Below are 521,891 nucleotides of genomic sequence, written 5' to 3' on the forward strand. Positions count from 1 at the left end.
ATAATTTTTTTATAAATAATAAATAATTTATATTTATTTTGTCTTTATAACCTTTTGTATTTATAAAGGATATGGAAGATAGCAAGGAGAGGTAAGTCCACAAATTCTGTGTTTTAGGGAAGAGAATCAACCCATTGCACAACATCCACTACACGGTCTGTGTCCTTCATGTGGCACAGGCTCTAGGTCCTAATAATATTCTGGCACTGATGCTTATTAACAGTGCAATTTCAATAATCAGCATATTTCGTCAAATAATTGGTAGGCTGATGGTTATAAGAGGTGACACTGCCAATAGCTCATAAAGGCTGAAAGAAATATTTCCCATTTCCACACTGCATAAACAAAGCATGCCAGACAACCTCAGGAATGCTAATGATCTCCAGTACTTCAGTATATTAAGTATTCATCAATTGAGCGCAGACCACAACAATGTTTTGAGAGTCCTTAAACACATGAGAAACACATGAGAAATGATGTAAAGTTTATATGAGCTCATATAATCTTAGTTGGTTGTACAGCCAAGCACAAGATCACAGAAATAAGGTCATGTGTGCCATATCTCTCTTACTAGAGGGTTGTGCCCTACATTATATTTGCTGGTGCCACATCCAGCCCAGAATTAATTGACTCAAGCAATGAGTCATCCACTTCTTCCCCTATGGCATTATTCCCCAATCTAACAGATTACATTGTTAGGATTTCTTTTCCTTGATAATCAGACTTCACTGTCCTTAATTTCATCCCATTATATAACAGCTCACACTTACGCTGTAACTGCCATCCAAAAGCTTTGCAAGTGTTAATTGAGTTTCATAACAGCCCCCCATGAAATAAATAAGTTCTGAGTCAGAGATGCAAAAACCTGAGTTACTTGCCACAGGCCACATGTGGGATCACATCGAGCACAGCTGGGTCTCTGTCATTGACTGAGAGCTGTTTGCTTGCAATTTATGCAATAATCAAGAAATAAAAACTCTTTTTCAGGATGCAGCCCTGTCCACTCCTACCAGTGTCTATCTGCACTGTGAAAAACAGTTTACTTGTTCATTAATATTTGTGTCCTTTAAATATTCACATGTGTATTTTTCCCTAGCCATATTTTCATACTGTTGATATTTGCTCTATCTATAAATAAACCAAGCCTTTTGTTATGTGGCTCTTTTCTCATGACTCTGATCTGGAGACACATCTTTGCAGATTATGTGCCTAGAACGATGCGCTGTGGAGTTTACAGAGCTAAATCATGCTGTGACTGAGCCTCCCAGGCTGCGACACGATACGAGAGGCACAGTCCAGCTGGCTGCTCCAGCCTGTCAGCTGAGACACAGTAGCTCACTGTGCATGTGCTGTTAGCCCATTGTGAAGCAGAGTAACGTGGGTTCATGTGAGTCACCATCAATTGACCTTGTTTTCCGACGCAGTGCAGCAATGGATCTCGCTCTGTTACCACATCTGAAATGAAGGACCCTGACTAACAGCTGGGGGACAGGAACCTCTACAGGCCAGCACAGGCTTTCTGCCTGACAAACCCTTAATTTTCTTTAATTAACGCACCTGGGTTTAGAATACACAGTTAGAAATGGCATTTTATTGCACGCATCACCATAGCATCTCAGGTTTCTAATTGAAGCAACTCAGGCAATATTCTAGATCATAATCCAAAAGCAGGCAAGAGCTAGAAATCTTCTGACTGCTTTGAAAACTAATGTATTTGTTTGTAATTTCTTTTGCTGAACATAATTTCTTTCTAAGTATTTATCTTCTATTCGCTTACTAGATTTTGGTGATATTTATCTGATAACTGTTTTTCTGAATTGGATTTAATCATATTGCTCATTTGTGTTTTTACAAAACTTTCCTCTCTGCTTATTTTGTATCATTTTTCTGCTATTCTCCCTGGTTTTGCTACCATTTCTTAATTAATTAAATAGTACAGTGCATGGTGGAGATTCCTGCCACGTAAAATTCAAGGTGCTTTAACATGGCAGAAATTAATGTTTTCAAAAACATATTAAGCGGTGAATTACAACATTTTTTGTGCGTGTTCTGCTGTATACAACATAGAGGTCATAATACATGCAAAAGAACTTTCTACAAGAAAGTTTTGGTACAGTATTTTTCCTGAAATTATCTTAATCCAGTACTCATCCTTTCCCTGCCCTGCCAGCAAAAGCAAACCAACAATAAGGATAACTAGAAGTCCTCTCCTGCCTGGATAAAACAGGTCAGAAAAAGGGGAAAAATATTTCTTTCCTGAGAAAAACAGTCAAAGAGCTCCTGATATGAACTAGTGGTTGTCTCACCTGCATAAAACAATGGGTGTTTCCGAGATATTTAGCTAACTTTGAACTTGCTTTCAAAAAGGCTCACAAAAACTGAGGCTAACATCTTGCTGTAGCCAGCCCTGCACTCACACATGTCACCAAAAAAATGTGCTACTTGTGCATAATTAAAGGATCTGCAAACTACCAGTCAAGATAAAAAGATCAAGGGCTATCATAAACCATGCTGTCTTATGGGATGAGCTCACCCGCAGCAGAAAAAATGTGGTTTCTTATGTGAGGATTACTTGGTCTGATACAGTATAGAAGTTTGACAATCTCCTCTCCAGTGGATCAACTTGAGGACACAATGGAGTCTTTTTTCTAGGACAACCCCTGTGTTCGAAAATGCGGTCAAAATTATTTGCCTATCTGGTCTGATATTTAGCGAGGACCCACACAGAGCAGAGCTAGCATGGAATGTTATTTATTTACTTCATGAGGAAGTGTTTATGGACCAACACTGAAGTTTTTTCATGGGAACATGTCAACTCAGATAAAGTTTTTGGCAGGAAACTTTCCTACTCTACAGAACCCAAGCTAGAAAGACCTGGGAAAGTGCAGAGGTCTCAAGCTGATGGAAACAGAATATTCAGTATCTGTCTTGTCTATATGTTTTGCCTCAGAAAGCAGTTGTAATTAGCAGGCCTGAGACATGTCACTTGCACCTATATTGCCATTTTTTAAGAAGATGTCAAAAGAAATTAACGGGGGGTTTTTTCCCTCTTTCCTTCTTATTTTCCTTCTGTATGAAGGTTTTGGGAGGATCAGTGTGGAACCTAGACAAACAGCGAGGGCTGCAAAATAGTTCTTGCTTTCTTTCTGTTCCTACGCTATTTCTTCTTAGGACCTTGTGCAGTCTCAGGGAACTTGGAAGCAAAACTTAATGTTGATTAAAGTTTTGAGCTCAAGTTTTATCCCAGCCTCATCATTTATAAATTATTTTCATGTCAATAAATAATCTTTCCAACTTGTTTACAGACAAAGCAAGCAAACATTTTTCCTGCTAGTGTTATCCTTTTTGAGCAGTTTTTGTTTTGACTATTTTTGTAATATTTTCCTTTCACTTGTGCTAACTGTTTAGCATTTAATGAAACTCCAAAAACTGGAATCTGTGTTCTAGTAAATACACAAAACCTTGAAAACTCTTACTGGACTTTTAGTCTCATAAATCAGCAAAATTCAGCAGTGGGAAATCCAGGAAATTTCCCGCATTTATAGCCAGTTATCAGTTTCATTTCTCTGCTTGGGGTTTTGGGGTTTTTTTCAGTCCATTAGATTGTGTAGGCAGAGAGGGAGCAGGAAAGGCAAACAAGGTAGACAGAATGCTTCCACTCATTCAGCCTGTGCAGGGAAATTGTCCTGTGACTGTAGCAATCTTTCATCCCCCCTCACCTGAGCTCACGCCTTCCCCCACCACAAAAGAGCCTTAAAATATGTTCCATGCAGCAGGCAGCCAAGAGCACCTTGGGATTACCGCCCTTCCAACACCAGAGGGAATGCAGTTGCTGCAGCTAATTATGACTTCTCATAGGTAATCTCTAGTAATATTCATCTGGAAAATCTTACTTTCTCCATAAAAGACAAATTTGGACATATGAAAGAGTAAAATCAATGTGCAAGTCAAAGCTGGGAAGGGCCAGGTGGGTGTCACTAAAGGTTATTTCGGCACCTCTCCTACTGGTTTTTGGCACACACACACATGCAAAACAAAACACGTGAATGACAGTGCTTGTCATGCTAACCCAGCTGGATCCTACAATCTCCAGCTACTGTGAGCTCCCAGGGAAGCATTAAACTGCCTCAACACAGGCTTCTCATGCCATTTCAGATGCTGCAGAGTATCTGGCATGACCTTCAGCTGCGGCTTTAGATGGGTGTGGATGTCCCATGGATCCTAGGTCCCTTCTACCAGCTCTGTGTGGGTGGCTTAGCTACTTTAGAGCATCTGAAATGTTCTGAGCAGACTGTATTTTGGCAATGGGCCCCTGCTCCCTGTGTTGCAAGCTATGGAAAACATGTTTTTCCACTTTCACAGGAATCCCCAAGTGTGAAAAGACCAGAATGAGGCAAAATCTCACCAGAGTCTTGTTTACTTTTGCAGCTGTGACAAAGGTTTTATCCACTGTATTTCAGCACAGCACCTTTTGCTGTACATGTTCTGGGGTGCCCCTAACACCAGGGCAAAGGCCTCCCATGAAATTGCTTACTGTCCAGGGCTGTTTTTGCATCCTCTGCCAAACTCTTCATCAGCTACTCTATAAGGCAAAAAACTCACTCTGTGCATACTGTGGGCTGGAAGTGCAGCCTGGGACATCAGTTCCTTGGGAGCTAAAAGCATCAACATGTCCTGACTGGGACTGCAGAGGGGTGTGGTCCACAGGACATGGGGCTATGGGGAGCTCCTCTGGGGAGAAGAGGATGCCACGAGTGCTGCACACCCCCCTGCATCACCAGGAGAACAGCTCCCCACTAAATCAGTCTGCTGTCCTGAAAGTGAACCTGTGGGAGCCACAGGGGGAAATTCTCACCTAGCAGGCTTTAAAACAAAGGTACAATCCCATCTCCTTTATTATCGAAGCAGGAATGGGCATAACATAAAATTCTTCAGCTTAAAAAAAAAAAAGAAAAAAATTATCAAAATCACATTCGCCCTTTTTCTTCCCCATGCTTTCATCTGGTGGAAAATCTGATACAAAAGGGAGTTGCGCGCTTCGGAAAATCTGGTTAGCATGTCAGCTCAGTATAAAAAGGAGTGGAGAACAGAGAAGCCAAGCTCCCATGCTCACAATGACCCTTAAGGGAGCTTAATTAAAGGTGATGGTGAAAGAAAGGTAAGCAGTTAAGACCCTGCACCAGACAGGATATGCTGAGCCAGACTACTCAATACTTGTAAAGATAATGTTTGTCCCTTGCTCCCGTCAGTCTTTCCTTCCTCAGTCCCTGCACTCTGATGAAGGAGAGGGTAAAGCAGGGGATGAGGTAAATGGCAAGCAATGATGCCATTTCTTAAGTTCTGTTTCCTGGTTAATTGCTCTTCCAAAATTTTTATTTCACTTTGCTTCTCTTTTCTTTCATATTAGGAATCTGACCCAGAACTTTCCTGCCACTTACCAGAAATTAATAGCAAAGGAAAGAAAGAAAGAAATCCTGTGCAGACAGGGTCATGTTCCAGTGAACTCATTCTAAACATAACTTTTTCATTTCAACAATCCTGCTCTGGCAGCATCTGAATTCCCTGCCCAGCTGGTGGCTAAGGCTTAATGCCTCTATTCCCATCACTCCCCAGCCCCATAAAGTAAAGCCTCTATGGCATACAGCTATGAGATAACAGTCTCCATGGGGCTGAGTCATAGGACTTTTCATCTAGAGATGAACAATTAACTTGCTATCATTCTTCTTTGCCTCCTTACATTCCTTTTCTCCACTCTCTGCTACAGAAATTTGCATTTATTCTCCATCTTCACACTGCTGCATTGAAATCTGTTTCAGGCCACCATGTCAAACAACAACCCATGGGTCCTCCATAACCACTCACCACAGGGACCAGGCTACAGCTATCCCTGCCTGCTCTGGGAGGAAGGTGAGCAGCCCACGGATGAAGAAATCCATCAAGACAAGAGGCAGAAGCATTGAAGAGCTTGTTTAAGACAGATATTCTGTGCTTTGACTAATGCTAGTTCAGGGAACTTCAGAACAGCATAATATGGCTGTGAGCTCACAACTGATGGAGATGAAATCGTTTAGATCTGATGAAACTAGAAGTGAGGGGATGTGGCCCATTTCTTCTTTTTATTAAAAACTCTGGGCTTTTTTGCCTTATCCATAAAGGAGTTGATATCTTAATTTTGGATTTACAAATCATTAACATACAGGGCATGGAGTCAAGACTATTTCTGGTACAGGATTTCTGCATGACCTTGATAAGTGACTCTAATGGGATCATGCTGGCGCTCAGCAACTCTGAAAATCAGGCCACAATGGTGCCTAAATATGGATGAGATGCCCACGTTTCAAATGCTGAACATAACCACTTTGCCCTTCCATTTCCCTACTTACAAGAAATCAAGCTAATAACATTTTATCAGGCTCAATACTTTACTGAGGAAAGAAACTGCAGTGACTGGCATAAATTTCAACCAATAGTGCAATAATTCATTTTTTTAGAGTCCATTTAGGATGGTAAGTTGAAGGTGCTATAAAAATGCAAAAAATAAATGCAAAATACATCACAAAATTTTTCTTCTCTCTCTAGTTATAGAGTTCATACTTGCAAATTTATGTACCAGTATCACACTAAATGTAGAATCTACAAAGTGTTTCAAAGTAAATAGATTAATATTAATTTATTTACCTAACAAAAAAAAATTGATATCTGCAATACAAAAATGAATGAGAAACATAAGGATGTTACAGAAAGCAACTTCCACTTGGAAGATGTGCTCAAAGTCTCACACTAATGAAATGTCACAGGCTTTCTAAAAGTTATGGAGCATAAGTTTCTGACACAGAAGGTTACTCTGCCTTGGACTTCATATGATGGATAAAGATGAATTAATCACTGGAGTAGAAGTTGGTCGTTGCCTAGGAACCAATGATCATGACCTCATTGCATTCAACATACCCAAACAAAGGATAGCCCCAAAGAATGCAGTAGATGTGATGTTTCAGAATGGCTACTTCCAAAAATATAAAGCAAACTCTGAACTACATTAACTGAAAGAGAAATATGTTAAAGAAACTGTGCTTACATAACTTTCTACAGTGATTTTTTTTTTTGTTCCAGTGGTGCTAATTTTTAATGAAGGTGCTGATGATTATAGTGTATCAAAGATACTTAGGGAGATACTTAGTCTGAAAAAAAATAAGCAGACAAGCAGAGATCTGGATAGCTACAGTTTGACTAGTTTAATGCCATATGCACGCAAAGTAATAGAAAAGGTAGTATGTGCTTCAGAATTAATTCATGTCAATTCAGAGCTGCTGTAAAACAAACAAAAACCTAAACACATCATCATCTTTCAGACTGTAAATTCAGATGACAAAAGTTATTTTTAAAAGTGATTTATTTGGGAATATTGTTAGTCATTAAAAGCAATAAAACATAATATTCTGGCTAAAAATAGCATTGTTCATTCTCTGGGGCACTTATTTAATGGATCTAAGAAATGACCAAATAACAGGTCTTGAGCACTGATAGGGAAAACTTGATGAAAGGCTGTGTTACTAGTGGGATTATTTAAGGATTGTTACTATGTCTTTTACTGGTGAGTGTTATTGTATTAATTAGAACCAATAAGAGCAAATTTGGTCCTCACCTACAGATTAATGCAATAATATAACAGAATGGGGACAGGACATTTATTTAGAGCAACACTTTTTTTTCAATAAACTGGGATCTACTGAAAGAAAATATTCTTTAGGACAGAGAAGAAGAATAAATCTCCTAATTACTACTACAAGATGTTGCTATGACATTTGACCTCGCTGCACATTGCTGTTATTTGGAAAGTTATCACAGAGTAGGGATCAGATTTTAGTTTTGCTGTCTCTGTCCTCTGTTCCTAAGACTCTCTGGTAATAGAGTAGGCACTGGACTGACTGAAATTTCCATGTCTTCAAGCACAGCTGTCCTTATATTTTAAACTGAAAATCATTTAGTTTTGGTCAAGGAACAGATATGGTTCAAACTATGGCTAACTGGTTCAAATAAAAGGAGATCAGACTAGATGTCTAGATGTTCCTTCTAGTCCTTAATCTTACAAATCACAAACAGGCTAATGCATTAAATATTCAGCAAGGCAATATCTAAACATTTTGCTTCTGTGTATTTGTTGTGAAGAGAAAGCAGTATCTTCACCTCAAAGGCATACCCAAGAGACTGTTCTACTGCTGCATAGAACCAGTGTGCACCAATGGTCTTGAATTCTTTAAAATTTCTTTAAAATATCCTACTTTTGCTTTTCTTTCCACCAGCAATAAAACATATTTGGACATTTGAAACTTAAAAGAAACAAATTTAGTATTTGAGGTGGCCATTAAAAGCTACATGCAAAAAAAAAAAGGAAAGACTTCCTTCCCTTGAGATGGCACATCTGCTCAGTAAACTTGCACTACACTTTACTGGCTTTGGTTTCTTCCCAGCAACTGCCCCTGTGAAAACACCTGTGAAGACAAGTCAGACAGAACTGCATTAAATGGACATTAACGATATGTATTGCCAATTCTCAAATCCAGATTGTGTCAGGAAAGAACAAAAAGGAGGGTCTGAAAACCAAGGCTGACCATGAAAAAAAATAGCCAAAATGGGCCAAGCCAGCATATGTAAGAGATCTACCTCACAGAAAATATAATGGTAACACTGAAATTTTTAAAATAGTCAAAACAGGAAAAAAGAGTTCAACCTAAGTGTAATCATGCCACGGGAGTTTTCCGAATAGTTCTTGGATCAATTCTTGTGATGCTACTTAGAGAAATGTCAGAGCTTACTGGTCATCTTCCAGAGAATCCACCAGCTGCCTGCTATCAACACTGCAGCACTTGGACACTCGTCTTTTCCTCTTCATCACAAATTTGACTGCTACTGCTTTAAAAGCTCTTTTCTCCTAAACAGTAGAGATCCTGGGTTTGTGCAGTTTTGTTAAGAACAGCCATTTTATTAACAAGTACTTGACCTGGTGCACACACGTACAACAATATGAATTCTAAAGTATCTCAAAGGAGTTCTTCTTAATTATCATACTTCTAATATGTTAGTAAAAATATATATAAAACTGTGTTATGTTATATTTTGATTACTACATAATAGTACTTGAAAATAACATTTACATGAAACACTCATTCTCTGTGGAGATGCAGCATTCATTTTGCACTGTTTAAAATCATGTCACACTGCCACAGCACACTGAGAACCTGGTGCTGAAAGTGGATAAAGGTAGAGATGTGACTAGAAACCCTGAAGCACAGGAGAGAAAAATGGTTACAAGGAAGGGGATGGGAAGGACCTCAAGAAATTCATTTGGATACTCTGTCTATCTCTTGCCCACTTTGTGCTTTGAGAAATCTTTAGAAAGTTGAGCACCAAGACTGCCAGCACAAAGGCTTATCTGTCCCTTTCCAGTCTTACTGCACACAGCTCATCTGTGCTTGGAGTCCCTGAGCAATCACAGTGGGAAAGGCACCACATTATTTCAGCACTTACATTCATAAGGCTAAAGAATTGAAAAGATAGTAGAGCACCACGACAGGAAACTCACTGTGAACAAAATGCCAGTCATTTCTGAAAATTATTTATCAAATAATTTTCACTGTATTAAAAGAAAAAAACAGAAATGAAAACCTGGATAACAGCAAAGACAATGCTTCTAACAGTAATTGTCAGTGGATAAATGAATATGCTGTGGATGAAGATTTGCCTTCACGAACTGTGGCAGCAGAACTTTTACCTGAGCTCTTTCACGACCCTAAATAGTTATAGAGTGAAAAGAAATGAGCCATAAATAACTACAGGGAGTTCAGAAAGGAATTGAAAGCTGAAACAGAAAAATAAGCAGGAAAGACAAAAAAATTAGTGTGGTTTACTTGGATTTTTACCAAGCTGTGTGTCCACAGCCATAGCCCCTAAACCATCCAAGGAAAGAAGTAGGGGTCCTTTTTTCAGTGTAATTGCATTCTTACATATCTGTTTTATTCCATTGCCTTTCAAACACCCTATGACCCACCGCAGAACTCCTACACATCAGCACACATTTATGTGTCTGGATTGAGGATTTCTCATGCAAGTGAGTGATTTACACCCATGGAGCACTGGAAAGAAGTCACAGAGAGGAGTGGATTCACAGGAGGGGTGTCCGTAGCAGCAGCATCTCTCCACACCACCCCTCACCCTGTCTATGGCAGCTGCTGCTGCTGTGGTACCACACCACAGTCGTGGCCTCCTCATCCCCTCAGTCTGAGCAGGGCAATGTACCCACAGATCCTACCCGAAATGAGATGCTGCATCTCTTTACTCCACAGCAGTAAAAAAGATATACAGGTGCTGGGCAATAATTTTTTCACTTTAGCAAGAAAGCAAGGGAGGGCTGACCTTCCACAGTCATAGCTTGCAAGCATCACCTAAAAGAACTCAGTGGAGCTGCAAGTACAGTCTGAAAATAAAGACAATTTACTGGGCTATTTCACTACAAAACAAACTGTTTACAATATTTTATGAACTCCCCACGCCAGTGTCCATGAAAATTGAACGTTATGTTTATGAGGCAACCCTTATGTGAGGTAGTATAAACTTAGTGCCTTACACTTGAATTCTACTAAAAATATGTTGCATTGTTGTCAGAGAAAAGTTAGAGAAAAAAAAAAGTAAGATTACAATCTGGTAGACTGGATAGTACTGAAGAGCTGAGAATTAGGCTAGGACTTACAGCGCATTACTCTGGTGATCCATGATGTACAGCTAAGGGCTGCATCAGCTGCCCAGTCTGTTGCCTGTTTGTCCAGCCCAGCACACACAAGCTTCCTTTTCTCCCCTGCTCTCACTCTGCCAGGCTCCTGTAGCCTTTGAAACTCTGAAGCAGCTAGAGGGATGGTGTCAGGAAGCAGGGCACATGTGTCCAGCTCAATGAGTCCCTACAAAACCCTTGGAGTCACAGTTCTACCTGGTTCCCCCACTGGACTGCAAATGCAACGGGCAGAAGTCCAAGGGAAGTGCCTGCTGCACGCCGGCAGCGAGGTGATGCGTTCCGCTGTGTCAGATTTTTGGAACACAGTAGTAGCAGCTGAAAATAGTCAGAAGGCTTTAAGTATGTGCACAATCATCAGAAAGCAAGGAGAGAGAGCCTCCATTAAAGAGAGAGAAGGTAAATAGAGCCTGAGAAACTGGAAACATTCTTTGGTTTGGCTTACAGCAGGGAAAGAAAAATCTTAAAAAGCATTGTGCAGAGCACGAAGAGAGGCCATTAATCACAGGAAATGCACTTCCTCAAGTACAGTAGGAACATGTGAGATCCTGTCATTTTTCAGACCATTACTCAAAAGCTTTCCAGAATTTTAGAATATGATGAGCCTCAAGACCCAGGTGACATGACATGGCAGCAGAGCAACTGATTTGACAAGGATGGCGAAGAGCTTAGTTAGCCTGAAGACATAATTCCTAGGCTTTGGAAACCTACCACAAGTTTGACTCAGATTCCCCACCAATGGCCCTTCCCAAATACCCAGCTAGCCACATGCATGAGGGAATTGACCTGGGAACTTGATCATCTGCAAAAAGGTGTCCATTCTTTGCACTTTCCAAATGACCCATCAAGTCCTAGAACAGATATACCCTGCTGTGGCAATTGTTTAAAAATTACAGCAATATTTCAGAATCAATGGTAAATTGTCATGCCTTTTTCAACATCTGAAAAGAGTAATTTATTTAAACTTGAAAAGTATCTCTCTCTGCCTTGGCTTTAGAACAAGAGCCAGGTACAGTATTTGTGTTTTACAACCAATGCGGGGCTGTAAACTGAGAATTTGGTATGTCTGTGGAAGCTGGAAAAAATTATCTCTACTGACAATCACGTTTCAGGGATTCACAGGTTTTAAAAGTAACAATGACATACATAGTATGATGGTTTAGTAGGAATACCAGGCCTTTGTTTTTCAACTCGCCACATTTGCTAATATCATCCATGCAAAGGACTCTGCACAAATTCATTCTTCATAAAACCCCATTGAATTGACGTAAATTCACTCTAAAACAAAAATCCTTCACTAGATTCCCAACAAGGTGCAAAAAAAACTCCAACAAGCATCAAGGAATGGGTCCAGAGTTTTTTCTCCCCTGCAGATTTACCTCTAAGTATAAGTAGCAATCATACTTGTTCCCACAATTTTGGATTATATTTCTCTGTTAAAACTGCAACAGACCTCTTCTACTGGAAAAACAGTAGGAGGGAAAGTATTTCCAAGAAGCTGTACCTATTAAAATGAGCCAACTGCACAGTGCATGGAGGTGTACTAGCAGGAGCAGGGCTTTTTGTCGGTGACACCAACCATGGGTGAGGCTCACTGCTATTTTCTATAGCCCTGTGGGTCCGTCCTCCTGTCAGCATTGTCTACATGCTGCTGCCTCCCTGCCAGCACGACTTTCTGTGCCTGCCCAGTTGCCTAAACGAAGGCAAGGGAAATTACGGGGGAGAGCCATCCGCTCTGTATGAAACCTGAAAATGCTTTGCCATGTTTATAGCACTAACACCTTCATAAAATCCCAGGTACAGAGTGGATGACAAAAACTCAGGTTTGAAATGAGCAGGCAGAGTTAAAGAAAGTGCTCTTTTAACTGCTGCCACAAACATCATTGACAGCTAGGTGACACTGGAAATACAAAAGGAGGGAAGGCACAGTGGAGCCTGTCGGTTTAGCTCTTCATCGGAGCACGTTTAATGGGACTTTATGTTCAGCCATGTGAACTTTGAAATACCTAAGTTCAAATTTCACCTTCAGACTTCCCATCTGTTCTTATTTCATCCTCAGACTTTCCATCTGCTCCCATCTATGCCTTCCTAATGCCATGCCCAGTCAGACGGTATGGTTTTACCAGATGCTTCTGTCTTGGAAATTTTATGGCATATAAGAAACAATAAAAATTTATGTTGTACATGTTACTTGTGCTAATTAATTCCATTGCACAACAATGTTTTTTAAATGATATTGTCCAGAAAGTCTGTTAAAATCTACTGTAGACAAGTATGGCAATATTTTATAGATCCTAATGCCAGATGGGTTTGGAGTTCAGACATTTGCGCTAATGTATTTTGCACTTAGGTGCTGTGCTGGGAAAAATCAACTCCCAGGGACAAAGAGTTAACATTAAAATATTGGTGTTAGATAGGGGCACTGTATGCAAGGTGGAGGTATGTTTTTCTGTACTAATTTTTTGCTGGAAATGAGTATATGATAGGCTGTTAGTGTGTCATTTTACAAATTTTATATAAAATGAAAGATGTTATTTCATATTACTAATATGTAAATATTTTAGCGTCTGGAAGAGCAAGAATGTGCTGGCTAACAACCAAAGATGTGCTGGATAAAATCCCCTCCACCTGTTCAGAGGGCCATTGTGCTAGAAAAATAATATTGTTAAATAAACAGCATTAAGTTCCATATCATAGCCAGTCTAGTAAGAATAATTAGTATATGAAAGAAAGAGTCACTATGAAAGGGCATTCCTATAGTTTCTTGCTTCAAATTCAAAGCCAGCTAGGAGATATTCTGAACTCTGAGTGCAAACAGTCGTTACACAGTGGGGCTTGTTTTGGACAGGGTTTTTTGTTTGCTTGTTTGTTCCACAAGACTGGGTAAATAAGGCTTCACGCCAAGCAAGACTTTCCTTGCCTTGATTGTGCTCCCTCCCAAGCACTCTGGTGGCTGTGCCTCCTATACATGAGGAATCCAGAATGAGCCCAGGGGCTTCACATTTGAACCCAAATGCTGTTGGATATCAGACAACAAGGGTTTCCTCCCCCAACAGCAGATTCAAAAGTAACCTCCTGAAAAAGGCTCTGTCATCTCCATCACCGCAGGAAGCTCCCTGATGGCCAAACAAAATTTGTTTTTAAGTGGCAGCTCCATCAACATCACATCACGAGGGTTAAAAGGTGCAGAGTTGATGGGGGAATGGCTCTCAGCAACAAAAATTGAAAGAGCAGCTTTTTCCCAGAGCATCATTTTCCTCAGTAAAAGAGATGCTCTGAGAGGAGGACAGGGAAAGGACAGACTGCAGTATCTATTCAAGTGAACATAAAGCTTGGATATTATCTTGTCTAACCATTTTTGGAAGCTGACAAACAGTTACAATTGATGCTCAGAGATTAAAACAGGAAATTGTATCATTGTGAGAAAGGGCATTTACAATAATGCTGTGATTCAAGAATACTTTTGTGAATAGAAGAAATAAGCAGAGTTTCCTGCTATTTGTGCTTTTATAATATGTCATGCTTATAAATCCCCACACAGCTGTGGGTATTTGTCATGATAATCACAAATCTTCATACTTTACTCAAATTTTAGTGCATGTGATTTGTTCCTGTAAATGATGCCAATACTGCAATTATCCCTTTACTTTTTTCCATGTTATTTTGTTTTTAAAGCAAACAATCTCATTTCTAGGGAGAAAAGATGATACCTGTGTGAATTATTGACTAATTGTGATGCACAAGTAGAAACTACACAGATATAATAACATCCTACAAGGAACACACAGACTAAAATCTGTTTTCATAAACAAGTCAATGAATATTTATGCATGGAAAATATATTCATGAACAAGGGGAAAAAAAAGGCTAAATTTGCAATTAATATTTGTGGTGAATAATTTTGATTTATGAATGGGAACATTTTGTTAAAGGTTGCTAATTATCAGTTGGTTTGTGTGGCTGTGAAACAGATTATTCTAGCAAAAAAATTGGAAAACAAGTGAATATTCAATGCTTCCATAAGTTTTTAAGTTCTTTATCTATTTTATTTAACTTCTACAGCTTCTTAGATAACACCTGATTTCCTAGTTGCAGGTAAGCATCTTTCTGAAACATTGTTTGACAGGTATTAATACATTCATGATCCATTACTATTTTACTCATTGTTTCAATAATGATGAGGCTGAAGGACTCTGAAAATTAATTGCAGAATATGTATCTTCTTTTTTGACTGTCTTGGGTTGGGAACACATCCCAGTTCCATGGTAGCCAAAACTGCTACCATTGTTGGCCAAACATTAAGCTGCAGCATGAGTTGTGGTCAAACATAAGTGTCTCTCGCACACTGCAAATAAATATATTGCCAGCTTGCCATGAGTATATTGTGGAATTACTCCCAGAGAAGGTGGTGAAAATCTTGTCAGGTTAAGTGTACCATCGAGGTATCCACTGGGAAAAACAAGAGACAATATGTTCCTAAGAGCAAAGAGTATCCATACCAACAGCAAAGGGTTGGAGAAACCTGGTGTGTCCCTTGCTGTGCGTTTGCTGCTTGTTAGCAGCAGAGTAATCTGACTGGAAACTTAGTACCTAGGCTTCTCTTTTTTCTTTTCTTTCTTTATATTTAAAAAAAAAACAAACACGAGTTCTCTTTTTGGGGGCTTTCCTGTATGCCCAAAATAGGCCTAAGTCCCACTGCAGTTTAACTGCATTTTGCCATAAAGACATAATAGAAACCATGTGCCTCTGGCTACTAGGTGCCCTCAGATTCCTGTCATCTTTTTTGATAAAGGGCCATTCTCACATTCCTTGCCATCTTCCTTCAGACTTTGCTAGGGGTTACTTCTCTTTTACCCAGACCCACACAGGTCTCCTCCCTCCAGCTCTGTGGCAAGCAGCTGACACGTCTCTGTGCCATCCTCCCTCCCAAGACAAAAACAGTAAAAGAGCTGACTTTCTGACATGAGGTCTGGCTTTGTCCATGTAGGAAGATATTTATACTCACATGTCATAAAATCTTACATTTCCACACAGGAAATCAAAATATTTGAAAGTACAGACACACAGTGACACTGCCTAAAATAAGTCATTCTGGTTTTTTGTGTCTAGAGATTCCCTGGTCTGAGCTTGAAAAACTTAAATTTGTGAATGCAAGTGGACACATGAGAGGAATGAGGCAGCCAGTGTGTTTGGACAGAAAAGAAGGCTATCACAATCCATTTGGGTATACATGGCAGAAGTGCCACAGGTAGCAGAGCTCCCTCGAAGCCTCCCAGACATCAATTGCTAACAGTTCTGGTCCATGCCAAGAAAAAAGGGTTCATAAAGAACAGTTCATTGGTTGAAACAATTTAAAAACCTAAAACCATAAACAGTGATTTGATTATACTCTGTCAGAGCCACGAGAAACTTTGTCTCTGAATTCAAAGATTCCTCCTAACAAAGAACCACTGAAAGAAGTGAAGGCAGAACAAGACTGGGAGCACAGTGAGAGCCTGTGCTGATCATGCTGGTTGTGCCCTTGTGCTTGTGCTGCCCTGGACCTTTTTCTCATTTGTGAAAATATTAAGAAAATATTATATTTCTCTAATATATGACATTCCAAATTATACAACTTCCTTGAACTGAATTTTCTTCCAGCCATATCTAGTGATCATGGCATCCTTCAAAGTATTTTCAATGGTTCCTCCATTACTTAGACAAGTCTTTTGCTTGTTCTTCTGTAGCATCTATAAAGCAAAAGAAAAATATAATATTATTTTTATATAGTTTTAAACCTGTACACCTTCAATCTTTTGTTCTTTCCTCCAAGCTGTAATTATTCCCTCAGAAACACTTTCAGTTTAGAGAACATCTTGATCACTAACACGCTGTCAATATAATATAGTATTTGATTCAAAATTAATCTAGCAGGAGATATATCAACTCCAGTTAGCCTTTTCTGCATTTTTAATTCAGTACAAAGACTTTCCTGGAATCAAACAAACCATCATAATTTAATATTTCACATTGGCTGTGTGAGACTGAGAAGTGAAGAGAAAAATGCATCAGCATTGTTTTTTTTACCCCTATATGTTGTAGGATGATGGACAGGGTCTGGATAATGGCAGGTTTCTTATCACAAAATACATTCTTGGTGGTGATGGTTCCTGCTTGCTTTCTTATAAGTAATTCACTTCTTTCTTTTTTCTGGAGGATTTGTGCAGCTGTGGCTCGGGTCCCTGAGGGACCTTCACTCTGAGCATCATTCAGCACTGACCACTTCCAGTCTGTCATATAAAGTCTTACAAACTTCCTAGGTCATGATGGACTTGTAGATCTGTATTAGGCTTTAGCTGGGAATTAACTACCTTGGTTTCATCAACTACAGTAAGGATGACTTTCTCCTTAATCTTCTGTTCTCTGTTTTTTAAACTACTTCAAATGCCTGTTATTAATAACTCATAATTGTAGGAGTGTCCCATGTAAATAACTGGTTGGGAGAGATTGTTGATTTGGCTGCTAAAAGGAGGAAAACCACCCTTACATTAATTCAAAGTAAGCTATAACAAACAACTTTTTATTATTGAAGAAAAACATAAGCATACCAAAACAACAACAAAAACACTAAAAACATTACCAAAACAGAACAAATCCTCACTCATTCAACCCAAGAAAATAAATGAAGTTTAGAAGTCTTATTTTCATGTTTCTAAGAAGACTGTCTCTTTTGCCTACTGGCCTTCCTAACAATTTAGACGAAACCCAGACAGACTTCCAGATCTTCCTCGTGGAGATTCAGATCAAGATTCTTTAGTAGAGAGAACACTTCCAAGCCATTTTGTAGGAAGAGGCTCCTCTGGCATCTCCCTACACAATGTATCAATACTGTTTGCCACTGAGTTGAAGTCAAAGGACTTCACCACAGAGTGGAAGATACATATGTTCTGTACCAGTATTTATGCCATTATTTATGTGGTATTTATGTGTATTTGTAGAGGAGTGAGCAGGTGTCAGACCCGTTAGCAGCACAGAATGGATCCCTTCAGACTCATTAGCAAGACCACAGGCGCAGAGGGGATAAATGCTACTTCCCAAGTTGTAGTTCCTGCCCCAGCTCCTTAGCAGTCTCTTTAGCAGCTGTTTTATCTCCTTAGGAATCACTTCGTCTTCTGTAGAAGTTACACAGCCAATGACTAAAGTTTCAGTGCTGTTCCACCTCTTGATTCTATAAATTATTTTCAGTCAGTGTTCATAGCTCACATTCTGCATGGGCAAGCTCTAGATGGGATGCCAAAGAGATTGAGATTCTAGATTGAGAAGTCAAATTGCCATAAAATTATTAAGTGAAATTATGCCTAAAATGACTTTTTAGGCAATGTAGAAAAGTAAAAGCAGCAGCAGCTCTGTAGTGGGTAGACCCAGACCAGATGCCAGGCACCCACCCAAGCCACTCACTCACTCCCCTCTGTAGCTGGACAGAGAAGAGAAAACAATGTTTTCATGGGTTGAGATAAGGAGCTGAAAAGATCACTCATCAAATACCATCGGGGCTAAACAGGCTCAACTTAGAGATATGAAGTAAATTTATTACTAACAAAATCAGAGCAGAATAATGAGAAGTAAAATAAAACTCTGAAAAACACTGTCCCCCTAACCCTCCCTCTTCCAAGCTCTTCCTTCTATCTCAGCAGCACAAGGAGGAAGAGAATGGGGGTTATGGTCAGTTTATCACCCAAGGCTGCTCCCACTGCTCAGGGAGAGGAGTTGTTCCCCTGCTGCACCATGGGGTCCCTCCCACAGGAGGCAGTTTTCCACAAACTTCTCTAGTGTGGCTCCATCTCATGAGCAACAGTTCTCTGCAAAGTGATGCAGCTTGGGTCTCTCTTCCAGGGGGTGCAGTTCTTCAAGAACAGACTGCTCCACTGTGGGAGCAAGGAGCCCTCTCTCCATGGGTCTCCCACAGGAAGACAGCCTCCTCCAGGCATCCACCCACTCTGGCATGGGCACCTGCATGGATTGCAGGTGGATCTCTGTTTCCCTGTGGACCTCCAGGGGTTGCAGAGGCACAGCTTCTTCACCATGGTCTGCATCACAAGCTGCAGAGGAATCTCAGCTCCAATGAGGTACCGCTGTCATGGTAGTCAGACAGCAAATTATTCCATGGTTTTTGGTATTAACACTAATAACTCATTCCAATATGCCAGCACTACTGGTCTTTCAGTATAATTGACCATTGACTTAGAAATGTAACATTACAACCCAACCCAGGTGCACATTTAAGGCTACAAAGACCAGGAATATGTTGCTATTCATCCCAGGATGAATAGGACATTACACCTGACTATAAGTACTGTAAGTAGAAACTCCTTCCTTCTGCTTGGATCATGCATGCCTTTCTCTTTCTCACTGACAAATGAGTAACACAGTTCCCAGACTCTGACACTGGCACCTATTCCTGCCTCCACCTGTACTTTGGCAGGATTGAAGTTCATCAACTTATGTATTCAAAGGCTGTATGACATAAGTCATAATTTTCTTTATGCCATTACATCTATTTGTTTTGCCCTCTCCACAAGCCCTGCATATGTTCCCTAACTGTGCCCTCATAGCTCTATGAATTTTCAGACTTGTCTGAGAACCACAAAAATTGGTTTCTGCGCTTGCTGAATGGCAAAATTCTTCCTTTCCCCAGAAATGTTTCAGACTGCCATAGCTTGAGTCTTCAATACATTTCTTTTCTCCATCAAAACTCAGACATTTCCTACTGGAAGTTTCCTCTGATGTTTAGAAATGGGCAGCTTCACTGAACCCAAATATCAAGTCCTAAGCCTCAGGGATCCTATTAATCCTTTTGTAACTGAATAATAAATTCCTAGATGACCTGAAGGATTTAGTGGAGTTATCTGTTGCATCCAGAGTCTTGTGTCCAAAATCTTAACCAAGATTTAGGGACGAGGGAGAATCCTGTTTCCAGAAAAGATACAATTTGTACATGCCACACAAATCTAGAGGAGAGATTTGCAGGATTACTGTAGAAAGTCCAACCATCATGACAGTACTTAAACTCAGTCTAAGTGCTCTGGCACTTCCCAAATTGGTTTTCACTAACTGCTGAGGCCTGTCTTAACTCCCTGTCTGTGTTTCACTCCTGCCTCAAATCCCTACTCCTGGTGCACCTTGACTTCTCACCTCAGTCCTGCCTTGAGTACTGCTTCAATCATATGAGCTTTGTCTAGCCTGAATGAAATATCTTTGCACCTCTCAGAGAACCTGGATTCTCAAGCAAGTTTAAAAGTCCTTCTCCTGACCAGCTAGGTGGGAACAATATATCTAAATTCCTGATATTTCAGATGTGAGCAAAGAAATCCCACATAAGCCTCCAGAGGAGACTGATTTATTAGACCGTTTTGATTCATTATGATAGCACAAAATTTGATATAAAAAAAAATGGGGTATCAACCTCTTAGTCAAGAAGTTCCAGCATTCTTTCAGGCAATGAGTGGATTGAAATCTATAGCCTGAACCCACATCACAGGTATTGGCAGGTATCCAACAACTAGGCTATGGCATTGCCTGCAATAAAACCATTCATTCTCCCTTCCCTTCATCTGAAGCTGAGTCACAGAACTGAAAATCAAAAGCCATGGCTGAGAAGAAAGGAAGAAATAAAAAGCAAAGCTGAAAAGGGTTAATAAATTTCAAAGTGAGAATTGGATTCATAACCTTTCTTTGGATTTCTGAAGCCAAGTCATCCAGTCAATAGTTTAACTCCCTAATATTAATGAGGCTGATTTTCATTTGTGCTAATGTCTTCTATGTCCTCCATTAACAGATTATTTAAAAAATTTTAAAGTCCCTTTACATCTCTAAAAGCAGTGCAAAGGAGCCATTCTATAAGTTAGTGTAGGCTGGGAACATTTTCCCCACTATTATATATTCAGTTTTGCAGGGATTTTTTTGGTATGGAAACTACATGAAGCCTTAATTGAATGTGTCCCCACAAGTCTTAAAACATTACTCCTATAGGTGATAGTTTCCAAGAGCTGTTCTCTAGAATTATTCATGCCTCAGTCTTGTGGAGGATATGTAGATTTTGCAAGTGAATGTGGATTATCATAAAGCATGCTTGGGCTTTCTCCAGCACTTCCATGAAACAAAAACATTTTCATAAATGAAAGGGATGCCTAATTTTTCTTGTGGGTTTCTTGTATACTTGAAAACTTTTGCCAAAATATTGCATCATGGACTGCTTCATACTTCCATCTAGAGCATGTAGTGTGCAGATCATGTCTCTCCAGAGAACTAGAAAAGTGTATTTTTCCCAAGAGGCCTATGGGTATGAACTCACTGCACCCTTCGCACAAGTCACAGCCAGAGTGACTGCCAGCTCTGGATCTTGCTGAGGTAATTTAGACCAAGAATAACCCAACCCAGCTCCACTAACCAAACTATTCCAAAATGAAGTGCTGTACATGTGGTTTTCAATTTCCTATTACTTGAGGAAGAGGTTCTGTGGTAACCACTGCATAAGAGCTTCTCTGGGAAACTGTTTTAAAGTGTTTTAATAGCTTGTATTGAAGCAAGCTAAGTTTTCATCTTGAATGAGAACAATTGGACCCACAGTAAATAATGGCATCCAAAGGATAAAATAGCAATTGCTTTAAAAGGAGAATGTGGTGTTTACCTTCATATAAAACAATTCATCTGTAACAACTCTATTTCCTTCACTTTTCCTTCACTGAGCATGTCATGCAGCTCCAGGCACTGAAGTGTAGTGCATTGGAAGAAGGCAAGCTATCAACCATGCTAATTTAGAGGTCTTCTAAAAGTAAAACTGTCAAAGAAGGCCATCAACTTTAGTAGTATCTGAAATGCAAATTGTTGATTATTCTGAATTTCCTTCCCAAAGTAACCCATCTGAAAAGCGGGTCCTTTCATGTGGCTAAAAGCTATCTCAGAGTCTTCCCACTGATCTCTGTGGGGAAAAATTTTCAAATTACCAGTAATTCATGGAATTAAATCATCCGACTCCCAGCAATATTTTGCAAACCCTCTGACTTCCTTTGAACTAAATGCTCCTTAGGCTCCTGCTTTATTCTTCTGTCAGGCTCACATGCCTGAGAAGCTCAGTATATAACACAGTCAGTATGAAAAGAAGGTAAATGCCTACAATTGGAGACAAATTAGAAATAGGTGCTGGGGCCAGAATTTAACCCCACTAGGCTATAGAGAATAAATTAGGAGTTAGGAGTGTAAGTACACCAGGCTGCCCATGTAGTCAGCAGAAAGACAAAGGCATCCCTTTCTGGATGCATGAAAAGACCTCTGACTTCATGGGCTGGGAAAGGTTGCAGGACAGTCGTGTGACTAACACAAAGTGCCTGGATCTGGCATGAAACTTGGCCTGAGCCTGCAGTGAAACATGGTTGTTTCTCAGAATGTTAAATACAAAGACTTTAAAAGAGATACTGACTCTAGGATCACACCCAGTGTTTTGAAAAATTTTGTGCTTCTATAGAGTTCTGTGGAGTGCAATCACACATAATCCTGCTGGACCCCCATGTTATTGCCACACCTTCAGGAAAAAACAGTGACTGAAATCACTTAGCCTGAAGTTAGAATTGCTGCATGTGTGGACCTATCTATCAAAAGCTCTCCCCAAGACATGAATGTCATTATATGAGCTAAGTGAAAAAACAGAAGGTAACTTGTTCAGTTCTTTCAAGGGTAAAGACAACGTAAGAATCTAAAAAAGATCTCAAAATATAAACATTGAGATCTATGTATCCCAACAGAATTAATTAATTATTCCTGTGTTTGCTTTTTTTTTCCTTAAAAATATGTGAAATCACTTCAAAAATCTGCACAACAGTGTAAGGGCCATTATTTTAGACATATTGCTGGAAAAAAATAATTCTATTTGCAGGGTCATGGGTGCTGTTATAAGAGCTCAGGGGCAGCAAATATTTCTTGTCAACTTGCAGCAATTTTTTCTGTTTCTTTTCCTGAAAGCTGCCCATGCTGTCTCTTTTACAAATTATCTGAAATTTCAAAAGACCACACACTTGGCTTCTCCATTACTTTTTTTTCCCAGGAGCCCCTAAAAGGGCGAGGAACCTTGTTAGAATAATTTCTTTCCAGAATAGAGTTTGAACTGGAATTCCACTGGAGAAATGCTATTTTGTTCTGGCCCGAATCCATAAGTTCCATCTTCATATTAGAAGTTTATCATCTTGCTTAAGCTGGAATTGTGTCCAGCTGGGGAGTCGCCATTCATCCCTTCATCATCTTACTAAATATTCAGAGAATGAATTCTAACAGCTAAAAATGTGTGGCTTATGATATGCAGCTTGAATTTATAGTAACACTATCTGCACACTAATAAGGAATTTGCAAGCTATAAAGATGATTATCTTTGTCCTTAAAGTAGAACGTCATTAACCAGGCCAGTTCCATATTAGCAATGATATGCTAAGCAGCCACTTATTTTAGAATTGACAATATTTTCTCTACCTTTTTTTTTTTGCAAATGCCAAAAAAGCTCAAAAATTTAAACTAAAACTGAGATTAAGATAGAAGGTGACATAATAATAATAATGTCCATAAATAATAACTATTTAATCCATACCTTTTTTAAAAAACCCAGATTTAAGGCTATTATCCCACTAAACTAGTTGAAGTACAAAGTCCTGAATAACCTTATTGTCTTTGCCTGAAAATGGATTTTAAAAAAAACTTTAGGAAATTACTCTTTTGATCTTAATAACATGTAAATTTTCATCTGATCCCTGCTGACAGTTCTCTGCAGTCTAATCCATTCCTCACTTCAAACTCCTGCATTTCTATGTGAAAAAAGACATTGTTCTCTACAGTCTTAAGAACTTCCTCATGAAAAAATTTTGAGTAAATATTGCAGTCATGTTTTTAAAGACTATTTACAAGTATAGTCCTTTGGGACCATTCACTTCACTCTGAGTAGAAGAAGGGGTAGGGTACTTTTGACCTGATCTTCCAAGCAAAAATTACAATCTGCTTAATCAGGCTTCACTTTTAAATTCAAATTTTAATTGCTAATTCGTCACCCTTTTTGTTTGAGGTTAATTAGATCAGCCATGCATTTGAAGGATTCAAAATTTCAAAATGTGCTGGTGAACAGAGAAACTAAGACACGGAATTCAAGTCAAAAATTTCTTTTATAACTGTCTGAATGTGAATGGTTAATCTGGGAATATGCGAAGGAAGTTCTCACCAGCTCACACAGTGTCAGTAGTTTTAGGACAGCAGTTAGAAGCCTTCAGGGTCCCAGTAGTCCTCACCTACCTCCCCACTGCCTGTGCAGTGCTACCAGCCATGACCTCTGCTTTTCTCAAATTCTCAAAAGCCTTCAAGCAATAAGCATGAAGTATGGACACCTCAGACACTTTAGCAAGAGACAGAAATCTCAGAGGAGATGACTGTCATTCCTGACCATCTGTTTCTCTCATCATGAATGCTGATGTGCTTTTATCTGCATCACCTTCATATCTGAGCCTCCAGCGGCCAGCACTGCAGCCCATTGTGGTTCCTTCCAAACCAGTCAAAGACTGTTTATCACTGTGCTTGCCCAGGATAGTACACTTTATTTTATAGGCCAAAAGTAGATTTAATTTTGCAATATATTTTCTTTAAAAGTCAACCCCTTTGGTGCAGTAAAAGACATGAGGTTTGATGTTCTTGGCTATGAAAAACTTGTCTTTTGCCAAAGTTGCATTGTCTGAAGTCTCAAAGCAGGAGTTATCATGTTATTTGAGATGAAGGTCAGAGTAATTTGTGGTGCTTGGGCATGACACATGTAATTTTACACTTTATCTGTAGGTGTGATACTGGATTCTGCCAGACTAGGCACCTGGTATCAATGTTCATTCTGGCAATAGTTCAGCAAAACTCATGACTCCCAAGAAAAACCACAGGTTGCTGTATAGAAAATGAACTCAAAGTGTCTAGAGATAGGCTAACATTAGAAATGCATGACCTACCCAGCAATTTGTGGGTGACAAGGAAATGGAGGGATGTATTCCTCTGGGGGGTTTTGCATTTGGGGTGATGTGGCAAAAGTGACTGGAATGTATCTCTGTCTCTGTCTTAACAACTGTTTGGAGAAATTTTCTCATACTTAGGTTTTAATGCAGTGTTTATCCTAGGGAACATTAAATAAAACTTCAATTTGCTCTTGGGAGGTACTTTTCCTGTTATCTGCCTGCCATAGCTATTTGCTCCTGGCAAAGAGATCCTTGAAGAAAAGGAAGTCTTTCATCACAATTTTAGTGGACTGAGAATTGCAGCAGCCTCCAAATGACTGATGTTTCTGTGGGCAGGCTAGGCACTGAGCATCAGGGGAGATCATTATTTAAAATCAGTGCAGAGAAGGCCATTTCTAGTGTCAGTACTGGGATGAGTCATTTAAAATCATTCCTGAAGCTACTGTAGAACAAGTTTATCAGATTCATATCCTTGATCCAGATTATTAGCATGTGAATGCATGCTCCTCACAGAGAGCAATTACAGAATCTGGTCCATTTTTCAAGCTGTATTTCCAGAACTTAAAAAATCCATTGTAGAAACTGTCACTAGTTTAATGCTGGGTCAGTGAGTAAAAACTGCCAGGCAGCCTCACATATCCATTGCAGGTTATGAACTTTGTTGTCCACATACCACTATTTTCAAACAACAGCTTTTACATAAAACCAGGAGTGTTATGTTGCACATAAATGGAGGTGATTTATTTCATGGCAGTTTTCTATGTACAAACAACTATAAAAGATAGACAACACAGGATTTATCAGGCCCCAGTCAGAGCACTAACCATAGCAGCATTGCTTCACATCTTTGAATTTATAGACAGAACAGGGTAATGAGAGAGTCAGTGATTCATTTTACCCACTAAATAAAAGAAGTATGTTCCAGCTGTCATAACTTGTCATTAACAAAAGCACCTGTGCTTTGAACTAGATAATCAATAACACTCTCCATTTTGGAACAGGTTTTTATGTGTTTTATGTTTCTTTCTTATTTTATAGCTTTATTTCTTGCTCTTGATCAAATCAACAAGAACCAGTCAAACACTGGAATTGTGAATCTGAATCTATCTCTCTTGTTCCACTGCCACAAATGTCTCTTTGGAAGTTCAAAGCCAGCATCTCAGCAACTGAAGCTTCAGTATCATTTACTATACTAAATAAAATTCAAGAGCTTTCTTTGCAATAGCTCTAAAGTGGAATCTCTAAAGCTCTGTGTTGAGAAAGCACTTGGTAATCCTGTCTGCAAATACCCCAAATAGAGCCCTTAAAACCAGATACATTCCCTGTAACCTCTTCCTGTAACAATTGCTACTGCAGCAGCTTCTCCTGCAAGATCTCTTATAAGAAAACTCAACATCCCATTTGACATGTCAGAATGAAGCAACACAGTCTGGCTGCATAGTTTTGAATCTCTGTAAAAAATTTACAACACAGATTGAAAAATTCCACAACTGCAAAATATCATTGGATAATATTTGAATATTAAACAAATTTGAAAAACTTATGCATGTCCATGTATACTTGTTTTAAGACAGGCAGAAAGAGGGAGAGGCAGAAAAAACATGCTCTAATTGTTTGCAAATTCCTACAGATGTTTATTCATTTTCTCTGGTTGAAACTCCATTTGATTTGTGATCAAAAGCAACTATATAAAGCAGTTTGCCTTCTTTAAGAGCATTCTTTCCATTAGCAAAACTATTAGAAGACAAGCCAAAGAAAGGATTTCTGAATGGAAATCTTGTTGACAGTTGTGGTAATCCAGACTCCGGTTGACTATTTTTCCATGTGGTTGTTGGGCAGGAATTTTTGTTTATGGTTCTGGTTGATCACATTTTCATGTTCTCTGCAGCCTTTGACAGACAACTTCAAACTGGAGAAGCACAGCAGTAATCCAAGAACTTGTTCATATTCTCAGTTACCACAATCTTAACTGCTTTCAGAAATTATTGTTCTTCGCAATTTACAAACGATACAAAAAAGTCCATAACAGCTATTATCAAAATCAGCTGCAAACTTCCCAGCAGCTCTATTCAATTTTATCTGGAAAGCAAAACTTTGGCTTTGCAGAGCAGTGGAATTATGCAGAAGTTCCTCAGAGAAGGCCCAGCACCATAAAACCCCACAATGTTATGGTTAAATATGTTTATGCAGAAGCAGACTGACTCACATGACTTATCCCCATCTCAGAGATGCAGAGGTTAGAGTGAAAACATTAGATCATCAGTCTACCTCTTTAATTCAAACCACAGAATCTCATCCAGTTACTTCTGTATAGAAATCAGATGCTTAGGCTTGCCAAGAAAGGTCTGAAAAGATACTGGCCCTTGATTTGTGAAGAAGTAGTACTTTTTGCCAGTCAAATAATTTACTATAACTTTTTAATTTTACCTTTTTATGAAACTGAATTTTGGTTAGTCATTACACAAGGGAAATTCTGGGGAAAAAAAAGCCTGTTGCTCACAGCACTGGCAATTTTACCAATCTCATTTTATTCAACATATATATCTCCAGAAGAAACATGCCAGAAGTGTTGTGCAAATAATCCTGTGACAGTTATAAAAGCAAGTAATTTTCCCCAGAATTTTATGAAAGAATAGGGAAAAAATATAATTGAAATATCAAAAATATCCAAAGATCTATTATTTGATCACCAAGGATCCAGAAATTACACTTTGGATTGATTTATTAAGGTTGTTTCAAAATGGCTATCAAGACAGTGACAGGAAGGATATATGGCACTATATCCACATTTTCTTATGAAGCATAATCACAGAATCACAATTGTCTGAAAAACAATAAACTGCTCAAATGAAATATATAGGTAAAGATCTATAAACAAGTGTATGATCCTTGTTGTTCATACACAAGCTTAAAGGCCTTTGGATAATACTTCAGAGTTCCCTTAATTTCACTTTAATGTGGTTTTAGTTGTACCACACTAGCTCTGGATGGTGCAAACACACTTATGCAGATTTTTTTATTACTTAAGATTTCACAATGCCACCTGTGACAGTCATGCTTTTAGAAGTCATGCAAAAAAGTCACATAACTCATTTGCTGTATATATGGTGTATGAATCTGCTCTGCTGCTCCTGTACAGGCAGATCCTGTGCCTCACAGACATAAGTGATAGGTGCTCAGTTCAAGACTGAATTTCGCCTAAACCCCTCACTTTTGTTTTTGTTTTTGTTTTTTGGGGTTTTTTTTAATTCTTCCAACATGTCTTGGCCCTTATCAACAAACTTACCATATCAAAATGAAGGCCATTTATCAAACTCCATTTTAAATAAATAATCCATCTCAAATTATTTCCCTGGCCAAATCTGCAATTCTGGGGATGTATTTTCTCTTAGTCAGACATGAAATTTTCTTTCTCAGCTTTCCTGTTCACACTTTCCCTTTCTTACAGCTCTTGGAAGAGGAATGTGTAAGTTACACTCAGCCCCTCTCAGTGTCTGCCAAGTCAGATCAAGTCATCAGTAACACACACAAAGATACAGTGATGATTCCAGAATAAAACATATATCTTTATTGGTTAATGACTTCTTGGAAATTTACCGGCACAGACCTTCAGAATAATCAATATTTCACAGAACTTCCAACAATGAAATAAGCCACAGCTGTAACAGGCAGTCCCAGAAGTTGGATATTGCAACCAAAGATCACCAGAGCAGAGGGATTTTTGCCCCTCTATTTTCCACCTGTTGACTAAAGCTGCATCTGCATCTGTCCTTGATATTGAATGGTTTTTAGTTCCTTTCAGTGGTAGAATTATATTTTCCTTACAATGTAATATCAAAATTATTTCTTCTAAGGATTTTTTCCCTTGCAAATCCTCTTCCATGAAGATTACCAAAATAAAATAGAAACTAAAAGGCATGTAACAATCTCACATCAGCAATAGCTGTGTAAACAGGAAGTGGCTATCTTCTCTTTACAACTCTTGGGATGAGTAAGGGGAGATGGATACTATGTTTTCCCTTTCTTCAAATACCAGACCCTTAGGTCATTAGTAAACAGGGTGATACTGCAACTCTGCTGGAAAGGGTAAAATTTTACAGTCCACCTTCAGAACTTAATGTCTAGGAATATGGAGTTGATTTACATTTCTTTAAAGGCATGTGATCAGCACTGAAGAGTGCAGATGTTGATGATAACAGAAATCAAGCGGACTCTTTCTGGAAAGGATAAAAAGTTTTGTCTGCAGTAGTCTGATGTTCTGTATGACTGTTGATTCAGTCTTTGTTCCATTCATCTAAATAATGGATCGTTTTAAGTATGCTTGCAAGCTTTTTGTATTTCACAGAAATATTCCTCAAGGGTGCTTACTGACAAAGAATAAATTAAGCTAGTGACTCAAAATGGAGTGAGAACACAGTATCTGTGAATGGGCATAACACATCTGGTGAAAATATGCTACAGCTAGAAATGTCAATAGTCCTTTTTAAATATGTATTTTCTTAAGCGTAGTCTAGAATTAACATATACATCCACCAATTAGCCATCTACCTGTAGGTACAACATCAAGGGCAAGAATGAATTAAAAACTGGCAGTTGATATTTAAAGTATTATAAACTGTTGTGTCCTTTTACATTAAGAAAGAAAAAGGGGTTGGGGGTGGGAAAAATGTCTTTATATTCTAGGAGTCACTTATTCTGCTAAACCAGAGCCCTGATGAAGAAGTCTCTGAAAAATAATGGGGCTGTCAGCTCTCCAGAAAGAATGTTCCACCTCTGTGGCTTTGATGTGGGCTTTAATAAAGGGTGTGCAACAGGAGAGATGTCACTCATAGTGACAAAGGACTTCCTAGTGTCACCCCTCTTTCGGAAATCTTGCCAGAAACACGTGCAAATTGCTTTGCTAGTCTTTTACTGAGTCTGCTCATAGGTTGTCAGCTTTTTCAGCACAGGATGTTTCATAGAAGTCCTAAATTTCACAAATCAGCCTGGTGAACCGAAAGTTGTAAAACTAATTACATAAAGGAAGACTCTAGGATTAGTCTTTAAACCCTTAGTTTAATTGTTACATGGTATACTATGAGAGATTTACAGATGGCATGTGTTATAGCAAGATTTAAACCAAATAAGGACACAAGTCCCAGTGAATGGAAGCAATAATATCCAAGAAGTTCTTGTTTAAATCGGAACAAACTGGACCTGATATGGTGCTGTCTTCTCCCACACTGCCACTGTACCCACTACAGTACAGAGTCAAAAGCATCTCTCCAGAGCTGCAGAAATTATTCAGCTATTCTACACTGAAAGATGAGAGGGTCTAATAAGTTGTTAATATCCAGAGTACCTATAGATCACAGAGGGACTGACAGGTGGAGGATCCTCTTTTCTGAAGCCTTGCTCACTCTGGCAAACCATGAATTTGGGGATGGACACCAATGTTCACCAAAAGTGAATACTTGGTCATGGCACTGAAAGCCACGCTCCACTTACAGGTAACTCCTCCTACCTCAGGGTTACAGCACAATGGGACACGTCTCAAAGATCCAATGCTCTTGCAAATTAAATTTCTGCATTTCAGATCCATGCACCCCAATGTGTTATAAAGATCAGATGGTACAACAACCACTCACATAATAGAATGTATTTATGAAATGCTAGTGAAATTCATAGATTCCCAGCACAAGAGGGGAAGACAAAACATGTTTAGTGCTTAGGAAGTTGTTAACTATTTGGGTTGGGTGGCAGGATTCTTCTGGCACTTTGCATTCTGTGTGTGTAAAAGTTGATTCAACCCCAGAAATGTTTAATGCTATTTAACATGAGATACAAATACTAAGTTGTGAGCCTTTGAAAGATGAGTAAGACAGGAAGAAGAAGGGGTGGAAAGTGAAGGGAAAAGAAGACAAAAGAAAATGGCAAAGCTGGAAGATTTTTTTTTTCATTTGCTATGGAGAGCAAAGCAGAGAAAAACTGCAGGAATGCTCACTTGCCAAATGACCTGTTGTAAGAAGATATCAGGAGTAAGACTTCAATGGTCCATGCAGGTCCCATCCAATTCAGGATATTCTATGATCTTCAAATCTATAACTTAATCTAGATATTTTGGATCATCAACATATTTGGCAGCCATACAGCCCATTAGCACCAATAGACTGGATTTCTTGTGTCTGGGCTAATTTCTGGGAAAATGAAATGCCCTGATCCATCTTACACCTCCAGGCTGGAATAACCCAGGGTGCTGAGGCTGGTTGTCATGGTCTGCCTACGAAGCAATCTAGTCTGCATAGAATTTCAAGGGGTGTGGTGAAAATCACAAAAAATCCTATCTCTAACACTTTTATTTTGCTCTAAGGCAAATTGTTTGCAAAAACTTTCCTTTTGATTCCTGTTATCCAAATAACTCCAGCTTAAATTGGAACTCAACTATTAATCTGATAATGACATGGCTGAGACAAATTCTCTGACAATTGATCTCAAATGACATACAAGGCTTTACTTTACCTCATTGTCTGCATTCCTTTCCAGCTAGGAGTTCTGTCAGTATTTAACACACACAAAACCCTCAAATATAAGTATTAAGATGATTACTATGTACCTGGAAATATCCTTTAATTTTAATTTTGTTTTATTTTATTTTTAGCTTCAAAGCTTCCCCAGGAATGAACACCTGTCTTTCACAGCATTACAAGAAATAGTCGGGTACCTCAGATGCTTTGTTGTGTCAAGTCCTCTAATAGGGACACTGTGAGTATAAGTCACATTTTAATTAATGATCAAAGCAAAGGACACCTGTAAATTTTGGTTCAGTTTCTTCAGTTCTTTGATATCAGGTTTATCCATTAGAAAAGGACTCCTTTGATGCATATCCTGCTGACATAAGGTATCTTTCATGCCTAGATGCCATGGTGACTGGAGCTTTACAAATACTGAATTGAACAAGGTGAACAGACTACTATGTTTTTGCCCCATTACGTCTATCAGTTAAAATCTTATCTCTAAAAGCAGCAAAACTCACCATCCTGGGCAGTCTGCTTTTATTCCCATGACTCTAATTTCTACTCAAGACTTTAGAAGGTGCCATTAGGAAGTCTTGTTGGGGTCTGGCCCTGAGAGATAGTGACAGATTTGTGTAAGCCTTGAAGCCTGTTCACCACCCAAACAAGCATGAAGATGCTGTTGGGGAAGGAAGGGACAAGATACTGCCAGCCCCTGAAATGCCTCCCCTGCATTTCCACTGCAAAAAAACCCAAAAAAAAAACAAACTGGTGGGACTCCCCAGCTCAAGTCTCCATTCATTCCCGGGGGAACCAAGAGGGGTAAAGTAGCAGCTCAGCCCCTGTAGCCAGTGTAAACAGTGCACACAGCATGGGAGGGACAAACCCTGAATTTCATGGAGGTGGCAACACAACCTCTGAGCAGGGTCGACACAGAACCCTCTCTCAGGCCTTCAAATATTGAGGCAGGGGAGGCAAAGGGCGACTGGTCCTTGTGAAATAATAATAACAGAAATATCACACAGCTTCACCTAAAAGATTAGTTCAAATGTTATTGATAATTTTTCATGGGGCTTTCTTACCCAAAAAGGTGGCATGTGGCAGAGATCTGTGTGACATGCAGTGTTGAGGCCAGATCACATCAGCAGCACAGCTACCCAAATAAAGCCCGAGTCAAACCTCTTGCCCCGAAAATACCTAAGTCCTGTATGTAAGAAGTCCTACAGTTCCAAAAATGTTCAGCATTTTAGGTGCCTGACTTTTAGAAAGCCTATTTTAATCTATGTTTAAACACTGGGAGAAGGTCATGCAATGATTTAAAATGTATACTTATTGATGGCAATAATATGGATCCTTTGCCCAACTTTGCCTAGCCAAAACCAGGTAAATAGCCTAAATAAGTTATTCAGGTTTCCTCTACGGGGAAACATGAGCAACAGATACCTCTATAGTGCAATGCCATCTGTCATGGGAAATGATTCATGCTCCAGAACTGCCTGACTTTATACAGCTGGATCTATTTTGCCTGCATTTAGCTCTCATCTATTTCTTTAAACTGAGTTTTTTGTTGAGTAAAATGTTTATCTTCTAGAAAGAAGTTATTTTTGTTTGCTTTCCTACATGAAAACAAATGTGTAAATTTTTAGTAGAGAAAATCTTTGACTAATGTGATAGCAAATCCATCAAAATAGCTTCACACAAAATGACTCCTGGAAAGACAAAGATTTCCAGAAATACTCCCTCCCACATCATGAAGATTTTATAAGCTGTTTTGAAGGATCTGGAGGGTCAAAGCGAAATATTAAATTCTCAGAAACTGCACTGTGAAATCAAACATAAAGCATTTGATTATTTTGGTGTCAGAAAACCATCAAATCAGACCTGAAGAAATAAAGGAACACCGTATGCCTTAGACATCATCTACTTGGCTATACATATGTCTCTGCCTACAAGGGAAGGAAAGAATGTACTTAAAAAGGAATTGAGGATAGAAATAAAAACTGAAATATGTCTCTACATGCCACGTTTGGGAGAGTGGAAAATAACCTTGCAATATGTCTTTAGAAAATATTTTCTGCATTCTCTTCCCTTAACTGAAAGATATAGGATTGAACATTTCTGTGTCTAAACCCTCCCTCCCTCAGTATCTCAAGGCTTTACAGTTATCATTTACCTTGCCTATATCCCTGTGAATGTAAGAAAATACCATTATCCTTCTTTTAGGATGGGGAGCTGTTACACAGGAAAGATTTCAGCATCTTCCTTGAAGTAACAAAAAAGTCTGAAGCTAAGTCAGGAGTTGAGCCCTGCTCTGTTGCATCGCAATCCAGTAACCTACTCACTAGATCATAATTTCTATTAATCTTACCCTATCCTGATTTGCATAGCCAATAAATTGTGCCTGCTCTTTTGCCAGAGCCTCCAGTAATGTTTTGCATTGTTACTGTCACTAGTCCAGCAGACTACAGACAACACTTTGTAGATATTACTTCTTTTGTTGGTAAAGTTGCACCTCTCACCAGAGTGGGCTTAATACCTAATATAAAGCAGTTCAGGAATTTTTCCATTAATCTTTTGGAAAATATGATTTGTTATAACCAACATTTTCCTTACTGTCTTGCCATGTTCAACACAAGATTTCTTCATAGGCATTTTAGAACTTTAAGAAGAAATACTTTTTCAGAGAGATTGCTTGATTCAGCAGGTGCTGGTTAGAGCACCCTCCCAGGGTGCAATAGGCTTGGTTTTTATCCCTGGCCTGCCTCATACATAGAAAGTAGGTTTTGCAGCCTCCATGAGCTACTGGCAGTTTTGGCATGAGGGTCTCCTACTTCTGAGTAAAAATTCTGACAATATTCAGGCTTTTCAAAGGAAAATAAAGAAATGTTTCCAAATATTAGAAACTAATTAGCGGATGGATAAAGTGCTGACTAAAACAGTTCCCTTATCTATGCCTCCACAATGAAGCAGGTTTAATCTTGGTCTGTAAAACATTTAATTTGGGCTTAAATATTTCTTCTTCAGGGAGAGTAATAGTGTTAGTAAAGACATCCATACTGTCAATTTGATATATTCTGTTTTGCTGAAAACCCTGTATCTTTTAATTTTCTGCACTGTATATATGATGGTCCATACCCAGGCTCTGATTTGTAGAAACCAACTAGTTATTTTGGCCACAAAAACCGAGGCAGGGAAGAGCAATTACTTTGCTGCAGGGTTGCTCACTACCAGCAGCAAAGATACCATTGTGCCAAGCTTCTTTTCCCCTGCGCAGTACAGAAGGAGCCAGTCCTTCAACAGTATCCCAGCAAGATTCCCAGTCCTCACTCCTCACCTCGCGCTCAGAGATCACTGCCTCAGCAGCCTCCTGCAAAATCCCTGCTGTTAAATCAGAGGCTGACAAGCAGCTCTCTGGCTGTTCAGCTACCTGGCTTACTGGCTCTCAATCAAAACAAAACAAAACAAAACAAAATAAATAAAAAAAAAACCACACCAAAAAAAAAAAAAAGCCAAGATTTATCACAGGAGAGAATGGGAGCATGGTCCCAGAAGACCCTCAGATATTTAGATATTTTGTGGAGACCACAAAGGAGCATAAATAAACCCAGCAACAGTATTTCTCTCTGGGAAGCATAGGAGTAACTCAGAGGCAAGGGCTCAGCTCCCTGCTGTGTTGCAGGCACCATGGATGACCTCGCCTCATCTGCAACGTGTACACAAACATTATTCCACCCAGACTGACAGCAGCCTCTGTACAGCTTCAAGCGGTGTGTTTGCACAGATGAGGTTCAACCCCTGGAGGGTGCCTCTAGCTGTGTCTGCTGTCCCAAACTATGAGGAGCAAGCATGAATTCGTGATCTGGGTCTGGAAATTAATGGATAGTCTAAACGAATCTCAGGCAAAAAATTAGCTTTTAAGGGGTTTTCTTCTGAAATAAAGAATTCCCCAATTTGGAAGGAGGGGAGCATAAGGACTGGAGATAGCCGTTTAGGAGTTCTTTCTTGTTAATTGTTTTAGTGAACTAGTTGTGACTCTCTCATGAAGCAAGACAGACCTGACAGACATGCAGTTTATCAGCCACGCCTTAGATAATGAAAGAGGTGTTGTTAATTGAAACAAAATGATTTCTCAGAACATGAATATCCTCAGAAGATTTGTATCTGCCCTTCATTGATCTAGGTAGGGAGGCAGAGCTGAGCAGCACTGCACTTACCTCTGCACTTCCAGTGGAAGCAGAGGTACTGATGTAAATGTCTACATTGGATCACAGCAATGGGTTAATATGTGCAACTGCACTGAAAAAAAAAATTCTGTAGTGAAAGCAGAGGTGCTAGTAATATAGTTTAAACTTCTGCCCCACATTGTCTTCAGCAGTCAAAATCTACTACATTTTGTCAAGAAATTGTGCACTGACTTTTCCAACACAAAAAGTAAATACCAGTGTATATGTGCCACCTCAACCATGAGGTGCCCTCCCCACCTTTGTGTCAGCATCATACAGAGAAATGGACTGGACAAATACTCACCGGGAACACACTGTTGATTCAATAATTCAAAATCCATCTGATCTTGCTCCTGCATGGGCAAAGGACAAGCACAGAACTGCAGTGTCTACAAGACCAACAGCACTCCCTGTTTTCCAGCTCCCTTAATCCTGATTTCTGGCAGCACACTGTGCACTGGTTGTTGCATCTGCCCTCCCTCATGGGACATCCTGCATGGCTGGATCTTCCCCCAGATTTGCAAGCAGAACAATAACAGCTGGGAAGGGGGGAAGGGTCTGTATTTCCCTTGTTTTACTTGAAGAATCTTGGGAAATTCAGTGGCATAGCTTTTACAGACAGTGAAAGTCCAGAAGGATGGCTCAAGTCTTCAATCATATGTTTCAATGCACATCTCATTAAGAAAAATAGGCCTTCAAATGTCAACCATCCATCTCTGACCTTTCGAATTATAATGTTATTTATAAATATCCATGTCATTCCTACTAGCAGGATAAAATTTTAGTTAGCTTAAGCTGAAAATTAACAGGAACTTCAGTCCTAAAATAAAGAAAAAAAGATTAAATACATTCCCAAATATCTGAAATATAAGAGATTCCTGAGATTGTCTCAGAGAGACGTGTTACACAATCCAGAAGTGTTATACTATCCAGAAGGGCTGATATTCAGCCTATATCCTGTCTCAAAGTTGTTTCCTGAAGCCATTTCTGAAAATAGTTCTGCCACAGACATTACACAATGGGCAACTGTGGTACTGCAGCTCGCTAAATATGAATCAACTGGACAGCAGCCCTTTTGCATTCTTGGTGAGGTGCTGCTTTGCTGCCTTCTTTGTCAGAAAGTGAAAATCACCTGTAGTATGGGACGCAAAGATGTATGGTTTTTTAATGCCAGGCTGGTCCTTTCCAGAGGGCTGGAATCATGTGTCAAAACTTTCTATATCGGTGAAGAAAATAGGTTTTTTTCCTGTCTCCTAAGTATGACACTGGGAGTACCTTCATATTAGCCCTTCCATTTTTCCTTTTTTTTTAGTCCTCTCCATTTATATCAAAATTCTAATTTTTCAACAGTAAAACTGAGTATAGCTAATAAGACAGAGATCCAGGAGAAAGAGTTTTACATAAGTGTCATTGAAATATAGTGCAGACTATGATCTGAAACTGTAAAGGTCAATCTTTAAATAGCCAGGTCTCTTGGGATCTGACCTATCCAAGAGCATTTTAGCTTTGACTGGACTTTCTTGTTCAAATTCAGTTCTCTGGAAATAGTGCTGTGTCCAAGAGTACATCAGCAGGGCAGGGCTATTCTTAGAAAAACAAGTCAAAATCTGCTTGTCTCAATACTCCTCACATTGTCACCAAAACCAAGGACTGCAGCTGTGGATGCTGTTTCCATTGTGCAGTACTGCATCACAGCTGGCATTTCATTCTCTACACCCTATGATTTAGTCTAACCACATTCAAGACAGGAGGAAGTAATACAATTCCCTGAGCCCTCCCACTCTCAAAACACATAAGTTTTTATCCTGCATCAAACACTTGAAACACTGAAGCTGGTAGTTGGCCACCAATTTTCCCACTGCCCACAGAAATAGTTTCTTGTTAACCCTGACTTAGATCCCTCCAGGTCCTGATAAAATCTGGGAACGGAAAGAATGTGCAGGAGGTGAGAGATGAGTGTGCAGGAGGTGAGAGAACAAAGAAGGTAGGGAAGTGGCACAAAAAATGTTTAGGGTCTCAAGACTTTGAAAGTAGAGGATGCAGCAAGTGAGCAGCTCTAGGGGTCCCAGGTCACTTGTACAGAGCAGCAGGGAACAGTGTGGTTTTCTAAAATTGACATTAGGGCAGTGAGACGTAGAAGAGACCACAGGGTTGTAGAGTTTTGCTGGGGAAAGGAAGGGGAGGTTGAAGTCCAGTCCTAGTTTCTTCTCCCAACATCACAGGTGTGCCTAAGGAGTGGTGTTGACAAGGTAAATGCAGCACAGCACATGGATGAGCTATATTTTTTCCCAGGCAGATTGTGGACTTAATTGCCCAGAAAATCATCCCAAAGTTCTCTGGACTGTTCACATCTCAAGCTGTAATACTGAATGGCCCTTTTGCAGCTTCAGCCTGAAGGTCATTCATGAAGTCAGCTGATCATGTTGAAGATGAGGAGTGTCTGACTTCCACATCTGTATCTTATTCCACTGCACAGCCTCTATAGCCCTGACAGAAGGAAATAAAAAGACTGTGTCATTGCAAAGCAGGATGCTTTGGTTTGTTCTTATGACTAGCATTTAATCCATAGATTTTTTAATATCTGTTATTGTTTTGGATTAACTCAGAGCCGACATGCAAAATACTCATTTCCAGGGAGTCACTTTGGGCACATGGCTGACTCTTCTGAAAAAGATATAAATTTTTTTCAAGGTTGAGTTTATATCTAATAAGTCCTTGGTAGTGTGTTTAATATGCATTCTTTATAAAACTTGCCCTTAGCTGCTAGTTTGTTCATAAATATACAGAGAAATAATGCATACGTAGTCCACGTGACCTAGAAGCCTTTTAAGTCAGTTTTGGAAGGGGACCAGTGTTATCACAGTGACGTGTTCCAAAGGAATTAAGTCCCCAAAATTGTCACCATGGTCCAGCCATTATCAGAGAGAATATAAATATGGCCCCATAAAAATTGCTACTTCATTGTTGTCACAGTAAGAAAAATCCAGAAACCCATTTTGCAAAATTGTAAGTCACACAAAAAGATTTAAGGGTAATGAGTGTTTTCTTGACCTTTATTCAAGACTAAGACTTACTCAGCAATTGTCATTGCTATTAAACCTGCAAAATCTGAAGATTTGCATAATTTTAAAATAAATTAATCAAAAAGCTTGATGCTTTTGAAATCACAAAAATAGTCACAATTGCTACTATGCTTGGCTTGGGTGCGCAAGAACAGTGAAAAGATAACTACTGATATAGCCATGTTGACTAAAGCAGAAGATAAGGAGCACTGATAGAGATAACTTACTCCAGAGTGTTGTGAGAACTATCCTGATGTCTCCTGACTCTTACTTAATGTGCAAACCACTGAACCTCACTTTTTCGCAAACCTATAGCTTTAAATTCTCTGCTCATTTTAGAAGAACATAAAAACTCTATAAAATCATAGAGAATAAAGCAAATGTCAAGGTTTCCAGGAAAGTACCTCAAAGCATTTTATATTACCTCAGAGGGGAAACATTCTTAATGTCAAACAAGCAAGCTTTCTGTTGCCAGTGAATTTCTGTTTGACCATATCTGAAGTAGAAGGGTTTTGCTGTAGTTACAAACCTGAATGCATTTCCAGTGGCTTGCAGTAAACTGAAAATTGTCCCTCAGTTCTCCAGCCTAGCACAGCAGTATGACACTGACATGCCTTAAAACTATTTGTTTTAAGGTATATGTCTATAGACATATACCTTAAATAGACTATATAACAGACTATATGTCTATTTTTTAAATACGACACTTTATAAAGCAGTTCTCAAATCTTCTGGTAGTGACATTTCAAAAATGAACAGAATATAGTCTAACACAAGGCCAACACAAAGGAAGGTCATCTTGGAGAGCCCTACGTTTCCCATGATGGCAGCAGGAAATTCACTGTTCCTCCTGTCCATTCAGGATTGCTCAGCCACAGCCACAAGCCGCTCACTTAGCTGTGTGCCAGGACAGCGCAGCTGCAAAAGCAAATGGGAAGCTCAGCCAAGACACTCTTCACAGGGCATTGAGACATATTTTAGACTCAGGAGTGTGGCCTTTTAGACCAGACAAAACACAGAGACAGCCTTTGCACACAGTGGCCAGAAGCACACTCTGAAGGTTCCTTGGTACAGCAGATGATGGAAAGTAAACAAAACATTGAAAATATCATCAATGCATCATGACTTCTTCTGATTATGATAGTTTGTATTAGTTAATGTTATGTATGAAGTTAATGTTAATGTTATGTATGAAGTATAACTGGGACCTGAAGAAGATCGGAGTTGCATTATTCAGCTTGCCATTCAATCAGGCACATACAAATATAAGAAAAAGAAAGCACTAAAATCTCGTGTGATTTTTTCTATGGCTTTAACTCTCAGTTTGAGAAGGATTCTATTTTAATTGCATACTAGGGAAGCAGTATTGTGGTGGAATTTCCAGAGTTTATGAATGGGACCATGGTTGTTCACTGTACCCAGCAAGATGGAAGGACCCTTCAGGTCCCCTTGCCCAGGTCAGTTCAGCATAGTCACCATCCCCATTCCTCTTCTCCTTCACCTTCACATGATGTCTGATCTCTCTGGAAATTTTTTGTTTCCCTACCTCTTGTTTCTCCTTAAACTCACAATCAGTTATTCTCCCATACACATTTTCACCCATTTTAAGCTATCACAGACACCAAGAACTGATTTATTTGAGGCACAGTTTTACTTCTCCAGAAGAAATCTGATTCTCAACAAACAATTTGTAGTGATGGTTTACTGCAAGTGACATAGTACCAAAAAGCCATATACCATAACATGGAAAGCAATTTGTCTCCTTATGATAAACTATCTTAATACATTCTTACTGTCATAGATTGATTAGGTTTGAATGTAAAAACAAGCTGGTATGAAAAAAGGGGTATTGAAGATTTCAAGACCTTATAAAGCCTAATAAAAATTTTTACTTATCCCAGTTTGTTCTAGTAATGTTAGTGAAGGGTAATTGAGTATAACGACTTAAACATGATCTGTCTCCTTTCTTATAATCACCTTGACCTAGAAGACTGGGCAAGACCCAAGCTGCACATGATGCAGAATATGGACTAAAGAAAATATCTCTAAATAAGACTTCCTGTTAATTTCTCTAAATCCAGTTCTAAGGAGTTAAACAAATTAGGTGCCAATCCCTGCAGATTCAAAGATAATAAACAATCAGCTGTATATTTCAAGACAGAATTTTAAAATCAATATGCATGTTGACTTTATCCTCCCTAATAAGTTAACATCAAAACAATCTTTCTCATAGAAACACTGCTGAATCACTGACTTCAGAGAACATTTAAATCTTCTGACAGGAACATAATATGCTTCCCTAAAATTATTTAGTTAAAACAAGCCAAGTGATAATAAATACCACAAAATTTCCAATTTTTGCTATGATTCATGTTCATCATCTTTTCAGGGCTTTTTTTTCCCCCAGAGAAAGCCAAGAGTAGGAAAAGCCAAGATATTATTTCAATTATATAAGTGAATCTATCAGATCAGATGCCAAAATATCCTGCTATGGACACACTGCCTGTTGCTCACACTAAAAATAAGTATCTTGATATGCGTTTCAAGTCCAGGACTTACTGAATATCCATCAGGCAGTTTTCCCAAAATCTGATCATACTGTGTGCTTAGGGCACTGAACTTGTTTGCAGGTATCCTCTGGGAAAAAACTTCTGCATCATGACTCTGATCTTGCTTTACAAGCTCAGTGTGACTGAACAATAGAATTGAAACAGTGGGGTGTGTATTTTGAAACCTTGCCAGGGAGGCTCACAAGAATATTTTAAAATGGACAAGCAACATCATCTAACTTTCAGGTCAAGAACCTTTTTCTCTTTCTTCAGGCTTCTTCAGGAACTAGTCTTTATCTTTTTTCCTTCAGGTTCAGGGTTTGGGGAATACTTAGGGAATGTGCATAGTTCCTGCTGTCACACTGATGCTTCAGAATAAGATATATTTTATGTAAGTGTAGGCATATACATGAACATAAAAATATATGGGTTAATCTTGCATGTTATACATACTCTTTAAATCCTCAGCCTGTGACACATGCAGCTTTCTGTAGGCATGAGCAAATGCTTCATTACAAACCATGTTAAACTTTGTCCCTTCTTCTAGAAAACACAAGAGTTCAAATAAGCCCTGCAAACACAGAGCACCACTAACTCAATCTGTTAGCGTGATGTCACATTTATCTGATGTCACCATGCATCTCCTTCAGTGTTTAACCTGTCAGGTCTCCAGGATGGAGTGTGTCTGGATGTCCTGTGACAAGCACTCTGTGCAGCAAGTCTCTGCAGCATCCTGCTGCTGGCAGGTGCTGTGATACACAGTAGCACTACCTTTCTTTTCTACTGGGTGCCTCCATGGGACACAGGATGGCATTCACTCGTGTCCTGTTACTCTCTAGACACAGTCTTGAGTTGTTAACACACCCAAAAGATTAAGTTCCACATCTCATTTTCTTTTCCTAGGATAGGCTGACGTCATAACTTTCTCAGTGGCATGAGGTTAGCTTGCATCACCAATAGATCTTTTCTCAGTCAGTGACCCGTTGCATTTGGCAACTCTCACTTACTATCACTGTGTGCTGCCCCAGATAGCCCAAGTCCTGCTAATCACACAGTGATTCATGTAGAGGAGGTGCTCCATTTGTAAAGAGAAGAGACCTTCATTTGCTGAAGAGAAGAGGTACTGTCCAAAACCAGCAATGTGATGATTGCTCTGGACACACTATCATTTATGACTGCAAGTGCCAGCTTTCCCAAGTGAGTGACAGCACATTCTTTTGATCCTTGCTGTTACACTAGATAACTCCCGGATATTCTACCTGCACTCCACAAAACTCTTAATTATATATTCAAACATAGAATCCAATAAAATAAGGTGTCAGGATATCTTTGGTTCCATTTATCCTGTAATACATGCTGAAAATATTTCTTCTTCCTTCTATTATTACACAGGTTCAACTCGTTTTTTGAAATCTATTCCTTCATTCAAAATAATAGATACTGGGGGTGGTGGTTGCAAAAGCTAATTACTCCCAATTGTCTATAAAATATTAGGTGGAATAAATGTTTGTGCCTACCTATTTAAGACCACGCTTCTACATGTTTTACAATGCACTAGTATGTGCAATGCTGAGAGACAGTCACGGTCACCAAGGTCAGCTTCATTTCACTGCAGGATTTCCTGCATTTCTCATTAGATTTAAAATAGCTCGTGATACTATGATTTCCATTGGAAATACTGACCTGTGGCCTATGCACAAAGTATTTTTTTCCAGGGTTGTGTGAATATCAGCTGTTCTTAAAAAAGAAGGTAGCTGGTGTCACTACTAAAGGAAAATTCTTAAGAGCAAGAAGAAAATTTAACTGGAATAAGAGAGGAAAGGAAAGGAAGAAGGAGGGAATGCAGCTAGCTCTGACATGGCTTGCTCCTAGGGCTCAGCTGGGGATTATGGCTGTCTCTGGGCTGCACTGTGGGACGTGAAGCGCTCCAGCCGCGTTCGCACAGCAAGAGCCCATCCTGCTCCGCTGCTGACACCCGGCACCCCAAGCGGAGGCAGAACTCGTGCTGTGCTGACCCAGCCGTGACTCTGATCTTCCCACTTCAAAGGAGGAGGACTCCTGCAGAAGGCAGCCTGAGATTCCTAAACTGTTTTTCACACAACAGATGAGCAGCTTTTGATAAACCAGAACACACAGTATAATTAGGCCTCAAACAGCATAGACTAATTACAAGCACAGAATTATGCACATTCCTAATGAGAGTGCTGGAAAGGGGCACAGGGAGAGGAACTCTAGCAAGCACAGGCAATCTTCAGCAACCACAGTCACGGTGCAGAGGAGCTGTGCCTGGAGATGTGGTGCCGCAGGGGAAAGGATGCTGAGGAAGACCAGGACAACCAAGCTATTCAAAACAAAATTTTACAGTGTTTAGGCATTGCTGCCACCAGGAACAGGCAAGAGGGAAGGTGACCCACAACATCAGGCAGTGGAGGCAACAGAGGATCCAGCGCTTTCCAGCTTCATCTGCAGGAGGTGGCAGGAGTGAGTGCACTTGAGGATATAGGCAAGGCACCTTCAGGGCAGCCTTTGTCAACAGATACTTTCTCCTGAGGCCATCTCTGTGTTTGCCAGGCACACCACAGAGCCAGCTTGTCCCTGGAAATCAAAGTTTGGGGCCTGTGGAGGCCTGTGCACAGGCACAAGAAAGATGTATTCAAGGTTGTTCGTATTCACCAATTCTTGACAGCTTTCACTGTGGCTTTAGTTCACATACTGACCAGCACTGAATATCAGCTCAAGCGGAGGCTCTCGGATGGGTTCCAGAGTTGGACAGGGACCCTTGGAAACATCCCAGCATATCAACTGTAGAACAAAAAAGGTGAAGATCAGCAAAAATTGACCTGATCATAAAGTTTATTCCCCAGAATCTCTGTGAGTAGTGTTACTCCATGCAGATTGGGCTGCTCAGAGGGATCCACCTTGTATCAGGAAAACTCTAATGGTCTCAAAACCATTTATCCAGCATAAGACATTGCTGTGACCCTTTTATCACACCTGCCCCCTGTACTGGTGCCTGGGGTTACCACCAGAAAGCCTTTTTCCCCAACCATTCAACACTTTCAGGTCCAGAACTAAAACTGGTATTTCAGCTTGCTCTCAGCCTTTCTCTCTTCCTTGCTTACCCAAAAACCCGCTTTTCTGAAAGTCCATTTGCAGCCCATCCTGTGGTCAGCCAAGTGTATCTCACTCCAGCAGTGGTATAAATCCAACATGTAAATGTGTGAGCTTTGTTACCTCCTGTTATAACCCTCAGAAGTGGGTTTATCCACACAATGTGAGGAATGAAACACAAAAACACCCATGGAGAAGATGGAGATCAAAGTTAGTAGTAGATTATCAGATTTTACAAAGACTGTAGTTCTGAAATATATAGGGAAATAATCACCTCTGTGTTTTAATAGAGGACGTGTAGGTTGAGACTATAATTCAGGAAATCCCGTGTTACACGGCATATCTGGCAATCATAATGCTATTCTAGGAAAAGCAAATTTTATGCTTGAGCGTACCACTGAATTCTTCTGTGATGCTGAGTAAGTCGCTCTGAGCAGATTTTCCCTCATCCTGTGTTCCTTGATTTTGCATCCTTCCCATTCCCCTCAGGTTGCCTCAATCTCTTCATTGCTAGGGCACCAGAAGGAAAAGCAGCAGGAGCAGAGGATATTAGACCCTGCTATTAGATGCTGTGCCATAGCCATACATGGTAACAGGAGGAGAAATTACAGGGAAAGTTACGTTCATCTCCTACAGCCTTGGGACAGAGGATGCCCAGTGCAGATGGTATCTTCGGAAACCTAAGTGCCAACTTCTGCCAGGTCACTGCTGAGCAAATAAGAAATAAGATTTCAAGAAGCACATAATTCAGCCAAATCTGGGACCTCTTCACAGATAGGAAGAAAAATGCACACTATTTGTGATGAAATTTCCAAAAGACCTGAGGCTGAAGTCCCTACTCTCCATGGAAAACACAAGTGTGCTCAGGCCATTTAATGCAAGTAACTGAAAAATGGAGTCCCGCAACGGAAAACCTTAAATAAAAGAGGCTTTTATTTGCCTTGCTTATAATAGTTATATCAAAAGAGTGACCTTATGCGGTGCTTATAATTTGTACTTAAAATTGTGGTCAGTTTTTAAGTTACATTAATTTGGGGGGGGGGGTGGGGCAGATAAATCTTTTCTGTGAAGTAGTGAAGTAACTTACACAAGATGCCATGTGAGGTTGATGACAAAACCAGACACAGGAATGATAACTGGAATCCTGCACTTAAGAAATATAATGAAGTTCTGCCACTGGTTTCCTCAGGATCAGCCTTTCTACACATGGTGGCACATTAATAGCCCAGATTAGTTTTGCCCATCCGTGTAATACTAATTCTCACACGAAATGCAAAGATTTTTTCTTTTTTATCAGTACTTTTCTGTTCAAGATCACTTGTGGTAAATAATGTTTATCCTTAACAGAAATGTCAAAGGGCATTTAAGTATGTGCAATTATTCCAACTGGCATTTGACCAAGTCACTGCAGTCAATGTCCCACTTTCGCCATGGAAAGACATTTCTCTCTATTTAATTCTGTGTCTGATAAATCCAAATCAGAGGAACTAGCTAAACCATTAAGGAAATGCAAAACAAAACCTTGATTTTACCTGTATAAAAAGGAATCTGCTGCATTTTCAATACATGCAAATGTTTTTCTTGAATTTAAAGGGATGACATTCTCTTTTTTTGATGGAATTTGTGTGAGATTCTCAAAGAAATTCTTTTTGCATGGAAAGTCCATGGTACTACTACTTTGGCAAGGAACCAGAAGGTCATTCTGTTTTGAACTTTACCTGCTCCAGAGCCTATTAAATAACAGTTAAGCTCTATTCATGGCCGGTTAAAATCTTGTACTTGGTCAGAAAGTCTCTTTCACAATAAGACAAAAAAAAAAGTATAATAATTCCTCATGAAGTAGTGAAATACCTCTAGTAGTGAAATACCTCTTGCTTGCACTCTTGGAACTTGTGGGTACCTTGAAAATACTTAGTAAATGCCTTGTAGACAAATCTGTCCAACATCCAAGTGTTTGCTCGTGTATGTGATACACATGCAAAGCAAAGCTTTAAAAGATACAGCCAAGACTGCTGCAAGGTGCCCTCTCCAGACCCCACAGCCCTTTTTGATCTCTCTTACTGCTGCCACAGAGCCAGAAATCCAAGTCTGGCCTCACCCATGAGAGAAGGCAGAGGGCTCAGTATGGAGCTCTGGGGAGAACCATACTGAATACCTGGATATTGGCACTCTCCTCCCAGTGCCAGGGACCTGTTCAGGAAGAGGCACTTGGCACAAACTCTCTCTCCAGCAATACGACTCCAGCGTAATAATTGCAGAGAGGATCTTCTAGCAGGGAATCACTGGGGTGGCCCCAAGGACAAGATTGTCCTGAGGCACCTCCCATCCAGACTTACAGCTTGCAGGAGTGTCCTATGGCCTGAGTCACCCAGGAAGTCCTGCAGGCACTCATGAATGTCATTTGAGAAGCAATGCTAGCTCCTTAAAGAAGGGAAGGCTAAATGAAGTAAACAGTAACTCTCATGAGTCTAAGTTGTTTAAATAAGCTTGAGAAATATATTTTTAATGGCACTGAAATGAAATTTGAATAATTTTCTGTATTTGAATATCTTGATGTATCCTGGAAGATATAATAAATGCTTTTACATGTATCTGAGTTATTCTTTGATGCTGTGTGAGGAAAAAGAACAGATTAGCACTATGAGGGTTAAATAAGAGAACATACTATAAAAAAAAATTGGAAGTCGCTAATTTCAGAACCATTTTATTGGTCTTCCCTATAAGATCCTGACATCAAGACAAAAAAATGGCAAAATCAAAGAACAGGTTTTTTTCCTTTCTAGTTCAAGGTCATTTTAAAACAAAAGAGACAATGTTCAGAAGCAAATATTTCAGGAGGAAAGGACTTTTTCTTTGATATAAACATATCTGACAGTGTTAGGAAGTAAATCCTGTTGCTGCTTTGGCAGAAAGTGTTCTCCATCTTTGCTGAAGAGCCCAATTTAAATTTTCATGGCCTTTGCAGCTTGTGCTCTTCCAAGGAAGTCCATCCTATTATCTCACACTACTTAAGAGGACCTGCACTCTCTGCATAGCAAAGTTCTTTGTGGGCTTATGAAGATAAACTCTTTGCCTGATTTTATTAAATGCAGAATTTTCACTCAGGAAAGATATAATTGTTGCACAATGATCAAACATTATGAAGCTATTTGCAGAAAAAAAACCTCAGCAGAGACCATGGGAAGATTATGTAAATAATTTATTTTAAGATAAGTCAGCTAATGTTATGACTAAGATCAATGGGGAAAATATGATTTTAAAAGAGTAAGATGACTAGAGTCAAGAAGGAAATAGCATATTTTTATACATATAATAAGTGATAACGTTAATTGATCTAATCATGATAATAATATACCAGGTTTTACAAAGACCATATTATGTTTTGGAATGCTAAAGGAGTTATGCTACATTGCTTTTTATTATCCAGAGAAGACACAGACTTGTAGAGGTTGGAGGAGATTTGAGAAGGTCTCTAGTTCAACCTCCTGTTCAAAGCAGGGTCAAGACTGAATTCAGATCCGTCTGCTCAGGGCTATGTCAGCTGTCTGTAAACCTCAGAAGATCAAAGATAAGGTGATGTATCTCCCAGCCCTAGCCTCTACCCCCTGCCCCCTCCACCTTTTAACCTAATTTCAGTTCCAGAAATCTGCCCTTTCTCCTCTGTGCATCGCGGTGAAGAGCTCAGCTCTGTGCCCTCAATGACCTTCCCATAGGCGCTGGGAGCTGCTGTTAGGTCCTGCTGAAGCTGCCTGTCCTCCACTTTGAACACACTCAGCCTCTTTTCACAGGGTATGTGTTCCAAGATCCAAACAGGGTAGAAGAACAGGATCCCAGGTGAATTCCCGAGTGCCTTTATTTCTTTCCCTGTGCCTTCAGAATCCAGAACTTCTTTGGTACAGAACAAATGGCTCATACACCTCTGTGTACATATGCAGCCTGGAGGCTTCCTGTTTTTTTTTAGGAAAAATAATAAACTGATTACAAGATCCCAAAAGATCCATCAGGTTTCTCTTACTAACTTTCAGCTGTGTTAAGCTGTATGCACACAGATGAGCATTAACTGTTGGAAAGCAATCTCTGTGTGACAGTGCTGCCCTCCTTTTTCAATCAAACTGCCTCCTGCACACAGTAAGATGTGCAGTTATCAAACTTATTCAAAATATGACTAAAGAAATTATTCAGTGGAAAAACTTTTGTTATCATATCAAAAGGGCATCAGGGCATTTGCTGCATCACATTATGCCCTTTACCTCCCAATAGTGCTAGTCAGTCTGTTCCCACTTTCACTAGCAGTAATTACTTCTGTGTCTTTGGATGCAGAAAGTCCATGCTGTTCACTGTGGAAGAAATGAGCATGACTCGCCTTCTCTTTCCATATCAAACAATAATTGAATTTTTCCATTCAACCTTTCTGGCCAGAGAAAAGTTTTTCCTTATGTTCAGAAGTTTCCAACCATATGGAAGGGCCATACCCACAGAAATTCAGCATCAGTTTCTCAAAAATCCTCCTCAGTTTGTAGTAGCTTATCAAAAGTAAGAGGTAAGCTAACATCCCCTGTTAATTTCTCTCAAAATAAAAGGTCAGAAAACCTGACTTTAGCTGCCACATTTCATTGAAAAATTCAAAAATATGTATCAGCAGATTCTTCCATGTACAATGATCAGTCTTAATCAAGGTAGTTTATTTTACTATAAAATATAATTTTTTAAAAAGAATAAGAAATGTCCAGTCAATTTGGCTTTCTGCAAAAAGCTGACTCCATAAAGACCAACATTATGTCATCGTCGTGTCTGATGGCCAAGTCTGCCCTGTATACAAGGTGTTTTGGACACAGATTTTCTTCTTGTCCTTACTTAAAGTAAAGTCTCATTATAGTTTATGATCTGTGATTTACAAGTTTGAATTAAGATCAGTCTCAGCATATCATTTCTGATCCAGACTAGGTACTCTGGTTCATGTAAGTCTCTGTTAATGTGAGGCCAAGGTATGCAATCACTCATTACCTATGCCATCACCTTGCTGATGGATTACTATGAAAGAAGTTGGCTCCCAGGATCCTAAGGAGAATCCTTTGCTTCAGGGCACCATGGGGACCAGGGACTCCCTGAGGCTCGTGAGAGCTGGGGGCTCCCCAGGGCGCAGGCAGAGCCTATCCCACCATTCCAGCCATGCCCAGGGGAAGGGCAGATGGGGGCAGCCAGGGGGGTTGACATAGGGTCCTGTGTTGTGGGAGGGTGGGCGAAGCTCTGAGGGTGGCTGGGTAGGACTCACAGAGCTGACAGTGCCCTCTGGACCCTGACACTTTGATACAATCAGTAAAGCTTTCCTGAAATTCAGCTGCTTTTTTCTCTTTTAATGAAAATCACTCAGAAGCACAGGAATTAGAAAAGTCCCACTGTGCTACCCAAACCTATATGTGGTAAAAGATCATGGTACAGTTTCCAGATGGCAGATGCTCATCTCATGAACTTTACCCACCCTGGGTTTTAGCCGCTTGAGTTTCTAAACAGCATCTTCCATGGCTGGCACTGAACTTCCTCTACTGACTGCTAAAAGAAAAGCTTCTTGCATAGATCTTATTCATTTCCTTCCCCAAGTCACACCTATAAGGATATAATTCATTTCCTTCCTACCTAGAAAATACACTTTCACACCTCAGTGTAAATATACTTTTTTTACCCTCCAGAGAATTGGGCTGCAGGGTCTCTCCTGCACTGAAGACACCTATACCTCAGAGGTGATAGAGCAGATCTAACAGCCCTTCAACCACCGTGCCCTGCAGAGAACAGAGCAAGAGACTTTTCAGAGGTGTCACCAGGCTGCTTCCATTTCCACCAACACATGGGCCTATTGAAGAAGAATCAGGGTTGGATTTTGGACAATGGATGTTGACAGTCTTCATTCCCTCCTTCCTTCTTTAACTACTTCCACAAGATAATGTTTCCTCCTCTGTACTACACTAAAGAGCAGTCGTAAAGGCTGAGTCTCATCACCTCTATGTCTACACTGCAACCCATAGTAAATCTGAATCCAGAGAGCTGTGAATGTCATCTCTTGCCCATTCAATTATCTCTATTTAAAGAAAAACCCAAAAGTGGCTGAGTAGAAGAGTTTCTGATCCAGCTCTTCAGCAAGAAGTCAAATTAAAAAGATTAATGAATTCACCAAGAAAATTATTTTTCCATAATGCCTACTTAACTATACTTCCAGTCAGAGGATCAAAAGTGTAAATAGACTAAATTAATACAAACAGAATGGAATGAAGCAAAAGTTCTAACAAGATTTAACTCCACTGTCCATACTGACTGGATACATGCTTCTGAGTGACCATAAGTTATAATCATTAGTCCTTGGAGAAAAAAATGAGAATGTGATGCAATATCAAAGCAAAGAAATTACTGGGCCTGCTTACATATGCTGATGTAAGCAGGAATAAGTTTGTCAGTACAGTGGTAATTATTAAGAGGCTGACACACATGAGTTTTGAATGACCAGAACTGGGTTGTTATTGGGTTCACAGAGTTCACCAATCCCTTAATGTGGGAAACATAGGATAATGGACCAGCAGGGACTGCTGTTCTTTGACCTAGAGGTGGACATGAAGAAGATAAAAGTTTGAACTGTGCAAAATTATACTGTTCCTATAAAATTTTTAATGAGAAATAGGAGTATTGGTCTGGCAAGTTCCTCAATTGAGTGTAAAATACTTAAAGCCACAAATTATTTTATCTACATCCCAATTTACCCAAACCCCCAGCTTCAGGGGAATGTGATATGTATGAATTTGTCTTTTGGTTTCATTTTGATTTAATTTGTAGCACTCTAACCCATGATATGTATAAGCAATAATTCTGACAGAATGACCTTTCAGATTAAAGACATCTGTGGATTTCATCTACCTACATTACACAATTTCATCACAGAACTCCCACTGAATGTTCAGGTTCCTGCAGTGAACTCTCACTGAAATTCAAGTCAGTCATTTTTTAGATTCAAAATCTTCCCCATCAACCAGGTGTACAAAAGCTCCAGGTCATGCAGAAATTCAGTGCTCAGGATTTAAATATTACTCCTTAGAAAGTTCCCCTTTGTTCTTGCTTCCATGGAAACTTATCTTCTTCCAGCATCCCCGGAGTGAAATCTTGTAGCAGATGAGAGAAGAGTGGCACGGATTAGGTCTGTATTCTAATAATACTGTCCCTGATTCTGCTGCTTTCATCTAAAAATCTGAGTAAGAAGACTATTAGCTCCTCTAAACATCTTAACATTTCAGTCGGTCTTCTATCAGCTACTCCTCTGTTGAGATTAATATCTTGACTAATGTTTATCTTTCAGAAAAACAGACCATTTTAAACCCACTTATTTTGGTTTTGCTCAGTGTCCAGCTGAGAGCCCTTGTCTCCTCTCCATCAAAAAAACCCACAGTATTTCCCCCTTTTGAGGGTGGTAACGCATTGCCATTGGGGTCTATCACAACAACTATTTTGGCAAATGCTTTGGCTTCCAGTCTCTCACCAGCAGGTCCTTTTCCCTGCCACTCTTTGCTCTGCAGTCACACTTTTTTGAATGTGGACATGCCAAGATGGAACACACTGTGCAATTAGCAGCAGCTAATTATTTAAGATGTAGAGAAGTAAATTCATCTTGTCTTTCTTACTCAAACATCCCATTGCTGTTCATAGAAGGAAAACACACTACACCACACTAGAGCTCACTTTCAGCTTAATCTGCCCCAGAAATCCTAGCCAGGGTGGCAAGCTGTCAGGATATAATATTCTTCCTGCAGCTATCACCTGCCCTCCTTATTCCCCTGCTCTCAGTCATATCAAAACACTTTTTCTGACTGAATTTACTAGTGGATCCAAGCCCATCTAAGAGACTGCAATCTGAAATAACTAAGAATCCTGTTTCTTTGTGTAAGTTCTAAAATTTAAGAGAATTTCAGAGTCCTGACTAATGTTTCTGTTGTGTTACTGCTAGACAATGCAAAAAGGCACCATTGTAATTATTTAATGGACTGATATCCTGAATAAAAGCACAAACCATGAAATAATTCCTGTATTAGACCACAAGTTTCTTCTTAATATACCTCACCTAAAAGCTTTAATTAATGGAGTATCTGCCATACAGTTTGTTGAATTGTTCCAACATCTTATTAAGATGGTATTCTTCACCTCATAATTTCTTGGTCTCCAAATACTGTCTGACCACTATTTTGAATTTTTCTATCTTCATATCTGAGCTATTTGACATTATAATTCTATGTTCATTTTGCACCCTCACATTTCATTTTAGAAATTTCATATAATTCTTCATCAGTGGTGAACATGTTAAAGATCATAAGTGAACACAAAATAGAGAGGATAAAGTGCATATATGCAATATGTTTATTGTTGACAGAAACACTGCTGAAGGAAAAACAATTTTCATGTATATAATTGCCATTATATAAAAAACCATAAGGCTAGGCAAAACCCATTTTCTGTCCCATGTTTAGACCAAAGCTCTGTAGTTCAGTTTGCAGAAAACAGGATGTTTGTGTATAAAAGGTAAAAATTATTTCCTTTTTTTTTTTAAGTTGAAAATGATAGTACTTGCTTTTCAGGTATTTTGAAATGAAAAAAGACTTCAGATTTGGAGATAAAAGTGCACGTTTCTTAATTTAGTGCTTCGGTGTTAAGTCACAGGAACTGCCAGTATATTGTGGAAATACTCCTGCACAACAGAAGTGAATGGAAACTTTGACTTTTATTTACATGCATGGAGGATCAAACGCTTTGTGTAAAATCAAGACAGTGGTTGCTATCCCAGATCAGCAAGGAAGAGAAAGATCTGAAATTAGAGGCTGACAACCTAACCATTCTGGCACTTTGACATCAATACATCAACTAGAAAGAAATGTTATACCAGCTTACTTTAAAAAAAAAAAAAAACCAAACCCTATCAACTAAAGCCGTGATACAAGAAGCAATTATTTAAATTCATTATTTAAGTACATGCTTAGTTTGAAGCACAGACAAGAAGCTCTGTGGGCCCCGATAGGGTTTAACCAGATACTTACAGGTCACTTAAAACCAAGGTTGGAATAAACTTCTGACTCAGAGCAAACATTTCAAAGACCCTTTGCTCCAAAAATGGCTTAAGAGTCACCCTGCCTTGACCATGGCAATCAGAAAGGTAATGGGAGATTTCAAATTATTAGTCTTAAAGACAGAAAGGTTTCGTTAAACCACAGACTACAATATATATGGACTGAACCATGAGATATCACAAAAAGAGAGCTTGGTAAAGTTTCACAGAAATGTCCTCCACCAGACTCAAAAGTTTTGTCCAGCAGGTATTTCCAGAAGGAGACTTTACCCCAAGGAAGAGGGAGCTGCAAAGCAAAAGCCTTGGCAGGCTGAGGACGACCAAGTCAGGGGACAAGGCTAGTGGGGGCATGGGCACAGCCTGTGGAATTTTTGGATTCAAAAAGTGGAGGTAACAGAAGGAAATGCCTTGAGATGCAGGAGCAAGAAGAGCTTTGGAGATGTAGTTTATCCCAGCAACAGAAGATGTTTGGTCTGATTTTAACAGTTATATATCCTGATTGTATTGATATACAATATTTCTATGGCTCAGTTTTCGATTATTGGATGTCATGGTTTAATCCCAGCCAGAAACTAAGCATCAAGCTGCCATTCACTCACTCGTGTTCCCAGGAATAAGAATTGGAAAAGGGAGTAAAACTCATAGGTTATGGTAAGAACGGTTTAATAATTGAAACAACAAAAGCAATATCAACAACAAAATAATAGTGACAGTAGCAACTATAATTAAAAGGAGAAAGAGAGAGGAATAAGACCTCAGAAAGACAAGTAATGCTCAACATAATTACTTGTCACCCACGGGACAGTCCCCAGCCTGTTCCCAAGCAGCAATTGGCCCCTCGCAGGCAATTCACCTCTGTTTACATACTGAGCATGATGCTCTATGGAATGGAATAGTCCTTTGGCCAGTTTGAGTCAGCTGTCCTGGACATGCTTCTTCCCATTTTCTTGTGCACCTGCTCTCTGGCAAACTGAAATGTCCTTGATTTAGAGTAAGCACTGCTTAGAAAGAACTACAACATCAGTATGTTATCAACATTATTCTCATACTAAATACAAAACACAGCACTATGCCAGCTACTAAGAAGAAAATTAACTCTATCCCAGCTGAAATCAGGACACTAGGCCATGCATTTACTTTTCAAATAATACAAAGATTTGTCTGGATTTCTTTTTTAGAAATATGATTGATTTTTCCCATTGCCTTGTATTTCTAAATATTCTTCTTCCACCATTATCATTAAACAGTTACTCTGTGTATCAAGGCTTTCAACAATGTCATTGTGTGCAACCCACTCTCTAGTTAAACCAACTTCACTGTGTCTCCACTGTACGCTGATCTCATACAGGCTCTTATACTGCCTTGCACCTGTAGTGCATCTGTTCACTTCCTAATTATATGTTAGTCAAAGCAAATTAATACCCTTGTGTATGGTTCATCCTCTTTGTCTTCCCAGGAAGAAACTGTCTGCTGTGAGAAGTCTCTTTCAGTCATGATTCTCTGCTCAAATTTTTGTTTGACCACTTGGCTTTTTATTTTCGAATATAAATGTTGTTTTGGGTAGGATTTATGTAACCTAAGTTCATACTTACAAATAGGTATTTACGTGGGAGATAGTAAGCCACAGTTCCTGTACTGGGATGTGAAGAAATGGATGCATTTTAGAAGCACACGTCATCCTACCTGTATTAAGTACATATACACAAATTTTACCTTATGATATCATTGACCACTCTCTCTATTGACTAGAAGTGTGACCAGTTCAGTAGCAGAAACAGATAGCTGTACTGAGTCCACTCTTTTGTATATATGAAGAAGACAAGGTCAGAAAACATACCCAATGCAGGAACAAGAATGCAATTTGCTATAGCCCCTAATATCAAAGCTGAACCTTTTGACAGGTCCAGCAGGTTTCTGAGAGGCCTGCTTTTCTCTCTGCTTAGAAAAGGTTTTGTGCTATGCATGTTTCTCTCATTAAGCCACAGGGATGAAGCTTTGATTCCAATCTTTACGCTTCACCAGCTGATTCTTGGATAATTTGGCCTAAGCTCATTGAGCCTCTTGAAGGCACAGCCAAGATCCTCAGCTTAACCTGCTGTTCTCTAAAAATTGTAAGTACAATGAAGGAAAGGGATCCATGTGCTGCCAGAGACTCATGTTGGGGAAGAAAGAGGGTTCTGCTTTACAAAATTTCCTGTGGGCTGATGGATTTGTAAGAACAAGGATCAGTGAACATCTATTTGTAGCTCACATTCCTCACATGTTAGTTTAGGTTTTGATTTTGTGTAATTGCTAGTTTGCATTATTAGTAGCTATCTCAGTATTCCCTACAGAGAATCACTGCATCCCTGGTTATTTTGCTGTCTCTAATTTGTGCTTTTTTGATACTGCCTGAAATGGCAGAAAAATCCATTAAAGATGTCAAGTCCAAAATCTCTTTTCTTCTCTGCTGCACTGCTTGTGGGGGATTGCCACTATATCAACTTGTTGCCCACATCAAGAAATTCCTCCAACATGCATGAGATGCTCTGAATGTCCAATCTATTTAAGTGGAAAAAATTAGAGGGAGGCAGGATGAGAGGAAGAATGATAACAAAATTTGACTGTATTTAATGGGCCATGGTAACTGCGCTAAACTGTGGATATAAGAACTTGCCTTTCTATCTGCTGGAGAAGGACTCAAACAGGGGTAAGTACAGTGTTTTAAATAACTGCCATTCAGCAATCTCCAGGAAATATTTGTTTGTTTCTAAAAGCAGTAACTCATTAGGTGACACATGCACTTTTGGAAAATACTTTGGACATGAAAAGTACAGAGCAGCAATTTAAGAGGCTTGAATTAAGACTTTCAGAGCTGGTACAATTTTCTGACCTCTTCTTCTGGGCAAAAAGGAAGAAAAGATGGATTTGTTGATGTTCAGCAACAGAATAACCTAGAGTAACTACCCAGAGTACCATGTCTGAAGGTTATTCAGCACCCAATGTGAGATGCAAGCAGAAGCAATGGTGACCAGTCAGCTTTATGGCCATTCAAAAAATCTGAGAAATAGCCTCAAATTTCTCCTTGCCCTGAAGGGGGTCATACTCTTTATCATCTTTAGATTGTGATGGCAACACTACTGGGTGACCCAGCCTGGCCTCAGCTGGATATTTGATGGGAACCAGCTTCTTTCCTCTACATGTACCAACATACCATACGGCCAGAACAATAGAAAGTATGGTATTTCCAGTGGTGTTTGGGCACTACTGCTTGTAGTCTCAGCTGCTAGTAGACAAGCCAACGGACATGAAAATTTAAAAACAAAACCAAAAACAATGCACAAAGTTATAGAAGATTTCTCAAAACCTCAGGAAATTATGTGAGTGAAGTGAATCTATTGTTTTGGTAACTCTTTTGTCTGTTCTCAGCTCTCTAATTGTTATATCTTTGCATGGAATAAACCCATGGCTGTGTCTGGAAAGTTCTTTTCCTGAAGTTTCTTGCCAAACCAATAGTCTCTGCTGAGGCTGACAGGCTTTATGGAAAAGTGACCATGTTGACTTGGAGGAGAGAAGGAGGTTTCTAGGATCAGAGGAAAAGAGAAAGAGAGTGCAGAGAGAAATGTGATGGAGTTTTGATCCAAAAATGCATTTTTCCATTCAAATACATTCTGACAAAGTGCTTGGAAAGTTTTGTTTTCATTCCAATATAGGAAAAATATCAATTCTTCAATGTTCATAGTTCTCATGAAGTGGAACTGCTGTTCTCCAGCCAGATCTAAAGGCATCGTTAATGGACTTACTTTTGTTCTCACTGCACAGGTGCAAAGTTGGCAAGACTCCACTGTCATTAGTGAGTTACCCCAGGCTAACACCTGGCTAAATTGAGATTAAGGCCCACTACCTTTAGATTTTCTCCAATGCATGGCATATGTTAATGCTCACAGGGCCTCTCTCCTGTTTGCAAAGCAGAAACCAAATATATACTGTGTACAACACCTGCTAACCTGTACCTAAACTTTAGGTGTGTAAGTAACCTGTGCTGTAAAAGAAAGTGCCAAATTTCCCTTATAGTCAGTGGAGAGAAGTATGTGTTTGTGAATGCTTCCAGGGGGCAAATGTGTCTGCCTCTGCCTGGAAATTTTGCAGGCTTCTGTACTCTTTCCATTGACCTGTGAGAGAATTCAGACAGTAAAACTTCAGGACAACTGCTTCATTGTGTGCCTAAAATTTATTTAGAATCAGTTCTTCCTTCAGTAAATTGGACAACATCTACTATGAATCTGAGGGGAGCAGTACCTTTGCATAATATGTCCATTAGTAACACTGCCATTAAAAGTATCACTAAACAGCATAAAAGCAGTGTAAATTGATCCGATCCCAAAGCCTGCTTAACTGCAAAAGTTTGTTTAAGCACTGGACCTGTTTCCAAGCTTCTGTAACTCATTATATCATGCCAATGTCCATACCCCTGCCTAGGGTGAATTTATGTCAGTAAGAGGACATTGAGTTTATCATAATGCTAAAAAAGTCTCTGTAGCTTGCAAAAGTGTGTCCTTGATACTGGCTGATGAGCAATCGACTTGCACTTCATGAACAAAAGAAGAAAATTTCTAGAGCTAGAGGAGCAGCAATTCCATGCTCTTTGGGTTTTTCTTGATCCGAGGAAGCTCCAGTGTCAGAAGGAGCTATTGATTAAATAATCAATAGACATCTCCTAAAGTACATTTTTTCTTGATGAGCATAATTTTTTCAGGATTATTTACCGAGTGGGAAAAAAAAAAAAACTGCTGGAAAGGGGATGTTTTCATATTAAAAACATTAAAAATCCTATTATTTTGTGCCTCCCTGTAATCCTAGTCAACCTGGAGCACAGTATCTGCATATTTCTTTACGTCTTCCAGGAGCCTGGACTGTTGAATAATGGTCACAAGTCCATCATCCAGGTGGCCTGACAGATAACGCCTGTAAGGGATGTCCTATATCAATCAATAATGATGATTTCTCTATTACTGTTTGATCAACATTCATCATAAAAAATTTCCTCTTTTCCCTGTATCCAGCCTTTTCCAGCAGAACCATCTTAATCTATAAATAAAAATGCACAGACTCTGCCATCTTTTAATATAATTTGCTGGATAATTCCTTTTTTTTTTTTTTAATCATTTTGGTTTTGTCAGAATTGTATCTAACCTGACAAGAATATTTCAAAAAAATTTTGTAAAGTTAAGTGCAACCCACTGTCAGCCTGTGTTACATGAACCCATACTGTGTGGCAAATACAGGGTGTTGAAACACACTGAATTAGGAAGACAAGCAGTAGCATTACTTAAACACTTTTTCCTTGCTACCATTTTCCTTGAGTCCTACTAGAAAATCAAGATATTATAAATTTTTGCAAACCATACCCAAAAGAGAGAATAATTAAATCTCCATCAGCAGCCTTCATTTCTGTGGTTTATGAGTACTGAATATTTGTCTTTGCAACATTCACAGATTTATTTGTGTATATATATTTTCAAACATTTTTTACTGTACGATAACCTCTCCAGCTTCCCAGTCTTAAATGCATAACAGCAGCCTGAGACTCCTGCACCCCTTTAACCCCTGATGCTGAGTTAACAGCAGCAGCCTCAAGAACCTGTTCTCTTCTGTGGCAGGTTGCAGGTGTGCTTGCCAGGGCAGATGGCTGGGTCCTGATCCCTGCAGCATCTGCACAGACACTTAAGTGTGCCATGGTTCCAAACCAGCCTTTCTGCCTCTCTGCCTCTGTCTCTGCTCCCTGATCTTCTGTACTTGCTTTGCTACCCCCCCACACACACACAAGAGCTGCCACTTCTCTTCCTTTGGGGCTTCACTGCACAATCCCAGCAGCAGCAGCAGACAGGTGGATTCCTGGGCCAGGAATTTTGCCTCCTGCTCTCTGCTTTTGATACTCTTGCTCCTACTGAAAACAGGAGCATGTAAATACATTAGGTCACACACCCACCAAGGGTGAGTAGAAAGTAATTTTGCTACTTGATATTCTGCTGGGAAGGAATTTCACGTGTGGTCCAACCAGGTTCTGTAATGTTTAGTCTATCTGATATTTTTGTTAATGATTTGGATAATGGAAAAGAGAGAAAATGTGTAGAATTTGCAGACAATGTCAAGCTGGAGGGAGCTTAAAGCTTTTAAGAGGTTAGGATTAGAATTGAAACTGCCCTTGATAAATTGGAGGCATTGTCTAAAATTAACAAAATTAAATTGGTGAAGAAAAATGTATTTCCCTATATTTAGGAAGGAGAAGTAAAATGCTAGTAAAACTAGGAGTAAAGGAGCAGGAAACAGCACCAAGAGGAAGATCACAGTGCAGGACTAATCAAATATGCATTTATAAACTGATGATGATAAAAAAATAAAGGATAATTTATTTCTTTGTGATATTGGAAGGAATGTTGTGTACAATGCAGGAGCAGCACTTACCCAATATTACATTACTGCAACTGTGTCCATTTTGGGGCAGTGCACAGCAAAAAAAAAGCCCATGCAGATATACTGGAAAGCAGCCAGAGAGGGAGCAATAAGGATGATAAGAGGTTTAGAAAACTGGAATTATGAGAAAAGGTTGAAGGAATGGGGTTTGTTTAGTCTAGAAATGAGAAGACTGAGCAGGGACATGATAACAGTTTTAGAATACATAAAAGGTTATTCTGAAGAGGACAGCGATCAGTTGCTCTGTATGTCCACTCACTGTTGTACAAGAAGAATTTAGCTTACTTTACAGCAGGGAGGATTCTAGATAGATATTAGGAAAACCTCTCTAATAAGAGTTAAGTACTAGGACAATCTACTTTCGGAGGCTGCAGAATAGCAGCAGAGGTTTCTAACCAAAGGTCAGGCAAACATCTGTGACCTTGAGATTTGTGGGGGCTCCAAACCAGGCCAAATTTGAAGAGAGTTTCTCAGGGATAGCACAAAGCCCACCTCTGCAAGCAGTGCCTGTTTCCTGACAAATCCCTGGCCTCTGGTGCAAAGCAGGCAAATGCCGGCAATCATCAGTAAAAACATTCAACCTTTTATATGCCTTATTTTGAAGGACCTTTTTCCCCTCAACCTGTTCTAGGAAGCAGAGAAACACTTCAGATAAAACTTTACTAGGAAAAATGTTCCCTCTATCCCAGGCAAACACCTGAGTAATTACAGTCTGAATAGTTAATCTGGCAAATTATATGCAACAAAAAACAGGATCTTAAAATACAGAATGTTAGGAAACCTTAATTATAGGTGGTGTTACCAAGCTCCACACATATTTTTTATTATGGTATCAACCCAAAGATCTAGCCAAGATCATCATCCTGAGAACTTGGTGAAAGACTATAAATAAAGGATATTAAAATATTTACATGTGCTAATAACAGTCAATAAACTCATAACAATTTTTTATCTTTAGAAACTTGGTAGACTACTCTGCCTCTTGATGTGATCAGTCTTTTATTCTGGAAATGGACTAGCTCATAACCTTGGTTAGAAAATTTTGGTTTTCAATTAATTTTCTGAAGTGTTTTTCTTTGCCTCTTGATCCTGCTAGATCAGGATGAAATTTCAAAGATTATCTTTATAAATTTAAGAGCTAGAAATATTCCCTTGAAATTAAAGAAAAAAAAAGGAAAGGAAAAGAGGGGAAAAGGAAGAAAACTGAAACCTTCACTAAAGCACCTGCCTTGAGGAGTTAAGACTTCAAGCAAAATACTGTGAGACTCATAATAATAGTGTGAGAATTGGCAATTCTTCATCAGGGTATAATTTCTCTTTCTTCTAAACCCCTTTTTACTAGCAAAGTGGTCACACTGTAAAGAAGACTAGACCCCTAATATTAGGAATAGTCCACATGTAGGGTCACAAGCTAAAGAATGGTTACAGTCATTGAAAAAATTACATAGAATCTTTCTTAGGATATTGGGGGGCTGTAATTAGAGGAAATGTATGTCTGCACACTAGAGAAAGCAAAAATGTGTAATTGTTTTACACAGTAAATTTAAAAGGGTGAAATTAGACAGGAGAGCAAAGAAAGATGTTGATTAAAGAGTAGAAAGAGCCTGAATACATGGGGTATGCTTCATTTTGTATGTTTGAACTATGGCCATGAAAAGCCAGTTAGTGTTGAAGGCTTGTTAGAGCTTGTCCCACAGCAAGACAGTAAACACAAGTAAGTGGATTTCTGCCTGTAACAGCTGGCCAGGATCAGCAGGTGCACACCTGAGCAGGGAACTGCACCCTTCCAGCACAGAGCTGGGCATGGCAGCAAGGTCTCTGCAAGGGGCTAAAACCCATCAGACCTCTGCTGGCTTTTGATCAGGCCTTACAAGGTTGTTTGCTTAAGATGGGCTGCTTCACAGAAGTTTTGTCAAGCAAATGTGGCCTTTGCTTTTTGTGAATATTTCGCCCAAGAGGAGCAGCATACAATATGTCAGGCAGCATACAATGTATATTAACACAAGAGACTTCTGTTCAAACACCATGCCAGAATTTTGATCTAGGTATTGCAGAAGTGGTTGCTCTGCCAAACCATTCCTTTCTTCTCAATATTCCTTTGTGAGCAAGGCATGTCCTGGAAGAAAAAGAGAAATGAAGTAAAATTTGTTTTCTTTCCATGTTTGCAGAATATCCCTTGAAGACTTAGTTTTTACCTAAAGCTATGCTTAGTGTGCTTAGAGCTACAATCTGCCATTAAAACTCATACCCACATGTTCCTCTGCAGTTACAAAGTAGGATGAGCTCAAGGAAATTCAGCCTTCTTCTGAAGGATACTTCTGCAGCCAACAGTCTCAAAGCAGGTTACTACCCTGCCAGCACAACCTATCTCAGTGGAATCAAAGGGCATGAAATCAAGTAATTTTGGAGTTTGATTCACCCTGGACTCCAAGCAAAATACTTTTTATGGCTTTTTATGCAATCTCCTCCTAGAACTCAAGTACCTAACAAGGCAATACAGAAAGTTCAGGAAAGTATTTGGTATTTTGATGTGACTGAGACAGTCATCTCCCTAACTGTGAGCAAAGCAATTTTCTTGAGCTAAAAATATTTGCCTTTACTACAGAACCAAGATTTGGGGTGGAATGAGGCCTTTTAATTGCCAGTCCTTCTTAAAGGGGATCAAGCTCCTGGTATTTTACCAGAAGAATTTCAAGGAGGAGGTCCTGGCACAAGATGGACATATAAGTGCTTTGTAATAGGACACTAAGAGAATTTTGCATTTATCTGGTTTTCTATGTTCAGTGGCAAAAATTCAGAAGTCCAAGCCAAGCTCTTTACATACATCTGGATGGAAAACGTGATAGGACTGGTAGAGAGGATGAAAAGGAGCTACATATTTCTTAAGAAAATGCCTAAATACCTAATTCCAGATGTGCAAATAAATCTTTGCTAGGATAGGAGGGTTTAAAATTAAGAGACACTTTAAACAAACATTTTAGGAACATGGTGTCTTTGCATGGTGTTTTCATGTCTACTAGGGAACATTATGTCTTTTCTGGACATTCTCAAGTTTTCAAGGCCTCATATTATTTTCCTCTAAAAGTAAGTTTTCTCAGTGTTCTCAACACCTGAAGTATTTAAATATTGTATATCTAAGTAGAGTGTCCCAAATGGGTACAATGATATAATATTTTCTAGCTCTACATGCTCTCCATGATTGCAAGCAATCCAATTGTTGCTAAAATTTTCAACATAATGGCTATCTTTGCTTGGTGAGAAATTTTTCATATTTTATTCATAAGCAAAGACCTGGAAGTTTGCATGATTTGGAATTCTCTCTCAAGTCAGTATTGTGCCTCATCTGCATGCTAATGCTGTGGGGTCTGATCCATTTGCACAGGGAAGAGTGTCTAATTTCTGGACACGCATCTTTAGTTCTATATTAACATTGTCTAAGATTTATCAGCTGTTTGCATCATAAAAAAATATTTTTTGATAGTAGATGGAATTTTTTTTGAAGTTTCTGCTATTGCAACACACCATGTTTTCATGCTAGCAACAATACTTGCCTCATAACCTACCCTTGCACTTGCATGTCTGTTGTGTAAGACTTTAGCTTAGGACATCTTGTATTGAGAGTTCTCTTCTGTACATGACTCAGTGCAACTCCCTAAGCATTTTGTAGCTATGAATCTTTTTTTATGTTAAATAGCAGCATGGGCAAGATTATTTCCAAAATATCCCTGCAAGGTCAGTAAAATCTGCAGAGGTCTACTGGGATTCTTTAGTTCTTGCAGGTCACATCCATCTTCGGCCTCAATGAGCCACTTTATTTATTCAATGTTGTGTCTTAGAAAATGACCTTCAGTAATTCTGAAGATGCATAATGCACTGTAAAATCATAGGCACCTTTTGGGTTAAAGAAAACTTTCTGGATATGGTCATGAACTACTGAAAAAGTAGAGTGTCTTTTTCATCCTCTTCTCTTTGAGAAAAATTTTCTTCCTTGTTTTCCAGCACGTAGACACATATCTGTTACAAGATTCTAGTGGAATATCTATATTTAGTAAGACAGTAGATTTATATTTGGGAAGAAAAACATAAGGGCAAGCAAATGTCAGAAAATTGCATATATTGGTCATTCAGTATCCTCAGAAGTATCAAATGCTTAACCTCCAGAAGAAAAAAATCAGAGCTTCATCATAAATTCACAGATTTATACAAATTGGTGCAGATTAATTGAACAGAAGTAAAGTCACCTCTTTACCATGGAGGTTCTAGCTTCTGCCTTCGCTTCTTGTATTCTCCAGACAGAGTGGATATGTCCTGTAAGAGTCAACAGGGAATTCATCTGTTAACTTGTGATGAGATCCTCTTCAGCCTATTCAAAACACAGGGAACATCTGGAACATGGAGAAGCCTCCAAAGCATCAAGTGGAGAAATACCACCCTGACCAGATACCATGGGAACAGAACCATGCTTGCATCCTCTTGATTCCTTCAGAAGCCCCCAGATGAAGATAATCAGAGGATGGGGCTAGTGACAGGAGGAAGTACACCGTGAAGGAAAGGAAGATATGTAGTGCTCAGCTCAGAAAGAAAACAAGTAACTTCAGAGCCCATGCATCTGGGTTTGCTTACATTTAAAATAATGGGCTTTCTAAGACCTGGAGCAGTCCAAGATCTCTAAAACACACAGACTCTTACAGTACCTTCATTTTGTCAAGCATGTAACTGCTGTGCAAGACTTGGACCTACAGCATAAGAACATCTTGCCTTTCAGAGCAAAGAATTGCAATATGGCACTGATTAGATGTATATAAAATTTACAGTGGAAGTGAAAAGAAGTCTCATTCTATTTCACAAGCTCTTGCCTTAAAAGCTCTCTCACTTGTTACGAGAGCACTACCTGCTACACAGGATCTGGCTTCACCCCAGGTCTCTCTGAAAATAACCAGACTTACTTTCAGCTATTTTACATACCCTCCCTCCAGTTTCCTTCTAGTGTGAGACTAAGACTTGAAATTACTTTACTAATTAATGATGGTAATTAGCCACAATTGTGACGAAAAAGACCTGATGCTGTACGACATACCTGGATGAGGTGTCTCCTACCTCATCCCTAGAGAAAGAACAAGACATGTAGAAAGGATGTAGTAAGTTTTAAAATTCCCCTCCTCTCAGTACAACATACAAGAAAAGTATTACATTATAATATTATATCATAATATTGTATCATTATATAGTTATATCACAATATTATACACTTATTTACAGACCTGCCAAAGCTATGAATATTCCCTCTTCCACCAAGCTTCAGGGAAATTTCTCTAACTAGGGAAAGAAAAAGCAACAAAAAATACTCCAAAAAATCCTTTTAGCTTGCTACCATATTTCCCAGTGGCAGTACTTCATTGCTGAGAAAGTATCAAGTCTACCTTCTGCCTCCTCAAGGACTGATTTTCCCTGCTCTCTCCTTGTATTCTGCATTAATGAACGTGCCCTTCTGTTTGACTCTCTCGGTGCAACCTTTCAACTCACCCGTCTGTCACTTGGCAGTAGCTTCGGGAGGGCTCTTCCCAGAGATATTTCGTGTTTATTCAAGTGTTGCTGTGCCGTGAGACTAAAGAATCAGATCTGTTGCTTCCAGCTATATCTATTTCCCAACCCACAGCACCACATATTCCCATTAAAATAGGCAGGAAGGCAGATACAAATTTGAAATTAAGTCAGGGGAGTGCCCTCCTTTCCCACATTCCCTTTAGTTGCATGTGGTCTTTCTAGTCAGGTAGTACACAGAGAATTCAGCGTTTGCAGAACCCATGTGAAAACAGCTTCTCTTTTTCTCCATTCATTTATCATCCATTTGCTTTGACCACAAGACTCTGAGGAGCTTTATATATATCGAGATAGTGCAAATGTATGGAGGGAGGCCAGCCCTCGGGCCTGGTAGGCCCAGAGACCCCAGTGTGTAATGAGCTGGATGTGGTCCTCACCAATTGACTTAGGTGGGTGCAGATGGAGCAGGAGGAGCCGTAGGTGCATGCTGTGGGTACCATGGGGTTATCTTGGGATAGAACAGCTCTCTCTCCCATGTTATATGTGGGTGGTGGTTGCTGCTGCAACCTGAGGGAAGGCACGGGCTTTTTCTTCCTCAGCCTGGTTTGTTTCCATTGTGCTTGAAATGAAGCCCAGGTTGGGAGCCGCCTTTGAAGTGGGACATTACTTCCTGTTCTGACCAGAGAGGAGGCAAATGAGTCTGTAGATAGTTTAAGAAATTGCTTTGGAGTGGTCCCGTTTTCTGGAGGCTCTGCAAGAGAGCATACCCAGCCCACCGCAGGCTGAGCAGCAGCTGTGCCATGGGGCATGCAAAGGAAGGCTGCTTTTGGCTGCACTGGGGAAACACTCCTGGGCTACCTTCTGTTCCCCCACACCTGCTGAAGAGTGGTTTATGTGCTGTGGCATGCTGAAACAGCAGCTCTTTCTCTCACTCAGCCCACAACAACAACAACAACAACAACAACAACAAAAAGTGTGTATGGAATCGGTCATGGTGGCAAATACAGGAAATTAAGATAATGCTCAGCATTCAGAGCAACCTACAAGAACAGCAAAAGATTAAAAGATTATAGGTCTCTACACACATACAGTCCCAGGTTAACATGTACCATATGGATACAAGACAATAACAACAGAACTACCAGCATGAAAAGTGGCAAAAACTGCAATAAAAAATTACTTTTATTAAAATCAAGGTTTGAAAAGGTGTACATGCTAAAAGGATACCAGAAACCATTTCATTGGCTTTGAAAGAAACATCCATAAGTTAAAAAGGTGAAATTCAAAGCTTTCAAAACTGAGGTACTCTTTATTGTGGGAATACATGAATTAAAGATTTATGCAAATACATTAGAAAAGACAGACCAAAAGGAAAATATCAAGAAGAGGGAATAGCCCTCACTCCCTGAACAAATAGTCCAGTACACACTGAACAAAAGGGACAAATAGTCCAGTGCACACTGAACAAGGCTACAGGCTGATTGCAAAGGGGATTGTGACCATCATAGAATGGAAATCTGAAGCAGTCACTGGGATGGAGAGCTGCATCCAGCAGCAAGGACCAGCATCCTGCTGGGGCTGTCCTGCCAGCAGCCCAGTGGATGCACAACAACTTTGAGAATTTGCAAGAGCTAAGGAATCTCTGCACTTGAAGAACTAAAACAGTAGCCTCAAAAAACTACTCCAAAACAGACCTAGGTCTTGACCAGTAAAAACTGGGGAGCAGTATATAAAGTTTGACACCTGGAAATACCAGTACCACCACTCTGTTGTTGAATGCTGGATTCATATAAAGGTATTAATATATTGGATTGTAAAGAGAATGTCAGCCTGTAAATGCCTTATAATCAGCCCTAGTTAACAAAAGGGACTTGATAAACATTGTCTTTTCCTGTGTCTCACAAACATGGAAACCACCTTTCAGCTTACAAATTTACAAAATAAATAAAACCCTGAAATATCTACTGATTGTAGGCATGGTCCCTTAAGTTTGTGACACAAAGTTCTAAGTAGATTGTGTACTTCCATGTCTGATTAAGAAAAACCTGTTTGCAAACAAAACATGGATTGTGGTTTCCAGAACTACCACTGAGACCATGATAAATTATCAGACTCTTTGTATAGGGCAACCCATAAGGCACACTTCCTACCCCATTATGATCTAAGCAGGAGCTCTGAGTATTAGATGTGATATTGTGTACAGGCCACAGGATATCAAGTTCTGCAGTACAACAGGAAAGAGTGGTAAACCCATCTCTCACCCTCACACACAGTTATTCAAATATTAGAAAATAACTGATGCTTTATATTGGCCCAAATGAACAGTGACACAGGAAAACCATTCTGTTGCAGATGTCAAAAATATAGTCAAGTCACAGAAAACAAATAAGTTTAGTGGTTGGTTGAGTATACCCTCAAAGAAAATTAAAATGTTAATAGAATGATTATCTACAATAGCTTGTCTTGAATCTAGAAACCAGGTTACATTATTTCTGAACACCAGCAAAGGATCCAGGTGAATCCACACATCTATGTGGGTTTTTTCTGTGACTTTCTTTTTGCATACAAAAATAGGCAGTGTATCATTCCAGATTATGAAATTCTGCAACTCAGTCAAATGAATAATTCTTCTCACAGATAGATTAAATAAAAACTCTACTTGTCCTCATTCTTTTATTTCCCAGGATGGCTGTCATAATGCACTCATATTGCACACTATACAGTATTCTTTATATTGTTTTATATTCTGCAACTCTCCTGGAATCCACTACAGGCTACTGAGGTTTGCTGAGAATTGAATGTGAGAGCTGCTTTTTGCCATCTTTATAGGCAGGAACACAAAGTTCAAACATGTAGCTGCACTAAGAATAGATAGACAGATTCACACCACAGGTCAATCCAGCCTGTTGCTCAGCTCCAGGAACTGATGTAAGGGGAAGAGTATGAAAAGAAGGCATACACTTGAAAATCCTTGGCTGGGAATGTGTCTATCCCTTTAACAGTTCCTGGTAGACCTTTTACTCCAATGCATGTGCTCAGTCGTCTTTGAACCCATGTAAACCTTTAACAGCCATGGTATTTTTTATCATGGCATTCCACAGCTTAACTCTCTTTCTCAATGAAACCTTGTCCTTTTGTTTGCTCTGAAACTGCCCCTACTAGTTTCATGTAATGATTCCTTGTCTTTATATTGTAAAAGAAAGCAAGCACTTGTTACTTACCTGTAGAATCTGCTTGGGTCTATCTGCTGATACTCTCAACACTGATCAGCAGCTTAGTGTCCTCCTCACTAAAAGATCCATAAGAAACTGAAGAAAATATATAACTCTGATTAATGCAGAAAGCTCAATAAGAGAATATTTGGTATCAGGTTAGGACTAAAACAAAATTTGCTTTTACCCAATTCCCCATACCTGAGGGAGAAGCAGTAACTCTTACCATGTCCTTAGAGGGCTCAGTTGCTATTGAACTTTGTGTCTCCCAAGACTAAGCTCTGAGATGAAAAGTGTCTTCCACTGACATCAGGTTCCTCCAGACTCAACACCTACTAGGTACAATTCTGTCTGACTGTAGGCACAGGGCGATCAGTCAGTAACAGTCAGGGGTTTCTGGTCTGCAGGGAAAAATGTTTTCTTGTATTTTTTGCTGCATTGGTAGTCAGAGATCACAATAAAGTAATATCTACAAGTGTTATAGTAGATACCTCTGTGTTATCTGATTTGCAATGAAAATAAGCAAATGAAAAGGAAAAATCTTAAATGAAAAATACTTCTGTTATCTGAAAATAGTATTACACAAGTCTCTCTTTTTGGAAATTATCCATTCATTTTCTTCATAAACATTTACTAAGGAGAAAAGTATTTTATGAACATATGGCACTTGTCTCTGTTTTGGATGTAAAAACGTCTGGTATTTTGCTGACTTCATTTCATTGTGAGTCACTGTGTAGGTTTGTATAAACACCAGGGTATTTTCATCAATTAGAAATAACTGAGATTTTCAACATAACATTCCCTTATTTACTTGCACTTGAATAGTTCTGCTAATACCCTAGACAATACACATATAGATGTATTTACTGCACACACAGGATCCCTGTTCCTAAAAAATTCCAGTCAAAGACTGAGGACCTATGACTCTACCCTCAAACCTCGCTGTATCCATTAGCAAAATCCCTTCAAATTTTCCCTGAAAGTGGGTGTTCTTCATCAGTTCGGATACTGTGGTCAGGAAAAATTAAGCTTTGGAAATCACATTCTAATGGAAAAAAAATACTATCAAATGAGTAGACTGTTTCTTAAGATAATTACATCACACATAGAATCTCACCTGGCTGTTTCTGATAACCTTTCATTATAATATATTCCTGCATGTTGCTGGTAACTACATACCCAGACTGGGCAAATTAATTGCCCTATCAATACTCCAAGAAGTATATTGATTCTGTCCCTGGGGTGCTGCAGGAGAGAGAGGACACCAGAAATCCTGCCTGCCTCAGGAAACTTGTAAAAAGACTCACTTTAGTTATGATCCAAATTACTAGCACAACACAGAACCAAGACAGCAAATCCAAGCCACTGTGGCGGCATCTCTAGAAGTGGCAAGTGGGTGATCACATATGGCAGGACAACAAATAGGTTAGAGGAAGAAAGTGCTTATGCTACTATTGAGGACATGGGAAGTAGGTGATGTGGGCTCAAATCCCTTTAGCAGAAAAGAATGTCTATAGCTCAAGGCTGCTGGATAACTGCTCTAGCCTCGAGCTAGCAGATGAAATAGAGAAAAAAGCTGTGTGAAGCTAGCTTGTCCCATGGCTGAAATCACACTTGCTAGTCAACTTGATTCTGAAGGCAAAAGAAGAGCATCTTCCCTGATCTCGCCACAATGAGAACAGACACAACCTTTGCTGTTTGTCCTCCCACAAGGTGACACTAGATGGCAGCAATTGAAGTGGCAGCAGGAGCTGCAGATCTTGCTGGCCCAGAAGGCACTCCAGCAACCAGATGGTCAAAAATATGGGGAACGCCTGATGGTCACCTCTTCTGTCCCTACCTACAGCCGCCAAGGTTTTCACAGTGCTCAGGCAAGTCATTAGATACAGACATGAAAATGAAGTCTGTGTCTTGACTGTCCTGCTTATCATACCTAATCTAGTTGGAGGTGTCCTTGCTCATTGCAAGGGAGCTGGACTAGTTGAGTTTGAAGGGTCTCTTCCAACCCAAATTATACTGTGATTCCGTGGTTCCGTGATTCTCCTTCTTTTCTCAATACTGACTTGCCCATATCTGATTGACCCCTTTGGTATTTGAGGCCTCTTAACCTGCATTTAAATGGCATTTTTTCACAGAGTGATATGATAGAAAGTATTAACAAGTCAATTGTTATGTTTGCTTCTTTGGAGTCAAATGGGTTAGGTGTTGCATGGCACTAAGGAAATACTCACAAAAATGGCCTTGTAGTAAGGAAAACAAGAAGCACAGTAATAGAGGGATAATGTCATAACTGCTGTTCTGACAATTAACTTCTGAAAGAAACCCATGGAAGGAAAAGCTGAGACTCCCCGACACATGAACTGTGCCAATGTAGCATATGTTCCTCTTGCTTTATTAAGACAAGGCTTCACTGCCAGCAAAATCACAGCTATTCAAAGTTTAACAAAGATGTATCAAAAGACAGTGACCAGCAACAGCATTAGTATTGCCTTTGAAATATTCATGTGCTTCCTGTCCTCCACATGACAGTTTTGTTCAATATTTTTGCCACAGCTAAAGCTGTCTCCACTGCTTCATTACACCTGCCAAGTTCTGAAAATATGTTTGGGGCTTAAATCTGGATATCAAGCCATCAGCAGGGGAAAAGAGCACAGCACTTTGCACAGTAATTGAGATTCTGACTTTGAGCTAATGAAAACAAAATCCAGTGCTTAGTCACTGATGGGAACTGCAGGCATTTAAGTCAAGACCTCAAAACTCAATTGCTGGCTGCAACTTCTGCTGCTGCAGTGTGGGGTAGTCACCTAAAGATAAGTGCCTTATACGACAGCCAAACCATTTACATCTTTGAGCAATTCTGGCAGCGGCCTAGCTGTCTGCCTGCCAAGCAGCAGGGATGGAGAAAGGAGGGGTGGAGACATGAATTGTCACTGTGCATAAGCGTACACGAGATGGAAGCAGTGGCAGGTGACTCAAGATTACAGAGACACTGTCCACATGTACAGGAACAGGGTTTTGAGAGCCAAAGAAAATGAGAAGTTGAACTTCAGGAGAGACATAAATTGTGACTGAAAGGGCTTATACAGGTATATGAGCAGCTAAAGGAAAACTAGGAAAAATATGGTCCTGCTGCTGAAGGAGGCAGGAGACCTGGAGACAAAGGACCTGGAAGTTCTCAATGATTTCTCCAACTTGATCTTTACCAATCAGAACAGCCTTCAGCAATTCCAGGCCATGAGACCAGAAGGACAATCTGGGGCAAGGAAGACTTATCCACAGTAGTGAAGAATCAGATTAGTAAATATAAACAAGAGCATGAAACTTGAGAAAATAAGCACACACTTGCAGAAACACCTGGCCAATGTCACTAAAAGGTCAATCACAATTGTCTTTGAAACCTCATGATAAGTAGCAAAAAATCCTGACAACCGAAGACAGCTCATGTCACTCCTATCTTCAAGAAGGGCAAGGAGATCTGTTATACCATAGCCCAGCCAGCCTCATCTCAGTCCCTGGGAAGGTGAGGGATCAAATCCTTCTGGAAGCCGTTTACAAACATGAAGGACAAAATGGTAACTAGAAGTAGTCAGCATGGATTTACAATGGAGAAAACATGCCTGACCAACCTTATATTATGAAACGTCTGGCTTGATGGATCAGGGGAAAGCAGTGAAGATTTTTAATCTTCATTTTACCAAGTGTTTCAACAATGTCTTATATAAAAGTGAAATATTGGCTAGATGAGTGGATAGTGAGATGGGTGGAAAACTGTCTGAACTGCCATGCTCAAATGTTTGTAATCAGTGGCATGAAGTTCAGATGGAGGCTAGTCACCAGTGGAGCACCTCAGGGGTTGGTACTGAGGCCCATAGGGTTTAGTGTCTTCATTTATGACCTGGATCATGGGACACAATACACTTTCTGTACGTTTTCAGATAATACTAAACTGAGAGGAGTGGCTGATGCACCAGAGGAGCATGACATGCTGCCATTTAGAAGGATCTTGCAGGGTGGAGAAATGCACCAACAGGAGTCTCATGAAGTTCAACAAAGAGAAATCCCAAGTCCTGGCCCTAGTACAAGTGGGGTCTGACCATCTGGAAAGCAGCTTTGTAGAAAAAGATCTAGGCACCCTGGTGGCACCGAGTTGAACATGGGCCAGCAGTGTGTCCTTGAAGCCAGCAGCATCTTGCTTTGCATTAGGAAAATGTTGTCAGCAGTCTGAGGGAGGTCACCCTTTCCCTTCTCTCAGCATGGGTGAGACTCAGCAGGAATGTTGGATCCAAGCCTGGGCTCCCAGCACAAAGGAGTCCCTTAGATACTGGAGTGACTCCAGGGAAGGACCACAGAGATGATTAATGCACAGGAGCATCTGTCATACAAGGAGAGGATGGTAGAGCTGAGACTGTTTAGCCTAGGCAAGAAAAAGCTTGATGGAGCTTATCAGTGGGAGGGGAACTGAAGAAGATGGACACAGGCTCTTGTCAGCAGTATCCAGTGTCCAGACTTGTTTCCCAAAAAGGCTATAGAGACTCCATACTTGGAAATATTCAAAACCCAGGTGGACACAGTCTTGAACAGACTCTTGTGACCCTGTTCTGAGCAGAGGAGTTAGACTAGGTGATCTCCAGAGATCCCACCCACCAACCATTCCATGAATGTGTGAATCTGTGACTTAGTCTTCTGATGTTCATCACTGCTTTATGCACTGCAGAGTCCACCCAAACCCTGCAAGACAAGCATTGACAGGCTAAAACTATTCCTGCAGTGGTGCAAAGAGTAATCACACATTGTTGTCTCTCCCTTATTGTGCATGTCTGACTTGTTCATGTTGTGATCATTGCACCAAATAGAGAAGGCCCAACAAGCCTGTGCATCATTTTTTAAACAGGAGCAAGAAATAAAAAATCATCTTCACAATTCAGGGACAAAGCATCTTTTTGGCAACTCCCTGGGGAGATGGTTTTGGCTTACTGTCTCATTTCCTCAGCAGTACAAGGCACTGGAGGATCAAGAAAATTACAGGAAAAGATTATCAGGCACCTTCTGTCCTCCTGTCTTAGTATATCTTGTGTTCTGTTGGAGCTCTACAGGACTTTTTAAAGGAATAATTGTGGTTCTCAAAAAACAATTACTCAAAACTTGCTAAAAATAATAGAAAATTGAGATTCATCTGAATTTGGAGTTCTCTGCCAGTTAAACAGGCTTCTGTGTGAATAAACATTTGCTAAACTGACAGAACCTATGGGCAAAACTAATTATCACCTGCACTGTGGTATTAATGACAGAGAGCACCTTGGTGATGAACCTTCAGGCTCACAAGGCCCAGTTCTACCAGTGGGCACACTTTCATCAGAAACTACTGCCGCTCCTAAAAGACCAGGAATGCTGTGAATGCATGAAAACCTCACTTAAAGTACCCAAACCTTGCAACTACTGGGAGAAACTTAAAAACTTTTCTGAAAGTTCAATAGTCTAAGGGGCAACTTAGATGGTTACGTAGTCTAGTAGTCCATGTTATTGATGATTTCAGATAGACTAATTTGAACATGAGTCCAGCAGTGTTCCTTATAGTTCCTCCTCTCAGGCATAGAAGAGAAATCCTCCATCTTTGCCATTGTAGGGCTCAATCATCTGAGAAAGGTCTCTGTCTTTTCTTTCTTTTTTTTTTTTTTTTTTTTTGACAGTCAGACAAGGGCTGTTCTTTACCAGCAGAGAGGTGGAATTTTATACATAAAACAAGGAGGCTAAGGTCTTGAGAAACCTCTTCTTACCATAGTTCAAAGTAATTTTTTCCTTAAATCAGTGTCTGTTGTCACACACTGTCTAGATTTATAAAGTTATTATCATTTTCACTAATAAATACCCTGTAAGATTTAGTAGCAATGTCAGTGGCTTCATTTGTTACAACTAGAAAGATTTTCAGCTTTTTGTAAACTCTTAACTCATGATACCTTGTTCAGCTTCTTAAGCTTTTAATAAATATCAGGCTGTGCTAAAAATACTATTTGTCAGATGACATTTTAAAAATGTTTTGGATAGAGCTCTCAAATCCTATTGAAATGTTTTGAGAATATTTTTGACTGCCGATGCACTATGAACAGCAAGAGACCTTGCTGACCCCACCAGAGATTAATGGGTTGGAATTTGTGTCTTTCTGAGGAATGGAAGACGTCAACGCTAAAAGTTCCCTTACCCCACAGATAGCTGGTCCCCAGTCCTGTTGTTTTTTCCAGTCTTCAGAAAAATCCTTGGCAAGAACTATCATTTTTCCAGTCATCAAATTTCCAAGAATCTTCTCTTCACATCTCTCTTTTTCTTTGATGGACTCTCTCACCGTAGTAAATGCAGATCTCTTGCAGGAATGTGGGCCAGACATGTGTGTAAGCCAAATGGCTTATGCCTGGAACAACAGCAAATGAACAATGAAATCCAGCAATGAGATTAAATTTAAAAAGATTTTTTTTTAATATAAAAACATTTCTCAGTCCTTCATTGATTTGATTCAACTGCACAATTAGTTTTGGCTCATTGAATGGCTGTCTGATCATGTAGGGACACCATGTCTGGTGCCACCTTACACACATTTGAAATTAAGTTGTCAAAACTGGCAGCACTGCAGAAAATTTTTCACAATTTAACCTAAGACAGAAGAGGCAGAAGAAGACAGAACATTTTTTCCCTCTTTTTCTCAATCCAGATATACCAAAAAGCTTGTTTCCTTGAACAGATCATCTAACTTACAGCGAATGAGTGAGTATGTTTTTGCCCTTTGCTGCTTGGCTTATACACACTAACACTGACCTATTACTAGCCTCTTTAAATGGTATTGTTCCTGTTCAAATGGTAGAGTTTGGGGTTTTGGGCTGTCTCATTGGTGAGACTCTGATTTATAAAATTAGACACACATTTTTAGTTTAAAGCCCATCAAAATGCTTTCAAAATCTTTAATTTTAAGTGAGCTACACTATACAAACTCTTACACTTGAAAACATATTTAAGTGCTTTAATAGTTAGACACTTCACTTGGGATGTCCAGAATTACAACTGTATTCTGATTTTCAGATATACTTACTAATTTTGCCCTATATTATTATTTTCAATTTTTTCCACTGCTAGGATACTATCCTGTCTCTGGTAAATAAAGAAATGGAAAGCTATCTGTCTCCTATATGTAGCTGTATCTTGCCAAACACCTAAAAATTAGAGACATTGTTTTTTAGGGAATGTGGATAGCTCTAAGGAATAGCTGATGGATTCCTTAAGTGCTAGAGCTGACACCGACCTGATGCAGGAGAGTGGACTGAGGACTGCAGCTCTGCAAGGAGGTGCTGGGCTGGACAACAAGTTAAATATGAACAATCAGTGCATCTTTCAGAGACTCACCATGCATTTGCTGCATTAGCAAGGTGGTCACAAGAATACGAAAGGAAGAGTTTGCCAAATCTATTTGGTACTTTAGTATCTCTGTCTGGAGTACTGAGCCAAATTAACTGGGTAATTTAACTGAGTCCATTTATGAGAGAGATTTAGTGCAGCTAGGAATATCTCCAGCAGAGGTGTGGGGACTGGTGCAACTGATATGTGATAAGGTGAGTCTTTCAATGTGGACAAGACTAAGGAGGGATCTAATTGTTGTCTTGAACTACATAGTGGGAGGTTGTAGAGGAGACTTACAGAGGAAACACGGGAAGGGACAAGAAGCAGTAGTAAAAGGCTGTAACAGGAGAAAATCTAACCAGGTCTGGTGAGGGTGGTGCAGAACTGGGACGGGGCTCAGAGATGCTGGTGGCATCTCCATCCTTTGAAAAAGGATGTATTTAAAATACATCCAGCAGTCAGACCTAGCTGAAAGTTAGAATCATTGAATCATAGAACACCTCAAGTAGGAAGGGACCCATAAGAATCAGTCCAAATCCCTCTTTCTCTCAGAACTACCTAAAAGTATATAACTAAAAGTAAACCAACTGGATAAGAGCACGGTCCAGACATTCTTTGTATTCTGATAGTCTTGGTACTGTGACTGCTTCCCCAGGGAGCTTGTTCCAGTGCCTGACCACCCTCTGTGTGAAGAACCTTTTCCTAATATTCAAACTGTGAACTTCCTTTGACACAGCTTCATTCCATTTCCTCATATCCTTGTTAGCCCTGACTTGAGCAGAAGTTTTGCCTGGATGACCTCCAAGGTCCCTTTCAACTGCAGTTATCCTGTGTCCATGTCTCTAAGAATAATTTAGGTCCTGTTTCTCACAGTGAACTAAGGAACAACAGTTGTCACAGCCACTACCCCAAAGACTATTAAGGCACAGGATCTGACATCTTCCTATCTATAGAAATGCTTCTCTAGTCATATTTGAAAATACATCTCCTTTACTAGTCTTGGAAAATGCCCAAAATCCAGTTTTAACAACCTAATTGGGAAGGACTGGAAGAAAGAATTCATCAGGGTAGAAGGAAGGAGCCTGGGATGCCACAAAGCCACTAAAATGAACTTTTTCTCTTTCCTGGTCTCTCACAAAAGGGATTCTAAGTGTGGTGGAGTGTGGTAAGCATGGGCTGCCCCTGGACCCAGGGCCCAGCACAGCAACCAGGCCACAAGCAGCCCCCTTCTGTGAAGCCACCCGGTGTCACCCCACCCACAGCCGCGAGCAGGCCATTCAGGTCAACCCAGCCCCTTTCCACCATCACTATGCCTGCTCCCAATGCAATAAATAGAAAGGCTATTTTGTCAAGCCCAGCTGTTTTTACTCAAGAACTTCTCAGAGGAAGCCTGAGTGCGTAAACAGGAAAGCAGGGGCTGTTTTTACTTCACCCATCTATAGCCAGTACACGCGGGTTGACATCAGGCGAGGGCCAGCTGCACTGAATGCACCCAACAATTTGCTCCCTAGGCAGCAGTACCAGCACCAAAGCAGGCACTGCTTGAGGGAGGTACAAACAAACAGAACACCCCAATAGCCCTGTGCCCACCCTGGATGCCCCCCAGGTCCCCATCCTCTCTGGGGACAACAGAAAGGCAAAGGGGTGCCCAGAGGATCATCCTTGCTCCAGAAATTCACAAACAAGATATTTTTTCCTGCAAGAGTGGCAGCCTCTTAGTGCAGATTGCTGATCATGGGGGGCCTCACCACAGCCCCCAGGACTCTCATGCTTGTGTGATGTGAAGTGCTGCAACTAGCAAGCACTGGGCACCTATTTTTAGCCCTTGTGGACTGGAATTGCAGGCTGCACTGCAGATCTCCCTGCAGAAACACTGGTGGGAAGGAAAAGCAGCAGCACACTGTAATTTCGTCTCTAGTGATGGGGTTTTCTTTCTAAATTCTGAGTATCAGTTTCATTCACTACTCCAGGCTACAAGAAATATGCTTCATCTACAGCTATAACGTCTTCTCTCCTGCCTATATGTCACCATATAATAAAACATGCAGCAGTTTTATGGTCACTGTAGAGTTATTACAAGACATATGTGTAGAGATCACACTGGCTTATATGACCACCCAAGCGATTAATAAAACTGGTTGCCTGCTAGAAGTGATCTTTAACGAAAGGTTGAACAAAATTGGTCTGGAAACCTTGAGAATAATTTAGAATGGTTGCTTAAATCACAGAGACACAAAGTCTGCAGGAGGTGAATCTTCATGTAGCATTCATCATTAATGTTTTTTCTCTCCATGGTATCAACACCTTTAAATACAACAACCTACCAAATAATATTTATGTTAATTTGTTTATTTGCTGTCATAGAAAAAAAAAACAACAGCAACAACAGTGTTAAGGAGTGGTACTTTCCCAGGGAGTGAGACTAAGGGAACAAGTGTGAATAGTAGTGAAGAAGTGCCTTGGTTATGAGTAATTTCTGTCTCTATTTTAAACATACTGAGCAAATTCTGCTCAGTTACACCAGCCTAAATTGGAAAAAATTTAATTCCGTGAGAATTGAGGACAAAATTTAGCCTGCAAGTTCAAATCATCATTTCATAAAATAACAAAATCCAGTAATTAATTTTATAAATTACTCTCATCATATTTTATGCATTACTGGTAAATTTTTTCTTGCATATAACTCAGTTATATGCATAAACTGAACATAAATTAATTTTCTTATGTGTTTTGCTAGTTGTTAATAACATGAAAGCCACAACAGTAGTGATCTTAGCTTATATCAGAGAGTAAAATGACCATTAGATCTGCAACAGAAAAGATAGGACATGCAGACACAGCAGGTCTGCTCTGCCAGGACAGTACCACCTTATGTTTGGTTTTTATTGTACAAATCATGTTGTACTGTAGAGCACAGCAAGAGCCCTCAGAAAAACAGATTTACTCCATGGTTTTCTAGATCCTCAGTTCACTATAAATAGAGGCACATGAAGACTGTTTGGGAAACATTATTTGTTCTGCATATATCCTATCATTAAGGGGGCTTACTCATTTTCTACCCTGTCTTTAATCTGGAAAAGATAAAAAAATAGTAAACAGTAAGTTTAGGCTAGAACTTCTGTGCTGTTGACCAGCTGAGTCCATGTCATACTGCCTCCCAGTTAATGCCCAGCTGCCTTTTTTTAATTCTCCTTCTGCTTCAATTCCATAGAGTCCATCTGCCAGGCAGAAGTCATGTACATGCCCAGAGAGTCACTAGATAGACTTCAGCATTTGCTAACTAGTTAAACTCACTAGGGACCACTATAAAGATTTGTGCAGAACTAACATAAGTCTTGGGTATTGATCCAGGGTTTAATGTTACAGTTTCCAGCTAACACAAAGGTTTTGGGGGTTACTCTTCCAGTAAAAAGGTTAAAAATCTCTGACAATGCAAATTGAATAGCTGACCATAGACACTGACTATTCCAGATGAGTTTGAATTTGTTGAATTTATATTATAGAAATAAGCAGCCTTGCACACCTCTTCTTAGATCTTCAAGTGGTGTAAACCAAATATAAACTACACAAATTCAATGGAGTTACTTGGATTCAAATGAAATTAGAACCTGATTCTGCATCTTTTGCAAGCAGTGCCCAGTGTTCCTCAACACCCCACCAGTATGTAAATGGCTCTGGCCATTCACAGTCACATCCAGAGAGTCTCTGACAGATGCATTTCAGGGCAATTTCTACTACACAGTTACCTCAAGTAATCATAGAGTGATTTAACAGATTTTCTCTTTAACCTTGTGCAGTGTCAGAGTGCAGGTAAAGAAAGAGAACAAGTCTAATGACTGCCATCGAGTCCATCCTTTTTTGCCTCACTCTGCATCAGCCATTCAGAAGTGCAGTTATGGAGCCTCTTCTCATTCCATCTCAGAGAGACATACTGCAGTGGCCTAATTCTCTTTGTGCTTTCATTCAAAATAACATGATACAACAAGATCTGGAGAGTGACTGCCCTTCTCTAACCCTAACCTCCAAAAGCTTAATGCAAGACATCCATGCCTTTTTGGTTTAAGTATGAAAGGGGAGAAGAAAGTATCATTTTACTGTGAAAAGTCAATATTTCATTTTAAATAGAAAAGCAGTGAGGCCAATCAATAGGCCTTGACTGATGTACATTTATGGAAGAAATTAGTTCAGGAGAAGTTGGGAGGTTGAGCAGTGAAACCACAGACTAAAAAAAGGGGCTCCAGGACCGAGCCTCTTATTCCTTCAGCCTCTAAATTTTAAGATTTCATAAAATTGTGTCCATCCAGCAAAATCAGTTCATACACAGCAGTACATGGCAGGAGACAGAATCAGCTCCTGCTATTCATGCAGGTTTAAATTTGGGGCAGCTTTAGTTGTCAGCTCATGCATTAGGGAATGAGAGTCATATGGCTTTTCTGGGTCTGGGAATAAGAGAGTCACCAGTGTGAAAACAAAAAAAGACATGGTAAAAAGCTAGAAGCTACTCAGAGAGTCCTGAGGTACCTGTTTTCAGAAAACAATCAATTCTGGGATGCAGGGAAAGAATTAAAAAACTCCCTGGAGCTTCACTGCAGTGTTCAGTACTGTTCCTCATGTTACCCAGCACAAATAAAATGTGAACTCAATAGGCCTATGTAAGGCATATTCAAACTCCCTTTTCCCTTTCCTTTTAGCTTTCTCTTTCATGTCTTTCTTCTTTGATTTCTGAATGAAATTTTTGCCTTTCCTTTGTGGTCAACCATGCCAGCCATCTAAAGATCTCTTGAGAAAAAAAACTCTTTTCAAGAGTTAGTAATCATGTGCAAAGAATTTTGGTCATAAATACTTCAGGGATATTGTCAAGAATAAAATCCAACAAAAATAGGCAAGTTTAAAAAAAAAATATGTAGGAGTAGTTCAACAGAGCCAGCTGCACTTCCTCCTGTCCCACAGTCCTTCATGTATTCTTCAGAACAGGACAATTCAGAGGATCCCAGTAATTTCTTCTGTGGAGGTAAGATGCTGTTCATATCCTCAAGCAATACAAGTCTTTCTATGTTAATGGACATGATAAAATTGACACTTTAAAGACATATATAATTCATCTTTCATGAAGTATCATCAGTACCACAATTACCAAAGGCATTTAAGAGACAATTCCAGCTAGCAAACAACCCTGACTTGCAGTTTCTGAAACTAATATATGCCTTCTCTATCTGTAATGAAAAGGCATCTCTGTCTTCACTCTAAAGGAGACCACAGCTTTGAAGATCACAGCAACAGTGTGCCTGATAACAAAATCAAATTCTCAGCTCACCTTTGCTAGTAGTCTGGTGTCCTGTGTCTCATCCATCAGCATGAACCCTGCCTGCATCCTTAAACCATCCCTTCCTCTCAACCATATAGGTTGTGGGATTCATTGTCATAGGTAGCATCCTACAGCCACTTCAGCAACAAGTGTGGCCCTGCTGGTGGAAAACACAGTATGGTCAGGCAGAAGTGCTTTGTGGGAATTCAGTCAGCCTCATCAAGTCCAATGCAGTAACTGCCAGAGACCAAAAACACAGAGGTGTTACATCTTGTTTAACACTTGCTACCTATGAAAGGCAATTTTTAGCAGCAGAGGTTCCTAAGGAAGAGAAAGAGAAGACAGCCTCTAAGACCCTCTAAGAAATATTCAGCATTCTTTTCTACAGGGCAGGTGTCCTTTTCTAAACAAATATTATTTCATTTCTAAAATCTGTTTGATTTCTGCAGTATATCTGTTTACAGTGACTCCCAAAATATCCCTAAGCAATTTTGAAGTGGTGAATTTATAGGAAATTCTCTCTATAGCTGTGGTTCTCTCTGCCACTAAGGGATGAAGCAAAGAGATTTTTCCCTCAGTCCTTTCACCGCACACAAAGTTCTGGCTAAAATATGTGCCTAAATAAAGCAGCCCTGCACCCTTGTTTTTCTCCCTTGTCTGTTGTTATGGTGGAGCAGGAGTTCATTACTCCTGTCAAAGCTCCAGTGGTACATCAGGACTGAAGTCAGATGGGAGACAGAGGACATGTTTACTACGTCTGCATGTTACAGGCAACACCTGTGCTCAGAAGTGGGGCTTGCACCAGGCTTTAGCTGTGGCAAAGCAGGCAATCACTGTGTGAGAACTGACGGCTGGAGGGCAAAGAGTTCCTTTCCAACAACCAGGAGTACCAGGTGAACTGAGTTTCTCTTAAATGTCTAAAGAAATAGCCATATTTAATGATCGTAATATCCTTGCAAGCAGTCTGGGAGACCAAAGAACATCAAAATCCAAAAGAAAAGTTTACAACATCCAATTCATTTCCAGTGAATCTGGTTCGTACATCAAAATCTGAAGGCAGAGAAAAGCACTCAGCAATGACTGCACTGCTCAAACTAACAAATTACTTTTCTCAAGGTTTGGACAAGTAAATAGATGCTCTTATTACATGTTTATATGAATCATTTGATATGATTTATTGGTTTGTTTTCTCATTAAAACTACAGGCTCTGAGTATCTCTCAACTTCTGTTGTATGTGTTAATTTTTTTCAGCCACGTGCATTTTAATTTGTCTCTATTAATGGCTCCAGCTTCTTGAGTTTGAATAGAGCATAGGGAATAATGCAAGGACCTATTTTAAGTCTACAGCCATTTTCTATTTTGGCAAAGAAATAACTGACAGTAAATAAATATCATGCCATATTTTAGATTCATGTGAATTATTCTGGATGACCTTACAGAGCTCAACAAAATAGGAAGCAAAAGAAATCAACAGCCAACATTAAGAATGTACAAAGATGAGCATAATACCATTGAACTGCTAGTAAATGGAAGTGTGGCTGTATTGAGCTAACTTGAACAGTTATTTGATCATTTCTTCCTTTTCATACTTGGGACAAAAATAAGTTCCTATTGGATTAATACCAGATCCAGGGTCAGCTTCTTGAAACTCATCATAATATTTTATGCACAATACAGAAATTAAGCCATTTCTGCATTTTTAAAGTATTTCAGTTACTAACATTTGAAGCATTTTTCCTATTAGACCAGTTCATGGTCATGACATGGTCACAGATGCATAAGATAAAGTGCTACTTTGATCTTTGAAAACGTTGTTGGGAAGTGGGACTTTATTTTCCTTCAGCCCATCCAGCTCCCAGTCCGAGGTTATTTCCACAGGGGTCTCACAGTTACCTTTAAAGCATAGGAGAGTATGAAACTCTATGTAGGAAAGACTATGTAGGTCTTTCCCCCACTAAGAACTGGGTTTACTTTAGCTGGTAGTGCTCCAATTAATGTTATATTTATCTCTGAAATTGCTAGAATTTATTAGAAATCTGATGTGGGCTGATATTAGCTTATTTGGCCCATACTTTTAAAATATTTTTTTTGCTTTTCTTAGGCAAAAATATGCAGGCCACTCCACTATCTGTTCCATTAGAGCTGAGCTCACTGTCTTTGACCCAGAAGACATCAGAACCAACAAGGGCTACCCACAGGAAAAACATTTCCTCCTGAGCTGGTGATCTGCTCAACACAGGCATCACTGGTGTCACGATGGTGCCACACAGCTCCTTTCCCACAACAGCATGAGCTGTAGAGATACCTGAGTTAAAAGAGTTCAGCTCTCAGTTACAAGAGGTTGCCCAATGATAAATGCAGAGGCCACTTAGACCTTTCTTCTTGTGTTCAGTTCCCCCCTTCCTGTTCTCTGTTCTTTTTCTCAGCTTAGAGGTATTTTACAGCATTCATTGTTAAGTAACACCATAGAGAAAATCAGTGTTTAGTTGTATTCCTAAGAGCTGAGGCTTTTAAATACAAATCAAGAGTTAAACCTGTAGTAGGTACAAATTGATATATCTCCATTAATTCCTTTGGACCTATGCCACTACTCTGGTTTTCATCAGGATATCTAGTGGGAAAATTTTCAGATGGGTTGTTTTTTAATACTAAAACATAGCAAAATAGTTCAGCCATAGATCTCTTCCATGGAACAGTCTTCATTTTGAAACACAGATTGTCAGCTTACTTTTTTTAAAAAATAGTATAACAGCCTTTAAGTTCACTCACAGGTTACTTTTTTTTTTTTTCTCTGAGGTTTTGGGTCATTGGGATGTTTTTTTATTTGTGGGACTTTTTTAGAAATCTCATAATTCATATATATCCACACCTTTCAAAAATCACTCTGTTGTTCTAAAGGAACTTGCTTTCAAAATAAAGAACTCATCCACATGTCCTGTCCTTGTGCTGGAATTGCTGGAGTGGAAATCAGAGCTGCAGCCAGTATACTTTAAAGCTTTTTTCACTTAACAGACCACTTAGTTTACACAAATTGCATACTTGCTGGTTTCACCTGTCCAAATTGCAAAAACAAACATCTACAAAAGAGCCAAAGTAAAATCCGAGCATGCATTCAGAAGATGAATGGCACCAAAAAGTAGCTGTTTGTGGATAGAGAGCATTTACACTTGCATTCAGTGCAGAGTTATCAATGTGACAGCTTCCTTTTGTTACTGCTATGTATTGGCTTTGATTACAAACCACCACAGAGCTGAAGGCTAAGAAAAACTTCCACATTTCCCAAATTATTTCTGGAATACGTGAAGGTCAAAAGGTCGGATTCTGCTACACAGCACACCCACCAGCTGACACCAGTGAAGCAGCTCCCTTGTGGGAGAGCAGGCTGGCCAGAGCCCAATACATTAAGGTTTTAAAGAAAACTTTTTTACAGGTTACACCAGCTCGCCGAAAATGCTACAAGGAAAGGGGGGAAAAATTATATTTATTCTGGGTAAAATCTCCCCATTGAGTAGTCATGGGTCTGAGCGCTACAGGAGGTCTTTTTAATAAAAAGTGTGATTTCTGCTAGTAACTATACTTTGAATATCTCTGCTCCCATGAAGTTGCATCTCCTCCCCAGTCTCAAAAGACCATGAGTTCCTCCTCATCAGCCTCCATCACCTCCTTTCAGATAGTCCTCTCCTGCTGTAAATGTGGCTGTCAAAGCAATTCCACAGTAGGCATGTGATCAGCACCCAGGGGAACATTGCAGTTCCAGAACCCCTTCTTGCATGTGCAGTTTTCTCAATCCCACTGAATTTTTTTTTTCTTCTCCCTGTCTTTCTCCAGGTTCTCTCCTTCATATTTATTGCAGAACAGCAGACTCTCTACCATAAAGCAGGAAGAAAATAGAGTCCATCACTAAATGCGAGCACTGGCTTTATTCCTTCTGCCATTGGACCCCATATGTGCTTTGCTTTTCATGCTCTCATGTAATGGAGGGTTCAGGTGTTTCTGAAGCTGCTGCCAGGCTCTAAAAGCAGAGAGATACAAATGTGAGGTAAAAAGAATCCTTCGATCCCTAGCTGCAATCGCAGATAAAGCTGGGAATTCTCCAGCGCACACCAAGCAGCTGCTGCTGTGAACTGGCTCCAGGGATGTACTTTGGTGCATTCTTGGCCTGACTTAGTGCCTCATTCTAACTCAGTTTTCAACCACAGTCATCCTTGTGCTGGCTCATTATTACAGCACAATAAAAATAAAATGTTTGGACAGAACTGAAACTTCCTCCTAGCTGTTGCTCTCATTTGCATAGCAGGCTATTATCCTGTATAAAAGCTGGCAGTTGTTTCCATCCTATGGCTTCTCTGATTTTCCTGTCAGATTATGTTACCCTCTAATGCCCTTTGTGTACCTCTAGTACAATTAACAGTGTGGTTACTTGATCTCTGAATAGCAAAAGTCATATTCAACTCAGCAGGAGTCAAGCAAAAGAAGCATAAGATCTTCTAGCCTTGATCTGGTTAATTGACTTGCTAAATCAGATAACACTGAATTATCATATGAACAATGTTCTTAAGTATTTTTCTTGTATTTTTTTATTGTAACCATTAGGAAAACATATGCTTATGTGATTAAAAAATGTGTGGGTATTTATGCAGTTAAAGGGAATGAATTAGACATGTGTTTTAATTTAGATATTAGGCGGCATTTCAGCATTTAATGCAGTGAGTTGCATCTGCTCTTCACACAGATTGTTTTTCTTTGAATTTCTGAATAAAATGGATAGAAAAGGAAACAATTACAAGCAAGACATTACATTCCTCAAAACTATAAAACTCTCTAGCTTGTGAAAATATGGATTCTTCATTTCAGATCTTGCTCAGCAACACACTTTCAAAATACAATCATTCTTAAATGTTAAAGCCATTGATTCTAGCCACTTGAGTGGAGGCCCTCTGACCAAAATATTAAGGAAAACTCATTCCTTCATCTTTATTTGGTGTTTACATTACAGCTCTGGGCCTTAATGGCATATTTGAGGAAACTGATACCTTCCAAAATCATCTTTAAGCAAAAGACAGCCAAAGAGCTTCTGCAAACAGAAACTAAAATAAAAGAATAGATGAGAGCCTGTGCAGGAACTGTGAAAGACTTCTGTAATATACTATCTTTTAGGAATATACAATCTTTTAGGAACAGCTCTCAACGTTTCCCAAGCTGCACAAGCCAGCCTGCCAAAGGACACCTGGGTGCAGGTGTCAGAAGACACTGACACAACCTTACTCTGACCAGAACTGCACAAATGAGATCCAGGCCTTAGGTCAGCCTATCCATTCTTGATTAGGATTTCTGTCAATGCCCTCAATAACATCATTACATTAATCCCCCAAAGATGCTGCAGTACTGCAACATTTAAATTTTGCTATCCTTGTAGGTCCAGAACAAGAGACATCTTACATATTATTCATATAGTCTTGGGCAGTGCATATCTAGAAATGAATACAGCAATTAAAAGTATTTAGAAATCCCGTATTGAAGAAATTCAGAGCTAGTTGGTTTTCACAGTGATCAGACTGTAAAGGAATTAACTGCATTTAAAAAGAGAAATATTGGTGAGAGTTCAAGTGAGAAATAGTCTGAGATTTTTGGCCTGGACTGCTTTGTTTTCAAATAATTGTGTTTGCTTCCCAGAGCAGGTGAGGAATAGGAATGTGGAGAAGAGTGATCAAATTTCATCCAAAAAAATACTGAGGAATAAAAGCAGCCATTACATTAATCCTCATCTTCAGAAAAATTCCACTTCATGTCAGCAGTTGGTAAAAGGAGTAGGCAAAAGGTGACAACGGGGTAATCTGCCCTTTCCACGTCCCTAAACCCCATGAAAAACCCACCATCCTTGTCTCTGCCAAGATTTAAGCTTTTAACCCTTCAGGTAATGTACTGGAGTTACACTCTGCTCAAAGGAGAAAACCATGTTTTCCCCAGCTGGAAATTGTCTTGGCATCCTGTTGCCATCCTGGTGACCACTTGTATCAGTGATTGCACTCACTTATATTTTTTACTTGCAGGTAAAACCTCTGAGTGTACGGCCTAAAATAATTTCTTTTATCTTGTTGGGAAGACTTCTGCCAGCCATCTAAGGGTTAGGCACCTCATCCAAATATGTGGCCCAGGCACGTGTGACAAGGTTCATCTCTCCCCACCCTAAATGATAAGCTGGCTCAACTCCAGAGGGACCTCCATCTTTGCACTGGTTATAGAGCATGCTGGACCACTAGCTTAAACCGGACTTGCAGCTTTTTTTGACACCTAATGCTTGAGCAAATGGATGCCACCTCCCTGACTTGTGTGGTCTTCAGACAGCCTCCAGCTGCTCTAGTACCATTTCTTCTGAAGTGTCCTGGCCACTGTACAGTGGCCAGAGTAGATTGTACCTACATTATTGAGAAGGTGTCATGGCATTATAGACCACTGTGGCAGCAGAAGCATCTGGCTATTGAACCATGCTTGATGTGATCTTGATGGATTTTGTAAGTCCATGTTCCCTTTTTAGGCTATGTTTATGCAAAATGTACATTAGAGTAACTTTAACACCTTAATTGATATTATCTGAGGTGTTGAGTTTACCCCTGATCTTTAGCAAAAGGAGCATACAGCCAACAAATTTTTGAAAGAGAAGGTCAGCTGAGCTTGTTTTCATGAAAGGCATATCTAGAAAATCTCTTCTAAAACAGAGTACTCACTGAATTGAAAGCCATCTGATTCTGAAACAATATTCCAATCCAAACAAACTGATCTTTAAATTGGACCTTGCAACTACTTTTGCAAAATCAGGCCTGACATTGAGGTACATCTGGTGAGCACGAAGTCAGATTATTTTTTTCTGTGCATGAGCATTCCAGTAAGTTTGCAGATGAACTCTAAGCTCTGGTGCAATTTAAGAGCTGTAGACTGAATACACTCTTTTCAGTCTCTGCCAAACACCAGCTTGCTGCAGGATTAACATATACATAATGTACAAACCATAGCATGTGTCTGAAGGGACAGTTCACCATAGTTCTTAGACCACAGCAGAGCCATGACAGACTTTCCAGTCACCCCTAGACTTGCCCACAAGTTAAAAAAGACTGAGGATGGAGTGGGCTAGGGACCTAGTCACTAGACCCTCCCCAGAGACAGTAGAAGGAGACAAGCTCTGCTCTGGGGTAACAAATCTTGGATGGGATAGGATGGAATGGGAGTAACCACCTTCTGGAAGTGTCTATTCACTGTTCTTTGTGCAGAGATTGAAGACAACTATTTCAGGAGAGACCTCTGACTTTTAAACGGCATCTGTCAAGATGAAACCCATCCATCCCTGGACAGGAGAAGCTCACATTCCTGTTTTTTTCAGCCAGCTTGTTTGTCTTTGCCCTGAAATGAACTCCCATTAATCTCAGAGTAAGTTGTGGCTGAGAAGTAGTTTGTGAATCTGTTTTTTATCTTTGCCACCTTTCAGCTCTCATTTACAAGCTTCCAGCTCAGCCTGGGTGCCTGGCCATGTCCATGTGTGTAGGCATCCTACCAGGCATGCCAGGACCCTTCTCAAGAGAGGGAACTCAGCCACCAAGCTGTGTAGACACAGCCTTTGGTATCTCACTAGAGAAAGGGCAAGAGAGACTTTATATTCCTGGAATTGCCTTGCTTCCTTACAAGAATATCTCTAGTTGTACTTATTTTCTTGAGGTTTTTTTTCTTCCTGGAAAGTTTTTCTCTTTGTTTTTATTCACTCATGAGAAAGGGGAAAGAAACAACCGCCATAGGGCTAGGACATGAAGGGATGCATGTAATTTGGCAAAGACTGAGTGCTGAACCTAAGTACTGCTGGAATCATAATATTTACTAAATTTCATATTAAAGGCAATACCCCAAGCTCAATTTATTCTGTATTTTGTTAGTCCTGGCTATTAATAGCCTATATGACACCCATATGATCAAATAAATCTGGCCACTGTGGAGAACCCTGTGGAAGTGGCTCGGTTGTGCTGTGTGTGGGCTGAGTTTATGAGCAGGTTTCGAGGAAGCTATTCAGGGCTTTCACCACTCTCCAGGGAGTGCCTTGCACAGCAGTTTTTGGGGTAGGGGGAGAGAAGGGAACTGAGACCCCCTCTGTGGTGGCAATACCTCTGCCAGCCCAGGGCCAGAGTGAGCCCAGGACCTTTGCTGTCCAGCCCCAGTGATAAAATACCTGGCCATAGCGAGCAGTCTCTACCCCTGAGGGAGAATTTAATTCTTTGTTTGCAATTTTATTTCATTCCATTTTGAAGCAGTGAAAGAGTAAGACAAGCTGGTAAATAAAATCTCAAGTTGCTTATTCAGTTTTTGCTTCTTTTCATTTTGTCTCCTAGAAACTAAGGGCAAGTTAGTCAGTTAAGACTAGAGCTTGGATAATTAGGCTTTTACAATTATTTCTTTTTCTTAGCAACAGAGTACATGGCAAAGTATTAATAATATTCCTTGCTAAGGCTCAAAAAAATATTCTTTTCCTGCAGTTAAGCAAGGCACTCTTTTTTAAATAATTTTGCCTATGAAATTGTTAATGAGATTTTAAAATGTTCTGTGCTTTGCCTTCCCCCAAGAGACCTTGGCTAAGTACTACTTCAGATAATGGCAAAACATACAAGTAAGTTGCTAAAGGGACTACCCCAGCACTGAATTTACTGCAAAACAAACAAAAGTGGCATAAGCAAATAGGTGATCTCTTGAAAAAGGCCCCAGCAGGGCAAAGATTTGAGATTTTTTTCATTGGTTTCTCTGGTTCAGAAAGCTTAATTTCTCAGCAAAAAACTAGCCATGCATGGCCAGGCAGTAGCAACTAGGCATGCTAACAAAATAAGCAATTTTAAACCATTCAATCAAGCTAGCCATGGGGAGTGGATGAAAAAGACATTTTTAAAAGCTGTTCTGTGAACTTGAAGTGTCTTTTTTCATTCCTCTGGTCTCCAGATTCCATCCAGGACACGTCTTTGCATGTCAGCAAAATCCAGATGAAATCTCAAAGACTGAAATTCTCTGCTGGGGGTTTAGGCGGAACTTGAGTGGTCGTAAACCTTGAATGGGCTGCTTCACAGGAGGAATTTCATTCACAGAGTTCCTTTGCCATATTATTAAGTATCTTTTATTTACATTTTGTAACAATATCTTCTGCCTGTACCATGAAAACTCTTAGCAACTTTTAAACAATGGACCTTACTGTATAATGTTCTTTTTAAAGATTCCTGAAATGAACTCTTTACACTGTATGTATTAGATAACTAATATTGTACAACAACTTTTTTGACTGCATGTTTTTCGAAGAGCCACAGGAGTTCATTCTTCCCATGCATCTCATTGGAACATATCTCAGAACCATTCAGCATGTTCAGATCAGCAAGGTTGTCATGAATGAAGAAATAAGAGTTTTAAATTGCAGTCCTACCACCTGAGAAATACACTAGCTTTAAGACTTAGCAGGGTGTTTGCATTCCTGTCATGAAACCCTGAACATCCATTTAAGCGTAGGGCTCTGCCTGAAATACAGCATTTTGTGGGATTACTTGCATGGATCACAGCATGGCTGATGTACAGATGAAGTGGCATTTGCTTTGTACCTTTTATGTTAGATCTGACTCTGGAATTTTACCTCCCAAAGTGGTAAAATTGACAGTTCACATGAGCAATGCTCACATCCTGTAAGCAGCAAGTTGAATTGTCAATACATAAAGACAGAAGTGTGTATGCTATGATGCTGCTCTGTGCACATGGGCTTGGCTGGACTGGCTGCATTTCCCCAGGATGATCAGGCTATACTCACTAGATATGTAAATGTAAAAAAAAAAAAATCTAATTTCTTAATGTTGTCTAAAGGCAACCACTTCTGTGGTATGAAACTGATCTATCAAATATATCCTGTGTATGACTTAGTTAAAAATTTCCTTTAGAAGTGGTTTATATGGGAAATATATGGGAAATATATTAAGGTGTCATGTATGGGTATTTCAGATTAAATTAAGGAAAAACATGAATCCATGCACATGAAAAAAACAAAGGTAAAACAGGGGCTTGTGGAAATCTCCAAGAAATGGGTTTCCTTCTCTGTATCATTTTTTCATTATATTCTGGAGTAGGTTTCTAAAGGCTGCCACAACCAGCAGGCTCAGCAACAGCCACAGTTAAACTCCTAGGATGGAGGACTATGCCATGTTCAAATAGGTTTGAGTACATTCTGCTCATCTCTGTTCTTGGCATTTGGTGTCTGGAGAGACATTAGTACTGGTCCTTTTCAGGGTTTCCTCATCATTTTTCAGTCCCACACTTCTAATATCCTTGTAATTGCCTGCCTTTTCCAGATGCAAGACAAAGCACGTCTTGAATTTGGCAGAATAGAATCCAGTAGCTGTTTTTTCTTTAGAGTGTTTTGCCTAGCTGCAGCACAGAGCAGGCAGTATAAAACCCCTTTCTGTTTCAAACTGAGTCTCTCTTTTGTTTCTCATAAGTATGTACTTATTTCTGCCATCACACAAGACCCAATATGAAAGTAGATGCTACTAAAAATCAACACCTCTAAACTCTGCTTCATTACAGCAGCAGACAGACAAGTTGTACCAGCAGAAGGGCTCAGATATGCTGATTGGTGTTATAATTAATGATGAATATTTATTTTAAAAATCCTAAACTCAGGATATATCTGTAATTTTTTTTCTCAATTATTTTTCTTTCCTTTATATGTAATCTCCCACTGTCTAAAATACTTTCACTCAGTCATGGATTTTAGGATCCTGTTCTAACCTGCTTCCTTTGCTCTTTTTGAAGAGGGTTAAATTTCATCCACTTCATGTAGCATGCTTTGACACTTCAGTTGCTACAATAGAAGATGGAAAGTAGGCAATGCATATTCACAGCTCCTGAAACAAAAGAAAGCAGTAAAAGACATTGGAATTGCAAAACATGGCAAGAAAAAACACAGTTTTCCCCGAAGGGATAGGAAGTACTATTTTTATCTTTGTATGGAAGAAGGTGATGCTGCAGTCACCTAACACATTAGCAAGATTAAATGTTGATGATAGTACTCTTTGTCAGCCTTGAGAAGGTGAAAAAGGCACCTGACAGTCACATGAGGAATGCAGAATGGTGGCAATGAAAACAACTACATACTTGCCACCCCTAGTTTGGAAGCCTGCTGGAAAAATCCAGAAATCTTCAGCTGTAGGCTGAAGACGTACTCTGCTCTGTTATAACTTCATAAATCTTGTTGTTGAGATAGCTGTGAATTATTTGCACTCCTGTAAGTCAAACTGGAATCCACAAATGTGCATTCACAGTGTTACCTGAACAAGAACTGGTGAAACCACCCAAAATGATGAAGAAGCCAAAAGCCATTGTTCAAACATTTGTGGGATAACCAGGCTCTGGAAATATTCTTAAAATTGTGTTCTTATTTTTATCTTAGGCCACACAGAAAATAAGAAATTATAAAGATATATTACATAGAAGTGATTTCATTGCAAAATGAGAATAAACTAAAACATATCTGCAAAACTCATTTTATTATGCTACATTTTTAATATCTAAAAAGAAACAGTTGTTTATTCAGATTTGATGATAACATTGACTCACCTACCATGCAGCAAACCAAAGATTTCACTAATGTGTTTGTTTTGAAGAACTAACTCACAAAACAAAAAGTCCTTTTAGTGGCAATAACATTTTACAATCGCAGAAGGGCTGTCATTTTTCAGTCTGGGAACACAAAATAGCACTTTGTGTTTACCATGTTCATAGTCATCAATCTAAGTACCCTGGAGTGGAAGACTTGAAAGGCTTTACATATAAGCTGCCTCATACAGCGTCGCACATGTTTCCTCATTTGATATAAATAGCTTCTGGTTGTTCTTTTCTCCACTTGGCTTCACCTCTTCTGAGGTCAGGTATTGTGCTGATCTCGTGCGTGATGAGGGAGGTCAGCCATGGCCATTTGGAGATGCACAGGCTGACTCAGAGCATGAATCACATTATAAAGAAGACTGTCTCTCAGCTTTTACAAAAAATTCTCACTAATTTCAGTAAAGCTTCTTCTTAACAGCAGGCACTTGAGAAAAATGAAACTGGACTAGGCTTGTTGCTTCTATTGAGAGTACATCTCCTTAAGGCAGATGAGATATGTCTCCTTAAATATGTCACCTCTGGGTCATATCTCCTTAAGATATGTCCATGAGGTGCCTGGTGTTATGGTTTAGCTGTATAGCCCTGCACCTCCAAACATTTCATTTCTTCCCTGCAAGAACAAGTGCAGAAGCAAATAAACTGAGGTAATAAAAAGAGGATCACTGGACTCCTTTGACCCCCTCCCAGACCAAATGGCTAAAATGGCCAGCCAGCCATAAACAAGAGTTGAGTGACTGATCTGTACAACATTTGTTCCATGACATGGGATGACGCATGGGAACCACCAAATCCACTGAAAGGAGAGGAAAAGTTTGGAGATGCAATCAACCTGAGATCAGGAGAGATGGATTCAGATCCTGACTTTGCCACAGGCATCTTCTGTGACATCAGATAAATCACACAATTTCCCTGTGCTCCAGTTTCTAGCCATGGCATCAAGATAACCCAGGAGGTTCACAGAGAAGGGCTGACCACAGGCTGGTCCATGATCTTCCATTAGCATCTTGGTGCCCTGCATTCACACACATACTGCAAGAACCACTGTGCTTGATTTAAGCTCTATTTTTTCTCTTTTCTGCTTGTTTTGTTCAGCAGCAGATCCATCTGTGCAGCGGTCAGCCCTTCCTACCTGCAGTGCCAAGGCAAGATCTCACAGGCAGCATCGTACTGTGAGCAGCAAAGAGGACGTGCCAAAGGGTCAGTCTAAAGGCTACACCATGATGCAGGCACCCACAAGAGCCATGTGGGAGTTTAGTGATGTGCAAAATTGCTGGGCAACTGCCTGTGCTCAGGGTGGCCATAACAGTGTCAACTCTGACAACGCAGAGTAGCACACTGAAGTAGGTTCTTTGGGTTTGGCTGATGTCCCTCCACAAGCACTGCTGCATCAGTGTCATTATTTTTAGCACCAGACAGGCAGATCCCTTCTCCCAGCTCAGGGTTATGGTAGGGAAATAGGTGTGGGGATGTGAAATGGGTAGCTCAGCCATAAAGTGGCACCAGCTACTCCAAGCCTGCAGGTTTGAAGAGGCATTGGCCAAAATGCTTTCCTCAGGAAATCTGCAGCCCTCGAAAGAAGAGGGTGCACACACACACCCCCAGCTCAGGGGCCTGGGCTTGCTTTGCAGCCTACTCAGTGCCAGCAAATATGTGGGAGTGAAATTCAATTGTTCAACACCACAATCATCTCATTCAGTCAGAAAACCAGCCTTCAGACTAATCCTCCTCAGAGACAAGTTACGAGGAAGGTTCCAGCTTGTAATGTTGTCATTTTGGTTACACACATGAAGACAAGAAAAGGAATGGCTTGACTTGAAGTGTTCAGCACCTGCAGCTCCTGTTGACTTGACTGGTATTTCTGACTACTTGACAATTCAGAAAACAAGACTGATCCTTTCACAGCAGGAAAGGGCTCTCTTTTTCTTCCTTGTATGCAGAATTCACATGTAAGTTATATAGAAACTTTAAAAAAAAAAGTTTAGGGCTGAAATCAAGCAGATCATCTTCAGCCCAAAAGTGCAGTTATCAGCACACAGAGATATAGATAATTGTAGAAGTCTCCACTTACAGTTTTGTACTGTGTGCCACCACAGTACAAAAAAATAAATTATACAACTCTGATTATTACTATAAGAAGCTCTTGCAGCTGCAGTAAGTGATTACACCAGTGAGAAGACTGTTAAAGACTCATTTAACTTCATCTAACTTCATCTCCTCACTAGTCTCCCTGGGATTTTTTGCTTTGTTATTCTTTCAAGTAAGTGTAAACTGGGGGTTTTGCCTTTTACAGACCCAATGTTCAACTCCATTTTTGTATCTCAAAAAACCAGCAACTTCTGATTTAAACAGCTCTGAGCAGGCATTCATAATTGAATTCCACTACAATTTTTGAATAAAACCACAGATAGGCTGTTTGTTTTTTCAGGCTAAAATTAGTTATAGCCACCAATACAAATGGTCTGCATTCATGCAGGTTTGTGTAGTGGGCTGCCCGCAGCACCAGCATGGTGCCAGATACAAACTTAAACTAGTAATTTGGAAAGATTTCAACATCAGCCTTCCCGATTTCCCCGTCTAGGGGCCTTTTGAGTAATTAAAGATTACCCAGCTCTTGCTGGAGGCCACCAATGCATTAGCTAGAGTCAACACCAAGCTTTGGAAAAGTGTGGCTACCTGTATTTAGTCTCAGTATTCCATAAGTTGTGAAAGAGTGACAGAGCTGGTGGCAGGGAAGAAGCAGTTTCCCCTGGCAGGTGCCACTGGTGAGGTTTTACAGCTGCTTCAGGGCAGGATGACAAACAAACTGGAAAAATGCCAGAGGAACCTATCAGAAAATGTTGCAAGTTTTATTGGAAATTCTTCCCTCTGAAAGTAGTTTTTGATGCTGCTTTACCAAAGTTGAAGGGCATCCTAAAGCAAGGTTTGGTATTCCTTGACATTACCATGAGAGATGTGAGCAACTCAGTACAATGTGTGTTTGAGTTTGCAGATGATCTCCAGCTGACAGAGACTTCATGCCTCTAAAAGGGTAAGCATTCAAAAATATCTCTAATAATAGGAGAAAGGATCTTAAAAAAACAGAATATAGGGTTCCAGAAGGTACAGAGTTACAAAGCTAAGGAGCAATAGCAAATCCCTCAAGTGTGAGAGCCCAATGAGCAAAGGCAGTTTAGACAAAGGTTCCTCAGAAGAATATCTGCATTCTACAGTAGATCACAAGGTGAACATTAGCCTGTTGATGTAAAAAGAAAAATAAAAACCACTGAAGCATATAGTAAAATTATGTGTGAAGCCTTAATTAGTCTTCTACAGTCCTCAGCAAAAAAAATGTTCTTGTGAGAGTACAGCTCAATTCCCACAGATGTATAAGCTCCTACCTGTTTGGACTTCTGCAGTGAAGAAGAACACACTGACATGACACAAGATGCACCTTCTGTCCAGGGTAGGGGAATAAACCAATTTCTGCTTCAGTTCACTGGCAGCTCCCAGCACAGCAGCAGGAGGTTGTCTTGTCTAGCTGCAGAAGAGAATCAGTTGATATAGATAATCAATGCTCAGCTGCCCAGTGCTGGAAACATTAGTGCCAGGTAGTAAATAATGTCTAAATAGTCTGTTAATAAAAGCCATTAATAACTAATTGGAAAACAGAATCAGCTCATAAATTATTCTTAAGTAGAAATAAGTTTTATTTGAAGCTGCTACAATTTACAAGAGATAATGTGAGCTCTGTTGCCAACTACTTTCCAGACTCTGCATTTCCACCATTCATAGCCCAGTGTCTTTTGTATTCAGTTTTTTTGAAAGAACCACAAGAAAAAGGTGTTTATGTGAGATAAGGCACCAAAAGTCTATAATCTGAGTGGTTGTCTGCCCTGCGGTGAACACTAAGTGTAGGCTAATTTTCAAAGGCTCTAAACAAAATATTGCATATTGTATGAACTGCTCAGCAAAACCAAATTTATGCAAAAAAAAAAAAGCTGCTGCTAAACCAGTTTTTTTACCGAGTCCTGAGTTGCTCTCTCCTTCCCTTTCAAATACAATTTATGTAGTTCCTGAAAGCTAAGACACCAAGAGGCATTGCCCTTTGGTAAATCCCAAAATGTCATGTGGTACAGTATGTAAATTTGGATATACAAGATACCTGAGAGCAAATTGTGAACCCTAACTCAGGGAAATCCCACAGTATATTAATTTCATGTGATGGGATAGTAGAGAAATTTAAGGAGCTTCTACTGGAAGCATAGGAACCCCTTTTAATCGTGGATTGAGTAAATGTCTTGTTCTGCCATGTACCTGACCCAGCAGCCTGGAGAGAGGCAGTAGCAAACACGCCACAGGCAGGTACAATTAATCTTGCTTTAAGTAGCTATGAAGCAAAATGCCAAAGAGAACATTCCTTCCTATCCCTAAACATATTTGTATAACTTTTAAGACTTTAAAACACCTGAAATCCAGAAACTGTAGTAATAGGGAAACATTTCTGGTATGATAGTTTTTAAGCGTTTAATATTATGCAAAGATGACAACATTCTAGAATTATTTTTACAAGTATGTAGAGGTGATTACCACTTACTTAAGTCTACAGGATTTTTCCACAATGGGATCTTTGGCTGAGAAAATCAATTCCAAAGTCCAAAGTTTGTGTCAAGCGATTAAACAAAACTGTGCAATGTTACTGTGAGACTGGACTGGTGTTGGCATTAGGATCATCAATGATAAATCCATCTTTAACCTGTTTAAAAACTCTTTAAAAAAGCAGATCAATTATTATTTTTCAACTATTTTTATGAAAATTAATATTTCTACAGAGAATTTTTTTTTTGTTGATTTATAATTTATTTCAACTGGCAAAATCCCTTAGGTACAAAAATGTAAATATTTACCTAGCCACAAGTGCTTTTACTAAGTCTCTCTTCAGGGAAAAAGAAAAAGGAGAGAAAAAAAAAATCAGCTATTGTTTGTTACATAAAAATAGGAAGCATAGTGGAATATTCAACAAACTGGTTTCAGACACCCCAGTGCAGCCCAGTAGGTTTAGAATAAAAACTTAGGAGCTGTCAGGAGATATTTCATTGCATTTGTGTGACATTCTTTAACTGGTTTTCATACATTCCAGTTTCATGTAAATATATCCATGTAGAGCCAATGCTGTGGTAAAAGTAAATGTTTGAGACTCAGCAAAGATTAAAGGGGTACCGTTAACCTCACTCTTGCCTTTAGCTGGAATATTTCCTGATTTTTTTTTTGAAGCTTTAGTGTATATTTTTTCTATAATTTAAAAGCAAAAATAATATAAATGGCTCCTTTTCCGGCAATTCGTTGTCATTTGAATGCTAGAAGCCACAAACATATTATTTGAACTGAGTAGCCATGACATTGTGATACTGAGAGTCTTAAAATAAAGGAGAAAAGAATAAAATTACCCCTTGAACCTCATTTCAATTCAAAAGAGAAAAAAAAATCCCAGGCTTGTTAACATAAATAGTATGTGCAAATATGCATAAGACAACAGCCCCTTGGTAACATTTTTCCCACAGGAGGGAATTCCTGCAAAATTGTAGGCTATGTGCAGATACTTTATTTTCTAAACAAAAATTGCATTATGCCAAAAGACATATACATTTCAACCACTATTAGGGTGTAATTAAATTATGTTAGTTATCTTTGTTTGTAGTACAAGGAACAAGATTTCTGTTGAAAGCACAAGGCGCTCCTAGGTTAATATCCTTTCATCTCCCTAAGTGTCACACTGTAGGTGGTCTGCAGTGCTTTCTTTATACAGAACTTTTCACAGGATTTGCTTAATTCAATGCTACTTTTTAGCTTTTGGGTCAAGTGAAAAAAATAGCAGGAAAGCCACAAGAGGACAAATTCCCCTTTCACTTAGCCCGTGTAAATCCTGTTGAATGGGGAAAGGAGGACAAAGGCTGAATACTGTGCCTTTGACATAAGGAGAAATACAAATATTTCATGAACAGGGCAACAAATGTCTTTGAAAGTTGCAACAAAGTAACATTTTCTGTAAAACTGCAGAGCCCATTATTTCCTATTCATTGAAAACATATGTTGATGCTGTTGCATATCAGAAACAATCAGAAGTCATTTGATTTCTTATTTCTAAGACTAAAACAGTAGCTTACTTTTTAATACATAACCAATTGTTACAAAACATCTGGTGAGCTGTACCTTTCATAGTTTATAGACAAATTCTTGCTTTAAAGGCAAATTGGAAAATCTTATGCTTTCTTTTCCCTATAAATGCAGTATTTCCTCAGCCCCAGTAGAACTCCTTTGCCTTGCTTGCTCACTATTTCCATGTTGCTGGTGGACATGGATATTGTACCTAAATCTTTAAAAAGAAAAAAAAAAACCAAAGATTTTCTAGGACAAACTCTTCCTCTCCCACTCTTCACTTCCCACCTCCCTGTTTCTCTTGCACCTCTTTGTATAACATTTTGCTGCTTCAGTTCGTTGCCCAGGATGCCACACAGCAGAGTTGACAGCTTGCACTGCACAACTATTAGCACAAAGTCTTCCATGCATTAAGAAGAAAACCAATGCCATGCCAAACACTTCCAGGGTAAAATGTGAAACTGCTTTTATTTAAAGAGGGGCTACTAAGTTTTATATACTCAGAGGATATAAATGCTAAGAAATGTTATCCAGGTCTCTCTTACTGTATTAAAAGTTGAAAAGTTTTCTAAATATTGGATTTAATAAATCTCATTCCAGAGCCAAGGATTCTCATATCAGATGACACTAATGTCATTTCAAAACTCACCTGCTGACTCTCTGACATAGAGAATTTGAATTTCCCAGAGGTTTATATAATGAACTGAGGTGTGCTGAAGTAGCAGCCTCCAAACATACAGAGCAACATTTTAAATTGCTAATAATGTAACTAAACTAGGTTATCAAGAAATAACCCAAGACACCCAGATGAGTCCTCATAAAGACCAAGGCCAAAATTGCCAGGAGGTTTGAAATGTCAGATGTCTCCCAGTGAGAGGAGCTGCCATTGCAGGTCACTGCAGCAGGGCTGGGGCACCTCATCAGAAAGCAGCACACAGACAGCAAGGGAGAGAGCACACACTGTGCCTCGTCAGTCTGACAGATAACCCAGAAAAGACTAGGGGAAAGCAAATCCACAAAGAGAAAAGTCTGGGCTCGTTGATCATCCAATGGCAGAAAGAAAAAAATTCTGAGAAAAGACGTTAAAAATTATTCCTAAGCAGGAAAGTGAAGTGGCACCAAAGCCATGTTTAGCTGTAACGTGAGCAACAACCAGAGGATGTGGTTTTAGCAAAGACAGACGTTACATAGAAGGATGAGGCAACGATTGTCTAAATACAGCAAAAGGACTCATGGTTCCCGAAGGCCCACCATTCCCCAAGCTGCACCGTAACCCAAAGCTTCAGCAGCCACCTCAGATATGTCAGAGAGATCATTTCCCCTTGGAGCCATCTGAAACAGGTATACATGAAGCAATAGTAATTACAGATGGGAATCCATGGACGTGCCACATCTCATAAAAATATGCGTAGATTTGTGGTTTGCAGAAATATGTGTTTGATACATTTGAATGCAAAAACAAGGAAAATGTTAAAAACAACAGGATACTACATTATAGGTACCTTAATGTGAGAGGAAAAACTTGGAAGAGATGGTTCATCAGACAAGGAAAACATTCAACAGATGATACCAAGGAGGGCCAAGTGTTTCATGCCTGGTTGATTTTTGTTGTCATAAAATGGCAACCAGTACAACCACAAAAGGAAAATTAAAAAAAAAATTAAAATAAGGAATGAAAAGTATTCAGGTAAATTGTAAATCAGTGAGCCCTGTGAAATCTACCAAAACATGCCTGGAAAATTGGTTCATACAAATTCTGAAACATTATCATTTATCATTGGAAAGATGTAGAGGACTGGTGACATAGCAGGAGACTAGAAAAGGACAAATTAAATGCTTATTCTTCAAAGAGATGTAAAAAAGAACATGGGCAAGAACAGGCTGGTTCAACTTTTAAGTCCCTTTACAGTAATGGGACAAATAATTTCCTTAAAATACACCAAAGAAAGAAAAAATAGTTTAAAGAAATAAGAGAACATGGTTGCAGCAAGTGTATTTGGAAACTTCCAGTTCTGCACAACTGATCTAGCTTCCTGCAAGAACTGGCAAACATGTTTTGTGGTTGAGGAAAGGACCATGGGGAAAGACAAATAGTGAATATCATATAGTGTAATATTAATTAACATATAGTTTGACCTTAGTAAAGTTTTTGACACGGCTTATTACAACACTCTCATAAGTAAGCTCAGAATTTGTACCTCCTGTAGTTCACAACCAGATGCAGAATCAGACACAGAGCAATTTTTGGTGGTTCATTGCCAAAAAAAGGTGTCCACTATTATCATGTATCTTCCTGAATTACTTGCGTGGTGGAGTAAACATCCATTGCTATATACACAGACAACAAAGAGATACATTGATGTATTTATATGCATCTTTTGTATCTGAATTAGCTGGTGACAACAACAGTTGTGAAAAGTCAGAACCTCAATTAAGGATGAATCTCTAGTCCAGAATGATTTTTTCAGAAACTCAATACAGATTGCAAATATCACCATGATATTAAATAGGCTTTATAGGTAGGTAGAAATAACCAATTACATGAGTACGAATAAAGAATGACAGGAAATTAAAAGCAGTGCACTGCTTTTTAAATTAATTTTAAATTAAATTAAATTTTAAAATTAATTTTAAAAGAGTGACCACACTGAATTTCTACCAAAACCCGAACCTCATACTGGCTGAAGGCGTCACTCTAAGGCATCAGAATTCATTCTCCCACACTTCTTTGTATTGGAAAGGCCAAGAGGAGTCTATGTCCAGCTTGGGGAAAGACTTTTCAAGGAAATATGAGCTTTTGATTAGACTGCAATTGGAGTTCTGTCCACAAAAGTGGAAGAATTTGTGCTACTTTTTCTGAGGGAGAGCATGATGCATCATAAATTTCCACAGAGGAAATTCTGAAAATAGTCTTATGTTACAGATCATTAATAACTAAAATAGATTACTTTGAAAGGTTGCATTGTCCTATCACTGGAATTACTCAACTTGTGGAAGAAGTATCTGCATTAAAAAATTGAGTTAGTGTTGACTTTGAGCAAGGGAATGAACTAACTCTTTTGCTGACATCTTCTACAACCTCCCTGCCTGGGATTTTGTGTCAGGGTTTGACAGTAGCTATTTGCATAGAACTTGTATCTTCTGCTTTATCTGTGAGTATTTGATCTCACCTGACTGTTAATTGGCCCATTTCTTGGCATTTTTCCTCTGGTACATCTGTATAGGATGTAGACAACATTATGGGGTCCCTTGTTCATGAAAGAGTAATATCTTTTCTGACTTTTTCAACCCTTTCCAAAAGAAGTCTCAAAAACAAAGTATGGAATCCAAAGCATCCCCTGCAGGGCTTGGGAGCAACTGTCTGGTGCTCAGACTTCCCAAAGGAAGGCAGACTGATTGTCTGATGTGCCATGACAGTGGCTGGTGGCTCCACAGTCAGCACTTGCTGCTGTCCTGTTTCCCTCTTACCTTCTTGCTTGTGTTTGCCCACCATCTCCATTCCTGCCCAACCTACAATGAGTTCGCTGGGGTGAAGCTGCCTCTTCTTCTCTTTGTTCACACACTTGCTATCAGGCTTCTGAGAGAAATCCCCAGGCTCTACAATTAATTCATTATTGCTGGTGATAACTATTAAAATTTGCTGTTTACAATTACTCACATGGAGTAATTACATGCATTCTTACTTTCCATTTGTTCAAAATATACATTGGGAGAGAGAGAGGCAATGTTTAATCTCTTCCAAATAACTGATTTGCAAGGTTATTCCAGATTTTCAGATACGAAATGTTGTGTTCCTTCTACATGAAGTACAACATTCATTTGGGGAAGGCAGAGATTAATGAGGGGATAAGGCTTATGTCATTTGTTGTCTTTCTTAAGTCTTCAGTGAACTCTTGTAGGGAAATATTACTCTACTTGTTATTCTTATAGCAGACAGATATTAATTCCTATCTTGCATCCACCTGCTTATCTACCACATTACAGAGGGGTCCTGCCCACATTTAATCTACTGGTTAAATGCCAGTTTAATTCTTCTATGCTGTAGGCCACAAGAAACGTGTTCAAAGGACAGCCCCTCATATACACACCACAGTATAAACACTTTAATGAAATACAATTTTTTGTAGGAGGGGGGAAAAGTTCCTTTGCTTTGAAAATAATGAATAAGCTCTCACTGAAATGAACCTTTTATGTATACCTTTATGTTTCTGATCTGGCAGCTTTGAAGAGTTGATATCATCAGTTTTAGATCCTGGAGTCTGGCCACTATTCTCTGAAACATATTTTACAATGGAAAAGACCATTTGCAAGCAAGTAAAACAATACAGAGAAAAAAATCAGGTTCTTTTGAAAGCTTGCAGATTTTTTCTTCCTTTGCAACCTTTCTGCCTGACATACAAAATATTCTTATTCTATGTCTTGCTTCCCATACCACTGCCCTGCTACTCTCCTGCTTTATTAGGATACTAGAGCTACTGATGGCAGAGTTTAACTGCAATTTTAATTTCCATTGGAAGGTGTTTGTGTAAGTCCCACTGCATGATGTTGTGCAGTTGTTCTTAGCACAGCTTACACTGCAGCTGCTCAAGAAAGTACATATTTCTTCAGTTCTTCTAGCATGTAAGCATAAATGCACACTGGTGCTTAACTTTGACTGCATTCAAACCAAAAGAAAAGTCATATGAGGGGTTCAGCAGAGATGGGAAACTTGCTCTAACATTACATTTCTTACAGAAGTTACCCCAGCTCATAAATGTAACTCTTTCCATGGACAGAGGAGCTGAGGCAGAGGCCATAAGGCTCAGCAAGCCTCAGAGGTTGAGCATTGGCCCCAGCAGAGCAAAGGCAGTGCTTTGGAATCATTTCCTCCCTTGGGCCATGCAGCTTACTTACCCAAGGCTGCAGTGAGAGCTGGAGTCAGGATTAAGGCACATCATGTATCTGCACACAGGCTGTAAGCCATGACTTATTACATGGACCTGGGGGCAGCAGATTTGGAGGCACACCACCCTCCAGCACACCACTTGCACTGGTAGTCCCTGCTGGTCCCTGGCTGGTTGAAAAGACTCAGACTGACCTGTCACCTGCAAATCCCCAGGGCTCCTCTGCCTGTGAGAGCTCACCCTCCACTGCCACAGAGACCCAAGGCATCTATCATTCCAAAACTTATCCAGGTGAAACTGGGATCTTTAAACATAAAACCAGGTTTAAACCATCCAAAAATGCATCAAAAACTGAACTACCACACAGGCTCAAACCACCCAAGTGTTAATAGGCTATTTTCTTTAATGAAAAATTCAGAATCAATTTCCTTCTCTTTTTATAATCATTTCACAGGTTTCCAAAAGAGCAGAATCTATACCAAAATATGCTCCAGATAGTCTTGTAACAGGAACTCATTGTGAGGGTCCTGAGTTTTGAAAGATCCTTTTCTGTCCATAATGGTCAGATGTGTCATGGGGTTTTTTTTGCTTTCAAAAGTAGTGTTTAACTCTTCTGTAGAGCAAGCAAGAGGAAAAAAAATGGATCAGAAGTCTGTAAGTAAAATTACAAAACAATGAAGAAAGACTTCTGAGGTAATCCAAAGGCACACTATTTACTCCAGCAAACCACATTCTTCAGTGAGCCTCAAAGGCCCTGGGCCACAGACTGTCCACCTCTGCTGACGAACTGAAGAGTCCTGAGGGACTCCTCTGCTTTCCACTGCAGCAACAGGAGGGTCAGGCAGTCTGGAGCACAGCTCTTCACACTCTGATTATCCCAGTCTCAGCCTTCCTCCCACTTACACTCAGGGGGAGGGAGCAGCAGGCAGAGGTGGCTTCATGAATTCAACAGATCACAGTCACCATAAATAATCTCTTGATTTGAAATTAAAAGCAGCATCTAGCATGAGGCAGTAGGGTGTCCTTGAGTTTCAGGCCTAGAGAGATTGTTTTGTATGACCAAATGTAACTAAAGTAACAGTAACTAAAGACAGTAACTAAAACTCTATGTGGCGTTTAGAGTTATACCCTAAACTGTTGTAGTGTGTTTTTTGTTTTATTAGTATGTTTACTGTTTGATTTGTAATTTTGTGGTTTCCTTATGCTGTTCCTTTTGCCCCTGCCTTTTTCCCAGAATTTTTTTACTCCTCCTTTTATTAAATGCCAGTCTCTTCCCCAACCTGCCTTCTTTCAAGAAATTTTCCTGTCAGTTTTGTGTTTTTCCAAACCTTATTAGCTCACTGAAAATGTTCTCCTCCCTTGAATTCTTTATTGGTTTGTACATTGTATTCCCTGCCTTGTTTGTCACTCCCAATTCTCCTGATTTGTTAAAGGTTGTATCCTCCCCTTGGGACCTGCCCCCGTTTATAAGTCACTGCCTGCCCCCAGGTCAGGGTCCCGGCACGCTGAAGACGGGAAGTTTTACCATGGAATAAAGTTACCCCGGGACCCGTGGTGCTGCTCTTTGTTTGTGCTGGGCTGTCACTGGTAGATGGGATTCAACGGGGCTCAAAGAGGGGGTTCTGTCACCCTCCCTGTCACCATCCAGCCGGGACAAGCGACACTAAAGCAGCACAGAATTTGAAACATATAGAAACTAAAATCCTAAGCCATCAATGCAACACCCTACAGCTTGCAACTACTTGGGGATTTTTCCTTCCACCTCCCATGGATAGCTCATAGCAGGGACACTTTGGCTCTGCTCAGCTCCTGCGCACAGCCCACATGGCTCTTTGTGGGATGATTACGGCCTTTGCTGGTTTGCAACATGCAACTCTACTTAGGGTGGCTGACAGTATCCAAGCAAGAAATAAAATGGCCTGTGCATCAAAGTCTGCTGGCAGCCACCAGTGTTTTGCTTCCGCGAGAATTCAGAGTTATTAGTTCATTTATTTGAAGATCCTTTCTGCGTCTTCATGTGAGAGCACATTATCCTCTCAATTGCAGTAATGTAGATCATGACATTAATAGATAAGTAGTGAACAAGATGATGTGGTTCCTGTTGTAATGGCAATCTTGTTGGCAGTTCTTATACCTCGGGCTGATTCCCTGTGTCTCTGGTTCCTGCAAAGAAGCAAGGCAGGGCAGCCCAAAAGGCAGCCCTTAAAAACGGGGCCTAGGTGGGCACAGACCTCTTCACAAACATGGTCTAAGCAAACAGGGTCAGTCAAGCAGAGAAGACATATCTGAAAAAATTGGAAGGATCTGCACAAAAGCCCATGACAAGCTGAGCTGTCCTAAAACATTTGTTGTGATTTTCCAAAAAGAGAAATTTTAAAAGTCCTTTACAATTCTGGTTCTTGTGGTTTTGATTCCATTGCTCCATTGGCCCCACTCAAACACTTTCTTCTCCAAATCTCAACTAAAATTGCTTTTCATTTAATAATACTTACCTTTTTTTTTTTTTCCTGAACATAAGTCAGTTCTTTTTACACTTGCTTTACAAGGCAAATTTGGCATGGAGTTTGGTTGCGTATCCTGATGTCAGCTTATTGAAGGCAGGTGCACACTTTAGTATATATGGGCACAGGGACCCCCTTCCAGACTATAAAATAATACTGGGCATGTCCTCATGTGTATTTCTAATTTTTTTCTATTCATAAACCTAAAAATATGAGCTGTTCTTTTGCCTATACACATTACAAGTAGGTGTGAAGAGGCAGGCACCATATTCCTACATTACACAAAGATGGTGTTAAAACTACTCCATTAACATTTTTTGTCTATCATATTGTCTTTATATGACAGTAATGTGAAAAGGACATGATGCTGTGATGCTGCACTTTCATTTCTAACAAAAGAATCATGACAGAAAATACCCCATGACAAAATAGCTTCAGCTAGCCCAACTGCCACCCTTTTTCTTAATCTGGAAAGAGGTGATCCAGCATGCTGTCAAACAAAAATCCTTCACTTTTTATTTAGCATTCTTATAGAATTAATAACATACAATGGGGAGTAAAGGAGAAAAATTATTCTGTCAGTAAAAAAGCAAACATCATCCAAATGATACCATTTTCAGAGATCTATTGTTTGGTATAGTTTTTATTTTGATAGATCTTCATGCAAAATGAAATGACCTGTGAATGGTAGAAGAACACATTTTTTACTTAAAAAAGTCAAATATAACAGATATTAAATGGTTTATATAATTCCCATTTTCTTGTGTTCATTCAAACATTTCTAAAGGCCAAATCTATGCAGGCAGCAATCCCATTTGGCTGACATTGTGGCTGTGCCCTGTGCCAGTCTATCTCCTGGTTACCTGGACCTGCTGGAGCATGGAGTTTTTTGTCTCTGAGGCACTCACTCATGTTCTTCTCTGTGAAAAAACAATATTCAAGGATAATGAAAAGAAGCTCCATGTAGGGCTCAACTCAGCATGAGATCAGGTTGCAGCTTGAAATAAGAAGTGCCTCAAGGTCAGATAGATCTGAAGATATTCAGCAACATATTTTTCACTGATTCTCGGAGCATCTAAATACATATGTAAGCCTGTAAGGACTCCACCACTAGCAACTGAAAAAGGCCGGGGCACATCCTTGGGCATCACAACTCAAGTTTTCCAATCTGCTAAATTGTTAGTAAGGTCTCTGATATAGATCCAGCCTGTGCCACCTAGCTGTCCTCAAAAATACCCTGCATTTGGGAGTGAATGCAAGTCAGGGACTATATCCAGGAGGAAGCAGGAAAGCAGCTCTCATGGCATAGAGGAGGAGAAGAGAGCACAGCAACCTCTGCGCCTGCCCTTTGGTGACAGGTATTCTCAGGCCAAGAGGGCAGCCTGAGGAATTCAGCAGGGTGTGTTCAAAAGTGGGTTCAGTACACAATATTTGTGGGGGGTTTGATTTTTTTTTTTTTTTTTTTTTTAACTGAGGGTATGTTTCAGAGCTAGTGGATATGACTGTCCAATAAATCCTACAGTGGAATAAATCTCAGGAGAGATGGGCTAGAGCAATGTGCCCATGGAGCTCAGAGAACACAAAGCAGTTGACTTTATCTCAACACACAGGGAGCCAGAGGGGATCTTTGTCTTCAACAAGTATCTATCAGCAGTTGAGTGGATCAGCCATTGGTGCAAATGTCCCCCTGAGTTATCCAGACCATTATGAGGGGAGTCAGCCTGATGCAGAGTATAAAAAAACTAAACTAACAAAAGAATTTTGAAAACAGTGGGCTTGAAGTGCCTTCAACACGCTCATCCCTTCCCAGAAACTGGGAAAGTCCCGAGTCATGACAGTGAGTCATAGAGTCACATAATCTCAAATTGGAAGGGACCCATAAAGATCGTTGACCCCAATTCCCTGTTCCTCACAGAACTACCACAAACTAAACCATATGATTAAGAGTACTGTCCAGACACTCTGTAAACTCTCTTCCAGGGGCTGTCCACCATCTCAATGGAGAACTTTTTTTCTTTATGTTCAACTTTCCCCAACACAGCGAGTCTATTATAGAGAATGGAATGGGAATCACTGAATTGTGACTGAACTTTGTATTGCAATTGCTATCATTTGCTAAGTGTGACTTACATAAGCATTGTGTTTTCAGAACATTTTGTATCATTCTACTAAAACAGAAGTCCTGTGTAACATAAAAATAACTAATTTGATATTAAGCATAATTCCCTCCATGTGTGAAATATCTAAAAGAAGTTGGTCAGAGAGTATTGGACTCTAGCAGGAAGATCACACCTTTTCTTTCAGCAAAGTCTACAGCACCATGGAGCACCCTCTCTGAATTTTGGGCTTACCTGTATCAGCTGCTAAGATGCAGGCATTCCTTAATTGCTAAGTCATATTAAATAGGCACCTAGATTTCTAAGTCCCCTATGCACAAATACAAGCCATACCTACAATCTTGATACAATTATCTCTCAATTCCAGTCAGATTGCCTATGATGACACCAATGCCATAATGTCTTCTGGTTCAGATGGTAAATACTTTTTACTCATTTAGGAGGTTTATTTTCCCCTTCTCAAATCCAAACCTACAGGACAGTGTATTTTTCTTAACTCATGCATAATGAGGACAGCCCATTATAAAGTCCTGTGCTTTTTGAAAAGCACAGGACTATACACAGCAGACCTGCTTTGGATCCCTGCAAGGAGCAGCAGGCCACTGATCTGGGCTAAAATTCACATTTGAGCACAGACATACACCTACTCAGCAAGCGCAGGAGATGAACTTGGGCTTTAGTCAGAGCTCGGACTCAGACCAACTTCTGAGTCAAACTTATCTATGATTACCATGCCATTACATTACATCTAAACAAATTAACTTCTGCAGAAGAATTTCATCCTGTTCTTCAAAGATTTGAAGGTCATCTGGAGACTGAAAACAGGCAAAACAGTATCAAGGAATCACAGAATCATCAAGATTGGAAGAGATCTTCAAGATGATCTAGTCCAGTGGTTAACCCACCACCATAATCATCCCTGAAACATATCCCAGGTGCCACAGACATATCTTGGGTGCTTCCAAAGATGGCAAATTCACCAGCTACTTAAGCAACTCATTCCAAAGCTTAACCATTCTTTCATGATCTTTCATTTTTTTCTATTTTCTAATCCAAACCTTCCTTGGGGCAGCATAAAGTCATTTCCTCTTGCCTCTTCACTTGAGACATGTCAGAAGAGACCAACTCCCACCTCACTGAAGCCTTCTTTCATGTATTTGTAGACTGCAATGAGATTTCCCCTTGAACTTTTTCTTTTCCAGACCAAACACCTCCAGCTCCCTCAGCTGGTCCTCACAGCACTTGTGCTCCAGACCCTTCCCTGGACACGCTCCAGCCCCTCCATGTCTTTCCTGCAGTGAGGGGCCCAGAGCTGAGCACAGCATTGGAGCTGTGGCCTCAGCAGTGCTGGGTACAGGGGGACGGTCACTGCCCTGCTCCTGCTGCCACACCAGTGCTGACCCAGGCCAGGATGCCATCGGCCTTCTTGGACACCTGGGCACACCCTGGGCAACTGCTGGCTCAGAACAACCTACTTATCTAGCAACCAAATGGGAAGAAGTGCTACTGTACCATGGTAAAACCTGAGGGTGCAGCCATGGGGCACCAGCTCACTTCCCTACAACAACACTTCTGCTCTTACTATCAGCAGGCTGTACAGCTCATGTGAACTCTTCTGATAAACCCTTGATGATATCAACTGTCAAACAAGCTTCTTAAAAGAACTATGCAGTTTAGCATTTATTCTTCCATTTTAAGCTGTGGCTTGCGCATCTAATACAGGCAGGGAACACCATTAGATTCCATCCCCCGCTTCATTACTATCACATCACAAAAGTCTTAAGGGAATGTTCTACTCTAAATCTGTTATACCCATCTTTATTTTTTGTCTTCTTTTCCACTTCCTTCATTTCTTTTTTTCCCTGGTAACAGAATAGGTAATGTGTAAACAATTTGTTAGCTGCTCCAGTGCTAAAAGTGGTACTGTTCTTCCAGATTTATAAGTGTAAAAAAGGAGTAGCAAAACCACAGAAATTAGAAATGCTTTTTTTTAACTAGCTATCTGAGGCTGACCAAATCAAGAATGAAAAACTTCTTGGTGTGTACATGTATAACTCATGAGGCAGAACAAGTTGCATCCTTGATGTCTCACCACTGATGCAAAATGCAGAAAATATTTTCTGGACAAGGCTCTGTGCTCCTTAGGCATGTTAGGTACCTGAGCTCTAAAATCCTGTAAATTCTTTTTTTTTTTTTAAATTTTGTACTATACAAGAAAATGTATTGAAGTACAATTCTACTCCAAGAAATTCCTGTAGAATCAACACCTTTTTCACCTTTTTCACACTTTTTATCCTTCCCATGCACAAATTCAGAGACCTCTCTTCTTCCAGTAGTTATAATGGGAGATTTTTTTCTATGTCTTACTCTTTTCATCATTGAAGCAGTCATACTGTAAGATAGTTATATATCATTAACAGCATTACAAAGCCAAGCACAAGCTCCCACAGAGTAGGAAGATACAAGTACAAAATAGAGACAATGAGTGACATAACCCAAGTATCTGAAAGGAGGGTTTTGCCTGAGAAACACTTGTCCCGGAGCTAAGGAGGGTTAAGACAACAGGACTAGTTTAGCTTTCACTCCCCTTGTTGAGTTTATAGCTCTGAATGCCAGAGAGAGCAAAGAGAGCTTGTCTCTTCACAGACTAGGTAGTTTTTTAATTAAAAATATGTGAGTTACAGTAATTAAAAATGCCAAGAAGTCCCTCTAATCATTTTTTCTGATCAAAGCTGAACACTTAAAATTGGTCCTGAGACTCTCTTTGTCATCAAAATTCTCTCTGTTTCCAGAGGTGATCCCATTTCTGAGCCCAGCAGAAGTTTCAGGCAACAATTTCATGGGCAGCTGACCTGGTGCAACATCTCATTTCCACTAAAAAAAAAAGGCATTTCATTCTTCCTCTCTGGTCAAACTCCTCCCTCTTCTCGTGTTTTAGTTGACTTACTTTCCACCGGGGTGCCTGGTTCACAGAAGGGCCTGATGAACCAACACAAAGTAAACAGCTAGAAGACAACCAGGAGTGATAGAGGAGGGTGGAGGAAGGAGGGACCTTACATTTTCAGCAACAATAAGCTGTAATAACATTCACTACCTCTCAGGGAACCACAGCCTAAATTAGATGTGAAGAATGGGCAGTGCCTATCTTTTTCCATTGTCTCTAAGCAGATCCTACTGCACTGACTTGGCTCAGACCTCCAGCTTTTAGACAGCTGCCCTCAGGTGAGATCTGTCCCCTTCAGCAGTACTGGATCTGCAAAGGCAGGGTGGACTTGCTTTGATTTTACCACATTTCAGCCAGGGACATCTTTGGGTCTTTTTCAGTAGCACGACAGTGATGAAGAAAAGAGAGAAATATAAGCAAATATTTACAGAGAAACTTGAGACTTTAGCCTAATTTTGGAGCACTCTGAGAGCAATGCAGGCATCCTCAGGAGGATACATAGAGTTCTGTGAAGACACTGTGAAGTTGAATCTATTTTCACTTATTTCTATTTTCACTTATATTTTTACAGCAAACTTAATTCCATACATTCGGCAGAGTTGAACAAGACCAGAGAAACAATTCCATTGTTCCAAAGGTGGAGAAGGCTAGTGTTAGGAATGAAAGTGTGCAGAGAGTGTGGTAGGGTCAGATGTTCGGCAGTATTTATGGACTGAAAGCAGGTCAGATAATCTGCAAGAGATGAAAAATTGTCCTTCTGACTGCTCCCTTCAAAACCCTTGGTCTGTGTTCACTGATCTGATTCCAGTGAGATTTCTATGAAAGTACAGGTGGAAAACAAAGCAATGAAACACACTACCTTTGTAACTACACATTTGCATTACAGACTTGGTTTTTTAAAGAGGCAAGTAAAAAACAACAGCTGCATGTCAAACCTGCATCTCTTGAGGCTGTCTCAGCATAACTGTCTCTAACTTGCTGAGCATCTTGGGACTCATAAAAAGATGTTCAAGACATTTTTATACTAACATTTCAGTGGATCAAGTAAAAGACCAACATGTCGTGCATGGAATGAAAAATACCAAGAGTTCAAATATAAAAGCAATGAGTTCAAGTGAGCAGAACCAGAAAAGAATAGGTCCAGGAAACAGAATCTTGGAAAAATTAGTCTTTTTTTTATTTATGATTCTAGTTAGACTGACATTTGGGGGAGATTGCCAGATAATACAGGGTTAGTAGATTGTTCTTGAAAAGCATTGTGGGATATTTTTTGTGACTTTCATACAAAAAGTATTTTTGCTGACCACTGACTGAAAAATCTCCTGTGCTGTGGAAGTCCCACGGTTCCACAATTCAGGTTGCATATGCAAAAATATTTGTGATTACCTGAATTGAAGTAGATCATGCTTTATTGAGACCATTTCATTTGTTGCTAATAAACCATTGATACTGATGAACACTGCAAATATCTTTACTTTTTAAGCACAAGCTTTTAAAGGAACTGTTCACAACGTGCCTTGGTAGTAGAAATTTTTCTTGGGTTTTCTCCAACCATTCTTGCTAACGTGCTAAGTTCTTCCATCCATTACCTTAGGAATAGGAAACACACTTTAATCTAGAAGGTGGTTTCCTGTCCCTTCATTATCTGGTTCTTTAGCAAATCTTTCTGTGTTAAACTTCATTTTTATTACTAACTGAATACATTAGGACTTAAAATTTTTGTACAGCCAAAGTAGGTGTGGTACTATTTATAAATCAAGGGCAAGTTATGCAGTTTTCATAAGGTGGTTTATATTGCATATTTGAAATCTGGAGGTGTTTCAGGAATGTATCATAAAACCACCTTCCATAAACTGTCTCTCAGGAAACAGTAATGATAACAGAGGCAGACAGATCTCACTTTAAACAAGTTACCTTGTACCCTTGATATACTAAATTTCTGGAATTTTTTTTACCAGATTGAAAATCTTTCCAACTTTTTGAAGTCTTATCAGCCAAGTTTTCAGAAGATTCACTTTACTGCTAAGATTTCCAAACACTCAGTAATGTTGAGGCTATATAGCTGTATAAATCTTGTCTCATAGATGTTACAGGTTTATGAAAATCCTAATTGTATACCATGCATAAAAGTAAAAACAATTCCATATATAAAATAATAAATGTACACATACTAATTAAGCTTCCAAATCCCAAAATGGTGAACTTATAGATGCCAGAAAAAGATTTGACATCTGTGCAGTTTACTAAATATGAACTCTAACTTTTCTGGATTTTTCCTCACTTATTATTTTCACAGAAAAAATGTGTGCAAAGTTTCATGTCTGACAATGTGGGTGTCAGAAGCCTGAAAAGGGTGAAACAAATAGGAAAAGTAGAATGAAAATATATAAAAACCCATAAAATTACTATGTTCCCTGACTGTAGGCAAGAGCTATATTTAGATCTGGTGACCATAATGGGATATTGGTTAGAAGATGAAGGACAAATTTCAATACATGTTCATTACTTTAAAGAAATTACACCATAGAGTAAGTCCTTTATATTGAAAAATTACAGTAGTTACAAAAAAAAAGTCTTTAGTGCAGAAAGTAGTTTACCTAGCCTATATCCTTCTGTGCTCATTTTGCTGCTGTTGGATATAACTGTGTAAATAAGGAATGCCTTTCAGAGCCAGGATTCTCCATTTTTTCTATCCTTCAGTGAAGTTAGTTCACAACACCATGACCGGTTCTTGTGTGAAGAAGCCCTGGGAGAGTTCTATTTTATTTAACTATACTGAAATATTTTTCTTGCATGTTAAATACCCAAGGTCTAATAAAACCTATTTACCATCTGACATTTATCTCACTTGGGGTTTTTTTGGTGGGAGGCCTTGACAACCCAGAGGAATAGCTAGGATACCACAGATAAAACACAGATATTGATTGTTCACAGAGGAGCATTTCTTCCAACTCTTTCCTAAGTATTTGAGTTTTATGCATGTTAATTGAAACACAACACACATATAAAGTACAAACTAATTTTATTTCTTTACACAATTCCTTCATTTTACACTGACATCATAATCATTCTGACTACACCAATATCTACCGAAAACCATCTGGATTTGCAATACTAAACACAAACAAACACCCATAAATCAGAAAATCTAAAGCAATAAAAATAAACTTTTTCAGATTCCTTTATAATGAACTGGAGCTACTGCTTTGAGGAACTCTTTGTGTAACTGTTCAGAGAAATTACTTTATAGACCTTGGAATATTATATATATATATATATATATATATATCTCAGTACAGCTTGAAGTTATTATGTTTTGAAAGACACCATGTCACTGATGCTTAAAAAGCACTAGTCATAAGATAGAAACATTGAACACAAAATAAAGATTTACTGGGACCAAATCTGATTCAACAGGTTCAGTTTTCATCATGATGCACCTAATGTGTACTATTCTACTAACAGAATAGTACAATGTCTGAAAGGAGGTTGTTTATCCCCCCACCTCCTCATCCCACTGTCGGCCTCTGTCTCCCACAGTCCAGCTTGGAGTGTTGGTTTAGTGAATTGATATGGAGTCTGACAGGAGACAGAGACAGCACAAGGTGAAAGCCAAGAATGGATGTGAGAGCAAGATGGATGTGAGAAACTGAACTCTTCCTTCTGGGTAGAGTGGCCATCCTCCCCTGTGAAGCAGTACCCTCATCTTGGACACAGTAACACCTCTTATGCACTATTACACCAGACCTGGGGAGTCAAAGCTTAGTTCCAAAGGAAAATCACAAATACTTCTGAATGCACAGCATTTCTGTCTCAGTGTGCTTAACAAAGACTTTGGTAACCTTACACTTCCTTACAGATGGGGAAATAAGTCACAAAAAGAGGTGTTGGGGTAGAGCAGGGACCAGAGCTCATGTCATCTGAAAGCTAGTCCGGTTCTCGGACTGCCAGGTCAGAGAGAGGTTTAGATTGGGTAGGAAGAAAAACTTCTTTATTGAAAGTGTTTTCAAGCACTGAAACCGGCTGCCCGAGGAAGATATAGAGTCATTATCATTGCGGATGTTTAAAGGCACAAAGATGTGGCACTTAGGGGAAGGGCTTAGTAGTGGACTTGGCAGTGCTGGGTTAATGGTTGGACACACAGAGACCAGGGTGGGACACAAGGCAGCTCTGCTATTATTGTAAAGAGGAAGAATGGCAGAAGTGTGTTGTGAAGCTGAAGTCAGCACGAAGTGGGCTTTCAGGTGCAGACCAAAGGACAAACATTCCCATCATGTGGAGGAGTCCTCTCAAGGGAACAGTGGAAGCCACAGCTGATCAATTTTTCAGCCTATAGAAAAGCTTTTCATGGAAATTAACTTGGAGAGCAGCAATCATGAGGTAATTCTGGTTTTCATACAAAGGGAGCTTGAAAGCAGGTCAACAGCTCAAGTGTGATGGAGTAGGAGGGAAGAATGACAAACTCTACAACTCATCAGCCTACAAAGCTTTTAATAAATGTGCCAGCTACTTTCAGGTTATGTCTAAAGGATGCTTTCAGGGTAAGATGGTGTGTGGATAGATAGCAGCACAGGCATAGGGCTGCCAGACTGACTTGAGATAGGTCCCAAGCCACAGACAGAAAGAAGTAAAATGAAAAATAAAAAAAAGCATGAGACATGATGAGGCCACTGCTTGAAGGAGGTGTCTTTGAGCAGGCAATCAGCCCAACAAGAGCAATGGCTTATATGGGCAGATATGGCTGTTCAGGTATGTTGTTAATAAGGAAGCAGGAGGAATGTTGGTGTTGGTCCTAAAGGACTAGCAAGGCCTTGAGCATACAACCCACCAGACTTCATGTTTGGGTGGAACTGGAGGATGGATGGGACCCCAGGGACAGAGGTGACAAGTGGCACAAATGTTAAATGCCATCCAGGGTATCTACTCCCGTGAGGGGGCACTTTGTCTGCTGGTGGAGACTTTGAGCCATCACAAGGATTTTGAGGAACTGAGTTCCTCAAAACTAGCAACACCAAAGAGGACGTGTTTGTGGTCATCACAGATATTTGGATTATTTGTAAATGAAGCAGAAAAGGGGAGAGCTCTCCAGAAATCCCAACCCAGCAAGAAAAATACATTAGAAGGATGTACACTACTGGGAGCAAAAGGAAAAGGAGGTTCAGAAACACAAAAGTTCTCAGAGGAACAGGAGATTGCCAAAGTACAAGTTGAGTTTGAGCTTGCAAAGAGAATGAAAGTGAATGGCCAAAAAATTTGTTTCTATGGCAAAGAAGAGAGAATTTAGTAGTTGGTTATGCATTGACTGGAGAAATACTAAGTATTTAAATAACCTATATATTTCCAAGATCTATGTGATTATTGTAGATAATAGCAGTATTCGTTTCATTTCAGAGCAGATCTGCTTCATAATGAAACATGGACATGCATGTGGTCCTCAAACTGCTGACCTCTACAAAGTACAAGGTTTTGAGAACTGAAAACACCCCTTGTTGTTCCCTTAGGAGTGGGCACTTTAGAATCACAGAATCACAAGGTTGGATCAAGATTATCACGTCCAACGCAGCCCTAACACCCCAAGTAGACCATGGCACTGAGTGCCACGTCCAGTCTTTTTTTAAACTCCACCACCTTCTGTGGCAAACCATTCTAATATTTTATCACCCTTTCTGTAAAAAACTTTTTCTTAATATCCAACCTACATTTCCCTTGGTCCAGCTTAAGACTGTGTTAGAGAACCTAAAAATCTGTCTTCTGTTATTATTTTCATTTTGCTTAGAAAACTGGAACATAAGAATGAACACACAGCATGGGATTCTGGTAAATCCATCCTAACAAAAAGTCCAAGAAAATGGAAAGCTTACTTCTTTATGTGAAGAGAAAAGTAATCTAGACCTTTGGAACCTGATTGTTTGAATTCAAAACCATATACAACTTGAAAACAAAATGCATTATAGGAATAATTAAAGACCTGGAGATAAAAAGAAAATGGGATGAAAGTTTACCTAAATTAGCATACCAGACTCAAAAGAACTCTTGTTCTGAGAGATTAAATTTTAAAAAATTATGTGCGAGATAGAATCTTTCTTTGTAAAATTAATATGGAATAAGTGGGGATTAATAAAAGAATTGTAAGGTGCACCAGGAACCAACTAAAGACAACAAGCAAGTGGGGAAGTACCTTGCCACAAAAATGTTGGCTTGCTAAAGAAATTTTCTGATAACAGAAATTTGGAAAGCATTCTTATTAGGGAGGAGAATCTGAGCAAACAGGAAGAACTGGATGACCTTAAGGAGTGAAGCAATTGAAATGGGATAATATTTAATGGTATCAAATGGCATGCTCTGTACCTAAGGATTTATAAGACAGATTTATGCAATAAACTAGGAGCACATCCATTCAAAAGGTGAGGAGCACACCCTGAATGTGCTAACTATCCACAGGATCTGTTGCCAACATAATGCAACTGTGACCAAGGTAAGTGCAAGCCTGAAACCTACCAAGGGCCATTTCTAATATAGTTAGGAAAGTATTGGTGCTATTGCTAAAATGCTGGGAGATCACAAGTGGGCTATTTTATACTGTCACAAGGAAAGTTTCCTCCACCATAGATTAGGCACCTAAAAATTAAGCATTTTAGTATGAACAAGTCAACAAAGACTCTTCTATATATGCTGAAAAGAAATCTAGAAAGCCATTGATTTCAGCCTATAGTCATGTCCAATACAAACCTGAAGCTCTGGCTTCTGGAAGTTTCTCTCATCTTTTTCTCATTTTTGAGTATAAGGGTGTAAGCGCCTCAGATGTGTGAAAAATGGGTGAGGTAAATCCAGGTCAGGAACAAAATCTAATGAACACAGTCTGGCCCTTTTTGCCAGGAAGGAAATATACAAATTGACTTGATAAAGTCTGAAAATATAAAGATGCATTATCGTGGCCATGAGTGTTTACAGATGTAGTGAAAAAGTTCAAAGCAGACTTTAAGATGAAGACCAGTGCCAAAGGAGACCAGCAAAGAAAGAAATTACATTGAACAACTTTATTCAGTCCTGTGGAGCTACGTTTAAACCTTGCTAGATAACCACTCACTGTTTAATCACGTCTATGCTTCACCAGCTCTTTCGAGATAGTCATTCAATATTATAGACAACTTCATGACTTCATGGTACTTGCAGTATATTTATAGCATACACCCTCCCAAAGTAAAACACTGTGTGTACAAAATTGTCCTAGACTGGCCTGTTCGTGTTTGTCAGTGGCTGGCAAACCACAGTGTTTGTCAGTTTGCTAAAGTCATCTTTGTTTTGCCATTATCTTTCTTTGTCTCTCCTCTAGACACAACTTGGCTAAGATTCTGTCTGAATTTAAGTATCAGTACTAAATTGTTGTGAAAAATACTGCTTAACACACTCTAAACAGACATATTGTAGATGACAATAAATATAAATCTTTGAAAATATCCTGCAGCGTAAATGACAGAACTTCAAATAAAACTGTCCTGCTTGATAAAAGGTTATGCCATTATTATGAATTGTGCATCAGCACGTATGTTTCTCAAATGTTCTATGTTTCTGCACATATGTTTCTCAAATACTCCATGTTTCTGCATTATTTTGCAACCCTGTGACAAAGTCTGCCATTAAATCATAAGAAGTTCAGCCTGTGAGTTTTATCCTGGCCTGTAGAACACACGTACTATTCCTGTTTCATAAACAGGGATAAGACATTTAGACTTCCATGCTATATATCTGCACAGCCACTTACATTTTGTCTTTCTTAAACATGACATCTAATATGTGACATCAAGAATAATCAGATTCATGTACTCTTTCAACATCTCATTATGATCCCAGAAAGATTTAAAGGGGGAATTAGAAGATTTGTTTATGACCACACCCTTCCCAAGCTCTAACCACAGAACCATCCTTTGGCCAAAGGAATGGGACAGAATCACTTACTTCCTATACATTTTTCTTGCTAATGCAAGCTTAGATATAAAACCAAGGGCAAAGCCTTCTTTCTAGGTATATAGAAGACCTTTAGAAGACCCCAGTAGGATGGAAAATTCCCAGAAAACAATGTATTTGCAGTGGTAGCTTCAATATTCTGCCTGAGGATGCCCGTGTGCTATCATGGCTCCCTGGATTGGCTGACCCATAAAAAGTCTGCCAACCAGTTACGACTGGTGGACAGTAAACCTATTGCCTGACTTCAGCAGTAACAAACTGCGAGGAATTTATTCTGGATATTCTTTTTTTTTTTTTTTTTTTTTTTAGAAAATCAAGCATATGTGATTGCAGTGAAAGTCTCCCCAGATAATCCCTGAAGCCACTGACAAACCTCAGCCAAACCTGGAAGAGTTTCAAAAACAAATTAAGTTCCTGTAAGTCTGTGGGGGAGTGGTGGTGAGATAGAGGAGGGAGAGCCCCAGGGTTGTCCCTCTGGAAGGAGAAGGGCAGAATGGTGCTGCAGGGAAGGAGCAGCATTTGGTATCACTTGCTGGGGAACAGCAACATCTGCATGGTTATTCCCACTTTCAAATCCCAGCATCATCTTTTGGAAGCTAAATTCAGGCTTGATTTGAAAAAATTCAGAAAACCAGTCAGCCACTGGAAGGGTCTGCTTAGCTGAAAATCCCTAGGGAAAGCTGCACCCCAAGCACAGCCAGCACCAGCACCTCCAGGGCAGCCCATTTCTCCTCCTTGTCAGCAGTGGAGGAAGAGCAGCCTCCTGGTGTTAGCGCTGTCCTTTGGTACAGCCACCCAGCTGGATCACAGCAGGATAAACACCCGCCAGATAATAATTGCTTTTGTTTTCTTTGAAAGAAACAAAATTCATATCCTGATGATGTGTCCCCTTAAGGGATAACTCTCACTATGCTATGAAGATTGTAGTTTCTTCCAAAACTAACTTCAAATGCTACAACATACACCTGTGGTATCATTTCAATAATGGTAGTCATGGAAAACTTCTGTCAAGTTCTCTAAAGAAAATCAAGGTCTAAATTCCAGACTATATAAATAAATGAGTAAATAAAGAAGGCATACCTTTCTGTACTTTGGTTTTTAATGAACTGTCTCTCATCTTCCCTCTTTTGTGAAAGACTGTGAGGCAGCTGAAATGGAAAATTTAGCATCAGTTTTCAGAAAATGGGGTACAAGGTTTTTGCCTGTTCAAGGTAATCCTGTTTTACACTACCACCTGTGAAGGAGCAAATTCCAAGGAATGTTTGAAAGAAGGACCCTTAATTCCTTCTCCAGTTTAACATGAACAGCTCTTAGATGTTTATGGATGTGCTTAAATTAAGCAGAGTTCTCCAGAACTGAAAAAAAGGGGAACACTTCTGTGTCAGCAGGATTCCCACGTGATCACAATCTCCATGGAAGGATGGAAAAAGTTTTATCATTTTGTGCAAATATCTTTCTGTGGAAACTAAATATAAATGTTTTAGCAGACTGAAATCACTGTGAAGGCTTCCAGTTCAGAGCAAACTCCTGAAATTTATTACAAATACCAAAGGCCAAAGGGGAATGAACTGTACTTCAGAGGTGGAATGAAAGAATCTCACAAAAAAAAGCCACAATCAATGTGTCACCTAGGCAAATTAATATCCCTACTCCCAGACAGATATTTTTTTGAAAGGGAGAGAGAAGGGGTGCTATTTTGAGTTATAGGGATACCTCAGAATTCAGGGTTTAATTGCACTTTAGCCATACCAGTTTATTTTAGATATTGCTTCTTTCAAATATTTCAGACCTTCCTTCCTTGAAAGTTCTTCATAATGCCATCTAGTAATGTTTCATAAAGTACGTGAGAACCAGCTGAGGTAGAAATCCAGATTGCAAACACAGAGATTAAGATCATTTACACACACCAAAAAAAAAATTAAAAAAAAATAAAACAACAAGCATGTTCTGCTCCCAAAGAAAACAACACTGATCCTTCTTTCTTACTTCCTGATTTGCTAATCAGCAATAACTGGGGGAAAGCAACCAGCCATGTTTATACCTGCACATTGGATGCTGCCCTCTGGGCAAAGGCCTGGCACCTTCCCTCAGGTGCCACTTTCCTGGACCCATGTCAGACACTTGAAGTAAACAAGGAAAGCCTAGGGGAGAGGCAGCACAGGGCAAGGCCAGGGCTGGTGCTGACGTGCTGGCTCTGCACCTGCCTCACGCCCCGGCACCTCTCCCGCTCCCTGCCCTTTGCACACCCAGGCGTGACAGGCTGGGTGCTTTTCTGAGCAGCTTGTATCGTTAGCTCTGGAGGCAGGGGGGTTTTCCTGCCCTCTGTTTGCACAGCACCTAGGAGGTCGGGTCTGTATTTCTGCAGGGCTGATGGAATAAAAACTTGAAAATAGCAAGTAGCAATGGATGATGACAATATTCCAGCGCATTTACCCTCCAGCCCTGGCAATGTTGAAAGTTCATTGTGTTACCAAGGAGTTCCTCAAGTGTCACAGGTCCTTGCTCTGATAAATTAGTGTCTAATCCTAAGGGTGGATCATTGGTTTTCAGTATTAGTCCCTTAATCTCCTTCCCTAGCTCAGGAATCTTCTCACCCTGCACCCAGAGAGACCATCAGTCATTCCTTTGCCCAGAGTTACCAAACAACATCCAACTTTTTACTAAAGATGTCAAAGTGTCTGTCTAAACATCTTCTGGTTTTGGCCTGAAACTGATACGGGTTGAAAGTCTTCAGCTCTTCCCTAAATCTTGACAGCTGGTTAACAACAAATAAAAAACAGCCCAGTGATTTACTATGTCCATCCCACATTGTTGTGCTCTGTGTTTCTTTAAGAAAGGTGCGAGTATATGTGCAAGAGTCTTGAAATACAGTGGTTGCCATGGCAATTATCTGTGTTTAGAGAGTGGAGGGGAGTAAAGTTCCATGTAAGTGGTCAGAGTAGAGTGCAAGTTAAACATGCCTCTTTGCAGGTCTAAATTATGTACTTTTCTCTCCCCACCCCATCCCCCCTCCAAATATTTGTGAAAATATGCATAGATTGTCTGATGAGCTCCAAACTATTCTTGCAACAATGCCAGACTTTTTCTCCCCCTCAATATTCCCACTTGTCTGTAAATCCTGTGAGAATAAAGCATAAGGCTGCAGAATTGCCCATCCACACTCCCATCCATGAGTTTCCTTATCTGGTTCATTTCTCCTTAATGGGACTGAGTGCATTACTCTTACAAAACTAACAGATCAAAAATATAGGTACACCTAAATGGCTGTAAATTTAATTGGAAGGGAATGTTATATAAGTATAAATCATCAGGACAAATATCCCTTAGCATTTATACTGTGCTTTACATTTTCTAATTACTCCATAGATTTGTTGCTTTAGAACAAATATGCATTGTGCCTGGAGCTGGAACATCTATTCTCCATTAATCTTTCTCCTCATGTTCTCTCTCATTTTCATTTATCAACCTAGATTTTTCCCCATTTCCTCACATACATGATAAGGATATAATTCCCAGCCTCCACATGCATGCACACAGCTTGTGTAGTTATTTGCCAGGTCTTCCACACTCAAGGTTGACTCTAAGACCAGGGCTCTTTAGCTTTCACATTGGAATATTCTAATGCTTAAGGACAGTGATCACACCAGAAACTGTACAGGTGATAGTTGCCTCCTGCTCTGATTTCACAGGGATAGTGCTCACCTCCACAAAACAAATGGCAATTTCAAAGTATTCACAGGTGAGACTCCATTCTGGCCACCTCCTGAATGGCACTTCTCCCAGAAATGTCTGTGACAGTAACAAAACCAGAATACATACCTTGAGGTAGGCCTGTAAGGAGCAATGGTTACACTGGGAATGAGCCACTGCTAAATGCTGATTTAGAATTCACATACAGCACTGATATGCTCCGCTTGCATATAGAGTGAATTCAGCAAAGGAATTGACACCATGACAGTTTGACACAGCTGCTCTTTAAAGCATGTTGCTAGGGGCTTCTTTAAATATTAATGGGTAGATTGCAAGGTGGAAATAGATGATTAGGTACTTTTGAAACACTGGATCCTGAGGCTCTGCTGGTTTCCAAGCAGCTGTCAGTAAAGGAGCCATGGGTTCCAGCAGCTCTGAGCTGAGGAAAGGAAGCTCTATTTACTTTTAGATCCAGAAGGGCCATGTTGGATAACACTGAAGGCACTTCATGCTTCACTTTCCATCCTTTAGCAGTGTTTTGAAAGTTGTAATAATCTTCCTCTGCAAATAATGGTGGGTAATTTTATGGTTTTATAAGAGGAGTCTGGACTAGGCTTTACAAAAGAATCAGAAATTATTTGGTCCTTGTGTTGAACCCAGTTTTACATGAGGCAATTAGTGACATAGATAAACAATTCAGTTGATGAAGGAAGAAAAACCAAAGATTACCAAAATATGATCACAGTTATAAGATGTGTGACCAGCATGATGCCTCCACAGCAAGCAGCTTTATAACCCCCTCCAGTAGGCAACATGGGAAAGGAGGCATTTTGGGAGGGAGATCCCAAAAGGCAAGGGTGGTAAGCAGTTGGAGAATAGATGTGGGAAAGGTCTTCCATTATTATGAGTGTACTACTATTAGAGAATTAAATATGCTGTACTGGTAAATGGTGTCCTTTGCCATTATGTTAGGGCTTGTATTTCCAGAGCCTGAAGAACGGCAGATCACAAGCATCACACCAACCACTCATTCACAAAGAAAGCACTGCACCAGTAAGAACTTCTCTCTGAGCTGAACTGATCCAGTAATACACCTTACCAATTAAAATGCTCTCCCAAAACTACCATCTCGCAGAAACCCCATTTTTCAACTAGGCAATGCACTCTCTTCCCTACTGTCTGATTTACTGCCCATGTATTGCTCTTTAGATTACTCTCTTTATATATCTAGCTGATTCAGTGAGCATGGGAGCATGATGCAGACTCACTGGACAGTGTGATGAAGCTGGGTAGCATTGCTTAGATTATCTCAGAGTGTTAGATGCTTCTCAGGGTCGATAAAGACCCTGCCCCAAAGATCCTGCTGCCTAATGGTTCTATAATTACAGTAACCTTTGCGAAGGCTTAGCAATAAATAACATTTTCCATGAGGCTAGTACTGTTTCAAAAAACAGTGACTTGCATATGCAGGGTAAGACTGCTTTCTCCATCAGCTGAAGCCACATCATCTACTCCACCTTGCCCCTGTAGCAGGAGGCAGCTGTAAGCTAGTCTGTGGTTTAACCCCCTTTCTGAGGACACAGGTTAAATCTGTGTTGTTCTGCTCATGTGGATGCACGGGGTCTGAAAATACTCAAAGACAAAAGTGCAAGAGCATAAGATGAGTAGAAAAAGACAGCGGCAGAGACTAAATGGGAAAAGTGTCCCAGTTACCAGGCAGTCTGCCCAGCGCCTGGGCGTACCTCAGGCTTATCAGGTAGGTTTGAATGAGGCAGATTAGAAATGCAGAAGGTATCTGGGAGAGGGGAAAGTCATCTCATCTCAAAAGTATTCTGCGCATTGATGCAATTCAGTGAAAAAGCGCATGGCTAACTGTCCTCTTTGACTCAGGAAGGAAGGTTTATGAAACTCCCAGTGACTGTGGTAGCACCAGGACATGTGTGGTCTGGCCTCCTCCACCATGTGCCACGCTTGCCAGGACTGTGGGTCAATTTTAACTTTAGTTTACCTTTGCACTTTCACAGTACACCCAGGCCAGGGATCAGCCCCCCTGTGGGTTCCATGCTGGCATTTAAAGCCCTGCTGGGTAGACTCAGCAAGGTCCTTGCTCACGGGGGAGCATTAGCAGCATGATTTACAGGCATTTCAGCCCTCCCTACCACACCAGACAAGAAACTATGCACAGCCCAAGTTTTGGGCCATTTACTGCTCTTTCATAGACCTCAGTGTGGTTTTAGCTTTATGGAAAGTATTAGCTATTACAAAATAACCCGTAGATAAGATCATGACATAAGGAATCTCGTATTATTTCAGTAACTATCAGTATTGTGAAGTCATGAGCATTTTGGCCCAATCTTGAAAAATACCTAGTGTTCTACAAACATTTGCAGCCTTGCACAATAGCTTCTCCTTTTTTTTTTCTCCAGAACTCTTTGCATGCTTCCAAAGTGGTTTGCTGGATTGGGCACCAGACACTTGGGTACTCTGTAGCTCATTCACATGCTATAATGAGATAGTTTTTATTAGATTTTCAATTTAGTTGTAGGGCTTGGTCCATTTCAGCAAACTTTCTTCATGAAGTAGGAAATATAAAACTGGAAGCATTACAATACCATAACCATAAAACACAGACTTCCTGCATGTCAGTCTACTTTAAAAAAAGAAACAGTGTCTGTCATTTGTAGATTTTAAAATAAATTAAGTCCATGGAGGAAGGTATTAAAGAGAAAACACCTTAAAAACAAGTGAGGAAACTCAGTCTTTTTCATTCTGTGAAGTGTGACAGCATATGGTAGATAGTGGGTGGCTGTTCTAAACATAACATGTATGTGTCCAACCTAAAATGTTTTATTGGTTCCTACTTATGAAAGCAGCAGCTAAAAATGACTGATGACTGTTCTTTCTATATCAGCAGCGTGTAAAGGCCCAAGGAAAAGAAAAATCAGTCTTTAAACTCATAAACATCTTTAAACAGCCATAAAACTCTGTTTAACGTACCATTTCTCCCAAGGTACCCCAAATTTGTGAAACCATAATACTATAATATTTTTAAATATCACTATTATTTTCAGATAATACTAAAATATGTCCAGAAAAAAAGGGGAATAATCTTCCCTTTTCCCAGAATTACTGTAGCTCTCATCTCAATATCCTTTGAGAGTACAGGTATCTAGGACTACATATTCATGTTAGTTTAATACAAGAGAAAATACAAGCCATAACTAGAAGTCTCCCAGATCTACAGGAGAAAACAGTTTTATCCCCATCTTCATTTCAACTCAATACGTTATAAACGTGAAAGTTGAGCCAGGAGCAGAATTTCCCCATTGTCCCCTCTTTTTTCCCCTCTGAGAGTTATTATCATGGAAGGAACAGAGGCTGAAACTGGGAAATCTTACACTGTGTTCCAAGTAAGTCGAGGTTGTTACTAACCTGTCCTCCTGTGGCAGCGACTCCTGTGTCTGAGGCCAGCTGCCAAGCATGCTCCCTCTTCCTCCCACACAAGTTTCATCCTTGTGGTCAGCTGTTTCTTGGAAGCTGGGGAGCATAATTGATATTGCAACTATCACACTGTGTGCAGAGTGAGCTTACACAACTTTGTGAACATGCTTTTCTTGCCCTCTCCACCCACCTTCCTCTAAAGCTATGTGTTTGTTGGTAAAAACAGGATTCAGGTGTCAGTTATATGGGTGGAGCTCAGGTGCTTCTGCAGATGTGTGTCCTAATCCTGCTCCAGGGATCAGACTGCACCCAGGTGACCATCCCTTTGAGTGACCTCAGTCCAGTGGCACAAGGGACCCTATCCTTGGCCCTGCACCAACAGCAACACTGGCATTATTTCCTACAAGCAACCTCTCAGCTCAAAGAGTGTCAGCAGCTAGCCAGCTTGCTGGAAAAGCAGGGAAGATGCACATGCTGCACATGTGCCTCCCAAACCTGTCTCAGCTCTGAATTTCACTTCCTATGCAGCTGAGTTGCTTGGGGTTCAGAAAGCCAAGTCTGTCCCAGCAAGTGTGGGATAGCTTCCCAAAGTGCTGGCTGGGAAAGAGATGAAGCACATTTTGTGACTTTATCCCAAAAGAGCACAGCAAATTTGGAATGAACATGAGTTTTGGAACAGATTCAAAACTGTTGGTTTGGGGTTTGTGGCTGGATTTGTGGGTTAGTTTTTTGGTTGGCTGAGTGGGTTTGGGATTTTTTGGTTGTTGTTGTTTTTTATCAATATGACAAAACTCCAAGCCTTTCCGAAGAAAGGACTGCTCAGTCGTTCATCAGACAATGCCTCACCCTCAACAGGACTGGCCTGAGAACTGCACCAAAGGATTCTACAGGAAAAATACTGCTTTGTGTTTGCAGTTTTTCTCCCTGAGAAAGGAGAAAACTCACCCAGACTGCTGTAGTAATGACTTTTATCCCAATTAGAGCATGAGAAAATAATTTGTGTCTTTCCTAACATGATTTTTCCAAGTTTGGAAAAGGAAACACTACTGACACACTATGCTTTTCACTGATTATTCTTCTGAGAACCTCAAATCTTCTTATTGATAACCTAACATCTCCAGCCCCACATGTGGAACTTTTATTAGAACTTCTTTTTCTTGAATTAAATATTGACCTGACAAAACCTTCAGATAGCTTGATTTTTACAAATTATGTGCACTCAAATTTCATTATTTATGATGAATGTAACCTCAAATGCTTGTGCATGCTGCTTTAAATGCCTGCAAGATTCTTACCCCAAAAGATGGTAATCTATGCAATTCAAAAACCTCTGAGTGAAGGTATGCTTATTATTGTGAGGGAAACGCAAAAGAAAAACAGCCACAACAAAGACAAGTGTGGAAATTTGGTTGCAATAATGTGATGTGATCCCTGGTAATACACACATGTACCTTATGTACTTGAGGTTAGTTTTATATAGCACCTTTCAATTATTTTACTGATGACAAATATGTTTACATAGCTCTACAGAGCTACTTGGGAAACTTTACATAGCATTGCAGTACACAGGGGAGATAAATCCTGGTTATACAGGGCCAGCATTACCCCTGCTCATTGCAGCAACTGGGAATTGAAGTCACTTAAAATGTAGAAGGAAACATCAGGTCACAGAATGCCTCAAAATACTGAGGAGAAAAGAAAGGTTTTCAAAGAATATTCATCTTCTTGGAAACCATTCCCGAGTTACAAAATAATCAGTGATAGTTTAAAAAATCTTCTTCTAAAAATCTCTATACTTAGGCCCTTGGTAGTTCAATTATGAAAACAAACAGAATTCATGTCACTTTATTATAAGTCAGAGTGGTTAAGGACAAAATTTCCAACAGTGTTTCAAAGATGTTTTTTTGAGAGTATCTGTATTCCTGGCAAAGAGTTTGCTCCAGTACTTTTCTTTGGAGGGATTAAAGGACCTCTTTCATATTAAAAGTTTTATATTTTGGTGGATACTGAAATTAAAGTCATACTTTATTAAATCACTGGAATATAGTAAATGTAATTAAATATGGTTTAAATTAAATGGTTTGGAAGAAAAATCTGTGTAGTTATGGTCAAACAACATTTCTTCAAAAGTAAAATCGCTGTTTTAATATACAGTTCTTTGAATTGTCCAGTTTTGCTGTGTTAAAAGGCCAAAAGAACCATAGAAAGTGTTCATGTGGAAAGTATTCTTTTTCTTTGCTTTTTAAGCATTTTTCTCTTGCTAGTTCAAATACTAATTCAAGCTGCATAAAACTGAGAGAAAACCCCTGAACATCTGTAAACAGGGAAGAACTTCTCAGATGACATTTATTGGTTGTCCTTAACACAACACAATTACATATTTTCAATGGAAAAGGTGACCAATCAGTTTAAATTGCCCAACTGAGTGAATGGAGTCAGCTTCTCTTGAACCAGGAAAAGTGGATGAGGCCTGACACTGATGTTTTTTTCTTCTAATAGGTTTCTCCAGGATCTAACCGTGATTTATTTAAAGTGGGAGTACTGACACAGTTACAACAAGAGAAAAATAATTTCACAGTTTTATTGAATGAACTCCATCAACAACACTTGGAGAAACAAATTAATACAACAGGTAAAAAACTAGTGATAACAAGTCACAAACCTAATCACAAATTTAATAATTATTTAATGATAAACTGCACAAAGAAAATGTGTGGTATTTCTTCTGCCTGGTTTCTGCTGTTGCACCTGCTGTAGTGTCATACAGGAGATGCTACGTGGATGGGGATGAGGTGGGCAGAGAACAGGCTCACAGAGGTGCAGTGGGTTATGCAGGTAAGGGAAGATGCAGACCAAAGGAAGAGAGGGTGGAGATTTTCAGGACCTGGTTTTGGAAACATCTCTGTGCAGCAGTGCCAAGGATGCCTTCAGCACAGAAAGGAAGAGCACAGAAATGAGATTCACTGCTGGCACTGAGAGGGGAGGCATCTCACATGCCTGGGAGACACTTTGTCCTTCAATGGGCAGGAACCACTTAGAAGATCTTGTCTGCAGCAGTGAGAAACATGGACAGCAGCATTTACAGTGGGTGTTGTGGCAGGGCCAGTGGCTCAGCACTTCCAGTGCATGGCTAACTGCTGACCCGGAGATGTGCTTGAGCTTCTTTTGCTCCTTCTTTCTCCTGCTTGTGCTCTCCTTCTGAGAGGCTTTGTCTATCACAACATCAATTCTCCCTCTCTTCTTTGCAGCCAGTTTGGTGAAAGCACTCTCAGACATAACTCATGGGCACTTAGAGGAGTGTTTGTGTCAGTACTTCCCAAGCCCTCTCCTTTATCAGGTACTCAGAGTCAAGCACATGCTTAAATATTTTACTGGATCCAGGCCCATTCTCACACACATAAACCAGACAGGGACAACTAGAAGTGGTCAAGAAATGATGGGACACTGCTCACCAGGAAAGCATGTGAATTGCCATTACACAGGCGATAAATTGCAAGAATTCAAAAAACACCAGTGCCATAATCCAGCTGTTAAGTGACCATGTTCCCAGTGTGCACACACTTCCAAGAAAAATTAAAATATGGACATGAGGCAAGCAGTTGCCTAGCGGACTTCTGAGTGCACGGGATTTATGTCTCAGTAGTTAGTATTATATTACACTCACAAAGTAGTATCCAAATATCAGCAGCTGTGTCTTGTATCCATTATTTCCCTTCTCCCCCAAATATAAACCTTCCTCACCTTTTTAATTAGAAAAGCCGTTTGTTGACTATGACATGGAAACATTTTACATGTTGTTGTCCAAAACTGCCGTTATTAAATAAGCAGGAAAATATGTTTGGTGGTAAATAGCAATGACCTTTAAAACAATGTCAAGCCCACACACCCCATGATTTGTGCGTAGGTATGTGTTCCTTTAAGTCGCTGTATATTACCAGTAATGTGACATAGAAAGCTGCTATGGAAAGCATCTTTGGTTGAAGAACTGCAGGGTAAATAAATAAATAAAAACTAAAGTGCATAGCCAACTTACCTAGTAAACTGCTAAATTCAAATCTGTTTATGGGAGGACTGACTTCATATTCACATTGAGATGTAAAAAAAATCAATTTCTTTTTTATCATGAAAAATATTTACAGCAGTTAACTGAGGTCAGGACATCTCTTATTTTCTTGGCTGACTCATCCATCACTTGTGCAGCAGCCTTCTCATGCACAACAAAGGAGCACTGGTGTCACACAAGCAGAGAAGTGGCCCTGAGAAATGCAGGAAGAGAGGATGATTTCACCTGTGTAAAATAATGTCATTTTTCATAAATCATCTGCAAAAGAAAACTCAATTAGGCTAGAGTGCACCCTAGACTTCCTCCAGGCCATTCCAATGAAAGTAGAGGTTGTGTAGTGTTAGTCCAGGAAATCAGCAAAGATTTTTCATGTTATTATTTTTGTTGGTGCCATTTGTTTCAGTTTCATTTTGTATTTACAGAGGAAGGAGAAGAGACAGAGAAGGATGAGCAGGAAAATTGTCTTTAGGGCAAAATACTTACTTTAAGTGCTAAATTATTTGAAAAGTATTGTGAACTTTTTCCAAGAAACCTCAACAAGCTGCTTAGATGCAAATAAAACCGTGCAAGAGACCCTGAATCTCATATCTTCCATTTAACAGACCCTTTTATAAGGCAGGGCGTGCCAGGGTGTGCAGGTCTGCACAGACAGACTTCGAGCTCAGTGTGAGCATGACGCAACAGCTAAGTGTTTTACAGGATACTTGTACCATGGGAACTGCACAGGCAGGGCAAGGGTTAGTAGGAAGAGCTAGCAAGAGCTAGCAATCAATATATGTTTGTAAATGTGAGAAATTTGTGGAGCAAGAGCCTGCAGTACTCTCTTACAAGGGATGGACCAGAGAGCGGTGCAGGTGTGTGAAGGTAGGTCTTCACAAGTACTTACCCACAGGTTTGGTAGAAAATCTTTCAACTGAGCCGTTCTTTACTGGGAAACAGTGATTCAAGAAAACCACCATTTTTCACAGAAACTTATCTGTTCTGATTAAAGTTTACTCAGGAACAGGCTCTGAAGGACTAGATGAAAGCTAGAGACAGAGAAAGGGAGAGAGCCCTTTTAACATGTTGGTATTTAAAGCATTCAGTTAGCAGGAAATAAAAGGGTTTGGTTCAGTCTAGACCAGAAGTCAGAGCATGCGTTTTCCTCTTCATGAGTGAGTCCAGTGACAACTATGAGAGCCAGGAGAGCACTTTTTTTTTGTGCTTTTCCCTAGAAAAGCAGCAATATATCTGGAGGATAAGTCAAACTGGAACTTTTTTTAAATCTCAGAGCTTCACAGGATAAGAAGGTCATTTCTCAGCAAAGATATTCAATCTTTCATAGTTTTCTTCTCATACTTCTCTTCATTGACCAGGCACCCAAAAGTCACAAGCAACCATTCCCATGAGAGAGTATACTAGCTGGGAGCACACAGACCCTCCTGAGGTAGGTGTCCCCAGGCCCTCATTATCCTCTGGATTCACTCATAGTGGCAGCAAATTTTCTGACAGCTCTACTTGGGCAGTTTTGAATGGCTACAGGTCATAAGAGGCCAAGGAAGAAGGAGCTGTGGGCTTCTTTTCATCAGAGGGGACAGGGGAGCTGCTTGTACTAACTGAGACAATGCAAAAGGCCACCAATTTTCCCAAACTAAGAAGGAAGTTTGGAGTGGTGGCTCCTTGTTTCTACAAATTACCTGCATTTTGAACTGCCTGTGTCTCTTGGTGAGCACCATGAACTACACTCAGATGCAGATGAGATGAGCAGACATGAAGCACATGCATGTGCTATGCCTATTTCCTCCTGCTGAACGTCTGCCCCAGTGGTAAACACCAGCTCAGGAAGGAGCAGAGAAGTAGAAGCAAAGTCCAGGAGCAAAGGCCATACCCTTCAATGTACAGCTCATGGGAAATGCAGCAACAATCCAGGAGTTGGGATTGAACCTTGACTTCTTCCACAGCACAAGCTGTGAACAGTGACACATGGAGGACAGCCCATCCTGTTATTCTTTCAATTACCTGAAATTAGTTTTAAGCTGACCCATGGTCAGATCATCATGGCCTTCAGTTGACCAACAGAAAAGGTAGACAGAGATTTGGAGCACTGAAAATCAACTGGACTGAAATTTTTATTTTTCTCCCCACCCAGAAATTTCTTTCTTAAACACGGTTCTTGTTTCAGTCACACCAGAGATCCTGGACAACGCAATTGTGTCCCAGTATGACCTCTGTTGCCATTGTTCAAGACTTTGCTTCTTCTGAATCACACCCTGCCACCAACATTGACTTCCAATCACCCCTGTCTTAGTCAAGCTCAATTTCCCAGCAGAACAGCCCACCCCAGCCACTGAATGCCATTGCTTTTTTCCTTGAAAAACAGCCTTCTCTGCAAGTACTTCTTAACTTAGTTTCTACTCCATTGCTGCTTCTTCAGCTGAATTTTTTACCTGTTTTACCTCTGCTTGTGCTAAAAAAACACACTCTACTGAGAACAAGACCTCATTTTATTTGCTTTGTATAATGTCCGCATACATAGATGGAGAAGTATAAATAATTAATATATACCTTAATCTAAAGATTATGAAGAAGAAGGTGGTGATTGCTGCAGAAAGATTAATGTGGAAAAAATAACCAGACTGTAATTTTCTCTGGAGACCTATGAAAGAATTAACCCAAAGGAGGCCCCCTTAAGTACTTTTGCAGATAGCCCAATGAATTCCAGGTATGGCTTTGCTTTGCATTCTTCACTTTCCTTTCTTCCAAGCTATATCTGCCTATCTTACATGCACACATACATATCCTTGCCTCTTCCTCTGTGGGTAGTTTCTCCATGCCACTTCATGCTGCAGCAACTGTAAAATAGTGTACTTCTTTTCACAGAGCAGGCAGGGTAGCTAAAGGGCTCTTGCAGAGATCTGGAGTTGTACAGCATACAGCTCTTGACACAAGAACTGTGAGCTGCAAATTGGATGCAGAAACACAAGCTGGTCCTAAGCTTCTTCTTTTCCAAATGTATACTCGAGCCTCAAGCTCAGGTCCTGCTGGGAGGTAGAAGGGGCAGATAAGCACAAGCAGGGCCTGTCAGCAAGTGACACAGACCCCTCCAGAACAATCTGGTCAGCCCAGAGTTCTGTTCAAGTCAACAACTCTTGGAGAGAGACAGAGCTCCTTAGCAACGAGTAGCCTGGTGCCAGCCAAGTAACCTGTGTGCCTCCCAGATCCCAAACCTGGCACTGCTGAGTCCAGCTTACTTGGACTCAGCTCAAATTTGCTGGACAGTTAGGAGACTTGAGGAGCCTCAGGTGGGTGGGAGCTGTGTGGGTATCAGAGAGCAAAGATGCTTTGCCCCCCAGCCATCAAAAGCTCCAAGAACTCCCAGCATGACTCTTCAGTGACCACAGACAGCAGCAGAAATCTCAGCCTTGCTTTTTTTCCTGGGCTGAACCCAGTGTTTCTTCCGTAAACCTTCCACTTTCTTTGTCCTTTCCTCCAAAAAGCTGCAAGAGCAGAGTCTGGCTGGGCTGGGGAACTGGGGGACACAGAAAGGAAGCACCTGCAGCTGGGGCAGTTGAATGCAGCCAGTCCAACACAGCTGGGAGGGGAAAGGTCTCTTGTCACCCTTCAGTGTTTCTAGCAGTGCCTTACAGGGGAAAAGTAATTTTATAGTGGCTGGAGCTTTTTGATGCCAGAGAAGAATGAAAGAAAGTTACTCAAAAGCCAAGATCAGGCCTGCACCAGACATCATGGTAAGAGCAGCTGAGCAGAGCTTGTATTCCTTCCACCCACAGTAAGACCTTCTCACTGAGCAGGACTGAAGTTGCCTGGGCCCTCAGGGCTGGCAAAAGAGCACATACAAGCCTGAGGTGTTATGCGTAGGATGGGATGTCAGTCCTGGTAAGGACTGTAGTGTGGGAACTTGGGGAGAGGGTACACAGCTGGATCAGGTAACCCAGAGAAAGGCAGCTGTGCCTTGTCTCATGACCCTGAGGAAAAGCAGAGGACAGATGAAGCTGGCACAGAGAAGGGCCAAGTCTGGAAGAATTCCAGGCAGCCCAGCAAGCCCTTGCACCCCTTTTCCTCTGGGTCCCTCCATAAGCATATCACTGCCAGTTCTTGCTTTCCTTCTCTTTATGCCAGTTTAAGTCTGGGTAATAGTCAAACGTGAAACTAGATACAATCATGGAGCCCAGGCAATAATGCAAAGCACTGAGGACTGCTTCCACAAATCTGCCCCTTTCCTGCCCTCACATTGATTTCCCTGTGAACCCTTATTTAACCAGGTGTCTGGTAACCCAGCCTCTCCCTTCTAGCCCCTTTGAGGGTCTCACTGTTCCAGTGTCACAACTTGCTATTTTTCTCTAACAGGATTTTGTTCTTCCTTCCAGATCTTTCTAGAACTTCTGATGTCACAAAATCACCTTCAGTATTTTAAATACAATAAATCACCTAAGCCTGCTGACTCCACTTTTTTGCAAAAGACATTCAACTTCTTTTGACTGAAGTGGGAGCTGAGGATATTCAGTGCTTTGCAAGATCAAACCTTAAAAGCAGGCTTAATAGTAGCCCCTGAAGCTCAGCTTTCCCCTTTGGTTTACATCAAGTGATGATTACCATTTGTTCTCTTTTCTATAAATTTTCAAATCTTCACCAAAGATAGTGGTTTCCTTGCTGGTGTAATCTACCCCATTCCATTTATCAGCCTATTAAAAAAAGATTGGTACAGTAATTTCTTATATGGATTAGGTGTTTCAGATAATTCCCAGATACTGCTTTTCTATTTTGCTGATTTCTGTGCTCACCTGCAAGCTTGCCTTGATCCTTTTCTCTGCTTAGCTCCTGCACATAAAAAGGGAGACTCAATTGCCCAAACGCACATTCCTCAGTAACAGTTTACATTAATGTCTCCCTGCTTATCCTGTAATTACAGTGTATGTACTCTGGTCCCTTGCGTTCATGTTTGTGAGAGTAGAGGGATCTTGTGTGTACCTGTTTTATCTATCAGAGCACCAAGAAAACACAGACCCTTTGAAGTACACATTTGGAAAGTGCACAACCAAACTGTTCATAAATATGCCACTTAATCACTTCACCCATGGGTGAAAAAGGCTGCCTCGGTCTTGAGAAATGTTTGGTGAATAGGGCATTCTGTGTTACTACTTTTCAAGATCCAGAAGACAGATGAGGCTGTGAAGATTGTTGTTATGTATAATTTTTGGCCTTTTGGTTTACAATCAATGCCAGTGTTTGGGATACAAAAGAGTCACCAGCAGTAAATAACGGTTTCTGATCACACAATTAAGTTCTCATGAGTACATAATAACTGAACCATGTTGCAGTTTCAATTAACGTGATGGTCTCTGTCTCCAGTCCAAATATGTTGTCTAAGTCGTGGTGCATTAAGTTAACTAAACTGAATAAATAGATAATGGCGTTAAATTACTGCTAGGGTGAATAAAATGTCTTTTAAATTAAATGAGAGGACCAGTGCTCCCTATGTGCTTGGCTATACTGTGCATTGTAGCATGCCAATAGAACAGTTTAAGATAGAAAGGTTCCACCCTGCGATGTGCTGTATGTTCTGGATGTTCTCCAGACAAACCCTAAGTACAGTCTGGAATTCAACTAAATTAATAGGCTCCCAAAAAAATACCGCTATCTGTGCACTCTTGGAGATGAAGACCATGGTTCCCACAATTTCTCAGGATTCAGATCTCGACAAGGAGAATTTCAATATTGCAGCAATAAGCCCTTTAGGCTAACATCATCTGGAGCCACAGAGTGGGAGAGAGGGAGGGACCTGCTCCCAGGAACAGCCCGTGTGCAGAGGCTCCTGTAGTAGTCAGTATTTCGGGATCGGATCAAAAGGGATTTAAGCTATAGCAGAAAAACAGATGGGGAATTGGTGAGGTGGAAAGAGAGAGAGTGCAATTAATCCAGACAGCTGGCATGGCAAAGATGCAGGCCTGACCACCAGCAGTGGAAGGGAGAGCCAAGGGGTGGCTGCGTGGGACGTGCTGGTAGCACTGATAGGGCTGTATGGATGTGAAAGAATGGTCACAAGAGGCTTTAGAGCATGATTTTTAGAGTAGAAAATGAAATTGACAAAGCTCATATTAATTCTGAAGAGGTTTTTCTGGAGGTAGGAACCTCAGATCTCAGTGAGCCCCTTAAACCAATATGGGGACCTCTGCTTGTGTGAACAACAAGCGGCCAGGCAGCATCTGCAGCAGCTTGGCTGTGGGGCTCTGGAAGAGTGCCCGGGAAGGAGCAGGAGTTAGGGAAGCATGAAGTGTTCAGCATTCAAACAAGTGATTGTCAAACCATACACTAAAGGTAGATCTGTATCTGCAGAAAGACGTTTTAGCAAACAAGGCATCAATCAAAGCATCCTCCTGTGACCGCCATGCAGTGTCTTGCACAAGGGCCACCAACACAGCAACAGGGACAGACAAGCAGAATTAATTTAAAGTCCATATGACATGGGGATGCAAAACACTGTGAGAAAAATCATATGCAAGAACCACTCTGCCCACAGGGAGCCACCTGGTGTGCCAGGAAGCCCATAGGCTTCTCTAGCCTTCTTAGGATAAGCTTTTACTCCTGACACACAGAGTAGAGTTTACACAGTGGAGTTTGAGCCATCACTTTCGTAAAAGGAAATGGGGCCCTGCTGACTATGGAGAAAAGCTTGAAAACTCTAAATCAAAAGCTTCAGGATCCCAGCCTAAAGAATGACAATATTTCCTTTTTGATGGCATTTATGGTGCTTGTGGTGGCTTGGGAGTGTGGGGAACAGGCAATACAGCATCAGCAGACAGGAGGCTGAACCAAAACCTCCTACCCCAGGCGTGTGGGCAGCACAGCTACTCTCCAGGAATGATGGCTAGTGATCTGTACACAACAAGAGCCTGAAAAGCAGTTTCTGTCTTTGGCTGTACTGGGCAACAGAGAAAGCTCTGATTAATCACATTTTAGTGGGTGGAATGACGGTTTCCACTATTCCGCAAATATTAACTTCAATCAGCACAGACTTAAATTTTTTTTCTCCCTCTCCTTTTAATCAGGAATGTATATGCTAAAAAATTAGCCTGCACTCAATATCAAAGGCTTTGCATAGTGGAGAAGGTTTTCTGAAGACCTATGAATTGCTGTCAAAGGGGACTCTGTGATGCAGTTACTTGTAGTAGCAGAGACCAGATTTGGTGACCTTAGAGATCCCCTCCAGACATGTCTATTCCTTTCTCCCTCCACACAGTTACATTCTGGGATATTTTATTTTTAAATACAAATTCCAAATGAGCTTTCATGCAACAGTTAAAAACTGCTGAAATATGTATGAAAACACAGATTGGGATTTAATTTGTGAAAAGGACTTCAAAATATGCACATTCCATCATCTGATTCTCTAGCCAGTCCTCCAGAGGTAGCAGCAGAGCACTATGGCACTCTAAGAACATTAAAAGGTATCTTCTGCCCAGTAAAATAACATGCCAAAGCTAGGGAGACTTGAGAGACAACAGAACAGTGAGGATGCAGTTAAGCAGGACTTCACCTCTCTAGTTCTTATTACAGCAATGCTATAATTCATGTTAGCTCAAAAAATTCAGCAAAATCAAACCAAACTACATCTTCAAGTTTCTGCTTTAATAGGATTGCTTTTGATTAAACTCTCCAGAATTTCAAAATCCAAACACAGTTCATGCTATTCTAGTTATGGGTTTTACCAGCTGAAACTCACCATGTAAATATAAATGTTTGCTAGCATGTTAATTTAGTATTCTACAGTAAAAATTATTTTTTGGAAATAAATTAAGCAAATGAAACTCTGTGAGTCTAAATTACTAATGGTTTATGCCAGTAGTATTGCTGAAAGCAGTATAATTAATCCAATTTTCACCAGTTGTATGGTGTGAAGTAAAGCACATATTCTAAGCTGTTAAATCCTTTTTAGTAGTATGAAAATCAAACTCAAGGAAATTTTCTTTTGTGCCACCTCAGTATAGAAATGTTATTTTAAATTAAAGAAGTCAAACTCAACACTAAAGGGGTTTTGATATGCAACTTAATTCTAATAAATTTTAATGGCTGTTACTTTTCATACATAGCATGTGGAACTTGTTAATTAAAAGCTACTTCCTTGTGTTAGGTCTTGATCACGTTCCAGCATCTCATACTTAATGTGCTATTAAAATCATTCTTTGACAGCCCAGACCTGGGAGGCACCAAATGCCATCAACTCCCAGTGAACTTTTTAGGTTGCTTTGTACCTTGGAGGTTTTACGTGGTTTAAAAATCAGACTGGACTGTTGTGATCATCCTTGTTGGATGAGTACCTACTCCCTGGCTCTGCACAACCCCAGAGGGCTCAAGTCCAAGGCTCACCAAAATCAGATTTGAGTAGTTAGGAGCAGACACAGAGTACACACGTTAGTCACTTACCTGGTGGATCACTTGTTTTGCTCTGGTACACACCAAAGAAGAAATGAAGTTACTGAAATCAGACCTCAGAGCATTTGAAAATGAAGCTATTATTTTATCAGCTGTAGAAAAAAATTGGGGAAAAACAGGCTACAGAGAACTCTGGTTCTCTTACCTTTTTCCACTGGTAGCTTGATGATACACACATCCTATAGCTCCTGCAGTAGCTTATTGACACCTGCTCTCTGCCCTCATGTTGATCCCCAAAAGCTGTTCCTCCTGAGGTCAGAAGACCCTGTCCCTGGCAATTCAGGTTTAAGTACTGACTGCACAAACCAAGGGAGGAGACAGCATGAAGCCTAGCCAGATTCCCAAGATGCCTCTACTTCCTCACTGCTTTTCCTGAGCTCACTGAGGCTTCTGCTCTTTTTGCACCTTTTCCCTTCATCTAGGCCAAGAATCTGCCAGAGGGGGAGGTGAAGCCGGGCTCAGGTATTATCTCAGATCAGTGCATGGCACTCCCACACCTTGCCAGAGGAACCCCAGCCATAGTGCACTGGACATCTACCTGGAATCTCTGCACAAAGCTCAGCACAGAATTTACCCTGATTGCTCCTCAGTTAAAAGCAATGTTTTCCTAAGGAGACCACAAGTAGTGTTTTAAGGTTTCTAGTCTTGATTTAAAGCCTTCAAATGAAGCCCTTCCAATGACTAATTGCCCCTGTGAACCCAGTGCTCAGGGCCTTCATGCACAGATTCCCCATCCTCAGGTCCCATCTTGGACTTGCAGCTACCACCAGCACAGTGAGCCCTTCACATGCAGATATCTGCAATACCACTTTCCAGCCCTCCAGCCACTCTAACCTGCAAGTTCCAGTTATTTCTTGGACTGAGGAACAATGGTTATGATTCTGCAGCTTGGGCTTAGGACCCTTGGAATCACAGAAAATCAGATGCAGTTTCTGCTCCTGTGCTACTCTAATATGAAACCGTGGAAATAGAAATTCAGGCCTTTATCTCAAATCTCTTCCTGCACATGTAAACAGCTTCCTCTGTAAGGAAAGAAATGCTTCATGAAACCTCCTTTAATTATCTCAGACTTGGAGGTAACCTCGATTCATAAAAGGGACTAAATTAAAAACTCTTTATCCCTGCAATTTGAGGAGTGGGGGTCAGTCAACATCTACAGTCTGCCCATGTGCCTTCCTCTGTCTTTCCTGCCTTCCCTCACTTCTGAGCACTTCAGCATTGTGTAGCCAGGTGCTTGGAGAGCTGGAAAACCAGCAGCACCTGGCACAGCCAGATGTATTTCGTGGAAGCCCAGCTCTGCACACAGTGGTCCCTGGCAGAGAGCAGCAGCCCCACGTCGGTGCCCGCTGGCCTCTGCACAGTTCAGCGAGGGCTCTGCTGAGATGAACTTTCTTGAGGCAAACCTGCGGGTGAGTGCTGAAGGTCAGGATGCTGGCAGGGAAGATGCACAGCAAAGCATAAAGGAGCTTTTCTGCGGAAGTGCTCTTGGACAAATATGCTTAGCTCTGAGGAAATGCCAGACTAGACAGAGAGGGGAATGAAAGCTGTCCCATTAACCAGAGAGGAGGCAGCAGTTGCCTGAATCCCAACCAGCCCTGGCAGCACCTGGCAGGGCCACCTTAGCAGCAGAGCATCCAGCTGCATGGCCTCATTGGCCCAAGGATAAAAATTATTAGAAGAGCTTGAAAGTGTTAGCAGGATCACTGGGGTTGTGCTAACAAGTGAGCTCCCAGCATGGACTCATTTTCTTGCAGCCACTTAGCAAGGGTCATCAGATAGTGATATTTGCTTACTACTGAGCTGCACTGGATGAAAACGCTCTTCCCTGTGACATGGGGGGCTTTTTGGCACCCAAAATATTTTTCCTTTTCAATGGCAAGTTAACAAGATGTATTACACATGGCAGGTTGAGATCAATGCTATCGTTTTTACCAAACAAATAGCCATGCATTGCAAAAGGTCAATAAACTGGCAAAGGAAAATGTACAGCTAGTCATAAAGAAGCTTTTCTGTGGAAGTGTTCTTGGATAAATAAACATGAGTTCTTGTAAACACTGTGTACTTTCCAGATGCAAATATTCAGAAGGTGTGCTCAAAAAGCCTGAGATGGTTCCAGCTCAGCATTTTATTAATTGGGGACGGTGAATTTTTGGTCAGTTATTAAGTGAAATTTAATGTGAAAAAGTGTTTGTTTGCCTAGTCAGGCTTACTGCTTACACCAAGATGTTGATAAGAGCATTCAGAACAGTAAAAGATACTTTGAATGTTAGAAAACACCTTGTGCAATATAGTGAGATTAGATATGGAGCAGGTTGCAGGACACAGGACGGAAGGTAGAATGGCGGGGCAGCAGTTTACAGAGTTCGAACAGGGGTAGGCTTAGTTGGGTTCTGCAATATTGTTTGGTATCTTTAGAACATTTTAAGCTAATTATGTGCTTTTTCCTTTCAAATTTTAGTTTTACTCAAGCCTGAGAGTTGTTTGAAAACAGGATTTCTACTTGCTGTGTGAAAGATGAAAAATTTATTCACAGGAAAGTAACCCTGCTGGGCTGGGAGGGTGAGGTATTGTTCCAGTTTAGGGGCACACCTGAGGGCACAGGTTTAAAGACTCTGGACTCTTTCAAGAGTGTAGAGGAGGTCTGAGGAATCATTGGAACAACCAGTCCCTGCCACTAAAGCAGATATCTGTCAAGGGCTGGCACCTCTGCCACGGCCCCATGGGGAGTTTTAGTGGGGGTACACTGTCCCATGTGCAGTGGTTATTAAATCCAGTGGTTGTTTTCCTAACTTGTCCTGAGAGCCTTAATTACTCTTGCTCCAAGTACACAACCACCCTGCTTCATGAAAGCTGGACAGAAAGCACCTGTTGGGGTTAGGCAGGTCACCTCCCTCCTGGATTGGGATTACTCCTACTGTACTCTTCCTGGCTTTTATTTTCCCCCAGAATAAGTTCAAAACCTCCAAGCAGCACATCTTCTGCACCCTCCTCCACAAGCTTGGCGCTGAGGTCTGGGAGAGCACACAGCTCTTCCCTCCTCATTCAGAAGCTGGAAATGCACATCCTGTACCCTCTCGGCACAAAAACTGAACTCAGTTTGCATGTCAGTGGAGATTGTGTGAAAATAACTGTGTGTGTTTAGACTCCAAACCAGCATAAGACACACATCATACAGAGGTCATCTGCAGTCTTCAGCTTAAACACAGCGTGGGTGTAAGCAGATCAGAGATGCATCACAGAGCCTTTGTCATTGCAAATAACTCTGACATCCATGTATGGCCTTTCCTCAGGTTTCCTTCTCCAGCAGGAGGAATTTGAGCCTACTTTTCCCCACTGAGTAACTCACAGGGGTTCCCAGCAAAGGCACTGCCAAAGGGCTGAGACTCAGTGGGGTGGGGGTGAGCCTCTGCAGAGTGTCCAGCTGTGCACAGAGCCCTCCCAGCGGGCTGCCTCGGGTGTCATGTAGCACTCATATGTCATGTCATCCCAAGGCTACTCCTGGAATGGCTCTGACAGCTTTGGCCTGGCCCCCATTTTAGCTGTTTCCCAAGCCACTCACAGTCTTGTAGTGACCAGAAACAGAAGTTGTTATCCTGCACTCTAGAAAGCTCTGACCAAAACCCACTGTATGACCCAGCATGAGGCTCTGGTGCTCTCTGGCTCCTGCCAGCACTGAGTGGTGCCACAGTCCTGCTGCTCCATCAGCAGCAGCTTCCAACTTCCTGCCTTGCTCCCCTTGCTGCTGCCCACATCCTGCCTGGCCATCCCAACACACCTCACATCACTCATCCCACAGCCATGCCAGCAGCACCCAAACAGCAGCAGAGCTCCTCCAGGAACTCCCAGGCAGCGGGTGCTGTGCTGCTGGGGGCACTGCACCCCAAAGCCATCGGCACCTGGGTGAGTACTGCTCCTTCTGCCTCTAAGAGGAGGTGTGCTTCGTTGCTTCTCTATTAGCTGAAAAATAGGGCAAGAGGAAGCTAGCACCATTTTAGTCTCAGTGTAAATTGTTTTGCAGTGCTGTTTTTGAGCCTGGAAATTTCCCCCAAACAGAAAAATCCAGGAGCAGGTGAGGAAAGCATATCTGTGAGACAGGATGCTGAGTCAGCAGCTGAGATCTCCATAACAGATGCCAGAGGAGACACATGCACCCACTCCAGGCAGCAAGTGTCCAGTGGGGAGAGATCCCTGCACACAGCTCTGAAGTCCTCAGCCACCAGACCCATTTGGTGCTGGCAGATTTGCTGGTACAAGGTTGGGCAGATCCAGCCCAACAAAGCTGCTACAAAGGTCACATTCTTGCTCAAAAAGGTCCAAAAACCTCTTCCACTCCTACAGCATAGTCCATGTCTCTGTTGCAGTGATGGCTGACCTTGGAGGATGGAAGTAGGAGGAAAAGTCAATAGAAACAAGGGCAGCTTTCTTTTCTTCTTGCCATGTATGGCTTTTTAATCCATTTTTGTACCAACCATTCCCCTACTGCTTCTATGCTGTAAGAAAAAGCTCATTTCCTTTTTTCTTTTAGTCAGAGACCAAAAATATTCACCAAACTCTAAGAAAAAAACTCACTGTACTGTTTGATAGAAACACATTATCTTATGAAGGGTCATGCTACCAGGGGTCCCTCTTCAAGTTAAAATGAATGTTTGATACTGTCCTATTTGTCCCCAAGACGTGAGGACTTGAGCCTAAAGGCAGTCTCAGTATAAGAAACTGCTGGAAAAAATTGAAATATCTGTCTAGATCTGGGGATTTAACAGATCTCAAGTTCTCTTTTGCTCACAAGCCCACGTTTGAATCAAAATTAATTCTTCCTCTCTCCTTCCCAATACTAAAGCTGCCTTTAAGGAAAGCCTAAAGGAAAAGCATAAAGTGAAATAAGCAGAAGCAGAGAAAACATAGTCCTCACAAAGAACAGCAAAAGCAGGAGAATAAAAGTGCTCCCCCTGAGAGTCAGGTAGCCTTCATGCACCAGTTGTGCACTCAGTCCCTTTTTAGATACCACAGTTGTTCACCACCCACCTGAATATTATCTTCCCCCTCAATCTGGGGGACTTTCCATCTCTTCCTCCTCTGGATGATTACATGACCTTTCATCACTAGGATAAGCTGTCTTCCATTAGCCCAGTCTCTCCTTCCCTCCTTGTCCTCAGAAATCTGGCAGAGCAGAGACTGCTGACTCCATCCTTTTCTCCAGAGCAAGGCTGTCCTCCAGAAAGTGTCTCTGCCTCACCTCAGGCATGTCCTGGAGGTACCTGCCTGAAGCAGACTGAATTGTACCTCAGTTTAAAGCCTGACATAGCCTGAAGCAGACAACAAAAGCCACCTCCCTCCTATTTTTGACCCTGGATTATATATTGGTAAACTCCAGACATCCCTTATCATACTACTTTCAATTAGAGCATTCAAGATTTTTTAGTTTATTGACTGCTGACACAAATTCTTTGTATATTGTGACGTTTTTGGCTCATTCCTCTCTTGTTTATTTAGAGCAGAGAAACAAAGGAAGGGGAGGGTGGAGTAATCTTACACTGCCTGTTAAAAGCAGAGATGGCTGCATACAAACCAAAGCACAATGGGAATCACAAGGCTTGGAGAAAACAGTTGGATATGTGTCTCCCATGACAATTTTTCCCCTAATGCATAGCAAAGAAAAAAGGCTCAGAATTCACACATCATGCAAACTACAAAAATTGTTGAGAATGCACTAATGAGAATTAAATGCTGGTAGGTGCTCTCAGATGTCATCTGAGAAACTGAAGTGGTGAGTACCAGAAATAGGTTGCCAGCTGTCTCTGGTCATATTCTTTGTACAAGAATGCTAACAGTTTCCCCCTCCTATACACCCAGGGACAAACTCTGCCATCGTGTAAATCCATGCAAGCCTCCAGCTTCTCCAGGACTGCACAGCTGTAAAAGGAATCTCACAGTTTTATTAAAGGCTGAGAAAAAACATTTGGCAGTGCTGCCTGCTGTCAGCTACCACCTTTCTGGGAAGCTCTAGCAGTCCAGCCTGGCTTGCAGCATCTCATCCCCCACGGCACACTCAGCACATTCAGCATATTAGGAGGACAGTATTTTTTAACTCCCCACACTGTGGGCAAAAGTGCCCCACACAGGGCAAAAATGAGAGAGGTGCCAGGCATCCTGAGTGTCAGCCAGGCAGTTTACCCACAGTTGCATTATTCCCTCGCTGTGTTTGACTCCCCCTGAGTGGTGCAGGCTTCTCCTCCGTGCTGCACTGCAGCTCTGCTGTGCTTGGCTGCTGCACAAGGAAGCCCATCCCGGTCTGGCAGAGTGCAGATCCCACTGCTGCCTTCTCCACAATGCCCAGCACAGTGGGTGGAGCTGTTCTGAGGTGTCCATCCTCAGGACCTGCACTCGCACAAATGTGAGAAATTATTTGCACCATTGTTCCTGGTGAGGACAGCAACACCTCAGGTCTCACTGTGGCAGAACACATATTTAATTTTGGAAATGGACAAGTTGTGATTGAAGGCTGGACACCATGTCTTGTTTCAAACTTACAAATATCTTCCAATAATTGTATCTCGAGTTTGAAAACTGCCTCACTGAAATATTTTCTGTACCTAGTTTGGTCTCAATCCTCTTCTGTGTACCAAAGATAGAGGAGTAATTTTCAGTGTTCCTTTATGGTTAACAGTTATTGGAAAAAATTCCCCCTTCCTCTTCTGTAGTTTCACCAATTATTTCTGCTTCACACCACATTTCTAAATAATTTGCTGTCTATGAATATCCCCTTTCCTTCCACTGTTCCTTAATACCCAGACTTTTTGCAGCTTGAGTAAGTAACCAAATTTCAGTGTCCTACATGTTGTCTCCATTGGGAAGAAAATGACGCAAACAATAATTTATTTATTTTTTTCTGCAGTCCTATTTGTTTATACTTTACATAAGGTCCTTCTGCCCTGAACCCAGCAGGATTCAAACCTCAGGAGATGGTTTCTTTGCTCACTGACCCAGTGATTATCCCAAGGACCCCTAAAATGAGGGCCCCCAAAGTGTGTCTTGCCCCACTCCCTTAAAGGCTTCCCCACACACCCAAAGACTTGGACCCCTTCCCCACTAACTCCCCTCCAGTTTCCATTCCTTGTCCCATAGAGGCAGCAACCACCACACAAGTTTGCCCACACAGCCTTCCTGGAAGGCCCCTTCCCACCAGTCCAACTGGGATGTCAAGCTTCTTTAAAGCTCCCAGTGTTTGGACAATCTGTAAAGCAAAAACTACTTTGATCTCACATTAAGCTGGAATTATATCCACCAGGAGCAGTGAGGTATCTCCCAGGTTATCAATTTAAAAACCATTCTCTGTATTTTACTGCTCACCACTCTGTCTTTACTGGATCTGTGATGAAGTTCTCAGTACCTCAGCACCATGGCTGGGTACAGCCCAACACGCTGGATGCTGTGTCAGCTCCCCTGGAGTCAATCTGACACTTTTAAGGCGATGCAAGAAGCTTGTACTAGGCAAGCTGTGCACAATGAGCAGGAACCTTTTCTTCAATAATAACCTCTAACAAATGGGAATTGAAAAAACGTTGCCAAGTTCTTTTGAAGGTGGAAATGCTGCCTCCTAAAATTAAATTGCACAAAGCTGGACAAAGAAAGATAGCAAACCACGTGCCAGACAAACCGCCACTCAGCTAATACCTTACTTTCTAAATATAAAAACAACCTACTGCTTACACTGACAGTTCAGCACATAAGCAAGGAGGGAATGATGTATAACACCATACTGAGCTGAGCCTGCAGAAGCACACACTTGTCTTAGTTACCTCTCTGTAATTATTTATCAGACGGTGCTGGGAAATAGGGAAAAACACATCCAAAGAAGAGCAGCAGCAGCACAGAAGTTGCTCAGCTGAGCCACTTTTGTCCACAGGGGTTGTCCAAACTCACAGCTGTGAGTGGTCACCACCAGTGGCCAACAGACTCCTACCCCTCGCCCTCTCAAGACAATTTGTCCTTTATGCAGCTGCTTAGAAACACTTCTTTAAAAACATCTGTAAGCCAATGCAATAGTTTCTGATAAGCATGGCCACAAAGGCTCTCCCCAAATTTTTTCTGAAACCCATTTCTGGAGAAAAACAAGTCAGAAAATGTTCATCTTTTCTTATCATTATCATCCCACACAGTTCATTCAGCACTGCAGATAGCCCTCTTCAGTCTTAACAAGTGTTTGGTACAGGACACCCTGCAGATTAACAGGTTTCTTATTTTATTCCATGTTTCATGCAGGCAAAGAGAAAAGGAAGAAAAAGGAAGAAAAAAAAGGAAAGAAAAAAGGAAGGAGCAGATATTTTTCTTACTCCTAGTTCTGTACCCTTTAGTTTCTCAACTGGCCAGCCCCCCCAGCTCACCATTGCTGCACTGGACTTCCCTTTCCTTTTTAAATTATAATAAAATCAATTCACTTGTGTATGAAGTTATTTTTAGATCTAGTTAAAAAAATAAAAATCCATTTGTAGAAGTTCTTTGTAGCTACATTGTATAAAAAACAGCTTTCACAAAGACTGTGATTCATAATACCTAATCTCGTGCATAAAATTCTATTGATTACCTAGAAATTTACAGAATTTCATGCACTATTATTTGAAATTTAAATCAAAAACTCAGATCTTGGGAAACTCTGAAGATCTCAGTTTTATGTCAATACAAAATCAAATCCTTTTCCTTAAGGGGATTAAATGGATTCTCTTTAGCCAGCAGTTCATGAACTGATAGATTTTACCCTCATGCTGCTCCAGCATCATCACACTTTCTCCTCCTTCAGGTCTTTATAAATTTTCAAAGCTACACTCTGAAAGTCTGAGCACTAGAAGCATCATGATCAATCATCAGCTCCAGTATCTGCTGTGGCAGCTAAAATTGGGTTAAGCCGGGAATTGGAGCTGAGACTATGAACTGAGATGAGAGTAGTCCTACTTTTAAGTGTATGCCCTCAACAAAAGAAGGTAATACATGAAAGTAGATTTTTTTACTTGGTGCTGAAGTTTAACCTTATAAAAATTGTCAGTTCACTAAACTGTAATTACAAGGTTTCCTAATTGTCTTGTTTTGTGTCCCTATGCCAAGTGAACGCAAAAACACAGCTTACCATGAACATGAAGGAAGCCAAACATGAAAGCTCTGACCATGCCTGCACTTCAATGACCATTTGCACAGACAGGTTCTGCCAGCAGCAGGGTCTCAGTGAAGCCACATGGGTTTGGAGTGGGAAGAAACACAGCAGTTTTCTGAATATTCATCAGTAAATTCCAGGGAATTGCTGACATTTGACACAATGTAACATGGCAAATATGTTGAGAAGTTACTTTGATTAATTAGGTATCTCCTGCATTTTGTGTCTCGGCATTTCATGACCCCTTTCTGGGCTAGAAATATTTTAGTACATCAATGCAGGTATTTTCAGGATCAGTTCTGTCAGAGCAGAAATGGAAAACCTGCAGCACTGACTTTCTGGAATGTTTTCTGGTGAACTAACCTGAAAAAATCAAGGTTGGTTTCACATCTCCTTTTAGCTGGATCTCCTGCCAGTATGAATTTCAAAAGCCTGCATCATGATTCGAACATGTTCCTATGCCAAGTGGTTTCCAAAGTTAACAAACAGAAGTACTCAGCCCCATGCTGCAAATCTATTCACATTCCAGAGGACTTGAGTAAATGGGCACCGGGTGGTCATTCGCATACTCTGTCTAGCAAAACAATGTTCCCAGCTTACTTACACAGAGCAGAAGTGTTCTAGGAATTTGCAAGTGTGGTGTTCTTAGAAACAGTGACCTGCAGCCACTTCTCCTGAAAGCATAAGCCTTACTGGTGGTTTGGGGACAGATACTCATTTGCACTGGAAAGGTCAAACAAGTTTGGGGTGAACAGATTGAGGAGAGCAATAGTGCTGCTCTTCCTCTAGGGGATATGTCAGTGGTGTTAGCATAGCTCACATCCTGGATGCAGAATCGCTCATATGGGGATGTCCCCAGATGTCCATCTTTTGTCCATCTAGCTGGAGGCTGCATGTGAACAAGGGTAAAACCTAAAGATCCCATGAAGAAAATACCTTTATTATCTATAAAGATACCTTTAGTATCTATACGAACAATAAGAAGATACTGTCAAATGGAAAATATGAGAAACCAGACTCCATATGGAGCTGGCAGGAATGAACTGTTTGTAGCACTGAGCCCTCTGTGTAACTCACACTGCAGACATGCAAGTATCAGCTCCCTGCACTCCCATTTTTGCAAATGAAATCACATCACAGGAGGACACATCAGATACACTGCAGCCTCATTCAGAATATTTCCACCTTTATGTACCTGTTCAGTCTGTGAGGAGGAAATGCTACCTCCTGTTTCCTTCAGTTTTAAAGTAATGTCACATCAGACAATGCTCACATATTTGCTCTTTCTGGTCTGTCATAACAAGAATAACAATTCAATGTTGTGTGACTCAGTCCTTTAGACCTCCTTGTGGCTTGCAGGAGCTTCCAAAATCCCCTTTTGGGTTTTCCCATCTTGTGATTCCCTCATGGAAGAAAAAGTTATGAAAAATGAAACTTGCATGCATGACCTTCCATGAGCTCAGTCTTGTCTTACTGAAAATATCTAACTTAAATATTGTCTAAATTTTACATATAAAAAATACATTTTTCAGACAGGACTTTCCTCTTGAACTGTCTAGATGAGCTGAAGTTTTCTTACTGAAGATGTTGATTACTATTGTTCTTCCACTGACAGCAAGTGAGGACTTGCCTCTGAGATGGCATTTTTTTCATTTCAGAGAGTTTAAAATATTAAAAAATCCAGTGAGAATAATCCTAGTTTTTACACAATGTCCTTTGAAGTATTTCATTGGGGCTTTTTTACATCTGTAGTTGGTGGTTTTGGATATAGTGTGTCAAGTTAAAAAAATACACACCACTTTGAAATAACAACGACCTTTGTGTATATTTCTAACTAAACTAGCTTGTAGAGTAACTTGTATAGCTTCCCTCCCTTTAAATATAAAGGAAGAGAAACTCAGTCCTTGCTGAAGCCAACAACAAGACTCTGATTGGCACAAACAACACTGGGTGCTTACCCGTAATCTATATCATAAAACCATAATTGGCCATCTCCATTAGGACTAAACTAGGAGGAATGTTGAAGGTCAGGACGAAGGTGTATTTGCAGCCTGCATAGTTTCTGCACACATTAATAGTCCTTCATGGGTATTATGTTCACATTTTTCAGAATGTATTTGTGGTATTTTATTTGCTAAAGCCTGGTCGGGTGGTCGCTGCTGTCTGAGACAGACAATTATGGCAGCCCCAGCCATACCTAATCAACAAAACTAAACAGAGTCTGAGCTTGCCCAGGTAAGCTGCACCTGGTCAGGAGCAGTGCTTCCCATTGTGTATCTTTCTCTGTCTGTCTTAATAAGGACACCAGGAAATAGAGAAGAGAAACATCTCTTCAGGAAGGATGACAAATGCTGAAAGAACATGGTATCTACAACAGCAGAACTGTAAAGTTTCCTTAACTTGCCTTCTTTTCTGTCCCAGCAGAAGAGGAAGATGAGTTTACAGAATGGCAACTACCCTAGCCACAGGGAATTTTAGCTGAATCCTGACTCATGCTGCTCGTCCTTCCTGGAGTTAGGAGCTCTGCGTTTGCTTATTCACTGCAGCAGCAAAGAAAATCAAAGCTGGCACATTAGCCAAGACCTAGTGTTATGCCTGGCAGCTGTTGTAATGTTTGACTTTTGGGATCAAATCATCAGCCTAGGTGATGATTTTTGGTGGCTAAAAGAAAGGCAAGCAAGGGGTGCCCTAAGCAGAAGCTGAACTGAAGCCTATCTCCAAGCCCACAGGACCCTTTCCAGCGTCCCCGAGGTGCCCCAGCTGCATTGTCACTGCTGAAGCTATTGGCCCTGCCTCTGACTGTGAGAGCAGCAGCCCTGACCACCCTGTTGGGCTGCAGCACAGCCCACCTCAGAGCCACACACCCAGGCTCACAGCTACTGCCTCCCCACTGCCTGCAAAGTGAAGCGAGAAAGTTTCTGTAGCACTAAAGCAGTAAAGATCACATGAAGAGAAATTGTATTTTGTCCTATTTCTCTGTACTTTGCTTTTTAGCCACCTTTTCATGCAATTCACACAGGTCAGTCCAAACAGTCAGAAGCTCCAGTAAAGCCAAGGCACATGAAACAAAATAGGAACATTTTCCCTAAAATTTCCCTGGTTCAGTTTCCACAGTAAGTATGGACCCTTTTTCAACTGCTTCTTCTCAAATATGTTTTGTCATGAACATAAATTAAAACCAAGCCTGCTGACTGCAGAGTAATTAACATACTAAATGGGTTTTTTCTTTCAGAGAGAGGATTTTGTTTCTGAAGGTCACTTTCTTCTGAAGGAGCCAACACATTCTGCTGCAACACATTCTGCTGCAACACACTCTGCAGCAAATGCAGAGATTTAGTCCTGTCAACCAAGCACTTCTAGCAGACCTTCTCTTCCTTTGGATGTGCTTAAATAATTGGATATGATGCTCTAATACTTTAAAGCAGGGACAAGGAAGAGGATGAGGGTTCAATAATTGCATTTCATGGTATGAAAGGAACTTTGCTTGTTGGAGCTCCTTTATTTTTGATAAAGGAGATGGGGCAAGTCTGCAGTGTGTAAAAAATGGGAAATGCTGCGCCCAGTTTTGTACCACACACAGTTTAAGAGGGAAGCATGAAACAGAGAAGGTTTATCCTAGAGAATTACCAAGATATTCACAACAAATGACCTGCAAGTGCATATGAAGTTCCTACTGCTGCCTAAAGGACAGGGATGATGAGACCTGAGTCAAAATAGGAGCAGAAAATAAATCAAGGGGAAGCCAATGGAGTTCCAAGACTGTGTAAATAAATAGCTACTTAGTGAGCTGAAGTGGGGGGGTCCAAGTGGCAGAGCCACCACCATTCTTCTCCTTCCGCTCACTACCAAGTAGCCATTCATTTTATTGGTTGTTGTTGAAGTAATTTTTCCAATTATTTAGGGACTTGAGAAGCAAGAGAGTTGGGGGATTTTTGTCTAAAAATTACAACATGAATTCACGTGTTGGCTCATCTACTACTGTTCTAGTCCCCTTGTAATGATAACTTTTGTGCAGCTTAATTTCCTAAATTGCCCCATAACATGCTCCCATCCATGTCCTCCCAAAACAAATTACCTCCTCAAGGAGAGAAAAAAGTGGTCAATAGCCTTTGGTTTCTACTTGGAAGTATAAAATACAAAGAAAAGAGGAAAAAACTCCTTGATCTGTGGACTTGCCTGATAGCTTGCCTAAAAAAATAACAGTAGGATATAAATTTTCCCTTTTATCTTAATCAACTAATACCTCTAGGAGAAAACCTTATAAACCAGATGTTAATTCTGAAATTTGGGGAGCTTTTGCTGTGAGAAAAAGGTCAAGGACTGATGCCAGCATTGGAATGGCTTTGGTCCTGCCCACCAGTGCCACTGTTTGAGTGCATGGAGGCTAGAAGGGCTGGTCTTTCCTTGTTCCTCTGAATCAGTGGACTACTACATCCCTCCTGTACCAGCCCTTACCCCCAAAACCGCAGGAGGGGTGAGTCAAGGGCAGGGAGATTCCCCCATCAGGTACTGGGCACCCTGTCTGCTGCTGCCCACAGAGGTAAACAGCAGATCCCAGTAACAGCAGCAGCAGCAGTGGTAGTAGAAGCCCAAGGTTACCAAGTCATCCTACTTGAGATGTTTGACTTTTGGTTCAGGCCAATCTAGAAGTAAACATATCTTATTTTCTTGTTATTTTCACTCTTTCTGGTGTTCACAATGCTGTTTTCATCCTATTCATTGCTACAGAAGGCAATAGCTCTCATAATACATCCTAACTGGCTATTGGAGAGAAAGCAGTGAATAAGCATGACCTTAGCAAGAGGAACACCTCTACAAAATTATTGATTCATGCCTGTGACAAGGAGAACTGTGGAAGAGAGGAAAACTTCAAGGCTATCCTCCCTCCTCTCGCTATTAAGCTTGCCTGAGTTGTACTGATCATGCAGATATTGATTTCCTCCAAGCCAGGGCTTAGCCCTAAACTCACTTACACGAAGACCAGTTAGGAACAAATTGTCTGTATCTTAAGCAGCTGCCTGTGGTCAACTGGGAGTTTTGCAAAGAAGGAGCACAGACCTCTCCTGGTGCCAAACATGGCCCTTGCTCAGCAGCCACCTTTGTTGTCAGCACCACAACCCAGCACACACCTCGGCAGACCAGGCTCAGCAACACCCACTCATGCCACAGTGAGGCTGTTCAGTTCTCAGTATATGGAGGAAGAGTTTCCCAGCCCCAAAACAGACCCTCTTCTCTGGTCTGAGTCCTTTTAGCACCACTTATATTATGGAACTGACCCTTGAGATGGATTGCTCATTAGAGGTGTGCAACACATGGTTTTCTGAGTTGCTAAGAAGCATCAGTTAGCTGGAAAGTGGAGAGTGTGTGCTTGGGGGGAAAGGGGTAGCACACAGGCAAAGCAGGGAGAAGAAACAGAAACACTTATATTTCTGTTTTATTACATTTCAGGCTGTGCTAATTTCCCCCTGGCAAACCCAGGAACTTCCTTGTACCCCTGCTGAACCCTGTTTTCAGCAGGTCTCTTTGCTGCCTCTCCACAGGACATGGCTTCCCTGTTTCAGAGAGACTTTCCCTGCAGTGCAGACAAGTTCCTCAGCCTGCCTGAGTGAGCACTTTGCCTCGGTGGAAGTTAACCCTGGAGCTGGGCAGCAGCAGCTGAGGGAAGGTTTAAGAGGCATCTGCAGCAGGTGGGGAGGTAAGCACTTCTACTGTGCATCAGAGGCCTGGCATACCCATGTAACAGCTGAATATGGTCTCCAAGACTACATCTCTGTGAACAAATCCCATTTTCCATTAAGAAAGAAATGGATGCTCAGCTGCAAGCTACTTCATGAGCCGTGGAACGCTTATCTCTTATCACAATTGAAAATATGACTACAAATAACACAGCTTTGACTTCAAAATTTCAACTCAAGAGTATCTGGGCTAATTTTTAATTGTTTATTTAAGCAGTACAAGAGAGGAAGTGGAAATAAACAGGTTCACATGTACTGTCAAGCCTATTGTTCATCTAGTTTGGGGGGGTGGTGTTAAGATATCACAGCCACCAAATTTATACAGCAAAGACAGTTTCTGACAGCTGAGATCAGAACTTTGCTTGTTTGCCACTTTGCTGCTGCAGAAGAGTGGGGATACTCCTGGGATCCCACCTTAATCTAATCAAGCAGGCCTGTTTGTCTTAAAGAGAAGGAAGGTTATGAGATGCTTCTAGCAGAATACCTGTGTGTGTGTTTAACAACTCACAGACAGTACAGAAGGAAAACACCAGCCTACTCAGAGTAGCCTTCAGGCATACACCAACAGTGCATTTTTCAGCTAGATAATAAGGCCATAAAAATAGAAACATTAATTAGGTGCATGGAATATGGGCTGAGGTGGGAAAGATAAGAGGTGCAAATTCTACTGAAGTCAAGCATGAACTCCTTCATGTGGTCCTGGAACAAGGAAGGTAGTCTCTTGCTGAGGGAACTGCTTGTGCAGTACAATAAACCAAAAGACAGCAGCTTCCTTTCTACACCAAGCAGCAGCCTAGCAGGCACATTGTTACAGAGGCTGGAACAAGCAGGGGACATTACACTTGGAAGAGAGCAGGCTGATCCCAAGCAACAGGAAATGTCAGTGACTATGGCAGTGTGCAACACCATGCCCTCAGCAGAGCATTCGTGGAGTTCACTGTACATCAACTTCACAGACATCGACAAAAGGTTTCGCTAAGATGACAGATAATATCAACTGGAAAGTAATGGGATATTACAGAATCCCAGAAACACAGTTAAGAATATGGAAATCTGTTGAGAGGGATCATAGCATGAGCAAGTTCACATTTGCCTCCTTCAAACCCACTAGAGATAACAGGTAACACGCAGTTTTCTTTTCCTTCACTGTTTCTTCCAATTTTTTTTACTGGGTAAAGACTGACTTGCTTGGTAATGAGATTACACTGGACTCAATCACAATTACAAAATACAGGTTTCATTGATAGCATCAGCCTAAATACCCAAATACCACAAAATTATTTTTGAAAGGTTGAGGTGATAGGAAGAAGCACCTTAAAAATACTGGAAGGGTGTGGGTTTTATTAGAAGGAGGAGAGCTAATACAGGAGAACACATAATACAGCAGGCTATTTGGGAGTGATTCCCATGCACATTGAAGAGGCCAAAAGAACTGCTTTCCTCCAAAGGACAGTGAGGAGGATAGGAGCCAGTGAGGAAAATATCTTTAATGGAACTGGGAATGTGAACCTGACTTTTATTCTTCAGAGAAGAGTCCAGGTCTTACAACAAAAAGGATTGACAGTTCAAATTGTGCATCTTTAACACACATATAAAGTCCTTATAATTCAATGAGTTGCCAAGATGAAGTAAGGCAACATGGCTGATCAAGAGATTTCAAGTCAATGAGGTGATGTCTACAATGTAGTTAGATGTTAAATTATCTTAATGGATAATAAACAAAGACTTGCACAGAGCACTTAGTGAAAGGAGAACTGGAATGGATACACCATATCCAAATAAACTGACATGATATATTGGACACCCTTCTAATGGTCACACTAGCGACACAGTACGATGAAGACCCAAACCATCCTGAACAGGAAGATGCAAGCACTGATTTCAGCTGGAGTCAAACCAAAAAACGTATCAAAGATGAAAATGCACAGAGAACTGTTTACCAGCAAGTCTTCTGCTTCCTAGGAATGAAGATAAGATGGACCTACCATGCAGGTTCTTTGTGATGGTTTGTGAAATTAACTACAGTCCAAGTATGAAAAAAATACGTACTGCAGCAGGAAGAAGAGAAAAGGGAAAAATAGAGTCCTGCCTGAGAAGTTACAGCCTTGCCAGCCAAAACATTAGAGACTTAGAAAATTGACTTAACCAAGGAAGTCAGATCATTTGACTGCAACTACTTCTGTGTGTGGACATTCATAATAAGCATAAAGATTTCTAAAAAGCAATAGAAATCATACTACATAAGGAATACAAAAGAAAGAAGTATGCATTCAAGAGCACAGCTGTGAGGGAGTATTTCAAGACACTGTTTCAATGTTTACATCTACTCTCTCAACAAGGGTAGAAATAACAATAATAATTTTAACTAAAGCTACTCTCTGCGGGGGCAGGGGGAGGTTGTCAATAAAATGAACGAGTTCCAACATTACAGAAATGCTCTTTTCACCTAGACTGACTGCCTCCAACTGTAAGATATACATAAATCCAGACCCTCTGGACATGGAAAAAAATATCTACAGGGCATATTTTGCATACCACCATAATTTGACGGCCTGTGATTTCTCAAGAAAACAGAAATGTGAGAAACATTTTGACAGTTCAGTCTAATTCCAGAATTCTTTTGGCTATGTAGTTGCTAGCTGAGAGTGATGCACATAAAAATAATTTACCTCAATCTAAAGGAAAATGTTGGGAAACCCCAACCTAAAGGGCAGCTTTTTGGGCTTGTGGAGGTTTTGGGGGAGCTTTTTGTTGTTGTTTTTTGGTGGGTTGTTTTTTTTTGGGGGGAGGTTGGTTTTTTTTTGGGGGGGGGTGCTTTCTTTTGCATCACTAAACAATATAGAGCTAAAATTTATTTTATACACAGCTCTCTGTGACAAGATATTTATGAGAGGTTGTTCAAGCAACAGACATAGGTTTAATAAAGCTGGCATGACTTGAGGATCATTTGGAAAGATTTTTTCCCATGATAACAACAACATACAAACTATTAAAGTGTGAATAATGTTGTAACCCTCCACGTAACAGATATGGTAGGAAAAGGTCATCCTATGGACTGTTAACAGCTACTCTGAGCACAAGAGCAGCATCTTTGCAATGCATGCTCTATCCTAACCCAGAATCACATGGCAATTTTCCTGCCCCAGGTTTCAGACAAGAATGACCCTGAAAAATTATACAAAGACAGCTGGACTTCAGAAATCATGAATGAAAAAATAAAAGAATCACTTTCACTATCATTGGGTAGAAGAAAACACACACAAAATATATTAAAGATAGAAAACCATGAGGGGAAAAAAGAAAAACACTGGGTTTTATAAATTACTTTGCAGGTGGAATTTTGTTATTATCCTCACTTAAAATTTCCAGAACACCATTAAATATTGTCTGCTTTCAAACTTCTGGCATCTGACCTGGCAAGGCAACTTCGCAACATTTTTTTTTCTAATCACTAATTGTCTTTTGAGGCCTAGATTTAAGGTGCCAATTATCCATGACCTGCATACTTCAATGCCAAGGAGTTCAGCAACAAACTCTAGGGCAGGCTGTTCCAGCTTCTTGACAAGAGGAGATGAGTTTTTACTACTGGAACTTACTTGGGGGCCAGATGGGAAAACCACCTTGCAGTGTGAAGGAAAGGTGAAAGATAACAAAAGGCAGGACAGAACTGACTTGTGAACAACCCATGGAGAGCTCTAACATTTTAAGAACAGAGATAAAATTCTGGAAAACAGAAGCCTTCTGGTTTTATTCTCAGATCAGTAAAATGGGCCATGTGGAATTAAATATTGAGGATTACATGGATGTCTGCTTCTTTCCCCGGTTTACCTACAAATACAGCTGCCTGCACATACACAGCTAAATGAGTAGAGATCTGACTTTCCAAGATTTTCATCAAAATTCCAAAGAATATGGAACCTCTCAATTTCTGCAAAGCAAAGTGCAGTTTTAGGGATCCTGGTCACATCTCGAGGCTTGCTCGTGTATCTCATGGGGACCTTGTGAGAATTCACTAGGTGGGACAGGAGTTCATACAAAAAGGTATTCAGCATGGCTCACAATCCATCCATTTCTGCTCCTATAATCATGAGTAACAGAGCTGAACCTTAGAGACGCTTCTTTACTTGGTACAAGAGGCAGAGCAGAACATAAGCTAGGTACTGCGAAAGTCATGCTGCAGAAGCATCTTCTCTTACCTCTTGCAATATTCTGTATACAAAGAAACTGCCTCAGAAACATCTTTTCAACTCCCACCTATTTGCATACTTATTAAACTCACATTTAGCTCATTTTCAGGGGGACGACAGAAGAGCTTGATTTTTTAGGCCAGAGTCTCATCTCCAGCCTCCACATCTTACACCCTGTCGTTTTCAAAAGACACCCTTTTTTTTTCCATCCAGTTGGCAGGCAGTTTGAGTCCTGCACTGATTGGTAGAAACTTAAGGCAATTTTCCTAGGATTTTTCTCTTTCCACTCTGCACTGCCCAGCTCTGCCAGGTTTCATTCACCCCACCTATGTTTGGGAGTGCTGCCTTACACACTACCAAATGCAGCTCCACACCAGCCCATATCATAACAGTGGTCTGGATCTCCATCATCTTTTGGGCCATACTGCTTGCCCAGATAGTTCTGCTTCAGGTGAAATGCTAACACAGTTCTTGCCAAAAAGACACCTCCCTGCTTTTTTCCAGATTAGCAAAAAGGCATAGAAAACGTTGATGACTTTTGTTTTCCTGGAATATTCTCACACTCTTTCTAGGAATAAGCAAGGACATCTCTTTGCCATCCCATTATTACACATATGCACTTATAAGAAAATGCTCTGAAGGGACATCAAGCAAATAATACCAACTTTCAAAATTCTATAGCAATATATTTATACAAATTACAGAATTCTGTATGTATTTACACACCATTACAGAATACCAAGTAAAAATAACACCAATCATTCTTTTCTTTTTCCCTCAGATTTTTCTTCAAGTCAATTTTAGAGCTCAAGAAAGGTGCCAGATGGACAGCACTAGAAGGTGAAGACTTCTGTTTGTGCACAGCACAGGAGGGGAGGCACTGCAAGCCTCCCTGCTTTGCCGTGTCAGCTCTCTGCAGCCCTGTTTTAGCAGGATCACATAAGGAGCAGGAGGGCGTCCGTACCCCTTCACGCCTTGGCAAAGGAGCTGAGCAGCACCCAGGTGACAATGGTTTTGCCCATCCCCCACCCCAAAACAAACAGAAATAGCTCATTTTACACAAGGGGCTGAACAGAATCTGTTGTTCGCTACCCGAAGCAGGCCAAATTTGACCCAGTGAACCTGCAGGGAGTGGCAAACTGCCAGCTCCTGGGCCTTCCAGTCTTGCAATAATGCCTAAGTTAAATTACATGTTTCTATATTTACATAAAGTCAGTATTTACACACCATTACGGGTTATTCGAGTAAATTGGTTACAGTTTATTTAGAAGGACTGCCATAAACTCATAACATTTTTCTCGAGTTTAATCCTTTCTGTAGAAAAATACAAAAAAAAATAAATTAAATAAAACATGTTAACTAGTAGTAATGATTAGCCTATGACTAAAAAAAATCCAAGTCAATTTAACATTAAGACTTTAACTGTGGCCTAGTATTGCGGCCTCAACTCAGAGTCATTTTAACCTTTGCAAATAATTTTCTGGTGTATGTCAGATTTACTGAAACAGCTGAGAGTTGCAACCTCCTTTCCTTGTGGTGGGCTTGATGCATTTACCACAGAGCAATGAGCCCTGGTCCTGCCCAGGAGCGCCTTTCCTTCTCCTACGGTCTCTGCATCGCCCACACGAATGATCCGGCACCCGACCGACCCAGAGCCGCCGAACCATCCGCAGCCCCAAAGGCTGGGAGACAAATGCCTGGGCTGCAGCTGAAGGCTGTAAATTCCCAGGCAATAACAGTCCCTAGACAAGTATCCTACAAATCAACTCATGTCATTTACGTCTCTTTATCATCATGAACAATTACAACAAAGCGCCATGTTGTGTTTGAGATCATTGATATCGCTGGTTGAGACATGGCTCCTCCTACCTGCTTCAGCACGGAAATGGAACGTTTGTTCAGCACACCCAGCCAGAGGCCATTCCAGAACAGAAACAAGCTTCAAATAATATAAATCAGATGGACAAGAGTGCTGGAGAGCAAAAATTTCTTAATTGCAAGTAGGCTACAACCTTTTACATCACTGCTCCAAAGGAGTCCCTGTGTGTATGCAGACAGCCAGGGTGTCAGGATCAGCCCTGCTCCCAACATATCCAGTGGTGAAGGCTACACTCAGCATAATGGCACTGGATTGAAATCCTAAGGGATAAAACAACTACAAAATGTATTTGTCATATGGATCTTAACACATGGTTTTCATCTCTTTTTTTTTCCCTTTTCTTCAGAGCATTAGGGAAAAAATTGCCTCTTCCTGAGGGTTAATTTCCCAATGGTAACTGCTAATCAATGTGTTTGTGTGCTTATCTTAAAATGCTACATACCCTTAAATACTATATACTGTTTCCTCACTTAGCTTTCATGAATATTTGAACATACTTTAGGAAAAACAATAAAAATAAGTCTTATACTGTCCCCCTCTTTGCCATTATTGATAGAGATTTATTAGTTTCATTTTGCAAGTTTTACTTTAGGAAGGGTGCTAATATCATGTATTATGACAGTTCACACTGAAAGCAATTTTCCATAAAAGGTATTACAATGACCCCTATGGAACTTGTATAATTTCATAGTAGATAGTCAAGTGCACAAATAAACATGTTTACAAGAGTGATCCTGTTAACCTGGTTTTTGCCCTCTGAAATATTTATGTGTTCTTTGTGGAATCTTAAAATTAGTATAATTGTTGTTGGTACTACTTATGTTGTTTCTGGCATTCTCTTTAAGAAAAAAAAATAGCATATTTATCATTTAGCTTTGGTATAATCTGCAATAGGTTTTAACAAGTAGAATATATTCCAACCCCTATATTTTCCACAGCTGTGAAATTTACAATGATGTAAGAAGTCACTTTATCAGAGAGGAAATATTACAGACACATAAAAAAAAGTTGAAGACCCAGGTTTTTTTTTAATCCTCTGGGGTAAGCTATGAAACAAGCAGTCAGAAGAGTGAGGACTCAGTGTCATGAGTGGTGTGCATACTTGTACAATAATACGGGCACAAAAGAGATTGTCGCCTTTAGTACATGAGGGTCACTAGAATTTATTATTATTACTTTTTTATTGTTGGCTTTTTTTTTATCCATGCACCTTTATATTTACTTGCATGAATTTACCACAGGTTCATAGTGGCCTTTGCCATTTCAATGCTTACAGAGCCTAAAGCTTCCAAAATGCCTATCTGGCCTGTACATATTTCATTAAAAATAAACTCTATATAATAAATAAATATATAAAATAAATAAAATGTTGCCTTTGGAATTTCTATAAATAAATTTAACTTTTTATTTTTATTTTTTTTACTAAGAGGTCTTTGCTTTAAACTCAGTGGGGTGAGACCCAGAGAGCAATTAACTGAAAAGTCTCTTGTTTAAGTAAGACTGCACCCTCCATGCCTTTGTAAATGCAGCGTACACTTGAGCAGGCCACCAGCCAGAAATCCTGATGAATCGAAGTATGGCAGCTATGCTGATATATGACGAAGTACAACTGATCAAAAATTTAAAAGCGTGTCTATTCCCCAGCATGCATCAGGCCTTCCTCCTCCTCCTCCTCCTCACCCTCCTCCTCCCCTCGGCTCCCCTCTCTCGCGCTCTCACTCCCATTCATCCTCTCCCTTTCTCTCTCTCTCGCACTCACTCTCTCGCGCTCCCTCTCGTACTAAATCAAGCGAGTGGGCATAGGCTCTCCTCCAGGAGGACAAACCTTTAAGTGCAGAACAAAATCAGCATGTTCCATCCAAGCCTCCATCATACATTATGCATGCGACAAAGTTTGGCAACAGTGGAGCTGATGTGATGACACAGCTAATCAATAAGAACCCACCGCATGAAACCTTTATAGTGGTTACTTTTTAAGGGCTCAAGTGAAGGAATTGTCTTTGTCAACTTTGGCTTAAAATATCCTTATATAGTTCTGGTACTTTCTCAGGGTCCACTGGTCTAGGTAAAAAATGTGTAAATTTTTGATGCCGTTTAGTCCTAGTCCCTTCTCTTGGAGTCCCATCTTTATTTAACGCAACGTAGTATCGTCTTCCAGTGTCCACATGTTTATATAGATTTGATGAATATGTGTTATACCAGTTTTCTTCAAATTGCTCTCTGAATACACACTCCTGGGTTAATTTTTCCTGTGGAAAGAAAAGAAAGAGCAGTAAGGAGATAGCCACTAAAATAAGCTACTTGTTAAAGAATCACTGCTTTAATGGCTTGAAACTGGTATCTCCTCAATAAATTGCAGAATAAACTATTTCAATTCTCCCACTTTTAGCTATGAAGATTTGTATTGCTGGGTGTTTCAGGAGGCAGTCAGAAGGGTGGATAATCCTGTGTTAAGCAAAAATGACTCTCAAAGCCTCATTGCCCAAATCAATACAGTAACAACAAAGATGAAAACAGATACTTTTCATTTCTGATAGTTCCCAAGCAGCTCACAAGACCTCACTGGACTTCTGTACCAATGGTGAGTGCAGGCATTCAAACAAACAGATATAAATAAAGGAAACTAGAACCAGTTTGCAGGGCTGTTACAAAATTTACAGTCTTAAAATCTCTATGTCTTTTCAACTCATGGAGACTTGATGCATTTCATTAATTTAAAGACGTGCAATTTGCTACCCTTCATTTGATTTACTATTTGTGTCATGAAGCCACAACCCAACAGGAACGTGAACCCTGTGTGCTGAGATGAAGTAGGCAAGGAAAAGCCCTCCAGGTCTGCATTATCAGCATTTTCCTTGTGTCCCATCCTACTGAGGACAGGACCCACTGAGGATATCAGCTGCTCATCAGATCCACCTGCCACCACAGAATCCCACTCCTTCCAGTTGACCCACTTCTTCAGTCTGTGTGTTGCCTTCTACATCTTTAACATTGCTTAAATTTGCTTGCAAAAAAATTGCTTAATAAAGTGCTTAAAATACAGACACCTGATAACCAGATTCATTTTAGGAAGGACTCATTCAAATTACTGGGAAAAAAGGTGGTGATCATGGGAGAGCTGCTGGAAAGCTGGGAAAAATAAGCCTGAAAATAGTCTTTTCACCAGGCAAAAGAAAAAAAAAATAGTGATAATTCAATGTATTTTTCATAACAAGTTCTCATTTCAATCAACTACATCCAGCTTCCAGCTGAGGATCAATTTCTAATTATTACAAAGCTCCATACAATGCACGTGTTTTACAGACATTAAATCTTAAAACATCTCTTTTAGATTGGAGCATGGAGATGGGAAAACAGAGACCAAGGCCCAGATGCAGCAAAGTATGTATGGCACCTAAGCCATAAACTTGTGCCTGCACACAACTAAGGAGCCACAGCTCAAGCACCCCTAAGAAACCACCTTCCATGACTTTACCGAGGAGCTTCCCAAGGTCTACCATCACCAAAGCTTCAGCTTCTCAAAGCTGCAGATGCCTTTGGGGCCACTTCTACTGCTTGAGACTCAGCTCACAACCTTTTCCCAAACCAATGTGCTTCAGCCCAGGTATTTCACTGCTGCTTTGTGTGGCAAGCACTCTGCTCCCAGGGCAGCCCACCTGGGCTGGGAACAATCAAGGTCCAAGGAGCTGTAATATACCTTACAGAAGCCACCCAGAAACTATCCCATGTGGGGGAAACAGTTCCATGCAAATGGAGAAAGGAAGCCAACATCCCTCTGCACTTGTACAAACTGGATATTGAGCTGCAGAGACAGAGTCCTCCTCAGGCCCTCCCAAACACCTAAAGGTTTGGGACTTGGGAGGTTCTTCTAAATTAAATTTGTGGAAATTCCAGTAGGCAAGAAAGGCAGCAAGTAAGCTGCTCCTGATATCCCCTTTAATGGTCACTGGGTACCTCATTACCACTCAGGAAGAAGAAATCCCAGACAGGACCTGGTTTCTCATGTTCAACACCAGAAAATTCACTATGGCAGTGACCATATCCCTTTGTGGATGTGACAGCTTTTTTTACAGTAATTTCTGACTATGACATTTTTAGTTCAAAGTACTTCAAACAGAGCAATAGTCTACCTGGTTATAGGCAAAAGAAGCACAAATCTGTTCACATTAAACCCTTATCTGTGGGCCATATGCTGCAACCTCCTATTGATAATTGCCTCTGTGTCCTTTGCCAGCTTGAAACCGCAGCCGCATTGAGCATCACCAGACCAGCAGCAGCTGCCAGTTACACCCATTGCAGTATTCCCCTTGTACAGCCTCAGAAGTACAAACTATTATAAAAGGTAATCTGCTGCAGAGGAGATTATCCTTAAGTATAGATTTCATTAGTGTTTTATTTTGCATGAAGTTTAAAATCATCTGTGTTTGTCCTAAGGCAGATTCAGATGCTAAGGGTTATTATATACTGGACTTATATAAGTCCATGGGGAAAGAGAAACTAATTCAAATTGTTTTTCTGCTCTCAGAAAGCAATAGGATCACATGACAAGCACTGCAGAAGAACTCCCTGCTAAAAATAGCAGCATTTTAGGAAGATATTTCAGTCCTGTCGTGAATTCATTAATTATTCACTTCATCTGCATTTTTTTTTAGCATCATCATAAATTTCTGTCTTTGTAAGAACTACTTCCCCATGCCCTGAAGGAGAAATTTTAAAATAGTCTCCCTTTATCTGGCAGGTTTGATGGATCATGACAATGCTGTGGTACACATAACTAGCAGACCCTGAATCAGGAAGTTTGCATTGTACTGCACTCTGGATGAGTTAAATGGATTTCAAGCTCACAAATTCAATCTTCATTTTACAAGCTTATCCTATTTTAAGTTTCTATTCACTTACAATACAGCTACATCTCTTTTGTCCTTCTTCAAAATTCTCAGAAATTCATATATAAACATGAGGCAAATACTTCAACATGAACATGACAGAGCAATCAGGATGTGGGATCAGATAAGTAGGGACATTAATAATCACCCTTTAAAAGAAATTAAATCATTTCTTTATACAGTCAAACATTTTCCTTCTAGGAGACTTAGAAATTCTGGTTGTGGTCAGACACCATTGGAGTAAATCAGTGTTGATAGACTTTGGATCAGGTCCTGTAAGTAATGTGGGACACTAAAATCCCATAATATCCTTCTTCCCATGCCCTGGGAGAGCCTTACAATGATGTTTCATCTAGTACCAAGAGAGACAGAAATCAACATCCACCAGAATAGTCATTTATACAGAATCACAAAATCCTTTGGGCTGGAAAGGACCTTTAAGATCCCGGAGTCCAACCATTAGCCTAACCCTGGTGAGCCCACCCCTAAACGATGCACCACCACAGCCCTACATAGCATTAATACCTTATGCTCTCATTGTAAGTATGCATGTCTTTATTCCAGCCAGGACTGAGCATAACACAGGGGTGAGGCTGGTCCATGCTGCCAACACCCCCTCTTGTCTCACCATCTTAGGAAGGGAAAGTCTGGCTGAAAACCGACTCTCCCAGTATGGAAAGGATATGGTGCTTCCTGATCACATTTCTCCTTCTGGCTATGACTTTTAGAAATCCGTCTCTGCACATTTGAAGAGCAAGATTTAGCCCTACAATACAGCAATTTTTGCATACTTTTATTCCAGCAACTGACTTCTCTATCAATTTTCCAGTGCAAATATTTCCTTGCACCATACTTAAAGTTGCTGGACATCTTTGTCGAAAGCTGACACAAATACCAAACATACCCAACTGGAACAGCTATGGAAAGTAACCTGCATTCCTGTGAAAGGGGAGGCTGCCTGCCTTGCTCAAATCATTTAATTCAGGGCCAAATAAGGAGGTGACCTCAAAATTATATAAATCAGATGTTGCACCACATTCCACATGTTTTCTGTGAGAGCTGTTCATAGAGTATTCAACTACAAAGTGATTGATTTTCATTTTGCTACATTTCCACACTTCACCTGTTTGGTTTTTTAACCTGTTACTTAACTCAGAATGTTCAAATAATTGAATTGTACAAAGATGCACACATCACAAAGACAAAACCCCAAGAAAGATTGAATTTAGAAAACTGCTAATGGCTGGTCAGTATTAGCAAGCTCAGGACCCTTTTCCCTTTCTACATTCTCCACCCTCTAACAAGAGAAAAAAATAATTATGTTATTCTATTTCCAGGCAGACTGATTAAAAGTCAGATTCCAAATTAATAAAGTGCATGGTTACAGGCATCAAAATGAAAGTTGTGCTAGCTTGTTTTAAAATAGCTATCCATGCGAAGTAGTTAATTTCAAATAAGTAGAAACACATAAAACACATGTATGCTACCCAGAGAATGGTTTCATGACTCTAAAGAATGTAAGACATCCGTGCAGCTTGGTACTTGAAAGAACAGCATAGGGTCCTATATAAAACACATCAATACTCTTTCTTTTTCTTTCTTTTTTTCTTTCTTTCTTTCTTTCTTTCTTTCTTTCTTTCTTTCTTTCTTTCTTTCTTTCTTATAACCCTATGGAGCTAAAACTTCAATTTATTTTGTAAAGTGACAAAAGAAAGCCTCTTCAGACCATCATTCCTAAAATCACAGCAAGTAACTTTCATGCCAAGTAAACGACTCTGTTCTATGCCATGTGTAGTTTTCCCTTTTGCAAACTGCTACGCTGATTCAGTAGAGACAAGAAAACACCTAATCTAGAAGTCCAAACAACTACTAACAAGAAATATATCTGATGTAGTCAACACTTCCTATATACCTGCTGCACTCTAACACCTTGTTAATCCAACCTGTCTTAATAAAAGTCATGTTTATATGTATAATCTCCTGAGTAATTTCATGCAAATCCCTCATTATGGCTACATGGCGTTACTAAAAACTGCATATCTAGTGAAGGGAAACAAAGAAAAGCCTCTTGTCCTCTGAAGCAGTTTGCTTTGCTGTTCTGCCTACCAACACACACATTTTACATGCCATTGGCCCTTCCCATGCTGTAATGCAAACAGCCTCTAGAACACACTACGTTCAGCTAATAATTAACACTCATCCAGAGCTGTCATAAATAAAGGTCTAGTTTAGCATTTGCTGTGGCATTTTCTGTACTCTCATGCCAAGCCTGTTAGTTTCTGGCTGGGTGAACCACCTCCAGCCACAATGAGAAGCCAAATACCAGTGTCCAAGCAGAACCACTTTCTTTTCCAAATTAGACCACAGTGTGAGTTAAGCCCTGCACACTGTGTGAGTGTGAGGGTGACTTGGTGAGTGTCACAGAGCTTTCTTTGATGAGTTTCTCCAAGCAGCCTCTTTTCAGAATGCTTTGTTCGATAATTTGACAAAACACGAAAAAAATGGGGAAAAAATAGTCTGCCAAGAGGACTAGCTGACTGGTTTTTTGTGTTTGTGTCAGTAGCTCTCCAAAAGCCTTTTAGACAGACAGAAGGAAAGCCTTCAGGGCCAGAGGAGAGACAAGCATTCAGGCACCAATGCTGCCACTGATACACATTTCATATTCCATAGAATGGAAATATTCCATATTTCCACGTTAAATAAGATGGGGGAAATCAGGCAAGGTGTCCCTGGCAAAACCACAGTTAGGCAACTGCATTCTCCCTCCCTGAGGTCACCTTGTACTCTCATAGAGTACATCCAGTATCCATCTTACTTTCTTCCCCTAAACCTCTTAGTTAATTTGTATAAAGTTTTTATTATACATCAATCCCCACTTACAAAATAATAATCAAGTGTGACTGTTCTGTGCTGCTGCCATGCAGAAGCAATAATGGTGCTTAAAGATCAGCATCTTTCATACAAAAAGCTTGTAAAAATCCCAAGACCCAGTAGAACTTGAACCCCTTGGGATCATGATTGCCAAAAGCCACAGCACCTACATAGATGCAGACACTGTGGTACTTCCGTGCCCTGATGCAGACAACAGAAAAGCAGGGCATCCTGAACAAAGTAAGCAGCCTCCAGTACCAACAGTAAAATCCCAGGACTCTGTCAGTGCAGGAGGGATTTCTGCTTCACCCCTTTGTCGCATTGCTGCTCTTCTCCCACTCCCTTGCTCTCCACACTATCAAGAACCTTCTGGGGAGAGACCAGGCTGGCACAGAGCACTCTGCTACCCCAGGGCTGTTTACAGAGCTCTTCTGACATGAGCTGCAGGAGGATGAGATGCCAATTAGGCCTCCATCCATTTTTGCCACTGCCAGCTCCTCAGCTCTTGGTTTTACTGATATCCTCTCCTTTGAGAGTTCAGGTTTGCAGCATCTGTCAAGCTTTAAGCATGCCCTCCTTGGACATGAAATCATTAAAAGACGAGCAACCCCACTGTGCCTGAGGATAGGAGCCCCATCAACAGCCATGCTTCAAGATCACAAAGGCTCAGTTTATATCTGCTCAGCCAAGTGCATGAGATGAAAACTCATTTTCACCTAAACACCCAAGAACTGCTCATGATGCTGCTGGAAGTCTTGACAAAACTCCAGGGACATATCTCAGGCTACATAAGCTGTCACAGTGTCTTTTCTCTGGAAGCTGACGAGCTTCCTTCTCCACACCACAACAGAGCAGGACCAGGACAAAGTCGACTCTTAGAAAATAAACAAACAAGCAGGTCTGTTCCCCTCCCTTCCATGCCAGCAGAACCAGGGCCACACTGTGTCATTTACTAGTCACACTTCTAACCTCTATTTATTTTTGATTCCTTTGGCACAATAAAGAACTGCAGTCATCAATGTTATCTAAGCATCTAATTCATAATGCTTGGCTGAACCCTTCCAAGAATCAGAAAGCAAGGTGGTATGCAATCTGATACAGGGGCCAGAGCCAATTTTTAAAGAAGATGGGAGAAGGGTTCCCGTCAGCTTAAATGGAACATGGATCAGCTTTGCAATGATAAAAAGGCAACAAATATTTTAAGACATTAAAAGAACCATTTCAGGCACGCTCAGATTTACTGAAAGCTGTAACTTGACCTTCCCCAGCTCCCCACCCCACAAATTCTCTTCTATCAAAAGACAACCTGTATGTCAAAGCAGGGCTGCCACCCTACAGCTACACACAGATTTTAGCCTGAATACCAGTTAAGGTTTTACCCAGACAGAGATTTGTAAATAAAACATGCTTTCCTTAAATCCAACTAAGATGGAACAAAGTGTTTTGTCAGTATTTTTTTTGCCTTGTTCTGCGATTCTCTAAGCACAGAACACAGCCTTAAAGGACAAATAGATCCCAGCAGAAAGTGCTGCTTGAGTGAGCTAAACTCATAAGCCAAAAAACATTGTAAAATGAGGGATAAAAAGTACTTAATCTGCATGAGCTTCTACATTCAGTGAGTACCCCACAAATTGGATTTATCCACCATTAAATAAGCACCTCATCTCTCAGCTACCAGGTGCCATGATAAAAAGAGCAGAATGCTCAGGACCCTTCATGAAACACTTTACCACCGAGATCAAATTATTATTATACACATGTAGTGATATAAATGTACATTATAAAAGTAATCCATGTTTTATTCTTTCAGCAAGATGATTTGGTCAAGGACTGATGAACAAAAGCCTGTCTCTATATTTTTCCATTAATTTTATGCAAAGCTATCAGCTAGGCACTAGCTCAGAGGACAAGGACATTACTGATCATATTGTCATTCTGGACAGGGGTCATCAAATAAACACAGCATCACATTTTGGAAAGATCCTCACTGAAATGCTACATATCCACTGGGGTCGTGAAAACCAACAAGCTTCACAGAGAAATTTTAAAAACTACGTGCTTTGGTGGGCACTACAGTGAAGGATTGGCACACTATGATCTTTACCTAGCAGGGCTCAATTGCTTATTCAGTTTAAATTGTTTAAAAATGAGGCCTTTTGATTTCCCATCTTGTTTGGACAGGAAGGAAGGCCAGCATTTCAAACAGTTGCTGCTGAAGAAAAGATGTCACACTTCCCTTTACAGACAGAAGTGCCCCCTCCCTTGGCAAACACTTCACACAAACAGCCTCTCCAGGAGTCACTTTTTGGACACTTCCCCCATTCCTTTTCCCAGGGGCAATCCCATCACAAAGTCTTGGATTTAGTTACATAATTTTAGTATCTTGCTTTCTGAGTAGAATAAAGGGTATTTCCTTAATATCCCTCAGAAAATCCACACATCTTTGGTGTTGCTATGCCATGACTTATGTTGTCGGTGATATGGATGACCAAGCCTTTGGGAAACACTGGAGGCTCTGCTCCTTCACGAGACCCCTACTCATCACATGCACACCAGTGGGCCTGTCTTTCAATGGTAAAATTTCAGTCATGCAGTTAATTTCAGCTTTGATTAAAGAAGTTGTCTTTCTGTCTGAAAAAACCCAAAAGATATATAGTAATAACTTCGACAGAACTAGTGACTGAAGAGCTCAAAGACCAGGTTGTTGGTCTTCCAGGTACCTGCAAACATGGATCTTCCAAAGAAACCAGTTTTTTAAAGTAAAAAAAGAAAAAAAAAAAACTTGCTATTTTGTTTAAACTTTACAACATTTGTGTATTCTAAAATAAAAATATTTTGCTGAAGTCTTCTCCAATAACTTTTCTGTTCTGAGTTCAGATTATACACTATATGACGTCCTAACAAATGCACCAGCGGGACAAAATCCCCCTTGTCTTGAAAAAGTAAGATTACATGTTAAAAGATTGCCTCTGGATTGCAGATTCTCATAGGCAGGAACTCTCTCTAGATTTAGGTTTTAAAAATGATGAATACAATACAGCTTTTATCTTGATTGGGATCTGCTGACACAACCATAAAACTAATTGGTGGTTTTACAGGAGCAGGTCCAATCCTGATTCCATTGAAGGCAATGGTATTTCAACCATAATAGAATCAAGTCAAAATTTTTCTTGAGTCACAATTGCCTCTATAATTGTGTTAAATTTGAAGAGCAAAATTTATCAGATTAAAGATGCACAGCCTGGGCCAGACCTCAAAAGTATGCAGCATCCACACTAGAATACAAGTTTTACCTCAGCAGCAGCCTGTGGAACACAAATATAAAATTTTATCCTCAAATCATATATCTGCCAGTATAAAAGAAATTAAAAAGAAATAAAAGGTCTTTATAGAAGGGGAAAATATGGATTTGCACTATAACAAGATTTATTTCTTAAGATTTTTGAATGCGACAAAAATGAACCACATTACTGCACATCACCAAATCAGCCTGAGCACGTTCAAACTGCAAAACAAATCTCAACCTAGTCAAAATCCCTAATGAAGTCCCCACAGGGCCGACTTTTTCTACTCTCTCTTTGAAAATGATGAATGGCAAAGTGGGAGAGAGCACCACATTCACACACCACTGGCTCCTGAATCAGAAACAGAGCGCATCAGATCTTTATCTGATACACTGAATAATCCCCAAGCACATCTCAGTATGTCACTGCTGCTGATGCTTTTAGCATGTCACTTCAACACACTGTTCTCAGATCAACGAAAGACACTGAACCTTTTCACACCCCTGTGTCATTACACAGCCAGCTCCAGAAAGGCTCAGGGCTGCAGTGATGGGCAACCACACAACTGCAAACAAAAGAATCTGAAGATGTCTTGCTCTTACTTGCTGGGTATGATTTGGGTTTGCAATGCAGTTATGCCACTTTAACAACTCCCTGCTGTTGAAAGCGTGGTTCTCAACCCTTCAACCATCCCACACCGCACCTGATTCTCCCACTGAGCCCTAGTGCTTGCCCAAACAGGCAGCAAGCCAGTTCAGGAAGCTGAACATTTTCCTGTGGCTTTATATCCCTCAACTGATCTCCTGACAGGTCAGATGAGTGCCAGTGTTGGAGCATGGAAGAAAGCAGAAACATGCAGCACTAGCAGGGAATCAGAACTGCCCTTTCTGGAAGGGGCTTCCTGCAAGGTCACATTGGCTGCCTCCTCAAGCAGCACCTCTAGCCTCCTATTTTCATGAGAACACAAAATTTCAGACCCTTTTAGTTAGGGGAAAGCAAATCATTAAAATTAAGTTTGAGTAGGATCTTACTGTACCAAAGCTTAGCTTTTATATACACACACACATGTGTGTGCATATGCATGTGTACACATATATATATGCACAAACATACACACACATAATTTATATAGCAGTTACTCATACTTTCTTGTCCCAGATCAACCAAGGCAAGGAGATCACTGAGGGTTTCTTCCCAGAAAAAAAATTATCTTCAGACCTAGTTAGCATTTGAAATTAAGTCCTCTGAGCAAGACCATAGACTTGACACCAGTACCCAAATCTCAAAAGACTTTTTTGTTCCATAGATTCCTTCATACTTTGCTGAGCACGTTGCAGTTTCTGCCTCATTCCCCATGCTGGTGCTTGTAGGGAACACCATTAAACAGTACCCAGCTTTCAGCAAAACTGCACATCCAAATTCTAAGATTGGTTATCTGCAAGGGTGAAGTAGATGAGGTAACTCAAGTATATGGACTTTTCTCAGATCTACACCCTCCACAAAGGAAATGTCCACAGTCACAAAGCTGTTTCCTACTGTACAGTGCAGAGAAAGCATTTACGTCTCATCTACACCTCCCTTCAAAAATCCCTCTGGACAGCTCAAAAACCAATTTCCTCACAGCCTGAATCTTCCTCATTATGCAGCCTAAGCTTTCTTGTGACCCATTCAAACGAATTCATTCTTGTACTCTATTTCAAGGACTTTTTTTTTCCTCCCTAGTGTTACACCTCAAAGTACTTACACAGAGTAAGAGCATACCCTCTCAGTTTTCATTCTGCAGGCTAAGTAAGTCAAGATCTTTAGAGTCAATCATTTGATAGTCTTTTCATCCCTCTGATCATCACAGCATGCCCTTTCTGTACCTGTTTTGGTTTCAATTAATCTTCTCTAACACAGTGACCAACTGAATTTTGCATTTAGAGTGGATCCTCCTAGTGTTGTATGGAGTGGCAGGGATAGAGCTCTCCTCATGTGTAAATATTTTAGGCCTCACTTCTGTGAGGTTGCTTCCTGTGCTGAAAATACTTCCCAGCTTTGCAAAAAAATTCAATAACACACCACTACCTTTTTATGACAAGATGTTTAATGTTCCTAATAAAACCAGGGAATAAAATCAGTCCAGGGACCAATCCATAAAAACTCTACTAATAGCTTCACTCCAGTCTAATACCTTTCAGCACTCCCCATTGCTGTCTTCTCTTCAGAGTTTTCACCATCTATCATACAAGTCTTCTAATAAAACTCATTCTACTCACTGTAACAAATACTCTCTTCTGTAGGTCATACCTAACACAGCCCTGAAGATTAACTATTTTCCATTTCTAGAGAAAGATATTCTTACCAAAAATAAAATACTATGCTTGCCTGAAACTATTTATTCTGCTTCAGTAAACTCATCATGCATGTACTTCCTCTACTCTTCCATTTAAAAGGATGTTCCTAATGTGCCAAGCACATCCCAAGGCAGACTGACAGCCCTCCAGCCAAACACAAACCAACAGCCCCACAGGTACACACACACTCCAGGCTGGAAAACACCTGCAAAGGGAAGCAAACGCTCTCTCACCCAGGGCTTCCTCCCACCTTTGTGCTGCACCTTCCAGTGACCTGGAAGGGAACCACTGTGGCTGAAGCCCTTTTTCTTGGTCAGATTTGTTTTCTAGTTTTGTGCTTCAATTCCCCAGGCAGCAAAGAAACACTTGTGCCAGCAAAAGGGAGGGGATGGATGGTTGGAGGAAAAATAACCACTTCTTTCAGCAGCAGTGTTGGCTGGCCCTGCTCCCTTTGTTCATCCCCCAACAGGGAACTCCCCAGACACATGCCACCACCCAAAGGACTTTATCAGAAACAGGGCTAGCCCAATTGGCATCCACATTTAAACTGTGTGGCATTTACACTCTCGTCTGAATACACCATGTAGGTAAAGACTTCTGCTCCCTTTCCAGGTATATAGCTCAAAAACTTTTCACCTTATAAGAGTTTTAGTACATCTTTCAGGGCCCAAATCAGCTTTATTGCATCAATTTCCATTTTATCCCCATGCTTCTATATCTCTAAGACACAATCTTTTCTTCAACCTGCCCTACTCCCATTCTCTGCAGATTGTGCCAAGCACTCACAATCCTCAAATCCTCACACGCAGTTTCACCCTTGCTGGGATACCACTTCCACAGGATTTCCGCATCTCTGACAAAGTTTCAGGTTTCCTTCACATTCAGAGCCATAACCACCTTTTTGAACTGGGCCTCTTCAGAGTTTGCCCATCAAATTAAGTACAGGCCTGCTTCTTGCAGTCTCCTCTTAAAGCAGATGTACCCAGGGAGACACGAGTCGCTGTCATCAGTAAAAGACACCACTGGGTTTTTGATCATGGGAGTGCCAGGTTTTCCTGAGCCAAGCTGCTCGTGCAGAAAGCCTGACCACTCCTTACAAGCCAGCTGCCATAGGAATTACCCTCTGTCTCTCCATTTATACCATTTACCAGAAGGCAATTTATTTTTGTAAATAATAATAATAATAATAACACAAGCAGAAGGGTGTTAAACCAGGTGCCACAGCCATTATCCCTCCTGGGATTTGACCACTCTGAGCTTAGAAGTCTCTGCCTTCACTCAAGGAAATTGCTTTTAATTCTCCTTCCAAAAATCGTGCACTGAAACTGTCCTGTTTCCAGGCTCACCTCAACCGTAGTACCTGGACACTGAGAACAGATAATCCAGACTATTATTTTTTTAAAAATCCATCTCAAACATATAGAATCATTTTAGATCAGAAGTATTTAAAAGGAAAGTGTGATTGTACTGGAGGGTAATTTATTTATTTATCCAGTCCTTAAATACCTGTAGTAATTATATACTTGGTCCAAATGCTGTTAGCAACATGCACTTTCAACCTGCTTTTTTCTTCATGTTGTTTCCGTGCACCTTGACCTACCATTTGAAGGGCTGAACAATTCCCTTCCTTTATTTGCACGGGAACATAAAAGATATTTTTAGAATGCAGCCAAAGAAATCCTTGCCTACACCAAGCCATTTTCAGTAAACTATGACAAATTGTCCTTTTTTTGTCAGAAAAAATTCTGTTCACCAGTCTTTGTAGCTTCATAGCCCTTCCAGGACTGTGGGGACCCAAACAAAAGCATAAAACACTGCAGGTGCAGCCCTGCTGGGACAATAAAGAGGCATATCGTCACCTCCCTGCACACTTACTGGGAAAACATGTTTCTTCAAGGACAGTACTCTCTCTCTCCCTCTCCTCCTCCACCCTCTCCCCAGTGTTTTAGGAGCAAAAGGCAAGTTTAGTCTCCCAGATCAAGCTTTCAGTTCACTTTTTGAAGGTCAGCAATTTATGACCCTGTTAAAAGCGTTCCTACATCTCACCTTGCAGCACACACCCTGTAAGTCTGCAACCCAGAGGTGTGGAACTTCCCTCCCTGGCTCCTGATCTGAGTTCTTCAGCTCTGTCCCAGCTGCTCTGTGAGTAAATGAAGCTCTGTATGCTCCCCTGAGCTCTCCTTCCAAGCACTCTTTTCCCCTTCCTCAACCACTCCTCCATCTCCACTCCTGCCTTCCTCTCCCCACCTGCACAGCTCTCCTGGTAGCTGCTCCAGATCTTGCAACTACCAATATTCCTCCTGAGAACCCAACCTGAGCTGTCTTTTGCCACCTGCCAAGGGCACAAAGAGCAGTGGAGGCACCAACATTTCATAGACTGGTTTAGGTTGAAAAGTACCTTTAAATCTCATTCAGTCCAACCCCCCTGCAATGCACATATTCAACTACTTCCTCAGAGCCCAGTCCAACCTGGCTTTGAGTTTTTTTTAGCAATGGGGCATCTACAGTGTCTCTTGGCAACCTGCTCCTGTGCCTCATCACACACACCACCAAAAAAATTTTTCTTTATATCAGTCTGAGGAGAGGAATGGGGCAGGTGCGTGTCTGTGGGAGATCAGTGAGGTGGGCACGCCAGCAGTCAGAAACAGCACAGCTCTCCACTGCAGAAAAGCCCAGGACAACCAGGGCATCTGAGGCAAGGGTGTTCCATGTTCCTGCTTGGAGGTAGCACAGAACTCCCCCAGAGGACAGCCTGCAGTGGGAATGGTGGGCACCCATGGTGTAGGGACACATCACAGCCTGCCACGTGGGTGGCAGTGCTAATATTCCCAAGGGCAGCATGACAATGGGGACAGCTTATAAAAGCATGAAGGTTGTGGGACTGATCAGAAAGACCTCCCTCCCTCCATGCATGGCCCTGAGGAATTCAGCTAAGACACATTTGCTGACATCCTTGCCAGACATGATGGCAAAAGCTGTTTGGCACTTGGGAAGGAAAAGGTCTCCATGTCTTGTCTTAACCCCCTTTGGGTCCTATCTGTAGTTTGCATTTTTCCTCCTTTCCAGTGACAGGCACAGTAGCTGCTGTGAAACATGATGAGTCATAGCTACAGGCTGCCAGGGAAAGGCAAGGTAAAGGGAAAGCAGGGACAGATGAGGCAGGAGGGAAAGCTGCTGTCACTAACCAAGCTCCAAGTCATTGTCAGCTACCTACCAATGGTTTCTCTGCAGCACCATGTGCATGTATTTTCAGCTTCCCCTGGCTAAATCCATGGCATGAGGAGGAATTTGAGAATAGCCACGTTATGTTACACATCTGCCTGAAAGCAACATGAGAGGCACTGTGCTTTTCCAACCAGAAAATGCAGCAGGAACTGCCCCCTGTGAGAGTGGGGAGGTGGGAAGAGCTTGTCAGGCAGCTAATCTATGAGGAAAGCAGAACTTTGAGAAGGCCAAGAGGAATGTGACTGGATCAAGATATGCTGAAACTGCCTTTACTGTTGTCTTTCACGAAAACTGGCAGCAATGACCCACCCTGGCTGCTCTGCTTTGCCATATGTCCCATCTCCAGTGGCACAACAATTATGCTGAGAAAAAATCTTCCTGTGTCAAATGTTTCAAATAGAAAAATAGAAGGATAGAGGTCTTTTAGGTCACTGATTTGGTTCATGCCTAATGTATTTTTCATGCAGTAATTAGAATATAAATATGATAGTGTCAGACACAGGGCATGCATTCCAATAGTGCCAAGTACTGAATGCCTCACAAGCTGTGAATCTAAGCACCTACTTAGATCCCCAATGCTGGTTTAGAGCAAGACCAAGTATTTCTTCAACTACTCAGTTCTGTGTGGGTTTCCCATCTTAGGAAACACAGCCACAGTGTCCTTAGTGTACCTGCTCTGTGACAAAGCTGATGCTGTTCACAGCCCTTAGGGAATAAACCAGGACAGAGGGATACACCTCACAGTGCAGCAACACAGGGGCAGCTTACTGGTGCTACAGAACAGTTCAGCTGAAGAGATTGGTCTGCTTAATGCAGAAAAACTGATTAAGTTTTTCACAGTCTAACACACATCAGTCTCAAAACTAATCTCTTTAACCTGATCTTCTACTTTGCCAGAGAGATAATTCTGTACTGGATTGTGCCTTTCTTGTGGTTCAAGCAGCAAATTCATTCCCATCAGAGAACTTTATTTTCAATTAATTGCATTTTTTGACCAAAACCAAAAGCAAAACACTGTCACTTAAAAATGTCCAGCCAATTCTGCACAAAAATCTGCTCTGAGGCCTGCTTATCTCAGTGTTTCTAAGGGAGCTGACAGTTGCTGAAATATAGGCACTAGGATTGCTAGTGTTGACAAGGCTTTAAAGCATCATCACACTGAGTAGCCATTAGAGGTTATATTTCATTGGAAGTAATGTAATTCAATTACCATCACTCTTTAGTATGTCCCATCTCTGGAGGCTGACAATAAGCCATATCATCCATCAGATTTTAACCTGAACTTTGCATTCTAGCCTCAGAGATTGCCAGTTCTCTATTATGAATGGCTTCATATTTTTAGTGTCATTTCTTAGGAAAAAGAGGTTATCCAATTATGCTGAACATCCATTTGCCTGCTTGTCTTTCCTTAGCTTGTCAACCAGTTTCAATTAGAAGGCAAAGGTCTTCAAGAAAATTAAGTTCCTATCAGTTTTTCAACTAATCAGAGGCAGGGTAAAGAAGAGAAATTATTTGCACATCCCACTTGGGAGTGGTGAGCTATGTAACCCCTACAAACTGACAGTCTGGTGAGCATGGACAGCTAACAGTGTCCCTTTCTCCATAAAAGAAACACAAAAGGCTAGGGAATTTGTGCTATTGCAGGGACAGAATGTCAGAGAAACTCGAGCCTTGTACTGCGAGACACAACTCCTTAGGAAAGCAGGCTCCTTTAGAACTCCTGTTCATGGAACAACTATTTTAAAATGCAGTGTGCTTACTAATTTACAAAGAATTTCTAGTGCATATTTCTTCAGCAAATATTATCTTGACTAATTCATTCTGACAGCCAAACATATTGCAAATACAAAACATAAATTGCATAGGAAAGTGATGTAACATTTGCTTTCCCAAGTCTATGTATTTAAGCTCTATCAATAACCACATTTCCTGTCTCAGAATATCTGAAATGCAGAGTAACTGATTCACTATGTTTAGATGTTGAAACAATTACTCTTACTGATGATTATCAACATTACTGATTCATATTATTCATATGTTGTTGTTCTGCCTTTTTGCTGCCTAACTGAACCTGATGTACTCATGTACTTTGCTAGTTCTTTATCACATTCATCAGCTGCACAAGGATTATGACTTATGAGAACTGGCTCCTCACAGGCAACAGGTTTACATCTGTCATTGCATCAATTACTTTTCTCACTCCCTCTCCATCATTCCAAACTTTACCTCCTCCATATTGACATTTATGCTAAATCCCTTTTCTTTGGCCTTTCCCGCTCACTGGCTCTCACCACCTCTGCATCTCCCCTTCTCCCATGTCCACTCATCCTCCACCCCAGCCTTACCCCTCATTTTACCACCTCTTTTTCTGCCTTCCACATACACTGTCATTATCTGTATCTTATGGCTTCCTCACCTATCTTGCTCTTTGTTCAGAAGATAATCCTCTTCATCTCTCTCACACAAATTTCTGCTAGAAAGAGATCAGTGAACCTGGACATCCTTATGGAAACACTTCTGCTGGACTTTCCTGGTTTCTTTTCCTCACATTTCTACATGGATAACATATATAGAAGCTGGACCTCCCTCTTACCCCTTCTGTTTTCACCTGCCCACTCACAACCATCATCTCTTGTTTTCTCGTACTCTCACTCTCATCCCCACCCTTTTCCCCATTACTGCTACTCCCTGTGACACAGGTGTTTTCAATTACATTCAAACTCCTTCTCTATCACTTTAACTTCTTTTTGAGTGTTTCTCTTCAACATTTACACTACTAATGGACCATTGTAATGTTCTCCTCTGCTTCTAATGAACCCCTATGAATGCAGAGCTTCAGTTCACTTCAGATATTCACTTTTGCCTCAGATATTCTCTTACCCTTCAATCCTGCCATCCTTTCCCTCAAATACATCTGCTTCTCTTGTCCTTGTAAGCTTTGGAGGTTGATATTTACTGCTAGAAGAGCTTGCCTTCTACCATCTGGGGAATTATCTGCCAAATTTCAGATGAACCTGCCCATGATCTACCCAGGGTATGAAGCTGGTTGTACATCAGATGCCTCCAATAGTCCCAGGTAAGAGCCACGTCATACAGACACATGCAAACACACACACACACACACTCTCTCTCTGCTCTGCTGGAAGACAGCCCATGTTGCCAAGAACAGTCACCCATCAGCTGCAGGTAGGCTGGCAAACTCCCACATCTGAAATAAAAAGTTTTACTCCTCCCTCACACCCGTTACTCACTCCTGCTGCCATCCCTCAGGGAGCACCAGCAAAACTTTCAGGACAAGACCACCAAGCCTCTTGCTCTCATTCCTATGCTTTTATAACTTCTGTCACACTCTTGTTTCTCATTCTCTCATGCACATATGCCACCCTTTGCCTCCCCCTCTACCTTATTTTGTCAATTCCTAGAAAGCTCTCTGCCTACACACAAAAGGAATCCACTTTGTCTGGATTTAGGTTTCCACTGGCAGGAGACATTTACAAATCTTATAGTACATCCTTTAGTCTTCAGTGACCAGGTCTGGCCATCAGTCTCTATTGTTTGTATCTACATTGCCGTTCATCTGCACTATTACTCATTCCTGATTTTGTCACCTTTTCCCTCTCCCACATTCATTATGTCACCCACAGGGTCTTGTTTTGAATTAGATTGCAATATATTCAGAGCAGAAAGAGTGCTCATACAGCACACACACATAGTGCAGTGGGAGCTTGTAGGAGCTAGCATTTCCCCCACAGAACGTAAGGATCATAGCTGCCCAAGGCCAGCAGGAACTCACCGAGCCATACAGTTCTCCTTTCTCATTCATTCCAAGGTAAAGTCCACTGTCGACTCCTCGGATGCTGACCAAGCCCACTGCTATACTGATAAATTCCAGTATACCTATGAAATGAAGGAAAGAACAAACAATGTATGCATTGTTTCCATTGAAAGATTTTTTTTTCCTAGATATGACTTATCCCTGAGTGTCAAGCAGCTATTTTCAAGGCTTTTTTTCCATTTTCTGAGTTGTTTGGAAGAAGATGAGGACAAAATTAATATACAATACTTCAAGTACATTGGTTCTTTGTTAGAATGATGCATTGCAGACAGCATTAATGTGGCAAATTAAAAGATTGCTCTCAATCTTTCTCATCATTCCTAAACACATATCTTAAGCTCAGATATTCTGATTTGCACAGCAAGTAATACATTCAGAGAAAAAAAAAGTTTTTAGATTGCCAAAATTAGCATGAATGAGGAACCTATGAAACTTGTCTTGCAAAATAAATTGAAAAAATACATTTTAATCAGAATTGTGAAATAAAGCAATGTTACAGATGGAACCAAAAGATGTCCTTTGAGACATCAATGAATCAGAAATACAGGGAAATATTTACTCACAGTATGATCTTCCAGAGGCGTGAGAAATGAAAATCCTTAGTATAGTCCAGTGTCATGCATTTCTGTTTAGATAGTAACCATTCTCTCTGGTGTGTTATTATTTACTCAGCTAAAATTCAGACATGAAAACATGCTACACCTAAGTGTAATAGTGTGTACATGATTAAGTTTTCCCATGCAAATAACAGCAACCTTACACCGACATTTGTTCACTTAAAAATAAGAATACTTTGCAGAGAAGCACTGCTTTTGCAAATCTCCAAGGTTCAACATCCATGTGGCACAGTACATCTGTATCAAGTATTGGCTCATCTGGTTCTGAGGGTTTGGGGATTTTCTGGCAGCCTTCCCTGCAAATTGCTTACCTCTTCAATGAGGATGCTACTGGCAAAATTTGGCCTAAGTCTAGGAATCTTGTGTTAAAAAATGGACATTTCTGCCTATTTGGGAGTGCTTATCTAAGACTGTAATGATCTCACAGGAAGTTATCCAGCAACATTCAGAAGCATGCTGCTGTGTTACACTGCTTTCTGAGTCACAAAATAAGGTGTGTCCTGCACAGAGTAACATTTTCAATACATTATGTGAATTTTCATGTCTAAGCACACTGTATAACTATTTTAAAGCTTATTGAAAATTATATGTACATGAAATAATGAAATAACAGTATAGTGTGTGTTGAGCCTCACGTGGCCAATAAAAAAGCACTTTCGTGGCTTTTTTTAACAATTAATTTGACATCTCCCACAAAATAGTTTTGCACTAATCAATAGCAGGCATGAATTGCAGAGATCTAACACAGCACAAGTTGAAGCCAATAGGGAAAATTTATAGCCAAGCTAATGTAAAGATGAAAAGTATTCCCTGTAAGGGATTATTGATCATTGCCTTATATATTATTCAGCATTATAAACACCACAATATTATTGTTTTGATAACCCTTTTTTAAGGCCTGGGCATTTTATATTATTCTCTACCTTTGCACAAATTAAAAATACTGGGAGGAAATATTTTGCAACTATGTAATTATTTAAGTAATATATAGTGGCAGCACGCTGTTATATGTAGTATCTCAGATACAATTGATCCATTGAAACAATTTTAAAATTCCCATTATATCTGGACATGCAATACTTTCAGGTTTCTTAGTACGGCTTTTTCTCTAAAGCTTTTACCAAAATATCATATTACTTGATACATGTTACCAAGCAATTTTAACTGAGTTGAAATCTTACATTAAGTGTGTGTTAAACACTACTATGGCTAAATTAGTGAGTCTGGCATTTTTCATATCAGTCCAAATGTAGTCTTTAATTGCTGTCATCATTTCAAATATTTGGATGCATGCTGCTTAGTGCATCAAAGGAACAAAAAAGGCACTGTCATGTCCTATCGTAAGTGCAGAAAATTAATTTAAGGTACTTGGCAAAGAGCATGCACATATTTGAGATCAGAATAGAAACTTCTTCATTTGAAATACTCAAAAGCCTACTCACAGCAAGTTTTTATGTGCCATATTAAGTCCTTCATGAGATTATCTGGGGCCAAGCATCCAGTCTTACAGAAGCCTTGCCAGTTTAAGGATTGCATTTGTCCCACAGTTCTGTGCATATTTTCACTGTATAGTGTCTATAATACACAGATAGTACTCAGGACCTGAACTAGATATTAAAATAGACAATCCTCTTCAAAATGAGGCTATATCAAATGAAAATCAGGACAACTCCAAACTTTGAAAGCTAGGGCCCTATTTATAGCTAAAAATGTGGAAGGGAAGAGAAGTAGAGAGGAAATAACTCAGTACATGGGGTGCTGAATTTCTTCTCACTGCATTGAACTGGTTTTATTAAGGAAAATGCTCAAAGGCTTCCTTCACAAGGATAGGAAGAAAGTTTCAGGGAAGCTATTTATTTCCTACATGTCCACATCAGCCCTTCACACACCTTCTTCTACATGATCCAACTCAGACCATGCTGAATGGTGCAGGACACCAGCCTGACATAAACGCTGCTGTCCTGCTCTCCTGACACGCTCACAGGTGAGAGGAGGTGTGCGGTTCACTAAAGTGAAATTTTAATTTTTATCTGTCTTAGCTCTGGTGAAGAGCAGGCCCACAGAAGCATTTTCCTTAGCTTTTAGGCAATGAACACCTCTGTAACTGCACAGTTTCATGTTGTTGCTGGTTTGCTCTTTTCCCATTTTTGTCTCTGGCTACACATACGTTGGCTTTCTTTGTATCAATGGAGTGGAGCGGTTTAGCTTTCCCTTAGCACCGCAACAGACCATCTGTGACAACCAAGACGGTGAGCAAGCATCTCTGCCGGCCACCTCTTTGTACGGCTTCCAGGGGAAGGGGAGCGCAGGGGGAGCGGAGGGGGACCCTCCGGACTGTCCACTCCCCGGGCTGCCGCGGAGAGCAGCGGGGCGAGGGAAGCGGAGCCCTTCGTGTCTCAGAAGCCGCCGGGATGGGGAGAGGGAAGGAGCCAGTGATGGGGAGAGGGAAGGGGCTTCCCCTGGGCCCCCCTCGCCGGCCGAGGCTGCGGTGCGGGGCTGCGCGGAGACACGCGGGGCCGAGCGCTCCGCCGGGATGCGTCCCGCCTGTCGCAGCTGTCACCACCCCGCCCGCTCCCCCACATGATGCCAATTAAAAGACGGGAGCGCAGACAGACACAGCACCCCCAGGCAGCAGGGCCTGCTTCAGTTTCAGGCTCTCACAGCGCCCTTGCCCGCCCCTCATCCCCTCCCCTCCGCAACGCTCAATAGCGGAGGAGACTGCCGGGCCTGCTCGGCGCCTTTCCCTCCGCCTAAAACCTGGCCCACGATTCCCAGTCCCGGGGGCCAGAGCCCTCCCCGCATGCATCACCTTCCCCCCGCCCCGCCCCGCCCCGGTCTGCCGGCTCTCCCCAGAGACAGCGCGGGGCGGGGGCAGGCCCGCCCACCCGCATCCAGCGGCGGAGGGGCGGGAGCCGCAGGGACCCCCGTCCGGAGCCGCCCCCGCGCCCTCCCGGCGCTGAGCCCGGGCAGGCAGGGCGGGCCGGGAGGCGGGAGGGCGGGCGGCTGCGCGGCTCCCGCAGATGATGAACGCAGCGGTTCCTTGTAGCAGCAGGTCCCGGGGAGCGGAGGTCACCTGCTGACAAGCTTTTTTTTTTTTCCTTTTCCTGCATGCTCCTATTTTTTTAATGCTGTGCATGCAGTACTTGTGCTGACGCACAGAGACACGCCTCTCCGCTGTTAAAGAGTTCCTGAATTTACAATGACTCCACTGTCTAGCCAATGCCCTACACTAAAGGAGACTGCATCAAAAAAATTTCTTTTGTGACCCGGGAGAGATAAGGCTTTGATCACCTGAGATCACATTACAGGGGGGACCCAGCCGGGTTCTCCCGGGGAGCTTTTCTTTTAGAGATGGACATCTTGCTGCAGGAATTGCGAAATGCCAGGGCTCTCAGAACCGGGCGAGTATAGACACACAATATGGCTCGGTTCATTGTACGCAATAGGCACACATCCAACATAGCATCACAAAAGAATTACTCTTATCTGATGTCTCTCCAGAGGTGTGTGCGGGGAGGGGGATTCCCACGGGGCAGAGCCCAGAGAGGAGTTTACGCGCAGCCCCCGGGGTTTTCTCTTTGTCCTCCTTATTCCTGGAGAAAAACTTCCTCCTGACGCGTACCCCCGCATCCACACACGCGCACGCAGGTTTCCCGCACACGCTCGCAGGAGACCATGTGAGCCCGCTCTCCCCAGGGCAGCTCCGAGTTGGGATGCAGACCTCCCCAGGATCATCAGAAGACTTCAACATCACCAAAACTCAAATAGCACCGGCTATTCTGTGACCTTCCGGCAAACACAACAGCAATGTCACGGCACCGATACAAAAGTACCGAGATCCCCTTCCCTCTCGCAAAGAAGCCGGGAGCCCCTAGGCATGCCACGGGTTAGCCGTGCCCGGTCTTCCCAACCCCGGAGCGAGCAGGGGCATCGCCGGTGCGCTGCATGGGGAAAAGAGTTATCACCGAGGCGCGTCCCGGTGGGGGGAAGAGGGATATCAAAGCGACAAGGACAAAAAGGAAAAAAAAAAATCTATTTAAAGCCAAGGCGCTGCAAGGGGTGGAAGAACTGCCCCTCGGAATTGTCAGCTTCCTACAACTGCGGCTGGAAAGCCATTTTTAAAAATAGACGCCGCGAATAATGTGGTCAGCGCCGCCCCGCGAAGGGAACAGCTGGCGGCCCTCCTCCGGGGGCGGCGGGGCCCCGCGGGCGGCCGGCCCCCCGCCGCCCGACACCTGCTGCGGGCCCGCTCCGCGCCTCCCGCCCGCGCCGCGCCGCGCCCGCACCGCAGCGCGCAAGGGAACCTGCGGCCGCGGCTCGGCAGCTACGCGCGGCGCCTGCCCGTGCCAAGGAAAACGCCTCGCTGCAACACACCCCCACCCCCTCCGCCCGCCTCGTTCCCCTCGCTACGCGTCTGCCTTAAACACTTTCCGCACTTTTTCTCGCCAGGAAGCGTGGATGTTGCGCCCCCGGGAGAGCCGCGACGCTGCCCGCACCCCGCGCCCAGCCCCTGAGACAGCGGGAGGGCGGCGTGGGAGGGAGGGAGGAAGAGCCTGTGAGCAGCGTGAGAGTGCCAGGGAGCAGCGGATGGAGGGGGATGGAGGGTGAACCTGCGACCATGCGAGAGCCTCAGTCCTCTCCTCCCCCGTCCCTCCCTCTCCGCTTCCCTTATGAGCCCTTTGGAGATCATCTCCTTCAACACCGGCATTATCTAAATAGCCTCACAAAGCCATAAAATGCAGCTTAGATATCGTTCAACATCTGGCATTAAAATACAAAGAGAGAAAAAAAATCAACACAGGACTTTGTTTTTACGACCGAATTTAAGTGTTGTCAGGTTGGTTCACTCACAAGTTAACTCCTTCCAACAACTGGGAGCGTGGCGAGCTAACCTGGCATCTTCTCCGCACCCCTCCTTAAAAATAAAAAAATCCCAAAGTATCAGCTGAGTCAGGCTGTTTTAGTCACTTTCATACATTCGATCTGCCGGGCCTTTAAGAGACCCCTGGCAGCAGAGAGGCTCCAGGCCCACAGGACTCGCGTGTGCATGTGCATGTGTGCGTGTGTGCATGCACAGGCTCTCCGGAGCGGCCGGGGCCAGCAGCCCTCCAGCCCTCGCTGCTGAGTCACAAATAGTGTCCCCTGGAAAGGAAACCCAGGGAACGCTCTTTTCAAATTCGCTGCCAGCCTGACACGCCACACAGCTCGAGAAAGGCAGGTTTTGGCGCAGGATTGTCGGCTGGCTCCGGACCCCACCTGCGCTCCCTCTTTCCCGGGGCGCCTGTCACCGGCACTGCCGCACGGCTGCGGGTGCGGGCTCGGGCGGGCGGAGAGCCCGGCTGCGGGTCGGCGTGCGCTGCCGCTAAATCCTCGCCGAGCAGCGAACCAGAGAGGGTGTGCAATTCGGGCAGTTACTAGGGCAGGTAATCGGCAGAGAAAACGAAAGAAAAGCCCTCGTCAATTTGCGTATAGGACGAGAGCCACTCCCTCCAGGAAACTCGGTGAATTTTAAATTGTGGTGGTTAATGATTAAAAACCCTTTAAACTCGTGAAATCAAATCATTCAGCAGAAACGTCCCGAGCAAAAATTCCACCACCACCACCTCCCAGTACGCGTCTGCTCTTAAGCAGAACTTGGGGCTACACAAACATCGCTACCGAGCACCCGGCAAGGGCTCCTGCTCCGCCGCGGTGGTGCCGCTCGTGTACATCTGCACCCCCGGACACATTCATTTTTCCCCTCGGAGGATCAGCCATCAACACAAACCCCCCTTCCCGCCCGCCTCGCACCCCCCACCGTCCCCCCGCCCGCAGTTCTGCCCCATTATTTCATCACATGACCACTAAAGGGTTAAGGAAAATACCTACCAAATCTGCTGTGGTCTTGCCTGGTTCCCTGGATAGTACCATTGGGGAAGATTTCTAAATGAAATCCAGTCCTGCAGTATAGCTGCCTCCGCCTGAGGATCCCCTTTAAATGGTCCAAGTCCGTGACCGCAGGCCCCCTGGGTAGCCCACCTGCCTCAGACTGACCCAGGTGGTCACTTAACAAAACCGGACTATCCACCGGCAAAACGGGCACATTCCCAAAGGGTACTGCATCCTGCACACCGAAATAGTTCCCAACTTCACCTAAGGGAGCCATCAGAAGATTCTGCTTTTAGAGAATGAGAATAAACAATAATGATGGTGCCAAACCCAGGAGATATAAGATTAGGTATATTCCACTCCTCTCCCCTCCCTAGCGCAGTTACAGAGAAAATGTTCTTTCTTCAATCCATTAAATGCATAAATAAAAGTAATATTCTGTTTTGACTGGTACAGGTTCAAGGTCAAACCAGTTAGTCTAAGAAACCACCACTTTATACTCACACACTGACATATTTATAAACATATAGATGTGTATATCTATATAAATGCATATATCCCCAGCTCTTAGCAAGCAATACGGTCTTCAGCCCATCCAACTGTAATAGAGAAAAAAATCCGTAGTTTCTCCATTTGGTTTAAGATAAGAATGACCATAGCAACTTAAATACCTAGGCGTTATAGGGATTTTTTTTTTTAAGATGCACAGGCTACGTCAGGATTTATGGATTCTGACTCCAGAAAGGCATGCGCTGTTTTTACTCTATAACAGACTGCATACATCAGCATGAATCCTGCAAAGGGGGAGGGGGGAAATCTCACGTTGTTGGCTGAGATAAATCCAAAAAGAAAAAAAATGGAAAAAAGAAAAAGGAAAAAAAAAACTTTTGACGTCCAAATCTATTATCCAGAATTCTCAGGAGGCTCAGCAGATGTCCACTGGTTTAGGATTATTGACGATCCACAAGCAAAGCAGCAACATACAAGTGCTTGTGTCTTTCTTGGCTGGCTCGAAACAGGTGTTGCTTCTGCAGGGCTCCCTGTGAAATGTTGTACTCCAGCACTGAGCTGCAGCTCTTGACTGTGGATCTCCATCCAGCACGCAGAGTGGCGCAGGAAGAGGCATTGGGCTGGGTTTAAGGTAGTCCTGATTGCTGCTGGAAGGATTCTCCGCGGTCCTAGCGCTCAGCCCTACCTGCTGCAATACCGAGCCGCTTCCAGCGCTCGGCACGGCGCGGAGCGGCTCTTGCTGCTCTGCGGCAGCGCGGCGCTCGCCGGCAAATAAATAAATAAGTGGGCGAAACTTTGGGGGAGGAATAAAGCGACGCGATGCTAAATATACCGCGCCCGCCCGCTGCGGGAAGCGGGCTCCTCGGGAGATGCCCGCATAGCCCGAGTCCCCGCTGACATTGGCGGGGGGAGCGGGGCGGGCAGCGCCCTGCCCGCCCAGCCCGAGCTCGGCCCGGGGCCCGGCCCCGCCGCAGGGGAGGCGGAGGCGAGCCCGCCCCGCACCGCTCCGCAGCCCGGCCCGCTCTGCCGCAGGTAACCGGGCTGCCGCTGTCCCAGGCGGGGTTCAAACTCAGCTCCGGCGGGCAAACCGGCGGGGCGCGGGAAGTTCGGGAGCTGGGGCGGGTGGTGGGGCTCGGTATTGCCCACGCCGCAGTTTTTGCCTTCTCCACTCTGGTCCTCCACCCCGGCAGTCCGCAGCCCTCCCGCTCTGCCCCTGCGCTGCCGAGGGCAGTTTCGGGGATGCCGCTGCCGGTGAGGGCAGAGCCGGGGCCCTGCCTCCGCCCGGGACGCCCCGCGGGCCACCCGTGGCTCCTAGCTCGGCCCCGGTTTGTAAGAGCGCGGTGGAGGGAAGGGAGAAGCGAGTAGGAGGTGGTATGGGGGGAGATAGGGGTGCAGTGCGAAATACGTGTTCTCTTTGCCCCCAACCCCTCCCCCGCCGCCCAAAATGAAGTTATTTAAAACTGTTGGGAGAGACTCGGCGAGTGGAGAGAGGGTTTCTGTTTCTTCTTATGATGCCCAGAATTGGTGTTATTGTGGCTTTGCCCTCCAAACAGAGCTGTGTGAATCAGCAAAGGGCCAGAAGGTCTCCTGCATTTGCAAAAGTGTTCTTGAGCAGTGCTCAAGGACTGGGCACGATGCGGAGCCTTGCACGAGGGAGAAGGCAAGCTGGCAGCCCCTTAAATTGAGCGCAAAACCTAAAGACAGGCTCATTTGGGAATGGTGGGGGGAGAGAGAGAGGCAGGGAGAAAAGGAGGAGAAATATAATATCTTGGGGGCCAGGGAAAGAGATTGCATGGTGTGAATGATGATGTGCACCACTGAGGTAGCGGGGTCTGGGAAGGTCATTGATGGAGCCTGGAAAGAGAATTCTAGAGAAGGAGAATTTTGCAAGGGGGTTAATTAAAAATAATTGACTCTGCCTGTCCTCCTGCTCGATGGGCATGTGATGGAGGGGGTGGCTCTCCTTGCCTTCCCCACCACAAAAGGCAGCAGTCCAGCTCTGACTGGTGCAGCTTTCCTGCATCGCCCCACTTGCCAGTGTGACTAAACACAAGAGGAGGGAGAGAGACTAGTTTCCATGTCTAGCAGGGAAACTGCAGCAGGGAAAAGCTGTGTCCTGAATCCACACAGACCTTTAGGGAACTGACTCACGCCAGTGGTGCAGGAGCCACCCCCCCTTTTATTTGACTCTAACAGTCTTTATTGCAATTTGAAGGACAGGATGCAGAAGCTTCAGAGCAGTAACATCACTCTAGTTCTGTACAAACCTACAAAAAGAAAGAGCTGCTGCATGTCAGCCCATGCATTTCAATATGCAGGAACAGAAAAAAAAAAAAAAACCCAACACCAAAGCCGTAAAGTCCTTGCTCTCTAGCAAAGCATTTATCCTCTTTTTTTTTTTTTTTTTTTTTTCTTTTTAGGATTTAAGGACACTGCTCTCACACACTGGTTATATCAGCATGAACAACTGCAGAATGACTTGGGAAAAACTGCAGAACTCACCATGTCAAAAATCATCATTCTTTATCAAGTGGATCATGGCAGTACCCAGAGGCCCCATTCAGGGCTCACAGTTCCATTGTGTCGGATACTGTAGACACATGTAATAAGAGAGATGGTCTATGCCCAAAGAGCTTATGATCTTAACCCATGATGAAAGACAACAGGTGTATAGTACAAACCCATGGGGGAAGGATAAGGGAAAAACAGCCTTGAGAATAAAAAGCAACAGGCCCAGCCGGTGACAAGTGTTTGGTGTCAGAAGGAAGTTTTAAGGAGATTTGAAGGAGAACAATAAAGGAGCTTTACGGTTATTAATGGGGAGATTTTTCCATGCATAATGGCTAACTTGGAAGAGAACATAAAATTGCTTGTTAAAAAATTGCACTGTGGAAAAGTGAAGGTTTGTGCCACTGGCACAAAGCAGAGGGGAATACTGCCGAGTGACCATAAGGGCCTGATATTTGGTGTGCTCTAAGGAAAGAGGTTCCCAGCTCCTTTCTAGTGCTTTGAATTTACATTTCTAGTCCCAGTGAAGAGTATTATCTAGATTTTTTCTCTACTTCAGACTTCAGTATTTTCTATGTTGTACTTCACACCAGCTTACCTTATGAAAAATAAGGTAAAGAAGAAAGTATTGGAATAGTTGCCCTTTTTTTTCTTTTTTTTTTGTTTTATTTTGCTAAGGGACTTAAATGAAAGCTTACAAGTTATTTGCTATAGGAAGTTTAGTGTTATAAAAGTGTTATCTAAGTTGAGGCTTTGATGTCTGAATTACTCATAAGTATCAAAGCCACACATGAATTATGCAGGACATCCCCAAAATCATACCCATCTGTGAGTAGGTGGTATTCCAACCTTGCTTCACATAAAATCTATGTGTGATGTGTAATGTCAAACTTACCCCTTACAGAAGTTTGGCATTGCTGATAGCTGGGGCTGTATTAAAAACCTAAACTTTTATCCCCAAGACACTGAGGCAGGAACATCCCTAGCTCCCCTCTACTCGAGATTCACACCCACTTCCTTTATACCCTCCTGGAATTAAAGACTGCATCTGCCACAGTGAGTCATCAAGAGCTTACTCATCAGCTTTATGCAGGATTTTAACTCCTGAGAGCAGAACTGGTCAGAAGGATCCTGCATTTCTTGAGGAGTTCCTGGCACACGTTCTCCTCACATGTACCACACTAGTGTGACACCTCTATCAGTTTTTAGATATTATGACACTTTTAAAAGAAAACTGTTTCACCTGTACTCTGCCACCTAGTTTAGTTTTACAAGATCTTTTCACATATCATTTTTTAATATAATTTAAAAAATAATTCAGCCTGCCAAAACAGTTTTTTCTTTTTTTTTTTTTTAACTCCCCCCATATTGTATCATTTCACCAAGAGCAGGTTCTTATTCTGGACCTTTAATGTATCTAACTAATTTATTTTCCAACCTTGCAGACAGAGAACTGAAAGACTTAGTTGTTAAAAAGAGAGGTGTTATGACTTTCCCATGAAACACATGGCATTTGCCATTTTTACTAAAATGTCTTGAGGCAGAAAACTTTTTAAAGCCTTTTTTATATATAAATGGAGAGTAAGGTAAAAAGTAATGCTATTTTCAGCTTGCCTGACAAATAAGAATTTTTAGGGTATTTCAAAGCATGACATAAACCTGGATATAAGACTATTAATTAATCTCATCTCACTTGAGGCTACTAGAATTTAAACATCAAGATATAAATGACTTGTTCTTTAACACAGAGAAATAGGAGCAATTTTAGGGCACAAATCATCTGACCTATTCTAGGCATCTACTTTAGGATGACATGACTCATGTGTTAAAGATGCTTAATTCTTCCTCGTGTATGGAGGGAGCCTATATTAGATGTAGACTTCTACATGACAGAGGTCTAGATAGAACTGCATGGATCCCACCTGCTGCCTTATACATGTGATTGAGCATTTCCCCAGAATGGCTGGTGAGGGCACTAAACTATTAATACAGCCACACAAATTAACACTCCAAAGAAAACTCATGTGATCTCAGCAATGAAAAATGATTATCAAACATTAGATTGACTGGAAATACAGAAAACACTTGTGAAAAGAAAACAAAACAAAACAAAAAGCCATATGATTAAGGTTAACTGGATTAATAAAATAAATGTCTACAAGATCAGAAAATTTAAACTGGAGGAATGTATTTACTTTCTCACTTTAGAGACTGTAGAAAAAAAATAGCAGTATTTATGACCAAAAAGATTCCTATAAAATTTCCAGAATTAAGCAGAAAAAGGCCAGTTCATCAAAATTTCACACTAGAGTAGTGTAAAACATGCAATTTAGATGGAAAAGTCCAAGAAGACACCAGTGTCAGTGTCACCATGCAATACACAGCAACAGTGGTATATCTGACACGGACTTTTCATGGTGTTATGGTATTTTGCAGTGTACAGGAATCAGTGAATCACATAAACAAATACTGGCAGAATATGGTCTTTGTGATCATCCTAGAGAGGGAGGTATTAGGATAAAGTCAAGTGCATTGACACAGGTGTCAACACAGTCTTTTTGAATTCATGTCCTTGGTGATACTTGAATTAGATAGGGTGATGTAAGTATGAAAGCTGCCAAATATGTATGAAATTTCTGTGATGTGTTTATTTTTACATAGCTTGTATCTGCTTATTTTAGTAATGAATTTATTGCCCACTGTGTTGCAAGTCCCTCCAGCTTGAGAGCCGAAGTGCCACTGATTGAAAGGAGAAAAAGAGAGGAAATCAGGGTTCCCCTGTGAACAGGTGACCGCAGAAGCCTCCAAAGCAATTTGTGTGGCAAGGCTTGTAGAACTGTGAGAACCTCTTTGGCATGGCCAGTGTTTTGCTTTGTGCACCTTCCCTGCCCAAGCACTCGCGGTGCCTCCTCAGAGGTTTCTGCCTTCTCCATGTTCCCATACTGTCGGCGCTCAGTCGTAGCTGCAGTCCCGGTAGGGTTTGTCAGCAGGCTGCAGGGCATCCCGGAGGCTCTTCCTTTGGCTGATACTCTTCCTCTGTAGATAGCTCACTGCCTGAAAGATGAGGCGGCCTTCGTGCATCAACCAAGGCCCGCAGCTTGACCATCAGCTGGATGCTACTTACCAGCGCCAGACCGGAGCTGCAGGCAGCAGCCAGCTCCTCGCCACCTTGCCGGGCGGGGAGAAGGCGCCTCTCGGGCCCTGCCCAGCTCGGCAGGAGCAGGGTGCGTGCCCCACTTACCGCTCCGTGCGCGCTGCGGCAGCAGCCCGGTGCGCCGTCCCCCGACGGATTAGGTCCGTGCCAGCTCCATGATGGCTCTATGCCCGCTTTCTGGAACGGCCAAAGGCCTTGACAGCTTTCCCGATGGAAGGGATTACCTCTGCCTCCGCGGCACCGTGGCCACCCAGGACATTTCACGCCGAACGGCCCCGAGCCCAGGCCTGCAGCGGCCACCCGGGGCTGCTCCCCACGGGGCCGCGCCGCTGACCCCGCCGGGCCAGGGGGGCCCGGGCGCGGCGGGCCGGGGGCTGCGGGGCAGGGGCAGCCGCGCTTGTGCGGGGCTCTCTTGCCCTCTAGCGGGCGAAGCCAGCGGGGCGGCCCCGCCGTGCCCCCGGCCGGCGCTGCCGTGCCAGGCCGGAGCCCGCGGCCCGCTGTGGCGGAGGCCAGCTCCCCCCGGGCCAGCCCCGGCGCACGGCTCCGGCAGCGCGGGCGGACGGGCCGGGGCCGTGCCCTGGGGCCGGGCCGTGCTGCGGCAGCCGGGCTGCGGCGAGAGCAGCGCTCCGAGCTGAGCGCCTGTCCAGGATGCCGCCAGCACCGCTCAGCCATCTGCGGGGAGAGCACCCAGAGCCCCGGCCCCAGCCAGCAGCACGAAGGGCTGACCAAGACCGTCATGGGGCGGGCAGAGACACCATTTGTCTTAGCGATTCCTTCCGCCGGTTTGGTGGCTGACCATGACCCCGTAGCTGCGACCACAGCTACGGATGGAGAGCCAAAGGGGAGCACGGGGCTGTGCACCCCAGCTGCTGGGCAAGCATCGTGTGCCCGCAGCTGCTGGAGAAGGGAGCAGTCACTGCGGACAAGGGAGGGCCGAGCACGGGCCATGCAGAGACCTGGAGGCAGCTCTGCATCAGCTGAGAGGGGTGGAAGTGATGCTGGAGGCCGTGTTTGGGAAAGGAAGGACGTGTGTGCTTAAATGGGGTGTTCTGACACACCATAATTTCAGTTCTTTAAGTTGTGTGGCCTGTGTTTACTAAGAATTCTCCTTTTCTACTAATGGTTTAGAAAATATTTCAGTATCACCATCTCCATCATCTTTTCCCTTCCTGGTTGCAAATCAATAAAAACTTAGTCCTTTCCTACATTATTTTAAGTGTACTATCTCCATCTAACAGAAGTCCATACATTATCACTAGGAATGCTTGCTTTACAAATGTTTTAGAAAATTCACATGGCTTTTTAAAAACTGGCAGTGACTGACTTTCTTCCTGTAGACTTCAGCTTGACTTTATCACTTTTCCCATTTTGCGAATAAATTTTATACTTTTTCTCCCTCCTCAGTTTATAATTATTTTCAGTATTATATATTGTACTTTTACTCTGACTGTTGTTGTAACCAGTGATCCACAACAGGCTTAAAGGTTACCCTTTTTATGAAATATAGCTTGTTAGCCATCTAACAGAATTCAGAATTTGTTTTCTTCCTCTCTAAAGCTTTCCTACTCTCACTCTCATTTATAATTTTTCATTTTTGGGGAATCACTGATACCTCCGGGGTCACCATCCCCTCTCGTGATTTCTTGAGGTAGGGCAGTGATGAGAAAGTCCTCTGTTTGCTGGTAGTAAATATAGTTGGGTCACTTGGAATGCAGTCACTTGGAAACCTCCACTCTCTGCTACAGTTATTATAATCCTTTGCATGCCTGTGTCTTTCATTTGCTTAAATGCTATCCAATTACTTTGTTGATAACTAACATATTTTGCATGGTTTTGCCTGGTGATTTTCTTAATCATTCTGTTGCTATTTCACCAACAACTCAACAGTACATAACTGTACTCTGATTCAGTAATGTGAAGGAACAGAATATAACCACTTGCTTTAAACAATTATCCTGGATATATAATAATGCTTTCCTTTTGGTTGGCCAAGACAAAAATATCTCTGACTAGAATCTTGCTTGTTTCTCCTGAACTTACTGCTTTGACAGCAAGACTGGAGACCCTTCCCTCTTGTACAGGGAGGAAAGGGGGAAAAGCTCTGGAGAAGTCAGTAGCTGTGGGGAGCCAAGGGACTGCAAGATTCCTAAGCCATTCCCCACAGAGGACTGCCATCTTCTGTTTAAGCCATTTCTGTTTGCCCAGCCTAAGTTTATAAAAAAACTGGGCAAAAGGTGAAGGGGGAAGAGAAGGGACCACACTGTACAAAGTGCTATCAGTGTTATCTTTTCATACGCTGTTGTGAGCTACCAAAATTGTTTTCTATAGTGTCCTATTTGCTGGTAAAGAGTTGGAAATGTCTGTGATGCGTGTCTAAGGTATTTCAGATAAGGAGTTTTTCTACTCCAGATCTTTGCCATGAACAGCTACAAGCCATGTTTGCTGTTAGACAGGGAGTTAATGGTAATAGCTGTCTCTTCTAGGTTTAAAATAAGTGAATTCAGGCTTACCAGAGAAGGATAAGAAACTAACCGTGATTCTGAGCTACTACAGAGCCCTCAGTATGACTATCCCTGCCTCTCTCTGGATCTCAAGGCACTGCTTTTATGAGGGTCACCAAAACACTTCTGACCAGGCTGTATCTTTATCCATAGCTGGAATATCTCCTCCCTGCGGAGGAGCAGAACAGAAAAGAGTCTCCATTCCTTTGCCCCCACTCTTCAAAATTCATACTGGTTTCCACATCCTACCCTTCATTTCTCAGAAAAAATTGTCAAGGAGATGAAAAGCTCTCTACTAACAAGAATTTACTTCTCTGCCTTCATGGCTGCTCTTGACAAAAAACAGCTTTCCCACCCTGTTGTTTAGATTTCATCAAAGTTTGCAAACCTGAAATCCACCATAGGAATTTTAGTCCCCTCCCAGAAGCTGTCATTCCAAGAGAGCTTAGAAATTCATCAGAGGGTCTGAAAAACACATCAGCACTGGGAATCCACAACTAGGATTTCATGCCAGAAATAGGTGCCGCCTGAACTACTTTGCTTTTTCTAGGCATTGCAGTGAAATCACTGACAGGCAACGGGGAAATAAACTGTTCAGGAGGTTCCTATGCTTCCTCTGCTTTAAATATTGCTCTAGGTTTGAGGAGGAGAATGACAATTACTGTCAGGGATTCTCAGGGACCGACTTTATTGCACAACTAAGCACTGAGAACTCACTTCTGCAGATATGAACAAATTGGCTGTGACTACCTTGTCTTTACTGCAGTAGCACTGCAGCCAACAGAACTAAGCATGCAAATGTTGAGACATCAGGCAGACAACTAGTATTAAGTATCCTGCTTTTTTTAACGGGGCACAGGCTTGTGAAGAAACACATGGCAAAACTGAAGGAAAATTATTTTGCCAAGCCTCATGTTATGCTATTTGTATAAATCTTGATATGAACAAGCAGAAGGAATTTGCTTGAACTTTCTGGAATTCATACCTTGTGTTCTTGTAATCATCTGAGTGTTCCAGCTCTGCATGTGGGAACTTGGTTCTGCAGCCCTGCTGGGAGCTGCTAAGGAGCGCTCTGATATACCAAGCTTGTAGGCTTGCTCCCTTCTCTAGACTAGATGTTCTCTGCTTGTGTCTTCCAGTGGAGTGATGGTGATGACACTGCAAACCCCGCTCTTTAAAAAAAAAAGGAGGAAACTCACACCTTAGGTAAGCTACCACAGCACCACTCTGTTGCTGGAGCTTTAACAATTGATACAAATGCAAAACAAGCAAGTTTGAGTATTTCATTCCCTCAGGTAAAAAATTCTTTTATAGTTCATCACTGCAAACACTCAGAACTTGTGGGCTGTTCTCAGTCACAGCTTACATAATTAGGAAGCTGTGGAAGTCACCACAGAAGGACAGATGAAAGCAAAATCCAGGTACACCAAGAACAGGGAGATGAGTCAAAGATCCAAGAACTGTTTAAACATTTGCAGAGTCACGCAGTGAATTTCTGGAAAGACTGTTCACAGTCCAGGTGCTTAAAATATGTGACCCTCAACTGTAAAATGTGAGGACTGAAGGCTTAGTAAACGTTCTTGAATAGTCCTCTCTGTAGATTTGATTGTCATAAAATTTCTCCTGCATGCAGATTTTGGTCCAGTAGTCCCCATATTTTATTTATAATTTAGGTCATATGCTGCTTTCATTATTTTTTGTCTAGTCATTTAAAGCATCTTTGCACAGTATTCAGACAAGAGAACATCTTGGGGGTTATTATTATTATTACATTTTCCATTTTCCTTCAGCTTAAGCAAATTCTATATAGTGCAGAGTCTATGAAACCCTTCAAATTTATTTTGAAACTTTACTTCAATGCAACTCAAAAGTTGAAGCATTAGAGTTGTCTATGAACAATGAGAATGAAGCTTATTTCTTAACATTTCTGAAAGGTAAAAATAAATCCGTAAGCCTTTTAAGCAATTTTAAGCAATTTTTAAGTGATCTCAAACACTCGTTTATAACACACACAAATGTCACACTCAAAAAATAACTATACTGGTAACATGCTTTGAAATAAGTCAGCCTTTTAATAAGGATGTCTTGGAGTCTCTCTTCAACAGCAAAGAATAAAAAAACTTCCATTACTGAAATAACTTTAAATTATGCATTTATAAGAGCAAATATTCAAAAATCAGAGCCTAAATTAAGACTGAAGGGCTAAGATTATCAGAACTGTTCATTGGTGTCTCTTTTTGGCCAATTACATTCAAAACCTCTGAAGATGCCTTACATGAGTGCTCAGTAACTGCAGGAAATACTTGGAGAAAATTAGGTTCATTAAGATCTCTTCATAGAATCATAGAATTGTTTAGATTGGAAAAGAACCCTAAGATCATTGAATCCGATCGTTAACCCAGTACTGTCCGCTGCCACTAGACCATGTCCTAAGCGCCACATCTACAATGACTTTTAAATACCTCCAGGGATGGTGACACCACAACTTCCCAGGGCAGCCTGTTCCAATGACTGACAGCCCTTTCCAAAAAGAAGTATTTTCTAATATCTAGTCGAAACCTACTCTGGAACAACTTGAGGTGGTTCTCTTTCACCCTCTCACTTGTTACCTGGGAGAAGAGCCTGACCCCCACCTGGTTACACCCTCCTTTCAGGGAGTTGTAGAGAGGGATAAGGTTGTCCCTGAGCCTCCTTTTCTCTGAGGTGAAAAAACCTCACCTGCTCCTCACAGCACTTGTGCTCCAGACCCTTCCCCAGCTCCGTTGCCCTTCCCTGGACACGCTCCAGCCCCTCCATGTCTTTCCTGCAGTGAGGGGCCCAGAGCTGAGCCCAGGATTGGAGCTGTGGCCTCAGCAGTGCTGGGTACAGGGGGACGGTCACTGCCCTGCTCCTGCTGCCACACCAGGGCTGACCCAGGCCAGGATGCCATCAGCCTTCTTGGCCACCTGGGCACACCCTGGGTCATGTTCAGCTGCTGTTGATCAGCACCCCCAGGTCCTTTTCCAACAGGCAGCTTTCCAGGCACTCTTCCCCAAGTCTATAGTGTTGTATGAGGTTGTTGTGACTCCTCAGTGTCTTTAACTATTTAATTACTTATGTCCTAAGTAAGGGTAAGGATTTCAGTGCCTGAGGTTAAGCTCCCACTGTTTAAAATTCCTGGCCTCATCCTTTTGTAAAGAGATCACACTTCCATTAATATGTGGCACTTTTTTCATATGAAAATTTTACTCTATACCATTTCATACTGCCTCAGCCCTTCTGAAAATTATGTCAACCCAGACTAATCACTACAGGTTTCCTATTTCATAGGATACACAGACATCACTAAAGATTTCCCATTTCATGGATATACAGCTATGATCTTTGCTGTAGAATATTTGGGTAGCCACATGGGGAAATCCTACCACATTATGGAGAACAGACGTGAGCTGCCAAGAAGGGTAATAAGCATAGTACTTTTTAATTCATGGTACCTTTTCATTCACATGATTCTTAAGCAAACAGAAGAAAAGCTGGTGCAGGCAACATGACAGCATGCAATATACACCATGAGACAAAGCTCGGTACTAAATGCTGCCTGTAACTGGCCTTCCCAGCAATTCCTTTCAAGTCCTTAGATAAGCTATTCCTGAGTAGAAGTTACAATTAGATAATTTTTACATCTTTAAACAGCATTTAAGAATGGAGACCACAGTCTTTAGTCCTTTTCCCATTAAACACAGTGGTCTCACTCCTCCCCTACACTTTTTCGGTGGGCACCATAGGCATACTGCTCACAGCTATTGTGTGTTCAGGGCTAACTGTGGCTGCTTTGACCCTCAAGACTTCAGCCACCCTTGAGAGGCTGCTAATGCAAATCCTACATCTGTCCACAGGCCAAAAATATTCAGCAGCAACCTCAAACCTCCCGAGGCAAGATTCACGCAAGTGGTTCAAGTTTCAACTGCTTGATGGTCCTTGATGGATAGAACTGCATGAACTTAAGGAGAATTTCTCCAAGGGGGAATACAAACAGCTCAACTCGGGGTCAGTTATGCCCAGAACATTACAAAATATTAATTCACATTGAGCTGGAGAGGAAAAGCTCCCAACACTGTTCTCTTTCTTGAATATATTCACAAATGCAGGCACCCTTGCTCCTCCTAATGCTGATATTTAGAATACATGTAACTGCTGAAAATTAATATTCATTAGGCTGCATTTACAAAAAAAAAAAAGACTGTTCCATCTTCACTGAGCACCAAACTAGGTATCTACAGATAGTAATGAAGAAAAAGGCAAAATTCCTATCTCATGAGAGATACAGGTCCCAGTCCACTAAACAAACCAGCAGTTTAGACTGACAGGCAAGGATTTCTCACGCTGCAGAATGCTGTCTCATGCTCTTTGGAGGACGTCTGTTCCCAGTCACGACAGCCTAGCTGGTTCCCATCAGTTTCAGCATTTCAATAGTACTGACTGCCTCTGCATGGCAATTACTGTTGAGTCTGCAGAAACTCATCCAATCTCTTTTTGCTGACAGCATAAGCTATGAGATTACCGTGTCATGTGAGCTGCTTTTACGTCTTGTCTTCTGGGGTCTGTTTTCTCCCTATGATTGCTTATAACTATTGAAAGGTTCTTACCCTTCCCCGCTTCTTTACTTTTTGAGCAAGGTACATTCAACTCAATTAAATCATCTTTGATCTCATTTCCAGTTCTGCTCTCAGTATGGAGCTATCTCATCATCTCCACCTTTCTGCTGCCTTGCCTTTCTTCTTAGTCATGCTTTAATGTGGCTGTTTGATGACTAAGGCAAGAAATACTTACTCATGTACTGTGTCCTCAAGCTCTGAATCACTGAGCATTTAGCACAAAATTCTAGCATTTTGCTCTTAAGAATAATATCCAGAAACTTTGCAGTGGGTATTATGACATTTCATCATGTTCCTACCTTTCTACTAAAAGTTCATTTAGTTCTTCATCTGTAACAATAAGATCCTCTTCAACATTTTTAATAAATTTGTCATCTTCAAACTATGAGACTTCTCAAAGAACTATGTCTGTAAAACAGAGTAGAAAAGAATATGGAATTCTACAGCAAAACCTTGTATCTTCATACCAGCTATGGCCCCTCTGCCGTAACCTCTTGGTCAAAACCTTCAGCACCAAGGGCTCTGCATCATAGCACAGACATCTGAATTAGCCAGGGGCTAATATTTTCCTCCTCCCACTCATGACATGAGCATTCTCACCTGTGGAGGGTTAGAACTACAACAGAGCCAGATGAACAGCTGACTTACTGTGTCCTGCCAATGATGTACCTCATCCACACAGAGAAAATCCCCTTTGCACGAAGTGATCAACAGAAATTCTGAAACCTCAAGCTCTTCCTTAATTATGCTTTTCAATATTAAGCAAAATTTCAGTCATTTTTTAAAATTGTCTTTCTTTGTATTTGTGTGACCATTATTCCCAGTGATTTCTAAGTGGCAATGTACCTCCAGGAGAGGAACACTCCATGATATATTAGTTCTCCGGAACACTTCTTTTTTATCCTTGTTTAACTCTTTTGCCTGTTTTAGTACAGACAGCAGTCTTTAACAGATGATAAACCACAAAGAAACATAATTTCAGATTTTAAATATCTGAAAGTCTGTAGAAGTCCCTGGGGAAAAAAAACCAAACAAACCTCTGCTTCAGTTTAAATTGCGTACACAAAGACAAAAGGCAAAGATTCCTTTGGGAATTAGAAACCTCCACAAAACAAATGCAACTAATACAATCCCAAAATAAGAGGCTGTCTTAACATATATCAATAAATAAAACACAATCTGTACCACAAACTTGGTTAAGAGGACTGGAGGACCAAGACTCAGAGGAGACTAACATGAGCTACCAGAAAAGACTTCATTTTTTGTGTTTCTTTTGGATTGGTTTTGAACAGGCCTTCCACTAAGCACTTCCTGACATGAAACCTTGATCCAGAAGCCTTCCAAGCACAAACCTCATCCAGAATTCAGCAGAAATTTGGTAGATGCAGAACTCATGGGATTACGTCTTGTATGCCATGTACAGTGGCAAGTGCTCATATAAGCACACGGACAGCATGTCCTTTCTAACAGAAATTTAGAGATTTGTAGGCAGAGTTGCAGGGCTATGTTATAAAGGCACACTTTAAGTCACTGGATACTCTAAAAAGAAAACATTCTTTCCCCTAAATTGAAGCTTTGGCCTGGGGTTCTAACCTTCATTCCAGTTTGTGACATGTAAAAACTACAGATAAACAGACCACCTCTTTCTCCTCTCATCATCATAACACCCCGGATCACAACATTTTTAGATATTTTTCAGGCTGTTAATTCAATGCCCACTGGCAATTCTGTTCTTTCCTCTACAAGCACATTTTTAATGTTATCCCACCTGAAATTCAACTCTGGTCAATATAATAAATTTGATTATAACTTAGATTCCCTGGTTATTAAATTAGCTTATTTTCAGAAACCATGCTGAATCTAAAGGAGAAAAAGCAGCAAATTATACCTGACAGCTTTAACGCATTTATAACTATATGAATAAAAGATGTGATTCATCACAGATAATAAGTCTTGCAAAAACTTTGGGTGAGCTGAGAAAATAATGCTAATAGCTTTGCAAAACTACTTATAATTTAAAATAATTTGAGTGGTGAGGAAAATGTGGCAGATTCTAAGGACTACAAAGTGGTCAAAATTCCATTAAATTTTCTCTTGCAGAATTTCTCTTTTTGTGTAAAACCACAGCAGTAATTTTTACTTTCATAACTGCTGATGTAAGATCAGGTATGGAGAAACAAGACAAGACATCTTTTGTGAGTAAACATTTTAGCATTCTCTGATTTGCTAGAGGACAGTATAAACCCTCACTTTGTACCCACAAGCCTAACACACAGTATTATTTATTACCTCTATGACAATAGAGTTGTGTTTTGTATAGTATCAATACTGTAACTCCAGATGCACAGGAAAGACAGGACAGATTAATGTCTAAACTCATTTCTGTAGAACATTCACTATTTGTTCTGGCTAAGCTGTTTCTAAGGGTAGGGGATGAAGATGATGAATAAGGCAGATTAAGTTTTAGGCCATCAAGTGTAAGTAGAAGTACAAAAGATAAGTTCTGGACAGAAGTCTGGAATAGTTTTGCTAGTTTCTTCAAGCATCTTAAAATCTTAGAGATTGTCTCAGTCTTAGGGAATATAAGGGATCTTAAACTGGTATCATTATATACAAAGGAATTAGAATTAGGTGCCCTAAATAAGGCATAAAGTTAATGGTAGTGGTTCCCACTACGGTTTAGACATTTTTTCTTCCATCTTACTTGTTCTTATTGGACCATAGTCTGTCCTATTTCTTCAGAATGTAAGTTACAACAAATTAGAATCAGTAGAGTTATAGCTAGGAAAATTTAAAAACTACATGTAAAGTGGATGTAAAAAAGTGATGAGTACTAACATCAGACCGATATCCTTGGATTTAAAATCAAATGTGGACACCAAAAGTTTGGTAATGCAGAAATTTTTATTTTATTTTTTGAAATTTGCAAAATTTGGACCAAAACCTGTCCAAATAAAGTAATATTTGCAGAAAATATGTTACAAATAGCACCTGCATCTGGGGATTATTTCCAGTTGTGTCGCTGCCTTGTTTTAAGATTTTAGACAAGTCATTCCAGCCTAATGTGTTCCATGGTACAAAAACAATAAGGTAATCAACCTCTAGTGACCCTCCACAGATGCTGTAATACCTAGGTCTTGATAAGGTACCCTGACCTTTCAGAGCACCAGGGTCCCCTGCTGCTCTCCCTGCAGGGATTCTGGTACCTTCCCAACTGCCAGTGCCAGCTGGGTTTCTAGCAATCAGCAAGTAAACCTGCTGAATTTACCAGTATTACATATAATAAAACAGAGATTATATAAAAAGAGATTGAGGAGGAGAGTACACTAAAAGGAGAAGAAGAAAAAAAAAATTCCATGGGTGTTAAGTAATTTAGATCCTACTTAATCTGCAACAAAAACGGCTGCCTACTATTTATTCAATATAATAATGCAGTACTTATTCCTCAAACTTGCCTTCCACTTCATCCATCCAGGTCTGACAAGAGTAGTGGGCTCTTTGGATGCTGAGATGTCACCAGCACTGACAGACCACTGTTATGGGTAGATTTGGGGTAAGGTCACATCACGGATAGTTCCTGGTTTCCAGCAGGTTACCCACAGACTCTCCTGGTCCTCAGTGCTTCACTGTGTCAGCTTCCTGGAGCTTCTCAGGGCTTATGGAGTGGGAGGCTCCTACTGACCTAAGGTCCTAAGAAAATGGCAGTTTCTCTTGCTGCTGCTGCTGTGAAGAACAATAAATAGCTTGCTGTCATCAGTCACTGCCTCCCTTCTCACAGAACCCCACCCACCTCAACTCAGGGGCAATCTAGCATGGGATGCTGAGCACTCCTAAATGCCTTCCACTACCACAGGCAAGTAGGCAGGCATCCTCTGGAATACTGGCTAATCTACCTTTGTGAGCACTCTCCAAACTCTTTCTGCAGCAAATGATAGCAGTAATGTTTGAACTGACAGAGGATACATATATTTTTCATGCAAGTCAAGACACAAAAAAGGCATAAACTCCAGTGCTCACAAATGCAGATGTTCATAAGCCTAGTAACAAGTTAGTACATACGGAGGGAATGAGGGTATCACAACATTTCCCATGCAACATTCTTCCCTCAGTTACACCTTGAAGTAACACATCCTTGCTTTCATCTGTCATCAGGATGGCACCCCATAATCAAACTCTGTCTGACTATCTCATTTGTTGCCAACTCTGACAGCATATGTGCCTAGCAAGTTTGATATCCAGATCTGCAAGAGTTTCTTTCCAAAAATCTCTGCAGCAACTAGACACAGTAAAAACAAAGCAGTTTATAGTGTAGACATTTACAGCTGCACAAAAATTATCCCATTCCCCTTACAGTCAGAGAGACTGATATGAGTATTTCTTTGCTTGAGATTCAATTGAGCCGCTTCAACAATTATCTTGGGGTGAGACAACTCATGCCAAAGATGAATACTTACCCCATTAATAAGAGCATAAGCTGATAAATTCAGATACAGACACCTATATGTAGACATTTCTTTCTAGTGGGATGAACCTTTTCCATGTCTTACACACCTCTGTCCTTTTACACAAACCTCCTTGTGCATGCTTTAGTCCCACCAGTCTCTTCTGTTCCTCAGAAATTAGGTTATGGCTGATTTGCTGTGGATCCTCTGGACTACTTCAACTCAATCTCTCCATTACAGACCAGCCACAGAGAGTCTACACCTAAGCAGCAGGAACATGAGATCCATAAGCAATATAAATGCCATGTGAGCAGGACATTCCCTAAGCCTTGTGAACATGAGACCGTCTCTGTATCTCAACTTTTTGCTCTTGGTATAGCTTATGCCTTCTCGGACACATGCAATTCAGATATTCCAGAATACCAACTCCTTCAAGTTCCCTCAAGCCCATTCCCTTCTCTAGAAAAAGGCTATGTAATGGCTTGGAAATCCTCTCTGATTGTACTCAGCAAAACAGCTCCTGCCCAATTACTGCCAAATGGGGACTGTCAACTTTATCCAAAGCTTTGACAGGGATTTTTATTAGTGCCATTATTACTGTGCCTTTGTCAGTGCATCTCTCACCAGCAACTATATCAAGACTGCCCACAATATTCACACAAATAGTAAAGCTGTTTTTCAGTTCTGCAAGTGCCAAATGAAGACACCTATGGAAAAAGATTCTGCTGACTACAATGAACTTCATATAAGGACTTCCAACTTTTTTATGAAAGGATCACAGAATCTTCTATAGTGAAGCTGTGTGTCTATCATGCACTCATTCTGTTAGGTTAGATAATACTAACCAACTAAACACATTCATGGAAAATAATCATGCCTTCCCCCTGCTTATATAAAAATGGGTGCTTATACAAAAATAGGTGCAATCACAGCTCATAAATAGTATTGTGAACAAAAGAAGAAAACACCATTTGAAATAATGGAATACATTACAGAAAACAGCAATTTAGAGTTTTATTATTCCTTTCTTTTTAACAGAAATAATTATATATACTTCACCATTTTCAGTAGCATTAAGGATGTGATAATTAAAGTAACTTTCATTAATAAATCACAATAGCAGTGCAACATGTTACTAATAGTTGTCTTAGACTGTGGTCTGCGAAAAGAAACAAGAAATAAATATATGGTGTTGCTTCTACTTCAACATTTTCAGAAAACACATATTTTAAAAATATTTTACAGGTTACAATACTGATAATTTTATAATTGTTTCTTTGGTAATACTGTGAAGTAATGCCTTGCCATCTTTATAGTATTTTTTTAACTACATAATAATAGTTATTTTAAATTATATCAGTCTCAGTAACATTGCATTTAAAAACATAAAGTCAGAGTCCCTAATAAATCCTTCTGGTTTTTCAGGTAACACGGACAAAATTAACTTTGCTAATCTTGACATGTTTTATTGTACCCTTATATATAGTTTCTATCCCACTCTCTTTTTAAGTACAGAATCTATACAGCTGAAAGTCTTAAGCAATCTTAACTATAGTTATTGCTGCCAACTCTTCCTATAAAACTCAGGGTAAAATACTGGTATAATTAAAATTGATTGCAATGCTCACACTGATTTCAGAGAATGAAAGAAAAGAGAAGAAACACTCCCTGAAATAGAACAAGGTCCCAGCAACACAATTCTATATTTACAGAGAAAGCACTGGTAATAAGATTTCGGGAAATCCTATGATTCATATATTATAGGCAAAATACATATATAAATGTGCATATATTTGTATGTATATAAAAATACAGGTTAAAGGTCAAAATGAGAGGATTTCACTTAAATATAGTTCTCTCTTTTTAATCAGTGCTAACAGCACTGCAGAAGAATGTTTGCAAGGGAAGAAAAAGGAAGGATAACTTATTCAGCTGAAAACATGAGGAAAATATAACCACTAAAACACATAATGTAATTCCATTACTTAAAACGTTTTCAGGGGACCTCTATTATTGTTGCAAAAATGCCATGGGATCTTATCATTAAAAGATAAAACAGCAGTTGAACTACAGTTCTCATCTAATGGAAAGAAAGTCTCCAATCTTCAAAGATTTATGTATACAGTTAATTTTATGCAGTCAAAGTAGTCTTGCTTCAGACCCCAGAATCTTTCAAAATGCATAAAATTAGGTAAAATATATGGAACTTGTCAAAGAACTGAGACCTATAGCCTTACTTGGAAAGTAATAGCAAATAAACTTTTCAAATTTAAAAAATGGATATTCCTTCACAAAAGAGTTACAGTTTTGATCTGCCTTTTGTATTCACATTAGCATTTAAACAGTCTGTGTACCATTTCTTTAATAAATCAAATATTTATCACAAAAAGGTCACTGTCAACTTAGAAACTGCATTTTAAAATCTTTCCAATTCCATTACTGTTATCTTTCATTCTCAAATTAATTTTTTTAAGTAAGAACTTTGTTTTCAACTTTTTTTCTCTGATTTTCAACTTCACTTAAAAAAAAGTAATTCTGAATCTTAAAGGAACTTGTTACATACACCAGCATTGTTTTTCAGCTAACTATATACAAAGAGTGTGGGAAGACAGTGTGTTAGAAAGGTCAGTATAAATGAATGCTATGAGAGGTATTTGGGGACACATATCTTAGATAAATTTTAATTCTTTTCCTTTTAAATGGACTCTATCATGATAAGCTTTCAAGTAACTTTAGCAAGTTGAAAATATTTGAAGATAAGCTATATTTATAGTGTAGCTCCTAACTGCAAAGATTGCTGTGAACTCTTATTTATGAGCTGAATAGTGTTATCTAGCCACAAAATGCTCACATTTATTTTCAGATCTACTAGTGGATGAATGTTGACTGTCTAGTAATTAGCTCCATTTCCATCATCTCCAAAGCATACAAAAGAACTGGACTTTTTGTAAACTAATAGCTTAAAAGATTCTTCATTGGAGGAAGGTAATTCAGATTCCTTGAACGTAATCTCTCCTCTATTTGTTGTTTGTTTTGTTTTCTTTTTTTCTTGTGGAGGAAGGATGGATAGAAATTATGAAAATGGCCAAGGCTGAAAAGGGCTCTGAGCAACCTGACCTAGCTGAAGATGTTTCTGCTCATTGGAGGAAGGTGGACTAGATGACCTTGAAAGGTTCTAACTATTCTATGAATAACAGTCATACAAAGCAGCTTTGGAAATCCCTGAAGTCAACTTCTAGCCTTCACCATGAAGACATTGGTAAAGGACTTTTGAGCCTCTGGATAGAGACCAAGGTATCATCTGGCCAAGTTTAATGACTGTCCAGTTCTGTCAATCACCCTGTACTTCTCTAAGTGTGCTAAGAACATTTTGTTATCACCTTTTGGAAAACTTATCTTCCCTGTGCTTACATCCTTACCTGCTTCAGAGTGTTTGCCTTGTACTCATAGGCAAACAGACTGTTCTCATGTTTGCTAAAGTAAAACAGAAGTGATATTCTTAAGAGACCATATAAGTTTGAATAGGCTAAAGAAGGTCTGGCTTTGTGAGACCTTCCATTTCAATCTTCTGTCTGACATTGGGCAAAATATAATCTTACAATCCAGTTCTTGACTTATAAAGCCAAGCAGTGATATTTGTTGTCTTTTGATTAGCTTGTCTGTTCAGCTCTGCCAGGAAAGTATCAAAATACTGTTAGCACACTGTACAGCCTACTAAAATCTCACATTTGGATGGAGCTTACTGTCATATGTGCTTATGTTAAATAAGTCAGACCAACCCCCACGCTATTTCTCCTGGAATGGGGACATGTATACAAAAGATGGCTTGCCAGCTTTCCCCGTCAACTTAAAAACAGCTGATCACTGCCTTCCCCAATCCAGTTTATGCAGCATTTTAAGTCTGGGAAGACAGACAAGCATGATGGGTGGCCTTCAGCCTAACCCACTGAATCCAGCTCTCAACTCTCACTCTGTAAGAAAGGGTTTAGACAGAATGTAACAGGAGTTAATTTAAGCTGTTCCAAGAGTAAATGAATACTGGCACTAAGCCTAATGCTCTTGAGGGGATTGGAGTTCTAGTAGAGAGTGAATCCCTCTTGGAACTTGGCCTAACGCTCTTAAAAGACACTGAGACGTGGAAGTGGACCTTCAGACCTTCAGGCATTAGGGGATATATGTTTACCTTTTTTTTTTTCTTTTTACTTTGTAATGAAACTTAAAAGAAATAAGTTTCTGCCAAACACGATTTCCTAAGAATGACAGGACTCACAAGGGTTTCATTTCATGGTGGTATGTTTTTTGTCTTTTGATGTGACTTTACATTATATTCATTATGCCTAATGAAAGACTAAGAAAAGACTACATTTAAGCATTGTTACATAATTATTCAGTGGGATCTTGAATCTTAAAGAAAAGTTACATTTTAAACATTTCAGAACATTTTATTAGTATTTTCATTTGCTTTTTCAAATTTTCAGCAATGCAAACATCTCTAGTACAAAGTGTGATGTCACCACACATAAACCATTTTTTAAAAAAGCAGGTATGACATCTTGCTAGATGTAATGATTTCTGCTTACAAGAGCATGGAAGAGCAAACTGAGCAGGACAGCACAGGGAGGTGACGTTTTAGTGGTGTAGCATACAGTAGCTGATGACATTTGTCACCACATAATTCATTTTGTCTGGTGAAAGTTTTATTGTATTTACCAGACTGTCAGCATCATTTCTACAGACCACAGAGATCTTTGCTTTCTGTCATAAACCACCCTGCAGTGATACTGCATGGGGTGCAACAGGGCTGTGTCTGACTCACCAGGAGTTTTCTGGCTGTTTAAGGCGTGTGTTCTAGCACTGACAACTGTACCAGCACAGTGACAGCAGCACAGCTGGGAGCAGCAGCAGCAGCTTCGTATTCCATGAGGTGAATTTACTGCAGGAGAGAAGGGGTGCCTGAGGACACTTAACTCGCCCAGCATTGCGTGCTCCCAGCCATATGAGGATAGCTCTCCATTCACACTGCAGCTGTATCTGTTCCAGGCAGGAATGTCATCTGAGGAAAGACAAATGACCTACTTATTTGTTTTTACGTAAAGAAAAACTGAAAATGCCTGTGAGAACAACAAATTAAACATCCTTGCCTTTGCTGTGGTCATGTATCCGACATCAAGGGATCTGGCATTCAGAAATCAAATCTCTCAGCCATCCTTTACAAGATGTTGCCAGCACTCATGAAGTGCTTGCTATTGGCTCACATAGAAAGTAAAGTCCTGTTAAGGTGTTTGCAAAAATACTATGTGTCAAACTGTAAGATTGGGATGGAAAATATTTTGTCTGTCTAGAGGGAAACAGAGATAGGCAATAGGAATTTCCTGCAAATTTTACAGAATAAGTGGGATTTTCCAGTGTGTTTAACAATTGACAGATTTTACTCCTATGTTTTATATTGGGATTAAAAAGGCTTTTTCCATATGAGTTAGTTTCTAGGTCTCTGGGAAAAGGAAAAAGCTTTTGCAACGCACATTAGCACGTGCAGATGGAAACCATTCATCCTGCATGTTGCACTCCTCAGTGATTTCGCAATGAGCAGTCATTTGTGTTCCCCAGAGAAGGTGTTTTTGAAGGGTTTGTATCCTGCTGAGGACTTGAGTCGTGAGATTCTTGAAGATGTCTCAAACACTTCACAGAATGACACTCAGTGAACAACACATGCCAGAAAAAAACTGGATAAATTCTGAAATGCCATTAGTTAAATGACTGAAATGATGTTCTATGAAACTGAATTCATCACTCTGAATTCAGGTCAGGGAAGGAGAGTGAACTAAAATTACTTTGACGGCAGTGATGGATGATCACCTTTAGTCAGTGGACAGAGGGCAAAAAAGCATTTCCATGTTTCAGAGCCCATACCAGAACATTTATAATGTTGACAACACAGCACTGGCTGTCATATCAGAAAGAGCTGGAAGATACAGTTTGCTAAAAGAGACTGAGTACCTTCTGAAGGCCCTCAACCAAAGACCAAAGTAATAGAAAATTGCATGCAGCTGTTCTCTCAGCAGTCTTTCTCCACATTCCCATGGAGTCTCTAGGTGAACTACTCTGATAACAAGGATACCAGTACTGCCAACATATAAATGACATTTAACTTACTCTCTGCTTTACTTCATATAACTTTATCATTAACTCTCAGATGGCCCAATTTTTGAATGTGATCAAGTAACTAATGTTTGAATGTAACCAACCAAGACCTAGACAGCTTTGTTAAAACTATGGCAGTGAAGAAAAAAAAGCACTCTGAAGCATTCATGGTGAGTAGTCGTCCTTTGGCACAAGTGCTACTGCCAACCAAATCATTCTGTAATGCTTCTCAGCTAACACCTCCGCCACGACAATTTCCGTAACTCATCTTCTGTCATCTGTGTTTCACCAGAAACTCTACTCTGCCCTTGAAGAGGATATTCCAAACTTGCACACGCTTTTGTTGTTTCTGATCTGGATCACACACTGAGCGACACATCCATATGGGCCATCAAAGGCTCCTCATGCTCTCAGCAGTGGGAGTCGGCTCTGGGAGACGAGTCCCAGCAGGGAGCGAGGCGAAGCTGAGCTCTGACAGCTCTCACACACGGAGCTGGCCGGGGCACCCTGGGGCTGCCACTTTTCACTCCCTACTGCACAGCCAGGCCTTCCGTGCCCCCTGCCCTGGCACAGCCCAACACCTGGCCCTGCCCTGCCCACCAGTCCCCGCCTGGAAGGGGGCCCTGCCGCCTGCCCTCACCTGGGGGTCTCCCCGGCCCGGGACGGAGGGAGGGGCGCACTCCGCCTGCGTTACAGAAGCAGGGCATGGATTAGGTTGGAAAAGACTTCTGGGATCATCGAATCCAACCTGTGGCCCAACACTGCCATGTCAACCAGGCCACAGCACTGAGTGCCACGTCTAGTCTTTCCTTAAACACCACCAACTCCCTGGGCAGCCCATTCCAACATCTAACCACCCTTGCTGGGAAGAAATTCCTCCCAATGCCCAACCTAAACCTCCTCTGGCGCAGCTTGAGACTGTGTCCTCTCGCGCTGTCTGTCGTTTGCTGCCTGGGAGTAGAGCCAACCCCGCCTGGCTACACCCTCCTTTCAGGTTACCTCTGCCAGCTCCGTGCCCTCCGGTAGCGCGGGTGGCGTCGCTCCCGCTGCCGGAGCGGGGCCCGGGCGATCCCGGCGGCACCGGCCCGGAGCTGCCCCCGCCCCGCGGCCTCGGGCCCGCCACTGCGCGTGCGCGGCGCTGCCGCCGCGGCGCTTTCCGGGAAGATGTCGGCGGCGTGGAGAGCGGCGGCGGCGGCCGCCCGAGCCCCGCTGCGGGGGCGGCTCGCCGGGATGCGGCCCCCGCGCAGCCAGCGCCGCCCGTCCGCATGGGGGGCCGCCGCCGCTGCTCTGGTCGGGGGAGGCTGCCTGGCGGCGTGTTACAGCGGGCGGCCGCGCGTCTTCCCGACGGTCCTGGCTCAGGTAAGGCAGCAGCATCCCCGCTCCCGGCGGCGGGCAGGGCAGGACAGGGCTGGACGGGCACGGGGGCGGCTGTGGGCGGCCCGCGGACGGGCCGGGGTCCGCGGTGGTCAGACCCGGTGGTGGGGCGGGCACGGGCTGCGGGAGCCCTCCTGGCGCCGGTGGTGTGGCAGGCAGGAGCGTCCCCGGCCCCGGGCTTCGGCGGCGTGCCACTAACGCCGGGCAGCCTCAGCGGCGGGAGAAGGCAGAGTTTGCCTTAGCACGGAGCCTTTCTCCTCTCCCCCTGACAGCCCTGGTCGTGCTGAACGGTGGGGTGGACCTGTGTGCTTTGCACAGACGCACGGCCTGTAGCGAGCTCCGCGCTTTGCTGGTAACTTTCAGGAGAAACTTCCACGATGCCCGTTCTGCGTGTCAGGTGCTGTTAGACAGTCATGCACGTTTTTGTCTCTTAAAAAAAAAATATATATATGTATATATATATATATCTATATATTTCACGGAAGTAGTACTTCCGTAATTCACACTTGTTCTGAAATGCATTACACAGAATTATTTCCTCTTACTATGTCCAGAATGTGTGCCCTGGATACTGAAATGTGGTTTGCCTTGGAGCATCAGGACACTCTCAGAAGGGTGCTCAGGGACAGATCATTATTGTTTATGAAATAGTCTTTGTACACAATTTTCCCGACTTCATCCTTTTCATGGAGGCAGTGAGCTTTTTCCTGTTCTTCCTTCAGATAAGAAGTTTCCTTCTATTAGAGTTGCTGTGTTATTTCAAAGCTGGAAGAGCTAAATGCTTTGTAGACCAGAGGGTTTAAGTGTGATGGAGGAAGAGGTCAGTCTATGCTTGCAGTGCCATTCATCTACTTATATCTAAGAATTTTTGGAAGTATTCAACAGTTTGTATGCTTTGATGTCTTATCTCTTAACAGTGATTAAACAGGCTGAACTACAAGCAGATATATAGCAGCCTTTATTCTTGAGGACAACCTTTATTCCTGAGTCAAAAAAAAAAAATTACTTTTTTAATACTTTTTTTAAAATATTGTATTCTTCATTGTGGAAAATACTTAAGTTACATCTTCATAGAAAACTCAGTTTTCTAAATATATTATCTAGTAGTCCTGATCCTTGGATCAGGACATGTTAAAACTTTGGACAGCACATGTTCAAACTTTAATTTTCTGTATCCATCTCCTAGCAAGGAAAGCATCCATTACTCGGCAGGTATCTTCCTGAAAATGTATCTCCTTGTTATTCTTACTTTTAATTATGTGAGATTTTAAGCAGCATTGCATTTTAAATGTCCTGTCATTGAGACCAATTTCATATATGCATGGAACTCTTGCTTAAGTAGATGTTTATGTAGGTATATATATAAAGTGTTAGATGTGGGAAGTAATCACTTTTAAAGGGTGTTGAGTGAAGAGGTCTCAGTCTGGTGCTGATGTGTTCTTGTAGAGTGGCTTCCTTGTAATGCATGGACAGTCCAATGAGTACATTTTAATAACTCTCAAGATGCAGTCCAAAAGTCTAGGAATTACTTAATTGATTTGGTTTTGGAGATAGTAAATTGCTGGACTCTTCAAATGTTTATTCAATTTTAACTTTTCAGTTTCCCTATAAAATGATTGTTGGAGAAGCTAATTCTCCATATGTATTGTACTCCGTGTTACTGCAGGTAGTGTACTGAGCTTTTTAAAACTACCTCAGAAATTACCATGCAGATCATAGGTGCTGCAGGTGGATTGTGAAAGCTATGAGGCGTGCTACAAGTCTTTTAGGCAGTTTAGATGCTACTTGTGACTTCTGATTGATAGAAAACAGCCCAGAGTGATACTGCATGGGAACAAGTAGTCACCTTTATTACATATTTTGAACCCATATTTTTCTCAATTCAGAGATTGTGGAATCATGAGATATGAAAATGCTTTACACATTCCCGTAGTGCATAACCTTATTTTCTGTTATTATTCCTTTTCATCGTAACTAATCTTAACCAGCCTTGCATGAGCTTGTGCTGACAAACAACATTGAACTGTTTGTTCCTGTTGTAGTATGCTATGTAGTGGGAATGTTGGCAGCATGGTGTGTGAAATATTACAGGTTAAGGCAAGTATTTGAAATTAAACAGTGTAATTTTCATTATCTTTCTTATAAAGGAATATGTAGTGGAAATGTTTATACTTCTGTATCATCAACAAGGCTTACTGGTTGCTCTTGAGAAATGAGTGAGATTATGGTACAGGGCTTCCCAATTTCCCTTGTTAATGTAGTCTTGACTATTGAATTGCTGGAAAATAGGCTGTAATTATTTAAAATATTTGACAAAGTGACAATGTATCTCCATGCTGTAAAGAACAAATATAATAAGATTTTGTGTTTTTCAGCAGCATTACATTATGTTTAAAAAGTTTTGTCGTTAAAACCAATGTTATGTCTGTGTGTGACTCTGGTGTAAGCATAATTTGAGCCACTGAGTAATTTTCATTCTTGTCCTAAGTTACCATTAGTAACTTCTTTGCACAACGACTTCATTGGAAATACTTCCTGTCTGTTTAGGTTAAGTAGTTGAAGTTGATAACTCTATTTAGATTTTCAGTTTTTCTCACTAAAACTCATCTCTGTCGAAGTAATCAGACATTTTTCAGTTTTTACTTGTTCCAGGCAATTTCAGACAAACAATTTCTAGTGAAGCTGGCAAACAGCATGCCAAAAGTTCTGTAAATTTAGTACATACTTCTTTTTTATTTCTTTCTTCTAAAGCTTTTGAATATTCTAAAATCAAAGACTTGATACCTTTGGCACCTGGTTTCTTAAATCTATTTTTAATTCCTGTCCTTTCTTCCTGCTGGAATGGGTTTAATCCTGCTCATATTGGTTAGGGGCACTTCTGACTTCTGCTCAGATTAAGTGAAATCCAGCCTAACGCAGAATAATCCTGTATGAGTCTTTGCAGAATCAAAGGTCTTTCAGGGTCAGATAACCTGTTTTCTTTTTGTGAGTTGTATGGATAGTTTCTGTTTTATTTTGTAGTGGCATATCTTTGGTTACTGTATTTTAATAGAATTATTTATTCTGACTGACTTTTCAGTACAGGGTTGTTTTTTTTTTAGTTTTGGCCCAGGTTTTTTGTCAACATTTTCACTAACACCTGTTCTTACAATGTACGTTAAGTGGTTAACATCTCAGTAATAAAATGTTCTATATGTAATGTAATAATTCTTAATAAATAATATAATTATTATAATAATATAAATAATAATATTACATAAATGTAATAATTCTTCATAAAACTTTCATGATTTCTGAAGTTTTCATTCTCTATCTTAATTTGCTGACCTACTGTTTAGAAACATATAACTAATAATATGTGGGAGTAAGTCCTTAGTGTTGATTGTAAAACTCTACAAAGATTATTATAGCAAAATGAACACAATATTTTGGAAACTTTTTCTTTATAGGTACCAGGTTTTGGTTCCATCTACACTTGTTATTTACCTGTGAAGCTACACTGACGATACCCAAACCAGATAGTAACCTTTGTTGGAAAAAAAACAGATCAATTTTCATTTTTTAATAAAATGAGCTAATCAGCTTGTATCAAGAGGAGAAAAAAAAAAAGGATTTTGTTCTACCAGTATAACTCAGAATGGGGATTTATGTTGCATTTACTAAAAGTGTTCCTTCTGTTATCCTAACCAACACAGCCAGATCAAAAATGTTCATGCTGCTCTGCACACTGCATTGATATTATATGGGCTGCTTTACTTTTTTAGTAGTGCAATTCAAATGGCACAATGGTATATGGTTTGTAACTGTGATCAGACTTGGAGTATTGTCTCTTGTGCCTTTTTTCTCTCAGAGCATGCAGTTTGCAAGATTGCCCACTCCAACTACATTTGGAACCTTGCAGTGGACTGCAGGTTAGATCTTGGACGCACACAAACTGCAAATGATAAGAAAATTCTGAGAAGCAGCAGGCTGCCAGAGGCAGTATATCCTGCCCCTGCTGAGTTTTTTATGGCCGTGTTTAGGTCACTAGCTTCAGAAAGAATATAATTTGATTTGCCCTTGAAAAGTTGTGATCCCTGCAGCGTGTCACAATTTGCACTGAGTCTAAGTCGCTGTTTTCCAAATGAGACTGACTAGAGTTGTTACTAGCACATATATGAAGCTTTATGTCTGCAAACTCTTGTCTGCTGATAAACATTACCATGTTTCAGCACTCTGGTTTTTGGGGTTGTGGGAGCATTAACTGGTACTTAAATATTTCATACTGCTTACCTGAGGTAAAGAGGAAATCATAACCTACTAACAGAAATTTTTGGGGTCTGTTCTTATTAATACTTTCTGTTACATGGTCGTAGTCTAATTGGTTCTCTTTATTTTACCTTTTCTACTACTGCTGCCTTACATCTGCAAACTTCTTCAGTTATTCCAGATCAGAGGAGACTCAGTTTGTGTTCTGGAGGCCTTAAATACATATGTTGTATTTGAGCATACTGAAAATATTAAGACAGTGCTTATAACAATTAACAAACAATTTGTGTTAATTTGTAAATATTTTAAGTGTCTGAAAATCTAATTATATTTAAAATGCATTTATTGAAACAATTCTGTTTTGGACTGCAATAATTTTTTATTTCAGTTTAAACTGCATTGAATGTTTCATAATTTTTCGAGTGTCAATCGTTCTTAAGCAAAAACGGGAGTGGTGACTTTGTATGTTGCACTACCTACACACTACATGGGAGTGGTGATTCACATGTCACACACATGGGAGTGACAACTTTTTATGTCATAATATGAAAACAGTTATTCTGAGCAACTGGGAGTAGAAAACTTTGAGTGATTAAAACTAGAACTTAGATGTGTTTTCCAGGTCTATATGTGTACCCACAATGAAAATTTATTTTGGAGCTATTGCCTTATACTTTTTAAAAGAAAACAGAATACTGTAAAAGATTCTCCAAATACTTGTTTATTCAGGGGACACTCCCTTGGTTCTGCTGCTGTGGAAAGGTTAAAAAAAAAATAGTATATAAACAAATCCTAGGGCTATGCAGAACTCAGTAACACAGCTCATAGGATAATTTAGGGAGAGTGCATATATTAAATATAACTTACCTTTATAAGGGGTTTAGTAGAAATCTCTGGACTCCCAGACTTGTAAGTTGATATAAAAATATATTTTAAAAGTTTTGTAATCCTACCTGTGTTTTTTGGTGACACTTTCTGATGTGCGCTGTGTCTCCAAAGAGATTGAGTGCTGAAACATAGTTGGTTTCGGCAAATTCCAGTATTTTGTGTATGGCTTTTTCTCAGGCAAAATTTCCAACTCAGATCAATAGAAAATTTTCAAAATAATATCTGCTGTAAGCATGTTACCTGTCTGATATATATTTTCTTGATTGGTAATTTCTGGTGAAAACGTGTAAGCTGCATGTGCTTCCAAAACAATTGTAATCAGTTGCATGCAGGTCAAAACAGCATTTTGTTTAAATCATCTGAATTATTTTCTGCAGAGCAGTAGAAGGAAGACGTGCATAGCTCTGGGATTCTAATTGTTTTTTCAAGCATCCTTAGTAACCAGGATCACTTTGTGACTTAAGTTATGCTTACACTGCTTGTAGGCCACACTTTCTCACTCACGATATTTAAGATTTTTGGTTTGGTTGGTTGATTTGGGTTTTTTTTGTAATACATAGGGTTGTTTAGGAAGCTATGCATAATGAGTGTGTGTGAAAGATTTTTGGCCAGATAAAAATATATAGTTTGAATTCAGTCACCAAATAGAAAAAAAGAGCATATTTATTATACATTGATAATGTTTCCTACAAAGTTACATGTTCGTGCTTTGAATTGTGAGACATTGATGTGTCGTGTTGGAATGGGAATTTTTGTGAGGGTATCTTTGCCTGGTTCATGCTGAGGAAAGAGCATTGCTGTTAAGATGAGGTATCTTGATAAATATAGAATCTGGGATAAAATTGCATAAGGATTTGTAATGATGTATAGAATCGCCTGGAGGGAGGAATGTGGCTCTAAAATAAAACCAGAAAGGATATGTGCAGTCTAATCTAAGAAACATACAAGAAGATTCTTGTGTTTACTCAGTCATCAAAAGGAAAAGGTTGCCTGCTTTTGTTGGAGCAAAAATCCCAGGATAGGTTCTTTTCTCCTAAGTAATATTTTCAAGTGTTTATCTTTAAGTCTTTATTCTAGTAAAATTTATTGGAGAATGCAGATGCACATAGAAAATTACTGGGATGCTCACAAAGTAAAATTAAGCATGTGTAAGTCTGCATCATAATTTTAACATGCTTTTGAAACTTAATGCAAGTACTTGTAATCTACATCAAGCAAGCTGCTCAGTGGTGGCTCGCAGGCCTCAGAATTCTGTTTGTGTGAACTTGACCACATGGTTACATTACTATTTCTTAAAATCTATGTAGTAAGACAATGCCATGTTAAAATAATGAAAATTACCTTTGCTTTTGTGGGTTGGAGCGTCTTTAAACAAGGATTGTTTGTTTATTTCTTTGGGTGTTCAAATCTCCTGCTTTACAACTTCCTTAAAGGAAGGAACAGCTTCCTCAAAATGTTGTCCTTTTGTCTTTTTGCATCTTACCTTGCTGCTGGTTATTGTTCTTGCTGTCTTACGCTGTTGTCAGTGGCAGTACACAGCACAGAGCCAGGCAGTGGTTCCCTGCACAGCCTCAGATTTCTGTTCTGCTTGTAGCATGGTTGGAAAGGTCTTACTGCATCTTCAGGTTGTGTAATTGAACCATCTACAAGATGGAGCCCTTAAATCTTCCTGATGAAGGTTGTGCAAGACTTGTGCAGTTGGATTCAAGGTGCTTTGAACCCCTGGCGTTCCTTTCCAGCAGTGCCCAGCACTGGAGAGATTCCTTATTCAGCTGGGGCAGGCTGCAGGCAGTGCTCTTGCTGGCATGTGGTAGCATCCATCCCTGTGCCAGCTTCTTGGTTTATTTTCCACTGTATCTTTACTGCTGTATTTACTATCTCAATAAATACTACTACAGAAAAAGTTGTCATAGATCATGACAGTCAGCTCAGTAGGTAAATTCATTCAATACTGCCTGTTACTGAACAGGAAATGGGTAGTCTTTTTTTTTATTAAATTATTCAGATACCTGTAGTCTATGGCTATGAAAGAGACAGTTTAACATCATTTATGTGTGTGCCTTCTAACTCAGGTATTTCATGTGAGTATATTCCTATTAATTTTTTCCCTCTACTGGGTATCTTGAAGTAGGTGAAGTAACATAGTTGGTTTCATTCTGAGTTTAAATGACTTGTAACATTCTTGCTCCCAAATTCATCTTCAATGAAGGAGTTTTGGGTATTAGTCTCAAAATATTCTGAAAATAGTGTGTGCTCAAAACCTTTTTTAAGCATTGATAAATATGCAATTAGATTACTAGCTCGGCCTATCCCAATCTTTTTTCTTTAAATATGCTTTGGGATTTCTGAAACTGTTCCTTTGTGCAGCCAATGAGGGTAACCTTAGCTACCTCTTGTTTTATTCTGTATTTCACTGTGTTATGGAAATACTGTATGTATCAGGTATCCATCAAGTAGTCTAAATCAATAACTGGGATATTAAATATATCACAAACATCATTCTCAGCATTAGTGACATACACACATTGTCATGTTATGTGCCTAAAATAGAATGTGGTATAGAGAGTATGGAATCTCTAGGACCATGATGTTATAATTAATTATACCCTTAAATATTACTTATGTATGTGCATTTGTCTTACAATTTTAAAAATATTATATCCTTTTCAGCTTTTTGACTGTGAAACATTTATATCCTTAAGTTCCTGGCTTTGAAAATATTTACATTTATTCCCTTCTCTTTGTGCACGGAGATTCTTTGTGCAGGTGTCTTCATTGATACTAAAACAACATGATGTAAAATGTAATCTTAGAGGTCAAGGTTAAAATTTGACTATATCTTTCATCTGATCTGTCACCTTTTCCTTGAATTCACTCTTGCTATATGACTTCAGTGATTAAATAAAATCTAACTAACATTCCTTCTAGGCACTTTGATACATGTGGACAGATGGGGTGAGTTAAGCTGCATGGTTTTGTGCTTTTAGCTGATGTAGTAAAATGTTAGTGCTTGAGAGTCTTTGGCTGTTTATGTTAATGGACAAACATAAACAGATAAGAAAATAGCTTGCCTGAAAACAAAAAATAGATTGATTAGAAAGAATTGCACAAAATAACATTCTGATTTTTAACAAAATCCCTCAAGAAGAAACTAGCATTTATCTTGGTGATGCAAGACTTTTTCTCCAGTAAATACAGTAGATGGTTTCAACTGTATAGAAACTACAAAGTTTCTTTTTTATTTGGTTTCTTAGGTGGAAGCTCTGTTTGCCTTTTTTTTCTCTAGAAACTTTGAGCTTATTGATAATTACCTTTTTTTTTTTTTTTTTTTGTAAGAAGTGCTCTGTTCTGTGCAGGCAGTAGCAACTGTTTTCCCACTGCTGCTGTTTTGTACTGTTTTCCAAATGCATTTGCTGGGTTAGCATGAGAGATCTGTATTGCACTTACTTGTAGACTTTTGTGTAACGTTGTGGCAGACTGAATATGGTTTTTCCTGGCAAGTGGCTCAGCATTTTGGAAACCTAATCTAGGCAGAAAGAACAAATAACTCAGAATCTAGTTTAAATAATCATCCAAGATAAATGACAGATGGAACTATGTGAAACGTTCGTTCAGAACATATGTAGTAGGATATGGCTCCTTGTTACTTCTTGTTACCCATACAGCTGAAAGACAAGAGAAGAGTCTTGTCAGCTTCAAACACCAGACGTCATTTCAAGTAGTTCCTCAAGGTTTGTGTCCCCTTCAGGGTAGGAGAAATTTCTGGAATGACTGTCTTGCACTCGTGTAGTCTATGAAAAGCACTTATAGCAGATGTAGCTAATAAATATTATAGGTACTGATACTTTCCCTGCTGCTTTGCCAAATCATCAGAAACTCCTTCCTCTGCCTCCGAAAACTGCACAAACTCTAGCACAGATGGAAAAGTTACATGAAATGAAGAAAGTTGGTGTTTCCAAATACTTTTTAATTTATTTTTTTTTAAGTAGACATTATCTTTGATAATGCCTTTTATTGGTGATACTGCCATATTACAATAATCTATTAAGAAATAATGCTGTAATATTAAAACAACATATACCAAGCTACGTATAAAGTTATGTACATATCTGTATGTAATGTAACTTTATACTTTATATATATTAGTAAGGATATGTATGCATTATTTAAAATACAGACTGTGTGACTACAATAATAAAAAATAAATATAAGAATGTGCTAATGGAGAAATGATGGGATTTGTTTTGAACATTTCTAGTCTAAATGGCCAGATATGCTCAGCATTTAAAGGACAAAATCTGCCTGAAGTGCTACCAAAAGCTTCTTCTGGTGGCCCTGTAAGAGGCAGAGGTCTGTGTGCTGCCAGATCAGGCTGGGCTTTGAACTTGACTGCATGGGCTTGATGAGGTGAGACCTTGCCAAGGAGAAAAACACGAAGTTCTGTCATGTTGTATTGCTCACTGTGGTGAAATGGACTTTGTAATTATATTTTATGATCTCACAAATTTGCCAAAATGAACTTTATTTTTCAGTAGAGAAGAGTCTTAATGGTTACGTATTGACCACATTATCTGACAGTCTGCTTCTCGTTTTATAAAACTTTGAAAATTAGAAGATAACAAACCTTAATAGCACAGCTGACAGAATAATTGGTTTGGAAATATAGTACAGCTTCTGTACCAGTCCTCTCTAGGCTTGTTTTTGAAGCAACTGTGGACTTGTCTACTAATTTGGTGTTTTTAATGGCAATGCAAAATCAAAATTATAATTAGAATGGAGACTAAGAAAGTGCTCTTTACTTTATAGCCTTATATTGTTTAAATGCATAGAGACAGTGGTCTCAGTAGCCTGGCATTGTCACAATGAAATGTTTTTTCTTGCTCATTACACTCTAATGACTTTCCCTCGGGTTATAGTTCTTACTTGGAAATGCAGTAAAGCTGATGGATAAAACATCTGGCACCTTTTTTACTGAAAAATACACTTGATAGTCTTAGGCATCAGGGAATATGGTAGTATCACTGCTGTCTTCAGGAATAGGCAAACAATGACAGGCTTCTGCTGAAGATGGGAAACAGCAGGAATAAACATTGTAATCTCCAAAACATGAAAAGCACAGTACACAACACGCAGCAATTTGAAACCAGCATTTCCCAGATCAATTTAGATTATTTTATCCAATGTAAAGCATAATATTAAATCTGTACTGTTTAATATAGAACAAATGAGGAGAATTGATGCTCGACTTAGTTGTTCATCTTACAGATTCACAGAATAAGCTCAGTTGAAAGGGAGTCTGAGGGATCATCAAATCCAAGTCCTGGGCCTGCACAGGACCGTCCCCAAGAGTCACACCATGCCCCTGAAAGTACGGTCCAAACACTTCTTGAGCTCATTCAGGCTTGGTGCTGTGGTTCTTAGATGTTCTTCATGAGATCCATCTCCACTTAAGAGAAGCTTTTCTACTTTTTGTTGTCGTGGTTTAACCCTGTTTGGCATCTACACATCTCAGAGCCTCTCATTCCCTCTCTCCTTGGGGGAGAGAGTCAAAGGAGCAAAGAGGAGAAAACTTGTAGGTTAGAATACAGACAGTGTAACAGGTAAAGCAGAAGCTGTGTGCACGGGCAAAGCAAAATGGGATTTTTTCACCACAGCTCTGCAATGTGTAGATGCTTTTTCTGCGCTTTGACTTGTTTTGTCTGCCATTATCTTCTAATCTTCCACCAGACTATCTGCAGTGCATGCTGCTATTTTTTCTTTACATAAGTGAGAACTTTTTGAGCTCTCTGAACTCTTTTTATTTGAACTGGATGTAGCCAGACATTCCCATATAGAAACTTCTTAACAAAATCTTAAAATATGTTGGGATTCATTTATTATAGTGAAACATGCTCTGTTTTGTCATACACAGTTAAAATGTGTATTGTAGTTTGTCATTCTAGTTAAATCAACTTCTGTATTGTATCAGAGCTGGAGTTTGTTTTTATAGCTTGGTTGTTATTGTTTGTGTGTATTACTGTTGCAGTATTTCTCCTTTTGGGAAAAACCCAATTGTTATTTTTTTCATGTAGAGCTGTAGTTAGCACTTCTGGAAAGAAAGTTGTGCTTGTCTTTTTGAGCTCTTGCCAGGAAATTTCTTGAATAAGAGTACTAAAAATCTAAAAAGTCGTAAGTAGCAGCATTTAGGCTGTGGCCTATGGAAAGGACTTAATGTAGAAAACAAAAATGTCAAAAACTAAAGTACATCTTCTGTTTCTGGACTTAAAAAGAAAATCCATTAAAACTTTAGATTTTAATTTAGCTGAAGAACCATCATGAATGATAGTGTAAAGAGTATAAAATTACTTTTCCTAGAATGCAGTATTTTTTTCTGAATTTATCAATTGTATGTAATGTTCCTACTCAGTCTTCCAGAAAACTACATTGGGAAATTGCTGACATGTATTTTTCCCAACTGCTGTTAAATTTGGAAAATGGCAGTGTCATATTATGAAATGGTTTTACATTGTTATTCTTTAAGATTTGTGTTCTTGTTTCTCTGCAGCCTCAAAATTGAAAAAATGAAGAAAAATCTAAATATTTAGGTGCACCAGAAATGTTGGATGTGTTAATTGAGCAGACTTTGTGTAGCAATAAATACTGTATTATTTATATTAACAGCCCTATCAAAAATAACACACTTGCACTGATAATACACTGTTTGTTTACTGAATGCTTTTCATGGGTGCCTCACTTTATAATCTGCAGTGCTGAGACCCTCGACAGTACTGCTTCTTGAAATGACAGCAATGCAATCAAGATGCATTGTCAGAAATCGTGGAATTGTAATCAGATTCCTTGGTGTAAAACTTTTAAAGGATTGTATGGTGTTCCAGTACAGATGGGTTTTTCTTTGTCGTGTACACGTGTTCTGTCTGGCAGTGGTGGGAGGTACCGCTTCCAGTATCGAAGAGTACTGGTACTGACAGCAAACAAGGAGTGGTTATCCTGGGGGTCTTCACATGGCTGAGTCCTTTGTGGTAGGATTTGTGAGACTGTAGTTGTGGGAGTAATGGGGCATCTTTATTCCTTTTTCATCCCCTGTAGCCTGTGGGTTAGGTTACTCTCCCTCCATAATTTCCAGGAGCAGCAGACTCCATGTGAGGGGCTGCTCTGCCAGCAGGAAGCAAGAGTGCTTCCCTTGCTGAAGCAAATGGGCTGTTCTGGGCTCAGCTTTGAATGCAGAGTTAGAAGGTGATAAGTAATGGAAAGCAGACACAGTGGCTCTGGGCCAGGCTGTGTGGGGATTAAATCTGGATGTGGTATTAATAGGATGGAATGAGACCCTTCCATACGGTTCAGTAGTGTGTGTGTGACTGCGTTTCACCTTGATGAATTCATGTTACATACATCTGGTTCTGGCCATTGGAAATGCCCAGCTGATCTGACTAGACTACTGTAAGTGGATTTAAAATTTGCTTGCAGTTCTTCAAAGTGTATAAGACTTCATGCATTCAGTGTTCCTTGCCATTTTGGAGGTCATGACCGAGCTGTTATCCTGCTGCCTCAGACCTGGAGATTGTAAGTTTCCCGTCACTGCGTGCTCAGGGGATGTTTCTGGCCCATTGAGTGTCCCTGTGAGTGTTTGGCAAAACAAAGTTGGGGGACTCAACATCCTTTATTTGAGCAGCTTCTGTAACTGGGAAGATTGCACACGCTTTTGATCACCACACCGAGCAGTAGAATGTGTCTTTTCTGTTGATAAACTTTGAATAGACAAATGATGAGTTTCTGATGGTGATCACATTATGTTGACATAGCCATGAGACAATAAATAATGCACTTTTAATTGTGGATAGGGTGTTGGTCCTTCAGGCCATAATTTGCAAAGAGCAGAGACCATTAATGGTTTACATAAGAATTTGAAGGTAACATAGCAACACTATGCATAGCATGCCTATGTATCAGTTGAATAATTTTTGTTATTCATAAAATAGGTATCCATGCAATGGGCAGGGACACCTCCTGCTTGACCAGGTTGCTCAAGGCCTTATCCAGCCTGGCCTTGAACACCACCAGGGATGGGGCATCCACAGCTTCTCTGGGCAACCTGTTCCAGTATCTCACCACCCTCACAGTAAAGAATTTCTTCCTAATATCCAGCCTAAATTTCCTCTCAGTCTGTGCCCATTACTCCTTGTCCTATCACTGCAGTTCCTGAGAAGGAATCCCTCTCCAGCTTCCCTGTAGGTCCCCTTCAGGCACTGGAAGGTTGCTATGAGGTCTCCACTAAACCTTCTCTTCTGCAGGCTCAACAGCCCCAACTTTCTCAGCCTGTCGTCACAGGGTAGGTGCTCCAGTCTCCTGTCAACTACATGGCCTCCTCTGGACTTACTCCATCAATTCCAAGTCCTTCCTATGTTGGGGACATCATTACTGTGCTGGTCTCATCAGAGCAGAGGGGCAGACTCCCCTCCCTTATCCTTCTGTCCATGCTGCTTAGGATGCAGGATGCAGTTGACTTCTTGGGATGCACATTTACAGCTCTTGTTGAGTTGTTCATCAACCATACCTCAAGTCCTTCTCCACAGGGCTGTTTTTAATGATGCCTTTTAATACTCCATTGATATCAAATGCTTTGCTGGTATTCATGATGAAACTAAATGGAAGTATTGATGTATAAATACACTTTACGTCAGCGTTTAGACTTTAGAGTCAAGTGTAGGAAGAGCCTTGATGAGTTCTTTGGTGGCATTTGTTACATCACAAGGGGAGAAACTTCACTGAAGTGCCAAGGTGCACTTCTTAATTGTGAAAAACAAGTCTGTAGTAATGGAAGAAAATCTGTAAAAATTGACAACTGCTGTAATCCTGTAGAATTCCTAGCTAGCTATCCACTTAATATCCTGCTCCTTTCCTAATAGTATGCGTTTGCTCCATGTCACTTATTTTCTTGATTTGCTGAGGGCTTATGACCTTCTGAGAGAAAGGGGGAGAGGATTGCTTTCCAGGCAGAAGCAGCTTGAGAAGACCTTAAGTTTGAAAAAAAGAAAAGAGGGAATTTTTGTTACATGGAAATAGTTTAGATATATAAACTTCAACTGTATTTATGTCAGTTGGTTTTTTTAGTGTCTTGTATGTTGAAATAATTGTTAATAACGGGGTTCTCATATACTGCAGCAAAACATATATAAGCTTATGATATCTGAGCTATGAAACTATGAATTGAGATTTTGCTCTCAGAATTAAAGCTCCCCCTTGGTTTTGTTGGTTTTTTTTTTTGTGGTGGTGTGGGAGTGAAGTGTTACAATTTGGTTTTTTCCTAATTCTTCTCCTTATTAGCATAGGAATGAACAGCTGTGTTCATAATGTCAGGCTTGGTGTGGAGTTTTAGTGGCCTTGTTAAAAGCAACAAGGCTGCACCTCAGCAGAATGATAACTGTGCCAGTAATCCCTGGGCATCTGCATTTCTGTACAGAAAACCTCAGACTCTTCTGTAGTACTAAGTTTGCTGCAGAATGGGCAGGAGTTTTTTTTTTAAATTCCTTTTTTTTCCCATTGAAAACAAAACATGTGGTTGTAGTGTGCAAAGTAGGAATACGGTTGTTTTGACAATATTAGTTAGATTTCTACTGCATACAACAGGAATTGAGAAAAGAAGAGGAGAAGTAATTTTTCAGAATAAAAAGAGTCTGAAAGTTGGGATATTAATTATTTAGTCTCAAATCCATGATCTAGATATAGCAAAACACAAAATTCAGTCTGCATCTTTCAGATCAGATAAGTGTGTTATCAACCAATTTACTGTGTGTGCTGACTTATTAAAAAAAAAAAAAAAAAAAAGAAAAGCACTTTCTGGAGTGTTGTCTGTTTTTTCCCCAAGTAAAAATATTTAAGTTCTTGTTGTACTGTTAGTCTGGGATAGAAATATGATTCTTTTGGGGCCAGAGTAAAAGAGAGACACGGAATTTCAAAGGTGCACTATTTCTCAACCAGATCTGGGTACAACTGGGTTCAGCAAATACCCACCACTGAAGAAAAAGCAAATCAGTTTTGAAAGGAAGTGTATCATCTTTTCTCTATCCCCTGTTTACTAAGAACTTCTTGGGAAGGACTATTTTTTTTTCCTGAGACAGTCAGAATAACTATTTCTGAGTAAAAAAAAAATTGTTTTCAGGGACATTTAGAGGATTCTTATGCAGATTACTTGATATTCAAAGTACAGATAGTTCAGTGTAACTCATGTAAGCATCTGTGTAAACCATATTGTTAGTTTAATTTGCTATCTTTAAAACAGTATTAGATTAGCATTGACAAGATAGCAAAATAATTTACCAAGTGCTAAATAGACTTAAAATCCTCCTTAATGGTATAGCCTAAAGTATGCATCTCAGTTGTGTTAAAGATACTAAAGTAAAAATAAAGAGGAGGAGGAAAGGCGTATTTCTGGTGTCAGAGAGGCATGTGGTAAGCTGTTGTATAAAGGGAAGGTAATGGATCTGCTTGGATTCCAGCCAGTGGTGCAGGACACCGGCATTCAGCTGAGGCACATTCCGGGGCATTAAGAGCAATCCCTGAGAGTGCTGAGCCCTCTGAGTAATCCATCTTCCCATGGTCCACTCTGCCAGGGAGCAGGCAGTGGAGGTAATTTCAGTACCAGTGCAACTTGTTGGTAGTCAGTTCTTCCGTTCAGGGCTGTGTTTGTCTTCCAATGCTTGGACATGGATAGAGAGCTCCATTTGAATCTCCTGTGCAGGCACCATTTTTCAGCTTGCTGTTACTTTGAATGGGGTGTTGGATCTTGTCTCTGCTCCCAGTTTCTGGTTGTAAGCAAGCCATCTTAAGAAGATGGCTTTTTATTCAAAGTCTTATAAGCGCTGTTGGAGTTAGTTGCAAAATTAAGTGGTGGTGGGATTGCCTTTTAACCTTTCTGTCATGTTAGCAACTTACTCTGATACTAAAAGTTGTTTTCTGCTTTATAGTAACACTAGAGGAAAAACTGTATAATGCATTTTTCTGAACACAAAGAGGAAGAACAGAAGGAAAAAGGCATTATCCATCAGTGCAAGGCACCTGTATATTTTAACAACTAATGAAGCACCACAGTAAAACTCACACCCCAAACGTGTCCACAATGGGAGTTTGCATCCTCCAACCTTTGAGACTTATCATTCCCATTTTCTCCACCAACCTAGTTTTCCACCTTTTACCGTTTTCTTGGCCTGATAAAAGCAAGATAAATTAGCCAAAAAACTTTGTGTTATGTCTCCTAAAGTATAAACTTTAAAGACACTCAGAGATCTTTGTGCAGGTGGCCTCTGTCTCCTTCCTATGCTCAGATATCCCATTGACAAGCATACACCATTTTGTGAAGTTAATTCCTCCATGGTTGCCTTTGACTATGGGGATTATTTGGCCATTTGTTTTGTAGAATGACCAGAGAGACACTGAAAGTATAGACTTTGTATGTTTGATTGTCTGCAACCTCTTTAAAAATGGTATATTATGAAAGCATGTTACAAAATATAAATATTTATAATGTTATCAGTTTTAATTTTGATTTTTCATGCTAACAGCTATGATTACTTTTCATTGTTCTTGAAAAGTTCTTTTGTAGCAAGACCTTTCAGATAGATATTTTATGTCAAGCTGGTTGAGATTGTCTAAGTATATCATTATGCCCAAGGTAACTGTGACCTACACTTTGTTGAGGTGTCATGCCTTGAAAATATAAAATGACCTGCATTTCCAGTATGGGTATTTATATTCACTTTTTAAAAGCTTAGTGGCCAAAATCTATTTTAAAAATAACTTGTTTTTCTGATGTGTTGATAGCAATTAATCCTTATTCAAAGATGCACTCTAATAAGTTAAGCTTCTTAAATTAAACTGATCTGCCTTTCACCTCTCCTGCCTTCTTAGAAAATCTTCCTACTTTGAGTGCTACATAATATTGTTTATTATGGTGGATGCAAAGAACTAGAAATACTGGAGAGTGGAAAGTATAAAGGAAGGGAAGGCACTTTCCTTCTCTTGCACTGGGAGTGTAGTACACTGATATCTGTCCTCCTCCACTCCCACAGCCTTTCTTAAAAAGAAGCCAAGGTTCAAAAAGTTGTGTTTAATTTGATGCTGTCATTTAACATTCTCTGTGGATCTGGAACAAAGCTATTTATGCGTGGGATCTAAATAGTCATTCACAGCTGCTGCCAGCTTATACCCTGGTGATCTTTATAGCTCCTCATCCTCACACTGGAAAGACTTCTTTTAGAGATAATATTTGAAGAGCACTGTGTTTCTTGGTTAGAGCCCTTGTCCAACCCTGTTCATGTTTCACACATTTAGAACTGGCATTAAGATCATCTGTGTTAAATATAGGGAGCCATAAGCACTTGAGAAGACAAAGAGTCTTTAAGAACAACTAGATGTAATTGAGCAATAGTAGTGTGAAATGGTATCAAATAGGCCTTAGAATAGATAGTCTGTTGTGCCAACAGGAGAGTTGTGCTTCATTTTTGGCGAATGTCTCTGATTCTAAAAAGAGGCATTTCTTAAACTTATAATTGAACTGCTTTGTCTAAGCTGTGTAGCTGTTCTTTTTTAGTAAATTTTACTGAGCTTTCCCAAGCATTAAGTGTGTTGGGTGTCTAAAGAGAAATTAATATGAAGCTGAACCAGAGGCTGTAGTGTTTACATTAAAACAAAAAAAAAAAAAATTGTAACACTGAGAAATAGCTTTATCAACTATGTTATCTGTTCATTCAAAATCCTATCAATATAAAGATAAGAAAATAAATATCCACATCTTATGTTGATGCTCTTGTGTAGAGTAGAATGGGATACTGGCCCAGTGGTAGTTCTGACCCACTGTTGGACAACCCTCTCAGGCACATGATGTGACTGCTGGGGATGGTGCTGTGCAGGGCCAGGAGCTGGAGATGATGAGTCTTGAGGGTCCCTTCCAACTGAGCTTATTCTGGGATTAAGTCTTCCCAGGTAAGAATTTTCTGATTCTTTCTTCCAGTTCACTTTTATATCATCTTCCTCTTGCTTCTAAAGAGTAATCTCAGCCACCTTATTTCCACTTTGAGCTTCCAGTCTCTCTTGGTGCATTTTGAATTACACGAGTATCTATTTGAGGAAGAATTGAGATTTGTATCCCATTTTGAAACTAAAAAATATTTATGAAAAATTATTTACAATGGACTAATTTTCTTTCTGCAGTAAGTAGTATACCTTAAAGAGTCAAAATATATGCTTCAAGGTGTCCATGCACAACTAAGTAAAGCAATCAACTTTTTAAAAATTCTTGCACCTAATTTGTACAGATAATGCTGTACCAACCTGAATGTAGCATTATGTGATTTACATAGTAAAATATACAGATCCCTAAACTGCAAACTTCTTTTATGTTGTAATGAATAGTGAGCAGATTATGTCATAGTAGATAGGTGCAAAATGTTAAATATAGGTAATGAAAATACACACAAGATATAATTTGGAAAGGAATGTTATTTTTTAACACTGAAAATAATTACATACATACTGTTTAGTTGCCTTCTGTAATTCATGAGGGCTTTTAAGCTACTGAGTTAAAGATAACTTGGACTTCCCTAAATAGACATTTTAATGATTAGCTTAAAGCCATTTTCTTTCAAGGAATTAGTATTTAGACATAACATTAGCTATGGGGGTAATTAACAGGTTTAGAATAATTAATTAATAACATTTCAAGGACTGTAAATTGCATTGCCTAATATCAATTGTTAAAGGCTTCTTTAAAGGTTTTCCCTAATTAAAATGCTAAATTGATTTTATTTAATGAACAGGATATGGAAAAAAATTGCTGTAATTTCTTTGTAGGCTCCATTAGACTTGACTCTTCATTGAAATCCTGGGTTAACTAAGCAGACACATTAGACACTCAAAAAATCTCATTTGGTATTGCTTATTTTAAAACCTCTGAAATTTCAGTTTATTTTTATTACATTTGCGTGGTTTTATAAGAAATAAATTCTTTATAGTGTGTACTGCTGGAGAGAAGAGGAAGGAGAGAGAGATGGGCTTTTGAGTTCAGTTTTGTGCCAAAACCAGTTCCTCAAGAGTGGAAAAAAAGCTCTTTAACTGAGAAACAACATATTTCATGATTGCCTCTTGGCTGGCATATTTCATTGATATTCGAATTGGACTAAGTTGATAACATCGATATCTGAGAAAAACTAGAAACTAGAAACACAACATATTATAAGAATGCTCATTGTACTGTCATCATCTGGACATTGCTAGCTGATGTGGGAGTGGCATCTGAAAGCTTCTGATATTTGAAGTGGAAAAATAATAGCTTAGAAAAACTTGATTGAAGGTTACTTGAAGAAAAATTGATTTAATATGTGGTTGCTAAATTGACATGTGACCTAGGAAGTTAAGAGATGTCAAACAGCAACACTACAGTGAAAGAACTGGGCAATGCTTCATTTAAATAATGCTTTCAGATGCTGTCATACATACAGATTGTAATCAAAATGACTATTTTATCTAAAGCTCTGGTAGAAACCATGAGAATCTGTATTTTATCAGTAAATTGCTCTGGTTATTGCTCAGCCCAGCTAACTGTCTTCCTTTGTATACTTTCTTCTAATCAGAGAGAAAACAAAACTCTGACCCAGTGATGGCCAACATTGTGTAGCAGGAGCTGTCACACGCTGGTGTTTCACCAGAGAAGTGAGTTTTATGCTGCCTGCCTGAATGAGGTGCTTTGGTTGTGAGACGTGAATATTGTTGGGTATGGCAGGGTCTTGAGTCTTTGTTTGAGACCCCTCTTTCCCAGCCCTAAAGATGTACTGATCATTTGAAGTTGGTTCATTTGTAGAATATTTTTAGTTTCTATGTATAAATGTATTAAATGACAAGGGTTTTTTTAAATCTTTTAAAGATTGTCTTGCTTCTAAAAAAAGGGTGAGTTTGTGCTATGTCATACGTGTTTTTACTTCAGGAATAAAATAAAACTTCTTGCTTTTCTTGAATGACTGTGTCCATATGGGTCCATACTTGATGCCTGCATCTTAAAAAGGATAAGGCTTGATGATGACTAACATTTTATTAGCATTGTTATGTGATGTGATGGCATGTAGCAGTTGTGAGAGAAGATACTGTTCTCTGACATGCTAATCCTGTGTTATGCTGGGCCATTCACAGACCATTCACATAGTCTTCCTTACTTATCATTGATCTTCTGTGTCAGATCTTCTGCCTGTGATCATTCTTTACTTTAAATCCATATTTAAATATACAGAATGTGGAATTTGTGAGTAATGTGATGCCCAGGAAGGATTAACACAGCAGTTTTGGTTCTTCTTGATCTGGGTTTTCATCTTAGTAATTGATTCACTTTTTAGACCAGACTGTCAAATTTCGTTTCCTAGTTTTTCACATGAATTCACTAATAATTGCAGACTTTCCTGACATCACCTCTAAAATTATGCATTAAAGTATAGTGGTTCTTATCAGGTTTGTGTGTATTTAGATATCCCCAAACCTATGTTGTTTTTACAATCATTTGTTCTGCTTCACTCTCCTAGCAACACTCAGTGAATTTAACTGGAATCTGTGTAGTTGCTTTGTAATAAATATCTGTGCTCTTACTGCGTTAGAAGACATGTTAGAAGTATTTTCTTTGTAAGAATTCATTTATGAAAATACTAATTTTCATTGGAGCACATGCCTCTTTCAGTACCTTTCAATAACTATGTAGGTTGTTTTCTTAAGCTGTTAGTAACTTAGGTAATTTAAATAAAGATTAATATATAGGTGCTTTTATTTTAACCATGAGTAAAATTATAGTGCTTTTAACTGATCTGTCAGAAAGATGGCCAAAACTGGTGTGGCATGTCATTCCAGGAAACAAGCAGAAGCATTGATCTGTCATGTTGTGTTGTGTGTGCTTGGGGAACAAAGATCTTGGCCAAGATCTTTCTTATAATGAACATAGAAAATTAAAGGGGGGGTTGTACTTATGTTCTGGAATTCGAGTGGAGGATGTGTTAGTGTTTGAGTGTTGTGTCAGTTGGGTTTCTTCTACTGTGGTTTTTTTTAATGCAGTGACTTTTCTTTGTTTTTCTCATAGGAAGCAGTTCTAGTCATTCAAATCTTTTCTTATTGACAAGAAAGACCTGCATTTGATAAGTAAATGTTAAAGTTAGATGTGGAGATTTCAGGGGACTTAACCAAATTGCTTGTCACTAAAGGCATATTTAATTTTACTAGCAACATTGTTAGGTATTTGTAAATTTTGCACATGCAATAGTATACATAGATAATTTAAAAATATAAATATTTAAAATATAAAAGTTATTGTTGTACAAATGTAGAAAATGTTATTGCTAAGGTACCAAGGGTAAGTATCATTGATTAGTAAGTTTAAACAAAGCTGTGGAGCAGACCGAAAAGTAAGTGGTATGGATAGTAAAATAATAGCAGAGTTAAGGTCTGTAATTCTTTCATGGATTAGATACATGATATTTTGCTGGCATTAAGTTCAAAAACCTGTTCCTTTACTATTTGTAATTTGACTTCAGTCACGCTTGGACTTGCTGACAGCTATTTACTAAAAGTCTGCCTTTGCAAAAGACTGGTACCTTGCTGTGTAGCAATAAAAATATTGACATACCAGCTGCAAGAACTGTTTTTTGGATGTGTTAATATATAAGCAGTAGAAAATGTGAAAGACTTGCACTTTGAGCAGAAGTGTCCAAATGCACTTAATTTCTTGTAGTTACTTGGCTGCTTGATGATATTGTTTTCATTAGAATTGTAACTTTTCCTTGTATATCTTTATTAAATATCAGAATTCAAATTACATTTTTCACATCATCCATATTATAAAATGGTCCTGCTTAACAGTCCCCTATGTTTAGAGCCTGTTGTGTGTTAAGCTTTCCTGTCAGTAGCTTGAAAAGAAACATTCTACAGTTCTGTCGTTCCTGGAGGTCTTCTTCCACATAACAAACAATAGATAGAACAAGGGGAAATGGCCTCATGTTGCATGAAGAGAAGTTCAGGTTTTATGTTAGGAAAAATTTCTAAAGATTTATAAAACTGAAAGATTGGTTAAGCACTAGGGAGGCTGTCCAGGGAAGTAGTGAAGTCACTGTCCCTGGAAGTGTTCAAAAAACAATTGGAAGTGGCACTTTATGATACTGTTGATTTAGTGGGCATGGTGGTATTTGGTCAAAGGTTGGACTTGATGGTCTTGGAGGTCTTTACCAACCAATGATTCTATTATTCTATTCTATGATCATGTGTAATTTCTTTTTCCATGTGCTTTCTTTTTCATTTACATGGAATTTTTTACTTCAGTATCTTTTGATCAGGTTTATTTTTGGTCATGCCAAATAATTTTGAATAATTACTGAGCCTTTTGACTTTTTTGTTAAACTGGCTTTCTAGACCTCAGATATGCTGAATCACCCCGTCTCTAGGGGCTCCATTGGCAAAATATCTCATATGAAAAATGCTTTATTTTCACTCTTGCTTGCAATTGTTTTACTAATTATTTAGTTCTTTTAGGATCTTCCCTTTTGTGTTGTGTTAGCACAGGTCGTTTGAGAGGTTTTTTACCTTGTGTCAGGTAGCTTGTCTAAAGTTCTTGAAAATTAAGATACATCCTGATACTGAAATCACATGCAGCTGCTTATCAATTCTTCAGCTGCTACTAGTAGTAATGACTTTCCACTACAAAAGCTTCTGGATTTTCCCATTTTTTTATCCGTATGCTTAGTCTTGCAGGTTTTGCTGTTGTTTAAAATTGTTTTCTTTGGTGCAGGCCTGGCTTATCTATACCAAACTTCGATTGCTGCTCTCAGAAAGCTAATTTTTTTATTTAAATGGTACACTATTTGAGTATCATTGCAGTCTTACAGAGTACTTCTAGGAAATAAATTTCACACTACAGTCGCTAAATGAACTGTTTAATATTTTACTTTATCTGGAAATTATGGGTGAATACTGTCTGATCTTGATAACTTGTTAATGGTTTTATCTAGATTAACTTATGCTGATTGCATAAAAGGCTGTCTCTCTTCTAGCCCTCTGGAGAAAGATTGCAAATTCCATCTGCTCTTCTATAGTGAGCATCAGGGAGATAAAAAATCAACTTAGTTTTTTTAGTTTAGTGTTTTTGTGTTTCGATTTCATATTTGCCTTACTGATTCTTTCTTATCTTTGTACTTGTTCTTAGAATAGTTTGCTTTAATGTGAATTGACAAAGTTATTAGAAAGTTGATTTTAAAACTTATTTTGCTTTTCTTTTTTACAGTTTCTAGTTAACTAGTTTATGTTTATGGGAAATCCTCCCCCATCCTGTTATCATTGTTAAGGAGCAACATCCATTTTTAAAAAGACACTTTTCTACCTAAAACAACATTCTGCAGTGTTGGTTTTAATCAAGCTGTTTTTTCCAGGGCTTTTTTTGTTATTCTTGCTTGCTTGTTTTTAATAAGTGATGTGTGTTTAACCGTATTGGTGGTTTTGATGAATGATCCCTCTCACGTGCAGGCATTTACACTTTCAGGCACTTCTTTTAAATTGCCTCTTATTTTGTGTAGCTTACTTTGGTGAAATTTAACTTTATAACAAATTTCATTCCAAACAGGTTTAATACGAGTGTATTACAGTTATGATTAATGGCTCATTGATTCAGGAGGTAACTGGCATTGTGAACTGTGTGTTCCTGCATCAGAAGAGGTTTCTAATTTTTATGACAGCTTACAGAAGGAATAATTTTCCTGTCTAAAATGTGTTGTATCAGTAATATATTGAGGAAAGAAAAAGGATTATCCCTCTTTACTTGGCATTTCTTAGACATACATAGTCAAAGATACTTCCAGTCTTAAACTCCCAAGTACAAGAAAAGTAGTGACAAACTGGACTGAGTTCCATAGAAAGCCATCAGGGTGGTTGGGGGCTGAAACACTTGCTGAGTGAAGAAAGACTGAGGTGTCTGCACTTGATAAACCTGGAGAAGAAGCAGTTTCAAGAGGACCTAATGGCATCCTTCCAATGTCCAGGAGAAGGTCATCAAGAAGACAAAGCCACACGCTTCACAGTGGTGAATGGTGGAGATTATAAGACACAGTGGGTATGAATTGAAATAAAGAGGATCTAGATGGATTTTAAAAAAGTTTGGTGGAGGTGCACGGTAGGATTTTATGGCTTTTGAATTAATGTTGAATTTTTAGCCTCTTTAACTTTGAACTGTTTGACATGGTAATTCTAACATTCTTTTAATACTATATTTTGTAATAAAAGGAACAGGTACTGGGGAAAGTTAGGAGTGTTTTGGATTGTTGCTGTTCCAATTAGATGGCATTTGCATTCCACACAAGTTGAGTAAGAATGTTGTTCATGATGTACAGTCTAATAGTGTTGTTGGACTGTATCTGGCTCTGTGGTTTTTGGGTTTGGTTTTTGTGACTTATCTGTCTTGATTGAAAATAATAGCCTTTAGGATTATGGAATTCACAGGCAGTCATTATTTCAGTGTTAATGGTCCAGCTATTCACAAAGCAGATTCATAAAGAGCATTATGAATACAGACATGAAAACAATCTTAACAGAAAATATGTTTTCTGTTAAATATATATACATATAGAAAATATGTATAGGTAAAAACAATTCCTTTCAGGCACTTCCAGACTTGCAAAAGTGTAAGCACAACTGGAGAGATGGAAAATATAATTAAATCTCAGTAAGTAGCTTGAAGACGTCAAATACACAGAGGCCCTACCTTTATTTGTTGTGGAAAATCACATAATATTTAGTCTTTCATTTAATATAGAAACTTTATTCAGACTATTAGTGAAATTTGCTATTGCTGAACTGTCTTAACTTGTACAAGTAGTATTATTTCCTCTGTTGTCCTCAAAGATATTTTTTTTAGTTGGAATTCAGTGCTGTATATTGAGCCTTGTGAGGAAGCTTTCCTAACCTGTGATGATAGTTGGACAAGATTGTAGCCCTCATTTACTGAATTTGGAATTAAAAAGATGTATTTCACTGTTGCTCGTTTGCCTTAAGAAAAGTATATCACCTGATATTCTCTGTAAGGTAATTTTAAAATCAATTTTAAGAAAGTGACTCATGTAGCTCAAGGTTTTGTAGTTTGTGCTCTGCTAATTCTGCTAACTGATCCCTCATATTTCTCATTTCATGGTTGAGAAGTGATTATCTTCTCAGAAAAACATAAGAACAACCATCCAGGTTCAGCCAAGGAAGAACTGAGAAACTGGGCAACTGTATATGGCACTTTTTGTAGTGTGCTGGCCATTTGAGGTTGAACAGTCTAAGGAAGAGCTGTCTTTTACTTAGGATTTACTGGCTTCCTTTTCAGTGGACATTTCCAGATTTCATTTGAACGCAAAAGGTTTTAGTGCCTGCAGCATAAAATGGCAGCATCTAACAGCTGATCATGCTGTGAACCATCTCCTTTTGGTTTTGAGTATTTGGTGTCCAAGACAGCTCTCTCTTTTTTGTGTTTCAGGTAGGTAGAAATGAGCTGTAATGTTTTATCAAAGTCTGTTATTTACGGTTGAATACAGTGCAAAGTATCTCAAGTGTATAATTAAAAGTTTCTTTTTAACAAGTATGTTCTCTTTTATAATGAATCCTATTTGTAATAAATAATGGAATTGTCAATACAGAAATCTTCAGAAATCTAGCACATCTGATTCCAGAAATACGCAGCAGGAGATACTCAATGCAGCATTCCTTTCTGCTTGTGAATACCCTCTAGATTGGATGAACATAATGATATGTTTAGTCATTTCTTTATCCTGTCTTCAGAAGTTCTCTTAGAGCAAGAAATAACACAAATTGCCTTCACAAGATTAGGACAATATGTTCTTTAAATATCAGAGAGAAAATTACCGATTTCTTGAGGTTGGTCTACATTGTGATCCCAAAGTTGTAAACTAATAAAGAGGTGCAGAAGTGGTGCTTTATCTGGCATGCTGGTGGCCCAGAACTGGTAGCTTGTTTATCACCACAGCATGACTGTTTTCTCCTGCTGAAAATTTTCAGCAGAAGGTAAACTTGGGCAAAGTCTGAATTGTCTTTAATCATATTTATTAAATGAAGAAACACCTGCATTGCAGTTAGGGAGTATGTATGCTGTTCTGAAAAGCTTTTTTTCTCTTTCTTTATATGGTTTAAAAGTTCCTTTGTCCATCTGTAAGCTGCAGGCAGCAGTTGCCAATTCTGTATCCAACTGTAAATATCAAAAATGCAATAGCCAATATGTTACCTTTTTAAAAGTAGGCAATAGGTTTAAGTTAGGCTTTACATAATCAGCAATATGCTAGGTTCTATGAGCATAAGTATTGTACTTAATTTCTCTTGCAATTTCAACCGAAATGCTCAATTAAATTTGGTAGAGATCCCAAAGCCAGGAAGGATTGCAGTTACCTGTAGAATAGCACATTTTACATAGTCCTTTGTTAAAGTCTGCTGAACCAAACCTGAACAGTAAGCTTTCTCAGCTAAGCTAAAACCTTGCTAATACATCTGCATCTATAAGGGAAGCAAAAAATATCATCCTGTGTTGTCAGGTGAACAAGAATATATTATACATTTCAATCCTATTTAGAAAGCATATGGGGCCCAGGATTTGGTGCCTTACTACCTCTGAGGGATCCATAGGAAAAGGAATAGCAGTGAGCACGCTGCAGTGAGTGTAGTGATTTAGTCTGTCAAACTGTGCTGCACTTTAGCTAATATGTTCTTAAGCGTGTCTTAGAATTTGAACTTTCTCTGTTGGATATAATGTTCTTGTGTTAGTAATGGCTGCCAGTTCTTATGTCAGTAATAGATTTATATTGTTGCATAAATGGTCTTTCTCTGTAAGTTCTTGAGAGCAATTTTCTCTGCTAAGAAATTAATGTTCCTTCATGTTAAAAGTGATATTCTGCCGCTAGGATTTCCCCATGTTCCCATTTTGCAACCATCTACATTTAAAAACCAAAAGTCATAGGGGCTAGGGTCACCAGTATGCTAGAAAACTCTGATACTAATGAAAAAATGTCCCTGCCTTTAAACAGTTTTTCTGTTAAAGAATTTATTTGTCATTGTTTATAGACTCATGTATAAACATACCTGCCCTTACTTCAATACCCAATGTTAGTACTTCTGCAGAATACTTTTATTTTTAGCCCATGTATAAATATGCTCAAACTTAGCACTCTAGGACTGTGCATGATTCTGTACAATTTCTTCTTCCCTTTAATTTGGATTTTTTTTTCTTTTGTCAGTGGTATTTAAAGGCAGGCCATTGTTTGCACCGTTTTGTTTAATATCAAAGTTATGTGTCTGCTGCTATGCTACACTTTGTAGGTGAATTCAAACTGAATTCAAACTGAAACTGTTCAATACCAGATATGTCTTGGAATGATTGTTTTGTTGCAACCAGGAGATGTTTTGTCAGCTCTTGAAGTCTGCTTGGCTGTGCTGCAGTAGTTGTAGTCAGCTTGAGAATTGTGTGCCTTGTGGATCCTGATTATTTGGTAGTGTACAACTTAAATAATGTATCACTTTTTATTCTTCAGCAAAAGAATTGCATTTTCTACCTGTCCTTGGGTACACTGTTTAGCAATTTATATTATTTGTGACGATTAGTGCATCTTCTCTTTGTTCTTTCACATCAATTAGCATTTCCTTTCCTTTGCTAATTTTTATGTATTTCTGTCTGATTTTATGCGTTATGTCCCTCTATCCTCCTTCATTAATTTACATTCAGCTTATGTACATTGCATTTCAGCTGTTAAAAATGGGGGGTTTTGATCAATTTTCAATTAGCTCTGCCTTGTAGGAGCATTAAAAATATTGTTTCTCAAATTCCCTAGTCATTACTGCTGTCTACTGCGGAGCGCATTTTTTTTGTCAAAACTATCTGAGTTGAACAACCTGGCTGAGCTTTAACATTGCTGGTAGGTCTTATGACCTGGGAAATGTCAGCCACTTATATCTTTGGTCACATTTTTAACCATGACTGTCATCCACCTAATTATCTTTTTCCGATGTCCTTCTTGAGCCATACCTGTTTTGTTGTGGTTTCTATTTATCGTATTGAACTCCTGTTTAAAATTTTTATTGGAAAAAATGTGTATTCATGTTCACACATTTCTCTGCTAGTTTTCTATCTGTATAGAATCTTACTGTTCACTTATTCCTTTTACTTGTGTTACTTTAGATGTCTAATTAATCAATATATTAATATCCTCCTTTAATTTCCCTCTGAAACTGTTCTAACATTTCTGAAGATCTGTTCTCATATTTAGGCATATTTTGGTTCTGAATTACTTCTATTTTTCCCAGTTGTCTTCCCTTTCTAATATTGTCTGATTTACTTCCTTTCTTTGTAGCTTTTGGAACTGAAACCACTGTTGTTAATTCTGTGCTTCAGCAGTTCTCTCTCAACAATGACAATGGTTTAATCAAATTAAAGTGGATAAGTTTAATGGGAGGTGCAGTCCCATCGTTAGAAATCAAAGAAGGTAGAACATCTTCGTGTCTTCATTTAATATTTTATTCTTAACTACATTTAGTCTGTCATTCTATCTGTGGTTGTTTCCCAGACCCTCATCAGTTGAGAACAAATGACTCAACAAAAGTGATGTCTTTTCTTGTGCATTTACTCTTTTTAGTGTATGTATCATTGGAGAAAACTACATGTAAATCTGGTTTAGGATGCAAGGTTACAGCAGTTTTGTAGCAGTTGAAATCACAAGAGTTTTGTTCTTGTGGCCCAGCCCAGTCAGTGGCTTTAGGGGAAGGTTGTTTGATTTACTCTGGGCAGTGTAAGGGACAAACAGCAAAATTCTCAGCAGGTTCAATAACAAATGTTTACCTGCAAGCTTTAGGGCATTAAGTATAAGAATTAAAGTAAGGTACTTGGCAAAATTTAAAATGTAGCTGTTTGGCTTATTGTTATCCATAGAAATGCAACAATCTAGCCTCCGGTGGTGGGTGTGCACCCCTTCTGCACCCGGGCTGGTACTTTGGGTGTTGGCAGCAAAGCATCCGCCACTTTTGCAAGTGGTTCACTGTCTGAGCCATTAACTTGCCAGTCTCTCACAGCTGCCTGGTCCTACAGTGAAGGGGAGAACACAGTACAGGTAAATTCTACTAGCAGATCCCCAGGTTATTAGTTCTGTGGGTTTGTGTGTTTGATGGTGCTTGCAGATATGTTGCTGCTCTAATTCTAAAATATTCTGAAACACACATTGTCTGAGAGTAAGAAATTGCTGGTTTCCTTGAAAAAATTGTGCAATTTGCCTGTGTATGCCAAAGCAATATATATAGAACCCACTTTAAAGTCTAATGTTTTGCCAAATGTTATAAAGACATATTGTCAACATAACCTCTAAAGTTTCTGAACTTTATTCTAGAGTTTTTGTTTCTAATAAAATTTTACTGCTCTGTTTCAAGGATAATTAGAAAGCAGGTAGATGTTTTTGAAGATCAGGATTTTAAATTTTCAATAATATTGAGAAAAAACATGCACAAAAATGTTTAATACTGTGTACTTCAAAAATTGTTTATACCAGTGCCATTATTTTAGGACGTTAATAGGATGCTGAGTACAACAGTACGCTGGTAGTGTACAACTTAAATAATGTATCACTTTTTATTCTTAAGCAAAAGAATTGCGTTATAGCAGTGCCATTATTTTAGGATGTTAATAGGATGCTGAGTACAGCAGTTAATATATAGCTGTTTGGTTTTTTGTGCATGTACACACAAAGACACAGAGTATCTGGCTGTATTTAAGTCCTAAAAAATAAGATAACTGAGATTTTTATCACAAAAAACATCTCTTGTGCACTGTATGTGAGAGGGAGAGAGGCGTGCTTCCAGGTAAGGTAGTTAATGGCTTGAGGCAGCTTCCTGGTGTGTTTCCAGCTGTGCATGGGCATGTGTGGCAGGGGGCTCATGTGCATGAAGCTGGATGTTTCAGGCTCCCAGCCCTGGGCAGATAGTGTGCATTAGCCTTTAGATTTATAGGAATTTTAGTACTTCAACCAGGTGCAGTGATAGTCTTTTCAAGTGTTACCTGTCTTAAATTATTTTTACAAGGCATGAAAGAGCAAGGTATATATGTCCATCTGAAACACTTAGTTGTTTTTTCACTGGCTTGTTGTATGGTTTAAGAAAGCTATCTTCATTGCTATTCATACTGATATCATCAGTTCACCACTTCACTGTTGTTGTTCATGCTCCCTCCCCAATGTGAAACTTGCATTTTCTTGTTGTTTAATATTGTTAGGGCTGTAGATTATACACATCAAAACAAACTTAGAGATTTTCCTAGCTAAGAACAGCACTAAAATAAATTGCTCTCAGCTCTAGATGTGTTTCACAAGATTGAATCATTATTGTGGCTCATCTTTGAACCTTATCTACTGCCTTGTTTGTTTTTTCCTAATGAGTTTCAAAATTAGGCTTAAGTATTTGTGGTGTCATGAGCTCATGTGAGAAGGCAACATGATACCCATACTGTAGGATTTTTCTTGTTTAATTTCCAATGACAGAACTATTAAATTTATAATATTTATCAAAATGCCTATAATAAGCCCTGAATCACAAGGTCAGCTCCTGCCCAAGAAATTTTCAATGTGCAACATGAAGAAGTTAATGGATCTAAAACATCAAATCATAAAGGGATAGGTTTTATGAAGAATGAGAATCATAAATGTGGACACAAGCTGAAAGAAAAGGATTGTGCTGTGTAAGTCTCTGAGCTGCCCTTTGTGGCAGCAGATGACATTGCCAATTTTCTGCTGAAGTGATGAAGCAAGTTAGTGCAAGTTGTGGACAATGGATGGAGCCAGGTGTTAATGTTCTGGTGACTTTCTGTCCTGCATGTAGAGAAGGAAGGTCAAGGCGCAACATAATCAGGAGGTCATTGGTGATAGTGATGCACATTTGGGGCTCTTCAGTTACTGGAAAGCAGTTGAAAAAAGATGAGTGATGTATTCCAGCTAAATGCCTGAGACAAATTGCTTCTGGATTCTGGGACAGAAGGTCCAGTATAAAGTATATAAACTAAGAGCAAGGAAGAAGTTAAAAGTTTGAAATAATGACATAGAAGTTTAATTACCTGTTATTTTTACCATGGAGGAAAAAGTTAATCAAATGAGAATATAGCTGTAAAGGAAGAGATGAGAGTAGGACACAAATGGCAGAAAGCAGTAAGTAGGTGAGATTTACTTTATGGACAGAGTTTCTCTTCTGTACTAAGTTTGCTGAAAATGTGACCACCCCTATTATTTTTTTCAGCAACATGAGGAGCTGCTGCTAGCCCTGCAGCCAAGCTGTGTGAGCATTCCCCATCCAGCTTCATGCAAAATTGACTAATCATGGAATCATTTCCCCAATTAATAACCAGCGAACAAATGCTAATAATAGTGGCAAAACCTGTGTGTTCCTGGGTGTAGCAGCAGCCATGTTTTTTTTTTACGGTGTAGCTGTGTGCCTTCAGAGGAATATGATGCTTGGAGACTACATCTTCTTCAGTGAGGATGTTGTAGAAGCTTGGCTAATGGTATATATATGTAAAAATCAATTTGTAAAACAATAATAAAATTTAAAAATGCATAGGAGTTTTGGTTTGATTTAGTTTCCAATTCAAGCAGAAACTTTGAAAAATTAAATAACACAGTGATTTAAGACCACAGGATCTCAATTATTAAGCAGAGAAAATAATCAAATTTTCAACAGCAAACTAAGAAGAGAAACTTCCCCAGAAGGCTGATAGAGCCTTTTAGAGGCTTTTAAGAATACTGGGAAAAAACATTTTTAGCAGGGCCCGTAGCAACAGAACAAGGGCTTATGGTTTTAAACTGGACAAGGTTTGAATTATTTTATATATAAGAAGTTATTTACAATGAGAGTGGTTAAAAACTGGAACAGGTTGCCCAGAGAGGTCTGAAGATGGCCCATCCATCTGGAAACATTCAATCAAGGTCAGGTCGGGTGGGGCTCTGAGCAACCTGATGTAGTTAAAGATGTCCCTGCTCACAGCAGGGGAGGTGGACTAGGAGGTGACCTGTAAAAGATCTCTTCCATCTCAAACTATTCTATGACTCCAAACATAAAGGAAAAATAAGCACCTCAAAATCGAAGTGAAAATTTTGTCTCAATTTTAGACTAAGAAGGTACAATAAGAATAGAAAAGGTAGAAAGTTTCTATATGTGTAAACACCTTCAAAGTGGAAGCAAAGTTCAGATATTGATACGCTCCTACCAGAGTTGTGTGTATCCCAATGCCCCTGCTACATGACTGTAGGCTACTGGTGCTGGAACTGAAGTGGGAAATGTGGTGCAGGTGGTTGTAATCCCATTGGATTTACCTTACCAGTTTATGATTTCCAGAAGACACTTAATTGGAAAAAAAATTGCTAATAATATAGATGCAGGTGACACTCATGACAAGGAGTGACACAAAAGACAAGGAGATTACCAAGTTTAGATGACTTAAAGTTAATGCAGTATTCTTACAGTGGTTTTCTTGAGGGTATGGAAGCAAATAGACTGCTTCTTGGAAAAGTTCTGGCTTCCAAGTTGCCTTTCTTGAGATTTTTTTCCACTTGGTGCCTATGCAGGAAATATGAGAAGGGAGGGTAAAACTGTATCCTCTAACTTGTCTGGGGACACTGCTGCCATTTGCTATTTGCATTAACAGATCATCTCCAAAGCTATCTTTTAGCAGCCTTATCTCTGAAATATGGTGCAGGGTGGATTAAATACTGCAAGACTGGGAAGGATAAATTTACCAGTTGTTAAAGCAGGGAGGGAAGTCAAGGAGGGAGGGTTCAGCTTTCCTAATACTGATGTCCTGAAAAAAAAAAATCTGTTAAACAGTTTTTATTTATGTGCAAGATAATGAAGAGATGAACAATTGCTAGCATGGGTTTACAAAGAATAAATAATCTTAAATTAGTTTAATCTTTCTGTATGATCAAACAGTTGAACTTTTCAATAGAAACAAAGCAGTAGCTTTGTTTCTATTTTTATCATATATTTTTACTTTGTTTAAAGCCCTTCATAAGTCTGTCTTTTGTAACATTTTTATAGCTAATGCAGAAAAATGTGATATAGGAGAAATTAGTGTACAGTAAGTGCAAAATTTATTGGATTAATATTTCTGTTGATTATTGTCAGTGGATTGCTCTCAAAATGAAAATGTATATTCAGCAGTTTTCTACAGACCTGCCTGGAGATTGATTCTCTTTCTGGTTTTTTACCTGGCTTTACCTACTTAATGGTAGCTGGAATCACTCTTCAGATGACACAAAACTCGAGAAAGACTGGAGAACAAGACTGTATTTCCGAAAGATCTTGCAAAACTGGAAAAATAATCTGCACATGAGTAGGTGAAATCCAGTGAAGATGAGATGATATGACACTTGGCCATAAATAAATCATAGCAGTCCTTCAGAAAAGGATTTGACAGCACTTTGCATGTGCTAGCACTATACTGTATCAAGAGATAATCCTGCCACTGGGATGTAGGGGTGGAAGTTCAGCCAATTAAATGAGTGAAGTTAAACCTTTACTGAAGTCTCTGCTGGAACACTGTTTTCTTCCTGGGGGGAGATGTTGCAAGGCAAACTTGAACCACTTTGAGGCTGAACAGAGGCATCCCAAGTGATCCGAAGATAGGAGGAATCCCTTAGAGGGTTCTTCATTTGTTTAGCTTGTGGAAGGAAAAACAGTGAAGAAAAGAGTGTGGTTTTCTAATATGTAAAAGACTGTTGCAGAAGAAATACATAAATAGTTGCTTGTGTTGATGGTAGCCTTTGATAAGTAACAGCAGTTGAAACTATCAAGAAGAACTCAAAGGAGATGTTAGGGAAACCTTTCTGAATTACAATTAATGAAATAATGAAGTAGATTGCATGAGAAGTCTTTGAATTGGTGTCATTGCTGGGCTTTGAAGAGCTGGTCAAAGATACATAGCTATAGATTTCCCCACTTAGGACAGTAAAGTGGAATTATTTTTTTTTAACATTGTTTTTTAACCTGTATTTTTCAAGAAGTTTCTGATTGAATGACTGCCCTGAACAGAAGTATACAAGTTAAAGTGAGATAACATCGGCAGTTACATTTACACAGCACCCTACTTGAATTCTCCTTTGAGAAGAAAAGTGAGGAAACCTTTTCTTCATTGTAATGGGGAGACGGGGGAGGAGTAAAAAGAACATTAAAAGATTGCTGTAGACTAGAAATCTTATTCATATTGGATAGTGAAAGTGATAAACTCTTCTCTTGATTCAAATATATTTGATTCAAGAGACATTTGTTTTGAAATATCCCCTTAATGCTTAAGCAGGAATTTGAATTCTAGCAGTTGTTATCTTCAGATGAGTTTTAAATAATGTATATTTGTTTGTCTGATCATAGCTTTCATCTGTCCCTCATCTTTCTCTGATTTGAATTTGAGAAGCATCTCTTCAATGTTACTATCCAGACTATTTTAGCCTTTTAGACAAACTTTACTGTCTCCCTTTGTTTCAAGGTTGGTCATCTGTGTGGGGTTTTTTGCTGCAATCTCTATAGAAAAGAAGCCCCATATAGCTTAATTAAAAATTCATTGCCATTTTATGTTTGACAAAAAGCTAAACAATGCATTAGACTAAATTGTCCATTACATTTTTATGCAAGACAGTGTAATTACATGAAAAAAGCCTCAACAGTCAGAATAAAATTTATCATAGGATAGTGCTAATGCATTTATGTGCAATGAGAGTCAGTTTAATTATAGTACATTTTAGATTGGTATGCCGAGGGCAATAAACTTTATAACAACATACAAAAATTTAATAAGCATGAAACATCATAAGAACAATGTAGACTAAACCTTCTTTGCATCCGAAAAGCTGAAATGCAAAGAAGTTTTTATTTATTGCCTCAGGTAAAAAAGTCTGTAGAAACAGATAAGTGATGACAAAGCTTTGATGTTAATAAAACCAAATGGAAGTAAAAATCAAAGTGTGTAAATGGCTAGGTTATACAAAGAAAGATGACAGAGTTATACCCTGTAATTAGGCGTAATTTGTGCTTTTGGCGCACTATTTGTCCTGCATGAATGAGAGGTTGTCTTATGTTTTCTTGTCCCTGTATAATAGAATTGCAGTATGGGCACATCCCACTTAAAACCTCCCTGGGATTTTTTTTTCAATAAGTATTTGATCACACTGTACATACTGATCCCCTTCTGGAAGCACTGTAGCCAGTTTGCCTTTCCTACTACTTGAAAATAATCATAAGCTGAGTGTTTATAAAACACTTCCAGCTAGAAACAAAGTCATAATTTTAGAAAAAATGGAACCAAATGACAAAATTAATTTCTACCTTGAGTATAAATCACAGACTTATGTGTCATACAAGTAAATTACATCAAAAGTAGAAAATAATTAATCCAGTTAAATTATTTAATGAGTTGTTCTGTTTAGCATCTGGTTGTCTCATCCATATTTTAAACTGTTGTAGAACAAATTGCTGTTAATTAAATAATTTAATTTAATTGATTCCTGTCTTTGTTTTATGGTGTGTCTACACAAGACATCAAATTTTCAGTGCTGAAACCTCTTTAAAAATCATCTCTTGCTGCCATGTACTGTGAAAATTTATAACAAATCCTTCTTTCGACTTTGTGTTGCAAAGAAACAGAAAATCTTCATTCAGGGAGAAAATAACAGATTTTACTAAAGGCTATATTTCTGTACATGTATCAGGTTTTAAACTTTCCAGTTTAGAAATAATTATTGTATTTTTAGACATGCTGCATTCTCTGTGTCTTTATTAAATTACTGCAAGATTTGATAGTGTGGTTTTGATCTCTGATGTGAAGTTCATAGCTCTGATTTGATGGGATGTGAAATATCCTCACAGAGCACCTTTCACTGAGCTGCATTACATGTCTAATGTTGTGAGTCCATGAAATGCAGTGCAAGAACTGGCTGCTGCTGCGCTGCAAAGCCAGTGAAGCTTGTCATTCTCTTAAACATAAAGATGTGTGAAACAAAATGAAAAAAATAGTATGAGTCCTTTTTATCTTGACCTAAATATATCTTTTCTTTCATTTTTTGTCTCCTTTTTAATTTGAAAGTTGAGTCTGACATTCAGAAGTTCTCACATGATTTCTGTAAATGCTGTAGCACAGTTCCATGGCAGTGTTTGCTGGTGGCATCAGGTGGCCCTCTGCCTCTTGTGGGTATCCTTCTGAATTCTGAAGGGACTTCTGCTTATCCTGCAGTGCAAAATCTACTACTTTTTTTAAATTGTCTTTCCAGTTCATGAAGTCTTTTTCATTAATTCTGCCCTCAAGGACAAACTCCCTTGTGGGAGGACTCTCTGATGATTCAGACATTTCCTTTCTGTTTGGGCTTGAGGGGCTGCAAATTCTCTTTCTGGGGGTCTGTGCTAATTCAGGGCTGAGGGATTCCCTCCTCCCACGCCAGTGTCACTCCTGACCTGTTATATGCCCTTCTTCCTACTGATGTCATGCCTTGCTCTAGAACTGCTATGGCTATATTGGGGAAGAGGATTTGGCAAGTCTGTACTTTCTTCTGCTATTAAAGGAATAATCTCATTGTTATAAAACCGGTTATGTAAGTGTTTCATTTCAGAGGTCACATTTTGGTAAGCTAAAAAGGTTGGCTAAAATTTCTGAACGCCTACATGGGATATTATTTAAATAAAATTTTTAAAGTGCAAGTCCTCAAAGAGTGTTTCAAGTTCTGCCCATGCTGCCAATACTTTAAAATATCTTCAGAAGATTTAAGTGAAAAGTCATAGTATGGAAACAAGATGCTACTGAAGTAACTTCATCTTTTCTGTCAAGAAGTGCAATTCAGTATAATTTCAAACCCCTGTGGGCTGTGAGAGCAGAACTTATGATAGAAATTGAATAACAGTCCTGTGATTTAGTAGTTATAAAAGTAGATGCCTGTAGGTTTTAAACTAATTTTTCCCAGCACCATAGGATTGCTGCAGCCTCCAGGAAAAGTTTAGAAAACCTTGCATACTGTGTATGTTCGACAAGTGCTAAAGGTGCACATTTTTCTACCTTACCTGTAAAACCACTCTGTCTCTTAAATATGTGCTGATCATTACTTGGTTTTTATTTTCAAGTAAATGTAACGTTATTAGTGACATATGAATGAATATTTCTCTTACAGTCTCAGAAATGAGGAAATGCTGATCTCTGGGAGGGTTCTCTAAGTGTGGTTCGTGCCGATCAGTTACTTAAAGACTTTTTGTTTCCCTCCTTTCCACACCATTGAGATCCGCCTTTGAATTTTATGTGTAGCTTTTAAGTGGCATTTTCCAATGCAGTAGAATGAAAAGATGTGACCTGCTCTTCTGTCATAAGTGGTAGAGCCATGCTCCCAATGGCTCAATGCATTGTCTTTTCTCCAGCTAGCATTGTGAGTTAAGCTCTCCTGGACAGACTGATTTTAATTTGTTTCTTGGGCCCAGATGTCTGCTCAAAATCATGGCTATTCTTGAAGTGCTGGTACTTGCTGAAAATTATCACCATTTCAATCCCACTGGCAGTTTTCACTCCTAACCAGATGACAATTGATGTTTTCTTAAGCCCACAGTCTGTAGCCATAAAATTATGCCCCTGCTTAAGCTGAGAATTTCCCTTTCTGTTTCTGATGTTTATTTGCTTTCCTCTTTTGCTTACCCTTTTCCCTCAGTTAATTCTAAACTTCTTTCATTACTCTCAGTGCTCCAGATGTGTCAGAATGGAGGTTCTCGCTCTGACTATTCCAAGCCAGATTCAGTTTTCACCTGAACCATCTCCCACACCACCCAACAGAGGTGGAAATATGGGGCACACAGCTCCTGGACCTCCTCTGGGGCTGAGCAAAGCTATGACCCTTCCAGTTGTGCCAGCTGCCACCTTTGTGACGAGATGGTGTGATTTGCAGGACAGAAGAGAGCAGAGTGTGGCTTCCTAGCCAGACATACTGCTGCAATTCTTCAGCTCAGACTCAGCAAGGAGTGCTTTGGAGGAACAGTTAATACTTGATTTGGGACTTCCAAGTTGTCTTGCTGTAGAGAATTTGATTTGCCTGTCAATTGCCCTGACATCACTATGTTGGGATGGGAAAAAAATCTGAAAATCTCTTTTTCTGAGTTTTTAGTCTGAGGTGAATGAGCTTGTGGAATTTGTTTTTAATTCCAGTTTGTAAACCATAACTTTTTTCTTGTTTTTGAGTGGAGACATTTCAAATTAAAGCATAGTTAATTCTGAATAGAGAGTGTGGAATAGAAATTGAGACGTATACTTTAATAAGATTTCTGGTGTTTGGAAGAAATGCTGCCCTGTAAATCTGAAGTGTTTGACAGCCCTGAAATTTTTGTATGGTTTCTTCCTAAATTGGTTTATACACAGTATGATAATAATGTTGTCTATTAAAACTGATTATTTCCATTGTCCTCTGACTCTGAGGTGCTGCTACTTGTTAATAACTGGGAAGATGACTTAAGGTGAAGGAAGAATTGGAATTCCTGTGTGCAAAATTGTCACTTTGCTTAGAGACTTAATTTTCATTTTTGATTATTGTAATACTAATCTAGATATGCACTTACAAAGATTTTTTTAAATAATAATTGGAAGAAGTGTATGTAGAGTAGAACTAGAATAGTGCAATAAATTATCTTTTTTTTAAAATATTAAGTGCAATTATGTTAGATTTATAGATGGGGAAAATTTTCTTTCTCCTTGCTCTCTCTCTTGGAGCCTATACTAGTTCTGGAGTTCTTTGCCTCTTTTTGTTAGTGTAGTTTTTTGAGTCATTAATTTGATGGATGTCAAAGCCCTGTGTTTGTTTGAAGTGTAATAACATCTTTATTTGAGATGGGGATGTTTTCATCTGGAAATGACAGAAGATTTGTGTTCTCTAAAGCACTTTTCCTTCCAATAATGACTTTTGTTCTAACTGGTACTTTGAGAGTATGGTTAGGCCAGTGGTTGCAGTTGTAGTAAATCAGTTCCCTCCAAAAGACAATGATTGCTCTAGATCAGACCAGGTTACAGCATCATATCAGTTGGATGAAGACTGCTGCATTCTCTGGACCAGTGGAAGGAAGTTATTCTTTGCCAGGGAAGCCTTAATTATTTTAGGCCCAAGAACAGAAAGTGTGTACTTATGGAACTAGCAGGAGCTGAAGAAGTGCGGCTTACTTACCAATTGTGACTTAGTAGTAATCCATTTCTATTGCTTCAGATAGCTGTGGATTTGATGAGTAAAATTAAATGTGTACTAATTCAAATTTTGTGCTTTTTCTTTTTACTGTATTTTCTGTAATGATACATGTGTATTTACATTACAGATGCAGATGAATAATAGAGAAAGTGCGATAAAAGTTGATTTGAGTTAGGGTTCATTTGATCCTCCTAAAGCTCTAGGTATGAAGTTTTACAGTTGATTTATATTTTGCTTTCTATTGAGTGTACTGATTTTTTAAAAGGTCAAAATAGTTGTTCTGGAGCAGATAAGCACGTAAGTTGAAACTATCTAGAATACACAATGGAGAATTTCAGGTTATGTGAAGGATTCTTCTAAAATATGTCACGGTTTTGAATTTTTTTAATTCAGTTAAAGATTTGAAATGAAATTGTGCAAAACCACAATGTGATTTATTTCAGAACATTCATATGGTGAAGTGTTAGAGTACTACATAGATAATCCAGCGGAATTAAGGAAGTTAAATATATGTACAATCTATTGCTGGCACTTTCACACTGGAACCTGCTGAGAAAAAAGACAGGAAGCTTCCCATGGCTGTTGTGCATTGTCCCAGTAATATGCATGCTATGGAGGAAACACCTAACTAATTATGAATAGATTGGTGTGATTGTCTCACCTACTCTGTCTCTGCCTTTCCTGTTGAGATCGTTAAGAAGAGTTAGGTTTTCTTTGTTTAAATTAAAATCCTGTCCTGTTCTAGAAGCATAAACTTTTGCATGAAAATTGCTCTGTGATTTTTCCAGTAGACTCTAACTTGGCTTTCTCATGCTTTGATGTCAGTGTTTTGTTTTTAGACTGTGATTCTAGATACTGTAAAAGTGTAGTGATAATAGTCTTTTCAGAGCATCCTTTACTTGTTTTGGTTATGAGAAGATGTTTTTCATTGTTCCAGAAAGAAAGTACCAATATTCATATCTGTAATTTCAACTCTTATGTAATTCCCTTATTTACATTTGATAGTGTCTTTGGATAGAATCCTGGTGAATTCTTATGACATTTTTACATGTGGGCTTGTATATTTAGGTCTTTTAAAAATCAGCTTTTGGAATTCTTATTTAACTCAGTTACTTGTATCTGCAAGTTTTAAATCAGGTGTAAGTATTCTATTCTGCTTTTTAAAACAATAACAAATTTGTCCCTTTAAATGGAAGCAGGAACAGTATTATATAATTGCTGGTTTTAGCTCAAATTCTCAGACCGTACCACAAATAAAATCCTAGCTTTTCTGTGCCCTTTGAAAGCATCAAGCAAAACATAACAACCTTGATGATTTTTGACAAACAAATGAGGGTTACTTATGGCAAGCCAGCATTGTTGAATTAGAAGCTATATTCCAAGGCTGCTTGTAAATCTTCACAAATCCTATCACAATGGAATCCATGGAGTAGCAAAAATATTGTGAAACAAGATGCCTCCTGGGTGGCTAATTATTGGCATTCTTTCCTTTTTTCCTCAAAGGGAAGTTCTGTGTCTTCCCTATAAAATGCTGTCTGACTCAAGAGCAAGAATGTTTTGGGGTGGGAAGCTGAAATCTCTTTAGTGGTTTATTTGTGAGGGTTTTCTTATTTATGCTTTTATTTTATTTTTAAAAATAGTTCTTAAAAGGAACTTCATGAAATCTTTGCTGTCATACCTTGGCTTTCTCTATTACAAATATCATGTAAACAATTATTGCATTGTTTGTGCCGTTTCATGGATGTTGTTCCATTTTGAAGTAATGTTGAATTGAAAAGAACAGTTAATACACATTCTTAATTTCACATATTTTGTTTAGATGAACTGATGGAGTAAGAGGACTTTTTGATTTATTATGCTTTCCCTTTAAGTGAATGCCAAAGCTTTTCTTCTGATTTGAAGCAGAACTTATAATCATATTACTGTTTCTCATGTGCTGTTTATTTCCTTTCTGTGAGCATTCTTGTATCAGCTTGGATATTGAAAGTTTTAGATACCATAATGCTAAATAGAAAAAAAAAATAATAATAATATTGTTGTAATGACATTTTCCTCATCATAGAAAAGTGGCAGTTCTCAGTGAAGGAAGGAATAAAAGTCCAATATATGCCTTCTGATGTCTGCCTTTAGGTGGTTCAAATTATAGAAGCTTTTCAAAAAAGGGCATAAAAAATTGCAGCCTAAAGTTGAGAAAAAGTTAGAAACATAGAAGATAAGCTCTCTAGGAAGTGTAAATCTGAAGCAAGTAAAATAAATTTCCCTAAATTATGCTTTTACATTGGTCTTGCAAGTCACTGGATTCTTTCTCACTCAGATATTTCTAATAGGCCATTGCTAATGTTCCATCAGATCACTGTAAATGTGAGCAATCAAAGCCTGCCTTTCTGTTTTTGGCTTTCTTCAGTTGTGCTGTGCTTTCTTACGAGATTAGAAGCTCATCATTGTATATATTTTCCTTCCTTCTTTGTGAAAGCTGTCAGTCCAATATTTGGGTTAAGGTTATGATTTGGAGGAAGACATTATTTATTGTTAGGGGGGAGAGAATCTATTCTTTTCTGACCGTGCTGCAAACATCTTTTGTTACAGCATTTTTCTGTCATGATTTTTCAACCCCCCTGGAGAACTAAAACAAAAAGACAGTGGTCTGGCATTTCTGGCATTAGAGATATGAAGTCTGTCTGTGTTACACATAGCTTTGGCACATTTCTGGGCATTCAGGGAGTTTTTCATTATGTTACTTTTCTTAGTCCTAGGATAGTGAAGGATAGAAGTGTTTTACTGCATGGTAACAAGTGTTTTTCTTGTTCCAGGAATGTGCAATACTTGTCCTAAATCTGTTTTAAACAAATAAACAAAAAAAAACCAAAAAAACCCCAAACAAACAAAACACAAAACAAAAACAAACAAATAAAAGTCATGTGTTTTATAGGAAAAGCTTAGTGACACAGGTGTGATCACATCACTGGCTTGTTCAAGACTGCATCAGAGGAAGAGGATTTAGCTGTAACTTCACAGAGTAAAATAGCTTGCCTCATCAGCAGAAAGCTGTCATGGCGTGACAAAAAACTATGTCTTGCAGCTATGAAAAATCTTGAAATTCTTACTTACATATTTTTGACCTTAATGAGAAACAGGTTTATAATTCAAAATGGTAATTCATATTCAATAATGTAATTGTAGAATATGTAAGTAAAAACCCTTTCCTTGAACCAGATAGTGACTTACAGTATTTATTTTAAAATCCTCAATCAGTTTACCATGTGTTCAGTTTTTAAGAATATTAGGACTAGTTTTCTGTTTTCTATACCAAAACCAGTTTGTATGTGTATATATATTTAAAAATGAGAGCACTGCTGCTTGTCCAAATGTGTATGTTGTAGCTAAGACTGGTGCTTACTAGTCTCAGAGCACTACTTCAAAATCAGCCAGGCTTGTAATTTTTTTATATGTTAATAAAAATTAAATGTACTCTATGATCTATAACCAGGATAAATCCAGTGACTTGATCTGAGTTTTCTGAATTATACTAGCTTCTCCTCGTTTACCAAAGAGAAAAATTTAGCAGAGACTAGCTAGCAGAAAATGGGATAAGGCAGGTGGGACAAAATTTAAATGTTCTACAGCCACTTCGAAGATCAAATATAAAAAAAGCAAAAAGCCAAATCAGAAAGCCATGCTCCCTGACCTAACTTTGGAATTCAGAATATGGGAAAAATGCAAAAATGGCCTAGGAATTTCTCTGTGCCATGTCTTTGAGAGAGACCAATCTGTGTGTATATACAGCACATAATTTTTCTACTTTATTTTCAAATGTGGTAAAACAACTCAGCTAAGAAAGCATGCTAAAAGGCTTTTTTGAAAAAGAGATCTTCAAATTATGCTTAATCCCAGTCTGCTTAAATTCTGGTTAAACCAAGTGAGCATAAGTGTGTCTGTAGGGCTCAGCACAGACTTAAGTGTTTCGTCAAATAGAAAGACTTAAACAAGTTTTACATGTGTTTAAATGTTCTGATCTGCCATCATCTACTGAGTACCTGTATTCTAAGTCTAGTAAAAACCAATCTGTTAGGTTGGAGATGCAGGGTCAAAGGTGTTTGGCTTTAAGTTCTTAGGTTCTCTTCACATTCTGTAGCAATAGGCTGCCTTTGCAGTATTAAAAAGCAGAAATGGAATCCTGGCAAAGTGTGTGGTATTCCTATAAACTGCTACCCTCAAGACTTCCCAACTGAAATGTCATCATCAAACATCCATGTTTACAAAGCTAAGTACAAAATAAGTTAATGAGTGAAAATAGAAGAATTTAAAATCCATTTTCAGCCTCTTTGACATTTAAATACTTTTCTAAAGTTTAGGGAGTTATCATTTCACACAGGCATTAGAGTAGTTGGTGAAGCTCAGTGTAAGCAAACAGTCCCACTGAATTGCTTGGAAAAAAGGGGTGAAGGGTTGGCATGGAGTTGGGAGTATATTCACAAGAAACTTGAAAAATATAATAATTTTATAAATAATTGCACTATTCCTTTAAATATTAAAGTGATAAAATTATACCCCTTATTGAATGTTCCTGCTGTGTGTTTATGTGTATGTACAAACGTAAGATGCAGTACACACAGAGCAGTGTGTGTGTGTGTGTTTATGTACACACATATATTTGAAAATCCCCAAATGGGTATGTGGGGTGTTTTCTTACAAGTTAAAATTCACTCATTTGAGCACATTTCATCTTCTCCTTGTCCTCCCACTGTCCTCCCCCTGATATTTTCTTGCTTTCATGTTACCAAATGAAATTTATCTATTCCAAGAAAGGAGCAGTATCAAAAGCAATGATGATTGCTTTACAGAAGTAACATAGCTGTCAAAAGTATTAATAATTTGATGAATACATGAGTTATTCATTTACTTTTGGCCTCTGAAAGTAAAAAATTGTGATTATTCTGAAGAAGGATTTCCTGCTATTTTTAATGGTAACAATTTCCAGACTAAATAGGCACAAAAGTTGAGTTAGGAGCAAGACATTTAGGATATTTTATTTAGAAGTAAGTGGTTCAGATGGATAGCTATTGTGAAGTGTAGTCATTTCACTGCCCCCAGACCTGTTTGTAGCTGCTGTTGATCATTAAAATTTATAACAAATTTCCCAGCTGCTGATGCTGTTAACCAAAGTAATAGCCTGTTAAGATGTAATTGGACTCTCCCTGCATCCTCCCTTGCAACGTTTTGAATTCTGTTAAACTTTATTAAACTTGTGACACCCTGTGGCAGTGGTGAGCCATTGCGTATTATGCACATGGCAAAAGATGTATTTTGGACACCCTTTGGTGGTGTAGCCTTCACTTGTCAAAACTAAAGTGACTGCAGATGACTTTTGGTCTCCCAGAAGAGACACTCCCCTCAGAGGCAGGAGTAGAAGTCATGCTTATTTGCAGCATTCTGCATTTTACAAGTAAATGTATTTGCTGGACCAAGCAGACACGCTGTGTTTTGACAGTTTCGGTTTGAAACTGCCTCTTCATCTCTGATGTTTCTGAAACAGCCATATGTCTGTCTGCGTGCACAGCAGCAGTCCAAGAAGCAGCAAGGGGAACAGCAAGGACAAGAAAATATTTCTGAAAGGCATGTTCTTCACTGAACTTTGTTTTTTCATAAACAAAGTTATTTCATGAAGTTACTGTTAGCAATACTTATACTATCAACTAATTGAGTGAGGTAGCTAAGACAGGCAGTGTTACATGGACTTTCAGATCATTCTATTTACAGTGCTCTTCAGGGATTTGTGAAGGAGATGGTTACAACCACTTGGTTGTGTACTGGCAGGGTTCTTGTGAACAACTCTTAACCTATCCTGAAATATTCGCCGTAATGTTTGAACCTCTCCACTATAAAGAAAAGTTTGCCTCCCTAAACTGTGTTTTGCTGAAGCGCATTAGTTTCTGAAAGCACTGTATTTTCATCTGCCAATAACTATTTACTGGTGTTTTAATGATTTTGTGAACAATGTTAACTGGTATTTTACTTTTTGATCTGTCAAATTGGATTTGTGCTTATGGTTTTAGATTAAGTACTGATTTTTTTGTTAAAATCATTTTTTAAATAGTTCATAGAGTTGAGTTTTTCTGAAGCTTTTTGAGTGTCTAAAGATTATTAATCACAGATTTTTTTTAAATTAGCTGTCTTATTTCTAGCATGGTTTCTTTTGCAGATGGCTTTTGAAAGCTCTCTGTATTTAAAACCCTAGCATGGATTTATAATGGCTTTGAAATATTTTTCAAGGTGGCAGGATAGAATGAGTGTGACTTGACTATGTAATCTCTAACTGAGGCCAAGGGTTCCTTTTACATAATCCCATCATTCTTACACTGTGTTAGTGCAATAGAGGGACTAAGTGACCAATGGTTGTAAAAAAATTATGATAAACCAATTCCTTATAAATTGGATTGTAATATACAAGAAGTTGTTTTTGAAGAGCTTTGTTATTGCAAATTTGAATGCACTTCTCTTTTTTTAATTGTTGTCTACTCTTTTTGGTTACAGATGACAATTAGCCAAACATTATCTTGAAGCTGAAATAAATAAATAGCGTTCATGTTCCTTCCATTAATTTTTGCAACCTGCTAGCAGAAACTGAAGCATCCACATCCTGTAAAATCACAATAAATAGTACTCTAAATAGTATGTTGTGTTTGCTCTTCCACCATAAACAAAAAAGATTACTGTTTTCTAGTGTAACTGTAACTGTAAGGCGAAATGTAAAATATTTCATATGTATGTTGATAGTCCCTTTAGTCATGCATCATAATTTTTAGCTTAGTTTTAGACAAAAGTCTACAGTGCAATTTTCATTGTGCCTCAGTCTTAACTGACTTTAATATAAGTTAGTTCTGCCAGATCATTACTGTGAATCTCACATTATCAGTACATTGAAAATTGTCTAAAGAAAAGAAATCCACATGAACCTTGAAAATCAGTTCTACAAAGGTGATTGAGTATTTGCTTTTTCTTTAAAGATCAAACTTCCTCTAATAATTCCCATATAATCCCTGTGTAGTTAAACAGCATGGTAGTCATAACATGCTTGAAATGTATGCAAGGCCCAAAAAAGTTTTAATTCTCAATAACAGAAGGATCAAAGGACTTCACTGACACAATTTTATTTCAAAATAAAACATGATACAGACATAAATGTTAGTATAAGTAAAAGGCTTTTTTTACCATACATTTTAGATATTTTATGTTGTAGATTAAAATCAGTTCTCCTTACTTTAACCAGAGAAAGAAGTCTTGAACACCTTCATAGTCCCAAAAACAAATGTTGGGGTTTCAGTTTGTTCTCCAGTTGATGTCTGTACTGAAGAGCAGTGCTTTGAGGAAAGGGAGGTAGGTGATCTATCACCTGCAGCTTCATTCCCTCTGTGCAGAAATAAAGTGTCTATGGTTAAAAATGTGCTTTGATGTATTAAAAATTACTGTCAGCTAAGGGATCTTTATGTTTTTTAATTGCCATGTAACTCAAGTAACTGTGTTGCTTTAGGTTGCTGAAAATAAGGAAAGCTGTAATATCCCATTAGCAATTTGAGTGAGTTATAAAGACAGATGTGTGGCTTTTGCCTGAAATTTGTCTTTTGAGAACAAGTTGTGTGGGCTTGCACAATTGGCTTCTGGTCTTTAGATGACTCCTGTTAAGACGAGCTAAATCACAAATTACTTCTGGATGTGGACTTTAATCAATGTCCCATTTTGGTTCATTTTAAATTACATGCTATGTTTGTAGAAAGTTTCCATCCACTTTTTACAGGCTGCTGTTCTTAAATGTCAAACTACAAAATAGCTTCTGCTGTGGTGAGGTGTATTTTGTCCCAATTCTTAGAGATTTTAAATTTCTTGAAGTGTACCATATCATTAACATTGACATATTCTCTTTTTCAAGTTAATTCAGTGCCAAGTTTACACTTAATATTTAAATTAAATACCTCCTATCAGACATTCAGAAAGCCAGCTTTCAATATTGAAGGTGTGAAGTGATTCATCAGTGTGGAAGTTCACTTTACTGTTGATGGCCAGCAAAATATTTTTCTCTGCTTTACCAAAGAATATACCATATATGCAGTTGATTAATTGCCAGATTTTGTAGTCTAGTTAGGTTTTTATCCTGCTACAGCTAAATGCTTTTAAGTAATTGTAATGTGTGAAAACAGTGCTAACAATTCCCAGGTAGAAAATTATTTGCCAGGAAGAGAGGAAAGAATATTAATTGCTTGCAGCACAGTGATGTCTTTCCGGCAGATAGGTCTTTTAAAATTTTTTTTCTAATTTTCCAAGCTAGGTCTTCATCTGCCTGTCAATTTTCCTTTGTAGTCTGTTTGAAAAATAGCTGATGTTTAGCTTCCTATATTCTTCAGGCAGAATATTACGCTTGTTTGATAAGGGTTTTCTTAAATCACTCAAATTTTAAATAGCCAAACTATGCAGTAATTTGGATAGTAATTAGTGGTTGGTGACTGGGCCCTTCGAAGCTGGTAAAACATGCTGGCTTTTTTAATAATGTAACTGCTAGTAATGGAAACTCAATCTGGGAAAAAAATGGATTTTCATTTTTCATTATATTTAACATAGAAGACATATAAAATATTATATATTCAATATAGTAGAAGTTTCTTTTCTCTTGGGTAAAGGGTACTGGTTTTAGTATCCAAAGACAGTACATTCCTGTTTTTATAGCAGGTCAAAAAAAAGGATACAGCACCTTTTCCATAGTTAATGTAAATTATTTGCCACTTGGAACTACTGGAAATTTCAGATCATTCAGGACAAACAGCACTGAACCGACCTTGCCTGGGTTCAGCTTGAGCTTTCCCTTGAAGTTGAATGGAGCAATGCTTCACAAGGAAGCCACAAATCTTGAATCTTTTTAGCAACAGAAACAACATTTCTATGTTCAAAAAAGATTTTCTGAATGATTTGGTGATAAATGGAAGATGAGTAAATTGATATACAGAATATCATTTCAGTTTGATGTCATCAGTTCATCTAGTTATATTTGTAAAATCCATGCAATATGCTTTTCTAGTGCTGATTAACTAGTTTTCTATGCTGTTGTGTTTAACATGCACTTTTTTCTTTTCATCCTGCTATTTTTCCAGAATTTCATCTCCTCTCTCCCAAATTTTCTTCTCTCTCTAGCTATTTTCTATTAGGAAATAAAACACCTGTTCCAGTTTGAACACAGTTTTGAACATACCTATAAGATTATTGTGATGAAAGTGAATGCATTCCTGTTTTCATGTTAAAAAATTAAAATCAGTAATCTACTTCTAGTAAGTAGAAGTTTCAGCTTGTTCACTTGGCCAATCCAGAAAATAACTATTGCCTTTCTCTTAGCTTGAATGTTTGCAACTAAAAAGGAAAAATGAGGCACTTTGGCTGTTTGTGCTGTTTTAAAAAAATGGCAACTTGTGTTGGATTCTGATACTTCAAAATACTATACAGATAAGGTTTTCTCTAATAGGAAAGTTATGGTAAAGCTTTAGAAAACATCACAGGGAAACCCTACTTCAGGAAGTCAGATGACAGGATAGTTCCTAAGCAGGGAGATGGATAGAGAAAAAAATCAATGTAGTGCAGTCCAGGCATTGTAAAGGTTTGTGCAGATAATGTGCAACATGAAGCTGTTTAATTTGTATTCTCAGAGAAGTCCAGAGGTAATCAAAACTAGCTAACACAATGAATTTTGTTAAATTTATTTGGGGGTCTGGGGGGGAATAGTAAAAGCCCTTAAGACTGCTTTGAAGTTTTGCTTGCACACAGTATAGCACCATGATAGCCATCAGATGTAATTGTGACAAAAGGGACTTTGATCTTGGCATTCCAGAGTGGGCCACCTTTTGAGGCAGGATCTCAGCTCTTCTAGCTAACAGATGCTCAGGGAAGGGATTAGCTTCAAATTTACTTCCAGATTGTGCTTGCTTATCTGAGACTTTCTGCATTGTTACTGCATTGACAGTTTGTATTTGAAGACTTAACTCTTTGCTAGCATAAAATTCATGGGGTTTTCTTTAGTTGCATAAAAATTTAATAAAGTAACTGTTCTTAGATAAGCCTAATATATAACTGGGATTGTAGCAGAATCTGTCCAGTGTCTAACATATTTTATGTCTCTTCTCAAAGTACTAGTGGTAAAACTCAGCAAAGTTTGTTTTCACATTCTCAGCACTCATTCCTAGGGTTGTATCTCTCACAAACAAGTCTACTGTTACTTTTCCTATCATAGAGTGAAATTGTTTGTTTCAATGTATGAGAAATGTTTGCTTTCCTTTTTGCTGCATGAAAATATTCAAGTAGTGACCTGCCAGCATCCTATAAGATACATACTTCATTACATGAAAGGTTCCCAAAATTCATGTCAGTGAAAACACAGGTACTAATGGATTTAGGAGTCTTCTCGTGTCTTTGCACTGCTCTGTGGAGGGGCTTGTTACTGCATCCCATCAGCGTCCTATGCTTCAAATTCAGAACTACAAGCTCACACACCTGTACTTACCCTGACTTGTTGGTGGGTTGTAGCGGCCATTGTGGAAAAAGCTTTGTCTACACACTTCACATGGTCCACATGTGTCAGGTTGGGCCCTTCAGTATTATGTTAATTAAATTAATTCAGCACTTAAATGTTCTACCTTGATGCCAGCAAATTGAGAATATACAGCTTATTGTTTTGTGTTAAAACATCTCACTCCCTAGCATTGCTGTAAGCTGTGTGTTGAGGCCAAGAGGCTTGTAGCACATGACATGACAACATCTCTTTCTGAAAATGTCCACTTCTGGTAGCTGATCTTTCTGTCCTCTTCAGCAGGTTTCCTTTGCCTAGTCACTTCTTGCATCACCTCTTCTGAAGGTTATCTGGGATTTGTTTTCAAGTTCCAGTATTGTTAGAGTTTGTAAAGTATTGTTTACTCCTCCAGATAAGGTTCTTTTAAATGGATTTTGAAAGCTACCGTGTCATGGCTTGTTAATGTGTTCAAATAGTGAAATGTTTAATGCATTTTTTGTAGTAATTTATTGTAAAAGATGTGGTATAACACTATCTCTATATTTTCAGCTGAAGAGTCAGCATTTTTTCCACAGGTAATGCAGAAACTCTGTGCAATTCATTTGAGTCTTCTATGACTGTGAAGAAAGTATCCAAATATAAACATAAGCAGTGCTGTGCTTATCTTTCATTTTTCTAGATTTTCTGAAAGCATATACCTCCAAGAATGGTTGGTCTCTTTTAGTCATTTAAATGAAGTGCTGAATGCTGAGCGTGTAAGTGAGGGTGATAAGTATGTGCTTGCTGATCAAAGGAACCAGGAAGAGTGCAAGTCCAGTAATGACTCCAATGATTTTTCGTTATGAAGTCCCCAGGAGCCCTAGGCTTGATCAGACAAGATAATTGTGCTTTGAACATGTGTAAACTCACCCCATTGTCCGTGTTTTCTTCAGATACACCTAGTAGCTCATGAAAAGATAAGCAAAGGTTTTAGAGGTCCTTTCCAATCCTATTAGTTAATGTTTCTAATTTTTCTATTGCTATCCACTGTTTAATTTTTCTTCTTTTTCTCTTTTTGCTAAAAATGCTTTAGAAGGTGTAATGGAGATATATGGAGATATCTCCTCTCTCCCCCTTCCCCCACCGCCTCCATGATCTACTATAACTATTCTTATTTGGTTCTGTGTCAAGTTTTCTGTACTGTGTGGAAGTTTTTAAGACAGAGATGTGCTTGCAATGTATTATGCTAGATGCAGAAGGAGTTCCTGTTCAGTTTTTCACCAATTTCTGGCTACAGAAAGAAATTTAAAGACAATGAGCATGTCAATCTTAGCTTTGTCTCATGGGACCTTGGAGGAAGGCATGCTTTCTGTCAGATTCTGAAATTTGAAAATGCATTGTCATTGTCTAAGACAAGCTAAAAAGTAAAATGTGCTATTCACAGTGATGATTATGGCACATCCTAATATGTGCTTCAATGATCTGATGAAGTTGGGTGTATTTTTAGGGGCTTGGTAGAAGCTACCTGGTGTTCTGGCAAGGGAGGTGTTTCAAAACCAGTTATCTTGCTTTCAGCAGCATCCTATTTAAAGCTCTTCCAAATTCCTTTACCAAATAACCTGTAAGTGCATCTTTTTTGATATTGACATAGCTATAATAGCAAAATATTGTCACTGCATTTGCAGGTACCATTGGAGTGGTCTTGCCCAACAGCCAAAAAAAATCCCTTAAGTCAGTCGTATATGGATCTTGAAGTCTATACAGCTCGTTTGCTCCTAGTTACAAAATAACTGTGGGCTGGTGCAACCCAGTGTCTTGCTGTGTGCGTGGATTCTCCTGCAGCTAAGACAGGGCTGTCTCCCATGGAACAGAGGGCAGTGGCACCACACATCTGTCAGTGTGTCTCTCTTCCTTTCCTCATCCACATCCCTGGGGTTGCTCAGCAGGGTGCAGTGCTTTTCTGAGCAATAGCAGGCTGCAGTTGTGGTGGTCCACTGACATCTCCGTGTTTGGAAGGACAATCATCATCTGCGTGCTGTGCTGAGGTGTGTTTTTGCAGTGCTGTGATGGGTCATGTTCTCTCTTCTAGCAATGCAGTCAAAAATTGAACATTGAGTCATCCAGCTGATTGCCATTATAGAGTTGTGTTTACGCTGAGTTCCAGAATAATTGTGTCAAATAATGAAAATGAAGGCAGCCTTCTAGTCAGAGACGTAGGTTATATTTATGATCAGCATCTGATTTACAAAAGAAAGAATGAGATACTGTTTAATTTTAACCAAAATAACCATAGTGATCATCATATGGGTTTTATATATTTAGACTTTTAGAAAATATAGCATGTATGTGTCCTTAAAAATAAATAAAAATAAAAATTCAGAAACATCAAAAATATTTTTCTCTGGATAGTGAAAGTTGGAGTTAGTGCAGGATTTTCTGGTGTTTTTTATGACTTTGGGATTAGAAAGGTGGAGGACAGTATTAGTTCTTGATACAATTCCTTTGGATTTTGACCAAATATATCTAAAACTGAGTAGTGCTTGCTTCTAGGATGCACTCTTACACTTCCATAAAGAGTTATAAAATTAGTTTTTAATGCAGAGCAAGTTGGAATAGGCATTCTCATTTTCTTCTCTGTCTGCAGAGCTACAGCTGCTGTGGTTTGGGTATTAGCTGTTGTCTCTTCTTTTTCCTGGGTAATGGAAAGAAAGTGATAGTGCTTGGTATTTTCATTTTCATCAGCAAAGGTTGCCTGCCTGCCTCTCCCAGGCAGCTGGAGTTATTAATGTGAGCCATAGCTTATGTATTACTATTATTGCCAACTGCCGTGCTGTGCCTCATTTCTTACAACACTTGGTTAGGAAGGAGTTAAGGCGGACGTTGATTTCTCAGAGGATAAATCAAATTTCAGGTGTCCAAATACTATGAGGAATGAGACACCCATCATTCTCTATTGCAGCCAGGAGGAGTCAGGGGTAACTGAGATCTTCCTTTTTATTCCAGATCTGGGAATTTGTCACAATCACATAGACAGTGAGTGGTAAATAATACTCTGTGGGCTTTGAGCTAAGGATCACGTCATCTGAGGTGATCTTGCTTAACTGTTGTTTGACATGCAAAGAGAAATTTAAGGTAATTTCAGATAAACTCATTTCTTCTTGTTTGCTGCAGTGGCCAGAAGTTGACTCTATATACTTTCCTTATACTTCATCTTATGAGAAATTAATTTTTATTTATCTTTCACTAGTGTGACTTATGCATCAGTATGGCTATCAACTCCATTTGGGGAATTCTTTAACTTTATTTAATAACCTAAGTACTTTAAAAAGTGGCACAAATGACACACTTCAGTGTCCCTACCATAGGAAATGGTCTTTGCAGTCTGTTTAACAGAGTGTAAAGGGGAAGTCAGTGAGTCAATGCGCAGCTCTGTTCATTGGTTGAACTTCTTCTGTTTGAAGATAACTTATACTTAGTGGTTTCTAATAAAACATTGAAGTGTGGGTTCATGTTTTCCTGTGTTAAAAAAGAGAAACTGAAAAAAAACAACTAACCAAAATCTACCTTAATTTAATAAAAATGTGGCAGAAAACTGCTTAATCAAATATCAGACAAGTGACAAGAATTAGATTCTGTAGCCCTAATGGATTTCTGGCAGGAGCTAGACATAATAATTAAACTAAAACCTTGGAAGGCATTTTATTTTGGTCTGTTTAAGCACAGCCTGCCATTTTAAATTGTTATAAATAAAAAGCAGAGCACATTTAATTTGAGAGTTGATAATTATTCTGCAGCATTTCTGTAGTGTAGATAGAACTATCGTGTTGCCAAATGTTGATTCTCCACTGCATGCAGTCTTCAAAGCTAATTCATGTCCTGCACTGTTTTTGTCAGCAAATCAATACAAGTCAGGTTTTAGGTTTGACAAGTAGTTTTCTTGTAATGCCACAGGAATGGCATCACAAACATACAGTTTATGGTTCTGTAAAACATGTCTTTGATAGTCTCAACAGTGATACTGCTTTATCAAAGAGGAATTAAAGGCAGAGAATAAGGATGGGATGGGATGGAAGAAACCTGCAAGTTAAATTTTCTCTGAGCTGACAGCACAGAGAGTAGCCAGTGCAATAGCATTGTTAGACAGTGCTAGGATGTTTTCTGACTTGATAGCCTGAAGAGGAGCAAATGCTTCAACTTTATTCTTTTACAATGAAAGAAAGGCATAATTATATAGTGATGCTGGAGGCTTTCAGCTACTAGATGAGTTCAGTAACTTACCCATTAAGACAGAAGGCGATAGGGTATCATTTAAACTATGAGTTGTAACTCCCCAAGCTTGGAAATGGAAATATTCTTGCAGTGAAAAACTCTGCATCATGCTTTCAGAGTTTATAAATTCATAAAGAAGTGGCAGTTTAGGACTTCTTTTAAAAAAGGAAAAACTTCTATACATAAAGACCAGGCTGTATGAGTGGTAGCAACTTAACATGATTTATCTACCCTCCCCTCATATGCACACTGGGTGGTCTATGCCCTTGATTTGCTGTTGGCATGAGATGAGCAGAGACTCCTTTATTGTTGCATCAGTAATTAGAAAGGAAAATTAAAATATTTGAAAGATTACTAAAAATTGTCTTGCAAAACACAGTGCTATTATTTGAAGTTCTGGTAGTTTTCTTGCAAATGGAATCTGGAAATCTCTTGGCTGCAGACTTGGATAGGTAGAGTTTGTGCATGTTTGGTGAACCTGGTTCCCAGTTCCATCCTCAAGGCCTCACAGAAAGAAGCCATCAACCTCTCCCAGATCCTAGGCAGAATATTGCTGACTATTCAAGGTTGAATATTGAACTTACCACACTTCAGGTAAGTGTGATTTGAAGTGGCAGAATTACATTTGGGAAAGTAAAAGGGGGTTTTGTGGCAGGGGGTTTTTTTATAGCAGCTGTATGAAGCTGCTCAGAAGTGTGGAGTGATCGAAGTAGTCCCAGCAGAGATGGATTATTGGAAAAATGCAAGGGAGGTGGGCAAAGCTGCCTGATAGATTGCAAAACCATATGATTAATTATACTGATCACATGCATATGGCCCCCATATAACTAATGTATATTTGTGTGCAGAGATTTATCCTCCCCACCACTTTTTGTAGTAAAATTCAGAGCAGTGAATTAGGAACGATACAATCAGATATAAAAGGATTTAGAACTGTTTAGGTGACTGGGCCAGCAGCTGGCAAACGTGGTTCACTGTGGAAAAATGTAAAATAATTAGTCTGGGAGCAAGAAACCAAAGGAAACACAGTGTGTGCTGCAATGGAACAATCATTCAGCACACTGACTAGGAAAAGGATTTGAAGGTTATTGTGGAAAAATCATTGAAACCATGGGGCTTATGCACAGCTGCAAGAAAGCAAGTTACTAGGTTGTATCAGAGGGATAAAATACAAAATAAGAGGCGATACAGTTACAGGAGTGTTAGGCTCCATCTGGAATACTGTATAGAGTATTGGTCAATGTGCCACACAAGAAATATAATGTCTGGGAAAGAGTGAAAAAAAGCAGTAACAGAGATAAATATTTTATGTGTTATGTAAAGATTAGGGAAGATGATCTAGGAAAACATATATATATATATATATATATATATATATATATATGTATGTCCTTCTCTTTGTCCAAGATTGCAATTTGGGAGTAATCTTAAAAATGAGGAAATAGAACTGTATATAAAAAAGTGGTAAGGATCTGGAATAAATTATTTTTTCAGAAAGTCTGTTGGAACACAAAATATACATAAATTCTATAGACTTCATAAAAAGAATTAAAGGGAATGACAAATGAGATAAATTTGTGGTTGAGGTTTTTAAATTTGAAGGCAGGCAGATTAAGCTGTTTCCCTTTCCACCCTTCTTAAAGGTTTGCAACTTGAATGATCGTAATTTTCAGACTTATTACAGCGTGTAGTGAGGAGGGTACATGGTTTTTATGTATGAATTATGATTTTTCTGTCTGCTAAGACTAGTTTTAAGTATATTGGGGAGCTCCCAGATTCTTCATGTTGTGTATTAGGAATAATAAGCTGTTCATTCTGCTAGCACTTTTCTGAATTTCAGAGACCTGCAGCTAGAATATGAGGCTGCCTGTCTATTGCTTCTGCAGTGTCATGTCAGGATAATGATGCACATACACAGTTTGCCACAGGTTTGGAAATGTTTTAGAGATTTGCTGTTTTGTCAGTCCTGGTTCTTCCATGGCATTTAGAGATTGTGTAAGTGGCAAAATTATAGTTAAGATGAAAAAATATGCAAAAGCAAGTAAACTATTTTAAGTAATAAAACTCCCTTTTATCAGGATTCAACACTTGGGTGAGTGGGATGCTCTTAATATCTAGCTAGCTGCTGCAGGAGCAGTAAGACAGCATGTGAATAAATGAGAGATAACTCTGTGGACTTCAGTTCTGTGAAGAAAATTAGCTGTCTGCATCTTTGGATCTAAACCAAATGCAGCAGGTCACTGGACTGAAGTTTGAGAAAGCAATTTGTCAAAATTGGTGTAAATTGCTAACTTCTCCAGGAAACCTTTTCTATTTTGATACCCTGCTTGGAAAATTTTGGAGTTACTTGGTTCCTACTACTTCTCTGGTGTCACATAGTTGCGACAATGAGGACAGTTCTCCTGTAGACTTTGTATTTGATGTGCTGGGCCATGTCTCTCTCAGGACATCCAAGGAGGTATGCAACAGAACCCAGATGTGATTTTACTTTTTTAGGTAGATATTCCTGAGACTGCAACAGACTGCCTCTGAGGCAGGCACCCAAATTCCATGTACATTACATATACATTACCAAGGGAGTGGAGGAGCTCCAAAGGGGAGTTATGAAGCCTGGGAGCTTTGTAGACAGCAAAGTGGAACTAGTGTGAGTGGCAGTACTGCTTCTGCTGTTAACTCTGAATGGCAATTTAGTGCACGTTGGAAAGTAGCCTCTCTTTAATTTAGGTAGCTTCTGACAGCATTCAGAAGGACTTCAAAATTGAGTGTAAACCTTTATATCTGCATCTCTCTTCAGTTTTTCCTCATATATCATGGCTTCTAGACATACCTATTACTTTCAGTTTTCCTTCCCTTTTTGTTTCCATCATCAAAGTCACCTCACTGAAGGAAGTGATCTTTCTGGAGTCAGTGGAATCTCTGCAGTTTAGACACCATAAATGTATTTTGTTATTAACACCCCTCCCAATTAGTGCTTGAATTCTGGAAAAAAATATCCCAAAGATGTATTTTAAAATGTTAATCTTTACTAATTAAACAGAATCTGATTTTCAACCATATTGCTTTTGACATGCTTTTGATAACATAATTTCAGATTATTTCCAACATCTAGAGAGTGACATGCATAATCATTAGACCTAAGTCTGAAGAGCTTCAGATGTTACCTTAAAAACAGTTTGGCAATAATAAAACTGTTCTAGCTGGATGGATGAAATCATTGACATGTGAGAAACTAGATCAGTTTTGAGTAAAACTATGTATAGTTTAATTTGAAATGTGCAGCTGCAGTTTTGCAGAAAACAAAATATATAGCAGGCACAATGCTTATATTCAGCCTGAAGTTAAAGCATTTTTTTCCAGCTATCAATTTACAGCTTAAGATAATGGATTTTGGCAGTGTGCAGAGCTATTAAGTAATGTTTATTAAAATGGATAAGAAAGGACTTAAGAGGTGGCCTGTAAAAGAATTTTTGAAGGGCTGGTTAATGAAATAAAGAAATAGCATTTTCTCCTAGAAGTAAAGGTTTATATCCCTGGAAAAGTCATTAATGAAAAAGATTGTGGTGATATCATCTTATTATTTAATGCAGTTTATGAAATTATATGGAAACTGTACTTAGGATATTTTTTCATCTCTGCTGTGAGACTGAAGTGTGTTAAACATCTATACTAGAGAGAGAAATAATTATATTTAAGTTTGCCTCCATCACAAAACTAGCATACATTTTGACATGACCTTAATATTCCCAGGGTCTATTATCCATTGTGCAGTTCTTCAGAATAGGCAATAGATGTGTGAAACTCCATGCCAAAAGTCATTAAAGCATTAGAAGTTTGCATGGACTCTAGGAGATGTTGGGTAAGTGCCAAGGGCACTTACATAGCCAAGGGTTGTTAAATGCATAGAAACCACATCCAGCTCAGGATGTCCCTGAGCTCAAAATAAATTTATACTGAGAGAATATTTTTATTCCTTCCTAAGCATTTGCTTCTGACCAATGCTTGCATTGATGCATACACACTACAACTGGATTTTTAGTACTATGTCCAGCTCATTGAGATGCTCTGACATTGCAGCCACACACCATAAGGAAAGAAAAATCATGTTGGATGAGGTGGACCTTTGGTCTGACCCAGCACAGTCACTCCTCCTTTCTTCTGAGATCATTTTTGACCTAATTCAACCTTAAATGTTTTCCAAATACTTTCAAGATAGGACCAGACACGTGCACGAGTTCAGTTCTGAACACGAGCTTAAGTCTTACAGTGTGTGTATGCATTTACCAGCTTTTCTGAATAGAAGTGCTTTTGAAATCTGTAGATCTGCTAACAGGCCACAAAACTGACTGCCAAGTTGAGGCTATGGAGCCTTGGGCAGAGGGATGCTAAGGCGCTTTTTCTGCAGTTAGAAGCAGTATCAGTGTAATTGCCTTCAATGAATGTGTCTCTTTGCAGGAAGGGGTGCCCCATTTTTCACTGCAGGGGCTCCCCAAAGACTGCATGCCTCAGTGGACGTGATGGCAAGGAGAGTTTGAGCTTGACAGAGCCTGTGCCCTAGATGCAGTGGAGACCTAAGAAATCTGCATTTCTCTTCCATTGTCTTTCAAAGTGAACAAGGTTTTTCCTGAGCACAGTGAGAACCGCCCTGTAAGTGGTTTCTGTCCATCTCTCCACTGCTTTCAGTGTTGCCCCCAGAATGAACCTGTGGTCTCTGCTTGATGATTAGTGTCAGCTAGAAATCAAGTCATCCATTTGTGCTTTCAAACCTTTGATTATTCTGGTGGCTAGTGAGCCTTCTCCAGCAGAGCAGGAGAAAACTAACATGCATTACTTTTAGTTTACAAATTGACAGTCTCTCTTAAAAAAATGTACACATACCTAAGGTCTTATGATGTCTGAGAAGTAATTTTTTGTTGACAGAAAAGAGTTTGAACAAAGCATTTATTTGGCTCTGTCTGGGTTTTACATAATTTCATCCTTCTTGAATTAAATGTCACAAACTATTACACTGAGTCAGAGATAAAGATAATCTTAAAAATTTTGAAGAGATGGAGAGAGAATTGCATCAGATAGAGTTTTGAACCTCCCAAAGAAATGTAAGGTTTGTGCTAATAGCACAGTGCGCTTCCAAGAATATGGCAGATTTGATAAATGAAGCAACACTGATAACTACGGAGGTCTTGAAAAAGAAAATCAACACGTGCTTGCTGACCTGTTTAAATGGTACTACAACCTCTGCAAAAGCTGTTTAAGGTGCAGCCTGGATGGCTGAAAACAACTTTATCTCTGGTGCAGAGGAATGTAGCACAGAGAAGTGGATGACCTACTAGGTGTGGGGTTTTCCTAGATTCAGATGCTGAGAGAAGAAAATTTTGGTTCTGGTTGTGACCTTGCAGTCTCACTGAGGGTGCAGCAGTGATTGACTTTGAAGGGAGGATTGAGAAAACATACTTGAACTTTCATTATAGAAGAAAAGTAAAAAATGAGAGAGTGGAATATATAAACACTGGTAAAAACGAAGGGTCAATATGACTCTGCTGTTATCAGGAATACACTGGTTTTGCTCTCTAATAGCTGCAATTAAAAGAAATATTTTTCAGTGTTACTCTATTCACAGAGTTTAATACTGAATTCAGCTTTTAGGATAACTCTTGAAAATTCTAAATGGAAAAGTGATTTTATGAATTTCTCTGATATAAATCTACTATTCTGAACAATCATCTCCTTGATGTTCAGTGTAAAGGAAGTAAATACAGTGTGTGTATAAGTTAAATTAATTTAATGAATTCAAATTTCTGTTACCTTCTGCTGGTCCCTTAACTATATCTCATCTGCTCAGTTCTCTGTGGATTTTGTGTTAGGGGCTGTCAAAAACTGATTTTAAACATTCTGATTTACACAGCAATGTGCTGGAACTTTGAAGATTATCCTTTCCAGTTTTGTGTGTGATGCGTTTTGCAATCTATTGAAAATTCAACTATTACACAAATTCTATGATTAAATAATGTATGCTTAGATCAAAGTAAATATGTTCTTTTAAATGGGGGAAATTCTAAGTTTCAGGATTATTTTTTCAAATATTTTGAATTTATTGTGATTTTTTTCAAACTAATGTTGATGAAAATATTTCATTAGTAAATGGGAATAACAGAATTTAAATAAAACTCACTGTGGCTTCTGTTTTTTCTGAACAAGTGGCACAGTGGAACTGTTTTAGCTGTCTCTTTTGAAACAGCCTTTCCATATGTAATTTCTATGTCAAATGGAAATGCTGTAGAAGAAAAATTCTGCATAGGTAGAAAGTTTAAAAAAATAAGCAAGTCTATGAAAAATATGCCCAGCCATTGGAAAATATAGTGTGTTTTAGAACATTCAGGTTTTACACATGACATTGTCACAAGATCAGTGACTCCTACAGAAAACAAATCACTTGTTTAGAAGGGAAGTCAGCAGCTTTATGGAGAAATAAATATAATTTTACAACTTAATTACAGTATAAACATTTCTTGTGCTTGCAATGACTTTGTTGTTATTGTTGTATTAATCTTACAGGACATATGGATATTTGTTTTGGTACCTCCTGGGACCTGCTAAATCCTCTGAGCATAGCTCTGACCACTCTTCTAAAGAGCTTAACTTGTTAACCATTTTTCATTTGTGTGACTAAATGTTTAATAAATAAAGGGGGAAAAAAGGGAATGAAGACAGAAAGAAAAGCTTTAAAGATATTCTATTTTCTTTTCTTTACAAGTTGTTATTCTCTGATTAATTTGCTACTCTGGAAGTTTTATCTAACAGTGTTAGTTCACTGAAATAAAGTGAAGAATTTCACACTTCCCAGCTGCTGTTGAATGCTTTAGGAGGGTTGTTGGTGGTAGTCTTTTCTATGGCAACCTAATCAGTTAACTCCCCTTCACTTACGGCACCTTTTTAAGTACCAGACTCTCTGAGAACTGACAAAATCTCTTGGTATAAAATAGCTAATAATGGGTGTAAAATCAGATAGAATTCTTGAAGAGTAAAAAGTATATTGTGACTTTCAGCTAGGGATTCCTTTCATTTTCAGTTTAGTTCTTTATGCAAAGAACCTGGAGCGTATAGATCTGTCCTTATTTTATTTTGATGGTTTTGGTGGTTTTTTTTCCCCCTTGAATTTGTGTGTGTCTTTATCTTGAAAGATTTGTTATAAAAGGGCTGGAGAAAAGCTTGGAAAACTTAACTTCCCCCTCACACACTTCCAGAGAGTTTTCAAGCTTCTGGGGGAAGGAGTAATATGATTAGTTCTGTAATGTTCACATTATCACAGAAGGGAATTCTGACACTTTCTGAACACAGTTTTCCTGTCTTTCCAGCAATCTGCCACATCTAGGATTCTTAGATATTTTTTCCTCAGGGAATTGTATGTTTTAACTATTGACTACTATTTGGGGTCTTCTTTATTTTAGACAATGATTGATTTTTTTTTTTCCTAAATTCCAGAATATTTTTAACAAATACTTGTGTGGTTACAATGACCTCTTCTGTTTTGTTGTGTTATAATTTTATTGGGGGGGGGGGCGGGGGAAAGGTTGGGTGGTTTTTGTTTGGTTTTTTATTTTGAAAAACCCCACAAACCACAAACTGTAAAGTGTGCAATTTCTTTACCAGTGTTTAATGAGTATTTTGTGGCTTTGCTGCAGAAAGCCATCCTAAGAGTGTGTACAACTGGTGTGCTCACTGGTATGATGTACAGTGACTTGTAACACTGTTAAAAACGTGTGTGGATTAAAACAAGAGCCTTAAAGCACAACCCTGTAGATCGTGCTTTGCATGAAGAATAAACTAAAGGCTCCTGTCTCATTTCAGCCAGCAGAACTTTCTTCCAAGAATCATCACGTTTTTAAATTTGAGTTTTCTTTATGTCAGACCCTTCCAAAAGGGAAACACTGAAATTTGGATAAATTTATAACAGCTACAAGTTTCTTTTAAAGTCTTTGCAGATTGGCTAAACTCATTTACAGAAACTGATGACAGCTATCATATATGATAGTTGGATATTTAAGATTCTAATTTTTTTTTCATTCTTTGATAGTGTCATATCAATGTTTTTAGGCCTTATGTATCTTCTGTTTGGTTTGGTTTGAGTTCTGTTTCCTCTTCTATACAGAAACATAGTTCTTAGTCCAGGAAGATGAAGTCAAAGGGTATTTCCACTTAGGGGGAGCTTGTCTTTGGTAGAGAAGTGATTTTAAATCCATAGGTTTTGTTGCTGCAGGGTTGGTTTTGATCAGTGCCATGGTAGCCTGGTTGGCAACTGCAGCACTGGATGTATTTCTTGTAATGCTGTCTCAGTGTCATGATGAAAATTCCCTGGCAGAGCAAGTACGAAGTACCCAGGTTAAAAATTAACGGGATTTGCGTAATTATATTGGCACACAACGTGTTTCAGGGAGTGATACAGCAATCCAAAGCTCTTCTACATCTACTCTTTTTGGAGGCACTGTGCCATCAGCCACTGTTTAAAACATTTTGGATGTGCAAACATGTTAAGAATAGCGCTTAAACAAGATGGATATTCTGAAATGTGTTTCAAAAACACGCAAGTGACAGTGTTCTCTGATGAGAGAGAGGCAGTCTCTTTCATTGTGTTTCCATTGAAGCACATGCTTTGTGTGTGAAATACCATGCTGGTGGAAGGACTTTGAGGGAATGCTTTTGGCACATTGTTTCAAACCTAGGGTATGCAGAACTCTTGAAAGTGTATGTAAGCATTGACAGAGGCACTTTGAAGTTGTTTTAAAAAGCTTGTGAGACAAATTCTGGTGTGTTTCTGTTCTTTTTTTTCCTCCAATTGTCACTAAACTTGCTACTATCTTAGTTCCCACTCCATTGTATTTACCACTTCTTGCTCAGCCATTACAGAGATTAGAATAGCTATCTTGTTTCTAGTCCCTCTTATTCATACATGAACATGGATATATTTAAATAATCACAACCATTACATGCCATGCCATACATTTGTTAAATTACAAAAAAAAAAAAAAAAAAAAAAAAAAAAAAACCAAAAAAACCAACCACTTGCAAATGTAACCACTTTGCTTTTTACTATGTAACTCTACTGTCTGCTGCATCAAATTAGTTCCCTTATCGTCAGAGTTTCATCTCTTTAAACTTGAGTCTGTACTGCTTTGTTTACCTATTGGAATGTTGCCTCCTCTTATTGTCATCTTCTCCCAGTTTAGGTTTTAAACATGCCTTTCCTTAGGTTCTTCTGCTTAGGTCACTACATCCAGTATTAAATATTTACTCCTTTACATTTTTCCCTATGAGCACTGAGTCCAGAATTTGTCTTGTTCAGAACAAAAGCTGTCTAGCATTCAACCACCTACTATTACAGCAGTTAACCTTTTTTCCTGTTGTTGCAGGACCAAGCATTATGACAGTAAAAACTTTTTAAAGCTATAAATCATCAGGTAAATATATAGCACCATGCAGCTGGCATGAGTTGTGCTGCAAAACTTCCAACAGTTTGAAGTTGCACTTCTCAAACTCAGGCATATATAGTCCCATTCTCAAGGGTGTGCATTTAAAACTGAATCTCATGTAATAAATGGATTATCTCTTGATGTAGTTCAGAACAGATGAAGTAGAGCCTCTATCTGCATTACCCAATCAAAGCAAGCAGTTATTTGAAAGGGCATATGGTTTCCTTCTGCAGCAAAAGTACACTTAAGAGGTAAAGTCCTATCAGCTTGAAAATCCCAAAGATCTGCAAGCTCAGGGTAAGCAAAATCAGATGGCTTAGAGGCTTTCCCAGCTCCTTCTGAGAAGGTGTGCAGAGAGACACTCCATACATCATTTGAATTGAGACGGAGGAGATAAAATAAAGATATTATGGCATTTCAAAACAAGCTTGATCAGCAGGTCAAGGATTTCTGCTGCTTCACTCTCTCGTAAGACCTCATGTGGAGAGTTGCATCCAGCTCTGGGGCCTCCAGTGTAGGAAGGACATGGCCTCCTGGAGTGACTCCAGGGGAGGGGTGCAAAGACGATTGAGGTGCACTGAAGCACCTCTCCTATGAAGCAGCTGGAGAGGGACTTTTTACAAGGGCATGTGACAAGGGGTGGTGGTTCTAAGATGAAAGAGGTCAGGTTTAGATTAGATATTAGGAGGAAATTCTTTACTATGAGAGTGGTGAAGCAGTGGCACAGGTTGTCCTGAGAAGTTGTGGATGCTCCTTCCCTGGAGGTGTTCATGGCTGGGCTGGATGAGGTTTAGAGCAACCTGGTCTAGTGGGAGGTGTTTCTGCCCATGGCTGGGGGTTGGAACCAGATGATTCTAAGGTCCCTTCCCACTCAATCTGTTCTATGATTCTATTATTTTAAAGGCACATAATTAAGCACTGTGTATTGTTTACGCATCCATACATAGTATCTTTCAAAAATATCTAGCTCCTCTTACTTTTAAAGATAAATGTATTTGTGTTCACATTTTAACTGCTCTTTAATGTGAAGTGATTGACTGAGAAAGATCAGTGAGAAGTGGATGTGACACATTTTTCACCCAAGTCTATTGACTGTCAAATACAATGTAATGAGCTCTCCCAGAAAGTTGTATGGACACGTTTCCTGGGTGTGTTGTCTTTGAGGCATCAATGTGGTCCCCCTGCCACTCTGTATGTATTTAGTACTTCTGCACCAGTGTGTTTGAGTGGTGTGTCAGCCTCAGTAGGGGAATGTGTAAGTAGGCTGGTGTGATAACTTGCAAGTAGAGGTGAAAATGTATGGTTTGTTAAATTAATTAACTGGTTCCCTGGCTTGTTAGAGCTTGGGTACCTTATCTGCCTTTCTTATATTCTGATAGGGGAAATGTGCTAATTTCCTACTTTGTTTTAAGATTATGTTTTAAAATGAGCTCTAGTAAGGTAGAAATTCTAGAATTAAATGCTGAAATTAAATCCCTTATAAACTGAGACTGTTTTCTGTATTATCCTCATGTTTGAGTTAATTCTCCATTTGGTATGGGAGCTCGTAACAGTAGATCTGCTCTGTGTGCACAATTTAGTTGAACTCAGTGAAATGCAAGGGGAGGGAGAGAAAAATTAAAACCAGAAATAGCAGGGGTTTAGATGCAAATAAACTCCTCAGCTGCTGCTTCAAACATAACCGTCACTAATTAGTACCAGCACAGCAGAACTGACTGAGCAGCTATTTGAAAGAAAGGAGGGGAGTGGCACCTGTTAGTGCACAGAAAGGGCTTCTTCTAATCTTCAAGTGTTCATATCCAGCCATTAAGAGGAGCCAGACATGAGACTTCTGCATTCTCATTCTTCTCTTGTCTTTACTTTAGCAGTCTGTTCTCTGTCTCAGAAGTAGCTCCTAGAAGGTATTTTTAATCTCTTGCCCTTTTCATATTTAGGGATTTCAAGACTGTTAGGGCTTTTAGAAATGTAGTTGCTTGTTCAGTTTCAGTCACTCAAGTACTTGGAATTGATATCCAGAGAAATATGTTCTCTGTATGAGTTCTGTGCTTCCCCCCCCACCCCAACTTTGTGTCCAGGCTAAGTTTGATTTGCAAGCTCAGAAAACAATGTTTAAAAAAGTAATACAGATCAATTCACATCATCAGAACATTTTGGTTCTGATCTTATTTCTTTAACTTGGTGTTGGTTTTGGTAACTGGTGCATTTCTTTAAGACATGGCTCACTTTCTTTATTGTAAAAGTACCAACTACTTTTGCACATACTTATACAAGCTTTCTTAAATATTATGATTTTGAGCTTTCTGTCAAATTGATTTCCTGTCAAAACTTTTTTTTCTCTATCAATTATTGCATCATTATGAAACTTGGAAGCATTCAGCTCTGAGCATTATTCCCCTGCATTCAGCATGCACGTTAACATGTGCAGCAGAGTTGGAGGTCGAGTTACATTTTTTGTTATTTTGATCATTGCGGAATGAATTGGGTTGAAATTGAAATACATAATGACACTAGTTAACTGCAATATTTTCATCAGTCGTACAGAAATTTGATACAGAGTTGCTAAATCCTTCTGCAAATCTAGTGTGAATTAATAGCTCCAAACCTGAGGCTCACAGAGATCTGGCTGGCACCAACTCGATTTTAATTACATGCACATATTGGTTTAGTTATTATTGTAGCTGGTAAAATGAATGTAACAAGTTAATTCTTTCAGATTAGGAGAAGAAAAAAATATTGATCCTGTTTTCAGATGAGGGGGGAAAAAGAAAATCTTGATTTTTTCCAAAGGAAAAAGAAAGGAAGGTATGTAGATAATAGAAGAAAGAAAGGCAGTGAAAGGATACAAAGAGACATAGTAAGTAGATTGTATGGAAAGGAGTAAAGAAAGAAAAAATTATGTTGGAAAAAATCAACTGGTAAATGCATTGTATTTTATAAGCAGAAAAGATTAAGATAGAAAACTTGAACAGTACAGGTGCATTAAAACACCAAATATTGTGCAAAGGGACAAGAAGTAAAAGTAATGAAAGGGGAAGACATAATTTTTAATGGAAGGGAGAGATAAGTGCATATGATATTTTAGAATAATTTCTCTCCAATAATCAGCAGCATATGTTTGAGTTTGTACTTAAAAATTACTTAGAGTTTTAATAGATACAGAATTAGTGTTACCAAAAATCACATCACTGTGATCAGCACTGTCACTAAAAACACAGGTAAGGGTTATCAAAGTTTTACTTATGTAACCCTTCATTTTTATTTAATTTAATAAAAAAAAGGAAAAGGAAAGCAAAACAAGGCCACAAGCCAAAGATTGAACACTGTGACCACCATAAATTCTTTAATAACATCTTAAATTTAGGAGACTGACAGATAAACAGAATAATTATATCAACATGAAAATTAATTCTTTGAAGTAATATTGTTGCCTTTAGGCATTTCTCTATGCAGGAAGCCAGGAGGGAAACCACAGTCTTTGGAAATGCTTGTGGATGCCAGTGGCTGGTCAGCTCCTGATCCATTGCCATGTCACCTGCACAGCATCCTTCGGAGCCCTTTCCATGTCATTCAATTCTAATTTGCCATCAGCTATCATAGCTTTACCATGCACATTCTGAAATTAGCACTGGAGGCTTGACATAAAACCACAAAGGCAACTAAATTCCAAGTTAAAGCTGAAATTTCATTCTCAGTTCTCTTGGTTGAGGGGGTGCTGTGGAGCACATGGGAACACCCAGTGTTTGAAGCCCCAGCTGGACCCACACACAGAAGAACAAGCTGAGAGTGGAATTTCAGCCCAAGCCCTACCGTTAAAGCCACGTAGCTCTTTGTGGTTGGATTTCTCCTGTGTGGCACTGTTAGAGGCAAAAATAAACCCAAGTCAATCCCAGAGTTATTTTAAACTATGCTTACAATAATCTTGTGGTAGTAGTAATAGATTCTTCTCACCCATTGTGCCTCAGAATTTAAATTTTTGTATTCAGTTTGCCTTGAGCTTGCACTGTTGGAAACTGCTTAGGTGTTAGATTACAGATACCTTAATATCTGAGGTTCAGCCTGAAATACATAATTATTTATGTAATAAATAAATAGTATTACTATTACAGTATACTTACAGTATACCTGTCTTTACTTGAAACTCATTTTGTGGAATAAAAGAGTAAAATGCTTTTTGCCCAATACATGCATTTTTATGAGCAAAATGAGCTTTCACAGGATTTTTTAAAATGTCAGGAGTGTCAAATCTTTTTTATCTGAAGGACTCATTGGATGACTCAGGAAAAACTACTTAGAAATTAGTCAGGATTTAATTGAAGTGGGAAGGATACTGGATTGTGAAGAGAGAGCTCTCTCCCCTCTGCACTCATTAGATTGGTACTTTAAAAGAAGATCAATCTTAATTTTAAGTGATTGAATAAGCTTTTTCTTCAAAACATAATTTTTATTTAATCTTTGGTTAAGCACTTGGAATAATGATTAGAATAGTTATTCAAACATTTATTTCTTCTAATAACAAATGGGAGTTATGCTTATAAGTTGGGTTTGGGGTTTGTTTTTTTCCAAAAAAGGAGCTTCCTACTTCTTCCTACCTTACCAGCTGTCTTTGGTGGGTCTGGCATCCCTGCTTATTGAAGACTTGGAGAGGTATGTATTGGTGAAGAAAGTAATAGTGAACGAGAGAGAGGGATACAGCTTTTAAATTAGGTGGTAGCTGATCTAGCTGAGCCCATGCTTGTGTCCTGAAGGGTGTTCTTTGCAGATGATGAATTTCTTTAAGAGTGACAGGATGTCAAGAGTTTTGCAAAAGCTTAGGAAAAAAAGTAGGAGATGACACAGCTGATTTATTTCATCCTGTCTCATCCTCATTTGTGCTAGTTTTGAAGCTGATGTTCATAAGAAGTTAGCCATGGATGTTTTGCAAATCAAGGATGCCAGTTTCACAAAAAGAAAGGGGTGTGATGAGTCCATAATCACATCAGAGTTAATATGTGAACATGTGAACACAGAATCACAGAACATGCTGAGCTTGAAGGGATCCATCAGGATCATCAAGTGCAACTCCTGGCCCTTCACAGGACACCCATGTCACACCATGTGCCAGAGCACACTGTCCAAATGCTCCTTGAGCTCTGCCAGGCTGGTGCTGTGACCACTTCCCTGGAGTGTCTGTTCCAGTGCCCAAACACCCTCTGGGTGAAGAACCTTCTCCTAATACTCAACCTGAGCCTCCTCTGACACACTTCAGGCCATTCCCTCGGGTCTGTCACTGCTCACCACAGAGAACAGATCAGTGCCTGCCCCTCCTCTTCCCCTCACAAGGAAGCTGCAGACTGCAATGGGGTCTCCCCTCAGACTCCTCCAGGCTGAACACGCCAAGTGACATAAGCCACTCCACATACGACTTTTCCTCAAGGCCCTTCTCCTGCCCTCCTTTGGACAATCTCTTAACAGTTTAATACCTTGCTTAGATGGTGGTGACTAAAACTGGTACCTGTGTATTTGAGTTAAAAGTGTTGACTGCTGAAGTTCAGTGTTCTGTTATCAGTAACAAATTTAACTTTAGTCAGAATTCAGATAAATGCTGCAAGACTTAAGAAGCTTGAAAATCCAGTTGGTTTGAACATATAGAATTTGCTTTTTACTTCTTGTCTCAACTTTTTTATTTCTGTATTTATGCAGAAAAATTGCTTTTCATTCTATCATTTTGGTTAAAGGACAACTGTGAAACCGTTTTGCATTTTTTTTTAAATTTGCCATTGGGGAAAAATGGCTTTTGTTACTGTGAGAAGGATGTGATTTTAGTAAGAATGCAGCATGTTAATACCCATGGACCATGAAATATTCATTTGAGATTTGCGGCATTTGTTGAGACTTGTTAACTAAGCAGTTATGGAGTCGCTTGTCCCCTAAAGTTTTAAAAAGAATAAAGCTACATTTTTTGCTACATTTGGTTTGTTTTTAAGCAGTATTTTCCAGAACATGCAGGTCTGAACAGCAGCAGTGCACTTGGGTTCTAGCCCATGATGGAGCTCTGTACTGTAAGAAGCTTAAAACAGTTCTGTCTAAACCAAAGCAGGTCTTGGCTTCAGATACTTAGAGTTAGCCCATATTTTCCTTACATATCAGAATATGACCATTTTAAATCTAAATTATGAGTAATTTTTTTGTTGTTGTTGGTTCCATCCCACCCTTCATTGAAACCTGAGGTTTGAGGCAAACAAACATGCTGCAAGGGAAAACTAAGACTGACTGTAACAGGTGCTTGTAGCCTGTCATTCAGTGAAATACTTTAACAAGTCCTTAATGCTAACACAGAGCTGCAAGGCATGGGATTAAATGCCAAGTTGAAGCCTTCTATTTAGAAATACAATAATGTATAATATAATATGTGATGGTAATTGTTCCATGATTAATGTTCAAATACACAGTGTGTGTTCTGAATCTTCGAGTTTCTCGTTTTCCTGTTGTCACATACTATCTTTGAAATAAAGTGTAAATATCTCTGTTTCACTGGGTCTGTGTCCTCTTTTGCTGCCAGTAAGTGCTGGTGGTACTCATCAGAGTATTGTCAACTCGTATGGTTTTCATCCTGAGTCTCTCAATATTAATGAGGAGAGAGTGAAGTTGCAGATTTTTTGTTTGCTTGACTAATTGAATCTTTGGGTTTGGTGGTATGATCTCTGACTCTTTTGTTGGTGTTTTCATTGCTTTTCCCATTTTTTTTACTTCTCTGAAAGACAGGCCCATATTTAAACTGGAACATCATTATTCTCCCATTAGGATTTGCTTCACAGTTCAGAATTTCACTTCAGGAATGGCTCATTTCCATGGATACACAGAACATTTCAGCCTTTGCTGAGCCAGCCATTAACCTGGAGAAATACTATTTACTGTTTGGTGGGTTTAGGTCTTTGTTGAGTTTCAGCAAGCTGAATTTGGCTCAGCAAGAGCCCAAGTAGCAGAGCAGGCAAACCGGGAGGTGCAGGAAGACATGGCTGAGAGCAGAGGAATGGGAAGCAGGATCAGCCTTTGGTGACATCCAGCCATTAATTTGGCTCACCTGTCTTGTTAAAGCATGCTCTCAGTGAAGCCAAAAAATACTTCAACTATCATATAAGCATGTCATTCTTTAAGGCTATGCCATAAAAGCTTTTATTGCTGGTAGCTTTTTGTTGTGGCTACCCACAAAATACTGGTGTTGATCAAGATTGGGGATAGGGTTTTTTCTAATTACATCTTTGGTCTACAAATGTGGTGGACTTCTTTTCTTTTTCAGAAGGAAGATGTCATTCATGCAGACGTGGATGAAAGACTGTCTCTTCGAAAGCACCGCTTCAAGCATTTTGCATCGTTGGAATATGAAGGAGAATATTACATGACACCAAGAGATTTCTTGTTCTCAGTAATGTTTGATCAGGTTGAACGTAAGTTGTTTTCTTGTCACCGTATTTGTGAAGGAAAAGAATCTTGCTGGTCCCCTTAGAGATGTCATTTGCAAATTACTGGGATAAGATCCTTTATGTTACATAAATGAGCAGAAGCCAGTTTTTAAATGTTGCCCATATGGATGCTCACAGACACTGCTACCCTTTACACAAGTGAAGTGAGGCTGATGATTTAGAAATCTGATGACTTGCTGATGACATCTCTGCATAATTTACATTACTGATCAGTATGTAGTTCCTCAATTGCTTACATGCCACAGAAAATAGAATGAGTGTATTATAATGGTGTTCATACCATTCCTGTTCCTGTTATCTTCTATCCACTTCACCAGAGAGCAATTCTGTGACCTTTTTTCTTAGAGGAGGCAGTGACGGGAGTGAATTGAACAAGAATAATAGAGCCCAGAGTTCAGTTCTACATTGTTGATTTTAAATCTCCTTTGATTTTTACATAACCTAGTTAAGAAAAAATCAAAATCACAAGTGTATTTTCAAGAAGTTCTTTTAAAAGTGTACTTTCTGAGGAGAAGATAGGAACAACACACAAATAAAAGGTGCATAGGTTGTTGTCCCCCAGAAGGGAATTCAAGATGCATGGAAGGGTTTGAGAGACAGGGTGGAAAAAGGAGACCAGAATCCACTTTGATTGAAAGCTATCGAAATCCTAGAGTAGAAAACAGTTTACAAGAGCTGCAAGTGGTCAAAGAATAGGACAATTATTATTAGACAGAATTATCGGTAATAAAAGAAGTTTTCCGGTATCTGCCAAAAATCTGTAGGTGATAAGGATACATGAATTCACTGCTGACACATAGCTTCTAATATTACACAAAGCTGAATATAAATCCTTAGAAGTACTTTATGACCTTGAGAGTCATGGAGATATTTAGAATACTTTTTTTTAATGTATGGGTGTTAGACTTCGTTCATTAAGTCATTAAGTTAAAAACCTAAAAAGAAACTTATTTTGAGTTTTCCAGCCTGAAGGACAGTGAGTACAGAAACTTTTAGTTTTGAAAGTGTGGTTTTTAGACAGTTGTGTCCCAAGACAAAGTTAGAGCGATAGTGTGTTTCAGTTCTATCCATTCATCCATGTTAATTGGTTACTCCAAGTATAATAGTACACATGTAGATTTTTAATGAAGTGGTATGTGGTGATATTTATTTGTAATGCAGCCAAGTTAATTTCAGTTGCTTTGCTAATATGAGTAGGAAATAGTATTAAACAGAAGCGAATAAATAATGACAAGGAAAAAAACTTTTGCTCTAATGCATATTTAACATTTCAGATTGAGGTCAGGCTTGCAGCAGTAGCGTCACAGATGCTTGACAGAAAAATGTTGACACTTGAATCTAATGTTCCTAAATATTTTTTTAACTGTCATTGATAGAGATTCTTTGGCCAGTAGCATAAACACAGTGGTAAGCAATTCTCTTGATTTCTCTTGCTTGGGATTTTACATTTTTATGTGACTGCAAACAGGCACAGAATTTGATAGCAGAGAAATATGGCACTTGAAGTATTTTAAAGGCAGTGGTTTTATTCATTGTGTTTCAAAGCATTTCATATTAGGAAAATAAACAGACCTATCTCAAATGTCTGTCATGGTATATTCAGAGTAGGTTAAGGTAGTGAACTTAATAGCAAAGCAGCAGTTACTTTGGAAGCTTTCTGTTTATATAATAAAATAATTATCTTTCACCCTGAACAGTGCCTTTAGAAAGGAGAAAGGTATGACACCATTTACCCTGGAAAGCCCTTCACTTACTGCATACCTAGATGCAATTTTAACATGTGATCCTGCAAACATATGATGAGTCTTACAATGCTGAACTTCAAGCTGTAATGGTTTGGTTATTCTCTTACCTATTTTTGATTAATTGCTAATAAATAAAAAAACCCAAACCTCTCAGCAAAATCTGAAGCACCCTGGCAGTAACCATTCATCTTCATAAATATTTTTCAATTGGAGTTTTCCAATTGGAAGCTGTTTATGGTAATATGGAAGACTTAGGGCTGTTCTAAAGTTTTGTTTCTACTGTACGTTTTACAGACAATATGCAGAAACATATGGCCAGCCTCATGAGCAGTTTAGTTGTGTACATCAAGAAATACCGCTGAGGTTGATCTGTCCCTGTTCAGAGATAAACACTCCCACAAGGGAAAAAGGCAAGCAAAAGGAGGGATGAGAAACACTTATGAACTGAGAATAGGAGATATTGGCCAGCCAGCCCTAGGGTTTTTTGCTCATGGGTAGTTGTCACTGGGGAATTACTTTGAAATCTCCCGTTAGTTTTTAAACATGGTTGAATTAGTAGAAAGTAAAGGTGGTATTGTGTAAACCAGAAGAATTGTTGGTGCTAGCATTAAAAAATACCAAAATATTTTAGCTATGTGCAGATTGTCAAGTAAATTCCTGTACACAGTTGGGTGGAATTTATTGCTGAAGCAAAAATCTTAGGTGTGGCCTTTGACAAGGTTGCAAAAGATGCAATAAATTATGATTTATTATGGAACGCTTTACCAGATAAGAAAACGGAAGAACTATACTGCAAATATATCAGCTGTCATCCAGCCTAAGTGATCTTGAACCCTGCCTGGTAGACCTTAGTTCACTACCCCTGGTCGTTTATTTCCTAGTGCATGGGTTTCTCTATTATTTGTTTTCTTTAAAATATGGAGAAGTTGTGAAATATTTGCATGCCTGTTAATTAAATCACACCTTCAAAGTTATTTACTGTGAGGATGATAATGAAGAAAAATATTTACTGTACTGCCATGTAAGGAGAATGAGCTGATAACAAATGCAGAGTCTCCTGACAGACTTTTTGTTCTGCATATTGACAAAACAAAAAGTTCTGTAAAGGAATAAAGACACCGTCCAAAAAAAATGTGCTTGCTTTTAGAGGCAGTGCTTCTAACACCAAGTTACTCTGTAAACATGTGCCTTGTTCTATTGATGTTAGTTGTTTTATGAAAGGAAGCAGCCACCTCTTCATAAACAGTGACAAAGAGTAAATGAGATGTGGTGGTGTGGCACAGCATTTGTGCCAGTGCAAAACTAATATGATAGCATTTTTTTCTACCAGTTAGTTCAGTGCATACTAAATGCACCATTGGGGATTTTGGATTCATGGCTACATGCCACGTAATCTTGTGTTAAAACTGTTACCACAGGGATGTGTGGCAAACCATTGAAAAACCAAGTTCTTCTATGTAGTTTGTGGGATATTAATGTAAATCATCATAACTGATGCAATGATAGTTTAGTGAAAAAGTGTTCCCTGTTACTGTTCTTACTGTGATGTAAAAATACTTCACAGTGTCTAGTAATGTGATGTAAAATACTTCACAATATCTAATATAAATAATATAAACTTGATGATTTGCATTAGAAATTCTGGCACTTCTAAGATCACAGGTATGGGAAGGATAAATTATTTTATCCTTCCCATACCTGTGATTTTAGAAGTGCTAGAATTTCTGCTGATTTACACAGAATTTTCATTGCAGTGCAGGAGTCTTTTCAAGAGACCTTTCGTGTAAAATTTGTGTTGTAGACAGTTGTGCATACTTAGGCACATATTCCAGATTAGACAACTAATACTGTGTTAGGGCTCCGTGGAAATACCACCGCTGATGTGCTGTGGCAGAACATACATGAAAATCTGTATTAGTTTTTGAAAGGACTGCAAGAGTCCTTCAGGAAATTAAGGTGTTGCAATACATTGAATCTGAACTGTGCTTATGTTAATTTTTTTTCTGGAGAAGATTATTTTATTCCTCTTCCAGGTAGAAGATAAACCTTCAGGTTACCTTGTCTGATAACAATTGATGCTTGCTAAATAAAGATCTTGATCCTTCTATATCTGCTCAGTCCAGATTTGATGTGTTGTAGAATCTTCGTTCATTCAGCTGTGGTAAAAGAAATTTTCCTGTGTTCTACAGTACCAGAGTACCAGAGGCAGTATTTCCATGGCAGACTCCTATGTATCAGTGAGGATTAGTGTGTTGTAAGTTCCCTTGGAGAAGTTGTTGGAGTTGGTTAAGCTTTCTGTGGGAACACGGTGCAAAGTTGCGGTGTGTTTGCAGGCTTGTGGTTTTCTGTCACAGCATCAGTGTGGTCATGGCTGTGAGGGAATCTGAGGAAAGGACACAGTGCAAGGCTGTGGTGGCTAAAAAATTGAATTCTCTTTTGTCCTTAGTTGAGGTCAGTGCTGGTGCAGTCAGTGGTGTTGGGAGGGCCAAGAGGGACCAGGCAGTAGATGAGCGCTTCAGAATGAGCTGAGTCAGTCTTCTTATTTTTGGGTCTTGAGTTTTTTGCCTTTGGCAGGAGTTCAGATGCCTATACTTCAGTGTCTTCATTCTGACCTGAATTTCATACACGATAGCTAATCAGACTGATGTGAGTCACGCATCAGTGTCAGATCTAAAATCTAGGATTCAGAGTCAAAGAATAAGATTGAAGCTTGTATAAATGGAGAAGCTTTATACGGGAAGTAGGGATTGAAGTGTTGTATGGGGAACCAGCTGGGAACTGAATTCAATTCTTTCCAATTTCTAATGTGTTAACTAAGAAATTGTTTTCTCTCTATCTCTGCATTTAGTGGCTTTTTAGTACAGATATGTCATTGTTGCTCAAATCCCCCAAACACAGTAGAGAACTCTGAGTATGCACATGACCATGCCCAGTGGTAGATGGAAGCTAAAGTGAAGATAAATCCAAAGAAAAAAACATGATCATTTAAGGTCATTCGATTAATCTCTTCTGAATTTTAGAAAATGAAACAAAATCAGCCATTTCTAGCCAAAGCTGCTTCGTCATCATTTACTCATTTCTTAAAGTGGGGTTGTGAGTAAAGGAAAATACTGTTCCTGTTAAGGAACTGAACAAAAAAGCAAAGATAAACATTGATTGCTGAAAATGTCCTCCATACTGTGGATTTTTCATCCTCAGCTGTTCTTCATCACCCAAGATCCGACCACCCTGTCAAAGTCTTCAAAGTACCTTACTTTCACTTTCCCTTAAGTTTCCAAGTAGAACATTAAAATGGGTATTGTGCGTAAAATACTATATTGTTTTAGATCTAATGTGCCTCAGCCAATTGTTGGTAATTAATTAAATTAAATAAGGGAGTTTTTGGGGTTTTTTTTTTGTCCTCCTCAATTAGATGTTAACTCTGATAACTAATGTATATAGGCTGTATGTTTATCTAAAAACTAATTTCAGGGTAAATAGTTCTTTGTTTAGAAATATGGCAGAAATTCCTATGATCTTGATAATGTGTATTTATGTCTATTATGTCTATATATTTTACTGTTAAGTCAAAATAAACACTAATCCACTTTCATAATGGTTGCATCACAAGGTACTACACAACAGAATCAAAGACGGGATTTTTGAGGAAAAATGCAGTGTTCCCTCCTGCAGCATTCAAATCTGCTCTGCTGCTCAGGCTTCTTTTTTGGTGTATTAGCCACTGGCCTCTGCACCAACATATTTGTTTGCTCCCATATTTCAGAAAAGTACATTTGATTGAGAGTCCGAAAAACATCTGAAGGAGAGCAGCGCTGAGAGCAGAGGTGTTTGGTGAGTGCTGGCTTCCAGCACTGTAGCCCTGTGGCTGCAGCAGGATTGGCGGTGTGCATGGTTAGATAGGAGAGCAGGAGAAAAGAGAACCATGGAGCAAAATCACTTAAAAAGGAGCATGTTTTAGCATATCATTGCAGAGGGAAAATGTCTTTTTTTTTTTTCCCCTTCAGTTCTATTTTCCTGCCTTCAACCATGTTGAAGGTACCTGAGATATATTCTTTGTACAGTTAAATAGGAAAATATATTTTTGATCCTTACATTTATACTGACGTTGTATTAATTACATTTGTATGTTTGCAGGTAGGTCTGTGTGAGACAGCAGTAAGGTTATGCTGAACTCATGTCTCTGTTATGATTGATTCCTATTTTCCCTTTGTGGCATTGATGACTGGCTGAAGAGAGATGCAGATTGAGCGTTCTTACCTCAATTGACTGCAATGCTCACTGATTAGGTAAAAACTTGTGCAGGATGATTTGAAAATACATTAATAGCTATTTACCTTTCAGAAAAAAAAGTTAAATGAGAAGATAAATTACAGCTTCTCAATGAATGAAAGCAATTTATAAAAACTCAGCACAAAACTCAGCACAAAAATAATACCGATAATAAAAGCAATCAGGCTTCAGCAGAGTTGTGGGCAAGAGGCAAGTGGTCTCAATGCACATCTTGAAGGATTTGGTCATTTAAAGTGTGAAAGTTATTGGTTATTTAATGGCATCTGAATGGAAAACAGATTCCCTGAAACGAATGAAAATATATTGTGTGCGTACAGAATACTTGTAGTGCAAGTAATGGAAAGATCTGGTTATTAATAACAGGAGTCTGCTTGTTGCATAAACATCATCTGCCTTAGAATTTCAGAAGTCTTGCAACAGTTTCTGCTTTAGTCAAGTATTCCAGTTTTGTGACATGCTAATGTGATATTTGAAATACCTAACAGACAAGTCACTTTTTTTATACATATGGGCACGTTTCAAGAGCTCATACAATCATTCTTGGTCTCTGAATATTTTTCCTATCTTTAAAGATTTTTCTGTTTTTTTAGAACACCACACACTGTTTCAACTACTTTTATAACATACTGTCAACATACCACAGAAGATATCTTTGGGATTTGTTCTCCCACAGGTCCTGAATACTTTTTGACAGATTACTTCAGTATTTTTTTAAATAATTCAGTGGAGCTTAATCAGTTCTGAAGCATCCTGCTTAACTGACAATTAAATCTTAACAGATGTAGCGTGAAAACAGATTCAATGAATTTTTTCACTTTTAAGTGTATTTTAATTTCTTGCAACATATGTCCTCAACACAGACAGGTATTGGTTTATACCTAAGAAGTACAGTCTGGTTTTAAAATTCCTTGGCTTGCATTCAGTTATTTAAGAACTGATGAGGATCTGCAGACCACTGACGGATGATAGCAGGTGCCAGGAGTGCAGGTCAGACTCCTGCCAAAATCTAGCACACATTCTAGCCTCATATTTTCAGTTGTTTGTAACTCTTTTGGTAGTGATGGTTCTGTGCTTTTCCTTAGGCCAATGCTGAATTTTTTTTTGTATTAGTCATATGATTTATTATTTTTTTACTAACCTTGATACAGACCACTATTTTTCTCCTGCTTGTTCTTACATTCTTTCATGTAAGAAATGTTACATTGAGTTTTTTAAAAATGCCTTCTGTAGAACCACAGAGTATCAATCACTTTGCTTCTAGGCAGTAGCAGCAGGCAAGGTGTGCAGCCTGCTTTGGTAGGTGAGAGGAGCTGTCCTTACTTGCCAAACAGCTGGCGTCTCCAGGGGATGTTGAGAAGTTCCATTGCTCCCTGTTTGGAAAACACTGGCACTGATTCCCTAAGTGAGAAACTGGCCAGGTTATGCTCTGTTTTTCACTCCCCAGCCTTGCACCTGCAGTGGGTTATAGCACTGATTGTGCTCAGTAGCCTTCCTCATCTGCTGAAACAAAAGCAAATAGTGAGTTCAAAGACGTTTTTCCATGTGTAAAACACACAGGTTCCTCTTGTTAGAGCCACCTGCTTGTATGGCAGTGCCTCCCTTGTCTTACCAGCCTCATTACTGCAGAGGAGAATGCAGACAAGAGACAATTCTTAGTAATCAAATCAGCCATCCAGTGTTGTCCAGTCCCTCAGAGAGCTCAGGTCCTCACATCATCATCCATACTGCTGGCAAGCACCTGGTCATTCTGCTAGCTACATCTTTTTTTATAATCTTTCCCCTCAGACCTGGAAATGCCTGAAAGTGAAAGGGTTTTACAGACACAGCTAACAAAAAAATACTACATTTTGTAACAGATCCTGCCTTGGTTGTTACCAGACAAGAAGTAGCTCAGCATTGCTGGTAGGTCCAAATCCATCCTACCTTGCCATTCTTGGTTTTTCTAGCTGCTTTTTTCAGCTGATTAGTGTACATGAAATGCCAGTGTCCAGTGACTTTGTTTAACAAGAGCTGCAGTCATACTTGGCTTAATAAAAATTTTAAAATGGGCTCCTTGCATGGAATTTAAATAGAACACATGGCCAAGACAGCTACCTTTTGATGTTTTTTAGTTTATTCCAGTTGTCTTTCAGGACTGATGTTTGAAGTCTTCAGAATGATGCAGCTCATTTTCCCAGGCTCCAGCCTTCTTTTCAAGTCTTGAAGACATGTCCTTTGTGCCAGTACTTCTGGAACTACTGAGACAGTGAAATTTTGCTGCTGCATTGGTATTGGCAAGCTCATAATAAGTCACATATCCCGCTAGGGAAACTGCCAGTTGCAGAACACAGAGGCCTTTTCTCCTTTTCTGCTCCACTCCAAATGTTGGGGTTTTTTTTCATTTTTGTTTCTTCTGGGGAAGGGGTGTGCATTTGTTTGTGTGTCACTCACACCCTGATAGTAGCATTTTTTTCTTTCTGTGGATTTGTTGGTGACATGGAATGTGAGAGCTTCCTTCTCTTTCACTGTCAGTTTCTTGGGAAAAACTATAAAATCTACTGCTCAAAAATTTCATCTGTTTCTCTTTGAATTGGCTAAGGAGAAACATTTTTTGCCAGCTGTATGGTGGTAAAGGCAGTCTCTACCACTGAAAAAGTGAGAGGGTCTTTAAACCAGTATGGTCATTTTAAAAGTACAGTGGGCAACATAAATTACTCTGCACTTACACTAGAAGAAAGCTGTCCATTGTTTGCTTTTCATTTGTACCAACTGTGAGAATTATAAAAAGCCCATTTAAAATTAGATTCATTTGTTGTTTCAATCTCTCTCCTCTGCAGCTGAAATAAATGCTCATTTCAAGTGGACAGTTGCTATTCTTTATGTCCAGTATTTCTGTAAAGAGGAGAAAGGATATCTGCTTAGTCAAACCATTGTAAGAGCAGTCATAGTAACTGCCACTGCTAACCTAAGTTAACATCTAATATCTCATAATATATTTTTATGGATTTGCATCCTCTATTACTGAAGTACTTCATGGCTTAGTACTTGTCTTTAACATTTCATAGCTAAGTGTTTCAAAAATTACAGATATGTTCTGTAAGTCAGCTCCTATTTCAGCAGTTTAAGATAAAACAAACTTAAAATACAGACCTCATACATTTTTTCATCCTCAATTTAACATCCTTTTTAACCACTGCTTATATTGGAAAACAGTGACACAATATCTCTGTTGCTTTAAAACTCTGCTGATATCCCTACCCTAAAAGTGGTCACTGTCTGTATAAACCCTCTTGCTCTTATGCTCACATTTCCCATTTCCTAAAATAGTGAATTTTCTTCTTTTGAACCTTAGCTCTGTGATACATTATGGATAGTTAAGCTACCACTCAGCCCTGGTCTTGTTAAATTAGCAAACCTGAGTTTATTTTTATCTCCTCTGTCTGGATGAGGCCATCCATTCCACACCTTCATGTAGGCATCTTTATTCCATGCTTTTCTGAGTGTGATTTATCCGTGTAAAGCCAGCATCATTCTCTGGCTCACAGCACAATCTGCTAGCAATCACTGTGGTCTAAGGGATGGAACGACGATGGAAGTCAGGAAATTCTTAAATTAAGACTGTTACTGAAACTTCTGAATGTCAGACTGCAGCTTTAGATAAGGAGAAAAATGGTTGAAAGCAGTGCTCACTTAGCAAAATGCTGAACTGCGTGTACCCTGTGCTGCACTCACAGTCACTGTGTGCAGAACAGCTTCCAGCACGAAAGGTGCTTTGGTCCTCATTTGTACCTCCATGTGTCTGCCAAGCTGAGGATACTGGGGCAGAGCAAATTACTTTCTGCATCCTTAGGTGAGGAAATTTTTGACATAATCATTGTATAGTGATTAAAACAGAAAAAGAGAGATCTGGCAAAGAACAGCCTCTTAGGAGGTATGTACAGTGAAGGCTTGATGCCCCCAGGTAAGGTACACTTGCTCAGGGAAAGGAAAAAGTTGTTCATTTTTTCAGTCCACAGTTGCTCTTGGAGGAGAAATTAGTATTGTCAGAGAAGCTGAGAATGGCAGGAAAGAGACACCACAAGGATAATTGGGAGTGGTGGACACAGAAGCCCAGTATACTGAAGGCTGCTGCAAGTTAAATGAGACATTAGTGGGAATTGTGATGTAAAGTGTACTTCTGCATTTGGATTTGCCTTCTTAATTATATTTACTGAATTAATTAATTAATATTATCTCTTCTATTTCTGTCTTGGCCTATAACAATGTTTCCTCTAGTGCTTAATATGGTCAGAATTCTTCAGAAAATCTGACTGTAAAATAAAAGCCAGTGTAAGCCAAATGTGTTTCAGAGGTTTGCTTCATCAGATTATTTTAATTCAGGGGGAGAAAAGTTTTTTTTCTGAAGAAATAAGACAGTTCTAGAAAATAACTTATTTTTGAAAGAAAGTTGTGGTCTTCTTTGTCTAGATTTTTTTTTCTTTCTGAAAGATTTTTTCTTTATTGTGTGAGGAGTTTGAAGTCAAAGGGTCAAGTGATGGCTTATCTTTTCTTCTATTATTTAGTCTCCAAAGATCATTCTTTAGTGTAGAGGAGGTATTCTAGTTGGTGCACAAGACTTTTTGTTTCTACTGCTATAGAAGGTTGATGAATATCACGTAAGTAATTTTTAAACATACTATTAACAGTCTTAATTTTTTCCTGAGTTGCAAATTTACCAAGCTGTTTTGACCAGTGTAATAAGGTATTATTAACACCTGGTTTTAAGCTCTTCTATGATTCCTCTTAATTTTAGTTCTTTCCAGTCTTCTCAGCTTTTTCATGATCCTGCTCCTCTTTCCATTACTTTGTCTACTGAATAAAGGCAATGTTTCAAATTAGTTTTATGTAACTGTCTTCACTCTGCTTTTTTGTGAAACTTATAAAACCTAAACTTATAGAATCTCTTCACTGAGCTTTTTGCATGGCAAAAATAGGTTAAACCTTTCATAGCTTAAAAAACAGGAGCATCCTGTTATCATTTACATACCCTTGGAGCCCCTGCTGTAGGAAAGCTTTCCAAACATCTGTTAATTGCTATGTGGCAGATGTTAATGGTGGATAAACAAGTCAGACTCAGCAGGGGCTGTTACTGGTTTGCTTGGAGATTTTCTGTGTGCTAATAACAGAATGAGCTAATCTTAGAAGTGGAAAGAAACTCCAGGCTAATTTAAAGATAAAGGTGAGAATGATGTGGACCATCAACTGAAGGAAAGCAAGTCAGCCACTGAAAGGAACTCCAATTAAACAAGAGAAGGAAGAAGGAGAGAAAAAGTAGAGATTGCAATAATGCTTGAACCTTGAGAGCTATGGAAATAGTGAAGTAGGTCTGTGCAGGATCAGTAAATGCTCAAAGCAGTAGACAATGTCTTCTGTATGAAAATTCCTAAACACGGTTATTAGAATGTCCTTATCTTTCCAAAATGCAGTTGGAAAAAGTAATGTCATCGCTGGGATGTCATCTGCACTAAAGTGGCCTTCCTAAAATTTTCATCTAAGGTTGCACTTCAGAGTCTTATAAAGGAAAAGGTTTCTTCTGGAAATTCTGCAATGACAATATTATCTTAATTCAGCTCTGAATAGCAGTTCACTTTATCATTAACATCCTTATCATCCCCAGGAATCTAAAACATCTGAAGTGCTGCAATACTGCACCTATGCCGAAAGTCTCTTCCCTTAAATTAGCAGTTTTATTATTTTCGGTTTTTTTATTCTTCTCCTTCCTTAGGCTGATTCACTAACATTAATGGGGATTAGTTGCAATTATTAAGCTTCTGTTGAAAAAGAAAGTGATGCATTAGGTTCTGCTAGAGTAGGCATCCATTAATTCAGTTCATTCTTTTAATAAAACTAATTGCAAAATGGATGTGTTCCTTTGGTGAGTCTTTATGAGCCCTTGTCTTTCAATGGATGATGTCAGCAGAATTTGGGAAGGTGGAGAACAAACAGATAATATCATCAATTGCAAAAAGACAAGGTCTTTGGTGTAAAACTGTTGACTAGTTGCAAGTGGACCCAAAACAACCTTGTGTGCTTTCTTTTGCTTATATTTGTCATATCTTTTAGAATTTCCTCTTGCTGACAACACAGATGGTGACTAATTTACTAAAATCTTTCCGAATGTTCAGTTAAGAGAATTATTTCATCCCTTTTTGTCCTCTAATACAAATGTATTTGTTGTTTCTTCAAGAAGAGTCTGCTCCAGAGGTGAATAAGAGGTGTAACTAGCCCAGCCACCCTATGCAGTAATTGAACACCATCTAGTGGGTGTCCACTTAATCCTTTCATTTCTAAACAGAATCTGTATTGGTTATAATTTACAAAGTAATTGTTCTCTAAACTCAAAAGCAATGCCCTCAAACAGCTAGGCACTGTAAATTGCATGTTCGTGAAGGGGGCTTTTGTTCTGGAAGACAAGCATAATAAGGGTTTGAATTTTAGGTGTTTATTGTGCTCTGGACAGTAAGACTAAATGTCCTGGGCCTTGATCTTAAACACACATTTCACATTAATGAAATTACCAATATAGAATTGTTTCCTTTCAGTAAAATGCCCCAATTCACTGTTAAATCCAGTATTACTACTCTCATGCCTCAACAAATAAGGCAAAAAAGCTATATTGTAGGTTGTCAGTGAGAACTGAAGCCAGGCTACAGCCTTCACTGCATGAGAACGTTGTTGCTCTTAGTATAAGCAAGGGGGCAAAAGCCAAAAGCTGCCTGTGAAGCCTACCAATTATTGCATGTTTTTGGTGTTAGTGTATGTTACAAAAGCACATAAATGGATATTTTCTTTTTGGAAGGATTGGTCAGGTGACTATTAAATTAGAGAGATGTCTTGTATTCATAACTGTTCTAGAAACAAATGTCTGCAAGCATGTGGTAGACCCAATTGAACATGGTCTTGGGCTACAGATCCTGATTGTCCTTGCTTTGAGCTTTTTCCTCTTGTTATTGTGAGAAGATAAGGACATTCTAGTTACTGCAGTAACCTCCAGAGCTCCCTTCCAACTTCAGCTATTCCGTGAGTGAGGTAATTTCCCTTAACCATGGGGGAAGCCCACTTCATGGGTTTTCCCACAAGCTTCTCAGAAACTTCTCAGACCACCTTTCACAATCACCAAAAAGATGCTGGGTGTAATATATTCCCTAGAATGTTACCACATTCTAGGGAAAATAAGAACAATAAGATGTTTGAAAGGATGTGTTTGCTCTGTGGGGAATGTAAGGCAGCCCTGAAGGCCTCAATTTGTAGACATTTGATGGAAGGACAAGGCACTAGGAGAATGAATTATGATTACCACCATCATTGGAATAGTGCAGCAATTTAAATCAGACATCCTGCTGTTGAGATTTCTAGATTTTGCAATAGCAGTGTAGAAAAACATCAGCTGCCTCTTTCTCTCTTTTTTTTCTTTTAAACATCTGACTAGGGACTGCTATAATATGATAAATGACAGTTTCCCAAACTGATATTTCTAGGAAATTCCATTATATTTTTCTAATCAGCTGTCACCTCTTTGAGTATTTTTGGCAATATTTCTAAGACCTTTTACTGCATGTTGCTGTAGTGAAAGTAAATCTTTTTTAAAAAATACAAAACATAACAAAAGAGAAAGCATTAATGATGGTGTAAATAATTTTGATATGTGATCGGGTGAAACAGGAAAACCAGTAAAAAAAAAAGTGAGCTTCTACATAAACGGGATTTAAGTAGCTATTTATATTTACAGTACTCTTGAGAATCCATGCAATTTATGTAAAATGTCAATGCCCCTGGTTGCATTGACACTGCAGTAATTTAAATTGCCTAGATGCACTGATATGTTAGCTATTTACTGCTTGGACACAAGCACAATTAATGTCTTATATCTGACAAGAATTACAATAACCAGTGCATTTTTCATGCTGATACCATTAATAAATGCAATTTTTTCACTTAGTATTTCTAGTTTTAATTTTGAAGTTTTAAATTACTTCATTAGTAAATCATTAGATTTTTTTTCCTGTTCCACTAGAAATAAGCAATATCAACAGTACCCTGAAGTTTGTGCTTGGGATGAATAAGTTTAAGAAGGACACTATTTCATTAACAAAGGAGTTGAATTCATTTCACCAATTTTTGACCTGCCCAGTGGATGAGGGAAAGGCTGTTGTCTACCTAAAGTTTGGAAAATCCTTTGATACTTTTTCCTTCAGCATTCTCCTGGAGAAGCTGGCTGCTCATGGATTGGATGGGTGCACTGTTCACTGGGTAAAAAACTGTCAGGATGGCCAAATCCAGAGAGTGGTGCTGAATGGAGTTACATCCAGCTGGGGGCCGGTCACAAAGTGGTGTTCCCCAGGGATCAGTATTTGGGCCAGCCCTCTTTAACATCTTTATTGATGATGTAGATGAGGGGATCAAGTGCACGCTCAGTCAATTTGCAGATGACACCAAGTTGGGTGGGGGTGTTGATCTGCTGGAGGGAAGAAAGGCTCTGCAGAGGGATCTGGACAGGCTGGATCAAAGGGCAGAGGCCAATTCCATGATGTTCAGCAAGGCCAAGGCCAGGTCCTGCCCTTGGGTCACAACAACCCCAGGCACTGCTGCAGGCTGGGGACAGTGTCTGGAAAGCTGCCTGCTGGAAAAGGCCCTGGGGATGCTGGTCAAGAGCAGCTGAAGATGATCCAGGGTGTGCCCAGGTGGCCAAGAAGGCCGATGGCATCCTGGCCTGGCTCAGCCCTGGTGTGGCAGCAGGAGCAGGGCAGTGACCGTCCCCCTGTACCCAGCACTGCTGAGGCCACAGCTCCAATCCTGTGCTCAGCTCTGGGCACCTCACTGCAGGAAAGACATGGATGGGCTGGAGCGTGTCCAGGGAAGGGCAGCGGAGCTGGGGAAGGGTCTGGAGCACAAGTGCTGTGAGGAGCAGCTGAGGGAGCTGGGGGTGTTCAGCCTGGAGAAAAGGAGGCTCAGGGGGGACCTCGTTACTCTTTACAATTGCCTGAAAGGTGGGTACAGCCAGGTGGGGGTCGCCTTCTCCCAGTCAACGAGTGACAGGACAAGAGGAAACAGCCTCAGATTGCACCAAGGAAGGTTTAGGCTGAGTACTAGGGAAAAATTCTTTAGCAAATGGGGGGTCAGACATTGGAACAGGCTGCCCAGAAAAGCAGTGAAGTCACCATCCCTGAAAGAGTTACAAAGACTTGTGGATGTGGCACTTGGGGGACACAGTTTACTGGTGGACCTGGCAGTGCTGCGTAAATGGCCAGACTCAATGATCTTAGAGGTCTTTACCAACGTTAGTGATTCTATTGTCTTTTGAAGCCAAATCATGGAATCATAGAATTATTAAGGTTGAAAAATATTTTTAAAATCATCAAATCCAACCATTAACTCCCTGTGGAGTCCACCGCTAAACCATGTCCCTAAGCAACACATTCGCATGCCTTTTAAGTACCTCCAGGTATGGTGTCTCCACAACTTCCCTGGGCAACCTGTTCCAGTGTTTGACAACCCTTTTCAGTAATTTTTTTTCCCAGTCTAAACCTCCCCTTGTGCAACTTGAGGCCATTTTCCAAACTAATTTTAGTATTTATGCTATCTTTGGAACGTGTGAACATGTATTTGTGTGCACCTAAACTGATGAGACAGTGCATGAGCCGAAGTCTGTTGGGAGCAATAAGACAAAGTGGTTGACCCACATGGTTATTTCTGGCATTGTTATCTGTAATTCTTTCATGTTGGAGTATTCAGTACATATCAAAGAGTAGTAAACAATACAGTTACTTCATATAATTTGACACAGTTTGAAATGATTTGCACTTCCTGCTTAGGGGATAAATTGCATCAGAGCAAAAAGGTGGAAAAGATGGTCCTCTCTGACATGTCCTCTTTTTTCTTATTCCAGGGCTAGTAAGATAGCTTTATCCTAATGATACATTCCCACATAATGGATGAATTCTACACGTGGCACCTCGGTTATGTTTGCCAGCAGGAGAACCCAATTTGTAATAAACAATATTTAATATTCTTTTGCTTAGTCTTTAACTGGTTATGGGGTGTTTTTTTTGCATTTTGTAAGATGCATGTGAAAAGTAACAGTTCATCCTGACAGGGAAGATCTTCAGAATACATATTGTAGAGGAATTGAATGAAACAAAAGGAGTAGTTGCTACTGTGGTAATGGGCCTTTATATTGAGGACATAAGCTTAAATCAAGTTTTTCTTAGTGAGATATGAATCAGTTTCTGGCTTTAAGATGTTGACCTTTTCTCCCTTCATTTTGATTGTGGGATGATTTGCACACATTTTCATTCTGAATCCAAATTAATCTCTGTTTATAATTAAGATGCAATTTGCTCAAGCTGTATATGCAGTCAGATTTTTAACTGTGTCATTTCACTGTTGTCCTTACCCCTCTTTTATTGTTCTTCTATAATAATCTTCTCTAGCCATAAAGTAGATTGTAGAACCCTTAGGCCAGGGATCATGACTTCTAACACTTCCTAGGAGAGGAACAGAATTAGACCTCTAGTGCTAGGAGGTCTAATGTTATAATAGTTTACCTTCATCTGATGTTAGTATCCTAATCTAGAATGTGCTCTGACACTGTAGTATTTAAAAACTAGGTGTTGTTAACCATAGGAGATGATGACTTAAGGAGAGTGATGATTCACAAATTATACTGTCTTTATTTCAGAGTTGGATCAAAGTTCCTTAATTGAGTCTTCTTGAAGGCAAAGTCTAGTTTATACTGTTGTCTTTGCTAGATAAGACTACAATCTTATACATTGTAACAGGAATTTTGGGGGGTTGTGGCTCTGCTTGCCTGCTCTTTCTGTGAAGGACCATGGCTTTTTTGTGCACAGTCAGGAAATGCCATCAATCCCAAAAGTCTGAGCTGCACAGTGTACTCTGTAAGTTGCAGGAATTGTTCTCCACCCTTCTAGTCTCAGAAATATGTATCATGGATACAGCTCCTTCCAGGTAATCTTAGTTGTCCTTTAGAAGCCTTTATTGCTGCAATTATGCAGCCATTCCATCTCTTGAACTGTAGTAAACTTTGTCCTTGCATCTGATTAAGTTCTTATTAAAACAGAGCATACATGCCCTTAGCACTGCTAACATTGGGCTGCTAGATAGGACATTGGAAAAAACAGTTTGCAGAGGTAACAAATACAGAAAGCAGTCACAGTGTGAGTTATCTGCTTGTATGCAGAAGGACTCACTTGCTCAACTCACATATATAAAAGCTGAATGTCAGGTCAGAGGAAGTAATTGTAGGCTTTCTTTAAAAGAAGGAAACAGATAAGTGCAAGACCTAGATTGGACACCTGTCTCAACCTGGAATAAATTCTCCTTTCTCTGTTTCTCTCCCTTGACTATAAAAGTAGCCTAAGGGCATTAGTCAGGATGAAGTTTGCAGAAAGAGATAATATCTTTTATTAGACCAGTTGCTCTAAGTTGGAAAAATTGGACAAGCTTTTGGGCATATGAGCTCTTCCTCAGATCTGAAATAGGAGCAGCAGATTTCAGAGTTAATTATAAATCTTTTTCTGTGTATGTCCTCACACCATCATAGTTACAGCAGAGCACCACAGAGATCACTAACTCAGATTTAGGCACCTAATTTTTAGACATCTAAATGAAGCGAGAGGAACCAAGCATGGGGTGCTTATTTGGGAGTTAGAGAGCTTGCGTTTGACATGACACATTTTTTTCCAGATGCTCCCTCCAGTGCTGAGCCCTGCCTGCGCAGAGGACGGGGAGCCTCTCCTGCTGGGGAAATGCTCAGCTGCAGTTGTGCTCTCTGCTCGGCTTCTTGCTGCTTGTGTGTTTCACGTGAAGTCTCAGCTTGCTTCACATGCTCCCTTTGCAGGGCTGCCCTTACAAGCCTGTGAGACTGCTCCAGTTTTTAGGGAGCAGTGACTTTCTGTATCTTGTATGTCCTTGCAGGACAAGTCTTGGGGTAAGCTTGGAAGTTTGAACATATTCCCATCTTTTCCTAACCTGCAGCTCGGATACGTTATTAGAAAGAGAGCAAATCTGGGAGTATGTCGCTTTCCCTGGATAATATCTAAGGAGAACAAGTTCCCCTGCTCTCCTTGCCATTCCCACAGACTCCTACTGCAGTTCCAGTGAGGACTGAGGTGTTTGCAAGCACTGTAATAGGCACCACAGCATCTGATTTTACCCTGGTGCCTTTGCTTGTTTTGGAACTGCTGGTGACTTGGTGCCATGGTCTCTTTAAGAGGTTTTGAAAACTTGCTTATCTTAATTCTTTTGTCTGTTTCAGTTTCCTAAAAGACTGTGTCATCCTTTGATGTTTCCTCCCTGCATCAGCATCCCACCCTTTTTACCCCGGGCTGCCTGACTCACTGAGAAACCTCCTGGTATTGACTTGCTCTGATGCAACTGCTCTTCTGAAATGGAGATTTGCCAGTGCTGGCCCCATCCCAGCCCTCTGTATTTCTTGTTTCCTCAGAGGAACGATTGCTTTAAATAAAGAAGGACAGATGCAAAGCTTGTTTTGTAAAGCATAGCAGAAGCTTCTATTATTGCAAATTGCCTTTTCCACTGGGCATACTTGAATTCAATTCAGGTGGTTCAATTTACTAATTCATGTGATTGAAATGACTTTTATCAATTATCTTTAAATGGAGCAATGCAGTAGTTCCGTAAAAGCTTTCTAGCTGAAGTAGATTCTTAATTCATTTAAATTGCACGCTCATTTATTATTCAGATATTGGTTTGCCAGGAGCTAGCATAGCAATCTGACCACTTGGTTTGTCATGATTTCAAAAAGCCTAAAGTTTTTTTGCTATCCTTCATTTATCTCCAATATCACCAGTATTTCAAAAGGAGGCCTTAAAGAAATAATTACTAGCTTGAATTTTTATCCTTTATTGGTTTCATTAGCAGTAAGTACTTTATAAATGCATAGAAGAGCTTTAAAGAATGAGAACAAAAATAAGGTAGGTTTTAAAAGGCACATTTTGTTAATATAACATGCTTGTCCAGTATCATTAAAATTATCTAAGATAGCTGAGAATGAAATACAAGCTATTGAATGTCAAAGATCTTCTATTTCAGGCTAATTTAAACAGAAATTTTAACAGGTCTCCCCAGGGAAATCAACATACACAACTCTTATCTAACCCAGCTCACTGGTGCAGGATTCTCAGAGTTCAGCTTGTGTGAAAGCTGGCAGCCAGTTATAAGGAAAAAATGCAAATCCTCATTCCCATGGCAGGCAAGGCTGCAGCGTGAGCTCTGCTGTAAAGGCCACAGCATCAGCTGCATACAGTGGGTATGGTTTTTAAAATGCCCTGATCCTCAAATTAGGACTGTGCTGAAAGCCCATCCATTTAAAAGGTTTGTTTCACTCATCATTTTGCAGAATAAGAGTTTGTTTAAATTGTATAAATAAATTATAATCAATTGTATAAGCAAATGGTTTTATAGTACCTCAGTATGACCTTGAACCTGCAAGGTCAATATTCAGCAAAGATAGCAATGAATGCCATCCAAAATTAAAAAGCTGGGAGGTCAATTTTTCTTTTATTTTTGTAATTTTGTCTGTTTGAAATGGAGCTAAAAAGAGATTGAGGTCAAACCATCTTAGTGACTTTACTGATGAAAAGGACAGGAGTTTGTTCTTCTAGGAAAGGATACCTATTTTATACTGTTCATATTTGAATTTCAGGCTGTGGAGAAAGATTGATTCAAATTTAAAATTTAAATTAAATTTCCACATTACAAAAATAAGGCAATCTTGCAGACATGTAAAATGATGTTTTCTTGCAAATAGTAGTAACTACTTTTACTTTGTCCTTTGATTATTGTTGTTAGAGTTGTTGATATTTGTGATTTTGCTCATTCTTTCAATCTAAACATCTTGTCAGGTCTAAGCCAGTCCTTAGCTCTACAGGTGTAAAGGGCTGGACTGTGTGTGCAAGTCCAGCCTTGTTTAATTCAACCCTTTCCTAACAGTAATCCTAACATTGATGTCAGGTCTGTTCTACATCTTAGTGTAAAAAAAGATAGATGGTGGAAAACACTTCTGTTGTAAGAAATGTAAGTGACAAAATACCCAGGTTTGCCGAGGGCAAATGAAGACTGATGGAGCTGCTCTTGGCAGTGCTTTCTAAATTAGAGTTGTCAATTAACTTTCTTGGCTAACGGCACAGAACTTGTGTGTTTATAAGTAGATAAGTAGACTCGGTATTCATACAACTAAAAAAGCTAAAATGCCTTTTTGTCCATGAAAAGTGCCTCTGTACCTCATTGTTTCATGAATATGCTGTAGGTGGTGAAAATTAGATGATTGTATCTATAAAATATGTAGACACCCTTGAAATTACTCACTGTCCTTTAAACCAGCATTCCAGCATAGTTTTGGATGTCTGTAGGAAAAAAAAAGAAATTGTTCTCATTTAATCAAGTTCAAAACAATAAAAATTCCAAGTTTCTTTTTTTCATATCAAAGTAAGACTCTAACTGCTACAAAGAAGTTTGGTACTATATCATTGATTTTCCAATTAGTAAGAATCTATCACAGTAAAAGAATAAAACTGAAGGAAATTGAATCATGCGGATCTTTTACATTTTAGATTAAATAGTCCCTAATAATTAAATCTATTGCCTGTAGTCCTCAGAGAGAAACTTAGATCCTGATATATTTGTAGTCATGTGTGAGGAATGACAGCACCAATATTTAATTCATAGGAAGAAAGAGGCATTTATTTTCTTCAGTATACAAGCTGGTTAAGAAAACTGTTCAAGCCTTTGTAGTGCATTTTCTGCAGAGCGGAGTTTACATTCTCCTAATTATTTTAGACAAGGTCTTAAAAGACCTGATTCCTCAGAGGGCTGTACATTTGATATTAATAGAGCTTTCCTTGTTGGTATTTAAAGGGTTCTCACTGTTAAGAAGTAAATAAATTGAGAAAATAAGCACCAAGAGCTAAATTAGCATTCAAGAAGTATGTTTCCTAGTGAAAACAGAGATTTGAGTCTTCACACATGATTTTATATGGTGACCAATAAAATATAACTGGATGTAATTCTTAGAAAACATTAATTATTTTAATAATTCTAAAATTAATTCTACAGTTTAAATTATTGTATTATTATAAGACTGTATTCTAATGTCTTACACAAATCCCAGTATGAAAGATAGCACTACTGTCCCTAGTGTCAGGGTGTTTGTTCCAAAAGATTCCTATCTTCCAGCACACATGCTTGCTGACATCTGCCTATGTGAGAAGAGCACCATTAAAAGAGTCCATATTTCTTACTTTGCTCTGTTTACTGCTTTGAAAAGTAGAAATATCTTTGTTTCTCTCTCAGTCTGTCCCTTTCCCTCCTGCCTTTTTTCCTGTCTTACTGTAGCAGCTGCCTCTTGTCCAGTTGCTACAAGGACCAATTCTGACCCACCTGGTGCTGCCTCTCACCACGTCCTGGGGTGATTGTGACTCTTCTCACCCTCTTCTGCCACTCAGCAAAGACTTCTTTTGCTCTACCAGTCCTTTCCCCCATGTGAGGGTAGCATGAGCATCTCTGTATCATTGTTGTTACTGTCTTTTCGACTCTGAAACAGGTCAGTCAACATGTCAGCATCTTAAATATCCTCTGGAGGGTGACTGTGGCTGGATGCAATAGGGCAGATGCTGATGGCATCCACAGCCATTTCTGTGAGCTCTAGGCAGTTGCAGCTGTAAGTGCTGCCTGGTGAAGAGTCCGTACGTCTGCAACAGACTTCCCTTCCCTTTATTAATTTTTATCATGATATGGTAGTTCTCAGTGAGGATATGCTGTTCCCCAAAACTATGCAGCTGAAGAGTTTCAGTGTCCTTGTGCTGAATGCAACACAAAGAGGAGAAACACAGATTCAGTCAAGTGTACAGCCTCACAAACTTGGCCAACTGTTGTCTCAGCTGTAGCTCCCAGCACTTTCTCCTTACCTTGCATCACTATCCATGCCTTTGCTGTTCCAGCTCACAATGTTCCTCTTGTCTCCCTTCATCATCCTCCTGGATGCTGGCAGAAGGCTACTCCCCAGTACACTGCTGTGGTAGCAGGTGTTGATCCAGATGTGATGTTCTTGGGATCACCAGGAGAATTAAAGGAATAGAGGTGCTGTTAACCAAATAAGCGTATATGGCTGGCTTTTGTGCAGACAGCAAGTACAAGGAGCATGTACAATGAAAAATATTGCAGGGTGGTTTTCCCTTTTTTCTTTCAGATACTGTTTTTTGCAGACCTACTCATTCCCTACTCTCAGCCTGACTCATTCCCTTCTGTAAGGCTGCTCTCTAGGTGGGTCTGCCAGGGCCAAAAGAACAGCTTAAGTTCAGTTTCACAAACGTGCTGTATGGAAGCAGTGACATTTCAAAGCTGAGATCTAAATCACTTCATTTGCTTAACAGCTATTCATGTAAATGCTCTGCAGCAGGGTCTGGTGTTAGATGTAACTGGTGTTACATCACTCTGCTCAGGATTCAGCCTTACTGGATGTAGCTATTGTTACTGCTTCTCCCAGTATGTTATTAGTCTGATTTTTTTTGTCTCAAATGAGGCAAAGTAGAGGATTTCATGCATTGTTTTACTTAAAAGGTATCTACCTATGGAGCTTTATATATGTGTGTGTATGTGGGTGTAAATGTATGTATAGGCATTGCACAAAAATGTATTCATCCACAGTAACAGGTGGTACTGGCAACACCTGTTGCTGGGGTCACTCAACACTCCAGTATTAAAACCCTAATTTTAGTTGCTTATAACTTTTGTCAAACTTAAACATTTGTGTTGAAATGTTATGTGCCAGGTGTCTGCCTTAGGCTGATTTGGGGGAGGGGATGTGAGGAGAGGAATTTATCAGCAAAACTGTTACTGCTAGTTGAGGGAGCAGAGGCCAGGCTACTGCTTTGCCTGTGCTGAAAAATGAGCTATTGCTAGTTGAGATGTTCCAAGCCAAAAGTTGCTGGTGGAGACCCCTTGCAGCTGGGCATGCCGTTTGCCAGCGCTGTGGAAATTCACTATTTTACTGACAAAGCACCTCCGTCTGGCCAAATTATGGGCCTGTGAAAATGCTTGGTAGATGTTTGTTGACAGCTGCTCACCAGGCTGCCACCATCATGCCCATTTCCAGATAATGGTGCTGCACTGGTGACCCTTCGGATGCAAAATGCCTGTGAAGCAGGAAAGTAGCCTTGGAGACTGAGTGTGCAGCAAAGCACCCTGCTGCACACAGGGGCACCAGTCCACGGAGCACATCCAAGTGGCTCAGTTTGTGCTTACTCAGTGTGAATAAATAGGAGGGAATGGCTGGCTGGAATCCAAGGAAATGGTGATGAAGGAAGAGCGTGATGGGCTGAGAGAGGTAAGAGTGAAGGACAGCAGAGTTTGGAGAACTGTATGAGAGGTGCTGAATAGATAGACTGAAAAGAGACATGCACAGCTCCTGCTGGTCCCTGACCATGGGGTTTCTGTGATCCCTGCCTAACCAGCTGGGATGTTCCACTCTTGATACATTGCTGCTATGTACATACATACAGATACATTGCAGCTCCTCAAACATGTGATTTACACAGCAGCATAACCTATACTGCCAGTGGCTCCCCTATTTGAGTGTATTCACTTGAACCTGCTAAGAAACACTTACCAGTTTGCATGATTTTCATCTGATGCTCTTTCAGAAAGCAGAATTGTTCAATTTACTTCTACTTAAAAGAAGCATCAACATTTTAATTATTTTTCTTTAAGTATTTCTTAGCTTTCACATACTCAACCTGCATTTCAAGGACTATCATGTGTGCATGGAAATCCCTTTGTAAATACTACAGCTGTTTCTTGCTGTATAGTCTTGCTTCGGAATCTGTGCGACATTTGTAGCTCACAATATGCAAAGTCATACTAGTAAGTTGGTCATGTACATGATATGTGCTTTAATCTAGGCTGAGAGAACATTTGAACAGACTGCTCATATTATTTTTAAATCTTGTTCCTTTCATGATCATTATGGGAATTAGAAACAAACTGTCTGTTGCGAAATATTCTGTTTCATATTACTTAGCATTTTCCCATAAAAATCAGAAGAAATGCCACAGAACCTGATCAAAGTTCAAAGTCAGTTTGTTATTGAATGATGATGATTTTTTTTTATTATAGGCAAAGCCTCAGCCAAGAAACTGACAAAAAAGGTAAGCAAAATGTTCCTTTCCTTCTTCAAAAGAACTTGCATTCTTTCTGTTACTAAAGTGATTAGCTCTCTTTCAAAACTGGCTTTATGTTTTCTTGTTTGTGTCTTTAAAGGAGGTGGATGCTGCACTGCTGTATGTTGCCAAAGCTAAACCAGGACCAACCTTTTTTAGAGAGCTTGGTGATAAAGGTAATGAGCACTTCTGATACTGAAAAATACATCTTGCTTTTTATCTCATTATATGGTATGAGTTGAAAGTATTTTTAAAGAGGGTTTTATGGATTTTATTTCACCCTCATCTAGCTGCCTCTTTGGCAAATCTCTCAGTTATACAAGAGAGAGTAAAGAGGCTGGGAATTGAAAGCCTTCTTAGGTGTAGGAGGAGACATGAAAGAAACTGAAAAGCCTACTTGGAAGAGGAATGGGTTAAAGGGATGACTTGAACACAAAATGGACTTTTAAGACTTTTTGTTAATAACCTGACTGTTCCTCTGTATAACTTAAATGCATGGAAACTACAAATAAAAGTAAAACTTGTACCTAGTTACATTAAGTTGGTATCCTTGATTCCAAGAGCAGTTGAACTTATTTCTCCCTCTTTGGGAGCTCTGTGACCCTTCACAGTGTTGATGTGCTTTGTTTTCTTTTCACCCAGCATTTCCACTTTATATTGGACTACATAAAGAGAAAACTAAGAGTGGGGATATTGTTAGTGTAACAACAGGAGATTAAAGAAGACCAAATAAACATCTCATTAACATAAATTAATTGAAGAGAGAAAACAAACAAGAGGATCAAGAAAACCAAATAGATGAGCAATTAACCATTTCACAGTAACAAAAGACCAAAATTCCCAAACTAATGAGAAAGACTGACAGTGCCTATTCACAAACTTTCTGTATCATACAATTCAGCCTGAATCCCTTATCCTGTGGATGTTTCTGGAAAATAAAGCTGCTGTTGCACTGCTGCAGCTCCTTGGCAGACAGGAGCCATGCTCTTTCCATGCACAGCGGATCCTCAGACATGGCTGGAAGCTTGTGCCAAGGGAACAGCCCTTGATCTCAGCCTGCAGCATTTCACCTACTCTTCAGTCTCACAGCCTCTTCTGCCTGCAGTTCATTTCTTGCATCCTTGTATAGACCTGCATGGGTCTCCAGCTGGGTGCCTTGCTTGTCAGTCTGCTCCTGAAAGCCTCACCTTACCCCAAAAGCCCTGAAACATCTCTGAACAAATTAACAATTTTTTCCTGTCCTAGGAGAGGCTGGATTTTGTACTAAACAGTCATTCCCTGCCTTTTGCAATCATCACATGCTTTCCCAGGATTTGGCTTAAAGTATTCTCAGTCTTGAATTTTTGGATATCTCTTTACCTGCTTTTTAGGGCCTTTCTTTTTCTAGTGATGAACACTGCAAATCCACAGAGCATGCTGCCTGGGAAAACCAGGAATCCATAAAGAGAAACTGAAAACAGCAAATCAATGCAGCCTTCTCTTACTGCACCTCTCCCAGCTGGCTGCTTGTCAGAAAGCTTGGGCTTAGTGGTACACTCAAAGTTGGTGTCTTCTGCATTCTGGCAAAGATCTGCCCTTGCCTAGCCCTGTGTGTTTGAATCTCTGTCCTTCAAAGGCCAGGTAGGAGTTTGAGATGATGCAAAAACATTCAGTGCAGTCATCCGTATGTTGCCACAAGACTCAAGAGTTTTTACAATTTTTGATCATGATGCCTGTTTAGTGACTTTGATGCTTTTGCTTTAAGATGCATTATTATCACAGTTTTAAAATGAAAATATTTATACTTTTACAAGTATCGCAATAATGAATACCCCTGTCCAACTGTTTAGCTGAGGTTATTTTAAATACCTTCAAATGGTTATTTAAATGTCAAGGAGACTGAAAACTGCCATCAGTCTGGTTTGTAAAATGTAATGCTAGGGGATTCTGCCTTCTAGTGGGCAGTTTTAAAACCTGTGTCATGTTTAGTAGGTATACTTACGATTTATTCAGCAATAAGAATATTGGACTGTCAGCATTTGTTAGTAAGTTTGAGGACGGATATTTCTAGGGAGGGTTAGGGAAGGTTCCTTTAGCTTTAGAAAATGACAGTATTTTGCCAATGCAAACTTCACATTCTTGGCTGCAAGTATGCTGAGTCATTCAACAGTATGTGAAGCTTTTCTCTTTAAATTTTGCTTGGATATGAATTTAACTTTCAGTGCGTTGTTTTAGTTTGGGTTTTTTAAGTTTGCTGCGGTACATCTTTTAGTTTGAGTACCTTTGTAATGATTACTATAGAATAAAAAAGAAAATTACCAAAATATTTCATTTACTTTATGAATGAGGTAAGTTGGCCACTCACTGCATGTAGGACAATAAAATTAAAGTAATTTAACTAAATTTTTTTAATGGAAATTAGTTCACAAATTAAAAAATCTTATGATAAATTATTTTAGTGTAATCAGTCTTCCAGAAAATATCAGGCAGGCCGTGAATTTTCTTTAGAGCATTGAGTCAGGTTTTAAAGAATAATCCAGTATATTTCTACATATTTTCATTATATTTACCTTTTTTACCAATTTAACGATAGTGAGTTTTCAGTTAGATTACAGCAAGATGATGAAAACTGCCATTTCTTGCAAAGCTTCACTTTCCAGTCCTCTTCAATTCAGGTCCTTCTCCCTTGAGCCGGTCAACAGGGTGTTGTCTTCAAATTGATCTTTTCTTCACATCTTACCATCTTTGTAAAAATTTGGCAGATTCTTTCTGCAAAATTTTATAAGGTATAGTGATCCCTGTCTAGCTATAAAGCTAAAACTCTCCAGCGGTTCAGTATTTTGTATCTCAATTATTATGACTTCATTTTTTTAGACTTTTACGTAATCTGCCATGTTAATATTCTTTCAAAAGCTTTGATAAATATGTTTTTTTCCACAACTTCTTTGAGTGTCTCATCTCTTATTTTGTATCCCCACACTGGACTCTTCTTGTTCTCTTTACCCAGCATAAACCACTTGTCTTCAGCTTCCAGGTTCTCCTTAGATTATCCCATGCAGAAAATCTCAAGACAGCTGAGGGGCAGACTCCCACTTGTCCCTGCCAAGTAATGCCATCCTTCATTGCTTGGTGGTTACATTTTCAGTCAGGGGTCTTTGTGCTCACACCACTGCAGTCCTTGACTGGGAGGTGTTTTCTATACAGACCTGAGAAGTTGCCTCCTTGTCTTCCTTTCTATTCTTCCCTTAAACATTCTTTTGCTGTGTCACACACAAAACAAAATTAGGAATCTTGATCACTACTTTTCACATTATTTGCTTGATTCTTTTCACCACCAATTTGTTTCAGTCCTTTTTTTTTAATCTTGTCTTAGGCATATAAGCTAAAAAAAAAGGGAGTTCTTTTTCTGTTTATTTGATTTTGAACTTGTAGAAAACCTAGATATTTCATCTAAGAATACAATTCCAGGTTTTACAGCAATGAAAATAATAATTGGCATTCTTGCAATGACAGAAATGCTAAAACTCATAAGCAGAAGTCTTTGAGATGAAAGTATTTTTTTTTTCCACAGTGTATTGTATGATTGTAGTACTGTGCTGATTTACACAATTCTTGTAGGATAATAGGGTAAATAGTCCTGTTTTGATGGAGAAGAAAGCTGAGATATGGAACCAGAGTATGCTGGCAAGAGGATCAGAATTAGACCTCCCTTTAGCTAAGACTTGTTCTCATATTTTCAGAGTCTTGCATTTAGCAATTTAATATTTCTGAGCTCTGGTACTTAGAAGTGTTAAGTCACTATCTGAGGTCAAATACAAATGCTATTGCTTCTGCATAGTAGTTTATCAGAAGTTAATTGTTTATCACTGAAGCTTAAGTGGGTTCCTTATCTATCAATTAACTAAATATAAATTACAAAAATAGTTTATCTTTGCACAGATAGGCATGTTTGAACTTCATTATTTTAAGCAGCTTCAGCATTATACAATGTTTAGCTCACAAGTCAAAAGTAGCTCAGTTATTTTGAAAAGTGATTTATAAAAAAGCCCTTTACATTTCTTTCCCCAAACATTATTGCAGGGCAGATGGTTCAGATTCTGTTGTTTAGCCACCCTCATTCTGCACTCTCTATCTTTAGCTTGCACACTCTATTTTGACGCTATCACATCTTTGTGTTTGTTCAGGCTTTTCACTTAAGGCGGTATTTCAAAAGAAAACACTGGAATTTTCCTTCAAAAGGGGGGAAAATACTTTCACCTTGTAGAAAGGACATGTTCCTATTTTAAAAAAAAATAAGAAGCCTCCTCTTGGCACAGGGCCCAGCAGTACTATCAGCACAATCTAGCAGCTTGGCAGCTTTGCGTGTTGCCATGTTCCCTTGAGAATTAGAGGGAAGCTATTCTCCGCCTTTTGCGAGCCTGCCAAAGGATGGAGGACTTTGATCCTTCAGGGTAATGTTAGAGTAGTTCTCCTCCCAGGTACTAAATGTGACAAAGCACATTTAATTTATTTGCCTTTTATATAAACATTGAATGTTTTCAGTGAGAATCCAAAGATTTAGTGTGAGCCTTTTGTTAATACCAAATAAACCTTACTTTCTTGGTTAGACGTGAACATTGATGAGTCTGGGGTTAGGGAATTTTACCTTCAGAGTACTAAAAACAGAATGAAAAATTGATTAAATAGTAACTTGGCTTACTTTAACACAGGTATTTAATACTATGTCAAACTACATTTTTTTTAATATTTGTAATATTTAATCTTTCAAATTTTGCTCTAAATTTTAGGGGTTTTCCACAAGTAATTTGTAAACTTTTTTTTCCAGGGTTGATATCTTATGCAGAGTATCTGTTTTTGCTGACAATTCTTACAAGTAAGTATTATATATTTAAAATATATAGGCACAAATACTCAGGTAGTACCAGTTTACCAGGAGCTTTATTTCTGATATTTTTTAGCTTCTAAATTTCCGCATTATAGTAAAACATAAAAACTATTGTATATAGAGTGACAATGCATTGATATAAATGGAAATCAGTGTCATCATTGGCCCATAGCAATACTTCAAAAATCATGGTACTTCCTGCACTATGGGATCAGAAAAGTCCCTTTGGGAGCGGGGAGACTTTGATTACAGAGCCACTTAATAAGGGGAAGAAGAATTGGATGGGAAGATGAATAATATTTCTTCTGGACAGTAGTTTTAGTCATTTTGGACCATGAGACATTAGCAATATAGCTCATGCATGGGTGTGAAAAACTGCTGTAGTGTCTCAGGAGTTGTTGCATGTTTTTATTGTGTTCAGGTTTGCCATGGATGCAATATATAAACAGCAGAATTCTTCAGTGTCTTTTTATCTGACTTTAAAGTCCTTTTTCTTTATCCTCTGTTCCTTTTGGCTTTATTTCCTCAAGTATTGTACATGTATTTCAGCCCCCCTCCTTTGCTTCCTTCCTTTTTCTCTCAGGCACTTTTTTTTAAAACAACTTTTGTTTGGGACTTGCTTTATCTACAAGCAACAGGCATTTTTTGGTTTTGTGCAGAGAAGTGACCTGGGATTGTCTGGTACTTTCTCTGTGCCATGTTTGCCACCCCCTGTTTTGTTCTGATGTGTAAGTGATGCTTAGAAACATCAAGATTTGAGACACAGCGAGACCCCTGGAGCAGTAGTGAAGTAGTCCACATGCATGTCCATGGAATTGTCCACAGAATAGTCCACATGCAGTTTTGTTTGACTGACTTATCAAAGTCTAACATTTTCAGCAAGGGACAAAGCCAGGCATAAATGATTTATTGTATCAGTGCATGGGGGAAAGGAGAGAAGGAAGCAGTCACTTCTTTCCTGACAGACTCTGGAGGCATCGCTCTCGTGTGACACTCATCACTTCCCTGGCTGCAAGGTCCATGGCTGGGCCTTAAATAAATTGATAAATTTTCCTTGCTCTGGAAATCCACCCTCTCATGGTGTAGTATGAACAAGTAATGTTGGTCTCCACAGAGTGGAGAGAGTATGTCCAGCCTTTCATCATTATGCACCTCTTGCACAATTCAAGTGGCCCTTCTGCAGCTTACCTCATTTCTTAGCAGAACTGCATTAGTTCCTGTTGCACAGCATGAAAGGTAAATAATCTCTTTGGCAACTTCAGCTAGTACACAATATTAAATTATATATATATATGCATTAAGCTTTAACATACAAATACACTGCTTCAGCAGTGGTGACTGTCCCATGCTACACACTGCTTGAACATGAGTTATACCATGTGTTCAAGTGGCTTTTAAAATCAGAGATAGGAGTTTAGCCCAGGTAGGGTACTGATTTTAAAATATTTATTGCAACTCGTAAAAGATGAATTTATGTTAAAAAAGGACAACCATGACAGCCAAATTATTACTTCAAAAGAATACCTTCAAGTTGCAGGAATAGGTGCCAAAGATTCTATTTCTTTAGAAATTTATGGCAGATGAAAGTGAATTCATGCTGAATTATTGGCTGAAACAATTAGAAAATTGAAGCAGTATCAGAGAAAGTTGTTCCACTTCTCCAGAAAATCAAGTAACATTGTTTTTCACAGAATTTATATAGGAATGTATTGAGCTGCAAACACAAAGGCACCTTTTAATGCAGGATAAAAATGCAGCGGTAATGTTGCTGCTTTGGTTACACAGAGGGTTATCATACTGACCAGTTTGAAAGCCAGTGTCAACAAGTGTTAGTGTTAGTGCCTCTATCTTTGCCTAACAAGTATCCTCTGTCAGTCAGCCCCAAGTTACACAGCCTGTCTCTCTCACTAGTGAGGGTTAATGTGAGATTTCTTAAAGCAGGCATCAGTATTTAAATTACTTCCAAGTCACCAACTGAGCAATAGGGAAATGGAAAAAGAGTCGTCAGACTCCTGGTTCCACGCTGCTGATGAGACCATGCTGCCTGTCATACAAAATCAGGGTCTGTAAAAACACTGAACTTGAAAATGTATTTTTGTGACAGACAAAGGTTTTATTTTTTCCCCCATGACCTTCTTTTCTCTGTACCTTGTGTCATCACTGTCTTTTTTCCTCCAGTGGTGTATTGAATTTCATTTCCAGCAATAGGTTAATGGAGCCCTGCCTGGTGAAGAAGCCCAGGAACTGAAGTTGTCACCTTTACTTAGAGCTTTGTTTCAATTACCCGGTCTCACAAGTTGACAGCTTGGTCAATGAAGGAATATTAGGAGAGGAAGCACCTAGGTCTAACCTGCACTCACAGCCAGGATGAAGCACTTCTGTTCAGATTTTGGAATTTTGCCTGATTCTAATTAAATACAAATATATCTGTGGTAGTCTTTGAACTATGCTTATTTTACAAACACATACCTTTGGGGTTACATCATATCAGATAAGTATGTCATCTCTAAACAGTATAAGCAGCTTTAGGTCTATATTTTCACTAACAGCTCTCTTATCTGAAAATTGGAACACAGATGGTATGAATTGCTATTAAATGCATCAATTACTTTTATTCTCTAAATATGTTATTGGATAGCCTTTTCTTGCTTTTGTACTAGTAACACAAATTTAGCATGTGGCATTTCCATGGAAAGGAAGCCAGTTTTGAGTAGTAAATCAACCCAGTTGCTGGGGACAGCACTGCTGTGCAGATTGCAGTGGTATTTATAAAATACCCCTGCATCACAAGATTGCTTCACACAGAATATTAGTTGACTGCTGAATATGTAGTTATTTCTAAAATGTAAAAATTGTATTTTCTTTAACCATCTTGTTATGACTTGAAAGGAATGGGATATTTCTTTAACTCGTTCCCTTTGCAGAAAAATTCTCTTTTTAAAAAAGCAAGATTTAAAACTTTACATAATGCAACTAGAAGCATATATTTCCAGAGGCAAAACTCTGAAGGCATTGGAGTTTTGTACAGATGCTTCTTTGCTGCCCTCACGAGTCCAGCATTGTTCTTGGAAGCATCAATATATTCCAGAGACAAAAAGTCCATGCCTGACATGAGTGGATTATGGCATTAATTCACCTGCTTCAGTGATTACTGGGAGAAGGGCTTGCTACCACAGTGAACTGTAGCTGCATTTCAGCAGCATGCTGTTGCTGTGTGGGCTTGCCAATGTTCAAGGCCACCTCCTGTAAGCAAATGAAGATCAGGAAATTGTGGGAAGGAGCTGAAAGCACGCCATGCTTTTATAGCGTCTCCAAGATTCAGAACTCATTATATTTTGAAAAGAAACATCCACTCGGGGAAGGAAATGCAGGGTAAAATTGTGTAGAATTCCTGAAAAAAAATTGTCTTGATGGGAGTCACACAAAACATGCTTTTGTCAAAAACAGCCAGAAGGAGTTTTCCACTCTTCTCACCTGAAAAGGAACTCTTATAAGTAAGGCAAAGCTAGACTGCATAAGTGACATGGGATTATAGAGACATCCTTTGGGAACATCTTAAGATCTGGCCAGTAAGAGATGCAGTATTTTTGTTGAGATCAGATGGACATTCATGGCTTGTACTTAGGCACTGTTGGCGTTTCTTACTTTGCCATTGCATTAATTATCCCTTGAAATGATAGCAAAAAGGTGTTTAAACAGTTTGCTTGTATTGGAAGAGGTGTGTATGGGTCACTGGAAATACCGTGTGTGTACATAACAATGGAGAACTGAACCAGAGTCAATGCTCATTTTACATTTGGTATTTGAGTTCAAGTGTAAGTATGTGATATTTTCAATAAAGTTCTTTTGCAATTTGTTGCAGAACCCCAGACTGGACTTCAGATTGCCTTTAAAATGTTGGATGCAGATGGCAATGAACAAGTTGAAAAGAAAGAATTCTTTAAGGTAGGTGTATTTACATACATTTTAATTTTAAGTGTCTGGGTTATATTTGCTCAATGAAGATTCATTAAAATCATCAAGCCTATTTTTCAGTCCTGTCTATGATCACATGCTTACTAAAATATTTTATATGAAAGGAGCTCATATTGAAGTATTGTGATAGAAGTACTTATCATCATTGAATCCACTCGTATAAATGTTACCTTAGAATTGTAAGTAAATATCTGCTGCTGGTAAGGTAGGAATTAGTGTATATCCCTTAATCCCATGAGCTAATTTATATAATCATCTGGAAGAGTCTTTTGTTTTCTTAATATGTTGAATAATTTCTTTAATTCCCCATCCTCTTTTGGTCTTTATTAATTTTGCTTGCTGTTGCAGAAAGGTTTTCTCAATTCACACTTTGAAGAGCAGCAGCAGGTTTTTTCCCATATTATACCTAAACTATGGGGAGAAAGGTAGATACTTTAAAAACTAAGAAAACCTTGCTCTGATGTTGCTTTTTTTAAGAAGAATAGGCTTTAATTATATAGCTTATTCAACTTTTAAATATTTAACAGGAGACTAACTAAGTACTTCTTGTCAATAGAAGTACTTAATAATAGAATCCCTCAACTTATTTCAGATCCTTAATTCATATTGGAGGTAAGTGGAGAGACAATTTTATAAGAAGCTGACATGGCTACTACGATTCTAAATATTTTCTGTCACTAGGGTGATGTTAAAGTTGAAGTCACATGAAGTCACATCTCTAGAGAACCTTAAAATCTAAAATTTTTAAAGATGGACTTGTTGATAAAGAAATTAACAAAAATTTATTTAGGTGAATTTCATAACCTTAAACTCTGAATTAATAGTAGAATAGCTGTTCACATGTTTTGCACTTATCACCTTTATTTCAGTGAATTGTCTCTTAGCAAGGTTACAATTGATGAGTCATACTTCAAATCTATTCTAAAATGTTGCAAAAATACTTCTAGACTTAGTAGTACTATTTGAAAATAATACTTCAAATTAGGTAATTTTCCAAGACAGTGTTCCCAGAAGGCCCTAATTGAACCTGCAGATACCTTTGTTGTGGTGTAACCCCAGCCAGCAGCCAAGCCCCAGTCAGCTGCCAGTTCTTTCTCCCACCAGCTGGATCAGGGAGAGAATCAGAAGGGTAAGAGAATGGATTGAGATAAAGACATTGTAATAGGCAAAGCAAAAGCCATGCACACAAGCAAAGCAAAACAAGGAATTCACTGCTTCCCATGGACAGGCAAGTGTTCGGCCATCTCCAGGAGAGCAGGGACATGTAATGGCAACTTGGGAAGACAAAAGCCATCACTGCAAATGTTCTCCTCTTCCTACTTACACCCACTTTATGTACAGAGCATGATGTCAGATGGTCTGGAATGTCCTTTGGTCAGCTGGGGTCACCTGTCCTGGCTGTGTCCCCTCCCAACCTCACGAGCACCCCCAGCCCCCTCCCCAGCATGGCAGTACAAAAGCAGAAAAGGCCTTGGCTCTGTGTGAGCCCTGCTCAGCAATAACAAAAACATCTCTGTGTTATCAGCCCTCTGCTCAGCACAAATCTAAAACAAACTCCCACACCAGCCACTGTGAAGGAAATTAACTCTACCCCAGCCAAAAGCAGCACAGTCCTACACCCATTTGTTGCTACAGAAGATCTTTTAATTTTGAAGAATTTGTTCTGTTAAAGTGTTCATTATTCTGCTGATTAAAAAGAAATCAAATTCTAGTAAAGCCTGTATTTTTAACCTACTAAACCAGATGCAATCATAGTGAATTGTTATCAGACTAGCACTGCCCTGATTACCAAAATAAGTTATGGCTGTATTATTCAGCTGCAAAAGAATATGTCACAAGCAAAAGTAACTGCATGAACACAAGTGGACATGTTCAGCTTGTAGTGCCTCTGCACCAAAATGCCACGTTAGCAGTGCTTTCTTCAAAAAGGTACTGTCAGTTAAGCAAATAAGGAGATTCTTACACTGCTCTTTTGGAGAGATGTGCAATATGTTATATATTTAATATCATTACCCATTTCAGGTATTCTAATTGAATCAGCCAGTATAAACAACAGAAAGTTGTTTAATTATATAAATCATTAAAAATAATTTGATTTCTGTAGAGGCAATCAAGTTAAATGAAAATTATTCTAGTTAGATAGATTGTTACCTTTCATTTCCTTTTTGGGCTGTATTGATAAAATAATATAGCGTGGTAAAAAAAACCCATATAAATTATTCTGTCAACTCACAAGAGTCATTAAATTCAAAGAAGTCCCACAGGATGCAAATTAGTCAGAGGATGAGTCTTCTCTTGTGACTGTTTTTTTGATATTTACAGAGGAGACTATTTTCAAGCAAAACTTTATAGATTAGATTTAAAAATAAAATTTTTGAAATGTAAGAATGTGAAAATAAGTGTGTTAGGCTGTATACTCTAGTTCCATGTGCATCATAGAAAGTTTCTAGATAGCTAATAAATCAGTACATTGGGTGGCTAATCTGTCATTTGTCTTGTCCCAGCTGACATCCTAGCAAAATATATCTGAACTATTCTACAGTGATTTCCACACTATATTTGACAATAACATCAGGAAATATATGTAAGGAGAAGGCAGTGGAAAAGAACAGTGAAGAAGCAGTAATCAGAAAAGAAATTTCATTGCTGGTTCATTCTCTTGCTTTGTCACCTCTTGTGCTCCCCATTTCCCACATTGTCCTCTGATTAGACATCTTTGTATGTCTGTGATGTCTGACTGTGGAGTCTGACTGCTGATCTAGACTGTAGTGTCTTTGAGGTAAGAACTTCCTTTTTGGTTTGGAAAACATCCATCATTCTTTGTGTATATCTCAATTCTTGCATGTTCCTGGATGAACAGGCACAAGATGTGCCAAGCAGGTCATTCAGGAAAGGGAAATGAGTGACAAGCAGAAACTCCAACCCCATTCCTCAGTGCCTGCATTGTGTGATGGGATATAGGCTGTTCAAACCTATATGGATCAGGCACTTCAGGAGTGTCAGGTGCAGAATTTCCCAGTGTTCTCTGCTGACAAAAATGGGTGTTCGGGAAAGGAGATCTTGAATGCAATCCCATGTTTTCAACAAGGGAGTTTATCTCGTCCTCTGTAGCCTTTCCATTTCAGTGCACATTTTCCTCATTTCCAGTAAAAGTCTCTCCCTTCACAGGGATACTCTTGTTCTCTCTCCTCCCTATTTCTTTATGTTGAAGCCAGTGTAATTCTGCTTCGTCTACGTCTCAGTGGTAAACAGTCACAGTATTCAGTATTAGGACCAAGAGGGTTTTGTTGCTTTTCCCTGCAACTCCAGGGTGAAGAAGACGAGGTAGAAATGGCATGTTCACAGATGTTAGTTGCCACGCTTTAATCAGTTCCTGCCAGAATGCAGAATCATTTCTCAGAGCCGTGTTATCTGCATCTCTGTGAGGACAGTAAGATACTTTCATGAACTCTGCACTTCCAAGACATTCACTTGAGACTTGGTGAGGGGGATTTCCAGACACATAATAACCCATGCACATTAATCTGAGACCTCCCACCAAGAATAAGGCTACCAAAGTTCCCAAAATCCCCAGCAAGTAAGGAATTTCCCTAACTCTCTAAATCTGTCCTGATTAAAGATGTCTAAGTAAAATTAATGACAGTTCAAAACTCTTGGGAATAAAGGCAGAGTAGCTCTGATGGCACATGCAAGAGCTGTATAACTTAGACTTTCTGAGCAGGCTATCTTACACACTTCTGCTGGAGAGCAGATACCACAAAATATTTGCAGAGCTTCACCTAGGGCTGAATGAGCCAGCACCCAACACTCAGCAGCTGTGGCACAGCGCACTTGTGTAGTCTTAGAGCATCCACAAACACTGGTCTCTCTCAAGCAACTGGAAGATGCAAAATCACCCTTTTTTTTAAGAGACTGCCATAGTCTTTCTGCCAGAAAGGCTTATTCAGAACAGATTACTTCTGTTTTTAGTAGTGACTTCACTTGTGCATAATAGGTCTCATTATATTTGAATTAGCCATTATTATAGTGAGTGGTGAGCGGGTACAAATATTAAATACAAATATATGTTACATGGAGGAGTCTGTTTCTTGAGGGCAGAATTCTTCTCCCTCTATGAGTAGTTGCTGCACTATGCTGAAAAAAATGAACAAACTTCTGGAAATAGTTTCAAGCACTCTAAGAATTTACATACAGTGTAAGAAAACAATAAGTGAAATCTTTCAGAATACTTGGGAAAATAAGTATGCTGTGTGTCTGTGCTCTTCAGTAACCTCTACTACTGCAGTCTACTCTGCAGATTTTTTAAGAGTCCTTTAGAAATAAAATCCAAAAAGAATAATATCATTTTTCTCCTGTTTGGAAAGTATTTGCAGTTTTATTCCTTATGTGTGATCAAATTATTCATGTTTGAGATAAGAAAAAAATGTGATTTCTCAGTGAGAATATGGACAAGCCGTTGTGGTTTTACCCACAGCACTATAATGCTATTTTGCTAAGAAGAAATTAATCATGCTTTTACTGTACTAGTCATTTGTTTTGTAAATGATCAAAAATTAAGATAATTTGGAGGAATGAGTGGTGTTTAATTGCCTTGTTTTATAGCATTTCTTTTGGTAAACACCATCAAGAGATACAATTTAAAACTAATAATAGAAAGTAAGCATCCTCATAAACTAAACAAATGAGGATGAAAAAAACCCAAACAAACACAGAACAGGTTAATTACTCAAAATTTGAAAGTCAGGGGATGACTTTTTGCAACACAAATCAATAGCGTGTTTTTCTCACTGTTTACAAGCCCATTCTGCTTCTCTGAAGAAAAAAAAAAAAAAAACACAACAACAACAACAAAGAAGGTATTTAAAAACTCCCCAGAATAACGACTGTGGAAATTTGGTAATGAACTTTTTCCAGGTTTCAATAAGCAGGTTGTGGAATCACTCAGAAATGTTTGAGACGCAAACCAGGAGTTTTGAAATCCTTGAGTTTTAAAAGCATCTTTTAAAGTCTCCAAATCCAGAGTGATCAGTGTAATTCCATATCTCTACCTGAAATGTATTAAGTCCCTTGTTCTTTCATTTCTGCTGTCCTTTTGAGGATTCATGCAAATGTCTGAAAGGTAGGTGTACTTTGTGCTGTATTAAATCACTCATTCTTATGGCAGTGTTCATCTCTGAAGTGAAATACAGTCAAAGAAACCTTGCAGATTTGATACACTTGAGGTACCATAAATTAATGCACTGTTTATATTATCTTAAAGCTTTATTTGGGACAGTAGAAGTTTTGTTTTTAAATGTGAGTCATTTCAGTAATTCTAAAAATCTTCTTAGCTAATACATTCAAGATTAATTTTTTCCAAGAGTGGAGGAGAAAACTCAAACTACATACTGCCTAATGCCAGTTCTGAAAAAAATGTTTTCTTAATTAAATTATTCTTTATTGTTTTTTGTATAGTACCTCAAAACAGGTGTGTTTTTCATGTCCAGAAGATCACGTTTATAACAGAACTATGTAAAACTATTTAGAAGGCCAGCATGAAAATCAGGATAATTTTTATTTCCGGAATGGTCCTTGATGTTATACCCCTGACTCTCAAAATCTTCTCAAGTGAAAGATTTCCTAGCTTCTGGTGCTAGGAAATCTTCTCTAAAAATAGAGTAAGCACTGGGCTGCAAGAGATAGATTCATGTTTGGTTATATTAACCACGGTAGATAAGACATTCCTAGGAAAAAGTGTGTCTGAATAGCAAAATATCCTCAAGTATGCAAATATTTTGTCAGGACTAGAGAATTTTGCGGAGATGTATAATTAAGAAAAGGTGCAATTAAATCAAGGTTCAGAAAAAGAAGGCTATTATAAGATCAAATTTGTAATTTTCCTGTTCTTTTCTCATGTTTCAACAAATACAGCTACAGAGAATCATTGGGAAGGAAGATGACCTGAAAGCAGCTGGAGACGAAACTGTACTTCGGGTATGAAATAGAGATACATTTTCCTTACAAAAACATTGTAGTGTTTCCCATGAACTTTGTTATTTTTTTAAAGTTTTTAGGTAAGTACATTAGCTTAAGTATTAGTGCTTTAATTAAATGAAAAGGCATGATTTGTCAACTGCTTTCTAACTGGGGAAGAAAAATGTTGGTCATTTCTGAGCCTTTTGGTGAAATGGATGTAATCAGTGTGTTTCATGACTGTGTATTCACTTGGTTGGTTTCTGTGAGCCTCTCATTCAGAGTAACTCTCTTCTATTTATGAAAATCTCAGGAAGAGCTCCATATTGCCATATGAGAATAGAAGGCTTTCCAAACAGAAATCTATAGCTTAAGCTTTCCTAAGTGCTGCTGTTGCAGTGATACCAGCTTATTCTGAGTTGGTTTGAAATGTGGTTATTGTCACTGAGGTGACAAAGGCAAGGATTATTTTAGTTAAGTCCACTTCCAGAAAGAGGCAGTGTAGATGCAGACCAGAAGAAACAATCCTAGAGTTTGATCGTCCGTCTGGGAAAGAAATTTCACTGTTTTGTGGACCACTAGCAAATGGTAAATAGATCTCATCAATGAAAGGGACAGGTTAAGTTCCTGCTCTCTTTTGTTTTCCCCTGAATCCAGCCACCTGCAACCTCCCTTCTTCTCAGGTAGAGTCTATTCTTGATTCTGTAGTCAGCACAGAGACAAGATATTCTGTAACCTGCTGACGTTGAGTGAAGCTGAAAACGGGGAGGGGGAATCCTGAGCATACTGAAACACCTCAGAAGAAGCTGTTGAACCACATAACAACTGATGGGACAAGCAAAAATGGCCTCAAGTTGCACCAGAGGAGGTTTAGATTGGGTATTAGGAAAAAAATTTCACTGACATTGGTCAAGCGCTGTAACAGGCTGTCCAGGGAAATGGTGGAATCACCATCCCTGAAAGTGTTCAAAGCACATGTGGATGTGGTGCATGGAGGCATGGTTTAGTGATGGACTTGGCAGTGCTGGGTTAATGGTTGGACTCAATAATCTTAGAGATCTTCTCCAATCTAAATTACTCTGATTCTAAAGAAGAGGAGAATACAGCTGGGTTGTTTCCATCTATTACTAAAAGATGCTGCTTAAATCAGCAAGTTGCTGTTGGCTGTAAACTTTCAGTTTACACTGGGCATGAGGCAGCAGCCACTGCTCATATTGGAAGCACTCAGTAAGGAATTTATAGAGGGCTCTGCTTTGTAAATCATGCATCAGCAGTTTCTACAAAGAGTTGCTCATGTTCTTTACTTTTTCATATGCCTGAGGAAAAAGTGGAAGTGGCTATTGCTGACACCCTTAAAATTTATTAGGCATAATCTGTCTTCTGATTCACAAAAGTTTTCCTCCCTCAGTGTATATTCAAAGTTGAGTTAAAAATTGTTTGATCAACAAACAACCATCTCCTTTCTTGAATCTTTTCATCAATCACCAGATTAAAATAGCTAGGATTAATAGGGTTGTCTGCTCCTCAAAACCTATTTCAATTGAGACTTAAATGCCATGACATTGAAAGAAAAAGGATCTTTATTCTGCATGAATGCACAGCTATAGTATAAAATTTCCAGAGAAACTTTGATACAGTTGGACAGATTAGTTATAAACACATAAGCTTATTGTGAGCTAATTAAATATCTGAGCTGGAATGTCTCTATTTTGTTTTTGTCTTGCTTCAAAGTTTGTCTTCAGAGTTCTCCATTGAGAAAAATCTGAAGTTACGGTAGCCAGAAAATGTTATTTAATACAGCTTCGTAGAAGATTAAAAATGGAATTCTAGTATGAAAGAATAATTAAATAGTTTTGGGGAATACAGCTAACTTGAAATTAGTATGATCTCTATATTTCTACATGGCAAAATCCAAATTATCACATTTCTCTTAATTTTTATTTTCTTCCTGTCTCAGTTTCTCACCAGAGAAATTGATTATCGTTGTAAGCAGCAAATCTGACTATACAGTGTAGTCATTGGTTATGTTTTTACCCTTTATTTTTTATAATTATGGTAAGTCATAGTATTGCCTTTAAGTAAAATAGATGAAGCATAAAAATATGGGGTTTAAGTTGACTATGTTTTTGGAAAGTTGAGATACTGCAACAGAATTTTGGTGTTTGGAATGTTTCTTTATTTTCACAGTACTTTCTCAATTTGCATACAAGTTTGCTGTTTTTTCAAAGTAAACCCAAAGTCTCTGATGCCAGATGGCAAATGTCACCAACCTAGGAAAATACAGTTTAAATGGTAGTCTGCAGCTTTGTTTAACCAGCAGATATATGCAGGTGTGTTCCCTGTAGAGCATGTAGACAAAGGTCCCAGTCATTTGTTTACTTTATGGTGATACCATTTAATAGTCATCAAGTTACTACATAAGGAAAAGAAAAATCAATTTGCTCTTCTCCTGGGGTGCTTGTATCTCTGCCTTTTTACAGACACTTGGACTTACACCCCTGAAATTCAAATTTTCATCACTTAGTATTGGCTCTTGAACAGGATTACAGTGGAATTGGTTATCCAGATACATATATTTCAATTGAGGACTTTTCTTTTTCCAGTAGTATAATTGATGCTGGAATAAAAGCAAAAAAAAATCTGCCCAGCCTTAACTGGCTCCATCTTTTGGGAAGTTCCATGCTGAATTTTGCAGAGCAGGCAATCTGGCAGTCTCGTCGCAGAGGTGCACACGGTGAAGGAGAGCTGCAGGCAGAGTAAAACGCTGGAGCCTGGTTCTTTCTCATCAGACTGGAGAAAATGGTGCAGAAGTCAACAGAGGCAGTGACTGCCTCAGCTCAAACACTCTTTCCTGAGGCCAGAGGAAATGCTCCATCTGGCTTCCTGCAGAGCTGTTCTTCATACAGAACATCCCACAGAACATATGACCATGGTTCATGGAAGAGGAGAGCCAACTGATCTAGATTCCAGTAGGAAAGTGCATGCACTAGAAGATTTGGTTTGTTTGGAAAGGTGTTGCCCAGTGAGCAGCACCTGTTGCTTTTGTATTCCTGCCCTGAGTTCCTTAAAAGGATACTTTTAACAGTGAAATGTGCTGTAGTGTCCTGCTATGAAAACAATGCTAATGGTGGTAAATATCTACTGGACAGACCAGCTGTCTAGATCAGGGACTTTGCTCTCAGGCCCTTCAATTTAGATTAATGAGTTATCAAGTACTTTCGATACCTCTCATTTAATATGCTTTATGTAATGAATAAACTTATAAATTTCTTTTAGCTACCGTTAGAAAAGGAATGACAATACAGAGCGTTCTGTATTTGTTGTTGAAATGAAATTAGTGTTGTGAAATATGTGAATGATCTAATTTCCAAATGATTAAAAATATGCTTCTGGATTCCCTAGTGAATACATTTTCAGACAGTGTGAAAAGTATGATTGGGGATTTTCTTTATATTTAACTAGTAGTTGGGGACACAGCTACTCATCTCTTTTAAACAGAACACTTATGAACTGAAATTGTCCAACTATATGCAGTGTACTTTTAGACTCACACATGAACAATTTAATATTGAGTGTAAGTTGTTTTAGCCTGTCTACTTCTCTCTTTTTATTTTTTTCCTGTGGTTCTAAAAGAAGTAAATTACATTAGTAATTCACACATTTCTCTCTGCTTACCTGGTCAAGACAAGATTTTACACTTGGACCTTCAGACATTGCAGAATTGTGATGCATCTCCTCAACCACAGGAACTGTGCAAGTCATCATAACCTGCCCATCTGCTCCCTAGAATCTCTGCCTGGTTTAAAGTTCTACTCAGTGCTTCTAAGTCTGCATAGCTCAGTAAAACTAAAGACTGCTTACAACTGAAGGAGGGTGGTGGCTGTGAGCTGTGCTCTTCTCGTGCAGCAGTACTCTGTAACATGGGTGCAACACATCAGATTTTACAAGAATCTAGTCCAAGACTAAAATTAATATCCCTCCCCCAAGAGTCTGTCATTAATCTTGTAACCTCTCAGTTCAGATGGAATGCACATTTTTTCTTGACCTATCTTCTCCAACATAAATATGTATGTTTTGTGTCAGCAATTTAACATTGAATTCTGTTGAAAAGCTTTTAGATACTTTAAACCAAGGAGCAATGTGATGTGCTTTAAAGAAAGTTCTCCAGACAGGTAAACCCCCTAAAGAACCAACTTTCTAACACCAAAATGTAAGATTATTGAAAAAGTGCTGGGTCATTTTTTACCTCATGGACAAGGAAATTATTTTATTTTTCCATATGATCTGATGACATTGTAACCTCAAGAGACAAAAGGAAACATATTTGAACAGGGGCTGGCTGGGGAGTTGGTGACAGCCCACCTGAGCCATTTTCAGCACCGAGAGCAAGAGGGTTTGCGCGCGCTGAGGATGGATGTGCTCGGCCTTCGAGGCCAAGTCTGCCTTGATCAAAACAGTGGGCTTCACAGCACATCACCCCTCCTGAAGGGGGTCCTCATAATGGAATCTCTTTTTTTGGTGCAAAGTTACATTTTTAAAGTATGCCACAACAGAGAGGCAGGGCGTGGGTTCCTGTGAGCAGCTGTCCCCAGCTGTGGGTAGGAGCTGCTTTCCCCGACTGCTTGGCACAGTCAACCTGTTCAGAACAAGACAAGGTTCAACCTCTTTCTATTTGGGGCTTAAAGGTCTCCTGCAGCATCTACTCCCAGATTAGTTTTAGCCTCGTCAGCTGGAAACCATTTTTATTCTGTACCTCTTTATGAATTGATGCAGAACTGAGGGCGATGCGCTGAAACCTGACGATGTCTGTGAAGTTACTTGTTCTTCGTTACAAAAGGCCCTAAGTGTACAGCAGAGTGATTCCATGGCATTAGTTGTCATTAAGAAAAGAACTGATCCTCCCAGTAATAGGAATTATGGGTGTTATTGGATGCTGTTTATTGTTTAGAAGATGTTCTGTCAGACTTCTCAAATATTGTCTGTTATATCCTCTGTAGAATCATCTGTGCACATTTCAGCCCTTCTGCATCAGACCTGAGGTGTTCCTGAATCCTACCTAATAAGAACATGCATTGCAAAACATGAAAAACTTCAGTATGGATTTACATTAGGATGAAAGTTGATTTATCTTATAAAGTTGATTTATCTTATAAAAGACACAGTTTCGTTCTGGGGCCCACTTGAGACTGTCTGGGCTTTGCCAAAAAGAACTGCTTTTGGAGATCTGTATCTCCTGGTCCCACTAGCTGGCCTGCTTACAGTTCTTTTGGCTGACTGTAACTGTTAGGATTAATTTCATAATGGACACATCTTTTAAACCTTCTTACCAGAACTAAGTCATAGGATATATTCCAGCATCTGGGAGACTCTCAAAATGTCAGAAAGCTTGAATTCTCTTTAGCAGTGTGTGAAGCTAGGCTGGGATAGAAGCCTGGTATGGTGAATTGACTGAGCTAGCAGCTTAAAAACAAAGAGGATTGCAGGGAAGTGAACTCAGAAAAATTTGCAAAGATTTAGTCTTACCTTTGGAAAGATTTGGGACATCACTAGCAGACAGAAACTAAGATATCATCCTCCTTGCCCAACTTCACTTCTCTGCCCATTCTTCCATTTACTCACTCTCCTTTTGTCTTAACTAAAAAAAAATATTCAATCCAAAATACATATTTTTACCATTTCTAGTGAAGTAAGACATTGCACAGCAAATACCATCTCTCAGGAAGCAAGCAAGAGAACAAGAAACGAATTGCAGATTTTAATCACGATGAATGCTTTCCAGTCATGCCTCAGGCAAATTCTGCAAGGAAAGGTGGTAAGAATTTAGAGACAGTAAGTCTATTAACATTTCAGATGAGTTGTGAAAATCAGTTAGGTACATTATTCTGAAAATCCCATCTCACTGTGTGATAAGTTTCTTCTCAGTGACGCTTGTTGGTACTTGCTGCAGTATCAGGTCCTAAATGTCAAAAGCTCAGTGAGGAGCTACAGGATTAGGTAGGTCTTTGCCCATGACTCAGTGTTTGCAGCATCAGGCCTCTTATGTTAACAGCCTATGTAATGTAATAAGGAAATAACTTGTGTTATCTGATCTTGCTTAAAAAGGAATAATTGCATAATTCAGCAGTTCATGATACTTTTGAAAAGTGTAGGAGGCGTTAACATTACTCTAGGAAAATTAGCCTATGTTTGTAATATGTGCACACATGTTCATTAGTTCACAGACTTGTGTGGCATCAGATTGTGTGGTCTTTGTGATTCTGGAACATGTCTGAGTTCCCCACTTGTGATATATGTCTCTGCCCCATCCTGTGCTGGTATCAAGATGATACTCAGACCACTGGGTTCCTTTTTCACTCTCTGCCTCAGCTTTCTGTAAAATGCACAGATCAGAAGGGTCCCAGGGCCTGAAGCAGCCAGATACACCAGAATACAAACTTTCACTCAGTTTAGATAGTGACTCAAATCTACCAGTCTGGTCTGCTTTACAGCCTGGGATTGGGTTACCATTTCATTCTTATTGCCAAGAGAGACATTCCAAGTGTGAGTTATTCTTTTACCCAAGCTCACGAGGGCGAGGTGTTGGAAATATTAATAGAATTCTCATTATCTTCTAACAAGGATGTGTCATGTCAGTACTAATTTATACAGATCAGCAGCAAAAGCTCCTAATGATTCTGTGGACAAAAAGGAATTATGTACTAACATGTACTTCAATTTAATAGCATTAACTATAGGAAAAGCAATTTTTTGAAATTTCACCCTTAAGGTGTAGTCTCTGTGGTCTCCTGTTGCATTTTATGCTTTAAAGAAATGTACTGTTTTGTAGTTTTTAAATATATTTAACTCTCACTAACATAGTGTTTGGACATCTGCCAGTTTCACTGTGGAATTTCAACTGATAAAGAAGGTAGCCAGCAAGTAGGTGCATATTTGTTATAAATCCTGGGATAGGCTTTGTCATCTTAGATAAGATGAGGTAGGTATTGTTTGTATGCCTTCTTCTAGCTTGTAACTGGAGAAGCATTAATAGAAGAAAAAAACTTTTGCTGTTACAGACTTAGTTTTGAAAAGGTTATTTTAAACCTTGTTTTTTAGTTTGTTTTCATACAGCACTTATTATAGTATGGAGTAATTAAATTAGAAGCTTTAATTTGTGTAATCTTGAGTTCAGTTTTTAAAATTACATTAGCAAATTTATTCCTTGCATTTTTCAAATGTCCTTTAAACATGTAAGCAAAACTCACAAAAAGCAGATTACAATATAGCTGCAGTGGGGGATATGTAGTTTCTTCTCTACTTCTTTTTAGAAAACTTTGTATTCTGATATAAAAATAGTTTGGGTTTGAATTTCAAATAAGCATACATGAATGTTTGACTTTTGGCTTCCAAAAAAGCATATACCAATGTTTATGCATCAGTCTTCACAGTAATCTGAAGTGTTTAAACTTCAGAAGGATGGATCTTGTGGGTATTTAAATATTCTTTGCCTGCAATTAAATGATAAAAGTTCAGTAAGTACAGTTTGCATATGGCTTGAAAAGTGTTTTCTTTCTAGGTTCACTCATACATAACTCATATCTCTGGCATTTGGTGAACTGTAGCTTGTAGTAGAAATGAGGAATGTTTCTGCTTTAACTATAAAATAACTGTGTCATGTATGCAGTAAGCATGAAACACGGGGGACTAATGGGACTTGTTATTGATGATGCTGAAAGCTAAATAACCATTAGTATTAAATCTTATGAATAGACTCTTGTCTTTCATCTTACCTCTTCAACCAGATAAAAGACACAGGGGCTATTTAGATGTCATAAGAATAGTATGGTGAAATCCCAACAGACTTAAAAAAAAATTCTCTCTTCATGTTGCTTAGTGTTTTGTTGTGTTCAAAGAAATGCCAGTATGCTGGTGCTGAAAGAAGCATAGAGCAGAAATCCAGCATTATGTGTGGTTTAAGCTTGTTAAAGATTGAATTGAAATAGTGTGTATCTCTTCTCTGCAGAAATTTATTCTTCAGATTTTAAAAATATTTATAGAAAAGTCACTAACCCTGAACATTTCCCAGAAGCCTTGTAAGACCATAATATAATGGAGCATTATCAGTGTTGGTATTTTCCTAGCTTCATTTATTAGACTATCATGAATGTTTTTAAATGGCTGTAACATGTTAGAAATACCTACCTACAAACTTACTTACAGATACTAACTTTATTTAAGCCTTCTCTTCACCTAAGAATAAAGTTTCTTAAAGATTTGACTTGCAACCTTCTCCATTTTAATAATAAAAATAATAAAATATTATACTAAAATGCACTGATGGTGGTTGGAAATTGTTCCTATCTTTCATACAAAGTATTTAGAAGCAGAACTTAGTAACCACTGTTAGCAGTTAATGTGGAAGAGTTGTTCAGCTCTGAGATCCTGTGTGATCTGGGAAGAGTAATTAAATTTCAAGCATCTTCTAGGAAATTCTAGTTCAGATAAATATTTTTATATTAATGGTGAATATTAATGATCATGCAATGCATCACAATCATATAGTTTTTTTGTTTTATAGGAAACAGAACTGGACAGCTGTGATGTTAATACCGTGTTGCTGGTACATTTCTTTGGAAAACAGGGAAAGGAAAAACTTCGCTTTTCTGAGTTTTTCAGGTATTTTTTCAGCTAGACAAGCCTAACAGGACCCAGTCTTGTTCCTACCCCCTGTGCTTTACCCCAGCTCAGGCATTTATCTGACACCACACTGAGCTGATTCAGAAAATTAAGCAATGAAGTGGAGATTATTCGTGATGTTGCATGATTGAATTCCCCATTTAGCTCCTAGAGTCTGCTGTCTGCAGGAGCTGAGCACTGTGGTATCTCCTAGCAGCAGAGCAGTGGGCCAGGAGGGTTGAGACTCCCATTCTTGGCAGCTTAGAACAATACCTTAAAACAATATGATTCATGAGTATTTTTTGTGACCAAATCACAAAAAAGTGACTTCTAACCAATTAAAAATATTTTCTGAGTTGAGATACTTCCTTTCCCATTACAGCTGTCATGGTAAGATGCAGGCAACTTCTCCACTTGCTTCAAATTCCAGCTTCTGTTGAAACTTTCCCAGTGCCTTTTCCTCTGCCATTTGAGCTACTTTTGCAATGAGACTATGCAGATACCTGTTTGAATCTTGACACACATATTGTAGCATGGCATCAAGAGAAGGTTATCTATCAGTATTACCTTTTCTACCAAAATAATCAGTCATTTACAGGCTGCAAAAATGAAGTAGAATAATGTGTTTTGCTTCTGTTTGTATTCAGAAGTGGAGAATATGTGACAGCCCTCTTAAAAATTAATGTTTTTGCAATCAGTAGACTAAAAAGTGTTTGGCTCCAGTGGCTCTGGTACATACCAGTCTTCAAATAAACAACCTTTCCCTTTTGAAGACCTCAGCTCAATAGGAATCTAAGTGAGTAAAATAAGTTTAAGATGTCTCCAGCTCCCTTTTCTATAAATACCATAGATCCTCTCAATGAAACAAAAGGCAGAGAGCACCAGTAAAAGGTTGTGTTTGCATATACAGTGTAAACTGAAAAGCCTCAGGTTTTAGATAAAATCCTACACTGACCCAATGAGGCATGACATTGACGAAACTATGTACCTTGTACATTCAGAACGCATAGGTTAAAGACCTTTGCCTGCCACACAGATAGAGGCCTGTAATCAAAATCAAACTCCCACATCTTGCTCTTAAAATTTGTGGGATAAGTGTAAGGTTTAATGCAGGTAATTTTTCAACAGTGGCAGTTATGTTTCGTAGGGCTGGAATGTGCCTCTTTATCACTGCATAGACACTCCATCTCAGCTGCAGCGTGACAGTGGAGTTTGTTTAACACGCAGAAAGGTGAATAAAAGGATCGCTGTCTTTTTAACCTCTGCGAGGATATCACCTTTCACATGATTTTATTTGCAAGTAAATCAAGCACATCATTTCTGGGTTCCTATTGTTCAGAGAAAATGTGATTTCTATCTGATGGCCTCTCATAACACTTTACCTTCTGCGGGAAGCTATTGTTGGCTGTTTGATCAAAGTGCCACATTGTTTTTACAAGAGATGACTGATGAGCTGTAGAGACATAGATCATTCTCAAAAGCAAAAAATAATGATGGTAAATGCTTTTATCATTTTCCAAGTTCTTGCCTAGAAAGCTTTTCCATTGATCAGTGTAGTACCTAGCAGAAAGTAGAGGTGATTATGTTTGATTAGGCCACACTAAAACTTGTCACATTAGTTAAATACACAGATACTGTTGTACTTCAGAGTCCTTAAAACTAAAAAAAAAAAAAAAAACCCAACAAACAACCCACCACCCAAAAGAGAAAAAAATAAAAACCACAAAAAAATATAAAAATAATTCACTCCAAAAAACAGGATTGCTTTCATTCTGAAATTTCACTGTACTTATACGGGAATTCTGAAAGCTGAGACCACTGTTCTTATCTCATTACCTACTTATGTTTTCCTCATGCTCCCTCTTTTCAGTTTGTCTGGCATTAAAAAATCCTTTTGTAAGTGTGCAACCATCTGTATCTACATGTACACCAACATTATCCAAGCCTTTTAGCCCACAGTCCAAACATTTAAAAAATGTCAGACAGCCACAGTCAATACACCAGGACAGTTTATTTGCCAAACTGTTCTCCTTTCTTTGCATTCAGGTGGCACAAAGAAAATGAAAACTGTCTACATCTCTTGTGGCAGTGTGAGGCTGATGTAAACCAGTTCTTGTGCCTCTTTTCCTACTGCCCTGAACACAGGAGGCATGCTGAGAATAGAGAGGGAAAATGGTCAGGCATCTGTCTCCAGCTGGTGCTTGCTTCTTGGGAAATGCTGAGTATTGGTACACACAGGGACAATCCTCAGGCAGTGTTTTTATCAAATGTAAAGGTTGTTTCAGAGATCTTGCTTCTTGAGGTAGGACTCAAGGAACACATGTTCAGCTCCAGACTGCTAGATGAGTTCTTATTAGTTTTATTGCCCTTAACATAAGGATATTATAGTAATTATCAATAAGAATTTACAATTTCAAAAGCAAATGTTTCTCTGGCAAGTGTTAGGAAATATAAATTTCTGGAGTATGTCTATGTATATCACTACTCAAGGTGTGGCCTCTTAGTCAAATACAGCTGGAACAGTATTCTCCTGTCACCTTTTTAGGAAAATATAGAAGAAGATGCAGTAAGCCTAAAATCATGTAACAAAAAGGAATAATACAGGAATAATATATTTAATTTTTTTTAATTTAATTTAATACAGGAAGCTGTCTTTCTTCTCAGAAGATCTGAACAAGTTCCATTTCAGATGACACCACTGAGTTTTACACCTCAACAATAATGTCATCTTCTAATACCAGGTCCTTACTTAGAGAATGTCCCCAGAATTCAACACTTTTTTATTCTTTTGTGAACTTCTCCTGGTTTTTAATACAGAAATAATTTTTGGTCTTTTCCTTCCAAAAAAATTTAACTTGTGCCTTAATTTCCAACTATATCAAATGTACTATCTTTTATTCTGAGCAGAAAACTATTTAGTTTTCTAGGTATAGGAAATATTTCTTCCTGACAGACACTGGGGGTTGTTTTCCCCTGAAAAAAGTCTCTTACTGATCTTGTTTAAGTATGTCTAATCCCAAATAAAAGAGGAGACAGTATTTCACTCCCTGAACAGTTTACGACTGCTGTGATTTTCTCTGTAATCTGTCCCCAAGCAAGCTTAAATCTCTTACATTCTCTGTGAAGGAAAAAAGAAAGCACAGAGAGTATGGAAAGGTTATTCAAAAAACTCTCTGATTGTTGTATATTTTCTGGGATGTCTTACAAAAAAAGTACTTCCCAGTATGGTTAAACAATGGGTAGTATGAGGAAAGTTAACGTTTCAATCCAGTTTATGTCATTCTCTTACCTGATTTCTTGCTTCTTGTTTCATCAGTTAATAGAATTTTGTACCATTTAATTATGGGGTTTTTTTAAATTTCTGCTTTAGATTGAAGTGACAAATTGTATAACCATACAGAGATCATGCCTTTTCCCTACTTATCCTGTTTCTTTCCTTCAGTATTTTGAATTCCTTGATACATTTTATTTGGAAACTTTCATTTAAGAAGCCAGCATTATCCAGGCTGGACCCCACTGCTAGTGCTGACATTTTTGGGGGGGCTGTGGCGTGTGTGTGCCAGTGCATGGATGCAAGATCTCTTTTAGGTGTCATCATCAGCCAGCATGCTGTGCTTCACTGTGCTATTTGCTGTGATGACAGCCTATATATTTTCAGTGATTTTCATCTGGGGATTTGGAATTGCTTTGCAGAAATAGAGTATGATTGCTTGTCTCTGTTCCTGGAGTTTAATCTATATGTGTGCATATATAGTCATAATACATAGAGATTACATCAGTTACAGCCAAGATCAGGCAGTGAGGAAGGGAAAAACAGCAACAAAATCTGGCTTCATGATATTCCTGTCATAACCCTATCTGAGTATTTCCTAAATACTTAGTAAAGAGCTTGAGAAAAATATTTTTCTTCCTTTTGTGTGAGCTTAGCAAAAGAGTAGCTTGATTAGTTTCTACAGAACACTTAAAAATGAAAGTGAGCTTTTTGGTTTGGAAATGGTAAGGACGGTAAATCAAAGAGGATTTTGCATGCAATTCTGAAAATTGTGAGATTGATTAACTGTCTTAATGCTTGCAAGCCTGAATTTACAAGCATAGATCTAAATGTTCTCTAAAGGTTAATTGGCCAAGCCTTTATGAGATTGTCTATATTCTGGTTTGAAAGTAGATTGCAAAAAGGCAGGCTGCAGCTGGTTCACCACAGTCTTTTGGTGCAGAGAGGGTTCTCAATTCTTCAAAAAGACTTTGGTGTCCAAAGAGGAGCCAAAGCATGGTGCAAATGCTGGAGTGGTATATCCACTACTATCTTTGTTGTTAGATCCCCTTCCTATAAATCAGTGCAACAGGACCTGGTCAGTTCTGTATTAAGAGCGTTGAAGCTCTGCACAGACAGTTCAGGTCAAGAGGTGGAAAAAAAACTTTCCCTAACATTTCCTTTAGTGTTTGAGTCTACTTTGTGTGCCATAAAGAATACAAGGCTAGCACTTCTTCACTTGCAGGGGGAATAGCTGCATTCCTGAGGTCTCCCCTCTTTTAATACATTTTCACTTCTGTTTGTGGTGGATTAGCACTATTAAAGCTGAGTTTTATTAAAGTTGCCAAAAACCTTGGGAGACTCCCTCTTTCTTTACTAGAACCCATTACAAAATGAGGGATAAATCCTGATAAGGTTTCTGGATGCTGTTGTAACACGATAACAAATTTGGCCATTGGCCTTCAACGTGGGTGTTTTAGAGAGTGTGGATAAAGTGGGCTGTCTTAAAGAAAGTGCTCTCATTCCTGACCTTTTCTCCATCTTGTAAATTTATGGTTTACCTCTCCTTTTTGTTACTTGGAAACTTAGAGCTTTTCTTTTATTTTCAACCTTCTATAGCATAAGAGTATTCCCAGTGTAATATTTTTTTAATTGTAGAATGTATCTACAATCAGAATCCTGTTCCTGTACTTGAATTCTGACTCCCTACAAAGTCCCCAGCCAAGATCCCCCTGACTTTGGGAGAGCAGGAATTTCATTCCTGTGCTTGTTTTTCCTAATATCTGGATACAAATGAGGACTTCACAGCTGAAACTCATTGCACTGTGATCCAGAAGATACAAAAGCAAGTATCCCTAGTGGTGTCTTGACATTTATATATCAAGTTTTACTTCCTAACCAGAAAGTTATTTTTAATAACTTTTAATAACTTTTACTTTAAAAAAAACTCATTAGGATTTTTAACTCTCACATCTGGGAATAAGAGTGACCTAGAATGCTGATGCGATGATTCACAGTGTTTTAATTTTTGTAATATGGGAAACTATCACATAAATTTTAAATTGCACATTTCAGCTACTGCTCCAAGTAGGGTTTGATATGGCAGGAAATCTTCCCACTCTGGCTTGCCAGGAGCAAGCCTATAAGTTGAAATGAACTTCAATTAGAAGAGGGTGCAGAAGCAAGAACACACTGAAAATGCCGCAGCCAAACCCTTCACTTTCTGCTCTGGCTTTGCTGCCCCTTTCAGCAGGCTGATGTGTACAGCTTGGGGGCTCCTTCCTCATCATGTAGGAATGATTGATCTTTCAGCTTTCCTGCCTTCGTTGGGTGTGGCTAGAGGGCAGGTCACCAATGCTTGTCTGCCTAAGCAAATGCAATATTCAGAAAAGGTGGAAGACTCTGTTTCTATGTCGTTGCCTGTGGCTAGCAACCAGTAAAGCAAATGACTGAGAGCTTTCTCCCCAAGATAAATAGCTCAATTCTCAAGACCTTAAGTCTGTTGCAAAATATGTCCACCTTTCATAGATAAAAATCCAAGAAAATAAAACACATGTTGTCTTATTTCTCTGCATCCAAGTTTTAGGCATATTTCTGTGAGTGACCTCATTTTCAGCAACTTCTCCTCCAGACCAGACGTTACATGAGTTAGAAACTACAGGCAAAGAAATTGTTCTGCACAGTCTTGGCTGTGCCTTCCAGCCAACCACAAACCACACATCCCAGATACCATCTCCTCCTTGCCTGTGATGGCCACTCTCAAAATGCAGCCAAGTGGCCCTACTCAGTCTCTGCTGGGCTGACTCCATGCCTGCTCTGCATGCCAGATCCATGCTGTTCTCTCCCTCTGCACCTCGACCTCCCTTCCCAAGACCTGGGGAGGCTTTTGGGGGCCGTGGGTGCAGCAGGGCTGCTTGTGCCAGCCCGTGGAGCTGGTCTCCTTGGCACAGGCTGGCTGTGGTGCTGGCCAGAGGCAGCAGTCTCCTTGTGAGGTACAAAGACAGGAGCTGGGCCTGAAAACAGAGGAGTGCTTTGCAAGCTGAGCAAGGCAACTCTCGCCACTCTGCAAGACAAAGGGCTGCCCACTCACACTGGTTGCACTACCTGATCCTTTGGTGTTTCATCCACTTCTGAGAGGGAGAGCTGGAGGAATTGAAAGTGTGTCAGGTCTTAAGGTGGACTGTGGAGGAACATCTTAGTGTTTGGCTATACTGTAAAATCCCCTTTACTAGACCAGGAAAAGGCACATAAAAAATGCGACAGCATCTTGTACCCCTCCTCTGCATTACCCTAATTCAGCCCTAGCCTGAAACTTAAATTCATCACTATGAGGTTTTCATTTACCTGCATGTCCTGAGCTGTGAAGCATTTGTTGGCCCTTTATTTGCATGTGCAGCTCCACTTGTTAGAGGGAAAAATAAAAGAGAGATCTTATGCCTCAAAAGCAGTTTTCAGCTAACCCCTTATAGACTTCACAGAGCTTCGAGCTACTAATTGTCCAAGTGATCTCATTAAAGAGCTAAAGATAGCTGTGTGGACTCAAATGCTGTAATTTCAAGGGAAAGAATTCAAACCCAGTGAGGCCAGGCAAACACTGATGAGCACATGAGCCTCTGTGATATTGGCTACACAGACCCTTAGCTGTCCTCTTCTCCAATTAATTGCTTTGTCCTAATATAGGAGTATTTCATTCCCTCCTGTCAATAATTTCTGCAACTCAATAAAGCAGGGTTCTTTAGCAATACGGAGGGGATTCTGGCAAGCACCAATGGTTTTAGCCTTTATTCAAAAATCACCTCTTGTTTTTGGATTGCCCCATTTCTGAAGTGGAAAATATCAAATGGATCATACCGTATTGTCTGTGTTAACTTTTTCAAAATTAATACTAGCCATATAGACCAAACTGAAAAAACTTGAAGCTACAACTCACAATTACAGCTCTGTACCTTCAGGTTATTACTTGCTTCTTGTAATACTTTTTTTCTTTTTTTCTTTCCCAAAAGAATGTGTGCCTCCTAAAAACCTTGATGCTGACTCTTTCCTTTTTCCAACAATTCTCTTACTTTCCCCAACCCCTGCAACATTTTCTGTGCTGTTCTTAACTCCATACAAGTCAGTTGTAATCCTCTCTGATCTATCCTCTAGTGAGCACAGAACTGATTCACCAAACCTCTGCATGTAGTTATAATCTCTGATACTTTCAGTCATCTTCTCCTACAGCAATGAATTCAAGTTTCCTCTTTCACCTTTGTGGTTATTATGGCCTCATCTTTTTAGGTACTTTGCAATCTTGTCATTCCTCTCTTTTTAATATGAAACCTCATAAATCATGTGTCAGGCCTTCAGTTACCATGTCCTTTTTCATTCATTCATTCATTATGCTGCTGCCTTACCGATTTTTTTATCTCCTTATCTGCGCATTTTTAAGCACGAGTAAAACCGAGATGTCCAACGCGTCCCTAAGTTCAGCTGGCAGCAGCCGCCAGTGTAGGCCGAGAGCGCGTCCTGCTGGTGTCCTTGTGGGAATGCAGCCCTGGAAACATCTGCAAGAGCGGGGAAAATTAAACCAGTGGGGGATTTTAAACAGCAGTGTCAAAATCTGTGGCTCAGAGCTTGTGTCTGCGGCACTGGGTAGCTAAGGTAGTAGTGGTGATACAGGGATAGGAGTAACAAGTGGTGGATAATATCTGTTTACACTTAGATTCATGGAAAATCTGCAAACAGAAGTCCAAGAAATGGAATTCATAAAGTTTTCAAAGGGTTTGAACGTCATGAGAAAAGAAGACTTTGCAGCGTGGTTGCTGTACTTCACTGATGAGGAAAACAATGAAATTTACTGGCAGAATGTGAAAGACAGAATCGAAGCAGGAGAGGTTGGTACCCAAAGTATACTTTGTTTTGCTTCCTCCTTTGTATGCACAGGTTTTCATTTGAATGTGGTTATCTAATGAGGTAACCAGTTGCCAAATGAATTATTGCAGCCCTTGAATTTTATACAAGAGCAATGATAATTGTCCAAATACAAATGTATATGAGAAATACAAATATGTATGAGAAATACAAGTATCAACAACGAGTAGGCAGTCACATCTAAACACTAAGTCCATCAGATTTAATGACATAGAATAAGTGGGATTTGAATGTATATTCATTATGTGTCATCTGAATTCTGTGATACTCTAGAACATCAGTTTGGAAGAATTCAAGACTTTTTGCAAGTTTACAAATAACCTGGAAGACTTCTCTATCGCCATGCAGATGTTTACTGTAGCCAATCGTCCTGTAAAGCGGGGTAAGTGCTGTACACCTTTCATGTGGGTTTTTTTAAAGGCAAATAAAAAGAAATTTAATTATGGAATTAATATAAATTAGTTATCCCAAAGTACCACAGTGAACTCCAAAAATATTATACTGCTCTGTATTTGGACTTAGTTCTATTTCATTAAAAAATAGTAATATAAAGTTTCCAAAATGTTTTCATTTGAAAGTTCTAATGTGCTGTCATATATGGATTAATGACAGCAGACTAATAAACCATAAAATGGTTTGGGTTGGAAGAGACCTTTAAAGGTCATTTTCCAAACCTTCTGCCATAGGCAGGGAGCTGGATTAGGTTGCTCAAATCCCCACCCAACCAGACCTTGAACACTTTCAATGATGGGATAGCCACAACTTTGTAAGTTTCTTCCTTATGTCTAAATGTACCCCTTTTCACTGTGAAAGCATTTTGCTTTTCCTGTCACTACAGGCCATGGTAAAAACTCTCTTATAAGCCCCCTTGTTATAGTGAAAGTCCACAATAAATTCTGCCCTGAGGTATCTCTTCTCCAGGCTGAACAACCCCAACTCTCTTGGCCTTTCTTTACTGAAGAGGTGCTCCATCCCAAAAATTATCACATAATTTTTGTGGCCCTCCTCTGGACTCACTTCATGTCCTCCCTGTGCTGAGGAGGATGTGTTATGCAATTATGTCTATCAAAAATAAACAATGTCATAAAGTGGAGTTCAAAATAAAGATTTCAAGGAGGGGGGATTGCTTCTTTCCCTTATAAGAGAAAGAGCAGCAATGCATCAAAAGTATGGACATACAAATGTTCATATGTATGTGAATACACACATGTATGGACATACAAATGGACATTTATGGACATAGAAATGCTTTTTCCTTTAATCCTGAGATTATTACTTAGCTGTTACTCTTGAAGGACAAGTCTCATAAGTTATTTCAAAATAGCAACATTATTAAAAAGTTCCTGAGGAAATGTAAGGAGATATTAACATTCATTGAAATTAATATTTGATGGGCTTATGTGAAAAAAGATGAGAGATGTGAGAAGATGGAAAGAGAAATACATATTCTTGAAAGATAAATGTTTGGATGGGATTTGAACCAAAGAAAACTGGGGGATTTGCAACTTGTGACTTTCATTACTCATCTGTTTATGTGCTGAACCCCACTGTAATCAAAATCAGCCAGCTGCTGAGGTAACTCACAGATGTTGCATGCCTATATGTCTAATTCTCTCCTGAATCTGGCTGAGTTTTGTCTTGGTGTTTGCATGTGTGTACATGTGTGTATTTACATACCTATGAACATTTATATAAATATAAGGCAAGGTCTTTCTGTCCTTCCTTTTATTCCGATTTCTTTTTCTTCTAAGTTCACAACTTATCTTTTCTCTCTGGTAAGGTGGCCCTTCTTTGCTTGAAGATTGTTACTCCCCACTGTTGTCGAAGATCTTCTTTTATTCTTTTATTACATTCAAAGAAATGACAGTACCATGTCTGGATTTAAATTCAGCCTCAAGAAATGAAACAGTTAACATCTTTTCAAAAACAAAATTAAGACTACTATAAACATCCCATGTTTTATGTCTTTTTCAAGTTGCGATATATAGTTTTACAAAAGGATTTTTAACTTAATTATGTTTAAACCAACTGTGTAATAATCAACTACATTTATACAGGAGTTGTTGAAAGAGACAAAGATGAGAGCTGTGTCAGGAATGCTATTCCCTCTCATGAACTTCAGGACTAATCATATTTATAGTACTATTTATAAACAGTACTTGCTTATGAAAGCAGAACCACATTAATATTGCATTTATAACTTCATTGGACAACTTGCTGTAATAATCTACAATACTGCTACACTTCAATAACCTCCAGTTCCATTTTGAAATTCACACTTCCATGGTTCCTTCAAAAATGCATCCAATTCATGTTGGATTGTGCTTGCTATAATAAACAGTAATCCTTCCACTCTTATGAGCTGTTGTTTTGTAGCAGTCCCACACACTTCCTCATCTTCCTTGAGCCAAAACTACAAATTCTGTGCACCACAGGCCCAAAAGAGCGGCTAGTGGGTGTTTCTATTCTGCACATGGTGGTGTAAAGAAAGAAGAAAAAAGAGCTGAAGATGAAATTACATCTCCAGAGATGTATGGCAGCTTTTTCTGCCACAGATCCTCAGTAACTTCTCAAGATCATTTAAGAGGAGGTAGCCAGCTTCTCTCAAAACCAGAACTGCAGGTATATAAAGCCGTGTGCTGTAAGCAGTACGTTGACCATTTGATGCTCTGTGTTTCTGCAGAGTTGCTGAGGAGATTCTTAGTTGAGGTGGAGCATATCATAGCCTACTGTTCTCTGAGGAATAGCGTTTTCATGTAGACTAATTTGTCATTAGGCTTATATTAAATGGTAATGTTTTTATGAGAGGATAGTGAGGCAAAATCCTATCATTTGTATGAACAAGAAAGAGCAAAAAATATATAAATTTTCATCTATTTCTAGCAAAAATTATCACTTGTACTGTTGCTTGAGAAGCACTGCATTGCTAAAGTTTATGATAAAATTAATAAAGATAGTGTTACAAAAGAAGAAGCAAGCTCAAGAACTCATGAACTGAGTCCTCCTAATAGTTTACTAGTTTACATATCCCAAATTCTCCAGTTAGGATACCCACAAGCCATTATAAATTGGACAGAATCTTGCTATTTATAAGTTCTCCGTTTTCTTTGCAAGTTCGGTCACCTCTGATGTAATGTTATGTCTTTATTAGCTGAGTTCAAGAGAGCAGTGAAGGTGGCAACAGGACAGGATCTGTCAGATAATGTTTTGGATACCATCTTCAAGATTTTTGATTTAGATGGAGATGACTGCCTCAGCCACAGCGAGTTTCTTGGAGTCCTGAGGAACCGGATTCATCGAGGTTTGAGGGTAACAAGCTGACATAATTTTGTAAATACCTCAGATGATTGCTACAACTCTCTTGTAAATGCTTGTCGAAACACTGGTAGAGTTAATGAATAGAAAAATACATATATTTTAAACTGGGTAGTCCTTACTGCATATGAATCTGGGATGAGTGCTGCCACTAAGAACTTGTTACTACACATGTGAACTATGGAAGCAGCAGCTCAACATTATATATTGTATTTACACAGTCTGGGAATAGGAGTTCTTCTTTGTGTAAATGCTAAACACACTTTAACTTTATTAACAGGTGCCACAGCAGCAAGGCATTCAAGGTTTCTGGAAGTGCGTGAAAAAAGAAAGCATTAAAGAAGTCAAAGAACTTTGGAAGCAAACTGGGAAAAGTCCTTTTTAAAGCAGTCCATTTATCTTTTGCTTAAGTGGTTTTTCTTTAGGGGAGTTTGTCTGTCCTGTTTACATAATAACTAAGTAAAAAATGCTCTTTTTTTAGCTATAGTTAAAGTTTAATTAACCCAGACTCTAATGCAATAATTTTATAATTGTTCCAGTGCAATCAGTTTGGTTTACAGAACTGGTATTGCTTTTGGCCTCCATACCAAAGGACTCTTGTTCTGGGGAATAGTGTTGTTTACTGTTCTGTGGAGTCTGACCCTGCACTGTAGGATACAGGATGCACAGGATTGAATAATGGCCCCAGACAGGAACATCACAGCAGTATCATCTCCTTTTGAAGGAGTGGACATCATCTCAGCCACCAACACAGCAGCTCTCCTTCTCCAGCAAGGGCAGAGGTCCACAAGGCAAAATCACTTGCACAACACATTTTAAACAAAGTAATCCTAAATCAAAAAGGAGAATTCACACCTTGTTATGGGGATCAGCTCATGTGCTGGTTGCTGGTGCTTGATTCCACCAGTTCCTGTGTGGATTTCTGGTTTGTCTGCCTCCATGGTGTTATTATTAAACTGGAAATACAAGACTGATAGGCTTGATGCAGGGTTTAAAAGTTGTACATTGATCAATGAGTTTGTATTGAGTGTCTCAGACTTCTTCCACATAGTATAAATGGGAAGAAAAAAAATCTTTATTCTATCAAACACAGTGCTAGCTACAATTTGACTCATTACTATTTTGCTTTAGTTGTATTGCAGAAGATGAGTGCATAACAAGTAGTTGTTTTATCTCACTAAAAGTTGTGACAGGGAAACCTGAAGTACCTCAGGGATTCAAGATTATAATAAGCCATTGTTGAGGTAATGTGTCCAATAAAAAACCAAATGCAAATGTTTATTACTCCAAATGCAAAGTTAGACCTAAGATCTTAAACACTAAAAGGAGGAACAAATCAAGACTACCACTTAGAAATTACAGGTGAACATTTTTTTGCAATAACATAAGGTGCATCTCTGTGTACACAGGTGTGCACGTTACATGTTTTGTCTTTCTTACAATCCCAGGAGCCAAAAGCCAGGTCCAGATCACTCTTCCTGGTTGGCCATGATATATAGGAGATAGACTTACCTGTAAAGCTGTCAAGGTTCTTCCTCTCTCCCACTCTCAGTTGTCTGACTTGTCTGGCTGGGGTGAAAGCTTAACCTTTCAGGACAGGTTTGTGATAACAGAGATAATAGACTCAAAAGGTGGACTAGGGATATGTCTCAAGAAAAATAACCAAGAAACCACTCAGTGAGGTATTATCCATCAGTTTTTTGCTTGACATCAGCTGTGTTTGCCTCAAAGCTGTAAATAAGCTGAACATGTGGGTCTTTGGGTTTTTTTGGGGGGAAATTTCCATGATAGGTAAGACATCAGAGCAGCTCTCACTTGGTGCAGGGACAGGAGAGAATTGGGAAACCCTAAAGGTTCTGCCTAAGGAATACTGAGATTACTGAGAATGTGTTTGATGTGTCGGTAGCTGTCATGTTTGTGCTGAGGACAAGTCCTAGTGCCTGAACCTTGGCATAGTGATCTCTCCTGGGGAACACAGTGAAAGGCCAGCAAAGCAGCTCTTCCCTCATAGCCTCAGCTTGGAGCTTTAATCTAAAGTGTTAAAGAGAAAATGCTGATAGTCCTGTCAAGGACTATCATCCAAAACAAGACCGTGCCTGTGGGGATGTCCTGAGACTGTTTGGAAGATCAGGCTCCAATGACCATCAAGGATCCCTTTTTCCTCAGGAAAGAACCCAAATGCAGTAAATGCCTCAGCCCCTCAAACTGAGCTCATGCAGTGCTTTGTGGGCAGCAGGATAGCAGGTGTCTGGTTTACTTTGTGTGTTTGGAAATTGTTTGTTGCTTCTCATGGTGGGAGCAAAGGTGGGGCAGTGGGACTGGCACCACAGTACCACAGCCAGCTGCACTTCACCAAATTATCCAAAAAACTACAGTATTGAAGAAGAGCTTCCATGGCATAGAAGTCTGTATGTGTTCACCCAAAGTGTACTTTGTGCCAGCTCTGGCTTTAATGCAAGTTTGCCTTTTATTTGTTGCTGTTAATATTTTGGCAAATAATTTTTAATTTGGAGTGGAAATTATTCCCTAGCATTTTATTCTGTGTGAAGTTAATAGATTTATGCTGGTTTTTATTGCTTTTGTGGTTTCTTCTGCTTACTAATTACTTCCTTCTTACAAGCTGTTTGGTTTTCTTTTGGAAAAATCAACTCCTTTAGCTTTAGTATATCTAGAAGTTTAATTCCTCAATACTCATTTCTATCTGGGTTTGTGCAATCAGCAGTATCTGCTTTCAGGGATTTCAAGTTTTATTTTTCAGCAAAAGCTTTGATTTCAAGTTCAGAGGAAAAGCAAAGGGATGTGCTTGGGTTTGATATGAATTTTGTGTCTATTGTGAAAAGAAAAAAAAAAGATTGGAAATTAAAACAGAGTTATGAATAATTTTCAGAAGTTATCCTGAAAGTGCAGCCAGGAAGGAACTCCTTTAAAAGCCAGAGATGACTTGTCTACCAGGCTTGAAGAATCAGAGTCTGTGTTTAATTTGTAAGTTTATTGTTATTTGTCAACTAAAATGGTTTGTAAAACACTCTTAAAATAATTTATCATTTTTAATATCTTAGATTAAAAGATATATTTATGTATTTAGATAAACCCTGTTTTTTAAGAAATTCATTATAGTTTAAGTATTTGATGTTTTAGTTCCTTTTAGTCACTGTGATATTTGCAGCCTGCTGTGAGCATTACTCAACACAATTTAGTTAAAGCTTATGCCAGCTACCAGTCTAAATATATCAATTGTGACTTGTTTTAACATAAGGAACTCTTCCTCTGAACAGAAATGTATAGAAAAGCTAAATAAAATTGATTTTTTTAAATCTACCACATTGCATCTGAATTTTACATGGAGTAAAGATGAACACATTGCACATTGCAAAAGTCTCAAAAATTGATATAGTATATCAAAACGATACACAAAAGCAAGTGGAGTCATCTACAGCATATAACTGCTGTACAGAATTTTAATTGTTGTATCCCCATAACGGTTCTTACATTTCTTTGTTTGTTTACTTTAAGATAATGTCTAAGAACCATTTATGCTTCATTTCCAAAGGAAGCAAAGGCAAAAATGTAGTGTGATATACTAGAAGTAATAGAAACTCATTGATTGTTTACAGAAATTAATTCTGGTGTCTCAGTTTGTACAAGCCTCTTTCTAAAAGCTAAAGTCCCTCTGGATTCAAACCAAGCTGGCAGCTTTTAACAAAATAGGCAACAGTGAGGAGTACATGTTCAGTGCATATAACATAGAAAGGATCACTGCCCAATAAAGGGCAAGAATGGGAACAACCCTGTTGCTTAGAAGAAGTATAAAATTCAGGTATATTGACCATACTTGGACTAAAACGTAGAAATGGATCGATAAGTGTATAACAAAATTTAAAAATAGTTTTTTTCTCATGCTGGAGTTCTCACAGAAGAACATGGCAAGCATGCCTCATACCTTCAGTTTTAATTTTTCCTGTAGAACAGTCACAGCTGGTTCAGGAAACTACTCCAATGCAAAAAAAAAAAAAAAAAAAGCCTTCAGTCATTCTAAACAGAAAATATGTGCCCAAATGATATTGTGGTTGTTACTAGTGAGATCCAAGTTGCCCCAACAAACAGCTCCTGTAATGCAGTTGGTCACAAGGGAAGCATGAAGATGAGCATGGCAGATGTAGACACACTCTTCTAGTGCCCATCTGGCCACAGAAGCTCCTCCTACAGAAGGTGAAGACGTCATCCAACGAGAAACCAAAAGCCCTTTGCAGAACAGAAAACCTGAGAGACTTGAGCATGCACAAAATTAATCAGCAAACAAATTCGTGTCTCTTCACTCATTTATTTGAATGTTTCCCGTTGGCTTTGTTTATTAAACAATTCCTAGTTGATTCAGTTTTTTTTTTTAAATCGTACAACATATGTGGAGACAGATTTCCCATTAGGCTGATGTTGGCTTTGTTAATAATGTTTCCAGTTCATTAACTGGAGTGCCCTGGTGCAGAGCTCTGCTTGCTGTCCTGGGCTGCTGCTCCTGCACGCCGGCATGGCAGGGAGCCTGCTCAGCCCTGCTCACCTGCATGGGCTTAGCCACAGCACCGCGTGCCCTGAGGAGTCAAAGGACATGTTTCTCCTCTCCTGTGTGCCCATTGTGAGTTTAGGTTGGATGCTGGGGAAAAATACTGCAGATAAAGGGTTGTCAAGCACTGGAATAGGCTGCCCAGGGAGGCAGTTGTGTCACCATTCCTGGAGGAATTGAAAAAATGTGTAGATGTGGCACTTGGGGACATGGTTTAGTGGTGGTAGACATGGCAGTGCTGGGTTAATGGCTGGACTTGGTGATCTTGGAAGTCTTTTTTAAATGATTCTGTGATTCTCTTCTGCCTCTGGCAGAAGGCTGGCCTGCCTTTCTAGGCTGACCAAGTGATGGAAGTAACATGAGATGGCATCAGGCTATGGGAGAATGGACACAACGCTTTGCAGAACACTGTTTGTGACTGGGATTGTGTCAGTCAAATTTCAGACACACAGGTTTGAAAAGCTGGAAGGAGGAATATTCCATAGGTAATTCAGAGGAATGTGTGGGAGTTTTTCTCGTGGGATTTCAGATGCAAGCTCACTGCTCTGAAAGAGCCTTGGAGGGCCTGACCTTTCTCCATGGACTGCAAGGGGAACACAGAAGATGAGCCTCGCTGGACTAAGCCTGTACTTTGTGAATTCCACAAGCACTCTCCTGGAGAAGGGATGTTCTACAGAGGCATTCTATCACAACATTGTGCCTCAGGTCCACTGCTCTAGGGGAAATTTGTCAGCTTTAATGGCAGCCCATGGAGCAACTGGTAGCTCTAAATCACCCCAAAGAAAACCAATTGTTTTAATTTAAGACTTTCCAATACGGTGTTTTAAAATTTTCTTCTGTTTTCAGGATACAGATTTTTTTGTTTTAAATTATGTGGCCTCTTACTGAGTTTTAATCTACTTTGAAACTGATACTATTGGAATGAGCAAACATTACTGAAAACATGGTGTACATCACTTTAATAATGCACAGAAGGTAATTCCTAGAGCAATGGCAGGTGAGTCACAGGGGAGAAGATTACATTCACTATTGAAAAGAAAGGATACAAAAATACAATTCTTTAGAAAAGAAGACATATTAAATGATAAGTCCTAATGTCAAAAGAAGAAACAGAAGAGCTATTAGAATAAATTAAAAATTTAGCAAACATGAATATCATTGAACAAAAAGATGCTAGGTAAGCAAGAACTGAATCAATATGCCTGAAATTAACTAATTAACTGAATTAATTAATTTAAAATGCTGTTAATTAACAGCATTTTTACATGCTGTTTGACCAAAAATGCATCCTCACAATTTATAAATTTGATCCAATGCAAAAAAGGGCTAGTAATCACTAGCAGTTGGTGTATACAAGATTACATGATCTGTACTGGAATGTGAAGAGCAAACACTTTACATAATCTCTGTTGGTTTTATGTCTACATCAGAAATTCAAAGCCTCCAAATATTTGATTTGTCTCATATTACAAGGAAAAAAGAGACAAATTACGGTTTTGCATCAGTCTTCATCTGAGAGGTTTGGTTGCATCTGCCTTGGGATTACATGCTCCTGGAGTTTAAGATGAGCTACTTTGAGGGAAAAATACAGAAGCAAAATGGAGATTAAATTGTTGTAGATTATACCCTCTAAATAGTAAAGAGAGAAAATCTGAGTAACAGGAGTGTTTGTGGTGTCTTGCTCTGGGACCTACAAACATCTGGAAGACTGCAACAGACCCTAACTGGTGCTGAGGCTGTGAAGGGAAATGCTTAACTTCTCTTACACATGTTTTGATGTGACTAGAGCAGGCGGGCAGCCAGAAGTGGAGGTGTGTGTGGAAAATGGACAGGAGATGCCTTTTGTTTTTCAATATTTGACAGTCATAGGATCCAGTGAGAGTGTGGTGAGCAGCTATTCCCACAACATGAGTTGTTGCTCTTCAACTTCCCAGAGTCTGCTCCAAGTGACATTTCTTGTCCCTCCCCACAAACGAGGCAGCAAAGTTTGCACAAGCTGCACTGCAGTCATTTGAAGCCAAACAGGTGCTCAGTGATTCCTAACAGATCCTCCTTCCATCCAGCCTGACTTCTGTTCAAGGAGCCGATTTCTTCTGGAGAGGTCCTTGAAGAGACATCCCAGGTGGCTTTCAGGAGTGGAAGATGATAGTTCCTGCCAGCTGTGATAAGGGGCTCCTTGTGCAGCAAAACTCCTCAGTGGGGGGCACTGTCTGGGGATAAATAATCCCTCTCTGCCACCTCTCAACCTTCATGTTGTCCTTGTTTAATTCAGTCTCACTTCAGTTCCTGTCATTATGGAAATCTTACTGGATTGTAGCTGATTTAGTTTGTTCTGTCCAAGGTTTATGCTGCAGCCACTGGCCTTCCATCCTGCCCAAGGCATCCGTCTGAGCCAGAACTGAAATACCGGCCGTGTCACAGCTTCCAGCTTTGCCAGCGTCAGACTCCATCCAAATCACACGTGGTGCCTGTTCCTGCAACTCAGCATGGACCCGCTAAAAGGGGGGAATGTCAACACACACATGGCTCCACTGATACCTCTGTGGGTGAAACTGCAGTCAGCATCAGCAGGGAGGACTAGAATAGATGGGGAGGATCGTGTTGGATCCCCTCACATCTTCCCTAGCATAGTGAACTGTTTGCTGGCTGATCCTTTTTATTCATGGCTGTGCTCCTTAGTCTTCATGTTAGGAATTGTGCTTATTGTGAATGGGATTTTGTCAGAAAAGTTGGTGGAAGCACAGCCAAGAGGATGGTCAGTGCACAGTAACAGCCAGGGGACAGTTACAGCCACAGTAACACGCAGGACATGCTTGGTAAAAGTTATTTGTAACTTTGCTTCCCAGCTCCAGGTCCCTTCTTAGATTCCTGAAGGCTTGGAAGTACACTGTCTCTTCACTGAATACACTACTAAGAAACTAACACAGCAATTAAATTATTAAAAGCACATCGAAGTATCAAACTCAGGTACTTCTAAAAGCATTATTAACAAATACTATTTTGACACCAAGAATTTAAATCCTTTCCTAATGTCTTGAGGCCAAGTGTTAACAGTCCTGTGAGATCTTGAGGTAAAGCACATGCCAGCAGTTGTGGTATGTTTTGACACCCTTAAGAAACAGAATCATGGAATCATTAGGGTTGGAAAAGACCTCTAAGTTCATGAAATCAAATTGCTAACCCAGCATTGCCACCTTCACCACACACACACACACAGACATTCCCACAAATACAGAGGCTGTGTCTTGGGCATTTGGTCAGGGTGTCCCCTCACTGCTAGCTGTTCAGAGGGTCACAGGGTGGTTTGGGTTGGAAGAGACCTTAAATATAATTTTGTTTCAACCCCTCTGCCATGGGCAGGGACACCTTCCACTAGATCAGGTTGCTCGTGGCCACATCCAGTCTGTCCTCGAACTCTTCCAGGAATGGGGCTGTAAAAGGCTCACAGGCTTCTAAATTCCTGATCACTCTCCTTAGTATTTGTTATCTCACCAGCATGTAAGGTTGAGAGGAAATGTCCTTAATTGCAGCAGGGAAGGTTTAGGTTAGATATTGGAACAAATGTTTTTTCACTCAAAGAGTTGACAGGCATTGGAATAAGTTGCCCGGGGATGTAGTGGGGTCACTGTCTCTGGAAGTGTTCAAGGAGAGTTTGGATGTGGCACTAAGTTAGGGGTGATTATGATGGTGCTGGGTTGACAGTTGTTATGTTGAAGGTCTCTTGCAGCCTCGATGATTCTGTGAACAGGCAAGGCCATAGCAGCTGTCCCTGTCCTGCCAAGGCAATCTCACTGCTGCTGCCCACCACCCCAGCTCCAGGGACTCACAAGGACTGTGTGGCACCAGGACCCCAGTCCTGTTTTGTCCAGCCTTCTTTCAGGGCACTCTTCTGAGTGGTTCCAGCCTCACCCCTCACCTCAGCATCATGGATGCTATCTGTTCCCTATGGATGCTGTCTGTTCCCCATTGATGGGATGCTGTCTGTTCCCTATGGATGGGATGCTGTCTGTACCCTATGGATGCTGTCCCCTATGGATGAGATGCTGTCTGTACCCTATGGATGCTGTCTGTTCCCCATGGACGAGATGCTGTCTGTTCCCTATGGACGCTGCCTGTTCCCTATGGACGCTGTCTGCTCCCTATCCCTATGGCCGCTGCCTGTTCCGTTTCCCCTGGCTCGGGAGGCCCCTCCCGCCGCCGCCAGGTGGCGCCGGAGCGCCGCGGGAGCCGCCCGGGGCCCGGGATGCGCTCCTGGGACGAGCAGCCTCTGGCTCGGCAGGAGATGGGGAATTTTGCCATGGCGCGGGCCATTCCGACCCCGGCATCCCACCCACAGCAATGCCAGAGCAAGGGTAAAGATTCCAGGCGCTCCGGAGGCTGAGCCCCGCAAGGCAGCGCCGGCCCGAGGCCGCGGTGCGGCCGCAGCTGTCAGGCGCTCGCCGCCGCTCGGGAAAAGCCGGTGAAACAAAGAGCAGTAAGCCATTTGTGAGCTCCCTTTGCTCAGGCACCGACAGGCTGCTCGAGCGGTGCCAGTGCTCGGCGAGCGGGGCAGGCAGCAGCCCGGCAGCGCCCGGAGCTGTCCCGGCGCCCTCCTGCCCGACACCGACCCGTCCGGCCAGGACCGGGAAAGAGCAGAGCCTGGAGGTTTAAAGGCCAGGTTTTACGGCAATGGCGAAGGATGCATCGGGAGGAATGTGGCCAGCAGGTTGAAGGACGGGATCCTCCCCCACGACTCAGCCCCATTGAGGCCACAGCTGGAGTTCTGTGTCCCGTTCTGGGCTCCTCAGTACGACAAAACCAAGTTTGCTACTGGTGAGGGTCCAGTGGAGGACCACAAGGATAATTAAGGAAGTGGAGCATCTCTCTTATGAGGAGAGACTCCAGGAGCTGGGCCTGTTTAGTCTAGAGAGGAGAAGACTGAGTGGAAATCTCATCAATGCATGTAAATATCTCCAAGGCAGGTGCCAAGGGGATGGTGCCAGGCTCTTTTCAGTAGTGCCCAGTGACAGGACGAGGAGCAACAGCCATAAACTAAAACACAAGAAGAACCTCAACATGAGAAAGAACTTTCTTTGCGGGATGAGCAGAGCACAGGAACAGGCTGCCCTGGCAGGTAATCGAGTCTTCCTCTCTGGAGAGATTCCAAACCCACCTGGACGCGTTTCTGTGTCACCTGCGCTAAGGTGACCGTGCTTTGGCAAGAGGGGTTGGACCGGATGATCTCCAGAGGTCCCTTCCACCCCTAACCATTCCGTGATCCAGGGAGGCGTTCCGGCCCCCGAGAAGGGGGCGGTGGCGGTGCTGGGGCCGCCCCGCTCCCGCCCACTGCGGCCCGCCCAGGCCCGCCCGGGCCCGGCTCCGCAGCGGCGGCCGGAGCTGCAGCCGCCGCCCGCCCGCCCGTCGCAGCGCCGGCGCTGCCGCCGTGCCCGGCAGGGAAGATGGCGCCGTCCCACGTCCTCAAGTGCTGCCAGAAGGTGCTGGCCTGGGTGCCCGTGGCCTTCATCGCCCTGGTCGTGGCCTGGTCCTACTACGCCTACGTGGTGGAGCTGTGTGTGTGTGAGTGGAGCGGGAGGGTCGCGGGCGCCGGGCGGGCAGGACCCTGTGCCGGCCGCCTCCTCCCCCGCGCCCCGGCGCGCTCGCTTCTCCCTGCGCCCGCCTCAGGCTCAGGCGGCAGGAGACCCTGCCTCGGGCGCTTCCCCCGGCCGGGTTTACCTGTTGTCCGCCCGCCCTCAGGTGCCTCCTCACGGTGGCGGGGTCCCGGCCCGGGGCCGCCCGTGGAGATTCGGGGGAGAGGAGGAGGCCCGGGGTGCTTCGTCTGGGGACGGGGACTTCTCGAGAGCTCAGCCCCTCGTGTCTCCTCGTGAGGAGCTTCCCGTCTATTTTACTGTTGTTCATCCATCTGATGTATCAAATAACTCCCTAAGGGTGTACGGGGGGTTCCCCTCCCTCCTTTTCATTCAGAAGCCCGGTGCTGTCGAAGCATTATGGGGCTGGAAACATCCAACTTAAGCGGGAAAGGATTTAGGTCTTACGGGGCTTTGTCAGGCCGTATCCAGGCTTGCTGGACGAGGGCTCGTCTTTATATAAATCTGACTTGCAGCCGATGTCGGTCGGGGCGATATTTACCCTTTACTGTCTTCAGGAGGAAAGTTCCGTTCGGGTGGATGTTGGCTCTCTCTGGGCAGGGTAAATGGGGGGGAACTGTGATGGGCAGTATTCAGCAGAATTGCTGAAACTTGGAAGCAGCATAGGAACGGGTTATGGAGCATTTGGCGTGTTTAAGGAAGCTGAAATGAGGAAGAACCTCGAAAGTACTAAGAACTATTTTAAGCTACATATAGGTTTGTCTAGTATCTGTAGGTCCTGGTACTGCTTCTTATTAGTGTAAACTACATGCTTTGATGTCCCTAGCTAGAAAAAAAATGTTTGCCTGTACTTTATATCTGGATAAACTGGTATAGACAGCCTTCCATTAGCGATAATCAGTTTTTTCTGCAATGACTTAGTGTTTTGGATAACTTTTCTGTATGCTGATGTTATTTCACAGCCTTCTGTATTTGGAGATCTAGACTGGAGCATGAACCACTGGCATAAATGTTATTTGAACTTATAGTAGAGACATAGCTGTAAAATGCTTGTTGAGGTACTTCGTGAAATGTTGACATGAGATAGTTGCAAATATGTCAGTGTATCCAAACTTGCCAAATTACTGTTGTTCAGTTGTCTATGTGAATAAATAGGTTTTCTGAGAAATCATGCTTAAAACTGTAAACATTTGAAAACAAATTTGAGTCAGTCTACTGGAGGTCTGGGGCATGGGTAGCAGTAACAGTAGTCCTGAAAGGCTGTGTGAGGTTATAGACTCACATTTTACAAGTTTTCTGTACCCACTACAGTCTAATTAGTACGACAAAAGGCAGATTAGGGCTATTTTTAAACAAAGAACAAAAACTCCGGGATTAAGAGGCTTGCTTAGGGTCGAACAGGTGGTCTCTGCTTGAACTGGGAACAGAGCCTCAAGCTCTGAGTCCCAGCTTTGTGTATTGATCGCAGAGTGGGTCAGGACTAGGTGCTGGTGAATGATTTGTCTATCGTGAACACAGAGAAGCTGAAAAGAGCTTTTTTGAGTTCATTAAGGTTTCGTTTGTGTGAAAATTATTGGGAAGATTGGCTCCTGTTGATGCAAGAGCTTCTGGGTCTCTATAGTCTGGTTTCTAGAAGACCAGCACTTTTGCTCACTAATCAGCTCTGTTAATGTCTGTGCATACAGGCTTTTAAGAAAAAGCAGCATTTAATAAGCAAAATATTTACTGACTTCTGTTGCTGCCACTGAATTTTTCAGTTGTTACTTGTCTAAATCATGCTCAGTGACCAAGGATTTTATTTGTCTTGTGAGTTTTTTTCTGTTGTGAGTTTGGAGCATTTTGGTTTTTGTTCTTTATTTTTAATCTGTTGAATTTTGTTTACACTCTCGACAAAAAGTCATCTCACCAAGGGAGAGGAAAGGGATTTTGTGTTTGGGTCTTTTTGGCACTGTGGGTTTTTTTCTTTGCATGTTTTTACTTTGCGGTTGAGTTCAAACCAGGATTGAGAGGATTTAGAGCAAAATACAGGATTTTCTGTTTGTCTTGGCAGGTAGGTTTTCTTCCTGCTGGTGCTCCCCATGTTCTGTTTGTTTTGGGAAGGACAGCATTGTGTACTACGAGGAAGAGCAAGGATGTGCCTCCAGCACACAGCTGATGAATGAGGCAATGCTGGCCTTTGCCAGTGTTCACATGGGACGGGTGCAGAAGCAGGTCTTTGGCTTTGGTGAGAGGCTGATCTGTGCCTAGTAAAGACAAAGGAATGGAAGCTTTAGAAATGAGGAGACACAATAGAAAATTTCGAGTAAATACTGGGTAAAAGAGAAATTGAAATCCCACAGACATCAGTGTTTTTTTAAAGTTTATTCTTAAAAAAAAATTAATAACTGTTCAGATGTGATGCTAACAAGGAAACAGGAAGAGGGAAAGCCTGTATTTCCCCAATTATTACTTCTTCCCTTTTTTTTTTCCTTGTAGTCCTTGGTCATTTATTAAAGGTTGAACATATATTCAGTTAGAAGATCAAGTGGGAAGCCAGGCTTAGTGTAATATCATAAAGGAGAAGATGGTGAAGTTGTGGCTGCTTCTTCCGTCACCTCACCCTTTTCCTTTCAGTTTTACTTCTCTGTGCTGCTTGCCCCACCCTGCTCTGATGGGGTGCTCACATATTGCTCAATGTCTTTGGGTGTCTGATGGACTCAGGCTTCTCTGTAATTCACTCCTAGTGTGTATTTACTGGATTATGCCTCTTCTGTAACCCTAAATTATATTACTTACACACTGGCTGTGAACACCGAGGAGGACTGGTGTGGGTAAGATGAAAGGAGCCTCATGAGCTTGTCTATTGTTTTCCTCCCATGGGAACTGCCAGGATCGTTCTGTCTCTCTGAGGATGTTGAACGCTGGCTTGTTTAGACCACTGTTGCTGTGTAGTTGTGATCCATCAAGTAAATTAGCTATTAAGCTAATTGGAAAGGTGAAAACAGCCAAATGTGTGTAAGTTGAGGGAATGTCAGCATAGTGTCAAAATTCAGTGAATATGTATAACTGAAGGAGCTACAGAAGACTCAAGGCAAGTCTCAGAGGGTTTTTTTAAGTGTTTTGAAGTAGAAAAATCTGACTGAACACTTTCTTACTAGATTATTTCTTCTTTTCACACATAACTTGCCCAGATCTCTTGCAAGAAAACACACCTAACAATACATAAAGAATGTTGTAAAATAGCTTTTTTGTTAGTTTGAAACCATTTCATGTTTCTTCGTGTTATCAAAACATGTTTTGCTTTTAACATTGCTTTTGTAAACAATGGCTATATTATGCTGCTGCTGAATTAGACTGATTGTGTTTGCTTACCACATCCCTCAGATGCTCGGGAAGAGTGAAGCACTTCTCTTGTGGTTTGCTTTCATTTATGGCTGGCTTGGATCTTTGTGCCTGCTACACTTATCTACCGAAAACATTTTTGTAGGTGGTGGGCTGTAGTGCAGACTGGTTAGAGGGTGGTCACAAGACACTGTTTTGCCACATGTAGTTGGTGGGTGAAGTCAGCTCATTTCTTACAGGCAGCCCTTTTGCTAAAACACTTGCAGACTTTGGTAGTGCAGTCTTGCAATGAGAAAAAGAGGAGTTAGTTAACTTTGAGTTGTCTGCAGCTCCTAACTAAAGTGTAGTGACTGGTGTTATTAAAAAGAACAAAAGAACTAAAAATCCTGATCAGGTTAGCTTTTTACTTTTATACTGAAGACTGTGTTTTTTGAAAATCGCAGTCCTGACTCTTCTCCTGAACCAGGAGTTGTCAGGATAGTGACTTTTTTACGTATTTAGTAGGCTTGTGAATGAATGAATGTTTTCATGCCTCAGGGTCTGCAAAGTATGGAAAACTCTGATTTTGAAAGCTATGGGAGAAACTAGTTGTGTATTCTTTTCATAGCATGTAGTTGCAGCAGGATTGCTTTTTTTGATACAGCGTAATGTCTGGGGTGTCTGAAATCCTGGCAAACAAAGCAGTTTGTAATTTAGAATGCATAACTTCGTGTTAGTAGTACAAATTCTACTTGCTGTTCCAGGAGACTGCAATGTCTCTTGTCAGTGGGGAGCTGGCTCTGAGTTCCCCAAAGCACGGCCCTCATGAGGAGCACAGGGTGATCCCTTGTAACGCTCCCCATCTGAAGAGTCTGTTGCATAAACAGAGAGAAGGTAATTCCATCTGCCTCCTCCAAAAGAAATCTCTACTGAAAATGCTAATGCAATATCTCTCAAGCAATGGCAATGTGATACCAACAGCAGTTCTGATTTCAAACTACAGAAAAAGCTGAAGTATCAGCACTGAGGTACAACATTTGCATGTTAAACATGTAAAAGGCATTCCCATAGGAAAAGAGGGTTGCCTGTCAAGAAAAGGAAGGCAAATTAAACAGGTTAGATCATTAGTAGTTAACTGTGTTTACGTGCCTCTCGTGAATTTAAAAATACAGAAATTGAACCACTCTGCATGCATTGAATTTTGTTGTAATCTCTCAACATAAGCATGCATATTATCATCTTAAATAAGAACCTTTTATGTTATTATAAATAATTAGCATTCCTGTTGAGGTGGTCAGAGTGGATACAGATTATTGGAAAACTAAGTGCTCAGCTGAGGAGAATTATCTTCTATGGTGTATTGGTTATACTAGTTTATAGGGACAGGTGGACATGTGCCTTTTATATTAAAATGCAATCTGCTCTCTTGGCAGTCCTCTAATGAAAAAATTGTTCCAAGTGCAACAGCCTGTTTTCTTGAGGAGTTATCTTGTATCTGCTCTTTCTTCTGTCATCAGAAGGATTCCATCCCTCTTTTCCCTCCCAGCCTTCTGACTGCAGTGCCCACCCCAGCCCCTGCATCTGCTTAACCATTCCTGACAGCTCTGCAGCAGTTGGCATCTTTCCTTGATCCCTAATTACTATTTGGTCAAAAAGAAGTGTGGTGCAGTGACCAGTTTGGTGTTGCCCAGCTTGCTCAGGGGCCTAGGCAGAAAATGAGCAGCTGAGCTCAGAGCAGCTCTCTGCTAACAGGGAATTGGGGCTTGTCTCTTCTGCTGTGCATCAGCTTTGATGAAATTTGGTGGCACATACTTTGTGTGAGACTACCCTGAGCCTCAGCACTTGTCTGAAACTGGTCCGTGGGCAGGATGGTTTTGGAGTAGGGTAGAGAAGGGGCTTAGGGAAAGCAAGGAGCTGGGTAAGTGTCTGAGCTAAAGCAGGAGCTCTTCCTGTGGTTTTACTTTCTTGTAGCCATGATCACCTCTTTGCTGCAGTGCTTCCTGATTGCCTTCTAGATGTGGACTGTAAAGCTTTTCTTCTCGCTTTGAAAGGGCTTGGATAGCATGAGTATTTAATATTATGGAAAATAACTTCTCGCAGTTTTTTTCTCTGGTAACAGCAGTAGGAGATTTCTGTATCCCTGTAGAGTTAGAATGGTGATCTAAATGCCACTTTCATTTTTAATCAGGAGTTTTATGTTCCTTCATCACTTATGAGTCTCTGTTTTCCTACAAGATGCTATGGATAAAAGGACCAGAATTTCAAGCATATATTTTCAGTAGACATTACTTTGAGGTCATTTACCCTCTACATACGGTGAACTTCAAGTTCTTCTGTCTGTTGAAATTTCAATAATTAAAACTTTGTTCTCTACTGACTCATATTTTTATGAGTTAATGTAATATGGTTTTCATAACCAAAGAATTTGCAGGGTTTAAAGATGGGTTTCAGAGCTGAGTTCTCATATACCTGTGATGGTTGAAATGGATGGCACTGGACCTGCTTTTACTCTTAGATCTTGAGACTGTGATGGAAAATGAAAGTAAGATAGATTCTAATTGTCTGCCTAAAATTGTGCCTGTAAGTGCTGAGAGTTCATGCCATTCATTTTTCACCCATTCAGTGCATCACTTTGTTAAACAGTTTCCTACAACTGTAAGAGTTTATGGTTTAACATGTACTTTTCTTACAAGTGTTACAAACTGTAGGTTCTCGAACCAGTTTTTTTATGGAGTTTTGATCTCAGTCATTAACTTCTTCCAGCTGGTGCATAATGTTCCTGTAACAGGATGAGTATTCATTTTTTTCTCCTCAGAATGTATAAAATGTAACAGAAACTTTTGGAAAGTAAGCACAGACCACTTTTTTTTTTGTGTAAGCTGAATCTCCACGAAGGTGTGATTCAGTTATAAAAGAGATAATGAGATTGCAACAAATTCATCTGTTCTTTTAGCCTGATATTACCTCCTTCTGCTGTCACTAAACTGCTTTCTGTGAGATGTGCTTAACTCCTCTCCTGCATCAAGAAATAAACAAGCCAGATTTTTCCCACTCTTCTGCTTTCCTTCCCCCCACAATCTTCAGTGGAATACCTCACCTTTGACCGTCTTCCCTTATCTGTGCTAGAAGTCAAGTTCCCCTTTGCAGCATTTCAAGCCTCTGCTTTTCCTTTTTTCTCAAAAGACCAAATGGCTGATCCATTCCTTTTTCATCTTTTCTTCTGACTCTTAAAATTGTCTTGTGAGATTGTCAAAGACAAGTGGATCACAAGAGCAGCATGCTTTGCCTTCGCAGTTTCTGCTGCAGTCTCTCTGGTGCTGTACATGGTGCAGCATTGTCTTAAATGTGAAGCATGGAACCATTTCAATCAAATGATCTACAGAGAAAGGATTTCAAAGCAGCATTCCTTTGTTTGTGGTATTTCATTTGTGCATCTCGATGTGTGTTTGTCTCCAGTGTGGGGAATTTTTATGCATCTCTTGTGAAGTGCTAAACACAGAGGTAGCTGTTTGGGTTTGGTTTTTTTTTTCTTTTTTTTTAAACCTTTTTGTGACAAAAAAAAATTAGAACTTGAAGAAATTCGTCTAGAATTAGGCAAGCTGCCAGTGCAGAGAGAATGAAACAAAGTTTAGATTAAATTTAAATAACCTTGAAAGAAACAGACATAATTTGTTTGAGGAGACTTAAACACATAGTTATTGTATAAGCTGGTTTGCAGTTGTGTGTGGGGGACTTAAAACTTATGCCAAGAGCCTCATCTATTGCCTTGTCATGGGTGTGAATGCAGAGAACCTGTTACTGTATCATTCTTCATGACGAATAGCCATTGCTTTTATCTTTGTCAAGTTTGGATTTTAAAAAAGAGAGAGAGGAAGTGTATTTCCACATACTGCTGTGTGATTGATCGAAGGATTTCACATGTGTTGGTTTGTGACCTGTAGATTTACCCTGAACATTGCAAAGGAGCCCAAAACTTGGAGCAGAGCTCTTGGAACAGTTTGGTTTCTGTTCTGTTTTGAAAAATCCTATGTGACTAACACTCAAGTGGATTTCTTTACAGTATCTGAAAAAGAATGCAAGGTACACATAGGATTTTTGTGGGGACGTTTTGTGTGTATATTTTTATCTATTTAATCTGCTGCTCCTTAAGTTTCATGTTAGGGGGTTTAAATAATTGTATTTTTTAAAAGTTTGACTTTGGCTTTGTAATTGTCTACCGAGATATTATGGCTGTGTTCCATGGTAGATACCTGCTGAGATAAAGCTAAAGCAGCAATTGGTGTAGAGAGTAGGCTTGAATTTATGTAATAATAATTTAGACAAATCATATATTTTGATAATGGAAAGCTTAAAGACCATTGAGTACTAGATTCAGTTATGTTTTCTCTTTTGTGTGGCTATTTTCTGTTAACACCCTCAAAGCTGTAAATATCCTGTATTTCTCACTACTTCCCACACTTGCAGAACCCTATTGCCAAGTTAAGAGTGGAAGCGAGAATCTGTTTGTGAGCAGAAACAATGATCTGGGAGGGCTTTTAGGCACATGCAGGGCCTCAGGAGCTGTGCTTCCATGCCTCAGGATTTGTGGTAGTCTCCTGCCAGGTGACAGTGCTCTCTCCTCTTGCTGCACACCTTCTCTGGAGTCTTTAGTCCAGCAGATGCACACCCTGCCCCCATCCCAAATGATGTTTCTGTGTATCCTCTCAGGAGACAACAGGTTTAGGGATCTGGGCCAACTCACACCTAGTTGTAGGCCTTTAGAAGCAATCACTCTCCTGATCTAACTTCCTACAACTCAATGTGGTCGCTGATTTCTGTGTTAAACCAGCAGCAGTCGTTTTTTGGGCATCACAAACATTGGTTCCCACCAGAGTGCCCCACTTGAGTACTTCACCTGCAACCAGGGATGTTCTTGCAACTGTGTTGCTGCAGTGGGTGACAGCCTGGGAAGATGACAGAAGTTAATTCTCTCAGTAGGAGCCATGCATGCATCAAGCTTGTTTCTTGTTAGGCAGCGTGCCAGCCCTGCTATGTTACCTCCAGTGCTTTTCCCTGGGAGCCCTAATGCATCTCTGAGGAGCAGTAGGCAGAACTGTTTTCCCCTTGGCACACATTGCATTGGGATTTAGAGTATTTCAGTTAACGTTCTTAGAGTCCTGACTTTAGGCTTTCCAAGAATGTGTGGTGAACTGTCAGCAGGCAGGTGAGCTCTGAGGATTTTTTTGGTTTTATTTATTTGCTGGAAGCAATAGTTACTGAATGAGAACTCTTGGATGATAGGCTCTGCTCTTTTGTATGCTTGCCTCTTTGTTAGCTCTGGACTACTATCAAAGATTTAGTCTAGATGTTCTGGAGTATCCAAAAATCCCTTTGCAGTGGCTTGTACAGTCTTTGTGCTGTCACTTCTTCATATTCCTAAATAATCTGGTACTTAAATGAGACCTGATGCAACAAAATGGTGTCGTCTGACCTTGTCCTCTATCCAAAACTTTCTGTCCTTTTATTACCGCTGTTTTTTTCCCTCTGCAGCACCTGGATCTTTATGTTTCTGGGGAGTTGCTGTTATTTCTTCCTTTTTGCAAAGAAGCTAGAGGGTGCAGACTTATCTAGTCAAGCTTTGTCTCTGGATGTCTCAGTCTAAGTAAGGTTTATTGTATAACATTTTGTTTTACAAAAAGAACAAGCAGCAAAGCCTCCAGCATCAAAAGATGGCAACATTTGTTACCAATCAACTTGATAAGCCATATATGAACAGATTCTCTAAATCACCATGAGAAGTCTTTAAACCTTTGTTTATTCTATAAATAGTTTTATAATTTAAAAAATATAAAATATTTATAGTATTTATAAGTCCAGTTTGTTGAAGACAGGAGTTCCCCATCACTACTCTCCCACAACTAATATATTGGTTTTTAAATTACATGATTTTCAATACAAAACTTCCTTAAAGGTTTGAGTCCAGGAGCTTGGCTTATTAATATCTTGAGAGGAATCCATGTAGATTACATTACTGGCTGCTCTGTTGTCAATGTACTGCTGGCTGAAAATTAGCTCTTACCATAGGCAGTTCATATTTAACCTCAGGTGGCAAATACCTGTCAAACCTGACCCAACACTGCAAACTTAAAACTTCACTTAGGGAATCCAGTGACATAATGCATGAGAGGAGGCTGGCTTGATGGGCAGTTTGATGTCTTCCATGACTCAGTGAACTTGGTGACAGCAAAATCCTCCTCTCAGAAAACAGAGTGCCTAATACTTTGTAAGGAGATTTACAAGGAGATTTTATCCTCACATTTCAAGGAAACACTTGTTGCAAGCTAGGCCAGTAAATAAGCAAGGAAACAACTGATTTTGGAAGAGTCTGAAGCCAAACATAAAAAAGGTGCCTGATTAGCAGAGCAGGTCCCTCCTGGCTGCTGACTGTTCTCACTGCTGGGTGAGGGTTCAGGTCTGCAGGTCACAGCAGCTGTGTCTGGAATTTTTGTTCTCCATGGATTGACACTTCTGTGGAATTGATAAAGACTGTTGCTTATTTTCATCTGTCTAGTGTAGAAGTAAATGTATTTACTAGTAATGTAAAGCAATAAGACAGCTTTAAATGACCTTTATATTCAAGGCAGGTGTTGACTGGCAGTTACAAACTGCAAATTTGGTATTCTTTTTATCAAAAAGAATTGGTAAATTGTTAATTACTTGAAAAATACTGTTATAAAAATGTATGTTGGTTGGGTGGAATTTTTTGCTTGCTTTGGTTTTTACTTTAAATATACTGACAGTTTCTAGTATTACCTGCAGAACACCCGATCTTGTGCAGGGTGTGTACGACAGCTCTGTACAGCACAGTGTTTGTCAACACCAGCTGATTATCCTGTTTGTCACTCCTGTCTCTTGCAAGTGTCCTAGTAATGTCAGCTACAGAACTACTGGAGTTATTCCTAACACAAAAAGCATTTTCACATGTGTAGATACTTGAGTGTGGTGTTACTATGAGCTTGATCTGGCCAGCCTGAGGATAAATACCTGTCCTTCAAATGCAAATGTAATTAATTAGTGGTGTGGACATTAGCTAGCTCCATTCAGATGCTTCTGAATTTCCATGCCCTTCTGTCAATTCTGCTTTTTTCCATTTGCTGATGTGCCAGAGAGAGCGCAGCTCACTGACTGATGCAAGTAAGAGCTCTCTTTGTCTTTCGAGAAGAAACCCGGCTTTCTTTTGGCTCTGTCTGATAGCTTAAAGACAATATTGGAAGCAATTTATGCACAGCACTTCCATGTGACTGAGCAATAAAGCTGTTACTGTTATGATAAAGCAGAATTTTTGGTAAAAAATTTGAATGAAGTCCAGTAATATGAGTAACCAGCTGAAGAAAGTGTGTGTAGAAGTAATTCTAGGGTTTAAAACCCATCAAAATGCAAATAGAATGAGCAGTGTCGATAGTAATTAAATAGTCAAAGAAAATCAAGTTACATTAGGGGGGTTTTGAGCAATTATGGTAAATTGAAAGTGAGTAGTGCTTCTTGGGGAATGGGGCTTTTCAGGGACAGCAGACCGAGTGCATTGCTGGAGCTGAGTGCTAACTTCATATTTAGAAAAATCCTTTAGTTACTCAGGCTGATACATCTCTTACTACAAAGTAGTTGGTGTGGACTGAGATTAAGACCTGGCCACACTTCTTCTGTGTGCTGGCCAAGTGTAACTCTTGGTTTTGAAATCAATTAAAAAGTGCAGGCACTCTTGTTGAGACGACCATTAGGAGACCTTTGGTATAACTTTCAAGAATATTTTGTAGATGGAGAGGTAAGGAGCCATCTGTAGGATTTTATGGGTTCCAGAAGTCAGCTGCCTTTGTAGCTATGTTTTTGAGCTGTGTAAGTGGTAGCACAGAATTTACTGTTCCCACAATACGTGGCAAAAATCTTTCCAGTTGTCGTAGATAAATTCATTGCTAAATGTAACTCAGTACCCAAGAAGTATCTTGCATTGCTTATGCTAATTTCTGCTGTAGACTGGTTGTATTTATGCATGTACTCTCTGTATTGAGGCTGAAAAGACCTTGGTTAAATAAAAAGTTGCTTCATTATTGTGATAAGAGAGTATTTTCTGGGCAGCAAGCCTCCAGCTGCTCTCAATTACTTGTTCCAGTGAAAGAATCATGTTCATATTGTTTAAACCATAAAACAAATCATAATGATAGCTGGTAACAAGTAACAGAAACATTCTGCAGTGCAGCTTGAACTGCCTTGTTTGAAATATGAATTAATTTTGCCTGTCCCTGTGATAATGCTTCTCTGATCCTGTAGCAATGGGCATGGCGATCATGACTGTAGGAAATGTGGTCATAAAACAGAGCACCCCCCTTTTTACCAGTGTTTCTTCCCTGGCTGCATTTTCTTCCTCCTATTCCCTCCCACCCCGGATTTCTCACACATACTCACTACCTGCAGTGCCTTTGGAGGCATCATCTTGTGATCATTTGGAGTCACAAGGCAGCTCTCTCGAGTGCTCCTGCTGAGCAAGGATGTGTGAGGAGTTTGGGCTCTGGCTCATAGGCATCCGTGGCCCTGTCAGCATTTCTTTCCCCTCTGGTGACTGTGTATGACCCAGGACAGTGAGAGGTCACTCACTGCCATCCCCTTCACCCTGCAATACCCCGCTGTTTGTGGTCACACAAACTTGTGCTGTGGTAGCTCCCATCTTCACTGGTAGCTCAAACATGACCCCAAGTGTGAGCTGTCGCTTTTTCTCTGTTTGTCTGCCATAGAGGAGTGGGTAGATGGTTAAGAGGGATAACTTTTATACACCCTTGCAGCAAGAGTTGTCCACCACAGGTCACACCTCTGAGACAAGCATGGTGTGAGACCTGGCTGATGGTGCAGCCGTGCTGCAGACCAGCCCCAGGCAGTGCTGCTGCTGAGGCACATGGTGTGGCAATGTGACTCTTGGTGCTGGCTCAGCACAAAGGAGCCACATCTCCTGCAGCACCATTCTATAAAATGTTGCTTTCTGAATCCCCTGGCAGTGTGCTGGGAGCAGAGAAACATGTTTCTTATTCCTGGATATCTGAAATTGAAATACATCAGTCTGGTGCCATATGAAGATAATACAATTCTAAGCTCATATGGCTCAAAATTCTGCAAAGAACATTCATGGTGGCAATTGAGTGTGTGATTCCTGGACCCACATAGCCTTTTAGCAGGGACCTGGCAACATCTTCCTGCTTTGGCTTTTGGCTACATGGTGCTGGCAACTTACTCATCTTGAGTCATTTCTCTAAAACAGCTCCCAGCTGTTGAGGGAGGAGAGCACCTAGTGAGTGCCTGCCAGTTGGGAAATAAGAAATATCTCAGTGTGGGAAGGTCACAGAATTAAAGCTTTTAGAGAACAGTGGAGAAGTGCTAAGGTCTTCATGTTCTGTTGCTGTCCTGTAACAGAAGCCAAATGAGTATTTGCTCATGGAAATTTACTCACTGTCCTGCTTGTATCAGTAAATAGTTTTTCTATCAGCTTCTTGTGACTGATTAAGGTCTGCTTTTGCAAGTGGAAATTATGTAACCATAAATCTAAGTTACACTTTCAATAAAATGCCATTTTCTGAACAAATTAAACAGTGAAATTATGTCAGTGGTGCTTGCCTTTGCAGACAGGGCAGTGCCTGTAGTGATTTCTGTTGAATTTCAGTGCTGGTAACTTCTGGAAATATATGAGTGTGTGTGTGTGTATTATAGATATGTGTATATATATATATATATGTTTATTTATTTATTTGTACCCCTTTTCATGAAAAGCTGAGAAAAGTTAAGGCTGTGCAACTGGTTAAGGGATTCAGTTGCACTTTTATCTCTCCTTCTTCCCACCCTAAGGAATGTCAGCCAAAATATGAATGTTTCTTTGAAATTTGTGGAAGGGCTGGAATAACCGAAGTGTGACTCCTGCTAAGAGCCATCGTGGGCGTGGATGGGGAAATAAGCATCACACTTCGGTAACAAGATCAGTTCTTGTCCTTTGCTGGAGTTGAATTTCTTCCTCTGCAAGAAGCATATCTAGCTATGGTTGGAACATGCCTTTTAGGGGAGTAGGGAGATGTGATTGGGGAGGGGGCAGTTTATTCCAAGCTTGAAGACAGATGTCTTTTAGCATGCCTCTTGCAAGGTCTTGGGAGATCATAGCACCTCTTTGCCTCAGAATAGAGAGATTTGGTTTTTTCCTATTACACAGTAAGTTGACGATGCTTGAACACGTCATAGCAACCCTGAAAATAAGCCTGAAACTAAAAGTAAAGCAGCTCCCTAACATATTTTTCTTTTAGAGATGAGATATTCCGCAAGGTTTCCTTGAAGCAGCTTAAAAAATGCTCCAAAGCTTTCTGAAGGTGACATTTCTATCATTTCACACTCCAAGAGGAATGCTTCCAAAAAGTGACATTTTCCACCAGTTTCATTTGTTACACAGCTAATGATGTCCCTGTGTCTGCAGGATTGTTTCCTGTGATAAAGCTGTAGGCTCCTGCCTCTTTCATTCTTGTGACATAGGTGAGATGAAAGATAACAGACAACAATGTGAGGAAGAGTATCTAGGAAAGTGTAACCAACAACTGGGGTCATAAAGGAAAGTGTCTTTGTTGCCAGGGGTGATGCTAGGTGTCTAAATCAAAACTAAGACAACTTTTTCCTCTATGAAAGTCAAATGTGCGATTTGTGCTTGTTCCCTAAGTGGACAGAGTTATAAAGTACATTTGAATCCAGCCTAATATAGGCTGTATGGTGTATTTTAGAGGTAGTATTCTGTAGAAAGGGATTCCACATACTTCAAATTATGTGCTTCATCTCGGAGGGACTCCAGAATGCTTGGAGGTCCAGTGAGTGAGCTGCTCAATGAACCAGCTGACAGCGTGTTGCACCTGTACATTTCTGGGCAAGCTGCAGCAGCATGAAGTTCAGTGTAGGTCTGTCTACCTCTCTTTACAAGCAGGTTTGCTGCACTCCTTCCTCAGACTGAGTTTGGAAACCCTGAGGTAGCCAAGATAAAGCTCTGCACTGCAGTGAGACAGGCAGGGCTTGTTCACTTTGTTCAACTCCCCTGGAGCTGTAGCACTGAGAGGTTGAAGCCTTTGAAATTCTGAGGCCATAGTGAAAACTCCATGTGCCTGATCATGCAAGTGCCTGCTTCTGAGATCTTTGCATTGAAGTAAACTGCAGCTTTCACCGTCTGGTTATGTTTTGGCCTTCCCTGACAATATCTTTCTAGAACTTCATAAGTCTTCTTACAAAACAGGAACTTAATACTAAGAAACAAATCTAAATAATATTTTCCTTTTGTAGCTGAGCAATTGATATGGCAATATATTTTAAAATCGTCAAAAGAGCAGGTGTTTTACACCACTTATGTTTCTGAATCATGGGCAGTTTGTGTTGATTGCAGTGCTTAAGGCACTAACTTTTGCTGATGCATCTATCCTAGTGTATAGTGCTGCTGCATCCTGAGGATAACATATAAATCATAAGCAGTGTTTATTTTGTTTAAAAAAAAAACCAATAAGCAAAAAGGCAGCACTGCCTTGGGATTTTTTCCCCATCCCATGTCCCAAACAAGAAACCATATTTGAAAAATGTTTGAAGTGAGAATAGCATTAATTTAGCATCTAAACATTGCGAGCAGCAGAGGACAAAAGTAATAGGGAGCAAACTTGTAACTATAGGCCAGGGATGGGACCCACAATGGCAATGTCATGATCTGTGAGCTTTTTTCCCTGATGTAGAGTTCAAAAGCAAGAATTGATTTCTTGATGGTACAAAGCTTCATGTTCGATGGCCGGCCTAGCAAATACTTAAAAGTCTTTTTTACGTAAAGATTAACTATTAACTTATGTGAAGAAAGGCTTTGCTTTGTAGTATAAAGATCCTGGAAAACTGTTCATGTGCCATCTGCTGAGTGGATTTGGACTAGTAGGGTTATTGTTCATTTAATTGACTTGACAATGGGAATTAGAACTGTGAAAAGGATAGAAACAGTAACTTGCATAAGCCTCTGAGACAGAAGAGAACAGGACATCTTTTATTTCATCTGAGGATGTTAAGACAGGATGAAAATCACAAGCATTTCCATGTTGGCTTTTACCTCAAACTGCAGGAGTTTCTCGAATTAAAATTGTTCTACACAGTCTAATAACTGCATTCTAACCTAAGGGACCTATGTATGAAAGAAAAATTATCTCCCTGGTGCTGTGAAACTTAATTAATTTTTTGAAGGTTATTTAGAGATCTTTTTGATGAAGTCCCACATGTGATAAAATACTATCTTTTTTTTTCTTTGTTTTTGCATGCAAAACCTGTTCATTATTTTGAATCTTCAAACATCAGATTTGGCTCACAGCTTTGTTTTGTGCTGAGACCAGAAATTAGGCTACAAATTATGGAGCACTTTAAGGACAATTACATCCAGAAATCCTGATGTTTTATAGATAAGTATGTTCTCCCACCCCCAACAGAGGATAATTAAGAACTTTTTAATATTTCTTTTCTGAGGAAATACATGTTTGTGAATGAATTTGTGCAGAGGTGTTTACTTAAGATATGAGGAGCCAAAGACAAAGCTAAATCTAAGGTACTTTTAGTATTTTTTTAAGTTAAACAAACATACTTTGCAAGCTTATTTTACCTCTGACTTTTAAAATAATTTTTGTCTTCTCCTTGCATTGTTGAAAACATTTTAACTGGAGAAGTAACACATTGGTAGAATTTTAAGCGAAAACATTCACAGGATTTGCTTTAGAAATAATTTGACTTCTGAAGCATGCAGTGGAGTTTCAGGCAGAAACATGGGAGCAGGCTGTGCAAGTATGCATAACTAATGTGAAATGAAGCTGTTCTTTAGGATTGACCTCCTTGAGTCTGAAGGCAACATTGTTCTATCCCAAGAGGTAATTTCTTCCTCCTTTAGGTGGAGGAATCAGAACCTTTTCCATTTACTTTGCAGAGGCTCCTGTGTACAGACAGAGTGTGGATATTTAATGGAAAGGGTTGGGGGCAAGAAAAAGGAAAAAAACCCTAAAACATGTCTGGACAAAAAGGGGTCATCTGTACATTGAGGTATCATCTCATTATGCCTCTTGCTGCCCATGGAAAGAGGCACAGGTGCATAATGCAGTGGCAGACCCTTTCCCTGTAGGTATCTGCAGATAAGTGAAAAATGCCATCTCTGTGACAAAGCTGCCCTCAGAAGGCAATCTGCAGTGCACACTCAAGCCCTGCAGATGTAAGTCTAGTGTACATCTGGAAAAGGCTCTTTTGAATTGCTGCACAGGTTAATGACAGTAGAAATGTCAGAGCTGGGAGAGGGGAAGCAGTGTGTCGTGAGCTAAACTGCAAGAGGCACGGTGTGCTCTGTTAAGGTTTTGCTCATGCTGGTGACCAGAAGCTGAAATTTACTGCATAAGATGGAGTCAGGAAGGATCCTTTCCCCACTGAGTTTCAGTAATTCGGTGTCCAAGGAAGAAATCCAACAAGGGAAGTGATATGAACACAGCAACCAACAAGTACAGCAGCTCTCTGTTCAGCATCATCCCTGAACCGATAAACTGAGTGTGAAGGTTTTGGAGAAGCCTGAGGGCAGGAAGATGTACTAGTCAGGCAGTGTACAAGGTAGATTTGAACAATGGAATTTGCTGTTGGTGTAAAAGGAGATGAGGCTATAGGAGATAAGGAGGTGGAGAGATTTTAACGGTGTGTGAAGAATTCAGGTCAGGGGGGAAAAAGGCAAAAAATAGTATGTAACAGGAAGAGAGAAGTGGAGGGGGAGGAAAACTTAAGGAAGAAGGTTATATGTAACAGTTTCACAGGGAAAGTAAGAACTTTTAATTTCATTTTCTGCTTTCCAGTGGTACACCTGTTGGCCTAGCTGTTGACTCAGAAAAATTAGTTAGGTGCATATAGGAAGGGGAGTGTGCATAAATTCTGTCTAATTATTGTCTGTGGAGTCTGCTCGCTTCCTTAGCCCGGGGAACTGCATCCCTTCAGCTCTTTCAGTAACTTGCCAGGCATCAAGGTCTGGCAGGAGGAATATTGACTCCTGTTTTACCCCAGTGTTGGGTGGGGAGGCTCTGCTAACACCTGAAATATTCTTTGGAACAAGTCAATAACCTTGTATATCTCACTTTTAGAGAATTATTTAATTCTGTACAAATTTACCTTTTTTTTTTTCTCTTCCAGTTACTATTTCTTCAACTGCCGAAAAAGGTAATTTTAAAATTTTTTTGTGAAGATGTAAATAGCTGTTTTGCATGCAAATCCTAAGGGACATAGAGTTTAAATGTACTCCTTTATGTGTGAGCTCTGTGTAGTGAGTGCTAAGAAACAAGGTAAATATTGTACAGTTGAGTCTGTTTTGTTTCTAATACCACAAACTTGGGATGATGACAAGACCTCTGACTAACGCAAGTAATGCAACTATGATTTAAGTTTGCATTTATTTTTAAATGGGTACCTACTAAGAACAGAAAAAGGAGAAGAGGGAAGGAACTGCTGCAGCGCATCTACAATTCCATTTTCTGTTTAGGTCTGTGATCTGAAAGACTTCTGGAAGAGGATGAATTGTTGTACTGCTTAATATTTTCCAAACAGCTTACCAAATTCCTCAGAACACCATTCTTAAGGAGTAGTTAGAATTGTGCAAAATGCAGCCATTTCAAAAGTGGCTACACATTATAATTTTCAATTTCCAGGTCAAATGTTTGAAGCCTTGTTTTGAGCAATTTTAATCTTCATATTGGCTTTAGCAAGTACATGCCACAGTGGGTAACAGTACACAGTGATAGAGATAAAAATTAACAAAAAAAAAATCTAGCACATTGTTGCTGGGATATTTGTTTGGGAGCTCGTTCCAGTTTATGGGGGAACATGAATGGTAGATTAAGCACAGATTTGCACTTTAATTATCCACAGAGGGCTGTTTCAGACTGGTAAAAGCTCTCATCTCTTAAATATTTTGCAAAAGAGCACAGAACTGGAAGCTATTCTAGCAGTTTTCTTCCTGGTGAATGTCTACCAGAACACTGTAAAAAGATGGAATCTTGATGGAATTTGTTGTTTTTCAATTTCTAATGGAGAGCTGAAAGAGTAGGAAAATCTTCAAAATAAACTGTAAGCCATTCAAGATGTGAGCTTGTGTTACACTGGATAGTCTTCATCCCATTTTACAGCTGGGCATTACCTTGATGTCACAAAATTCTGCAAGCTGCTGCTGTATTTGCTGTTGACCTGTAGATGAATAACTTTTACTTTCTAATTTTTTATGGAATGGCAAGATTCATGTATCAGTTAAGGAATTCTGGCAGAGCAATGTTTATGTTACATAGTCAGGTGTTTCCAAATACATTTGTATTCCAAATGCAGTGCCTATCTGACTGGAACAGGTTCTTCTAAATCTACCAGAGAAGGGAAATGCGAGATTAATTAATGAGAGTGACACTATCACTGGAACCTGTTGGGCTCTTAATAGCTGTCACCTGCATGCTGCTCCCATTCTGAATCATGTCATAGGCATCTTGTATGCATGAATTTATCAGCCATGAAAGTTGATTTTAAAATGACATGTGAAGTGTTCTTTCATTTGAAAAGAAAGCTGGCGTAAGTTTTCTGAAGTTCTTATAAGCCAGCTCATGATAACCAGGAATCACCATCAGAAGAATTGAAAGACCAAAGTTCCAGAAACTTTGCTATGTAAATCAATAATGTGCATCTTAGCAAGTGTATTCTTTTCCATATTTCAGTGTAATAAGTGCTGCAGTTAAATGATTTGAATATAATGGCAACTTTTGATTAAATTAGTGGCGATTTCTTCACCCTGTTAAGGCTCATTTTTGCTTTGTAATTTTATATTCTTGTCTAGTTTTATATCCATTTGGATAGAGGAATAAAGTCAACTCTGAATCTCTGTTAACAGTGTAATATACTGTTATATATTATTGCCTCTCTGTAATCTGACTCTGTCTTGAAAGTATTATTAAGAATTATTCAGAAAAGAATGTTAAGGGCAAATCTCAGGAGAACTTAGCATATTTTAGGAGGATTCTGAGAGCATGTGTTAAGACATTGTCTTCTTGAGGCCATAAATTTGGTATAGTATGCATCAGTGCCTTTTAAAGAGAAGTGACTTCACTAGGATGCAGTGTGGCACAGAGAATCCTGGGTTGCCTTAGTTTAGCCAGGACTTCCTTGTGATTCTGAGTCTGGCTAAACTGGCAGATACTGGGGTTTGAGGTTTTTGTTGTTTTTTTCCATCTAGCTTGTAATTACAAGAAAATGAGCTGACTAGGAATGAATCCAGTTTACATTTGTTCTGGAAACAGATGCAAGATGCTTCAGGGAGTAGTCTGTAGAGGAGCTACTGATACCCAAAGTGGTGGGTAGATGAACTGCTGAAGTAAAGCTGTTAAAAATGGTATCTTTCCTCCCTCTCATTTCCTGGGGAGCACTGACAGGACAGTTATGTGTAATCACAGTAGGAAAGGCAGCATGGGTGTAGGAAAAGAAGCAAGAATTTATTCAGAGTGAAGCCACTATGGACTGCCAAATGCAGGTTCTTTCCCTGGGTGGTGCCCATCACTGGCTACTGCCCTTGGCTTTTAATGATGGTGACAGATTGCAAGAGCTCAGTTACATGAAGAGCACTTCAATAGCTGCCTCTGTCTAATAAATACTGGTGGCACTGGCACAGATCTGTACCCTAGACACAGCCGGCTGTGGTCCCTGTTATTCTGTGGGTTTTAGTGGTGTTTACAGCCTGTGACAAAGCTTTGAGGTTCTGCTGTTTGACGCATTGTGTGTGCACTGAAAATAATCCTTCAAAAGAATCTGAATTCTGGTGTGATTTTTATGGACAGAGTAGAACTGTTTACTGTGTAAGTTAGTTTTGCTGTGCCTTGCCCTTCCCTGTATCTCATTTCCTCTTTCCTTCTATTCAATTTCTCTTGCCCTCTTCTCCACCCAAGTTCTGATCTGTGCCGCTGATTCCACTCCAGTTTTATGTCCTTTTCTCCTCTCTTTCAAACCATTTTCTCATTCTTTAATTGCTTAACCACAATGTGTTTGAATGTAGAGTATGTTTTTCATAACAGACAACTTCTAATAATGCAGTGCCTACTACAGTAATACACAAGTTCTTTCCCATCGGGCGACAGATTTAGGATGGCTTTAGAAAAGGGTTTTGTTTCTGGCATTTTCAGTCATCTCCGCAGCTGAAAATTTGCCAAGTCTGCCTATAAGGTTGGAGGAATCAGAGGCAAAGGTAAAAAGAATAATTCTCTGACAAAAGCTCAAATGCAATTTGTTTTCATGGCAATAAACAGTGAAAATCCTGAAAGATTATAAATTAAAGCCATGTCTTCTGTCACTGTGCACAAGCATTTTCTGAGCTGTTGGAGGTTCCCAAAGTTTTGAGCCTTTTTTGCCATCCATTAGGTACATCATACAGCTTCTTAAAGGACTCTGTCTGTACAGAAAAGTAGGTCAAAATTCCTACTTTACTGCAACTGAAGATAATATAAATATTTAATATGACTTCTCTAAGACTTGCTGTTCTAGCACAACTGATCTGTTTCCCCTTGACAAGTGATAAAAGAAACCATTAGAGGAAACAAGATTGGAAGAGGAGCTTCCTGGTCATAAGGTCTGCATTTCTGGTCTTTAAGAACAGCAATATCATGCATACTCATTAGAAAATTTATTGAGCTCCCTCCTAAACCCGCTACATTTTGTTGCCACTGTGTGTAATAGGACTTTACCAGCTTGTATTTCTCAGATGATTTGAAAGAAGATAGTAAGAAAATCTTTAACTCACATATGGCATGACTGGAGTGCAGTACTCTCCAAACCCCTGTTTGGGAATTTTAACTGTCATTGACGATCAGTGCCTTCTGTAATGGCACAGCACTGTGCTGTTGCTGTTAGAAGTAGAAATTAAATTAATTATGTAGGTCAGTAGGTAATCAATTACATTATGATAATCTAGAACAGAATTACAGCATCATCTTTATCCAGAGAGGTTATTCACTTACATGCCAGAAGTGAGGCTGTGTTCAGTTCTGGGGTTTGGGGTTTTTGTGTTTGGGGGTTTTTTGGTTTGTTTGTTTGGGGGAGGGTGTGTGGTTTTGTTTTGTGGGGGCATTTTTTGTTGGTGAATTTTGTTTGGTTGGTTTTTGGGGGGTGAGTTTTGTCAATTTGCTTTCTCCCTCAAAATCTGCTTTGGAAAGTTCAGCAAGGTCCTGCTCATGAGTCAGGACAAGCCCAAGCAAAAGTACAAACTGGGCAGAGAAAGGATTGAGAAGCAATCTAATCTTGGGAGAAAGACATGGGGGTGTTGGTTGATGAGAAGCCCCACATGGCTCAGCAGCATGTGCTCCCACAGCCCAGAAAGCCAGTGGTGTCCTGGGCTGCACCCACTGGTGGGCAGCAGGGCCAGGGAGGGGATTCTGCCCCTCTGCTCTGCTCAGACCCCACCTGCAGGGCTGCTCCAGCTCTGGGCTCCCAGCACAGGAAGAGCATGGACCTGTTGGAGCAAGTCCAGAAGAGGCTACAAAGATGATCAGAGGAATGGAACACCTCTCCAGCTGAAGACAGCCTAAGGGAGCTTATTATCCTGGAGAAGTCTCCAGGGAGACCTAATAGCACCTTCCAGTACCTGTAGGGGGGACTGCAGGAGTCCTGGGGAAAGACATGTTACAGGGACATTGAGTGATAGGACAAGGAGAGAATGACTTCAAACTGAAGAAGGGCAGGTATAAATTAAGTATTTATGCCTAATTTATTTAGGTAGAAAGAAATTCTTTGTTGTGGAAGTGGTGGGCAAAGGTTGCCCAGAGGGTCGTGGATGCTCCATCCTTGGAAGCATTCAAGGTCATTTTGTAATCTATAATAAAAACATTGAGGAAGAGCAGCTATAACATTTGGGGAGTGAGGGTGGGTGTTTACTTAATTTGTTTTAAGTGAACAGTCTTAGCACTCTAAGTGTAGTTGTTTAGCCCTCCTCAAAGATCAGGAGGTTTATTTTTTTGTTCTTTTCAGCTATATTAACCAAATTCTGATTTGTATTTTATTGCAGTTGTCTACCTTGTAGTTTTTCATCTGTCATTCATCATGTTTGTATGGTCCTATGGGAAAACAATTTTCACATCTCCTGCAACCCCCTCTAATGAGGTAAGTTTAATGCTATGAAAATGTCAATGCCTTTTTTATAAATAGCTGAACTGTTTTCAGTGATGAAATTTGTTTGCAGTACTGCATGATTCACCTTTCCCTTCTCATTGTCTAAAATAGAACAGCATGACAGTGTATCATGAATGAAGATGATCATGTTAATCTTAAAATACCATATGCTTTGTGTAATGACATTTCCTTATGCAAAATGTGTGTTTAAATCATCACAAGTTGGCAGTCTTGTACAGTGCTGTGCTATGAAGTAGCTTGCTTGAAACCTGGAATTTTTAAAACTGATTAATGAAATACAGTGACAACATTTTTATGTTTCCTTTTTAGGCAGTTTAGACTGTTGTTTGAGTAAGAAAGGGTAGTAATGCAATGTATACTTATGAACTGGAGGACTGAACCCACTTATTAGTCAAGGGTTAAGGTTTAGGAACACTGAAATGTGACTACATAAAGAAGCTTTGTATAATAGCAAAAGAATGAATGATGAAGTTTTGTTTTGAAAAAGAACCATATTAATTCCAATAAGCCTGAGACGGATTACCTTGTTTTCCATTTTCTCGAATGTATGTGTATGTAAGGATTAAATACGGGCACTGAATTTAAAATATTGCACTTCTCTTCCTTGTTTTTATAAAGCTTTTAAACTGCCTAAACTGTTTGAGGTGTTAGTTGCTCTGTGGGGGTTGAATTTTTATTCTGTTTTCAGCAAAACTGACATTCAGTGCTAATGTCAACCTTAAGCATTCTTGAGACAAGTTATTCCCATGTTTTGAAGAAAAAGCAAACACTGCTCTGTAGTGCTTAATTATGTCTTAGAGATCTGTATGTTAAAGCTACAGAATATAAAGTGTAAAAAGCTAAACACTATTCTGCTGTTTAGCTAAGCAGAAAGTCTACATGCAGCTGTTGAAGCTGGAGCACAAGCTGTTGGTCTGGAGCACAAGTCCTGTGAGGAGCAGCTGAGAGACCTGGGGGTGTTCAGCCTGGAGAAAAGGAGGCTCAGGGGCAACCTTTCTGCTCTCTGTAAAACTGTCTGAAAGGAGGGTGCAGCCAGGTGGGGTTCGGGCTCTTCTCCCACGTAATAAGTGATAGGACAAGAGGAAATGGACTCAATTTGCACCAGGGGAGGTCTAGATTGGATATTAGGAAAAATTTCTTCACTGAAAGGCTTGTTGTCACAAGCACTGGAACAGGCCCAGAGAAGTGGTTGTATCCCCATCCCTGGAAGTTTTAAAACATTTATAGATGTGGCATTGGGGAATGTGGTTTAGTGGTGGACTTGGCAGTGCTGGGTTTATGGCTGGGCATGATATCCTTAGATGTTTTCCAACCTAAATGATTCTATGAATTGGTAAACCTAAAAATTCAAAGGGACTTGTCTTCTTTGGTTTTGCTTTTTCTGGGATGATTTTGCAGGAAAACGAGTAGCATTAAGTCGGTTAACTAGTTAAAATGTGGTCGAAATGGTGTTATTCTAGGTTTTATAAAGCTGTATGAACTAGAGCTGCTCTTAAGGCTAATGCCTAATAACTTTCACTGTCTTCTTAAATTCTGCATTAATAGCAAACTTATACTGACAGTACTTTTCCTGTAGTTACAGTGATGATGTAGCAGGCAGTTTGTATTCAGCAAGTGCAAGGGATGGCTTGGGCATATGGCATGTAATGAATTTTTTGTATATTAACTTTGAAGAGAGGTCAGATTTAATAATATTTTCTTCTACAGCTAGCTTTAAATGAAAAAGGATAAAAAACCTCTCCCACCAGGACAACAAAAAAACACACTCAAAAAATTTTAAAAGCAAAAAACCAACCAATTTTAAAACCCAGCACCACTTCTTCTGTTTCTGGGCAAACCCCTTCTGTTCATATACTAGTGAGTAATTCATGCTGTTTATACTTAAAAACAAACATGACTTCAGTATCTCTACATTGTGTGAGAGTGTCAATGTATATATTTTTAATCATTCAAACCGGCCATTCTTGCAAAACAAATAGCATCCTGTGATCTTACTATTGAACTAAAAAAAAGATTGTGCAGCTGCTGTTGTCTTAGTGTAATCCCTGTGCATTTGTCCTAAGAAAGAACAATCAGCATTATACAAAATCCAGAAAGAGGAAGGAAACAAAGGGATTCTTTCTGTTTTCAATAAGAACTGCTGGAACCTCATTGGGAATTCTGTTTGCGGTGTGGTAACAGACAACTTGTGATGCCTTTGAGCATATCCTGCTATTGTCCTGAGAGACTGTGGTCTCATAGCCCTGTTAAGGTCTGAAATTAGAACAGAAATGCAGCTTTTTAGAAAACCAAAATCCTATCCAGGATTTCTGCAGTAATACTATGATGTTACATGGACAAATTTAAAAAGTTTTAAATCTTTTTGTTGGGTTCCTTTTCTGTGCACTAATGGTTTGCCTTGAAATGTCATCTAGAGGGGGTAGTACTCATGTTTCCTGCAACCTCTGCTTGATTGCAGGTCACAGAGACCTGGGTCATCTAGCAGACTCACAAAGGTAGTAGGGAATAAGGTGTATTGCTTCACATCTAAACTTTTGATGTGAGCGTCTCCAGTTTTCATGCTTGAATAAATATCGATCTGAGTGGTTAAATTTAAATAATTAGGTCAAACTTTTGGTGATGGCTGAAATGTTAAATTTTAATTTCACCCTTCACATAGATTAATTCTAGTGTCTGGTTATTTAAAAGGGTATTATTTAAACATGTTTCATCCTTGAAGGGTGTGTAGGCGCAATAACTGGGATGGTGCTACATGTGACAGGAGGCTTAACTAGATTCTGTGAGCTGTGAGGCATCTTGCTTGCATTCTGGGTTAGGAAATTGCTGCAATTTCTCTGTGCTATGTCTTACTGCTTCCTCCTTGCTGTAAGTGGAGTCTTCATTGTTGCTTGCCAACTGACTGTAATCCAAAAGAGGAAAAAGTACATGATGAGAGGAGAATCCATGTGAACTAATCATGCACATGTTTTTGGTAGGAAAATAGAGTCATATTAAACCACACTAAGCCAGTTTTTGTTCCAGCTGCACACATAGCATTTTCCACTCTCTACCATGAATGCTTTGTCTATGTGTGCTCATAAAGAGGGCTCTTGTAGTCCGTGCAGGAAGCTCAGAGTTTAGAAGTGCTTTGGAACAGAAAAATACCAAAGAAAGTCGTCATTTCAGCTTCTGCTGCACAGAGCCTTGTCAGCACGCTGGGTTTTGTGGGGCTTACTGGGAAATACTGTTTCAGCAGATACCAAATGAAATGTTTCACAAATGACTAAAAGCTCTCCAGGTTTTTTTGGTAAAGGCTTACATTTCAGTGAGATTTCAACAGGAATGCTTGTGAGGCTTTACTCAGAATTGTAGCACATTCTCAAACTGTACAGGCTTTTCTGAAGTTGCTTTCAATACAACTTAAGAATTTTGAGATTAAAGTTGGCTACTCCTGAGTTAAAATTCCAGTTAAACTCTTTCAGCTTCTCTGCTGGAGCTGTGAAGCCCACCACACCCCCTGACTGCCTTTTTTTCCCCCCATGTGGTTTGTACCCCTCTCTGTGTTAGGGAGGAAATGGGATAAGAGAACTTCAGTGCCATGTAGCAGCAAAAGGCAGTTGCACCTTCCTCTTGTTCACAGTTTACTTAATTTATGCTTATTGTAAATTAAAGTCTGCACCTTAAAGCTCACTCTGAGTCTCTGTGTTCCCTTGTGTTGAAGAGAAAATACTTTAGATAATGGAACAGAGATAAATATTATTTTCTTGAAAATACATCCAGAAATTAAATACATTCAGAATTCATCCAGAAACTTAGGAGTTCTACGCATTTCCTGTAGCATTCTTTTTTTTGTTGTTTACGTGGTGCTTTCGGGTCAGTAGATGGGAACACCCAAAGGGTCTTTGAAAAAAAGTAATAATTAATCTTTCCCATCCTATCCATTTTCTACATCTCTCTTAGTTCTGCTTGTCAAAAGCTGATAAAGAACAATATGAAAAAGAAGAGAGACCAGAATCCCAGCAGGAGATTTTAAGAAGAGCTGCCAAAGACTTGCCTATCTATACGACAACAGCATCGAGAGGTGAGATATAAAGACAATTCTATGCTCCTCAAATTGCTGTTTATTCATTTGTTGCCATTGAATGAACAATATATTAAGCATATTTGCAAATGCCATGATGTTTTGTTATTTGTTTGTCCTGGTGTTTAATCCCCCTGAGAGAGTGCAGTCCGTTTTCTGGGGTTCTCAACATAAAGCCACTACTTGAAATTAAAAAAGAAAAATGTCATCTAGCAAGAAGAGAGAAGACAGCAATTATCTCCAGCTGTGGCAATTAAAAATAAACACAGCAAACAAATATAGTTAAGATAGCTTGAAAAAGGGAAAATCAAATGTGTTGCTCAATTTTGTAATCACTTCTATCCCAAATTAAACTTTTTCTTTTCTTTTTGAGCTGTTTTGGTTCAGTGTGAGGAGAAATGTACTTAAGATCTTAACATACTTTTGCAATTTAAAAAGAAATAAGTGTTGTTTAATTCCCATCTGCAATTCAGTACAAATCTACTTATGGAATGTTTCTGGATTTGCTTTTAATATACGTAGGCATTTCATTCCAATTTGTAGATGAATGATCTGTGAAAGTGCTGTCTTATGCATATGTATATTCTTTAAAAATCCGTAGCTTTTATATGTGTATATATCTTTTTCTCTTTCTTGAAATTAGCAACCCTGTAGAGTTTCCAAAAATATAAACTTCTCAGAATAACCATTGCTGAGGTTTATTGTGACTTTTCCAAAGAAAGTCTAAGGACTCCTGGCTCTTTTGAATACAAGCCTCCATTTAAGAGAATTCCAGTCTTAAGTTCCTGGAGTGGTTTGGGAGGCAGTTGCTAGCTCTTATCAGTTCTGTTTAGCTGTAGGTGTTGGCTTTCCTCCTGCTTTCAAGCTGCCTGTGCTGGTGTCTTATTTCCATTGAGATAAACCTGAAGGTCTGTTTAAAATATCCAGGAAAGATGAGGAAGAACTGATTTACTAAACAGTCTGCTAGATCATTGTTTTGCTAGATTTACTGAACAGTTTGCTAGGTCATTGGTGAAGTGGATAGAGAAAGCCAGTGCAGAAGGTTGACTTGCTGATAGAATGTAGTTTCACAATGAGATGCCTTAGTAGTACCCTGTGCAGAGGTGAAAGGGGGATCAGTGCCAGAGGATACAGGATGGGAAGACTTGGGAGTCAAAGAGTAAATGAAAATGGACTCAGTAGAGTAGTAATAGATACTTTTGAATACTTTCATATGTTACATTTCTTAAAAAATGAAAACTACATATCATATGAGGTTAGGTATGTGACAGTCTGTGAGAACAGGTGTGGCAGGGGAGGGCAGGAAGCTCTTTTAAGATTCAGTTCGTGTTGAGGGGGAAAGCTTTCATAAAATCAGATGAGTTCTACTGACCTGACCCTTGCACTTAAATACAGCAATCAGATACTGTGATCGATGCCAGCTGATCAAACCTGACCGCTGCCACCACTGTTCTGCATGTGACGTGTAAGTGTCTGAATCTGGAATTACAGATTTTCTCTTTCCTGCAGTCATCACTTTTGTGTGGTCATGTCTTCAGTGGGTCAGTTCCTTCTGTTGGTGCAATATTATGGTACAGCCATGTTGTATAAAGTGGCAGAACTTTTTAGGAAACCTGCTTGTAGCTTTGGAAAACAAAGCTTATATTAAAAAATAAATTAATTAAAAAGTAAAAAATCATATTGATTGAAACTAAAGAAAGGTAGGTCTGAGATACCAGCACCAGCTAAAGCTTATTATTGAACTGTTTCATTGTATCTTGTTTCTGTAGCTTTGAAACAGATGTGTCCTGTTGAAAATGTTTATCTCAAAAATTGACAATAGAGTCACATGCCTTTAACATTTCAAAAACATCACTGCTATTCCCTATTTTCATTGTGAATCATCAGAGGAGTCTGCACAGGCACTGAAGGCTGGTGCTATGCATGAAACTTCAGTAGGCTGAGCTTGAGGAAATCTCGTTAACTGAAGAACCTAATACACATCTTCTGGCTAAAATCAAATTTGTTAGCAAATACAATGAATGTCTCTGTGTCTGAAATGTTTGGTATCTCTCTTTACTTTAAAACTGGATTAAAGTGGCATGTGAACTATTCAAATTGCCCTTTGTGCTGATCTTTTCCCCCATTAACTTAAAAAAAAAAAAAAAAAAGACAAGCAGCAAACAAAATAGTAGAAAAAAATAGCCCTAAGGTAGACTTAGTTGAAATGAATGCCAGGCTAACACACCTTATCCACATAACCCTGACAGATCCTTTGGATTTGTTTTCTCTGCACACACATAAAACTAGTGTGGCTTAATGAACTGGTACATGGTGTTGCTCAGTAATGCTCCCCATGCTAATTTAAGAAACTCTTCTCATAACTCTTCTGAATTTCAATTGGTTCTTTTGGGTGAAAGAACAGCTGCTCTAATATAGAGAATGGGTATGATTGAGAAGAGCTTGAAAAAGATACAGTAGGGCAAAATACTTTAAAAAATCAATCAATAAAAAACAACACCAAAAACTGTAGAAACTAAAGTTATGTGTCTTGGAAAGAAAACCTTTTTTTTTGTCTTAACTTGCTGGAAATTCTCTCTTTCAGATGTGTATTAAAAATGGACCACCACTGTCCATGGTAAGTTTATTTTAAAAAAATCAGTATAAGAATGATGAATTAGATGCTGCTTCAAAAATGAACTTCTGGAGTAAACCTTGATTTCCACAGAAGTTCTTTAATATGTGGAATAAATGTGTGATGCAGTGTTAAAGTTGTAAGCCCAGTAGTCCAAATCATGCATTTTCTCCTTGTATAGATAAACCTTGACATTAACGAGACCTGTGAGAAAATCCATTTCTTTCTTTTGTTTACTCTGTTGCTGTTAGCAGGAGAGGAGATACCCACTGCAATGGAAGAGCAATTTCTGGATTCTAGATTATATGTATGACACACTCAGACTCTTCTGCAGTTTGTATTCACTGGTAGTCAGTAAAAATATTATCTGCTATCACTGTGAAAAACATTACTACCAGTAGTTGACTTAGAGATGGTTTTGTAACCAAAGCAGCATGCACTGAAATTGATGGTGAGGTTCCTGTTACTTTCTCTGCTGACTGCAGTTAGTTTGTAGCAGGAATTGCTTCCTGTACGGACTGTGTGTATTGTAATGCTTTGCCACTTCATGTCCTGTCCTACAGAATCATGGGGGAGCAAAATTCATGTGAGAGGCCCAGATCATTCAGCCTGAGAAATTTCCTTCAAAGTAGTGGCTTAAAATGCTTCTGAAACACTGGTGCCAGAATGTTTTGGACATACCACTGACATCATACGCATTTTGCTCTGCAATGTATTGTGGGTTTTTTGTTTGTTTTATTTTTTGTATACCTTAGTAACCTTTTTCTCTTTCCCCTCCTTCTAGGGTGAATAATTGTGTGGGATTTTCTAACTACAAATTCTTCCTCCTGTTTTTAATGTATTCCTTACTGTACTGTTTGTTTGTTGCTGCTACAGTCTTGCAGTACTTCATAAAGTTTTGGACAGTAAGTTCTAAGGCTTTTTTTGGTTGTTGTTCATTTGTTTAATCCTGCATGTGTTATTGAAGGCTGCATCAGCATGTTGTCACTCACCATTTACTCTGTTCTGTAGTTCACTATCATTAATGACATCAATCAAAGTGACTGAAGCAGGAGAACCTTATGAATTTTGATGAAGTAAATGTATTACACTGCCTGGGATGAGTAACTGGGGGGAGGGAGTTTTGATGAGGACACTGTGCAATTTCTCTGCTCCATCAAAATTGAATGGCACAGCTCAGGTTTTTATGAGACTATGGGATACGGATTTGTAGATAAAGAAGGAACAGACCCTATCAAACAATTACATATGTGTATGATTATATATATATATAAAGTACTGACAAATGTGAAATATAAATAACAATTTTGTATCTTCCCAAACTTCTCTATGGATAATCTGCTGCCACATAAGGCAGATTCATTTGTTGGGAACAGTCTGAGCTCTGTTTTGGAGTTTGAACTTTGTATTAGTGGCTTTTATGACCTGGTATGAGTAGAAAGCTAAGATATGTACAGTATGAATTCTATACATCTTCCTTGCAAATGTTGTCAAATGGTTAATACACATACATGCACCTTAGTATGTTTAATAACATTTACATGAAGGCAACCATCCTTGTATGTCAGTGTTATATTGCTCCTATCAGCTTTGTTCCAGTCACATTCCAGGCTGAACACAGTGCCTTCTGTAGTTGTTCCCTTTCATCTACAAAAAGTTGTAGAGTGCCTTCCTATCCCTAGGCTGAAGTGTTAGTGGCAGAATTCCCTTAATCTGTTTCCATTAATGAGCACGCTAAAAGTTACCGCAAGTGGAAGGTCTCAATCACATCTTTGTGTAAATAATACCACGTATTTCTTAAATGCTGGCTGCTGTCAGAGTAACTGGGAAAAGTAGTAATTATCTGCAGCAGTAGATACTGATATTTGCTTTATTGGAGCAAAAGGTTGCTGCCATGTCAGGGTAAGAGAAGCTTGATCATGTATTCAAAATAGCTGTACTTTGAGACAGTTGGCATTAGGTAAGATAAACTGTGCAAAGATGTTTGTGTTCATCTAAACTTGTGGGTCTGATCTGCCAAAGTACTGCGTTTCTTTTAACCTGTGAGTTTTGTATAGCAGCCTGTCACTGGAGAGCAAGGAGCCATGTGGAAACTGAGCTGTCAGTACTGTGAGATGAAAGCCATAAACATGTTTAACAGTCATTGAAAAGATATTTCAAATCAAATTGTCTGATTCTGCTGTTCAGTCTTGCTTGGCTGTAAAATAGTTAAATTTTCAATCTGTGAATGTGCCATTTCCAAACATCTGCCTGGCTGCTTTCCAGTGCTTTGTATGCAATTTCTAAGGAAACTGTAGATGCGCTCTTACGTATTTACCAGTCAGTGCTTGAGCAAAAAAAAGAAAAAAGAATTTGCTTTGTTATATTACTTTATAATTGTTAGTGCAACAAAAAAGGTCACAGGACAACTGCCTACAGTGAATAAACATTTAATACCAACACTTGCAGCAGGACTCTTCCAAAGCTCATCGGACACAATGTTGAGTGGACTCTTGAGCAGAGGAAGTAAACTTAAGAGGGATTATTTTTTTATTACTGATTCATTTGTTAAAAATGCTTCCTGCAGGAATGGGCTACTTCTGAAATGCAACAATAGACAATGTAGTTGTGTATTTGCTTTCAATTCTGGATACCTCCAAGACAGAATCTGGCAGTGCCCTGATCTTAGAAGCAGAATAGGTCTCTGACTCACTTTACTCACATTAAGTCACCCACTTCACAAAGCTAAGACACTTCTGAGCTTATAACTGACTTATGAAAGTACATTTCCAGAAAGAGGTGGCAGCTCCATAATCATGTAGGCTTGCAAATTTTTCTGTGTCTCTTGTACATAAGCTTTAGGCAAGTGCTCTCTTGGATGGTTCTCTCTACATCTGTATGCAAAGCAAAGCAGAATGCTGCTGACACATACTGTCTGTAGACTGCTTCAGTATATTGCTAATCCTCAGCTTTGTCTGCTACAGCATCAAACAGATTGCTGTTTGGACATTTGCTGTTGAGGCTGTCTAGATGCACAGAACCACTGAATATTTTGAGTTGGAAGGGACCCTCACGAATCATCTAATCCAACTCTTCATTAAACGGCCCATATGGGAATTAAAAACCCACAAGCTTGGTGTTATTAGCACCATGCTCTAAAACTGAGCAAATCAAGATTCATTTTTCCTCCCAAAGCTTGACTACAGGAAATGCTACAGTATCCCTTCAGAAGGTAGTACTTATTTTTTGCTCCCTCACAGATGTTTTTCAGAGACTGTGCAACAAACTGCTGGATACATGCAGTGTTGAAAAGAAGTATGGACTGCTTCTTGGGGAATGTAGCCTGGGGGAAGAACTTGTTGTGGAGGTGTATGTGCTAACTACACAAATGTAGCAATGCATTGTTTTGCACTGTTGATAATACTTGCATAGAGACATGATGCTCCTACACAGATACTTGGAAGCATTGTGAGACATGCACACCTACCAAATTCTTCTTTTGAAGAAAACCTTTGTATTTCTATTTACACGTGCAAGACTTACACAGCACATTTCATGCTCTATGCAGAAGTGCTGAAGAAAGGTCTTGATTCTGTCATACAATAGTGGAACAACTATACTGGCTGGAAGTGCTTACCACAGGCTTGCACCCTGATGCTGATGTTAAAATCTGTTTTGTAGATCAAGGGAATGTGACTGATTTCTTTATTTATATCTATAACTGCTTTTTCTATATTCATGACATTTTTATTTCTACCTCAGAGGTTGTTAAAGATAAAATGCCAGTTTAACCAAATGTCTTTGACACAAACACCAACACTGGCTTGATGCCCAGTGCTTGATGCCTTGTTTACACAGTGCATGGTGATGCTTCCCAGCTTCTATTTGTCTACTCTTATTCTTACTGCACTGCCACCTCCTTGAAACCATTATGTTTTCCAGACATTTTCAGTGTCTTTCACTGTCCTCCAGCTTAATTTTCAGTCCTGAGTGTAGCTAAATAAAGGATGTGATACATGTCCTGGGTTGATAGCACGTGCTTCTGCAAAACTTCGGTTGTATTAATTATAGGGGGCTAAAAAAAAGAGGAGTGGTTCCATATCATTAGTTAGAAGTCATTCCTCTTGCCTATATTAAGGATGTAGAGCAGATATGAGTTTCTTTTCAAAGATTAGGCTAGACCTATCTACTGAAAAATGAGGAACAAATCAAGCTCAGCCCTTTTTGTTTGAGGGTTTTGTGGCCTGGTACCAATCAAATGACTGTTTGGAAAGAGTTTGTAGGGGCCTCTTGAATAGTGACTGGCTTCAGCCTATTGTGTGCTAAGTAGTCCAGATTGTGTTTTGCAAATTGCTTCCTTTTGTAAACTCTGCAGCTCTCTCACATGCAAGTCTCTGCTTCTGTGCTGCTGCTGAGCATAATGATCTTAAATAACCAATGTCTGAAGTTTCACTCTCTTTTCACATGCGGGGGGCAAGTGGACTGCTGCTAGAACACCGCTGTGAATAAGCTTGTTATACACACTCAAAGACTGCATGCTTCTCTCCAGTAAAGAATTGGCCTTTTTTGAAAGATGCTTCAGTTCTGCAACTGTCATTCAGGAAGTTAGAACCAGTGGCTGAAACTGGGTAGTCAGAAGAGGTAAATGCTCCCTGGGGATCATGCAGATTATTCATACATATTTCAAAAAATCCTCCAGGTTTTAGAGCTGCTGGTTTAGGAAGATTCAAATGAAATAAACTTAGATTTTCTGACCCACAGAAAACGCAATGAATAAGCTGCTGCTGCTCTTTTAGCATCAGAATAAGCTCCTCAGAATTCCTTGTAGAGAATTATTTTGTTTAAATATGTAGTTTCAAAAAAGTCATAGGAATTCAAGTTACAAAAATCAGTTGGGCAGATGTGGAACACTGCAGTGTGCTTTGTGGTAGAAAGAGGTACTATTGCTTCAACACAAAGCTTAGGAATAAGCAGCAACTGGAATATTTTGCTAGGCTGGATTTCAGTGAATGGCAAAACACAACGTATCCCTACTGCAGGTGGAAGAATGACTGTTGCACGAATTGTCAGTAAATACGTGATAAAATGCCCAGTAAAAAGAAAGTAAACTTAAATGGCAGTTTAGAGAGCTGGACTTTGCTTGTCATTTGCTTACTGTAGAATTATCTGATGGCAGCTAGCACTTTTGAAAATGCTGTGTATATCTGCCTGACTCTAGTGTAGATGCTTGGGCTCTCCCTAAGCTTTTTGCACATGTTAATGGAATTTAAAAGCCATACATATTGCCTACAACAGATCAGTTAAGTGCTAGCATCTTAGCCAAGATACCACTCTTTAGGTATAAAGTTTGGAATTTAAAAGCTAATTTGAACCAAGCTTTCCTGTTTCTTCCTTTGTTTTCTCAAGCACTGGTTCAATTTCAGGTGTTATACCAAAGATACATCCTACAAACTGCTCTACATTGAAGGAAATTAAGAAGAAGAAAAACTGTACTGATTTGTTATCTGACCTCTTTTAAATGAAGAAAATTGTGCAAAGAATGGCAATTTATTTTTTATGGTTTTGGCTAAAACTACATCTAATGGTAATGGATATGTTCTGAAGTCAGAAAGATTTGTAATTAATAAACCATTACTTTATACCTCAGGAGTATTCTGAGCTTTTCAGACCTTTGTGAATGGCTTCATCATACAGGATATTCACATAACTCTTATTTGTGATGGAAACAACTAGCAAAGAAGGAAATTGGTGTAGTCATGCTGACCAAGCTGAGCAACCCGTTGAAAGTGATCCAGTCACGATCTGGACTCCAATACATTATGTTTTAGTAGAAGATTTCATGCCTTGGACCTTAGTAGCGGGCTCTTGTGTACTTCTTCATTTTCTTGGAGAACAGGGGCTAAAGGTGCTGATGTGCTTTGGAAATTGGCACATCCAAGAGCACATTTGCACACCAACCATTTTGTTCCTAACAAAGCCTGTGCTGTTTTCAAACACCCTGTCTTAACATAATACTAGTGTTTAATAAATTGTCTTTCTTTGCGCAAAGCTTTGCCGCAGGAAAGCTGCAGAGAATTGTCCAAAGGTAAAATCCAATATTGCTGTCATTATTTAAATGTGGTTCCTACTACAATTTTTCTAGTACAGTCATTCATGGCAGGTATTTACATCATCACAGAAGGAAGGAGACCTAGTAATCTGTTGCCTATAAATATAAGCCATGTACAGGGAAATGGATATACCTATGTGCACTTGATCTTAATTGAAATGTGTTTTAGCTTAAAAAAGAAAGTCAGCCATAGATAAATGGGTGTGCTGAATGCGCTAATGGAAAAAGTAATGGCAGTAATGCTAAGTAAATAGCTGGGTAAAAATAGCCTCTCTGCTTTCATAATGTTGTTAAAGGTCAACTGCTTGAAAGTGCTGTGATTTTGAGGATATAGAGCTGGGATAGTATTATTACAAATCCCATTGGCCTTTTGAAAGTCTGAAAATAGTTTGGGGTGGAATTGACAATCTGATATGGGTGGGAATTGGTTTCTTTGTGGTGGTTGTACTGAAATTGTTGTTTTCCACATAGATTTCTGGTGATTCACTTCTGCCTGGTCAGACGTGGCAGATTTGTTTTGCTAGGTACATGCTTGTTGTTGCTTAAAAATTAGAGGTAATCAAAAATTGGAGCTCTATCCCATGTCTTGTTTAGGACTTGTTCATGACAGCCATTTACCTTTTATGTTCATTATACCAGTTGAGAATTAGGTTCAGTATTACTACCTTGTGGCAGGAATTGCCCTTTTTTTCCCCTTCAGAGGAAGTGACTTTGGACATTTTTTCCCCATGTCTCTTTGGCTGTGGCTGCACAGTTAACATTTTCTGGTATAGAAAAATGTTTTGCCTTGCCCCCTACTGTGCATTTGAAAACCACGGATGAACAAGTGCACTCACAGTACTAAACGTGGGGGAAGGGGTACCCATGAGATTTAAATGCTGTTGTTTAACATGGCATGAAAGGAAAGGCTGCTTCTTTTCTTTCTTGGCGAAAACTGAGGTGAAAGACCTATAGCAGTCTGGGTGTGCCAGGAAATGTTCAGCAACAATAGTGCCTTAGTTGCTGGGAAGTGTTAACATATTAATCTCTTTCTCTCTTTCTCCCCAGAATGAATTGCCAGATACCCATGCAAAGTTCCACGTACTGTTCCTTTTCTTTGTGGCAGCCATGTTCTTCATCAGCATACTGTCACTCTTCAGCTACCACTGCTGGCTAGTTGGCAAAAACAGATCAACTATAGGTCAGTTCACTGGGATATGAAACTTTTCCTGGTCCAGAAAAACGACAATTCATTGAGAATGTGAGGCCTACATGATATGTCATCACATATAAATGGATTTTTTCAATACTGTGTGATAAAAAGCATATTTGGTGGAAGTAATTAAAGATGAAAGAAATGGGAAGATGAAGCCTGTGGGGGGTCCTGTGCTGGAGCCAAGCATTCAGATTTATGATGACTGTTCATTTCTTTTGTCTGTATTTTTGAGAGCTCTGAAGCATCATCCATTTTTGTTGTGATTTTAAAGCATGGTGTAACCCAATTGCTACTTGCCACTCTGTTGTTCTAATACTTTGAGTAGCTGGGTATCCCCTACCAAGTCAGAGGCTCTGCTGTACATGAACTTGTACTGCATTTTGAACTAGATACAAACAAGTATTCTTAAATCCTGTGAAAGAAAACTGACATTATTAGGAAGTGGCTTGTAACAGTGTGATAAAAATGAAAACACTGATGCACATTTACTAGGTAATAAGAGATTCCCATCATTTTATGCTTAAACATTTTACATGGCATTGATCAGCATAAACAAGCTATGTGCATTTAATTGAAGTATTTGAAGTTCTTGCTAGGAAATACTTGAGAGTGGTTTTTGCAGTGTGTGGGGGGACAGAGACTGATGAGTATTTCTACAACTGAGTAAGTCAAAATCTTATATCTTTCATTGGAATTTAAATTTCTAGCCTCAAAAATAAGTAGGTTGATTAAAAGTAAAATAATTTTCAGCTAGAATTTTTTTATTGGTTGATAGGAGAGTTATTTGAATTATTTTTCTTTTGACATACCTGCAGATAAGGAATATTCACAGTTTCTTTTTAGCTTTGAAGAAAACTTCAATATATTCTTTACCCAAAAGTCAGTGGTCATAATTGGCAACACAGTTCTTTGTCTGCTTTCTGGATCATTATCTTAAAAGACAAGATATTGGTATGGAGGGAGAGCAATGAGTCCTCTCAGTTCTTGGCCAAAGGTTTAACTGGACTGAGTAGAAAAATAATGGTGGTTTGCTATAGTTCATGGTGTGTCTGTTTCTACTGTAATAGATTTCATCTTCCTCTGATAGCATGGGATGCTCTTAATTCAGCTTCCTAATTTGGCAGATGTGGAAAAACCTCTTCTGTATGGGCTTAGGTCCAGCAGTGCTTATGGTAAATTATTCCTAAAAGGAAAAGTTATCTGCTCAAAGAAGGCTGAAGAGAGAGCAAGTCACCAAGGAATAAGGGATGTATGTGGTTATCTTTGGCATGCTCATGGTACTTAGCTTTATCTCAGACTTTGTTAAATGTAAAGAGAGAAAGTTGACAATGTGACTGTTCTCCTTACTGGATTTTGTTATTTTTCCCTAACCCTGTGATTTTTTTCCCCCTCTGATTACTTGAGATTTTTAAATTTTTTTCCCCCCATAACATATACATCAACATCACCTCACCTTGCCCAAAACTGGCTCTACAGCAGAGAAGTTTGGGTTTGTTTCTTCATGTTCCCAAACTCCTTACTGGTTTAAGGAATTGCATGTTTTTATTTTACAGAAACATTCCGTGCACCCACATTTCGAAACGGTCCTGATAAAAATGGCTTTTCTCTTGGATGCAGCAAAAATCTAAGGGAAGTTTTTGGAGATGAAAAGAAGTATTGGTTACTTCCTATCTTTACCAGGTACTCAGTCTGAACAGTAATGAATTAGGGAATTAATTGATTCCATGACTTCCACCTTGCTTCCCTTTCTACTAAAAAAATAAAGCACAGCTGAAAAGCCAACTTGTATATACAGTACAATAAATATTGGTGTAGGGAAAATGTGCAAGAGAAAATGATCAAACTCCACACAGGGTTTGCATTCAGATACAGGGAGCTTGTTGACAAGAGCCTTTTAAATGCAGAAGTTTGAAAAGCTTTGAGAAGCGTATTGCAAAAATTGTGCACCTTTTGGTGGTAGTCTCAGTGATTATAGAGCAGAAATCAGCAACTCAGAGGAGATCAAACAGCTGCACCACAGCAACATCAGCTTAAAAACACCCTCTCTTGCCCCTGGAAAAACTTTACAGCTTTCCTTTTGCTGTAGATGGCACTTTAGGAATCAAAAGCCATCTAAGAAAGTGCATGTAAATAAGAAACAGTGGGGAAAAAAATCAGATATGAATAAAAATGCTGGAATTAAAATGTCAGCTGAGCCAGCATTAGGGAGTTGCAGACAAGCCTTATGAAGCAAGACTGACATGCTGCCCACTCCCACCACTACCAGATTTAAGCAGAATGAAGTAGCAACTTTCAACACTGCTCTTGAGGGACTGTGTATCAGGTAAAAATGTTGCTGAACCTGTTTGTGAAGCTGAGGTCTAATATCAAACTGCAGAGGTAATGCCAGCAGCTTAAGTTGACTCAGCTGTTTGCTCAACTACCACGTAATTAAAGACGGAAGCTCCACTGTAGATGGCTCAATCTGTTTTGCTACCACATTTTATGCTGATAAATTTTAAAAGAAGGCTTAGCTGTTTTCAAAATTGAGTGAAGGGGCGACCAGAATGTTATTTATTATACAGCTTCTGAGGTTGTAAATACCAGAGAGTCTTACCATGTGTGCATGCTGGTTTGGGGGAAGATTAGGGCTACAGTCTACTGAAATACATCTGTGTTTCTGAAATCCACAGACTTGTGCTTGTGCACAGCAATCCATACTCAGTGATAGAGTGGGAATCAATTGAGCTCCAAGATTTAATTAACTGATCATCTGATTTAGTGGTAGAGCTGCCTTGCTAAAGTCTGGAGTTCAGCACTGTGCTCAGCTAATTGATTCGACCCTGTAGCCTTTGCCTCTTTCTTGGATGGGTCCTTGTTCAGTTCACTTAAGTCAGCTACCAACAGTGATTTGAGTCTTTGTTTCTCATTTAGTTTGGGTGATGGATGTAATTTCCCAACTCGTTTGGTGATTATGGATCCAGAGCAACTTGCAGTCTCAAGCCAGAATGAACCTGCCAAAAGGTAACTATAGGCTTAAATACTGTTTTTGTACTGTTTCATACTTATCTAGAGAAAAAAATTGTTTCCAAGGTAGTTTTTGAATTCTTTATGCTTCTTGTTATCTTCAGAGTAAGTTTGTAAGTCTTCAGTGAAGGACAGAATCGATTAAGACTAAAAACTTGACTGCGTCTTAGTTTTGTTGTAACAGAAGATAAGGCTCTAAGGAAGCAGTAATATAGAAAGTAAGGGAGCTTACTGGCTCTTAACAGCAATCAAAAAAGTCCTAGGGAAGACTGAATAATTGTCCATGGAAAAAAATATTTTGCTTATTTGCTTGGTTTGGGGGTTTTTAATGTGAAGGCAAGGTATTATTTGAATTTCATCTCCTCAAGCGTGCTTAAACAAGTAATGCTGAGACAGTTTGCAAGAGAAGCAGATCTCTCATGATGGAGTTTTTACCTCCTTACTTTTTATCCTCCCAAATTTGCATGTTTTATATCTTCAATGTATTTTCAAAGCGACAAGAGTCTCTGTGTGCAGTTTCTGGGGGTGTTTACATTTTCCACTTCAGAAGTCTTCTGCATAGTTTAATGAATTTGTAAGCTGAAGGTTGTTGCCAACAGCAGTCACCTGAGTTAGCAGACATTAGAGGATTCAAAGGCAATACAGAGAAGTTGCTTCCAGTGTAACATAAGCTATGGAATTTACACAAGAACAGGATCCTTGTGCAAACAGCAAAGTATCCTTTTACATTCGGAAGATTGTTCAGAAGAAGGCCCTGGCATTTGCATGGGCTAAGATGGCATTTGGTTGCTCTTCCAGATGGAACTGCGTAGGTTTTTCTTTTAGCTGTGTGGCAGTGTTATTGTCAGGGTGCCATTTCTTGTGTATCAATCCATGGGTTTTTTCCATTAGAAGTGAGTGGTCTGTGTCAGGTAGGGGTTTATTTTAGACTGATGACTGGAACAAGGCTGTAGAGGAATTAGGGTTGGGGGCATGTGGCCATTTCCAGTTGGCATTGTAGGGTTTTATATTATTAGCTTTGCTTTCAAGTGACTTCACTATTCTAGAAATGTCTGAAGCAGCTACTGGTATTACAGAATTTCTGTTGACTTTGCTTACTTTTCAGCTCTGTAGCCAATCAGTCCTTTCCTACTCGACCCCTCAGTGAATCACAAAATCGGTTGCTATCCGGTGATTGTCAGTGGGTGGAAACTGGCCCTGAAGAGGAAAATGTGAAATCAGGTAGTGGTTTTGTTTGTGGTTCAGTTTTCCTTTTTTTCCTTTTTTTTTTATTTGGCATCTAGAAAGTCCTTAGGAATTGGCTGGAGTGATACAGAAGAAAATGTGTTCCATGGAATCAAGTCAGGATGTTTAGAACTTAAGGCTAACTTGCATCCCATGTGCTGCTCCAAAATTTGTTGTTGTGTTAAGGTAGTGCATTTGTAGAGGGATAGATAATTCCACTTTGGCACTTCAGTTCTGAGACTTGGGATCTTTTATGTTTGATAAGGGGGAGGAAAATATTTTTGTAAAAGTAGGCACAACAGAGTCAATGTGCTTTGTGGTTTGAAATCTTTTCTATTTGTTATGCAAATCTGCAAAAACACATAATTGAGATTCTCTCACATTCTAGGTGCAAAAAAGCATATTATAGTTTCATTGGAAAGCTGATCTCAGCTAATTACTAACCAACCATCTCAATGAGAAACAGGTAAGACTAACATAATTGATTGATGTTTCTGTACATGTATGAGTAAAACTGACATCTCAAAGTCAAAAATCAACTAGTCACGGAATGCAGAGGAGTCCTCTGATGTTGGATGAGTAATAGCAAAGTCTAAACAAAATTCAGAATGGCTGTTGAGAAGACAATAATGGGAGTAATGCTGTAGTGCAGGAAACATGGGTTGGCTAGGTCTGGGATGAGTCAGATTAATCCTGTAATTTAGATTAAAGGGGGTAGTGCTGCATTTGTTACCTGACCAGGGAAAAGAATCTGATACTAAATGCAATTCTGAGATGAGACACTGTCTTGAGGAAGAGCTCCTTAAATGTCTTTTCCTTAAACATATATTGGTGGGCCATGTTGTGCTCTTTAGGAAGCTTTATGTGCATGAGGAAGGAAGGTCAGCAAGTGAATACAGGTCTGTGCATACAGACTGCTCTGTCACATTTGGAATTGACAGTGATCTTCTGGAATCTTTCTTGCATTAGAGTGCCCTGTGTGCACTTTACATTTAGGAAATACAGTGTGTTCTGATGCATATATGAAAGTTCTTTTGGTGTATTTCCAGTGACTAAATTAGACTTCTTTTATGTTGTCTTTCTACTGTAATGAGCTTATAAGTTACCATTAAGTTTTTCTGTCTGGAAGAAACAAATGTTATTTGGTCAACTAACAGCTGTAGAAGCTATAGCTGAGTCATTACCCCTGCCTCTTTTTTTTTGTTGTTGTTGTTGTGGTGGTTTTTTTATCGGGGATAATGTTTTTGCAAGTAATTCATATTTTTATCAGAAATAAAATACTGCATTTGAATTTGGGAAGCTCAGTAATTTTAAGATTACTTTTATTTCCTTTCCTTTTTTTTTTTTTTTTTTTGTTTTTAAGGAGCCTTCTGGCCTAAAATTATAGTTTTGAGAGGGGGTTGGTTTGTTTTCAAGGAAAAAAAATCTTTCTAAAAGGTCTTTGTGGGTAATGGTGTGATGCTTGGGCTCATGTTGGTCAGACTGCTCTGTGTAAACTCATACAAAACCAAGATTAGACTGGTTAGTTACAACTTCTGTAAAACTTCCTCAACCATGACAACTCACCAGTGTTAAATTTCCCTTTCCAACTTTTCTTAATGCTATATAAATGTGCAAAAGAATATCCCAAGCAAGGTGTTCCTTTCAGCCTCCACCTATATAAGACCTAATCTGATCTAAATAGGTTACGAAGGCTTTTCTGTTCTTCATGGAGCAGAATAGAAGTTTCTGAGAGCAGCTCATCCTGGCAGCCTTTGATAGGGTATTATAGAAAGGTCTTAATCTTTCTTTCCACTGACCTAGAGACGGAGCATAGATGACTGTTTTTAAGCTAGACAATTAACTGGTAATAGTTTGAGATTAATTTTTTTTCTGTCCTCCCTCTCTTCCTAAAATGAGGCCAGATTAATAAAGAAAGACTTTGTGTTACACTTGCCTAAACTACACTAGTTTTAAAGGCTGTATAAATAAAACTGCATAATTGCACCTAATGCAAAAGCATTTGGGTATGTGTTACCTTAAATTAACTCAGTAATGTTATGTTTGAACCAATGTTCGAACCATTCTGAGTTCAGTTGGATTTGATCACAATTTAGGCCAAGATGGTTCATTCTAGTCCTGCATTTCTAAGCAACTGTACAGTAGTTGTGAGATCCAGAATCTGTTCAATGCACGTCCATAAAACCCTGTAACAAGCCAATAGTTGTATTTTTGAAATTTGGGCATGTAACACACAGCAGAAGCAAAGTCATGGCTGATTCTAGTGTACAGAGCTTGATTTGCAGAAGAAGGCCAGTCCCCCAGGTTCACCTAGGCAAATATCATTTGTGTCCTCACATCTGTCAATTTAATTCAAAAATTGAATTGCCAGTCAGGGATCCAGGATACTTTAGGCACAGATTAGTGGTGATGGATTGGTATTCTTAGCACTGATAAGCTTCTAAAACATAAGAAGTGTGAAACAAAACCCCACACCTCCCAGAAGGCTATTTCTGAGTTGAAGTTGCCTTAACTATTTACCTTAATCAGAAGTCTGTAAATCATATTACCCAGGTGCATTTTGTAATGTACTATGATGTGTTTCTTCAAAGCTAATTGAATAATTCCATTAATTATCTTTTTTTGTTTCACTAGGTTTCTGCAACACATTTTGAGCTTGAATATTACTTAATTTTGTTTGGAAGATGTTGAGCAGGAAATAATGGAACATGAACATTTTAGGAAGAGACAAGAAATTCAAGTTTCTGCACAGTACAATGGATTCTTGTAAGCACTATTGCAGAGCAGGGAAGTTAAGACAGATGCCTTAAGATTCTTAATGTGCATTTATGCAACTCTGAATTATATACTGCTACCAAAGGGCCAGATCCAGAAGTGCCCTGCTTGGATGCACAAGGTCCAGAGTGGGAACTATGCATTTCTTTTATGCTGCAGTGGTGGGGGTAGATTGCAGAGACTCTTACCTCCTCACGGGCAAACTTCATACCTTAGGCACTGCAGACGTCACTTCCATAGCAGGTCTCCAGAGTACAGAAAGAAAGAAAAAAGGAAAAGGAAGGAAAAAAAAAAAAAGGTCAGCCTAGAGTATGGTCAGCAAGTCTGAAGTGGGAGTATACATAGTTCAGATGCCAGGTGATGGGGGAGGGACTGGATGATGTCTTCTCCTCTCTTCCTGTTAACCAGTCTACCCCATGATCACAGCTCTCCAAGTCTTTTGGGACTGCGGGTTCCTTCTACTAGCTGTGCTTTGGAGCAAGGCAATGCCAACAACATAAAAGCCTTTAACTTGGGTGTTGCTTTTTTGCTATAGGATTGAGCTTCCTCATCATTTTAACTTGATTTATTTAACCATACCAAGGACAGAGCTCAAAGAAGAAAACTTGGGTTTTAGTTGAAAAAAACATGGATTATTACCTTCCAACAACTGTCAGTCAGCATACAAGGAAAAGGCAGTCCAAAAAGGAATTAACAGTTCTTACATTTTCTGTTACTGTTTGCTGTGTTCTGTGTAAGGCAGCAACAAAATGGTAAAGTACCCCTGAGAAAAATCATATTGCAGTTGTGTGTTGCTAGAAAACAGAACCAGCAGAGCACTGCTTTTTCCATGGGACTCTTGATGGTTTATAAATACTGTTTTATACTTTTATCTTTTTAATAAAGGCACAAGGTTTTATTGGTTCTAAAGTACAAATATCAGGTACTTAAGAGAAGATTAGTATTAGAGCATAGATCTGTGTTAGTACACTGAAAAATTGCATCCTTTAGTCTCCCACTTTCAAGTCCAGTTTAAGTGATGCTGAAATTGCTAAAGACTGATGGCTTTGTGCGGCAATGTACCTGCTCACAAAAGGCAAAATGTGTTTCCTGTGTGAGGAATCAAGTCCATCCCATCCTTCGCTCGAGACCTACGGCAAACAACATGGGGGGGTTTTTTCTCACTTCTCTACAGAGAAGACTGCTTACTTATCTTTGGGTGGTACTGGAATTTTGCACCTGGAAAAAGTGACAAACGCTGTTTTTCTGTCTGTAAGATTTCTGATGTTCAGCTGATGCTGATTACAAATAGACATGAGCCCTTTCGATACAGACTGAAGGCAGTAGTCAAATTGATGATCTAGTCCAAAAGAAGCTGTTTGGTTTGTCTCTCAGACTGATTGCTACTTGAGTTAAATATGTTTATGATGGAAATACTAAGGTGTCAAGTACACTGTAAGGTTTAAAATAAGGGGGTTTTTTTGTCTTTGGATATAATAAATTTTTCTTAAATATTAATCTTCTGGAAAAAAAACTCTTTGAGAACCTATGAACATGATTTTACTGTTGGATATTCTTGAGACAGAAGCAATGGTCCCAACTTGCATGTTTTATAAAAGTTGCAGAATGTTTCTTCAAACTTTGTACAAGAAATTTTGCATTTGCTAATTCCAAAACTTACAAAAACATTTGCTACACATTGATCTGAAAAGTTTAGCTTTTTCTTCTCAAAAGTTAAGTGAAAAGTGCCCATCTTAACATAAGCTCTCAGCAGTATCACACCAGCAAAATTTCTTGGGGAAGATAACAGAGAAGGAAGACTGCATGTTCAAATTGCTTGTTCTGAATACCAAAATTTGCAGCCCCAAACACTGGTGGAACTGTCATGGGATATCATCTGGCTTTTACTGCATCCATGTATCATAGCTGAAATAACACATCCATGCACAGATAGCATCTAGCAGAACTATAAGCAAAATGGATGTCCTAAGTATCCCTGAACTCTGCTCCCCAAAGCGGAGCTTCCTCCCCCATGAATGTATGCATCCTGTAGGCCAACATCAGGAGAACTTGATTTCTTTAGTCAGGATAGTGAATCTACAGGAAAAACTGCAAGTAAACAGACTGTGCTGTCTCCATGTGCATTTTCTAACAACTGCTGCTCTTCTGAAACCACTTCTTTGTGTATCTGATGGACATTTTTGTGGTTTTGATTTCTGACATGTTTATGCAGATCACAGGAATATTTTGTCCTAGATTTTTCTTCATATTTGAGGTGAGAAAAGGAGAGCAGTGGTTTTAGGGTAATCCTGAGGCCAGAGTTAGCAATGGGTTTAGGATAATCCTGAGGCCAGATTTACTGTTGGTGTAAAAGCAGGCATTACTGAAAGTCACTTTGACACATACAAAACATAGTAAAATTATTGAAAGATGATTCTCCCACATTCGCTATCCCCAATCCCTTCTGGTTTTTTCCCATGGGGAACTGGAGACTAAGAGAAACCCCAGACTGATTTAAAGGAATTAAGTTCTTTAAGGGAATTGTACTGCTGAACTCTTAAGGGCATGCCAGCAAGTGGGATGGAGGGGTTAGGTTTTCCTGGCAGGCCTGGGCTTTGGGGGAGGTATCATGGCTGAGGCAGCTAGGATGACATCCTCTGCTTTTGGATTCTGTCCTGAGTGCTCCTTAGGCTGTGCTGTGCCAGGAAGTCCATGAGGGAGCAGGATGTTCTTTGGCTGTTGGGCTGCAAGCAGCCATACGTGTCCCTGCTAGCAGAGGCAGGGGCTGCAGGCAGGGGTACTTTTGGCCCATGGTCATGAGATCAAAAGGGGGATGGATCCTGAGAAAACAACTGTTTAGGGTGCTGGGCCTAATTGCAAATGCTGGTTTTGTGGTTTAGCCTATTCTGTATCAGGGAGTCTTGAAAATACCTAAGCTTTTAGATCCATTAAAGTAATGACTACTACAAGCCATACGTAGTAGTTATTGTAGGATAGTTGACATGGCTGTGATCAGAAACTGCTTTCTTGTTTCTTTGTGCTTTTCTCTTAAAAAAAAAAATCTACACACAGTCAAAAAATGAAAAAATGGCTTTAAATTCCCAGTGTGAGAATAGAAGCCTGATGTAGGGGAGGATTTCATTTTTCTGAAATGTCTTGAAACAAACCTGTCCCTGTGAATATAAGGCAGGAAAATCCACAAAGAGAAATTACTTAAAACTACACAACAATGGGTTTTTTCTTACTGTTATTTAGTCACAGAGTGTACAACACACACATCATTGCTGTGCCTACCAAAGGCATATTATGGGAGGAGGGCAGGAAGAGGAGTAGGTTTCTGTCATTAATTCACTCCCTACAGTATTATTTTGAGACTGTATTCATACAAGTCAGGTGTGATTAAAAACCTCCATTTTAAATAATCCGAGGGTTACTTTAGAGGAAGTTTGGGCACTTCTATTTTTAGTGATTTCAGTAGAAATCACGGTAATATTTTCGTTAAAGCTGCCTCTTGAGTGTGGAATTTGCAAGTACCAAGCTAGTTTTGGTAAATGCTGTTCTTATAAACTGGTCCCATTCTCCAGAGTGCTGAATACTCTTGGTTTTCAGGTACTGTTTCTTTCCTTTGGTCTTGTGTGATTCTTCTTTATTTATTATAAATCATCTTTTGGGTTGGAGTGAATTTCAATACCACTGAGTATGCACACAAAGAGTTCATGATCTAACTGAAGTATGGTCCAGTTGTAGCTAAGCAGAGCCTCAAGAGGAGGAAAACTGCAGCATTTGCAGCAGAATTAATGTCTGGTAGATTTACCAAGATGTGCTGGTTCTGACACAGATTGACCAAATCTGCCTGGATCTGGAGCACCGACTGACCAGGTTTTTATTTAAAAGTTAAATAACAACAAAACCACTACAGCTTTGAGTTTCATTGTGTATATTCTCCAAGAACATCCTCCAAAATTGTGTCTGACTGGGGGCTTTGGGTGTGTGTTAGAGAGGCTCCAACAGCAGTTACTTTTGGCTCACAAACACATCTTTTTGCAGTACCTAAAAAACAGTGATTCGTGCAACTTCAGAGGCTCTTCTGTCCCTAAATGTCACCAAAGAGAGCAGCTGCACGTGACGTGATTTAGTACTGAACACATTTGTTACACTCATTTCTATCAATTTATTTTGTATATAGAGCTTTTTATACACATTTTTCTTAATTATGTAACTGTCATGAAATGTCATGAAGCTACAAGTAGCTTGTTTCAATGCGGATTAAAACTGGTGTTTGGCCATTTGTTTTCTGAAGCCGTTACTTGAATTTGTTTCCATTAGGTAGTGAAGTCTGATAATGTTTACAGGATCGCTTTCTTTGGTTTTGGGAGCTTTCCCATCTTTCTTCCGACCCCCTGTCCTAAGAAGCAGAGAGCTCATGCTCAGCAGTCAAGCAGATGTGTCAGAAATGAAGAATTTGTATTACTTTGTCACCAAAGCATTGGGAGTGACATGCTGATTCCCTCCTGTTTACACTGCTTAGCTGACAACTTAGACGCTTAGCATGATCCTCTGTGATTTCTCCTGTCCCTTATCCTGTTATCAGCTTTATTGTGGGAAACTTAAATCTTCCTGAATGATGATTTACAATCATGAAGCTATCCCAGAGAGAGGCAGCATTCCTGCTGTTAAGTCTGTTCCATTTTTAACATAGATGAATGAAACATCCCTGGGTTATCTCTGCAGTTCCTTTTGTATTTGCCAGCAAGGGTCATCAATGTTTGCACTAATCACAATGTCCCAGCCGTTCTGCTTCCACAAACTTATTTTTAATTGTGCTGCATAAACTTGGAATGAGCTGTATTTAAGTTTGGGACGACGTGTAAAAGATACCTGTAATAATGATGCACTTGCATTTTTTTGTATGTTACAGATAGGACTCATCCTATGCACAGAGAAAACGTTGCCATTTATAGTTTAATACTTGAAGTAACTTTTTGAAACGGGCTTTTATAAATGAATTAATTACAAAATCACATTGCTTTGCCTGGAAGTTCCTTCATGTTTTAATTGTATTTGCAATTTCCCCATATGTATACTTTTCCATAAAGTTCTCTTAAGCCATTTATAACCAATGAAAGTGCATTCAAGATTTTGTACATCAGTGTTCAGACCTGTTCATACTTCTCTGAAGTATAATTCATGTTTAATAAAAAAGTACCATTTTAAGCCTCTTTTCCAAAGTGATATGAATGGACTTGACACTTGAATTCATCAGTGAATGCAACATCAACTTAATAAAAGTATGTGAAAGAATCTGAAAGTGCTCAGCTGTAGCATCTTTGTTACTAGATCACCAAGAATAACTGCCTACCTGGGAAACACTGCACCATTGCTCTGGCTTTACACTCCAGCTGCAACAATCCTAAGATTACACTCATTCTTGACACATCTTCCAGGTCACTGGGTCTTGTGGGGAAATAAAAAGCCTGAATTGTGGCTAAATCTTACTCCTCCAGGATACTAAGCCTGACTTAGAAGTCAACTGCTCAAACAGGAATCAGCCATGTTCCTTTTAGATCAGGAACAACCTGTGTGAGAGCTGTAGCACCCAAGTTTACACTGACAGGACAATGACACTGGCAGTTAAATCAACTATTTTTTCCAGATTTTTTTTTTTTTAAATGGAACATTTTATAACATTCCATGAATTCCAGCCTCATCCCCCATCTCTGCAGTTCTAGTTCCCCTTGGTCCTGGCATGCCTGATGGCAAGTGTCACAGTCCTGTCTGAAGCACCTGGTGTACACAGAGCAATCCCTGAGGAAGGGTGACCAGCCCAAGGCACGTGGCCAGCAGCTGAGCCCTTCCAACACAGCAGGAGTGTTCTCCAGGCTTTCAGAAGGCAATCACTGAAGCTAGCTGGGTTATAGATAGCTGAAGCCAAACTAGGTTATCTATAAATCACCACCACTGCACTGGTAACTTGCTGTTTAAACCCTGAAGAACAGAGGGTGGGCAGAGAGGCACACAAAGAACTTCTCTAACAAAGCAAGAATACTAACACATACACTGTTCCAGGGGACTACTTTTAATGTAGTATTTTGTACACCACAGCAACATCTCATTTGTCACCCACCCGAATTACAGTGAAACACCATAACAGGTACGAGAGCAGATCCCAGGGTAGTGCACGGCCTGTGACAAATATAAATATGCTGTGTTATTCAACATGTCCACTTCTTTGTCACATTTAAGTGGTTTAAATGATCGCTGATGTATCTGTGCTCAGGAAACTTGGCTCGTTTCTGGCTTTTGAAAGCTTCCCATTTGGCACGTCTCTCTTCCGAGTTGTGTTTGTATTCCTGTTCCTTTGTCAGGTAAGGCTGGCTGAGCCAATATTCATTCTCTGCTTCAATTTCCAACCTTCGGACCATTGCTTGCTTCATCGAAATGGTAACCTGTCTTGGTCGCCTGTACTTCCCAATCCATTGTTTTCCAGGAATTCCCTTCCGCAGTAATACTGTTGTTAAAAACATTTTGCCTTAAAACACAAACAGAAATATAAAATACTCATTACCTTAGGGACAAAAATAAAGCTTTGACGAGAAAGATTAAAAGCTCTGCACTCACTCCACTGCCTTTTAGCTGGCTGGTTTGAAGGCTCAAGCTCAGAGCTCACAAACCATCACGCACAGCAGGCAGCACAAGGCCAGGTACACTGGAAACTTAATCAGAAAAGGGGAATTGAAACCTATGTCACTTAAGAATTTATTCAGTTATCCTTACACTGCAATTAAAGCATATCCTCTAAAAATTATTTAAGAAAAATCCAGTCACAGATACTCAAGAATGAAGGGTTCACTTCGCTCATGCCTTCTTCAAATAGCTGTCTTGCCAAAACAGAGTATTTCCAGCTCTGTCTTCTCGATCCAAATCTGGCCTTTCCTCAACACGAGGTTTTGGACTACAATCTCTCCATAAGCTTATTAGTATGTAATTACCTAGTCTTGTATCCTGACCGAGGAAGTCTGGCTGGCAGAGAGAAGCAATATCCTGAATTAGAGCAGGCGGCGTGAGCGGAAAGCACCGACAGACCCTGGCACAACAGGGCCGGATGACGCCTAAACTTGACACAAATGCTCTTCCTTAACCTGCTCATTAGTCCCGCACCAGGTTTAGCATTACATGGGATTTCATCAGCTTTAGAGAAATAAAATACTCATTTAGAGAATCACAGAATACTCGGAGTTGGAAGGGACCCACAAGGATCATCGAGTCCACCCGGCCCTGCACAGGACACCCCCGGAACCACACCCGCACCTGGGAGAGCGGTCCGAGCCCTCACCAACTCCGCCAGCCGTGACCCAGAACCCCCCCAAGCACTTCCAGCACGGCACAAACCAGCGCTGCCGCTAACAGAGGCCAACCCGCCCCGTTCCCACGGCGCAGCTGCACGCCGGCACCCCACTCTCTGGCCCGGTTTAGAAGCGAAGCCGCGGGATGCGCGGGGGCACCGCTGCCCCCAGCTCCCCTCCGGCCTCACTCACCGGGAAGCGCCGGCGGCGGCGGCGGCCCCGCGGCGGAGCCGAGATGGCGGCGGGCGGGAGCGCGGCTCTCGCGAGAGGCGGCGGCGGGCGGGGCCCGGCCGCGCCAATGGGGCGCGCGCGGGCGGCGGTTTGAAGCCCCGCGGCGGCGCGCGCGGCCCGGCCCGGGTTCGCTGAGGGCCGGCCCGGATCCCGGCCCCGGCCCCGCTCCGCTTCCCCCGCTCGGAGCCATGGACGCGACCGGGGTCTTCTTCGGCAAGCTGCGGGAGCTGGCTCTCACGGTGGAGAAGGAGGTGAAGCAGCTGGAGCGGGCCATGCGCCGGGAGGACGAGGGTAAGCGCGGCCCGCGGCCGGGCCTGGTGGCTCCGCGGCTGCTCCTGCATTTGCGATCCCGCCTGCCAGGGCCCCCTGTGCTCCTCCGGGAGCGCCTTTGGGGGGCCCGGAGGGCAGCCTGAGAGTTGCTCGGCTGGGAATTGTTTGGGGTCCTCCTCGTCTCTCTGAGCTCCGTTGTGGGCGTGTGGCTGAGTTTTTATCACGGAGAAAAACAGGATGTCTGGGATAAAGTATGCAGCACGGTAGCTTCTTCTTTTTGCGGATCGATATAAAAAACATTTGCAGGGCATGTTCTCTCTCTGGATAGATAGCTCAGGCTTCTAATCGTGTTTATCTCTGTGCTATGTCTTGTCACGTAGCAGGTGCCCTCTTTTAGACTATTTGCATTAGCCTTGGTTTCCAGTGAGAAAAGTAATGACTGCTGCGTTGTGCAAGTGAGCAATGCATCTGCCCACGTGCAAATGCAATGGTAGAATTTAATTTTCTGCTGAGATTTGCTTTTCACTGGTCTCTATATCGCTGATTTCATCCAAGCTCTTTAGGGATAAGATTTTAGCACAAGTAATTCTTGGCAGCCTGGAGACCTACTTGTTTTATCAATATTTGTCATATACAGTATTGGCTGCCACGTTAAAGTGGAAGCCTGGGCAGTTTCTCTGTGGAGTTTAACACACTATACAAAGAGCAACTTTTTGCTGTGTGAAGTACCTGACAGGAACTAGTTCTCTTTGGTTTTTTGTCTATATTGACTCTCTAGGGTATGAATCCCACATCTCTAATATTATAGAAGCACAGAATGGTTTGAGTTGCAATAAACCTTAAAGATCACCTAGTTCCAACCCCCCTGCCATGGGCAGGGACACCTTCCACTTGACCAAACTGCTCAGAGCCCCATCAGCCTGACCTTGGACACTTCCAGGGACGGGACATCCACAGCTTCTCTGGGCAACCTGTGCCAGAGCCTCATCGTTCTCACAGGAAAGAACTTCCTCCTAATACCTAATCTAAGTCTTCTGTCTCTTTGTTTGAATCCATTCCCCCTTGTCCTGTCACTACATGCCACTAAAGTCCTTCTCCATCTTGTGGGCTCCCTTCAGGTACTGGAAGGCTGCAGTTAGTTCATCCTGAAGAAGCCTCTCTTCCAGGCTGAACAATCCCAATTCTCTCAGCCTTTCCTCACAGAAGAGGAGCTCCATCCCTCTGATCATCCTGGTGTCCCTCCTCTGTGCTCTCTCCAGCAGTCCCTGTGCTCCCTGTGCTGGGAGCCCAGAGCTGGAGCAGCCCTGCAGGTGGGCTCTGAGCAGAGCAGAGGGGCAGAATCCCCTCCCTGGCCCTGCTGCCCACCACTGGATGCAGCCCAGGACACGTTTGGCTCTCTGGGCTGTGAGAGCACACTGACAGCTCATGGCCAGCCTCTCATCTGCTGATACAGGAAATTGCCATGTAGAATGTTACTTTCATGCTAAAACACTAAGACGCCTCTTTTATTTTCTAAACTCTTTTATGTGGACATTCATCTTGAAGACTATGAAGATGAATCTCCACTCACAGCCTTGCATGACCTCCATGGCGAAATCAAGACTCAGAAGGTAACTTCTTAACTTGCTTCCTTCTTGAAAAATTACATGTGTGTGCATGTTCCATAAACTTATGGTTCTGTTTTGGTCCTTGGGTCACAATTCAACTTTGTTAGTCAGTAATTATAACCCTTGTTTTTACTCACTTACATCTAAGTTCTCATAATGGCCATGGATATTGGGGTAATGCCCAAAAACTAAAGTAGGTTTAGCAGTGTTTCTTAGTTTGCAGTCACTGCTGTCACTCGGGTAAGCAGGGAACAAAGGTTACAAGGAAGTTGGAGTGCTGCCAAGGTATGAGGAGAATGATGCAGGAACAGCAGCTGCCAGCAAAAGAGAAAAGCTTGCTTGCTTTCCATGACCAGCCTTTAGGATAAAATCAGTCTTCACAGAAGTTTCAGTACCTTCAGCCATTCAGTTAAACTTGTGAAAAATGTTGTCTATTTCTTATACAGAAGTAGAAAAGATGGGTTATAGAAATGAGCAATACAGAAATAATTGAGTGATATAAAAGTGAAGTTTACCTTTTGCTCTGCACTTATTCTATGTACACATGGAGTAAGAGTCCGAATTAATTGCTGTTAGCTCATATTTTTCTGGAGTAAAAGCATATAACTTCCTTGGCAAGGTTACCAGTAAGTAGTTATCATGTTGTGAACTGTCATTACAGTTACTTTTATAAGTTTCCATACACTTGGGCTGTATATATTCCTGGTGTTCCATAGGTATTTATACCTGATGGTTTGCAGCTATAGAAAAGACGTAAATTCGCTGCTGATCTTCATCTGAATTGCAATAGAATACTTACTCCCAAGATGCTTCATGTGTAAACACCTACTGTGTGATGATTTGAAAACCAGTATTTCTATGTTTCCCTCTCTGTCTCCAAAGGAAGATGTTAGTGCCAATCTTGGTAAGATTTGCTCGGAAAAAAAAGCAGTTCAAGAGTTTATGAAAGCAAGTGAAATCTTGATGCAAAGAAATGCAGCAGATCTTGGAAAAATAAAAGAGCTGTTCCAGAAATATGGCTACAAACCAAATGTCAAAGACTCTGCAGGTAATGTTTCTTGTCAATACAGTGTGTGAAGAAAAGTATCATTTTTATAAAATGTTTCTCTTTAGCTATGTGTATATTTCTGTTAATTAGGAGATCAAATACACCCATTTTATTTGCTTTATAATAATATCCAGAGGGTAGATTTTGTGGAAATTGGTGCTGTAAGAATAAACCAAAACACAAACACTTGGAATTAGATCTTCTGGCATGCCTTTAGGTTAGTGTGTGTTAGGTTTGGTTTTTTTTCAGTAATAATTATATTCAGAAAATATGTTAGCAAGTTTGTTTTCATAAGCCAGAGACTTATGCTGCTTCAGGTTCTCATGCATGAGAAACTATTGTAGATGCACCTCAGCTGGCTTGTATTCACATGTGATGGTTTCATCAACTTAAATCACTCTGGAGAAAATCTTAAAATGTCTGTTTCACAGCATAAATGGGACAAGAATGCTCAGGAATTAGGTGGCATGTGACAAGCAGTAGCACCTTGATCATTGGAGGGGAAGGAGGTCCTCAATCCACTCAGAAAATGCACATAGCGCTTTCTGAAAAATCCAGATGTGCCAAATGAGTTAAAGTACCTCACCTGCCAATACTACACATACTCCTTTGGGTATCAAGGGCCCAGTCAGGCTTCAAAAAGCTTTTGACATGGTCTTAACTTTCTCTGAGCATTATCACAAAACAAAATTATGGTTATGAACTGTATTGACGTCCAAGTTAAGCTCCTATACCTGTTTTACACACATAGGGCAGAAGCTCTGATTTTTTTATAGTATCTTTCTTCCTATACCCTCTTTGCCTTTAAAGAAGTCTCCAAACAGAGCTACAAGGTTAAGTTTTTTAAGTTGTACTTTTAAGCTAAGTGTATCTGAAGACATAATACCACTGCACACCAGTGGGTATATTACTTTAAATAGCCTCCTGCCCCCTGCCCACCTCACAGCATCAATTAAGTTGGAAAAGACCTCTTTCAACCTGTGGCTCTACATCACCAAGTCAACCAGACCACAGCACTGAGTGCCACGTCCAGACTTTCCTTAAACATCTCCAGGCATGGTGATTCCACTACCCTCCCTGGGAAGTCATTCCAGTGTCGAATTACCCCTTCTGTGAAAAAATTCGTGCTAATGTCCAACCTGAATCTTCCTTGGTGCAGCTTAAGACTCTCTTCTGGATCACTTGTTACGTGGGAGAAGAGCCTGACCCCACCTGGCTGCACCCTCCTGTCAGGCAGCTGCAGAGAGTGATGAGGTCCCCCTGAGCCTCCTTTTCTCCAGGCTGAACACCCCCAGCTCCCTCAGCTGCTCCTCACAGCACTTGTGCTCCAGACCCTTCCCCATATCATTGTTCTTTACTTTCTACATCACACAGAAATTCATTAACATTTTGGGGTGTTTTGGTTTATCTAACTCCAAAAATGTACAAATTACACATTTACATATTTTTGCAGTGAACTCTTGTTACCAAAAAAGCTGTCTCCTTTCACAAGTTTTTAGTTGCTGCTTCATAACCTTTCCTCAATACTGTTTTTCCTGAAGAATGAGCATTTTAGTACTGTGTGCAGCCTGTGCTCTTTCCCAAAAAGCTTTTCATCTCCATGCAGGGAGAAAAATACACTTATGTAAAAATTCACTTTCCCTAGAAATGTCACTTTCCCTAGAAATAATATTTGCCAATAGAGTGAAACTCAGTAAATGTGTGACTTATAAGTATAGCTTAGCCATATGAGCTTTTGATACTTGTTGTAGCTTCAGGTTCAGTACTTTAAAGTGAAAGATGGAATCTGGTTTTTACAAGTAAAAAAAAAATTGGATACTGGGGAAGTGTCACACTTTATTTTATAAATTCTTAAAACAAACTTCTGGCAATTTTTTTCCATTTCTTTTCTTCAAAAGAAGAGGAGGATAAAGCAAACAGTGAACCAGCCATGTCTGTTCAGGATAAATCTGATGAAGAAAAGGCAAACGCTGTACCTCAGCTCTCTGCCTCTGCAGAGAAGCGGCCGTTGCCCACAGACCCTCTGCGGAACCCGCAGCTGTCCGATTTCGGGCTCTCGCAGTACGCCTTCTCCAGGCCCTGCAGCGCGCTCAGGGCGCAGCACGCGCCCGCTGCCAGCCAGCTGAGGGCCAAGAGCAACACTCCGCTGGGACTGCGAACGCCGCGGGCGCTGCCCAAAACGCCCAAGTGTAAGCTGAGGATGGATGACTACGAGTGTGCAACACCAAAACTTGAACACTTTGGCATTAGTGAGCACACCATGTGTATGAACGAAGATTATACGATGTCACTCATCCATAAAACTTCTCAGACAATCAAAAAGTAAGTTACTGGAGTTCAGATTGTTTCTCTACTGAATTTTCTGTATTTTGTACTTGCTGTACTAACTTCTTGCTCCTATTGCCCTTCTCTTTGTCTTGAGGTGGGCAATGGTCATCTCTCAGGTTCTGGGTCCTGTGTCATTTAACTCCCTACACACCTTTTCCCTTACCTATTGCAGAGCCAGATGCTGCCATGAAATACATCTGCTGTGCTCCTTGCCTTGACTGCACCATAAGAATCCTCCACACAATGTACTAGAAATAGTAAAACACAATGTGATCTGTTGTTTTCCTTAACCAAAGGTTTGAGCCTGGCCTTGTCTGCCATAGGTATTACACAGCCAGTATAAAGGTTGCAGAAACTTTATTAATATAAACAGAAAACAGTTTGTAAAGCATTCAGTAAATTTATAGAAGCACTATATTGTCTCTAACATAATGCCCACCTTACTGTTTATTCCTTTTGCTCCAGACTTCTCTTGAAAAGACTTCTCTAGATTTTCGCTGTTCTAATTATAAAGGAAAATAATTGCAGGAGTGAGGTCATGCACATAGTTAATAGGTCATGTTTTTATAGTTAGTATTGGCAATATGTTCCATTTTGAAAGCTGACAGTACCTAAATATTTGATATTTAGAGAAATTGTTTTGAAAACAAGGATCACATGCATGAAAACCACTTTAAAAATTCTACTGGTTCTACTCATTGTAAAAACTAAAAATCATGTGGTTTCAACTACCTCTAAGACTTCGAAAACTGACTTGAAAGGTTACTTTTTTATTTAACCCAAAGTTTGACATGTGTTCATCTAAGTAAAATATGCTGCCTCCTATACTGCTTATACTGTTTATTGAGGTTTTTTCAGCTTAGACATTTTGTAGAGAAGATCTAAATCTGGTTATAATAATTAAGATTACTTTTTAAACATTTAATATAATTTTCTTTAAAGACAGTTTTGTGTGTAGGTTAGGTAAGTTTCCACTTTTTGCCTAGTTTTCTCTTAACTGTATATGCCATTTTTTCACTTGAAAATCATGGATATGAAAAAATAGTTCTGTTTCCAGTGTTATGGAATTGATATTAAATAGCTTTCACTTTGAAAATCACTGAATTTTCTTTTGAAATAATTTTGGGATATCTCCTTTTAAATAGTTATATAATTACTAAAATTACTTGAAAGCACTATAGTATTTGATTAAGATAAACAATTTTATTTAAATTTTAAAATTCAATTAAAAATCTTTTCCTGTTCACAAGACCCTTATTAGTTTAAAAGCAGAAAAGATTTCCTCTTGTTCTGTATAATTTCATAGTCAACAGGCAGTTCAAAATAAAACCCCTAACACAGAGTTGATCATCTGTGGCATCTGTTGTACCCTGGACATCTGGTTTGGGTTTGGTTTTTTTGTAATGCCTTGGACTGAAATCTCAGTGTATTTGATCATTTGTGGCTGGACTGAACATTTGCATACCACAAATTGCAGTAGAATCACACATGAAAAAATCTATAAAAAATTCGTATTTGAGAAAACTAATTTTTTACTTGCATATTCATAAGTGAGTACTAGAAAAGTGACTAGGCTGGCAATATTCCTTTAATTGTGACTTCTTCGTAATACTTGAGAGCTAATTGGGGATTTGGTTTTCAGGTTGGTTAAAAGAGGAGATAATAATGGAGGGAATTTGCCAGAAATGACAGTCAAGGAAATCATGGTTACTCCTGCATCAAAATCAAGTAAGAGAGCTAGGAATGGTAAGTTAAAAATCTGTGAAATTAATATACCTATGCATTTTTACAGAATGCATGTGCAAGTGCATTGTAAACACAATGGTTAACTTAAATTGTGTTTCTGGTTAAATATGTTTAATTCAAGGCAGGTCATTTTATGAGTAGTAATGTCTAAAAAGTGTTGGTGGCTTCTCTGGGAAAGTTTCTTACTCCCTATAAATTTTTTCTCATTCTTGTACTCATATCAAATTGGAATTATGCAGTCAAATTAATAATTTTGTAACTGCAGCTTATCCATGTTTGAAATAAAAATACTGTTTCGCCAACTTAGCCTTTTTTTTTCCTGAGTATACCCATTGGCTCTGTTTAAAGACAGGAAAGAAAGGGGCTAGCATGACAGTAATTTAAGACTTTCAAGATTAATGCTAAGACTTCTTTGAGAGGAGAAATAGGTTATTTTAAAAATCTTGAGACAAACATAGTGACAATTGAGTAAATGAGAAGGTAAAGCAATGCTCATTTAGGTTGGGCTTCTCCAGTTATATTGAGTAGTGGGACTAGAATGACTACTTTGCATTACCTGCCTTTAAGGAATACTGTAATTTGGATGGATCAAGCAAAATATCAACTAAAAGGATACACTTGTTTTAGAAAATGAAACTGGAACTGGTAATAGTTGTAAATGTGTGTGTGTATATTTTTAATTTTGTTTCACTCACCCTTGATAGCAGCAGCTGACTGGATGGCTTCTCCTATGGTATTTGTGCTCTGTACTCCTGATGTGAAGGACTCTTCCAAAACAAATAATACAGTATTATCAAGGTCACCAGAGACAAAGGAACTGCCTCTGCCCAGTCATGCAGCAACGCCACAGTGTCCAGATTTTCAAACAAGATGGCTAAAAGCAGAAGCTAAGGTAGTAAATAGCAATTATGTACATTTTCACACACTTTGCCATAAGCAGATTTTAAAATGTTAGTTTGGGGTTCTTTTCCAATGCTATTTTTTCTTATGTCACTATAAAAGTTCTTTCTAATAGTAATTATGCCAGAACACTTACTAAGTACTTTACCTAACATAAGTAAATTAACTGAAGGCATTTAATACTTCTTTTGCAGCAGCAGGTAACACCAGGGGCGAAGCTTGAGTCAGTGACAAAAAATGATGCAAAAGAGGTGCCACACAAAGAAGAAAGAGTTCCTTTTGCTGCAAGCTCTGATGAATATCTTAAACATACTGGGGACCCTTCCCCTCCCAAACTGGACCACTATGACCATTTACTCAATACTCCTCCACCTCCAGAAATAACAAGGATACCAGAAAATGTTCTAAAGGTTAGCTAATACAATTTTTTTCCCTAACTAATTTTAATATCAAAATACTATAATTAAAAGGGCCTAGTTTCTATCTGTAATCCATCTGTTTTGATGGTAATTCTTTTTATTCCTGTTTAATCTTTCCTATAGATGCTTTCCCAATATATTCCCAATAAGTTAGACTCTTCTAAAGCCAAGGAAATGGAGACCAAGGCAGGAAATACTACAAGATATGAAAGTGGTTCCACTGATTACAGCAACAAAGAGAACAGGTATGATTACACTTTACAAATTTGGTTAAGTAATTAAATTTGTGAGAGGTACAAAGAGGCTTTAATGCACTTAGAAATTCATATAGTTGCTTGCTATTCAACTATCAGAGCAACTTTTTTTTTCTGTGACTAAATAACTGGGGGTTTGGCATGGTATATAATTGTCTGTTTGTAAAGAACAAATATTACAGTTGATAATGTGTTTGGATTAAAAAAAAAAAAAAAAGAAAGGCAGATTTTACTGTAGGTTTATCTGTAGGTATACTTTGCTTTGTGGTAATGAAAGCACCAGTGAATGCTTTCTGGGTAAATTTAGGCAATGCAATGAAAGAATTTGGTTAAACGTATCTAAGTGAGAATTGATTTCACAGTTGTTTTGGTAAAGACAAAATACTTTAAATGAAAAGCTACAATAAGTATGAGTAATCTTAAAACAATTGAATTATAGTTTTATAAAGAACACCATCAGTTGGAATATAAAGAAGATTTTATGACAACTTTATCAAAGCATACATATTCCTGATTCAGTGTAATATATAGTATGCTTGTTGATTACCTGTTAAACTTAAGAGTCTGTAAAGATTATTTAAATAGGAGGTACAAGGAACATGCAAGGAACAACTCAGAGTGACACTGATAAAAGTTGGTATCTTACTATACTTGGAAGTTGGAGTCCATTTGAGTAATCTCACTTTAGCTGAGAAAGCTTCATTTTTTTATTGTCAAGACAAAAAAAAAAGACAAATTTTCAATATTTCTGTCTTCTGCTATTTCAAAATATGATTTAAATAAGCTCATGAACACATCTGGGTATATTTTCAGAGGATATCATGGAGTTTTCAAGACAAACATCTGAAATGAAACTGAAGACCATGTTGAAATTTTCACATTCATGGATCTTATCACCAAATCATAACAAGTTCAAAAAGCAAAAGGAAATACTGATGGGAAGAAAGAGCCATACTGAGAAAAGGCTTTTTTAATGGAGAACAATTCTTTATCCATGATGTGGATAAACTTGTTTGAACTAACAGCTCGTGCTTAATTTTCTGTTGACTTAATTGGCAAAAATGGGTTTTAAATATATTGCACTTCAAAGAGGAATGGAGATCCATGTACAAGGTGGTACTTCAATTTTGTTGTGTAGGATTGCATTTGCAGTAGGCTGTAGAGAGTGCAATTAAAATTGTAATAAAAGGAAAGTCCAGTATATTGCTTTCAAAAGTGGATATCTCTGGCTGTTCTGGTGGCTGTACATCCTTTCAGGGATGGGGCTGGAGTCTGGTACTTCAACAGTATTTGGTATCTTCAACAGGAACAAGTAAATTTCTTTGTATTGGAAGAGTAACTCCTGCTTTACTGTTTAAAGCAGTTGGGGGCTTTTAGTCCTTTCTGCAGTGCTAAGATGTATCTTACCATTCTTGCACCTCTCTGCCAGACAGGCATTTCCCATGCAGCTTCTTTCTTTATATATCAACATAGTATCTCTCAGGTGCTATGCATCTGGTTTCTTTGTAGCCCTGGAAGGTGACTCTGGCTCTACTGGGAATCAGTTGAAAATGTGCAATTGTTACTGGTTATGTGTATCTTCAGCTGCTTGGAAGAATTTGCTGGCAGGCCTGTAGGTGGTTGCTTCCTCTCCTGCGGCTGCCATGTGTATTCTCTTCAGTGCTGGTGTCATTTATAAATGTGCACATCTAACCCTACAGTAGGTGACCAAGCTGAAGTTCCCAGAGCTGTTTGGCACTCTTTTGGTAGTCACTGTAATTAGGGTTTTTTTTTCTACCAGCACTTTTATTGTTTTCCACCAGAAAACACAGCTCCATATCCTTGTTTGGAGCCAATTTGCTGTTTCCAGTGTCAGTTATTCCTCTACATGACTCCAGGACTGTTCTTACTATATGTCTTCCATTTGATGACTGAAATTCTGTCATTGATGTGAGGGCAGACATGCAACACATGAGAAGGGACAGGAGATGGGGATAAGTGGATGTTTTCTGAACTCAGCTCCACTTTTTTTTTAAGTCTTCAGGATATGCAAATATCTAGAGAAGCCCACAAGTATTTCTTCATTTGCTTAGACTTGTCCTGGTTAAAACTTAACGAGTAAAGGTGCCTTTTTCCTGCTAATGCAGTCATTTTCAAGGATAAGCATGCATCACATTAATTGGAGGTGATTTTCTACTAGTTCTGACCTGAGCATGCTGTCATTGAAAATGCTAGTTTCTGTTTAAAGTTATGTATATATTAATGTGTCAGTCTGTGAGCTTAATTAACACTTTTGGATACTAAATAAATCTGTCTCAAATGCTTGGTGTCTGCTATAAGAACACTTATTTATTCTACCCATCCTCCTCAGAGAGTGAAGGCCTGCTTCCAGCTTTTTCATGGATTAAAGCCTGGTTCTGCAGTTCTGCTGGTTCTCTGGTTCTCTGCTGGTTCTGCAATTTCATGGCCTTGGAAAGGTACAAAGTATTCTTGCTGCAGAGCAAGAGGGTTTCAACCAGGCATATTTACCAGCACTAAATGGGAGGGATTTCACAGCCTGCAGTCTTTTCTTGCCCTGCAGCAAGTCAGATGGCCTTTTAAGATGAAATGGAACAAGCAGCACTACTACAGACCTTGCTGTATTCCCCCGTCTTCAACTAATGAAATTCACAAAAGGGCTTAGAGAAGTCTTTTCCCTAAACTTGAGAACAACTCAGCACTCCACTGTGCTTTCCTCCATTAGGGAACTGTGGAGCTGTACCTTACTTGTGGAGCCGAGTTTCTCACTGCAAGGCACTTCCATAATTTTGCTTGCCTATTAATATTTTCTGCTATATATTATTAACTAATAATTACCTTCAATATGACAATTGAAACCTTAAAATCTTCTGGTCTACTCAAGATGTTGTGACATGATACAGGGAAGAGACTTTTTGGAATCAAGAAATGAAGTTGCATGTGTCAGTTTTTCTTGCCTTCAATATTACTCTAATACATGTAGTGTTGTTGTTTGTATTCTTTTTTTATAGGCAAAGCATTGCTCTGAGATTTGATAAAATCATGACAGCAAAACAAAAACTAGTTTCTGTTTGCTGTACTTCACCTTTGAAATTCTTTTAGGTTTCAAGATGTCCGAAACAGTAGTTTGAGTAATGGGAGTGGGTGGGGGGGAGGGAAATGACAGCAGTGAAAGTGTAAGCACTGGAACAGGCTGCCCAGAGAGGCAGTGGAGTCTCCTTCTCTGGAAATATTCAAAACCCACCTGGATGCAATCCTGTGCCATCTGCTGTAGCCTGGGAGGTGGGAGAGGTGGGTGTGTGGTTGTCTGATATATTGGAAAAACCAAGGATGCAGCCATGGGGCTGGAGGAGGGTAAAACTCCTCTTAAGCCAGTGCTGTTGCTGGAGAAAGGCTCATCCAGCTGCACTCCAAAGTTAATAACGTGTCAAAGTGGGAATGATGCAAAAGAACTTAAATTTTCAAGTTGCTTTGTTGTGGGGTGGATCTCTTTAACAGCATTGGCCTGTCAGGAAGTGCAGTTTGGATTAACAGTAGCTGCATAAGTAGGAAACAGAATGGTTCTGTAAGAGACAGTCATCACCTGAAAACAAAGCAAAATTGCCAGAGTGCAGTTTTGTGTTGTGCTTTACTTAGTTTAACTGCTTCCACTGGAGGCTATTTCACTAATTCCCTTGCACAGAATTTAGGGGTTGTACTGTTTTACAATAGATTTCTTCATTTGCCAAGACACTGAAAGGCTAATTATTTTTGTTTTCTCGTCTAGTTTGTCCTTCCCAACTTTAATCTCAAACTCAGCTTTTGCCCATGTGAGTGCTGGATCAGATGTAAGAGAAGGGTGAGAAGGGAGATCACATCTCCTAGCAGTGCCTGCTCTCAGAAAAGATTGAACCCAGCACAAAATTGCTCTTCAGTATTTAAAAGCATCTGGGAAGTAACCAAAAAAGCATAGCCCTTACTTTTCCTTCATTTGCTGTGGTTCTTAATATTGTTTTTTAAGTATATCAAATATGTCAGCTAACAGAAGGTACTCCCCCTAATCCCATTTGTTGTCAAAGGAGCATCTCAACTGTTCTGCCCAGGAAGCCCCTTAATAAGGTGGTCAGTGCTTTCTTATCTGGGCAATACTTTGCCTGAGGTTGAACACAATTATAGGTCTCTCAGTGAAATGAAACTTCCCAGACGGTTGTCAAAGGGCTGATTGATGAGGATTACTTCTAGTGCCTCCCATTGTGTTTTACTGAAGATTTTATTAACCACTGGAGCAATAATTGGAGTCCAGGCTTCCTTGTTTTTTTAAAGCACCCTGGCTGCTTTAAATTTCCTGTAAACTATCACATTTGCTTTGTTCTCACTTGTCACTATTCAAATGTTCTAGCACTCATGGTGGTTGCACGTGCTCCATCAACAGCTGTAGCTGGTGTTGGATCTGCTTTCTGTTTTGGGAGTACCTTTGTTGTTCCCCGTGGGACAATAATACAGATATTGTGGCATTTATAAGGAGCAAAGACAATATCCAGTGGCCACACTATGGAATCACATGTGTGCTAGTCCAAAGGAGCACAATTTTCTGCCAGGAAGACATTGGCTGATGCTGCCTATATCAACTTAAATGTAAAACCATACGCTTTTCTTACACTAATACCTACTTTTGTAAAGGGGCAGTTGACATCCTAGTAGGAGCTGACCAGATCCAGGAATTTCTTTGAACTTATCCTGCCTTACTCAAGTTGAAGATTTTTTATTAAAAAAAGTAGCATAAATGTGTCTGCGTGGGAAATGGTCCATGGAATAAGATGCTCTGTCACACAGGCATTTATCCTGGGAAGGGGCCAAGTTTGCAGAATACCCAGCAGGAAGGTGTTCAGATGCTTCCATCATTTTTGGCATAATGTATTCCTGGCTTAAAGCCCTGGGGTTACATTCTCTAAGGATTGCTTATGAAATTGTTGTAAACTGATCTAGAGCCTTCTGCATGTTCCCACCTTTCCTCCCCCAGCTGCAGGTCCCATGCCATAGGTTGTCGGTTGCATCACAGCAGTTGTGACTGCAGGGAAATCCATTCCTGCTTGCCCAACCACCAGGAGCTAATTACTGTTTTCCAGGATTAAATTGTTCAGGGACTGTGCACTGACCCAAATCACTGCCTGCCTGCAAAGGCATTGGTGGTTGTTGAGGCATGAGAGGGGTAAGGACAGGTGTGGGAGCCAGCACATCCTCCTTCCCTGGCATGGTGAATCCTATCCTGCCTGTCCAGCTGCTTTGGTAAGGGTGCCTAAGGCTGTTCCTCCTCACTTCAGTGGCAGCTGAAGAAATTCCTCCTCTTCACCACTGCACTCCTCACAAACTCCCCTTCCCTCTCCCTGGGACAACTGCTTGGGTGGTTGTGCATGAATGGAGCTGGAGAGACCAGAGCTGCTGGGACCAACCTGACACTTGGAAGAGGCCCCTATGCACAGTTGCAGAGTGGTGTGGTTTGTTCCTGGCCGTGTAGGCTGCTCTGGCTGGTGGGACCTATTTCAAACCTTTAGTACTTCTATAAGCATGTGCTTCCCTTTTCCTTTTCTAGCATAAGCCTCCTGCTCTCCAGAGCAAAGGCAAAGGCAGCAGGAGTGGGGCATGTTTTGCCAGCAGACCCTGACCTGGACTCTACACAGCTCCAGCTGAGCAGGCACTTGGGGGTCGGAGACTGCTGTGTGCCTGGTGCATTCCTCAAATGCCCTCCCTGAAACCACTGTTGTGGTTTCCCCTCCCATGCACTCCAGGTGCAGTTTCAGGCCCCTGTTAAAGACCCCCAAGTCTTTTTAAATCTGAAAACACTACCTTGTGTTTGCCTGAAGGACAGCTTGGGGAATTGACAGCTCAGCCAGCACTTAGAGGAGCTCACCCAGAGGAGCCCTTGAAGCTGTCATTTGCACTGGATTTTCTTGCTGAGTGTTGAGAAGGTCAGTTGAGTTTTTGGGTCAGGTTGTCTCTATTTATTCCTGTCTGTGAGACTGGAAATACCCCAGGGAGGGTCCCAAACACCCCATCCCTCTGAACCCAGCCCTTAGGCAGTTAGGACCTTGCCCAGTATGCCAGCCAGGCACCTCCTCACAACCGACACGTGTTTGTGGCCAGGTGCACAGCACCACACGGGTGTTTTGCAAGGCACACTGCTCAGGGGGAATGGATACTCTTGTTTTTAACCCATCTGAGTTGGACAAAGTCCAGACACAAGGACAACAGCAGATATTTGGATGGTTTTGGTTTTGGCAGGTTGAACCTTAGCTGATGCATTACTTACAGTGCTGTTCTTTGAATACTACCCTAGCTGTCATCATTCACCTGCTCTGACACAACAGGATTTCAGAGACCTTCTTTTTCCATGCTTTCCATTGCAAAAGTGAGAACTTACTGATAATGCTTAACATGTTCCTGCTGCATTGCAGCTGTTTCTGCTTTTGACCAGAGCTGTAAAGTAAAATTTAATTCTCCACAACTGCTCCAGTCAGATGGCAAACACAGAGGGAGGACTATGTCTAGTGCTGGCCAGGTTACTGAAAAAGTGTGTGAGTTGTCCTCACTCTTTAAACTAAGGAAGGAATTAACCCCCACCTCTAATTAACCAGGACTTCTCCTAAAAGTGTTGCAGAACTTATATCAGGCTTGTGCTGCCACTACAGGATCAGTGGCATTCTGATGCTGCAGTCCCTGTTTGGACGTACATACGTATGTGTGTATACACATTTGTATGTGCCAGTATTGGAGGGGAAATGAAATCAGCAGGTGGCTGTGAAAACTTAATTAAGGCCTGAGCATGTGGCAAATAATCTTTTTTCCTCCCCATGTTAACTGAAAGCCTGGCTAATGATCAACAGTGGCATCAATATTTATGTAAGGTGTAACAAGGTGATGGTGCTGGGATTCTTGGTGAGGAGAAAAAAATAGTATTTTTGATACACCTTTTCTGTTTATTAGATAAAAAAAAAAAAAACATTGGTTTAGGTGCATAAAATGAGGGGGGAAAATTAGAACTAAGAGTCAAGTTTGTCTGGGGAAGCATAGCAGAGAGTCCTTCATGACAAGCCAAACCTAGACAGGCAGGAAAGACACACCAGAAGTGACACAGGAAGAGGAAGAAGTTCTATCTATGGGAGCAGGGCAGCCTTCAGTAGGTGCTACTGAGGGTAAAAAAGAAATTAAGGGAAGTTACCCTGGTTCTGTAGCTGGGTCTGTTTGACTGTGCTGCACCCCACAGGCAGGATGTGGAATGTTTCTGACCCTGCCGGGGAGGCCACGGAACACAGGCTGGAGGCCTGCAGGAGTGATCTGGATGTTTGTCACTAGTTAGAGGCAGAGAAAAACGGCCCTCTGAGAAAGGACAGGGAGAAGGGGAGGTCTGGAGAGACACCTGCAGGGGAGGTGGGGGTAGGTGTGGTACCCCTGGCAGCACATTGGCAGGAGGTAAGAGCTGTCTGGGCTGCTGGGCAGGGAAGGGATTACCTCTGAGAAGCATCAGTCAGAAAACCTTTTCTGGAGAGCTGTCATCCTAGTTCTTTGCCTTACTCAGCTGGGAGACAAAAAGCTTTGGAGGAAGGGTTGCTATTGACACTGTAGATATGTAACAGAGCTGTGTCTCTTAGGCCTTTAAGGATCCAAAACAAAAGGAAAACACCTTATCCAGCTGCCTTGATGAGGGGGAAAAATTCCTCATCAAATTGCTGCCTACAAAGCAAATCCCATGGATTAACAAATTTGGATGCAGTGCTGTCTACACCACTTCCTGAGCATATGGGATTGTTCACTGATGATGACCATGTTTTAATTTCCCCAAACCACAGTGCTCTACATATTTTGCTCTTTTTAGGGACTGACATCCCTCCTCAACTTTTATAGCAGCTTTCAGAGACAAACATAACCCGGTTACTGTGACTGAATGCCCTCCTGTGCACTAGGAGCTCAGCTGGTGACAGCTTTCACTTCCCTTTCACTTCTTGCCACATCTGGATGGTTGTATCCTGGTGCTGTCTGCCTCCACAGCTGCTGCTATCAGCTTGGATTGCCAGCTGATACATATTGATATAGGAAACCCCTAACCTGAACTACATTCTTCTCTCAAGTGTCTTTTCCCATAATTATAAGCTCTGCATGTCCACATTACCTTTCTGTGTGATTTGTGAGCAAGAGATCCAAGAGATGTTCATCCTGAAAAAGCTGGGGAAGAGATCAGCTGACATTTATACACTCATGGCAGTCAAGGGAAGGTAAACTCCTCAACATGACAAGCTGAATGAAGTATTTGCTACTGAAGGCAGTTCTGCACTTTCATTTCCTGGTGATTTTGCTTCTTGGGCCACCACATATAAAACCAGTAGATGTTCTTTTTCTCTGCCAGCTGGGCAGGCACCAGCATTCCCTGGCCACATCTCCCATTCCAGCAGCAAAGTCAAGATGCCTCCCAGAGCAGCTGAGTCACAGACACGGGCTCAGTTGCCACTATTGCCTTTTATAGTGACTACTTTTAAGAATTGCCCTTAAATGCAAAAAAGCAAAAATCAGGACACAAAACTGAGGAAATGCCCATATTCCTGTGTACCTCTAATGGCAGGTTTGTCTTTCCCTTTGGTGGGAGCTGTGCCATTCTGTAATTATATGCTGGTTACTCACCACACTCATTTTGCAGGACAAATGATGCCCTGGGGCAATCAGTGAGACCACTTAGCAGTGGCCTTTGCTTTTCTCTCTGTCCAGTTCTGTCTAGTGTCCCCAACCTGAGCAAGCCTGTCCCTGGACAAGTCCCTGAGCTGTTCCAACACGTGAGTTTCTCACAGCATCAGTATTTGGAGCACCACTGCCTCACACCAGAAGTGACTGCGCCACAAAAAAACATCCCGCCCATGCCAACTCTGGCACCAATAAATTGGCTCCACTGCCACTTGCAGGCTCAGTCCTTAGTAAGCAGCATTTGTAAGTGTCTTTTCTTGAGCTCTCTTTAAAAAAAGGTCTGGAGCACTTTTCAGTCTTAGGGGAGAAGCAACTCAGACATAGGTGATTTCGTGAATGAGAAACATTCATGAAGGCTGAAATTGCAACTCCTTAACTTAGAACCCAGAGAAGAGGGACAGAAGAGGGTTAAGCCAAGGGCAGAACTCCCTCAGGCTGCACTGAACCAAGGGATTCCTGAGAGGGAAAAACAAACCTATATAGATGCCAGTTCATGACACAAAGCACACCTTGTTCTCAGTAGAGGAACATTTACTTCAGCCCTAGCCCCTGCTCAGGCCTTAGGCAAGGAAGGCGGAGATTCTAAGGAGTGACTGCTTGTACTCCTGCCCTTGCCTTGCTCTTAGCACACAGGGGGGCTCAAGGGGCAGAAACCAAGTAGCTGGTCCTGCCTGGTCAGCCAAGGAAGACCAGAGGCACCTGCACATCCCAGCATCCTCACCTGCAGTGCCAGTCAAGCTGAAAAGCACCGACCAGAACTTTGCAGAGACACAGGTCACCCCTTCTTCATCCCCTCTGTAAGGTACCAGGCAACACCCCACACCAGTCTTCCAGCTGCCCCATGGACACTGAGATCCCTGAACTACCCCTTCCTCTGTTTCCAGATTCTAGAAGCTGACTGCTGAGCACCTTCCACACCTCCCAGCACCATTAGTAACTTCTAACACAGAGCAGCCTTGAGCACTGACACACCACTAAACAGTCAAAGGATTAATAACATCAATTTTTATTCCAAACAAGACAGAACTTCAGAACACCTGTAATCCTCCTGGTCATATTTCATGGAAGTCTTTAGAACACGGGACACACTAATTTACTACTCAAACTATAACAGTCAGGGATAGGATGATGGCACTGCTGAAGGGGTTTCTTCTAAACAAACTAAAAGTTAATGTTTAAGAGTTAACTTTCGTCTACAATGCTCAGCTTTGTCTTGAGGTGCTTAGCAACAAAAGCAAAAAAATAAGCCTGCTTTAGAACAGCAAGTAGGAGTAAACAGAATACATAATCATACAAAGAGAAGCAAGACTTTAGTAAGGTCTCATGCGGCTTGATGGGGGTGGTGCACGATTCGGAGGAGTAATTGCTATATCCAAGTAGTCTCCTATCTGGAATTTCTGAGACTGCAATGTCATGGAATCATCTGTGCCCTTCCTGCCCGACATGGTGCTGCCGATCTCCTTCACCCTGTGAGTAGCAGAGGAAAGGCAAGTTAGTCATCAGTGGCCAGTCTCTCCAGATGTGCAGAACAGGAACTGCACTGGCTCCTAACTCCCTTCCCATGCCATTCCCTGCACTGCACAAGGGTGGCTGTGCACTCTAAACGCTGGGGTTTTTCCTCTGCAATCCTGGGTGCACCAGGAAAAGCTACACCAAATGCTCTGACAGCACAGAGGAGCCTTCTGCCCTATCGTGTTAAATACCAGTGGGAACCCTTACCCCCTGCCACACAGGGAAAGCACAAGACCCCACCAGATTCCAAAGCAGGGTACATCCACTGGATGCTGACAAAGATTAGCTCATGCCATTTTGGAAGAGAAATACCTGCTACAAGATCACTGCTGTAACTCAGGTGCCAGACCTACCAGCAACAAAGCATCATCTCAAATTGGAGGGCCATGTTCCAGTTGCCAATACAAACCAAAGCCTTCCAGCACACAGGCTCATAATTTTGGGAACACATTAACAGGGGCAGTCACCAAGCACAATTCAGAGGTTACAGCAGCCATCATACAGAACTTCAGAAGTTTGGTATGCAGGTTCTGAACTTTAAATCAGTGTTAATGAAGGATAATTTACTGTTCTGGTGCCCAAAGTATTCTATTAACTCTGAGAAGAAATGCAGTTTACCTATAGCCAGGCCTCTTGAGATCTGTAAAAACAATTGCAAAGTTGAAATGTGTGCCCTTCTTCCGTGCTTCTGGGTAAACTTCTTTCACCAAGCTGGTCAGCTCTTTGAGAGTTGCATCCATCCTAGATTAAACAAACCAAAGTGCTTCATACTCTCAAAGGAACAGTAAAAAAAGCTTCCCAAAACATTTAAGATGGAATCAGTATATTGCTACAACCTAACCATATGTTTCTTTGCCTTGGCACACCCTATGTCCAGCTACTGACTGTAGCACCTGGGAGAATTCCCCACCTCCTGCACACTGGAGGCGACATGCTCTAGTGCAAATGTGTCTGATCCTCTGTGGTATTCAGGTGAATCTCTTCATCTCTGTGTACATTTCAACGTCTGCATTTCCAGCTCTCTCTGAAGAGTTACCATTTAAACAGCAGGAGCCTTTTTTTTTTTAATACATTCATACAAGCCACAGTGTAAGAGTTTCCTCACTTAAGCTGACATCTGTATTAAAATAAGGTTATTAACTCTTAGAGGAAATGTAAGAAAAGCAGAAAAATAAAATAGCTTTCGTTTCTGCCCTGGGAGGCAGAACTCCTTTACCCAGCCTTCAACAGAGCAGGGCAAAAGCTCATGTCTAGAATCTCAGGAACAAAAGTACTCAGTCATTGCAGGAGAAGTGTCTCCAATTATCCAGACTGTGCACTGGCTCTGAGCTCCAGGCAACCAAGGAGCAGTGTGCTGACAGACAATGCCCATTCTGACTTCTGCAGATGGGAAACAACTCACACACCACCAACAGCCTGGACAGAGTCCATAAATCCCACTCAGAAGTAAATTAGAACTGCATGCTTTGGAAGCCACAAAAATGGCTATTCAACTACACAACGTATGAGTTACAACTCTGGCAAACACCATGAAGGGTTTAAAAAGCAACATAATTCCTTTTCAAAGGCATTATTCAAAATATTACAATATGTTTGCAATGGAGACTAAGGCAGTTCTCCAAAACAAATGTGACAGTGATAAAAGCAGCTCTCTGTTAAAGCACTGCTACCTGACCATGCAAAAAGAAAACTTATTACTCCACTCTCAGAAGTGTTAAACCAACAAACCATTCACACATTTCAAGCCTTCTGGGACAGCTACTTCTACTGGATAAACGGGGCTCTTGGAACAACACATACGCATTAAAGGAGAACCTCTGCACTGAGTAAATGTGTTGGATAACCACCGCCACAGCAGAAGCCACCGGTTACAGGCAGCAGTGCCGCACTAAGTCTCGGCGGCTGAGCGCCCACCGCTGCAAAGCCGTGCCTCCGGAGATGCCAGGGCACGGCCAGAACCGCCCCGCACCAGCGGCGGCGACAACTCCCCGGCGTGTCCCGCTCCGCCCGGAGCCCGCAGAGCCGCTCGGGCCCCGCGGCGTCACTCACCAGGTGTAGATCTGCAGCTCGCTGGAGGGCACGTTGCCGCGGGAGAACTCGTCCATGCGGTGGTGCCGCCCATTGTTGGTGGTGAAGACGCGAAGCAGCAGCGGGCACGTCTGCGGGGCGAGAATGAGCACGGGATGGGGATGGGATGGGATGGGGATGGAGCGAGGAGCCGCGGGGGCGGGCAGTAGGATGAGGGGCCGTTCGCCACGCCCTCCCCCCCTCCGCGGAGGCCTCTCGTCGTCACTAGGCGCTCAGCACTCCCCCCCACCCCCGGTGCCCGCCCCGGAGCGGCCGGCGAAGCGGCGCGGCACCGGCACCCCGCACTCCGGACACCTTCTCGCGGTCGATCGGCTTCTCCGGCTCCTTCTTGATCTCCTCCTGCGTCACCCGCGACTCCACCGCCATCTTGCCGCGCCGCTCCCGGATGTCGCGCCGCGCCCCGCCCATCTCGCGAGAGCAGGGCGGGGCTCCTCCCCAGGCGTGAGGCGGCGCCCTGCCCTCAGGGAGCCGCGGCTCTCCCGCAGGGACACCCAGCGCTGCCCGCCGCTGTCAGTAGCGGCAGGGCGAGATAAAAAATATACTTAGGGTCTAGTTTCCCTTAATATTACACTCAGGGAAAGGTCAAATGCATACGCTTCCCGTTTAAGTTGTTGTTTTTTTTTTTTCCCCACAAGTGGAATCTTTTATTAAGTTAAAATTGGGTCTGTTGTTGTGTCTTACAAATTAAGAGGGAATATATAATATCTATAAAATAATACAAAATGCGTGGGTTTGTGATAGCTTTTTAAAAAATGTCGAGAGTTGCTCGTTTGTCAAAGCGCTGGGGACAGAGGGGCTCAGTTGTTTTCACAGAATTTACGCCTGGATTATTTCCTGTAAATTCATTTCTCATTTTGAGAGTAAAACAGCGTTAAGTTTCCCTGTAAAATCAAGCAGAAGCGTGCCTGCAGGTGCAAAACATCAGGAACTCGAGGATTTGCTGCGGCTGGAGGGGAGCTCTGTGGGAGCTGCCCGCCCCAAGCCCGGCTCAGGGCAGGATCAGCAGGGGCTGCGAGGGTCCTGAGAATGCCCAGGGATGGAGAGCTCTGGGCAAAAAAAAATTTAAAAAAAATCTCGTCTTATGTCGGTTTGTGCCCTTCGCCTCTGGTTCTGTGGCGGGCATCGCTGAGAAGCCTGGCTGTCAGTCTTTGCTCCTGCCCGCCGGGTGTTCCTGCACAGTCTGTGAACAGCCCCAGCTCCCCCAGCCCGTCCTCACGGCACACATCCTCCCTCAGCAGCCCGTGTTTGTGGCTGTATCACTGCGGCGTGGCAGCCCAGAACAGCCCGTTCTCAGGGCCCCCGAGCCAGGAGGCTCGGGGTGTGTTTGGGATGCTGTCCGAGTGCAAGTCTGGCACCAGAAGAAAGTATTCTAAGTTCTGCACCATGCAAAAAGCAGGTGCTTGTTAAGGAAAGTGTTGAAGTATCTGTGCTGTAAGGCTGATGTGGTTTGATTTCACTCTTCCAAACACATGTTTCAACGGTATTATTTATTGAAAAAATATTTGCGGGGGAAAAATGTTATTAAAATATATTCACATATTTATGTGTATATCATAAAGAAGAAAGAGGGTTATGAGTCCATACTACAAAAATTTAAAAAAAAAAAGCTCTTGCGTTTCACTCTAATATAATCAACAGTACTTGGTTTAAAATGTTGATTTATGGCTTACCAAATACAAGATAAGAGAGCCAGCAACCTTCTACAGTTCACCCTCGACTTTTATTAACTTTCTTTTGTAGTAGTCTGGATAGTGTTGTACAGTTTTTAATCTACATTAAGTTACAGCATATCATCATTTTGTTACCATAGGCAATGAGTCAGCCTTGCCACCATTTGTGGAATTTGATTTCCCAGGCAACAATTCCGTCTATTACTTTGCTAAAATGAATTATCTCTGCCATGATAATACACAATTTGGGCTCAGTGTGTGAACTACCATTTCTGAAACAAAGGAATTTATGTCAAGTATTGTGAGGGAACAGCTGCAACAAATAAAGCACAATTCGGGTACGAATCTGAGTAGTTCCTTCTGCTAGAACTTTTGGAGTACATTATTTGTGTGAAAAATAACACTAGTGGGCCTGAGTCTTAAGTAAATTAAAGCATTAATTTATTATGCATGAACACCATTTATTTTCAGTCTAAAATCTTAGATTCTTATGTCACGTGTTTGGAAGCAAAGGTTGAAAATTATTTGGAAATGAAAATGTAGTGATGTGGCCGCAGGGTGTGGGTTTTACTTGGGATGGGGCTGTGTGGTTAAACACGGCATGACACCGTAAATGGGTTTCCCATGGGTTTCCCACAGATTTCAGCTGAGGTCTCACGTGCACTGGAGTTGGTCCAACTGCTTGCTTTTGCCAGAGGAGGGGGATTTCGCTCCCACTGCTTGTCCTTTGTCACATGACGGGTTTTTCCCTCCCTTCTGCCAGGCCTGACTCTCACTAGATGCTTCCTAATACAAGTTAAGTTCCCCAATTTAAGATAAAACTATCTAGTGTGGGCTGGTTCTCTGACAGTTAATTTCACTCGATACTTTCTAAACTGATTCCATGATCCTAGACCTGGTGCAAGGTGGGTGGTGGGAAGTGCATGTCCAGGAGCAGCTGGGGGCAGAGGGAGACAGTGGGGCTGGTGTAGTGTGTCCCTTCAGTGGTAGCAGGATGGTTGATTGCTTCACCCTCTCTTCACATTTCCTTAGGTTTTGGGGGCCGAGAGGTCTCCTCTGCTTGTTCAGGGTCACTGTGTGCTATGCAAAAAATGTCTGTACATGCAAACACATATATATATGTAGGGTACAATGTAAGGAAAATGAAAGATTCTCACCGAGGTAGTGAGGCAGGGTAAGACTGCACATAGGAGGAAGTCTCCAGCCTTTGTTGTGAAAAGCCCCAAAATATGACTAGAGCTTTTCCAGCTGTGAATGCCTGTAGAGCAGGAGACGAGTGGTTTGGAAGCGTGAATTGCCCCTTTATGTATTGTTAACACATGTTCTTAAGTGGTTATTTAAATAGCAAACTGTGAGTTGTTTGTTGGGGCATCTGAGACAGGCATGAATGAGGTGGGGGACTTGGTGCCATTAGGACATGGGACTGGGCAAAGCTGCCACAGCTCTTTAGAGAGGAGCACTGTGGCTCAAGGAGCCCATTGGCCTACAAAACACTAACTTGTGACTGAAAGGGTAAAACAAAAGGAGCAGCTGGTATGGAGTAACTCAAAACTTTCTAGGCAGAGTGGAAGGATTGTAGAAAAGAACACATGTCCTTGGGAAGGTACAGAAAGTAATGGTGTAGCTGGGCCTGGGATACCAGCCATGGAGGCAAACCTCCCAGAAACTAGAAAAATTATAGCATGACCAGAATAAAGAACTACACACATTTCAGACCCATGGGTGTATAAAATCTGAGTTCAAGGAAATTGAGTTAGCCTCAGCAGCATACTGCTTCCAGGTTCCCAAGGCTCCCAGGACTTCTGGCTTATTGGCTGTGTTTCTGAGTTCTTTCTAACCAGGACTGCATACAGCCCCTTAATTTTCCTTGGTTGTATGTGTATCCCATAAGGCCTGTTTGATAGAGGACTTGGTCTTTATCTTGATTGTGGAAAGTTCAACTACCCTATTCTGGCAACAGCACAATCAACTTTCAAACATCTTTACAATCAATTAAGAGAGCAAAGTCTCAAATGTGATGGAGCTTCTACTGCAAACCAGCCTTAACTGGTGGAGGAAGAGCACAAGCACAACTTCTTTGCAAGTGCAATCACTGTATTTCCCACATTTTGTGTCATGGGTGTGTTTTTATGTTCAGAATGCTCTGTGTGCAGTAGATTTCACTGCAGTGTTTTAATTTCTGGTGTTTTGTACCAAAGTTAGTGTGAATTTCAAGAAGCCTGTAGTGCTGCTAGGCAATTACACTGTTTTTATATAAGCTTCAGTTTCTGTTCCCCGTTTTGAATTTAGATGGTTTGGACTTACAAAATGTGCTGTAACTCTTGGGCTTCCATGGCAGCAGGTGAATGAGTTGGTGCAGGACACACTGGTGGGGCTGGGATGTAGAAAAGGACTCTGGCACTGGATGTGTAAAGCCTACAGAGACCCCCGAGGCAGCATCCTGATTCAGCAGCACCAAGACTCAGCTACCTGGGAGGAATCTGTATTTGTATATAAATTACATATATGTTTTTCTGTTTGTTTTTTTTTTTTTTCCTGCAGTCATCAGAAGGACCAAAAGTTAACAAAAATGCTTTGAAGGTGATTTACTGTTCTACAATATTGCCAAATGGTTTAACTGCTAATGTGACAGCAGCAGCAGTCAGGCTGTGCAGGTTTGTGCTCGCTCCAGGCACACAGGCGGCGTACTCGAGGCAGAGCCACTGCTGTGCCTTGCAAACAAGCTGCCTCATACCTGCCAGTGTAAGACCTTGATTAAAGCTGAAAGCGGTTTGTGATGTTGCCAAATGTTATAATTCTCCCATTCCACATCAGGTGTTTCCTAAAAGAGTATTCTCAGGATGCTTTTTTTTCAGTTTCAGAAAAAAATATTCAAGGAATAATGTGTTAGGCAGATAAGAATTATCACTCACGTTTCTGTTCTGTTCATTTTAGATACCAACAGCAGTTTGTCAGAAACTCGCAGGGTCCACATACTTTTGAGAAAGAAAGAAATTTTCTCAGATATGCTTACTCCTGTTAGAGATTTTCCCATAAAGAAAATACACTAGATTGAACAAAAAACCCAAAAAACTCTGCGATTTATCTGCAGTCAGCTGAGACTAATATTGGACACCTGGGCATGTGAGGGATTTAGAAGGATGTCCACACTGCTCCTGAGCTCTGCCACAGGCCTGAACACAGGAGCTGGGAACAGTGGGGATCTATCCTGTTTTCCCTGGGGTGCTGCTCCCCACAGTGGGCAGTGATAAAGGATGCGGGATGTGACCCTGCCTGCATCCCTGAGCAGTGTGAGGAGGGAGCTGGAGAGCCACAGCACTTCAGGCTGAGCCAGTGCAACACTGCTCACAATCTAAATCAGCTAGAGAGAACAGCTTATGCAAGAGAGATCCAGCAAAAAATTGTAATGACTGCTTGTACTTGTCAGCAGACTAAAACAGACTTCAGTTTCAAGAAAGAAAAATTAACTCCTGATCTGTCACATAGAGATATTTTCTTCTCTATACAAATGACCATTAAGGTGAGATGGTGAGGTGTGCTAAATATTCTATTGATTTTTCCTGGTGGAGTTGTAGACTTGGTTACAAAATATAAAATTAAGGAAAAAATGCTGCCAGAATCCAAACCTGGATTTCATTAAAATGTGTTGTCATTTCTCTATAAAATACATCTGCTACAGTATTCCAGAAATTTTAGACACACAATAGAGTAATAAACTGCTTTTATAACTTGGGTAATACTCTACCATAGATTCCTGATTTCCCCCCTACTGTTTGTCTGAAATTACCTCAGTACAAAAACGTTCATACACTGCGAGGGAGGAACAAATGGGTTGTCATTTGAATTGGTGAAATTTTTAAAAATTGTGGATGAGACATGTTTTATAGAGAGGACAACCAACACTGGAAGTTGCTCAGCCTGTAATTCACTGCAGATAGGTCAGCAGCGCGGGTCCCTGCCTGCGCTCCCTGGGAGCTGTGTTCCTGGTTTGCCTGCACTGGGTCAGCTCCACTACTGGAAGCAAGGGTGACAAACCGAGCCTGTGTGAAGGTTACTTTCATTGCTGGTGCTTTCCCCAGTTGCAGATGCCACTGCTGCCCACTGAGTGAATGGATTTTCCTTGGGGACACAGAGGCTGGCTGACCCTCTGCCCCTGTGCTGGCTGCTCTGAGGTAACAGTGCTGTCTTCTGGGTGCCCTGCATGGCAAAGCCAGTGTGTTCCCTCACAACAGCAGCAGCTGGAAGAGATGTTCTTAACATTGTCTTCCACATTTCCTGTGCAGACAAATCCCTTCCCTGCCTGCTTCCTGGATTATTGTGATCCTATCCTTGGACACGACACCAAAGTCTGAGAAGGGGGTGAGTGTCTCCATCAAATAGACACATTCCTGTTCATGGTTTGGTGGGAACATTTCCATGCGTAAGTGTTAACAGATTAGGTTGATAGTTATTTCAGTATCTTTCCCCAAATATTTGCTATTTTCCCTTCCCATGGAAGAGTCATATTAAAGTACTTTTAAGCTTTTTTTTCTGAAGAAGAAAATTCCAACTGACTGTACCAACATGTATATATTTTATATGCAGCTCCCTGGCTATGCTTCTCTTTATCTTGCCATACACTCCTAGAAGTTTCCAGTCTGTGGCACATGCTGTTCCTATTGAAAATAGCAAATGGATAAAGATGTCCTGCATGCTGAGAACAGGTATTTCCACCCCAGTATGATGGATCCTAACAGAAAGAACCTCCTGTGTCTGTGGCATTTTGCACCGATTCTGTAATGATGAGGGAACTGTTAACAAGCAAATCCTCTCTGGGCAGCCCCAGTAGGCAGCATGTTTTTTCTGGCTTCCTTCTGGGGCTCACAGAGTCCCATGGAAGGTTTATGAGAGCAGTGTGTATTCTTCCTAAGAAAGGATGATGTTGTGCAAGCCATTACGTGTGTCCTGCCTCCAGAAGCATTGTCATAAAGAGTCATTTTGTCCAAAATAAGTAGTTCCACATGACCAGCCTTGTCAAGCACAAAGCAAAGCCTCAGCACCCTGAGACAGCTCAGCTGCCCTGCAGAAATATCTTTTGTGGCACAACAAGAAGGTCAGAAAACAATTCTCTTTCTCTTTTTGGTTTATTTTGTTTTTTCTGAATGGCCACTTATGACAAAAATGTTCTGCTGCAGTAAATTATCCACAATGTTTTGAATAATTCAGTATAAAACTAAACTCTTTACTGAATGCTATGCAATATCAATTAACTCTAACAATATTTTTAAAAGAAAGGAACTGTCCATCACTGGGAGTTTACAATATGTGATGACTGAGTCCAGAATGAATTCTGATAGCTTGGTTACCATAAGCTCCTCAGAGACACAGCACTTAGTGAAAATACTGAAATAATCCTAATGGTAGTGGCAGAATAGCTCCAGTAAAACAGAATGTGCTGTAGGCACAATGCAAGGCAGAACTGCTTCAGCTCCCACACACAGTAACTTCAAAAGTTCCTAGAAAATTTGTGCACATCTATTCCTTGGACCAAGGAAGAATAACCTCTCATAACAATGGTTATCAGCTGTATTATATGCCATTTTTGCACGTGGCAGGAGATACTGGGGAAATTGCAAATGTAGGAAGCTTTGCTGCACAGCAGTGAAGCTGGGGTTGTGGATGAGTGATTGATTATAAGGGCATGGGAAGAAATGCACACAGTGCCCAGGGTGCTGGCAGAAGAAATCACTGCTTTTACATTTCTTGCTGTTCTTTCCCTATCAGCTCTCTTGGCAGAGCTGGTCATGATGAGCTCTCCATAGAGCTGTTGCAATGAAACAGCTTAGCAAAGGCTATGAGATTTTTGTAAACAGCTTACAAAAATCCTGCTGCTCTTGCCTGGATTGGGTGAGAAAGGGTTCACACAAGCAGCTGTGCTGGCACATCAGTGGACCAGAGAAGGTGGTGATAAAAGGCATCCTTCTTGCCATGGTTCAGTTGGAGTCAGAAGATGACATCTGTCCATAACCTGGTGCTTTCAGATGATGGGCTGTACAATGTGACAAGTTATGTGACAGCGTGACAGACTGTGGTATTTCAGATTGCTGTGAGCAGCACTCTTTGTTTGTGTTCACAAGATGTGTGAGAAAGCACAGCACTCAAAAAATAAAATAAGTTCCTCACAGACTTGCTAAAGGGAAAATTCTTGCAAATTAAGAAAGGGGGAGGAAATAAACTATTTCAAAAGAAGTGGATAGGCAAAAAATCTTGGGTTAACACTTCTTTATAGTTAGCTTTATGTTTTGTTATGCCTGTTACAAATCTAAGAATAATTCAGAATAATTTCTATAAAACTTCAGGGCATAGAAGAGCAGGAGAAATGGCACATCTACACCCCTTAGATTATATTTCTTCAATATAAGGCAAGATTTTATTTTATTTGGGCTTAAGGAATGTAAAGGCATAATAATTATCAGCTGATACACCGATTTAATGCAGGTTTCAGAGTTCTTAAAGATAAAGAGTGATAATAACTCAGAGTTACCTTTAAAAAGAGATCTTGGAATTTTCAAATTCAAAAAACACAAATACTGGAAGAAGAAAGCCCCATTATATTAAAGGAATTGAAACTCTCAAATATGAAAAGTACACTAATTCTGTTCCCAGAGACATGGATACATTCCCCTGCCTGTTAGAGGTGAGCACTTGCTAAGCATACAGGTTTGAAAATTTCAAAGTGAAATATTAAGAACACAGGGCATAGTTATTGCTAAATTATTGCATACAGATTCTGCTGTATGGGCTATACATTAAAATGAAGTTCATTTTAACAGCAGTCTGGCTGCTTCTCTCAGACTTGGGTCTGGCTTCACCCAAAAAAATATGGAGCTGCTGCTCAGACATGCTTCAAACAGTGACATGAATGAGATTCAGAAAGGATTTTAGCCATGGCCAAAGATGAAGTAATACACTGTCAAAGTTATTAATCGATTTCTGATTAGAAACCATGAAGACCAGTCAGAATGAGAGATCCATGAGCATCTGTCCATCTCGGGCTGCAAATGAAGTGGGAAGATTTCTGTATTTGTGCTAGCATAGCTGTAGTTGTTCTTTGAGCTCTTGCCAGTTGATGCAAATGATTTGGCCAGTGGAGGCATTACATGTTTTTATGTTTACATGGTAGATGACATATTTGGTCAGTCATGAAGAAGTTCCTACTGCATTTGCATTCAGGGATGTCTGGATTTTGGTGAATGCTTTTTTATCCCACATTCTTTGAGTTTCTTGTCTTAAGCTGGTAATTTTTGGTGGTGTTAGTGGTGGAAGGTAACCAAGAATGGGCTATGCACCTGCTCCTGGGAGCTCCAAAGTTCACCCTCCTCCTGCTATCTTGTGTGCTGTGAGCTATACAGCTCCATTAGCTCTGTGTACATTCTGACAGCTGAACTGCAGGGGAGTTTACAGTTTCTTCAGGCTGCCTGAATGCATCTTGGCTTCTTGCTGGGACAGCAATCCCACTCTTCCAGCCACCAGCATTGTGAGTGGCTTCATCACTGGCTACCTGGCAGAGATAATAGATGGGGAAAGGTAGCTGAAAGCAGCTGGTCCTTGGCAAGATTGTAAAATATCAGGTGCAACTGTTATTGTCCCTACCTGTGTGTCACTGTTGGAGCAAGGCTGCAGGGCATTGCTGAAACGTGGGAATTATCCTTTGTGCACACCATTTCCTGGCCCAGCCAGGAGCAAAGCCAAAACTATGACAAATAGCAGTGGAGTCTTTTGCTAATGTTATAGCTTTTAAAAGACTTCCAGAAAAGATGAATCCTGCTTTCCTGACTGTACCAATGCATACGTAATCCCAAACCACCTTTTCTTTTGCTGCCAAATTGTAAACAAAGCCCTCTGTCTTCTGGGGGAGGAGTGTGCAGGCATCAGGCTCAATATTTGACGAACATGTGAAAACCTTCACTCGCTGTAGTGCTGCAGCAGAAGAGGAGTGAGACAGGCATGGCACAGGCAGGGTGTCCTTGCACAGGGAATGTGGCCATGGCAGGTCTCTGGGGAGTTTGAGCCAAGGTATCTGTCCAGCCACACCAGCACCGCCATTGGGAACAAACTGGGATGTTAAACTCCTCTCACTGCATAGCTGATCCAGCTCCTGCACTGTCCTCATGCAAGGAAATAACACATTTCTCCCCTGAAATTATTTCTTATCTCCCTGAAGGGTTCTTAAAATATCCATGACACAAAGTGTAAAGGAAAAACTGCTGGAATTTGGTCCTGCTGAGGGTAAGATAACAATGTGAAGGATATGAGGCAAGGTACCATTTTGTTGTGCTTTACTAGTGCTTGTAATTTATATCTCATCACTTTCAAGGCCTCTGCTGGCAATATTTCCTTCTAAGAATAGAGCTTAAAGGTATTTTAAGAATTCTAGTTGTGCAATTAATAGGGTAACACTTTGTTCTAAGTAAAAAGATCTGCTGTTTAGAGCAGTAACAGTATTTTGCATGTAAAAAGGGGGAATGGGGAATATTTTATTGCCAGCACTTTTCCTTACAGGGGGATGAATCATTTACATTCTTGGCAACCAAGCTTAAATTCACAAGAATGCTCAGTTTGATCAACTTCCTTCAAAACACTAAGCTCAAAGTACAGAGGAAAAAAGAGAGAAAGAAACTTGGATGGGCTTGGATGTGGAAGACATTACAAGATGGACATCCAAGCAGGAAGACAATAAATCTAGTGTACAAATTGTTTTGCCCAAAGCAAGTCGCTGACTTGCTGTTACAAGAGGGTCCAGTCTAAATTAAGAGAGTACTGGAAGGGGAAAATAAAACAAGTAGGAAAAGAGCCAGAGCAGAGAAAGAACACCCCTGCCAATCTGGCAGACGTGGTGGATGTTGTGTCAAACATGAGTTTATTTGCTAACAAAACAATGTGAATTTTCATGAAATTTCATGAAAAATACCTTCAGAATGGAAGATTGTGCTGAGAAACAAACTATGAGAACACAGCTAGTTTAGGTGTGAGGAAAGTGCCTATGTTCAGGCTGTTGTTTCACACAGCAAAGGCTGAGGGTCATGGAGGGACTTCTTAGGCAGAAGGGTGAACCAGCCATGCCCTCGTTGCTCCTCTCCACCTGTGCAGTGAAGCCCACTGAGGAAGGGGTGGCACTGAAAATGGTCTGGTTTAGTTTATTCTAATGGATTCTTTTGCAGCTGGATTGGTTGCCTGGGCTGGTTTGCCAAGCAGCCACCTGTGGCACTGCACAATAGACCCAAGTGTCAGTGGAGGAGATGACAAGAGTAAGGGAACATGGCAGGGGGGGGAATGAAGAAGCTGGACAGGCACTGCTACTATGCCACCTCATTCCTGATCTTCTATACAGTGCTGGTCTAAGGGACTTTTGGCCCTGCTGCACTCTTCTGCTCAGAGACAGTCAAATGGCAGCTTCAATGAGACCAGCACAATTACTTGTTGGCTGAAGTAAAACCAACCCAAGCAAAACCCAAAACATTATTTAGTGTGGCATTTCCCTTTTTCTAGATCATCCTGTGGTCATGCAAACAGCTGTGTCAGTATAAAAGCATGACAGTGAGGAGTGGTGGAAGACAAGAAGGGAAGCACTGCTGCCCAGTACCGTTTGATTTCCCCCTGTTCTTCACCCCAGTGCTCTGCCACCCCTCACTGCAGTGCACGTGGGGGCTGCAGCACCTCCAGATGATTAGGGTAAGTGTGACTGTGTCATATCCTGCAGCCCACACAGAGCTGCTTCTGTTCAGGGTGTCCTCCCAAAATATATCTGGTACTTACTGAACCTAATATGGGGGGAAGTAAATAACTGGGGAAGAATGAGAAGGTAGAGGCCTAGGAGAGCTGGGCCAGGCAGCAAAGGATAACTGCAACTCAAAGCAGGACCCAAGATACTGCAGAAGTGTTGGTGTCTGATAACCTCAGCATCAAACAATTGTTGTTGCGTGTCTTCAGGATCCCAGTTTCAGTGTGTTTCTCCAGTATGTTTCAGTATGTTTCTGTCATGCTCTGCAGTGCCGATGCACTGAATCCAGTACTGCTCTCAGATTCTGTAATCACATGTTTTGCTTATATGTAGCAAATCCCACACTTTTGGGACACCGAGTGTGCTGTGTATTCACCAAGCAACCACATCCCATTCACAGAATAAGATCAGTGCTTCCTGGTCTGGTTTCCTGTACAGATTGTACAATAGGTCAGCACAGGTCCTGGGGATATGTTCAGGTTTCCCACATGTGTAGCCTTCCTATCCAAGCTGCAGTACAGACAATCCTCAAACATCTGTGCAGGCAAATTTTCTGGGCATAAAAATGAAATACCTAGCAAATCTGGACAGAGAGTATCCCCCAATCAGAGCCTCCAACACATCATGAAACACTGGACCAAGCTTCCAAAAAGAAATGTGAGGAATCTTCGCACTGGAGTTTTTAAGACTAGACAAGTATCTGCCATAGTGAAGTCAGCCTAAACTAGATCTCTCACTGCCTTATTTCCTGTAAGAAATTACTAGTTTGACTCTCTGCAGCATGAAGAATGGCAAGCGCAATCTATTCTCTGCTCTGCAGCCTGCTCTCTCCTTCTCCAGCCTCTTGCTGGAATCAGTGTGAAACCCAGTGCAGAAACCTGGGCCTGGACACTGAGAAAAGGGAGATTTGTATGCAGTGAGTCTGTGTATTCATGCATGAGAGAAACTGTGGCAGCAATGGTGTTCCCTCATAGTAATGCAGAGCAAGACGGAAATGCGATAGAGGTTTTTTTTTTGTTTTTTTTTTTTTTTTTCAGGATTAAAATAAGCAGAACAAGAGCCAGTTGTTGTTTTGGGGAAGAGGAAAGCAGTTGATGTCAAAATGTTTCACCGACTTGGCAAAAATGCCAAGTTGGCCCTGCCTGCAGAATACAAGGACTTCAAAGGGCTTATCTTGAATAAGAATTGAGGGAGCCAGATCACTGTTTCCTACATGTATTCAGCTAAGGTTAAATGATATGCAAGGCTACATCCCAAGGGAGTGTTTTCCTGCTGATGCCATCCAAGTTGCTGACACCTCTACCTGCAGGTTTGTGGGATCAGTCTTGCTATAGCTGTGCACACCCAGAGGGAGCTCAGTTCTGACCCAGCACCGGGAAGAGTGGGTCACACTCTCACACAGCTGGTCACACCAGGAGTGCTGCTCCACAGTGGGAACACTGAAACAGATGGCGAGGCCCGTGCTCCAGCGGTGAGCCTGTATTCAGGAGGGGCGTGTGGTTCTTAAACAGGATGCAGGCTGAATAACCCTCCATTCCTGAAGAGGGTGGTCCCCGAAGGTCAGGGCTGCCTTCAATGGTGTGGCAGCATGAGAGGAAACTGCCTCAGAGGGTGCTTTCATAATGCTCAGACTATGAATAAATTCAGCCTGTTGTACTCTGGGTTCCCAAGTGTTACTCATAAAATATGTGAATAAGGAGAATAAGGTTAGGAAAAGAACAATTCTCCAGCCAAACTTTCTTTACAGGATGAACAGGGGTCCTCCTCCCCCACCCTTTGTCTGATTTCAGACAAAGGGCTTTGCATCCTGTGCAGGAGTTCTCTTTGCTGCCTGGAAGGAACATATGGATTGTAGGTGATACAAACCTGGAAGAGCTTAGCTCACTGAGTAACAGAATACCTGGGGTTGGAAGGGACTCCTTGATGTGTTCTAGTGCAAACCTCTACTCAAGCAGCATCACCTACAGCAGGTTTCTCAGGACCATGTCCAGTCAGATTTTGCAAATCCCCACTAATGGAGGCTTTGCAGCCTCTCTGGGCAGCTGAACAGACAGGCAGTGACCAAAGACCTGATGTCAGCACAGATAACTTTGACACTTTTCCTCTTTGGTAAATTATTAAAGTACAACCTGAAGAAATGTACTTGATATTCACTCATTTACTCTGGTTCTGCTGAGACTGGGTATAAAATTATGTGGACCAAGGCTGATCCATACTTAACCGAGTTGCATATTTCTGGGAAAAAGACAGTCAAAGAGACAGCTGGGTGCTACGTGGGATTAACACACTGTGTTCCCATGGGAACTCTCCCAGTTCAAGACAGGAGCAGTCATTCCTCCAGTCAGTGCTGTGCTAATATAGTGGAAGGAGGACCAAGGGTCTCTGAACCTGTTACACCAATAAATCCAGAAAAACAATGAAGATTTTTCATCCTTTAAAAGATGAAGAGCTTTCTAAGGATGTTTGTCCCTTAAATTCCAGAAGATGAGGGAACAGATAGGGTCATGCTTTCTATTCCCATGCTTTGGAGCCAACACTTTACCCTGACCATCACTGTTACCAAGGCAGCATCACAGTTCTGGCAGGAGATCTTATCTGAATTTTTAACAGAGGCACATTTAGGCTATTCAAGACAGTTTTATATTGCTCAAGCTAAAGTCAGTAAAATGTTTCATTCAATTAGCGAGCAAACACAGTCTGTCAATTTCCTCTGTGCAATGCACAGAAATCTCTCTGCTTCCTCCCCAAGTACAGTACAGCATGTCTGAACCACTGGCTACTATAATTAGGATGGGGAAAACATTTACGTGGCACTATAAAGGTGAATGGCTTTGCAAGTGCAAAAACATTAAAGCTGTTCCCAAAGAATTCAGAGTCAAACTCTGAATGTGATCAAGAAAAAAACACAAGGCAAAGGAAAAATGGATCCTGCAGAGATGAAGAATCACCAGGGCAGCAGGTCTAAATGGAGAAGGGAACTCCTGAGCTGAATGACTGGATGTCACTCAGAAACACTGACTGGTTTCTTTCCTAATCTGCCATGGACCTCATAGGTGACCTTCTCCTGAACGGTTCAAGGGTTCTGTGTATGAGTTCTCCTGTAAAACTGGCATTACTTCAACTCACTCAGTTTCCAAATTAAAGGCAGGCTATGAAGATAATATAGGGAAGATAATATCAGAAGGCATTCAGGAAGCAAGAGAGGGAACAGGGGCAAAGGAAAACCTTTGGAGAGTGAGAAGGCAGGGAGCCAATGGCAAGAATAACAAATGAGATGGGATCCTTCAAGTGTAGGGGAGGAGAAGGTAGATTAACAAATTTTTGGTTAGGCTCAAGGGAGTACAAAAACCTGAAAGAGAAGCTGTCGGTGAATAACAGTAGCTAAAACAGGTAATGGCCAGAGCATAAAGAACTGTAGTCATGGTGATAGAAAAGCAAGGACCACTTCAAGAAGTACTAAGGAACTAAATGCTTCAGATTAGGCCTTTCATGAGACACCAGTAATGTGAAAAGGAAAGAAGATTAAAAAAACCCTTCCCGAACCCAGAAAAAAATAGAGGAATTACAGAAATCAGATTTGAGAGAACTGATACTTCTATATCAAACAAAAACAAGAACAAGAATTAATATGTAATAGTAGCAAGAACTTCAGGAGAAGAAATTTTAAAAGCCACAGGGATCTACAACTGGCTAGTCATGAACAGAATACAAGATCATTTACCCTCTATAAAGGTGCAGGCAGAAATGAACAGGTGCAATCTGGGGAAGAACAAGGAACAATCAGCAGTGCCATGTTTCAGGGGCCACCAGACAAAAATCTCCATGTACACATTTTGTGTCACCCTGGGCACATGCCTCCCCTCATTTCTCAAGATGAGGATTCAGCCTGATGTTTCAAATGGTCATGAGGAGCAGAAGTAACTGAAATTCCAACAAGAAAACACTTGTTGCATACGAACACAGTCTTAGCTTGCATTTCACAACATTGCACAAGGCTTAAAAAGTAATCTCCAAATTTGCACACCCATATCACTGTGTACACAGAGAATGGCTAAACAGACCCGGTGTGCCTTGAAATTCATGTCATAGCCAGAGCCTGCCCTCTTGCTCCATATGCACCAAGGGCTTGGCATTGCAGAGAGCATTCGAGTATCTGGATTTTAATGCGAATCTTTGAGAAGTGGAAAATAGACAGAAGAGCAATTAGACTGCTATTGTTAGGCTAAAGGGAGCATGGTGAAAAACTGTGCATTAATTGCAGTACTTGAAGCAAAAAATGGCCAGAGCACAGAGAAGACTTTTAAAAAGGGAAGAAAGGAAGATCCAGGGAACTACAGGCATGTCAGTCTTATCTCTGTGCACAGCAAGATCACAGAGCAGATCCTCCTGGGAACTATGCTAAGACCCATGGAAAATGAGGTGACTGGTGGCAGCTAACATGGTTTCACTAAGGGCAAATCATACCGACAACAGGATTACAACAGTAGTGGATAAAGGAAGAGCAACAGACATAATCCATGTGGACTTGTGCAAGACATTTGACATTGTCCCATATGACATTCTCATTTCTAAGATGGAGACATGGATTTGATGGGTGGACCACTTAATAGATTGGAAATTGGCTGGATGGTCACACTCAAAGAGTTGTGGTCAACAGCTTAATGTCCAAGGGGAGACAAATGACAAGTGGCATTCTTCAGGGATTGGTGACTGGTGCTGTTTAACAGCGTTGTCAGTGATGTGGCATGGAGTGCGCCCTCAGCAAGTTTGCCAGTGACATCAAGTTGTGTAGGGAACTGTAGGGAAGGGATGTTATCCAGAGAAACCTTGACAGGCTTGAGACAGGCTTGGCAGGCCCTTGACAAGGCCCATGTGAACTGCATGAAGTTCAAAAAGTCCAAGTGTACCTGCCCTTGCCCTGCACCTGCATCAGGGCAATCCCAAGCACAAATAGAGGCTGGATTAAGAGCAGCACTGAGCAGAAAGACTTAGGGGTGCTGGTTGACAAGCAGCCCTCCTGGGTGTGTTTTGGCAGCGTGCTCTCAGATCCCAGAAAGCCAACTGCATGCTGGGCTGCATCCAAAGCAGTGTGGGAAGCAGGGGGAGGGACAAGATTCTGCCCCTGTGTTCTGCTGTTGTGAGATCCCACCTGCAGTGCTGCATCCAGCTCTGGGGTCCCCAGTGTAGGAATGGAGTGGGTCCATTCGAGGATCATGAAGAAGATGATCATAGTGCTGTAGCACCTCTCCTATGAAGACAGCTTGTGAAAGTTGGGATTGTTCAGCCTGGAGAAGAGAAGGCTCTGGAGAGACCTTAGAGCAGCTTCCAGTACCTGAAGGGGGCTACATGAGAGCTGGAGAGACTTTTTATGAAGGCATGTAGTGACAGGACAATGGGGAGTAGTTTTAAACTGACAGAGGCCAAGTTTAGATTAGATATAAGGAAGAAATTCTTCCTGAAAGGGTGGTGAGGCACTGCCACTCTCTGAGAAGTTGCACAGAGAAGCCGTGGATGCTCCATCCCTGGAATTGTTAAAAGCCAGGTTGGATGAGACTTGGAGCAATGTGGTCTAGTGGAAGGTGTCCCTGTCTCAATGGCAGGGGGTTGGAACTAGATGATCTTTAAGGTCCCTTGCAACCCAAACCTGTGAGTTCTATGATTTGTAATCATGGGGTTAGAAAAGCAAGGAGCATTTGATTTGTTTTGCATGCTGTCATGAGATGCTGCTTTAAGACAATTGGTTGTGACTTCTGTGTTTCTATTCACTTTGATTTACAGTATAGCAATATTCCTACTCATGAGTTTATCACATTCCAAGACTTAAAGAAACTTTTCTCATTTAAGTTACAGATTCATTATAACCAAATCTTTTTTTTAATTATTTGCAAATCACATATTATCCAACCTACAGGTTATTGACTGGTGATGAATAAAAGCTACCTCCTAACATTCAGAGCCTTTGTTCTTTAATCCTGGAGTCTTTATGAGCTCTAGCAGAATATGTAAACGTAAAGGAGAGCAGAGACTGAAAGAAAGTAGCTAGAAAGTTGAAAGCATGTTTAGGACTGCTGAGATGCTTTTTAGACATGGAACTTTGTATTTCTGAAGTGAGCTAAAAGCAGTGGCTGGTGTGGGAAGTTAATTCAGAATAGATGTGGGTTGAAAGACTGTGCGGAAGACTGGGAGACACGCGGTGATAATGACAGTCATCAAACAGGAACACGTGGTGAAGCATTTTTGGAGGGGAAACTCTTTCAGTTTCTATGCTGTTTTCATGTATATTATTCTGTGATGATATTCTAGTAAAGCATTATGGAGATCTGAGGATTTTTCAGTCTCCTACTGTGGTGGATTGACCCTGACTGGATGCCTGGTGCCCACCAAAGCTGCTTTTGTTGCTGCCATTCTCAGCTGGACAGGGGAAATAAAAGAAAACAAAAAGCACATGGGTTGAGTTAGTGACAGGGAGACAAAGAACTCACCAATTACAGTCTTGGGCAAAACAGACTCAACTTGGGGAAAATTAATTTATTATCAATCAAATCAGAGTAGTATAATAAGAAATAAAACCTAATTCTTAAAATACCTTTCTCCCATCCCTCCTTCCTGAATTCACTCCTGAATTCTCTACCTCCTCCCCCACAGTGGTTCAGGGGGACAGGGAATGGGGGCTGCAGTCAGTTCATCACATGTGTCTCTGCTGCTCCTTCCTCCTCAGGAGGAGTTTTGTCACACTGTTTGCCTGCTCCAATGTGGGGTCCCTCCCACAGGAGACAATTCCCCATGAACTCCTTCAACGTCAGTCCTTCCCACAGGCTGCAGTTCTTAGCACTGAGTTCTCCAACATGGGTCCCCCACGGTGTCACAAGTCCTGTCAGCAAACCTACTCCAGCGAGAACTCCTCTCTCCACAGATTCACCAGTCCTGCCAGGAGCCTGCTCCAGCATGGGCTTCCCATGGGGTCACAGCCTCCTTCATGCATTCCCCCTGTTTTACTCTGGGCTCTTCCATGGCTTCAGGTGGATTTCTGCTCCTCTCGGAATCTCCAGGGGCACAGGTGGCACCCCAGGGTCTGCACCAAGGGCTGCAGGGGAATGTCAGCTCCAGCGCCTGGAGCCTTCTGCCCCTCCTGTCACAGAACTGGGTGCCTGCAGTGGTGCTGCTCTCATGTTTTCTCACTCTTTCTGGCTGCTGCTGTGCAGCTTTTTTCCACCCCGTTTTAAGTCTGTAATCCCAGAGGCATTACCAATAACCATGATGGGCTCAGCCTTAGCCAGCAGTGGGTGGGCCCATCTTGGGGTCGGCTGGCATTGGCTGTGTCGGACATGGGGGCAGCTTCTGGAAGCTTCTCAGAGAAGCCACCCCTGTAGTCCCCCAGTACCAAAGCCTTGCCATGCAAATCCAGTAGACCTACACAAGGGTCCACTCAGAATTTTCCCCAACAACTTTTTAGGGACTGCAATCCTGAACCCAATTTCAATGAAACTTTCTCTTTTATATGGATGTATGGCACATATGAATGACAAGTCCCAATGTACAATTTTATGTTTCTGTTGCTGAGGCCATGTGATACTTAATCCCCATCTTTCCATCCTGCTTGTGGTCATGCCAATGGATCTGGCCAAGTTGTTTTATTCACGCAAGTCACCTCACAAACAATAGCAAATACTTCTCTCAGTTTTCCGGTATCCTTCTTTGCTGATAAAACTGTGTAAACAAGTGCAAAGCACACAGGATTTTGACTCCCAGAGTACACAGAGGTGTGACTAGTTTTTCCTCCATTCAGTATCATTATTTCTCCCCCAAGAAAATATGCGAGGTTTGTTGACTGGAGCTTCTTATGCTGCTTTGAGATGCCCTGCCAAGTTGTATGTTATCCCACTTCCTTCCTGCAGGCAATCCAAACAGTGGAGGCTTCCACAGGAGCCCTGCCCCTCAGAACTGCACCACACAACTGCTCAGCTCTCAGGCCCTCTCTTACAGCACAAGAAACGTGGTGGCTCAGTGCTGGGCTCAGCAGGAGCTCTGAGAGCCTGCCACTGCTGGTGGCAGACCCTGAACAGGAGAGCTCTGCAACCCCGCTGTGCTGAGCCCAGGAGATGCCGTGAGCCAGCAGCAACCCCTGGGCAGCTCCACGCTGTCATGCAGATGTGGCAGGTGTGCCGAGGTAAGGCCAGCTCCATTGGCACAGTCACTGTGAAAAGCCAGTTTACTTAGGAAAATGAGATGAAGCAACAGGCTTACAGCACCACTGGAAAATTACTGTGTCGAAGAGAGGCTAAGCAGTGAGGATCTGAATTTCTGCAGAGTAACTAGGGCAAGACCTAAGTCTTACAGGTCTGCCTTAGAGCTTTGTATCTGGGCAATAGCCTGGAACTTAGAAATTGGACATTCCCTCTGACTTTTTGTGTTTTGCATCCTTTTGTAATTTTGTTTCTTTTTTAGTGAGGCTATGATCTAGTTGTTGATAGTTGTTTGGTAGATGAGGATTCTGGTCCTGGCTTTGCCACTGAATTGCTGTTTTCCTTGTGAATGTTCATGGAGCCTAGCTTTGCTTCTCTCTTGTACTCCTCTGTCCATCTTATCTGCAGAGATGTAATCTCTGCTCTGAAGAGGTGTCCCTTATTATCGGTTTGGGGTTTTTTGGTAGCAATTGCAGCCTTCTGGTGCACCATCACATATAGCAAGATTAACTGATATTTTCCCTATGGCTCTCTGGAATTTTCTCGTTAAGTAGCTGTTCCACACATGTTATTGCCTTGCATCAGCACGGTCTTATTTCTGGTTTTTAAATTAAATTTATAGTTACTTCTGTCACCTACTTCTCTCATTCTTTGATGCAAAAGCAGACTTTTTAAAAATAGAGATAGAAATACGTTTTTTCTACTTCTATAGCTGACATCTACCTCTACCTCTGTTTCCACCGAAGTCTTAATCGGTGTTTCTGGAGTATTTGGGTGCATATAGTTCAATCTCTTACAGTTTGACTTCCATGTTTTATATCGACTCACTCTTTTTACCTTGTGCATTACTGCTATCAGTCTGCAATCTGCCTAGTTCTCTTCTTCTGCAGTGTGTCTTCCTTATCCATGTACTTCCTTACCCATCTGTACTATTATTTTAATTGTCTATGAATGCACATTAATAGTGCTTCTTAACATATGCCACTGCTGCTTTTTCTATTCCATTCCTTCCTTTACCCTGTTCCATGTCCAGTTTCTCTCAGCATTTAGTCAGTTGAAATTCATTGCTGTTATTTTTTTCCATTTAGAGCTGACTTAGTCATAATAACAAGGCTTACAGGGAAAGATCCAAGTCTTGTTCAAAGATCTGATCCAAGGCTCATTACCATGGTCACTAGGGTTTTTTTTTAATAATCTTGCAGTTATATTCCCTCCTTTTCCTCTGACTGTCAGATCCAACAGCATCTCAGAAGAGGAATAGTTTCCTCTGAGATCCACATGTAGTCCAAACCACACATTATGCTGGGAACCCAAAATGTGTTCAATTGATATCTAATCTGGCACTTCCTTGTCCTTTTCTGAAGTACCACTTGTACTTGTAAGGCTTTTGATAAGGCAGCCTATTAAATGTGTTAACTTGTGACTCCATTCAAGCCTTTAGCTGGGAGAACCATTTCTATGTTTGTGAGGTGCTGTGGTCTGCTAGCCCTCTCACTGCTGAATTCCTTTGTTAATGTATTTATTCTCTCTAGCCATACCTATTTGTCCTTCCTTAGGACAAGAAGGATCTTGATAAGTTTCTAAGAATTGTACACCTTAAGGCTTCCTGAAATGGTTTTGGTTTTTAGCTCTGGGAAGGATTAGGACTAATTGTGATAAAATGCCTGTGACTCAGTCTGGTTTGTAAGCAAATGGACATGGGCTCCTAACTAGCCCTGAGAATGTGAGATGTATGCCTGCCCTGCTGTGACTGCTACATTTTGTCTCCCTCTTGACAATTGTCCATCAGACTTCTCCTGTGAAGTGTCAAGAAGGTGCCTTCCTAGAAGGTGCTTTTGGGGAATGTGACATTTAGCTTTAATGATCAGGCATTAATTGCGAGCAAGTAACTAACGAAAATACCCATTTTCAGTTAACTTTTGTTAATGATATTTTTGGCTTCATATGAGTAAATTGCAGTCTGTCACATGAGTAATTTCTGTCTAATTCCAGGGCCTTATCTAATGGGATCAGATCTTTAAACAAGACTTGGATCTTTCCCTGTGTATGACTTACTCATGGATAAAGCTGCACCGAGCTTTAATGTCAGGCCTTCTAAACAGGTACAGTAAATTATCAGAGAAATGAACACAGCTTTCCTGTACATTAATGCTGAATTCTGATGCTGGGCTTTGAGACATCAATTTAACATAATGATAGGTCACAGAAAGAGCTATTTATCCAGAGATTTCTTAGCCTTTCCAAAGCATGGGAATTACCCCTCTCTCCTTACAGGCAGGGAAGTTCAGGTGGAGAAGTGAAACATCTTGCTGTCAGTCCCAAAAGGGACAAGGAGTGGAAAAAAGCTGATTGTGGGAATCTTTAAAATAGACCCCCAGCCAGCAATACTGATCTATGTTGTCTTTGGCTCTACCATGCCCTCACCCAGACCACCATGAAATATTTCGGTGGTGTACTAGCCTTCTGAAGCTTTGGATGGTCCCTTAAGGTTTCAAAGTGCCCTTTCATTGGTGGCTGGGTGTATGTGTGTGCATGGGGCACGGAGCACTCCACAGGCTACACATGTGGCTCATTCCTCCCCATGTGCTCTGGTGCTGCCTTCGCATGCTATGCTCCCTTAGGAGCATCCTAGTCCCAAATCCTTACCTCCGTACCAGTTGCTCTGGCAATTCAAAAGTGCTTCTTTTGTTCCCTCAGGATAGCAGTTCCTCACAACTCCCTCATTTTTTTTTCCCCCCACACAGACATTTTGGGAAACTACCCTTGCCCTCACCAGTCCCTCACTTTCTGCAGCAAGCCAAGGGCTTTGAATACGCATGTGTTCCTCCCACACCTTTTCCTTCTGTCCGGAGTGTGAATCATTCAGAGCATGTGGCAGGAAGGACAAAGCTGTGGTGGGGGTATTGTTATGCTGGGAGATGCTGCTGTGCCAGACCTTCGATGAAAAGATAATTGCAGGCTAGATTGATGGTTTCTGGATGCCCAGACCTGTTACCAGAGCTTCACATGTCCTGCATTACCCTTCTCTTTTTCTCCAGGATCAGAAGGGCACAGCCTAAAACCGTCTAAAATTTCCGGATTGGGTGGCTGTGGTGTTCAAAAGCCATGTGCATTGCATCTGAACAAAGTGATGCCATCACGCTGATTGCAGGGACGTGAACACTTCAGCAATTCAGTTCCAAATGGAGCGCAAACTGGCTCACACTGGTGAAATTCCACACAAAGTCCCGACATTCCTCCAGTCCTCTTGGGCTCTGCTGGGCTCCAGCTGCAGTCAATAATTGATACAAAGTCTGGGGCTGGGAGCAGAGTACATAGGAACGTGGGTCCTTGTGAAATTCAGAGTTTTGAACCTTTTGAACATGTGAGTGCTGTAAAGGCAGTCTGAGCATCCAGAATGCCTTACCCAGTTAACCAATCTGTGTGCAAGATGAGACAGTTTCCCAGTTAGATTTGTCCTATTTCGCTACTTTGTGCTGAAATAAAATGAATTTCTGAAATACCAGGTCACACGTTCACTGCATTTTTGCCACTACAAAAGAGTGCTATGATACATCCCGTAAGCATACTCTTAAGAGGAAAAAAAGAAGCATAGCTAAACCATACCTAGAATTTGGTTATAGTTTATTTTTTTCACCTGCTCAATTATTGAAGCACTGAGCCTAACTTTGACCACCAGAAATGCAATTTTGCATCAGGGTTAAACATGTATATTATATTCGCATATAGGTTGTATTGTCTCTATTATGCTGGAGAACCCAGATCTGCTGTTTCAAACTGGTTTTGTGTTGGTGGTTTGAGAAGAATGATTCCCCAGTATCACTCTGCAAAGGAAATCAATGTGTTGAAACAAGAATATTTCAGTGACGTTGTAAAGTCTTTTTGCCTTGCACATCATTCATGTTACGTCACACTGGTTTGTTCTAAACATGTCACTGTTATTCTAAACAGGATGTCAGCAAATTCCTTGTGTATGTGTGCTCATACACACATGTGTTTACATGTTCACTATTGTTTCACATGCGTGTGTCCCTCTTTTTGAAAAAGCTAGCAGAGAACTAGGCATTGCTGATAATATTCCTGCTTTAGGAATATTATCAAGTTTTCTGAACGGGTTCAAGCTTTTATTAGCAATTAGTACTGTGTAAAGAAAAAGTTCATCCACCCACATCCTAATTACTTGGTTGTTAGGAGTATTTTTAGCACCATGATTTGGTAATTGGTTCCAAATACAATAGTTTAGAAAGAGACACAGTGCCCCAGCAAACAGTGAAACAAGAGTACAAGGAGGGGATGAGGCAACACACAGCATCAGATGTCAGGATGGAGCTGTGTAGAGCTCCCACCTCCCTCGTTGTTTCAGGTGGGTGGAAGGAGAATGAATGTGAAATAGTGGATCTGTGGTCCTTCCCACTTGGCCACACGGCAAGACAGCTGCTCAGGCAAGTCAGCAGGTGAGTGCTGTAATAACCATAGGCCCAGCAGCACCACTCACTGAGGCAGAGCCATGAATAAACACAATGGTCCTTACTCATGGTCGATTATTATCTCATAGTCTAGTCTGGGAACAGACTTGCTGCTCCGCACAGCCCAGATTGTATTGTTCTTCTTATGGAGCATCTTTCCTTCTGGAAGTGCCTTACTGGGGAGAAGATAGCTGGGCAGAAAGACTTGACAGTAATTTCCAAAGAGATTATTTCACGGTGATCTCCAAAAACCTTACAAAGATCAAATCATGTTTTAACCAAGTTGTTGTATCAACCTAGCTGACTTCAATTTCCCTAGTATTTCTGAGGAACATGATTTCCATTAGTTTGAGTTTCTAAAAGGGTAAAGGCAGAAACAGTGCCACATTTGTGGATATGGGCACCTTCTAGATGATGGGTGCAACCCATCTCACCTGTGCTTGCTGCTCTGCAATGGGAATTCTATCCCAGGAACTCTGTGCAAATGCATGAAATTCAGAAAGCGCAGCTGGCTGGAACCAGGAAGCAAAGTAGTGCAGTTGAGTCTCCTTCCCAATGGATCAGAATGCAAGAGGAAAACAAACAATTCCAAAGGGGAAAAGTAAATTAAAAGATCTGTTTTACTTGGATTTAAGAAAGCAGTTAACAAGCAAATCTTACAAAAGAGTATTATAGCACAGAGTAAGCAATTTTTATCTTGATGCTGTTCCTTTAAACCAGCCTGAACTTTGTTGGGAAAAGGTCTCAAGCCATTGAGCAATGTCTGGTTTGGGCAATCACGTTGCTATGCTTCATCGGATAAGCACAGCAGTAATTCAGAAAATGAAGCCATCCTGCATCTGTCGTATCATTTAAAATTTACTTCAGTTTTGCAGGTATTTGAAGATTGCAAAATGACCCACATTTTCCTGCAATATTCTGCCAACACTGGAATCTGGTCTGAACCTAATGGATTTCCTTATCTTTAGCTTTCCAGAGTGGGAGGCTTCCTCCTTTCCCCCTGACCCTGCCCTACAATATATTCCAGTCAATGACACTATTGAAATTCTGACAGCAATTTATATACAGTAACTGACTGCCTTCAGATGAGAGGCTAAACAATTTCTATGCACCAGGCTGCATTTTTCTCATGAAATGCAGCACTCTATTCTCCTCCCAAATCAGTATTTTTATAAGGACTATTTTTTTATAAGCATTATTCATGTATAGGCACTATTGACAGTTTTGCATGGAAGACATTGAAAAAAAAAATTACAATAAACAAGCTCAGAGAAATATTCTGAGATAGGACTGCCCATGAGTATATTACTTACAAAAATAATCTCCCTGGCTTGGAAAAGGCTGTAAATATAGCTCCCATCCTGGAAAGACAGTTATGCACAGACTTCTCTTTATACGTGCTTGCAGTCCAGTGGAAGGCACTGGGCTTGTCGCATGATTAAACGTGTCTTAACAGTTTGCAAGACTGACATTTTCCCTGCCCAACAGAGCAACCCCACAATGAGCACCTCTCAGCTGTGCAACAGGATTTTAAGAATTTTGAAGAATTTCAGGACTGCAGGCTTCTTCCATGTTAACGATCTAAATATATATATTAAAAAAAAAGTTTATTTTCTTATGGACTTTATTCTGTATGAATACCCTCCAGTTATGACTAGCATGCCTATCTGTCATGCTGAGGGGTCAGAGCCAGCCTCCCACATCTGACCATTATTGTATTTGGGAGAGTGGAGATTATTGTCTCATTGTGAATTGTCTTTATTAAAAAACAGAGATATCTAAAATGATATTATTCCTGCTTTCATGAAAAACAGGTTCATAAGTGGACATTATCACTCTCTAAAACTACATGAAAGGAGGTTTAGTGAGGTAGGGCCCTGTCTCTTCTCCCAGGTAACAAGGAGCAGGACAAGGGGAAATGTCCTCAAGCAGTGCCAGGGGAGGTTTAGATTGCATCTTAGGAAAAACATCTTCTCTGAAAGGGTGCTTGGGCATTGGAACAGGCTGTCCAGGGAAGTGGTGAGGTTACTACTCCTGGAAGTGTTCAAAAGGTACAAGGATGTGGCATTTGGGGATGTAATTAGTGGGGAACACATTGGTGCTGGGTTAATGGTTGGACTCGATGATTTCAGAGATCTTTTCCATTCTTAGTGAGTCTATGAATCTGGTTCCATGTACCGCCATGCGTAATAAGGTCAAATATGAACTTTGCATCCAAATATTCTTTGCAGCTTTGTTCTGCATTTTTGTTCCAGATGTGAATTCCCTGTCTGTCCTCTGGTACCTCATAGCTCCCTAGTCTCCTCACTGTTATGAAACAACATGAAAAACAAGTAACCCCCCTCAAAAAACCCCCAAAATCCCAAACCCAAAGCAAACCAGCAACTAAAAGAAAACCCCACGTATGCATTGGTAATGCTGCCACTTTGTGCGCCTGGTTAGTCCAGCATGGAATGGATACTGGTAGGAATAATGGCTATCAGCACAGACCTTTCAATCTAAATGAGTTTGTAGTATGTGGTGAGTGGAAGAGCACTTCCAAACCACCTCTTTCCCAGAGAAGGTGCGGATGCCTCATCCCTGGAAGCGTCCGAGGATGTTGGCTGGGGCTCTAAGCAACCTGCTTTAGTGGAAGGTGCCCTCCATGGGCAGGGGGCTGAAACTAAATGGCCTTTTAAGGTCCCTTCCTAACCAAGCTATTCCATGATTCTACCCCGGCCCATTTCGCCTCAACAAGTGGAAGCAGTGCCACCCTTGTCTCGCCAGGACGCAGCGAGGAGTTGCTGTGACGCGGAGCGGGTTTTGTCAGGGGGAAAGCGTCACTTCTTACTGCCTGTAAACCTACGGACGGGCGCCCCGAGAGGGCCGCCGGCCGCGCCGCCTCGGTCCCTGAGGGCGCGCCGGCCCTTCCCGGCCCTTCCCGCCCTGGAAGCCCCTCCCCCCGCTGGAATGCGCCGGGAGGGGAGTGGAATGACGCGGGCGCCGCGGGGTCACGTGGCGCGAATGGAATGCCAACAATGTAGCGAATGTCCCGACTGCGCCCCGCACTCGGCGCCCGGGACGGCCAAGGGGGAAGATGGAGAGCGGCCCGCGCCGCCGCCGCTGCTGAGCCGCGCCTGCCGACCCGCGGAGGGCGAGCGGCGGCGCCGGGCGCCCCGGGGAGGTGAGCGGAGCGGGTGCGGGGGGCGCGGGTCCCCCTCAGCTCCGGGTGGGAGCGCTCCCCATCCCCCAGAACTGCTCGGCGCGGAAGGGAGAGTCCTGTGGGGAAGCGGGGGGCGCGGGCGAGCGGAGCCGGGTCGGTCCCCGAAGCGGGAGCGAGCGTCCCGTGTGCGAGTCCCCTCGTGGGGGCAGCCTGGGCGCCCTGCCCGCACCCTCCGACATTTTCCGGACACTCGTGTGACAGCGCAGCGCAGCTCCGGCGGAGCGGGGCGGGGGTCCGCCTGCCCGAGGCCTCTGCCCCAGCTGGCCGGAGCTGCTAATAAATGGCCGGAGTTTATTTTGGGAGCTTTCTGCCCACGAAAGGAGTCGGGGGAGACGGGAGTGCCGGCGGTGGGAGCGGACCCTGCGGGCCGGTGTGGCGGGGAGCGCGGGCCCCGGGGCACGCAGGGCCCGCGGGGTCCCGGGGCTGCGGCGGGGGCCCCGCTGCTCCCCGGCGGCTGAAGGTCACTGCCAAAACCCAGCGGCTCGCCGCCCTCCCCGCTGCCAGCCGTGTGCGTGTTGAAATAGCCCTTTCCTCGGGAAAGGCACTCGCGCAAATGACGCAAAAAGGGCTCGTTTGGAGTGTCCGGGCTTTGCGGTCAGTCGCTGCCGGGCTGCTGTGGAGGGGGAAGGTGAGATGTTTCCCACAGCCCTGGCACTGGGACACGGGCACAGAGTCACTTCTGGACAGTTCTGTTAGCAGGAGAGGCGGAATCGTTTTAGGGAAAATCCCCATTGCACTTTTCTTCACTTTCACAATGTGCCCTTAATAAAATTCCTGAAGCGCTTCCCCCCCTTATAGACCTCCAATGCGAAGTGAACAGTCGCTGCTTCCTTGAATTGGTGTTCTAAAAAAAGCCCCCAAACGATACCTGTAAATTCAGAGAGGGAAGGAAGTTGTAGCAGTTTCTTAAAACTTTACTCCTTCATATACTGCAGAGATTTCAAGTTCAGCTCATTCCAGTGCCTGCACAGTTACAGGGAAACAGCTCACCAGCTTGGGTGAGCTTTAGTTTCTTGCCTGTGTCCCAGCTCCACAGAGCCACTAGCACATGCAGCCTGTTGGTGAATGAAGAAACAGGACAGTGAATAGATAGTGCTGCCAGGAAAACAGATATCATCATATAATTTCAGTGTGTCATTGATCAGTTGTTTGGTTGCTGCTAGAGCAGCTATTGGTATTTCTCAAATGAAACAAAATAGTCAGTCAGAAATTGTTTAACTTGATGTAATTAAAGTAATGCTGTACCTGCTTGAAGTGTCCATTATCCTTCAGGATAATGGACAAGCTTCTAATTAGTACAGAACATGTAATATTTTGGAAAAGACCGTAGGACTGTTCAGTCAGAATGGCTAACAACTCAAAAATAATTTCTTCTGATTGCAGGAAGGCTGTTGTTACATCCATGCTGCAGGCAGGGTGCAGATTAGAAGGATTTGAAATTATCCAAATCCAGATGTACAGTTAGAAGTGCTTAGACAGAATGAGACACACTACATACCTTTTAAAGCATACAACCATTTTATGGGGTTTTTTTTCTGAAAAATGCAAATCACAGGAAGATATAAAAAAAGCCAGCAGCTTGTCTTTCCTTGTAAATCATCTATAATATTTAGTGTTCTTTTTTTTTTTTTGCTTATCTTACATTTTAGTTTTAAAAAACCCCTGCAAAATATGAAACAGGTTTGCAGTTAGCTGCAATACTTACTGCTGTTGCTGCTCTCATCCACACTGTCTAAACGAGCAACATTTCTTTCTGGTTTAAGCAGTGTTGTAAATGTAAGCTGAGGAAGTTGCCAGCTGGCTTGACCCAGCATTATTAGACTCGAGCTGAGGCTAAAGGTCACAGCAGTTCTTTATGTGAAGCATGTGTGTAAGTGGGAAAGCAGTCTTTTGCTGCAAAAAGGTGGGGGGCTTGCAAGCTTTCCCAGCGGGTCCCAGGCCTGAGGATTGGCACAGGGACTGAAAAGGAAGAACAACCCAGATGCCTAAACCAAGCCATATGGTGCCTGCTGCTGTCAGGAAAAGAAAGAAAATTATCGACCAATTAATTGCTTTGTACATTCTAAGCACTAGCTAGTTATGATGTAATCCAAAGAAAGCTGCAATACTATTGTGTTTTATTTTTTACCAAGCCTGTGTATTATCTTTTGCTATATTCTGTCCAAGTAGAAAAAAAACCTCTTTTTGAGATCCTGCAGTTGCTTTTGTCTTCACTTGGGACAATGAAAGCTTGATCTGCTACTGACCAGTAGCTGGTTTGTGGAAACATCAAAATCTGGCTGAACAGCTTTAGCACTTCCCTTAAAACAATTGGCAAATGTTGCTGTCACTTGTCTGTGAGTTAGCTTTGCAGGGTGTTCATGGAGAGCACCGAATGGAGTAGCTCAAGATCTCAGACACATTATAGGTGTTTTTTAATGGAACATTTAAATCCTAAGAAAAAAAGGTTGGGTTAATTCAAGTGATAAATCTGTGTTGCTGCATTTCAGTCTGGTGAAACATCATGGGAGAGTCGGGCATCTGACTGCATTGTTGCATTTCAGACCTTGGTGGAGGAAAGCATGAAGTGGACTCTATCCTGGTGAGGAAGGTGTGGTGGGCTTCAGAGGTGAATGTGTCCTGATTCTCTTGGGCTTCACAGCAGTAAGCTGTTTGCTTGGCAGTGAGAAGTGATGGTAAATGCATGGAAATTATTGTTTTTTGGGGAAATGCTACACGTATCACAACAAAAAGAGTTTTTAGTATGAGCATGGGAAAATAAAGAACAGTACTTCCAAGAGAAATCCTTTTCAATGATAAATGTCCTATAATCAAAAGCGAAGCACCTTTAAAAAAAAATCCAATTGACTTCTGGGTGCCGGTGAGAAACATACCGTCCTCTATGTTTGCAATTTGGAAACAACTGAATAGAATTCTTCCCTTACCAGCAAGGTGGCTGGAGCACCATTCAGGAGTCCCTTTGTGAGTGCAAATGGCAGCAGAAGAAGCCAGCTTGCATAACCAGCATCAATAGCGAGGTTGCATTTCTGATTAGGCTGTCTGTCTTTTAATCCTGTTCCAAATGCACCATTATTTCGTGATTGTGTTGTGGTGGTGCATAAAGATTTAGTTAAGGTAGGATTCTTGTTGTAGCCTCTGCTGCATGGAGATCACAGGCTTTACAGTTGCTCAGCTGTGCTGCATAGGTGTTCTCTGCTGCTGATATGCAGCAGAGAACATAAAGCTGTCTCCAAGTCTTCTGTTTCTGTGTTGGGAGGCTGTATGAGCTGGTTCTTCATCTTCTGCTCTTGCTGTGTAGCTCCATTTTCCCATCTTTTCCCTTTCTTCCCTATAAGGCACAGCTAATGAAATATCAATATACCCTTTCCTCTCTCCTGTTTTTTCTTTCCCTCTTTCTTCCAGTTTTGGTGAGAACTGTTACCTTCAGACTTTGCTAAGTTATTCATGTGGAAAGGCAAAATGTCTTGTCTTTCTGTTACTCACTTTGTTATTGAAATACTAGAAGTTGCTATGGTTAGGGTCATCAATATTTCCATTATAAATCTTTTTCATAAACTTCTGAAACTGTCCTCAGCTAGTGTAAAACAAACAAAATCTTAAGTGGGGGAAAAACATTTCATAAGCGTACTCTTCCCTATTTATGAAATAGGATAGGCTTGTCTAGAATTTGGTTATGCAATTGGATAGGAAATTTGCCACCATTAGGTACTGTGAAATTCTTAAATTAGTTTTTTTAAACCTTGGTTTTTAGGAGTTTTATTTTGAATATTAAACTTACAAGAAAAATTTATTGGTTATGTTGAGAAAATGTTCTAGAATCCTGCTGGAAACAGATAAAGTGAAAATCATTAAAGGGTATCCAACTGTGACTGCTCAAGAGGTTAAACTGATTCATTTTCACTTGATTAATTGTCATGCTGTCCCTTCAGAGGCATTTACAATATCTACTTAATTGAACGTATTTTCTATTTTCTTTTGTTTCAGTCACTGTCAGTCTGCAAAATGATGATTCCACAGATTATCATTTTCCGTAGGAAATGTGAAGATTGTGAACTGAAGTAAAACATTGGCAGAAATCTCTTGAGAATTTTGCCTTTTCTTCTCTGTGAAGGATTATGTTTACAAGAAATTGATACCATCAAGTGACACTTTTTTGAAATATTTTAAAAGAAACAAAAAATAAAGCTGTATTTATGCTCAGAGAAAACTGGATCAACAATGAGGCCAAAGACTTTTCCTGCTACGACGTATTCTGGAAACAGCAGACAAAGGTTGCAAGAGATTCGAGAAGGTTTAAAGCAGCCATCCAAATCTTCAGGTCAGGGACTGCCAATTGGAGCAGGCAGTGAAACTTCTCTGGACCCTAAGATTTTAATAGGGAAGGATGCTGCAAGGCAGCAGCAGATGAGACAAACTCCAAAGTTTGGACCATATCAGAAAGCTCTGCGAGAAATCAGATATTCTCTGCTGCCCTTTGCTAATGAGTCAAGCACCACAGCAGCCGTGGAAGTCAACAGGCAGATGCTCCAGGAGCTGGTGAATGCAGGTTGTGATCAGGTACGTATGAGGTGGGAGGGGGGATTGGCACTGCTGCCAAAACAAGTTCATTCTCTGGGCTGAAGGAAGGATTTTGATGGTGGGTGTCAAAATCATGGAAACGCAGATTCTTCTGGCAGTCGTATTGCTGTATGAGCAGCAGAGTAGATGGACTTACAGGGGACAGATGTGACTAGTGTGGGGTTCATTTATGTTAAAGACAGTCTTTTTTTTGGGTTTTTTTTTCATTTTCCCTGCAATGCTTAGTAACAAGCCTTAGTTGTGAGTAATAGGGTGGAATTTTGTCTAAGCCCAGCTCACTGACAGAAAAAAACTGTAAGAAATGATAGACACAATATCTGGTATTTGAAGAATCTCACTTGCTGTTGGCCAGAAGCAGGAGGGCTTGGATGGATGTTCAGCTGACTGCAGTGATTCTGTCCACACCTTTTCTTCTTCACTTTCTCTGCTTCTGTTAAGAGGTGGTAGCACTGCTCAGATCAGAGACTTGGTGCAGAGATGCTTTTTATTTTTGTCATCCTGGGGCTGATGCTTGAAGATTGATTGAATTTAATATTCTTAATTCCTTTTACATGGTGCAGAACAGTCTTTTTGTTTTGAGCTGTATTCATCTTGCTTGTGCTTCCAGTGTTGGTGTCAACTTTCACCTCTGTCCAGGAGTACTTCAAAATTTTGTTTTTTAGAGAAAAAATGCTGGTTTGGGTTCAGATTCTGAATGTTGTAGGAACCCTTTATTCCCATGTGATTGAATAGCAGTTGTTGACAAGCTGAAACATTTCCATTTATAGTCCTTGATACAAATTGAAGAGATTTAAAACCAAAGTGCTTTTAGTGGCATCTCCTTGATTTCAAAACTTAGCCCCCATTCACTGATGGCAGAATGTGGGTGTTTTTACTGTCCTAGACTATATTCTGATTCTGTATAACAAAACTAACATCAAGCAGTATTATAAACAGTGTAACAGTATGCATTTCCCTGGAGCTATATAAATATTAATTAGTGCTGTTTCTATGCCAAAGAGTTTATGCTACACAAGATAATCAGAGCTGGAGTAGATTGCATATCTAATAAGAAGTGCTGCAGAACAACTAAACACTTCCTAGTCCAGTGAACCAAGATGCTGTACTGAATTATTTAACTGGGGGAACTAAGGATTTTCTCTCATCTTTAGTAGGCCATGAAAACAGTGTTTTTTAGAACTCTAGCCTCTAAATTTCCCTAGCTGTTTAGGATGGGAACATTCCCTGTGCATATGAGCCAAGGTTAAATGAGCACAGCTGGATTCTGGATTGGAAATGCACATTTGGTAAGTTACAGGGACAAATCGTTCACACATAGAACTTGGCTTGTTGGACTGAAATCTTGGAAAATACTTTGAGCACAGCACAGTAATGCTAAGCAAATGTATAAAACAGAAATACCTGAACACCTGTTAAAATGTCTTGGTATTCAAAGCAATGTAATGAAGTATATGTGTAATTTTTTTAATATATTCTGCTATTTTGACTTCAGTGTTCATATAGTGGTATTGCTGCTTCTAGAGCATTGAACCCAGTTCTGACTCTGATGTGGAGATTTTTGCTCCTTAAATTTTGCTCGCATTTTTGGTTGAGCTTTTTTTTTGCCGCTCCTCATTGACCATGATCCTTCCATCCTCCCATTTGTTGTTTCTCCATAGCTGTGGCTTGTTGCCTGGCAATGGCATTACTGGGTCTATTCTTTAGGTGTGTTTGGCACTCAGGTCTAAGCTTAACCAGAGTCACATTTGGCTGGAGTCCAAATAGAGGTTTCAAGACTGGAATCCTGTGAATAAAAGTACTGAGCTTCCCAGGATGAGTCCAGACCACATGAAGATTCACTGTCCTGGGGGATTGTGAATGAGTGGAGCTTCTTGAGATGATGTGAATGGTATCTGACCTTGGAGATGGCATAGGGTGACAGACCTGATTACTGCCTCTGGATTCTTCTTTTCCCCCTGGTGCCTGAGCTGTTTTGAATCAGATGCTGAACTGTTTCGTATCATGATGTGTTTTAAATCAGTCATCCCAAGCTGCCCTGTCCCTGCTTGTGAATCAAAGCCTTTGAATGCCTGCCACACGGACATCTTCTGTAGTTCTGTGGGCAGCAGCAGATCTCTGATTTAACAGAGAAGTGAAGGCAGCTTCAGTTTCTTTGGGGATGTTTTTATTTACCTCTGAACCCAGTGCTTGTGTGAGGTTGGTAAATGGGCATTGAAGCCCACACCCAACCTTCCCCTTTCAAAAGCCATGAGAAGCTGTTTTGTGGTTAAGGATTTCAGTCCATGAACAGCTGATGTTCTACTTGAGCCTTCCACTAGAGCAAGCCTGCAGAATACAAAATCTTACCCCTCCTGATCCTGCTTCATGGTACACAAATCAGCTGTTCAGGTGCTGCAAGCATCCTGAAGCGTGTGGCAGTTTGTCATAAGAAGCTCTATTCATGAGCATTCTAGGTAGCTGTGAAGAAGGAGTAGAGGGCTGTAACACTCTGTTTCATCTTATTGGAACTGCATTTTCCAGCTGGGTTTGGACTAAGGCCTTTTGGTGTCCTGGATGGAGCACAGAAAAGTAACACTAACCTTGTGGGAAATGTTGTGCTGGACACCGTGCAAGGATCAGGATTCTACTTCAGTCTGTTTATTAAGCCACAATAAGGGCTTTTGGAAGGGTGAAGGGAAATAGTGATAATTGAAAAGGAAAAGAATTTTAGAGGCTGGAAAAAGGATACTTCTATTTAATACCCTTACTAGCTGCACATATCTGTAGCATGGATAGATTTTAACAGCAACCATTTGACATCCTACAAGAGATGTTGCTTATTGGGGTTTGTAGCTCCCTGTTCTGTCTAAAGTGACTCTTAAGTTTTAAGATGAAATTGAAAATGCTTTTATTAAATAAAAAGGAAACATAGCATTTTATTACTTTACTCTTGCTCTGTAAATTCCCACACAGCCAGGAGGTTCATTATAAACCAATAGGTCGACTTAACAAGTATATGAAATGCAGTGTAATTCATGAAGTAAATATCAAATTCTCATGTCTTTCATTTGCAGTCATCATAGGTGTTACATAGGAAAACATTTTTATTTTTTTTAATTGGTTAGGAAGTTGCCAGTATTCTTTTAAATGATCTGTTTTCTTCCAGAAAGATTTATTTTTCAGCCATTTTGGAGTTTTTGATTTTATAGTGAAATCTGATCTGCTAAACTTAATGGGGAGTTCACTGTTCGCCTGAAAGAAACCATGATTACATATTTTCTTGTTTTTAAGAGATAAAAACCATAACACAAAATAACACGCATAATTAGTCATTGTTTTTCTGAAACAAATGGAGCAACTTGTCTGTTGTTTGCTTAAGTCATCTTTTCAACAGTAATTATTTAGTGAGTTTCAGTCAAAAATAATTAGTGCAGCCTAAATAGTTTTGAAACTCACAGAGCATGACTGCAAAAGATCAGACCTTTTTCTTTGTAAAAGCTTTAAGCCAAAAGCACACCTAATATGCCATTCTTTAGTAAATAAAAGTCCTTGGGCTTGGAAGTGTAACTTGCAGTCACTGTAGGGGGACAAGAGTGTGGGGCATCTGTCCTGTGGGCTGGTAAACCACTGGAATCACCTGGGGCAACTGCGTGGGGTTTGGGGTGTGGTGGTAAAAGCAGCTGCTGTTGTGGACTGAATGTTTCTAATGAATAGATGCAATTGAGTGTATGATCAGTGGCATTCCAACAACCTGAATGGGCTGTACTGTACTTACTGTACTTCCTTAGAGCATAAACAGCCACTGACATTGTAATTTAGAGTGGGCTGCAGCAGTTCTAGATGAACTGTGGAATGTTACACACATGTCACTTTTGTGGGGGTTTTTTTCTTTCCCTCAAGCAAACTTTCCTTTGAGCAAAGGGTGCCTTTTCTGGGTGAAGATTTCTAGACATGGTTTGTTTAGACAGCTATTTTTAAGGAAAAATCATGTTTTCGGATTTTTTACAGGCTGCATACTGCCAGTAACATAGCTGTACAACTATGAATATGTGAAGTGGGGAAGTTCTTATGCTTAATTTTCTCCAGAGGCTTTTATAAATATCGTGAGTAAAACATGTGCCTCCCATGCCAATATCAGGATATTTTGAAGGGGAAGATCTGTCCATTGGTTACTAATTGTAGTGTCTTTCAATTGAATGGAATGGTATCTGTGGAGTGTTGTAATAATGTGTGTAATATCAAATTGATGACCTTGTCACCAGTGTTATGCTGAATTAACAAGATTCAGTTTGTACAAGTGGGATGGGGTTTTGGTTGCTATTTTTTTTCCCTTAAATTCCTCATTGCATTCCAGGATTCTATCAGTCTCTTCATCATGGCTTGTCTTCTTTTTATTGAACCTGTTTGGCAAAGATTCTACCCTGATTTGGGAATGCTGATTGATTTCAGGTTTTGAGACTGGGGAATAAAGTATTTCTCTCACTTTGAACAAGTATTTGCAGTTCTTTAAGTGAGAGAAACTCTGTTCTGCCAAATAGAGCTTCAGCAAAAAGTCATTTTTGGATTTAGCATGTAGAACTAGTATTCTCTTCTTCCTGTTCTGTACAGGTCATGCTTGTCCACCTATGATCCATGTGCCATCAAGCAGTGTGTTACTGGGCAGTGGGACTTTTCACCATAATGTTGGAGTAGTGACAGGAAGAAGATACAGTGTAGAGTTTTGTTTTGACAACAGACTTGCTGAAGCTTTGCTTTAGTAAAATATCTGTTGTGATGTATTTGTTAAGAGGACAAGTCTAAAGAGACAGCTTGCCTTCAAGGTAAAGGACAGCAAAAATTTTAATAGCAAATGAGAGAACTAATTTCATAACATTGACCTGTCTTGTAACAAAATTTTGTGTTTGCTTGAGTAAACCTTACCTGTGTTAGGAGTTTTGCCTGCCCAGCTATTTACCAAAACCTCAAGGATGAACATCTTAGTCATCTTCTGGATGTTTTCAGTCCAGACTGTTTGGTTAATGAAAAATGACTGAAGAATGAGCTGTTATAAGATTGCCTGGGTTATTCTATGGGACATACTTTAAAGGTGAGGATCACAGAATATTTTGAATTGGAAGGAATCCACAAGGATCATCAAGTCCAGCCCTTAAGTGAATAGCCCATACAGGGATCTAACCTGTGCCCTTGGTGTTGTTAGCAGTATGCTCTCACCAGCTGAGCTAATGTGGTGCAAGTCATTACAAGCTGTGCTGCTTGTAGAAGTATTTTGGGTTACAGGGAGGAAAAAAGGGATGTTCAAATGAGGGCACTCACTGCTGAATGCAGGAGAAAGGTTTTATTTTAGCAACTTAAATAGATCTGATAATTCAGGCCAACAGTCTCTTGGGTGTTCCATTTGCATCCATCAGGTAAGTTGTTCACTCTGCCTTCTCTTTACTAGGTGTATTGAGGGCTTGTTTCATAACCTTTTCCTACACTTTTTTCTTTCTAACCTCCCTTTTTGGTTTCTGTCTTTCTGAGAGATTTCCAGTATAATGCAGTGCTCTTCCATCAAAGCATGTAACGGAATGTGTTTCCCCACTAATATGCCTGAGGTTAGCAACTTAAGTCATTTCAGTTCTTCAGAAAAAAAGTGAGTCATAGCTTTCCAGGGGCTGAAAGCAAGAGGTGGAGATTGCTCTTCAGCTGATAGCTTCTGACACCTTTCTCTCCTAAGCCCTTTCTCTTGTCTCCAGTCTTCCTATGTTTCTGTCACTTCTTGATGATACTGGCTTAGTGAGCGTACTTAGATTCTCTGTGTCATGACACAACTCCCACAGTGTATTTGAGAAGGTGCTCTTGGTATTGTGTGAGCATGGCTTGGGATATGCTTGTCCTGCAGAAGGAAGAAAAGTATTTTCCCTTGAGTTTTTGTGGTGGTGGAAATATTTATTAACAGTTGTAAATGATTGTGTGTTCTCCTTTGCATGACAAGATTTGGCAGCTGGGCAGTAATATTGCACTGAAGAATATTAGATTATTTTAAACTCTGCCCTTAATTCTTGTTAGGCTTTTTTCTTCTTTATCAAACTATAGAATAAATTACATCTTGATAGTAGGATTGTGTTTGAAATGACAGGACAGGAATCAGATGCTAGATTTCAACTGCAGATAAGTGTGAATCTTGAGTTATCTTAAATTTTCCTATTCCTCATATCAGATAAACATTCTAGAATATTGGGAGTTAATATAAAAATATAAAATTGTATCTTGCTATAACAGGGTACAGGATTAACTTGCACTGGATACTTAAATTGTATTTATTAAAATATAATTTCCAATAGAATTTTGAGCTGTGGATTTTTTTTTTTAGTGAGAAAGGAAATTACTTCTTCACAGTCACTAAAAAATCTGCATAAGCATTTACTTCAGTCTCTGAATAAAAAGCCCATGTGACCAAAAGTGAAGATTGCCATTATTATTCTAACAGGAAGCTGATATCACAATAGTAGTAGGGTGTAACAGTTCCTTTTGCATTTTTTATGTTGTTCTCAGCCTAAATCTCTGCTGTTCTTTCAGCTTTAGTATCTGAAAGGAACCAATGTGATTTTATATTTTATACTGAGAGTGAAAAATAGCATCTCTGCATGGGAAGGGGGATGTGGGGTGTTTTTTGCTTGTCTGTGGGGGTTCTTTCTTAAAGAAATTGAATGGCACTTTTAAACTTAGAGAGATTTCAGCAGAAGGACTTGATACAAGACTTCTGCATGCTGCTGTCTTTAGGGTAGGTCAAGGTATGCATTTAGAACTCAATTCAATCTAGGAATGTTTTTTAGTAGTTACTAAACTAATTAAAAGCTTATGTTAAAACTGCTAATTGAATATCAGTACAATGAAAATAAAAATTCATTGCTACTCATGTGATATGCAGGTATGTGCCATACTTCTGTGGAGTCTTTTTTTTTTAAATTTATTTTCTTTTTCCTATAGCATGGGCAAATATACATAAAATAACATACAATTGCTTTTGTTTTTCCTCAGTTTTTTCTTGCTGTAGCCCCATCTCAAGCAGACCACAGCTTGCTGGTGCTCCCATGGGCCCAGCATTCAGACTCTGCTCGGCAGCTGCTTGTGGTGTCAACTCTTATAGAATGTCCATGTGCCATGTGTGTTGTCCATGTATCCCCCTAATCTTCCATAAAGCAGGCTCCAGTACTTGCACTCTCTGCTTCTTGGGTGCTGCCTGTCTCTGACTTGCAAATGCTTGTATGCAGTGCTGTCTGAAGTAGGTGAGGAGAGATGTGAAAGAGCCCTTCAAATCTTTATACTTGGTGGTGCCAGCTGCTGTTTTTCTCATGTAGTGGATATATCCATTAATTCCCTTGAATCACTCTTAAGAAACAGCTGGTTAGACCCAGGTTTTCCTTTATTTGACCTCGGGAAGAATTCTGAGTGGATTACAAGCTGCCTGTGGCTCTAGCTACTCTAGCTATAGAGTAGATGTTCCACAATCAAGAACTGCTGGAACAGTACTTTACTAGTGCTTCAATTTGCACTAGTAAAATCAAGCAGTTACAGACATGATCATTGTTTGCTTAAAGCTACAAATGTTTGTGTTAACTTGGGCTTTAAACTTAGATAGGTTATGTGTATAGCATGTGAAATACATCTAACTTCTTTCATTTCTTCTGCTTATGTTCATAACCTAATTGTGAATGTAGATTAGATCTCACATTTTTATTTTGCTTGGAGCTGAGGCTTAGAGTGGGAAATGCTAGCCTTTATTTCTAAGTTTTTATAATTCCCTAGCTTTTTGGAAAAAAATACAATTAAATTTAACAATGCTTCTGATTACCAAATTAGAGGCTCAAGTTGCTGTGGCATTGTGGTCTGTGGTCTCATCCTAGCAGTAGCAGTCTCATATTGTCCAGGCTTGAGAGGGATCCCAGTTTCACATCTCCAGAAGATGCTTTCATAAAAGCCTGATGAAAGTCAGCTAGTCAAACTCTTGCTGTCTGCCTGCTCTACACATCTGCTGCATGTCACCCAAAATACTGGTGCTGATAGAAGTATTTTTGACTTTATGTTACTGGGCAGCTTCTGTTGAGGTGGTTCTGGCAGCTCTGATCTTGATGGGGTTTCCAAGCTATGGCTCCAGCACAGCAAAACTGGTTTGTTCCTAATGGACTTGTCCTGCCATCTGGGCAGTCACTGGCAGTTCACAAGAAACTTCTGGGTTACAAATGGACACATAGAAATTTGGTTTCATACAAGCAGTGCATGTGTGCATATATGTATTGGGATGACTGCAGTGTCTGCACGGTGCCAGCTCTTTGTGAAGAACTTAATCCACAGAATTTGGTACTGCATTGAGGATTTCTTTTTCAGTCTAAGGAAACAATATTCTAATGTTTGAGGCTATGTTCTGCTTCCCTACAGTGTAAGAGATGGATTTTTCCTGATGAGAAACTTGTGCTCTTCATTTTGAGTGAATCCAAGTAATTAAAAATATTTCCTTAGGGAGGTGAAAGATGAAAAGAATGAGAGAGGATATGAAAATACTTTGAAAATATTATTTCTAGGTCAGTTAATTTTCAGAAGGCTGAAATCAAAGAACACTGTGTACCTGTAACTTTATGAATCAGGTAATGGCCATGGCAAGGACAGTCTGTGTTAATAACTCTGTCCTGTGCCACTGCTTTGTCCTTAATTGTTATCAGTGTATATGTGCATGTGTGAAACTTACTGCGACACACACAGTCACTTATGCACTTAGAGAAATACAAACACAGTGGGAATTGGGAAAATGGTGGGATTTGAATGTATACTGCTTGAATGACCAAGCATTTTGCAACTATTTTCTTTACCCTTAATCATCCTCCTTTTCTATCTCCTTCACTACTTTAATACAAGATTTGTAAATTACTCATTCAATCCAAAGCATGCAAAGATGCAGGGTCTTGCATGTCACATGCATAAAAAGCTAGAAAGAAGGCTGCTGCTGCTGGGTGATAATATGGTTAAGTTTCTGTCCTTTAAAGAGACTGACTTTAGAAGGAGAACTAGCAGTGTAAAATTACTCCTGTAAAAGTCTTTATATGGCTACGTTTGGGTTTTATCCACTGTTTGAATCTGTTGGATGGGGGTTATTTCAAAACAAAAGAAAATGTCAGCTGAATCTCAGAGATCACTGTTGCTGATCTGCAGCTTCATTCCCTCCCTGTTTGTTTTGTTTTGTTCTCCCACTGTATCAGTTCTTATCTTCCAGCCTCTTCAAGTCCATACCTTCCTTTCTTTACCTGTTGTCCTATTGCATTCCTTTTTCTTCTCCATTGGTTTGAATGACTAATATTTAACACCTCCTACAGGCCTTTGTCTATGTGCCTCTGAATACCCCAAATGAGTTGATTTTTTTTTAATAATTGCAAACTAAGGAATAACTCTTTTATAGACTTCAGCCTTTCATATAAAAAAATTTGGTGTGACATGTTAAAGCATTATAGATGCAACTGTAATGTGACTGCCAGCACAGCCTGTATGTTTTCGTTTCTGCATCTTTTCCTCCATTCAGTGTCAGGGCTTCATAGGCTGTGCTTAAACCAGCCACCTGTCCCATTCATGCTTCTCTTCCAGCACTGCCACAATTGCTGTGTTCATTCCTCTATCCTGCCAGATGTCAGTCTCATAAAGATGCATAAAATCCAATTCAATCAACGTAACTGGAACCTTTGAAATACTAATTTGTGTGGGGTATCCTCGTTTACAAAAAAAAAAAATAAATCTGGTTGTACCAATTAAAAACATAACAAGTTGGGGGAAAAAGACAGAGACCTTTGAATCAAGATAAATTCACTCCATATTGGGCTGGTTTTATCCTGGCTCCAAATGAGTGCTCCAAACGATATGCATTGCACTTTGGTGGAGCCTGTTTTTTCTGATTGTCCAGCACAGTTTGATTCTATTTTAGATGATCCCTTGATTGCCCATGTGATCTGTGCTGCCCAGCCACGGTAGCAACCTGCTGGCTGTGTGCTGGAGCAGGGTGGAATTTTTCATTTTCTTCCAGATGCTTCAGCAGTTGCTATGCTGGAAACTCACTTCCATCTCCTTCCTGTGATCATTTCTTGCACGTTGGCCATCCCTCCTGTTTAGCAAATCTTTTCATTATTATGTTCTTTAGTGCAAGCACTATGCCCATTGAGTGCTTTCTGGGAGGTGTTTTATGACAAACCTGTGAAACAACACCTGTGTGGTGTTGCGGTCGTGCAAATAGAGAAGAGAAGCTATGGGTGCATTGTTCAGCAGTGCAAATTGAGGACCTAGAGCCTAGGAATCTACAAGTGGGCAAAAGTCCTCAGTGTCAGCCAGGGCACGTGGCGAGCCAGCTGCTCATACAAGAGGACCTCACTGGCAAGTGCCAGCAAATTTGAAAGCAAACCACAAGAATTTTCATTTGCGTTGGTGTGCCTCCCCCCACCCCTCATCTCTGTTTGCTGAGAAGTGAACCTTCAGGGCTCTTAACCACATGAAAGTAAGTAGAAAAAGTATTTTTTCACTATTACTTTGTAATACTGTAAAATCATTTGCAACAGATTTTTTCAGGAACTTCTCTGTGATTTTTAAGTGTTACAAACTGGTGGAGGTTGAGAACTTGCTGTTGCAGGCTCTGCTCCTCACTCAGGCAGAAATGGATGCTCAGATTCGCTGCCAGGAAAAATCTGTTGCCCCCTGAGCATGGAACTCCACTGCTCAGGAGGGAGAGTCTGGGACACAGCTCTGCTTTGGAGGCAGAGCTGCCTTTTCCCAGATTCTGTGAAGGTCAGAGTGTTCTGCTATGTGTTCAGCACCTCCAGGAGCACCATTTTGAGCAAATAGCAGTGCTACATGCTTAGCAGAATTTTTTGGTTTTTTTCAAAGAATGATTTCTTGCTTTGAGCAGGAGGGTTTGTGCTCCCAAGCTGTGTAGTGGAGTGTGAACTCAGGCTTCACCCTGCCCTACACAGGCCAAACAGCAACAGCTGTAGCATCAGCACAGCATCTACACCTAGCTAGGGCAGGCCAGTTATCTTAGTTTCTGCCATGCTTATGACTTCCTTCTCTTCGTCTCTCCCATTAACTTAGAGAAGCAAGACCATTGCCTAGCTTCAGACAAAGCCCTGAGTCAAACTAGTGGAGCCCTCCTTGTACACAAACTGTTGAGCCCATGAATTTGGGGAAACACCTGCCACTAAACAGAGAGCTAATTTGTTTTGCCACATTCACATAGTAGTTTTGTAGTTTCCCAGTCTGAGAAGAGCCTTTTTTAAAATTTTTTTCTTTTTGACTCACAGATCATGGCAGCTAATGGATAGAGAAAATATTGCTGTTGAGGTTGAAACTCTGACAGGAGAGTGATATCTGACAATGATGATGACCAGTGGGAAGCGTAACAAGGATGAAGCTCCTTCTAAAAAGCAGGAATTGGGTGCGTGAGCAGAGAGGATGATATTTGACATTAACTTGAAGGGGAAGGGTAGTTGGGTCTCAAAGTTGGGTCTCTCTACTGCTGAGCTCAACCATTAATAGTAAACTGGTTGTTTTAACTGGTGTGTCTGGCTTGAGGAGATCATGCTCGGGTGTGGGGAAAGCCCATGTCTTCCACTCTGCAGGGTGGAAGCAGCGGCCTGAGCCTGAACTGCTCCCTGCAGGAAGAGCAGTGTGGGGTTCCCAACAGAGTTTCCCCAGTGTGTGCCTGCTCCTGGCTCTAGCTGGGGTCACTGCAGAGGTGCTTTCCCCACCTTCTCAGTTTACTGAATTTAAGAGCTCCAGGTTACCTTGCATTCCGTCCTCCCACCTTTTCAGTTTTTTGTTTGCTTGCTGTCTAATGTCATGCTTAACCTCTCATTCTGCCCACATGTTCTATTCACAAAGTTTAATTGCTTTTTGTATTTTCAGGTAACACCCTCTTCTGTTTGAAATGCCTGGCTTCTGTGCTTGTTGCAATGGTTGTTCTTGTTTTTGAGAAAATAAAGGATTTGCTTTTCATGTAAAAATAGCTTTATTATTTCCATATGCAAGGAGAAATCAGGGCAGGCATGTTTCCAGGTCAGCCTGGAGATGGGGTTGGATAGTGAAACCCACTGTTCCAAAAATGGACTGGAGCCGGCAACAGTTCTTGATCTGCTGAGCAAAGCTAACTGGCTTGGAGGGAGGCAGGATCCCTTTTTTGGGAGTACATGCATCATGCTGGTATTCTGGAGAGGAGTCAAGCATTGCCATAATGAGCATTTTACTCTGTTAAGTGCTTGTGTTTGTTTTACAGTTTTCTCATAATCAGATTCTTTTGGTAATTGTAGGCATGAGTTTTGCATGAAAGATTACAAAGGAAAGTATCCTAAGGAAAAGTATCTTATATATTGTTCTATACTGCAAGAGTACCTGAGTAGAAGGCGTTTGCAGGAACGGTTTTGTATTGTTCCAAGATTGTGCTCAGTTGGCAGCTGTACTTTGGATTTTGTTGTCTATAGTAGCCTTCTTGTGAATCTTACTGCCATGTATTTCTAGATTTATATGAATATGATGTGGATCTTTTTCATCTTTGTATTTTGCTAGGTCATATTTTTACTTCCTCCAGGCGTATTTTAGAGATCTCTTTAAGGTTTTTAAAATTAGTCAGCTTGAATTTTTCCTTTAGCTTCACAAAAGTCACTACAGAAGTAAAAAGAGCACAGAAGGGGAATTACAGGCAGCATTAAAAATGTTCCTTCAGAACAGAAAAGCAGATTTAACATGAATTAAAAACTCAGCTCTGTTTCAGAGTTGCAAAAGCTCTTTTATTCACCAGAGAACTGTTAAAGCTAGTAATTTTTGGCATAGTATCGGTCAGGGAAGCGTGACAAAGTGCAGTGGAATGCACTGAGCTGTGATCCAGCTTGCAGTGTTATATGACTTTTGGTGTATGGAGCATTGCAGGAAGTGCTGCAGGGGGATGGGAAGGCCTTTTAATTTCATCAGGTACTGAGTAACAGTGTCATCCTTCCTCAAACCCCACCTGCAAAAACAGGGGGTCCACCTTGGTCGCTTGGGTCAGAAGACAAAAAGTGAACTTTTTGCCTGCACAGTCTGCTCAGAACCCATCTGTTGGGTGAGCACCACTGTGCAGAATGCAGCGAGATGAGAAAAGTTTGTGAAGGTAGTGTGAAAGAAGAGCAGTGTGTTTGGGATTTCAGATCCACTATGCATGTATAGGATCGTATCCCAGCCCCACCATGCTAGAATATGAAGATTCTTGAGCTGAATTTCTGCCCTCACTGGAATCAGCTGTAAAATTCCTAGTGATTTCATCGGGCCAGAGTTTTGCTGCCTATTTTGAGCAATAAAAGAGTCCTCCTGTTTCACCAGTACACACACATGCTAAGTCCATTTACTTAGACCTAGGGTTTGGCACAGATTTTGGCCTTAAATGAAGTATGTTCAAATCTCTTTAATATTGGTAACTTGGATTTCAGATTACATGGACGACTGAATAACTAGTTATTATAACCAGCCAAGATATTCTTGTAACTTGTAGCATACCTGGTATTTTCCCTCTTTCTTCTCTTAATTATGCTGTCAGTGTTCACAGAATTTTCCAAGCATTTATAATGACATTATAAAAAAAAAAAAAAAGGAGAAAAATCTTTCCTAGCAGAACAAGATCTTTGGTTTATGACCAGCATGTTGGAAACTGGTAAAACCTCAGTGTGGTATGGATGGTATTACCAGTGTAAATGGCTAACAAGAGCTTTACTATTCGCTTTGGATTTCTCATTTGCATTGCAGTGATAATCAAATAAAAAGCCACCATTTCACCCTGATATTGGAGTAAATCTGTTTGGTGCAACATCAATGTAAAAAATGAGGTCTCTACCCAGAAGACATTACAAGCTGGATTGATTTTTCTATTGTAGAAATGTGAGAAGGCTGCGATGCAGAAAAGATGAAAGGATAATGATGTTCAGTGGTTTTATTGTTTGCATAGAGATCTGTCATTCTTACTATCTACTTATTTAACTTTCTACAAGGGGACACCTTGAGGTTGTACTGAAAAAATGGCTTAATGTTCAGGACAGGAGTAAATGAGTAGTCAGCTGGTGAGATGGCCCAGTCCATACACTTCAGGTTGGAAAGAATGCAAAGTCACTTGGCGAAGAGATTGCTTAGATGGGAGCATTGTAATACTCATTGAAAGCTCATTTGGCTTTTAGCACATAGATCCTATTTAAAATTTCGGCTGTCAGATTATTACAGTTTAAGGTACTTCTGCTCTAGTTTCCTGGCTCTAAACTTTTGAAGAGAAAAGCTGCAAGTTGAAAACTGACTATTAAAATTGATATACAAGAATCATTATAGTCACTCAAGTAATGGGCTACATATGGAACTACTACAGCTGCATTACTGTTTTCTTTTGCAAGGCAGTACTTTGGATAGTTCCAACAGTCTCAGCTATTACATGTTGTGAAACATAAATCCTACACATTTCATTTGTGGAAAAACATGCCTGAATTCAGGTTTTCACACATAGTTCTGTATGTGTGTATATATATATATGTATGCACATACTCCTGAGCCTGCCTGTCATTGACCTCTGGTTAGGCTCTGGAGGTGATGGTAGACACTGGAGAGTTTGATTAAAAGTAATTAACCATAATGCCAACAATTTTAAATGTTGATGGATGTCTTGGAAAAGAGGAATAGACAGTTACAATGCCTGTTACAGGAAGCAGATGTTGGCCTTGGAAGCACTGCTTGAACACTGCTGCTCGGGAGTAACTGCATCTGTGATTCTGCATCTCACAGCACTGTCCAAGGCAGTGTGCACACAGCTGGAAGCCCTAGTAAGTGGAATTGTGGAAAGACCATTTCTCTGGAAATGTAGAAACTACTCCAAGATGACCTCTCAGTAGAGTGAACCTGATCATCAAAATACTGGGGATCATCACCATGGAGGCTTAGCTTTGTTTTGTGCTTGGCATGCTTGAAGAATACAAACACAGATCTTCCCACGAACCTGCACTGTGGTCTGATGCAGGGACATATTTAACAGTATTTGGCAACAGGCTCACAGATTAGCATTCAGTAGGAGGACTGTCTCCACCCAGTTCTCTTAGGGCAAGTTTAGGAAGTTGAAATTTGATTGCCTAACCAGGCATACGTCCTTACCCTTGGCAGCTTTGTCAGACAGGTGCGGAGAAACTGAATTATTTTTACTTCATGCAGAAATCAAGGCATTCACCTGTGCACTACTGCACATTGTTGAGTCTTAGTTTCCAAAACTCTGCCTTATGATTCCTCCCTCCCATGCCATGTAGTGTTGGGCTTGTTACCCCATTAAAGCATGGGCCAGTTTTCAAAAAGTATGTTGCTCATTGTGGTTTTGCTGTAGACCTCAATTCTAAGAATATGTTTCCTCAAGGAAGGAAAGTGATCTCTTGTCTCTTTTTGTTTCTTAATGTTTTGCACCCTTAAAGGTCTTAGAAGAAACACTGCTGCTTTTAAATATAGTATTAAATAGTATATTTAAATAGTATTTGTGCAACCGAGCATGGGCTGTAATAATAATAATAATAATTATGATGATGATGATGATGATGATGATAAGAATTGCAGAACCGCAGAGTGGGTCAGGTTGAATGGGATCACAGTGGGTGATCTGGTTCATCTCCCCTGCTCAAGCAGGGCCATCCTAGAGCACGTGGCAGAGGATTGTGTCCAGATGGTCTTTGAATATCTCCACTCAGAGAGGCTCCACAACTTCTCTGGGCAATCTGTTCCAGTGTTCGGTCACCTGCACAGTGAAGTAGTTCCTCCTTATGTTCAAGTGGAACTTCTGTGCATCAGTTTCTGCCTGTTGTCCCACTGCTTGGCACCACTGAGAAGAATCTGGATCCATCCTCTTGACACCCTCCCTTTATACATTTGTATACATTGTTGAGGTCCCCTCTGTTTTCTCGAGGCTGAACAGCCCAGCTCCCTCAGTCTCTACTCAGGAGAGATGCTTCACTACCATAATCATCTTTGTAACCCTCTGCTGGACCCCCTTCAGGAGCTCTGTGTCTTTCTTGTACTGAGGAGCCCAGCCCTGGACACAGCATTCCAGATGTGCCTCACCAGGGTAGAGTAGAGGAGCAGGATCTCCTCCCTCGACCTGCCAGCACTGCTCTTCCTAATGCACTCCAGGATCCCACTGGCCATCTTGGCCACAAGGACACTGCTGGCTCAGGGACAGCTTGTTGTCCACCAGGATCCCCAGGTCCTTCTCTGCAGAGCTGCTCTCCAGCAGGTCACTCCCAGCCTGTGCTGGTGCCTGGGGTTATTCCTCCCCAGGTGCAGAACTCTGTGTTTGCCTTTGTTGAATTCCAGACAGTTCCTCTCTGCCCATCTCTCCAACCTGTCAAAGTCCTTCTGAAGGGCTGCACAGACCTCTGGGGTATTGGCTACTCCTCCCAGCTTTGTGTCATCAGTGAACATTTATAAAAATGATACTGGGCCAAGTATTGAACTTAATAGGAATAGCAAAGCGTGAAAAACAATTGGCAGTACTCCTATCAAATTACATAGGTTAAAAGCATTGGAAAATAAGAGTCTCCTAGAAGTTTGAGTATAGGCTTGAAGGAGAGAGGTGAGGAATACTGATCTCCTGCCAGCATTACTGGGAACTACTAAGCAAATGTGTCAGCACTAAGTGACTTATTCAAGAGAGTGTATCTGTTTGAACCTTCTCAAACTCCCTCCTCAGACTTCAGTTGTGAAGGAAGGATGAGTAGAATCATGTCCTCTGCTCTGCTTTCCTTCCTCTCCTTTGTTTCAGTTTAATCAGGTTCAGACTTCTCTAGAGTTCAAAATACTGTATTTTCATAAGAAATATAGTTGTTGTAGAATAGGTCCAATATATTCTAGAGTGTTAGAGGGTTTTTATTGGCTTGATACAGTGAGATTTTTTTTCCTTCTTCTGTGGTTTAAAATTACTCGTCTAACATGTTGATTTATAGCCTGTCATGTAAGACTGTTTCCCCTTGGCTACATCTTTTTAAATGATCAAATGTATTTTTGAAAAATGTCCTAGTTTTGCCTTGAAATATTAGGTGATAACTGCACAAGTAAGGGAAGGGATTAGCTTGTTAAACTTAGTATGATACCAGCATACAAAACACAGCAATTAAAATCTTTCTTAATGCAGAACAGAGGCAAAAAAAAAAGAAGAAAAACTTTATGATCTGAGATATCACAAACATATTCCTTTCACCTGGGAAGTTTGTAGGCTGGTGTGAAGGAAGTAGAGGAGACTCCTGGGCTGGAGCTCCAGGAGAGCAGCTTTTGTTTTTGCTGCCAGAGCCGCCCGTCTTCTCTCTTGTTTCTCCCCAGTTTGTTCTTGCAAGCTGTGCCAGCACAGTGTTTGTGGAGCTGAGCAGTGACTGATCAGAGAAGTGATTCGGGTTAAAAATAAGTTTTTGGGGATGATGGGAGGGACATGAGCACGATTGAGGGGTACAGCGGGGAAGGTGTAGAAAGCAGCAGAGAAGTTGAGAGTGGTGGCAGCTGCCTTGGCTGTCAACCACAATCAGAGGAAATGCCGAGAGAAAGCTCAGCCTTGCACTCACATGCTCTCCTCCTTCCAGCTGTGCTCCAGGGAGGGCCATCTGCTCATACTCTGTTATCTTATTCCTGCTCTGGTGAGGTCTTACTGCCCCAGCTGAGCTGTGGCTGGAGTTAACCCTGTCTGTCTTGGGGCAAAATGCTTCAAAAGCTGAATCACCAGTCTGTGCTAACCCAGCTGGCTCTGGTGGCAAGTGTGGCCAGGCAAGAGGGAAGCAGGGAGAAGAGAGGCAGCCAGGGACAAGACAGAAATAGTTTTCTGCCAACACACTTGCAGCTGGAACAGGTATGTGAATAGTAAGTTATGAATGCTAGAAGTAGTGATATAGTGGTTTTCTACATTGCTATGCTGATTTCATTGATGGCTCATGGCAGGTTTCTGATAAAGGGAATGGCATAGAGGAGAATCTTCCCAGAGGATTTATTTTCTTACAACAACCTAAAATACATCTCACAGCTTTTGCATTTAAATTGAGCAGAGCGAGAAAGATGCTTCTTCAGGACTGTGTGTCTTGACTATTAAAGTGTGCCACTTGGCTGGCAGCCATCAGAAGTAACAGTGAGGTGAACTGAGTAAAGATACTGTTAAGGAAAAAGAAACAATTTAAAAAACGACAATTTCAGAAATAACGTGAAAACCTAGAAAGAAATAGTTTTATACTTTCATGTATACTTTTGAAAATAATTGCACGGTAAAATAAAAGCTGGATGATTTTGTTGTTTCACTTCCTTTCTGTTCTGTTCAACACTGTCTAGTATTTATCCCCTACTGTTCTGTATTGAACTGGACTTGGATTCCTGCTTACAGTGTTCCTCTAGGACACTAATTAAAGCATGTGTTACTAACTGGCTTCAATTTATTTTTCATTTATTTATTTGTTTGCTTATTTCTACACTTCTCTATTCTCATGGAGCACAGTAAAGGAGCAGAAGTGAAGCATTATCACCGAGCAGAAGCAGTCTTTTCTTCATGCTTCTCATCCGCTTTGGGGATCTCAGTGGGCATTTCTCCCTCCCCCCTGGTAGCTCCCAATCTGAAGAAGATGCAGCTGCTCTCTTGGGGGAATTGTTTACCTCTCTGTGGAATCTTGTCCTGGTCAGCTATGTGCTAAGAATGTGAATAATTTTGCTGCGGCTGCTTTACATGTAAAAAGCCGGACCTTAAGATATTTTATCTGGCTGAGGGTTTTTTTTTTTTCTTTTTCTTTCTCTTTTTCTTTTTTTTTTTTTTTTTATGCCTCTGGTATTGGTAGATTTGAGAGTTTTGTCTTGCAACTGCAGAAAGCTGTGGGTAACTTTGAGTCATATGAAACATTTAGTACAAAGATATTTTTGTAGCCTTGAAAATCATTAAATGCCAGTCAATGCTGTTTAGCAGTTCTTACTTTTGGCCTGTAGTTATGTATATGTATTTTATAGAGTTAATGAAACTAAGTCAAGAGCTGCATGGAGACTTCTGGAAAATGTCTAATGAGATCCCTAGTGCTGCAGTGTATATTGCATTACTGGATTGAGCATAATGATTTTAAAATGTTAAAAGCTGAACAAATGCCTTTTTATGTTTTTGAATGAGAATTTTGGGGAAAAAAAGAAAGATAGCATTACAATTAACACATAAAATTCAAAATGCCAAGAAAAATTTTTAAATAGTATTTTATGTAAAAATTTTGGTTCTTCCTACTCTGAACAATAAATATGGCAAGTTGCCTTGCACAGCACTTGCATTCTGTGTGTGTCTAAGTGTCTCTACAGAAAAATATTAGGAATCCTCTCTCAAGATAAAACCCAGATGTTTCTTCAGTCACATGAGATGTGCTGTGGGAGGCTGAGAGGGAAAGTAGCCTTCATTTGTCTCACAGTAGGGCTGTGTTTCTCAGATATATTCTTTGTTTTAGACTCTGCATTACTGCTTAATGTCTGTTGGGGTCCCATTGTGGTACAAATCCTCAAAGGAGAGAGCAGTTCACTGGTAATGCATTCCAACCAGATATCCTGGAGGTTTTATAAGTTCTTTTAAAGTACTCCCCAAAGAAAAATTAGGGGAGCCAAACTCTTGTAAACTTCCAAAGGCCATATCAGGAATACTCTGGAACCTTGTTTGAAAAATTGTTAGTACTTGACCTTGAATATGAATGGGCAGCTTAATTTTGCTGTCTTCACTTGAATTTTCCTTGCCTTGGAGGCTTTAAAACAACGCTTCAAAGTTCTAATGGTTTAAAACTGAAAAAACCACCATATAATGTTACAAGAAAAAGCAGGTAGAGGAATATCACTCTTTGAATGTTAAAATCTCTTAAGTAAAAGAAAATTTGTAATGCCTTAAGTAAGTAGCGCTCAGTAAAAATGACTGAGGCACTGTTAACAGGAATAGGTGCAAAATCCAGTGTGTAGAGTTGAATATGGAGAAATTCAATAATCAATACTAATGCACTGCAAATTTGCAGCACCGTGTAACTGTGCAGGTAACAGCTATCTCTGGCAGCACAAAAAAAAACCTCTACTAGTCTTTGACACAATTCTTTTCTATGCTTTGGGGCTTTATTCCTGGACAACAAACTTCCTAATTCATCTTGCTGAGTCTAAATATCCTGTTTACAAGTTCCTCATATCCAATTTGTCTAAGAAATAATTGTAAAGTCTGTGAATATCTGTGAAAATCCTGTTTTCTACATAACTCAATATACATGTATCTTTTTAGTAGAAGGAAGAGCAATGGGAAACCCTCATCTTGGTGTCTGTGGCCACTGAAAAGCAATGCCTTGATACACAAATAGCATTATTGTAAATGTAATGCCAGCCAAATGCATTTTTGCTAATGCGTGAGCAATAAAATTAGCAAACACATCACTTGCTGCTACTGAAGAGGAATAAGCTTATCATGAAACCTTCATTGAACTGCTAGTCTATCCACCTTGATTTACTTGTCCTGATAGAGTAAGAAACAGCTGTCTCTGACGAAAAGAAAAAAAAAGAGAAGAAAAAAGAAAGGAGAAGAGAAAGGGGACATACATGTGCTAGCAGGAAGGGGTCATGCTATCATTCTCGCAGCTCAGGGTGTGAAAAGAAGGTCTAGAGGAGGGCATGGATGGCCTGCTGATCTTGCAGTAAATATGCCCTGGTTGCTAATAAGTGTAGATAGTATTACCACAAAATATCCCACTTGAGAGAAAGAATATGAGAGAACCCAGTTCCGAGAGTAGACTTAAGTAACAGCTGGCTTTTGCTCAGCAAGGTGCTGCTTTTGCAGGAATTTGCTGTTCTGATGTATTTAGTGATTTGAAATGCATTGCTTCAGGGATAGGTGGGGTTTTGGTTTTTATCTTTTAAGATTGCACACCTTGGGTGTAGGGACCCTCATTTGGACTCCCAGAGTGCAGAGTAGGAGGCTTATTTCTTATTCATGGCCAGATTTCTTACATGAGGATCCTGGCACACAACTGGCAGTGAAGCTGTCCTGGAGCACCTTTCTGGAAACAAAGTGTTGTTCTGCTGTGTGCTGCACCTATCCCTCGAGGCTGGGCTCAATTTTACCTCAACTTTGAAGATGCCTTCTGTTATAAGTGTGTTGAGAGTTTGTGAGATTCAGTGGAATCAATAAACCTGAAGGCAGCTTGCTATGATTTTTTTTTTCCCCCAGGAACTTGCATAGGTTCTTTGTTGGGTGCTGCAGTGTTATTAATATCCTCAAATTAATACTTACATTGGGTATTAATATCAGCACTGTTGGCTGAGTTTGCATGTTTCATTGGGCTGAGTCAGACAAGAGCAAAAGAAGGGAAAAATGTCTGGCTGATGTCTACCCATTCTCTTGGGTAGGAAAACTTTCTGATTGCATTGGTGACATGCACAGCACCTTTCCTGCTCTGCTAATTATTTCAGTGTGCTTTATGAAGAAGTGATAATAAAATACTTCCTGTATGTGTTACTGTTCTCATCTTTTCAAGCTAAATTCTGTCTCTAAATTGAGTGTCTGGATTCATTGTTGCTTTCTGGATGTAAATAATGCCAATCCAGAGGAAAGCTTCAAACCAAACGGTGAGGGGGTTTTTGAACCAATAATCTGAAAATTCTTGCCCCATGCATACCTTCCTCCTAGTTATAAAGGCTGTCATGCCTGATATTGTGTGCTGTTAACTTTTGGCAAACGCTGCTGCTGAAATGGTTGTTTGCTTCTCTTTACATCAGCTCAGCTGCTTTTCTGCTGGGTAAAGAAAGTAGAAAACAGGGAGATGGCAGGTGTGGCATTCAACACTTCAGTAACGCAAATTAAAATCTAGAGGCTTGATAAAATAGTCTCCACTGGCTTGGACTTCTGTGCCATGTAGAAAGGATTTGCTTTGGAATACCAGGTAGATGACTCTTGTTCTTTGAGTTAGAGTTGTAAGCCTCAGAGTATGCCCAGTGTTGGGCTTGGTATGAAACAGGGATGATGAGTGCAATCACACCCACAGTTATTAAAAAACATGAACAGGAACCTGGAAGAGGGTTTCAGTGAACATTACAGGAGATGATAGGGGTGCTTGGTTTGAGACAACTCGTGAGCTTATACTTGAATTTTTTTACTAATTGCTCTCTATATCCTTTTCCTCAGTGTTCAAAAGCTGTTGTAGGATGTTACCTTACCTTTGCAATACTAGAGGTGTGGATGAATAGTGCTGTGCCTTGCCTTGTGGGATCAGGAGAAGCTCTTGAGCCACTCTGGTTAATGCAAGGCATGTGGCTGAAGCACTGTGTGATGGATTACAGGTCTCTACAGTGGCTGCCAGACAGAAGTCAACTGGAGCCCAGGCTGAAACTGCTACAGACTGTGTCCAGAGGGTGGGAAGTTCCCTGTTTCTGTAACCAAACTGAGAGGATTTCAGGGAAGTAAAACAGTGTCTTTGGAAAGGAGTTATGTACACATTTGCACGTGCATGTGCATTCACTCAGGCATGAAATAAGCAAAGCTCCTCCATGCTGCTCTGTAATGTAAACCTGCCAGTGCAGTCATTTGTAAATGCTGCTTATAACATGATTTGCCTCACTATAAGGTTTCTGAATTAGCACATAATAGTGCTCCTTCTCCAGTGCTAAGGAAGGGTTAGGAGAGATTTGTCCAACTTTCTGTCTGTTCATGGACCGACATGGGTCATTTGCTTAGACTTGAACTCTAAATAGTTTAAATAGCTCTCCAATGAGCATACTTAAAGAGTAATGAGGAGCAGTTATGCCTTTATATACAATTGTTTGCTCTGTTTTAAATTAGAAATCCATTTCAAAATAGGATTCTTCTCTTGTGTCTGTGTAGAGCTCAGCACAGTGCAGAAGGCTCTGGGGTGCCATCAGAGTGGAAAGGATTTTGTGCATTTAGGGGATAATTCGAGCACTGCAGATGTAAAAACGTACAGATGTACATTTTCTTACCCCCTCCTTTATTCTATCATTAATGTAAACCTGACCACTGTGAGTTTTTGAGTATAGATAGTTCTCAAGTACTACACGTGTTCAAAATGGAATGCTGTGTGTTCGCTCCTTACAACTCTGCTGATGTGGGATCTGAAGCAGTGTGTTTTCCAGAAGGGGAATTTTCTGTACTCAGGGAACTGCTACTATTGCCTATTACTGTTGGCCAAGTATGATTGTTAAATCAGGAGTGTGTGCTCTTTGAAAAGCTGGGGGAGCAAGCAGGTGCCTTCAGAAAGGGGCATTAGAGCCTTTGAGGTAGGCAGCAAATCACCACAGATCTTGGATGTTTACAGTATCACTCCCTTCACCAAATACCTGGGGAAACAAGGCTTGTGCCATCAGCTTTTCAGACACAAATGTACTTTTTCCAAGGCTGGTGTGGAGAGGGAGAGCAGGTTATTTGTCACTGTTCCTCAGGTCTATCTATTAGGTTGCTTCTATGATAAATCTCTCTGCACTCTGCTCCCCTTCCTCTCATGCCTGTGTCCTGGCTGAAAGAAGGCAGCTCAATTCTGTTTTTCCTTCCAGACCACTTGAAAGAAAGGAAGAAAAGTGGTATTTGTGGTGGCTCTTGGTTATTTTCACTCACTTTATTATTGTTCTTAATGTTGTAGTCTGTCCTTCCTTGCCTGTTTGTTCTTTCATGGCACTTGAGCTTTGTGCAGAGTGCAGCTTTGTTGCCTGGAGCAGGACCTCTTAGCAGCTTCCTTCAGCCTCCCCCTTTCCAAATCTTTTCCAGAGTGACCAATGTGCTTCCAGAAATGGTACAATAAATGTATATGCAAATATAATTAAGTTACTTGTTTTTTCTGGCTGGTGACACAAATAAGAGTCTTTTTAATTTTTACATATTGCTTTTAGGGGACTCACATGAAATCACATTACTTTAAAGGAAATAATCTACACAGATGTGCACACATTATGTGATACCTGTATGTGTGTCAGTACATACACTCACTCTCTGGGACATCAACAGGAGTTGTTTGATGAAATTTTCTGATTGGATTTGAAAGTGGACATAGCAGTGCACGTGTGTTTTCTCTTTAAACAGATTGCATCTCTCCAATAGTTCATCAGGGCTTCTTGAAGTGTTTACATGTGCGCTCTTTGTCTGGAGATGCCGTGTTAGAAATACTTCCTTCATTTTACAGGCATTTGTTTGGAAATATGTTGAGCAGCCGTGCTTGGTTTATTTCCAAATGTCTTAACTTTGGGACCGTGGATTGGCTTACAGCCTGAAGTTCATAGCTCTCCTTTTCAGGGGAAGAGCTGTATTTGCACAACTCGTGGAACAGAAGGACTGTAGTGTAAAATGGGAGGCATCCCCTGTGAAATGCCCATGGCCAAACACAGTGTGTCTTGCAATGAGCTGTGGTGGGAGAATGGAGTATACAGACTTAGTTAAAAGAACAGACAAATACCAGGAAAGAAAAATAAAAGGAGTTCTATGCTGCTAGGTAGAATAAGTTCCGTAGTGTTAAAAAGTATTTTGATGTAACTGGTACCTTTTGAGACATGTAATGAGAAATTATGTCATATTTACAGTTGCTGTTCTCCACTCTTTTTTTTTTTTGTTTGATTTTTAACCGTCCAGAGTTGTTTTAAATCCTAAAAGATATTAGAAACACTTTGATCACCAAAGAAGGGTTATGTAAGTGAAAAAAAGTAACCAGATGATCTAGTTACTTTTGGTTTGTTTTGTCTGATTCTTTCCATAGCAATAGCAAATAGAGCTATGGAAGGAATATAGTTGGACATCAGGAAGAATTTATTCACTGAAAGGGTGATTAAGCATTGGAGTGGACTGCCCAGGGAGGTGGTGGAGTCACCATCCCTGGGTCTAGTTGACATGGTGATGTTCAGTCAAAAGTTGGACTCATTGGAGGTCTTCTGCAACTGTAGTGGTTCTGTGGAACATGTGGTTCTGTGGCTTTGAGGATTAGGGTAATTTATTTTAGAGTTGGTTTGTGGTAGTCATGATACAAGGGTTTCTTTACTGGGACCCAGTAGAATTGACACTTCCACCATCCACCCTCTTTTTGCCTAGTAGTCCAAATTGCATATTTTGGCCAGAATTTAATTACCTTACTTTAATAGTAAGTTATCCTGCTGCCATAAAGACAATAATGGGACCCCATTGTACTGGGTGCTGTGCAAACAGAGTAGTAAATATACCAATCTTCTGTAGGTGCCTGGCTAAATAAAGACTGAAAGTGCTGGAAGGCAAACAGAATGAGCAGTGGCATAGCAATGACTGACACATTAAATTTATTTTTATTTGTTTTTCTTCTGATAGGGCATTTACCAGAGCACTGTATCATTTATAAAATCCTTCCTCTGTCTTTTGCACATACTCCCTTTGTTCTGCAAATATCCCTTGAAAATGTGTATAAAAAAACGTCTGGTTAAAGTTGTTCCTTACCTACAATTCCCCATTCCTCATTTACAGTCATGTATTTTATTCCTATGTTGATGTGATTTAATTTAGTGAGTCTTACATTTTGTGATGTGTCTGTATTCTTTTTCTGTCTGCCTAGTTTTATGTACTACAGTATGTCTCCTCTGCATACTTTAACCCCTGGTAAGCCTGGTATGAGGGGAAAAAAAAGAAGGAAGGAAGCACTCTGACAATGTGAGGTGGGAATGCATAGTCAGTGCAAAGCAGAGCTAAAGCGCCCAGCCAAAAGAATGGATGACCGTCAGAGCTGGAGTGCTAGCAGAAATAAAGATAATTCAGGAGCACAAAAGGTAGAAATGCTGTAAGCAAGAGCTAAAAGCCAGGGTTAAAGCCCCAAGTGACTTTGCCACAAGGATGACTTTTCCACCACTGTTGGCACATCATCAAGAATGGTGTGTGCACCTCTTATCAAATCATGTGCCTGTCTGATCTTTCTTGGTACAGATGTGGGCTGCTACACCAATAAAGGGAACGAAATTCCCATTTAACAGAAGAAAACAAATTCAGCCCTGGAGGCCAAGCTGTGAGAATCCCTTAGGATGAAGGGGACTTGCTGTAGGTAACAGCAGAAATGCTGTGAAAAGACAATCAAAACTAAAATCAGAGGCAGTAAACTGACCCTGCATATTTTAGGCTGGGAGGGAAGTTTATTATTGCCTAAGCAGGATAGCTTGGAGGAGTTTGTAACAGGAGCAGTGGGGGCAGAAACTTAACTAATCATGGAGCAGATATCCATTTGTTTCTGAATGGGTCACATAGTTTCAGAATGGACTAAGTGATGCTGCAGCACTCAGTAGGTTTCTGCCTCTGCTAATTTCCTCCTGCTTTTCTGATGCACTAAAACTGAAAAGCACTAATGACACTCAGGATAATATCTTAGTTATGTAGCTAGAATATTTTAATCAAGGTTATGGTAGGCATGGGAATTTATGCACAAAATTCAGCCCCTGATGTTAGCAACCTGAAAAGAGGCAAAACAAAAGTAGAGTGCAAAATTGGATGAAGTGTCCAACTAGAGAATAATTACAGAGAGAGAATATTGCAAAATAGCTTTCCCTGTTCTGTGGGGCTGCAGCAGTTCTGATAGAGTACATTGTACACATTGTTTCCTGAACTGCTTGGGTTTTGCATGTTTAAAATCATGAATGAAAAATCCTACAATGGGGGGCTATCGCAGAAAGGCTTGTAATCAATGCTGGACCATCTCTTTTGGCATGAACTTTATTTTTTTCCCTTCTGCAGGGAACCTGTATCTGTTTCCTGCATCTGTCACCCATCCTTCTTGGTGAATGGAAAGCAAGTAATTAATTTTTGTTGTTGTTAGCAATTAATTACCCTTGCCAAATTTTGGAGGACCTATTGTCTCCTTCAGACACAATGTTCTTGGGAAAAAGTCTTACTTATTGTAACCTCTTGTGCAATCTTCACTTGGATGATAAATACATCTTGGCAACGAGGAGCTTTCTGAATGAAAAATGTTGCTGGACAACCCTGTAGTACAGCAAGAACGCAAACCTCTGCCAATGCTGGTGGAGTGCAGCCAGGCAGGAGGGTAAAATGGGGAAAGCCTTTCACACTGCCTGCAGAGCACAGAGTGAGATGAAGTCTTTATGTGCACAAATCCAAATATCTGTTTACCATCAAACAAGGATTTCTCCTATTGAGCATCTGAGCTCAAAGGTGGCCTTCCTTCTAGCAAAAGCTTGAAATTTGTTGGAAGGCTGCCATCTACCAGTGCAAGAGTGGGGAAATAACAGAGAGCATGTGGACCATGGAGCAGTCAGGTTTAGGTAGCCCACTTGTAGGAATTAGCTGGGAGACTCCACCCTCCTGTTTTTTTTAATTTGAGTCCGCAAATTTGGGATTCTGCAGTTTCCTCAGGCTGTTTTGTGGTTCATGGCCTGACTTTGGTTTTCCACTAGATCTGTCCAGAACCATAGCTGACCACTGAAATATCATTTTAGTATTGCAGCTGTTAAATTAATCACAGCTTTGTTAGAATTAATTGTAAATGTGCGTTTTTCCTCCTGTGGCTCTTCACCTTTACTTTGTGGTTGATTTTTTCATCAATAGTTAGTGATGTCTGGAAGCAAAAAGGTGCCTGAAAGCCCTGCACAGAGAGATGTTTGAATCCTCCAAAGGGAATAGGGAGAATGAGTCGGGGCTGGGAGCGCTCTGTTCTCCTGTGGTTTCTGTGCACACTGCCAGTGGCTGGTGTTTCTCCATGGGCCTGGCAGCTGCTGTGGGGCAGCAGAGCACAGCCAGCAGCCAAGTTTCTCAACCCATACTGCGGCTGACAGCGCTTGGCCTCGTGGAAAGGAAACAATCTGAAGCTGAGGGCTTGATGCAGTGTACCTTGCAGTTAATGGAAATCTTTGTTGACCTCAGTGGAAGCTGGATTTGATCCTGTGCCTACTTGAGTGTTTTGGAGTTGGCTGCAGTTCCAAGTAGCTTTTTTTCCCCTGGCTCATTTCTGGTTCCTTTTTTTCCCTTCTCTTTCTAAAGTGTACTTACCTTCGAGTGGTGTAAAATCAAGACAGCTCCATCTGTGTCACTGTAACTGGGCACTTTTATCCTCGCCCCAGTGTCTGTCCTCATTTCCTCAGCCCTTCCACTGTCTGTGTATTGATTTGCAAGATTTTGGCATTGATTTCCCCCCTTTTTGAGCCATTCTGCTGCTTCTCACAAACACCCTCCATTTCACTTAAGCCTCTGCTTTCCAACAAGTGTAATTGTTTAATCCATCTTCTGCCCTTCTTCCTCAACTTCAAAACAGTCCTTATACTGATTCCTGGCAAATGCAGCCCAGGCCCTGCCAGCAGGGAGCCAACTTTCCTTTCAGCAGGCTCCTGGAGGCCAGCCCTTTGCTGCCTCACGCCAGCCATGCTCCCTTGCTCAGCAGAGCTCATCCCTGTGTTGCACATAGAAAGGAGAAGGCCACCGTGCCTCAGCAGCCAGCAGCCACCTTGGGCAGAGCACACTCTCTGTCATCCTCAGCCACACATCACCATGTCCTCTGTCCCTAAGGAAAAGGTGCTGGAGGTAGTGGAGCTCTTTTCAGGTGGCTGCCAGAGAGAAGAGAGCTGGGGCATGGACAGTGACAATGGGAACAATGATGCAGAGGAGGACAAATGCCAGCTGCAGCACTGCTGGGGCTTCTTGTCGCCCTCCACTCTCCTTAGGTATCACATGCCCCCAGAGGGATTTGTCTCCTGGGTGGAGAATTGTGATTATCTGTGATCTGCCTCTGAGGAAAACCTTTTTCCTTTTGTTACCTTTCCTTACTTCATTTTTTCCATCAGTAATGTAACTGCTGAGCAAACAGGGTATATAATGAGGAAACCCCTTGGAGGGTGGGAGCTGACCTAGTGAAAGATGAGAAGTCGGAGCTGGAGCACAGGGCTGCTGTTGCACTGGGGCTTGCAAGGGTGAGATTGCCACTGCTGGTCCCAAGCTCTTGCTTGCCTCTTAGGTTATCCAGCTGTGCTCAGTGGAATGTATTGTGCCTGTTCCCTCACATTATTCCCACTGAAGTTTAAATATGAGCCCCCTAAACTGTGCTGAAGGTAGAACATGCAGCTTCAGGAAGACAAGTGTTGTTTTTACTCTTGCTTTGCAGACACAGGCAATGGCAAAAGAGGAGAAAGTTACAGTATGATTTCAGAGATTATATCAACATGCTGGTGATACTATTTCTCCTATTTTAGCTTCTTTAAATTTTATACAGCCAGCACAGATCAGAGAGGGAGAAATGGACCGTGTGGGCTGTTTTATTAATCATTAATACAGTTGTTACCCAACATCCAAACTAGCCCAAATGTGCTTATAGAGAACATTTCATTTAGGAAACTAAGACTTGTGACCTAAGGCTAGATCCAGCTGCTGTAAATGGGACAGAGTATGTTAGCAGCCATGTGGAACAGGGCTGTAAAGCCCAGAGTCCCTGGATGATGAGAATGATGAACACTAAGATGTGCATTTGCTAATACTTTAGAAATGTATCCACAAGAAGAAAAAAAGAAAGAGGAAAAAACATTGTGGGAAATTCTTTCCTTCATACATAATATTTTTCTGTTGATTTAAAATTGTCCTTAGTAATATGTTGATGCCAGTGAAGTATTTCAGCTATAGGAAATGTGAAACCAACATTTCTATGAATTATAAGTCATAAATTGTATGAAAAATATTCAGCTTGCTATAGCTATTCCACAAGCAGATCCTCTGAGTAATGAAGAAACTGCTGCCATTTTGGGGGGAGTAGGAGGGGTCTGGGTTAAGCAAAACAAGATGCCAAGTGCCAGCATGTGGCTGTGTGCTAAGTGTGAATTGGTGTCATCTGAGATGGGCCTCCCTTGCTAAGTAAACAGTTAGTGGGTATTTGACGTGTACAGTGCAGCAAAGCTGCTCTTTGCTCCAGCTGGAGTTCCCAAATGCCAGCCAGTGCCCAGAACTGACCCTTGGGAGAGCCATGCACCAGTGCCAACCCAGCTGCCACATCTGCAACCAGGCAGCCAAGCCAGGGAGGCACAACCTCCCTCTGATTCAGCGCTCAGTGGGCAGGTTGTGATGACAGAATTCCCCTAAAAATAGTAATAAAGTGGCAAGAGATTAGGGTACTGACATTTACAGGCAAATCCTTGGTGGTGGCATTAATTTCATTCAGCTTCAGCCACCTTAGAGCTGTGGATTAAGTTCAAGTTAGTTCTCTAATCATGTATCACTAAGGTTTATCTCCCCTTATATCTTTTATGAATTGTCTTTTGGAGGTGATCATAGAAAGGTGCTCAGCAACTACTTTTGAGTAGTATCCAACTTTTTGATGAGTGAAGTTCTGTGAGTGAAATTCAGCATTAAAGCTCTGTATTTCAGTTTCTCCATCATTTCAGAAAAGACCATGCAGCCTCATGAGGATTTGTGAATTTTGCTTTGCAATCACATGGTGCTTGAGTCACTGAAAGGTGTTTAATATACCTGAGCTATAAGTAAAAGTATAAACAAACTGCTAAGAGCTGTAGAGTAGAGCAGTGATTGCTTACCATGGTTGTTAATAAAATACAGCTAAAAAGACTGACAGCGTAGCTTTCAGTTTGGGAAGCCCACTCATTTTCCAAACAAATAGTGGGTGATGTCTCAGCTGTACTGAAAACAGCAGTTTTTCTTCCCTGTGGACTCTAGTGAGCAGAAATCAACCCTGCCTAATTAGCTTCTTTGTGGTATTCGTGAAAAGATAAAAGTTTTTACTGTGTTCAGGTGTGACTAAGAGACATGCTCTCAAATACCAACAGCTAAATTTCCATTTCATTTGATCCAGTGTGAAACTATACTGGCTTTTCCATTCCTTATTCAAAGATTGCTTTTAGGGCTCTTGAAGTACACATTTTAATTTGAGGCGTCTTTAATTGCTAGAATCTGGGTAGGTTGTATGTTTTGTTATTTTCTTCTTATAATTTTTGAGTTGTGTAAGGCATGCAAATGCTTTCAAAATACAAGTCCATTTGGCTTCAGGCAGCTGTGATCTGGTGTTTAAAATGCTCCTATTAATGTAAGAACACTTACTGCTTTTCAGCTTGCAGTCCAGTACTTGGGTTTTATCACAATTCTTGTTTGCTTTGTACAGGAGATGGCTGTCCGGGCACTGAAGCAGACAGGGAGCAGAAGTATTGAGGCAGCCCTGGAGTACATCAGCAAGATGAGCTACTTGGATCCTAGAAATGAACAGATAGTACGTGTAATTAAGCAAACCTCACCAGGTGAGCATGATTTTTTAAAATTGTGTTCTTCTTTCTTGCAATAAGCTAGCTCCTATAGTAGGGTCACCGCTGGGGAGAAGTGTTGGACAGCAGTGTTCCACAGCAGTCTTGTAGGAGACAGTGAAGTGAACCTGGCTTTGCAAGGCCACCTGCTTCCAAAGAGTTGTCTGTGTACACATTCATAGTCCACCTTCTTAAACAGAAATCTGTTGTTCAAATCCAAATATTCCCCCACTGGACCAGAACAGACTTACTGGTATACAAATCTAGGTGAACATCATATCTCTCTTGACATCAAGTTTATTTTCACAGCTGAATTATGTGTCCCAAAGAAGGACAGTTATTGCTTCTACTTTGTTTTGTGGCCTCTGATAAGGGAAAGCAAAGTCAGCTTGCCCCCAAGGCTCAGGATGAATCCTTCTGATAGAGATGACAAATGAGTCTTACGGCTGCTTCCCACTTCCAGGCCAGAGTAGCCACTTCTTAGGTTGTTTAGGATTGCTACAGCGTCATCAGTGCATCTCACTGTGTCCCAGCAGATGAGCTGTCAGGGGTGTTGTTGTAAGAACAGCCTCAGTAATTCTGGCCTTGTGTTATCACAGGAAAAAGAGCTGCCAATTACAGATTTCACTTTAAAGATCTCTGAGTATTTGTCCAACCTGATTCCATTTCAAAACATTGCATTCTTTATGAGAGTATCATTTAGTGTGGCACACCCTCACTGTGTAGAGAGTGTGCAGAAACCTGTCTTAATACCATGCACATCCCTGTGTGTCTGCAGGCAGCAGGGCTTGTGTGTCAAGGTGAGGAGTCAGCAGCTGTGCTCAGGTGTGCTGCATCTGGCCCAGCTGGGGTGTGCTGTACTGAAAAAAGCTTGCAATGCGCTGTTCAGGCCTGTTAGTTCAGTATGGCTATTGTGAAGTCGGGATTTTAAAAGGAAATGGTTTAGGTAAAAATGGGCCAAGTCCTGTGATTTGTGAGAGCTAAAGAACCAGAAGGGGAACAAAAACATCACAGCAGCACAGAGTCTCCCCTTGTCTTTTTAGCACAGCCAGTGCTTTATACACCTGCAGTTTGTCCTCACATCAAAGAACTGATGAAAAGTGCCGTTAACACTTCCACTGTAGGAATGCTGCTATCTTGTCTCTGCACATTCTTCAAGCTAAGATTAATATGTTGACACCCTGAAAGATTTTCCTTCCCACCAGATGGAAGATGAGTAATGTGAGGGGGTACTCTGTGTCCAACACACTGGAAGGAATACAGGACAAACTGTATGATGCCTTTGTTTAAATGAAGGAGAAGGAAAGAGGGATTTTTGAGACTGATGGAAGAGAGAAATGTAAACAGAAAACCAGTGTGAGCAGGTGGCTCACTGTGCAGAAGATAGACTATGTGATGGCCTAGTAGTTTATAGCAATGCTGACTTTAAGTTGTATAGAAAGTCCTTCCAGGAGCTTTTTTTCTTCCCTTGTTGTACTTAACACTCTGCTCTGTAGCTTCCTCCTGTCTGAGAGCAATGACTGCTAATACTGGTCCAGCTTTAAGACACAGGCTGCAGAGTAGTCGGATGAGATCATAGTTAGGGAATTTGTGCTTCTATTTTCATGATTTGATAGGACTCCCTGATGATTCCTGGCATGAGCATTATTGTGAGCCAGTAGCTCGTTATCAGTAGGAATACTTGGCACCTGTAACTTTAAATGTTCAGTGTTTAATTTAGGTTTTGAAAGGTGTTTTTAAAACACATACTCCCTGAGCAGTGTGCATGTGTGTGTGTATGTATAAATGCATGAGTAATACAAAGTAATTGGTTCACCTGAATTGTTTCCTAACGTTCTTCTGTATTCTTTTTATAAAGGGAAGGGTATTGTGCCAAATAATGTAACCCGCAGGCCAAGCTTTGAAGGATCAAATGAATCTTTTCCGTCCTACCATCAGATCAGTAATGCAGCCTATGAAGGGACAGGCTTTGGAGCAGAAGGTGCAAATATGCTTACTGAGGTTCCAAGGCCATACATGGACTATTTAATCTCTACTTCTCAGTCTTCAGCTATGACTGCTCCTGTACAGCGACCCTCTGGAGTAGGCACTCACAGCACACCAACGAGCCATCAGCAGAAAGCATACCCTGCAAATATGGAGTCTTCTGTGATTAATTATCCAGTGGCTAATCACAGCAGTCAGGCCTTGCAGCTGCAGGCGTCCCATGGCTGCAACAACCAACATTACAGCAGGCAGCACATGATGGTGCAGGGGGAACCTATGGGATATGGTGTTCAACGGAGCCCGTCCTTCCAAAACAAGATGCAGCAGGAGGGGGGATATGCCAATCTCCCAAATAAAGGGGCAGTTGTTCAGAACAGTACTGGTCATGCATTTCAGCAGGCACCAGCAAGCCTGTATATCTCACATTCTCATCACAAACAGACAAGTCCTTCTTCTCATCAAATGCATGTGATATCCAGAGGTCCAGCCTTTGCTAATGATTTTTCAGACAGTCCACCACAAAATCTATTAACTCCATCTAGAAATAGCCTAAACATGGACCTCTATGACATGAATACTCCTCAAGTTCAGCAGTGGCAGGCAGCAACACCATCACGCAGAGATTCTGTACAAAACCCAGGAATAGAAACATCTCCACGGCAACACGTATCCTTCAGACCTGATGCCGTGGTGCCAAGCAGAACAAACTCCTTCAACAACCACCAGCAGCAGCCACAAGTGACAGTGTCTATGAGACAGGTTCCTCCAGGAAAACCCGATCCTTCCATTACGTCTCCAAACACAATCACGGCAGTCACATCTGCTCATATCCTGCAGCCAGTGAAGAGCATGCGAGTGATGAGGCCAGAGCCTCAGACTGCAGTGGGACCTTCCCACCCCGCATGGTTGCCTGCACAGGCTCCAGCTGTGGATGGCCTGGAGATCATGGAGCAGCATGTGCCACCGCCTGGAGCAGCTAATGCCTACCAGCTTGATGTGGATTATGGTAACCAGGAGCTGAGGTGTCCACCCCCACCCTATCCCAAGCATTTGTTACTTCCTGGCACCTCTGAGCAGTTTGATATCAACTGCTTGTGCATGGGCGTGGAGCAGACTCTGCGTGTGGTCCCCAGTTCAACAGGCAACAAGGCTGAAGAGAGCAGCGAGCGAAATGATAAAAGCAGCAAGAGCACTAAAGCTGAAAAACCAAGCAAAGATAAAAAGCAGATTCAGACGTCTCCGGTGCCCGTGCGAAAAAATGGCAAAGACGAGGAAAAGCGAGAATCCCGAATAAAGAGCTACTCACCTTTTGCCTTCAAGTTCTACATGGAACAACATGTAGAGAATGTCATAAAGACCTACCAGCAGAAAATTAACAGGAGGTTACAACTGGAGCAAGAAATGGCAAAAGTAATTTTTGTTTTGTTATAATAAAATCTAGTAGGGTCAAATTAATTACTGCTATTTTTGATTTGTAATAAAAAATTGTAAAGGCAGAACCCACTGAAGTAGTAAGTATCAGACACCTCCCTGTACCAGACTGTATCCCCTTAAAAGTGTGGATGCAGGTCTGGGAGGCTGTTTGAAAAGCTTGGGATGTGAAATGGTATTTCTTCATACCAGAAAAGTAAAATGAGGCAATGCTATAGGTAAGAACTTAGAATGCAGGCTTGAGGCTGAGATAATTCTGGCATTACTTTGGCAGCTCTTGCAAAACTCCTTGCTCTAGTTCCTCCTTGCTGTTCCACAATTGCTGCCCGTTCACCAAACCATGGTTCAGCTTGGCAGTCTCTGTGCCATATTTTCAGGTGGCTGTGTAATACTTGCCTGAAAGTTGTCTGTTGAACACATGTAAGTAATAATGTCTTGCAGGTAACTATATTGGACCAACTTGAACTGATTTTGGCACCGTTGCCAGAACTCGTTCTGAAGGCAGGTCTCAGGGAGATGCATTTTGGGTGACAGAACTTCTTTCATGCCTAACTGCAGCTCTCAAATCTAAGCTGACTCTCTGATAGTGCTGCTTAAAACAAAGCTGCCAAGCACTGATGGTTGCTCTGGCAGTTGTGTTTTTAATTTTTATTTCTGGAAGAGGGGTTTTTTTCTTCCTAGGCATGACTGGAATATGACTAGTCTACTTTTGCATTAAAGGATAAGCTCTAAGGAAACCTGTTATTAACACATAATGGGTAATAATTAACTATCCAATTTTCCCTAGCATAGTCAGTTTCCAGAGTCAATTGATTCAATGCTCACATTGCACCAGAAAACTCAGAGTTTGTTTACTGAGGTTAGAACTAAGAGAATATTCTTGGAAAATCTCTTGAAACGTTGGCATTTTAGTGACAGTTAATAGCTTGTCCTCATTGCAAGTACAGGTTGTATTGTGTTGCTTGAGTATTTTGCTGAGACTAAGATAGGGAATGATTTCTAGAGAGGTATAACAGGATCTAATTGTGCTAGTTCTTCTCTTCTGACTCTTCGGCTTTCCCTCATTCAGAGATAATTCAGGTATAAACAAAAACAACTCCTTCCCCTGGAAACCTTATTAGTGACTGAAAATACACATGCAGGAGATTTTGGCTATCTTAATATTTCTTTATTCTAGAATTAGCAAGAACAGAGCACACTCATTATTTTACCCTAAAAAGTAAATATTTCCTCTATTATGGATTGATTTAGTTATCTTTCATTTCAAAACCAGTATTCCTTGTTTTGATTTGGCTGTTTCCTTCAGTCTGAAACTTCATCCTACCTATTCTGCAAGTTTCTGTAGACTTACCCCATCCTTTATTCATACAGATTTAATTTTTATACCGTGGGGATCTCATTGCACAGTCTGGCTGCCCACATTCATCTTTAGATACCTAGACTACAGATGTGAAATTAAATCAGCCTAAGCAGCAGCCTTGTGGGTGTATGCTTGGGTTTGCAGCCTGCTAATCAGTGAGCTTCAGCCCCCTCCACCATCCCAATGGCCCCTTCTCACAGGCACTGATCTTTCTCTCAAAAGTAGTTCAGTTGATGCCAATGAATTCAAAATTTTGGAACTGGGGTGTGCAGAAAGAAAAGAGCATGCTGCAGGAAGTGAGTTGTCAGAGGAGCCTGGGGGTCAGCCCAGGGGTTTCTGCTGGTGGAGACCACCAGTGGCTCTCAGCAGAGGGCCAGACACTGAAGTTGGCAGAGTTGGCACTCTGCAGGCTCTGTCTTGAAAGGTGGGGAAAGTCTGGTTGGATCCAGCTGCTTCTCTTTTCCAAGAAGTTTCTCCCCACAGCCCTGTGAAATGTTACTTGCAGTTGCTGGGAGGCTCTCTGGAGACTGGAGATGGACAAGGCAGCTGTTCTACAGCTTGGGTGCAGAGGGAAAAGAATACATTTAGCAGGGAAATAGCTTCAGGGTCTGGGCTGCAGTGGCTGAGGGGATACCAGACCTGAGGATTTTATGTATATATTTTGGGAGGGGAAAAAGAGAAGTTTATAGAACAGATGCTCAGGAGATCTAAAAAGCTGAGAGTGGAGGATGTTCATGGCAGAGGAAGAAACACAATTTCTAAAGGAGGTTCCAAGGCACTTGGGAATGTGTAGGTCAAAACCAGCTTTTTAATTACAGCACAAAACCAAACAAACAGCACCCAAGGTAGGAACTGCTAATGTGAGTTGCCCTGGGGAACCATTCATGAGCAAAGTGAACTGCTGCACATAGGTTTAAGTTTCATTTTAAATTAAGCTGGGCTTAGGTGCACAGACATATAGTGGAGTGCAGTGGCAAAGTCCACATTTGAAAGGTGTAAACCAAGTCCCACGGTCAGGTTTGTTATGTTGTATTCCCCTCTCTGACAATATTGCCCTATGCCTTCTTGTTCAGCCAAAAGAGAGAAGAGAATCTCAGATACTGCAAATTCAGGCAAGAAGTTTGGGCACAGTGAGTTTGCCCTTTTTTCAGAAATACCTCAACAGACAGATAAGCGAGTATATCCCTCATGAGTGCATGTTTTCTGGTTCTTGGTTAATTTTTCTGAGAAATGTGTTTTGGGAATGCTCATTTATTTTTCTCTTGCTATGAATGTAACAGTACTAGCTCTTGTGGTTTGCTTTCCTTTGTAAAGGCAGGCCTCTGTGAAGCAGAACAGGAACAAATGAGGAAAATTCTCTACCAGAAGGAGTCCAACTACAACAGACTTAAAAGGGCCAAAATGGACAAATCTATGTTTGTGAAAATCAAGACTCTGGGTATCGGTGCGTTTGGAGAAGTATGCCTGGCCTGCAAAGTGGACACCCATGCCCTGTATGCCATGAAGACTCTGCGAAAGAAAGACGTGCTGAACCGCAATCAGGTGGCTCATGTCAAAGCAGAGAGGGACATACTTGCTGAGGCAGACAATGAGTGGGTGGTTAAACTCTATTACTCCTTCCAAGATAAAGACAATTTGTACTTCGTGATGGACTACATCCCCGGTGGGGATATGATGAGCCTGCTGATTCGGATGGAGGTCTTCCCAGAGCGTCTGGCTAGATTTTATATCGCAGAGCTCACTTTGGCCATAGAGAGTGTGCACAAAATGGGATTTATTCATCGAGACATCAAGCCTGACAACATTCTGATAGACCTCGACGGGCATATCAAACTGACTGACTTTGGACTGTGTACTGGATTCAGGTGGACTCACAATTCAAAATACTATCAGAAAGGTAATATTTTTACCCTTTTTCTAGGATGATATTGTGTTACTTGTTTTGAAACAATCATCTGCTTGTTGGCAGAAACACCAGATTAGGGAACTGGACAAACAGTCAATGGCAATATAATGTGTCTGTGTCTCTCTGACTCACTCAATTAGCTTGTTTCCAGTCCTTTTGTTTCCAGTACTGTTCAAAACCCTGTCAGTAATGTGGCTGTCCACTGCAGCAGCAGTAATTTTTCAGTTTATACTTGTTTGGAGGGTCTCTTTTGGGGGGGAAATAATTTAATCACAGATTTGCAGTAATCCATATGTCTCCTGTATGTGCTGTTGAATTCTGCTGTCTGTTGACAAAGAGGTCATAAACAATTGGTGTAGTTACCTTAAGTATACTCCATAGTTCTGTGTCCCCCATATGGAACTATACTTCCTTGTGCTGAGACAGAGACATTTTGTTGGACATTTTATATGAAAAACCAATTGAGAATGGGAGGGTGTTAAAAAATACCTTGGGCTTAAAGTTCAAGCGCTGTTCTTCAGTGAGAGTAGGAGATGGCTCTGCATGTGAGTAAATACTTCTCTCTTTGTATGTCAAGTTTTATGATCACAAATGTGAACTTTCTCTTCCATTTGAAAGGGAGCCATATCAGACAAGACAGCATGGAGCCCAGTGATCTCTGGGATGATGTGTCCAACTGTCGGTGTGGAGATAGGCTGAAGACATTGGAACAAAGAGCTAAGAAGCAGCACCAGAGATGTCTGGCCCACTCGTTAGTTGGAACCCCTAACTACATTGCTCCTGAAGTCCTGCTTCGTAAAGGTAGGTAAACCTGTATTTTTCTCCTATTTCACTATTTTGTTTTTCCTTGAATAAGCTTGCTGCTTTGGAAGATTGTCGTTCTGAAGGTCACAAACACTTAGCTCAGATTAAGGAGAGCTCCTGATGCTCCAGTGTTTAGCATCACCACACTGGGGGTGGCCATACTATGTGTGTGTAATGTCCACACTCTGAGGCCTTTGAGTGAGGCTGCTAATAAATGTGTTGGATAATTTTAACAGTGATATCTTTCAAGTATAAAGTAGATTATCTGTACTCATGGAATACAACTCTGACCCCTAGCAAGTTTGCACAGATCAGTGAGTAGCCAGCTGATAGTTCTGGATCACTGATTCAGATGGGTCACTTCAGCAAGGATGATGTAAACTTGTGGAAGTATGTCCTCCGTATTCCCAGCCAGAACCTGTGGAACCCAACAGGAAGTTTTTCACTATTTGCTCTGGACACCCTGCATTCAAAAGGTTAGCTTGAGGAATTTGGACAGTACTTGGTGACTATCCATGCAGAACTGACATGGTCACTGTAGTGAGAAGATTAGGTGTTCGGAGTTGTCTGCAAGCTAGATCCTATGCCTGATCTTCTCTAACAGAGATTTCACATTGGATCCTACATAATTTAATTACAGAAATTCCATTGAAATCAGTGTTTATTTTTTTTTCCAGATCGTGAACATACATTTTATTGGTCTTGTCACAGTAATTAAGTGATTAAAGTTGTTGCTTTGATTATAACTTGCTCAGAGAGTCATCTGTGGCTTTCTTCTGTCTGTAGAGCCAGGCTGTGTCTTTCAGCAGCCTTTCAAAGTCGTGGAGTCACCTCCACTAAATCTAAAGTGGACATCAGTTGCTAAACATTGTTATTTGAGGTTCAGTTTGTGCTGCTTAGCTGTGGGACTGGGCACAAAAAAAAACCTCCTTCATTCTTTCTAATGATAATTTCATTACTCACTTTTGTTGATAAGTTATTCAGAAAGGTTCAAGGACAATAGAATTTGATCTTTACTAGAAGTAAACAGCAGTAGAAGTAGGTCAGCAAGCAGAAGTCACAAGCCTTTTGTTGGAGAAAAGGCAGAAGTTTGTGCTGTGTGTTTTAACACTTAATTGCAAGTAGCTCTAATAGCTCTATACACATTCTCCTTGGCTAGTGGAGGTCAACCTTTTGGCTTGCCTTTCAGGATACACTCAGCTCTGTGACTGGTGGAGTGTTGGTGTCATCCTCTTTGAGATGTTAGTGGGACAGCCTCCTTTCCTGGCTCCCACACCCACAGAAACCCAGCTGAAGGTAAGTTGAAGCAAAGTTCCAGTCTGTGGTAGCAAAATTTTAACCCTTCCCAGACCTACTCCCATTTATTTTGCTGGAGAAAGAAGCAATGGTTAAAAAAGCCTGATTTTAAATAGTTCTGTGCAAGCACACATCCTTTGCCAGTAAATGAAGACACTGAGTATCAGACTAGAACTGACTTGTCCAGCTGCAGAGGTAAATATTAGTTTTATGAGTCTTCTCAGCAGAACTGTGATTTCTCAAACACAAGTTCATCTATTTAATTCCTTAGGGTGCCTATTAGTACCTAATATGCCAGTGACAATTGTGGTTGACAATATCAGTGTTTCAAAGTTGAACAAGGATAGTTCTTTCCTAGAAAGGATTTGTCTTGTGACCACTTTTCCTAGTTTACATTTTGGAGGCAAAGAGAAATAATTCCTTTGTGTAAACTGAGTATGTTCTCAAATCTGTCTATGGAAACATTCGGGTAGGAATTTGCCTTTTTAAAAAATGGAATTGTTCCTTTTGTCTGCTAGCCAGCAATGTTTTTCTACTAGTTCATTAGAGTAATTACTAACAGAAAATGAAATCTTGACGCTGTGAACTATGCAGACTGTGAGATGACTCGTTACATGTGCTCCTGTACAGTTCTTTGGCCATTGGAAGAGTTCTGTTTCCAGATCAGAAGTTCCTTAATACCTTTGTTACCTGCAGGTGATAAATTGGGAAAGCACACTGCACATTCCCTCACAGATCAAGCTGAGCCCTGAGGCAACTGATCTGATCACAAAGCTCTGCTGTGCTGCTGAGGACAGGCTTGGAAGAAATGGAGCAGATGATATTAAAGCCCATTCTTTCTTTCACTCTATGGACTTCTCTACCGATATCCGTAGGCAGCCAGCTCCCTATGTTCCAAAGATCAGCCATCCAATGGACACTTCAAATTTTGATCCAGTTGAAGAAGAAAGTCCTTGGAGTGATGCTAGTGGTGACAGCACCAGGACCTGGGATCCACTAGCCTCTTCCAATAGCAAACACACAGAACATGCTTTTTATGAGTTTACTTTCCGAAGATTCTTTGATGACAATGGATATCCCTTCAGGTATCCCAAACCTTCTGGAATGGAAGTTTGCCAGTCTGAGAAGTCTGATGTAGAAGACAAAGGTGTGGTAGATCAGACTGGAGCTTGTCAGCCTGTATATGTGTAAATTACTGTATAGAGTACTTCAGATAAGACTAATCTCAAATCCAATAGGGCCTTTAACTGATCCTTTAGGAGCTGATCCTGCAGCACTTGTGTACCTTCAGCTGAGGCTGGAGACATCCTGGGGAGTAAAAGAAGCTTGCAGGGCCAGGTCCTAAAGATGGCACTCTTGAAAGTTCAGGTCAGTTCTACTGTAAATAACTTTGTTGATAATTACACTTGAAATTCTGGTCTTCACCCAAATCAGCAAGGCCAGCAGTCTGTCATTTCTGGCCTATTTTTATTTGAGGTCAGCATCCCCCTTACTCAGATTAACACTTACAGACTTCTGCAACTGTCAGCGTTGTTTTTTAAATAAATAAAGAGCACTTATATTTTGTTTATAGCAGGGTTTTTTTCCTACTAAATTATAGGGATTAACTTTGACAAATCATGCTGCTGTTCTTCTTTTCTACATTTTTATTTTATCCATAGCACTTACTTCACATTTAGGAAGATGCATAAAGCTGAAGAACATGTGATGAAAGGTCTCTGTGCAATAATGTAAGAAAGAAAAAAAAGAAGAAGAAAAATGAAAAAAAGAAAACTGCTCTCTAATTTTCTAAATTTACTGATGCCATTGTATTCACACCGTGATTTTTGTTTATTATATGTATTTTCCACATTTCAAAATTGTGACATAACCTTAAAGCTGCTTTATTTCCTTCTGCTTATTGGAGTGTAATAGAAAGTGTGAGCAAGTGGCAACCTGGGTGTGATTTCATTGTCTAGTGTGTGAAGAATGTTGCATGAGCAGTGGTTTTCTATTTGAAATGGCCTTTTCTTGCCATTCACAGGCAGGTCCTGTGGATTCATTTTCTAAGGGTCTAAAATTAGACCATTTTAAACCGTGTGTTGATAATGTATTGTGTGGATGGTTTCCTCTTATGATTGTATCCAATATTAATTTTGTAAAACAGATTGCAAAGGTTATACCTGAGTAGTGATGTTGTGGTCTGATGTAATAGATGGTTTTAGCAAGCACATGTCACGGGCACACGCATTTCCCAACGAGGATCAACAGCCAGAACATTACAATGGAGCAGATTTGTGGGGAGAGCCTGGATGGGGCTGGGTCAGGCAGGGAGCAGCACAGAGGCCATGGCTGAGGCAGAGAGAGCAGCACAGAGGCCATGGCTCCAGCTGCAGAGGCAGCACAGCATCCAGACCAGAGCATCTCCCAGCACGGGGCTCCCGTAACGCGCCGAGGCCCCGGGTGCAGCGAGGCTGAGGCTGGGTGCCTGCAGCTCCACGGACACCTATGGAACCTGGAGGTATGTGGCTTTCCAGACATCAGACCCCACGTGTGTATCCATTTAGGATCCTAGTGTTTTAGGCACTGACATTGGGAAATGTTGGCATTGTTGGTAGGTCATTCTGTCCCGTTGTCTAGAGGTTAAAATGTTGCTGTGATGGAGCACAATAGGCCTTCATTTCTCTCAAATTATAGGCATACTTTGAAATATCAGTTTTTAACTATGTTAAAATATGCATTTTTCTTGTATGTATAAGTGAGAATTATTCAAGATGATATCAGAATACTAAAGGTAATTAAGCCATACGTATTTGCATATATATTATATATAACTAAATAAGTAAACACACACAAAAATCCGTAATTCAGATTAGTGTAACAGTCCTATTTAAAGTGATTGACCTAATAACATTTGATGAAAACACTCCTTTAATGTGTTTTTGCTTTATTTTATTTTTAAATCTGGAGCTTCATTATTTTTTCCGTATATTATTCCACATATTATTCCTTAATGTTTTAGCATATCCTATCCTATCCATTGTTTAGATATCTAAGCAACAACATATGAATTCATCAGCCTAAACTAAACAAAAATGATTGTGTATTTGTTTACATTTGTATGAAAGGAATGTTCTGAGGTATGCAGTGCTTGTGTTGTGACAGTTCATGTAAGATTCAGTATTACTGCTTTTTTATATAGTAATGCCATTTTTTTGTTATTTACATCTATCTGACATTCTTTCATGTGGTAGGTTCTTTCTCAGGAACTCAATTTAACTGTTATTTATTGATATATCATTGCCTTTGAAAGCTTCTACTGGCAGAATTTATTAAAAATCTGAATCAAAATCTACAATGTGTTACGTGTTATTCAATCCTCCTTTAAGGTAGAAGTTTTAGTGGGTTTCTTTTTGTAATGTTACTGATGGGATTGTGCTGCAAACATAAGATCCAAATCTCATCTCTCCTGCAGCATTTGATGTGGAATCTCGGGGCACCTTCAGACTATTCCTTCTGTCATCACGGCCCTTAAGAATAAGGAGCAGGATTCCAGGTGAAACTTGCTTTGGAGTGAGCAGGTCAGTGGATGGAATAGATATGGAATGGAATAGATAAAGCTGAACACAGTCACTTCCTGTGCAATGGTGGTGCTGCCAGGGCAGCCACAACTCTGGCTTGCCCCCTCTGGCTGTTGCCTCTGATTAATTTCTAAAATGTAAATAATTCACCTGCACATACAGAATCTCTGCAACTAAGCAAAACAAGAGAAACCAGCCCAGAAGGAAGCAGGTGCTTCCACCATTACTGATTTACAATCTGTGCTGCAGGGAACAGAAGCCAACTCCCCTTTCACCTAAAGAACTAATTTGAAAAACCAATCTTTCAAGTTTATCAGGCACTGTCTGTAGAAGCCTCTTGTCCTTTGCAGACATTTCAGAGGTAAACAGAAACTTGGGAGTAAATTTTATAAAATTTGGACAGGTAAACCTTGTGCCACATCCTGAGGCTGGCTCTAATTCATGTTTCTGCTGAACTTCCTGCAAAGTCAAGGATCTTCTTTTCAGAGGTTATAAAAATTCAGGGTTGGTATTAAAATACCCTTTCCTCAAAAACAAAACAAAGCAAACAAAAAAAAAAGAAAGAAAAAAAAAAACAACCAAGACAACTTTATAAAAAAACAGAAAACTTTATATAGCAGGGCTGCCAGGAACAGAAAGGAGCCTCTACAAACCTTTCATACCGGTGCTCTTCAGCAGGGCCACATTTGCTAAGCAGTAGCAGCAGCATTTCTTGAGAAGCAAATTATTCCTACTTGGATGCAAAAGAACTGGCAGTGGAAGTTAAAACCAGGTGCCTAGCTTGAGCAACATGAAAGCTAAATGAAGGAGAGAAGCATTTGACTTTTAAATGGAAATGGAAGAATGAGGCTATGCAGGAAGCAGGCGATAGCCTGGAACTGGATGGAAAATTGGTCTCACGAGCACAAGAAAATTCTTTTCCCTGTAATTTTTGAGGTATGAAATAACTGCCTTAAAAGCTTTCCTAGAGAAACTGCAACGAGAAGAGGAATTTAGAACATATAATTTGGTACTATCCCAAAATGCAGAAACATTGGCAGAAAATGGCAAACGTTACTAAATTTACTATTGGAATTAAAAATAATAAATCTTTCCTACAGGAAATAATCTTAAGAATAGATAATGTAGAAATAGCAACCATTAAAACACACACACACACCCCCCAAAAAAAGTGTAAAAATGTTTTTCCTGGCAGAGAAATCTGCTGCAGCTAAGAACATGGAAACTGTGCCTACTTCTTGTTTCTGTTCTGAGCAGTGAGTGAACAGTGGGCAGCTTTTTGTAAAGTCCTGGGTTCCATCTTAGCAAAACAAACTGAGGATATGATCCATAATGCTGGGGTCACCTGCAAATGCAACAGTAGCTCCAGGCCTCGCAGAAGAAACTGGAGCCTGGTGACACGGACAGCAGAAATTTGAACGGACTGATGGATGCGCTGACTTGCGGCTCTCGTGGTTTCCAAAGTGCCTTTACTTCAGTGCTGTGAATTGAAAAATACCTGTGGCAGTGTCTATTATTTTTTAAATGTGTGAAGAAAATGGGGCTTTATGAAGCAGACGTCGAGTGATCTTAAGGGTTTCTCAAACTTCAGTGAGGCTCAAAAGATAAAGGCACACCCCATCTCATCCTCACGACCCAGGAAAGCCTCAGGTACTTAGCTGGTGTAAGAAATGGGGAAATTGAATGTGCAAGAGGTACACGTGGGTCGAGAGAGATAGCTGATCCTCTCAGGCCTGAGTGGCAGCCAGGAAAAGACTTTAAAGATGGTCCAGCCTTGCTGCATCGTGCAGTGGTTACCCCGTGTGGGGCACGTGTTGGGGAGAACACTCTTGGCACCTCCTGTTGGTCTCACCCTTGTTGGGAGCACACAGCAGCCTTCCCAGGGAGTCCTGCTGGACAGGAGGGAGCCTGCACGTGTCCTCACAGCGAGCCAGGCCTGCAGCTTTGGGTGCTGCTGTGCAGGCAAGGGAGGCTGCATTGCTGCCCCGCTCCCACACTGCCCCTTTCCCTGGGCTGCTTCAGAGCAAAGCGCAGCCACAGCTCACCCCGAGGTGCTGGTTTGCCCAGCCAGGTGCCACAGAGGAGCTCACCATGTGCCACAAATGGAAAGCTTTTCCCTAAACTCCTGGCTGTTCCTGTGAAGGCCACATCAATTGTCCCATAAATATGCTTATCATAAGTTACAGTGCATTTTTTTTCTCCTGCTTTTATGCTGTTGGGAAGCTATGGATGAGGTTTTTTCCTTTCTGTTTTCAGGGCAACAGTTGGCTGCACAATTCTGCTCCTTTCCAAAGAGAGCTCTGATAGCTTTCTGTGGCCGTAGGGGAAACTGAACTAGAAAGGAGAAGGATCTGCAGGTAACTCAGTAACACAGCAGTTAACCCACTGAAGTAATGCAGCATATCTTTAGTAATGCAAAGTCGGAAAATGAAATCACCACTCCTGAGGGCAGCCTCTCCTCAGCCTCTCATGGTGGCCTCATGCTCTGATGAGTTACTGTGTCTTCTTGACAGCTGCTTTCCATAGTATTGGTCATTCTTGGCCTCAATAGCAGCAGTAAGCTCAGCTCAGCAACTGCCTGTGGCTTTTACTGGTCTGATGCCAATTTCAAAGCAGTTAATTTCACTAAAAAGAGACCTGATCATGCTCAATAGTACAGCCAGTAAAAAGGAAAGGATGAACACACATTGCACAAGGACAAAAGTGTGCATTGGCACATTCTTATGGAAGGCTCAGTTGTCCAACACTTCCCAGGTATGTTCTCCAGCTATTTATAACTTTGGGTTTGCCTCAACACTGAAGGATGGGTAAGAGGTTTTTTTGGTTTGGCTTTGTAGGCATGAAATCTAACAGGTAAGAAAAGTCAAAATTCAGCTTCAAAAGCACCTGTGTAGAGTGTGGTTTACCCAGATGTTATGTCAGAACTCAACAAAAGAAAGGGGTTTTTTTAGTGGGAGGAACTCACTTGGGTGGAAACTGCAGATAGCCAAAATGACCAGGGCGTGGCAGGAAAAGCAGTAGGTATCAAGGCTGTCTTTACAACTGGATCTGCTTTGGCTGGGACCAGGGATGAACAGACAATAGAAGCACAGAAATGCCACAGTTGGTAGAGACTTCTGGAGATCTCCAGTCTGACCTCAGGCTCCCCATGGGCTGCAGCCCACACTGGAACTGGCCTGCCAGACTTTTGTCCAGGAAAAGCCTCCAGAGGTGGCACATCATCCCCCAGCACAAGGGCCTGAGGCTGAGTGGAACAGAAGATGGCTGTCACCAACCAGATGTGCTGGTCCCCAGGCCCTTGAGAGCCTGGCTGTGGGGGTTCTGTGGTTGTTCTTGGCATCGTGGCCCCGCACAGAGGCCTCGTGTCACCACTGAGTGTTGTACCACAGCTGCAGGAATGCATGGTCAGACAGTGCCCAGCCAAAGGATCCTGAAATAAGGTATGGCTACAGGGCTGAATGAAGGACTCTGCAGCAGGACTCTGCAGCTGTTGAGGTGTTGGGGCACAGACCACCCTGGCTGTTCCACCTTTGCCCACCACTGAGCAGAGCTGTGCACAGCCAGAACACAACTGTCACCTCAAAACAGCCCATTTCAGAAAATGTGCTCCCACACAGCCATGGGTGAATGAGGTGACTGCTGCAGATCAGGCACCTTTTCACTGGAAGAAGTGCTAGCTAAATGGCAGAGCACTGGTAGGAATGATGATGATCTGCTGCAGATAAGGTGGGACACCCATGTCATGTCACCAAGAGGAGTAATAATGCCTCTTCTGTATCCATCATCCACATCCAATGTGTGCCTTGTCCCTGCTGCGCAGAGGGACTGTAACACTGACACATGTCAGTGCTCTGCCCCTCAAAATGCTTAATCCTGGAATAATTATCTACATAAAATATCTCCCAGAAAAAAGTTGTCTTTCCATTCCCAGGGATTGGCTGGGGACAGGCTGTTTCCCTCAGGGAGCTCTATTTGTGGTGCTAGAGACCCAGTCCCTGGGCAGAAGGATGTGAATTCAAATCCAGAGTGGGTTTTCTTTCCCCAAAGAAAATACTTCACATAGGAAAATACTGGTTTGACAAAATGGAAATATTTTGGGAGAACTTACCAGTGCATTTACAATCATATATCTAAAACATGGTAAAAATATTTTGTTTCCAAAGAAATCAAACCAAAAAAATGTAGTAAAAAGGCAAAGGGCTTATATTTTATATTTAACACACTATATTCAGAATTGCAAACATTAAAATGAACTGCTGTGACTATGTAATTTTGAAGTTTCCAGAACAGATTTTGGAAATACAATTTCTTGGAAATTTCCAACTGTGCATTCCAATTTAGGCCTGAAGGATTGTTTTAACATTCAATTTCCCACATAGCAGGACCTGCCAACTTAAACTAGTTCTTAAAATAACAAAGGCGGTCAAACAAATCCAACTAATATCTGAAATTAAAATGAACTTAACTGACAGCCTCATCCTGCATGTAGCTCTGATGTTATCAATCTTTTTGCCCTCTTCTGAAGTTTAATCCATATTCCAGCCAGGGCTAGGAATGGGAATCACAGCAGGAAGGGTTCTGAGGACGTGATGGTTGGAGCCAGTACCTGCAGTGCCGTCGGTGGAGGGTGTCACACGTGGGGACAGAGCAGGAGCGCAGAGAGCAGCACCCTCAGCTGGGTGGGAGCTGGCCAAGCTGCTGGGAAGCGTCGCTCTGTGAAGTGCCAGAGCAGGACAAGCAAAGGTTATTTACCCCAGCTTGTAGGTGAGGCACTGACACTGCTGTGCACACAGTTGCCTTTAGTGTGTTGCAATGCTGTGCTTTGCTGATTTGGAAGTATTCTTTTTTCTACTGTGGTTAAGTCAGGGGAACAGTGGTGGCTGGAATTGATGTCCCAAGTGGCTGCATGTTTGCAGCGATGCAGGAATGCATTGTTAGTGCTGTTTTCAAAATGACCCATAGCCCAGATGTGCTTGGCAGCTTTCCCAGTGAAGGTAAAGAGTAGTGCAGATGACAAGATGTATTGATGTGAGAGCATTTCTGGCCCTTTAACCCAAGAGCCAGAGCAGACAAACAGGAGCGAGTGTGGTGCAGGGGCAGGAATTCTTATACCTGCTGTGGCAGAAGTGGAGCAGTGAGCAGTCACCACTCTTAAAGCCCAGTGGTACCCAAGCGTTTGTGCCCATCCTAGTGGCACTAGTGCACTAATGTCCCATCCCCTAGGGATGTTTTTCTGTCCCCACTAGTCAGGACGGCCTGACACAGGGCTAGTGAGTAGCAAAGCAGTGCAGATTGTCATGGCCTAGGAGATTTGTCGTCTTGTTGCTACAGAAGGACACATCTGGGGGACATGGAGTCATCCAGGGTGACAGCCAAGCCTGTGTCTTTACTGTCACAGCTAAGCCTGACACATCAGGTGCCTCACAGGTACCAGGCTAAGAATGGCATGTGATGCCCACAGGAAAAATATTCCGGGGTGCCTCCATGTTTCATGTCCCCATAAACTGGTGCTGTTTGATGGAGTGTCCTCCTGCTGTTCTTTGACTGAAAGAATTCAAATTCCACACAGTAATCAAGACCAACCCCTGCCTTATGTAGCTCCCTAGCCAAAGCAAATTCCATACTCCTAGCAGCCTTGCACTTGGCCTTGGTAGTTACTGCAGTGACAACCTTGAAGCCTGTAACTCAAAGTCACAGCAAAATGAAGAACCTCAAGCAGGTTGGAGGTGTCTGGGGGCAGTCTGCTGAGCAGCCGTGATGGCAGCGCCTCTCTCTGCAGTGCTTTACTCTTGTGTTTGGGTTCTGTTACATTCAGCCCACTTCAAGATCTCCTTCACAGGGTGAGAAACCTGGTGGCAAGCTGCAAAAATTCTAATTGCTCCGTGTGGCAATAGCTAGGAGGGCTTTATAACAGCTGGCTCGAGAAGCAGCTGGTTTAATACGTGGTTTTGCCAAAGCAGAGTAAATTGCTTCCAGCACATTCTTGTTTTGGTTCCTGTAAGACACCTTGAGGTAACCTTATGCTGCCTGCTCTGAGTGCAGCACAGGAGGCTGGACCTGCAGGACCCCTTCCAGCCTTGGGACTCTGGGGTTCTGGGCAAGGAGCTTCTGGAGGCTCCCCTGGCCAGAATGTAGAAGCCTCAGTAGCAGAAAAAAAAAAAAAAAAGAACCAATTAATAAGAGGAAAAGTAGTTTATTTGGAAGAAAAACTCTTTTCTAGCAGTGGAATAGCAGTAGGGACAAGCTTGAACCACAAAGCATTGCTGTAAGGAGCAAGAAGAAGAAAACAGTGCTGATGAGTGGCCTTAGGAGTCACTTTGTGGCAAGGACAAGTCGTGGTGTGGCACAGAGAGCAACTGGACAACCCCAGCGACAGCAGCTGGAGCTCAAGGGGCAGAGAGGAAACTTTCTGAAACAGATTGCAGATCTCTGGTTCTGTCTGCTCTTTTCCAATGCATTGAAATTCACTTTGCAACTCAATGACTGACTTAAATTAAATGATTAACATCCTCACTCTTACAGAAAGCATCCTCATCCCTTTATTATGAATTTAAATGTTACTTTGCATTTTCTGAGTGTCAACATGGATAATCAGGCTTGACTTCCTTTCGACAAATATCAATAAAATAACAGCTTCTACTGTCAGGCTCTGGCACAATTCCCAGTCATTGAGCTACTTGAAACAACATTTGTCATTGCTAAAAACCATTTCTGAAAATAACATGAACTGTGCCGTAGAAGTTTAACTGCTGCCCTCTTTTGGGTAGGATAATTACTGCTCGTCTCTGTCGGGATGCTCTACCACCAACAGACCTGGAATTAACTCTGCATCGGGAGCACGGGGGTGAAATGGTTCTGTACCCAGCACAACATCCTTGAATACCCAAATTCCACATGCTGTTTGTACTCTACAATCAACAGTGACTTGCCTATGGAGGATTTGTGCAAGCAGTGGTGGTTTCTTTGTTCCTCTGTTCTTCTTCTACAGTTCCTGTGGGCACTGAACAACTCTGTGCTGCAGGACACTGTGGATCACAGACTCAGCTTGCAGGCTGAGTTTTAAATGAGTTTTAATTGCTTGCAGAGTACCAGGGAGAATAGTGTAGATTTATCCAGTCTCCGTAGCCTGATTTTCAGATGGTTTGCTCTTGTGCTGGGAAGCCCAGAGTTAATAGGTACTTATATTAACATGAACATATTGTGCTTCTATTAAGATTCTTTCCTCTAGTGTCTGTATTTCTTTTTAAAGTAACTAGCAGCAGTGAAGTGGTCACAAGGGGGATAACCAGAATCTGTCAGAGAAGATACAAGTAAATGTCCTGAGACCAAAGCAGGAGAAATGTAGAGGCAGGAAAGGATGTTTGAAGCTCAGGGGAAAGACATTAAAGAACACCTGTGCCTTTGCAAATCAGCTTCTAGATTATTTTTAAATCCTGGGATATGAGTCAAAGGTGAAACATTTCCCTTTAAGTCCCTGCACAGGCTACTACAGCTGATCAGTGGGAAGAAGCAAGAGGTGACCTGTATGGAACCAGTGAAGATTTTGGGGGGAAATGCCTATGCCTGGGTGGCACACTTCCCTTCCCCTGCCACTCTTCCTTTCAGTGGTCAGAAAGTGAAACAGGGGAGATGCAGGTTCAGAAAACGTGTTGTTCTGTGGTCTCTCCAGCCTGCCCTTGCCTTGGGCGTCACTTGTAGCACTGAGGCTAAGCAGAGGGGATGAAAGGCTTGTCACCAGGATTATCTTCCCTTCCCTCTCCCTAACAGACTCTTGAGCAGTGGCTTGAAAGATGGATGTATCACATGTAAAATCTATGGAAGAAGCTGAAACACAATTCCTAAAAGGTATTTACAAACATTTGATTTCTTAGTTGACTCTCCTTCATTTAGCCAGCCCTGGCACCTCTCTGGATGCTGCACAGCTATCACAAACTGTCCCCCCACCCCAAGTCCAAATCCCATGGAGTTTCTGAATTCAATGGTGCAAAGATGCTCAAACACCAAACTTTGCTCCACTCCTGACTGGTTGCTGAGGGTCCTTCTTCAAGCTGATGCCAGGTTGGCACAAGATTCTCACTGTAGACAAGGGGGTCTTGTGACTGACCTGACCTGACCTGGACAGACTGTTTTGTTAAACGTGTTCTGGTGTCTCCAAGGAAAAGCGTGGCTAATTGTGTCTCACTGTGGTACTGGAATACAGTGTAGGGTGAAGTTCCTGCTTCAGAACAGGATTTTTCAATTTCTTTATTCCATATCTGAAGGTAGATGCTGCTGTATAAATTGTAAAATTTTGTATGAGTCCTTGCAAGAGATTTTTTTGCAAGTGCATATATTCATATTTTAAAGGACTGCCTTGTTAACTGGAGACAGTTGGTCCCTCTCTAGCTTGATGTTGTTATTTAGACAAAATAAAACATCTTTAACATGTGAAATCAAAAGAGCTTCCACTATATGACAGCCAGTGCTCTGATGAATTGGACTTTCACAAGAGGGGTAAGAGAAACTTTTGGCTCCAGGAGATCTGAAGTCCAAGGTCCTGAGCCCCTTTCCTACCTGCAGCCATGTGGCTACTGACCACACTCAAGTGAAAGCAGCCTCCTCTGTGTTCACAGGGGAGAAAGCTGGGATTTGGGTGTCTCTTGCCCACAAACAGATGCAGAGCTCTAGTGAGAGGTGCCAGAGCTGGGTGACATAGGTATTGGGTTTTTTTCTCTAGGCCAAAATTGGTTATCTCTGGTGGTTCTTTCAACAAAGAGTTGCATTTATTATAAGCTTCTATTAAGATATCCCTCTCACCCTATGAATTATTTATGGGACTTGGCTGTGTACTTCGAGGTGACACCACAAGTTCAGGCACTGATGTCCCTTTTGTTGATCTGCTCCTGGTGATTTTTAAGGCTGAGGTTTGGATGTCCTCAGCATCTGCTGATGCTAATGAGAGCTGAGAGCACCCCATGAACTCACTAGATTAAGTGCTAACCTTAATAACTGCTGATCTAAATGTTCCCACTCCAGCAGCCAAGGACAGGAAAAATGTTCTGGAAATTTAATTTAATCTCTCAGCATGAGTGTCCTGCATGGAGCTCATCCCTGCTGCTGGACTGTCTTCTCACAAGATGCCTCAGACATCACCTTTGAGGGACCTGCTGATTCTGTCTTGAAATCTCATTCTAAATGTGATCCCTTTAGGTGTTATTTCACATAATTTTCACATATAGTTATTCACATAACTACAACCAAGTTAACTGTGCAAAAATTTATGTTCATGGTGTCTACGCCCTCATGAACTGGGAAGAGAGGAACACTCATTGTTTAGTAACTGTGGAGCCCAAGGGTAATCACAACCCACAGGCTTGCCACATTGGAAAACCATTTTGTGGAGTGAAATGCAGTGATAATAATAATCCCCAGATGCTGTAGGAGATGGAAGCCAAAGCTGTGGTTTGTAAAGGCCATCTCGTGGTAAGGCACTCATGTTGTCATTTCAAAACAGTCCATCAGGAGATGCCCTTAGGTTAAAAGAAATAACTTGAGCCACCCCCAATCTTTCTGCAATACTGATGGTATTTTAAAGACCCAAAAGTAAAGATGATATTTTCCAGTAGGCATATGCTGGCAAGAGCTTGACAACAGTCTGACCCCAGTCACAGGGTGAGCTGGGCTGCAAAGTAAAACAGATTTTTAATTTTTGAGGTAGGTTTTAGAAACTTCTCAAATTTTAAATTTAATTGCCTGGCAGTTTTAAAAATGGTGTACAAGAATGCTTTTTAAAATAAATGCCATAGTTATGACAACTCCACAGATATGCTAAAACAAGACTGAGAAATCTGCTAAACACAGGATACCATAGTCAGGTCATCATCCTGGAGCAGAGCACAGCAGGCTGCTGTACAGCAAGTCAAGGAAGTGAAGGGTGCTGCCAGACCTCCGTAACTTTGGAAAATGTAATGCAGATGCTCCATTGCTGCATCTTTTGGCCCAAGTGCAGACATGTGCACACGTTCACTGTTCTTTGAAGCAAAGCCAAGATAGCTGTCACCTCACAATGAAGTTAGACTATGCTGTAGCCAGCAACAAACTGATGGTCTTCTGAAATTTTCCTAATATGAAACCCAATAAGAAGAGTTCTTATTTTGCTTTAATATCTTGCTTTATACTAACAAAGCCTTGAATTTGAACTACATTATATATTATTTGTATATTGTTCTCACTGCAGGATTAATTAATATCAGCATCTAACAAGGGGCACTTACCTGTGTAATTTTTAATACTCAGTTTTCAAAAAAGCATCTATTCATGGAGTTGGCTATAAGGTTAACTCTGCTTCAAATAACAAGTGACAGCAAAATATTTGAACAGTAGTTACAGTATATTTAACAAAAAAGCCCACAGAAAGGTCATCTCTTCATGCCAGAGAAACTGGATGAATCACTGTGTTACTCTGGGGACTACTATTGCTTGGTGGGTCAGACCTGCCCTGCTCTTTTCCAGTCTGGATCTCAGTTTAGAGGTCATTGTCCCCATCCAACAACTTTTCCATCTGTGTTTATGTAAAAGAACAGATTGATGATGGGGAGAACCTCAACTGCATCAGGTGAGGAGGAGTGTGCCGAGGACCACTGCTCAAGTTGGACAGAGAGGAGAATCTTTATTTTGCCTTTAGTTGTGCTAGACCAGCTGTTCTGCCTCCATTTCAAATATACAGCACCCCTGGAATAAGTGCAATAATGTCATACTTGAAAAGAAGATATGAGGAAAGGAGGGATGGGATCCAAACATAGGCACTGGTATTCTCTTAGGCAGCCTCAGGTAGTCCATGGAGAAGTTTACTAGCAGTGTCTGGATACAGTCCTGACTTAAACAGGTCACAGAGGCTGAATGGTGCTGTGGTTTCCAGAAGCGATTCCTCCAGTCAGCTGGGAAGCTGCGTGGCTGCTCTCAGCACAGAAGGGAGCATTTTGCCAAAACTGCATCATGAAATACAGAGAAGGTGGGTGCCTTGGGACCCCACTTCCCTCCAAACAGCTTCGTGGCATTTCTTAAGAAGGTGCCTCCAGCAGTGACAGATGTTGAAGGGTCTCTCAGGTGTTCCTCATGCCTCTCCTGCTTGCTCTTGCCATTTCACACTATGACGCAGTGCAGCTGCCATCTCTCCAAACACCCTCTATGACAGTGATTGCCAGTCCTGTTTCATGAGCACCATCTTCGCCAAAACATTTACAACAGAGAAACCGGGTTCACCCTTTCTAAATAAAGGTGGAAGCAGTTGCAAGAGTGGCCGAAAAGAAATGAAATTGCTTATTCCCAGACAGAAGTTAATGCAGATGCCATGATTATTCCGTGATTTCAACAGCACTGAGAAAATATGACTGATACATACAGCTATGTTGGAGTTGGTACATCAGCCTCCAGCGCATTTCCTGACAATTTAGTAATGACCATTTCCTGCCTAATAAACACAGTCCCGTCGTTTATTTGCCTTAATCACCTTGGCCTTCCGCTTCAGAGTTCATCCAGTTCAAAACAATGCTCTTGCTTTTCTTCTCTCATTCATTGTTTTATTTTTCAGACACATCCTGATGTCATAACTACAGCTAGCAAAGGAACAGGACAGGGGACATTACATTGTTTAAACTGCTGGAATGTCCCTTTGCTGGATCCCGCAGACCTGCTCTTGCCTGTTGTATTGTGTTTATTCCCATTTTCCAACATATGAGCACTAACGCATATTTTACTTAGATTATTCTGGAGGCATTATTTCTAAATGCAGTTGCTGACAGTAAGGTAGCAAATCAAACAAATTCTTACTAACAGCTTTAAAGAATGGAGAGATTCAAAACAGCAGCCATAGAAAGAGTAAACACAGTTTTAATCTGACTCCTGTCACACTAACTGTCCCAACATCCCAACAGAAACTTCCTTCAGCATTTTATTCAATGCAAAAGTCCTTTGAATGCCCAACGTGAACTGACCAAATCTAACTCAGCATGAAACCTTCTTGTTACACATGTGGCATTTCTCCCTCCTTTACATGTACCAAAAGTTCATGGATGACATAATTTTGTCCAAGACAAGGCAATTTTTAGTGGGTATTTCTGCACATAAAATGTCACTTCCAGGCTTTAGAATTGTCTTGTTTCATTGCATTTTACTGTGACACCCTGAAAACTCAGCCCCTCTGGCCCGTTGGACAATTAGAGTCTGAGGAAAACCATCCTCTGAGTAAATCATCAATACTACTCTACTTGAGGTTGACAGAACTGTTTATCTCAGTTGCTCTAGTCATTTAGGCAAGACTGTTTACTCTGATGCTCACTTTCAAGTGACAAATTATGTAAAGTTACTGAAAAATGTGCTGGCAGACACTTCAGCTAAGAATAATGTGAAACAGGTGATTTGCACGAGGAGAACTTCTACTTCTGAAGATAAGTAAAGCAACAAATTATCTTGTGTTCTGCAGTTAAACTCCTAATTGGGAATATTTTCCTTATGGCAAATTAGCAATACATTGTCAAATTGCTTTTGAAATTTTAAGTTTTAAGGTAAACTGCCACACCATGTAGAAATCATGTGTAGGTACTGATTATAAATTAGGACTGCTACGTTCCATTCACCAAAGCAGGTCCCTTGCCTACTGTTTTTGATTGTAGAGGAGAATTACTCTCAATATTTAAACTTGACATTGGTTGTTCTTCACTAAGTTTTGTTGGGTTTTTTTAGTTTAAGCTGGCTTTAAACTGGAATTTTTTTCATACAGTAAATTCATAATGAAGTGTGCTACCAATGCCCCCCCAATCTCCAAGCCAACCCAATTCAACCTATGAGGAGTAAGAGTGATTCTGTCAAACCCATGGTGTTTAAGAAGCAAATTTTAAAAATACATAAGATACAAAATATATATAAGATATATATATACACATATATATAAAATTTATATATATATATATATATATATATATATATATATATACACTAGATATATCTGTAGTATAAGATTATTTTTGCTCTTTCCTCAATGGGTATTCTTTGGGGGCTACTAATAAGAATGCTGTGCTCCCAAAGCTGTGATGTGGCATTCAGGAACAGCACTATCTGAATATGTGCTTGCTCTTTCCATTGACTTTTCAGCCCCATGTCACTCTCTTCCTGGGACAGGGGTTTTTGTGACCATGGGACCTTCAAGACTAGGGAATTAATCTTGCTGAAAAATAAACCTGGAGGGATTACTTTGGTTTGTTTTTTGTGTTTTGTTAGGAAAGCTGCCTGGCAAGGGTCAGTGTGCAGCTTCACAAATGCTTGTGCCAGAGAAGTGCTGGAAGCAATGGAGATGAAGCAATGGCAGGATGCAAATGCTGCCTGTTGGATTTCCTGCTGCCCACTGCCCCTGCCATGTCCCCTTGGTTGTGCTGGCATAACTGAGCCACTGGTCAGTACGCTGAGAGAAGAGAGCTTAGGCCAAAAAACAACCCAGTGAAACACCAGCTGCTAATTTTAGCTGGATTGATTTTCTGAACCACTTCAGCTCATGGTGACACAGACAGTCATGCCAGCACAGGGGAGGAGCACAAGGAAGTGCAGGGAATGGAATGACAGTGGCAGGGTGGGCAGGCTGGGGACAGAAGTGTTACTCTTGCTGAAAAATGTCAGTGTAATCCTATTGAAAGTAGCTCAGTCACTGCAGGAAAATCCATTAGTACAGTCTGGCCTGTCAAGAGTCATCAGTCTCCACATTACTGTTTGCTTGTGGAACAGATCACACATTGATTTCAGGGCATCAGCTTTCACTTCTAATCCTGCCCTGTGCACAGGCTTCCATAGGAATTACACCTGGTATAGAGGTGAGACCTATGAGACCAGGAGCTCATCAAGAAAAAAAGATTATTTCATCAATTCAACATTATGTTTTCCTTTATTCACAAAAATATTTGCAAATTTAACAGACCTAGTTTGTGTTTCCAGGAAATTTCATCTGTTTGCTATAAATATGACTTTGACAAGTCAAGGCTGCTTATCTGTGAGATGTAATACTTTATATCTTAATGTAATATTTCAATTTCTTTATGGCTAATCAAATTATTATGTATTTGCTTTTCCGGTCGATGCAAATGTAATTAGAAAATAAAACTGCTGTGTGGGTAAATAAATCAAAACCTTTATCTGAAGAAACAAATGCAACTTCACCTGAATTTATCTGAATAATCATGTGAATGTAACTTCACTGACAACATTACACATGGACAATTGATAATGAAATCATTGTTGAAATCCTTTTTACTACACATTCCTTTAATAAATACTCTGCTAACTGGGAAAGAAGACAGGGAAGTCGTGACAGGAGAAAGCTGTGATGGCTTCAAGGAGTTGAAGCACATTCTGACAGTGCACTGGCTCATAAAATGTTCATATCCATACTGCTTAAAGTACTTGTTTTCCACCCCAGCCATTATGTGAATCCATCTCCTAAATCAGCTGCAGTGCTGGAGGGTTAAGGGGCTGGCCATGATTGTTCTTGCTTATGCTGAAATGCATAGGCCACTAAACCTTTTATGTGCATCTGACAAATTTGTTGAATTGATACTTAAAAAGAGGACACAAAAATGCATAGAAAATTGTGCAATGCTTTGCTAACGTTTAACTGATATGCTTTCTGTACAAGACAAGATAGTCATTAGATCTATATAAAGTCTGATCCAGAATGGGAAAGCCTACACAGCTATTGGTTTGTTTTACAGAAACAAAAAACTGCAGAGTCAAACCATTATTTTATTCCAGAATAATTTTTTTTTAAATTCAAAAACAGTTGCTCCGTTGTCACACAGAAATTATTAGTTAAACTAAAGATGCTTATGTTTATTAGAATAGAAATTATCAAAGAGAGAACTAGAACGGATTGTATTGGAAGGAAAATGGGATGAGGGGATTGTCTAGAAGAGCATTTAGAGCCATGAAGATCAATCCATTGCCAACTTTCCTCACATGTTCCTGTCAGTGGCAGCTTACAGCTGCCATGCAGTACATCCAGTGTCTCAGCAGGGCAGCCAGGGAACCCCAGCTGGACTGATCAAAACCGGGAGCACAGCACATAATTGGCAAGCAAGCAGCAGCAGTCACCTGAGCTTCTCTGGCCACTTCCAGGCAAAAACCTCTTAACTAAGGTGAGATATCTATGGGAACAACTGTGATCTTGCTAAACCCCTCCTTGAAAAGAAGGGACAAGCTGAGAGACTTGTCCATCAGCCTCCTAGAACACCATGTCTGGGCACCAAAGGGAAACCTAAACCAGGGAAACTAGCTTCAAATTATTATCCCCTAGTTCCCCTATGCTCATACAGGAAATTGAGTGGCAATAAAAGGATTTTCTGATCACTTTCTTCAGCTAAGGTTACAGAGTTGACCACCAAGGTACCCATTTGCTACCATGTCAAACCTCAAAACAGAGAAGACAAAGTAGGGTCAGGGGTCTCGGCTGTTGAAAGAGGGACTGGCTGGGTGTCTCTAGAACTCCTGCTAGGAAGGGCTGGCTAAATAAGTAGGAGGTGGGCACATACATGGCATGAGGATATAATCTGAAATTTGTATATGGATGCCTAAGACACCCAGGTCCACCTGCAAGGTGGAGAATTCCTGTTCCTTATTTATTATAAGGATTAGGAATTTCTTTATGGTTGTTTAAATTAATTGCCCTATGCAGAGTTGATTCTGGCCCTAAGAAAATCCATTATGAAGTCCCTGAGGGGCTGCTGCTGCAGAACAGAGATGGTATTTCTGCCATAGAGACTGCATTGCAAAGGGACATGTCCAGGGCTGGAGAGCCTATAAATAGATCCAGTTTTAATACTTTTATAAGTAGCTTGAGAACAAAAAGTAAACTTTCACACTAATGAAATCTGCAAATAGTATTCAGGCACATTCAGTAAAAGATTATTAATAGCACTGTAAAAGAGAAAACTAAATGGTGGTACATGGAATAATAAAAATGCCATGGAGTTTTTTACTGTATGATTTCTGAGATTAGCCCTCTAGAATTCCTGCCATATGTGGATTCCTATATGTGTATGTGCATCAGCTGATTGGGGGATGCCTAGCCACTAAAATTATGCAAAATTATAAAAATCGTATTGGAGTAAAATTATACAAATATGAAACTAGTGGAGATAATTTTACCACCTTGTTCTATGTATTTCCAACAGCTACAGGAAAACCAATGCCCTTGTAAAACATCATCTGGAGTATCCCCATTCTGGTGGTCACTTTTTGAGAAAAATCAATACACGTAAGAATAGAAGAAGCATTATTTATGAAAAGGAACTTATTTATGGGAAAAATCTCTTCTAATTCTATATGAACTCACAAAATGAAGAATAAGGGCAACATAATATTCTAAATAGACCTAGGATAAACATGAGGAAGCAAGGAAAAAATCTAATTCAGATAAAGAATAATGTCTATCCATGTATCAGCAAATATAGTGAAAGTAAATAATTCTCCAAGTCAAACTCTGGAACAGCTGTTCAACAAGAGATGTGAGGAGAAGAAAATTAACTCAGACACTATCATCTTGTACATGGCTACGCATGACTCTGCAAAGTAGGTGGCTTAAATTTGGAACCCTTATCTCTTCTGATTTATCACTATCTGATTTATCAGAATTACATGATTATTTTAGGCAGTAAGCTTCCCCTCATAGATGATAGACATTTTTTTTTTCCTGCTTGACTTTTTTAGGCTGTCATAGTTCTGGTCATACCAACTATCCACATGGATACTAATCTAATACTAATCTCTGATAAGGCTACCAAATGTTTGGACTATCTGGTACAACTGGACCTGCTAAGGGATCTTTCTAATGTCTCAACACACCATGAAAATGAATACTGATTTTTTCAATAAAACAGTCCCCCATGTGGGGCTAACAAGCAAAATTCATTTCTAACAGTGCAGTGCTGTGATGTGTTGCAGGAGGCAGTGGGGACAAGCAAAATCCAGGCAAGACTTTCAGTGATTCAAAACCAGGGTGCCAGTAGTTATCCCCAGAGCAAACTTGGCAGGTAAGAGTGATGGCCACAGCTCATACAAACTTGTCATCCAGGAATCTCCTTCTAAGGTACGCTGCCATGTTCCATCCATACAACTCAAGGGAAGAAAGAAATTCTTTGAAAATCCAAGTTTATTCTGGGCCTGCCAAAGCTGAAAAATCTCCTCCTTCATAGGATAATATTTTCAGGGAGCTGGTGCAAACTACAGACCCGAACTGAAGCAGTAAAATGGTTCTATGCAATGATCATTCTGCTCATGGACCCCCAGCTACTGGAGAATCTGTTGGGAGGTATTTCTACATGCCTCTTCTGTATACGGAACAAAAATAATGAGACTCCTGTTGCATATTTCTGCTGCAACTTCAGAAGTTAGCCACCTTCAGATAGCCTGTGTACAGCTGGGCCTTGCTTTCTCCATTGCAATTGATTCATTACGTGGCACACACTTATGGTGACTGTACAGCTGAGCAGTTAGCTTGCTTTCCATGGACTGCCTTCTAAATAGGAAATGGCTAGATGATGAACCAGCTTGTGAGTACTTTACGGTATTTCTGCTTTCAGGAGGAACATTTTTCAGCAAAAGTTTGTGTCAGACCTCCTTCAGGGAAAACCTCCAAAGTAGAATGGCAGCATTTCCAAACACAAGTAAAACAAGGCTGGGGTGTGCACGTGTGTGTGTTAAGCTATAACAGCTTCACTGGCACCTTCTGTGAACTACCACAGATATTTCACCTGTCAGCTTCTCCAAGTCCCACTGTTTTGTACCTATACAACGCACAAGGGAGAGTCACACATCCAAATTGGGCCCATGAATCCCCCAGTACTAAGGTGGTAAATTTTACCTAAGGGTTTTGCTGAGTATTTCCACTTATGTCCTTGCTTTTTATGCAGGATCAGTGACAATTTGGCTGTGACTTGTAAGTTACTGAAAGGAAGGAAAATTCTCCTCTTAAGCAGATGACCCTAGGAATAAACTAATAGGAGTAGGAAGCAGGCATCTTTAGAGCAGGGTCAAAACAGAACAATTTCAGAGGAGAGACTAAAGCATCACTACTCTAGCCTATGCTAATCAAAAATGACTCAATCTTAAGTGAATGACACTTAAATGAAACAAGCGTCTAGAGAGAGCAGCCTAAAATACACTGGTGCTGCACTGATCCCTTTTGGGTTGGTAAGTTTGCCTTGACAACAGCCTTGAGATGAAAGAGGCAGTAAGCTGTCAGTCTGAGCTGGCATTTGTGTCCTTCAACATAGATGCCTGCTGCATGAAGATTTTTAAGTGTTTGTTACAGCCAAGTTGAAACAGGCTAGCTTAAGCTATCATCCTACCATCTAGCATACTAGGAAAGTGTTCCCAAATACTCCAGAAGTCCATGGCAGAGGCAGCACAGAGGCTGTGGGGAGGAAAGCATACATATTTTCCAAATACTTACTGTAAGCTATCACTGATAAACTTCCAAGTGTGAATCATAAGCAACATATTCTGATCAACCAGTCATAAATCCTAAAGATAACTCTGAAGCTCAAAGTAGCTAAACTTAGTGACTGTTCTGTTGAGCTCCCCCTTCTCGGCACACTGCAGTGCTAACCCTGACACGGTGATTGCCAGACAAGTGGAGTCAGAAAGAAACAGAACGTAAGCAGATACAAACCAAAATACAGCAGGTTTCCTGTAAAACAATTAATGCACTCACTTGCTTTAAACAATGCTTAAGCTCTTACTGTTGCAGCTTCAAATACAGGAATGAGTGTCACAAGATGCCAGAAGTCTGTATGTAGTAGAACTGCCTGCCTAGCTTACATTTTTTACCTCTACTGACATTTTGCTATCCAGTGTCAATCTACTCCAATGCAAGGCCTTGCCTGTGAAAAGCCAGTTCAAGTGCAAGGTGTGTGCCTCAATTCTTGGGCAGAATATTAGTTTAACATATTGAGTGTGACTCAGTCATTTCCGTGTCTGACACTCTCCTGAATTCCCCTTCTGCAGGCTGCTGCTGTGGCTGCTCAAATGATGTTTGGTGTGTGCTGTGGCTGTTCCTGGCCACTGTGACTCTGCACTGCTCTGACAGTGTCACAAGCTCTGCACACACACAACTACACTACACACCAATTCTCTATAACCTCATTCTTAGCCTCTGTATCTTTTGCTGTGTAATATTGTTAATAATTGGTTTGAATCTTGCTTCCAGTTAGACCCAGTCTTGGAACGTGGAGGTTGTTCACATAAAGACCTAATATTTTGTCTCTTCCCTGTTAAACTCGTGCATGACACATTGCATTCCTTGTCAAATGCCATTCTTAACAAAATTCAGAACTTGAAATTAATTGCTTGAATGACTAATCCAGCTTTGTGGTTTTTTTACTGTTGTGTTGTAAGAAATAAACTGAGAGCAAGTGACCAACAGCATTGGGCAGTGCTATCAAACTTGCTTACAGTAATTTTGGTAGAAGCTTTTCCTCCAGAGGGGAATAGTGACTTACTGTGTCCAGGTAACTTGACTGAGGACATTTTTATGGAAGCCTAGCCAGGTTGTCTGAAGGACTTCATCTGAATTGTTTTGAAGTGTCTGGTGAGAGATCTTCTGTGTGCTTCATCACAGGTGATGAGCATCACAGACTACCACAATTGGAATAGTGAGTACTGGAATCACTACTCTGAACAGACTTCTGCTAGGCACTGATGAAAAAACAGTGGAACAGAGGTAAGTCAGGAAGTATTGCAGGAATTCATTGCAGAACCTATTTGCAATTTTTTTACAGAATTTATTGCAGGAATTGCTGCAGAAACCCATCCAGTCAAGGTAGGTGTTAGGAAAAATGAGCCTGGGAAAGGGAGCAAATTGCATGTTCCAGCCAGAGAAATAGGTCTATTGAGAAAAAAAAAGTGCAGGCTATGTAGGCAGAGATCTTTTGAACAGTGCTGGAAATCAACTTTAGGAACATCTTAGGAAATCAAACACAGAAAAATCAAGATGTATGTCCTGATAGGAGAGGATGTTTTCTAAAGCTTCTACCTAACCAATGATGAAAGATTAATTCCACACCAAGCTTGCCTCTTGCATGCTTGCAGTTGTCATTGCTCTTTTGTACTAATCATCCACTTCCCCACTGACTGTGATTTCCTTACCTCATAAAACTCACTGCTCAGTCACTTCTATTTCCTTGCACTAGACTTTGTCGGATGCTCCTGACTACAGCAGATCTTTGCTAGTTTGATTGTATGTGTGCATAGGACTGATTAACACATTCAAAACAGACCCAAATTCAAGACTGGTTTCAACAACCAACTGTTGTTTCATTTTCCTTAACATTTTAATCTGTGGCCCAGATTGGCAGTAGCTGGCTGGTTTCAGCTGTGGGAGAAAACAAGGTAGAAAAGGATTGCTAGAGCAGGAAGCCCAGGCTCCACTACCAACAACACTCTTTCTGGCAATGACTCCAAAACTTAGAACTATTTTAAGAGGATTAGCACCACAAAAGAGGAAAGTGTGAAGGAACAATGTGATGCATCTTTTTTAGCCAACAGCAGAAATAGCTTCAGCATTCGCTCTGACAAGATAAATGAACAATCAGCTTTTCTAAGACTAGCCAAGAGAACATTAAGATTGTAATATAGCTGAGAGAAAATGTGACTACTTGAACATGTAATTTTTACTGAAGATTACTCCACTCAGTCCTCCCACTCAAAATGGGGACAAGATATACCTGATGATGATATGGTAAAATGCATGATTTTGTCTGCACAAATCATACCATTTGTGAAAGAGGACTGGATTTAATGAACATGCTAAAGCGTGCCCAAGTAGACAACTTCAGGGCAGAAGGGATAGGTACAGATTGACCAAACCATTATGCCTATTCGGGGAACTGGCAGATGGATCCTGTGGTGTCATACCTTACCTAAAATGCAATAACCACCACAGCAGTACAGACTGAAGTCTGACCGAAGCAGGAATCTGGAGGTCCTAGTGGACTGTGGCAAGGACAGCATGAGCAGGGCCGCTCCATGAGGATGAATAAGCTGAGGTTGACCGCAGGACAGGCAGGGCAGAGCTCTCACCAAAAAGGGTGCAGTTCCAAAGGATTTGGGTAGGGCTGGAGTGGTGACAGGTCTTCTTGAGAGTCCAAGACAAGGCAAGATAATGAGTCGTGTCCAGAGTCCAGATAGAAAGTGAAGCCAGAAAGAGCAGAAGACAGAGTAAGAGTAAAGATCCATGCAGGAGAAAGGGTTGGAGACAAGGCTATATAGTACACACTGAACAAGGACAACTGATGAGCCACGATGAGAGGAGACTGGGCTTGGAAGAGCAAACCTACAGCACTGCGTGTGCTAAAGCCCCAGGTGAGTGTGTCAGGGCAGCTCAGGCCCAGCCACGCACTTTACTTGGCCTGACAGGAACCAAGCTAAACGTAAGTGAGCAGAACACCACAGCGGTGAGCAAGGCTACCTTTATAGAGACATATTAGGTTGTTTTTACAGGCATGCAGCCAATAGATCAAAAGAACTACTAGTCCTTTTTACTCAGCACTTGTTACATCACGTCTGGAAAGCCACATTGCACTCTGGGGCCCGCAGTATGAGAAAGAAGTTGACAAATTGCAGTGAGTACAGCTGAGGCCAGTCAAGCTGGCGTGGGGGTGGGAGCACCTCTGAGGAAAGGCTGAGGGAATTGCATTTTCAGTCAGAAACCTTGAAAGGGAACCCGAGAGTTTTCTTTCAGTACCTGAGATTGTCAAGAAAATGCATCACCTCTCTCTACTGCGGCGCACAGCAGCAGGGTGAGAAGTAACAGACACCTGAGGACATTCTGATTTAAGGGGGAAAAGAGGTCACTGTTACACAAATTAAGCATTGACATGTTGCCCAGAGTTGTGCACTCTCCATTCTTGGAGGTTTTCAAGACCCTGATGAATAAAGCCCTAAGCAACTTGATCAGAAGGCTGAAGAAA

The 521,891-nt window shown here is 40.4% G+C and overlaps 7 protein-coding genes and 4 long non-coding RNA genes across 33 annotated transcripts; 6 read left to right on the top strand and 5 right to left on the bottom strand.

The window, feature by feature from the left end:
• Window positions 1-61,631: 61,631 nt before the first annotated feature.
• LOC135294233 (uncharacterized) lies at window positions 61,632-126,653 on the bottom strand. 2 transcript variants are annotated; one of them, XR_010356381.1, is made up of 8 exons: window positions 126,528-126,653; window positions 120,486-120,553; window positions 96,241-96,380; window positions 91,988-92,103; window positions 74,710-74,916; window positions 68,740-68,914; window positions 64,002-64,068; window positions 61,632-61,876 (listed from the first exon to the last, which is right to left on the bottom strand). It is a non-coding gene; the product is annotated as an uncharacterized LOC135294233 (long non-coding RNA). The 2 variants fall into 2 exon arrangements; XR_010356380.1 differs by lacking the exons at window positions 68,740-68,914; window positions 74,710-74,916; window positions 91,988-92,103; ... (1 more) ...; window positions 120,486-120,553; window positions 126,528-126,653 and adding an exon at window positions 65,284-66,108.
• Window positions 126,654-160,504: 33,851 nt separating this feature from the next.
• FGF9 (fibroblast growth factor 9) lies at window positions 160,505-188,131 on the bottom strand. 4 transcript variants are annotated; one of them, XM_064409245.1, is made up of 3 exons: window positions 186,892-188,131; window positions 180,365-180,468; window positions 160,505-162,218 (listed from the first exon to the last, which is right to left on the bottom strand). In XM_064409245.1, the coding sequence occupies exons 1-3, from the start codon at window positions 187,166-187,168 to the stop codon at window positions 161,973-161,975; spliced, it is 627 nt and encodes a 208-aa protein (XP_064265315.1). In that variant the 5' UTR covers window positions 187,169-188,131; the 3' UTR covers window positions 160,505-161,972. The 4 variants fall into 4 exon arrangements, with proteins under 4 accessions (XP_064265315.1, XP_064265318.1, XP_064265316.1 ...); XM_064409248.1 differs by lacking the exon at window positions 186,892-188,131 and adding an exon at window positions 185,875-185,898; XM_064409246.1 differs by lacking the exon at window positions 186,892-188,131 and adding an exon at window positions 185,460-185,645.
• Window positions 188,132-196,661: 8,530 nt separating this feature from the next.
• Window positions 196,662-207,894, top strand: LOC135294241 (uncharacterized). Its single transcript, XR_010356382.1, has 2 exons — window positions 196,662-196,770; window positions 207,702-207,894. It is a non-coding gene; the product is annotated as an uncharacterized LOC135294241 (long non-coding RNA).
• A 4,036-nt stretch (window positions 207,895-211,930) lies between these two features.
• On the top strand, window positions 211,931-345,740 carry MICU2 (mitochondrial calcium uptake 2). Its single transcript, XM_064409234.1, has 12 exons — window positions 211,931-212,140; window positions 283,070-283,217; window positions 307,457-307,488; window positions 307,601-307,676; window positions 312,305-312,352; window positions 316,227-316,309; window positions 322,250-322,312; window positions 330,849-330,946; window positions 338,899-339,070; window positions 339,381-339,489; window positions 342,259-342,416; window positions 342,703-345,740. The coding sequence occupies exons 1-12, from the start codon at window positions 211,946-211,948 to the stop codon at window positions 342,805-342,807; spliced, it is 1,287 nt and encodes a 428-aa protein (XP_064265304.1). The 5' UTR covers window positions 211,931-211,945; the 3' UTR covers window positions 342,808-345,740.
• A 6,583-nt stretch (window positions 345,741-352,323) lies between these two features.
• Window positions 352,324-399,945, top strand: ZDHHC20 (zinc finger DHHC-type palmitoyltransferase 20). 4 transcript variants are annotated; one of them, XM_064409237.1, is made up of 13 exons: window positions 352,324-352,536; window positions 370,074-370,100; window positions 374,962-375,056; window positions 379,026-379,146; window positions 380,542-380,611; window positions 381,731-381,763; window positions 382,545-382,665; window positions 388,896-389,028; window positions 390,597-390,723; window positions 391,957-392,046; window positions 393,155-393,270; window positions 393,662-393,739; window positions 395,908-399,945. In XM_064409237.1, exons 1-12 carry the CDS (start codon window positions 352,419-352,421, stop codon window positions 393,697-393,699), a joined length of 1,089 nt encoding a protein of 362 aa, XP_064265307.1. In that variant the 5' UTR covers window positions 352,324-352,418; the 3' UTR covers window positions 393,700-393,739; window positions 395,908-399,945. The 4 variants fall into 4 exon arrangements, with proteins under 4 accessions (XP_064265307.1, XP_064265308.1, XP_064265306.1 ...); XM_064409238.1 differs by having other exon boundaries at window positions 352,366-352,454; XM_064409235.1 differs by lacking the exon at window positions 352,324-352,536 and adding an exon at window positions 353,044-353,166.
• Window positions 399,946-402,087: 2,142 nt separating this feature from the next.
• On the bottom strand, window positions 402,088-403,661 carry MRPL57 (mitochondrial ribosomal protein L57). Of its 4 annotated transcripts, none has more exons than XM_064409242.1 (3): window positions 403,563-403,616; window positions 403,017-403,215; window positions 402,088-402,556 (listed from the first exon to the last, which is right to left on the bottom strand). In XM_064409242.1, the coding sequence occupies exon 3, from the start codon at window positions 402,549-402,551 to the stop codon at window positions 402,240-402,242; it is 312 nt and encodes a 103-aa protein (XP_064265312.1). In that variant the 5' UTR covers window positions 402,552-402,556; window positions 403,017-403,215; window positions 403,563-403,616; the 3' UTR covers window positions 402,088-402,239. The 4 variants fall into 4 exon arrangements, with proteins under 4 accessions (XP_064265312.1, XP_064265313.1, XP_064265311.1 ...); XM_064409243.1 differs by having other exon boundaries at window positions 403,017-403,047; window positions 403,563-403,596; XM_064409241.1 differs by lacking the exon at window positions 403,017-403,215 and having other exon boundaries at window positions 403,563-403,661.
• Window positions 403,662-403,690: 29 nt separating this feature from the next.
• SKA3 (spindle and kinetochore associated complex subunit 3) lies at window positions 403,691-422,027 on the top strand. 9 transcript variants are annotated; one of them, XM_064409231.1, is made up of 9 exons: window positions 403,691-403,892; window positions 405,417-405,481; window positions 406,361-406,526; window positions 408,425-408,848; window positions 410,497-410,600; window positions 411,305-411,492; window positions 411,695-411,910; window positions 412,043-412,164; window positions 420,904-422,027. In XM_064409231.1, exons 1-9 carry the CDS (start codon window positions 403,790-403,792, stop codon window positions 420,911-420,913), a joined length of 1,398 nt encoding a protein of 465 aa, XP_064265301.1. In that variant the 5' UTR covers window positions 403,691-403,789; the 3' UTR covers window positions 420,914-422,027. The 9 variants fall into 9 exon arrangements, with proteins under 9 accessions (XP_064265301.1, XP_064265302.1, XP_064265297.1 ...); XM_064409232.1 differs by lacking the exon at window positions 420,904-422,027 and adding an exon at window positions 414,524-415,230; XM_064409227.1 differs by lacking the exon at window positions 420,904-422,027 and adding an exon at window positions 412,987-414,476 and having other exon boundaries at window positions 411,698-411,910.
• Window positions 421,867-424,922, bottom strand: SAP18 (Sin3A associated protein 18). The gene is made up of 4 exons (XM_064409249.1): window positions 424,771-424,922; window positions 424,438-424,547; window positions 423,007-423,129; window positions 421,867-422,343 (listed from the first exon to the last, which is right to left on the bottom strand). Exons 1-4 carry the CDS (start codon window positions 424,882-424,884, stop codon window positions 422,187-422,189), a joined length of 504 nt encoding a protein of 167 aa, XP_064265319.1. The 5' UTR covers window positions 424,885-424,922; the 3' UTR covers window positions 421,867-422,186.
• Window positions 424,923-428,706: 3,784 nt separating this feature from the next.
• On the top strand, window positions 428,707-440,882 carry LOC135294243 (uncharacterized). The gene is made up of 3 exons (XR_010356384.1): window positions 428,707-430,849; window positions 435,675-435,857; window positions 436,944-440,882. It is a non-coding gene; the product is annotated as an uncharacterized LOC135294243 (long non-coding RNA).
• Window positions 440,883-447,696: 6,814 nt separating this feature from the next.
• Window positions 447,697-451,313, bottom strand: LOC135294244 (uncharacterized). Its single transcript, XR_010356385.1, has 3 exons — window positions 451,046-451,313; window positions 449,869-450,032; window positions 447,697-449,103 (listed from the first exon to the last, which is right to left on the bottom strand). It is a non-coding gene; the product is annotated as an uncharacterized LOC135294244 (long non-coding RNA).
• A 252-nt stretch (window positions 451,314-451,565) lies between these two features.
• On the top strand, window positions 451,566-499,682 carry LATS2 (large tumor suppressor kinase 2). Of its 5 annotated transcripts, XR_010356383.1 has the most exons (9): window positions 451,566-451,718; window positions 455,742-456,314; window positions 487,427-487,559; window positions 489,421-490,958; window positions 493,654-494,236; window positions 494,864-495,046; window positions 496,239-496,345; window positions 497,042-498,669; window positions 498,702-499,682. XR_010356383.1 is itself a non-coding variant. In XM_064409251.1 (8 exons), the coding sequence occupies exons 2-8, from the start codon at window positions 455,976-455,978 to the stop codon at window positions 497,534-497,536; spliced, it is 3,378 nt and encodes a 1,125-aa protein (XP_064265321.1). In that variant the 5' UTR covers window positions 451,566-451,718; window positions 455,742-455,975; the 3' UTR covers window positions 497,537-499,682. The 5 variants fall into 5 exon arrangements, 4 of the variants coding, with proteins under 4 accessions (XP_064265321.1, XP_064265322.1, XP_064265324.1 ...); XM_064409251.1 differs by having other exon boundaries at window positions 497,042-499,682; XM_064409252.1 differs by lacking the exon at window positions 451,566-451,718 and adding an exon at window positions 454,301-454,432 and having other exon boundaries at window positions 497,042-499,682.
• Window positions 499,683-521,891: the final 22,209 nt, after the last annotated feature.

Source organism: Passer domesticus, chromosome 2, assembly GCF_036417665.1.
Source record: "Passer domesticus isolate bPasDom1 chromosome 2, bPasDom1.hap1, whole genome shotgun sequence".
In the NCBI taxonomy this organism is placed as follows: domain Eukaryota; kingdom Metazoa; phylum Chordata; class Aves; order Passeriformes; family Passeridae; genus Passer; species Passer domesticus.

Coding starts and splice junctions, on each gene's coding strand:
- SAP18 (XM_064409249.1), bottom strand. CDS start 424,884: ATGGGCGGGGCGCGGCGCGACATCCGGGAGCGGCGCGGCAAGATGGCG. Junction 423,130..424,437: donor GAGCTGCAGATCTACACCTG/GTGAGTGACGCC, acceptor TGTTTAATCTAG/GATGGATGCAACTCTCAAAG. Junction 422,344..423,006: donor CTCAAGAGGCCTGGCTATAG/GTAAACTGCATT, acceptor TGCTACTCACAG/GGTGAAGGAGATCGGCAGCA.
- LATS2 (XM_064409251.1), top strand. CDS start 455,976: ATGAGGCCAAAGACTTTTCCTGCTACGACGTATTCTGGAAACAGCAGA. Junction 487,560..489,420: donor AATTAAGCAAACCTCACCAG/GTGAGCATGATT, acceptor CTTTTTATAAAG/GGAAGGGTATTGTGCCAAAT. Junction 494,237..494,863: donor TTCAAAATACTATCAGAAAG/GTAATATTTTTA, acceptor TCCATTTGAAAG/GGAGCCATATCAGACAAGAC.
- ZDHHC20 (XM_064409237.1), top strand. CDS start 352,419: ATGGCGCCGTCCCACGTCCTCAAGTGCTGCCAGAAGGTGCTGGCCTGG. Junction 352,537..370,073: donor CGTGGTGGAGCTGTGTGTGT/GTGAGTGGAGCG, acceptor TTTCTCTTCCAG/TTACTATTTCTTCAACTGCC. Junction 382,666..388,895: donor ACTTCATAAAGTTTTGGACA/GTAAGTTCTAAG, acceptor CTTTCTCCCCAG/AATGAATTGCCAGATACCCA.
- MICU2 (XM_064409234.1), top strand. CDS start 211,946: ATGTCGGCGGCGTGGAGAGCGGCGGCGGCGGCCGCCCGAGCCCCGCTG. Junction 312,353..316,226: donor TTTGCTGACAATTCTTACAA/GTAAGTATTATA, acceptor AATTTGTTGCAG/AACCCCAGACTGGACTTCAG. Junction 342,417..342,702: donor GGATTCATCGAGGTTTGAGG/GTAACAAGCTGA, acceptor CTTTATTAACAG/GTGCCACAGCAGCAAGGCAT.
- SKA3 (XM_064409224.1), top strand. CDS start 403,790: ATGGACGCGACCGGGGTCTTCTTCGGCAAGCTGCGGGAGCTGGCTCTC. Junction 403,893..405,416: donor CATGCGCCGGGAGGACGAGG/GTAAGCGCGGCC, acceptor TTCATCTTGAAG/ACTATGAAGATGAATCTCCA. Junction 411,493..411,694: donor GGCTAAAAGCAGAAGCTAAG/GTAGTAAATAGC, acceptor CTTCTTTTGCAG/CAGCAGGTAACACCAGGGGC.
- FGF9 (XM_064409245.1), bottom strand. CDS start 187,168: ATGGCTCCCTTAGGTGAAGTTGGGAACTATTTCGGTGTGCAGGATGCA. Junction 180,469..186,891: donor GCAAGACCACAGCAGATTTG/GTAGGTATTTTC, acceptor TTCATTTCATAG/GTATACTGGAATTTATCAGT. Junction 162,219..180,364: donor AAGGAGAACTGTATGGCTCG/GTGAGTTCCTGC, acceptor TTCTTTCCACAG/GAAAAATTAACCCAGGAGTG.
- MRPL57 (XM_064409241.1), bottom strand. CDS start 402,551: ATGTTTTTAACAACAGTATTACTGCGGAAGGGAATTCCTGGAAAACAA.